The sequence below is a fragment of the Phalacrocorax carbo genome, chromosome 3 (genome assembly GCF_963921805.1).
Source record: "Phalacrocorax carbo chromosome 3, bPhaCar2.1, whole genome shotgun sequence".
NCBI lineage: Eukaryota > Metazoa > Chordata > Aves > Suliformes > Phalacrocoracidae > Phalacrocorax > Phalacrocorax carbo.
The window spans coordinates 57868251-58415830 of NC_087515.1; the positions used below are offsets into that span (position 1 = coordinate 57868251).

General features: G+C 42.0%; 4 protein-coding genes and 1 long non-coding RNA gene across 13 annotated transcripts; 4 read left to right on the top strand and 1 right to left on the bottom strand.

Annotated features, from left to right (window-relative positions):
* The first annotated feature begins 65038 nt into the window (after positions 1 to 65038).
* Positions 65039 to 83592, top strand: IYD (iodotyrosine deiodinase). The gene is made up of 5 exons (XM_009503237.2): positions 65039 to 65321; positions 74853 to 75047; positions 77047 to 77206; positions 79028 to 79184; positions 82994 to 83592. The coding sequence occupies exons 1-5, from the start codon at positions 65141 to 65143 to the stop codon at positions 83174 to 83176; spliced, it is 876 nt and encodes a 291-aa protein (XP_009501532.1). The 5' UTR covers positions 65039 to 65140; the 3' UTR covers positions 83177 to 83592.
* A 30571-nt stretch (positions 83593 to 114163) lies between these two features.
* On the bottom strand, positions 114164 to 152298 carry LOC135312571 (uncharacterized). Its single transcript, XR_010372176.1, has 10 exons — positions 151848 to 152298; positions 128722 to 128868; positions 127646 to 127769; positions 125242 to 125356; positions 123262 to 123356; positions 121774 to 121902; positions 118387 to 118516; positions 116671 to 116775; positions 116012 to 116101; positions 114164 to 115829 (listed from the first exon to the last, which is right to left on the bottom strand). It is a non-coding gene; the product is annotated as an uncharacterized LOC135312571 (long non-coding RNA).
* PLEKHG1 (pleckstrin homology and RhoGEF domain containing G1) lies at positions 152298 to 292521 on the top strand. 3 transcript variants are annotated; one of them, XM_064447031.1, is made up of 20 exons: positions 152560 to 152679; positions 165233 to 165317; positions 193652 to 193726; positions 241120 to 241658; positions 260340 to 260440; positions 265889 to 265958; positions 273820 to 273866; positions 274347 to 274497; positions 275509 to 275640; positions 277991 to 278173; positions 278260 to 278355; positions 278470 to 278556; positions 280808 to 280841; positions 281849 to 281944; positions 282532 to 282570; positions 283044 to 283066; positions 283928 to 284146; positions 285712 to 285828; positions 286685 to 288359; positions 289289 to 292521. In XM_064447031.1, exons 3-20 carry the CDS (start codon positions 193678 to 193680, stop codon positions 290392 to 290394), a joined length of 4764 nt encoding a protein of 1587 aa, XP_064303101.1. In that variant the 5' UTR covers positions 152560 to 152679; positions 165233 to 165317; positions 193652 to 193677; the 3' UTR covers positions 290395 to 292521. The 3 variants fall into 3 exon arrangements, with proteins under 3 accessions (XP_064303100.1, XP_064303101.1, XP_064303102.1); XM_064447032.1 differs by having other exon boundaries at positions 165233 to 165301; XM_064447030.1 differs by lacking the exon at positions 165233 to 165317 and having other exon boundaries at positions 152298 to 152679.
* Positions 292522 to 292699: 178 nt separating this feature from the next.
* MTHFD1L (methylenetetrahydrofolate dehydrogenase (NADP+ dependent) 1 like) lies at positions 292700 to 454253 on the top strand. Of its 4 annotated transcripts, XM_064447033.1 has the most exons (28): positions 292700 to 292932; positions 294099 to 294183; positions 297874 to 297924; positions 298003 to 298056; positions 300506 to 300630; positions 301773 to 301873; positions 302739 to 302863; positions 310403 to 310514; positions 315423 to 315502; positions 316216 to 316313; positions 320785 to 320958; positions 329758 to 329894; positions 331150 to 331196; positions 333457 to 333564; positions 334465 to 334539; positions 337420 to 337522; positions 341200 to 341276; positions 344861 to 345001; positions 353090 to 353158; positions 359438 to 359549; positions 384259 to 384398; positions 386091 to 386132; positions 387214 to 387314; positions 387716 to 387893; positions 400581 to 400688; positions 402370 to 402522; positions 445198 to 445306; positions 451244 to 454253. In XM_064447033.1, exons 1-27 carry the CDS (start codon positions 292817 to 292819, stop codon positions 445285 to 445287), a joined length of 2802 nt encoding a protein of 933 aa, XP_064303103.1. In that variant the 5' UTR covers positions 292700 to 292816; the 3' UTR covers positions 445288 to 445306; positions 451244 to 454253. The 4 variants fall into 4 exon arrangements, with proteins under 4 accessions (XP_064303103.1, XP_064303104.1, XP_064303105.1 ...); XM_064447034.1 differs by lacking the exon at positions 353090 to 353158; XM_064447035.1 differs by lacking the exons at positions 292700 to 292932; positions 294099 to 294183; positions 297874 to 297924; ... (1 more) ...; positions 300506 to 300630; positions 310403 to 310514 and having other exon boundaries at positions 301774 to 301873.
* Positions 454254 to 496413: 42160 nt separating this feature from the next.
* On the top strand, positions 496414 to 528173 carry AKAP12 (A-kinase anchoring protein 12). 4 transcript variants are annotated; one of them, XM_064447037.1, is made up of 5 exons: positions 496414 to 496779; positions 506254 to 506440; positions 518321 to 522153; positions 522939 to 524873; positions 525515 to 528173. In XM_064447037.1, exons 1-5 carry the CDS (start codon positions 496657 to 496659, stop codon positions 525521 to 525523), a joined length of 6087 nt encoding a protein of 2028 aa, XP_064303107.1. In that variant the 5' UTR covers positions 496414 to 496656; the 3' UTR covers positions 525524 to 528173. The 4 variants fall into 4 exon arrangements, with proteins under 4 accessions (XP_064303107.1, XP_064303110.1, XP_064303109.1 ...); XM_064447040.1 differs by lacking the exons at positions 496414 to 496779; positions 506254 to 506440 and adding an exon at positions 509417 to 509502; XM_064447039.1 differs by lacking the exons at positions 496414 to 496779; positions 506254 to 506440 and adding an exon at positions 509428 to 509526.
* The last annotated feature ends 19407 nt before the right edge of the window (positions 528174 to 547580 follow it).

Genomic DNA, 547580 nt, shown 5'->3' on the forward strand with positions numbered 1-547580 from the left:
ATTAAGCCTATAGATAAATATAAATTTGGTGAATCTATGGTCTTGTAGTGCTGGAGCTTATTCACTTTTTGCCTTATTTCTTGACTTCACATTCCCAAGTAAGTCTTCATCAGTGTGTGAATGCAACTCAGCCACATAGTGTAAGGAGAGAACAAAGCTTCTGGAGCTAATAGAACAAATTTTCTTACATTCAGGGCAGGAGGAGGAAAAATGTGGCCTTTAGGGTTTTTCCCCCCAAATATCTGGAACGCACTTCAGTAGCATTTGCAGAGCTGCAGAAATGTTCTTGTTTAGAAACCTGAGAGCACAGTGCTCTACAAGGAGTAATTCCAAACAAGGAATAACTGGTGGCAGACACACAAACGTGCCAAATGGAGACACTGTTTGTCCTTTGGAAAAAAAACTTCCATGTCTCCTGAGCTTGGCACTTGGCCACAGAGTTTAACATCCTTCCATCAGGCTCCACTGGGCTCTGCACTGGGTCCAGGCAGTGAGAGGTGAGTACCAGTTCTCCAGGTGTAATGCAGATATAAGTGCATTTGTGTAATCACATGCCAGCTAACTTGCTCAACCCTGAATCGAATGTTTGGGCTGCTAATAAGCCAGTGTGTCAGGCAGAGCATTGGTAGGATGCGTCATCATTCTGTAGCATTTTGCAGTGTCTGTGATGTGTGTAATCTCTACTGCTACTGCCAATAAGGAATACTACAGCTTTTCAGCCTTGAAATTAGGTAAAAGCATGTTTTTTGTTTGGGAGGGACAGAAGTTTGTTGCCAACCCAAACATAAAAATAACTCTGTACCTCTGTACATACCTAAAAAAGCAAGTCTTTTGAATAGGTATAGTTGTACATATGCTATTACTAACTGACAATGTCTGGTTTTGAGGGCAAATGAAGCTGTTTAATGTTCTTTTAACTGGACCCATTTAATTCATGTCTCCTAAACTCCAGCTGTCCTTTTGATGTAGCTTTCACAGTCATAAATGCTTTAACATATTCCTTAGAGGAATTTTTCTTGTGCTGATTTATTCTTAAACACAAAATGATCCTCTATTGGAAAAAGGCTATGTACACTGTAACTTGTTTGCAAGATTCCCCTCTTTACACTTGTCTTGAAGGTGTTTCTTTCTCCATATCAACAGTGTACCACAGTATTGTGTGTTTTATAATGGTAAATCCTTGGAATTTTAATAGTTGCTTCAGGTGCCTGCTCTTTCTTTTGTCCTCTGATATGCTGTGGTCAGGAGCTGCCACTTAGCATATTGTATTGATTATTTCTTTGTCTATAGAGCTGTACACTCAGCTCACCACTTAATCACTCTGAGGCTGGATTTTCTGTCCTTGGAACAAGGACAATGTGTTCAAAAATACATGTCAACTCTTCAAAAATTAGAAGTTTTAATGCCAGGCTTGAGTGAAGTGATAATTGTTTAACTTTCCCCTTCTGGTTACCTCTCACATATGAAAATCTGAGTGCTTCCTGAAATTAGTATGACTTTTTCACTTCTGATCTTGTTAGCTGTTTCCTAATTCATTTAGTACTTGTATTTCTTACAGTTTTTATTTATGGTTGTAGTCGGTATCTACTCTAACAACTGTTCCCCCTCCCTCAGAATTCCTCCCTTGAGCCTTCTCATCCCTTTTGCAACAGCAATTCAAGTATGTCAAAATTATGCAACCTCTGCAGCACCAGCAAAGATAACTAGGCAGGGATTCAAGAGAGATTAAATAAATCAAGATTAACCCACAGTATTGCTGTGTTTGCTTTGCTGAAGAAAGTTAGGCTATCGTGCCCAGCCCCAGTCCTGAGTTTCACATCATCTCTCTTAAAAGGAGAATCTTCCCTAGGAGAGTGGGTTTATTTTTCTAGGCAGGAAGCACCTGAAAGGAAGTGCTTAAAAATCTGGGACTTGCTTCAAATATCTCAGATCAGGCTCATGTATGAGGTTGGCTTTTTTTTTAAAAAAAAAAAAAAAATTAAGGTTGGGACTGTTCAGACCCTTTGTATCCAACCACAGACTCTTGTTAACTAGAAATTGAGGAGCAGCTGTCAAATATGTGTCAGGACTGGGAATCGGATCAAACAGCAAGTATGGTACAGGAATATGCTGACCTTCCACTTCTTTCAGTTTCTTCCCTGCCTGAACCTTGCTAGTCTAAAATGCTCAAAAGTCATGAGGTAAGTAATGCAGGCACTCTGAGGCTACAGACTCCTGAATCTTTTATAATGCATATTGGATTGCTTGATTGTTTCTTGAGATGCTTTCTCAGGGGCCACTTTAAGTTGTTCACTCTGTTGGTGGAGGACTGAAACTTCCTTTTCCCATCTCCAGCAATTTTGGGAACAGAAATCCTAGGAAGAATGCTGGGCTTGTGATAAAAAATTTGAGGTCAGGAACAATCAAGAAAACAACATTTGTAGATGCTGGAGCTGACCATGCTCTTGTTCTGCGACAGTGCCCTTCTTCGTGAGTCCCAAGTAGCCAGTGGAGCTCCCCCTGTGCTGGTAGGACCCCAGGTCTGCTTGTGAACAGAAATCCACAAGGCAGACAAGCTAGATAAAATTAAAATACGCTGGCAGCCGTTGGGTTTAGAGCTGATGTAGTCTACCCTCTGTCCAGTTAAATGCAGGCCACTCATGTCATTAAATAGAAAGAAACATTCCTTTAAATTGGGATAGTGATAGGGGGCTTTCATGTATCACCGCCGTGCTTTGCTGCGGTACATAGGGACCTTGGTGGAAAAAACAGTTCTTGGGTGGGTGCTAGAAACAAACAGCTCATTCTTTTTATATAAATAGTTGAGGACAGAGAAGTAAGCTGGTTTTAAAAATATGTTTAAATTGAAAGTGTGTTGCAGTGGAGCCTAGCTAACACCCAAACCAATTATACTTCCAAATTTTGCCCTTTGGGGACAGGAAAAGGCTGTCAAATGCTGGACTGAGTTCTTCTCATTGTTAGAAGGGTCGCTTGCTGAGAGCAAACGACTCTAATAAACGAATGGTAGTTGGTGCTCAAAATTTGGCAGGAGGTTTCAGAGCTGTGTAATGGCATTTGGGAGATGGATCCACAGCCTTTTATGCCATGTATTTGTAGTCTATGGGGACCAAACTAAAATGACAATTTCATGATATCCTTTTTCTGTAAATGACAGATTAGGTGTGTGGTTCAGTTACCCACACCCACACATCTTTCCCACACAATCTGCAACTGTTACACTGCTGAGGGACCAGACAGATAACCAGTGGCTGCTTTCTGTGCAGAGCTTTGGATGTGGATTGTCTTACAAAACAAGTGTGTGACTGCCACTGGGAGATATTAAAAATAAACAGTATCTTATTCTCCAGTGCATGGGACTCTCCCCTTAGGGTAACGCAGGGAAACAGAAGGGTTCCTGGAGAAGGAACAGGGCTGCATGGAAGAGTAAGTAATCCTACCTGTTTGTCATGTGTCAGGCAACTCAGAGCTGAGCAGAGGTAAGTGCTTGTAGCTCATTTTCACAGGAGTGCACAGAAGACTTGAAATCCCTTGCTCAGGGATAGCAAACGAGTGAACTCTTATATTCAAAATAAATAGCAGAAAATATTCTTCCCATGTTTGTCGGCATTAAATAGAATTATCTATTTTGTCTATTGTTCTGGTGCCCACTCAGCTTGTCGCAGCCTGAGGCTTCTGTCTCATCTGTCCTGTTCTGACCTAAATATCTCTCACTGTCTGCCATTTTGTTGCCTGTCTGTCTGCTGCTTTGCAGATCTTGGAGAAATGTTTTCCACAAAAGGTTCTAAGACAGCACTTTCTGTTAAGCCACTGCCATGACAGGAAGTGGCTGTTAATTCCTACTGTCCCTACTTGGATCATGACAGTGTCCTATCCATCACTGCTTAGGGAAAGAGAAGGGCTCCAGTGAGCACAACCTACCTACCTGTTCCTGTTGGGGCTCAGGTAAAATACAGGTCCTTGCACACTCACGCAGAGGCTGCCTAAAGTGGTGTCAGCAAGTCCCACGGCTCAAAGCCCAGATATGGGTAGTGCTCCCTCCTTGTACGTGTCTCAGATGGGCATGTCACAGGTGCTTAGTCAAAAGCAGTGTCAAAAAGCAAGGAGCAGCACTTCACAGAGCTCTTAACAGCCAATGGACTGAAAGCTTGACATACTAGACAGTCTGTTGCCTGTAGGAAAACAAACATGCGAACTCTCTGGCATCTAATATTAGGTCACATTGTCAAAACAGATTGTGATGATTCTCTCTGAAGAAGGAAAGAAAAAGTCTTCATCTCAAGTCCCGGTGCCCTTCATAGCTTTGACAGCAGAGCTTCTTGGGACAGCAGTTTCTTAAACAAGACGCTGCTAGTATCTAATGGTATATCAGGATTTTTCCTTCCTTATTCCCTTATTTCTAGTTTCTTAAAGGAGTGGAGTTGGTCCTTTGAGCAGCTGACATGTCAAAAGCATCCAGGAGGAGACTACAGGAAGCTGGCAGTGACTTGGAAAAATGAAGCGAATCTTGGCTGATTCGGTGGCTTTCTAACATCTTTCCCTTCCAGCTGGACCTGCCTCCTGGCAGCGAAGGCTCTGTCTAGGCTGAACACATCAGAAGCAGAAGCAGCACACTGACCTCTTTAATTTCTGAGGGTTAATACATTTTACTATTTAAGAACAACACCTAAATGAATTCTGAGGAGCCTTGCTCATGTTTCTCTTTCTCTCCTGCATCATCTTGCAGTTGCTCACTGGCAGGAGTCATAAATAATGTAGTATTTTAAAATAAATACCTTTGAAAAAAATTAAAATAATAACTGATGTGAACTGTGTAGTATAAGATCACTTGTGAGGGGCAGCTATGGCAGATGTAACAAGTGGGAATCCTACTGAGGGACTGTTTGGGCATATTTCAAATGTTTAAATAGGATTAAGGTATTTATTATTAATGGGAAAATAATCTTTATCCCTCCAGAACATTAGAGATACACCATTTTTTTAATGCCACAGAAGAATACTCTATGAGCAGCAAATATCAAGTTCCTGTAGTCTAAATAGTCTAGCTTGAAGCTTGCCCAGCCTGAGGATTTTCTCTCACTAACAACACACGCTGATTATTCTGTTGCAGTCTGGTTTAAGGCTGATGTCTGAGATGTTCATAATTAACTACTGAATTGAAGAGCCTTGATTTATCTGTGTTCCAACATGGGGCATTTAAAAGGACCTTTATTTAAAAACTAATGACTCTTCACAATATTTCTCACCTGGAGCACTATGAATTTGAGGCTACCAAACCTACTGGCTATTCTTGAAAGTCTTCTGAAACTGAGGAGGTGCATGCCAGAGTCCTGAGGGAATTGGCTGATGTAGTTGCTAAGCCACTCTCTGTGATATTTGAAAAGTCATGGCAGTCAGGCAAAGTCCCTGGGGACTGGAAGAAGGGAAGCATTGTGCCCTTCTTTAAAAAGGGTAGAAAGGAGGACCTGGGGAACTACTGTCCTGTCAGCCTCACCTCTGCGCTGGGGAAGATCATGGAACAGATCTTCCTAGAAGCTATGCTAAGGCACATGGAGGACAGGGAGGTGATCTGAGGCAGCCAGCATGGCTTCACCAAAGGCAAGTCCTGCCTGACCAACCTAGCGGCCTTCTATGGTGGAGTGACTACATCAGTGGACAAGGGAAGAGCTATGGATGTCATCTATCTGATCTTCCGTAAGGCCTTTGGCACGGTCCCTCCCACATCATCCTTCTCTCTAAACTGGAGAGATACGGTTTTGATGGGTGGGCTAGTCGGTGAATAAGGAACTACTGGATGATTGCATCCAGAGGGTAGTGGTTGTTGGGTCAATGTCTGGATGAGACCAGTGGTGACCTTCAGGGGTCTGTACTGGGGCCAATACTATTTAGTATGTTCATCAATGACATAGTGGGATTGAGTGCACCCTTAGCGGTCCATATTGGGACCAATGCTGTTTTATATCTTCACCAATGACAAAGACAGTAGGATCACCCTTGCAGATGGCACCAAGCTGAGTGGTGCAGTTGACACGCCAGAGGGATGGGATGCCATCCAGAGGGATCTGGGCAAGCTTGAGAAGTGGCCCCAAGTGAACCTCATGAGGTTAACAAGGCTAAGTACAAGGTCCTGCACCTGGGTCAGGGCAACCCCAAATATCAGTATAGGCTGGGGGATGAAGGGATTGAGAGCAGCCCTGCGGAGAAGGACTTGGGGGTACTGGTGGGCAAAAAGCTGGACATGAGCCAACAATGTGCGCTTGCATCCCCGAAAGCCAGCCGTATCCTGGGCTGCATCAAAAGCAGCGCGGCCAGCAGGTCAAGGGAGGATCACCTCTACTCTGCTCTGATGAGACCCCACCTGGAGTGCTGTGTCCTGCTCTGGAGCCCTCAACATAATGAGGACATGGACCTGTTGGAGCGGGTCCAGAGGAGGGCCACAAAAATGATCCGAGGGCTGGAGCACCTCTCCTATGAGGACAGGCTGAGAGAGTTGAGGTTGTTCACCCTGGAGATGAGAAGGCTCTAGGGAGACCTTATTGTGGCCTTTCAGTACCTGAAAGGGAGACTGTAGGAAAGATGGGGGAAACCTCTTCAGCAAGGCCTGTTGTGACAGGACAAGGGGTAATGGTTTTAAACTAACGGAGGGTAGATTTAGACTGGATATAAGGAAGAAAAAATTTTACTGTGAGGGTGGTGAAACACTGGCACAGGTTGCCCAGAGAGGTGGTAGAGGTCCCATCCCTGGAAACATTCAAGGTCAGGTTGGGCGGGGCTCTGAGCAACCTGATCTAGTTGAAGATGTCCCTGCTCGCTGCAGGGGGGTTGGGCTAGATGGCCTCTCATGGTACCTTCCAAACCAAACCATTCTATGATTCTGTGATATTGACAGGATGAATTAATAGTGTACATCTATTTAGGCATTGCCTGTGCTATGGAAGTAAATTAAAAATAATAAAAAGCCAGGCTTTATGATTACATAAACTGCTTTTCTCTGACAGGCTAATGTTAACATCTGATTTGTATAGCAAGTAGTAGGCTTTTTTGCCGTATAAAAATAATGGGTTAAATTTAAAAAAGACTCCCAAACCACCTTCTGTTACCCTGACAACTCTTTTAAAAATGCAGCAGGTAACATTATGTAAAATGTTTGTTTGACACTGACCACTGCTTCCTCCTTTGTCCCTAATGTATATGCAGCACTTTCTGCTTTTTGAAGGGGGGAGAGGCATTTTGGTGTGTTTGCATGCCTTAGTTCAGGGCATAAGAGATTCTTTGCTGCGGAGTGTGGCCTTCTCAGCATGTGGACCAGAGCAAGGTCATCTGCAGCAGGCTGAGGAGGGGAATAAATCAATGAACCAAGCAAAGGCAGTCACTGGCAACTAGCTAAGAATAAGGAGAAGGGCTCAGATATGCAGTGTTCACAGTCAGCAAACAGCTTGAAATCCTCAAACCAAATGCTGCATTTCTGAGCTCGGGGTGAGGCTCAGAGGAAGCCCAGGTTATCGGATCTCTGGATGCTGTGGCCTGAGTGAAGGTCAGTGTCAAACAATGTTTGCTGACAAGTGCAATAGCTGAGTTGCTGCGTGAGCTGGCTTTAATGGACTTGAATGAAATAAGAAACGTTGGACCTGAGTGTTGGTAAAAGGTTTCATGTATGAAGCCATTAACTCTTGGTTTTGTCACTCCACTCATTTTGCCTGGCTGGGAGATGGCAGAAAACCTCGGGGGGGCTCTTTCTGACCCAGCCAGGAGGGAAGAAGAAACCTGAGTGCCTGACTGCAATGTTTCCAGCCCAGTGGGCAGCCTGAAAAGAGCTGGATGATTCAAATGCACTATTAAAACACTACAGCTGCTCTGGGAAGGAAGTAGGACGTGTGGGGTTTCTTGTGTGCTTAATCCATTTTTAGTTTTATGTATTGCACTCTTTTTAAACTGGCTGCTCTGGCTATGTAATGCTGCCTTGGCACATCTCCTTTCAGATGTTGCCAGCTGACACTGGACCAGGGTTTGATCCAGCTCAATAGAAAGGCCAGATAAAATATTCTTGACCTGATATGGAGCAAGCCCCACATTGCTTCTACTGTGCTTGCCCTCTTGGGGTACTCCACTGTGCCTGTCCCCATGGCCCCCAGGCTCTGGAGCTGTTCTTGCCCTCCCTTGCCCACACACCAACCACTCCTCCTTTGGCAGCCCTGCAGAAAAGGGCAGCTTGACCGGCATCTGAACCCCCTCCTTCACCCTAGGGCTCTGTTCAGCTGTAGCATCTCAGTGCTATTCGACAGCTCAAGGAAGGTGCACAGGCCAAGCTGAGGGCTGGTGCTCACAGCCAAGAGGCTGCACAGCATCACCATGCAAAAAATCACAGGGATCTCCCAAGCTATTACTTCTGTGATGTACCTGGGTGGTGTTCTGGGGATTTCACCTGCAATATAAGTGAGCTTGGCTGCAATGATAAAAAAATGGAGTTGATAAGGGTTCTTCTGGGCTGTGCAAACTGGGATTTAGGCTTGCTGTTCATTAGCAGCCCCTTGTGTGGTCTTGAGAAGGTTGCTTCTGCACATCAGCCCCCCCTTGCAGTAATGGTCCAGGGCTGGTTTTGTTAGGATAAATGCAGCTGAGGCAGGAAAGCATCATGGTGACACAAGCCATCTGACTATCTTGGATTGAACGCAATAAACACGATGCCTGACTCACCCACGTAGTTTCACCTTGGTGAAGTACGTTTTCTTAGCTTGTCTCAAAACTATATTGATTTTTTAAAGCAGAAAATAAACCCAACTCCAAAGTCCAGTGTATAGAGACAAGAAAGGTTATTTTTAACAGTGTGGAAAGTGCTGTACTTACAAGGCTAATGCTACCCATGGTGCGTGCCTTACATTTTGCTCAACAGAAGCAGAGCCCTCTCGGGTTACAGAGCTAAAGGGGAATAGCAAACTGGTGTGCTAATAATTCCTGTGTTACTATTTTTAAAGTTCTGCCTGTGTTGTTTGTAGCATTGTTATGCAGCAGTATTCCCAATGCCAGGTTACTTGAGGCAAAGTTGGTGTTTCCATTTAAGTCTGTATTAGTTTTCTGACTTTTTGTTTGTTCCCCCCCTTTTTTTTCTCACTTCCATTATAGTCTTACACTTTTGTGCATAAAAAAACCCCAATAATAGTCTTGTAGCCAGAAACTTGAATTTGATAAAACTTTCATTGTCTGATCCAAATATTCAGGGTTGTACTTGCAGAGTCCCAGCACCCTTTGCCTGCCTTTGACCTTAGCTGTGGGTATGCAAAATGGCTTCTGTGACTTCCCTCCGCCTTTGGCCTGGTGGCTCAGTGCTTTCCTAGTCAGCTTGTATGTGCAAACACCGCTGAAAGTGTACAGGCAAGCTGACAAGCTAAATAATCATAGTCACAAAGCTCCTGTCTGTATGCCTGCCCCAGTCCTTGGCAGAAGCTCACAGGGGGACATGATCTGCTGCTGTGGGGCTTGGTGAAGCCTCTGCACTGCTGGCGGAGCTGCCTGGGAAGTCTGGCTCCTTTGCAAGGGCCCCGGCAAGACGTATTGACAACTGTGAAGATGCCTGTGGAAGGAGAGCTGCTGTGAAAGAGCAAACAAAACAGTTACTTGCAATAAAAGCTGAAACATTCATGAGAATTCCCCTGAAAGAAAGGGAATTTTCTGCAGAGGTGGGGAAAGTCATTCTACAGCTCAGCCCATGTGGTAACTCTGTCTTTTACCCTTCAACGCACAGGGAGATGCACTGATGTCCAGCGCCAGTCATCCTGTGGCACTGTCATAAAGCATCACTTACCTGGAGGCGGCACGACTGCCTGCCTGCTGCTGTGGTCTCGGGGTGACAGCAGCCTTCCCAGGTGTGTGGAGCAAATGGGGAAGGGGGAGAGCTGGAGGGGCCAGCTCAGTTTTGGAGTCACAGGCACTGACAGACCTACCTCTACAGGGGCAGAATGTGTGAGAGGGAGAGGAGGGCAGGAGGAGGAGGAGAAGGAAGCTGTGAATGGGGAGGTCCTTATGTGTCAAGCCATCTCACTGTGTTCACAGAAGTCCCTTGTTGTATTCTCCCGTGTGGCTCCACACAGAGGTGTAACATAAAGGTTATACTAATGGATTATTCCAGCCTTCATTTTTATTCCATGGGGGATTTAAATTATTAATGTGCAGCACAGGAACAGCTGAACCTGTTGTTAGCTCGTACCTCGTAAGACCTTTTTAAATATTTAATGCTTACTAACAGAACAAAGCAAACAAACAAGAATAGCTAAAAAGGGTTGAGGATGCACTTAATTTTTAAACAGTTAAAAACAAATTAGGCAACACTTCAGAAGACAAGCGCACAAAGGCCGTTTGCCTCAAACCAAGTGATCTGCTTGGCGATAGAAGGCCATCTGCCTACTCTAGATTTCAGTGTGGGGCTGACTGATCAGTTCAGTGGATAGTGCTGTTAGAGTGACAATCCTGTAGACTCAGATGCTTGGCAGCTCCTGGATTTATCTTTTTGGTCAGCCATCATGGGGACTAGGCACTTTTTCCTTTCTAGAGATGCATCTGTTGTGGTCAAATCTCGCTGTGGTACATCCTTGTAGACCTGAGCTGGAGCTCTCACTCTGCCAGCTTCCTTCTATCTTCCCTTCTGCATGGGTGGATGTTGCCAAAGCGAATGGGTAGCAATCACACTTCCCCCAGGCAAAGAAAATAGAAAACATTCCCCAGCAGCTTTCTTGATTCCTTATCCCAAAGTTCTGTTTATCTTACCAATATTCATGTTGCTCTATATATTTTCAGGGTATTTCTCAGGCCAGTGGGAGACTAAGTAGGTTCAGGAAAGAGCTGTTTTCATTAGGGGTTATAAAGCAGCTGAACAACTTGCCTGAGATCATGCAGAAAGTACAGAGCGGGGACTTTGCCTCTGAGTATGCTGGATTTATTGTTCTCCCTGGGCCATGGGAGCTCAGCAGTCTCTCTTGCTGTTGCTGGTGGCATCCAGAAACATCAAGGGGCAGATGTCCATGCTGCTTTACAGCAGCTAGGTAGAAGGAGTGGGTATGACTTACTGACCTCTAGGAAAGGCTGATCACTTTTGTAGCAGGTAAAACAGTAATCTTGGGTCCCTGCTGAGAAGCAGGAAAAAACCCAACAAACCCAACACCCGGCTCAGGCCTGGTTGCAGAAGCAGCTCTGCTTAGAGCATCTCTCGTCTATCCACCAAAGCCAAGGGACAGGAATAGCTTTTCCAGAGCCCCAAAAGGCTGGTGACTCTGTGGGTGGACTGAGGACATGCCTGCACATTGGGCTGGACTGCTGGCCATGGGGACGAGGGGTGAGGTTAGCGCAAAGTGCGAAGGACTGAGAGAAATGCTGCACTTGAGCCTGGTCTCTCCCTGTGGCAGGAGGGAAGATAATGTGTGACACTGAATTGCACTGGAATAAAATGTGTATGGATGAGAGCTTGGGTCAAGCCAGAAGGAGCTGTGTCTGAGAAGATGAAGATAGGAACTGATTGTGTGTGAGAGATGCGGGGGAATGGCATGTTTGTGAGGCAGAGGAGGGGAAATAAAGGGTGAGGGAGCTTGAGAGGCAGGGAACAGCTTGGGGTCAAATGAGAAGAAGTGGAACAGAGTACAGGCAAGCGTTATTAGATATAATACAAATCCAAATAGAAAACTCAGCAAGGACTAGAGAGCATAAAATGAGGTGTGGCTGGGTAAAAAGAAGATTAAAATTGTGGAAATAAAAATGACTAGGGCTGCAGAAATAGAGGAATATAATACAATAACATTAAACAGAGCAAGCGTGTGCTCATTTACTAGGATAGGTCAATGCTGTATTTATTTGGGTAACACAAATATACTTCAGGGTTGTTTAAAAGGATTATATGGCTCTAGCCCTAGTATAGTGAGCGCTGGTTGTAATAGGAGACAGTAAAAAATTATAGGTGGAAAGGCTAGAGTTACTAATTATTAAAATTTCCTTACCCTGCTCATTATACGATCCTTGTTTCAGTTACTTATAACTCTAAGAATCTGACTGGGCTGTAATTTTCCATACCAGCTGTCTGCCTCAGGCCGAATGTCTTTGAAAAACAGCATTTCAAGACAACTGGGACGGGACTGGGAGCGTGCAGGAGATGGAAGCGGCACCAGACAATAGGAGTATAAAAGCATCACTTGTGTGCCTAAGGACAAAACCAAGAAGAGAAAAGCCCAGCTAGAGCAAAGATTTGAGGCAGACTTTAAGGGTAACAAGGAGGAATCCTGCAGGTATGCTAGCTGCTAAAAGAAATTTGGGGTAAAAATGGATCTGCTCACAGATGGGGGAAGGCAGCCTAGCGATGGTTGACACAGAAAAAGGCTTCAGTGCTCAAGTACTTGAAAAATAGTTGTGAAGATGAAGGACCTGAACTCTTCCCAGTAGTGCCAGGGAAGTATATCAAGGGGCAATGTCCACAGACTGCACCATGGGCTGTTTGTGTTGGACCTGAGGAAAAAGGAGAATGGTGCTGTGTAGGAAAGGGGACCCAGAGGAGATTAGGAGGTTTTTGTGACTGAGCTGGACAAAGTTGCAGCTGACCTGATGTGGCTTTGCCGATAGCCCTGCTGTGAGTGGGGGATGGACTGCCTCCCAACTAGCATCTCCTTGGTGTAAAATGTTGCTGTGACTATGCTGGAAAAAGGGCCGGTGACTTTTTATTTAAGGAGCTTTGTTGTCTTTGTATTTTAGCTTTGAGAGGCAAAAGAGGTCAGGCTTTAGGTCATGGGTAAGGGACCCAAAGCACTGTCCACCAAAGCAGCCTTTACTTCTAAGCCCATAAAGACAACCAGTGTTTTTCTCTTTTAGTTTTCCTCTGCTGTCAGGAGACATGTGGGAAGGCTGTGGGCAAAATGTCCCATCTTCCCCGATGTTGCAGATGAGAAAAGAAGCAAACCAGGTTTGGCTCTCAGTTGTGCTTCTGTTTCGAGTGGCAGTCGTCAGCTGTGTGTCTAAACTCTGGCAGGGTTTGCACATATTCTTCCCCATTTGACATCTGAATGTTTCTGACATGCTCGGAGACCTGATAGGAATGACAGCCTAGAAAAGCACAAGAAGAAGCGACTAATTCTTTTTCCAGAGCAGGGACTAAGTTGTGCCTCATGCAGAAAAATAAAGTGAAACCCAAAATACTGAATAACTGCTAAGTGAAACCCAACTATTCTGTGCAGTAAATAAGGCAAGAGTTCTGTGGGGAAAAAAAGATGCGGTCACACTCTAAAGACTGTATAGTAAATGAAAATAACTGACAGAAGTGGTTTGTTTTTTATTTTGGGTGGGTTTTATTTTTCCCCTCAGGATTTGATCACCCATGTGGTGCCTGGTGTCAGGCAGTCAGGTTCAAGCAGGAAAGATCTCTGCAGCAGTCTTTCACACCAGGCTCTACCTGGCCCCAAAACCAAGCAAACAGCATCTCACTTTTCTTTTTTTTTTTTTGTAGACCCCTTTTTAATTTAGCAGGCAGTTGTGTACATGAGGAATGGGTGTAGGTGAACAGTGTAGCTGTGTATCTCTTGTCTGTGAGGCAGAAATGTTACTGATGGTAGTTACAGGAATTCAGAAATGTGGTTTCAAATGTAATGTGGGAGGGACGCAGAGCCCAGCTGAAACAAACTGAAGACCTGAAGCTTAGCACAGAGTAGGGGATGTTCACTTGCTGCCTCTCAGAATACCACCCTTGGCCATCCCACAGGAGCGAAAATCCTTATGTGGGTTTGAATTCAGGAACCAGGGCAGCAGAAAATGTGTGGTTCCTGCAGCAGAGGAAAATCACCAGAGAAGCTCCTGGGGGTCTGTGCAGTTCAGCAGATTTATATATGACCTGGAAAAGGGGGTCATCTGTGAGCTGCCAAAATTTGCTGATGGCATTAAATTTTCAAATAAGTAAGGAGTAAGACTGTCTATCAAGATGTGTAGAAGAACCTCATAAGACTGGGTGTCAGAGCAAAAAAATTACACATGAAATTCGGTACAGATGAATGTTAAGGGATGCACATAAGAACAGAACAGTTATAACTCCACATATAAAATAATAGCCCAGATAAGAGTTGAGGGAGCTGGACAACATAATTAAGTGGTCAGGACTGTGATGCTTAAAAACATCCAGCATATAAAATGTTAGGAGTTATTAACATGATGGGGAACAAAACAGAACATTGTGCCGCTATACATTTTTTTTGTTCCTATTCCTTGAATTTTCTGTGCGCTTCTGATCCTCTCATCTCAAACAGGTTATGGTAGACTTGGAAAAGGTTCAAAAAAGGGCAACAAGGATGATCTGAGGTGTGGTAAGCCTTTTGTACAGGAAGGAAGATGTTAGACTAGAGTAAGAGGTGTGTAAAGGTGGATAGGCTAGTAGTTTACAGAATCATGGGGAGGGTAGGTAGGGACAGAACTTGGCTAATATGAGAATTGAGAGGCATAAAATGAAGATAATTAACCCAGATTCAGAACAAACGAAAACATGGGGTTCTCTAAACAATGAGTGGCTGACCTGAAGAGCTAAGTCTTTGCCACTGGATGTTGTGGGTGCCAAAAGTTCAAGGAAGACTGAACGATTAGTAGGAAGAGAGTCATAACCCTCATAACCCTCATACATATCTGATTCAGGACAAGTCTGAGCTGGAACTAGGGAAAAGGTGGGACAGTCAGAAGAATCATACAAGCTTGTCATATTCTCTTTCTCCCTAGACATTTGCTTATGGTGGCTGCTTGGAGAGGGGTTCCTGGGCCAGGTGGCTGTTGGTCTGATCTTACCTCCTGGAAGGAGTGGTTCAAGGAGCAGACCCTGGGCCTGTTACCACTTGCCATATCTGTGAAGTGTACAAACTTCTTATGCAAACTGATGAACTGGTTAAAGAATTATACTATGTATTTTTATAATTATATTTTAAATTGCTATTTTGAAATGTCTTAACTAGCTCTAAATGTTCCTGACTCTTACAAAAGCACATCTGCGTCAAATACTCATTTCATGACAAATCAAGCTGCATGGCCCTCATTCCAGTGTTATGTAGGCAGCAAATATGGTCCTTTTACAGCAAACATTAGTTTTGGTAAAACAGCACTTTCTGCGCTGACCTTCACTAGACTGGTTTCTAAGGCTTTTTCTTGGGGGCTGGATGACGAGTGTGCACAGCCTCTTTGTCATTCCCTTCTTTGAGAGTGAGAACGGGGAGGGCTAATAAAGGAGGAGTTTCGTCCCCCAGTATGTCCTGTCAATTTTTCTTTGATATGGAGAAGAACTTGTTCCTCTGTCAAAAGAGGCCAGTTTGACACTGTGCAAAGGAGCACCATGATCCCTCCAGTAGCCACTGTGGGGGGGAGCTCATCAGTCCCTACTCTAGTTCATCTCACCCCAAAGACTGTTGGGGTTCCTGTTAATTGCAGTAAGGTCAATAGAAGTGAGAACTGACCTTAGGGTGAGGTCATACCTCAGGATGAGCTTAGAAAAGAGTGACAATCTTCAGTAAGTTTTTGTAATGGACATACAGCTCATGTGGGACAGCTAGGAATTGGGCAGATGCAATAAGGAGTTATTGGAAGAACAGAATTATATAGCTGTATTGGAAGGAGTACTTGGAGGTAATTTAATCTAACCACTTGCCAAAATCAGAGTTAACCTCAACATCAGATCAGGCTGATCAGGGCCTATTTGTGATTCAGTGACTGCTTTGTGCAGTTTCTCTTTTGGTGATCAGCCGTAGGCTAGTCCTAGTGCAACGATCACTATGTGGATCACTGTGTCTTGGTCAAGGTTGTGAAGAAGTAATGAATCTTGCAAGGTGAGATGTTTTTTTCTTGTATCTGCTGACATTACCTGCTTTTCACTGGGGCTGTGATGGCAGTTCATGTAAGACATTGAGATAAAAGGAAAATTAAGCTGCCTGCCTGAGCTGGGAGAGTCAATGGCAAATATGTGCTACAAGTAGAGTATTTTCTGACAGTTGGGCCTGTCTTACAAGAGAATCAATAGGGGAAGACTGACCCCCAAGTGCACTGTATGGGGCCAAGGAAAATTAGCAGCTTTTCCTGTCCAGCCATCGGGCAGAACGAGGACCCTGACTGGATCCAGACTGTCTTGAGTGTTTTCTCTGGTTGCCTTGAGAGTATCTTCCCCAATAGACATAACCTCTGGGCCTTGCTGTGTCCCAGAGAAGCTGATTGGTATGTGGGCTATAGGTGAAATTTCTTACGGGGCTGGAAAAGCCAGCTTTTGCCCACTATGGGTCATTTATTAATCAGCCTCCATTGCTGTTGTGGTGGCCACTGCTTCCAACGGGAGGTTTGTCTTGGGAGTGAGGGACAGTGTGTGTGTGGATCAAGTGGGTTCAAAGACGGTAGACACATGATTGTATCTTAAATACTGTTGGTTGCTTTCTGCATGGTTTGAACAGGATGAAGAAGCACAAATGAAATCCAAGTATTTGGTGTGTGATGAGTCCCTTCCTAGGCCCCCAGCTCAGCCTCCCAGATGTGTTCCTACAGCTTCTTGCTGGTGAGCCCTGGTCTTATGATCCTGAGTATTAGCAGGCCAGTGAGCTTGTATGGCAAGGTCATGGCTGAGGATGACCTGTGGCTGAGGGCAGTGGCAGGACTGTCCTGGGGAACTGGGAATGGGGGGCAGCCTGCTGGTCCCCAGCTTTGCTTTCTGCTGTGGCTCAAGCAAGAGCTCTCAGGCTGGCATTAATATCTGCAAGCTTTCTGCCACCTGCTCACAGAATGAAAAATTAATATGCTTATGTGCTGACTAAATTATGCTGTACTCTAATTCCTGAAGAAAATGTTGATAAGAGTGCTTTTGAGAAAGGCTTTTTAATATCCTTTCCAAGTGACTAAAGGAATTCCAATTAGACCTTACATGTCATTTTCATTTCCCTTGTCATTGCTGTCTAATTCTGAAAAATGCTTCCATCTCTACTACTTTCATGTATCATCTGCTCTTCTTATTTGTCCACTCGGCCATATTCCTGGTGGGTGACATGACAGCTATTTCCAGGGCAAGAGCATTACAAATTCTAATAATATCTTTCACTGAGGTAGCACTTTTATCCCTGGTGGAGCTGTGCAAAATGAAGTTTTATATACATACTTTCACCACTTCATATGGTTTTCTAATCTCACATTGTGCAGTTTCTGGTTACCACATTTCATGGAACTTGGAGAAAAAAACCCCACACCCCTCTTTTTCCTTTGTGCTATTGATTAAAAAAACCTCTTTGGCTTGAAAGTAGGATTTATTTAGTTTTTGGATTGGAAGCAAGGCTTTTCAGCATTTAAAAATAATAAGAAAGCGTCCCTATGTACTAAGATAGGCTTATTTTGGTTTGTGTAACAAAAAGTAAAACACAGTCCAACCCCTCTGAGTTTTAGCTGGTCAGCTTTACGTTTCATTACTGCCATGCCATGCATCTTTAATCTGAAAAGGTCAAAAACATATTTCTTGTGCTGAAGCTTTTATATTAAAGAACTGTTTCATCTGCCATCGAAATACAACTAGTTTTTGAAAGGGATGTAGCCAGTACTGAATGCTGTGCTGCAACATTGCGCAGTAGTTTATGGGATGCAGTGAAGGGAGTACAATGCCCAAGCGTAATGACAACGAGCATTTGTGTGGGCTGAATGTTAATGACTCAAACTGCAGTTTTGCCAAGGCACTAGGGTTAACTTCTCTCAGCATAGAGGAGAACGAGCAAGAGATCTTCCTGGTCAAGTGTCATGGCTTTACTTCAGCACAGATGCAGAGGGAGGGTTGCTACCGAACCACTAGCACCAGGTTTTTTTGCAGTACCTGCTATTTCTTTGTCCTTGCTAATGAAAAATATGTCTGTGAAATGAAGGACTGATGAAAAAAAATATTCAATTACTACTTTGGGTGTTGGCTTAGGGCAAAAATGATAGTTCTGCTCAGTGCCTGAATATGTGTTGTTTAAACTGGGTAACTACTGCTGCAGCCTCCTGTCGAGGCTAGAGCTCATTTGTTGAAACTCTTCTCTGCCACATTTGTTCAGTAAACCTGACCTTGGTACCAGGGAGGATCACGGAGTGGTTCATCTTGAGTACGCTCACCAAGCACGTGCAGGACAACCAGGGGATCAGGCTCAGCCAGCATGGGTTCATGAAAGGCAGATCCTGCCTGACCAGCCAGATCTCCTTCTATGACAGGGTGACCTACCTGTTGGATGAGGGAGAGGCTGTGGATGTTGTCTACCTGGACTTTAGTAAAGCCTTTGACACTGTCTCAGACAGCAGCCTCCTAGAGAAGTTGGCAGCTCATGGCTTGAACGGGTGTACTCTTCACTGGGTAAAAAACTGCCTAGATGGCTGAGCCTGGAGAGTTGTGGTCAGTGGAACTGAATCCAATTGGTGACTGGTCACGAGCAGTGTTCCCCAGAGGTCAGTGATGGGGCCAGTCTTGTTTAATATCTTTATCAATGATCTGGACGAGGGGACTGAGTGCACCCTCAGTAAGTTTGCAGATAACACCAAATTTGGTGGCAGGAGTGTTGGTCTGCTCGAGGGTAGGAAGGCTCTGCAGAGGGATCTGGACAGGCTGGATCGATGGGCCGAGGTAATTTATATGAGGTTTAACAAGGCCAAGTGCTGGGTCCTGCACTTGGGTCACAACAACCCCATGCAACACTACAGGCTTGGCGAAGAGTGGCTGGAGAGCTGCCTGGTGGAGAAGGACCTGGTGGTACTGGCTGATAGCCTGGCTGAACGTGAGCCAGCAGTGTGCCCAGGTGGCCAAGAAGGCCAACAGCATCCTGGCTTGTATCAGGAATAGTGTGGCCAGCAGGAGTAGGGAAGTGATCATGCCCCTGTACTCGGCACTGGTGAGGCCACACCTCGAATACTGTGTTTAGTTTTGGGCCCCTCAGTACAAGAAGGATATTTTGTTAATGGAGTGTGTCCAGTGAAGGGCAACAAAGCTGGTGAAGGGTCTGGAGAGCAGGTCTTATGAGAAGCAGCTGAGGAAGCTGGGGTTGTTTAGTCTGGAGAAGAGGAGGCTGAGGGGAGACCTTCTCGCTCTCCACAACTACCTGAAAGGAGGTTGTGTTGTAGTGAGGTGGGTGTTGGTCTCTCATCCCAAATAACTAGCAATGGGACAAGAGGAAATGGCCTCAAGCTGCATCAGGGGTGTTTCAGATTGGATATTGGGAAAAATTTCTTCACTGAGAGAGTGGTCAGGCACTGGAACAGGCTGCCCAGAGAGGTGGTGGAGTCACCATCCATGGAGGTATTAAAAAGACGTGTAGACGTGGCACTTCAGGGCATGGTTTAGGAGGCATAGTGCTGTTGGGTTGATGGTTGGGCTTGATGATCCTAGAGGTCTTTTCCAACCTTAATGATTTTATGATTCTATGATTCTCATACAATATAGGGCCCACCCTTGGCTGGATTCTTATTTAACTGATGTTGATCAGGAATAATTTCACAGAAGGCAAAGGACTGACACTCCAAACCAGTGCCAAAGAGGACTCAGTCTCCTTGTGGATTACTTCTTTAATTATAATTTCTTGAGAGCTAAGAATATAATTTGAGTCAGTAAAATGAGCAGTGAGTCATTGCTTCATAGCCCCATCAACTTTCCAGGGGTGGCTGTGAAATTTATATTTTGTCCCTGGAGAACCTGTGAGTTCAGTCATGTCCAAATCAGAAGTACTTAGGCATTTAGTCTGGATTTAAGTTAATTTTTATTAATCCATATTTAAATATGTATTGCCCTGTACTCTGTGGTATTACATCTTCTGAAGGAAAACTTTTAGTTGTCCTATATTTTGCAATGTGTAGCTCTGAATATCCCATAAAGGGGCTATTTCACAAGCACATGCTTTTTTGTAAAGACACCCACAAAAGACATCAGTGAATGATGTCTTTGATGTCTTAAGCCACTGAAATGTAAAGTAAATGCTCCATGAAATTCTGGGAGAAATCCTAGCAGGACCTGTCTACTGCTCTCACTGGCCTTGGAGCTAGTCTCCAAAGAAAAACATGTGCAATGGTTTAATGGAAAAAGAATTACACAATATATGAGTATGGCACAATGTACTGTGACAGTAGACAATGTCCTTGGTCATGCAGAAGAGCATTTTTGTAGGGGGAAAAAAATGATGCATTTTCAAATTTATAGTGCATTTGGAAGAGACATGCAGAAACTGTAGCTGCGTGAAAAAGCAAAGCAAATTAGATTACACGTTCTTCAGCAAGATTGCCTTCTTTTGATGCTTTTGTGTAGATGTTGAATGCCTCCAAAAGCACAGAAGTTATCCTACAAAGCCCTCAATCAGTATACTGAAAGTTAAGGCTTTGAAGGGCACTTAATTATGAAGTTAGAAATAGTTATTTCTGATACTCTGTTTGAGATCTCTTATTTCATGCTTAAAACAACATACAGTGCAGAAGTGACTACAAACCTCATGGCAAGGAATTTGTGGCTAATAACAAAATGCATAGCATATAACACCCTTGATCTCAGGGATATAACACCTGCTGCAAAGGGATAATCAAACCTCTGATGTCAAACCCCAGAGCATTCTTGGATTGACCTAGAGTTTGGTGACTTTTTCCCCTCTTTGCTACCCTGCTTAGAAAAGTTGCCAGGAGGTGTATACTGGGGACAGCCTGAAAGCCAGCCCAGAACTTCTGGCTGCTTTTTCACTGCTATTTCCTTTTTTTGACTGCTATTACAGGACAACTTTCTTTTAGCAGCAGTGTCTAGAATCAAGTTGAATATCTGTGCTCTGAAAGAAGGATCTTTAATTCTTTCTTATTCTTCCTTACTTTGCTCAGGGGAAGTACTATGTATCATATATCTAGCTGTGCCAAAACATCTGTGTGTTTTCAGTTTGGGATCCATTCTCTGCTGTTCCAGGAAAAATCTCACATTCCTAAGGAGCTCAGTTCAGTTGCCTAAACAAAGTTTTGGCCTAGTGAAAAAACTTAGTGGTGTTTGAGTGCCCTGGGGTTTCTGAAGGTCTCACAATATTGGCAGATGTGAGGTGGAGCCCACCAGTGGTCTGTGCCCTACCGAGTGACAGCTGGAGCAAGGTGAGGTAAACTTGGGTATTTCAGGGGGCCTGAGGCTCCTGTGCTTAGACAGCAGAACTGCACCCAGCCTGTCCTGGTGTATCCAATCGTGCAGGTGTGAAAGCAAGGACAGCACGGATGGATAAGAATTAGAGTGTTATCAGGATCCCTGCCTTACAATTTCCATAGGCAAGTGGTCTTGCTGTCCTTCCCTGCCTGGGTAATGATCAAAGGATAGCAAACAGGGCTGTTTTGCTAGGGAAGGGAAGAGGAAGGATAGAAGGTGTTTGGGCCTTGTTAAGCAGATAAGCTTGTTCAATTTCTGCCCTGGGTGATTGGTGGGTGTCCTTTTGTCAGTGTGGGGAGGACATGGCCCTGGTAGAACAGTTTCCTTCTCTTAATTTTGAGCTGGAGCAGCTGGGAGCGATGGGGAGTTTCCTAGCTGATGTCTAACCTGTAGAGAAGACCAGTCCTCTGGCTGGTATCACAACATGCTCCTGTACCAAGGGTGCTCCTGCAACCCAGGAGGCCTCCAAGGCTAGAAGGGGGCAGGTGATGAAAGGAAAACTCTAATATTAGGCAAAATGACAACTGGAACTGTGATATCTAAGTGAACTGCATCGTAACATGCCTGCTGTGCACAAAGGTAGGGGACCTCATGAAAGGATTGAATTGTTCATTTGGGGGCGCTGGGAGAAACTAGTGGTTGTGGTCCCTGTTGGTACCAATAAAGCGATGTTCTGGGGTCTGTCTTCAGGCTGGGAGGCAGCAGACTGGTATCCCAGACATCTGCAGTAGCACTGTATGAAATACTGCCAGGGCCATAAATAGGGCTTAGGAAGCAGGCAAAGAGCCAGTGTCCCAGTGCACAGAGGAGGTGATTGGGGCAGAAAGGTAGGATTAAAGCATTTTGGGAAATAAGGAAGCTTCTGGGACAAGAGGAATCTGTGCAGGCTGTAAGGCTATGCCATGATTAAAATGAGGCCAGGCTGTGTACCCCTGAAAAGGTTGGGAGGGAAATAAAAAGCCCAATTGTAATAAACCAGGAAAATTAGACTGCAGCCCCCTTTGGCCAGCAATGCTGAGCAACAGAGCTAGGGCAAAACATACCGTGCTTTTACAGCAGTGCTTGGTGTTTAAAAAACAGTAGGATGGGGGAATGAAAATTCCTGGGCTCAAATGGCAACCCTGATGGTGCAGTTGTCCAAGGGACATGGTGGGAGGAGGATAATCCGTGGGATACGGTGTTGCCAGGCTACCAACCTTGCAGGATGAGAAAACAGGACATATTGGCGTGGGAGTGACGCTGTATTTGAAGGATAATATGAAGTGTAATGGCACAAAAATGATCCAAGGAAAAGAGGTGTGCGGTGGAACCCCTAATAACAAGGTCTTGTGGTAGGATCATACTGATGATCCCCTGCTCGGGACAGGGACTGATCATTGTGACATGACCAGGAAATGTTAAGTGAGGTGAGAGGAGCTGCAGTTATAAAAGTAAAGTGAAAGGAAACCTGCAAGGAAAGATGCTGATCTGTGTTTGGTCCCAAGTGGTGCATGAGACCTACTTCAAGAGGTATCTGTGAGAGACCTGCTTTGTAACAGCTTTCTCAATATGATTAGATTTCAGCAAAAGCAAGCCGAATGAATTCAGAGCATGAATATTCAATCTCAAAAAAGGAAACTCTCTGAAAATGAGGCAATTTGTCAAAAAAGAAAATAAAACAACCTTGAAAACAGTAGCCTAGGAAGTGAGAAAACTGGAGGATTCTCAAAATTACTGTATTAGAAGTTTAGGTAAATTTTGCATTGCAATTAAAAAGAAAACATAAATCCAATAAAATCCCTTCAAGGCCTAATAGAGAAGTTGAGGCTATCACAAGGAGAGGATCAATATTAAAAAGTGGGAAAATAGCCCAAATGAAGAGAGCCCATAAATTACGACAGGTAAACAGGCAATTAGGACTTAAAAAAACCCCAACAAACTAAAACTTGAAGAGAGCCTTGCAAAGGATGCTTGAGCTGCTCTTCAACAGCTACTCTGTGAAGAGTTCTTCAAATGCATCAGAACTGGGAGGCCAGATGTGGAATTGGTGGGACCATTTGCTGGCCAAAGGTGAAAGATGCTCTCAGTGCAACTGTAAACTCAGCGCATCATACCTGAGAAGCTCAGTGTATTTGTGTTGGTCTTTGCTGTTGGGGAGGTTCCTACACCCAACGTCATCTTCACAGCAGGAAGGTCATAGAAGCCAGATGGGGTTTGACCAAGCAGGTAAGTTAATAAGTCCCTGAGCCTAGATGGCATCTAGCCTGGACTTTGGAAGGACCTCCAAGGTGAAGTTGCTGAACTTCTGCCTGTGCAATGCATTGTTATAAGTGGCCACTGTGGCAGCAGACTGGTGGATTGCCCATGTAATTCCTACCTACAAAATGGGTCTGGAGAGGATCCAGGCATGTACAGAGCAGTGAGTTGGATTTTCACCCTTGGCCAGTTAGTGTAAGAAAGAACAAGGTCACTGAAAGTGTGGATAAACACAGCTGGCTTGGAAAGTCTCCATTACTGCCGTGAGATGCTTGCCATGCTCTTCTGCTCAAGTTTTATACATGCATCAAAGAACATTAACATGGATGAGGAAGCTCTAGCTGGCACACTGTAGCTTGGATTTTCCAGGTTCAGCATGCCAACCTAGATGGACCATTGCTCTAACCCAACAGGGCATGTCTTATGCTCTCAGACACAAGATTTAAACTCTTGTGAATCTTTGCAAACAGAATGAATTCTATAATACAGGGCACTGTGCAAATGGAAGAGCTGCTGTGAGTTGGTGATGTGGCACTGCAGTCTTTCTCTTCTTGGAGTCTACCTGGTCATAATGCAGATAAATATTTATCCTTCCTTTCTCCAATTTTGTCTGGACACTGGACAGAGGAAAAACTGGATCTGATCCCTGAGAACTTACAGCTAATTTCCCCAGACTGACAAATCACCAAATGTAATTTGCTTGCTGCTAAGGAATGACAGAGATGTCCCAGCAAAATTAAACTCGCAGAATCTTTCAGAACAGGATGTGTTGTTAATGGGAGTTTAATTGCCCAGACATTTGTTGAAAACAAAAGATGAAAGGACACAGATGGTTCATCCAGTTTTTAGTGTGCTGGTGGAGAGCAGGATGATACAGGGTGGTGAAAGCAACTGGGAGGGAAAGTCCTTAACGATTTATTTCTTACTAGGAGAAAGAGTTTAGAAGTTTGTTAGACAGTAATTTAAATGATGGTGAGGAAATGATCATGAAGTGACACCGTCTGTGGTCCTCCGGAAGAGGAGAAGAGGTGACAGGATAGTCAGAGTCCTGGACAACTAGAAAATGGTAAGTGATAATTAAAAACACACTGATAATTAAAAACAGGAATCAGGAGAATTATTTTTAACCAATCACTTCAGTTCTCTGAAAAATTCTGAAACAAATAGTTATGCAGTATTTTGTAGGCAGCCTTGAGGTAACTAAATAAGTAGTATCCATTATGAATTTGTCAAGAACAAAGTGTGTTAAGCCAGCCTAAATTATTTTTACAAAATGGTAATGTCTTACAGATAGGAGAGAATCAGCAGGAGCTGGCATTTGAAATTATTTCAAATGTTGTGGTGGGTTGATCCTGGCTGGATGCCAGGTGCCCACCAAAGCCATCTATCACACACCCCTTCTCAGCTGGACAGGGGAGAGGAAATATAACAAAAGGCTCATGTGTCGAGATAAGGGCAGGGAGAGATCACTCACCAACTGTCACAGGCTAAACAGACTTGACTTGGGGAAATGAGCTTAATTTATTAGCAATCAGGTCGGAGTAAGGTAATGAGAAAATAAAACCTAAATATTAAAACACCTTGCCCCCACCCCTCCCTTCTTCCCAGGCTTACCTTTGCTCCTGAATTCTCTTCCTCCTCCCTTCCGGTGGTGCAGGGGGATAGGGAACTGGGGTTGCAGTCAGTTCATCACACGTTATTTCTGCTGCTCCTTCCTCCTCATGCTCTTCCCCTGCTCCAGCGTGTGGGACATAGTCCTCCATGAACTGTTCCAGCATGGGTCCCTTCCATGGGGTGCAGTCCTTCAGGAATAGACTTCTCTGGCGTGGGTCCCCCACAGGGTCACAAGTCCTGCCAGCAAACCTGCTCCAGTGTGGGCTCCTCTATCCACGGGCCCACAGGTCCTGCCATGAGCCTGCTCCAGCATGGGCTTCCCATGGGGTCACATCCTCCTTCAGGCATCCACCTGAGGCAGTGTGGGGTCCTCCACGGGCTGCAGGTGGATATCTGCTCCACTGTTAACCCCCATGGGCTTCAGGGGCACAGCCTGCCTCACCATGGTCTTCACCACAGGCTGCAGGGGAATCTCTGCTCCTCCCTCTCCTTCTTCACTGACCCTCATGTCTGCAGAGTTGCTTCTCTCACATGTTCTCATTCCTCTCTTCTGACTGCTGCTGCTGCTGTTGTGCAGGGTCTTTTTCCTTCTCTTATTAATTGTGTTACCCCAGAGGCTCTACCACTGTTGCTGATGGGCTCATCCTTGGCTAGTGGCAGGTCCATCTTGGAGCCAGCTGGTATTGGCTCCATTGGACATTGGCGAATCTTCGAGCAGCTTCTTACGGAAGCCACTCCTGTAACTAAAACCTTGCCATGCAAACCCAGTGCACCTATCCTTATCAGTAAGCTATGGAAATATGGTCAAAATGAAATTGTGTTAGCAAAGGATCAAAACTTTTTGCGTACCCATTTTCTCAGGTGGTGTCAAAGGTTTGTAGTCAAAATGAACAGACAGATCAAGTGGGGATTTGGGTAGTGTATATGGGATTTTCTTCCTTTTAGCATCCAAAAGTGTTTTGATAAATTGAAGAAATTGCTGGGAAATAAAAGGAGACAGTTCAATAGGAGAAAATGCAAGGTACTACCCAGAGGTAGTTAATAAGTGGAGGCAGTCAATATTTGCCCTGAGGCAGTCAGTCCACACTTGCAGTAGTCGATGCAGGGATTAGAAGGGAGGTGAGTGCTAAGGTAGCAACCTGCCAGTAGAGGGTCTGGGGCTTACAGAGAAGCACAGGCTGAACAGGATCAGCAGCTCTATATGAAGAAGGCAAACCTTGCAGCTGGTAGGGGGAGGAAGGTGAAACACCAGGAACCAAGCAGATACCTGCTGCTTTTTCTGAATAGGCCAGGCCAGGGCTGGCCAGGAGCTTTGCACCTCATTTTGGGCAGTGAGCTTAAATTAAAATGAGAACTGCCTAGGAGTATGAATGTGAAGAAACTGAGAATGATTGGAGGGCTAGAAAACATCACCTACTGGGGGAAAGAATTAGGTCGGTTAGTCTGAAGCACAGCAATGGAAGGGAACAAGGGAGCAGTCTTTGAATATGTGAAAGGTTCTTGCAAGGAGGAGGAGGATAGAGTATTTCCATAATGATGGTAGCTAAGGCAAGAGGTAGTGGTTTTGACTCTACTGGAAGTGTAGCAGAGATGATTCAAATTAGCCACTAAGAAAATCTTTCTAAATTAAGTATAACAAAGGACTGGAATAGATCCCAGAGTGGCAATGTTGGTGATGCTTCATCACTGGAAGCGTTTAGGACAGGTTAGACAAATCTGTCCTGCAAAAGATAGAGGTAAAAGATGATTCTGCTGTGGAACAATAGTCTGAGATTCCATTTTCTTCCTATGCTATGTTGTTTTGATTTAGTATTTTTAAGTTAAAGACCTTTTCTGAACTCTTTCCCTTCTTCTGTGCTGTTTTGTGTTCTCTTTGATGTGATACTTTCTTTGAATAGTGCTGCTGATACTTCTCTGCTCATCTGTTTTACCCAATTCAAAATCTTAGACATTGTTTGCATGACACCTTAATTCCTAGTCTGCAAAACCAATCTGATACTTGATGCAGTAATCACCGAGGAGCACAATTACTTTGATGAAAAGCTCGTCAAGTGGTTAAGGAGTTAGGAATACTTTTCAGTGTTTGTTTTCCGAGTACCCCTTGGCTTTTTTAGGATTCTGCCCTTCGTGTATTTCATTCTTCATCTCTTCTACCTACTCCTGTTGTATTCTGTTCCCCAAAGCTGGTGAGTTTATTAGCAAGGCATTTCTCATCTCCTGTACTTGCACAGTCCTGTTACCTCCCTGAAAGCATACTGCTTCCCTCAGTATTGCCTGGGCTAGGTAATGGAGAAAACCCATGTAAGTAATTAGTGAAGTTGGAGAGAGCTTTACGTCATTGGTAACTGTGGCTAACTTAGGTGTTTGCCGTATTTGTGCTTGAGCAGAAGGAATGTTCAATGGATAAAAGGCTGCTGTCTGGTCTCCTGTTTTACTCCCAAGGTAGTATTTTCCCTTTGCTAACCAGTAGGTGTCTGCCCATTCTTCCTGTCCCTCTTATTAGGAGCAGAGAGAGCAGTGAATCAACATGTTCGTCTTCTGTGGGTAGGTACTGAGCTTTCCGCAAGGCTTCCTGTCATGAGATAGTGTGGTGAAGCATATGTAGCTCTTCCCGTCACCATAACCTGGAAGTTTTGCCTGGAAAAATTGCTTCCAAATCTGTTCAGCCATTCGGTTCTGCTTACGAAAAAATTGTCAGCTGTGTTTTAGAGCCGCCTCTTTAAAGCAGACTATCAAAAAGCTATAGGAGGGTGTCTCACCACTTAGATGGGGTGTTTCCAATTAAAGGATGGAATATGAGTGGAACTGATGCTCATGAGCAGGAAGCACAGGCAGTTGGTGCCCTGCAACAGTCTGCAACAGGCAGTAAAAGCACATCCACACCTCAGCCACCACAGCTACATGCCTGGATGGCTTGTGCAAGTGTTGCAGAGCACAGGTGAGAAGATCTGAGATACCGGCATCTCTGGTCACCTCAGCGGCCTGGGGATGGCCGACTGCAGCTGCACCTCTGTGCTGATGAAGATTATAGAAGACAAAATAAGTTTGCTGAAGGGCAAGTGAAGAGATTACGGTCCTAAAATGTTTGCTTTGCCCTTCTGTTGGGGTTTCTTGCCTCTGGAAGTGAGCAGGCTATCCCTATGAGATTTGGCATAGCTTGTTTGTGAGACCAAGTGAGGGTTAAGTCACCTTATTCTCTCTGCAGTCTCCAGCACATGGGTGGCAGCTCCAGGGGAGACTAGCAGACAGCTGGGCATAGTATTAGCCAGAAGAAATTTCTGAACTGCTGAAGGCCATGAAAAATCTTGCCTCTGTCCTGAATGTTAAATTCACCAGAAAGTTGCCTGATCACTGGTAAGATCCTCTGGGGCAATTGCAGGCAGCCTTTTCCCTTGGGTTTGGAGTGGCTGGTCAGACTTGCCACTGTTGTCCTGGTAAGGCAGCTTTTTATAAAGGTGCACGTGGGCTGGAAAGGGGTTTTATTCTCTGCTCGGTCTGTTTGTTGCACAAATACACAGAAGGCAGGCCAACAAAAGATTCAGTAGAGTGGCTTTGAGTGGAGAGAGGGCTCTGATGTAGATGTATGGTTGCATCTGTTTAGGCTTCACGCTGCAGTGGTAATGTTCATCTGGGATGATGAACCAGCTCAGCAGATGCTGTTGTCTTGGAGAGAGTGTTTAACACTGATGCCTTCCTTATTGCTAGTTTTGAACAATGATTTAAGTAATAAAGGAGAAATCAGTGCTTACCTATTAAGATTCTGCTGTAGACAGAAGTATGAAAGACAAATGACAGACCTTGATGGGTAGCGACCTTTAGTTTCTTTCATAAATGCAAAACAATTGTATTCCTTATCCAAAGGCAAACTAACAGATAGCTACTCAAGGAAAGGACTGGCATCCTTGCACCCCAGGGTGTGCAGAAAACAGGCTGTAGAGAGACCATGAGTGCCCAGGTTGCTGCTGGTGGGAATGGGGAACCATGGTGTGGGGCCAGGATGGGGTGAGCATATTGATTGCACTGTCAAGATGGGAGCACAGAGGCCAAATTGGTACAATCTCTTGTGGAGAGAGACGATTTCTGAGCACCTCTTTTTGGTGAGTCGGGTCTTCTGACTGTTTCTGGCTCAGAGTGAGAGGCAGGGGGAGGAGGATGGCAGTCAGAGGAAGCAGAGATTAAATTACAGCAACTTGGGATAGCGGAGGAGCATTTGACATGAATTCTAAGGCTGAAATTCTTATAGAGATCACAGCTGGCATCAAAATGTCAGAGTGTCATGGGGAAATGAAAATTATTTCTGTGTTGCTTAGTTCTTTGCGACAGGGAGTTTACTTCCTTACATCCTAAAAATAGACAAGAACTCCCCACCACTTTGAAACAGCATCATTTTAACATAACATATTTCCCTCCACACAACCCTATTTCTCAATGAATGGGTCGTCTTTTATAGATGGTGTTTTAAGTTTACCATACAAAAGGCACGTCAAGGCATTTTCCCCTCTAACATTAATTATTAAATATGATTTAAACTGACTTGAGAAAACGTTCTGTGAGCTTTCTAGCATGGAAGTCTCCTGTTTCGCTCTGTTTTTTGTGGGTTTTTTTTGGGGGGGGAAATACCCCAGGTCATTCATGTGTTATAAATAGATGTTCATTCAATGATTTCAGGCAAGCAAGTGCCCCTATTCTGTGATTTTGCTTTGATTAGCACCCATTACAATACTTCTGTGCGTGAATGCATTATACCTTCCCTTAGCCCTCGGGAGTCTAATGCTCTTCAGGCAGTGCTGTAAGAAAGAAATGGACCTTTTCTTTCAGTGTGTGCATTGAACTGCATTGGCAGTGATTTACAGCATGCCTTAGAAAAAGCAAGAAGTCAGGGGACTCTGTGGATTGCATTCATAAAACCACCAGACTGGCACTTTGCAATGCTCCCTTCTGGGTGATGCATTGCAATTCCAGGCATAATCCCTCCTGCTACAGATGCCATTCTATGTGATTTAACCAGCTCTGCTCCTATGCAAGTCTTCCTTCTGTCTGTGTCAGAAAGGAACCAGAAGTCAGGGTTCAGATTTCAGTCTCAGGAGAGAAGGGGGCTGGTGCAGGGTATGGGGCTCAGCCTGTACTGTAAGGCAGAGCTCTGGGGCAAGCAGCAAGCCACTGCTGGGATCCAAGAGGGATGGGGAGGGAGCACATGTGTGTGCATGCGGGTGGATGTGTGGGAAAAGGAGACAGCAAGTGATTTTGTATGAGGACTGATGCATATTTAGAACTCATCGTATGTTGACCTTGAGATGCGCAAAAGAGTCTGGAGGCTTTTTCTTCAGAAGAGACAATACAGTTGAATAAAGGAACAGTATGCTTTCTGTATATATTTCATTGCATTCGGACAGGTGAATGGGTGCGTTTCACTCAAACCTCTGCAGGAACTTCTGCCAGCTTAATCTACAAGAAATGATACAGAGCTTGTATCACCTTGTTAGTGGCCTTTAGCTTCTCCTCTTTAAGTTCCTGTATCTTACTTGTTTCTGTATTAAATGTGGTGCTGCTTTTTGCAGCTGTGTTGTTGGCCTGTTCAGTGCATTTTTCTTGACCACAAGAACAGTGCTTTAGGCTTAAATATCTGCACTGAAGTAATGCGAGCTATATATTGAGTTGATGACTCCTAAATAATTGAGGCTGTAATTCCCTTCACAGTAAGTGTGAGTTATCCCAAATTCTGCAAGACCATGTGTATGCCAGGCTTCAAGCTGAACTTAGTGCAGAATATGTTTGATAGACAATAGTATTATTAGATAAATTAAATGCTAGCAATAGGCTGTCAGCTTAATTATGGTAGCTGGCTGCTCTTAAAAAAACAGTGAATAATTTTGTGTGGAAGTGTCTCTGTCATAACCTTTTCTAACTTCTTGCAGTTCTTGAAATCAGTGCTGCAAGGCAGGAGAATACCTGTGCAGAGCCCTGCTCAGATGCCTGATTTATAGGTTCCTATTAGCATTTTCTGTTTTGACATGGGGAACAACGATTGGCTGGAGGCACAGGATAAGCTCCACAGCCACTGTGCCACAGCTCTCTGACAGGACACTCGGAGACACTCAGCTGTTCGGTTTGCTTGGCTGTTAGGTTTTTGTTTTCTTTTTATCACCCATTTCATATCAGTTGCTCTGTGTGTGAACATGAGGCTTCAGTGGAAAAGTAGTAAGACTTGCATGAAGCTTCCTGGAGATGTCTTGTGCTCTCTGTGGGTACTAGAAAAAATACACCTGCTCAAAAGCAAGCACGTGGTTGTTTCATGGACCTGTGCCCTGGGATTCACTAGCTCCTACATTCAGTTGCATCCTGGTCAAATCCTCTGTCTACTTCCGCACGGTCTCTTTCCTTGCCTGCTTTAAGGACCTGAGATGCAGATTAGCTTTCTGGTAGGAATAACCAGGCTCTGCAGTGAAGACCATCAACAACACTGGGTTTCTCAATATGACTAGTAGTAGAAGCATATTACACAAGTGTAATTACACTATGTTTTTAAATGATCCTTGCATAAAATAATCTATTGCATTTCAAGACTTCAGTTAAAGCAGTAGCCAAGAGTCACAAAACCTGACTGGAATAGGGTGCTGCATCCCAGGAGGTGGGAAAGGCACTGGAGGCTCTTTCAGGCAAGGCTCTCCAAAGCCTGCTCAGGGAGTGACCTTGCGCTGGCTGCAGGACTGGCTACATGTCTCTGTGACCAGGTTTTTTTCCCGTGCTAAACTCTCCTGACAAAATTTTGTTCACTGGCAGTGAGCTGCATGGGCTCTCCCAAACAGCTTTGAATGAAACCTCTCTGTCTTTGCATCTTTATCCCTTTTGCACATTTACGTGAAAACATTGGGTGTCTGTGGCATCTGATTTCTCCCTCCTTCACTAACATTAGTTACTATGGGAACTGCTAATGGGAGAAAAATCAGTGCTTTCCCCAAATACAATATGAAGTAATTTCGAATGTAATGTTCATGTTATGCACTTAATATTTAGGTTCCCAAAGGATGGGTATATAAGTGACGATTGTTGTGGGAACCACTTGTAAATGATATGTATGTGGAGTGTTCTTCTTGCCTTCAGTTTATTTGCCTGGCATTATTTTGAAAAAAAAAAAAGTGTTCTAGTACTTTTGTTTCCGTGTGCGGGATGCCATATAGGAGAGGGGTTTGTATATAAAATCACATTTTACCTCAGATTCAAATACTTGTAAAATGCATATATCATTTAGTTAGCCGAGACTGGAATTTTTAGGGTACACTAACAAATGCTACTAAATTTCAAAGAGATTTGGGCAACAGAACAGTAGGATTTTAAGAAAGTTTCTCCCACTATAAACAAAAATCTTTGAACAGAAAACAGCCCACTACTATACATCCCTCCTCCCAAGCATATTCAGACCTTAACCAATGACTTGTTTTGACCTGAAGCGAGACAAGAGACAGATTCCTGACTGTTGGTATTGAAGTTCTAACGTATTTGACACTGCAGTGCTCAGCGGCAGCGTGACTTCGTTCAGGCCACGATAGCCTACTGTTAGTCTCCATTCTCCATTAGACTTTTGCACTGGCCATATGGGACCATTAAAGGGTGAGCAGGTCTTGCTGATGACTCCTTGGCTCTCCAGTCAGTGAATGAGCTCATGGATGGGAATCAGGGAGTCTCGGTTGGTGCGGTATTGCTGCCAGCGCACTGCTGTGGTGGCGATTGGCACCTGTTGTTCTCTGACCTTCAGCAACCCCCACAACAGAAGGTCCTCCAAGAGACCTGGCAATGTGGACAGCTGTTTAATTTCCTCCGTCTCCAAGGCAGCTACACCAAAAGCCCACTTGTACCCTTTTGGGTCCTTGAAATACCCTCTCCTGAGGTAGCCTATGCCAAGGATGCACGGAGTCTCGGGGCCAGTCACAATGGGGTGCTTTTGCCACTCATTCCCGGTTAAGCTCACTTTGGCCTCCAATACAGTTAGCTCTTGGGACCCCCCTGTCACTCCAGCAATGCTGATGGGTTCTGACCCCGTGCAGCTTGATTGTATTAGGGTGCACTGTGCACTGGTGTCCACCAGAGCCTTTGTACTCCTGTGGGTCTGATGTGCCAGGCCATCGAATCCACACAGCCCTGTAAACCTGGTTGTCCCTTTCCTCCACCTGGCTGGAGGCAGGGCCTCTCTAGTCCTGTTCATATTATTCGTTACTCACTTCTTGTAAATGCAAATCAAAAGTCCCTTTATTAAGATCAGAATTAAAATCAGCCCCTCTGCTCTCTCTGAGGAACTGCTGAGTGGAAACTGGAGCAACAGTTTTCCTGGAAGAATCCCCTATTGTGATTGCTTTTCCTTGCAGCTCACGTACCTGTGCCTCCAGGGTTGAGGTAGATTTTTCCATCCCGTTTCCTCCTGTCGTCTCCATGGTCATGCAGGTAAAACTACAGGGTGTCCCATGGTGTGTGTGCACTATTATCTTCTCTCTTGAGCAGAGGAACGCTTACTCCTAATGGCTGAGATACTGGTCCATATGGGTAGGGAGTAGGACGTGCCCTCTTTGAGTTGCTGGAACTCCCAGGACAGTTTTTTCACAGCTGAGATGCAGGCCTGTGGGGAGGAAGAGAGACTTTCTTTGTAATACTGGAGTTGGCCAGCCAATTCATCCACCATTTGTCCCTCTCTGTCTTTTCAGGTCATTATTGCCAATGAGTTGGTATGCAATGGTGGTGTGCTTCGCACAAACTTCTGCTGCATGGGTTTTGTGCACTTGACTTCATCTGGATCTTTGGGTAACTGCTTGTTGTCCAGGCCATCATAAATCACCTCCAGCACAGCGAATTCCCTCAGGTACTGGATACGTCTCTCCATGGTGGTCCACTTGCCTGGGTGACTCACATATATCCTTCCTTCCTTCAAGCAATACCTTTCCTTCACTCAGGACAGGAGTCGCCTCCAGAGGCTGAGGGCTTGTGCCCCTTTTCCAATTGCTTTGTCAATGCCCCCTGCCCTAGAAAGGGATGCCAGCTGCTTGGCTTCCCTACCCTCTAATTCCAGTCTACTGTCACCATTACCTCAGCATCAGAACAGCCAGGTGACAATGTGCTTGCCTTGGAGGATGGCTGAAATCTTTTTGCATATCTCACAGCTCACTCAGGGATAGGGATCGGGTGGTTACTGCCTCATTTATGAGTTCTGCCTCTTCCTCCTTCTCTTCTTGTGATGGCTGTGCTTTGGGGAAGCCTGCCTTGTCAATTCTTCCTCCTTCCCCTTCTTAATAGGAGTTTCTTCCCTTAGTAAATGAGCTGACTTTTGCTTGCAACATTTCTCCTTGTGTGGGTAACTGATGCTGGCATGGGTTGTTTCTCTGGTTCAGCTGCAGTGCCTGTTGTGGGGGTTGGAGTAGCCACAGTGCTTGCTGTTTTGTTGTCAGATCTAGAGACCTTCTCTTCCCCTTGGGGGTACTGAATAGTGTTGAACAAGGCTCAGCAGGCATGGGTAAGGCCCTAGCGCATTGCAGTGATTTGTGTCTCTCTGGAGTCGCCAGGGTGACAGCATGCTTTCTCAAAATACTCTACTAGTTTTTCAGGTTTCTGCACTTGTTCAGGGGTGAAGTTCCAAAACACCGGAGGTGCCCACTGTCCGAGATGCTTGCCCATACTATGTCATGTACGCTGCCACTCATCCAGCCTCGAGTCAGATCTCTGGGTTGTATTCTTAAATAGTTGTTTGACCTTAAAAAAAGACCTGACACACATCAGGAGACATAGCAATAAGAACATGCTGGTTTGATCATCCCAAAGATATTAAAAATTCTCAAGAGCTATTGTGGCTAGGCTGGAGAAGGGGAAGGTGAAGGAGTGGGGGAAAGTGTCCCCACCTTGTCTCCCCCATAGATTGGCTCTCTGAGCAGAAAAGGTAGAGTGTAATTATTAATACTTTCCAAGAGATGCTTCTCAAAGTATGGAGATGATGGCAATGCTGACTACAAATACCAGATTAGTCTCACAACCAAGAATTTTATCATACCATAAGACAGTGTTACACAGTACAGCAAAACTATAACCTTAATTCAGCCCCCAGTGGCGATAAACAGCACAACAGAGAACATACAGAGCAAGTAAGGTGTTACCTAGCACAACTCTGAGAACATGCACAACAACTATCAGAGCAAATGAATCAATATTTTGACCACAGTATGGCAGGGGTTGGAAGGGACCTCTGGAGATCGTCTTGTCCAACCCCCCTGCTTGAGCAGGCACACCCAGAGCAGGGGGCACAGCAACGCATCCAGGCAGGTTTTGAATGTCTCTGGGGAAGGAGACTCCACAGCCTCCCTGGGCAGCCTGTGCCGCTGCTCTGGCACCCTCACAGGAAAGAAGTTTTTTCTCATGTTTAGCTGGAACTTCCTGTGTTCCAGCTTGTGCCCATTGCCCCTTGTCCTGTCGCTGGGCACTGATGAAAAGAGCCTACTCCCATCATCCTGACACCCACCCTTTAGATATTTATAGGTATTGATGAGATCCCCCCTCAGTCTTCTCTTCTCCAGGCTGAGCAAACCCAGGTATCTCAGCCTTTCCTCAAAAGAGAGATGCACCAGTCTCCTGATCATCTTGGTAGCTCTCCACTGGACTTGCTTGAGAAGTTCCCTGTCCTTCCTAAACTGGGGGGCCCAAAACTGGCCACAGTACTCCAGATGTGGCCTCGCTAGGGCAGAGTAGAGGGGGAGGATAACCTCCCTCGACCTGCTGGCCACACTGCTTTTAATGCAGCCCAGGATACCATTGGTCTTCTTGGCCACAAGGGCACAGTGCTGGCTCAGGGTCACCTTCCTGTCCACCAGCACTCCCAGGCCCTTCTCAGCAGAGCTGCCTTCCAATAGGTCAACTCCCAGCCTGTACAGGTGCATGGGGTTGTTCCTCCCCAGGTGCAGGATCTTGCACTTGCTCTTGTTGAATTTCATCAGGTTCCCCTCGGCCCAGCTCTCCAGCCTGTCCAGGTCTCGCTGGAAGCACAGCCTTCCAGTGTATCAGCCACTCCTCCCAGCTTGGTATCATCAGCGAACTTGCTGAGGGTACACTCTGTCCCTTCGTCCAGGTCAGTGATGACTATATTGAACAGGACTGGACCCAGCACAGACCCTGCGGAAGACCACTAGTTACAGGCCTCCAGCCAGACTCTGCCCCATTGATCATGACCCTCTGAGCTCTGTTGTTAAGCCGTTTCTCAATCCACCTCACTGTCCACTTATCTAACCCACACTTCCTTAGCTTGTCCATGAGGATGCTATGGGAGACAGTGTTGAGTGTCTTACTGAAGTCAAGATGAACAACATCCACTGCCTTCCCTTCATTGGTGCAGCTAGTCACACCATCATAGAAGGCTATCGGGTTGGTCAAGCATGGTCTTCCCTTGGTGAATCCATGTTGACTACTTTGGATAACCTTCTTTTACTCTACGTGCCTGGAGATGACCTCCAGGAAGAACTGCTCTATCACTTTTTTGGGGATGGAGGTGAGGCCGACTGGCCTATAGTTTCCCAGGTCCTCCTTCTTGCCCTGTCTGAAGATTGGAGTGATGCTTGCTTTCCTCCAGTCCTCAGGCACCTCTCCTGTCCTCCACGACCTTTCAAAGATGATGGAGAGTGGCATAGCAACAGCATCACCAGCTCCCTCAGCACTCATGGGTGCAAGTGCGACCAGTGACTATTAACCTAATATAAAGAACGTTTGTAACAAATTTTTTTTAACACACACTGGTCAGATCTGCTGTTATCTCAATCCTTTGAGCCCCACATTGGGTGCCAAAAGAACTGTTGTGGTTTAACCTGGCAGGCAGCTAAACACCACACAGCTGTTAGCTCACTCCCCCCGCAGTGGGATGGGGGAGAGAATCGCAAAAAAGATAAAACTCGTGTGTAGAGTTAAAGAAAATTTAATAGGACATAAAAGGAAGGGAAAACAATAATGATGAATATATAAAACTAGTAGTGCACAATGCAATTGCTCACCACCTGCTGACTGATGCCCAGCCAGTTCCTGAGTAGCAGCCCCACCCCTCCCAGCCAAGTCTCCCCAGATTTTTATGTACAGCATGACATCACATGGTATGGAATATCCCTTTGGTCAGTTTGGGTCAGCTGCCCTGGCTGTGTCCCTTCCCAGCTTCTTGTGCACCCCCAGCCTCCTCACTGGCAGGGCAGTAGGAGAAGCTGAAAATTTCCTGACTTAATGTAAGCACTACTGCACGACAACTAAAACATCAGTGTGTTATTAACATTATTCTCATCCTAAATCCAAAACACAGAACTATACCAGCTACTAGGAAGAAAATTAACTTGATCCCAGCTGAAACCAGGGCACAAACACATCCCTCCAGTGTGGTGTCAAGTGCTTTTACATGGAGGACACTCACTAAATGGCACCAGGCAACTGTTCAGAAATCTGATTTTCTTTTATTAAAGTAGAAGTTGCAGGTGGTTGAAAGAGATTTCAAGTGTGGAATTTCCACTTTTGATCAGTGCATAAGATTTTCTTCCTAGGTGGCGGTTTTACTATAGAGGGCAAATTAAATATGGTGAAAAAACTACTAGGACCAGTTTTCAGAATAGCCCATCACCAAAGTTTTGGTATTTGGCTGGCACTTGCTGGTAACTCTCCTAAGAACTGTGGCTTGCAGGTAGCCACTGCCTGGGTCACCGTGTCTGATGTGCTGAAGGGGAGTGGAGAAGGCTCTGCAGCTTGCTGCCTGCCTCCTGCAGATCTGTGCCACACAGCCGTGAAGTAAGGTTAAGTACCACCCTCTGTCTTGGTGCCAAGTTTGTTCAGATTCAGGCATTGATGTTGAAATACAGTACAGGTTTAGTGTGTGCAAAGGTGAGTTGAGCAGGAGGTAAAGGGGCATGTTTGGAAGTGTTCTGGTTCAAACTTCAGCTTGCCCTTGGGATGCCTTAGATATGGGTTTCTGGTCTAAATTCAGCAAATGATACTTACATGGCTAAAAAATTACCCCCCCATCATCTCCTGGAAAATACACACACAGAGAAAGGAGGTTGGAGTGAAGGAATTTGTTCAGAAAGCTTCCCCCCCCCCGTACAATATCTGTATCAAAAAAAGTGATTTGGGTCTCTGTTCTTTTCTAGCCAAGCAGAAAATGTATGTAAGCTTTACTTGCTCTCCCCTGTTATGGCTCTATATAGGATTTCTTCCTGCTGCCCTTTCCCAAGTTAGGTTTTAAGAGTTTCATATCTCCTTGAAGCTCTCACGTTTATCCTGTCTCCTCTGTCACTTGCATCTCATGGAGGCAGTTAAGCCAATATGGAGTGCTTTCTCCTCCTCAGACTAACCAGGAAGGAAAAGTTGGAAGTGAGGCAAAATGCTGCTACCCAGTTCGACACTTCATGAAGACAAGGCTCCACAGGCCAGACTGTTCAGGGAACGATGACTACTCAAGTTGCAGCAGAGGGCAGGAGAGCCCCAAAGCCTGAGTTCACCACTACGGGGAGCAGGAAGCTAGAGGGTCCAAGGAGCTCCTGGGCAGGTGGAAGACAGCCCTGCTTTGCCTCTGGCACAGTGAGTATCCAACTGCTTTCTGAAAACTAGAGCAAAAGGTAAACTTAGAGTATCATCATCCCAGAGACTCCTGTGGTGATGGTGGCCTTCTGGGTTGTAAAAGGTGTGGGTTTGACTCTCTTTGTGTGCAGGAAGGCATCCAAGCTTTGCTGAAACCACCCATCTACAGGATCAAAGAAAAGAGGCTGAATTTTGAAAGGAAGGGAATGGTCAATGTTCTGTTAAGAAAACACGGAGCAAAAGTTTGGGAAATTGGTGTGACCTCGGCAGACAGATATTTGAAGGCCAGGAGAAGAGCAGGGTTTCCAGGCTGAAAACTGTGTTCTCAATCTGCCTGCTTTTTTGGGGGTCCCTGGCAGCTGAGGCTTAAGCATTACTGTTGTGGTCGTGTTCACTGATGCACGATGAGGCATCCTCCTCAGCTATACTGTGGGGTCTACCTATGGCCTCTCAGTGGTTTGGAGGCTGCAGTGAGATTCAGACCTTTGGGCATAAAAACCTGCTCCGTTTGTGTGGAATGAGTGCAGCCCAGACCCTGTATCTTATTTTCTACTAATAAAAAGAAAACTGACTTTTGTGATAGCTAACTTAAATAACCCTTGTATTATACGTAAGCAGTTCCCCTTTCCCAGTCCTTTGGTAAATGTTTCTGACTGCAGTTCAGCACAGGGAATTTTCACATCCCAAGAAAGTCATCCCAAAGCCCTAAAATCTTGAAGAAATATTTAATCTGCCCTTTTTGTAGGAGGAGAAAAGATGGGGTTTTCTAGTGTGGGTGGTAATGGAGCATATTCTGAGCCAAGAGTACTTTTATGACCCCAGCTTTGCCCAAATGTAGCTACTTTGAAGGGCCCTTCCAAAAGAACTATGAGATATGTTTTGGTTTTTGTTGTGGTTTTTTTTTTTTTTTTTTAATTGCACCTAATGCAGAGAAACTTCCTGTTGCCTGCCTCTGTTATTGATATAAAGCTCCGCTAAGGTTTTCTAAATGTACCATCTTTCATTTTTTATACAGTAAGAATTAGTTCTGATTGAATACTTTGCTTCACTGGGCACTTGATCTATTGATGGGTTTTGTAATGCAATTATCCTGCTGTTCTAGTTGCAGGATTTTACCTCATGCTGCAGTGTGCCTGCAGAAGAAAAAAAGGAAGGAAGAGGTAGTGGTGACCCAGTTTTTCTCACGTGTGTGCACACGGTATGTTCTGGATGCCCTCCAAGTTATTTCAGTGGACAGTGTTCTTCACGCTGAGGCCAGTCTCAGTTTGTTACTCTTACTGATGTCCATGAGCAGAAAGCAGGAGGACAGAGTGGATGCTATGCCCTGTGTTTAAGCATACCCTGAAAAGCTTTATTTGGAAATGTCTACAGCTGTGGTCTTTGTACTACCTTGTAGTGGCCGAATCTGGGTTTTCAGCACCACTTTAGGAACATCCCCAGATATGTCTCTTGAGGCTTAATGCTTCTTGGTGGGAGCCATGCAGAGTGAGGGAGAGGATCAACTTCAGCAGTCCTCTTTAAAAAATTGGTGGCTAACCCTCAAAATCCTAATGCTGGAACTGCATTTAGATTCTTCCAAATGCTTTCCCAAAGCATAAGCTTAATGTTCGCTTGGAGGGAAACCAGACATATTTTTAACTGGATGAGACCAGGCTGCGGGGAAGGGGTGTTTAGCATGGGACTACGAGCACTTAGTGCTACTTCTTGGCTCCAGCCTCACTGAAGGGAATAAAAGGCAAGTTACTTGCCTTGTGCTTCTACCATTGCAACAACACAGTACCAGTAACAAGCCCATTACCTCCTAGAATTCTTCCAGCCTAAATATTTCTTTAAAACAGAGACCTACAGGGCCAGATTCCAAGTAAAGTACCGCTTCTTATTAGATATACACCCATATGGATCATTTACATTTCATGCACTCTTATTAGACATTTTTATTATGTACTACTTTTCATGAAACAGCTGAGAAAATCCAGAACATTAACTGCTAGCACAGTATGCAAAATCTGTACAAATAATGTATGTTTTGGTCTTAACAGAAATCTGGCCTCATTTCACAGGCAGGGGCTATGCTGAGTCTGACCCCACTGTGCAACATGTGTAGAAAATTACCCATGACAGGCCCAAAGTAAGATCCTGTTCAGGTTCATCGCAATCTTGCTATTGATGCCAGTGGGGACAAAAACTGTGGGGCTGAGGTGTAGCTTTCAGTGGCTGTTAAAATTATTGTTATTTGTCTTGTCAGATATAAAATGCAGTTGATACCTACCCTAATGCCTTCAACAAGTTTTCACAGCTGGCATGTGAGTACACGTATCTCAATCCTTTCTGGTAACTCTGGCTGGATGCCAAAATCACTGAATACAGCTACAGCCCTGTTTGAATTTGAACACACGTCTTGACTCCTCTGAGATGCTGTTAAATAAGTCATAAGCAATTGCAACGGTTAAACTGGTATTTACCTACCCTCTTAAAAGCAATGCTTGGTGTTCTTCAAGACTTCCCAGTAGCCTGCTTGCACGTTTTCTGTAGGGCATTGTCGCGGTTGAGCCGGCAGCTCAGCCCCACACAGCCGCTCGCTCACTCCCCCACCGGTAGATGGGGGAGAGAATCAGAAGAGTAACGCTCGTGGGTTGGGATAAGAACAGTTTAATAATTAAAATTAAAAGAAACAACAGTAGAAATGCAATGTAAAGGAGAACAACGAGAGGCGCAAAGCCCCGGGGGAGGGGGGAAGGGAGGGGGGGAACGAACCGCCGAAACAAACCGCGCGCGCCACAGCCGATGCCGCCCGCCGACCCGCCATCGCACCACTCCCGCACTTCCACTGCCCCCCCCCAATATACTGGCCATGGTGTCACGTGGTATGGAATGAACCTGCCATTGGCCAGTCGGGGTCAGCCGCCCCCGCCACGGCCCTGCCCCTCCCAGCGCCCCCCGCCACGCGGCAGAGCGCGGGAAGCTGGAAAGGCAGCCGACCCCCACAGTGAGGAGAATTAACCCCTTCTCAGCCAAAACCAGCACAGGCATCTTGGTGAAATGTTTTTGCAGGGGGCAGAAAATCTCTACACAGTGTAATTCTGAGGTAGTGCTGTGAGAGACAAGTATCTTCACAAAACATTTTATACTAGGAGCAGTGCTTTGGTTGCAAAGCCGCACTTCATTGTTTTCCTTTTATTGCCACAGCCTCAATAAATTGGCATTATCTGGGTTTAAGGTAGATGGTGAACAAGAGAGACCTATCAAGAGTCACTGGCCTGCCTGACCTTCCCTCCAGCAGCAGTTGGCTGGGACATCCAGCTTTAGTGAGTGAGAATATTGCAGGAATGATATGAACTGCCTGACTGGTCTGTGTGCATTTTAGGCAGAAATACTTTCAACCAAAATCAGAAAGTGAGGATCACTAGGATAAGTCTCTGTCATTGGCATTACCTTTACATGTAGTAGCTTGCCTTATTCCAGAGAATATGGATGTATTGTAGCACTAAACCAGATGTTTGTATGTTTGTGACTATATTTCAAAGTTGACGAGTGCCAACATACGTGTTCCTTTCTGATCTAGACAGCAGCCTTTGAAATTAAAAAGAGCGCTGAACGAGGTTTTGTAAATGGGGCATTTTTTAGCTCCCTTCCGTAGGGCTTCCCTAGTAATCAAATGCATATTCAGCTACAGCAAGACAATGTCTCTTTTCTTTGTGGCTATCTATTTTCAAGCAACGTGAAATAGCTGAAAATTACTGAGCCTGCTGAAGGACATTTTGGTCTTTCGTCAAATTTGGTTGAATTTGGCCTGTGGGTTTATGAAACTCCTAGCACATACACACTCACATACAGAGTGTGATTGTACTAGCCACGTTTCCACGAAAACTTGGACTAAGAAGGTCAAGCTGTGTTTAGCCCCGAGGTCAAACATCACAGACTGGAAAATGAGCCTCTGTTCTTGGTTTAGTTCTAGGTGAAAAATATTTGTTTCTAACTTCTAACAATTCCTAGCACTGCAGTATTTCCCTACTTTATTTAAAATTTTCTGCAATTAGAAGAAAATGAATAATGCAAAATGGATTTGCAAATTAATGGGCTGACTTTATTATGGTTCTAAAAATGAGGCTGCATTATGAATTATTCATGTATACCTGGATGAACACTAACTTTTCTTAAAACGTTTGTGAGGTCCAGAAGATTCGGAGTTTCTTTCCTCACCAAAATAGGCTAGTTTGGTAGTCAAAAATAACAGCAGCAAAATCGCATGAGAATAACAAAAAAATGCCAGATGAAATAGGTTATATGAGTCACAGTCTTTAAATATGTAGAAACACAATGAACTGTTTTAAATACAAACTACATTTGAAAGAAAAATAGTCTAAATAGTATACAAATCAGCATGAATGTCTTTGTAGAAGAGAAAGGTTGTTAAATGGTGTTACGAGTTATTTATTCAGAAACTTAGATTAGAAGATGTTTAAAAAGATTCAGCATATATTATAAAAAGGGCAGAAACCATATTCCTGACTGAGGCCGCTAGGGACTTGCCACTGAGAAATTTAAAGCAGGTATTGTCTTGGTGAACAGTTCCTGTGCTGAAGAAGCATTTGCCTGAAGAGGGTGGTCAAACAAGCATAAGAATTTTCAGGAAATTAGGGATCGTTTGGGTGTAACTAAGGGATAGAAAGAAATACCGTACACCCAGTAATACTAACTACGCAATAACAAAGTGCACAACTAGTTGAATGAAACAGCCAGGTTTGGGATTCAAGTGCCCTGTGGACATCTGCTCAGCACTCAACTTCAGCAGCTCTACTTGTTGTCTTTGGTTGGAGGCTCCACAGCAATGGCAAGACCTGACAGAGGTGAAATACTGAGTCTTGACTTCTGTCCTTCAAATCTGAAAGGGAAAATATTTAGCACCACAGGAATGTGACACGTGAATGTAGATTTACTGACAAACCATTTTTATGTTTATATGTACCAGGATTATCCTGTTAGTTAATCATCAGCCAGTCCAGAAGTCCCTACCTGAGGTGTTGCCCTAGTTAGTGCTCTATTTCAGGGCTCTGGACATGAGTGACATGGTGATACTCTCTTTGTAAACTGCTGGAGGAGGCAAAAAGCCTAGAAGTTTCTCCTGTTTTGCTTTGCATGTGTGTGGAGGATTCTCGAGTTTATTTGTAGAGAGGAAAGTGAGCTCAAGTCCTGTTGCCTTCCAAATCACTCTTTAGGTTGCTCCTATTTAAAGCCAGATCACCCTTACAGTCTTTTGGTAGCCTCTGTGGATGATGGCCTTCTTCAAACCAGCTTCCTAAGAAGCTGAAAACCTGAAATTTACTATGAGTTTTCTTTCCAGTAAGTAAATGTCCCTTTCTCTGGGGCAAACTGACTCGCAGCTGCTACTGCTAGTGGTAACGAGCAGACCTTTTTGACCAAGAAGCACCTCATACTGATGTGATGTGGGGATAAAGAGCACAGACAACTCTCAGGGTGCAGGCTGAAAATGTGCTTCACTCAAGCCTCTTTCTTCATGCTTATAAAGGGAAAGCAAAAAGAAAGGGCATGGGGTTAAATGCTGTTCTACTTTCAGGTTCTATTTTTTTAAAAACATCTTTTTCATTAGTAAACATTGTACTGTTTCATCAGTTATAGTACTGTAGGCCTCTGTCAGAGCAAAGTCTTAGTTTACCAGGCGCTGGGCAGTGGATGCCAAATTGTTTGTAGCCTAATGAAGCCAAGATACTATGAATGGACAGAGCAAAGTACTGACAAGAAAGGAGAAATGGAATGGAAAAAGTAGCCATGGGAACAGATGTACGCTTGCAGGCCAGAAGCAAATGTAACTAAGTGGCATTGAATGACTTATAGCACTTGCATACAAATATTACCTCTTTAACTTGCTTTACTCACTTTCTCCCTGGGTGTCAGCTTGTGGCATGTTGGATGGACAACCAAGTGGACTTTTTGGATAAAAGGACTTAGAAGGAGTTAAATATTATAATTTAGTCACCCCTAGGAGACTCTACATCTGTTTTCACAAATACTTATTGACAGAAGGGTGTTTTCCAAGTGGAGAGAATTTGGTAGATGCAGAGTTCTTTCTCTCTCAACATTGTGGGAATTTGAACAGCAGCTGCTGGTTGTATTTGAGGGTGGAAGGAGGGGAGAGGAGCAGTGTTAGCTCTGGACTGGGAACTGCTGAGACAAGCAATCATTTCTAAATCACTCTTCTTCTAAAATGTGATGGCTTTGCATAAGAAACACTAACTCTTTCTGAAATGTCTTTGTGCCTTTTTCCCTTTTGTGATACTAACCCATTTCTGAGACACTGGGCATGGCTTCCTCCTCTCTCCACCCCCCGCCCCCATGATGTTTGTCCGTGCTTTTGCAACCTTTGCCAGCTTCCCAGCCAGAGCAGATGCCCTGCTAACAGACTCCCCTCATGGCTTGTTTTATAAAGGGCTGATTGCCTTGATGGATGATAAGGCTAAGGAGGATGCAGGAACAAAGGATTTTTTTTTTTTTTTAAGAAAAAAAGACCCTCTCCCTTGCTTCTGAAAGACTCATTGCAAATAGAGTCAGTCCGAACTCTGCAAGTGTTTAACATGGGAGACCCCATCACAGGTGAAAGCTGTTCCTGTGGTGCTCTGTGTGTGATACCACGGGGTGGGAGGTGGAAACACTAAGGCAGGAAAAGGTAGGAAATGAAAAGGAAAACAAATTAAAATCTTAGGCTATGACAGAAAAATATAGTGAGTGGAGAGAGGAGGAGACTAATCAGTGGAGGGACAGGACAATGAGAGAGAGAAACAACTGGCTGAAAGCAGAATAAGAGAAGCTGAAGAGAAGTGCTGGAGGAAAGCAAGGCTGGTAGATATGCAACCCTGTGTGCACGCTTGATAGAAGAAGAGGGAAGAGCTGAAACAAAGCTGAAAAAAATCATTAGAAGAGATAACAAATCTTAAAATCAGGTAATAAAAGAGTAAATTATGTCCAACTTTGGGCCCCCAGTTTAAGAAAGACAGGTAACTACTTGAGCAAGTCCAGTGGAGAGCTACCAAGATGATCAAGGGTCTGGAGTATCTCCCTTATGAGGAAGGCTGAGAGACCTGGGTTTGCTCAGCCTGGAGAAGAGAAGACTGAGGGGGGATCTCATCAATACCTATAAATATCTAAAGGGTGGGTGTCAGGATGATGGGAGTAGGCTCTTTTCATCAGTGCCCAGCGACAGGACAAGGGCAATGGGCACAAGCTGGAACACAGGAAGTTCCAGCTAAACATGACAAAAAACTTCTTTCCTGTGAGGGTGCCAGAGCAGCGGCACAGGCTGCCCAGGGAGGCTGTGGAGTCTCCTTCCCTGGAGACATTCAAAACCCACCTGGATGCGTTGCTGTGCCCCCTGCTCTGGGTGTGCCTGCTCAAGCAGGGGGGTTGGACAAGATGATCTCCAGAGGTCCCTTCCAACCCCTACCACTCTGTGATTCTGTGAATCCAATATGAAATGAAACATCAGCACTAGCAAAGGACTAACGCCCTCCTTCCTACATCTGTCACTCCTGAAAAATTTACTTACAGCAATAACTTGTGGACATCTCCATAGCACACATCTTTCTCTGTCAAGTTTTCTGTGGGTTCCTGTGAGATGGTTTGCTGCTTCTCATTACTACTAGGATTGGCTGGGCAGAAAATTAGTTTCAAGACATCTTTTGAAACCCGTTTTAATTCTGTATCGATTTGGAAACAAAATGTTTTGACTGTTCAAAAATTCATAATTTTCCTAATTGCATCTGGTTTTAGAACAAGATTCCAGCTTTTGGATGAAAGAGTGTATTTATCCAGTTAGGGATGCGGGCGACTCAGGTACCAGTCCTTGCTCTCTGATACCATTTGGAGGTTTTTAAATTCTTTATTCATCAGAGCAGGGATGTGCTAAACCTGGGAGTGGGAAACTCTTTCCCTTTTCCTTTGCTCCAGCTTGGATGAAACCAACAGGTTTCTGCACCTTGTTCAGTAAAACTTCATTATTTTTGTTTCCAGAAATGTTCTGGCCACAGCTGCTGATGATTTGAATGCACGTTGTGCCTCTCAAAAGATTTGTTATAGAGAACCTTTGTTGTTTGCTGACATCCCTTTTCATCAGTCCCCCTTCCACCTTAGTAATGGGGCAGTATCTTTCAACAATGAATTTAATGTTGATGTTTAGCACTATGCAGATATCTGATTGAGCCTTAAAGGCCAAGATAATACCTATGTTGTAGAGGTTTGCCTCAGTGCTCATACTTGTTGCAGACACAGAAGAAAATACATATTTTGGATCAGTCCAGTGTTTCCTTCGTTTTGTGTGTCCTGGCTGGACTCTGATATGGGCAACTAGTTAAGCTTTGCTTACCTTAGCATTATGTTATTTACCAGCTATTCACATCTTAATCAAGAACTCCAGAGCAACGTGAACACCTCCTGAGGTCTGTTTTTCACATTCTCTGGCTGTATAGGGTAGGAACATAAAATGACATGTTACTTCAGTGTACATATGATTTTTCAGCAGCATCAATATGTCACCTCATTTCTTTGTTCGTTCCAACAAAACCACCTGTATGAATGCAATTACTCAGGAGTATGCAAATGGAAACTTAAAGGAGAGACCTCTACAGATGTTTGGGCAGGAGCAAACCTGTCCTGTATGCTTGTGTAAAGCCCTCTTGGTTCCCAGTGTAGGCTAGCTCATTACATACACTGCGTTCATACTGCCTTTTCCAGAGGCAATGTACAGCATATTAATGCTTACTTCGTTAAGCTTTTATTTATTTATTTATCTATTTGCTAATTTATTTATTTATTTATTTATTTATTTTACTTCAGTGGATGAGGTCTGCAGGACTCTCATTGATTCAGGCTAACTCCAAAATGTCTAATAAAAGAGGTAATTCTGCCTTCTGGGCACCTTTTTCCTCTACACCTGTAGCTCTTGGTGGTATTTCCATCCCATTAACATTTACTGCAATAGCACAGACAAGAGCGCTCTAAAAATTATGCATAAAGTCTTCTCTATTTCATGGTAAATTTTCTCTTTCTTTGATACTGCTTGTTGTCTTCTCTATTTTCGCACAGAGCTGGTGAGGTTGCCTATCTGCCTGCCGCAGGCTGCGCTGCAAAGGTTGGGGCTGGCCCTGCCACTGGCGCTGGCCAGCAGGAACGGCTGTGGGCCCCTGCTCTGCTGGAGATGGCTGCAGCACCTGGAGGAGCCATTCTGGGAGAAAGTGATGTAGGTGTGGATGCACTCTAGGTGACCGAGGGCTAGCCTGGCAAAGGTTTCTACAAAAGAGAGAAATCCAGGGTGTTTTCTCTCCCTTTCCAAGACTGGGCTAAAGCAAGCTGTGCTTTTAACGTATAGTGACGTTCTCATTTCTTGTGCTGAATTTGGAAAAAGCTCCCATTTGGGGTTTTTTTGGCCACTGGTTGCACTGGCTGCTATAGTGCCTGGATAATGTATTTATACCCTAGCCTGGTTTGATTCTTTTTGCCCGATACCCTCAGGGTTTTGGCCCTGCTTTTGTCACTGATGCATTCAAATTTATGAATCAGTTTCTTTAGGATATAGAGGGGACTTCTGAGGTTCAAAAGGCAGTTACCTGCTTAGCCACCAATGAATTTTTGTGGGACATGGGCTCTGTGCTTTTTAAAACATGCCCCTGGTTTCTGGTGAAGGTGTGGCAGGTGCTCACACTTCCGTGCTGAAGGGTAGGCATTCCAGCCTGTTGTGTGAGTGGCATACGCATGCAAATCCTTCCCACCACTGCCAGGGTGCGGTAAGACTTGTGTCTTACAGCATTATGCCAACTTCCATTTCAAAAGAGCTTGACGTTGACCATCTAATCTGACCTCCTGTACTTCAGGCTTACTCCTACAGAGTAAGCCCGAAGGTCATGAAAATAATATAAATGAGTTTAAAAGAAGCCAAGAATAAAAATTAAAATAATTGCATTTTGCCTGTTCTTATTTTGTGGATCTTTGCTTCCTCTATCAATCAAAAAGAGATTAAACTTCCTCACTTGCTTAATTCTTGGTTAAACATTATATAGTCTACTGGCTCCAGCTAAATGTGTCCCCAGTTACATGGGACTTCTACTAATACTACTCAAGTTAAGCAACAGCCATTGGAATAAATCAGACACCTCAGTACAGTGGCCTTCAGCTGAAGTTAGGTGCAGTGTAATCATGTCCTTAAGGGCATGTGGCTTGGTTGCTTACAGCTTTGCATGTTCCTTTCTGTAAGTGTCATTTTTCTAAATGAAAAATACCTGTCTTTTTTTCTGTAGGTCCTTTCAATTCATAATAAAGGGCCTCAAGTATTTCCTGAAGCCTTCTTGAGGAAATTCTATTTTTTTACTGGAATTTAAAAAAGGGAAATAAAATGGGAAACCAGAGACAATTATTGTATCTCCTCTTGCTTACCAAAATCTAATCTTGTCTGAACTCAGCAGTCAGGAAAGCATCAGGGAAGCAGAAAGTATTCAAGTTTATGGAATAATAGCCTTAAAAATTAAGAGTGCTAAATATTGGATAATTAGCTGAATGAAATCTCCAGACCTGGAGGGTGGGATCATTGGCCAAACTTCCCTAGAAAATGAAGCTTGAGCAGCTACACTGTCTTTCTCCGCTGCCTATCCCTCCCCCAGGGTGTAATTTTGAGCCCACTGGTCACTTCAGCAGATCTGACGGAGGCACGGTGTTTCAGAAGACATGAAGCTATTCCAAGTTTTGTGACGGTGGTCCGTCAGAAGGGATGAATGAAGAGACTCTGCAGGAGCGCAGTGGCTTACCTGAGCAGTGTGTGGGGCTCAAACCTCTTGCAGCCGGTGCTGCCCTTGGTTCAGCTGCCAGAGTGAGGTGGGTGGACAAGGAGACTGCCAGGAGGGTGTGGGGAGGCTCCAGGGGGTCGCTGTGGTAGGGGGACCGCAGACTGGTAGAGAATGGGACAACTTGTCAATGCTGTGTGAAGGAAGGGTGGTGGGGAATGAATTTCTGTGCATTTATGTGGACGGTTCTAATGTGTGTTGCAACACCCAAGAATGCAAAATATTACTTTGGTCCCCCTCAGCCCTTTCCTCTGGTTCCACTAATAAAGCACATGGGGAAGAAAGAGAGCCGATAGAGCATAGCAGGCAGGGCTGGAAAGGCATGACCGGGACTGTGCAGGGGGAACCCCAGAGGGGCACAGGCACTGAGGCTCTCCTGCATGTTGGTGCGATGCTCCTCGGACACTGTGCCTCTGCCGTGCTGGCCCTGTGTCTACCACCAGGGTTGTTGTCCGGTTACAGAGGCCACCTGGTCTTACAATCATGACCTGTTACTGCCTTTTTTTTTTTTTTTTATTCTCCTCCCCAGGGGAAGAAGGTGGGATGCTGCTGCTCAGCAGGAACAAGATGTTTTCCAATTTCAGCTGCTCCTGCAGAAGCTCTGCCTGGTGCTGTTTTGTTTATTATCTTCCCTGAGAAGGTTGTGAGAAGTGAACCGAAAATACCAAGTGGGCTCTGCTTTAAGGATAACCTCTATGGTATCTCTCTTTTTGTATCAGAAATGCTTAAATAGAAAATGACAGCCTTTTTTTCCTTTTCTTCTTTTCTTGCTGCAGTACGGTTCCTCCCCTGTCTGGCATACTGATTTGCTGGAGAATCCAGGCAGCAGTTCAGTGGAAAAAATCATTAAGATGAAGTACAAGCAGGGCTCGCTCAGCACTATGTCATAACTGGACTCCTACCACCATTGCATTTCTTTTTTTTTTTCCAGATCTCAAAACACTTCTTGTGTAACATAGTGTCACATTTCAACAGTGTTTCTTCCTCTTTTCAACCTTTAGCCAAGGAGAATAACTGAAATAGAGTTCACAAATCATCTTGTGGATGTCTTAGAGAGCTCCCTTGTCCTTATGTGTGCCACACAGTGCTTTCTCAGAGCATTTTTGCATCCGTGAGACAGCATGTCACAGTGCCAGGATTTTCTGGTTGTAAGTAATTTTTTTCTTTAGACTGAACTGTGCATAGAGCTTTATTGCTGCTGCCAAACTTAAAATCATCAGGAGAGTAGCCTAGCAGCTGTGAATTAAGTTACAATTGTGGTTGTTCTCTTCTGTGTTTGTGCTCTTATTTCTGAACCTGGGAGGTGCGGTCAAGCTTGCCTCTGCTATGAAGAGAGCTATGAATTTTTTAAAAATGTGCAGTTCAGACAGAATTATAAAATGTTTGGGGAAGGAGCTAAGGAAAATGGCAGATTTAACACAGAAGCTCAGAGGTGAATTAATCCATAAAGACGTTGAAAGCTTGTTTTGGGAGAGATTTTAGTGCTTTTAGAAGATAACATTGGTGATGTGGAGCCTGACCCAAGGCCAGCCCAGAGTACCGCTCCTAACAGTGGCCATAGATGAAGACCTAGGGAAGAGCCTGAGCAAGACAAGTATGTGTGATACTCAACGCTCTCCCAGCCTTCACCTCTGAGCTCAGAGACTTCATCGCTGGATATGGTCCCTGGGGAGTTCCCCTCTGTGAGAATATGCCCAGCCTTCTCTCAAAGCCACAGAAACTTCTGTCATCTGCAGTGCCCTTTGTTGAGGCATTCTTGTTGCCCTTTTTTATTGTTTTGAACTTGGCTTCTCTGAGCTTCAGCTGGTGCCCTCCCTAGTGCTAGTACTGTTAGAGAAGCAGAAAACAAGTCTTTACCCACCTTCCCTACACTCAGTCACAGTTTTGCAGACTTTTTTTTGTATACCCAGAAGTCACCTCTTTCACAGAATGCTGTGTCCTACCTCACTGGTTTGTTCGTTGTACAGCAGCTTTCTCTGCCTTTGATCTTCTGTTCTGCCTTTCTCTGAACACTTGCCAGTTCTGCTGTAAACATTTTGAGGGATTTTCTTGCTCAGTCGCATAGGATTCCTCTGCAATTCTTCATGGTTGGTGCTTACTAACCTGAACAACTTTGTATTCTTGGTAAGCTTTCTCACTTCACTCTTTTCTAAATTGCCTATAAATACACTGAACAGCAGAGGTCCCAGAACAGACCCCTCTTGAACTGTTGCTTACTCTTCATTGAGAAAATGCTGTTACTGTATTTCTTAACTGTGCTAGGCCCTTCCATGGATGCTTGGTTTCTTCTAACCCTTCAGCAGATATTTCTGAAAAGCAAGGCCATCTGTGTCAACCAGATCACCCTTATCCACAGGTTTGTTCCCTTTGCAGATCTCCAGGGAGAGCAAGCCAGACCTTCTCATTATAAAACCCATACTAACTCTTCCTGTTGTGAGCATCCCAGGTATATTGTACTTCTCTAGAAGCCCACTAATGTTAGTCTGTACTGCCACTTTCCCTGGTTGTCTTGGTTTAAAGGTCAGGCTACCTTTCCCCTATCTATTCTGGTGCTTTTCTAAAAATCAGTACCATTTGCACTCATAGCTGTGACTAAATGTTGCAATGCATCCTGAAGCTGAAGAGATGGTCTCCAGGAGCTCAGCACCCTGCCAGTGTCCTGGGCTCTTCTCTGGCTGCTCTATGGGACGACATCACACTGTTCTCTAGTGAAAAAATGTGCTCAGAGGGGAGGGCTTTACAGGCACATTGTGCAGCATCTCTTAAAGCATAGACAGGAAACATAAGCTGGATGTTCACATGGGAGGAGAAGTGTTCAGTCCCACTGAACACAGCTTAGTCTCTCTCTGCTTCTGTCCCTTGCATCTGCTGTGGGTGTAGTGGTATTTTCCTAGCTCACAGGGTTAGGGTTGGATAAATAGACTGCAAGCAGCGAGGACTGTATTTACTACTGGAATTGATGCCCATAGTAGAGCCAAAAATAGGTGGGAGAGTGTACATACAGCGCCAGTGAAGTGTTGCTAACCTTGTGTGATGGAGCAAGGTCTAATGTGCAAGGAATGTGTTGTGGGGAGGGAGTCAGAAAGCCCTGGCTGAGCACAGCAGGGTCAGCCCCTCCTTATGCAAAAGGCACCGGTTTCCCTTGTCAAAACATTGCCTTAGGCAGTACTTCTCAAACAGAGGGATTTTTGCCTGAGTTGACCCCTTGTCTGTGAACTTTTGGGCACTGCACAGGACATTAAAGCCATACCTTCTGACATGTTCGTGATCAGCAGGAAGATCTTCGTGGTCTGGAGGTGAAACTAAGGTGGCAGAAAGGGCCAGGCCTTGTGAAACGCAGACCAGCGGGGCTGGGCTGTCACAGAGGTTCACATTGGATACAAGCCTGTAAACAGTACTTAAAACTGGCAGGAGTACAATTATTCCTCATGTTGAACTACACCTCTTATTTCGACCTCCACATGGAAATTACTTCCAGCAGGTAGTGATTTGCAGAAAATAATTGTTTTATTGTTATGAAAGATATCACAGACTGTCTGAGGAACATTGAATTGTGTGCTCTTGCCCACTGTGTGGCTTGTGCGTTGGTCCAGCCACACCTAATAGAGGCATTTGCATGAATAATTAACTGCCATTTCCTGCAAATCAAATTACTTTGAATTAGAATTTAAAATTACTTTACAATTACTGCACTATTCTTGTTAGTGAGGGAGAGAGAGCAATGTTTTTACTGTGCGACTTTCAGAGAAGAGCAAAGGCTCTTAACTCTTCAAGAGAGCAATTATTTCTGAAACGTGTGTTCTGAGAAGCACAGTGTGTGCAGGTATCCTAACCTTATTTGCTTTATGCTGCTGACTACCATTGGAGCTAGTGATGCTACTCTCACAAGTGAGATAAATTAATTTGCTTTTTAAACTTTGACTAGAAGAACATAAAATGTGGTATATTAATGTGATATTTCAACAACAGTTGTATGGACTTCTGTATCGAGTTGGTTTTGGTTTTAAAGTATCTGGTGAGGTTGTTCAGGTTTTTTTCATGATAAGCTGTATAATTATATATATGTGTAACTGCGAATATAACTGTAAATGAAGATGTCCCTATTGTCATTTACAGCATCCATTTAAATTGCCAATGGGAGTGTTCCACTTGTATTTTAGAACTGTATTTCCTAAAAATATTCCCTAAAAATTTACAGACCCTGAAATTCCTCAGTCTTGTGGCAGAGGGTGATCAGAGAGATCATCTGTCCTTCCATCTACCTGAAACACAACCAAATAATAAAAGGGATTATATGAAAGTGATGGAGCTAGGACATCACATTTTAAAGTTATGCTATGGGGACTTTGGCTGGTATTCCACATCAATGCATTGAAGAAAATAAATGTATTCATGTTTCTTGATTCCTGCAAAGCAGATCCTGCATGTAACTTCAATGAATTCCTGGCTATCTAGCATGATTTCACAGAGTCAAAGCCTTATGAAAATCTGCTTGAAGAGCACAGTGCGCTGTTAACTGTTAATAGGAGTCAATGAATCCTGATTGATTCGGGGACCAGGGAATATTTGGTGTTCAGGATCATAAAATATTATGAGAACAGACATTATTTTTACTACCTGCTGCCTAGAAAAGGAATGGATTTCGTTAAAAGGAATAATAAAAGAACAACTTGTTTTTCCATATCGTACAAAATCATAATGGCATTGGGTAGCTAACTTGAACCGATGAGCAATGAAATATAAGGTTAAGATTCTCACTACCTTTAATCTTGCTGTGGCTGGAGGTAGCATAATGCCCTAAGAAAAATAATATTGTGGAAATAATAAGACCAATATAATTGTAAACCAGGTGCTGGAAAAAGGAGAGTGTGACATGTTTCTTGGCAGGTTTATTGGCAGAATGCTAGAATAATGTTAGAATAATCCCTTCTGAAACCAATAGTGGTCCCCAAATTAACAGTGACAAGAGAATATGCCTTAAGTTTGCCTCATCTCACCCTGAATGCCAACATTAATTTACCTTATTGAGTTTTGGGGTGGGTTTAATGGGGGACTGATGACAGGAGAGGCATTTCCTTAGTGCTCTCTTCCTTCTTTTGCTTGGAGGATGTCCCCTGCCAGGTGGTGCAGCTCTGGGGAACCTTTGGTGCTTCTTAGAGGGCGTCCGTGGTATGGTGTTATGGGAGGTGACTGCTGGAGGTGAGCTCTTTTGCCAGCACCCAGGCAGCTCAGGTTAGGATTTCACTGATTCTTGTGTCCTAATTGGAAGGGAGGGCAATATTTGTGCTGTTAAAGAGTATTTGGATGTGTGATGGAGGCTGAAAAGGCAAATGTGTTATGGAGTTGGACAGCAGACATTAAAAGGAGAAGGGAGAGGAAGATGGAGAAGCAGGATAACATGGTGGCATGGAGCAGATGAGCAGGCGGACAGTAAATGAGCAGAGCTGCTCGCTGCCAAGCAGCTCCCAGAAGACAAGACTGGGGAAGAGAAACTTGTCTCTGGGATGCCTGAACTTACTGCCTTCCCCGGGCTATGACCGCTGTTGTCAGCTTGTGTCAGCATGTCATCACTGTATCCCCAGGGCAGGTTGATACAAGTGTAATGAACAGTGTGGAAAAGAAACTTTTTCTTACACCACCTACTAGAACAAGAAGCTCATCAACAAAAGGGTCTTGGTAGTTCAAGCCTTTACCTTCTGTAGGGAAGACTGACATATTTTCAGAGATGACGGTTATGTGCAGGAACCACTGCTATGAAAGGAGCTGGTTTTGAAGGAGATGAGGATTTAACACCATCTGAGGCATTTTGTGCCACTGTTGCCAGGATGCTGGAACAGCTGGACCGTTGCTTGGATCTGTCAGTCTCGTGTCTGTTCAGAGGCTCATCAGACAGTTTTGCTGGACAATTAGCTCCCTGAACCTTCTCTAATAGGAATAATGCCAGGCAAAAACCAGATGGGACAGTGCTGTACAATATGTTTAGACTGTTAAATGGTTAACAACAGAGCTCCTGTTGTGATTCAGTCATGCCAGTAGCATAATGCCAGCTTCTGTCCTCATCTGACACTTTCATGCTGCTCAGAAGGAACCGCTGGGGAAATATGCTTTCACAGATTGTTGGTTGTACATCCACATCCCTCAGAGCCTTGTATAATAAGGCTTTCACTGAGGAATGGGAAATAACCAAGTGCTGGTCACATACCAGCTCTATTTTTGCTGTCAGCACAACCTCAAAGGCAGCTGACACTGGGTGTGAGGTAAAGCGACTCAGGGGTCACCTCAATTAACAGCAGGACTAGGACAGGGCTCCTGCCTGGCTTCATAGATAAAGCTCTGCTGCTTTTTCATTTACTGAGAAGAACCTGACTAAAATGAGCAATTGGGTTCTTCAGCTACAAAAATCCAGCGACAAACCGCTAAAGCAGGATCCTCTGTGTGTGTGTGTGCCTGATGGCAAAGCATGTTACATGATGACAAACTACCTCATGGTTAGCAGGGACGGGGGAATCCGTAGCACAGAGAAAGCAGAATATAGGTCCTAATTATTTTTTAATTTCAGAGTGAAATCACGCTGAAAAGCAAACAGTTGCAGTCAATATTGAAAAATGAGCTTGCTTATCTTTTTGGACACAGAAGATGCTCCAGCATTGATTAACTGTAATGGACTGCAGCGCACTGATTGCAAGGTAAGATATGATTGATCGCTGGTGGGAAGACACTTGATCTTGGGGCAGCACCTCAGCAATCTTTAAAAAAGCATCAGCCATACTTGCAGAGCTGCCCCAAACTGAACTTAATGTGCAGTAAACAGGGACTCTGTTGTTGCAGGAAGATAATCTGGGAGCATCTGGGAGGGCAGCAGCCTGTTCTGTCACTATATCGGCAACACAGCAAGGTGAGGGTAAGGATGCTGGCAGAATGCCTGGATCTCTGAGTTTACACAGTCATGGTGCCCATTGTATTCTTTTAGAAATACCCATTCATAAATTTTTAAATAAAATAAACTCTGTGAAGGATGAGCCTTCTCTTCCTTGCACCAATGGCTACAGCCGTAATATATCTGCGGTGGGGCAACATGAGATCCTCTACATCTTTCAGATAACACTGAGCATTATTTCCTTTTGTGAACTTTTCCTCTGGTGTCAAGGACCATGTTCCTATTCTAGAAGGAATGAGAGAATTTGGTTTTTTTCAGTGAGAAAGACAATCTTTTCAAATGGTTCTCATCTGAGCTTTTACATTGTTTTAATGAGACAACAAAAGGAGGAGTTTTATAGTGGGATGCAGAGTGGATTTTGTTGATGTAGTTACTCTGAGCTTTTCAAAGAATTTAGATGCCAAGGAAAAATTTCAGCCAAGCCCATTTCCAAGCTCTGTATACTTAAATCAGATCTAAGCCCACTGGAGAAACCACATGTAAAGTCCACTGGCTGGTGCAGTAGCAAACCTCAGACAGATTAATTGTGCCATATAATTGTGTTTCTAAACAGACCACTAATATCCAGTTTCATTTCAGAGAATGACTGTCCATAATGAAGTGTTAGCTGAGTAAAATGAATTGTTTGAACAGTGCTGGGATTTTGAACTAAGTGTTATTGTGAGAAATGCTGCCTTTTTGTGGACCAGCCAGGGAAAGCTGCAGCTTCTTTTTCCATGAGGGAAGATGGTAAACGTTAACCATCCCTTGGCAACCTGTCAGGTGATGGACTACAACCTGAGAGGAGCAATTTGCTGATGTGACAGGTTATGAAATACATATTTACACATAGGGTAAAAGTAACAGTAGAGTTGGGTGAGAGATCTGCATCTCCTGAAGTTTTTCCCGATCAGTGATTTGGGGGAAAAAATGTTTTCCTTTCTGGCCGTAGGGAAAGGGGAGAAAATGCCTTTGTCAGGTTCTTTGTGGTGGTCCTTTAAATTATCTGTGTGCGTTGGATTGCTCTTTAAAAGGCTTACTCAAGACAGGAAGGAGATCTGTAATCCTGGGTCCCTTGGCGTATGGCTTTCCAGCCTCAGGGCCCCTGTGGAGCACATGGACCTGACCACCCAGCCATCCCACCCTCCCCAGATACCAAGATATTTCACATTATCATACTCTCTAAAAATGTCTCCCACAGTCTCTGATGCCTCTGTGGTTTACCTGAGAGACAGGTCAGCATATGTGCTGATCTAGATTCTGTGTCTGCATGGGCATGGTCATCTTCACTTCGCAGCTTCCCTTTGCAAGCAACAAATGGATGAAAGGAGAGGGAAATACTGAAATAGCATCCTCCTTGAAGCAGCCAAACCAGAGTCACAGTGACAGCCGATGCTTGGCCACAGGGACAACTGATCCTTGGCCACTAATGCTACTGATCAGAAGGGAGGAAGAGTTTTCTTTGGAGGCATTTCCAGGGGGCTGGGCTCTCTCTCCCGTTAGGGAGAACAAAGAAGGGAGATGCTACTGTTAGGCTGGGCGAGGAGCCTGTGTGGCCAATCCATTGTTCAAGCAACACTCTAGACTGCAAGGTAGCCCCTGTGAGGGAGAGAAATTGGAGGGGTATTTGAGCTACGGAGGGGCAGACCTACTCCATGGAAGACAGAAGGCTGTGAATGCCCTCCACAGTAAGGACAAGCTTCAGCCATGTGATGGCTTTCCTCAGGAGGCTGGAAGATGAAACTCATTCAAAGCATGTAAAGAACAAGAAGAAGAAGAAAAAAAAACCACAAAAAACCTAAACGCTTTGAACATTGCTGTTTATGATTACATAGGAATTCAAGGCTTCCTTCACATTCATAGCTAGAAACTGTTTTCCTAGATGAAGTTTTTAGAAGCTCAGATGTAATCAGCTAAGAAACTCTTCAAATAAGCTAGCTGCGTTTTGATTTCGTGCAAATAAGAAGTGAAGTAATAGGAATAGCTATTCTAGGAATAGCTGAGGCTTTGAAATGCTGATTTTTAAGTGCTGCGTGCTGCCATTCAGCTGTCCTGTCATAACAGTATGGAACAAAAGACAATTTCCTTCTCTGTAAGCACTTAAAAAAAAGTATATTAGGAATAAGAAATAAAAATCCACCTCTGAAAATTAGGGTTTTAAATTTTTTCTGGTTTTTTTTAACCTTTTATTTTACTTTTTATTCTTTTTTTTTCGCCCTGTATTTCTTCTTTACATCAAAAAGACAATAGCAATGTTCCTTACATCAGCTACAAAGGATATCCAGTTATCATTACTGCTAACAGTTACTTAACTTCATATCATGGTTTGAAAAGTCTGATCGTATGGAGCATTGCTATAAATTCACTGTAAACACTCATTCTGCTGTGCCACGAACTGGTGAGGCAGAGACATCTGGGCTGATGCCTATGCTGCAATCAGAAGCCCTGGCAAAGCATGTATAGGGCTGTGTACCTGGGGATGAAGGCTGGAGAGCTGCAGGGGTGCTGGCATAGGGAGCTGCTTGAGTACTTGCATGGTCATGGGTAAGCTGGTAGCTCCTTCCTTTGGCACGTGATAACTACTTGGCTCTGATAATGGAGCTACTTCAGGTCTATCTATACATGTGCTTTGGCCCCACACCTCGGGCAGAATGGACATAAGCTGCCTTTTGAATTTCTGCCTCTGCATTTTGCCTCTGCCATCCCCTCTTCAGCCTGATACACAGAGAGTTGATTTGCTGTCATGTTTTATCTGGAAGAGGTTACTGTCAACTTGCTGGCTATTTGAAGGGGGCCATTGCTACCCCACCTTTGTCTTCCCTAAACACCCCTACTCGAAAGAGGTTGTAACAGCCTCTGTTAGGCTGTGCTCTCCCACCTGCCATGCCAGTATTCAGAAATGGCCCTTTTTCTTACTTTTTCCTGTAGGCTGGTATCAAGGGTAACCTAGTGGTACTCACAGAATAGAACAGATTTTAACATAGCCTATTATGAGTCTGTGCCTAAAAGTGATTTTGGAAAAATAATACTTTGTCTTTATGTGTTTATATATCTTCATAGTTGGGCAAATAACTTTCAAGGTCTGTGAAATTTGCAGACCCTTGGTGGCTCTCCATGTAAGGTCAGTGATGTTTTCAGGATCTCTGTTTAGAGATCTGAAAGTTTTAGTGAGTTCCTGCAAACTCACCCACACAGCTTTACTTCAATAAGTAGCACCGTTAATGTCTACCACACTTCTGCAATGGGTAATCTCACTCCTCCCTGTTCGTGGTGGTAACATTGGTACAGCAGTAGCAAATTGCTCCTGGTATGAATTTGGGGATAAATTAGTCTCTGGGTTAAAATGTAAGTTATTTTCTGAAATCAGAAATATTTCTAGGACCACTTTTATCCTGTTGGGCATTAGTAATGGTTTATCTGGTACCACAGATCATACTAAATGGATTATTCTATTTAGAAAGATATTAATGAATCATGCTTATTGCTACTTATTTCTTTTGCCCTGTAATATATAAATATAGGGAGCTTGTAACTGAAGGGCGGTATACTGAGGACAAATGGAAATAATTACTCTATTGCATTGTGCATTGTTGTCTTGTGCTTTCATTGCTATGGGATGTAATTGTATTACCCACTGTACTGTTAGATTTCAAAAGGCTAGTTCATAAGCAGTAATAACATTTGTGGCAATCTGAGCTAAGTTAATGAAAAAGATAATCAAATCTAATGCTACAGAGCATGATATCTGATATCTCCAGGGGTCATAAAGAGATCATACAGCTGTCTCGGGGGAAGGGAAGGAGGCTGTTGTATGTGTGGAGTGCAGAAGAGGCAAGAGACCACAGGAAAGTGAGGGTGACCTTGCTCAGCAGCACTGCGTGCTGGTCACTGACAGAGGCGGGAGGGTGTGTGCTAGATGTATCACAGAGATGAAGACACTTAACAAGCCAATGATATTTTTAGTAATGCCAATACCTGATCACTTTCAGCTGATCCCAGACATTTGTCTCTATGCCTTAATTAGGAAATTAGATTAAGTAGTTCATGTGTGCTTCTGCCTTGCCAACAGCAGACATATACTGAGTTGGGGGCTGGTCATGTATGTCATTGGAATAGCCTTTCCTTGTTTGTTTTTTCCATGAACACCAACTTCAATCTGAAACTCACATCTGTCCCTGATGCCAGTTTAATATTTCATTGCATCTCTAGACAATACCCAGTGGTTGCTTTTTTTCTGTTTCTGACTATAAACACAGAAAGTGGTCCGTGTGGATGCTTTCACCACCACACATTAGTATATCACTTTAGGGTCCTGACAGTGGCTTATGCACTGACTAATAGCAGGAATAGTGCACATGTTCCTTGTAGGTGTGTAACTGATGATGTTCAGCAAAAGACATGTACAATGGTAACTGCAGTCAGCACCCAAAAATGTGTTTTCCCTCATAGACTTGTGCTATATTTACTGCAATTACCTCCTTCATCCTACTCTGCTCCTTCGTACATTCCCTCTTAGCAGTCATCTTTTTTGACTACTGCTGTCCTTTACACAGATCTCCCTTTGACTGAAGTAAGGTTTCTTATACCAAGTCCTAGCCATCTGAGGCCATCTCATGCTATAGCCTGTGTCTGTCCACGGCCAAAGGTAGACGATTAGAGGAAATGAGAAGGCTAAGGACTTCCATATATCTTCCCAAGTCTCAGTAGTCAAAGGTTTAGAGATTTCCTAAATTAGGTGTTTTAACTACCATACTGTGCATTTGATAGTTAATCCAATCTGAATAGATGTGTTGGATTCCTTTTTGAGTGTCCAGGCATTATTGGTTTCCTGTAGCATCCCATATGAAGTCTTAAGAGTTCTCAAAAAAAAACCAGCTATAGAAGAACATAGATAGGAAAGACTGGCGGGGGGGCTGGTGGTTTTGGTTCTGCCTGACCATTCACAGTCTCTTTCCCTTCCACCTCTTGCATTTATGTAGCCAACGTTCACCCTATACAGATAATATGGTCATTGAAAATTTGTGTGTTTGGAGGCTCTTCTATCATCTACATCTTTTTTGTAACACTTCTGTTAGACCCCATATGCATGTAAGAATTCATCAAAAAGACTTGCCCCAGCCTAGCCATGAGACTATCTCATAGCAATGCTGTAAGGCTCCTCCAAGCAGGATGAGAGGGTTATGCTGAGGTCATGGGGATGATGGCAAGAACCAATGGGGAGTATCTAAAGCAGAGATGGAGCTGCATAACTTAGAGCTCATGGCTGGGCGCTGGAAGGTGGCCTTGCTTTCGTGCAGTAGGGTGGTAAAACAGCAGAGGTAGTAAGTTGGTCCCAAAGCCCTCAGAAGCAGAGCCACATGAGCTCGGTGCAGAGCTAACACACTGCACTGTACAATGTAGATGTGTCCTTGTAGCCTATAAACGACACCTGCTCATCACATATTTGCTCTGAAAAAAATAAAGGGTCATATTTGATACTGGACTACATTTTTTTTTCTTCAGAACAACAACAAATACACACAGAATATAATGGGAAACATTAAAGAAAGAACTTCTGGTCCAAAAGCTTTTAGTGTGATGGCCCTATCTTTTAAGAGTGTTTACATGGATTTCATGCACTAATACCTGAGTACTTTTGTGTTCTTAATAGCTATATTTCTATCAAAATTTTCTAGCTTCTGTCCAAGTCTGACGGAAAAGGAATAGGGTTATTTGTAGCGTTTCTCTTGACTTTTTTGAAACTCAAAAGAAAAAAAAATCCAGCTGCTAGGCTTTAGTGTTTAGGGTAGAACAGAAGCAATAATGGAAATAAATTTGCTTGAACTTGTCATGATAATAATAATAATAATTATTACTTTTATATAAAGCTTGGATTGAAGAAAATCCAACAGTGCATTTAGAAAAACTGATTAAAATCTACCATACAAAAATTCACTGCTTCCACCCACTCCTTCCCACAGTTCCTCAGAGCATCACTGTGTTTATATTATGAATGTCTATGGTATGGAGTTATTGAAACTAAATCAGGTTTTAATAAAACAAGGTATTGTGGGATTTCTATGGGGCTGAAGTTCAAGTTAACAATCTTGACTATATAACGCCAAATACAGATTTAGCTTAAGTTAATACCAAAGGGAATTTTATTTAGCTTTCTTTCTTTCTCTGCTCTACAAGAGAAAAATTAATATCTCATCACCTCTAAGAAAGTCAAAGTTATTCCAGAAGAGTGAGAGATTACAAAGTTCCCAGCATTGCAAGTAGAGGTAGTTATTTTAAACAATAACATTCAACCTTCTGTATTGCTCCTCTTGCTCTTTCAGCACGGACCTGTCTCTGCAGGATGGATTCTCAGCTGCAAAGCATCTATATCCTAATTTATGAGTATGTGAATATTCAAGGTTAACAAGAACGTATTCCCTGTGGGAGAAGCAGTCAGTGCCATTCAGACTGCATTCCTTTTTCATTCCTTGCCATAGAGTAGGCTGTTGAAAATGTGTCTGGTGAAACTGCAGGTTCCTATTCTACTTACATGAACAAATTTAATGTTTCTAATTGGGATTAAGTGAAGTATCTCTCCCCATGACTGGATGGCCAGCAGGAAGAACAAATGAGTTTAGATATCTGCTCTAAATCAAAAAGAGAGAGGATAGATTTAACTTTTTTTCACCATATGATAATTGTTGTCCTTTCTATTCCTGTATACAGGTCTTGGGATTTTCTAGGGGCTGTTTGATTTGGTTTGGGGTTTTTGTTTTTTTTTAACATTCAACCTAAGATAAAGGAGCCAAGCAGGTGTCTCACATCACAACTGGACTGGAAAGTAGGGAAGAGAAGATTAATGGCTTGGGTTTTCAAGCAGGTCACCCTTTTAGCCAGAGGTAGGTGCCTGCATATGCCAGTTTTACTGGATTAGAATAGAAACCTAAGCACAATTTGGGATGTCCCTTTTATTTTGTCTCTAATAGATTTATGTGGGCATTTGCCTGGTTCTGGGGATACTCTACTTACACAGTACCCATATATTGCCTGGAAGGACCAGGACCTACTTGGACCTGGGGACTGTGTGTTGGGTATGATGCATTGCAACAGGTGTGAAGTATTTATTCTGTATCTGAGCTGGGCAGCTGGGAAAGCCCAGCATGAATACAAGTTGTGAGGCAGTTTCATTTTGTCTCTAAGCACATCTAGACAATATATGCACACCTGAACAATTTGCTTGGCCTTGCCCCTTTTAATACAAGGAGCTTGTATTAAAAAAGGATGGATGACCAGACTGTCAGCCAGACTATCATCGTGTGTGGCCAGCCAGTATGGCCACACATTCCTCTTCCTGTGCACCAAGCTGCTCATTAATCTGTGTTTCCCGACATGATGACCCTTCTTCAAGGCAACATTCACTGAAGCATGGGAAGGTAGGGAGTGTACAGCAGGGAGCGTTTGGAGCGGCGGTGTCAAATGGGACCAGTAAGGGTGTGCTCAGTGCTGCAAAACCAGTGGGGTGAGGGACATAAGTGACTAGGGTATAGACTGAAAACCTGTCAGGATGAAACCTGTGCATACCCCAACTTCTCTTTTCCCTATGTGCCCTGGTTTCCATATCAAGAAAACAGAGGGTGCCCTAGGCAGGACCAGCAATGCCCCCCAGCAGGTGTCAGTTGCAGTGCATGATGAGCAGGGCCCTGGGGCACACCATCTCCTGCAATGGTTACAGCCACAAACTGCTCCCACTTATCCTGGGGAGGGCTTATTCAAAATGCAGATTAACTTACCATAGATGCAGAGACTTCTGAGCTGGCTCTGTGCAGCATGAGATAAGGCTTGGCAGGGCTGGTGCTTAGCTGGCATTAAAAAGGGCTGATGGGTGCTGGTGACTGCATGCAGTCAGTACCCCTGTACCCTGCTCTCCAGCACGCCCCTCAGTACCCACTGCCATCTGGCATTTCCTTATCCAGTATGTGCCAACAGTCCCAGATAAAGACATCGATTCAGTGCTGCTGTGTTGTTTCAGTTCCCAAGCAGCTGGCTGAGGTAAAAAATGGGTTAAGCAGTTAGACATTGACCATTCTTGGATTAGACCGGGATCCTATCACTTTTTAATCTTTCCTTTGATAAGATAGCTGAATCACACTTTTAAAATTCACTGCAGCATAGAATTTCAGCCCTCAAACATTTCTTATTTTGATTCACTGAATTCTTCATTTTTCTTGTCCCAGAACATCCAGGATGAATACAGTTCTGTGAATCATCTCATTCATGCTTCATATGGAGGTAATGCTGCCACTTTACTGATCTGTTTTATTAACCCATTTACATAGCCAAGGGTGGCACTGCAACCTGCAATTCAATTAGTGATATTCTGATTTCCTGGGATACGTGCAATATGACTAACATTATGAGTTAAACATTGAAGAGATGGCATGAGTTTTTAAAAGTCACATTCTCACTTGGCTCTTTCTCATAATCATCATTACAAGCAGGATTACTGGGACCACCGTAATGATAAAAATTAGGCAGAGAATTGTTTTGCCTTAGTCTGGGGTTTTGGAAGATCTGGTTTTTTATTTTGCATTTATGCATTTGTGTATGGTCAGTGCCTCTGCTTGCTGCTTATAAGCAGTTTCTTTCCAGAAAATATATAAATCTGAGTCTGCTAAACAGCAGAAGCACATCACAAATGAGATTGTGGGGGCGGTGGCTGAAAAGTAGAAGCAGGATAGGGTTGAGGACTGAACCTTGGGTCCACCCCTTTCTGCTTACTGCCGTTCTGCTCTTCCCATTTCACCCTCTCCTTTTCAGGAGAAACTATTGAACTTGGAAGGAAGGCTTCACATTTCCATAGTCATGGCACTCTTTTCTTCCCTAACCCCAGTCTTGATAGCCATTATATGTGTGTTGATTGGGGTAATACTGAAGAAGACTAATGGAGAGAAGAAAAAACGTGAGACTAAAAGCAAGCCTCTGTCTCGCCCATGGGTGGATGAAGATTTAAAAGATGGCACTGACCATCACTTAGACGAAGAAGGTAAGAAAAATCTTATCCCTCTGAACAGTTTTGTTGTTTGAATTTGGTCTGCTGATATGAATAAAGATTAAATCTTCTCGACTTCTCCACAGTGATGGAAATGGATAGCACCACTGCTGCTGTGCCCTGATCTTGCCAGCTCTGTGGAAGGAGGCTGTCCTGATGTCATGTCACTCTTGGTGTAAATCACTATTTCCTCCAGATCCCACAGGTCAGATTGCAAAAAGAAAACTCATTCTCAAAGACTGCTGTCTGCCCCTCGCCGAGCAGATCTCAGACCCTCAGATGAGGGACTTTGTGGCAGGTGTAGGAAAAGAAAGGAGTTACTGCTGAAGTCTCCCTGGCCTTGCCCCAGGCCTCATTAGTGTGAGCAAAGGGAAGACCTGAGCAGACAGTTCCTATCTGCAAGCTGATTTTGTAGACATCTCATCCCACTCTACCGGCCAGTGCTACAAATTTGATCTCAGCAGACCCAGAATAATTGGGAATGGGTTTACTACAGTTATTACAAAAATCCTTCATTTGTGACTTCTGTGAATGTCCATGAGAGCTTTAGCTGGATTAGCACTGGGATCATTTGGGAGGTATGTTGATCAAATATTTAAGAACAAAATGTGGTGATAGTGCTAGTCTCTGTTCATTCAACCGCATATTTGAACCTGTACAGAATGCCCCTTTTCTTTGCAGTAGTGATTTCTGATGCGCAGCTTGGACAAAAGTCTGAGCACAAAATATACCCTTCCTTCTTTTTGCTTCCTCCATAAGCTCCCTTCATTTCCTTATGAAATAAAAATCTAGAGTTCTGTTCCTATGAAGTTTTTAAACATGCAGTTAATACAGCCGTTTTCACCCAAGCTGGTTTCAAAGGCTTTTTGTGTGTTTTTGTGTCCCATAATGACTCACTGCCTGGGTCCAGTTCTGGGAATCTTGAAACTTATTTTGTTTTTCTGCTCATATACCTTTTCCTAAGAACTATTATTTCTTTTTATTTCTCAGTGTTCAGTGTAGCTTGAGTTAGTGTTGTGTATCAGTTTCCAGAAATAGTTGATACTTTGAACCTTTTAAACCATGTTGACTATTTCCCAAATATAAAAAATTTCTTTAAAAGTTAGTTCATCTGTTTACCCTCCTTTCTACAATAAAAAATAGAATCTGTATAAAATTATCCCGTATTTCCTTTGTTACTGAAGGCTTACTATTTCAGTTAAATTGCTGCACATTAAAACTTCTGTGGATAGTTCAAATGACAATCTATGAATTATTAGTGACATCTTTGTCTACAGCTGCTTCTATAATTTTAAAATTTTAGATTCTCTAAACAAACAAACTTCTTAGCTCTTAACAAGGAGCCTCACTGCCACAGCTCCATATAGAAAATATTATTCTTCTCTGTCTTAGTTGTTTCCCTTTTATTCAGGTGCTAAATTCAAAACTGCAGTAGTTTTAAATTGGTTACAAACAATTGGCAGGTAGATAAAGACATTTGTGCTGGTGCTAAAAGGAGATTTATTTATGTTTAAATAAAACCCTCTCTCAATGTACCATGTAATCCAACATTAAATTAGACTTTCTTGCTATGTTGCTTTTAGCAACAAATAATCCTCTTTCTCTTAATGCTGTGTGGTTCAAAACCAACACCTTTGTGAAACGGGTCTGTCTTTTATCTCCAGAAAAATTAAAACAATTGCATCATGCTTGGGGAAGTTTTTCTTCTGCAGGGGAAAACCCAGCCTGAGTGAGAAGAGAAAATGGCCACCTTGGTAAGGATCTGCTACTCTGCTAGTGTTATAACTGGGGATCAAAACATATTCCCTTTTTTATCAGCAATAAAATTTTCACTGACTGCACTAGAGGCTGAAATGGGAACATGGATATAAACAGAGATTTTTTTAATAGTAGAGAATATTTTACCTACTGTGCAAAGTCTACTACTTTACCAACATCTTGCTTTACCAGAAAAGGCCATTTCTACTTAAATGCCTTAAGGTGGCTTGTGTTTAAAGATAAAGTTCTTCTAAAGAGAGTTTGAGTTAGGTGAGAATGAAGCATTTTTAAGGCCTTGTCTAAAGCTAGAATCTAGGGCTGCCCCATAAATGAATGAGCTGCATTTTGAACAGCCCCCTAAGAGGAAGAGGCAGCTGAAGACCAAGTCTTCTGATACCTGACCATGACCAAAGTGAGGGCGCTTTGCCAAGAGAGCGAAGCGCTCTGTAAGAAAAGCACTGAACTTACTTGGGCATCATCAGCCCCCTGAACCTTCCATCAAGTGGCACTGCCAGGGATGTTTCCCCTGAGAGGTGCATACCTTTGAGCAGCAAAGCATGAGGTGTAATTAGCTGAGCTGCTTGGACAGACTTAGTAAAGTCACTTACTGCCAGTGAAGGGCAGAAGAGGGAGGGCCAAGTGCTCCTGAGCTTGTCTGTGTTATGCTTTCGGCAGCTGGAGAGAAGGATGTTTCTCAGAGCAGCCAGAAACCCAGTTTTGTGGTTAAGTGGAAAGCATTCAGTCAGTCTCTTTGTTTAATGCCTTAGCTGGCAGTACTTCAGATTTGTTTGCACACCCATCTGTTCTGTAACTTTTTCCTTCATTTATGAGATCCAGAATGAGAGATTATTATGCTGTGGATTGGCAAGAATGGCCTGTATGTGTGTATAGCTGCCATCTGTGATTACCAATTAGATACAGATGAAAAAGATGTTTCTTAGCCTTGTCTTGAATGATGAGTCACAAGAGCTCTCTTCTAGTGGTGGACATCTGAGCCCAAAGTGGTGGAACCTCATCTCCCATTGCTTCAGGTTTACACAATTAGATCTGGACTGTTGCTAAGACAAGTTCAAGCTTTAGGTCAGTGAGCTTATTGTATATTGGTCACTTTCTTGGTCAAATACTGAGATCAATACAATTGACAGGTAAGGTGAATACAGACCCAGTTTACAGAGGTGTTGAGGATGAGGTTGAATTTTATTTGTATCCTTGTCACTCTGGGGATCAGTTGCAGAGATTAATAGCAAAGGCATTTTATTACTACTTATTTAATTTTGGGGACTTTGGTGATGTACGCTACCTAAGGACTATAAAGCAAAGTACAAAGGCCCAGATGTTCAACCTCTTCTGAAAACGCACTGATGCTATTCAAGAAGCATCTGGACAATGGCCTTAGAGGTAAATTTGGTGTAATTTGGGTTTGTCCTGTGCAGGGACAGGAGTTGGACTTTATCATCCTTGTAGGTCACTTCCAACTCAGGACATCCTATGATTGCTTGTGATACTTCTTATAATAGACCTCTCCCACTTAGGAGTATTTCTTGTCTCCCCAAGTTCAAAGGCTTCCCATATCTTTTAATTACACTACTGACATGAATGAAGCAGTAGCAGTTTGATTTTCCAATTCAATGAGAGTTCATGCTTTGTGTTATTTAGGAACATAGGACTTAGATGGACATGGCGCGTCATTGTGTTTGTCCCCCTGGTGCTGCAAACACCTCCAGCCTTTGTCATCAGCTGAGTGAACATGAAAACTCATCTTTTTTGACCCCATTTCTTTAACCTTGCTGGAAGGCTATTCCAGAACTTCATGCTATGGGTTAAAAATCCTCCTCTGCCTACCTGTCCAAACCAATTTACTACTACTTTATACCCATTTTTCCTGTTCCATGCTCTTGTTAGTTTAAAGGATACTTTTCCAGCCCTGGTGTAATACCCTCCTGTGGATTATAGACAGCAGTCAGATTAACTCTCATCTTTCCTTTTACTAGGTAAGCCAGCAAATCTTCTCTTTATAAAACAGCTACTCCATTCTTCTGAAGACCTTAAGAAACCTTCTGCAACTATATGCCAGTTGGAGGTAATTTCGACAATATTTTAATGCTGGCTTCTTTCTTCCAGGGTCTGCTTCTCCCACTTGATACTTCTCTCGCTTAAGATCCCTGACCAACTCTTGAGTTTTCCAGGATCAGCCTGCTAACCACCATTAATAACCCACTAGTAAGGCACTTTATCTCTTTTAGTTCCCTATTTGCCACACACTCAGTTCAGGATTGGATTCACTACTGGGATTCCTGTAGTGGCAGCTTATGTAGCAGTCTGTCATTAATCAGGCAAAAAAACCAGAGTCAGTTGTCCAGCATTTTAAGTCCAAAGATCTGAAATCTTTCTTTATATTTATTTAATTGTTTTCCTATGCATCGTGTCTTTACACTGGAAAAGAGGATTGGAGAGGAATTCCATGCTTAGGAAGCAAATCCTTAGAGAAGAAACTGAAAGAGCTGGTGTGGAAAGCAAACACATTGGTCTAGATTGAGGTTACAAGTGTGGTTTCTCAAGGATCAGTCTCAGGACCAATTAATATTATCGAGTGGTATTTGCGTAAAACCAAGGAGTGTACAAATGAAATTTCTTCATGACATACAACTGGGAGCCAGCAACACAGGGAAGTGTCAGTGTAGGTAAAATAAGTGGCCAACAGAAATGAAATGAAAGGCATTGTTCGCAGTGTGAATTTATGTTATTAGGAACTCATGGAAGAATTTTTGCTACAAAATTTATTGCATGATTTGTCGGCTGATTTAAACCTCCCATATGAACTGCTGGGAAGAACACAAACATCATCCAAAAATGTATCCAGAGAGGAATTTCTGATAGAGTTAGAGAAATACTACTTTTAAAATGAGATTTCACTTGGGAAATTTGAGTCAAAACCATTTCAGATTTGCTTAAAAAGGAGGAAGCCTGATGACTATTGCAAATGTACAACAAATGGCAATCTTGAGAACGTGGCTAACAAGATAATAGACTGACTAGCAGGATGTCTGTTGTTCATCAAATGATGGAATACACAGAGACATAAACAAGATATTTGTAATATTGTATAATGTGACTGTACAAACAGGAGTATGTCCAAACACAGCAATTAAAGATATAGAGAGCATGCACTAAACAGATGGTGCTGATAATGATTTTAGCTTAGCATATGGATAATGTTAACTGCTAAGAGTGAATGGTAGACACATGGTGGAAGAAAATAAATGATAGATGAATTTATTATTAAAAAAAATTGCAAAGAGAGTTCTGGTTTTGTGTGTCAGTTCTCTCACTTCTGGGTGGTTCTTCTGCCTCAGCCAGTATTTCTGTTTTGAGTGCATTAAGGTTTGTAAGTTTTGCTTACAAAACTTAAGTTCAGATATGGTGATTCTCATACTTTCATTGTCACCAGTCACCTCACCTTTGTCCCACGTTCAACGTCTTTGAAAGTACATTTTTTGTTTCATCACATTATTATTAAGTTGCACCATCCAGGCCACAGGGCAGCTTCACTTCTTTTCTTCTGTTCTACTTACAGGGGAAAAAAACCCAACCAAGCAAGCTAACCTCACAAAGTTTAACACAGCTTGGCCTTAGGTAATACTGCATGTTTTATACTTTCTGATATCAAGGCCTAGGTTTCTGTGCTAACTAATCCTTTTCTTCCATTCCTAGTTGCCTATCCATAATGTAATTGAGATGTTTATTCAGCCAATTACATCTAAGATTATTTTTATACCTCTGATTTAAAAAAATGCCAAATCTCTGCTTCCTGATCCCTGAATTCTTCAGTCTGAGATCTCCAACTTAATTTTTCTTAATCTTTTATTTTCCGCAGGTTTGTTTCCTTAAAAATTGAGAGCCACAGTTATAGACCTACTTTTCCTTGCCCTTTCGTTTAGTCAATTAAATTGAATGAACCAATAATCTCAGCTTAGGGGTACTTTTTTTTTTTTTAATAACATCCTCTCCTCTCACTGAAACCAAGAGAGTCACTGCACGAGAGGAAAACAGGTCATTTTATTAAGGTATTGGATCCTTCAGCTGGTAATACTGGTTTCTAGTATTATCATACCATTTCCTCCTTGGTCTATGCCTGGAAAGCTATGCTTCCCCTATGTACTTTATAACAATGATGTGGTTGAGGCAATGTGACTCTCTCTTAGAGATGTTTCCTGATCTAGATGTGACCCTGGGGACCTTTGTAGGTTTCACACTATCCCAGAAGACAGTGCATCTCAAAAAGCAACCCTTTTTTAGCCATGCTACTTTTTTATTTCTTCACAATCTACCACAACACCAATTATTACCTGTTTTTTATTTATATGCTTCCTGGACAAGTCAAAACAGATACTCTGTTGTCATTGCATCTTCATTCTTCCCTCCCTGTCGCATTTTGTTTCATGGTCTGTACAGGCACTGATAGCTCTACCAGTTCGCTGTCTAGGCTTCTGCACTCAACTGGCCACAAGCGACATCCTCTTGGACCGAGTACACCATCTGAGTCAGCTCTCTGACTACTGTCCTCATCCATATAAATAGTCTAATCTTGCTCTTCATCCTTCTGTCCTTCAACATTCATGTATGTAGTGATGGTTTATCAACTACCTGCCTTTTCTCTCCATGTGGTTCAAAACCAGGTATAGAGATTACACAAATTTCCTCGAGCCTTTGCTCCCATTTGACAAACCTCCTTTGTAAAGATTTTCAGTATTTTATAGACTAGTCTTGGTATCTCTAACTCAGAATGATTGTTGCTAGTTTTGCAATAATACTAGAAAAAGAGATGGCCAAGCAGGTCATGGATTTGCTTAGAAGCGAAGGTTAGACCATCAAGTCTCCTTCATCAGCGGTTGAATAAAAGGTATGGTGCATGGAATGTGTGCCATTTCCTACTTTCTGAACTTTGATAAAAACCTCATTAGAAGAAAGTAAATATTGAGAGCACATAAGGACTCTTGGGTCCTGGAGTTAGCTTTATTTGACTCTTTCTAGGCTAGAAATAATCTATTTCTATTTCCCAGGACACTCAACATTGTAAGCTTGGGAAATGGATAGGGACGATCACTACAGCACATTGATATAAGCACAAAAAGTATAGTCTGACTTGAAATTTTCACCAAGACACTAATCCAATACCTACTTTCAGCATAGTTTTCAGGTCAGATTCTGCCTTCTGATAGGCAATGCACAACCTCAGCTGATTTCAGGAAGTTTTTTGTTATCATAAGGAAAATATTTTTTCCATTTAGAAACTCCTCTTACGTGAGTGCTTATGGATAAAATTAGGTGTGTGTCATTCTGTGTAGCTGCTAAATCTCAGTTCAGCAATTAATATTTTTGTTGTAGTTTCAGTACTACTATACACAAGATGTATTTGGAGAGGGAGAATTAATTTTATTGGACCAACCAAGACAGTTGCAGGAGCCCATCCAGCTTCCAGGCCTGTAAGTCCTTCAAGAGGATATTGCAGAAGAGGTTATATGGCCAAAGCTTGCGTGATTTTCTGTCCTGTCTATATCAATGGACACCTTTTGAATTTCTCTGCTGGCCAGACAGTCATCAGTCAAGTCAGAAAGGGTTGCTAGGTTGCTATCTCCTAACTGTTTTTTCCCTTAGGGTTTTATACATTTTTGCATCATCATTTTTTCTTTCAAATTCATTGGCTGTCGGCCAGCACCATCTCAGCTTCTGTATGTGGAAGATTTTTTACTTTTACCTTTTGCTTTTTACTTTTTTTCTTTCTCATCCAGCGTGGCTTTAGTTCATGTTCTTTCTCACATCTTCACAGCAATTATCTCAGTAAAACTGAACTAAGGTCACTGTGCCTCTGATTACATGGGCCCTACCCTCTGGGCTGAGGGTTGTGCCTTCTTCCAAACCACCAGGCAAAGATGCAAGAGGCAGAGATATGCATTCTGCAAACTATTCCACAGCTGCATGCCCAGTGAATCTTCAAGGAGAGGTTGCATATTGGATTTTACCAGCTTAACAATGGTCCTTGAAAATGACATCCTATGGTACCATGCATAGTGTAGAAGAGGCGGGAAAGATGCAGAGTTTTAACGGTCTCCCTGTCTCCCCTTTCCCAGCTAGCCTACCACTCTAAAACCTGTAGGATGTTGAACACTGGGCCCCCAGCAGAAGCTCTTCCTTTCAACATCCTATTGCACCACGCTGCTTGCTAGTGTAAACATAGACTTTTAACCCCACGGAATTCCATTCACTGAGTGTGGAGGAGGAAGAGCAAAAAAAAGGGGTGTGAAAGTTTCTGAAAGAAAAGATCACCAGAATCCTAGCAAAGGGCAAGTCCTAGTCAGCCAGTTGCTATTGAACAGTAAATAATCTATTGTACTAAGTGTAAACTGCAAAGGGAACACTAGGAAGAGGCACCTTCTTCCTTTTTCAGTTTAAGTGTGCAAGATGACCACAAAAATAACTTTTACAATGGGTCACTGCTTCCCATTACCATGGAGCCAGGTCCCTGCAGAGTGTGACTGAGAGTGCTTAACACAGACATGAAATGCTAAACCAAACAAACTTTCTGGGTGACTTATTTTTATGCAAAATGAAGTGGATGTTGTTTGGCGACCAGAATCACTGTTTAGATTCAACATATGAAACTGGATATATTGTAGTCTCTTGCACATGCTGAGCCACACTTGTGAATATTTCACGGCTGTTTATAAAATGAACAAAAAATCAGGCTGGTCTCTAAGGCAACTACTAAAACACAGAAATAATTGCTGTTTGAATTTGCACTGGAGATTGCTATGATTCTGGAATAATAGCCTAATGGTGACTGAAAAAGAACTGGAGTATTTTTTCCTGACTCAGCCCTCTGTAGCAGATTGTTCAATACTATTGACTAGTCAAAATGCAAAATTTAAATGGCTTTAACTTCCATATCATAGTTGTAAAAAATACAATCCCTGCTGGTTCTAGGAATGCAGGGGAGAAAGAGGAGATCTCAGAGACAACAGAAGATGCATTTTGTGGTACAAAAAAACCCCAAAGAGACAGATTTCAGTGAAATGAGGAGCCATTTTAAGTTCTTAAATTAAAGACAAGAAACACAATATCCTACATTTGATATGTTGTTATCCTAAGTATAGATTCCTGTTATCCATTTCCTCTTATGCTGAAAGTATCATGAAACCAAAGAACTTAACCACAAAGTCATATTTGTGCAGAGCCTGGACTTGTAATGCTTCTGCTATGAAACATGAATATGGAAGAAGTCGACGTTCAGCTCCTTAGAGGAGATTTTACATGACGTGGTACTTAAGCCCTCTCCTTAACTTCAGTAATTTAATTTTTTTTTTCCTTATTAGACTGCTGAGGAAAGAACACACATGTTCACATTTACTTACTGAGAAAAGAGGGCTGAAAGGTTGGCCAAGTTTTCACTGCTGTTTCAGCTTGTAACCCACCTTTACAGGCTGGCTTGCAGGTTGAAGTGGAGAAGGCCATAACTTTTTGGATCACACTTGCTACAGCCAGCCAGGACCCTCCTGCCTTTTGGTATTTAAACAAGGTGTTTATTCAGTAGCTGGAGCTCAGGATCAATTAGTTGTGTCAGCTAGAACCTCAGACTTTGCCTTTCTAGTGGTGTAAAAGTGCAATGTATGCCAGCACAGGCCAAAGTGCATTACAGTGGTGAATGCCAAAGATATAAAGAGCATTCTCCAGCAAAAAAAAAAATCCCTAACCACTTTTATTTTCTTGCAGATGTCGATGAAGAGTGGCAAGGACTTGATGAAAATGTTGCCCATGTCCCCTTTTTTGTGGAGCGCTACTCTGAGGCTGAAATGATTAAAAGGTCACAGATATTTTACGAGCTTCTTAATAAGAGGCGGTCTGTCAGGTTTCTCAGTAATGAGCCGGTCCCCAGGGAGGTTATCGATAATGTCATCAGAACAGCAGGTATGGTACTGAGTAGCTCAGGGTCAAAAAAACCCCAAAAGGATCAGCATTGCTGTTCAGCTGTGTAAAAGTGATGTGGAAAAGCCGTTTGGCTTATAGTTTTTCTAGATTCACCTGTAGCCATAATGAAGGAGCACCCATTGATTGTTTGGAAATTACTCAGCTTGAACAACTACATGTCAGGGACTGGTTTGGAGCATTCCTAATTCCTTTGTATTTGCAGCGCACCCAAAAGGGAAAAAGAGCATTTCAACAGCATGAAACAAAACATTTCATTTTCGAGCTTTAAAAGATGTTCTTTAAATTAAAATTGATGTACATTTTAGTGAAGCATCTTTCAAATAGAAACGCATTTTCTCACAAAAATGTCAAACCATGTGTACTTCGCGTGCTTTAAAATTTCATTCATTATGATGATATTTATTATGTGTGGGTTTTGTTTGTTGGGTTTTTTTCCCCCAAACAAACTGATAAAATTGTCCCAGCCATATTAAATATTTCAGTCTACATAAATGGTTAGGGTTTATTATGGGGAAAAAAGTTTCGGTCTGGAATAAAAACCACTTTTCCAGTCCTTTCAACATCAGCACCAGGTTCTTATGGTATATGACTGGAGAGTTATGCTGAGGACCCTGACTGAGGTTATTTGACTGAGTGTCAGAAAAGAATTTTCTTTTTTTTTTTAGAGAACTAATATGATTCAAATAGTTATTGTAATGTCCTGGCCTAATCTCCTCTCTGCTTTAGTAACATTGACTTCAGCTAGGAGTGTGTTTGACCCTCATTATCTTTTTTCTGTGAACCAGTTGCTGTTAGTATAGAAAAGTTCAGTAGCCTCCAGCAGGATTAATAATATAGAGATTCTGCGGAACTGATGTACATTGTTTTCCCTTTAAAAACTGTAAGCAGCTTTGTTACTGCACTGTAACGAGTCTCCATCTTCCTCTAATTAGCTGGAAGTCATTAAAACACTGAGCATGTTTTGGCAAATGCAGCAAAGCGAACAAACCTGGAGTGCAGATGAAGTACTTAGTAACCCTGAAAGCTTTGGGCTGTGTAGAGGAAAAGAAAACAAAGCAAAGCATAAATGTCATCAGTTCTTACTCAAACCTGAGGAGAGGCAAGGTTCACAATATAAACACGTTTTAGTACAAAAGAGAGTTCAAGCTGCTTATTCAGTGTTTCTTAAACTGAAGTCAGTGCTTAGATAAGCAAGACCTTTAAATATTTTTAAATATTTTTAAAATGTGTATGAGGGACTAGAGAGATGTGAACAGTCTCCTTAACCTATTTCTCTGTAAGCTTGTACAGATAACTATATTCTTCAGCTTCTGGCTTTAATCTGCTAGCCAGTTAAATTATCCTCCAGTGGTGTTGGTGTGTAATAATCAAGGCTGAATAAGCAAGTGCAGACTTAATATGTGAACACCTACATACACCAGCTGTCTTTGGGACAACAAACTCAAACTTGTGTGCTATATGGCAGATGTCTGTATTGTGCAGCTACTCATCTTTGTCAGTCAGTGACAGATTCCTGCGGGTGGTCGCTTAGCCTTGTTTCCCTGAAAGCCATTAGCTTTGCCCTTCAGCTAAAACCATGTCCCAGAGTTGGTTGCATATTCAGGCAGTGTGTTGCCTGAGGTATAATGCTTTGCATTAACATTACTGTGTGCATATATCGCACCATAACAACTGCCTCATTGTAAGAACCACAAGGAATTTTTACAAATCCCTCATTTTTGTTTCCTGTAAGATGGCTGTATCAAAGGAGTAACCTCTGTCATGGTATGGGACTTCACATTCTTTGAGAAACAAATGAGCAGAGATTGTCTGGCAGAACTTATCTCAGTCCTTTGCTCCCCAACTCATCAACTTGCTTTCCCATTGCTCTGTTGGTCAGTCTGAAAGCCCACAAAGAAGAGCTGATACCTCTCGCTGCCCACCCTCCTTCAGCATTGTGCCAACTGGGTTTTTCATCTTTCCCTGGTTTTGTATGAAGGTACTTCACCCAGTGGAGCGCACACTGAGCCCTGGACCTTTGTGGTAGTTCAAGATCCATTTTTAAAACATAAGATTCGTGAGATCGTAGAAGAAGAAGAAGAAATCAACTACAAAAAAAGGATGGGAGACAGATGGGTCAATGACCTGAAAAGATTGAGGTATGAAAAAGTCAGTTGGTTAAGGAGCTTGAAAGGAACTGTGGTACGGTCTAGGAAGGACAATGTTGGGACATTTTAGTCATGCTTTTTTTTCCTTCCCCTTATTTTCAGGACAAAAAAACCCCAAACTGAAAACATTAATCTCAATTTTAAAAATCTCGCTTTAAAAATGTTCCCTCAAATCCATGTTCCTTAAACTCTCCCCAGTTTTCTGGCGCTGCTCAGGAGGGCAGCTCTAAGTATTTCCCACTTCCTGATAATAGAAGAAGAAGAAAGGTGGGGTCAGAGACTTCCTCAGACAGAAAGTTGCCAGGATCACGGTATTGTGGTCCTTTTGCTGGGAAGAAGAAACTCCTGTCTGAGGAAAGGAGAGTTCCTGTCCAGCAGGAGCTGAAAGGAAAGTTTACTATCTGTATATGTTAATTCTGGCTGCCTCGTTCTAAGGGCCAGGTGAGATGCAGCACCCAGCTGATAGACACAAAAGAAAAACTCGCTATGCCTGTGTGCTTCAATCTTACCAGAAGAAGGATGAAATAAGTGACTCAGATATTCAGCACATCCTTTCCTGTTGCATGGCTTTGTCTTGATTCTCAAGATGATGTGAATCTTACTGAAAGCACTACAGCCTAGAAAATGGAAGTGATAAAAGAAGCTTGTCTTGATTTCTTTTAGTATCCCTTTCCTTTTCTTCCTCACTCTTGTTTTTAATATATATCTAAGATTCATGTTTGGAAAGAAAAACTTAAAAATATGTGTAGAATAGTGCCTTTGTGGCTGGTTCATAAAATCGCCTCCAGTAAAAGGGATTATATACTCTCCATCTTGAAACTTTTCCAAGCATTTGTCTTCATTATTCTTCTTTCTATGTAACCTCTGTTGCCATAGCTCGTCCCAGTTTTTTCCTGTTGTTTGCTGAACAATGAAGCCCCCAAAGCCATTGGGAGCTTTTCTGCTGACTGAGGTAGCCCCAAGACTTGTGCTGAATTATGCAACATTTAATTGTTCCAAATGCCCTCCAAAGTCCGACCGACTTGCTTAACTTCACATAACGGGAAGACATCTACCAAGTCTTGGTTTGTCAAATGAAACGTATGCACAAAGCTTTATAGGGTTGATTTGCCCTACTTGTTTCATAATGTTATTATTTTTCAGGCACTTATGTGCTATGTAAATTTATGTGGTACGTTAACAACTAAAGTATAGTATTTTTTATATTTTGAGTGGGAATAGTAGAAAACACACATTTTCTTATCTAAATCCTATATCCTAATTGCATATACTGTCATTACAAAAACGTGGAACCAAATGAACTCTAACAGGGCTGAAATACCCAGAAACAGAATAACATTTTTTTGCTGTGAGAATATAGTTAGGTTTACACCTTAGACCAAGAAGCTTTGAACTTTTTTGTCAGCAGTTTTTCCTACAATCACAAAAAAATTGGCACTGCTGGTAACAGGTGGAGCTGCAAATCTGCAAAATTCCAGGAATTAAATAATCTCAAGGGCAAATGCTCATGAGGCCAGTTCATAGATAAGAGGTCAAGAACTACCTCCTATTTTTTTTCAATTCCACTATCAGAGTGAGCGCATCAACTCCACAGCCGAATCTGTTAAAATTGAGAACTCTTATTCAAACTTTTTTTCAGAAATGTTTCTATTTAAGCTGATAATACTTAATCCTTTGCCGTAAATGTTCTGAGCTTTAGTCTGCTGCTGTAATTGTTGTGTTTCTTTAGTGTCCCTTTGCAGACAGTAAATGTGACTTATGGGAAAGTGAAAAGGTCACAAAATAAATGTCTTAAACATTATTCTTTTGCAGAACAAACTGGATCAAAGAGTACTTGGACACTGCTCCCTATCTGATCCTCATTTTCAAGCAGGTATATGGGTGGCTTCCAAATGGCAAAAAGAAGACCCACTACTACAACGAAATCAGTGTTTCTATTGCCTGTGGTATTCTCCTTGCTGCACTGCAGGTACATTGACAGAATCGGCACACTGGGAGTCAATATATTGGTTTGGATCACATATCAAGGCTATTCTGCCCAAATGAGGGTGGAACCCAATTTAGATTTTAACATTATCAGTCCTCTGGATTACTCCAATTCCTGATGCTATACCTTAGTTTTGAGTTTTAAAGTTATTCTGCACAGGCCCACATCTGAGAAGGTGATTCTTACCATCAGCACTGGTTAACAAGAAGAAACATGGAATGCAGCATACTTCCAGAGTTGTCACTCTTCTCAAAAAATGGCTTGACCCCAAATCATTTTTAGTTTAAAATACTGGGAAAAAAATCAGGGACATATTTCACAGAACAGGCTGTGCTATTTCAATCAGTCTTTCCGAGGCATTTCTGAATGTAAGCTGATTTCTAAAGCTCAGCATGTTTGACACCAGCAAGTTCTATTTTCTTGGTTATTTCTCAGTGCTCAGTTCTGCTAGTTGTATCTGATGTATTCACACAATTTTTTAAATAGTGAAGTTATTCCAATTGCTAACTTGGCCTGTCAGCAGGATAACAGCAAGGTGCCACTTCTTATATTAGGCCAATTTCCTACCAGGAACTGCCATTTCTCCTCCATTCTGTTTTGAGTGACAGCTCCCTGCCCAAATTGCTGTTCCTCAAGAGGATCTTCAGGTTGGTAAGTCTGAGAATTGAGCAGTGCAGAAGCCCATTGCTGGGGTGTTGCTGCTCTGCAGCTGCACAGGGCTCTGTATTTCCCTTCCATGGAGCTGAGAGCAAGGGAGATGCCCAGGGAATGGGGCAGAACCAGCACTGTGTCACTAGCGCCTTAGTCAGAAGCAGTAGGAGTGACAAGGCTCCACTTTCCCCTGACCCAGCCCACCATCAGGTGAGACTTCTCCTTACCAACTGTTAGGCTTTGTAGCACTGCCTCTTTCCCAGCTCTTAGAAATTAATTGACAATGTTAAAGAGCACAGTGCCATGGACTCCTAACATTCAGCACCACCACTATTAGGTCTTCTCCTCTTCAGAAGGTCATGGAGGGAGGTTATTTAACATGAGAGGCCCACTGCCTGAACACCTCTCCCTGGCTGAATTTTATATCCCAAAGCCTCCCCAGATGCTTGCTTTACATAGAGAGAGAGACTGAAATCCACACGTGCAATTCTCAGGAAGCCCCTCAGGTGTGGGGTCATTTGGGATAGTGTCAGCTCTTTACTGTTTGTCAGATTGTTTAGCTTTTTAATGAGATTTCATATGAGAGGAGGAGTTATGCATAGACTTATTTTGGGGTTCTGATGTAAGCCTGAACGCTGGCCACTGTGAGAGGTGGCAACAGACTCTTGTGAAAAACTCTGAGGCAGAGCATGAGCCCCCTATTCCTGTCAGGTACAGCAGGAACAAATGGTCACAAAGCTGTAAGACGCCTTCCTGCCAGCTGTGTGGGAGCAAGAACCAAAATATTTTTTTTGTATGAGCCAGATGAACCCCATGGGATGATGTGCTGGTTTTGCTGGGATAGAGTTATTTTCTTCACAGTAGCTGGTATGGGGCTACGTTTTGGATTTGTGCTGAAAAGAGTGTTGAAAACACAGGGACATTTTCATTACTGCTGAGCAGGGCTTACACAGAGTCAAGGCCTTTTCTGCCTCTCACCCCACCCCACCAGCGAGTGGCTGGGGGTGCACAAGAGGTTGGGAGGGGACACAGCTGGGACAGCTGACCCCAACTGACCAAAGGGCTATTCCACACCGTATGACATCATGCTCAGAATATATAGCTGGGGGAAGAAGAAGGAAAAGGGGGACATTCAGAGTTATGGCATTTGTCTTCCTAAATAACTGTTAGGTGTGATGGAGCCCTGCTTTCCTGGAGATGGCTGAACACCTCCCTGTCAATGGGAAGTAGTGAATTAATTCCTCATTCAGCTTTGCTTGCGTGGGCAGCTTTTGCTTTACCTGTCTTTATCTTAACTGCCTTTACCTTAACCCACAAGTTTCCTTACTCTTCAGATTCTCTCCCCCATCCCACAGGGGAGGGGGGAGTGAGCGAGTGGCTGCACGGTGCTTAGTTCCTGGCTCAGGTTAAACCACAACAGTCCTTCTTAGCACCCAACTTGGGGCACAAGGAATTTGAGATAAGGATAGTAACTGGGAGAGGTAATGGGCAAAACATGGGCTGAATAATGCTAGAGAGTGGAATGATCATGGGGAATTTGGGTTGTTGCAATTGGGATGAAGGGACAAGGGGTGGATTGTGTATAAATTGTCCACTTCCTTTCAGTGTTGTGATTATGTTATTTTGATTTTGGTGTGGAGAATTCTTTTTTGTTGATATGAGTGAAGTTTGTGAAGATTGTGTGATGAATGTGGATTTTAATGATAATTCTTAAATATGTGGCTCACAGAGGTGAGGGGTGCAACATATTGGGTTTGCGTGGCAAGGTTTTGGGGGGGGACAGGGGACTACAGGGGTGGCTTCTGTAAGAAGCTGCTAGAAGATTTGCCGATGTCTGATGTAGCCAAATGCCAGCCGGCTCCAAGATGGACCTGCCATTGCCCAAGGCTAAGCCCATCAGCAGCGGTGGTAGTGACTCTGGGACAATGTATTTAAGAAGGGAGGGGAAAAAACCCTGCACAACACCAACAGCAGTCAGAAGAGAGGAGTGAGAATATGTGAGAGAAGCAACTCTGCAGACATGAGGGTCAGTGAAGAAGGAGGGGGAGAAGGTGCTCCAGGAGCCAGAGCAGAGATTCCCCTGCAGCTCATAGTGAAGACCACAGTGAAGCAGGCTGTGCCCCTGCAGCCCGTGGGGGTTAACAGTGGAGCAGATATCCACCTGCAGTCCGTGACAACCCCACACCACAGCAGGTGGATGCCCAAAGGAGGCTGTGACCCTGTGGGAAGCCCTTGCTGGAGCAGGTTTGCTGGCAAGACTTGTAACCCCATGGAAAGGACCCCCATTGGAGCAGTTCATGAAGAACAGTAGCCTCTGGAAAGGACCCACATTACAGAAGTTCATGTAGGGACTATGCCCTGTGCACTGGAGCAGGGGAAGAGTGTGAGGAGTCTTCCCCCTGAGGGGGAAGGAGCAGCAGAAACATCATGTGATGAACTGAGCGCAACCTCCATTCCCCCTCCCCCTGTGCTGCTGGAGGAGAGGAGGAAGAGAAATCAGGAGTGAAGTTGAGCCCGGGAAGAAGGGAGGGCTGGGGGCAAGGTATTTTAAGATTTAGTTTTTATTTTCTCATTACCTTACTCTGATTTGATTGCTAATAAATTAAGCTCATTTCCCCAAGTAGAGTCTGTTTTGCCTGTGACAGTAATTGGAGAGTAATCTCTCCCTGCCCTTATCTTGACCCACAAGCCTTTCGTTATATCTTTCTTTCCCCTGTCCAGCTGAGGAGGGGAGTGATAGAGTGGCTTTGGTGGGCACCTGGCATTCCAGTGATATCCCCAAAACTCCCTCTCACCTTCACTGTAGCCATGGGTCCCCCATTACACTGAGCACTGCAGGCAGGCTCCTCCTGTACAACACACAGACATGTCAGGCAGAATAAGGCTATGTCCTTTAGTCTGTGCTGTTGCTGTGGTGGAGAAATGCTTTTCTGTACTTTGCTGTAAGCAAAGTAGGTGTCTTTTATGGTACTGTTCAGGCTATCAGTAAATCAGGTGTTCTAAAATCTGCAGAAGAGTCTAATGAAGCAGCATTTCTGGGCTAGTCAATAGGATAATGTGTACAGGTCTGGTGAGATTAATGGATACAAATGCAGAGCACAGACCTCTGTCTTACTCTGTTGCTGTCTGTCTTGCTGCAGAACGCAGGTCTGTACACCGTGACCTCCACACCACTCAACTGCGGCCCCCAACTCCGAGTGCTGCTGCAGCGCCCAGCAAATGAGAAGCTACTTCTGCTGCTCCCCGTTGGCTATCCCAGGAAAGATGCTACTGTGCCTGCGCTGACCCGAAAGCCGCTGGAAGACATCATGGTGGTCATGTGAGCCCAGCACCACAAGGAAGGAGCACATCTCTGCTGCCAGCTAGTAAGCAGCAGCCCGCTGAAGTTGTCACTGTTGTTTCTGTATCGTCCTCCTACGTCACTGCTGCTCTGGCTGTTTACACCTGTATTTTTTCAGTGCTAGTCTAATCACGGTGGCTGCTTTTACTAATAGCAGTGAGCAGCCAAGCACTGTGCATTTGACAGGTGCTATTACCAATGAGCCCAGGCAGATGTTCCAGGGGACATGTACAATGGCATTTAAATGACCTTCATCACTCGATTTTTCTTATGTATTTAAGGGACAAATCTTTCCTTGAACTAGAACGTATATTCTCATACTTTTGTGACTACCATTACAAAGTTATTTTCACTTCAGAATTTTAATGGAGGTTGTATTAAAAGATATGATGAGTTCAAGCTCAGCTGCCTTGTCTTGATCAGCATGTGCTATTTAAATTCCCCTTCCCCTTCACTGTGTTCAGTTCTGCATTGGAGGAAGTTTTTTTTCTCATATACAGTAGCATTTTCCCTACTTGATTGACCTCCAAAACTTTGTCTATACTAGGCTTTCTTAAACTGTTGCTGGTATTATAGGTGTCTTTGACTGGGGGAGACCTAGTAGGAACAAGGCATCCAAGTAATTTCCTTGTTGCCATCTATTTATACATGTTCCAGGCACAGGTAGATCATATGGCAGCTATCAGTGTGTCCCCTATATTTGCTGCTTCCACTGGAAGCAGCCCAGAGGGAACTACTGTTCTGGTTACCCTGTTTATACCTACAACTATTCCAGTTTAACACCCTGAAGTTTAAACTGCTTTAGAGACCCTGACATGCAAGAGGTGCTTTCATGTCACGCTAAATCAAGCATATTTTGTTTATTTCAAGGTTACTTCCCACAAAAACGATGCTCCCTACTAAAAGCCTCGTCTACAGGCGAGATGTGAATGGGCACCGGGAGGGTTGTTCACTGGAAGGGTTGGTGCTACTGATACCTGCACTGGCAGAGCCCCCTTGTGGGGCTGTGGTTCCTGCCGGCTTCGGGAACAGCACAAGGTGAAACCACTGAAAGAGAGAAGTCCTTCCCTGAAGCTGCCTATATTCTGTGAAATGCTTTCCAACCCTTCCCTCTGCTGCATGTAACTTCAGGCAGATTCAGCCAAGTTGGCGTCGGCCTTCCTGGTGGGTTGCTCGAGTTAACTCGCTGCACCTTGACAATAACAAATATTGGTATATACCAAAAAAGATTAATGGTGGGGCTTTCCCCCCATATGTTGATTCTGGGAACTGATGTACACATATTAGCATAAAACCCCAAGCCCTCACACCTACCGGATGGGAAATATTCTATCCTGGAAAGCACTTCTGGAATCACAAAATATATATAAAAGATGCTTGCCTTTTTTTTTTTTTTCTCCTTTTTTTTTTTTTTCCCCATAAAAATACCTATTCAAAGCAAATATTCCAGTAGTATTACAACTGCTGATGATACTACGGTGTCTCTTATAAATCATGTTAGTATTCCTGTTGTGACTAGCCTACTTGGAATTGCCACTATTCTTTAATAAGTATGCTGACTTGACTTAGAAAGCAAATTAAATATGAATAAATTTTGCCTTTCCATGTAGAATACTATTAAGTAAAATTAAAGTTAACATCTAAATTGTTTTACACTTAACTAAAGATTTTTCCTTTGTTTTGGTGAACAAACAATGTTTTTTTCAGAGGGAGAACATTCTGGGAGGAATGTCTCCCACACAACCAGTAGGGATTTAATTTTTATATTCTTCCTTTTGTTACCTTTTAAACCAAGATTAAAAGACTCGACAGAATTTGCAAAAGAGGCTGGAACTTGGCACCTCTTCTCATGATACCTTATGGCTACATCTCCCAAAGGCTCTTGACTCAGTCTACCCATCTCTTTTAGAAAATGACTGTAGCACTTAGATGGGAACTAAGCCCTTTAGCTAATGTAACTAAATACAAGTTTTCTAGAATCACAAAATAATCGAGGTTGGAATGGACTTCCAGCATTCATTGTCTCCAAAACTCTGCTCAAAGCAGATCTAGTTAGATCAGATTGCTTAAGGTCTTGTCCAGTCAAATCTTGAACAACTCTAAGGACGTGGAGTCTACAACCTCTTCTGGCAACCTATGTGGTATTTGTTCACTTCCATAGTAAAAAAATATTTTCCTGCTATCTAATTGGAATTTCCCATGTTTCGACTTGTGTCCATTGCTTCTTGGACAATGCTGTGTATCTCCGAAAGAAGTCTGGCTTTGTCTGGGTATCTGCAGACAGCACTTAGGTCTCCCCTGAGCCTTCTGTTCTCCAGACTGAACAAACACAGCTCTTTGTGCTCCAGCACCCTGGCTAGCTTGGTGGCATCTGCTGAACATGCTCAGGCATGTCACTATCTTTCTGGTATTGAGCTGGCCGAAACTGGACACAGTACTCCAGACATGATCTCGCAAGTGCCAAATAGAGAGGAAGGATCACTTCCCTGGACCTGCTTGCTACACTTTTACTAATGCAGCCCAGGATGTGATTGGCCTTCTTTGCTGCAGGGGCACACTGCTGGTTCATGTTCAACTTGTTGTGCACCATGGGGTCCTTTTCTGAAGAGCTGTTTGCAGATGGCTGGTCCCAGGCTGTACAGTGGCACTGGGTTATTCCAGCTTAAGTGCAGGACATTGTATTTACTTTTGATGAAATCCATGAGGTTCCTATCAGCCGATTTCTGCAGCCTGTTCAGGTCTTCCTGAATACCATCCACACTCTCCAGAGTTACAACCACTTCCTGCAACTTAGTGTCATGCCCAGACTTGCTAAGAGTGCACCCTGTCCTGTCCTCTTTTGCCCTTTCTTCTTTTCAGGTTATGGTAACCCTGCTGAGGAATATCTAGTTTAAAGTCTTCCCCACCAGGTTAACAAGCTTGTTTCCAAACACATGCTCGCCCTGCTTTCTCAGATGCATCCCACCCCTGTTCAGTAGCCCTTGTTCCTAAGAAAGAGTCCTGTAGTCAAAAAACCCAAGCCCTGCCTGTGAAACCAGCTACACAGGTGAGCACTGACCCACTGAAGGGGTCACTCCTGCTCAGGCCTTTCCCCTTGACTAGAAAGGAGGCAGTACCTTTGGCCTGCTCCCAGAGCCACCCGACCACTCTTGCTGGATACGCTCCCAGTCTCTCCTGGCAGCATTAGTGGTGCCCACATGGGTAAGTAGCAAAAGGTAGTACCTTGAGGTCCCATGTGACATCCCTGGTTCTGGCCCCAGCAAGCAGCAAACCTCCTCAGACATCAGGCTGGGTCAGCAAGCAGGCTCCAGGGACTGGATCTTGCCTTTTCTGTTGGTGCAGGCCCCGCTGTACCCCAATGGTCAGGGCCCCCAGCACCATATTTCTGTTGTGGTTGTAGATCTGCAGCTGTAGCAGGCACCCTCCCTCCTGTGGCCAGAAGCCACCAGTTGCCAGCCCTCCCCATGGATAGGCAGGGAGTGTGGGTCTCCAGGAGGCAGGGAGGATGAGGAGTGGGGAAGCATCACCCTGAGGCAGCAGATGCCTGTGCGTGGCTTCCTACATGTCTGAGAGGAGGGCTGGTAGCATCAGTAGCATTCAAAGGCGAAACCCCGGGTGCCTGAGGGGTGCTCAGATAGGCTTGTTAACTCGCAAAAAGGAAACAACCAATGACCGGGGTGAGACAGAGAGGAGTGTTGCCCAAGACCAAACGGCTGGGGCTCTGTTTGCTGAGAGGACAGTGTTGGTAGCCTTCACTAGCTATGTGACTCCCCACCCTGCTGCAGGGAACATTTGGGCCCGCTTGTAGTCTCGTGAGAGTGGACCTGCAGATGTGGGAAGTGCCACCCAGGAGCACGGGATACCACGGCCTCTTTTTGCTGTGAGGGAGATCTAGTAGCAGAAGTGTGAGCACTCATGTAGTTCATGACCTAAATGTCACGTTCTTTGGGAGGCGTTTGGGTGGGCTCATAGTCCTATGAGAACAGTGATGCTGGGGAAGGGGGGGAGATACATCAGTCAGGAGCAACAGGCACCTGTACTGGGCTGTCATTTGCTGTTAGGGCAGCAGGAATGTGCAACAATATTCGTAAGCTATGTGAAGGGTGGTATTCAGGCGGGCACATAGTCTCATGAGGAGAGACCTGCTAGGGAAGGAAGGGGGAAAGTGTAGCTCAGCAGATGGCTTCCCCTTTTCTGCTGAGGATGGCGTGAGTGGCAGAAGTATGTGGCAGGGAAGGTGTTCGTGAGTGAAGTGAAGTGACAAGCTTTTGTGAGGGAAGAGGACTTTTGGCTGACCATATAGCCTGCTGTGTAGGCATGGTTTCCTAGATCAGAAAGCAGCTGCCCTCTGGCTATCTCAGCAAAGAGGTCTTGCAGGTGGCCTCAAGTCAATCCATTCCCTTTAGCTGTATGATGCAGTGTGTGCCATCTCACCTCATTTAAAAAAAAAAAAAAAAAAAAGAAAAAAATACCTCATCTCTAAGTGATCAGACCCTCACTGAGCGCTGTGTGGAAGCCTTGGTAAAGCATGCATTTCTTTGAGTCTTCAAGGGCACCCTTGTGCCCTTTTGTCAAAGCATGACTGTTCTTTACAGACAGTTATTGGCCTTGTTCACAATCAACAATTGAATGTCACCTCGTGATAACATGGGTGGTATTTTGTGGGGAAAAAAAAAGCTGCTAACATTGAATAACATTTCTGGGATCTTTCTTCTTTGAACTGTGTGGACAAATTTGTATGCATTCAGGAACGCTCATTGTCTGAGTTTTGCCAGACAAATGGGTTTGAAATCAGGTGCAACATGGTGGGTTGCATAACAAACCAGATGATTAAAGGAATGAGTATCACATGTTGTTGGAGCTTGAAGCCGTGGCAAAATGCCCATCTCCTCCCACTGTATGGATGGCTAAACTGGCATTGGTTTCAGTTTGTCCTTGAACACTGAGCTGTAAACTGTTGCCACTCACCTGGTATTTCATTAGCAATCCAGCTGGCCACAAAGTGAGGTAGTGAAGCACTACTGGAGCAGCAGCATCCTACTCGCTCCATCATCTTCCTTTCCAGCCAGGTGAGCCAGAACCCAACTGATTCTGTTAGAAAGTAATTTTTTTATTATTTATTTTAGTGATTCAGAGTGCAAGGTCTGAGGGCTCTGATATACTGGTATATATGCCCACCTCCTCTATAGCTTAGAACTCACCTATGTGATCAAGTGTAAGATTCGCATAAGCTGGTTGGGCTCTAGTAACCATCTAAGTGCACTGCTCTCAGCTCAAAGAAAATAGTAGGTTGTTGGAATTTAGCTTAGTTTACAAATAGTTTAAAGCTAAGTGTTGTTATCTTGCATTTGATGGAGATAACTGTGCCCAAGAACAGCTACTGGGTCTGAGCTGGTGCACAGGGATGTATTAAGCTGTAGTTTACCAGCTGTGTATTTGAGTACTTCTTACCATATGAATTCATGCTCGTACAATAAAAGCAAAGCAGCTTCTGTTCGTAAGGAAGTCTTAACATGGTGCTGTGTATCCTGGATGAACAGAAGCATGCAAGCCATAACCTCAGGCTTATGGTATTGCTCTGACCAAGCTGCAGCACTTCAAAGACCTTTAAGGAAGAGGATGTGCAGTCAGCATCTGATTGATTTATTTCTCTAATTGCTACATAGATCTCATGGACCCATGAAAAATGAATTTTGAGAAAGCACCCAGCTCCCACTCCAAGGTAGGATCAGCTATACCTGAATGCCAGGTACTGACAGAAAATGAAACCACAGCACTAATCCACTGCTCCCCTCAAAACACTTGAATGAAATAAAAACTGAAAAGCTAATTCTGCCAGCACATACAAGTGCTAGGAAGGTTTTTTTCAAGAAGGGCTCAGCCTTGGCTTCATGTTGCTGCCGCTGATCAGACCCCCATGGACATTATTAGGAGAAGGTTGTGCTCATGACTCTCAACTGTCAAGGCATTTCTTTGTTTGACAAACATTACCTATATCAGATGGCTAAGAGGTTATAGCTCACTTAGATAAGTCTTTGGCCATATAGATCAAACTCCCCAGTGCTTGTGGAGTGTAAATAATAAGGAGAACACCTAATGGCATGAAAGCTAGCAACACTCCATTCGAATTTAAGATGGATGAAAGGCCTTGAAGCTTGAATCAGCACAGCAGCAAGTTGCCTGTTAAACATCGCATCCTGTTGCAGGCTGTGAGTATGTGTCTGTGTGTAACCACTATGAACCTCAGCTACAAGACTGGAACTGTGTTGAATCAGTTCTGGTAGAAACACAGGCAACACGGGCAGTCCAAGACCCAGGTAACACAGTCTAAGACATAGGAAGACAGTACTGATCAGGGAGACAGGTAGTGACCATAACCTCAAGACATCAGTTACCAAGTTTTTGGAGAGACAGCATTGAGAGATGAGGTGTTTGAAGGACTTTTAAGAGAACTATGAGGTACTTGGAGTTGTCCTGAGCCTGAGGGTAAGTTCTTGTCTCTTACCTGAGGGTCAGATCTTGTAACTGAGATCACCAGTGACTCAGCTTGAAAGGGTGGGACCAGAGTTGAACAGCTTTGCCCTAGAATGTGACAGTGTTGGTGGAGTTGTCCTGAGGAACACCTCTTCCCGAAAACCAAGTTCAAAGTATGTACATTGAGAGCAAGGTAGACACAAGAAGAGCTGTGAAGACCCACAACAGTCACAGATGTGCTTCAAAGAGAGGATCTGCTTTATCAGACTGACTTATTTTCCATTGCATATGTGGTAGGGACACTGGTCTGTAGATTATGCACTAGATTTTAATGAAGTTTTTGTGTCATTGTTCTTGTAGTGCAAATGGTCCAAATGTCAGAAGGCTTTTAGATTTTCAAACTATTCCTTTAGCTCACTCATAGGATGACAACAATCCATGCAGCTTGCAAAAGGTTGTCAACCAATTTTCTGTGGGACCAAAGCCAAAGTGCCACGCTTTGGTAGAGAGAAATATGTTCCCTAGCAGCTTGCTGCAAAAGACGTCTCTATGAAAGTATTATTACCAGGTGGAAGGGCTAAGAAAAGCTTTCTGGTTTTTCCTTCCAGGGACAAATAAGTACGAGATGTGATGTAAGACTTGTGCAGCAACTCTTCCTGGTGATGTAAGGGAATCTATGAAGCTGTTCTGACTTCTGGTTTTGTATAAGCAACATACTCAGTGTCCACATGAGCTGCTTATCCTCTAACATGGCAAGCTAAAAGAACAGCTTTAGGAAGACAGAACCATAGATTGGTATCCATTAAAAAGAGGTGGGAAAAAATGCTGAATTCCATTTTGTTAAACCTGCAGGAGCCTCTGAGAATGCTGTCCCTGCAACAGACTTACATACCCTCCTGCAATCCCATGCTCTAGCCAGGGTTGAGGATATGCAATACCTGCCTGCATGAAATTAATGAGGGCCTAATGGCTTCAGTGTGGAAGGTTTTTTTTATGGTGGAGAGTTTGGGGTAGGGGTGTGAAAGGTTTAAGCAAGGGTGCTTTTGGAATTGTAGCATTAATTAGTAATACTCAGTACTGTTGTGATCACCCCTTTTTCAGCCTGAAGATCCTGGGTCACTTTCAATAACACTGTAACTTCTGTGCATAGGTAAACTTGTTCTTTGGGTTTTATAACTAAGGAAAAAAGAAATGAGTGAGACAATTGGCAACCACTAGGCAATATGTAGGTGTCCACATGGGGGGGTGAAAGAGCTGAGAAGAGGAGCTTTCCTGCATTGCCATAGTGGCGTGGATTCAGGATTCGCCATTCTGTTTTTTCCTGTTTATGAGCTGGGATGCATTAAGTCTAGAGCTGGCTTAATTTCAGGAGATTATGTGGCTATTGAAAAATCTGTGTGACTCCTGAGATTGTGTGTAAAGGCTACCAATGAATGATGATTTAGCTGCTGCCAAGCAGGACAGTATTTGCACCACTCCTATTAGGTATGGGACTTTCTATTTTTCAGATTGCTCCTTAGGCTTAGTACAATACATCAGCTCATTCTCTAATTTTGGTTTCCATTTTCCTTTTTGCTGGAAAATGGAAATGAGGCATATGGTGGGAAAAGAATAATTTTAAATTCAGTGAAATATAGATATTGTTCAAAGCAAAAAGGTGGTATAATCAATAAGCAAAGTGTTGGACTGCTATAAGTGGCTTTATAAATTTAAGGATTAAGTAATCATGTATTTTACACAGTTCTACAAAATGGTATAAAGTGAGAACATCCTCAGCTTCAAACTAGGGTGAACTATCAATTAACTTTGGAAGTAGCTGGTTCTGCAAAGGAAAGAAAAACAAACTTCTAAAGGAATAATTGAAATATTTATAAATACACTATTTAGAAATCAAAAGCCACTGGAGATACTGACTCATTTTGATTAACTGCATTTTTGAGAAAGCATGAAAAGAATTGTGATTATTTCCTTTTACTGCTTTGGAGACCAAAGCAGCATATGCAAGTGTAATCACTTGAAAGAGATTTAGGATCCGTATCATGCTGAACTGTGTTTCTGCCCTTGAAATAAGAAGTTGCATTTCCAAGCTGTCTGCTAGCTAAGATATCAAGCCAACAACTGATCATCTGTATGCAGTATTCCAGATTGTGTTTCAGCTTAAGAGTATGTTCTGAGTAGAACAGGGCTCGGCAGCTCATTTCTGTAGCTCAGTGAGGTCTGAGAGACAAGCATGATGCATAAATCTTAAATACATTGCGCTATGGAATATGTCACTTTGCTACAATAGCATCATAAATGAAAGGCGGTCAACGGATGGTACTGAACGGGGAGGTTTCTTATTGTGACCACTAACTCCAGCTGTGCAAGTATGTGTAAATGTGGATATATAAAAATATGTATGTACACATGTATATACACATAGGTGAAGTATGTGGCACAGCAGGATGGTTCTTGGCCCATGTGAAATGGTTTGGTGCTTTATAAATGGCTGTAGTTTTGCCACTTTCCCAGGCGGGAAATCTTAGACAAATACCACTACTTTTGGAAGGTACAGAATTGACTCGGAAAGAGCTCTAAGGGAAGAAAGAATCTTACAAAGTGTCTTGCTTCCTACCAGAAGGTAGGAATATTTTGTATAAAATAATCTTTTACTGTTTCTCCCCGCTACCTGGTGAACCTTGAGGGCATTGACGATGAATGAACAGTGGCAAAATAATAGCTGCCTCCTGCTTATTCATTTTCTAATGTTATCTACCTCAACCTCTTTTCTGTCCTTCATTTCTCATACTTTACGCTGTATTTTTGCAATAGGTACTTTCTGAGCTTTGAGCATGGTGTTCCCTTTAATAGAAACACAAAATGTTGCAGTAACATTAGATACTAACCAAATGGTACTGAACATCTCATGAGTTTGATTATTTCAGGGTTTTGGAACCTCTAAGGCTACTTGTATCCTATCTTCAGTAACAGGATTTTAACTTGGCATCCCAGAGCACGTAACTTGATCCTGTTGCAGCCATGTTGTTTGTGTGCTCACAGGCCTGACTTTTCCCTGCCTGAAGATCATGTTGTCTTGTTCCTGACTAGATTCGAAACAAGAGATGACATGTAAGCGTATAGGTGTTTTCATTCTAACCTTCAAGCCTGTGTTTCTCTCTCTGTATTGCTGCTGTTCTGTAATATTGAACAATACCTGATGGAGTATTTACTGTGAAGAGGACCAGAGCTATACCATGATTCTTAGGTTTTGTATGTGGGTTCTGGACACAGATATTAGCCCTTTTGCACTACACAGGGTAGCACTTCATGTCTTATCAGCCGTCACTCTGCCATGTGTGGTTTTAATAACAGAGTAGAAATATCAACTTTTCAAGGTTATGGTCAGCCCACAGAGGTAAATGACTTGGCCTTCCTGTACTTAATAGCATCAAGGTGTAAGCTATTTCTGGATATACCAACTCCATTAGCAAAGCTGGTAAGTTGAGAGTTTCCCACGTGAAACTGATTTCCTTTTAAAGGTACATAACTTTACACTTGATGTACATGTGCAGAAATATTTGACAGAAACAAGTATGAATACTATGCAAAGTATGTTGAGTTGGAAGAAGACCTGGGAAAACAGCAAACACAGGCCAGTAGCAAGATCTCAATTTTTGTGTGCTTATTTTTATTGAGATTTTTCTCTAAGTCAGTACAGCACCTGGACTCCATTCACTTATGTATCAAAAAGCAATCCTCACCCTGAAGTTTGTGTCTTCCTTTCAGCTGAATTTGTTATAGTATCTGTTTATAATTAGATGACAGAACACAAGTAGAAGTATGAATGAGGTAATAAACAAAGGTTAAGCAAGCTTCTGTCAACTGTTGTCTATTTTAACTGCCACCAGGAAATCTGGCAGGTACCTCCAAATCGAAGTGAGTAACCCTCTCTGTGAATATTACCTTCCCGTTTCATTTAGCAAATTGTTGATGAACAAATTGCAAAGTTCAAGAATATAATTATCTGGAATTAGTAGTTAATTTCTTTAGTACATAATTGATATTCTGTGGATCATTTGATTAGCAGCTGAAAACAGTTTGTAATTGATGCTGTAATTAGCTAGCATGGTGCTCACTCCAAATGAGACTGCAGTGTTATAAATTTGGGTAGACTTAATTATCCAACCAGAATACAGAGTCAATGCAGCTTGACTTCTGACTAACTTACACTGGTCAAATGTCTTGTAATAGATTATGTGTCCACCTGGAGGAATGAAACACGGAAGACTTGCAGCCGGGCCTGGATCAAAAATTGCCTCAGAACTCACTTCCTTCTCATTCTGTGCTGATATCAGATGTCTGTGTGTTCCCATTTCATGGTTTCACATCTCACTGGGGGGTCAGGGCAGAGTGGACTAAATGTGACTGATGTATGAAAATCAGCACAGAGAGTAGCCATGAAGGGTGGAAGACCCTCTGAACAAATGCCTATTATCAGTGGGATGTTCCTTCAGAGCCTGAAGGTCCCTCTTGACTGAAGGCTGTGTATTTTCACCTGCACAATCATGCAGCAGACCTGTCTTGTGGGAGGAACACGTGTTTCTTCCTGCCCCTTAGATGTAGGAAAGCAGTGTCCTCCTGTGAGCAACTGAATAGGGAAATAATAGTCTCCGCATGGGTTATTCAGAGTCAGCTGATGTAATAGGAGACTGTGTTGCCTGCAGGCCCGTTTCACTGCCCAGAGTTAAAATACCTTTTGTAAGAAAAAGTAAATAATGTTTTAAATAATCTTCTTTTTTTTTTTTTTTCCTTTGGTTGGTTTATGAACTACCCTGTCTGTTTTGTTCTCCAAGGGCTGGATGCATAAATGGGGGGGCGGGGGGGAAGATTTTTCTATTGTATTGTTTAGCTTCTCAGAGTAAGTCTAGTCATATGGAATGGGATTTCTCTTGACGTTTTGTAGATACAATAATTTTTTTCATCTCCAGCTGCTTCTAGTTGGCGAGAAAGCACATGAAGTGCTCCACTACATTTACTGCCATTTTCTGGGGACCACTAGATGGCACAAGAACACTATGTAGGAACAGAGGACTTTTGCCTGGAAATGAGTTGGCTCATTAAGTCCACTTACTCCTGTTATCTTTTACCATATTCTGTTACCCAAATCACAGATCTAGGAATATGTACCTGGGAATAAAACTCTAGGGTTTTGTATGTGAATCACAAAGGGACTGCACAGAAAGCACAAAGTTTGGCATGAACTTAAATAGCTTAAGAGTTAACTGTAAATGCAAAGGGTGAAATTCACCTCACTCAAGCTCTGATAGGCTTAGATAGGTGGGATTTTCCTTCACTGTAGGAAAGACACAGCTTTATCTAGTCATATATTGTCATATGCTTTGTAGCGATACAGACCCAGAAGGCTTCATCTTAGTCATCCAGCAGACTGTCATGTTCACTAGGTGTCTTTAAATAAGAAAATGGTCACTAATTTCCAGCCATTTCCTTGTTTTGAATTATTCTCCATGTATTTTTTTCCTCCCCTGTGTGTCTTCATACTCATGTCCAGAACTCTGCAATCCCAGCTAGCCAGCGGCTAAGGCATGGCACGCAGGCACTTTTCTCCCAAGGAGCAGATCCAACTCTTGTCCACTCAAAGGCTCTTACTCACTCATGTGAAGGACAAGGCATGGGTTGCCCTCTGGCAAGACATGTAGGTATTTAATTTCTGCTTTTTGCCTGAGAAAAGGTAACCACAAAGAGGGAGAACATTCCAAAGGAGTTTTTTTTTCTTTAGTTATTGGTAAGTCGTGAGTGAATTAGGCAACAGAAGACTGAGAAGAGTTGAGGCTAAAAAAGCTTTCCCCCTGCTTCCCCCATCTTAACTCTGAAGTAAATATTTATTTACTCTCTACTTAAGGGATCTTGAAATAAGCTGTGTATGAAAACTAGAACTCTCCCTATTTTCATAAAGGGCATGAGAGTTAAGCCTGGGGCTTTAAATAATTTGAGAAGTAAGTACAAGTCACCTTATAATATGGACTGTGGTAATCTTAGAAGCCTGATAGGAGTATAGAAGTGCAAAAAGACCTGGGAGTGAAATACAGATTTGAAGGTATGTCTGTAATGCTGTGTTCAGGCTAGCTCTTCTGTTGTGTTACAACAAAGAAATTGCATACTCGGGAAAGGTAGGCTTGAATTTGCCTGCAGGTGCAGAGGAGTTACTTGATTGCCCAAGCAGCAAGTTAGATGCCAACATCAAATGAAGGAGTACATTCCCCTTTGTGAAGATTCAGCCAGGTAGGTAAGGCACAAGACTGACACTCCTGCCCATATAATATTGGACAAATCACTTAAGATATCTTTTCTCTTTATCTGTCAGTGCATGAACAGTGGGATTTGTGATTATAATCTACAAAGGAAATGAAGTGGAAAAATTACTAGAGCAGCCCATGATACCCTTGATCTGATAATCTCAAATTTGCTGCCTACATCAGTTTTCCAGACTTCATATTCAGCTTATCTGTGACTAAACCGTATCTGTATTTGATCATTAATCATGAATGTATTCTTCCCAAAATAGTCATGGATGTTGAAAGGATACCAGGAAAGTAGGAGACTGAGAAAGAACAGATAAGCACTGCAGAAGTATTTTAACGCTGGACAGACTGGCAGCAGTGACCTTTGTGCACTTGGGGAAGCAATGAATGTAGGCTTGAACTTCAAATCAATCTTGGCTGCTGCTTTCAGCATTTCAGTTCCTCCCGAGGTGGATGCCAGGCACCTACTTGAAAATAGAAAGTGTTCCCAGGCAGGGTTTTCTGTCTGTATTCTGTATTCTGTGGTCCTGTATTTACAAAGAAAATAACTTCTTACAAAGGCTGGGCACTAGATGGAGTATGCAGTGTCGTGGGGTTTTGTTTTTTTTTTTTAAGATGGATTCATACTTGTTTAATGAAAGGCTCCTTGCTATGTATAATGCTTAGATAAATATGACTGAAGTTCTCCCATTAATGTGATTAATTTGTACTTCCTTGCTGTGTAACCTAATGTACACTGCTTTGCACTTCTGTCACTAAAGGCAATACAGAGCAGTTGATTGAGAAGTTGTAGACTTACGGAAAGAGTAAACCACCTCTCATTTTCACCTTGAAAGAGTGGCTGAAGGGAAAAACTGGAACAGAGGGAACACTGAGAATTAGACAAGGAAAGGGTCTTATGAATTCATGGCATATGTGGGAGAGAGTGGTTACTGTTCTGCAGATCTGCATTACACGAAAGGAACAGTTCCACAGCAATCTTACTGGCCATTCTCCGGCATTTTTGTAAATTGCAGCAATATGAAATTATTAGCTACACAGCCCCAGTACAGAAGCTCCCCATTAATAACTTTCAGTTTGGAATTTGGTAGTTTCCAAAAATCCTTGAACATCTTGGGAACACGGGGCCCTGGGTGTGTTCACAGCAGCTAGTGCCAGTGAAGTGCAGCTCCCCGGGCAGCGACCAGACTGTCATCTCAGAGCCAGAGCCCAGAACTGGCATTTGCAGTGCCCTTGGGGCAGCCCCCCCGCCTGCACCTGGAGCTGGGGAGCAAGTCTGCCTTGGCTAGTGTGGCTATGCCTGAAGTGGTTAAGATGAAGGAGGAGAAATCAGAGTGATGCTGAGGAATGCAGGGCTCACAGCTGCCTCACCCAGACTAGTGCATGGCTCTCAGTGAGCTTAAGTGTGCTGGGTATCAGGCACCCTATCAAAGCCAGTGGTGGTGCAAGGCAGAAGAAACGAGTTCTGCCACTTGAAGAAAGAAAAGCAGTTGGCTGAAGGAGGAAATAAAGCACTGATCCCACAGTCTTAAGGCTAAACTCCCATGAAAGGCTGAAACGTTGATTATTTTTAGCAGGGGAGAGCCTAGGGGGAGGGCTTGTCGAGTAGATTAAACCATTGTTAGGAGCAGCCCAGGTTTCTCCTGCAGCACTTTCCTTTCCATCACACCTGCATCCTGATGTGAAATAAAAAGGGGGGGGGGGGCAGAATGTGGAGGAGGGAAAAGCTGCACTTGGAAAGCTGAAGTGGTAGCAGTTAGTGATGAAGTTGCTCTTTCCTGCCACTGCTTTTGCCCTGTTAGCTGCTTCTATGCTGATTTGTTTCTGTTAATCCCCAGGAGAGCCTCTGAGAGTTGTTTATCATCCTGAGGCAAAGTGTTCCAGCCTCCTCTCACCACCCTTGCTTCCTGCATGCAGTAGTGCTGATATGTCTAAGTGTCCAGAAGAGCCTGAGGACAGAGTGGGAGGATGTTTTCTCCTTTTTGTAAGCTCTCTGGGCCCATTACTCTTGCTCAGCCCAGGAAAGCTGTTCTAGTTCCCCCTGCTTTCTCCCATGCATCCAGGCTGTAAGAAGCAGTGCTGTCATGCTGCCGCAAACAAGGTGCTGCACAGCTGGTGGGGGATTCTTCTATGCTGGGCCAGGTGCTGACTAACCTCCCATTTTGAAGCACATGTTTAGACATGGTTCAAAGCAGTCTGGTCACTGTGGGATGGCATGGATGGGTTGGGCAGTACAGGGTATTCAAGGCTTCCCTTTGTCGGCTAGGTTTTCGCTGATTTCCTGGCTCTGGTGCATGACTTATCTCCCAGGCAGAAGGAAAAGAAGGCTGGGAGAGCATGTTTGCCCCAGAAAGAGAAGGTATTTGGGAGGGCAGCTGGAGCTTCAGCCAGCCAGGTGTTGTGGCAACAGAAGCTGGCTCTTTTTATCTGGAGCAAGAACGCGAATATAAGAGGTGCCTTCAGAGACTGGGAATTATGTTCTGACCCAGTTTGAGTCTCTCTTCTGTTCTGCCCTTCCATTCAAGCACTCATGTCACAGCCATTTACAGAAGAAAATCTTTCAGGTGGTAATCTTTCACAGAAGACTCCCATGATTCTTTAGTCCTGGGATCAAGCCTGAGTTTTGTATTGCCCTACAGGACCTCTGGCTTAGGGCCTTTGAGTCTAGAAGTGGAGGCTTGTCCATAAAACAGCACTATGTATTTCCTAAGAACTAAACTTTGGGGGGAGGAACAGAAGAAATATAAAAATAGATTAACTATGTTCAGACCCGTACATGATTTATAGTGACATGAGAGGTACAGAAGCCTACCAGCTCTCAGATGCAGGCCACTGGGACCCTCATCTGTGAGGAGGGAAGATAGGACCGGAGCCTGTCTCTCCTAACGGTCTTTCTCTGTACTTTAGGAAGTGTGCCATAAAACCTACTCAGATGGTCTGTCCTCCACAAGTTTTTCCTGCTTCTTACATAGCACATTATCCTGACTTCAGGAAGCTCTTGTGATGATGCTTCTTGCCTTGTCCTAGAGTATTCCCCCACCTACCTTATGGTCTGAAAGGAGAGGTGAGACCCCTCAGGAGCCTCTGAAGTGCCTTCTGAAGGGCCCAGTAATCCCAAGCATGAAGACCCCCTCCAGAAGTGGTAAGTAGAAGGCTCAGCTGTATGAAACTCAACAGTGTTCTTCCCTGCCTGATGCAGGCAGCCAATTTTTCTGTTTAACCTCGTGTTTTTGTACAGTAAATTGCCTTCCAGTAATCAAACATTTAAAAGATTATATATACAATTACAGGCATCTCCAAATCCATCGCATATGTCCTTGGGGTTTTGTATGCCTCAGGGAAAGCCTGGGCTTTTAAAGATGGAAGAAGCAGAGGAGATGAAAGGAAAGAGGCTAGTTGCTTTCACAGAAATATGGGAATTATCAGACTGAGCCAGACTTAGACTGTGGAGGCTGGCTTGAACGCACTGAGCGTAGAAGGGGACTCTAATTATCACTGTTTGCCCCCACTGATGGAGCGCATGCCTTCAGCCATGTAGGCTGCTGGTGTCTGCACAGTTGAACAGTCTCCCTTTTGGAGCTGGGATCCCTACTAGCAGAACCAGAGGTTAATTACTCTGGCTGTTCCTCCTGGGAAGGGATCCACACGCTGATGTCTGATATCAGCCTGCACTAAGGGAGGAGCAGGGAAAGAGGAGCTGTCCCATTACTGTGGAACAGCTGCATTTTGGGATCAGTGCCAAAGGTGGGGGAGGAAAACTTCTGGAGGCCTGAAGAGACAGACAAAGGCAGATCCCTCCAGGTCTGAGACCAACACTGTGTGTGGGCAGGAGCCGGGGCGCTGTGAGAGAGAGATTTGCTGTTTCAGTAGAAGGGGAGTTCCCTCCTGGGTCTTCATGCAAACCGCTTCCCCTAAATCCCAGGCTTTATCACAGATCTAATATAGTACTATGGGATGGGCTGCAGAGCTACAGCCTCCACCCCCTTCCACCCTCTGGCACCAGATACTGGTAACCTCTGGATTTAAAGATGCACTGCTTTTGACACAGAGGGTCTCAGAGCCGAAACCGGCAGTGGGGCCATCCGAGCCCCTCTTCAGCAGCATGAGGCAGTGCAGTATGGGAAGCTTATATTCTGGGTGCAGAACTTGGCAAGGCTGTGTAATGTAGCTGCCACAGCTCTCAACCTTGCACGCCTTACTCTTCATTGGGTGCAGGACGAGGGTGCTCCCGTGGAGCAGGCAAATGTAGGGTTCAGTAATCCTGACAGCCAAAAATTTTTCTCGAAGAGTTGGCTGCTTAATAAGAAATGTTGAGCATAAAGACTATGGATTTTTTTTTTACCTCTTGGTATTTGATATCAGAAAAGCACTTCGCAACTCTGCAGACATGCCTGTTTCCAGTGACTTCATTTAGAAGTGTCCAGGCACACCTGGGGAGAGCTGTAAAGTGCAAGTTAGGATGACAGCATCTTTTGTAAATACAACAGGATTTCCTGGGATTATGTTCGAATGATTGGCGCTCTTGGGGAGGGGGAGAATGTATTTAGCCTCTCACAAAGCCATGAGGCAGCTTTCCATATTATGTAATTCATAAGGTCACAGGCGATATTTCAGCCAGCAACCTGCTTCGAATTGAATGATTTGAGGATGCCCATGTGGCTCTGTTCAGTAAATCCAAATTGCACGGGATACAGTTACATTAAAATATTTAGCCAGCCTAAACCATGTTTCTGCCATTCTCTTTTTGTAAGTGTTAAAAAATATATAGTGCAAACCAGGTAGCTGTGTGTTACTTGCAGGAATATGCCATAGGATTACTTTGTGACCAATCTAAGTGATTTTTCCAATGGCTCAAAGCTTTCTGGTATATTCTTCATAGAGTTTTCTTCCTATTTTGTATTTTAATTTGTTCTGACTGTCTGAACAGAGGAGAATAAATACATCCTAATGAACAGTATAATGAACATGAAGCTACTTTGGCAAACCAATTTCATCTTCATGAATCTCATTGTTAGTTGAATATATTAAATAGTTAGTGTGTGTCCTCTTTGAGGGCAAATGCTTATCCTGAAATTAAAGCCAGATTTTCTGAGCATAATGCTCGGCTCTTGTTAAGTGGCAGTGGACCAGGTAAACCATGCTATTATAGCCTTATTTGGTGGTATGTATAAGCTTTCTAACATACACCTAAAGCATAATATCTGCAAATAATGTGTGTAGCTTTAAAATCAGCTTTGGTAAGCAGTCAATCTGGCAGCAGTTGAGTGGACTGTCAGTGAAGTGCAAGCAGGAAAGGACATGCCATTTTGAATTTGCCCTGTCCATTGGTGGAAATAGTCTTTGTGGTGTTTGTCCAGCTGCGTTACTGAATCCAATCACTGCAACAACTCACAGATATTCCCATTAGTTGGGACCAATGCAAATAATTTCTGAAATTCTGAGAAGGGGTTTTAGGAAAAATATATTTTAAAGAATAAATCTCACTTGTATCAGTGACTGTGGTTCCAGTGCATTGTGGCACAGCTGTTAATACCATGCTGAAGTCATATTGGTAGGGATCAGGCGGAGGTAATCAGTATCTGTAGCATTGCCTATAACATTATTGGAAATCTGTATTCCCTGGCATATACGCTGTCCAAGTCTAAGCAAGGCAGTTGGGTTTGATCTCCTGAGGTTATTCTTCTTCTCAAGTGGAGGGACTGAAGTGTCCCAAGGATGGGGTTCAAGAGGTTCTTTGTTTTAAACAGTCATCGGATTTCAGCAAACATCAGAGAATTTAGGGGTAGCAGACATCTCCTTTCCTGTCTAAGCTGTATCTTTTCCAGCATGGGATGCTAGAGGTATAATCTTCTTTTCCAATGTAGTCAAAGGAAATATATCTTGGTCAAGACTAGTATTGGCAGGAGATAACATTTGCTTGAGAACGAAGGTGTATTGTTCTAGCACAATATGCTGGAATTTAAATCATTCACAATGCAATTTCTTCTGTGGGTCCAGTCTGTAAACTAAACTAGAAACTGGTGTTTTAGCTGGATGCATTCGGTTTCAAAGTACTGAATACTGCATGTAACGTCAGCAAGAATTACAATTTTCTTGCATCATGTCATGTTCATAAGCAGTGGCTCTATGTCTCCTTCCTTGTCAACCTGATTAATGTCTCTGACTTTTTTTTTCTTTGTTGCTCTGGAAAAATACTGTAATACTATCACATTCAATACACTCGTCTCAGCTTTTCTGGTTTCACTATGCTCTTGCTAGGTGGATGAATGCATTAAAGTTTTGTCGTCTTCTGAGGTAGAAGCTGTCTGAGGGTCCTTGAAGCTCGCTGCTGCAGACTGTGAAGAAAGAAAGGTGAATGAACTTCTGAGGACTGTGCTAGCAGCCTTCATTGAACACTGGAGTAAGGACCAAGAGGACATGAAAGGCAAAAAGCACGAAGAAAGGGGCCTCAGAGTAAAACTGTATGAGGTGGAGTTTGCCAGAGGCATGGTGATGTTCAGACCTTCTTCCTCTATTTCCTAAAGGACTCTGTAGGAAGTGTGACACGATGACAAAAGCACATGACAGAATGGTGATAAAAGGCCTTTGCTTCTGTACCTCAATGTTCGCTGAAGGGTAGTTTTCTTCCCTGTATGCATCTTGTTTAGCTGTACCAGATTAATCATTGTCAGCCTTGCCTTAAGGGGTTCTGCCCTTCCTCACTGTAGATTCTTGTCTTGGATGTGGGGACGTGATAGCAAAGTATGGTGAATTTGAAGCACATCTGTGATGTGCAGAAGTAGGCATCTGAACGTGGGCTTCAGAATCAACAGAAGACGTGCCGCACAGGGCATGGGGAAGCTGGCCAGGATCCCTGCTTTTACTCCTGCTTGGGAATGGCTGATCTCACTGCAGAGAAGACGACTGCTTCTCTCCCTTCAGGTAAGATGACTGCTGCTCAGTGCTGCCTTCTTGGCATGGGACCATGACAGCCAACTTCTCTTTCAGCCTGTGCAAATAATGATTCTTCTTGTTTGCTTCTCCAACCCATCCTGGCAAAAAGGGAGTGGAAAAGAAGTAAAATAGGCTAGAGAGCAGTGCAAAGTGAAGACAACTGAGAATATGCAGTCTTAATGTGGATTTTAATAAAATTCTGTGCCTTTCCCAGCATTTAAGAGTAACACGTGCTAATATTTTAGTTGTCATGAAAGGTCTGCAGGTTGCATGACTGCTATGTCTCCTTGTATACTTCTCAACTGAAAATGCATCTTTTGTGGAAAGTGTTGTATCAATCCAGGTTCCTTCAGTGTGAAATGATGAATGGTCCTGTTTGCAAAAGGAACTTTCTAGCTATGTTTTTTGTTCCCTTCTCCTCCAAGTTCTTTAAGTGTAGGTTTCTCTTTCACCCCCATCTGCTGCCCATTTACCTCTTCCACTGTCTTTTCTAATGAGTCATTTTTACTTAACGTAACACGATTTTGATCAGGTGATTCACATATATGCTTCCCCTGCTGAATAATCAACACAAGGCAGGAAAATCTACCCCCTGACTAGTGACTGCATGTTTCCTACTCTGCCTTTCTGAGGGCAGGTTTAAGTCCAGTTTTTAATGGAGAGGTGGGAGATGGGTTATGCAGTGCCACCAAATTGAATGCCACTTGCACTCAGTTTTTTGTGTGGGCTTCTAAAAGTGTTGGAATACAATATAAGGAGACAGAAACTAGAGTGTGTTTAGCCATATTTAGAGGTTTTCCTTTAGATCTGTGTATCACTACTATAGCCCACATTAACAGACTGCAAACCTGGATCTGCCTTTTTTCAAACCAAGGTTTAACAGTGTTTTGTTTGTTTCCTGTGGTGACATTTGAGGGATTTATTATGTATGGCTGCACCATCTGGAAAAGATGCCAAGGCTAAAATGGACTTCATGTGTTACGAAGTCCATGGGCATCTATGTAACGTGGATTGCCACACACCACGCTGCTGCTCAGTGCATGGTACAATGGATTTTCCAAGTAACAACTTTGTGACAATATAGGCTAAGGATAAACAAAAACTGGAGGTCTGGGGAGTGATTCCCAGGTCTTGTGTAAGGAGCTGTGCCCAGGCTGTGTCCTGACTCTGTTCATGAACTAGCTTCTACCTTTTTCTCCCCACTCCCAGGATCCTGAGCTTCCAGAAACAAGAAACCCAAGCACATAGGCCTGAATAGGGTTTCACTGTGTTGCAATCAGTTAGGAAGTCAAGACTACAGGACATACCAAGGGAAGCACCCACCCCACAGGCTAGACATGGAAGCTATATATTTTTTGCAAGAGGATTTGTCCCTCCAAGTGATTCTTTATTCCAGAAATCGGAGACCTCAAGTGCCTTCTGACTGGCATTCGGCAAGATTTGGGCAGAGGAGTCAAAAGATGAGAACTGTGGTGCCTCCAGGGAGATGTTGCAGGCATTCTCTGCTCCCTCTTATGAATTCAGTGGAGGTGCCTGTTGTGCACAAAGGCAACATACAGCTTTGTGCGTATGGGAGTCAGGAACTTTTTGCCTCTTTGAGAAGCAGTATGTGGTTTATCTCTAGTTCGGTAGGGGAAAAAATTCCTCGTGTGCCTTCCTGGAAAGGTTGCTGGGCCCTGACCTCCTTTGGCCTGATTTAATTGAAGATTTTACCAAGATCATTGATGTTCTTTGGCAGCACTGAGTGAGCAAAGCTGACTAATCACAAATTATCATTTACACGTGCACAGTATGAAACATAAAAATAGCTCTTAAAAAAAATATCCCTTATCAATGACATATAATAACCTTCCTTTTGTAGCCTGTCATAGACCTCAAGATCTGTATGACAAGTCATCTCAGCTTCTTCACTTTTATCTGGCTTCCCAGACGTATTACTAAGACAAGGTTGAATAATGCAAAAAAAAAATCATCTCGGTATTAATGTGTTGGTTTGTGGTTTTTTTTTAAACTACATCACTGGTTCTATAGATGTGCCCATTTTGTGTCTGCCTATTGGGAATGTCAGCCAATAGTTACCAATGCACCTGCTTATCAGAAACACCTTTTACATATTCCCACCTAAGTATTTCAGGCAACAAATATCAGTCAGTTACACACACAAAGTTTTCGCTTTGAAAGTGCTTACATATTCATCAAATCAGGGGTGAAAATGAAGAGCAGAAAATAAAACTTACCTGACCAACAACCTGAAACACTACCACTTGAATTTCAAGCATCTGTTCTGACTCCATAAAATAACACTTTTTTACAAAAGCGTATATTTGAATAGCAAATGCTAAATTTCCTGATTCACTAATAATCAAGCAGAAAGTAAAGTTCATCAGTTCTGGGCAGAAATCAGGCTGAAGAGCTTTAATTTTGTTTTTAAATCTTGTTCAGAAGTGAATGTGCAGCTGGTAGATGTAAAGGTTTTGATACTACAGCCAAGCGGAGCCAGTGAGTATGTAGTGGTGTTCCAGCAGCAGTGCTGCCATTGATGGAGAGAAACAGCTGGATGCAACATATACCAAATGCACCGTGAAATTGGCAGTATATAGTGTCTATAGGACTGATTCTGGAGTATGCTGGGGGAACATCTATCACATATAAACAAAGTTCTCTGCAAGTATTAAACCTTAGGCTGTTGGCCTTGCAGTACAGCACGTTTCATGGTGTGAATGAGTTGAAACAACAGGATAGGTGAGAAAGGAACGACGGAGAAATTACATTTCCTTACAGATTTTAGGCAAAATGTAATTTTTTTTCACAACATTATTCATTAAGTGAAAAGGCTGTTCCACACTCTGAGAAGAAATATTTCAAACTTCGCAATGAAAAAGGAAAACCGTGTTACACTGTAAGAGACCTTGGTTTTATTTGAAGAAGCAGCCTAGAAATTCTCCTGTTGTAGCTCGTCACCTCCTTGATGATGGGTGTATCTCTGGGCTTAGGACAGTCAACTGCAGCAAGCAAGTTCCTCAGGTGACATTGTTCATGAGCAATTTTTATTGTCCTTATAAAAATCAAGAGGTGATAAAGACTCTCAGTGACTCCCTACCATTAAGAGACTCCTTTTCTTCATCCTCGCAAGGTTACAGCAAACTGGTTGTCATCAAGTTGTATTCTTTTTGTCAGCTTTTACTTAGAAGCTGTGAAAATAGGACAATAGGAAGAATGTGAAGTTTTACAGCTAGAATAGGAGTAAGACTCACTATTTTACAAACTAAATTTGAAGAAACATTCTTATCCTGTATTCTAAGGTATGCATCTTTTGTGACTGAAGAGCTCTGAGTTAAGACAAAGGATTTTAACATTGTTTTTTTAAAAAAGTAAAACATAGTAGAAAAATCTGTTGAAGATCCTCTCTTTTAATTAGTTACAGGCCAGACAGGCCTGAGCAATGTCCTTCATGTCACTACACAGCTATTGACTTTCAAACCTGACAGGAGGTGGAAGGAAAGAAAGCATCAAAGAAGAGTTATTTTCCGTGTTTGAAAGCTGACGAGACTATGGTTTTTCACTTTTACAAAATGTTATTAGCTACCAGACTGAATAACTTGCCAAATCTGTGGAAGAAAAAACACTGATGACTTAACAGCTCTTGGATCTTAGGGCTCGTTCCAGGATTGGCTTTGTAACTGACCTACTGTAACTGCATACTGTATTTTGACATGTTGACATCAGTGGCATTCCTAAGTGTCAGGAAAAGGAGACTAAACAATAATTAATGGGCTGCCAAAATTACTAAAGGCTGATATGGGAGCTGACTGCTTTTCATCTACCTCACCTTCTTTTTTCTGCCCTCTCCTCTTTTCTATTTGGCTGTTTCATGTTCATGTTATAGAAAGAAACAGGTAAAGGATCACTTATCTAGGAACTATGTAAGATCCAAGAGAGATATGGAAACAAGCAATTTCCTGTGAGTACGAGGTTTATGCATTGTCCAGCAATCTCTGCAATTTCACAAAAAAAAATATTTAAATTTTAACCAAATTAATCAGAATGAAATGTTTCAAAGATGATAAAGTTTCTAAAAATGTAATGAAAATTCATTGTGAGCAGGAAGACAAAGGGAAAGTCTGGGTTCAGTCCTTATCTTACTGGTATGATCTGCAAGTTTTGCGGTCAGCGATCGTGTTCTCCATCAGACATGACCTGTGCTGCCTCTTGCCCTGTCAAAAAGGTAACGTGTATGGGAGGGAGAGGTAAGTATTGTGAAAGTCAGGGCAGAAGTGGGGAATATGGGATGCTGAGAAACTAGGGTGATTACAGTGGAAGAGATTTGGGGGACATAAAAGAAATCTGGTGGTGCAGTGGGAGCTTTGGTTAGTATGATGGATGGGGAGGTAAAAGTCTCTTAGTGGCTATGAGGATACGTGGAAGACATGAGAGCGTTGTAGTAGCAGAGTTCTTGGATAAACGGTTCCTCTCCAGCAGTACTGTATGGGGAGCAGCTTGGGTCTGCAATACAATTTACTCTTTTGCACATTTCCCCCCTTAGCCACCCCATCCCCTTTTCTTTTCTCTTCCTGGTCCGCTTGACAAGCTTCCTCACTTATATCACTGCCAAGGTAGTCATAAGTCAGCTGAGAAACAAGGAATGACTAACTTCCTTCCCTTCGGGCCATTAGCACGCTGCTGCTGTGAAACACTTAGGTCACCTGTCTTCCCAGCAAGACAGCAGCAAGTACACAGTGTAATCCAACAACTTCATTGCGTCTCTTCCCTCTGGAGGAGCCACTACAGTGACTACAGGGTTGGGGTTTTTTGTACTATTGGTGAGTTCCACTGACTTTTACCTGCAGCAATTTTTTTTTTCAAGTAAATTTTTCTCAAAAGTTTAATGTTTACCGATATCTCTATAGAACTCTGTTGTTTCTGAAACACTGCAACACTTCTGAGCTGACAATTGCAAAGGAATAGACAACAGTGGCTCTAATATTAAATTAAAGACACAAAATAAAATATGAAATCACAGAGGAATTCTAAAGCAAAGTGAAAACAGAGTCCAGAACAGAGCATGGGACAACAGCAAGGCTGGTAAATATAAGAAACACAGGTTGCAGAGCAAGACTGGCCATGAAATTGCATGGCCCATCTTGGAGATGTCAGTTTGTCATCCTGTGCCCAGTTTCACATATTTAGGAAAGAGGCTAGTACTCCTGTCTTCATAAATGCAGTGTTGCTGATTTAGCTCATCTTTTCAGAGCATTGTGTGATGCACAGCTAGAAGGCACTTCAGACATGTAAATGACTGGGAAGTAGTATAATCCCGTTACAATCAGTTCAGCTCCTAGGAAAGAGTGCACTGAGGTGTCTAAGAGAAAATGAAGTTCATGTCAGCAGTTGGATGAAACAAACAAAGAAGGTGATGGCGGAGATGGATGAGGAGAAGAGGGAAATATGCAAAATGTATAGAAATACAATGAAAAACGTGAGTGAGTGACATCCACCTGAGAAAAAGAAGTCGGAGGTGAAGGAGAGGGGGCATTATGCAAATGGAAGGGCTTGACTCTGGGTAGAAAGTGAGGTTAGAGAGTGAAAAGGCCTCAGGCAGTGTTAGACCATAAGGAGAAAGAAGGAAAAGGCAAAGGGAAAAATAACTAGAAAATACAAGAATATTTAAAGAGGAGGAGATTCTGCCAGATCAGGGAAGGCTTATGGGAAAAAGGCTTCATGAAAAAAAGAACTTGGAGTGGGAAAAAGTAATGTGATAAAAGGAAACAGAAAAGGTGATGGGAAGAGAAATGGTGGTTGATGAGTTTATGGCAATTTTGGTGGAAAATGAGAAAAATCAGAATATCCATTCCTGCAGTACAGTGGAAAACAAGGGAAGAAAGTGAAGCCATGTCTGAATGGTAATGGTCCTTGTAGGGTGAATTCTGAGTTTCCTTTCCAGCAGTGTTTTCGTGGCCCTCCCCCCACCCCCACCCCCATTCCCCCTGGCCGCACCCTAGCAGTACTGTCCACCTGTCCTTGGTGGAATGCAAACGAGAAGTTGCCTCTGAATGCAGAGGAGGTGCCAGCCCTTGCCAGAGAGAGAAGGCTCAAAGTTCATCAGCCATTGGCACTGCCTGTGCTCCTCGGCTGACATGCAGCTGAAACAGAAAAGGTGTTTTATGGCCTTAGGCTGCTTCTATAACACAGTGAACTTGATGCAACTTGGTTATGGCATTGCTAAGATGGAGCAAATAAGTAATAGCACTTGTTGTCCTGCCTCTGTAAACTCATCTTGCTTTCCTTCTCTGACTTCCCCAGTAGAAACTAGATAATTAACAAATGGGCCTAAACTGCAGCCATTGAGATTCATGTCAGACTTTAAGAAAATTTCCTGAGTGTAAGCCTAGAAGATTTAGAGAGATCACCTTTCCTTGACTGGAGGTGTTTTAAGAACATGTTAACAGCATATAAATTAAAAAAAGGATTGAAGGCTGGGGCTTTAAGACCAATGCCACAGGAGGACAAGCCAGTACAAGATCAAGCAGGTGTGGAAGCAAAATCAAAGGCATGTCAGACTGATGAAGAATAAACCACATCAGAAGTGCAACTGCTGAGAGACTTACTCATTCAGTGTCAAATAAGGTAGGTAATATGGTATTCCTTTACACCGTCTCTTGGGGAGATTTTTGTGACCAGGTTAAGAATGAAAGAAGGTCCAGTACAACAGGCTGTGGTCATCAGAGGAAAGATGAAGACTGGACTTATACGGGGATGGCTGGTGGCCAGGGATCTGTAGTTCACTCTTCTATAGCATATGGTTTTGGGTTTGTTTTTTTGTTTGTTTGTTTTTTTAAAATTTTAATAGAGGGTTGTATTGTCAAGGAGCTCTAGAACCTGCACTCCACATTTTTCTTTATGGAGAACACTTCTTTGCTGGGCTGGCAGCTGCTGTGTAAGGTTTTCAGTCCTTTTTAATCATTCTGCCTTCTGTAGCAAACTACTGTGAATTAGTTCTTTGGGGCTTATTATCCAGACTCCTTTACCATGCTCGAGAAGGAACAAGAGGTACTGAAGAAGGCCTCTGGGGATGTCCCCTGCCTAATGAAACTCTGCTGTGCCTGTAGAGCCACAGCACCAAAAGGAGAATGGAGGGGTCATGGCTGTAATGTGTTGTGTTCTGGCTGATAGCGCGTGACAAAAGACCAGGGCAGCCGTGCAACTGCTCTGCATGGTACTGTAAGCCAAGTCAGCTCTGAATGATACCAGGGAACAGAAGGATAAGGATGCTGAAAACTTCCTTTACCCATGTCCTGCTCACTGATACAGTCTGCTGTGCTGAAGTCGCTGACAACGGAAAGAGCAGTAACTGCAAAGAGGAAGGAAAAAGTCCCGTATCTCTGCTTTTGGTTGGGGTTTCCTCTGAGTCCAGGGCGTCTGACCTTAAGACACATGCCAGGGCAGAGAGGTAGGGCTCTTTGCAAGCAGCAGCCACCCTGATTGACAGGAGGAAATAAGGTTGTATGCCCTTCTATCCCAGTGGATGGAGGCAATTTACGGAGATACTGCAGGTTGAGAGTGAAGAGCTGTCTGACACGAATTTTGAATGAGGTTATCTTTACTCTCCTTGCTTGGCAGTTGTGGGAGCAACAAGGATCCTCACTTTTAAAGTGGAAAAATAATTCTTTCCTGTTCTGCTTTGTGGTTGTTGCATGCTGATTGGGAACCTGGTGAGAACAAGTGATACAATATAAGGCTCTTTTCTTCTCCCTCATTAACTGAATCATCTTAGTTAAGGAAATAGTAGGAAACAAGGAGTGATAATGAATGTTGAAGCACCAAAGCCAACCCAAAGCTCTCCTTAGACTGGAGACACATGCTACTGTTCCAGGTTTTTACTTCAGTAACTCATTAGACATGCTAATCCCAGGATTACTTTTTAATTGCAGTTTTTAACTCACCTGTTCTGCTACCTGTTGCTCTATCAAAGTTGTTCTCACAGGGAAAAGCATGAGAAAATGAACCAAGGCAGATTAGTTTCTGTGGTCTCAGGGTGTGGTGCAGATGCTGCCTGAAGCTTTCTCACTGGTTTAAGTATCTTGTGAAAGCGTGACTCTGGACTGAAACAGTTACATCTGACCAGACTAGGATGTGTGAACATCCTTATGAAGATACAGAGGTGCTTTTACAGGTACAGTGTGTTCTCGCAGCCAGCCGCATCAGTATGAAGCGTGCAGAGAGGCACACCAGCTGTGCATAGCTGCACCGTGTTCAGCAGCAGAGCATTTGAATATGAACAAGGCTTTAACTTTGGTCCCAGTCCTTTCCTTCTCTCCTTGGTGAATAAATAAATCTACAGTGTGGCTATTTATGTGACACAAGTGAGTGAGAATTAGTAGTCTGGGACTAGTGGTTTGCATTATTAATTTGCATTCATGAATAAGCAGAATGACTAGTGCCAGGGAATCGTGCCCTACTTACACTTGTGCTGGTGAAAGAATGGTAGAGAAAAAGAAAATATACAACAACTTTTGACTCTTGTTTTATTACTAATAGTATTGCTAAAAGAAGCCAAAGTGGGGAGAAACTGCTTTTCCTGTCTGTCTCTGGACTGTGCATGGGGCTGCAGTTCAGGGCACCTCATCTAGAGAGTGGATGACAGATGTGGTACAGTTACTATTTTTCGTCACGGTCATTGCTAGCTTCTCAAAAGGCACTTCTGGTCCTCCTGTGGAGGACACAGATCCCACTCTGATACCTCTTGCCCTTGAGAGCCACTCGGCTTCCACAAAACTGGTAACTGTGGAGGTTCATCTCAATACCAGCCCTGGTAACGAAGCAGTTAAGCAAGACCTGCAGAAAACCCAAGAGAAATGCACTGATTAAACGCTTTCGTTATCTTCTGCTATTCTTCTTGCCTGCTCTTTTTCACCTTCTTCCGGCCTTGGCAGTGTGTGCTCTGGTGTTTTTCTGAAAAAGCTGGATGGGAAATTAGTAAACACTTTATTTGGTTCAACATATGTTAAGGAAGTGGAAACAGCTGGGGGCCAAAGGGAGAATGTGGCTGGCAAGGCAGGTTGTTATTTTTATAAAGAACTGTTCAGTTAGGTCTCTGCGTAGAGATGACACTCCACTTGGCCCAATTTTATCCCGATGCCTCCTACCAGTCCTCTTGCCCTTGAGCATTTTGTTTTAGCAGTTCACACACCTGCATGTTTAAGCCCTGTGATCCATTACACAACAGCTTCTCCTTATCTTTCCCTTTACCTCAGTGCCTTTCTCTTCCTTTTCCTTTCCTACAGCTGTTGCCTCTGGTGCACACCCCTACAGATACCAGGGGAGATGGGAGAGGTCTAGCCTGGCTTTGTCTGTTGCCTTCCCAGCCCTTCCTCTTTCAGAGAACAAGAAAGCTTACGGTGAAAGCTGGTCTGAAGGAAAAGAGCCAGCCAGCTTCTGCCAAGTTGGATGAGACAAACTAAATGTGAATTCAGAGGAAGTTATTAGGTGGGGGAGAGGATGGGATGTCCGTGGTGCCCAGGAAAATGGTCTCACTTAAGTGATTTGCATGGAATCATAATGAGACAGGACCGAAAACTTCAATTTTATACATACATGTATTACACTCTACATTATTATATGTAATTATATTTATATATTATGTTCTTGTGTATTCTAGAGTGATAGCTGCTAGAGCAGAAAATCAGCATCACCTGTCTTGTGGCAGGAGAGTGCCCTAAGTTATTCCATTAGGAAAACAGAGATGTTACTCTATTAAATGAGAAAAGAAGTGATGTAGTAAGTGATGCTGTTTCAAGGCAAAGAATAAAACGATCTCCTCTCTTTCTCCTGCCCTTTCCTTGTATGTTTTAAAAATTTGCTTCAACTCTATTGCGACCTATTTCCAGTAATGAATTCAGCTGAGCAGACTGGCATGTTTTTGCCTGTCACATGGAGACCTCACATAATGTGGGTTAAGGAAATAGATATTCTTGGGCCTTGATTATACCAAGGCCACTTAATATGGCTAGAGGGATCACTCTTGGTGTTTTTATTCAAACATCAAAGACCAAGGCCACTCTGTTACTTCTTCCTGGTTTGCTAAGGAAAGTGATTTAACAGCAGAGCTGATTGCTGTTTTATTACTGTTGTGTACGAACTCTTATGAATTCCTGGGAGCTGAAAAACAATTCCAAGCAAAACACTGTTTTGATTCTTGGCTTCTGTGAGAGGGTTTTGTAGCCTAATTCCTATGTCAAAGATCACACAAATCTTATCCAGAGACTTACGAGAGTTAGCGTGGCAAGACTTAACTTTTTTTTTGCAGCATTGACTCTGAAACTAGAGCTTTGTGCAGAGAGGACAAACAAGGCCCAGAGACACCTCGCTGACTCTGTTGCCGCAGAAGTCTCTAAAACAACTTGAATTCTGATGACCCCACCCCCCCACCCCGGCATAGTTTCAAACTGTTTTAAGTGTATCACTAAAAATGCTTCTCAAAATCCATTTTAATGGCTTTTAATGGCATATTTGTTGTAAGATATTTACTATGTCCTCTGGCCCAGGAAAAAAAAAAAAATTTTTATGTATTTGATGTGCAGCACAGGGTGGCCTCCTGGCTATGCAGTACTATTAAATAAATGCAGGAACATTAAGCCTAATAGACATAGGACTTATTTTACCAGATTATTTCCATTTTTTTTAAACACTTTTGAAGTGTTTCCTTGTTATGTAGTTATCATATGCAACAAAATGTTCCAAGGGCAAAGAGCAAATACGTTAAACTAGTGTAATAAGTAAAGCTAGTATCAGTTAGTTTGCCGTTACTTTCTCCCATTAAGCTGACATGGATCTTAGCCCTGGTTGGTATGCAATTTATTTTTTTGCAATGTTCTATTTAAGGATCCTAGTCTGAAGACATGCTTTTGTCAGTAATAATATGCTGTTGTTACGGATGCCAACTAATTGCTTCATCTCTACAATCAGATGTTTTCCATTTTATAATCCTTTGATTTCCTATCAGTCAGATGGTAAAAAGAGGAGAGAGGTTCTGTAATAAAACTTTCAAAGAACAAACAGAAAAAAAACATCTATTTAAAGTCTAACAATGTAATTCTTGCCTTCTTTTTAGTTTAAAGGGAGAAATTACCAGTGGCGTCCGAAAAACCAGAACATGCACAAGACTTCATTACAGCCAAAGATTTCAGGAAATATTGACAGATCTACTTTTGAGGCAGAATTTCCTGCTTCCTGCCTTGATGGATAAAATACTGAGACACACAGATTCATCTGTTCACTTTGAATATGTGCTGACAGAAGCAGTCTGACTTTCAAGCAGTATACACTCCAGGTGTACACACTCGGGATGTCCCTGACTACACAGAGCAAGACTCTTGCATCCTGTTTGGTATCCCTGGGGACTTAGAAGAGGAAATCATAAGCTGCCATGGACTCAAGATGGCAGGGGTATGAGTGTGCTTGCAGGAGAAGGACAATTGCCTCCTGCCAGCCTTCAGACCATTTCTGTCTGGATGAAGAGAAGCTGGGTCAGTGGCTAAAGTTTAAAAGGGGTAGTTCAAAGTGGTTTCTGTCACTGTCTTGATGGTTTTGGTTGTTTGTTGCTAACTGTCTGCATTGTCTTGGTCTTTTTTCTTGAGGACTGGTTCTGACTACATGAAAAACCTTTTTAAGAAAAATCTGAACCTGGCTTGACTGTGGCAGTGTAATACACCTAAAAAAAAATACTCTTTTTATTATTCTTTTTTAATACAGATGGTTTCAACTACTCGTAAATATATCAGCCACTTCTTAGCACCAAAAGATTTTGTTTTTTCATAAATTTGGCGTAAATAGCATTGGTCGTGCTTACCAGACTGTCTCACCTCAGGCTGTCACAGCTCCCAGAAGTTACTCCATGCTGGACTGATGGACCTGTTGGTGGAAACCAACATTTCAAGCTAAAGTGAACAGGCAAGGAGACAGATCCCTCAGGAACATTTTCTGTCTGTAGGCTTTTAGAAAAGCTTAATTTATAGGAAACAATACATTGGCATTTAATCTGTCTAGACATGGGTGCCTACTTTGAATTAATTTTAATGAGAGTTAGGCTCTGGTGTGCTTTCTGAGTGCCCAAATACCATAAAAAAGTGCTATGATTATCTTTCGGGGGCTGTTAAAATAAATAGATGGTTCAGATATTGTGCTGACAAGGACAGTATAAAAAAACATAGACAGACTTTGATAAAGTAATATACAGTAAACGTAATTGCATACAGCAGGGGATTTAATACTAGAGGAGTACGGTTCTAGTCATGAGCATGGTGGGAGTGGAAACTTGTGTGAGGAGATAGCGTTAAAGAAGCACCAAAAGTTTGGGGTATGGCTATGGCTGTTGGCACTTAAAGCACATTTAATCTATGCTTCTGGAAGCCATTCAAAATGCATATCTTGGTAAAAGTGCCAGGAAACACTACTTTATTTGTAGGTATCCAGGGTAGCTGTTGGCAGACTCCAAAGAAGAAGCAGAGAAAGAAAAAAAAAAAAGGCAAAATCCTAGATGCAATGTATCTTTTGGACTGACAATTCTGTATTCCTCTGCTTCTGAAACATTACAAGCTTAAGGGGACTTCAAATAGCTAAAAAGCTGTAATTAGAGCCTTCTTCTGAAACATGCATTTGCTTCCCTGATGCTATGCAGGAAAGTTCCTGTTTTCCTGTTGTTTCCTGTGGCATAAACATTTATTTTAAATTTCTTTTGTCATCTGGATAGATGCTGTCTGGAGGAGACGTGCTTTCATGTGACTCTCTTCCTTCCCGCTGCTGTTTTTGTGGCCTCAGAGGCAAATGCAGGATATTCCTCTTCCAGTTCCTTCAATGCCTCTCCTTTTTCCAGTATCTCTGATCAATCAATCAATCTGCATTGATGTCAGCATTTCAAAGAACTGAGGTAATTACCTGAAAGAAATGTAGAATAAACTGGCCTTTAATTTCCTAGAAAGGGCTGAAATATTCTTCAAGGTTGCGTAGATTACAGAGGATTTGGACAATTATGTAAGTAAACTATTATAAGTACTGTAATGTAAGCATTATTCAGGAGATAGTAAAATGAGATGAGGATGAACATTGGATTGACTTACCTCGTCCCCTTGAGGTATCTTCCTTGTGTTTCTGTGACACAAAACTGTATGACTCTCTAGTGGCTTAGCAGGTGGTTTCCAGTACCAACACTAAGAAAGGCAAAGATGAGAAAACTTCCATTAGATGCTGGTGTCCACTGATATTTAAGGTTGCAAGTTGCCTTCACCACATCACTTGTCTATGCAAAAACCAGCACTGATCTGTACTGAGCAACCCAGTGGGTAAGCTGTGCTTGCAAAGCATGAATGGGAACAGTCTCATAGGTTCATAAATGGGGAACTGCAGAGAACCTATTTTAAAATTAGCATGCAGGTGTATTCCTACAAGAAGTGCTTGGCCTGATTTACCACATGACCTAATGACTCATGACCATGTGATTGAACACTGCTGGATAATCTAGCTTAACATTTTAATAATTGCAGGAGATAATTTAAGTAAACCTTCAAAAAACATACAAGACTGACATGATGAATCCTGTCTCTTGGGATGACTGGTGCAGTCCACTGTATTTAGGATCAACAAGGGAAGTGCTTCCTGAGGGCTGTTACTGTTGAATGCACTAATTTTTCTGTTCATTAGGACAGAAAAAGGAAGGGGAGGGGCTGCCTTACACTGAAGAAGTGGGCAGGAATCATACTGAAAGATCATATGGGTTTACCTTCTAGCAGGATCTCCGTGGTATTAGCTGACCTTGGCCTTCATTCAGTAATGCTCTTTTTCTGTAATGTTGTAGATGACTCTCAAACTGGTTTGCTTCAGCGTCCTGTAAAAGAGTGAAGATAGTGGCAGAAAGGGAATGTGAATGGTCAGGTCAATGTAACGAACAGAAAATAGGCAGGGAGGATTTTAGATGGATGTACTTGTGATCAATTGAAAGGCATATAATAGGAGGGCCAGTGATTTGTTGTAAATTTATTAAACCCTGTGGGTAATTAACAGAGAGAATACTGGTTCCTTCTTTGTTCAAAGTTGTATATTTCAATACAAAGAGACACAGTCTGCAAAATAGTGTTTTTTGTTTGCCATGCAGTTATCTTGCAACTGTTTAGCCCACTATTCCTTGAAGGCTGTGATTAGGAGGAAAGGTGTTATCTGATCTCAGTCATGGTTTTGGCATGTAGTGCCAAACTATCCGTATTTGCATAGCTTTGAAGGTTGGCAAACCAGTCTGGGTGATACTGGATAAATTTCTGTTTATTTTAGGAAACCTGGCTTCAACTTTCCTTGAGCAGGCTCCACCATATTCCCTTTCTCCCTCTGACCAGAGTGTTGTCAGCCTGTTAGCCTGACTTCCTAACTGGAGGTTTTCTTTGTGTCTGTCCCCATGTAAGGGACTGACATATCACTGAAAGAGTTACGCTGGTAGAAGTTACAAGACTACACAAAGTTATGAGTGTAATGAATTTCACTGTCATTCCTGTCACTTCATAACAGGAATAGACCACATTGGTGTGAGTGATACCGCCCCATTATTATCTCTGCGCCAGCAGAGTGTGACACTTCCATTTTACCAGCACAAGACTGTAATAGCTGAGGTGGTATCCTCCCTGGTATCCCTTGCCGGCCACTGTCAGACACAGGACACTGTGCTAAATGTTATTTTTGATGCGCTTGTGGCTTTCTTATGTTCTTAACCATGCTGTTATATGGCACATTTGTACCAGTACTACTGCATCTCTACTTGGAGAAGATGGGAATGTCTTGTCCCTATTGTTAAAGGGACCTAATTTTTCAGTGTGGATGAGGCTGCAAGGGGCATTTCAGTACCAGCACATGGGGTGGGAATAGAGCAACAGGCTGAATCAACGGTCCTTCCTAAGCTCTGAAAACAGAAATGTAGTGGGAAAGATCATTAAGTACAATCTTTAATAGCAAAATAAAAGTAATGTTTAAAGTCCATATGACAAAGAACACCTCTGCAGCAGAATTGCCATTTTGAGAGTTCAATGACTTGTTTTGAATAAAGAAAAACATTGTTTGGATTTTGAATACATGGAGAAAACCAGAGACATTCAGATTTGTTATAAGGAAATTTTTATTACACTGTAGATACCAGCTAAGTTAATTTAACTGGGACTTCATTTTCTGTTGTCACAGTTGTGAGAATAGGAAAATGACACTGCTGTTTCTAAAGGCTGACTGAAAATGTTATCGTTATGGCAGGAGCTCCTAATGGTTCGCACACTGCAGGTGTCAGGCTGGAAGAAACTTGGATGAAGCTGCTTTCAGACAGAGAAGAGGAGGACTCCCAGTCATTTTAATCACAAAATAACTAGGATGAAGAAAGATATCATCCTTACTCTGATAGTCAATGGGCTACAGGTCATTTGTTATGCACAAGGAGAGAGTGAAGAGGACAGTTGCTCAGACTCACCTTCTTGGGTCCTCTGTTGTGACGCAAACAAGGAAAGTGGCAGACAAGGCTTTAGTCATGTGGTGGTTGTCAGGTGGAGTCAGTTGCCTGCTACATCTGCCTTCAGGCTGGGCAGCAGGACACGTGGAAACTGCAGACAGGAAGTTTCTAAGACAGGTTATCAAATACCTATGTATATGCTATATATCAGATAGGGAGAAAGAAGCCACAGGGGTTCTCCTGGGGCTCTTGCCCAAGACCTGCACAACCACCTTGCTGCCCCTCTGCCTGGTGCTGCGGTGTCCTGCACCCTAACGAGGAACCCATGGATTCCTAAGGAGGAACTTTGGCACCATTGGCAAACCTGCACCCAGCACCTTCCATGGTAACTCTGTCCCGCTTCTCTAAACAGCTTCAAGGCCCCTGAGTCCCAAGATCCTAGGACGGGGTGTCCCAGGATCAACTTCTAACCACAAAGAAAAGCCTCCCTGTCTCAGGCCAGTGCTGTTGCTGGTCCCTTTTTGTAGCAGGATGGTGGGAATGAGGTCCACCTCTTTTACCTGTGTAGGCAGTAGAGACAAACAGAGCTTTCAGAAAGGAGGCTGCGAATGCAGCAGTGATAACTGAGGGAGTTCAAGTGTCTTGTCAGAATAGGAGGAGATTAAGAAGGAGAAGACTGTACGATGGCCTGTTCAGCTTTTAGTCTTCCCAGAGGTAGCAGCCTTGTTTGAAGCTGATGAGACCTGAACCTATTTGCTCCTGTGCAGCAGACACCTCAGCTACTGTCCTACCTGTGACTCTCCTCATGCTCCTGTTGTTCCAGAAGCTCTGGATACAAGTATAAGAAGCAGGAGGACTGGGGACAGGATAGAGTTGAGGGCTGACAGTTTAGGGAACTGTGACAGCAAGGGGAAGGAGGAGAGGGAAGGGTGACATGTTGTCAGATTCCCTGATGCTAATACAATGATGAGGTTCTCAAACTTTAATGTCTTTCTGTCTCTCCCCAGTTCAGTACATGGGTGGATTTAGCACAGAAGTATCTGTATTAACCTTGGGTGCACATAGAACTGTAGAGTGAATTGGTGGTGAGGGAAGGTGAAACAGAACAGCAGTTTCTGGGCACAAGGCAGTATGATAACCCAAAATTGGGAACATGCTTGTGTGCTGTTCATTACCATGGTTCAAAGGAACCATGATGAGAAATGTGCAGGTTTGCTAAAAAGCCAATTTCTCTAAGAAAATATCTGACTACATGTCACCAATTTTGACTCCCAGGGCAAACCCACTTCCAAAACATTGTCACTCAGCATAACTCTGAGAGTCTGAGCTGCTTTTGCTTGGTAAACAACCCCTTACTTAACAAAAGCTATTACCAGCGAGGAAAGAAAAGGCCAGGTATACTCTTGCTGTGAAGTGAAAGCCTGCGGGCAGAATAGCTGACGTTCACTTAAAACCCTATAATTCTGTAAGTGGAGAAAAGAAAATGCACTGAACTGGCAGATGAAATGTACTGTTTTGCTTGTCTTCATGTAAAAGGTCAAGCACAAAAAATTCAGGAGGTCAGAAATAAATCAGGAAATAAAAATAGTCCTTAAGACACTGCAGCGTTAACACAGTGCCTTTCCTCCTGTAGTCTGACCTCACTGCAGAGCAGGAGAAAAAAACACCTAGAACATGCCAAAGCATTAAAAACAATACAGTTTCATTTTGAAGGAAGCAGACTTTGTGGGTAAAGGGCTGTGCCTTTCACCTTTCATCTCTCTGGTGGTCACCTTTGCGATTATAAAGGGTGCCATTTTAAGACCATTATGTTGCTTGGGAGAGTTATTTGAACAGTATCCATGCATCGCTGAGGTAACTTTAATTGGGTTGCTGTTTATGTGATGCACTTAAACTATTGGCCTTCCGATAGCAAACTATCCAAATGAAATAGTCTTGTTTGGGTAAGGGCTGTTAAAATGTAAAGTGGCTTATTGACATACTTCAGGTTTATTGACCTAACCTTCTGAAGTTACCTTTTGTGATACCTTTTGTCCCTCTGTGCCTTGCATTCATTTCACAGAATCACAGGTTGGACTTTTTCCCTCATTTGTGAGGGGGAGGAGATCAGAGCATCCTTTCCTTTCTAGTGAGGGAAGGTTCTCTCTGTAACTGTACATATCCAGAGAGATTCAATTCTTCAAGAGAACCATGCTGTGGGGTTTGAGTTCTAGCTTGCAGAGCAAGCTTTCAGCCATCCCTTCTAGGAGGAAGCCCAGGTCAGACATATGGCATTTGACTCTCAGTTTTATGTAAAGAGTTAACAGCAGCTGTGGTTTTTTCCATATATTAGACATGCATTATTAGAATAGCTTCATAGCTTCTCATGCCACCTTGTTAGTTTATTAACGTGGAAGGATTTGTGCATTCATGTTGGATGCTCTAGTCAGACATAGACTATTTTGTAATGGTTTTATGTTTGGAGCTAACATCCAGGAATGAGCAATAGAAGGCTGAGACCTGGAAGGTGACGTTAGTGTGAAGAGGGTCTGTCCCTTCACAGCCATGACTGGCAGAGATTAAGACAAGCTGAATGAATGGAACTTTTCCTACTTGACGTCCATGGGCTATTCTCCATTCTCTGAAGTTTGACTAGCTTTTTTTTCATCACCACACTGCAGATGGTGTCTTTGTGTCTGAAACACACTGTGCAATCCAGTCTACTTTTGATATTATCTACCTGTCCCTGATTCTCCACATGGTTCATATCTTTCAGCACTCTGATGGAGAGACTTGTCCTTGAGGTGTCCTCTCTGCTAGATCTGTTTACCCTTTGTGGTTTAACCCTTTTCTCACATCCTTGTTGGTTTTCTATTGTTTGTTTTCGGGGGTTTTTATGGTTTGGGTTGGGTTTGTTTTGTTTTGTTTTTGTGGTGACAGATGGCAGTGGTTTTCTATCCTTCAGATGTTGGGCATTTCTCTGGACCTGGACAGACAGTTTGTTTCTCCCCCTTTCCTCCCTGCCCCACCTCAAAACAACTTTTCTTGATAATTCAGTGTGCCTTCTGGCTTCCTGTTCATGCCTATTCCTTTCCCTCTGGGGCAATGAAAGCTTGTCCTACCCAGCCGCTGTGAGTAGACAGGACGTAGTTTTAAGTCCTTCTCTGAAAGGCTCAATTACAGGAGCTATTTTTTTTCTTTCCTCCACCTCTAAGCTTTAGCTCAAGCCAGAAGGGAAATGAATCTGATGTCTCTCTAAAAAATTTTGTAATTTTTTTACCATATTCTTACCACAACAGAGTTTCAAATCCTGTTCTTATCAAAATGCATTGAAGTTTTCTAGTGGAACCAGGTCTGAGGTGAGCATTAGAATTAGAAACTAAAATGCAGTATGTGCTCAAAACACACAACTGTTTTCTTCCCATTTACCTTTCAGATGGTAAGTTCTGTTGTCCCAAAGGTGAAAGCTTGTAAGGCTGTTTTCCTGGAGAAAGTCTGGATGGACAGTAGCTTAGCACTTACTCTGCCCTTTAAATTCATGTTTTATCAAATAATTACCTGTGAATAAGGTAAAGAAAGTGTGCTTTTACAGCTCTAGTTTCCTGCCAAGCCACCTGGGCATAAAGCACGTCTTCTCAGTGACATGTCCAGAGGCCCAAAGCAGTCCCCATGCTGGAAGATTCAATTGGGAGACTATCCACTATATGATTAGAAAGATTTTTGACTTAAAAATATATCTAATTTTCTCTAAAAAAGCTAAACTAGGGGATAGCATCAGGCTTGTTAGAACTATTCAGCTCTTACGTGGTCATATTTTTGCTTAACCTATGAAAGTATTTACTCTCTGGAATACGTAGAGTTTATACAACATTGTATTGGGACTGCGGGAAGAGGTACTACTGGTCAAAAAAGAAAGGTGAAGTGGGACGTTTTGCCAAAATTGGATGAGGAAAACCAGTATGTAAGTTGGTAGAATTGCCACAAGTTTTACCTTGCAAAAATAGCTAGGGTGAGCTCATGGCATTCTTTTTATTATCTATTTTACATGTCGATTATCTTTGCTTTTGCATATATTTATAGTTAACTTCCTATGGGGAGAGAGGAGGCACAGACTGAGAAACATAGTTTTGAATTCCTTTCATATGTCCTTCATACAAACCGAACTAGCACTGCCTGTCCGTTTTGAGGTCAAGCAGTTGCCTGCAGCCGGAGCAACAGAGGGGCAGTATAGGAGCAGCCCCTCAGAAAGGAAGGAATGAAAATCATTTCTGTATAACAGTTCATTTGAGAGTTTGACCATCGCCAAAATGGGATTAATCAATTTTTAACAACCCTGAAGAATTACACGTGCCTGGGGCCTGACTGATTTAACCATGGAAACTTGTCAGTGCAGTGGGAAGGCCAGAGCTTTAACACTCAGCCTCAAACAAGCAGCTCTGGCTGCCAGCACCACCGTTCCCAGGTGCTCAAGCTGATCGAAGGCAGGCGTACGGATCGTCCCCTCTGGATAACGCCAGAGCTTGTCAGCGTTCCCCAGCAAAACACAACCTTAGGAGGGCTTGCTGTCGATGGCACAGTCAGAGAGGGGTCTTCCCTGCCTGGACAGACAGCCTGAGGATCGGGCTCCGCGCAGCAGGCCGGCAGGCATGTGGGCAAGCCCCGGGCTGTGGGCTGCCCGTGACCTCACTGGCTCCCCTCCCAGAGCAGGGGTTTGCGGTATGTGCTTTGGAAGTCCGGAGGCTGTTTGGCATTGGGAGCAAGCTAATGCAAAACACAGTCAAAGTGCTTTCATGTGAGCTCCTGAGGAGAGGCCACAGCAGCTGTGAAGAATACACGCAGCTTTGGGTTTGTTTATGAGGAGGGAGAAAGGGCTGCTGTGGGAAATGGCTGCGTCATGGTTCCTATGGTGTTCTGTACCTTGTTTATAGGATAGTGCCAAGTGGCGAGCACAAACACACTTGTGATGGTGTGTCTCAGGAACTGCAGAGCCTCCTTTTGATCTTGTTTAAAACCTAAAGAGGAGAGAGTTGTTTAAATTTGTACTACTGCCACTGCTATTCAACTGTTTGAACCTTTTTTCCCCTGCTTATGTTTGCTTCTTTCAGAACCAGTGACTTTCTCAAGCTCATTAGAAACATCACAGGCCATATCTATGTTTGAAACCCGTGCTTGTGTCTTTGGGTGGATGTTTTACCACAGAAGCCCTGGGTAGTGTGATCATAGGTATATCTGTAGCAACCTCTGTTGTCTGTGCTTTTGTCCTCCTCTAATGGCATGTTCATAAGTACTATTCCAGACTCAAATAAAAGTATTTCTGTTCTTGTTTCATAAGAGCTTAGTACATTGTGTGAGCCCAGGAGTGTAAGAACTGCTGGCTTCTTTATCCGTGCTTTGTGGAATTAATTTACATTTTCAAATTAGTTATATTCCCTGTAGGTATGTCCTGGACTCCTCTGTAGTAATTATTTTAGATGACTCCACTAACGCCTACTGCTGAAGGCAGAGATGGTCTATTTCAGACTCCTCCGCTGAATGAATTTAGCCAACAATCCACTCATGACTCTGGCAGACATTTCTGCTTTCTTTCTTTCCTTCAGGCCAGTAAAAACTTTATAAATCTTCCCTCTACCATTCCAGAAATGTGAGAACTTTCCCCCTTGACACCTAAAACATCTCACTGACCTTCTCTGCATAAGGCAGAACACATGTTTGTAGATACTGCAGACACTTGAGTTTAAATGAACAAGACCCAACATCTGCTCTTACAAAAGGTTGCTTCAGATTAGACTAGGCTCCACAAAACTGGGTTTTTCATTAAGAATACTTACTCCTAGTGCTCATATACCTATAATTCAAGAATGCCAACTTGATTACTGTGCTGTAACAAGTCCAAAAATATATGTTGGTTGCTCCTGGTTTTTGTATAATATCATGGTGCCTCCTGTCCTTAGTATGCATGTTAGTAGCCATGAATTCAATGGACTATTTCTGTTGATCTTAGGGGATGTTAGCCAAAGGTCTATATAAAATGCATGAGATTTTGCTCCAAAGGAAGCCTGAGGCAAGTTCATTGCAATCCTTCATTTGTCTCCATGTCAAGATGCTAACTCATTCCTTGTTCTGCTCTACTGTTGAAGACCAGAGAGTTCAAAGAAGCTGCTGCAAGACTCCCTTTTCAAATGTTCTTTAAGGCTTGTCCTTTTTGGTTGGACCTGGAAGGCATTCAGGTAAGTTGATTATTTCCAGGGAAAGAGTGAGGTGAACTGGTTATTGGAGTCCAGATCCCTCTAGACTAGTGGACACATTATTTTTGGAACACAGTTTTGCTAAGAAGCCAAAGATTAATTGGTTATGGAGACTAAATTATCCTTCCACTTTGTAATTTATTAGAAAATGTCATGATGTTGTAACCAGAGGCTGTTAGAAGCCTTCAGAAAGATGAATAATTATGACATGATGAGACATGGCTGAGGAGGAATTTTTGAAATTGCTCTAATGCGAATAAATAAAATAGAGATTAGTATTCTAGGAAAAATATGTAAGCTCACAAAACTGTAAACGAAGATTGGCATAACCTTTTGTATTTTTTTTTAATTTATTGTAAATTGTTGGAGTTTTTCCAAAGCAGTAGCATAAGGGGTTTTTGTACCCTATTAGCTCTGTGCTAATTGTACCTTTATGACAGACACTAAAAAAGAAGATTCCTTTCTGGGTAATCCTCTCTTTCTCTTGTCTTCATAAAGCTGTGAGTTGGTGATCTTTCTCCTGTCACTCCTATCTCAGTAGCATGCTTTTTCTTCTGCTTCTCAAAGAGCCTGCAAATTGTGTAGAATTTGCAATATTTGACTCTCTGAATTTGTGTTGTACTTCTTGGATGTCTTGGTATCTCACACTTACCTGTATTTTGTGCTTTCTGTGCGTGCTCTGCAACCGTAAATTCCAAATGCTTGCATCAATTAAAGGCTAGTATTAGTGGATCTATGGGATGGATTCACTCAGGTTCTGTGCTGTGCTAATTGAGGAACATCCATTAGTGGAAAGATCACAGAAATTACAAAGATGATGAACACTTTGTCAAAAAAAAACTACCCACAACAAAAAAAGAATAATAACTTGGTTAGGACAACTGTAGAATTTGCTCTTCCCTGCAGCCACAATAGTAAAGCATAACCAAAATGAAAAATTATCCCATTTCTCCTTTTTACCTTCTTTGAAATAAAAGGTTTAGGCCTGTGGCTTTGCTACAGGATTTACCGATAATTCACATACATCAAAGTAAGATCCAGCTGGAGGTGTTTGGGATCTGACTTTTGGATGGACTGAGTACCTGGAGCTCAAGTTTTAGTTTGCAACAAGTATGGGAAAGGTCTGCTCCTGAACAGGAGGCAGTCTAAGTCAGGAGCTTTGAAAACCAGCATTGTTGTCCCAGCAATCATGGAAGGGGTAGTAATTCAGGGGAGAGCTGGAATGAGAGTGCCATTTACTTCTGAAATGCCAAAAGATGGAAATAATCATTACTAACATGCAAAGAGGACTATAATGGGATGAGATAGCTCTATGTGCTTATTGCCCCATAGCACCTATTTTTTATTAATAAAAATTGCTGTCACCATTGTGTTTAAACTATCAATCCTCTCTTCAGCCTAAGAGCAGACAGCCAAAGCTGTGGTGGTCTCTCATGTCTTGTAAGGCACATTCTACAGGACAGTATGTCCCCTGAAGGACACCTGGGAAGCTAATAACAGCCAAATTTTCCACTCTAGGCCATCCATCCACATGTTATGATTTCCTTAACTCACATCCTCAGCAACAGCATGACCACCTGTCCAGGTGTCATCTGGTACCACCTGTAGCAGGTTTTCGTAGGAGTGACTTGTTGAATTTGAACAACTTGATCCGATGTTGGATTAATGGGAGTTTTATCTCTGACACCCATGAGGCAGAGATGAGGTTTTGACGATGTATGAGAAACAGCAACGCAGCTGCATTGACCATCCTTGGCTTTATCTATATTTGAATGCAGAAAGCATATATGTAACATGAAAAGGTTCTGCTTCTTTGCACCTACCTGGCTGAGAAGGACATTTCCTTAATGATTTCATAATTAGAAACAATGTGTTTACCAACACCAGAAATACAGCCAAAGCTTTAATAGCTGTTCATGTTATAGGCTGAGCATTTGTGAATCTCCTAAGCTTCTATAAGGGTGTTTTTTTGTCTGTCTGGCACAAGTAGCTAGTATTATTCTAGCATTAATATTGTTACTGTAATCCTGTATTATCTGTCCATGTTTTACACAGCCCTGTTCTGCTCCCTAAGGTTTAGACTTTGGCAAGTGTTGCGTTCTCATCAATGAGGGATGGTTTGTACGTCTGGGTTTTACATCAGGAACACACGCTCTCATTTGTGTGAAACTCATTCAGAAAATTGACTGAATTGTTTTTCAAAAGTGGGACAGTGTATTTTTATACTAGCGGAGTGCCAAAGGATTTAAGTTCATATGTCCTTGTTTCTGGTTGCAGGTAAAGACATTAATACAGAGCACATGTGAAATTCTGTCTGTGTAATGAAGAAAATACGTTGACTACACTATTTTCAGTGTAAACTACTGAACTTGCCAATACCAGCTTGCATGGGAGATAAGCCAAGGTGGTTAAGTCCAACCAAGATGAGGAAGCACAGAGATAGTAAACATGTTATCTTCTTTTAAAGGAAACATGTGGTGTAAAGATATAGGGTCCTGTCTTTTATTTTGATAAACATAAGATTAGTATTTTCTGAGACAGGTGGCAAATTCACCAGGGAAATATCTGCAAGAGAGCAGAGGTAGGCCAGAGCATTTAACAAAAGCCTCATTATCTGTTCTTCTGGACAGCAGAAGACTAAATACTGGTCCTCTTGCAGTCAGTAGCAAAACTAGTTTTTTCAATGGCCAAGGAGTTGTTTATTCCAGGTGTTTTGCTACCATAGTGATGGTCTCATCCACCTGGGTAGAGAGGAGCTTGGTTTAGATTAAGAACTGCTGTTATCAGGCTGTAGTTCTGTCACCAAAGGACAGTTATAGTGAAATGAATTAAATGTACTTATTATCAAAAAATATTTCTCAGTACGCTGCCTAGATGTAGACTAACACTTGACAGGATACTGCAGGCATCATTGCAATACTTAGAGATCACAGTACATACAGCAGAAGTACATATAATAAAATTAAGTTTTACCTTCAGAAACTTATGTCATCTAAGCACGTAAAGCTCAATGAGCACACCAATAGAAACCAAAGTAAATGTGTAAATTCACATACCTGTACCAACTGGGAGCAGACAGATGCTGAATAAACACACTATTAAACAGTCCATGTGTTATAAAACTATGCCAGGTATCAGCCCTGGTAGATTTTCCTGTAGTTTCCTTTGCAAAGAGTCTGCCTGAAAAAGGAAAGTGTTTGCTTCAGCTTCTTCTATGCTGTGGGAATAGCCTAAATTCTTATTTCTTTGTGATTTGACAAGCACTAGTGATCTGCATGCTTCTTTTTCTGTACTACTTTTCAGAACAAAGATGTTCTGAACTAATTAATTATCTTTGTTTGGAACATTTATATAAATGGCTGGCACTGAGAGTAAATCAAGGAAGCTGGTAAAATTTGGAGGCTACTGGTATCTTTCATAGAACCATACAATCATTAAGGTTGGAAAAGACCTCTAGGATCACGAAGTCCAACCATCAACCCAACACCACCATGCCCTGAAGCACCACATCTACATGTCTTTTTAATACCTCCTGGGATGGTGACTCCACCACCTCTCTGGGCAGCCTGTCCCAATGCCTGACCTCTCTTTCAGTGAAGAAATTTTTCCTAATACCCAATCTAAACCTCCCCTGATGCAGCTTGAGGCTATTTCCTCTTGTCCTATTGCTAGTAAAGAGTCCAACACCCACCTCACTAAAACCTCCTTTCAGGTAGCTGTGGAGAGCCATAAGGTCTCCCCCCAGCCTCCTGTTCTCCAGACTAAACAACCCCAGCTCCCTCAGCTGCTCCTCATAAGACTTGTTCTCCAGACCCTTCACCAGCTTTGTTGCCCTTTTCTGGAGACACTCCAGCAACTCAATGTCCCTCTTGTAGTGAGGGGCCCAAAACTGAACCTTTGATATGCTTCTAACAATGCCTTTCACATTTTTATGAGAGTTGAGACTTTTAGACCTTTATTTATGTCCTCCTTTCTTGCAGATACAAAGTCCTAAGAATATATCTAGGCTACTTGCAAGTTCATCCTCACAGAAAAGCAATTAGAGAAAACAGGACATGTCAGGGCTCTCATTCCTTCCTGACTCACAACCATGCTGAACAGTAAGACCGTTACCCTAAAATTATCAAGTTACCTCATGCTTCTGGCAGTGCTCTTTTTCTCCAGTTGTTTATAACATTGGTTTCAGTGTTAATTGTGATCCTGTCCCTGCTGCATTTTATCACTGTACATGCAAAACAGCCTGGGATACTTCAAATGTGTAAATAAACTCAGTGGGGGCCTGGGGAGAAGGAAAAGAGAAAGGAAATCATTCAGAAAGAAAATATTTGGGGTTTTCAGTCAGTTTCAAACCAAAAACCTAGTTTTAGTGTAGATATTATCTTCATGAATTTGAAAATAGGAATAAGTCAGATAAGTATAGTGAAAACCTAAAATAAGAATGAAAATGTTTAGTTTTGAGATGACCATTTAAAGTAATATATTTTAAGATCTTGTATTTCAGCAATTCATAAATATCAGATTTTATTTTCACATCTAGCTCGCATCAATGATATGTAATACTCAATCTTCCAGCAACAGCATCAACTTGCAAAGCCTATGGAAAATGGAATTTGCACTGATGTCCATGGCCATTCAGTTCAGTGCATGCAAGCTACAGACACATGTTTGCATCTCATTAATTTTTATTATGGTCAGAGGCATAAACTGGGAAATTATTTTTTAAAGGTACAGGTTTTGTGAGGCAAATGACTCTTATTGACAGATCTGATTCCATATGAGTTTGATTCGCAGTGACTTTGCACATGCCACTTATGGCTTTCCACTGCAGTTACCAGGAACAGATTTTTAATTCTTAGTTGCTTTTTGAGACAAAGATAGTTATATTTGTTTCAATTTTAAAATAAAACTGAGATGATTATATCTCTGAATGTGTATACTGCATCAGCTGTGAAGTCATTCAAATGGCAACAGTACTAGGGAGCATAGCGGAGTGCCAGGCAAAAATAAAAGAATAGTTTGAAAGATCAATAGAGTTTTTTAAGCTCAAAAGCATCTATTTAATTCAAACCACACAATGTGTGATTGTGATATCATTAAAACAAATATCCCAAATGAGCCATCCTTCACCCTCCATATCAAAGGGCTGACATCATTTCTGCATATTGTATTGATAGTTTTTGGTATTCAGCGCAGAGGTCAGACAAGTAAGCAGGGAAAGCAAGCTGTGCTCCAAAACGCCACACCAAGTCCCAGCAAGAGCTTTTTTATTTTCTTTGAATATAAGATCATGAGAAGTGAACTTTTAATCTGTTTTGTCCACCTGTGTTTACTGTAGCTAGGGGACCTATTGTTTTCCTATTGCTATTTCATTTATTTCCAGGCAAAATGAGAGAAGAGGAGAATATGGGAAAACTCCAAATAAGGCAGATCAAAAGCAGTCTTTACATTGCCATCCCACATTGAGGTACCTTCCAAGGAGACCACTGGTCATCTGCCTTGATAATTTTATACTGTGCTTCCCACTTTAAGGTACGGCTCCTACAGCGTCAGTCTCATACTGTAGATGTGGAAAACGGCATTTGCATTGAAGTCAGTGACAGCTGAGTGCAGACACTGCATAAAATAAACACTAGCATTGCTTTCATTCTCTCTTCCTTCCTCTATTATGTATGCTAAGCTTTTGCTATTGTTGTTTTTTGCTCACAGAGATACCAGGAATATCACTGGCAATTCTATCTTCCAACTCTTTGAAGGAAGGGCAAGGAATCAGTTTTTTATTTTTATGTTTTTAATAGTGGAAGAGTACCGAGTCACTACTCTGAAATTTGTTCCACTATGAAAATAGCCCTGCTGAGAACATAGCATGGCTTTGTTTTACCATTCCACAGAAAAAAATCAAGAAGCTGATGAGCAAATGGAAAAACATGTTAACAAAAAAGGGGGTTTTTCTTCTAATATCTTACACATGTTTATGCTTAAAAAAAATTGGATAACATAGGTGTCTTTTGTTGAGATGTCCTAAAACACCCATTCACTGAACAATAAATAACGGTTGAGCAAAATGCTGTCTGCTTTTTTTCACAGTAGCAGCAGAATGCATTTGACAGTGCTTGTAGTACTATTTGCAAATTCAGGTTTGTACTGCTTGCCAGATACAGAACATTTTCTTTATGGTGAGATAAATTAGTTTCCATTTTTATGCAAATATTCCTGCTTATTGGCTGCAGAGATGATCTGTTTTATTTGGAGGCACTGCTTCTTAAGTGCTGGAGAGGCTTTGCATTATTTCCAGAAATCCTGCTGAGATACGTGGGTGTATGTAAAGCAGTCAGAGACATAAATTAATGCCATTTCTTTTTGTCATCTCTGTATTTCTTCACTGATTGAAGTAACAATGGGGGGAAAGAGATTTTGGCATCTCTAGTTGCAGTTGTATATTCCTCTAGACCACTGTTGTTCATACAGCTTTGTATGTAAATGTGTTCATCATTGTGGCTAGCAGACACAAAACCTCCAGCAGAGCCATCTCTGATTGTACTGTGTGGTACTGATTGTGAGGGAAACATGAAGGAGGGTTGCTGTGTTCAATGCAGAATGAATTCTACACTGTTGGAATATTTTATTTTAGGAAGTGGCAGGAGAGAGCAGAGAGAAAGAGAAGACGATTAAGAAGTCTGGCTTTACAAAGTCTATCAGCAGGATTGTCTAACAGCTCATCTGCTGGAATACTGTCCTGGGATGTAAGTTCATGTTTCTCCTCCTACTGAAGGGGTTTGAGTCCAACCTCCTTAGAGATGCCATCCCCTCCTAATGTTTTAGAGATGTGAGTCCTTCCCAGGCTGTAGGAGATCCCTGGGTCCTGCCTGCTGGAACTGCCCCATCGGCACATGAGTGAGAGGGACCTCAGCCTTGGCCCACTCCCCTGGAAAACAGGGCCGTCAGACTCCAGCTGCACTTCTTACTCTGTCTTTGGATAGTGCCATATATGTGCCATATACACCTGTGGTCTGAGCCTTTTCTTGAAAGTTAGAGATACATCTTGAAGTTGCCTCAAGCAGAGGAGGGAACTAGACTGAGGATTTCAGTATCTGGAAGGAGAGTTTGCATCCTCAGGTCAGTGGGTGAAAGAAATTAATGCACAGTAGCATACTCCTGTGATGCTCCCTGGCTAGTTTGCGGCTAAGTGTTGAATGGGAGACCTGGAATGGGGATCTAGAACAGGTTATTCCTACATGTTTTTGCAACGTGAAAGCATTTATTTGGTATCATACTTCTACCTAACCTCTAATTTAATAAATCTTGTGGTTTTAAAATTATCTTTGAGACTTCTAGCCTTTGCTCATTTTGACTGAAATGTTTCTGTAGTCCCCAGAATGTCTGGGAGCGGGAAAAGTGATTATGGAAGCCTTGCTTTCTGAGAAAACCAAGAACCTTTGCTTCTTCCTCTGCTACTTTTGTTGCTGTAACTCTCCTGTCATTTTTAACAAGCCTTTAGCATTTTCTGGAAAAAAAGTATTCCTTTGGCTCTGCTGTGCATAGAATTTTAAACAATATTATTTCATATTTTTAGAAGCTATTCATAAATTGCTTACATTGTATTTGAACTCCTGAACGTCACACGGTGTCACAAGGTGATTATTTCAGTGCAACGCAGAATTCCTCAGCTTTATTTCCATCTTCTTTTTTTGACAGGCTTCTAACAAATGTATGACACTCAGGTATGTAATTCCTGAAATTTATATGCTCACTGTATTTTGGTAGAAATCTACTTTTTTTTCCCTTGTCTATTATTAGTGAATAAATAAATTTTGTTTCCTTAAACATGTTTTACTACAGCTACAATTCTAATATAGTTTGTGTTGCTGAAAACCCAATAAGTTATTAGCAGACTATATTAGAAACTACTCATACCATCCCTCTGTTGAATGTCTTTGGATTTCAGTAGAGGTGCTTCATGTAGACAGGTTCAGTGGAATCTGGTTTTGTGTTTTGTGTTGGCATTTTAATTTCTAAAACAATTTGAATGCTGGAGGATATATAATATGTATAGCATTAAATAACACCTAAGTGACACACTGTTTGTAGCATGCAATGTAATTAAAATGCTAACCGATAGCTTATTATTCTATGCACTGTATTTTTGTTATTACTTGGAGTTTTTATTAGGTTAAGATACTCCTTTGGTAGGTGCATTTTTAAACCTTTCACAACTTTTTTCAAAACATAATTTTGTTTTTAATATAAGAATAGATACAGAAACCATCTATCAGTTGGTTCCTTAACATAAAGATAGATTTATTTTTATTAAATTGTGATTTTTGCAAAAAGTGTGGTCCACTTCACACCTTATTGCCCTCCTTTTTATTGACATTATTAGTATAAATTTACAATTTCCTGCAATTTAAACTAATGATTTCCCCTAGGCCATTGTTGTTTGGGGGTTTGGTGGTTTTTTTGTTTTTGTTTTTGGTTTTTTTTTTTGATTGAACTTAGTGTGCTATAGTAGGGATGGCAGACTCTCCACCATCCCACAGAAACTGGGCCAGTATATGTGGGTGACCTCAGTGTATGTTTCCTCATTACATATTCTCTCTTCCAAATTCTTTTCTGTTTTCCATTGCAATCTATTTTTCACTGGTTATTCTCCAGTTAGTAAACATGAAGAATCTCATAAAATGGTCAAAGTGAACTTTTGATCCTGTCTTTTTTTTTGTGTGTGTGTGAGGTCAAAATTAGGCAAAATGAATTTGTCCATCCTTAACTGAAAAACTCTTTTTAATACCTACATTAATCACACTGGAACCAAAAATAGGTTGGAGAGAGTTTTAATCTGTAAAATGCATTATCAAGGAAAAAATGCACCGTGAAATGTGGACATAAACAGAGAAGCAAGAGGAGTTTCTTGTAATTTATTTTTTCGGTAAGTGTAGAATTGGCAGAGCCCAGAAAGACCATAAAGGCTTCGTTGTGTATTTCAATCAAGTTTTAGAGCCAGAAGGTTGCAAGGCAAATTCATTCTCAATATACAGCCTCTGGAACAATGACCATAACATTCAATTAGTCAAATGTGACCAAAATGTCAAAACCCTCATAAAGAAATAATTCACTCATCTGGGTTATAATAGCAAGAGACTTTTTTGAGTCCAATAAGTATTAGGGCATGGCAGGAATTGACTTATTTATAGTTGCCTTCCTACTCCATAGTGATAGTGCTCACCATCTCTCCCATACAGCTACAGAGCTCCTTAGGCAGAAAATACATAGAAATCGCATGACCCAGGTCGTCATCCTTGCTACTAAAAAGAAGAAACCCAAAAGGATTGGATCAAAAACAAGATCCAAAACCAGTTCTGGTGCTCTGCAGTCTCTGTGTAATATGTTACCATTATTTCTTTTGAATGTAACATTGGAATCCATTTAAGCACAAATGTAGTCACTGGAAACTCACAAAAACATCAGCCTAAGAAGTCCCACACTGCTTGAGCATCCCGTTGATCTGTCTCTGACAGTGGCCAATACCAACAGCTTAGGGAAAGAGCATACGAAACAGAGCAATGATCCATTCCTCTTTCCTTTCTTCTAGTGATCAGTGCTGCAGGCATTTCCTGCCCTTGATATTACATTAGGGCCATTGTTTAGTTATCCTCGATAGACCTTTCTGCCATTAACTCCCATTTTGAACCTGTTAATACTTTTTGCATCCAAACTTAATTTAGCAGTGAGTCATACAGCTCAATTTCTTGTTGTGTGGAAAAATATTCCCTTTGTTTTATCTGTTTTTAAACCTGCCATTGGATAAATTATTTTGTTTATATGATGAGAAAGAACGAACAATTGTTCCTTATTCATCTTCTCTGTCCTAGTTATGATTTTATAAACCTCCTCTCCCCACACGCACAAGTCATCTGGAGCTGACTTTGCCTTTTCATGGGCAGATGCTGAGCCATACTTGCAGTCATCCTTGTCCCCCTTTGGCATACTCTTAGCTCTGCTGTATGCTTTTGGAGGGAGTGTCATCAGAAATATACCAACACACTTGTCAGATGTGAAACATATGCAAGAACTGAAGGACTCTAGGACTTCTTGGGTTCACGAGGAGAAAGTCCTACCTAACAAATTTGATTTCCTTCTATGACAAGGTTACCCACCTTGCTGACCAAGGAAAGACAGTCAATGTGAGCTTTTTTGATTTCAGTAAAGCTTTCAATACTATTTCTCACAGTATCCTCCTGGACAAAATGCCCAGCACACAGGTGGATAAAAACGTAATGCAGTGGGTGAGCAATTGGCTGATGGGTCAGGCTCAAAGGGTTGTAGTAAATGGGGTTACATCACGCTGCCAGCCAGTCACTAGTGGGGTTCCGCAGGGATCCATCTTGGGGCCAGTACTCTTCAAACTCTTTGTAAACGACTTGGATGCAAGACTTGAAGGAATACTTATTAAGTTTATTGATGACACAAAATTGGGAGGAGCTGTTGACACTCTCGAGGGCAGAGAGGCCCTGCAGAGGGATCTGGACTGACTGGAGAGCCGGGAAATTGCCAACTGTATGAAGTTTAACAAGGGCAAGTGCCAGATTTTACACCTGGGGCACAGCGATCCTGGGCATACATGCAGACTGGGGAACGAGAGGCTGGAGAGCAGCTCTGCAGAGAGGGACCCCCGGGGGTTCTGGGCGATGGCAAGTTGAACATGAGCCAACAGTGTGCCCTGGCAGCCAGGAGGGCCAACCGCGCCCTGGGGTGCATCAGGCACTGCATTGCAGCTGTTTGAGGGAGGTGATTGCCCTGCTCTACTCTGTGCTGGTGCAGCCTCACCTCGAGTACTGTGTGCAATTTGGGGCGCCGCAGTACATTAAGGGTATAAAGCTACTAGAGAGTGTCCAGAGATGGGCCACAAAGTAGGTGAAGGGTTTAGAGGAGAAACTGTATGAGAATTGGCTAAGGTCATTTGGTTTGTTCAGCCTGGAGAAGAGGAGACTGAGGGGAGGCCTCATCATGGTCTGCAGCTTCCTCACAAGGAGAGGAGGAGGGGCAGGCGCTGATCTCTGCTCTCTGGCAACCAGTGACAGGACCCAAGGGAATGTCAAGAAGATGGGCCTGGGGACATTTAGGTTGGATATTAGGAAAAGGTTCTTCACCCAGAGGGTGGTGGAGCACTGGAACAGGCTCCCCAGGGAGGCCATCACGGCACCAAGCCTGATGCTATTCAAGAAGCACTTGGACAGTGCCCTCAAAGATATGGTGTGAATTTGGTGTTGTCCTGTGCGGGGATAGAAGTTGGACTTGATGATCCTATGGGTCCCTTCTAACTCAGGATATTCTATGATTCTATGACATAATAGGTATTGAGGCTTGTCTATAGATTTAATGAGTAACTCGTTTGGGAGTTTGGATGGTTTTATCTGGAATAGAAGTGGGGTTTTCTCTCTTTCTAAATGAGTTCAAGCTGCTTTGCATTAGGACTAATCAAGCTAGGAAGAGTCGCTTTAGAATAGGAATGTCCACTCATAGAGGCAATCTGAAGCAGCTATTTAGTTAAAATTATCTCCCTATCCTGTTACATGTCAATTTTCATCCATCAACAAACCCTTGATCTCAGATCTTTCTGCATTTCTTTCACAGGAGCACTGTGTGGATTAATTAGTGCACACTGTGGGTTGAAATTAATCTGTGCCAAAATTTAATTACCCTCAACACCAGTTGCTCCTTATCCACACATTGTGCATGCTATAATTTTCCTGGGATTTCTGGGATACACTTCTTCTCATATGGGCTGCACATGTTTCACAAATTAAACTGTGTTGGAGATTCTCCTTTTTCTGGGAAATTTGTGTGGTCTGCAAACCAAAAAACATGAGCAGGAGTTCAAAAGGCTTCAGTAGAATACAGTTTGCTCTAGCAGAGTAGATACACAGGTCAATAAACATGTAAGTAAGGTACCTAAGTTGATGCTAACTACTTTGTGTGCTGCTTAGACAGAGTTGAGAGATTAATTTCCTTCTAGAGTAGCCTCACTCCATCGAAGCACTAGTATTCTCCACAGTTTAACTCTGTAGCAGACAACCATTGTCCTGCACAAATCTGTAACAAAACATAAACTAGTAAAATGGCAAACACCACAGGTCTTTCTAGCAATTGATGCTTATGGGATAACACTATAACATTGGAATCAAAATTGTAATTGAACCAAATCTTTTTCTTAAGCCACTGTCTAGTGTGCATTTTCAGTTCATTTGAATGGTTTCTTCCACAGCCTTGATGGATTTGACTTTTGACTGGTAAGAGTAACAGACACTACAATATAAGCTAGTAGAGTTCTTTCTACGTCAAAAGTGTTGGGAAAATGAGAGAGATCTAGTGGACAATGACACAGGAGGACCTCAAGGGACCTGGATTTGAGTTCTGCTATTGCTGTAAGCCTATAGTATAGACATGGTCATTTTTTACTCCTCATTTTATCTGGTTTGCTCAGCTGTAATTTATTTGCAGAAGACAATTTTTGTTACATATTTGTAGTCCAGCACAATGCAGCCCTCCCTCTCTTGGATGTCTGCTAGTCAGATTCCCTGCTGCAAACCAGATAACACAGGGATTTCTTAAACTTGCATGCAGGACATCTTTGCCCACTTTGTAATTTCATGGAATTAGTAGGGTCAAACTGTTAGCTGCAGTCAGCAGCAAATATCCTTTTTAGCAGCTGAGGTGAGTGACTCCAGGAGCCTTTACTCTTTGACTCTTGTCATGATGTTACTGAGTGGTGGTTCCTTGGGCAGCTGCGCAACCTAATGGCTCACAGCTGCCAAGATGGAAGAGTCTTGCCCTTGCCCATGGACTTGTTACCCTGTCTCTTCCCCTATTTCTATGCTGAGGGGAGGCTTACCCACTAGCCCAGCAGGAAATTACTCTACAGAAGAGCCGGGCAGTCTTCTACTAGGCTAGGGCAGCATTCAGAAGAGTCCAGATGTCAAGTGTGTCCTGTGTGAGCGAGGCAAGGGAGAAGAGAGGCCAGGGCAGGATGAGGCTTCCTCTTTGTTGACCACTGTAGGACCCTAGGTTTGCTTGATCGCTCATGGAACCACAGCTTAATAAACTATTAGGTTGTCTCTGGTTATGTCTTGTGGAACCAGAGCCTAGAAGCTTCTAAAACTCTAGGCTGGCACGATTTCTGTCTGAATTCTAGCAGCCTACTCACTTACTGTTTTTACTAGAGGCTTTACTTCAGATATTATATCCCTATTAACAGTGACACAGAGTAGTAAACATATGTCACTGATGGAGAAATGAGTGTCTTCCATAGGGAGGGACCAGTCTATTTTGGTATTCTAGGATGCTGCTCTTCACTTTATCAACAGAGTTCGTTTTGCATAGCTGCATACCATGTGACGAAGTTGAACTAATGGTCAGTTTTAAGTTTACTACTGGGGAGTTCAACCTTGCAGCTACAAGAGGAAAGATCTTAGACATTTTTTTGTAACAATCTCTGTAGAAAATGTTCAAGAGCATGCCTACAAAAAATGACTGTTCCATAACCCAATGAGGTCTTCCAACAACTACAAAAAGGTGCCTGCAGTACTGACACCATGCAGATCTGTCAGATTGTTTGCTTTTCTTGGTAAACCAGGAGTTTTGTTAAAATAGGATGCATATTTTGGCTTTTGGAATACAGCAAAGAGCACAGGAAATCATATGTGCTGACAAAAGGATTCTGAAGTTCTGTTAGGAGGAAACAATTTTAGAGCCTCCACTAGGAAAACTCCACCCATCTTGATACATGGTGTTTTAATCACTATCTATTTAATAAGAATGACTTACATGTCATGAAGACTATGCATGTTTTCTTTTAGAATAATTTTGTGCTTATTATTTTCACCCTTGCTTATACACAAAATTGCATGGATTTAACTAAATTAAAACCACTTCTGTAAGTGTTCCTGAAAAAAACTACTGTACTTAACTTTGCTTGAGTTCTGTGTTTTTTTCAACATACACAACCCTTCTTCCACTGTGTAAAAGAAACACTGCTATTAACTGAAGCTTCAAAGGGATTATAATGATTTCCATAGTATATACCATGTGAGCCCCTCCCTGTAGCATCTTCTAATAAGGAGAGGGTCTTCCTCAGACAGGCTTAACATATGGTTCTTATTAATCTGTTTTTCTTGAAGTGATTTAAAGATGAAGGACAAAGCACTGCCAAGCACATGGAGCAGAAGACTCACTCTCATGGGTGAGGGATGGTCAGGAAGGCTGCTGTCTCAGGACTGGGATTTCCCATCCACACTGCATACACTTGGCTGGGCCACTGACCATTGTTTCAAGTGATACGCTGTGCTGGCTCCCATGCAAGGTGGTTTTTTTCGATGTCCCGTTTACAGTACGAGCTCTTCTCAGAGTATTCAGTACAAACTCATTGTGGCTTCCATAAATACTTGGGGAAATTCCTGGCATATGCCAGGAACAAGAAAGTTGAAGGCCCCTCAGTGACTGAAAATGGGACTGCGTTGCTGTTGAAGGCACGTGAACTGAACTGTGAATCTGAAAGTCAAATTTATCATCTCCTTTACCTCTCACTGTGGGAAGAAACTACCGGTGTCTTGGTCTTCCGTCTGTTTTTTTTCTCTAGGGCAGCGTACATCTCATGCAGTTTTGTCATTATACCCTAAAAGTATGAAGTGATCTCTTGATTAGCAAGGATAATATCTTGATATGGAGCTGTTGCTCCTTAAAGTTTTCCTTATTTTGGAGTGTCTGATTTATCAAGGAAGCTGTACCAACCAAGGCACCCCTTCTAATGTTAAACTGTTAAGAAAAAAAAGCAAAAAAAAAAAGAAGGGAGTATCAAGCAGTTTGGAGTTGAGGCTTCTAGGATTTGTAAGTGTGTTAACTTCATTTAGCCAATCTGTTGCTATGACAGAATTGGTTTTTAATCTTTACTTTTGGTATATTCTTTGCTGTACTCCGAGGAGAGAAACCTATGTGACAGAAATTAAGATGACAGTAGGATAACGGGCAAACAGTCTAAAAGCTTTGGCTGTTCATTCAAAGGGCATAATTGCTTTTTTAATCTCACCTCTGGCCGTGTGCTCTCTCTGTCCTCACATGTCAGATAAACTCTCAGGGGTCACATATGTGATGCTGTTTTGAGGTGTTGATCTCGTAGGACAAGGAGGCCAAATATAAAAAATATAATAAATTTATTATAATATAATAAATCGATCAATTATTTTTAATAAAAATTATTAAAACTAGAAACACTCTCCACATTTTAAGAATGACACTTCCATGGAACATAGAGGTCTCCTTACATAAAGATGGGGCTACCTCTTGCCAGATTTCCTTTTTAACCACGGCAGGAAGATGGTGGTTGTGACAAGAGGAAGAGGAAACAGAAGAGTACAGTTAGTACTTAGTAGCAGTAAGTCTTCTCGTGTTTAGAAATAGACTCTGTGTGCAAAATTGTCAGCAGCTTTCACTGATTTCAGTGATGGGATTTGTTTTCTCAGACCTGACCACCCTCTGTTAGCCAGCCTTTTCACGTGCATCAGTCATGAGTCTGAGTCTCTCAGCACCCACACACTGAGCTGTCATTAATCATTCTGCACTTTGAAAACTGCTTATGGCTCTCTGTGGTGGGCCGAGCTTAGGCAGCGGGGACCAGATCTGGTTGCGCTCAGTCCATCATAAGTATACTAAAGTTTTTTACTGATGTGTGTAAGTGGAAAGATAAGAAATTTAAGTTCTCCCAAACCATTTGTGATGAGCTGCTGTCAGCTGTTCCAGAGAGCTAAGAGTCAAGCCTGATGTCCACTCTCCAGAAGAGGTCTGTATAGTATTATCTGTTTTCTGAAGTCAGATGCAACCCTTGCCATGAAGTTCATGCCTTATAACAGCACTGTTAGGTAGTATGCAAGCTCATCAGTGGGGAACAGGGTCACTAGTTGTGGGGTTAAAACACATAGCTAGGAGTTAAGAGACCAGTGCTTGAATTCCAGCCTGGCTATTACAAACTCATTACACTATGAAATTCAAAGTTAAGACTTTTCTGTCATTACATCTCTTCTGTGGGTGGTGAAAGCTGAACAGCAGTGCAGACTCAAACTATTGTGTCACAGTGAACCATGCTACGTGGGGGTAAAGTCAGACAATGGAACAGTAAAGACATCCAAATCCCATCTATGTTACAGTGTCCATCAGTGGGACTGCAGCTACCCCATGGGATCCTCAACTGCAAGTCCTCTTAAATGAGACTCCTCAAGAATGGTAATGGTTTTTTCACTTATTTTATTACATCAGTCCAAAATACCATCATGAGTGTCCAGTTCAGCTATGCTTTTTCTTATCCGCTATGTTTTACAGATTAGTGCTAAAACATCTAGCATCTTGGCTTGTTACATTCATATCAGAACGACCATCATGCTTCTTCTTTTGGCTGCATAAATATAATTGTACATGTCTGTTCATTTTATTTTTTTTTTTTGGTAGAAGAATGATTCTGCTTTGCACAGTTCTGTCCTGCATGAGGAACCATCCGCAACTACGCGGTGGTCATTACATGTAAAATGGCAGGAAACAACCGTTTCTTTCACACTTACATGTAAAGTAGAGGTGAAAGGGAAGGTTTGGTTGCAGTAACCTTTGCTGCTTCAGCTGTCTGCACTAATGGGGGTAAGGTGCTTGAGTGCACCTGCTTTTGCTTTTTCAGTGAGTGCATCATGCTGTCTCCCTTGGGTGCTGGGGGCCGGGTGGAAGGTTTGCTTTGTCTGCTGGGATTCTGTTCGCTTTCATCTGTAATCAAAAGACTGACGTACCACACCCTAGGTCCTGATGAGAGCTGTCTTCCATCAGTGCAGCAGACCCCAGGGAGACATGGAGTCTTGAGTGTCAGGTGGGAGGGGTTGTATCCAACCTAACCTGGTCTGGTTTAAAGATTTGGACATGCTGTAACTTTGATTAATGAACTGTTCTGCCCCAAATATTTCTTGGATGTCTACATTACCATTTTCAATTGTACTAACTCAAACAAACCAGCAATCGATTAGCTAGAATTACAGTACGACCAAAACTGTAGGCTAAACAAAGCCATCGTGAAGAAACTGGCTTTTAGCCCAGTATCTACTGATGATGGGATGTGAAACAGCCTATTGATTCTGCAGCTCTTGAATTCTTGTACAAAAGAAGAAACAATGCTATTTGCCTTTTCAACAGGGAAAAAAGCCCATTTTATTCACTACCTCCACTTAGAAAAGGCGAAGTACATTACTGAGCCAATTTTCAGGAGGTCGTACAGAAAGAAGTGCTTTTAGCACATTAAGAAAACCTCAGGTTAGAGTTATACAAACTTTAAGCAGTCATAAAAGAAAGGCAAGAACACTAAATTTAAAACTATATATGTATGTCCACCTGTCAAAAATGTTGCACAAACTTTTTGTGATATTTTTAGCTTTTTAAGCTTTCAGCGCTTCATGTAGAAAGCCATTTGAGAAGATAGAATAGCTCTGCCAAGTTTCTATGCTGGTGACTGGCAGTTTATTACTAATATTGTGATATTTAGTCCTTTTCATTGGCCTCAGATGACAGAACCCTAAAATGTATGAAAATCTCATCTTCGACTTAAAAGATTCTAGTATTCATGGTTTGGGGAAAAATTTGGAAACTTGGAAAAAAATGCACACAAGTGGCTTAAATAAGACAAGTAATAGGAACTGAAAACATGATTTTCAAAAAGCCCTTCATTTTAATTAATACTCTGTTCTGGAGGAGCAATGTCGTGGTTTTTCAATACGTAAAGGTTGCTAATACAAAAAGTGTGCAGTAATTGTAAACGCAACAACCAGTCCAGCTGCATTCCCTGTGCAGAAACTGAGAGGGACAACAAGCCATAAATAGTGGTGTCACCGCCCCTCTTTGCCTCAGTTAAGGAGTATTATTATTCTAAACACAAAACAAACTATTGCTTAGGCTCCAACTGAAAGTTTCAAAGCCTCATAAATCTGCCAGGTCAGAGCCAATTTGCACTGGAATTTTGGAAGGAACTTATTTTCTTGAGAGAAATATCCAGGGCTAATTTTAATTTCCTTTTACTACTTATTTTAGCAGCATTGTCCAAAACCAAAGTGTTCTTCAAATGGAAGAATATGAATTTTCCTCTGATTAACCTCATTCTATATACGCCTGTAATTTAGCACTAGCCTACTATATCAAACACATGCATTGTAGATGTGCTGCTTATATATTCCCCTTTAGCCTGGAGCTGCTGAGAACTGTCTTCAGGCAGAGACTGACTTCATGAGTGACTGCATATTAATTGCTGATGGGCTTTAGGCAGAACAGCGCTGCCTAAGCTGTGGCCTGTAAGATCCCAGCCAAGGCGGGTACATAACCTGTACGGAGCTGAGTCCAGGAAGGGGTCAAATTGGGTGGCAAATGGGCAAGGATGCAGCACATGAACATCTCCAGTGCCGCATGGCACACAGTGGCCCAGATCATTCAGTGCCATGAAACAAAAACAGAGCTCAGTGCAAAGTCTGTATGGAGCAGGGAGGGGCTTGTGTGATAAAAGGTTTGGAAACTGCTGCCACTGAGGAGAGTTGCTGGCTCCAAAATATGAAGAGGAAGGTCTTTATTACTTGTTTCAATAAAAAGGAAAGTCATTCCATGAGGGCTCAGCAGACAGCTGAGGCAATATTTAGGAAAGTCTACTCAAAAGGAAGGATGTGTGTACGCCCTCTCTCTCTGGTTGCCCTTTCGAGAGTATTCTTCTGTGCAACTTTTCCTGCTTTGGAGTATCTTCCTAGGTGGAAAGGCCAGTCTTCCAGAAAGGGATATTGGGCAGATCAGAAATGGTGTGGTTTTCCTCCCTTTTCTTAGCCTAGTTGTTCTCCATCAGTACCTTCCTGCTATAATACTTGTGTCTTCCTTTGTGCATTAAGTGTGTTCTACATAGAAAACCTGCTTGCAGCAAAAACTGCTTGCAGCACAGTGGTTTTCAGACTCAGTATTTTATCTTTGTGATATGTGGTGCTATATGTTTGCTAATGTGCAAAAAAACCCAATATAGGTAATGTAAGATAAGATCTGAGGTCTCTTTCTTTCTGGGGACATCTATTCCATTTTCATGGTTACTTCTGAAATCCTGTTCTGCTTCTATGCAAACAAATTTGGCCCAGAGTGTCAATGAATGCAGTGACAGAATAGTCATGATCAGTCCAACACTCCCACAGAGATCTTAAAAAATGAGAAAGGCAGCAAAAGGGTAGGTTGTAGAGCGAGAAAGATTGCTCAAGGTATTTGGTGTTGTGGGACAGTCCTCTTCTTTTTTTTTTTCCCCAGTTGTTATATCTTTTTCCCCAGACAGGATCAACTGACTTTAACAAGCATTTGGCTTAATTTGTTTTGTGGAAGTATATAATAGGCCCATAGACTCAGTCTGTCAAAACACACAGTCTTGGGCCTAATGACAGGTGGAACGAAAGAGGGGGTTTTTTTATGAGAAAAGGTAGAAAAAAGACTACTTCATATAATCCAAGAGGTTAAGGTAGACAAAAGTTCTGCCTCTAACAAAATGTGATTTATGTTATTTTATTTAAATGTGGCTTTAAATAAAGATGTTCCTTTGCTTGTTAACTACTGTCAAAAGGGGCCTTATTCTGAGAAACATGCTGAAAAAGTGTTTCTTTGTCTGCCATGCACATCAGCTGTATGGTAGACAAAGAAAGATCTCTGTGACTCACTTGTTTTTATGCAAAGAAGAAAATAACAGTGTCTGCATCTACAGGTATTGCTTTCCAATGAATCAGTTTTATGTCATACCAGTCCATAAGATTCAGAAAAATAATTGTACTACCTATTGACCATACAATATGTTGTAGTTAAAACAGACCTTCACTCTGCAGGTAAAAAACAAATTTACAAGCTTGCCAGCCTTGTTTACCTTTTTTTCTTCATTACGTCAGCCCTGGGACTCTCTGTTTCGCCCTGGGCTGTCCCTGCACTTTTGGACTTGTTCCTCTACCAGGGTATCTCCTAACCTTATTAACGTACGCTCTTACCAAGGGGAGCTCTGTGCAGCAGTCTGCAACACTGACGTGGCTGTCTTTTGGGAAGCACAGCTGTAAGAACCTTCCTCCAGGAATGGCGAACCAGATAGTTGTTAGGTATCAAGGCAAATTTAGCCTCCAGGCACAAGCACTCTTGCTTTTTTTGCCTAGATAAATTAAGAAGTCTTGCACAACCTATAGCTTTGCAGAACTAAGGTGAGATCTTCTGGCTCCTAGGCCCTTCTCTTTTAGCCTTTTTCCAGTTGCTGATGCTAACTGTTCAGTCTGCATGGATGAGTCTGTGGTCCTTTGCTGGAAGGGGGCAGAAGCCAGTGGGGCTCAGGAATATTGTCCCCTTTCGATGTGTCCCTCAGTACACTTCCCAGGGTGAATGCCTCTCTTGTTTAGCCAGTTGTGTGGTTATAATCCCATCAAACAATTGAACAAGAATGCAATCCCACAGCATAGTTTACAAGTCTGTCTACATTAGTATTTTCAATCTGTTTCAAATTTGTGGACCCCTTTAAAGTAAATCTACGTCTACCAAAGTAAACCTTTTCTCAGTTATCTTTCAAGGTGCCCTAAAAGTAGACCATAGGTTGAAGAGCACTGATCTAGAAAAAAAGACCACCTTCCCAGCTGAAATCTAAGTGACATTTACTCAAAGATTCAGGACACACTCAACACCACTTAGATTGTAAATTCTCTGGTGTAGGGATCACCTTTTCATTTTGTACAAGTGCTTCATTCAGTGCATTGGTCACTGTGCCTCATGAACATTATTGCAGTATAAATAATAAATGGCACTGTTACCTGAGGGCCTTCAAAAATATCACTCTGTAAGTAAGTTTCTGATCACTAGACTTGGAATATTTGGAAATTATTACTATTAGTTGCCCAGAACCAGGACAGGCTTCATGATGGGTGGTAGACTAGAGGTATTAGGTAAACATCGCCATAGCTAACTGAATTTGTATGGTTGCACCCTAACTTGTACAGCTTTCATGAGAGGAGATGCCAAGACCGAAAGAAAACATGGGAGTTTCATGGAGCACAATTCCAATTGTTTACTCAATTATTAGCCAGTCCTGAAATGACTCACAATACAGCTGCTTAAATTTACAGGCAGTTAACAGATGTAAGTGTTTGTTGGCTTTTTTTGTTCAAAGTAATGTAGTGGGACACTGTCCTGGGCCAGATGTATCATAAAGTTGAAGGGTTGAGGAAATGCAACAGACTTTTGTCTCTTTCTTGCATGAGTTGCTTTGTGTGTGGCTAGGAAAAAAGATATCCTGAAGGTCATTTCACCTGCCTTTTCTTGAGATACACAATAACCTAGTAACAGTTTCCAGTGAAAGTTGGGCATTGGTGTCTCTGGAAAACTCTGAAAACTCTGGGAATTTCTGATCTGCTGTTTTCAAATACTCCAATTTTTGATGTGACTTTATTTGGTAAGTCTTGCATCTGCAATAATAATACAATGTGCTAGCTGCACACTGGAATTCTTTCAAAACATTGAAAAACTGATACTCAGTTATGCCTCAGAAGTATCGGAACTTTTTCTGTTACATTAACATTTAAATTTCATTTAAATTTCATACTTTTTATATAGATAATTGCTTTGTGACCAGAGATAGAATAACCAATATAGGCCTTGCCATACAAACAAGTATTTACAAGATCCTGCAATACATTGCCTTTTCTAAATTATTTTTTTTCTGGTTTTAATTTTGGGTTGTTCTCCTGCACCAGCCTTCTATGCTAACCTTTTCTATTAAATAAAAGGAATTAATGTCATATATCATAACAAACCACTGGCCACAACACTTTAGGGATTTTTGTTGTTGTTGTTTTGCCTTTTTTTTTTCACTTTCTTCCTCTATTTTTCTTCCTCATGTCATTATTTCACTGAGGTCTCTCTTCTGCACTCAACACCCCTTATCTGTGGTTGAGCTACTGCCTTTTTTCTCCCTTCTGTTGAAAGTGGTTTGCTATATGCAACTATTAAAGGGTCAAAAGCATCTATCCATACTGCAGGTAACAAGGTCTGTTAAACCTATAAGAGATTCCCTGTCTTTTTATCAAAGACAGATTTTCATTTCAGGGCTTACATCCTTCTTCCGGATAGGTACTGACTGAGGTCAACGCAAGTTCCCATTTGGGGGTTAACAGCCTTGATCATTACAACTTCTGATAAAGCTCTGGGACTTCCTTTCCCACTGCCTTGTTTGCACTCATGTAGATATCTACAGAATGAAACCAGAGCAGGTTTGTTAAATCTTTGTTCTGGCTTGATAGCATCTGATATAGCACCTTCCCCTGACCAGTCTGCAATCGCTAAGCATGGGTTTTTCAGTGTAATTTAAAGTTGCCTGAGGGCTGTGATAAATTATGCCTGTTGCCAATGACCTCGTTGGCTTTTGCCACTCCTAGAATTCACTAAGACACAGGAAAGTCTTTCCTCCAGATAGCATTTTGCTGTGCTAGTGTCTTAGGTCAGCGTGGGATGCAGATTTGATGAGGATTGGGATGGCTGAATGGTGGCACAGGAGTTATCCGATACACGATTGTGAATGCGTGCCACATTAGACAGCAATACGGCAAAGGAGATTATGGCCCTCTTAGCTCCCTCCTGAAATCTGCCCCTCGGGATCTCCTCCAATCCATGCCCAGAGAACTGCCCTTGCAAACCATCTGCTCCGGGGCTGTCGCTCTCTGATGGCAGCAAACCAGACTAAACACAACGGAGAATCTCAGGCCAGTCATGCTTGAAAGAAACATTCCAGGGACCGGTTGGTGATCTTGGAGCAGTTAGCCAGGGGCTGAATTTAGTTTATTGCTTAAAAAAAAAAAAAGCATGATTATTACTCATTACTGAGATGGTAGTTTAAAACAATTAGTCTAATTATCGTGAAGCATTGTGCTTTAAAAGGAACCACTGAAAGTAGAGAACCACAAGATTTTCATTTAAGTGGCAAAAGTTCTTTTAATAGCCAAGACGAGCCAGAAGAAACCAGTGGTTATATGTCTGAAGGAGTTTCCTTTACGTTGAAGTGGATTCCTGTAATCAGATGAGCTCATCTGCCGTCTGAGCAACCTTTATTAGCAGTGCTGAAAAGTAACTCCTAGTTGCTGCTTAAAGTGACTCTAACGTACTCTTTACTGTGCTCTTAAGACCTGAGATTTTATCCTGCTTTTTTGTGCATGTGAACTCACCACAAGGCATGCAGCAAGAAATAAACCTTTCATAGGGCATGATCTTGCAGCCCCTAATTAAACACATAAACCAAAGGCCTCCTTGTGACATCTCTTAATAGTCTTTTTCCCTAATAATCAAATTAAGCTAAAAAGAGGCAGATGAGTTTTGAGAAATAAGCACCTCCTGCATGCCCAGTAACCTGTCTGCTGTGTGAGCAGCTGAACAGAGAAGATGGACTGGTTGGGATCCTGCTCCAGCCTTACTTTGAGTGTCTTGTCAAGAGAAAAGAGGTCAGCATCCTGCAGGGGGTGTAATCCTTCCCTGGGGGTTTTGATATGAGAAGTATGGAACTAGTGGTGGCTTTCTTCCAGAGCATGGTGACTGAAGGCTGTCCTTGTCCACAAGGTTGAGATTAACTGGCCAGTTCTAGCCTTACAACTTAAAATACTCCCAGGAAAATTTACTTGGGAAAAAGATAAGCCCTTGTAAGATTGAAACATGTCTTGTTTGTACGAGTGTAGATGCAAATGTTTTCAGGAATAAGCCAGCAGAAAAACCTTCTGGAGGAGAACAGATGGGAAATGTAGAAGGCCATTATCTACCAAAATGCTTAAGAAAGCATAATGAAGTGGAGGTTGTGCTTTAGGACCAAGACTTGTAAGGAATTTGAGGCCTGAGCTGACAACAAAAATGTGTTAGCTTTTGAATTTACCAGAAGTCTATTTCGTGAAAACTGCAGCTGGTTTGTGTGCTTTTTTTTTTTTTTTTTTTTATGAAATACAGTTGCATTTGTGAAGGAGGCAAGCAATACTGCTATGTGGAAAAACAAGTGAACTCAAAGACGTTTACTTCTGCATGGAAACATTCCCAGACAGAGAAGGAATCAAACCCTCTCCCTAGAAAGATTAAGTTCAGTCAATTCCTACTGTACAATATCTTGTCCTTTTCTTATGTTGACAGTCTTCATAATTCTAACCACTAAACTTCATCATCTTACTCCTCGTCTTTATGTGCGCTATTTGTTTCCAAAGGCAAGTGGCATGCAAAGTCATCCTGTGTTTAAAGTACTTCCACTTAAACTTTGTGGTAAGGAGTAAGACATTCTGAACTTTGTAGTCTATGATTAAAAGTTTCAGCAGCTGTTGATGTAAAGACTTCAATATGCTTCCAAGCTTTTTTTCACACAGGTATCTCATCAACTTGGAGGTATTTGAATACCTACAGGACCCAGGCATAAAGTAGATATGATAGCATTTTATTTGATATTAATGATTTTACTGGAACATATAATTACTGGGATGATTGTATGCTCCTTGGCACTAGTCTACACGAAAGAATGCGTTCTATTAAACAGGGGCATAGTTCTAAAAACCCCCACACTTAATAATATTGCTTTGCAAAGCAAATGAGTGTACTTGTGCTTGCCAATTCAATTATATCGTGGGTGGAATAATTAATTTGGATGCTAGGCAAGGAGCACATTGCAGATTATTAAAAAATTTATTTATTTAGGCTGACTGGGGAGTGCCCAGGTTAAGATTACACCAAATTTCCCACAGCTGCTTGCTTCTACGCATTACACCCCCCACCCCCCCCAAACAATCAAATCTGTGATGTGTCTTTTTGTCTTTTAAGTGTGTGTGTGTGTGTGTGTGTGGCTTTACAAGTAGCACTTCACTGCTATTGTAGGGACCGATCCCCCCCAACAGATAAACTTGTGCTTGTGCTTCTCTTAAAGTAACGCTTAAATTAATGAATTCATGATCAGTCAGCAAAACTGAAGTGACACAGATTTCTGTACGTTTAAAAGCATTGCTTACAGTTTTGCTGAGTCACAGCCAAAATGAGAAAAACAGTGACACAATGACTGGTGCAATTCAGTCCTGGTGATGTAAGGAAATGCTATGATGTTGGAGATCATATGCATATGTATAAACCTATCGGTAGACTAGTTGATATAAGCAGGCTCCTTAGAAAAAAGGAAAATCCCAAAGGAGGAAATAATGTTAGACTACAGATCCCCAACCACAGTCAGCAAACCACTTTCAAGCAGTACGTGGAGGGAAGTCCTGCCCACTTGTGTGGAAGACACCAACTCATTAGTCCTGACTGAAGGGGCAATAGGAGGGACAGAGGTGAAGACCTGGCGGGTGGAGCTGGATCCCACCTTATTTGTGAGGGGGAGGCAGAGGTCCTACCACATGAGGGAATGAGAGACGCTGTGAGAGGGAGTAGGTGCTGTTGCCCATGCCACAGACCTTCTGGTGCTCAGGCAATACCCAGGAGAAAGGCTTGCCTGCCTGCAGTCTCCTTGTCACTCATGCTCTTTTACCAGTAGTCACCTGGATTACCTTCAGAGATGAGAGTTCCCACGGTTTGTCCGTGTATCTAATTCCTCCAAAAATGTTTGGTTCTTCAGATACACTGTTTTGTACTACAGCATTGTAAAGCTTGACCTTTAAACAATTATTCTTTCTGCAACAATGGTTGTACTCTATCGGTCAGTCGACATAAAACTTGGAGGTATTTGGTCAGTCCACTGGAATGCTATATTTAGCACAAGCAAACAGAAACCAGACTGGTTCATGATCGGTCCTTTGGGGAAAGGGAGGTAGAAGGATAAAAGGAAAGGAAGAGTCTTCTCTTCTTGAAGATTCTTCCTGTTAGTCAAAGCACTGAGGAAAAACAAACTCCATATGGAACAGATCATGTAAGGCCTTTAAAACATATTTGCAGAGGCTGTACAGTTTCTTAAAGGAACTTGGAATACTCCGTGGTTTGGGGTTTTTGTTCTTCTATTTCCCATTTGGGGATGTGTGTGCATTTTATTTGTTTTAACGTGGCCCGAGTTAGACGCAACAACCAGTAGTTTGTTTTCTTATCACCTATGAAGGATCTGTTCTTAAGGGAATAAGATTCCCTGATTCCCCAATGGAAGAGAGTTACAAATGCTTCTCTCGCAGTAGTTTCATTAGAGAGGTTTTTGCTGCCTCTTTTTTTTTTTTTTTTTAATTGGCATGCAAACGAAGGCCAAATTTTTGTCCCCAGCACAAGGCCAGAGTGTAGTGTGCTGAGGCAAGATGTGTGCTCAGTTGGATGCTGAATTCAGACATGGAGCAGCCATGCAGTGCAGGAGGTCATGACTAGTGGGCTGGGTTTAGTGGAACTATTAGTCACATCTGAAGTCACTTCCACTTTCCTCATTCGCCCTGTCGGGTGACTTTGTAGAGCACCATTTGGGAGTATTAGCCGTGGAGTCCAGCCTTCCATGATCTCCTTTTCCTGCCTGATAGGACAGTGATGGTTCACAAGGAAGGAGGGGTGGAGCAGGATTTATGCCTTGGTGATAACTATGCTCTAATTCTGCAATGTGAATAAATTATGCGTAAGAATGGCTGTCACTGAAACACTTGAGGGTTTTTTTCTTTAGCTGAGAAGCTACTAATGTCCCACTTATTAAATGCAAACCTTTGGTTTGAAACATGGCCAAAATTAATTCATAAATGTGTTAATCTTTTTAAATTCAGCACTGGTCTGAAGCATATTCAATGTGCATGTTGGGGGAGAGCTCTGCTCTTTTGAATTAATGATACAGAAACAGATCCTGCCAGAGCTTTTTTTTTTTCTTTCTTTCTTTTTTTTTTTTTTAAAAGGATTCCAGTGAGAATCCAGGTAAGATGAGGGTAAACACTGAAACTTCCTTCTTTTCTGAATTACTGCTGTAGTTACTTGTTTCGACATTTTAAAACCATGAGCTATTCTAACCTCCCGAATTTCCACACGCTGTATATTAGCATTAGCATGAGCAGAGGGTGAAGCTATGTTATAGAAGAAAAGCAACAGAGCTTTACTGAATGTGAATTATTGAACAAGGTTTTACAGGAAACCAGGGATTTTGTTAGGGCTCAGAAGAACAAGGACCACTGTACACGTACGAAGAACTCGGGCTTTATTAAACAGTTTCTCTCTTTGTGCGTGTCTTATATAACATTAAAAAAAACCAACTAACTTTAAACTCACCTTTTCAAAGATGGTCGGGCAGACTGCCAGGAGGCAGGTGTAGTCTCTAAAACATCTCTGAATTTGCTCTTTTTACGGACTGTATTTCAGGGTGGACCTGCCCCCTTCGCGTTTTGGCAGTTCGGGCTCACGTACAGAAGCTCTCGCCGTTTCATGCCCACGCTGCGCGTTACGGCGTTGCATTTAAAACCTGTGGTAGCGGAGAGGAGCCGGTGGGGCTCCCGGCGAGGCGGGGATGGGGCTCCCGGCCGGGGGGGAGGCGGTGCCCTGACAGCAGCGGCAGGGCAGGGAAGCCGACGGCTCCCTCCCTGCGTGAAAACAGTAGCTGATTTTCTTTTTTGTTTGTTTTTAGTTTTTTTTTCCTCCCTTTTTCTTCCCCGGGCTGTAATCCGACTGCTCGCTTTGGCTCGGCTCCAGAGACAAGTCCGAGTGGTTAATCTCTCTTCCCCCCTTTCCCAGCCTCCGGGGGAGGAGGAGGAGGAGAAGGGGAAGGGGAGCGGAGTCAGCTGCAGCCCGGGGCCGGGCCGGGCCTCCCTGGGGAGGGGCTGAGGCAGCGGCTCGGCTGCGGGAGCTGCATGGAGGAGGGGAGTTTCACAGAGTCCCCTGCCCGGACGGGAGGAGGAGGAGGAAGTTTGGAGATTAAGCCGCTGCCCGGAGCCCGAGCGAGCGGAGGGAGCCGAGGCGCGGGCGCTGCTGCGGGGACGGAGCCGGCGCCGGCGCCGGCGCTGAATGAGCGGCGGGGGGATAACCTCCGCGCCCCCGCGCCTGGATTCTAAGCGTGAGGAGGAGCGGGTGTGTGAGGGCGGAGAACGGCGAAAGGCTGCCGCCGCCGGTGAGCGCGGGGGCTTTGTTCGTGCGGGCCGCGCCGGGGAGGGGGCGGCGGCCGGCCCGGGTGGGGGGGGCACGGCCCGGGGGGGGCACGGCCCGGGGTGGGTGGGTGGGTGGGTGGGTGGTCGGCGAGGGGCCCGGCGCCCTGCAACCCCCAGAAACCACCCGGGCGAGGCGAGGCGCGGCGCGGCGACACCAGCTTTTGTGCCCGCAGCCTTTGTGCGAGCCCCGCCGCCCCCCGGCCCGCTCCGCTCCCCGCCCCCGGCGGCGGCGGGCACCGTTCCCCGGGCTGCGGCCGCGGCCCGCTCGCTCGGCCCGGCCCGGCGTGCTCGGCCCCGCCGCCGGAGCAGCCCGGGCTGCGCCGTGCCCGCTGCACGCCGGGCTTAGCCCAGGTGTGAGGAGGTCGTCGAGTCTTTATTTATTTATTTTTTTTTGGGTGGGGGGTGCGGTGGGGGAGACACGACAGACGGACGGACAGACGAACGGACGGAGGCGTTTCTTGTAACATACGATGAAATTGCATTGCTTTTCATGTTTCTTTGCTGATGGTTTAGTGAGCCTGTGTCTTCTCGAAAACTTTGTTCCCAAAAAACCCCCTCAGTGTTTAGTGTTTTAAAGTCACGTCGATTGGGTTGTGATGAGCCTGGCCTAAAGAGGGTTAAAAATATGATTGATCTTATCGTGAAGTAGCAGGAACGTTTATTCTGGGGAGGGACGAAGAGGGAGCGGCAACCGGGGCAGGCAGTGTCCCGCCGTCCTGTGGGACCCTGGGTGTGTTGCCTCATCTCCTGCCCTTGCCTTTTCCCCGCTTCTGCGGGTTGCTTGTCCCAGTCCTGGTCCCCCTTGTTCGACGAGGAGCTCTGCAGATCTCATCCTTCGGTTGGCGTTGGCAGACCTGAGGCACTCATTTCCTTCTCTCTTCCCCAGCCACAGTGCTCCAAGTATGAGAGAAAAGGACCCGAAACCAACTTAGCTGTGCATTCAGCTGGCTTCCAATAAGCTCTGTCTTTGGTTGGCTTTTTTCCTCCTTTAATTATTAATTGGCAGACTCTAAACCAGCTGTGGCCTTGCTTTTTTCTTTTAATATTTGCTGGTACTTCAGCAATTTAATAATGCTGCCTGGAGAACCTGATGACTTATAGGTGTTTTGAAAGCTGTGTAATAAGAGCCTACTAATAGTCGTCTTTTGCTACTGTTTCATTCTTGGAGGGAGCAATCTTTGCTGCTGGAGAGTTGCGGTTCAAATTTCCACAAGCGTTTGTTGCCTGTGCCTCTAGCTAAATTTATAAAGGAATCCTGTTAGCATGTACAAGCTAAATCTGGCTGTAGCAACTCCTGGCTGTGTAATTCACTGTGGTTGGCAAGGCACAGTATATAGCTTCCTTGAGATTTATTTTTAAATTTTTTTTTTCTTTTTTGGTGCGTGTGGCATGTAGTTGTCATAATTTTGGGAACTCTTTACCGATGTGTGTGTGGGTGCTTTGAGATGAAAACATAAGAGTTATGCTAAGGTTAGAAAATGTATTAATAGGGCTTTTGTCTTGAAAACAGGAGATGGTGGTTTGAGATGGGTCTCTCAATGAATATTGGTATTGTTTTCAGGTCTGTGCAGATGCTTAGATATTAAACTTTGACTCTTTACTTCTCCTCTGTGTTCTAAGCTGATGAACTAGAAATGATGCAAAACACTCCGATAAAATGTTCAGTTTTAAATGTGTTCATTTATGGGAATGCTAGCTTTTTCTCAGAGACCTGGGTAAGCAACGTTGACCTGTGGCTGTACGACTGAGTGCATCCCTGCAAAGGCACATTATGATTAAAGCTAGGTGTTAATGTGTCATTTTTCTTGTTGTTTTACTTATGATGCTTAAAAAAAAAAAACCAACAAAAAATAGGTGTGTAGTTAAATCAGTTTGTAATTTATAGTCTTACTAGATAACATCTTGCAAAGACAGTATTGACTTGGTTTTGGAGTGAGGGTAGATGTTAAGAATGTGCAGCTTTGGAAATCTTTGAGAAGCGAACTTAGTTTGTTGGCAGCGCTCATGATTTCAGGACATCTGCTAATGTGTTCCCCTCCTTCCTTGGGCAGGATGTGAGAATACAACTGTCCAAAAGCAAACTTTTCGCCTAAAAGGGTGGATTGCAAGGCCTTGGCATAAACTGTGGCCAGTAGAAAAGCTTTGGAGCTAACTGGCTGAGCTCTTGGTACCTTCCTGTGTGGCGTGGTTTTTCTGTGGGGTGTTTTTTTTTGTGTGTGGTGTTTTTTTTTAATGTGGTCTGTTTTGTTGGTTTTTTCTTCTTTTTTTTTTTTTTTATTTTAAACCATAATTGTGGCTTAAAAGTTTAAAGCTAGAAGGGAAGTGAAAATATCTGCTTGTTTAATAAGTAATTTAGGCAAGTCATGAGTTTGTGGTACTTTTTGCTACTGCTATCTGTATAGATTGGCATGGTTGAACTTTTCACTGATGCAATTTTTCATGTGGCACTGGTATTAGTATTTTTGCGAAGTCATTTGGAGCAGTGTGCATGTTTGAAAGTTCCTCGTGCATTTGTTTGGATTGCCATATACCTGTCATCCTCTGCCCTTCCTACGCTTGTGACTTCTTGACTCTAATTCAGGAAGGGCTTTTTAAGCCCTAACTAGATAGGGTTATAGGAACTGATGAAGGCACATACTTGAAGTAGTGCTATATTATCTTTGAATGCAAACTCTGCAGTACAAAGCTGATCTGTTTTCTGTAGCCATGTAAGACTAACAGAACTGTAATTGTAATAGTGGCTTCTGTCATTTTACCTTAATGAAAAGACTTTTGGTAACGGGGATAGCTGAAGCTCTGTGATAGCATCACCCATGCAACTTGTGGGCTCTGGTGAGTATCTTTGATCAACCCAAAGACAGGGCTAACAAGAACAGAGTTAGAAAATCTGCTGTTAGTAATTTTGAAGAATACTTCCACTGATTAACCTGAGATATCGCTATTAAAAAAAAAAAGTTTTGTACAGAGGTATCACCCCTAAAGTTTGCATGTGCCCTTTGTATTTAAAAAAGACCAACCCCAAACCAAAACAATTCTTAGGGAAGGATACTACAAAATATGTGAACTCAGAATGGACAGGTTTTTTGTTTTTATCTCTCTTTTATTTTCTTAAGTCCCAAATAACAATCTTTTAACAGGTAATTAGCACTTATTAAAGCATGCCAAAGACTCATTCAACCGTTGATTTTTATTTATTTGTTTGTTTCCCTCCCTCATGTTTGGGGGCCACTCCAGCACTTGCTGGGCAGTGCCAAGTCTCTCCCTAGCGAAGCCAGAGCTGCAGTTCTTGGCCTTCGGAGCATGGGTCGTGAAGAGGAGAGGCGCCATATCACTGGGTGGCGGTTGGGGATGACGCTCGGCACGGCCCTGCCATGTACCCCAAGTCCATAAGGTCAGATGCGCTGGGCCAGGAAATAATTGGAACATCCAATCTGATGATAAAGGGAGCCGTTTGCAGGACTCTGATTAGAAGCATTTCTCAAACCAGACATCTATAAAGCTGTGGCAGTTATAAGTTAGTACAAAGGAATTAATCTGATGTGAATTCCCTTTTGTATTCAGTCATGTGTTGAGGATGATTGCTGTGTTAAAGAAACACATTTTATTGACACGTTAAATTAGTTTTGGCTTTAAGTTACTTTGCCATAAATTTTTTAGAGACCAAATGTAGTGAACAGATATTTAGATAGAATATACAATAGAAGATAGAATAATGGCATATGAAAAAATGCAAGTTAATAATGTAATGTCTACTGAAGACATTTGGAGTAGTTGTGATTATATATGGTGGTCCTCTTACAATGAGCTGGAATTTTTCCGTGTGGCAACAATGAAGATGTCTCCCCACTATGTACTCTAAACAGCATTTTGCTTTTGTAGTCTTAAGAGGGAAGGAGGAAAAAAAGAAGAATTATCACAGCCCTCAGCAAAGTCTGGAGTGGCAAAAAGACTTGCTGAATGGTTAGTTTTGAGAACCTGCATTACTGTGGTTGCACAGAAAGTGTTTTAGTTTGTAGCACTGGCAATGAGCAAAAAAGTGGAAGAAAGCATTATTCATGTAAACTGAGAATGCAGAGGACACAGAACCTATGGTGCCCCCCCCCCTTTTTTTTTTTTTTTTTTTTTAAAAAAGATGCTAGCTTTTCTAACAGCTGCTCATTTAATAGTTGATTAAGCCTCTCATCCTGGGAGACTAACCAAAACCACCTAAAAAGTTGTGCTGCATCACCAATCCCAAACAGTGTCCTCCCCACCCCAGTCATGGCTCAGACTTCCCAAACTTGTGTGTTTGGTTTATTAACCATTAATCTTGTAATATTTTTCAGTTTATTTTTTTAAGCCTATTAAAGTAATATTTTTCCAGTTCTTTTGTTGTAACTGTAATGCACAGAAACTTCTTTTCTGAAAGAACAGCTGAGATTCCCATGAGATGTCATGGCTCCAAGACTTGGGGCTTCAGAAAAACATCACACATCAGAGTGAGCAGGTGGAACCACGAAACCGGGGGTGGGGGGGAAACAGGAGCAGAGAGAGTGAAGAGGTAAAGTCAGTCTTAGGCACATCACCAGTCCAGCGGCAACAGGTATGACTCAGGTATGGGAGCCTTTTATATATGTGGTTAAGAATACAAGAGATGAACATGAACTGATTAAAAAATAAAGTATCAGCAAAGCCTTTTTGTGTTAATTCGATTTCCAAAGGAGCATGTGTGTGACAAATTATCTCAGTGTTAAAAGTTTCTCAAGTCACTTTAAGGATATAAATAATTTCTTAAGTTGTGGTTGTTGCATCAGATAGGTCTGTCTGATTCACCAAGAGTTGAGTTTACATGAACTTGGCCTAAAATAGGTTTAACTGAAAATTTGATTACAAGTGCAGGAAAAGAAAGAGGCCTAGTCAGGGTGGACTGGGGGAGGAAATGGAGGGAAAAGCTACTGATACTTATCAAGGAGGCCTGAAAGAAGCAGCTGTCCAAGCAAAGTTACAAGCTGTTTAAAACCACTGTCAGCTGCCGACTGGGGCACCTTCTGAAGGACCTGAATATGGGGGTGGTCACTGCCTGTGTTCTTGCTTACCATGATGCAGAGCATTGCTGTGAAAAGACAAAGCAAGGTGTCGGTTTGAAAAATTATCTAGAAGAGAGACCTGATGCATTTGACTTGTTTTCTTTCTTCCTTCCTTCGTTGGCACAAGCTCCACTAGTCCTGCTTCCTAGTCCACTATTGGACCATGGGTGATTGTGCTAGTGGAAGTTGCATGTGTGTTTTATAAGTGTATGGGTATAGCTTGGGTTGGCAGCTGTTTCCCATGCAAACTTGTGACTGGAGCAGCGCTAATTATCTTTGAATCCTATAAGTCTTGCTTGCCCGCTCTGTCATTGAGTTTCAGACTGTAAGTGGTGCCAAGGCTTTTCCCATAAGCATGCGTTCTGTAGAAACTTGCATGTGAGCCCTGCCCAGATGTTTTAAAACCTAACTTAATGAATGTTAACGTTGAAATATTTGAACATTCATATCCATTCAGACATTTCAGGATCACGCCCCATGCATAAGTATCTTGCAGCTTAATGTTCTCTGCTGGTAGGACGCACGTGTCCTCTCACTTGGAAGTACTGAGCAGGGCTAAAAAGGGTGTCATGGGAACAGTGATTGAGTCACCTGCTCAGTTGCATACTCGGAGCTGTTGTAGATAAAACTTTGATATCTAGCAAAGGAATGAGAAGGCTGTTTGACTCGTCCTAAGGAGCGCTGTCAGGGAGAGTGGAACAGCCCTTTCACAGTCATGGTTGACATCTTTCAGAGTTGTCATCTGGGCGTGGGCTTCAAGGTCAGCTTCTGCCTTTAATCAGGCCACATGAGTAGTCTCTACCTCCTAGATTTAGTGCATAGGATCTAGGGCTTCTACTTTCTCCCATGCTTCCGCTTGTGTTAGGTATAGTTATCTGTAAACACAGGCAAGTTTTCCTCCTTAACCTCCTGTGAACTCTTTGTTATTTACTAACGTTTACCCCCCTGTGTGTCCCCTAAGATTAGATACAATGTCTGTTGCAGCTTTGTTGTGCTTTCTACATACCAGTATGGACTTGCTGTTGGTTTTTGGCTTGGTGTTTTTGGTTTTGGATTGGTTGGTGGTTTTTCTGTTTGTTTAGTTTTTGTTGTTGTATTTGTGTTGCCTATCCCAGCGAGCCCAGGTTCATAGTTGAGGTTCCAATGGATTTCAGAAATACAGTGGCAGAACTACTTGCTTTCTGCTGCTGCCACTGATGTGTGGTACCTGAATCAAAGTAACATCATGCTTTGTGCGCTTGGTAACTGATATGAAGGAAAAAATTATAGTTCCTTCTGTGTAAAGAATTTTGAAAATAGATGGGTGAAACGAAGATCTACTTATTATGCAAGTCTGTAATCTTTATCACTTCAGTATGCATAAAGCTTTCCACTTGTTGTTTAAACTGTAACCAAGTTAATATCAGCAGAATCATCATTTTACCTTGGGAGCAGGTTTGGTGCTGCCGAGATTAGCATGCTTCACACTCAAGTGTTTTTGAAGCTTTGTCACTGTTTACTTACTGAGTCCTTCTCATTATCCTGATAACATACCTTGTGTGGTTGCTCAGAGAGCTGTCATACCTTAGTGCCTGAATGATGTCATCATAGACTTCAGCCTGTTGCAGAAACACTAATTTCTCTGAGGAATCATCAGTCTTAGCCTATTTGAATGGTAGACAAAGATGTACTTAACAGTGAATCATTATTGAATTTGGAGAGACAGCTTGCCTTCCCTCATGCTCTAGCAGCACACAAAGTTTGTAATCTCTCCTTTCCATCAGTCTTTTCTGATAATTGTCAGTCTCTCTCATGTTAGATGAGTCTGAAGTCCTAAATCTCTGATTTGATCTGTCTTGGTCATTTTGTGTTCTTGCTACCTTGAGGAGCTTGCTGTCTCGGTCCTGCAGGTAGACAGGCCCATTTGCCACACTCCAATAAGGAGTGTTTTTACAATTCTTGCTTTATCAGGTTGGTGTGCTGTGAAGTCTCTGCTGGCTTGAGGTAAGAGGGTGTCATCTCCAGTATCTCCTTCTCCTGAGCTTGAACTCATTTAACATTGTGAGTTTTTCTCAGATTTCCAGGGGAAAGCTATTAACTTCTGTTCTGAACATCTACCTGCATCACCAAGTATCAGGCATAGTGTAGGCTTTTTAGTAAGCCACTGTGGAATTTTGTGACCTGTTATTAAGTGAAAGATAATAGGTATTTCCTGGGGGCATCAATAACCATTTAATCTCCAAGGTTTCTTTCTGATTTATAGGGCAGAATCTTGGCATGCTTCTGTTCCTCCATTGCTTTAGGTGACTTTATTCCTAAAGTGGTATCAGAGATGTCTGTGTGCTAGGAGAGGCAGTGCTAGGCAATTTTTTCAGTTAAAAAGGACCGGGCTTTCTGCAGACCTTCCCTTCAAGAATCGCTTTCCTCTTTCATGAAGTCTTCCAGCAGGGAAATGCAGAATAGAGTGCCAAGAAAGCCCCCTCTTTCTTGTCTGAAGGACAGAGTGGTTTGCCAAGGCATGAGCCGTCCTGAGCGGAGTTTAGAGCTGACCTCCTGCACGGTGACTCAGCCTAGTGATCTCCATTACTGCAGCTTGCACTTTGCCTCTTTACCTGCAGCGTCACTCTCTTCCGGCAGCATGGCCTCTTAACAACACAGGTGTGCTTCCTCTGTCATGGCTGTACATGCCGACAGTGTCTCTTGAGTTCTTCAGCCTTGAAGCTAAGCCATCCTGCTGCTCAGTGCACAGTGGAGATCCAAAAGAAACCACACTGAAGAGGTTCTTCTTGCAACTCTGCAGCAGAGGTCCTGCCAGCAAACCACCCCTGTTCTCAAACATACCCGACAGATTTGGCTCTTGCACCCCTCAGGTCCCTCCAAAGCAGTTTTTTCATCCCAAGCACAACATAGGCACTGACTTGGATTCCCACAAAGCAGAATAGGCATTTTTCTTCTGTCGTTTGGTGAAGCTTTGACATGATGGGACCTATGATATGCACAGGTAGGGTATGGAGGAGAAGGGATTTCTTTCGCACACCACTGCGTGCTGTTTGGATAGGATAGGAGCTGTGTCTGCTTTTCAAGGAAGAATTCTGGAAAAACAAAACCACAGCTCTCTGGTTTGCTGTCTTCAGAAGAAAAGCTCACCAGAATTTGTCACTGAAGATCTGTTGCTTTCTAGTCTCTTTCATCTTCAGGGGACCGTGCTTCCGTACATACCTGACAGATGTATCTGCCCACCCTGGCAGTGTGCATCATGCAGCTATTCAAGCTTCCAGAGGGGTATGGGTGCCAGGGCCATCTGAATGCCTCTTCGTTGCCACTGTCTTCTAGCAATGAGGAGTCTGCCCCCTGTATGGTTCTTTTTTTTTCCTTTTGCTCTTCTTTAAATCAATGCCTGTGCTGCATGAGAGTCTTTTTTTTTTGTTTTTAATAGAGGATTGGTGATACCTATCTTCTGACAATTTCAGAAAAATGTACTGGGTTGGTTTCTCTTATTTGTTCGTTATAAACATTGAGTCATACAGGAGGTCATTAGTTCTGGTACCTGGGTCAGAGTTACTTGTTTATGCCCATACTTGCCCAACACAGACTTCTTTCCCGGGGACAGTCTGGGGTCATACCAGGGATGGTCTGGAGGAGTTCTGGCAAAGATTCGCTCTTAGCTGTTGACCTCATGCAACTTAGCCTTTGTTCACTGTTGTGAATGGGTAGAGCGAAGGAAACTCTAGGAGCACTGCATGTACTTAGCCCACGAAATTAGCTTAATACGTCCGGGAAAGTGCTCAGCTGATTGCATGTGGAAGAAATCAGTTTCCTTGGGATGCAGCACATCTTCTGTCTGTTCATCGCAGTTACATCATGCAATGAGAAGGTGCTACAGTATGTGACCTTCCCTTGATTCTGTAATAGGCAAGCTGCTTTCCTTGGCCAGAAAAGATGGGCTTTAAGTACTGGCACATAAGTTGGTAAAAATCCTGTCAAATAAATTCTTTAGTCCTCATTGCTGGTTATTAAACCTGCACAGTGGTTTGCCACCTGACATATGTGAACTTCTACTATGATTTTTATTCTCAGCCTTTCTTAGAGGACTAGTATGTGGAATTGTTTGGCAAGAGTATTTGTTTTAAAATGCTATAGTATATGTTGGCACAGTTTTATTATGTTGAATACACAGTATGATCCAAGTTGTAAGGATGGAGTTGTCTGGATATAAGATGTGATTTAGTATGGTTGAGGACCAGTTAAAAGCAGGGTGTGACAATGAATGGAACAGATGTCTTGATGCCCTACTTGTAATTTAAGTGGATTCCCATTTGTAAGTTTGTGGAACGCAATTATACGTAGTTGGGTGGCTTTGGCTTATTTTGGTCTTTTTTCCCTAGGAGAAACAGGGTAGGGAAATTCTTGAAAAGCAAAGATTTCAAAATTCAAACCTATGGTTTGAGGGAACCAGTTTATTGGAGTAAAGTGATAATGTTAGCCTTTCACTGAGCATCTCAGTCTGGGACTGTTCTTGTGTAGCATGGAAGGGGTGCGTGCCACACTTCTTAGGAAGACTGAGGTGGAGATAATCCCAAAGACTCCTAAGAGAATAACGTAAAACACCCATCCTCTTACTTAAAATGACTTTGGTTGCCTCCCATGCAGAGTATACCCAGAAAAAAGAAATGTGATTTCACTGAGTTTTGAAAGATAGTTTTCAAGTTGCATTTAATGTTACACTGAAATCTCCAGGTGCCAGAATGTTTTTCATAGGACAACAGTCATTATGGTTCAAGTCAATTTCAGTATCTGAGTGTAGGTTTCCTTGGGGTTTTTGCTTCTTAAACTGCTATTTGCTTGATGCTTTAATCCTATTTATTTTCCAAAAGTGATTAGGGGTGCAAAGTTTTTTTTAATAATAATTGTGATGTATTTCTAGAATAACTAAAGCTATTATAAAACATGCAAGCTTTTTAAAGGTGAAATAGAAATTGTAGGACAAATGATAGTATATTGGTTAATTTCTTTAATTGGACATGCACATGTTTTCTTTGTGATAGTGTTTCTAGTGCAAAAGCATGCAACATTCTTAAGCTTGATAAATAAACCATTTATTTAGCCAAATTAGTAAAAAAAATTCACAGATGAAAAATTCATTTTCCTTACGGGTTGTGCTTTTATGTAGTATGACAATATCAAGATCTGTAGAAAACGTTCTTGAAAAAGTTAAAGAAGGTTGATAGAAGGACACTCTATCATCTAATAGCTTGTGCTTTAGTTGATTTGGATGTGACTGCAGGACCCTGTCTGAAGTCATCGATCCAAAGGCTTTGAAAGGCTGTTGTGTGCTCTGGGAGTTAGAGAATATCTCTCAGCTTTAGACCAATAATTTTACTCTGGAACTAAGAAGCTGCTATTCATGAAACATGAGTGCCCCTATAAAAAGTTAAGGCTTCTTCAGGATTGTCAGGTTTCATTTATGTATATACACGCATATTATTTACGTATGTGTAAACACACGTATATACACCTATGTATAAATACACACACATCTACGCATGTATGTGTGTATACTTAAACGGTTGTGGGTGTGTTGCCAGTCTATCTCTTCCTAGGGTTCTTAAAGGAACAACTTTCTCTAGCAGTTGAAATGGAGTCCTTTGCCTCCGGAGGATTTAAGAATGAGGGAAGTAGGATGGTAATTACAGCTCACTTTGTATTTTCGTTTTGCTTAATTTACAATCTGAGGTACAGTCAGGTGGTTGGGCATTTGAATGTTACAACTGTTACAGTCTAATCACAGGAACCTGGTAAAGACTAGTCATGTATTTCCTTCTTCAGATTCATAGAAATGTTGGTGGAGGCTATTCTGTGTATTCAGTTATGAACAGAAAAAAACCAAAATGCAGTAAATTAAACTATTATAATTGTCACTCGGTGATACCAAAGGGGGAAAATACACTCTTTTATTCTGTGAAATTGCCTTGTAGTGTTGATTTATTGCTGTAAATCTAGCGATTGGATGAGGGGAAAATGTATTGATATTTCATTTAAAAAACAAACAACCAAACCTCAAATGGAGTAGTTCCTGTATTTAAAAAACAATTGAGGATGAACATTGTGCCACATTAGCAAGATTGAACTGATTGTATTACTGTTGAAGTTGAAAGTAGACCAATGTTTTTTAAAATGGATTTTGGGAGTATAAAATCTTGCCTGTTTATGATTTGGTTCCCCTAGACCAAATTAACTTGGACGCTCAGCAGGGACTCTATTTATTCTGGCATAAGAACAAGCATGGGGCAGATCTTTCTGGTCTCAAAAAACTGGTGATGGTAAGAGGCCTCTGCAGTGTTCCCAGCCAGCTGAATGCCTGAGGTATTTTGCCATACAGGAAATCAATTGCAGCTGAATGTGAACTGTTTCCACTCCAAGTATATAAACAGGCCTTATGGTGATATTAAAAAAAAATCCAGTCTTACATTCAATAGCTTCTTGAAAGTTCAGAGCAAGAACATTTCATGTTCGGTTTCTGTGGATTCTTCACTGTCACCTTTGGCTGAGTCCATAGCACAGAAATAGCTAAGGAGGAGAGGGAAATTAATCTTGGGTTCCTCTAGAACAGGCAAAAGTAAAGCAATGGCTTAGAGAAATGAAAATAATAAAGGTATCCTTGTTCAGTTCCTGGTTGGTGCTCCAGTCAGTGTTCTGAAGCTGGGAAGGGTTACAAATTTAGCAAAGGAAATGAGTTCTTTCCCTTGTTAAATCAAGGGTCCTGCATTTTCTAGGCTTCAAGGTCGGTTAATAAATTTTGCTAGAAAAAGCTTCACCACAATTGTATCTAGCTGCTTTTTGTGAAGTGGTAGAAGAAACAATATTTTCATTTGGATATTTATTCTCCTTTTTTGACTGCGTGAAAATATCTAGAGCAGATGCAAATAGTAGACAGATCTCAGTGACCCATGGCTCTGATTTGCTTTAACAACTAAAGTTGTGTCCCCCTGTTGCTCACCGGAAAAGTGAGGGTCCATTTGGGTAGAGGTTTCCAGGCATTAAAGATCATTAAGTTTAAAATCAGTGCTAACAATTTCTAGAAGGAGCATGTCCTGATGCTTTCAGGTTTTAGAGCTTGGGAACCCAGCAGCACTTTCTTGCTCTGCCACAGACTTAGAATGCAACCATAGACAAACTATCTGATCCAGATTTTTGAAGATGTAGGTAGGCAGTTGCAGAGGTAATAAGACTCTTAATGGGATTTTTGGAATCACATTAGCATCTAATTGTTATTCAAAATCTGACCCTTTAGCCTGTCGTAGCATGGGCTGAATCCAGTTTTATTCACCTACTCTTTAAGGCAGAATGGGCAGGCAGCACAGTGAGCATGGCTTAGAGGGCATAAACTGGGGTGAGCATGGCCCCCCCTGCTGAGCTGCAGAGTTGTTCTTCCTTTCCTCTAATTATATAATTTTTACCCTCCTTTCTGCAGAATGCCTGAGATTCAACAGAGGCAAGGAAAAGTGACTTCGTTTTGCCTAATCTAACAGTGATTTCCTTGGTGAGTGCTCTACCAGGTAAGTTTTTAAATTTTTATTCTTTTAAAATAAGAGATTGTTTGTTGTGCCTCTGGCTGAGGTGATTACTGTTGGCGGCTGGTGAACATACCTCAAGTAACCGTGAGACTGCTTAGTATGCAAATCTCCAGTAGGTCTCTGTACTGTATAGGCCTGAAATGTTGGTTAGCCAAGACTGTGGGTTTTCTTGATGTGCACACTAGTGGGGTTTTATGCTAATAAAATTAAAATTTTGGGGCATCTAAGCAATTAGGGAAGGTTAATTCTTCAGTTTTAGCACCTGTTTCTGTAACTGAACTGCTCAGCTGAACTGCTAAAGATCTGTAGGTTAAGTTTGTTTGGTTGCTTGATTCCTTCCTTTTGGAGGTGGAAGCTCAAGGGCAGCCTTGGCTGCAGTGACCATGAAATGGTGGAGTTCAGGATCCTTAGGGCACTGCAGAGGGCACATAGCAAGCTCACTACCCTGGACTTCAGGAGATCAGGCTTTGGCCTTTTCAGGGGTCTGCTTGGTAGAGTACCATGGGACAAAACCCTGGAGGGAAGAGACATCTGAGAAACCTGGTTAATATTCAAGGATCACGTCCTCCAAACTAGGAGTGATGCATAGCAACAAAGAGGAAGTCAGGCAAAAGTGCCAGGAGGCCTGAATGGATGAATGAACTCTTGGATAATCTCAAACACAAAAAGGAAGCCTACAGAGGGTAGAAGCAAGGACAGGTAGCCTGGGAGGAGTGTAGTGAAATTGTCTGAGCAGCCAGGGATTTGGTTAGGAAAGCTAAAGCCATGATAGAATTAAATGTGGCCAGGGACATCAGGGGCAACAAGAAAAGCTTCTATAGGTCTGTCAGCGATAAAAGGAAGACTAGGGAAAACGTGGGCCCTCTCCAGAAAGAAATGGGAGACCTGGTTAACTGGGATATGGGGAAAGCTGAGATACTCAGTGACTCTTTTTACCTCAGTCTTCACCAGCAAGTGCTCAAGCCACACTACCCAAGTCACAGAAGGCAAAGGCAGGGACTGGGAGGATGAAGAGCTGCCCACTGTAGAAGGTCAGGTTCAAGACTGTCTAAGGAACCTGAAGGTGCATAAGTTCATGGGACCTGATGAGATACATCCATAGGTCCTGAGGCAGCTGGCAGATGAAGTTGCCAAGCCATTCTCCGTCATATTTGAGAGGTCGTTGCAGTGCAGTGAAGTTCCCACTGACTGGAAAAGGGGAAACGTCACCCCTATTGTCAAAAAGGAAGACCTGGGGAACTACAGGCCACTCAGTCTTACTTCTGTGCCCAACAAGATCATGGAGCAGATCCTCCTGAAAACTCTACTAAGGCACATGGAAAACAAAGAGGTGATTGGTGACAGCCAGCATGGCTTCACTAAGGGCAAATGGTGCCTGACAAATTTGGTGGCCTTCTACAATGGGGTTACAGCGTTAGTGGATAAGGGAAGAGCAGCTGACATTGTCTACCTGGACAGCACATTTGACACTGTCCTGCATGACATCCTTGTCTCAAATTTAGAGACTTATGGATTTGACGGATGGACCACTCAGTGGATAAAGAATTGGCTGGATGGTTGTACTCAAACAATCGCAGTCAACAGCTCGATGCCCAAGTGGAGACCAGTGACGAGTGGCATTTTGGGATTGGTGCTGTTTAACATCTTTGTCAGCAACATGGACAGTGGAATTGAGTGCACCCTCAGCAACTTTGCTGACGACACCAAGCTATGTGGTGCAGTTGACACTGGAGGGAAGGGATGCCATCCACAGAGACCTTGATAGTCGTGAGAGGTGGGCCTGTGTGAACATCATGAAGTTCAACAAGGCCAAGTGCCAGGTCCCATGCAAGACTCGGGGGAATCCCAAGCACAAATACAGGCTGGGCAGATAATGGATTGAGAGCAGCCCTGAGGAGGACTTGGGGGTGTTGGTTGACAAGAAACTCAACAGGACCCAACAATGTGTGCTTGCAGCCCAGAAGGCCAACTGCATCCTGGGCCGCATCAAAAGAAACGTGGCCAGCAGGCCAAGGGAGGTGATTCTCCCCCTCTGCTCCACTCTTGTGAGACCCCACCTGGAGTACTGCATCCAGGTGTAGGGCCCCCAACATAAGGAGGACATGGACCTGTGGGAGGAGGTGCAGAGGAGGGCCACAAAGATGATCCAAGGGCTGGAGCACCTTTCCTGTGAAGACAGGCTGAGGGGTGCTGGGGTTGTTCAGCCTGGAGAAGAGAAGGCTGTGGGGACACCTTATTGTGGCCTTCCAGTACCTGAAGGGGGTCTGCAAGAAAGCTGGAGAGGGGCTTTTTACAAGGGCATGTAGTGATGGGACATGGGGTAATGGCTTTAAACTGAAAGAGGGTAGATTTAGATTAGGTACAAGGAAGAAAATCTTCACTCTGAGGGTGGTGAGGCACTGGAACAGGTTGCTCAGAGTAGCTGTGGATGCCCCATTCCTGGCAGTGTTCAAGGCCAAGCTGGATGGGGCTTTGAGCCAACCTGGATCCAACCTCACTAGACCCTGGATGGGTCTAGTGGAAGATGTCCGTGCTCATGGCAGGGGGGTTGGAACTAGCTGATCTTTAAGGTTCCTTCCAACCCAAACTATTCTATGATTAGTACCACTTTAATAGAGAAAAAATGGTCTCTCCATGGGGCTGGGGAGATCTAGGACTTTGTTTTCCTGAGATTTCCTATGTTACTTTATGTTATTTTGAGAATAAATTGATCTTTCATAGTTTATTTTTTTAGGGGTTTAACTTTGTTTATGTATTCTTATGACCTGAAAGTCTTGGGGGACATGGGGAACTTGAGAGCATAGGAAAAGCAGATTTAGATGCCATGGAAATGTAACTTGATTTTAATAACAGCTTTCACTCCTTTGATTATCTGGAACAAATTGACATTCCAGAAATCTTCACGGTAGCGCTGGCAGGAGACTCTGCAGAAAATATTAAATAAAAAGATGGCTTTAGGCAAGGTCCCTTTCTCCCTCCTTTCCTCCTTGGTCCTGGTGCTAACCCAAAGGAGGCTTTTCTTCTTTCTTAAGAAAGCAGGCATTCAGTGATGGGCTTTGTGGGTAACAGCATGGACACTGGTACTTGGAAAAACTCACCTTATAAATAATTCACTTTGCTCCTTCCAGATGGAATATCCAGCACTGAAACCAATGTAGCTTGGCTTAGTTTAAAAACAAAACAAATCAACCACCCCCCTACCTCACACCCCCCAAAAAAAACCCCAAAAACAAACCAACCCCAAACATTGTTAATTGCCACTCTGGCTTCTGTGACCTGCAGAGGGAACACTAATATGCTATGTTAGATGACTAATTAGTAATGTTCCTTATTTTAGCCTACTGGTAGTAGGGATTGTAATATAATTCTATAGCATGTATTGACGATCCAATTGTGTTCAAATATTTATGAAATTTTAGGAGAATGACGACTTTAAGTCAGATCCAGTGCTTTGAGATTGCACAGCTTTAATAGATAGGCGCTAGCAGGGTTGCATAGCATTCAGCTGAAGCTTGCATCTGACAAACATTAGCAAGATGTTGCTTTCCTTTGCATCCAAGGGAGAACAGTCTCTAAGCAGGAAAACATTTTGCAGAGGCTGAGAGAGGAAAGACCAGAAATTCTGCTTCAGTATTTTCTAAAAACAGCAAGATTTGAATAAGGTTGCATGTTTTAACATACATTAGAGAAAAATAAGTGGCATGACCTAAATTCAGTACACTAGTTGCCTATGTTATTTGCTGATAGTTAATTACTAGCATATTTTTTTGTCTGCAAATGTGGAGGGGCTGTACATTCCCATGTTCCACATAGTAAATCTTTTTCTTTTTTTAATTTAGCTTGAAATTTGTGCATATGCAAATGCATGTGAAGTATTTGCCTAGTGACCTTAGAAAGTGAATTACTTGCACAAATTCCCCCCTTCTCCCCGATTGCCATTTCGTTTCAAATGTGCTGCTTGGCCTTGGTTTTGAGTTGCAGTGACTTAAATGTGTTTTCATGATGAACAGAAAAGCTAAACCACGCTGTCAGACTTAAATAATGTCTCCTCTGAAAGCTGAGATAACATGGCTTGTGCATGTGTCCTAAGAGGCAGAGGATTTCCTAAGATTCTCTGGGATTCATGGTGGACAAGCATTCACTGTGAAGTGCGTCAGAAAATCATTGTATCAACAGAACTGGAGTGTGTGGGAATGTATCGGCTAACGGCGTAAGGCATTCAAGGACTAGATGAAGTGTATTTATTAAGGAATTAATTTCACAGGAAAAAGGAAGAAACCTAAAATATGAAGGGTGGTGTTCTGTAAAAGGAATAACTTAGTGATTTGGGCAGGTACAGCTTTGAGGGTCGGATGTTAACTCTGTACCAAATAACCACCAGTAATTTTGCCAAATTTGCTTCATGTGCCAGACTTAAATCTGGAGGGTTTAAGAATATTTTCATTCTGAAAAAGTTTGAGGGGTGGGGGGGGAGACATTTTATGAAATTTTAAAATATTTTGCTATTATCCATTTGACTTGTATAACAATATTTTGTGTTTTTAATTGTTTCAATAAGTTGGTGTTTAGAATATGCTAATCTTTGGAAAGAATGAAAATGGGCTTGGGCAGCTCTTAAAATCATGACATCTGTTGTAGCAGAGAAGGAAACATCAGATCAATATACTTTGTTCTAAAAATTCAGAATGAGTTTTAATATACAGTGCGTTTATGCTGAAAGTCACTACACAAAATATTTCCTTGAGCATCTGTGCATCACTGAATGCTGTTTAGGCCATCTATTTAATGGTACGAGGGCTTGCAAATTTGTTGGGGGGGATGGAGAGGAATGGTGCGTGCCCACGTGTGAGCTTTTCTGTAAGTCGGTTCTATTTTTGGTATGCGATGGAGCAGAGGGACAGGGCAAAAGTAGGGGTTTGGTTGCGATGTGGAGGCCTGTAAAAGCTTTCCTTTTGCGGGAAGCTCTTACCAGGTTCTTGGAGCAGTTGCATTAGTATCCGTGGGAATATTCGGGATTTAATTTAGCATGCTAGATTAGGGCCTAATACCTTAATTAAGGCTAGAAAATTTTAATACATTTCCCCCAAACCCTTTGTGGCTGATTGTAGTCAGACTGAAACAGACATAATAAGGTGCATCTCTAGGGTTTTCTGTTGTTGGCAATTTTATGAAAGTTGTTGTTCTTCAGAGTGATGAAGCTGACCAGTGAATGTAATCTTTAACAGAAAGATTTACAGATCTGACCAGACTTCTTAAAAATACTAATCTGAATACCTTATGCCAGTGACATGTCGAAAGTCTAAACACTTAGTACATTTAGACTAATGGTTTTACAAAAATTGTGATAACTATTTAAAAAAAGGCTTTGTTAACTGATAAAGCATCTTTTCCAGATGCTGCTTAATTCTCTTGTCAGTTCACATGTTTGGGATTTTCTGCTGTGAAAAGACTAAATGAATTGTCTGGCCAAATTCAGGAATAGTGTAAGTAGGATTTTGTATAATCTATAGATTAAACATTTGTATATTAAGTTGTTGAGTAGGAATTCTTGTCTTATTTTTAAAAAATCCCAAAAGAGAAGCTTGCTCACCCCTGTCTTCCCACTGTGCTTGCTCAGAGTGGTCTGTCCTTTCCCGCTGCAATCTCCTATTGTTATGGTCAAATGACCAAGGCAAAGTGTATACTTCCTTTTGTGTCCAGTAGATAGGGGTTCTTAATTGATGACTGCTGCTTTCTTTCTGACAGAAAGGAAATGAATGGGCAGTAGTGATTATAGCACATCTGTTGTTTTCTGGTGAGCATCCTGTACAGTAGTGAAACTGTCTTGAAGGCCACTCTTATTTCTTTTCCCTGTTCAGGACTAGTAATAAGTCCTGTCTTTGTAGTATATAGTCACTGCACTATAGGTGTAACACTCCAAAATCATGCTGAAACTGGCTTCTGCTGGGGAAGGGGAGAAAGAAAATAACACTCATACCAAGGACCCCAAAACTGAAACATTCACTCAGCTTTTACTACAGTTTCTAGGATGCAGTTTCTACGCCTGTGATATTGTTGCCCATCTCCTTCTTGAACATGTATTGCAACATAACTCTTGGGAGTGCTGAGGAACTCACTGGGGAGCTCTGTGGTGTGCTTCTGCCCTCCTGGAGAGGGGCTGGGGATGGAGCCAGGAGAAGCTCCTTACCTGGCTTTACCTGGGGACAGATGAATGATGAAGCATAGGAAAGGGTCTGGCCTAACAGAAGAGAGGACTTGAAGATGGGAGAGACAGATATCTGGGAAAATGGCTGAGAGAGGCCAGTAAAGCAGCTGGGTGAAGTAGGCACAGGATGGTAGTGGAGTGTATCTGTATCACACCAGCCACAATTTTTCCTCATTTTTTCCTTTCTGACTCCTGTATTATAAAGAAGCAAGTGAAAGTGGGATGCTCTCTGTGCAAAACCTGAGTGTGCCTACAGGGAACCGTTTTGTTCTCTCTTGCCTCGCAAAGTGCTTGAAGAGCCATTAATTGAAAAAGCTCTCTAAACCTGAACTTATTTTGTCCTCTGTTCCTTCCTTTTGCTTTTATTGTGTTTAATTGGAGCATTTCTTGTAAGCAAGGTGCCAGTACCCTCCTCTTGCACAGACTAAATACTTTGCTACTTAAACTGATAGTGCTTATGTTGAGCTTGGGTGAAGCTGGTTAACTAAAGTTAGCACGCTAGATAGTGTTGCCCTCTTTCTTGAGGGTTTCTGATGTGTGACAGATAAAATTGGGGTTTTTTCAGCCCTTTCTTGTCACTTGCTATCCCAAGAACTGCTCTGTCCCTGCCCTCTTAAGAGAAGATCTCCATCATGTAACAAAGGAGGTGTCGAGGTGTACAACTTCACATCCACAAGATGCTGTTTAGCTGGAAGCTTACCGCCTTCCTTAAGCTAAACAGGTTTTTCAAGTAACAGATGTGCATGGCCACTAGAGTTGGGAGAAGTGAGCAAGAATATACTGTGCTGTAGGTGAGCATGAACATAGCTGAATACAAAATTCGTGATACAATAAATGATTCATGCCTGCAATTAATGCCCCAGTGATACATTTGCCCTTATGGTGCTGGCGAAATGGGTGTCAAAACTGAGACACTTTCTTTGATCTGATTTCTACCCACATTCTAGATTTGCAGTCAAGGTAGATGAATCCATTTATCCAGTGTAGATAAGGTTAACTTCTCCCATTGCTGCTTTTCCCTGATCAGATCAAACTTCAGAAAATGGAAAAACAGGTGCCATAAAAACATTTTTAAATTGGGTAGGTTTTTTCCCTTCTTTCTAGTGGTGAAGTTGGTCTTTGTAGCTTGTCTAAGGGTAATTTAAGCAACTAAATAATCCTTTTGCTTTCTGAGTGAGATACACAGAGACACTGTTCATGCCTCCAAAGCCTTTTAAACATCTAGCCTATCCCCATAGAATTTCAGACTTATCTTGCATCTGTTGGTGAGCATTATGTTGTAGCTAAATATTAGTCATGGCACCAGCCAAGTAATACTGAAAAACCCATAGAATCAGCTGAAATCCCTTTGGTCAGGTCTTTGTAAATTCCATTTTATGGATCTCTTATTGCATTATGGTAAGTTTTACGAAAAATAGTAAACTGTTAATATGAGATTTTTGCAATTCTAAGCACTACAGTGATGTATTGTTCTGTGCTTCTTGCATGACTCGAGAAATACTTGAATATTTCTGTGATTTAATGTATTCAAATTACTATACAGAAGTTTGCTAAAATGTTTTTATTGTGGAATCCTGGCTTTGGGAAGAGATGTGACTTCTTTCATCCTGAGCTGAAGATGCAGTACATGACTTAGAGCAGGACTGTGGATTGTTCTACAAATTTTTCAGAGACAGCTCTTTGAGTATTGATGCATTGAACACTACACACACAAACCAAAATCCTATTTAAAATGTAGAAGTAGTTGTTCTGTTCAGGCAGATATTCATTAAAGCATGATACATAGCCATTCAGTAACAGAAACTTCAGCAAGAACTTCAACCTCTAAAAGAAAGGTTAGCTACTGCTTTTATCAGCACGGCCATCACTTTGAAGATACTAAACATCTGGTTTCCTTCTGGAGAATTATGTTCTGTCCACTTGACCCTTTGTAAAAGTAAATATTTTTATTAGTTACGTTATGTAGGAATTTGAAAAAATATTTAATACATGAAAAAAACCTGCTTTGCATGCTTAGCTTCAGTTGCCTAAGTACAGTTCATAAAATGCTGTTTTGTTCTTGATTGAGTTTCTTTTGTAATTAAAAAGCATACCAGCATGGAATTTGGTAGGAGACACAACTATAATTTTCCTTTCTTTGTTTTCCTTCTAAAAGAAAATACCCCTCTTTTTCCTTTGCTCCCTTGTCACCTCCCAAGAGTGTGTTTGTTACCCCCACAGACATTTCAGCCCTAACTTCTTTCCTTCAGCTGTGGCTGTAAACTGTACTTCAAAGGTAAATCCAGCCTGGATTATGTTTGTTTACTATATAATTTAGACATGTGAAGTTACTTAGTTATTGTCGTTCTGTATTTTGTAATTGGGTATTAGACTCTTCTGTGATCAAATGGAGATTAAAGATTATTGGAGACGTAGCTTCTCATCCTATTTTCAAGGTAGACTAGAAAGACCTTAAAAATTATAATTGTTATATTTGTTTCTTCCATGTAGAAATAGATTACTTAGGAAAAACACCCTCCGTACATACAGGTTTAACACTAATGTTGGTTGTCTTGTGCTAGTATGAGAGTGAGTGGATATCTATTAAAATATACAATGTAGCCCTTTAAGTAAGGAAAGGCATTGACTTTATGAAGTGTTACACCTGAAAAATTATTTAAAAAGTGAAGCCCCGTTAAGAAATTTTCAGCCAAAAATTTTGATGGAAAATAGGAATTTATTGAAAACAAAACATTTCACACAGGTTTCAAAAACTGTCAGCAAGAGAAGTTTTCAAGATACAGGATTATAAGAAAATCTGGTTCAGCTCCATGGAAAAATAACAATATAATTTAAAACTGAAGTGAATATTGTCTCTCTGGAAAGTTCTGTCTCTGGTTGTTTTTTACTATTATTTTTATTTGGATTGCAATTCGTCAATGGTCTCTACCTCATCCTCACAAAGAGCACAGATATTTTCAAAATTCTACTTTTTATTTTTCCGTAACTCAGAAACATAGCTTGCTAGCTGTTTCTAGTGTGCTGATGTTCATTTTTGAAAATTGATCCTATGGAAAAGATTCTTTTGTTGTTTTAATGCAAACAGTCTGACAAGTGTCAGACATGACGTGACTCAAGTAATGACAAATGATTCCCTCTGTTCTTTTTTGCTCCCAGTTTGGCGTGTATTAAAACTGTAACTGATGACTTATCAATGAAGTTAAGACCTACTCCAAATTCTTACAAACTTGGTTTGTCTAATTATTATTATTGGTCTAAATTGTGTTGCTTATGTAATAGGCACCATAACTGCCTCTTTATTGGATGTGCCAGTGTTGAGACTTTATTACTGTTCAGGGAGAAGTGAAGCCTTTCAGAAGACTATGCGCTACTTTTAGAGTAGAGAGCTTTTGATCAAGTGGGTTGCAGGATAATTGAGGACGCTTATGCCAAATCTGTCTAGAATCTAAACCAAAAATACAGAGTTTTCTGTGTTTATTTTGGGAATAAGTTCATAGTTTTAAAGTTTGCCTCGTGCATCAATGTTTACGAGAAATGACATTGAAGTGGACTTTAAACAGCACATTATAATTTGAAATGTTGTTGTCTCTCTGAAGCACATCTGGCAATGCAAGATCTGAAGCTATTAATTTGGCCAGGACAATGAGCTCTTTATGAATTGGGGCTAGCCCATTGAAATGAGTTTGCTCCTGAATTAGTGATGATGGAGAGTGGGGAGTTTGGAGTAATGACCGTCTGCTGGGTTGTTAATGTCCAACAGCCTTCGAGAGACACAGTGACACCTGTGGTAACACGCTTGTGCTACCTTAATATCTGTATTGTTACAATGAATAGATCAAGGAAATAAAAGCTGGATGAAACTATCAAATTTAGGGGTTGGATGTTTGTGTGAATTTTTTGTTTGTTTGTTTTGTTTTTGTTTTGGGTTTTTTTGGTGTGTATCAGAGGACTGTCTTCCAGGGGTGGAAGTTTACTGCTTGCCCACTGGAGTGGGAATTCTCAGTGGGGGGGGAAGAAAAAAAAAAAACCGCAACAAAAACCTATCAACTAAATTTACCATTAACAGTGTCATTTGATTCCCTTGCCCCCCGGGAGAGATGAGGCAAAAAACCCTAATGTTTTTCACTCTGGGGACTGGAGGAGCCCCACGCAAGTGCCTTTGTGCTTCATCTGCCATGGTGCGACAGGGCATGTATGATAATCAGATGAGTCCCCAGCTTTTCATCCCTGTTGTTACTCTTTCCACGTGCCTAGGTTACAACCCAAGATGTAGTTTAAATGCCCAAAACAGTAATTCTCATAAAACCGTTTTTCAACACTGAGAGTAGTGTACATTTCTTGATATTGTCAAATTACATTTTGTCTTATCTGTATCCTTAGCAGATGTAAAGGATATAGGTACTTGAATAAATTCTGTAGCGTAAATAATTGTATAAATGAAGGATGCATGAAATTACCCTGCATGAGCAATTTCCTTCGCTGCTTGCCTGGATATTGGTCTTCAAGGTGAGTGACACAAGCCTGCTTCGTGCTTGCTGGAAATGAGATTAGCCACTGAGGGTTTTCCTTAAAATGAATTGGCAGTACTGATAGAAAAATGCCTACTTTGTTCTGTGTATGTGGAAAGCATAATGTAAACATGCATTTATTTATAAATAGGCATAACACAAATATGTTAATATCTCTATAGTGTTGTACTTCCTGCTGTTGATCTTTATTACTCAAAGTAAACAAATAATTTTGCCTTGATGATCCTTATATGTTAATCTAGGATTGCAAACCTGTACTTCCAAAGGTGCTATTCATGGTAGGTGTCTTGAAGATGCCAGTGTCCGCGGTGTTCTGATATGATAGGATGAATTAAAGTGTGGAAGATTTCCAAAGTGTATTTCATACTCTGTGTAAAGTGTTAGTGCTTAATTCATGCCGTTTGGATGTAGGGTTTTCACTGAAGTCTACAATAGCAGGGTCACGTTTAGGAATAAGCGGAGTGCAGCCCTCCCGGCGCAGACGTAAGCAGCCCAGAGGAAAAGCGGGATGTAAACTACTGCCTGATAAATCGGGCACTGGGGAACCCATGTGACATCTCCTTCCAGTTTGGAATCTGTAGGGCATTTTAGTGTTCTTCCTAATACATCTTTTTTTTTTTATTTATTTCAATTGAAAGGTTGAAAACCTTTATTTCACTTTGTATCTTCTTATAATCTTGCTGAATAAGTGCTCTGCTGCATCAGTTAAAGTAGATCGTTGATAGAGTCCTTGCAGGGTGGAAAAAAAGAAAACTGCAATGAAAGCCCACAAAACATGTATGTGGTTGAAATGGACTTTATTATCTATTTCAGTTTTAATACAAGCTTAAATTGGAAAAGGAAAATAATGGTTTTGTAATTACTTCTCTGAAAGGAGGAGCAGTTCTCTTACTTCCGTAGAGAAATATTCTGAATCTTCAGCTTCAGAGATTTGAAGCTGGTAGTTAAAACAGATTATCTGTAACGAATAATTTTTGTAACAAATAATCAAATAGTTGAGTTTTTGTGTAAATTTTACTGACAGCTACCTTTGGAAAAAGACAAAATAATTCTAGACACCCTATAAAAGTTATGTTAATTCAACTGTCTGGGTCTTACGTGATCCAAACCTGCTTCCTTGTATCTGTCTGTTTGGGTTTTTTCCCCCCATATCTATTTTGCAAATAAAGCCAAATAATAAGAATGATTTGGCAGAAGTACCACATGGATACGTGTTTTAAAATAGAGAAAACTTTTCTTACATTTAGGTGTAAGACTCAAAACTTTCAAAAATAACAGATAATTATGAAGTTTGGTAGTTACTTCAACCTACGCTGTAGGTTTTTTTGTTAAGTATGCTGGGTTCTTATTTTCCACAAATTAGGGTAGATGCTAAAATGACTAACAAGTTTTGGGAAAATTTGGTCTTTGTTTTGTAGTAATTATGATTCATTGCAGCTTCTTCCAAACTTTAGTGGCTTTTCCAACTGTACTGGAGTTGGAGTTAAAAAGAAAACCCCAAACCCCCCAAAAGTTCCCAAACCACAAAAACCTCCCTTCCATTAAGGGTCGTCTTTACATTTCATGCTGGCCTTAGCCTGCTAGTGTCATGGGGATGCCCAGACTTCAGACTAGTGTCTGGAACATCCATAAGAGGACTCTTCTTGCTATAGGAGAGCTGGGCAGCTGCCTCAGAACTCTCCTTGTGAGACACCTCTCGCTCTGTCACAGCTGAAGGAGACGTCCACCAGGTGTTGGGCTACACAGGAGTGGAGATCTTGCAGAGAAAGGTGTCCACATGTATGGAGACAGCAAATGATGCTTCTTTTTGAAAGGTTTGTGTCTGAGCCATTTTAAAGGCCAGGACTGAAAGGTAGAATTGAACCCTGCCACTGCCAGTGGTATATGCATAAGGGAAGAGTAGCTCAGTTGAATATAGCTATACTTTCTGCTGTCCAGAGCGTATGGTTGTCTTTTTTTTTTTTTTTTTTTTTTACCCTGCCTGTTCTGCTTTTTGTGCCAGTGTGTGTGTGTGTCTGCCTCTAGCTTTCCATTCAGAGTTCCTTTAAATCTTTGGAGTTTGTAACTAAAATCAATTAAGAGAAAAATGCTTGAAACTACATTTTAGCAAAGTTTGTGAGCATAGGTGGCCTGAGAGTGCAGTCCTATATGGTTACATCTGTATTATATTCAGATGGGCCTAAGAATGTTGCCAGGCCTGGAAGAAGATGGTTTATGAGATCATGTATGATTTTGGGGAATTATAGCTAGCCTTCTCCCCAGACAGTTTCCAGGCATGGCTCAGTCCTGGTCCAGTTCAGCCATCACTTCTGAGACATGGCTTTTATGCACCCTGCTTTGGAGACTAAGATCATTCATTAGCACAGATGTGGGCTATTTTGTCCCAGCTCGTGCTTTTTGGGCACATTTAGTGCTTTAAGTATAGTCTTTGTGTTTCCAGTGATGAAACTCTGTGATGTGAGCTCAGCTGTTATTCAGCATCGGAGAAATCTGTAGGTTGGTCCGGTGATCTTGTGAAAGTCTTCACTGTGGGGAGAATCAAGGTTCATGTTTTATTTGATGTGAGCACGTCTGCTCCTTGGACTGCATTTCTCTATTGTACAGACTTTTTAATCCCTGGCATGGACTAAGCCCACTCTACACTGTTGCTATTACTTTTAAAATAAGTTAATTTCTGGATTTTTTTTTTTCCCCCTAGGAAAAAATGGTGGAGCTAGGGACTGAGGATAAGAAAAATTTTATAAAGAAGTAGAAGAATGCAAACTGGCACGGCACTTGCTAAATTGACATGCCTTGGTGGCTCAGCACACAGTGCTGACCGTTGGGCAAAAAGTGATAGCTGCTTGGGGATACCCCTGGCAATACTGCACAGGCTGTGGGGACAGTGACGGGGGTGGGAGAGAGGTAGAATAACTGTCTTCAGGTAGTGAAGAATAAATGCTTCTTCCTCTGCATATTCCTATTGCCTCAATGCTGCAGTAAGGCTCAGAGAGGGCTGCAGAATATCATTTGGTGATGAGATAGAGTGGTTTCCTGCTTTTTGTGGTAATATACATGGCCCTTTGTGTGTGTTTGAAATACAGCAGAGACTTTTTTTTCCCCTGTTGCACTGCTCAATAGGCTGACATCATCTCAGAGCTAAGGCTGGGCCAGGTGGTGTCCTCGCCTAGCTGTGCGTCTCGCTGGATTCAGCGGAAACTTGGTGTCGTTAGTATGCACCCCGTGTGCCCGTGTTCCTCAGAGTACAAAACGTGGGCTAGGCAGCAAGAATGGAGGAACTGGAATTTTTATGTACCAAGGATGGAATTACATAACTTGAAACAGCATTATTGGAATACTTCTGTGTTTTTTGGTTTGGTACATCAGTACTTAATATTTGAATAAACCATTAAGGTTTATAAATGCTTAGCTGTGTGTCTTGGCAGTGCTTTAGGTTTTTTCCCAATTACTAAACTTGAGAGGCTGTTTTGCAGAAGGTTCACTTAAGCCTTTTCTCCCACTTTTAAGGGAAGAAATAAAACTTTCATCTGAATTCACTGGGCTTAGCTCTAAGAATACAAAAGGCTCTGGAAGCTGGCTGAAGGTCTTGCTACTGACTTGAGTAATATCCCCTGGAATATTTATGTTAGTCAAGCCCCCTCCCACCCTGCCCTTACCTGCATTGATTTGACCTAGTGTCAAATGACCAATGAAATCCAAAGCTTTGCCTCTGATATATAGGTTCTTCAGAAGTTGTCAGTTGTATTCCTGTGGCCTGATTTTATGTTCTGTGTTTATGTAAGTTGCTGTAACTGGAAAAACATACCCACCTCTACTGCATGTATAGTGATTTGTGAAGTTAACTTATTTGTATCCCTCCACACTTCCAGTGCAGTGCGTAACATTTACATGTCGTTTGAAACTTCTTGACATAATTTTGGGAATTATATCAGTTTTAACTTTCTTAATTGAGAACTGAATTCCTTTACGTGGCCGTTTGCTCTTTTTCATGGCTTTCTCAGGATTGAAATGAAATACTTGACTGTACTTTATGGCACCTTCTAGTGTTGTTGAAGGTATGTGTCTTCATCTTCAGTATGCATATGTGATGCATCTTTCACTCTCTTAAAATTTTACTTGGCAGGAATAGATAGGAAGAGAGACATCTGTTTATCAGTAATTCTGGCATTCCAGCTAGGGCAGGGAAAGCTGACTGCTGAATGCATGATTTGTTTCTGATTGTCTATGAACTATATAGAAGGAGATGAAGCTTCACTGTTCAGTGCAGTTAAAATGGAAAGGTAAGAAAGGTGACCTTCATCACTGGTGCAAGAAGGTGGAGAAGGTGATGGTGCAAAAGGGTGAAGAAGGTGAAGAGAGGAGAATTTGGACTCCTCTTCTAGGTGAAAAGTGTCTGTTAGTTTAGAAATTAAAAAAGCTTTGTAACTTTAACATCTCCTAAAACTATACGTTAATGGAAACCCTTTGCTGACTACCCCTTAATAACCTGTGTTCAAATATGGTTTATTCCTGGAATCGGATAATGGAAAACTGATCATTCCTAATGATTGCTATCCTTGAAATAACTTTAAAACTAAAGCACTGAAGGATTTGGCATGATTTTTTTTCCTCCTATCACTTTGAAAGCTACAAAACAATGCGCGGTTCACCAGAAAAGGTGTCTCTTAGCATGAGGTGTGAATTACTAGGGTAGTTTCAAAAATCTTACAAACCTGTGAAAGATTCTCAACAATTGTATACTCTTTTATAAGCTGTTCATGAGGTTATGTCAGATGACTCTTCTTTTAGTACAAAAATAGGTATTTCTTTGTGTCTGTGTTTGAAAGCTAAGTCTAAGTTATCTCTTTTATTTTCTGAGGAAGTGAATGGAAGTCCTGTCAAAATGCACAATGGGTGAGACTCTATGCAGTTGCTGAGAATTACTTATGAACAAGTGATTTGTTCAAATCATGTCTCTTAAATTGATGTAGAAAGGAGAAAAACATTCAGCTGAAGGAAGTTGCCTTTCCAACTATAACATTTGTAACTGATGTTATTTTTTCCCCCATGTGTTTTTTTCTGAATAGAACTAGTGTTCTTACATGGGGCCAGTAAAGGTCTGCATTTGGCGATGTGATGTTTAGTAATAAATCCGGCTTTTCTGAGAAAGCACGTTGGTGATAAGAAGCTTTGTATGTTTATGGCACTACAAAGGGAGGTTCCTTGTCTGGAGAATACTGCATTTTAACCTAAAACAAATGTTTTTTCAGCAGTTTGTCAGCTGCTTCTGTCAAAATGGTCATTCAAATTCCCTTGGAAATTGTGGCAGGTTAAATATTGTTACTGTGTGCAGTTTCCCTTTTATCAGTTTTAGTCTCCGAGGCTCTCTACTTGCGTTGATCATAGATGGGTGAAATAATTTCCTTTCTCTTTCTAGTCATATTTAATATTCCATATTCTTTACAGTGAAATCTATACGTGCATGCATTCATATTTATGTGTGTGTAGACAGAAATTGTGATTTGCTGGAGATGAAGCATGAATGTTATTTGAAATGATACAGTTTCTCTGTGCTCTGCCGTATGCACGTGCACGTCACCAAAGCGAATAGGACTAAGCTTGCAGTTACAGAACTCTGCTGAACTGGGGACGTGTTACTCAAAGCTAATATACAGCGAGAGGGCCCTGGCTTCTCCATCAGCACTAGTCAGAGAAAATATGCTGCTGGCAAGCCACGCTTCAACAGTTGAGCTCTGGAGTGGCTTGATAAATAACGGAGTGTTTTTACAGGAAATGTCCCAATCTGAGTTATGAGGCCATTGGTTCAGACAAACTGCAAGTGAATGCGCACAGTGCTGTTAGTTTGTCTGTTATTAATTTCCTCTCTTTTTGCCATGTGTGCAGTGTGTATCTATGTATATCTATGTACACACAGATGTATGTATCCTCAAAGTAGAGAGAAGGAAAAGTTGGAGGAGCGTGAAGTGGTCCTGCAGTCAGCTGCCTGAGCCACGCCTGGGGGGCAGCCAGGCTCGGCGTTCGGCGACTGGAACGTGTCAGGGCTCAGAAAGCTTTATCCGTTGACTCTTTTATGCTATTTGCTGTGTTCGTTGCCTGATGTTATATACTCTGTGATGAAAACAAAACCCCAGAAATTTTCATCAATCACACTTGACTGTAGTCAAAAAGTTAGATGGTTTTTTCTGATGGCTGGCGGGGAAAAAATGTGTTTCACGGGGTATATGTAAGTAACTTTCATATTCACAGCTGTACTTTGGCTAGCCATTCAAATGACAGTTTCTGGAAAAGCCAACTGAGTATTACTTGCCTAATAATTATAAAGCCCATGTCGAAACCTCTAATTTCAGCAGTAATACCGTGCTCAGGCAATTGCAGCAAACACACAAATCAGCTTTGTAGGAGCCCTTTTTCTGATGGTTAATCTGTCAAACTGTGCCCATTCCTTTCCTTGCAAAACGTGATGGAGTCCCAGAGAGAAAAGAAGGTAGTGAAGGACCCACATGTAAAGTGACAATTATCCATTATCCTAATTTTAAGTAGGCTTCCCTTTTGTGAGCAAGCATCATCAATGCCAAACCAAACATTCCTTTGTATCTCTTTTTTTTTTTTTCCTTTCCCTCTCCAGCTCTCCAAAGGAGTTTACAATTAAGGGGAAAAATATCTTTCTCTCTTGTTTACTTGGGATTAATGTTGTTTAGGAAAATTTTTAACAAAGTAAATGGACCTTCTGGACAGTGCTGACATTTTTGTCTTTCATCAGTATGATGATCTTTTGGAAGTTCTGTGGGTTTTTTCTATAATGAGTTTTCTTTGAAAAACTGTATTTTCTTTGAAAATATATAGCGAAGCCAAACATATTATAAGCATTTTATAGAAGAGGTAAAACAGCCTAATCGGAGTTGATTCATACCAATTGCTCTGTTATTAGAAAAATTCAAAGAAAAATAGCTGTGCCGTGACAAATGTGCACATGAGGGAATAAATTTGTGATTTTGATTTGGTTCAAAGCAGCATTTTGGGTTTTCTTTTTCTTTCTTTTTTTCTTTTCTTTTTAGGGGGCTGTCAGAAACATGTATTTAAGTGGAGAGAAGAGATACCCTAAAACAGCTGACTTTGAAATAGACTTATCTGTATTTATACTCTTAAAAAAGCACTGGGCTGTTCCCTAGTATTAGATAAGGTGCATCCAAAAGTAAATACTCAATTTGTCAAGTTGTCTGTGAATGTGTTTTCAAGGTTTGCGTTACATACTGGCTATGTGAGTTCAGGAAGATGTCATCCCCTATCTCAGTGCCTTGACTCTGGCCTTACACAAAGCTAAAATATATATGAATTTTCTTCATCCCATACATATTAGCTTTTCTACTGACCTTAAAATATCAAGAGTTTCTATGAAGGAGATGGTATAAAGCTTTCACTTAAAACAAAACAAACTCCAGAAAAAGCCTTTGTTTTTATCATATTCCTGTGATTTCATGAGAGACCACCCTGTGTAATATACGCAGCCTGGCGTCCTCACTAGGTGCATGGCAAGGTTGTTTCCATTTTTCTGTAAAGTGAGTGTGGCAGTGTTAGTGAACTTTAGCTGGCTGTCAAGAAATTTTCTGTAACAGAGATAGAAATGTGAAAAGGAAGCGTCAGAGGTGAAATGTATACAGACGTGGTAAGTATGTTTCTCCCATAGTAACAAAATTCTTCATATGTATTGGAATCCATGGGTATGTTATCAGTCACCGAAACATTTATTCGCACATAGGACTGGATTCAGGTCTGTTTAAGGCTTTGCATATTATAGTTTACTTTCACTGTTATTTGACTTGCTTGCTCTGATTGGATTCCTCGTGCTTCAACAACAGCTCTGCTTCCTGGCAGCCTGTTTTGATTTTATTTCCTCCAGTACTTGAGTCTGTGGTGAAATGATGAATTTGCACAACAGTGGTCTTTTTGAGACAGTGTGTAGTGGTATCCTAAGCACAGGCATCAAGCAAAAAGAGAAGTATCTCTTCAAGTGCTACCACACAATACCTGCAAAAGAAAAGCGATTTTAAGGAGTCTTAAAGCCTGTGAAAGCAGGTATCAGGGACTTTTTACTATGTATGCCAGACACACAAGTCTGGAATTTTCTTGTTTTGTTGTGTTTGTTCTTTCCTGTCTAACAGAGAAATGGGATTACAAAATGACCGTTAGGATGCAATCTGGGTTAGTGCCCTTGTTTGTTTAGTTGGTTTTTTAATTGTTGGGCTTTTGTCGGTTTTTTCAATGTTTGAAAGGGGCATGGAGCAGCAGCCGCCCTTGCCCTTAATCAGGAGTCTAAAGCTGCAGCTGGTGAGCACCAGAGACTTCAATTGGAGAAAAACTAAAGAGGGAAGCTCTGCGTGTGTGCATCTGCATGATTGTTTGTTAGACAAATCAGCATCTCTCCTAATTGTAGCAAAGTTCAGAGCTCTGAAAAGGAATTTGAGTAATTCTGAGATCAGTACTGCTGAAATTCTTTCCTCTTCAGTTTCCTTTCCTTAACCATGTGCACTATAAAGCAACTTTTGTTATTGCTGAGTGTAACAGGTTCATATCATGCTCTGGAAGATGTTTGTGGGGGTGTTGTTTTGTTTTCTTTTTTTTTTTAAATTTTATTTTATTAACCCAGAACTTTTGGCCCAGTAGCGAGGTTTATGTTGTACCCTTCATTAGAATTAAATCTGTTGGAAACTGAGACCTAATGCATCTGTAGTTGTTTTTCTTCTTGTAAGAAGGGGAGATGCTAGTGACCAGTAAAAATACCAAATGTAGATTTTAAAAAAAAAAAAAAAAAAAAGTGGGGATTTTTTGCTTGTTAGTTTGTCTGTTTTTTTTTTTTCTCCAAAATTAGTCAAGACACCTAGCTGGAGTGTGTGTACGTTAAAGGGTTGGATGGTAGGGTAGGCAAAGCAGGAGCACAGCTGTAGAGTTAATGGTTAGAGACTGTATTTGGCTGTAACTCCCTCAGGTGACACTATAAAGTGACTGTGTAAGTTCTTACAGTATTAAAGAATTTGTCAAGGAAAAATTTTCATGCTGCTAGATGTCAGGTGGTCTCTCTGGCAGCTGTCATGGTTCTAGATACGGGTTTATCTGTTCTTGCGGTGTGAAGACTTCTGCTCTAAAATCCTTTGGTCGTTTTAACACTATAGCTGGTGTACATTCATAATGCTTTTTTTGTGCTTTTTCAGCACTTTGTACTTGCATTACTGAAGAGTTACAATTTAATGGTACTGGAAATAAAGTCTTCTAGTATAGAAAATGTTGAACTGTGTGCTCTTGTGCATGCTGAGGCATTTGAATGGTTTTCAAACAGTTTTGTTTTAAAATTTGGTTTTCTTTTTGTGGTCCTAATTAGTGCTTAACAGTTGAACTATTATTATCTAAAAAGTGAAATTAGAAAACAATGTAATGATAGCTTAATTAAAATATTTAATTTCCATTGTTGTAAATTTAAATAACGAAAACTATGCTGTTGCCTGTGTGGGGTTTTTTGTGGGTTTGTTTTTTTTTTTTTTTTGCAAATAGCTAGACATAGTGCATAACGTGGTATTAGTGCTTAAATTGCACAGAAAATGGCTTGTCAAGGAGTATATTTCTTGGAGTAGATGGCAGAAGCATTTTGCGATACAATAGCTGTACTTGGCGGCTATGACTTGTTACTGCTGCCCTCATACAGCCTGTGCTGGGACTTGCTTGTAAGTCCCTAAATGTCTCGGGTCTGACCTACTGTCCTGCTCTTCCTTGTTTTTCATCAGAGTATATGTCAGGCTCATCCTGTGATGAGCCATCTTACCTAAATCTGCCTAGTTTCTCAAGCTGAGATGTGAAAGGTGTCCAAAGCATCAGACCTACTGTGTGTAAGCAAAACATGATCTTTTGATGGATTTTGTTTGGCTGTGTGGGTTTTTTTTAAACTCTTGTGAGGACCTGGGAGAGGCCTGCTGAGATTAACTGCTGTACAAGGGCATGAGAGAAGCAATATATGTGTATGTATCTTGAAAAATTCCCAGTGCTTTTGAAAAGAACTGTGGTTTATTCTAGCGATAGAAAGTTTTGAAATAAGCAAAAGGTGCTATAGTGGCTTCGCTATCAGGCTATCTAAACGCAAATCCAGAGTTGAGTGACTAGCAGGACTAGTCAGATGTGCAAAAGTGATTAGGATTTGTAGCGCTTGCTTGGCATGCTGGCCAGAAGGGCTTGGCAGTTTCTGCTACAAGGGTTTAGTTTTGTCTGCAAGTGAAGCACTGTGTGGCACTGTAAGGAGCAGCTAGTGCCACCTGCGGGAGCTTTGCTGGAACAGATGGCTTTATAGTTCAGAGATGCATCGTCATGTGAAAGTGCTGTCACGGATTTCCTAGTACCACAGGAGGGGCATTGGGTTGTTTTCTGTCAACTTTCTGTACAGCACGATTATATGCAATGTAGGGCTGATCTGGAGCAAAGTTGCACGTGTTAAAGGTGATATTTTCAACAACGCCCATTAACAGTTGATCTTTACAGAAAGAAAAATACTAGTGGTTAATTGTACTAAACTAATTCAATTCAACTGCACTGTAATGACATGAGTTTGAAAGCTGCTGCTTCTGCTGAGCTGATAAACTGCTGTGATCGACATCAGGGTAATGCACCAGGAGTAAACACATGTATTTCACCACTAAAAATGGAGAGCTTTCTCCTTAGGCTTTGAACTTCTCCTCCACGAGGGTATTTGGGGATGTACAGGTTATCTGATGGAGTGTCAGGCAAAGTTTTGATCCCTCTTCCTCCTCCCAGAAGACCCTGGGGGGGAGGTTTCCTCTGTTTCTCTTGGCGTAGTAGCAGGATATGTTGTTAAGTATGGAGGCTTGCAACGTGGTTGGATGCAGACCAAACGTTGAGTAAGTCTCATCTTTCCAAAAAGTTCATTCTATACAAAGTTTGAAGGAAGAAGATATTGTGTCACATTCCCCCCTAGACTTCATATTCTGTGTTACTTTGTAAGAAATATGCTGTCTTGACTTGCAGACTGAATCACAGTGAGTAGTTGCTGAACTTGATCTTTTAATGGGTTTGAAAAACCATGACCAAAGCCTTGGGGTAGCACTGGGAATGGATTCAGAGCTATTAGAGAGGTTGGAGGAGGAAGAAGATGTATGCATTGCAGTTAAACCACAGAGGAGCCAGACAGCTCATTCCTTATACTAGAACATTTGTGATGTTTTACACATTCAAACACTGTGAATTACAGTAAACCAGAATGAAAGTGACAGAGGGATTCTGTGATTTGGTCTTTGCTTGACAGGAAGAAGTTAGGTTTTTTGGATTGCAGCTGCAATATGGATGATTAGCTCCAGAAACTATGCAGAAGATGCTGTAGATTTATGCTGTTTTGAAGAAGGGGGCAGGAAATAGAGTGATGTTACTATGACTTCCGTTGATGTGGCAAACAATGTGTAGGGGAGGTTTTGCTCCTTCTTGCCAACATAGATCGGATGGTCTTGTTTGGACCAGCTCATCTCTTGGTGCAGTTGTCTTAAGTGCCACTGTGACTGGCCTTTCCGAGGAAAAGAAGGTGCAAGGGTGATCTGGTTTGGGAAAAACAGCAAAATGTGTAGCATCTTACCAAAACAAAACATAATCCATAACCCCAAAACCCCAAACTTGAAATGTTTCGTTATGCATTGATGACTGGGGAAAAAAGTCTAGGAGATTTTTGTGGGACTTTGAAGGAGAGGACTGTTGGAGAAGGGAAGCCCTAACTCACACCCAGAGCTCTCCTGGAAGAGAATGGAAAGAGCCATTAGGATTCTGTGCAATTTTGAAGGAATAAATATTAACTTGAAATAACACTTTAAACTTAAACAGGTATTGCTATGTAACTTAGAAGGGCTAAGGGGTGGTGGTAAATCTGAGCAGCAGTGAGGCTTGATGGCATGTAGTGGTTTGTGTCCTTGTAACTTCTGTCCTTTCTGTCCCTGTTATTTAGAGTTTCTCTCAGTGTCACTTCTTGGTTCATGTGAAAGAATTGTGTTAGCGTTAGTATATCAACTTGCTTTTATGGTTTATGTGACCTGGGATCAAAGCTATTCTCATGGGGTTCAGAGCAGCAATGCATCTGCTCCAGAAGGGATTTTGTAGGCAAACAAATGGCAAAAACTACATCTGGGATGGATGTCCTTGTTCTCTAACAAAGATATGTGCAGTATTTAACAGGCAGATGTCAAGTTCTGGTTGTATTAATGTGAGTGAGAATTTTGCCACAGCCTGCCTTGGAGTCTGGAGTTCATCCTGCAACCTAAGACTTTCTGAATGCTGGTTTTGGGCATTCGTGAGTAGTTTGGCTTTCAGAAACACAACATCCAATACCGTTCACCTGAGAAGTGCAGCAACCTGGCCAGGTTATGTGTGGGCATCTAAGCGTCCTTATTTATTTACAAAATATTTTGTGCCAAAAAAAGTACTAATAGCCATTTTCTCCCACCCGCTCTTTTTTTTTTTTTTTTTTTTTTTAAATTACAGCAAGAACAACTAATCCAAACACTGATTAAAAATAAACCAGCAGGTGGCTTTACTGTTAACAACCCAATGTGTAGTGTGGAACTTCAGGGCAGGAGCTGTTTTAATACATGTATTGGTCTGTATTCATAAAGCACTGACTGTTTAATCTGTAAAAGGCTGCATTTAAAAATGTAATACAGTGTTTTAAGGGAACGCTTTTGTTGATTGTGAATAATGTGGCCACAACACAATCTTAATATTAATGCTGGTTGTGCCTCTGGAAGGTGGGAAAGAAATGCAATGTCTGTCTAAGGTACTGTATTTGAAAAGTTTTTGAAGAAATCCAACCAACTTCCTTAAATATGATCACTTCAAGCTATTTGGAACAGATGTAGCCTAGGGTCCAGGGATTTGACCCAAAGGAGGAGGTTCAGGTTAGGTTTTGGTGAGTGATGACTGTTGTTCAACATAAATACATAGCTGGACTCCATAGTTACAACTGCAAACAGTCCTATGATGAACAATAGTTTCTTTCAAGCTGCTTGATGCTTTTTTTAGAATACAGCAATAAGTTGTTGTGAGAACAAAAATGGAACAGAAGTCTTCTCTCCAATGAAAACTTCTCCATGAATCTTTAAAATTGAAAATTGATACTTCAATTAATAGCTCTTTTGAATAACTGGAAGCCCTTAATATTTTTAGCAAAGTACAGTTAATTTAAGAGGCAAGGACTATACTTGCCTGTGAAATGCAGGTAATCTGCATTTTTCCTGAGCATGCTTTATTTAAAAGTATTTTTTAGTCACTGAGGTGCTGTAAGTTTAAATGTCTCTTCCATGAATTCAGATATAGCATCCTATTGAGTAGATCCTCTGTTCAAAGGAACTGATATCTTATTTTTTCATAACATTAAAGCTGATCTGCAATTTTTAGCAGCCCAGGATTTTAAAGGCAAACTGATCTACTAGAAGGAACAACAGATTTCTTGAGCTAGGACCTCCCAGTGTGCCCGTTTGGGTGGCCCTGGCTGATTATGGCCTGTGAAAATGCATGGTCATACAGCTGAATGTTTTTGGTTACTGTTAAAGAGTTTTGCTTAATTAAGAAATGTAAACAGTATGGCTGTGTTTATTCATAAATTATGAATGCATATGTATTTCAAGATCTCTTACTGGCATGTTCTGTGAAAAAGTGCTCAGAGGAGTAAGCAATAGGTAGCAGCTTTGAGCGTTGAATTCAGAAATACCAAATACCCCATGGACTACTAGAACAGCTGAACCTAAGATGCAGAAACAATTAAAGCTATATTGATAATTATATTGCAAGAGTATTTGGAAGGGTCTAACAGGAATGTTTTTGTTAGGTACATTCTGTGATTGATCCTGAAATTATTATTATTAGTATCTCAAAGTTTGCAATAAGATTGATTAGATAAGTGGAGGTTATTTGTATAGAATGTGAGCAAGAATTACTTTCTTTTACTAGCAAGCTGATACCCCAAATGCTGCTTCTCTGCTGGATTTCATGAGTCCTGCCTGGCCTTACTGCAGAGAGAGATTTACTTTCCTAGTCTGATGAATAGTTAGAGATTTCCTTACTAGTTTAAAACCAGGAACTTTATAAATAAATAAAGGAATCCTAAACTTTGATTTCTGTTTTTTGAGTAATTCAAAACTTTGTATGTTACAGAAAACAAGAATGGAGTTCAGTGGTTCTTTAAATTTTTCCTCCATCCACTAGTTTTGTTATACCTGTCGGAGAAGAAAAGCAAAATAAATCTTACAAGAGTTAAGTTTATTGGGGTTACATGAAGAGAAATCTTGATTACTTGGTGATATGACTAGGAGTGATGAAATAGGCCATTTTATCAAAAAATGTGGAATTTTTTTTAAAGTTGTTTAGTATGTTCTTCAATTTCTAGCAACAGTGCATTAGTGAGAGAAGGGCGGGAAGGCATACTTTTTAGATATTAATATACATGCATTTCTGTACTTTTAAAAGAAGTTACTTAAAATACTATTCTGTGCCACGTAACTGGACCTCAGTTTTCAGGTGTAATTTTTAAAATTGGCAAAGCTATGGGAAAATGTTGAAGTCTTTATACAGGTCCTGTCATGTTTGCACCTGGTCGAACTGTTCTGGTACGATTAATCTCCCGTGCGATTTAGAAAAACTAGGAAACGGCAACACGTTTTACGGACTCTTTCATTACTGAAAGCCATTACAGAGAGTGACAAGTGCTTCTAGTTAGTGTTCTGAAGATGCACTTTTCTAGGCACAGGAGCTGACTTTCTTCAACCTGTTATAACTGTGTTAAGCCTCCCTTGCTACACTTACTGTAATGCAGAGCTGCTGTGTTGGTAAATCTGTGCAAAAGCATTAGTGGGACAGTAGTTTTTAAATTGCCTTGGATTATCCAAATGAGTTCTTGAAACAGCTGTTGTAGCTGTGGAAAGTCTGAACCTGTTCAATAAATACCCTGGTTTCCAGCTTTCAATTTACCACTCTGTTATTAAAAAAGCCAAGGTCATTCAATGCCCATTTGAACCCCACTTGGTTTTGTGCTGGGAATGATAGGTCGTGCTCCACAGAGAGGGGTGAGCACAGGCCCTCTTTTAAGTTCCAGAGATGTGACTGCTGGTAGCGTAATGCTTTCTGGTACCGAGTTTTGATGCACAAAAGCAAGCTTATCATTTCTTTAGAAGGCCAAGTAGAAAGAAATGTTGGTTTACTTTAGACAAGGAAAATTGGACTTGTATAAATAAAAATTAGGGCAGAAGAGGCCAGAAAAAAAAGTAATTTTTTTTCTTGCTTGTATTTAGCAACTCTACAAAATGTCAACAAAGAAACCCAAAATTATTTCTAGGACTACCAATTTATGTCATTAATGTGTCAAGTCAGTTACTCCATGAGCATTTTCAGGGCTAAGTTTACTTACATGTTTACTCAAACCAACCAAAAGCAGAAAACAAATACATGGATAGCCGTGGCTCTTTATTTTAAGCATGTAGCTCACTGAATTTGTGGTATGAAGGGATTTATTTAAAATGTAGAATGAACAAAAAAACATTTTCTTGGATTTTGAAATCAATCACAGAAGTAAATATTGTATTTATTGATATGATTTCTTGGTTCATATGCACTGTGTGATTAACTATTTCCTATCAAATATACTAGTAAATCACTGGATAACTGGAATTTGATTTATAAACTGGTGCAATGTTCACGGACAATATGTAGTGCATTATTGGATGCAGAGGGTTGGACACGAGCTTGCCACGTTTTAGAATTAGTTGGTATATTTATTCTAGCCAATTGCTTTGATGATAAGCATAGGTAATTAAATTTAAGTGATCTATTTAAAGAACAAATTTATGTTTTTTAAATGTCTTCTGGAAAGTAAGTTTCTGTTTTAGAGCAAATTTAGAAAGGATTTTGGAGACCGTTAAGTGTTTATAGTTGTTTAAATCCTCTGTTGAGGACGCACCTGTTTATTCAGTTTGTGACACCATCCAGCTGTGGTTTGTGAACTCATGTGCACAGACCTTCAGGTGGACAAGCGTTATCACTGTTAATTCTAGGGAGTTGAGAGAAGATTTTTGGTTAGTTTCAAATCTTCAGTATGTGTAATGTTGTGTGGATGAAACATCTATGTTAAAGACAAATTCATTCCTGAGTAAGACATCGTGGATTTTATCTTGAGTAGAGATGAATTGGTTGATGTAGAAAATCATATGTAGTAGAGTTTCTGTCAGCTAAAAAAGAATTAGTTTGTGCCTTAGGATGTGCTAGTGGATTGTAGCCTCAGGTGTGTCTAACACTCCTAGTCATTTAATTCACTTAGATGTAAAAGGCTAAGTATACTTGTCATTTGATAGAACACCTGAAATACTTTTTGTAACTTAAATTGCTTAAGAAATCCTATGTATTTTGTATAGTTTGGTTTTAATGTAAACCCAAACCCTTTATTGAGTGCTAGGTCAGAAATGTTTTCATTCTAGGACTGGTGACAGAATTCAAAACAAGCCCTATGAATTTGAGAGCAGAATAATTTAAGGGGAAAATAAAAGGCCATTTATATGTGTTCAGTGTCAGTTCTGCTGCAGGGTGAGCCAGGGATGTCTTTCATAACCCTGGCTCTGATGATCGTCTGAAATTTGCACTCTGAATCTGCTCTGTTGCCTCAAGACTGTTAGAAACAAGGTGATTCAGTGATTTCATTAGGAATTAAGGCTGTACAGCTAAAACTCCCAATGCTGTGCGCTCTGTATAGTGCTGTACACAGCACTGTGCTACGTGAATTTTCAGCTGAGGTGAAGTCCCTGTCCCACCTGGCGCACAGCCTCTTTCAGGCAGAGAAAACTGCTCTTCTTGAATTGTCCTTTATTGATGCACCCTATCTGATCTTGAGGCTTTCATTGTGTAGAATGGAGTGTCAGTCCAGTGGGTGATGGGAAACTATTCAAAGGTGCTAAAAAGGAGGATACAAAATCCCAGTCAGTATGTGTTGGCCACATGTTGACTGTCGGCCAGTACCACAGCGGGTACATAACGCTGCTCTAAGAGGAGACAGGCTCACTGCCTTCCTGAGAAGCCTTTTCTTCTCTGCCTGCTGCTGGGATGGAAAAAAGGTCGGTGATCTACAATGTAGTAAAGCTTTAAGTTAATGGGATTTTATGTTTAATGCAGTCTGATGTGACCCCCTGCATGGCGACTCTTTCATTACCTTCAGCAGCTCTTCCATCCAGTTCGTAGGCCTCTCGCTAGAAATTCACTGAGGGGGAAAAAATATCCAAGCTGAAAGACAGAAGTTCACCAGATATAATTAGTGCTTCCAGTCTACCACTGTAATTTATTAGAGGGTCCTTTTGTGCATGCATACCTGGCAGTACATCCAGGTGATAGTCTAGCGAATGGTGTTGCAGCTAATCTCTAAGGAGTTTTGCTTGTTTATGTATCTTACATACAGACACGGAAATTACGAAAGCTGAAAACCCATCCTTTGCAGGGGTCACGGGGCAGGAGATTGTCCTACTGAAACATATTGATTTTGATGAAGAATGCTTTCTTTGCTTTGTGTCCATTAGGTTTTACTAAGCCTGTGTCTGCAGCAATGCCGGATAAAACACCAGGTGGTACAGAACCTGTCCCCAGGAGTGAAGGTTAGTAGTTTTCTTTCTTTTTTTTTTTTTGACTGATTATTGAAGGAAAGAAGTATTGTGATTTTGTGAAGGATTCTTCAAGTCAAAAAGTGAGTTTCCCTGACTGGCCTTAAACTTAAGGGAGAGCTGAATTAATTTTATGTGTGCATATTTATGTAAATAGCAGGATTTTTTCACTTGTTTTTGTGTAACCTTTTTCTCCTTCCCTATCCCATCATCTGTGATAGCACTAAAATATATAATGAGGGGGGAGGACCAGTGGGCTGCTAGGATTTCAGCTTTGGAGAATATGTTTTGTCCACTTTCAGTAAAGAGATATTGTTGACTGAGGCCAGTATTTGATATAGGATACTTTAGTCTCACAGAACCCAAGCTGACATTTAAAATGTGGAACGATGGGTGCAAGGAGGAATTGAATTTCCATTGATTTTAGTGGAAATCATACATTCTTTAAATGCTCCGTCTTTCTGAAAATCAGATCATTTTTTTCTTCTCAAGCCCCATTAACTTCAAATTCCCACACCTGAAAGTTTGGTACTTGGTTTCAGGGAAAATTTTTTCTTTAAAACCAGTTGTAATCCTGGTAATTTGAGTCCTTCCTCAGAATCACTGCTGAACATTTCATTAAATATTTTTATAAAAATCTGCTATTTCATGTGAAGGTTGTGAGGTGCTTCTGGCAGTTTTGTGGCAAAACTTGTAGTAGCTCTTGTATATGCTTGTTTTCTAAATGTGTTAAAATTACACTGATGATATATGTTATATACTGAATTTCTTTTCTCACTGTGCAACGGTGCCAGATACTGCTGCATTTAAGTTCTCTAGGCTCTGAGAGGAGTTCTGGTAAACTAAATGAGACATAGGGATGATATAAAACTTTCAGATGAAATTTGGGGAAAACTCATTGTCTGTGAAAGGTAGCTTTATTTTCTCTTACTGCATTTTAATTTACCACATAAGCAACTTCAAGTGAATGAGTTGTAAGGTTTGCTTTGGCTTTACATTGGGAGTTAGAGAGGGTAAGACTTGTGATAGCATAGAGCTGTGGGCAGGCTGGGAGCAGGGATCTGGGGGAAGGAAGGGGAGGAAATGGAAAGAATCATGCAGAGCACCATTAATGATGCTCATGTGGCATCATGTGGCCATCAAACCAAGATTGATTCACCTCCTTATGCTGGTGGTCAGAGATTGATGCCTGTGAAGAGGGATGGGTGAGGACTGAGAGATAGCATGTGCATCTGTTAGACACTGAAAAGACAACAGTCTTTGATGTTAGGACATCCCAGGTACCAGTTTCCAATCATTTTCCTGCTAGCTCCAGCCCCAGATTAGGAGGTAGAAACTGAACACAGGATTGTTCATGTCTAGGTACAGGAGAGGGAGGCAGGAAGCTCCTTGTTTCATTTAATTTTTGGAAGACTCATGAAGTTTCAGTGTGTCTCTGTTTCTGTAAACGTAGTTTCATTTCACCAGAACTGCCAACAGGTAAAAAACATTCCAGAAGCATTTTTCCAGTTAAGCAGGGATCGAGAAACTGCCCTGAGGATCTTGTTCATTCAGTACCTTTAAGGTCTGTGTGTTTTTCAGTAGCTTCTGATGTCTGTCTAATCAAGCAGACACATAACATAGTGTCCTGCACATTATTGAGGAAAGCTAAAATTAGAAAGCTTTCAGACACTAAGTTTGACTAGAGTGTGTAGGGATACCACAATTAAAAATCTTCTCCATGTATGCTTTGCTGTACATTTTGAGGGAATTAGTGCAAGTTTCCTATGACTTGAAATCTCCCATATACACAAAAGACACATGAAAAATGATTCTGTGCAATTAAGAAACTGCATGTATAAGGTTGTATAACTGTTTATGTATTCTCTCACACATACAATATACCCATGTATATACATATATAGGAATGTGTGTATGTAGGCCTTCAATCATGACAGCCTAAGGGAGCTGTTCCCATGGGTGGCATGGTGAGTGCCAGCCTCCTGGGATCTGCAATTTTAGGGTTCTCAAGGCAGTGGGCATGGATGTGGCAGGGCTTTCTCTGGCACGCTGCGCGTCAACTTTCATGCTTGGTCTTTGGAAATAGTCTAACTTCTCCACATTATTTTTGTTTCCAGATAATATTGACCTTCCTTCTCTCCCTAACTTAATATGGCAGGTTTTTCACTGAGGTATGAGGAACCTGAAAAACAGATAAACTACTTCTACGGAAATGAGCTTTGTAGGTTTTGAGGGGCAACAGGCAATTTCAGTGAAGTTTGCTGCAGTGTGTTGGTTTTCATGATGCTCTATTCTAGAAACCACTAGCAAGAGGAAAAAAGGCTGAATAACTACCAACAATTTGAAATGCTTTTTTCTAGATTGTAGTAACACATCCTCAGGTACTTTGGTGGATCGCTAGTGATGTTGGCAAAGAAAGAAATTCATACAATAAAATACAGCTAATGGTAATGCTGAGTCTTCATTTTCAAATTACAATTACAGTATTCTGTTGCGATAAGAGCTTATGAAGGTCAAGCAGTTTGTATCTGTTAAAGCACATTTTTATACAATGTTTAGTAAAATGAAACTTGGTTTAATCTGGATGCTTTGTTTTTAATCAGTCTTCTGAAATGAATTTTTACATGTTAGAAAAGAAAGGTGAAATAAAGAATAAAAATGAATTTTCACTTAGACACCTGTTCTTAACTCCTGATGAAAAATGTTCTACTAAAGACAAAACATAGTACTATAGCGTCTTCTAATGATACTAAATCATTAGTGCTGAAGTTAGAACTTTTAGAAGTTGGTTTAGTCTCATAAATACTTTTACTTTCAAAGAATGTTACGATAACTTTTACAGAAAAGAATTGCCAGGCATATGCCAGTGGTTGCTCTAGCACTGACTTAAAAATAAACTTCTGTAGTCTTTGATCATATGCATCTGTCTAGTTACTTAGCGTTTGTTCAGTTTACTAGTATATAGAAATGTTTTGCTGGTATGACTGAGTCAGAATTAAGAAGTGATTAATTTCTCCTGCTTAAAATATCACTGCTACTTACATGCATAAACATTTATGTGAACTTTCTTAATTATTTCCACACATCTTATTGCTGCTCGGTTTTTTTCCAAATAAATGTTCTTGCTATCTTTTTTTTTTTAATAAAAACAAAACAAAGCAAACAAACAACAAAAGAGAAGGTGTATTTGTTACAAATTTCTAACAATTAACCTTTCATGTTTATAAGGGTCAGGTTGGGTTGAGCAAAGTGTTGGCAGGGTAACTGATTATCTGGAAACTTTTATAAAGTCAGTGTTGCTTTAACCTAGCAGTGCCCCTACCTGCCCCTCACCCACTGACCCTGGTCCCTGTACTTGAGTTAACCCATGAAGCATACAGAAGCAGACAATTGAGAAATGAGTTTCCTGTGATTAAGTTACTGTAACTTAGTCCTTGACTTGAGGGTCCCCAGTGAGCAGGAAGGCTATTTGCTTTTCTGCCACCTCTTCTGTCAAATCCTTTAGAGCCAACAGTTATATTTTTAAACGTCACTGCTTGCTTTGGGCTATGGAGGGGGAAGAAACCTGGGACCTGGAGATTCAGTTGTTGCAAAGGTGGAAGTGCGTGTATGTCACATGTGCAAAATATTTTTCAAGAAGCTTGTGCAGCTCTCAAGGAGCGGCAGACAAATGAAAACAAAAAACGCCTTCCATGATCCACATATAACTGTTTTCCTACGGCAAAGCTATTATATTCTATTTACAATGGATGCATTTAGAACAATGTACTATGTCAATACCAGGAAGTAGATTGAGTGTATTTCTGTTCTAGCTTGCAAAGGACTTAGCGTTTGTTCTGCTTGTGTTTGCTGAAAAGTCACTCTTAAACTTCTAGTATATTTAACCACTGGAAATTAGACTGTGACAGGAGTACCCCACCCACTGCACAAATTCCTCCTCTCACTTGCAGAGAGGCTGCTGTGGTTCACAGCGACTGCTTGTGATGGTACCTGGAGCTGGCAATTGCTCATTTGCAAAAATTTAGGGGAATGACTGTAGATTTTCATTGCAAATTCCCTAGCTTATAGAATTTAAACATTTTTTTGATAGCTTAACAAAATTTTGATGATACTGAATGGCTTTCATAAAAAACTAGTGCTTCATCCTGTGGATTGTTGATTAATTTTTTTTTTTTTGTCGTGATACCTTGGAACAGCTGTTCATAACATAGGTTGGCTTGTTTCAAAGAAACCAGATGATGTCTAGCTTAGTTCCCATTTGGAAGACTCCCATGCTCAAGGTTTCTGGGCTCTCAGTCAAGTGCTACCTTAGCAATACCTTCATGCAAGATGCTTAAAAAGGTATATGGGTACGGGAGCCTTTATTAGGTTTCTCCAGTCAGCTCGATGGGTTGTATTTCTGTGCCTTAAAAGTAGAAGTCTTTGAAGAGAAAGATGTGAGGAAGTTAAACACCCCCAAACTGTTCTTCCTTTCCCCCCTTCCCCTCCATCTTCTTTCATTAAGCAAGAGGCATGACTTCCCCCAGCTGGATCCTCCCTTACTGACTTGGTCGTTCACACTCGCATCCTGAAGGAAACGAATGTTACACCTGGGCTTTATAAACAGCCACTGACAAATCCCAGTGGACAACAAGCTTATGTCATTGTAAAATATCCTATAGTACAGCAGTGTTTTTCCTTGCATTGTGTACTGATGGCACTAGTGGGAGCCTGCCAGCTGTTGCTGTTGTTGTTCGTGATAAGACTAATTTAATTTTATAACTCCTCTGACTTATGTTTGCATGCTATTTCTGCAGTAATATATAATGCTGCACAGGAAAAACATGCAAGCTCAGCTATGTAAATCTGCAGACTGCCCAATGGATCATACACTTCAAATGCAGTAAAGAAAATAGCATCAGTATTTCTACCCCCAAATTTTGCTAAGACTGATGTTTTCATGGCAGGAATCCAGGGTACGGTCGTTCAGGCTGGTAAATGCATGCTGCCTTCTGTGCAGCGCTGTGGGGGCTTCCAGCAGGCACATAGAAACGTGCTATCTTGCCTTATGTTTATGGAGAAAGTTGTTACACTTTATTATGACTAAACCCCTTTTAAAGAAGTACAACAGTAGATGGGAAAACAAAGCATCTTTTCTAAAGCTTTTTTAGATCTTAAGTGTAAATGAAATGGGAGATAACTGTGGTAATAGTGCAGTCAGAGGCTTAATGGTATATCACTGGGCTGAGATGGACACAAAAACATCTGTGTCCTGGGGGATGGTGATTCTATACTTCACGTACCTGTTCCTGTTCTTTGGAAGTAGTTTCTATGTTATTCCTTGCTGCATTCTCTTTCCTGTAGCTTCTTGCCACCTAACTGAAGGGAAGAGATGTCTGGAATAAATGGTGTGTACCAACTGTGCTATTTTGTGGACAAGAATGTGTGACTATCAGATGATGCTAGGTGGTTGAGATTCAACAAAAAAGGGTCTTGGCTATTTATGCAGAAGGTGGTAGACACTGTGGACTTCCCTGCTGAAGGATATTGTGAATGTAAAAAATTCACATGGGTTGAAGGGGAGACCAGAGAAGCCTCTGGAAACAGATTGAAATAAATAAGCCACTACAAACTAAGGAAGTCCCTTTAGCTGAAGATAGCTGGAAGAGTGCTGGGGAAAAATATAGTACATTCTTGCTGTGTTCTCACTGTCTCCAGTAATACAATCTTTCTGTGCCTGCCTTACTATTCATAGCCTGATTTGGTAGCAGCTCTTAATCCCCCGAAAATCATATCCTGAAGGAGGAGGAAGTGTCTGTATTAAGTAGATACTTGAAATTCTTAATCCCAGTGCTTATTAAAAAAAAAAAAAAGGTGGTGAAGCCAAAGCAGATGTGAAATCTGATTGGAAATGGGAGAAGAGCAAAGCAGAAGAATGATGAAATTGGATATTCTGACTCCTCACTAACTTGTTGGCCTCTCTCTGCACACTGTGAGAGGTTGGCACATCTTTCTTTGAACGCTGGTCGTAGGCTGTTGCCACAGTGCATAATGACTCTTGTCATGACTCTCTTGAGAAACTGAGGCTAGCTCCAGTCCACCAAAGTTGAGTATTAACAACAGCCTAAGCAACTGCTGTGCCGTGCGAGTAGAACAGCAGTTGCTTTGCTGCAACCAGACTGTTTGCAGACCCTGTGCTCTGCAGTGCAGCTCATTGTCTCTGGTAGTGTTATGATGCATTAAACCACAGCATTGAATCAATTTGCTTTTTTCCTGATAGCATTTTGATGAACGGCCTTAGTCACTGGGCCACACTGGTTAGGTCCCACTTTTTCTTGGCTGCCAGCAGGCTGTTACCCGGATGGGCTTTTAAGCTTCCTCAGCTCAGTGGAACAAAGAGGAGGAGGTAGTTGTGGTGCTGGTGGGTCCCTTGCTCTAGGGCAGTGAAGGGCAGTCAAAGGTAGACTGCTCTGGACGTTGTGAAATGTCAGAGTACGGTAAAGCCTGCCCCTTATCAGAAGTGAAGATGCAGCTGCTGTAACATAACATAATGGTGGTTAAGTCAGTGATTACAAAGGTTGGGCTACTAGCAGGTAGAATAATTTGTTCTTCAAATGCCAGGCACTCCCTGGTGTCCTGGCTGGCTGGTATCCCACCAGAGGTCAGTGTTTATAGAAAGCTTATGTGGACTTGAACTGATTAAACTTGAGGTTTGGAAAACTATGGGGTTTTTTTATATTGATGATCCCATTTTTAAAGAATTAATTTTGCTTTTCTATCTCAGTGGTAATTAATTCTTAGTTATCAAGTAATTAAGTGTAGGGCTTGAGTTTTATGCACTTTTTGCTTTTTGTATAAATAAATAGTACATGATACAAAATTATGTGTATCATGATTTATAAATAATGGGCACTTATTAGATAACCAGTTATGAGTAGTACAAAATAGGGAGACTAAATGTGGATTGCACGAAGCAATCAAATGTGATGTGTCTTGGTGAAAACCAGCTAGTTTCTTTAAAGCACTTCTGAATGCTAATAGTCTAATTTATTTCTAAATTGATGTTCCAAGCTGAGAGAAATCTAAAACAATTAAAACATTCCTGGAGGAGCAAAGGTTCCTGATTAAAGTGAAGAAAAAGTGCTGTTCTAATTTTCTGTGTATTCTAGTGTAAACAATCCTCTGAGTTGGATGCTATTTAAAACTGGTTGAAGATGGCCCTCTCTTTACTGTGAGCTTTTTTTAAAAAACTGTTTATATTTTAAGCTGCAAACTGTAATTTGACCATCAGCCTGATTTAAAGCTGAGCTTGCTTATCTGGAGTAAAATATTGCCAGTGGAAATTTTAACTATATGATTCTCAACTTTATCACCTTTACGTAAGAAATAACCTCACCTCCAAACTGCTCAACAAACAGAGCCTGAAAGTAAAACACAGTGATGCCATTAATGAGTTCCCAGCGTCTGCCTTTGTGGCCGCAACAAAAATTTTAGTACTCTGTTTGCATTGCTCAAAATTGCCGGTGGAGGCAGAGGGCAGCTGCGATGGGGCCCCAGTGATGTGACCTGCATGGGGAAGCAAGGCAGGGAGCACCCAGTGCTCCTTCTCCTCCCCAGCTCTTGCCCCAGCATTCTTCTAATGATGGCTCACCCTTAGTGCTCCTTGGTGGGATTGGAGCGGGGAGTGTTTCCCTTCATGGTGGATGACCATCAGGAATGATAAACAGTGTCCAACTACTACGTTTATTACAGAATCACAGAATGGCAGGGGCTGGAAGGGACCTCTGGAGATCATCTTGTCCAACCCCCCTGCTTGAGCAGGCACACCCAGAGCAGGGGGCACAGAAATGCATCCAGGTGGGTTTTGAATGTCTCCAGGGAAGGAGACTCCACAGCCTCCCTGGGCAGCCTGTGCCGCTGCTCTGGCACCCTCACAGGAAAGAGGTTTTTCTCATGTTTAGCTGGAACTTCCTGTGTTCCAACTTGAGCCCATCGCTTTGAGCGTAGCTATGTATATAAAATAATTTATGTATATAAAATACTTTAAAGAAAATACTTAAAGAAAATGATTGAATAATCCTTCGTAAATAGCATTTTTTATTTTTGTGTCATTCTTAGCATCTGTCTTGTGTACCATTTTGGAGACGTGCTGCTGATCCTAAAGAAGCTGTTGCAGGGTTCAAATTCTCTCTTCCTGTTTAAAAATAATTTGAGTACCAAAATAGTTCTTGGAGAAGACCCTGGACAGAGAAAACGCTCTGATATCTTTGTAATACTGCAGTCTTGGCTGTGTGTGACCTGGAGTGAAAATATAGAAGTACTATTCTGTGATTACAGGTGTTTACATCTGCTCTTTCTAGGTTGGGAATGATAGCCATTGCTTATCTTGTGGGTTTTGTTTGGGTTTTTTTGTTTTTAATTTTTTATTGGAAGATGCTGTCACCAAACAGAACAGCTATTTTTGTTAAAGCAACTATTGTGTGTTAAATTACTGTTCTTCAGTACTTAGAACATCCTAAATAGGTCCGGTAGTCATGAAAATTGTCATGTTAGAAATAATGATTTAAAGCCATTTCCTTTGCCAGTTTCATCATGGGTTGTGTTTTGGGTTTTTTTTTTATTTGTTTGTGTGTGGTGTTTTGGGTTTTTTTTGACTGTCATATATTTCAGGGTTTTTACTGCTCCCCATATTGTTGTGTGGAAACACACAGTAGTTAGAACTCCAGACTGCTGCCAGCTACACAGGGTTAATATACAGAAAATGAGCAATAGTAGCAGTTAATCTTTCTGGTAATGTTAATATTGGATTTTACTTACGTTAATAAGGTGTAAAAATACATTTAAGTACTGTAAAGTCAAGAGTTTCTTAAATCAGCTTTCATCCCAAACCTGTGATTTTTTTCCCCCCTTTTGAAATTTTCTCCATATTTTATCTTGCTGCTTTGTTCAACTGACATGCCAGAAATCCATTTTCAGATTAATTGATTTCCCCTCCCCCCAACTATATTTCTTCCAAAGCAACTTGAAGGACATCGAAGGATAAGAGGCAAAAATTGATTACTTACTCTCAGCTAAAGTAAGCTACAACTCTTCAGATAAATTAGATTGTCTTTCCTCTTGGGCTGACAGCAGCCTTAAGACCAAGTGATCCAAAGTGGTAAAAATAAAGATACAAAAACTTTTTGCCCTTTGAGTTGCTAAGGCATACAGCAGCACAGGTACCTTCCAATTATTTACCACCTGAGTTTGAAGAGCTTTGTCAGGTACTATATAGTTAGCAAATTCAAGCCTACTAGTATTAATTATGACTTAAGAGTTGTAGTGGGGTTTTTTGTCTTTTAGTCACCTAATTATATGTCTAGCAGTAATTTTGAACTATGCCCATTGACATTAGAAATGGACTGAGAGGCCTTCGTATATTCTAAATTTAGAGAGATTAATACAGAGGAAAGCTTAGTTGTTAGGTTTTGCTTTTTTAATTGGCTTCCCGTAGTTTAATTTAGCTTAAAAAAAGGGGGGAATTGCTGCTTGCTGATAAACCAGAAGGGGAGCTAGCTTTGATGTTTTATGAGCGATAAAATATTAATAGAAACTTTCTATGTGTTTTGGAGTGATACGTCAAACTATGGAAGTCAGTTTCTTGAAGAGTCAGCAAGCTGGAGAGAGCAGGAGGTGAAGGGCAGGGGGAAAGGTGGGAGGCTGCTTCTCTTGCACTGTGCCCAGGTCCATTAGTGGTGCAGGCAAAAGAGCCTTGCAGAGGTTGGATTTAGCGCATGGGAAGCTTTTATTCTTTAAATTAAAGCCACATTATGTTCTGATTGCCTCTTTGGTCAGAACATGCTGTAAAACCGATCGTGCAGTTCAAGACATTAAAAGTTACCAAATCCTTTGAAAATAGTAGCTGTTCTTAGTTGTGGGTTTTGTGGAACAGGGCTTAATATAAATTCCATTACACACATCTTGGCAGTGGTCCCCGCACCATATATTTTACAGAATAATTAAAAATGGACACAACTTCCAGGTGCAATACACAATTTTTTTCCCATATGCACACAATGTAGTCTGTGCTTCAGATGATGGAAGGACTAAGAAATTGTTTAAGGTGGTAAGAGTTTGAATATAACCTCTCTCCTAGCAAGTCTGGACTTTCCTGGTTCAGGGAAGCCAGGCAATCCTAGTTATTTGGGTTCTGTTATGTCTAGTTTCTGTCGAGATTGTTATGAACCACATACTTCCTCTCAACATCTGTTAGTGAAAAGGGTGGTTATCAGTTTATATATTTGTGCTTTTCACTGTATAAAAATTTCTTGTTGGTGGTTAAATCTTATCTTGTGAGGGGGTATATCTTTCACAATGGAAAGCAATATTTGAAGAATCAAGTTATGTATGAGGCGAATCATTACGGAATTTTGCCTGATGTCTGGCCAGGAGATGGTTCTGTCTGGTCGTGTCTGAAGCAAGGCAGCACTTCTAAAGATGGGATGTCCTGTCCTGAATGTTTTTTTAATTAAATATACAGTTTGTAGGCAACAGGAAATCCTTTAGGAAGATATGGCTGCTATGACTCTCCCAGAAAGAACATGGCTGCTTTTCAAGGTTTGTCCCCGATTAGGATCCTTATGCAGTGAGGCAGTTCTGGTGTTAGATCCCAGCCCTAGGAGCTCTGTCATCATTCAAAATGAAACACAGAGAGAGCCTTATTAGGGCTGTAAGTATAGATATGTGTAAATGGAATTTCTGCTCCTGTGTCTCATGTTATTAGTAATATTTTTTTCCCCACAATTGAGTAGTAGTAAAATTATTTTTATTTAAAGACTCTAAAGTTTTTGGAAATCGTAGGCTTTCCACTTTCAAAGGAGTGGCACTATTAACTAGAGGCACTGGTCTGCTCTTGTAGCATCTGGCACTCGCATATGAAATTGTAGGTGCCCCAAAGTTGCCCTTCTCAGCCTGACCACACAAATATTTTGTGACCTGCTAAAACAGGCAAAGTATTCAAGGGCTTGTTCCACTGACAGCTGCTAGCTAGAAAATCCTTCCACGTGATAGAAAAAAGGTTTTCTTAAGTGTGAAGTTTGCCGTGAACTTGTTGCTTATTTCTCTCCTCAGAAACATTTATGAAGAATGTCCTAATTTTATTATAAAACCATATTCATTATTAAAGTTAATTGTTTAGTTCTGCTCCTTGTCATCCTCTCTCATTTCCACCTCCTGAAAGAAAAAAAACCTCACCACCCACATCTATTTCATATACCTGGACCCACTTCTCCAGACTTCAGTGTTAACTGAGCACTGTGCTACCAGCCCGGAAGGAGCTGGGTTCTTGCAATTTATGGAGTAATGGGCGGGTGCAAGGAACTATATGGTTGAGTTGTGTTGCAGGACTGAGGTTCTATGTTGCATCTTGAAATTATAATTTTGGGATATACAAATTATAATTATTTGGCTAGTTGCGTATTTCTTGTTAACATGCATTTAATGAATTTAATTTAATATTAATTTAATTTAATGAAGTGCTCAGGCATATTTTAAGCAAAGCGTTTCATAAGAGAACTGCTAAGGAAAATAATGCCTAAATCTCACATGGCTAAGAAGTCTAATGCCATGGAGAACTTGAGTTCTTGTGTTTGCTACAGCTCTGCAACTCTTACTGCAAGACCTGGCTTATAGCTAGGATAGCAGGGACCAATGGCTTTTGAACAGGTCTTATATTTATGCCTAATGTTTTCTAACAATAGAGTTTGTCTACTACGCAAGGTTGCCCGTTTGGAAATGTACTGAGAGTACTGATTTTTTGGCCTATGCCCGAAGCTAAAGGGGCTCACAATGACATGACAAGCTTCATTTGATTTGGAGAGGCATCAATGGGAACTCACAGTGCATCCTTCACGGTGCCTTGTGCTTCTGGGGAAAATGCTCTGTACGCCACTTCCAGAAACTTGTATGTTGAGTCTAGCTTTCTCACTGAGAACAATTGTTTCTAAATACAGCTGTGCCTCTGCAATCTTTTATCATGACCTAAACTTTTATAATATATACAGACGCCTTGTGCATTTATCATAGACGGCGACTTGCTCATCACTTCAGGCCTGGCTGGAATCCACATTATTAATGCAACAGCTCCAGTCAATTTTGCCACACATCTTTCAGACAGATGGAGAAACGTGGATATGGTTCATCTCATGCCTTTGGAGTCATTTGTGCTCTAAATCCAACTGTACCAGTGTATTCCTATGTCTTGTGCTATGCTGAGCCCTCCTGGCCAGGGCGAGGAATGGTACAACCCGATCGGAGACGGCTTCGGCCCCAGCTGGGGTTCTGTAACCAGGGCACAGGAGAGTGAGCCAAAACCACCAGAATTGACACACTTTTAAGTACTGAGCCCTCCTTTTCTTGTACAGACTGAGGACAGTGGTTGAGACTTTGTTGGAAGGCAGGTAAATTCTGCCTGCCTGTGCTGTCCTCCAGCTTGACCTCTTTTGGGGTTTGTTGTTTTTTTTTTAATTTATTTTTAATGAGCCCTGCTGGGGAGGCTCTGACTCAGCTTTTTACATTCTCTTGGTGTTTGAGAATGTACTTTTTTTTAAATGGGAAAAAAATTTTTTTTTGTTTACTTTTGTTTTTTTCTTTGTATTTTTCACTTCTCTTCTTTGTGGATGCTGAGCCTGTATTTAGATTTTCATGGTTTTGGAAGATAGCTCTAAGGTGGCTTCTGTGGGTCCCTTCCTTGAGTGGTGGGGAAATAAAAGTTTTGCTGAGAATAAAAATGTGTACAAGCTTTTAAAGTTCATGAATTTTAAAGCCATGGAATTACTGCTGTGACTGAAGTGTACGATACCCAAAACCACGCTTTCACTCATCTGTGGTAGGAACATGTCACTTCTGAATTGTTGTCACTTCTGAATACAGACAGATAACTGCCTTCTATAAAATTGTCAAAGTTTATAGGCATATTTACTTTACAGCTACTTTTATAAGTTACCCACACCCTTCTCTGCATGTGAATAAAAGAGCTGGAAAGGTCACACTGATAATGTCATACCAGGAAATCTTTAATGTAAAATACAGAGAACATGGGGGCTAAGCGGGGAGGGAGGAGGAAAACCTGGGGGTGGGGGAACTTGTATCAAAGGTAATATATGGAGGGAAAAAATATTGCTTTTACTTCTACACCTTTTCTTTTTCTTTTGAATTTAAAGAAAAATGAGGTAACATGGGTTGCCTTTGACATAAGCCAACAAACTATGTTAAAGTACTGATATACAGGGAGACTCCTTGGTTCCATGGTTGAGGCTTTATAATTCTTAGAGATTGAATGCGAATTAAAAAAAAACACCTGGGGGTGGGGGGGAGTGGGGGGAACAAATCCCTGAATTTTGCAGAGCTGAAAATACTTCCTGTTGACCAGGCTAGATCCTGCTTAATGTTCTTCTGCCGAGTTAGACATTCTGGCAAGTTTTCTCAAGTCTGGATGTATTCAAGTACTGTATTTGGCAGACGTAGCTTGTTACTAAGTAAAGATATATGAAAATCCCGGTTCAAACATTTCAGCCTATAGTTGTTTTTACAGTCTGTCAAGAAGCACAGCTAATTGATATTTCACTTTATAAATCGGATATAATTTTTCTTACAGTTCGTTATGTAGCTAGAGTAGATTTTCCACTTAAATATCAAGTTCTACTACTGTATATTTCCTTTGAAACACTTCATAACACGTAAAGGTCTACGGAATATGTGCTCCTTCTACTCAGCGATACATAGTAACATTTGGTAAGTCACTAACAAAAGGCTGTTGCCTTTTTTCTACCTTTTTTCAAATTAACATCTTCCAAGTCCTGGATTCAAAGTGTTTAATCTCACTTTAATGGACAGTTTGTCCCCGCAGAGGTGACATCCTCGTTGCTTGGACTTTGATTTTATGAAGAACTGCAAAATTGTTACATATAAGGTGTTCTGTATTTGAATGGGATTATTTGAGTACTTTTGATACTTTTGTGCCTTGTATAAAGCTAAAATTTAAAACTATAAAAGTAAAACTAATCGAAACTATATGGTTTTGATTGTAAATGTTAATAGGTCTTTCTTCCAAATCCAGTGCTAGATTTCAGCGTCCACAGCAGTAACGCTGCTTGTCAGTACAAGTATTTATTGGGTTTGGTGCATGGCAAGAAAAGTGGGGATTTTTGGTTTTAAATGAGTTCTGGTTTAGCCGAGGAAAATATGTGGATTTAATGATGGAAAGAGTAAACACTAAATCTGCACCTGTTGCAGAGGTCATTAGAAGTTTCTAAAGCCTGGAAAGACTGCAGTAGATGTTCAAGCCCATCCTCTGCATAACAGGGTTTTTGGAAGCTGAAGACATGAATCGCAAAGGTTTTGTTTCTAAATCTCTTTCTGAAGAGTATGATATATTAGTTTTTAAAACAAGAATTTATGTTGGAGAATCAACCATGACAAAGAGATTTTTATCCCTAATTATGCTATCAGTTCAGTCGTGTTTCTAGACTGAACATGTCTGTTTGTTTAGCTTTCAACATTAAACTTCTGTTTGATTGAAGAAGTGGTTGTCGCCCTGAGACAGGTGCTTACAGACTGTGTAAGTTGAATAGATCAAGCTTCTTTTGTCTGTTGGTATAATGTAGGGTTTCTGACAGTAAATTATTCTCATGCTTTATTTTGCAGTCTTCACAATTTTTTGGTGTTCTGTTTGAAATGTAAGTGCTAGGAACTGACTGTATTTAAATCCTGCACCTCTTCTTATTTGTCTAGAAGTAGGCATGGTTTTCCTACTCCGACTTGATTTAAAAGCTTAGGACGTTTTGCAAATAAGGGAAAACTGGCCTCCCAACAATTTAGAATTAAACAGCACAGGCAGAAACTTAATGAGATTAAATATTGCTGTGTTCCTAAATTAAGTTGAAAGTCTTTATAAGGAAGGTACTGTCTCATTAGGAAATTACATATGTTAGACTTATGTACCCAACTAAGACAAAAGTTGATTTTCTTTATTTATTAGTCACAAGAAATCCCCTTGGAACAGCCTATTCTGTTCCTGTAATTGATGCGTATGTCAGGAATTCTTCTCTGCTGGCATGGAATAATCCTGGCTAATCCAGGTCAGTCAATACCTTGTAATTAATGCACATTCTTTTTTTTTTTCCTCTCCTCTCCTCTCCTCTCCTCTCCTCTCCTCTCCTCTCCTCTCCTCTCCTCTCCTCTCCTCTCCTCTCCTCTCCTCTCCTCTCCTCTCCTCTCCTCTCCTCTCCTCTCCTCTCCTCTCCTCTCCTCTCCTCTCCTCTCCTCTCCTCTCCTCTCCTCTCCTCTCCTCTCCTCTCCTCTCCTCTCCTCTCCTCTCCTCTCCTCTCCTCTCCTCTCCTCTCCTCTCCTCTCCTCTCCTCTCCTCTCCTCTCCTCTCCTCTCCTCTCCTCTCCTCTCCTCTCCTCTCCTCTCCTCTCCTCTCCTCTCCTCTCCTCTCCTCTCCTCTCCTCTCCTCTCCTCTCCTCTCCTCTCCTCTCCTCTCCTCTCCTCTCCTCTCCTCTCCTCTCCTCTCCTCTCCTCTCCTCTCCTCTCCTCTCCTCTCCTCTCCTCTCCTCTCCTCTCCTCTCCTCTCCTCTCCTCTCCTCTCCTCTCCTCTCCTCTCCTCTCCTCTCCTCTCCTCTCCTCTCCTCTCCTCTCCTCTCCTCTCCTCTCCTCTCCTCTCCTCTCCTCTCCTCTCCTCTCCTCTCCTCTCCTCTCCTCTCCTCTCCTCTCCTCTCCTCTCCTCTCCTCTCCTCTCCTCTCCTCTCCTCTCCTCTCCTCTCCTCTCCTCTCCTCTCCTCTCCTCTCCTCTCCTCTCCTCTCCTCTCCTCGGAGCAATCCCTGGTTTAAAGCTCTGAGCTGGTCTAAAGTGATCTAAAGCTTTTTGAGTGGAATGCAGATTACAGAGTAAAACTATGCTAGACTACATGCTCTTTTTACAGATAATGTTTAAATCCGGAGGGGTTTTTGTAGGGTTTCTTTTTTTTTTTTTTCCTTTTTGGCAGTTTGCAGACAATGTCTTTCATTACTATACAATAGCTGTCTCATGGTGTTTGAAGGGTTAAGGGGAAAGGAGGATAAAAGATACTTCGAGCTCACTTTGTTACCTTGAACTTCAGATGCTGTTGTATATAGCAGTCATCTGTGATCCCAGGCATTTTAGCAGCTGTATAATCGAAAACTATAAATGCCCAGATAGGAAATGATCCAGTAATTAGAGGAAACAGTACTGAACCTGATGACTTAAAGTCACTTTCCTTCTTAAATCACACAGTTCTAGCTGTTAGACTTTATCCTGTGATCTTTTCTCAGTACCTTGACAGAGTACTTGAAAACCCTGATAATCAGCTTGGCTGATAGTTAGAAAGGAGAGAAGGACTCAGTGTTTCTGCCTTGCTTTTTGTAGCTCCCCACCAAAGAAGTGACTCCTGGCATGACTCCTGCATAGGTACGCTGGGAGGAGGATAGCGGCTGGTCTCGCTCCTTTAACTAGATGTCTACCTTTCTTCATATATGTTGCATTGCAGATATTAATAACAATGCAGGGGAGGGCTCTTGAGTGGTTTTCCATTCGTGCCACTGAAACCTAAACACCAAACAAAGTTTGAAAAAGAGCTCAGATTTTTAAGTTGGAGGGGTTTCAGAAGAAAAAAAATCTGTGGCCTCCTTACTGAACAAGTGGGAAATAAGTGTTCAGTTCCTGGGTGTAATATAGCCCTGAATGTTGGGGTTTTTTTCTAGGTTTTTTTGGTTTGTTTTTTTTTTTTTGTTTTTCCCCCCCTACTGTGAGAGCCTCATAAAGCTCATTCAAAGGTGAAATGGGTTTGTCTAAAACTAAGCGGGGTTTTGAAAGTTAGGCTTAGAAGTCATCAGTGGAGGAATTCCTAAAAGTTGTACAAGAGAACTCTGTTTTCAGAAACATGAAAAACTCCACCACTTCTGTTAATGATGAATAGTTGCTCAGTTATCTATATATATACACACCTAGTATTATCTGCCTCTTTAAAGTACTCATGTGTTTTTGCATATTATGTCTATTAACTTTGTGCCTTTGACTTTGTGATCAAAATAATATGTTAGAATAATGGCTCATAAATTTGCTTGTTGACTGAGTCCTAATTATGACTTCTGTCGCTGAAAGTTGCCTTGGCATCTCTTCAGATTCTCCCAAGAGATATTCTCCTTGCGAAACTATCAAGATTCCTCTTTATCAATATTGGATACTGAAAACAGTGTAGTGTTAAACTGTCTGATGCAATAAGTGTTGAAATAGACAGTGATTCACTGGCTTTATTTACCACTTTGGTAAATAAATGGATACACAGGTTTTGGTTAAAAGTTCTATGGATACAGCATTTAACTCTAATTTTCTGCTTAAATTGTGTCCATTTCAAAGGACTAATATGTTGCATTGGAAGCTGAGTAATTTAGGTTGATCAGCAGACTACCAACTTTGAGAACAAAAAAAAAAACCCCAAACCCTGAAGAAACTCTGTCCTGAAGCAAATATGGGCACACACAAAAAATCTGTTGTCTGTTTTGGGTCACACTCGGTTGGCCTACAGTCAGTCCAAGTCCCTGCAGCCAGTGTTTCTGAACTCACTGATTCCTTACCCAAGGCCTAACCTCCAAATAAATTGTTGGAAACATAGCCTTTTGTCTTAATTAGCCACGGGATGGTTAAGCAATTGGTAAGCCAGGTGAGAATGGTCATCTACATATGCATGTATAGACCTGTTCTATTTCCAGTCTTATTTAGGTGATTTTCAAAGACTATGTAGAAAACTCTAGGTGCTTTTTGTGGAGCAAGGAACGTTTTGCTGTGTGCATGTGCTTCAGATAGGGCGCCTGCCTAAAATCATGTATAGTGCTTGCATAATTACATAATGTATTCCCCTCCTCCTGTATCCAGTAACAGGCTCCAATAGCACAGCTGGAGTTTGCAGAGTTACCGTCATTGGCAAGGAGACATCTGAGCTGGCGCTGAGTCACAGCCCTGGCACTCAGGAGGCTCATGTGCTGGTCTGGGCACGCGAATGCTACTGCCTTCTTGTGTGACCGTGGCACATCGCTTAATATCACTGTGCTGTGTCCTTGTATTTACAGTGACTGGTACCACAGAATAGTCTTCTGAAGTTTATTCAGTGTACTTTAAGGTACTTTGAGATCTTCTTGTCAAGATGTTAGAGCAATACTTTGTAGTTGTTGTTGTGAGGTGTTGGAATGGCATGGCCAGAAAACAAATATGTACTATTAACGCTGTCTGTCTGCTTAAAAAAAAAACAACAATCCCAAAAGTTTTGAAATGCCTCCTGTAAGTCGTGCTGTGCATAACAGCAATTCTAGTGTTAGCATAGAGAAAATGTATTTTTAAAGTGCTTATTGCAACAGAAATCAGCGTATTTGGACTAAGCACTACAGAGTTCTTGGAACAAGGCATTTAAGCAAGTGATTAAATGAATGAAGGATTTGTAGATTTAGAGAGGCTGACATGCTCAGGGCTAAGTGCTTGTGTTACGATTCCCACCTTGCAGAAGAACTATGATTTCATGATATGGCTAAGCAGATCTATTGCTAGTGCCATAAGAAGGAACAGTCCTGTTCTCTCTCTAGTTATGAATTCATCTACCTCTGCTTGCTCTCACCTCAGCACACACACCATGCTGTTTCAGGAGCAAGACTGTCAGGAAAGTAATTTTTTTTTCTTGTTTGTTTTTTGCATCTGAACTGTTTAGCCTTGAGCCAACTTACCTTGGAGCTTTGCTGCTAATAACCAACATCGATTATAAGTATTTTGCAGGGCAAATCAAACTTTGTGGAGTAGATTTGTCCAATTTGATGCCATGTGAGGGCTCAATTCAAGATTAATTCAGCACTTAGTAAGCTGTTCTGCCTCATGCATGCTGAAGAAGTGACTATAGCTCATTTTCCCGCCTCCGTGGTGTTGACCCTGTGCTAATGAAATAATGAAGCTTATGCACTCAAGCAATAAAAACATACTTTGCCTCTCAAGTAGATGAGGGGCTGTTTCTCCTCCAGCCAGGGCAATATGATACTTTTAATGCCAAGTTGGAAAAGGATGTAAATGATAGCTTTACACAGCAACAGGCACAGCTTGCAGAGGGAAAGTGGGGTTTTCGTTGGCTCTGGGACGAGGCTTTGAAATCTAGGTCTGTTTATTTCCTCGCCTGCAGTACTTCAACACGTCCCTGACTTGCCTAAGGAACCTGATAGGAACTTAACTGTATTCTGGGAAACCCATAGGGAAGAATTTTAACCTGTCATCTCAGGGGAATTTTCCTCTCTTCTTTTTCTCCTCCATAGTTAGTACTTAATGATGTTTCGCTCTGCCCCCTGCCCTTCTCTGTTCAGATCATCCCAGATGGGAAACAAAAAAGAAGCTGCTGTTGATCATATCTTTGCAAAGTAAGGCTCTTTAATGCCTACTGCTTATATTGTTACAAGAGGTGGCTGATTGCAGCTGGAACAAGGGACAGAAAACTGAGGCTTGGTAGCCACCTCTTTTTTTTTTCAGGTGAAGCTTCTCCCATGCTGTAACTCAATGAGTTTGTCAAAATGTTGACAGTTTTGGTTGGGAGATTGAATTACAATGGTAGTTGAGTTACTTTTTGATTCTGGATTTACAAAAGAGGGTCTTCAAATAACAATATAATCTTAAAAACATTTTTACAATAGTTGGGGTGTCATTTTATTGACAGATTAAACTGACCCAGTTTGGAAGAGTCAATGTGCAACCACACACCAAGGAGGGGAAAAATAAGTCTCTGGGGGGGGTTTCTCTGAAACTGCATCTGCAAAGGGTGGAATAAAGGAGACCCTGCCCTTACTTCAAGGTTTGGGAAATGGATTTGCCTTTAAAATACACCACGAATGTGTGGGCTTTCCAGGAGTAAGTGCTACTTTTCAAAGTCTTGGGATTGTATTTACCAATGACTTGGTATAATCCTTTGGTTGTATTTAGAATGCAGTGCCCAGACTATCTTATTCTTTGTACAATGATAATTAAATAAAACCTGTGATTATGATCTCTGCTCTCCAAATCTCTACTCTATTCTGTCTGAAGCAGAGCAAACAGGAGCTCTGATTTTAAGATGTATTCTTGGTGGATTTTTCTTTTGGTTTTTTTTTTTTAAACAATATTTGCTCAGTGTTTGTATAATCCTGTTTAAAAGTTTTTTTGCTTACTCGAGCATGTTCTGTCTGGCTACCATTGTTTCATCCCTCATTCATAACTGAGTAACTTAATGCTAAAATCAAACAAGTTTGAGTTTCAAACCCAGACAAGGGGTTTTTTTTGTCATTCCATTTCCATTTCACTTTGTGCAAACAGGTAGTACTTTTGTTGGCTGTTCTGTAGCTAGCAGTCTCATTGAAAGTATTTGAAGGCAATTTTTATACTGAGTAAACATTCTGTGGTTAGGAGGGCTTAATTAGCTCAGGTGCCTCTACTGCTGGTATATAACTCCTTATCTTGAAAGTAGTATCCACCAACTAATCCTTTATTTATGCTGAGCTTTGGAATTTCCCTTGAAATGCCTTTTTGTAACCTCTCCCAGTATAAATGGGAAGTGAACAGACTATCGGGTAAACAGTGAGGTTGCAGATAAGCAAATTAATAACATACATGAATATAAGTTTCTTCTCACTGGTGGCAGGTTGGATGCCTGTGATTAACCTCAGAAAGAGTGCCAGTAGTGTGCTTATTCCTGTGATATGGTTTGTTATCTTTTGTTGTACCATTTTACAAAGGGATCTTTTCTTGGGTTTATGCATGGGAGGACTGAATTTGTTAACCAAATGTCAAGTGCTCAAAAGACAGGATTGTTTAACCACAATAGCTAATTTGCGATAGCAATCTCAATGTGAAATCCTAGTGGGCAGGTAGATTTTTTCTTCTAAAGCAAGCTGGGATCACAGTGTATTCTCCAATTCGGCGTGAACAAAACAGTAACCTATTTCCATTTTATGATGATGGAACTAACTCAGCTTTACTCCCTTGGCATAAAAGGGTATCATTTTAGTTTGGTTTTGGTAAATTCTTAGCCCCATTGTGAAATGGTCTTTCTGATTACAGGATTAAAGGTAATCCTAGAGAATCCTGATAGAGGTGGCTGACAAAGAAAATGTGTAAAACCATTGTATTCCATTTCTCAGGTTTCTGGTTTTATAATGGTACATGATTGCACTGACAACTGGTTAATTGAGAGTGTCCTGTCATAGGAGGAGAACAAGGAGTGTGGCAGAAGTTTTTGCTTTCTTCTCTCCTATATTGAGAGAAAATGTCCAGTCTGACACTTCTAAAATGTTGTACTGACAGGAAGTTGAATCAGCCAGAAGTAAAGAAATAATTTTGGCATGGCTATACGCTGTATGGTAAAAGAGGCTAGGAGGCATCATATCTGAAAAAGCTGCCTTCATGTTCTTCCCCCCACTTCCCCAAGAACCAGGTAGTTGACCATTTCAGATTAGATCATGGTGTATGCCTTGCCTACAAGAAGAAAATAAATTCAGATTTGGTTTGAGTTTGTTTTGTTTTCGCAAGATACTGCAGCAGCAGCAGCAGCAATGCTGCTGTTAGTGTGTAATGGAGGAAACTGGGCTAGATGTGAGATGTGTCTCCCTTGTGCAATGGAGGATAATTGCCTCTGGTTTTTCTCTAATACTCCTTGTATTCAGGATCTGAAAGAAGGATTATGTATGCCTATGTTTGAAGGCTTTTTTTGAGCTTTAGGGGGGCCTGGTGGGAATGGACACCCAGGCAAGTGTCATGGCCATGGCCATGGCCACAGATCTTTTACTGAAAGTGATCACTGAGGCTCCAGCTGGCAGAGGAATGCAAGAAAAATGCTGCTTTAGCCCGAGTAAAAGCAAGTGCTCGTGAATGTTATTTCTGCTGTGAGTTTAACGTGTAATGGTAGTACGGAATATGCCTGCTGAGAGGCATGTAACTCAGAATTCAGGGTTGACTTCTTCAGATCAAAGAGGGAACTCAACCAAAAGACTCACATGGATTTTGAGGGATCAACTCTTTTTTTCTTTTTTAATGTAACAATCCACAGATCTGAATGTAATGCTGGTCCTGCTGTAAGACTTAAGAAGAGTGAACCAATTCCAGGGGAAAATCAGAAGTGTAATAGTTTTCGGTATCCAGTCTCTTGTGGAATGGAGTCGGATTTTTTGTCAGAGAAAGGGTCATAACCTCATCAAGTGTTCCCTCCCTTCCTCATCTCTCCCCAAAGGTGCAGAGCTCTTAATGGCTTTTGGCAGAGAAAAGCTATGAGGAAGTCAGGGAATATGTTTTATTTTATGTTTCTGTCATTAGTCTGAACTAGTTCTTAATCTAAAATTACAAAGACATCATTTATGAGGCTATATCTACTGCACTTTCTATTTGTTTCCACTCCTCTAGGTTGTATAAGGCAAACAGTGATAGATATATACTTAACTTGAAGAAAATTGAAAATGTTGTAAATGATTAAATTCAGGAATTGCCTGTTTCTTTACAAAATTGGCGAGCTTCTCTGCGCATTAGCCTAATGTGATAATGACTGTACTTACAGTCCATATACAACACAGAAAATTTTTAATATATTTACACTTGCTAGATCTTTATTAAGAATAACTCACGAGGTGACATGATGTGTTTTAAATCAATATAGCCAGTAAACCACAAATGCAAAGCCTTGTTTAGCATTCGATCCTCGTCTTTGTAAAAAGTTTTATTCTTTGCTGCCTTGATAGTATGAATCTAGATCATATGTTTATAGTCTGTTTCTAGAGTATATTGATAATATATGCTTAAATTAGCGTTGAATGTAGTCCAGCATCTATGGTGGGGACTTGGTGGCCCTGTGGCATCTGCTCCTGTAAGCCGAGCAACGGTAAGAGTGCTGGTAGCCCTCCTGCTGCTACATTTGCACCTGTATGTGTAACTGCCTGCTCAGAAATCAGTAGCTAAGGTGGTCGTGCGACCAGATCTGTCTTTTCCTCAGTATGTTTAAATGCTGCCCTTAATCTATTGGTCTCTGGCCTTTCTGTTTATTTCTGAGGAATCCCTTTTTTGTTTTTACTCTGTAACATTAATCTGTAAAATGCATACTTAAACGATCCCCCCCAACCCACTTCCCTCCCTGCCCCCCCCCAAAACAACAACAAACAAAAGAAAAAAAAAAAAAAAACAAATAAAATTTCTCTATAGGATACTACAGTCTGCAATAGAGCTGTGATATCATCACAGTCTAGCTGGGTGAGCTGTGTAATTGTGATAGAAGAGCTTTTAATTAAAGGAAAAAAAAAAAAAGTGTTGCTAGTGAATTAATGAACGTATAACTTCTAGGTAAGCTCATGAACTTCTAAGTAAACTCATGTGGGATATGTTTAATATTTAAGTGAGGAACTCTTGAGGAGAAAAGGAAGATTGCTCTGACCTTCATTCTTTGCTCACAAGAACAAAGTTAAGCATGTGTGATAAAGGTGTGCATTGCTGTTTGCTGAACTGGGGCAGCTATCAATATTTGAATGCGGTGGCCAAATCCAAGGCTGTTAAAAATAGGTGAAATTTGGAACTGGGTCTGGTATTACCTGATAGTGGTTGTTTCCTTTTTGATATATGCAGCTGAAATTCAAACCCTGCTTCCCTCAAATTCTTCAGGTGTATCAGAAAAATGCATGAAATATGTCAAATAACTCATTTTTGAACAAGTGTGATAGAAAATCTCCAAATTCTTGGATGCAGATTACAGTAATGGAAGGAACAAATCTGTTCCTGGTTGCACGGGAAAGAGCTGAAAACACTATTTACTTGAGAATTTTTGTTCAGGAAGATGTAGCTCATTTGCTTAGTGCTGCCTGAGGGAGGGAGCTGGAAGGTGATTAAATTAGTTTTCTGTTTGTTTGTACAGAGGCTTCAAGTGTTATCACTGGGTCAAGTTTATTTTCCTTTTTTTGATCAAAGTTAGGTGCAGAACTGAGAAGTTAAAAATTGCTATGCTGGTGGTGAGAAACAAGCTGCCTTCTTTGCTCCTTCCCCTTTGCTATCCCATCTCCTTTCCCTGCCATCCAACCTTAAAACTTTTGATAATTGCTTTGATGATTGAAGTTACAGATATGTTCCCAGCGGTATAGACCTGCCAGGACTAATTAAACCTCAGGATTTGACAGTTATTTTCATTTAAAATTGGGCTTTGCAAAGCTTATCTGAAGACACGATTTTCATTATCTCTCGTGGGGCCCTGACTCACTTCATACTTCAGTATGATTTCTAGGGAGTAACTTTATCTTAATTCACAGAGCTCTGAAGTTTAAAAAAGAGCTAATGCAAAACCTGCATTAATTAGTCTTTTGCAATTTGCAGCTTCCTTGTTGCAAACTTTGGTCAGAATGCATTAAAGGAGGGGGACATGTAGTTTCCCTGAAGCTTAAATGAAGAGGGTGCTGGCCTTCACCCGAGAAGTATTTTACGTAGGTTTGTGGGGTGTATTTTAATAAATGCAGGGAAGTGTATATCTGGTGATGTTCATAATGGTTGACATTAGCTCCTGGAAAATACAGTGAACTTTCTTTTGAATTTACTGTTTGGCATGCACCGAACGACATAGCTCCTGTTCAACAGACATTGATGGAGCAATAACTTGTAGTTGTAATTCAGCTTAGTGCTTTGGCGGTATATGTATTGCCCTCCGATACAGCTAGAACATATCTTTTAATGCTAGGATAATTTCAAGTAATATCTTGACTCTTTAGGAACACTTTACTCAGGTATGCATTGTACTACCAATGACAAAAGCCCTAGTGAACACGACCAGTGATAGTGAGCAATACTAGGTGTTTTAGATGATGTGGTAATTGCATTGTCTGGTGTGCCCTGCCCATTGCATAGCTAATTTATGCTTCTAGGACCTAAACTCTTGTACTCTTCAAAGTTTTAAATTCTATTTAATAGGAAGGTCAGTGTTTATTATTACCATGTGTTCAGCAGATGTCAGTGGCTGGTTCCTTATTATGCATGGCTCTCTACCCTTGGTTTATCAACTAATATTATGTATGTGTGAAACTCACAAAAGTGAGATCTAAATTAACCGAGGAAATAATGACGGTAGACAATACTCCTTGCTAGCAAAGACAAACTCATACTTATTGCAGTAGGTTAGAGTTAACTCTGTTCCAGATTGAGGCTCATATTTAAGCATTGCTTCTGTCCAAAAGGATGCTTTTGTTCAAAATAGTCTTAGAAAAAAGAGGAAGACTCTTTCTTACTTATGTAGCTGCGCAGCAGTAATGTGTTCTTTCTTTTCCTCTTGTTTCTGCTTTTTCTAAAGATTTGCAAGCTTTCAGTTTTAGATTAGGAAAAATAGTACTTTAAAAATAATAACAAAGCCCCCCAGAAAACAACTCTCTGCCCCTCCATAACTGTGTTTGAAAAGAAGAAAATATAGTATTCATACATACCTTGGGGAAAGAAGTTAGGCTGGTACGTTTTACTCCATTTTAATAAAGAGATGTCCATGTATGTGGCTTCTGTGGCTTTGGTGCTACTTGGTAACTTCAGTAACTCAACCATGTGTCTAGAAGAGAGAATAAAGAAAGAGATGCTGTATATGCAAATATGTGCATTTAAGAAGTTTGAGTGTGTTGTTTAATATCTTTATCAATGAGCTGGATGAGGGGATCGAGTGCACCCTCAGTAAGTAAGTTGGCAGACGACACCAAGTTGGGTGGGAATGTTGATCTGCTCGAGGGTAGGAAGGCTCTGCAGAGGGATCTGGACAGGCTGGATTGATGGGCCGAGGTCAATTATATGAGGTTTAACAAGGCCGAGTGCTGGGTCCTGCACTTGGGTCACAACAACCCCATGCAACGCTACAGGCTTGGGGAAGGGTGGCTGGAAAACTGCCCAGTGGCAAAGGACCTGGGGGTGCTGGTTGACAGCCGGCTGAACATGAGCCAGCAGTGTGCCCAGGTGGCCAAGGCGGACAACAGCATCCTGGCTTGTATCAGGAATAGTGTGGCCAGCAGGAGGAGGGAAGTGATCGTGCCCCTGTACTCGGCATTGGTGAGGCCGCACCTTGAATATTATGTTCATTTTTGGGCCCCTCACTACAAGAGAGACATGGAGTTGCTGGAACATGTCCAGAGAAGGGCAACGAAGCTGGTGAAGGGTCTGGAGAGCAGGTCTTATGAGGAGAGGTTGAGGGAGGTGGGGTTGTTTAGCCTGGAGAAGAGGAGGCTGAGGAGCTACTTTCTCGTTCTCTACAACTACCTGAAAGGAGGTTTTAGTGAGGTGGGTGTTGGACTCTTTACTAGCGACAGGACAAGAGGAAATGGCCTCAAGCTGCATCAGGGGAGGTTTAGATTGGATATTAGGAAAAACTTCCTCACTGAAAGAGTGGTCAGGCATTGGGACAGGCTGCCCAGAGAGGTGGTGGAGTCACCATCCTTGGAAGTATTTAAAAGCAGTGTAGACGTGGCACTTAAGGGCATGGTAGTGTTGGGTTGATGGTTGGACTTGATGATCTTAAGGGTCATTTCCAACCTATATGATTCTGTTTTCTTTTTTTCTTAAATTCTTATAGTTTATTTAATATCCAACTAATTCATTTCCTCTTTTGTTGGCAGAAAATAGAATTTCTCTTCCCATTTCACTTGCCAGGTTATGTTAGTGGAGGTTAGTGATGCAGTATGTATGTGTGTGGTGGGGAGGATGTTGCAATTTTAAGAAAGTCTTTTCCATCGGTCCTTTATGTAGGCTGTACAGGGAGTTTGGGTCCTAGTCATAGTACAAATAATTTGCCAAGCAGCATTTCCCGGACAGCTTATGGAAAGCAATTCTGGAGGATTCCCAAACTTAAGTAATTGAAAGATACTGCTTGGTGTGCCTGCAGCTTTCTGGAGCTGGAATGCAAAACTGGCGATGGAATAAACACGCTCACTGAGGAGGTTGAAGATGCTGCAGAGCAGCAGGTGGGGAAGAAGAATTTTCCTGAAAGATGGTTGTGGTTTTTTTGGGTTTTTTTTGTTTTTTTTTTTTTAAGCTGTATTCCACTTTGAGGCCTGCAGTGATGGCAGGTGTCCAGCTGTGGTATCAAAACTATGGTTTTAAAATTGGAATGAGAAGGATGGCTCTTAGCCACTCATTAATCCTGTGCTGAACATCTCCAAGAGAGTAACCAGTTACTGGGCTTCACAAATGCAGAAGTAATCGTGGTGGGGGTGGAGGGGACTTACTCTGCAGGCATGCTTCTGGACAACAACATTTCTAGAATGTTTGAAAACAGCAGTAGCTAATTATCTGTTATTTGTTGGGCCAAATGGCAAGTATAGTGTATGTAGAGTTATACCCATGGTGAAAATGAATCTGCTTTTGCTGTAGGGCGAGTTTTTGTGGTAAGCCTTTCCTTTTCTTATACCTTTTCCATCTTTTTCACTTTTGTCTGCTTCCTCTAGAAGTTTTTACCAATATTTGGAGTTCCTACAAGACCCTAAAAACACAGTATCTTTTATAAAAGAAGTGGTAATGGTGTTCTGTAAAAGTATATATGGCGGGTTTTTTAGTTTGTCCTTTTGTCATGGGCCAGCTATACAATGTAATAGAATAAGCACTTAGTGGCTGTTGAGTAATTTAAATTAGGAGATTTATTGTGATACTTCATTTAATTTCTAAGGTAACTTTAATTTCTAAGGTAACTTTAATTTCCAAGAATGAGGTGGCAAGAAAAATGACAAATACTGATACCCTGTATTTTCATGCCAAAAATTTTCTGAGGAGGGTTTTTCCTGAATTGATGGTTCAGTCTGGCATTGCAGAGATGACCAGTCCCTTTGGCCGTTGCATCTTGTTCATCTCGGTATGCACATGTTCTGTCATCTCAGTGATGTAACCAAATGTCTTTAATTCACTGAGTGGCAAGTATTAAATGCTGTGGAGCTGTTGTGATCATCACCATGACTGTGTTTTGTGTGGGTTGACATAGCTGTGTAAGAATGAAAAGCTATGTTACAACAGCAAGTATGCTATTCCTGGGTATTTCATTTGCCATTTCTCTTTGAGACGGGGTGGGGAGAGGTACAGAGAGAAACTGCAGTGTTTGAGTGTTTCAGACATGCTTTATGCTGAATTTTGCAGGAACCATAGAAGTGCAAAGTGTTTTTTATTTTTGTATCAGTATAATACTTTATTCCTGTCACCGTTAATGTTGTTTTATCTCTAGTGGTTGATTTGTGGAAGTGTATTGCACAGCGGCATGTGAAATCGTAAGTTAGTTGTCTTATTTAGTCAAAGATCGAGCAGATCATGGCCTCAAATACCACTGTAGTTTCATTTTGGGATTGGAAGATTTGTTCGCTCTAAAAATTGCTAGCTACAGCAGAAAAAAGTTGTTGATTAATTTTACTGAAACCTATGCAGAAGCGTTCTCCCTTTAACTTGCTGACTTTCAGGGAAAACCAAGTTCAATAATTTACCTTTCTATGGTTCAAAATAAGTCACCTCTATGTCCTGGCCTCTACGGAAGATGGATTGAAGTTACGGTTCTTGTTGTGGGAGAAAGTGGAAAGAAAGGAAAAGGATGCATTTAGCACTATCCAAAGGAACTAGCCCTAACAGGAGATACAAATCCCCAAACCATACCTCTGAAGCCACTGAGGTTTACTGCAACTCACTTCTGTTTGCATCAGCTGATAGGAAGTCATGTCTCTCCAGAAACTACTGTGGGTTGTGTGCGCGCGTGTGCTAAGCACAGACACGTGTGTGTTGTTAGATTTCATGATTCGAGTTAAATCAGTGAGACTGCACACCTGAAGCTAAGCCTATATTTAAATGAGGATAAAAAGAGGATGTGGTTCATCAGTCTGTCTGTCATCAAGTTCTTCTCTCATGCTTTTTAATAACCCACACCACCTCTCCAAAGGTCCTTTGATAGGTAAGGCAGTGGGCATGTATTCTAGTTGAACTTGCAAAAAAAACCAAGCGTCTGGTCTTTGGGACAGCAATGCCTGATGGTTTGTGCCACTCCAGAGTGCAGGTACCTTTGTTCTCCTGGAGGTTTCCAAACACTGTGGTGCAGCAACAGAGGGGACAACCCTCTCCTCCCTGTAGCCCCTGGACCATGTACTCTCGCCACTCCCTCCGGCTGGCGTGAACACAGTCATGCAGCTGCTCAATTTGAGCAGAAGCCTGATGCAGGTGAAAACTGAGCTGGGTGGCCACAGGACCATTACTGCTGTTGTGAGCACTAATGGGGCTGGAGAGTATGTGCTCCAGAGCGAGAGGAGAGAGGCAAGCCCAGAGGCGGGCTTAACAGGGATTTAAAGTGACTCTGAAACAGCACCCTGAGGCCGAACTCGTCCGAAAATTAAGAACCTAAATATATTTTGCTCACTGTCCGAGATATCCTCATACTAGCATTTAACCCTCTTGCAAGGATTTTGACTAGCATATAAACAGATAACTATTTTATTACAGTTTATCAAAAGGAGTAAGAAAATATTTTAAAATAATTTATATTATTAAAAGATATATTTTTCATGTGCCTTTAGAGAGAAAAACAGCAGATGGAAAATGCATTATATGATTGTTTCCTTCAGGGATTAATCTCTTGAATGACAAGAGCAAATATTTGGGGAGATGTGTTTTGCCTGTGTAGGATGTATTTTTTCACAATGCTTATAAATATACTTCAATCTTGTTTGCTAGCAATGTCAGGTCACCTAGTATATTTCCACAACCATGTCTGGGTTTTGAGAATGGTCTAGAGAGTACATGACCAGTTGTTATAATCTTGGACAGCTTTTCTAATTCGTTTATTTTTATAACATTGCACTTCCCACTGCACCAAATACTTGCTGACCTTTAATTTCATTTACTGGAGGGTGGGGAGGAAAGAGGAGGAAAGAAAGGCCTTAGGAAATCCCTTTCCCCACCCTACCAAAGAAGGTAGCTTTCCTTGTAAGTCTTGTTTGTGTTTAAAGGGTGCAAGCACAGGGAAAAAATACAGATAACTTCCCATCCTTCATAAAAGCCAAATGTTGAAAGCAAATATCAAATATTTAGGAGCCTTACAAATTTTATACAACCTCTGTAATAAATGAGTATGTCAGGCTTATAAAATTTTTGTACTCCCTGCTGAACAGCCTTTATTCTGGTACATGATTATTTCTAATGTACTGTATTTACTATTTCAATAATGCTTGCTTAAACTGGGTATTTATTATAACGGGTTTTGCTTTGTATTCATAATGCATATACTAAATCATATATCTCTTGATGCTTTTCTTCCTCCTTAGAGAGAGAGCATAGAGTTTTCTCAAACTGAAAGTATTCCTCATGCAGTTGCTTACTTTTTTGCATAGATTAATTTAATCCACTCCTTTATTTCGATTTTAAATCAATACCAGACATTTGGTTTAGTAATGCCTCGCTTCTGTGATCTGGAGGGTTGAGTTTGTCTGCTACTTTTCTACAGCTGAAGGAAAACTATTTGTTCATTTCTTAACCTTTTGACACATCTGTTTTTACAAGCCCAGCTGTTTTTCATGGAGGATTGAAGTATAGAGTAAAAACTACAGAAGGAAACATCTTTTGTTATGATCAGAGTGTAAACCGAGCCTAATGCAACAAGAAGCGAGTATGCTTACATAAAAGATTTTTACACACACAAAAAAAACCCCAAAAGAGACCCTCCTCTTCCTTCACGTGATTGCCTGTTGAATTTTGATGTGCTGTCATAAAAGGTGATTTTAAGAGTTTTAGTCACATATCCTAGACATATGACTGTCAAATTGACTTGCAATTCTTTAATCTGCTGATTCTTCACTATAAAAGCAGGCTCAGCAAAGCTGAGACTACTCTTTCCATCAGTTTGTGGCAGCAAGCAGGACAGGTCTGAAAAGTCATGACCACTGACCTCTGTGTGAAGATGCTAAGACACCCATACCTTTGTAATAAGCAGGTAAATGCAGGAGTTTAAAGCATTCAGAGAGGAATTGGTTTACAGGGTCTGCACACCAAGTGTTTTCTGATGGCGCGCTGCCTCTGACCCCAAGCTCAGGAGAGTCCCAAGTCACTGGTGCGTGTAGGTGCTGAAGAAAGAAGTAGCCCTATCTGTCTTCTGACTTGGGGTATTACATCTGTCAAACCTTTAGGCTTCAGCAACTTAACACCAATTCTACTTTTATCACGATTGGAAAGCATAACATTATAGCAAAGCTACTTAACCTTTTATGTATTTTCCCAGTAAAAGTAGAGGTTTGCAATAGTGTGGTGTAACAATAAGTCAAGTTTTTGTCCTTTTCGCTTCTCCCTCAAAGTAAGTTGTATCATCTGGCAGCAGAATGTGTTCTTATTATATGCATGAGTGTATGCATAAAGTTAAAAGATTTTTTTTTTTTCCTCTTTCGTGTTGTCATAAAAAATGTGTCTGAGTGTGTTGCAATGCCAAAGGACACCACAGTGATTACATGTCATATAAACACGTGTGAGATAGCTTCTACACTAAACTTAGGAACAGGTAAGGGTATATCTACTGCAGCAAAAGTATCCAAATGGGCACAATCCCATCCCTGACCCTATGGACTCACTAACTGTAGCCTCTGTTGCCAGTGGGACCGGGTGGCTGTGCTGGAGGAGAACTGGCCATGCCCTACCTTGGGAATTCTGGCAGAAGCTGCAGTGTCACCTCTGTGATGGGGTGACCACTTGAATCAGAAGGTTGAGAACAGCCGTCTATCTAAATGCATTTGGTCTGTCAAGTAGACAGACTTCTACCAGCAGTGTAAGGAATGAAGCTAATCTCCTATAGTGGAGCTTTCTTTTGCAACAGCAAAATGGATCATTGCCTCTTTAGGCTTCTGCCTAGCAAAGCTTACACCTAGTGTTGTTCCTAATGCGGCAAATTGAAGACTTATGGTAGATGGAAACTGCACTCTACACTGAGCGGCCATTTAAATTTTTTTGTTGGCTGTTAAAGTCAATGAGTTATGGTTGTTTTCACAAGATAAATACCTAGCTCCGGGGCCTGTTTTCTAAAGTTTCTGTACTCCTTCACCTTTCCCCTGCCGGAAGCCCCGAGTGCTTAGCATTGACAAGGGACATCAAATCTGGAAACCCTTAGCAAAGGGCAGGTCTGAATATTTGGGCCTAATTCCCTTGCTGTGACATAGAGCTCTACGTGAGAGGAATGTCAAAATTGTCAGACTAACTGCAGTGCAAAAATTTCCTAATGTATAGTCCCTGTCTTCACTGTGATATTTTATTCCTATTTCTGAAATTTGTACTAAATGCCTTCTATTTCAAGTGGGAATCTCTGATGAGCTATTGGCTGCCACCAATCAATATCAGTTTTCCAGTCAAGAGCACATACGAGTTATGGCATCAGATAATCCAGAGAAGCACAGCTGATAATTCTTTTCTTCACTGTGGGTTATTTTTCATCTAACCAAACCTACAAGGTGGGGCTCAGGGTATCAGGTGTAATGTAAGGCTTTACACTCCTCTTGCATCAACTCACTTGTTCTGAGGATGGGAAAGAATAAATTATTCACATTAAGGGCCGAGGACTTACATGCATAAAGATGTGCCAAAGCTATTTGATTTTTGTGGCAGGTTAGAATGTAACCCCTTTTTCAGAAACAGTTTATTTAATTTTAAAGCTTTAGATGTAAATAGGAATGGAATATCAGCTGAACCTTTTAGGTGGCCTACCGTGTGATTCATGCGGTACATCACAGTTTCAAAGAACAGCTTGTCTTTTAAGTGGGCTTAAAAACCCACTCTTGGGCTCTCTCTTGGGCTACTGATACCTACTTAGTAATGAGAAGTATGATTTTTTCAATATTAGCAGTATATCTGTTCTAGTTTCTAAATTAAATACAATAAATGTTTCTGTAAAACTCATATAGGAAAAGTCCATGGTAAGCGCTTTGGAAATCTGAAAACCCCAACATGCCGTATTCATACCCCTTTTGTTCTGCTTCGACAAGTCTGAAGACTTTTTTTTTTTTTTTGTCTTAAAATGAATCTATTTCAGATGAGACTGTGGAGTTGCCTAGTGAATTACCTTTATTTAAGCTAACAGTATAAGCTGTCACTTCCCACGCTCATTCATCTCTGTAACAAAGGGGATAAATGGAGGGGGCAAGTGGGAGTGCTAAGAAGGGATTCCTAGCTACATCACTATGTGCAGAGTAATATTACAGGCTCAAAACAGAACCACCGGTATCAGTGATACGTTCCTAAACCAACTATATTGGTTTGAAAAGAGCAAAGCAAACATAAGAGAAAGGAATGTCAATACAGGGGAAAAATGGTGGTCTCCAGCATAACACACTCATTGCATGCTCCGTAATTGTTTTCCTGTTTGCTAATGGTGATTATCAGGTCTTTTATCTTAAATATGCTGCTTGCCACCTCTGGATGCAAGTGACAGAGTGCTGACATAGTGGGACTTGGAGTTTGAACCATCATTCTCAGGGTATATAGAACCTGATAACAAAACCCCCCAATAGTCCCTCCAGTAAGAAATCTGGCAAATCCCTATGACACTTGTTTTGCTTCCATCCCTGTATGCCAATGTTAGCATGTGACCACTAAGAAAATCGATCAAATGGAAGACCACCACTCAGAAGCCTATAAACGGGCAGTGGTGACTGGTTAAGAGCATTGAGTGGGTAGGACTTCAATTCTAGCTTTCCTAGGCTTTCATCCTCCCACATTCCTCCCCATGTAGTATTCTTCCAAGACAGAGTTATCAGCAGATGCAAAAGTGTTAACAACATGTTATCCACAGCATCAGGACTTACTCATTAATATTCTTCTAACAGAGGAAATCCTTCTTCCCCTAGGTGTAAGTTATAAATAAAACACATATGTAACAAAATCAACATAGGTTAAACATGGTGATTAAACTGGATTAGAGTTTGTGCAATCTTCTGGTAAGGTAGATATTTTACTTCCACAAATACAGTTTGTGTCAATGCTGTTCATCAAGTCCTAAAAAATAGCTTTAAGGCAAAGGGGAATACTAATGTTGAAGCCCCGTGATAATTCCAGTGGATCTCGGTTGTGCTTGTTGAGAGATCTTTTATCTTTACAGCTGTGACTCCACTGTCTCTGGTAATTTTGCCACTGAAGATCGCTTACTTGTGGTGATCCATTGGCAGCTTCTCTTCTGTCCATCAATGTACATGTCAATGTCACAGCTTACCCATGGAACTCTTTCAGTTTTTGGTGTTGCATTTTTTCCAAGTCAAGGTCAGCTATAGCAGTTGCCATGCAAAAGGCAGCAGCAGTATGATCACAGTCAGTTTGGCTCTTCTTGCTATATAGTTTTCAAGCCTTCAGCGCCAGATGCCTTTGTCATTGTTTTCAAAGAACTCTGCTCTGATTTCATCAGGAGGGGAATGTTTCTCCCAGATTGTTTTTCTAACCTTCAAAATACTTTGCAATGAATTTATAATTGGCAGGGTCTGTGCATATTTTAAAGGTTTAAAATGTTTCAAGTCCTTTAGTTGTAGATTATAAAGAACATGTATTCACTGAAAAATCACTGGATAATATCTTTTGGTGCTCTACTAAGTGATGCTGATCAATTGCAAAAGGGACCTGTTTTACTTTCCTCATGCAACTTGTCTTGGGGAAGAATATAGCCATTCTTATTGCTTACTGTATTGAGAGATAAATGGCTTTTGATGCAGAAATAAGTATAACTGATTTCATCCTTGACTGTGTATAGAAATTGATGACATGGAAGAAAACTGACATCCTTCTGTTTGGCTGAATAAAGTTAATGAAATTTTTTGGAAGTGAGCCCTGATTCAGTTCAAGTGTCTTACTAAATAGCTATGGCTGATCATGTCTGCATTCTGTTATTGATTTTAAATTACACAAACGTCACAAATCTTTTGCCAGAATCTTTGTTACTAAAACATTTCAGTAGCAATAGGATTTGTAAATAACTGTAAAAGTGAGATGCTTCTTACTGAAATTCTGCATACGTGAGCAATACATTATAGGTGATGCCAGAGGGGGAGAGTAGGAAAGTGCCCAGCTAAACTTAATTTAACCTGTGTTCCTTTGTAACAAAATAATGGTAGTCAGGGTTTCCAAAGAGATGGGGATTTGAAAAGTGAGCACGCCAGCTAATAGCTGTGGTAACAGGCTAAACGTAGTGGAATAATACCAATGTAGCAGCTTCTCAGTGTGTCTCTGAGCCTCAGAGCTCAATAGTGAATGTGCAGCATTGTTCAGCCTCGAAAAGTCTCGGAGCTCTTGGGATGTCAGCGCAGACCGAGGGAAACTGATTTTCAGCTTGTAGCTTCCTTGTAACAGGGCTGGAAGAAGCCTAGGGGCAGTTAGCCATTCTTCCCTGCTCCTTTGCAGTACTCGCTTCATGCTTGTAGGTGGCGAGTCCCCTGCAGGGATCTTACAGCTCAGCAGTCTACCTATGGGAGAAGATGAGAGAGGGGAAGGACTTTTTTCCCCTGGCCTCTTTGTTTGATGAGTTGCATGTTTGAATATTAAGGGAAAGCTTTCCCTGGGGGAAGTTAGGCGGCAACATTAGGATTTAAGGAAAATCATGGGCATAACAGAAGATAGTTCACCGAGGATTTACAGCTTAATGTTCTTAATTTGATCACAGGTTTTGGAAGAAAATAGATGTTTTACTGTGTGAGTTTTTTTAAAAATAAACCAAGGCTGGGTAATTTGTGAGAATGGCTCTTAAATGCTAAACCATGCACTGAATTACCTTGTAAGTTCCCATGTGTGTAGAGTTCGGAGTTGAGAAACCTTTGATGTTCTCTTTAATAACAGGAACAACAAAAGGAATTGTTTTCTAGCACAGCTTGTTGGGAGAACCCTGCAGTTCCACCAGAGTTAATACATTCTCCTCTCCTCAGCCCGTACCCTCGCTCATTTTAGACCATAGTATTTGCCTTTGTGGCCAGGTTTCTCCAAGCCTGGGCTGTGTGTTTTGGATTTGAAACTTTGATTGGGATGCTAGCTCTAGTATTTAAGTAAGGAGGTATTTGCTACTCCTTTCTCACAGAAAACAAGCAAGTGGAAAACCCAAACAACAAGAAAAATGGTGGGATCGAATTGTCCCTCTCTGGAAGAAAGGTACAGCGCTAAGGAGAAATCTGAGAAAAATAACTCCTTTAGCTGTACTAACAGGATTTAAATAGGAGTCTAAGTTTCTGTTTTCCCTGTCTCTGATCTAAACACTGAGAGAGCTCATCTGAGTTGTTTACTGAATACTGGAAGTTGTTTGGGCCACATGGATGGATTTGGATATTGTTTATTGTAGTTAACAAGCAGCCTGAAAACTGGCCAATGTAAAAGTGTTTGAAGGCTGCAGAAGAGAAGTAGTATGGTACTGACCGTAAAAGTCAGGAAAGCAGAAGGATGGCGGCAGACAGTTGTTATCTTATGTCTTTTCATGAACATTTTAAATTTCTCCTACCGTGTTGTAAAACATGTAGTGGTACCTTTTCATAAATGAGGCTTCGTGCCCCTCTCTTGTTTGTATTTGTCAAGTTTTTTTTCCTCTGGATTGGCAAAAAGTTGCATAATAAATCTAATGATCAGAAGAAATCTGAATATCCCTGTTCACTGACTTTTTGTAGGGCATTATGTGTGTATAAAATTCAATTAAAATACTTCTGAATGGCAATGTTAGAGATTTTTACCAATAGCCACAGCAACCTAATCTTATGGACTTAAAAAAATTAAAGAAGGCATAGGGGCTTTGCAAAATATATATATATTATATATCTCTCTAATAAAATGACTGCCTTTCTGGTTTGAATTAACCATGTTATTGTTCTGATAAAGAAGAAAGTGCAGAGAAAGGCGTATGACTCAGTCAGACACTGTGAATTATGCACCAAATGTTCACTGTAAGCAAGTTCAAGCCTCTAATCTGTTTGCTTCTTGCCCTGTAGCTTCTGAAGTGTGACTCTTGGCACTGTTAATCTTGAATACTGATACGTCGATAAGCGTTGCAAGCATTAACACCATCTGTACGTGGGTGCAGAGGCTACACTTCTACGTACACCAGCGCTGCACTGATCTCAGATAATCTCAATTCTTCCCTTGCATCTTGCATACAAAAGCTCTGAGGAAAGTATTGCTTATTTGAGACAGGAATTTTGTTGTTCTCAATGGTTTGTCTTCATGAGTTAACAGCTAAAAAGTAGTATTGCGTGCACTGCAGAATGGTCTTAAAGCAACTCTGAAAGCACTGCGAAGTGACTTCATCACAAACATGGTTCTGTTGGAGTGGCTTTCACAGAGATACCTTAAAGCTTAATGACAAGAAAGGGAAGGGAGGTGTAGAGAAGGACCAAATGAAGGTAAACAGCAGTGGGAATGTGATAGGATCATCAGCAGAAAATAAAAAAATGAAAATTTGTGTGACTGCGCTTTTATAGATCTCTTGTATGTGGCAGCAATGAGACACCTTAATCTTGTGCTGTGTCCAGTTATTTTGTCATCATTTAGCAGTCTTAGTCATCTTGACCTTATTTATGTAAAGTACCATACCTAGCTGTAGAAGTAATTTAGTGAGAAGGGCTGTGGTATGTTGTACGCCTTTGAACCTGAACACCTGCTTGGTTTATTTTTATTTATTTTCATTTAAAGTGCTGTGAGATTTAAAAATACTAATTATTGTATGCTGCAAAAATCTGCTACAGTCATTTATTAAGTCCAGAGTCCTTTAATTGTAATTGAACACGTTCCTATGGAACTGGGATTTTGAAAGAGATGTTAACTTACTGTTAAAATGCCACCTTAAAAATAAGACCTAATATTCCCTTTTAGCAGGGTGGGCGTAAGAAAATGACTGATGACTTGAAATGCCAGAACCAGTCTGTGGTGGAGCCAGACCATCAGAAGGTCTTAGTTCCAGCCTGAGTAGAATTTAAGGATTCTTCTCCACAAGATGTAAACACAAATACTGCTTTCTGTAGCTTTTATTTTTGTTCAAGAGAGGAAACCCAGAAGAAAGTTTCTATTTTATTGTAAATGTGAACATCTGTTAGTATGAGTCTGGTGTTACTATTTCAGTTCTGTTTCAAAATTCTAGTTGTTAAACTCCCTGAGGTGCAGAGGAGGTTCTGGTAAGTGTCTCCAGTTCAAAGGCAAATGGGAGAAATCATTCAGCTGGATTTAAAGAAAAACATCAATTATTTAAAGCTTCTGAAACTCACTTCTTTTTTGCATCTAACAAAGTCAGCTATTCCAGAGAACTGGCTTTTACAAAATGCAGGTTTTTTTCAGGCAGGATTTTCACTGGAAAGATTTGGAAGTCAGTGGAAAACTCAGAGGCAGAAGTGAAAAACAGACTGTCAAAATTAGTTTAAGAGAACTCATCTGTCTGTGCTAGATATTGTAGTTATGAGTTCTTGTTAAATTGGAAGAGATTATTTGTAAGAAGATGCCTTCTTTGTGGTCACACAATTGAATTTTTCACTGTAACTAGTAAGAATGATTCCTAGATGCTATGTTTCCTTCTGATGAAACTCTGTACCGCTCTCTAAACTTTATTTTGCCTACTTTATATTGCTAGCTATGAGGTAGTTAACATTTTTTAATCTTAAAAACATCCCAATGTTCTTGGTAAAGCAGTAAGTGATTTGTACTATGTTGGGACGCCTAGACAAGACTGCCAGTGTGCTTGTGCTTCAGTGGGTTTTGAAAGGTTGTGGACTTCAGCAGCAGCTTTAGCTGAGTTAGATGGAGTTGAAAATTTCCCTTAGCAATAGTATGTTGGTGTGACAGGACATTTGCTTGGAGCAGTAGACTAGTCCAGGAAGACGTAGAAACCAGACCTGATGTCCAAGCACAGTTACAGTGATGTAGTGTAGGATGGAACGACACTAGTAATGTGCCAGCAGCAAGGCCTGATCTTGTATGGTGCTGGGTGGAAAGAAGAATCCATGCCTTCACTGAATTTTCATTTGCTCTGATATAGAAGAGAAGAGAACAGAACCGGGCCATCTTTTTTTAAAGCTGAGAGAAGCAAGCCTTCAAAATTCACAAGGAGATGGACAATAATCCTTTTAAAAGGCCTATAAATGGAGCACTGGACCCATATGGTCTATTTGTGTTGCAGTACATCAGCAGCATGTGATGGCTTGTTCCTTTTGTTAGGTGTCTCTGCAGTACTGTGTACAGATTAAATAGCTACTGCATTGCAGAGAGTTATTAATACATTACATTGCACTTTTAGTGAAGATGTCAGTGTGTCCTTAAGCCTGCATGTACTCTGTGGTTGAATTATGGTAGGGTTTTTTTGGTTGGTTTTTTTTAAATTTTGCTGAGGATAACTTATTTATTCCGTAAATCCTTACCCAGTTGGGAATCACAGAATAACATCATTCCTAGCCTCTATAAACTCCACTTATTGTTCAAGTGTAGAAAAAATAAGGTCACTCTTCTCAACTCTTAATCCTGATGTATTAATAATCTAGTTTTATGTCACTGTACATACAGCGGGAGGGAGCAGGAGACAGGGCAGAGAAAGGGACGCCGCTCCTAAAAGATAATGCAGATAAACAAAAACCAAACTCAGAGGATATGAAATGCTAGAAAATGAGGAATGGGTCAAAAACATTATTTTTCTGGCACAGCTGTATACTTTTTAATTGGTGATGCACATTAGAAACTCAAAGCCTTCTGGTTCACTGTCTAGTCTTTTGCACTGACAGCTCTCAGTGCTATGCATGTTTAAAGTGATGGGGGGTGAGGGGTTGTTCTTTGGGAAATCCACATGTATGGGGTAAACTTCAGCTGACTTAGATGTGGGGATGTAAGGGACATCTAAGGTCGAATATGGATGTTCAGAGATGAAAGCAAGGCAGAGCAGAGTAAGGACCTCAGCTCTGTTCCCTTCTTCCCCTCTCCCCCCCACGCTCATGAGAGCTCATTGTGCCAGTTCAGACCAGTAGCCGAAGCTCATGCTGAATCACTGCAGCTCCTGCTTATACCTAGCCTGCTGAAGCAGACGTGGGAAGTGCTCTGTCACTGGCTGCCCTCAGGTCAGTCACCAGGCTTGATTTGAGCCTTCCAGAGTTCAGGAGGTTTGTCATTGCTAAATGACAAAGCTGCTGTTATTGTTTATATGTCATAGGACTTCACAGAAGTGATGAAGCAATGCCTTGTGGTCGGTTTGTGCTCCATAGATCTTCCCAGGAGTTAGTTATAATCTCCCTCAGAGGCAGTAAAAGCTCCATAGGCAAGGTGGGCACAAGGTGTGAGGAAGCAGAGTTCCAGAGGATGAATCATATGCTCATGACAGAAATACGTGTGAATGTGCAGCACAGCAAATGTATGGTAAATTTGCCACATTCGGGTTATCTGATTGAGTACGTGGGTGCCGCACTGTGTGTGTGCTGAGGTCGTTGGGACCAGTGTTGGCTATCCTGTGCCTGTAAGAGTGTCCAGGACTTACGCATATGTGGTGGCAGTCTGAAGTATTGCACAGGTCTTGCAAAAAGTGTGCACGTGTGTATATCTTTTAATGTACATTTGTAAGTATTAAAAAAACCCCTCAGAAACTACAGGAGAATGTATGTGACAGGGACCATGTCTCAGTGATCTCAGACGTGGCAGTGTGTCAACAGGTTGTAAACAGCTGATCTTTTAGCCTGGGTAAAGGACTTTCACCCCAACAGCCCCGACGTTTAGATCAAAGTGTTTCATGGCTTCGCAAATGATCTCAAGGCTGCCTTCACTTCCTTTTTCTACCTCCAGTTCCTGGCTGAAAGGCGTTGTTTAAGGACTGTGTTCTTTAGGAAAACTCAGAATGAAGCCGAGGCTGTGTTATATACAAGGGGAGAGGGAATGAATTTCAAGTATCATTTTAAAGATAGAGTATCTCTTTGCGGGCTAGGTTTGAGCATGCAGCTGTGAGAGCGCACCTGGAAAGCGGTGGCAGCAGCTGGGAACTCTTTTGCCTTCTTTTGCCTCCCAGCTCCAAGATAGAAATGCCATCACCCCCTCCACAGGTCAAGAGAGCCATCAGCTTCCAGCTTTCCCACCAGTCAGCACCAGCCTATATCTATCTTTTCTCCTTTTCTCTGTTTCTTCATGTTTGCTCCTGTTTCTCCTCTCACTGTCCCCATCCCCACAAAACTTCCCCCCCCCCCATTTGCTTTGCTTCATTGTGATTTAGCACAGAGTAATTGATTGTTTATTTTTCACATTTTCTTCTGAAAGTTTTTCCCTCTTAAAAAAAAACCCAAACAACAAACAACCCAAAACCACTGAAGCTTTGCAAGCACCCTGCAAATGCTTGTTCCTGTTTATGTTAGGGCAGAATAGAATCCTGAATGATCCTATTGCAGAGGATCATCCTATTGCGTCGCAGGTTCGTGGGAGTTTCTAACATAAACACAGAAATTTCACAATACCAGCAGGTGATTTATTTGCTTTACATGCTTATCAATGTTGCCTGCAAATTAAGGAGCAAAGCATAAGAAATGCTGTGGAAGTAGGGGCTCTATTTGATGATTTCACAGCGTTGTGCTTGGCAAAATGGAAGTTAGTGGGTGTTGCTCAGTGAAGTGTGCATTTTAAAGTTACCCACAGTGATGCCCATTGTCCTGTCCTTGAATTGCATGATGTCATGTTTCATTTAAGGCTCTAAGCGATGCCGAAGACTGTCGGTGCGCTGGGAAAAAGGCGGTGAGAAAGTTGTGAATCAGGTTTCTGTAAAGCCTTTGTGTTTAGAGTTTTGATAGATAAAAGCTGACTCATGCAATATTTCTGGCGAAGGAGCTGTACAGACTAGTAAGAGCTTCTCATTTTACCTGAGTGCCCAATGAGGTAATTTGGGAACAGCTGAAGGCAGAGCCTGCGCCTCTCCTCTGCCGCACAGGTAGGTCGTGTTGTTCAGAGGGGATTAGAAAAATAGAGCGGACTTATTCGTCCTGGGTATGAGGAGCCAGAGGCATTCCTCAGTGGTGAGATACTGTCGCAGAAGATTTTTCCCTTGCAATATCGTTCGGACACTAGCGTGCTTCGTTGTGACAGAGGCTATTCAGAAGAAGCTTTAAATATTGGGGGAGGGGAAGGAGGGGGGCAGACGGGACGGGGGGTGGTAGTAATTTGACAGACAGAGGCACGTTAGTTGGTGACTTTTTTTTCCCCCTTCTTTTAAGATTTATAATAAATGGGTTTTCTGTTGCTCAAAGTTCAGTTAAAGTACTTGACAGTGTATAGTTCGTGACACTTCAGACTAGAGATCTAATCCTGCAAATATTGTAGTTCTCTAATGTGATTTTGTTCATGGACGGTGTTATTTTTAGAAATGATATGTGTTCCTATGCAAAATTTAGTAATTAAAAATCTCCTGACCTTCACTTGGATGGTATTCAGAGCAGAGGATATGGGGAGTGTATTTAAGATCATGTTGGGATTCTTGTAGTGAATGTGTTTTAATCTTTCTCAGTCAGGCAGCTGTATAACATTTATGTTTCTCTACTCCAGTGCTGCATTTGAATTTGATACTGGTTGTGGAAATTGTTCTCAACAGTCTTGCTTAACTGTATCCACAGTATGAATGCTTTCTTTGAAATACGAAAATATCTCAAGGAAAATACAGGAAAGATTTCTTGTAGTCTCATCACTTTTGTATAGCTAAACTTCCAGAGGATGTGAAGCCTGTAATTTCTGGTAATGTTGACTTTGCAGATAACATCTGAGGTGCTCTTTTTCATGCCAGGAGAAAGGCAACAACAATACTAATTTTGAATATAAACGGACCTGTGAGTTTTTAGTCATGCAGTATGTCTTAAAATGTCATGTGCAGTAAACAACTTGGAGGAATAAACACCTATATTTAGGTAGGGCTTGGGGATCTTTGTATTTAAATATAAAATTGACTTAAAGCACTTTATCTCTCATTGTATGCTAATGTTCTAGAGTAGCCAAATCGGCAGAGATAATGGAAAGCCATTTATCATTACCATGAATATAGTTACAGGAAGGAGGTATTTGTTAAAGAAAAGTAAGCGATAGAAGAAGAATATGCATTTTTGGTGAGAACTGTTTATGACTGCATGCTGAAAACATGAGATATGCCCAGGTAGTTGCTTTGCATGTGCCTTTGGTGTTGAACTAATATTACAGTTGCCTATTGGGGTGAAATGCGGGTGTTTCTTGCCCTTGCACCGCTGTAGAGTAGGGCCATGCTGTTCTTTCTGGGGAGGGCTCTGGACTTGTGCCATGCCAGCATGTGTGTGTGTCACGGGGAGGGGGGCAGGAGGGAGCAGGGAGGTTTGCAGGGGCTGGGGAGGGGGAGAGGCTAACTGAATTCATGCAAAGGCACAAGCAAGAAATGACCTTGTTCGGGGAGCGTGTTTCCTTGTGAGTAGGGACAAGTAGTAATTAATCTCTGAAAAGTGCTGAACTAACAAGTAATTACTGTTATTCCTTAATTAAAGTATGCAAATTGGAGATTTCTTTTTTTTTTTTCTTTCCAGACTGAGTTAAATACCGTTATTCACAACTCACAAAAGTTGTCAATATTATTTTGGTCCATCATTGAAAAGGTTCAGTAAACAAAAGCATGCCTAACAAAAAAAGCAGTGAAGCGGGCCAGACAGGGGTCAGGGCATAAAAGACTTGCTCTGAGCGTGTGCTTCTGCGAGGGTCCGAGGGTACCTACAGTTGCACAAACTGTTTGCAGCCTGAGTTTTGGTGAATGCACCTACCTGCTGGTGCTGCAGCTGAAACTGGTGGCTGGGGGGGGGGGCTTGTAAATCAGTCACGCAGGTTATGGGAGAAATGGGCTTGCATTTTATAGTAAGTTTGTATCAAAGACAGAAGTGGGTAAGAGGTTACAGGGTTTGCAAAGGCACTGGGTCAGTTATGACACATAAAGAGCAAACCTGGGGGAGGGCTTTTCCCTGCTCCCCTCACTCTCATTAACTCACTTGCCAGTTTTTCACGGGGCAGTTGGTACAGACCTTAGGCAGCTGGCACGAGAGTGAGGTTACTTTGTGGTAAAACTGCAGAATAAAACTGTACCAGAGCTCTGAAAAGCCAAATGTAGACCCTGACAAGGGGAAAGAGGATGGGCGAGGGGCTGTGGCAATGAACTGGGTTCAGCGGCTGCCTTTTCTGATTGACTTGTGACTGCAGACAGCATCTAAAATACCTCTTCCTCATTTCAGCAGTGGTGGTGGTGCTGCCTGGTCTCAGAGAGGTTTCTGAAGATAAACTTGTGAAGCCTTGGTAGATTTTCGGATCCTGTGTTATTGGGAAGAGCTATGGGTTTGTAACAGCTGCCTGTAGCTGAGGCAGAAATTGAGGGCTGGGCAGAGCCAGGGCTTGTCCCTGAGCCGTGACTTAGCTGGCAGGGTGCAGAGTGTTTGGTACAGGACTTGCCAGCTGAGGAAAGGGAGCTGCTTCCTGGTTTTGTGCCACACTGAAATCCCTAGTCCTGTGTCCCCTGCCTTTCTGCTGGGTTCGCCAGCTGCCTAGGAGAAGCTGAGATGGGTTTTGAGCAGGCTTGGAGAGGCTTGGGGTCCTTGCCCTGCTGGTCTGCAGGAGCACTGGGCTTTGGTGCCATCTGTGTGGACCCTGAGAAACACGCTTTGCTGGTCAGAGATGTAATGGGAAAAATTTTAGCAAAGACTCTCCACAGAGAAGCCAGCCTGGCTGGGAAAGGAGTAAGAATGAAGTAAAATGTAACTTTTGAGGCTAGCAGTCCCCATGAAGCTCTGAGGACAAAGCAGAGCCAAGATTTTCAAGCAGCAAATAGCTTGCTTGGTGTAATTTACACATACGGGAATAGTGATTTGTATTAAAAACGAAGGAACTTGAGTCAATTGTGTTGCATGCAATTAATTAGCCATGCATAGCAGGTGCCTGGGGTTTGCCAAGGTCAGTGGGAATACAGGTGTTAAAGAGCAAGCCCATTTGGACTACTGCAACTAATCCCGGTTGGGTTTTTTGTGGGTGGTTGTTGTTGTTTTCTTTTTTTTTTTTAATTAGCAATGACATTGTCATTAAACAAGGAAATTAGGGGGTGGGTTTGTTATGTTTTTCTAACATGTTAAGATCGCCCAATGCTTCTGGCTGCAAGTATGTCTTATGAAAAACTACTTTTAACATTTATTCTGATTTCAGTTTCATTGACTGAACTGTGTTTTGTTTGTTTTTTATATTAATTAGCCTGACAGTGTTTGTGAAGCAAATATTATATATTAATGCCTTCAGGTTATCTGAGAGGCAGAGCACTTATCAGTGAAACAGGAAGAAGAGAGTATGGAGTAATGAAATCTCACAGGAACCCTTTATTTTTCCCCTAAATGTGGCTAATCAGGTGTTTCTTTGTTATGTAATTTTAGTAAAATATCTTGGAGTAAGTTAGCAGAAGGGTATCCCTGTTATCTTGTTTATCCTGTTCATTTTTCAAGGGGGTTTACGTCTGCACAGCAACATTGTGTTTTCTAACTGAACGTGAAAAATGATCCAAAGCTGATAACAAAATACATTCTTCCTTATCAAAAATGCATACTTTCTTATCACAAGCAATAGGAAGGCAAACATCTTTGTCCATACCTGTTTTGAAACAAGAGAACCTCACTGCATTCCTCAGTTTTAAATATTTTCCTGGTTTATTGCTTTGCATTTTATTTTTGAGTTTGTACTTGATGTGGTTTATTCAAGAAGGGTAAGAAAATAAGCTTCTATGCTGCAGAACCAGAAGAACCTGGCACAAAGAAAGGCTGTAGATTTTCACACTTCAAGGTAAAACAAGGGGTACAGAGGTGCCAAATTAAGTTTTTAATCTAGTGGCCAATTTCTGACCCATGTAATGAGCAAATTACTCTCAGTATTAATTCCATGCGTTACCTTGAGGACAATACTTCTCCTTAACAGAAAGGTAATGCCATCATCACTGAAATGGCAGTATTAATTACTCATGTACAAATAAAAACTTATGCATTCAAGATAGGCCAAATAAAGCAAACAGTCTTGGGGTTTTTTTTGTTTTGTTTGCTTTGGATTGAGGTTTTTTATTCTTAGATAAATAGTATCTGATTTTGAAAAATGAGAGAGTGGCTTTCTGCTTTGAATGAAATTCTCCTCCCGCCCACCCTCCCACAGACCAACTGCAGCAGGAGAGGTGTCTGGGAGGTTTCTGCTTGTAATTGCATAGCCACTCTGCCTCAGTTTAAGAAGGGCCCCCTTAAAGGTTGGGTGGGTTTAATTTGCAGCTTACTGGCTTTATGGTTTCTTTACTGAAACTGCTGTCTAGGGCTGTAATTGCCGGTGATTTTTGAAAAATGAGGTTGTTGCTGGAGTAAAATAAGGACTAAGCCACCACTGTGTGGGTAGCTTCAGTACTGCTTTTTTCCTGAAACTGTCACAAGTTTCCCTTTTTCACAGGATAGGCATTCTGAAATTCTCTGAGTTTGAGGCAAGACCTTTTGGTGGACATTTCTTAGTGAAACAAAAACTTGAGGTATTGAATTTACCTGCCACTGCCTTTGCAGAATCTCGTGGTCATTCACACGCAACTTGGCCAGAGAGAAATCTGTATTGCATTGTGGACAGTGTCCTGCAGAGCATTTTGGCAATAAAAAGAAAGTAGAATTGAAATGCCAACAGGAAGACAAACATCTTATTTCATTGCTGGGCTGATTTGCAAATCAGCTTTGGGTCAGTTCAACAGCGGGTAATATTCTGGCTTGAGCTGGACAGTTTGAGAATGACTTATTTTCCCAGTAGAAAACTGAATTATTTGGCACCACTCTTTCCTGTGGGAACTCTTTTTTCAGAAGCTATGTTATTTTAATTGGGAAATCATTCTCGTTCTAGTGTTTTTGTACAAGCCACAGAGCTGGTAATTGATAACTGCTTTTAGTTTTTGTTTGACTGTTGGCCTTAGTGTATTCAAAATGAAAGATACTGTCTGGTATCACTGTGTGATTCCTGAGTTCTCCAAAGCCTCCAAACCGGGGTCAGTGCTCAGCCTGGAGATAGCAGGGACTGCTCCTGACAGAGTTCTTTTAACCTTAGGGAAAATCTTTGAGTCTTACTTCTCTCCTGCGCTGAGCCTGGGTGCAGTGCATGTGCTTAGCACCAAGCCCAGTAAACTGGCACAAGAAGGTCATGCTAGAGACTTGTATGTGAGCAGGAGGTATGTGGTAGCTGTATAGTAGCCTCCAGCGGGGGATCCCCACCACCTGAAAAGCATTAAAGCCACAGAGACCACCAAATTGTGTTGTTCTGGTTGCCTTTCACTTAAAATAGAGTTGTGGCAGTTTTGCGTGCAAAAAGCTTTAAAAGTATCTGTTGCCAATTTCTACGTTATGTGGAGCAGCAACAGTAAACCCACTTCTGCTTTTTTTTTTTTTAGATGACTTCCACTTACCTCTTGACGTTTTACCAGCTGTGACGGAGGCCCTTGACTCCAAGACAAAAGAGGAAGATCTGCACAAGGAGAGCAGACCTTTCCACTACTGTGAAAAAAAGACCATGGACCTGTCAGACAGTGACCGTCCCGTGAGCTTTAGCTCCACTTCCTCCTCTGCTTCCTCCAGGGACAGCCACTGCTCCTTTGGAAGCAGAATGACCTTGGCTTCGAACAGCCACCTGGGCCTGTTCAACCAGGATAAAGAGACAGGTGCCATCAAGCTAGAACTGGTCCCAGCCAGGCGATTTTCCAGCAACAAGCCACGTAAAAACTCCCCTGCAGAGCAAGAGGATCCTGAGGAAAGCCTTGAGAAAAGGCTAAGCATGCCAAGGAAAGCAGAACCAAAAGGAGCGAGCAAAAACTGTGCAATGTCCCTGGTCACAGAGCCCACCAGTCCCAAGCTTCTCTACGTAGACAGAGTCGTCCAAGAGATTCTGGAGACAGAGAGAATGTATGTGCAGGATCTAAAAAGCATTGTCAAGGTAGGAGTCTTGGTTAGGATGGTGTTAAGTGTTGAATAATGGTATTTTTTACATTGTTTGATTTCACAGCAGGACAGATGGACCTGGCTATAGAATTGGCATTTGCTGGCTTTTATAAGTTAGCATAACAACATTGCTCTTGTGTGTTTCTAGTTTTTGATTAGAGAAGACTGAGCTGTTAGTATGTGTTCATGAAGAAATAACAGAAAAAAGCTATCCTACAGCAGTACTGAACAAAGAGTGGTAGACTCTTTTGCAGTAACATTTATTTACAAAAACAAAACAAAGTACAGTGCTCTGTTTCCTAGGATGTATAGCAAGAAGCAGACAGCTTCTTTGCCCCTTTAAATGCTTTATCTGAAGGGTCTCACTTATTGATTCTTACCTACCCCCCCAAATCCTAGTCCTGCAAGTTCTTTCCTGCCTTTTTCCCCCTCCCTTTCATGTAGCTCACAGCTGCAGTCTGTTCACTTTATGTCCTTGGCTTGTAGTCTTGAATATGGCATGTGTATTTGCTGGAAAATACTATTGTTTGGCTGTTAAGTGAAGAAACTATGGTTTTTTAAATACCAATTCTGAACTGGTGGTGTTAATAAATGCTACAGCCATTTATTAGCAGCAGTGAAGTTTTTGTCCATGCCCCAGCCTAACAGTATCTTTCATTTCCCCTTTCTAGTACAGGGAAAAATATGGATGAGTCCTCCTGTGGATTGTTCTGCTCTCTCCATGTACTTGTAACTGTGCCATTAGGGACATGCTCTTTTGTGTTTTTGAAGATGACAATTAAGTCCTTTGGCTATTGTATGTAGTCTATGTACTTAACTCAGAAAGAAGGATTTATTGGGAGGTATGTGTTTAATCTGCTGTTTATAGAACATACAGCTTTAGGTAGGTGTATGAGGTTGTCTGCTAAAGGAAATATTACTCAGCTGGAGACATTCTCCCCACCTGCAGTTCCAACCCGCCTGGTCCCCCAAGCAATGAGTGGGAAAAAATGCTAAGGCTTTGACAACACAAACGCATGTTATGATTAAACACCAGCACCCCACTCCCCAAAGTTCTCACAAAGAAGGCTTTTTGTGCAAGACATCATAGATTTCTGTAGCTGGTGCTGTCACTACATTCAACTGTTGCCTAAGTTTCATTTTGGAGTGTTAAGGTTGTCATATGCTACAGAAACAAGCCAGTTTCTGTGCATGGTTGTTGCTCACTAGGCATGACCTCCGTGGTTTTGGAAGCCTTAGCCCTCACCCGTCATCCTATACAGTAAACTGTACAACTTGAGAAACTGGAAACTATCATTAAAATCATGAAACAGATTTCCCATTTACAAGTAGGAAGGCCAACAAATGCTTCCTGGAAATATTTTAAGCATGACTAGAGTAGATGTAGATTAAATGAGGCAAATGCACTTGAAGTTATGAAAGAACTGGAGGAATTTACCTGTGAAATGTCCAAGCATATTTCCTGCAGCAACTAATAAATAATGAATCTTGAAAGATTTGTGTGGCACTAGACAGCCTATTTGAGAGATGGAGTGGTTTGCAGTGGGGCTTTTCTGAGGTAGGTGTTGAGGATGGCGTGTCCCAGATGGCGAGGACAGTGGGGAACCAGCTGCCTTAGCCCGTGCAGCATGTTCTTTGCTTGGTTTAAGGGGAGGGAGGTGTGACTGGAAGCGTATTACAGAGGAGCCCATTTTATGTTTCTCAGGACTCCTTTCTACACAAGTTGCCTTAGCAATGCTGCAGTGATTTACCTAAGGCTGGGTGGGGGTTGTGAGAAGGATGGGAAGACTCCACAGGCATTTGTAGGGGTGTTGTAGCCTTATAGGATCTGATTATGTGGACCTCTGTGGCTTGAGGCCATTTAGTGCGGCAGCCAGATGACTGGTGCTGAGCCAAACTAAGACGAAGGGAAGCAGCTTGATCTGTCTTATTTTCCAGATAAACATGGGTCAGATTTTGGCAGCTGGTTAGGAAATGGGATGAGAATGGGAAAAGGGGAGCGGGGAAAGGTCAAAGGACAACTGCTGCTCAAGAACAGTGTGGGAACTGGAGATGCATGAAGGTGGGAGCTGGTGGAGGAAAGCATAAGCAAATGAACCAGTGCTAAGTGGAGAGAGAAAATAATTAGAGGGAAAACAATATAAGGAAATGAGAGAAAACACAGGAAGTGGAAAGTTAAAGGGAATATGAAATCGGTTGGTGCTGGAGCTCTCTAGCGAGTTTTGCAGCTGACTGCAATATAGCAGCTTATGTACGCAGGCTAAAAATAGTAAGGAGGTTTTGTCTGGCAGGGGGAGGGAGGAAGGAAGAGAAGCAGGGCAACCCAGGTACAGAGCTAAAAGCTGAAAAGATGTCAGACTGAGGATGGCATAAGAACAAAAAGGGAGAAATTAATAGGTACTATTTTAATCACCCTCTACCCCCAGCTGAGAACTGTCAGCACAGATCCATTCTGTTGCTTTTTGTCCCCCGGTAGTGGGGATTTGCTGATGCTCCCTTCTCTGTAGACAGTGGTAACATACTTAAAAAGAACATGTTCACTGTTGTTTCCAGCACTTTGAAACAGGTTCTAGAGCTAGAACTGAGTGACAAAACTTATGTCCATGAATCCACTCTCTAAATTTCTCGTGCAAAGCAAAGGATGTTTGCCTGTGAAGCACAGTCAAGTTGGGATTTTTGGGTTGTTTTTTTTGGGGGTGGGGGGATAGGGGATTTTTTTGTTTTTCTTCTTAGTTTTTTGGGAGGTTGGGAGGATTTTTTTATTATTATTTTTGGTGGGGAGGCGTTGTTGGTTTTTTGTTGGGTTTTTTTTGTTGGTTTGGTTTGTTTTTCAATATATCCATACTCTTTCCTGCCATCCAGATCATTAATAAATAATGTTAAACAGGAATGGACCCAGTATTAACCCCTGGGATATGCCACTACTTACTGGCCTCCAAGTAGATTTTGTGCCTTTGATCATACCCTCAGGGCCTGTCTGTTCAGCCAGTTTTCAGTCAACCTCACTGTCTACTTATCCAACCATACTTCATCAGCTTGTCTATGCGGATCTTATGGGAGACAGTATAAAAAGCCATTCTGAAATCAAGGTAGACAATATCCACTGCTTTCCACTTATCTACCATGCCAGTCATTTCATCGTAGAAGGTTATCAGGCTGGTCAGCTTCCCCTTGGTAAATCCATGCTGACTATTCTTGATTGCCTTCTAGTCCTTTGTGCACCTGGAACTGGTTTCCAGGATTAGCTGTACACAAATGTAAAGAATGTACACAGCTGCACACAAATGACCTGTTAACATGGATGGTGGGAAACTGCATGTAGGATCCCAGTACTATTCATCTTATCCAAAGTCAGCTCATTAAGAGTTAGCCTAGCATAGTATTTCGGGCAGTGCCCTTGCAGCCTATGTTGTCCTTAGAACACGTAGAGTTATTGTGCTTGACATAAAAGGCTATGGAGTGAATGGGAGAAAATAGAATTTCGCCCTTTTTGATGCCTTTATTGACATAATGCTGTTAGGTCATTAATAAGTAAATAAATAAAAATAAACTAAAAAAGCATAACTTCTGTTGCCTTTTGAGTGTCCAGGTGGTTCTTAACAGTGTGAAGTTTGTAGACAGAGGTAGAAATTGACTTCATGGGACATGGCAGATGTGGTCTTTAACTGATATTGGAAACCTGCTGAAGTTCTCCAGCTTTCTTTTAAACTGTTGATAAGAGGTATTTAATGGGCTTAGGATGAGTGAGAGGAGGCCATACAGGTGCTCTTTGGCTCCATTTGCCCCAGGATATGCTTTAAAAACAACTGCTTTTCTAGCCAGTACAGCCATTTTGTCTGTGACCTGGAAGAACAGTTGAATTATGATTGTTTTGAGGCATGCTGCTGTGATTCTTGCACAGGCAAGCATTGTAACAAAGATAGAGCGAACTTTTCCATTGTTTGGTATGCTTTATCAGATGATCTGTTAAGCATAATTAGAATTTTGAATTAGTACAGCTTGAAGCGTGTTTTGGGCAAGTTTGCGATGAGAAATCGGATACCTCTGCTTCCTGCTTGTGTCATGCTGACAGGTGTACTGGCCAGGGCAGAACCTCCAGACCTTCTCCTTTTCAGGAACTAGCCAGACTTTTTCAACGAGTAATTTAGTTAAATAGGCATAAACTTCAATTAGAGTCACTTACTGAAGTAACTTTTTTTTTTTCACTGAATAAAATGCTGTCCCTGAGTTTGTAATAAAAATGTGTTTTGCGGTTCATAGGAGTCAGAAGCCCATATTCATAATTTATACAAATGCTTCTGACTGTAGAAAAAGACATCCACGTTTGTGTGTTATCCTTGCAGAATGAAGGAATAATGCAAATGCACTGTTACAGTGCATGCTTCTGTCATGTTGAATTAAATACACTCTCATAGTGATATCAGCCCATTGAGAACATCTAGATCCACTGCATGAACCTCAGCCATTTGATATAAGAACTCCTATCAGTAAAATAATATCTGTAAAATGTCATTGGCATCTATACGATAACTAGAGGGGAGTGAAGCATGCGTTGTCAGTGCATTTCAGAAATATTTGATACAAAGTGCAGTTGAGTTCAAGAATCATGAACTCCATCTGAAATCTGGGAGACTCCTATGTGAATGAGTTCCTCTACCCTTTCACTCCAAATGTAACACTGTGTTGTTTTTTTTTTAAACCATCCCTACTGGACTAATTGAAGTCTCTGTCCTATCTCCTCGCTAGATCCTTTGTCCCCAGCCCCCTCTTTTTCTACTTCAGGCTCCTCATTCAAACCTTTTTACCCAGAAAGCCCCATTCTCCTCTGCAGTCTTCTGCCTATGGTCTTCTCTTCTACCTGTCCTAAGTCTTCACTCAGTATATCCCATCCTCATCCTCCATCTCATGTCATCTCATTTCCTAATGTGACTGATCACTTTTTAGCCTTTCTCTTTCTCATGTTCTTAGTCTCTGCTGACTCCAGATCTCTCTCCTTAGGTCTCTTGGTGGGTCTGGCAACATTTTCATCACCATTCCTAATTTTTCTGCCCTCTGAAGTTCTGCTAACATTCAGTCTCCATCTTCTGGCGTCCCTTAAGCTTTGTTCCCATTTTCTCCTTCCCATCTTTCTGTAGGACTCCTTTGTGTTTTTTCTGCCCTGGAACTGCACAGCATGCTTCTCCACCCTGCATAAGGTTCACAGCGGGGTCACTGAGACACAGGAACAATCTTTTCCCTACTCTTGTGGTAGAGGAGCAGATCTGAACTAGGTGTGACTGGCTGCATCCGAGAATGGCAATCACGGGTTAAGACCTTGTGAAGCCTCAGCTGAAACATGCAAAGAACCATTGCTAAAAGTTCCTATTGGGGGTATGCAAATTTGAGGGGCTTCTACTTCCCCCGGTATGGTCAAATACGGGGAGATTTGCACAAAGACAGCAGAAGGCATACCCCTGGAAACAAAGTCTCCATTATGCTCAAATCTGCTGCTGCCCCTCCTTGAGATGTGAGGGTATGGTTCATGTTCTTGCTAGTCAGCCTGGGGGTTCTTGTCTTCTCAGGGGGAAAGGTCACCAGAATTTTTCAACATGAGCAAAAAAAGTCATTCTTTCTCAAAACAGCCTGGGGGAATGCTTTTGCTGAAATCTCCTAAAATAACTCAGCAGGGAGGCAGGTTTCTGGCGTCGAAAGCTTCATCCAAGGTGAGCATGTCTGTCGAAGTTATATAGTCCTTGGGGGGCTGGGAGAAAGCCTTGTTGGGAAAATACCGGACATTTGCAGTCAATGCTGCTTGTGGCACCAGTGATTAAGGGAAGCCCTTCTGAGAGGAAGTCAGTATCGGAGATTTGTTGTTCCCAGCTTCCTGATGCTGCGGTTAGCAGATATCTCTTTCTACATCTAGGTAAAAAGACAGCTCTGAAGACTGCAGTGTGCGCGTTGTCACTTTTTGCGATGTATTAGTAAAAGCACAGCTGCTTGTGCACTGCATTGTTGGATAACTCTAAGAGAAAGCTAATTCCCCTTAGGTTCAAAAGGTAGGAATTTCAATATAGCTAAGGCATCCCATAATGTTTGTTCCCACATTATACTTAATTTCTATTTGCAGCCTCTTTTTCTATGGCTGCTAAGCTACGTGCCTGAGGGGGGTACCTTTAGATTGCTGGCATAAGTTGCATGTGAAGAGTACCTCTGTTTCACAGTACAGAATTCCAGCACCCACCAAAAAGAAATGGTTTAATTAGCAGAGCTGCTTTTTTTGAGCATTTGTAGGTGAGAAACTTCATGGGGTGCTTCAATGGAAAGTTTATTGAGTGTTACTGGAAAGATAACTGTGACGTGTGAGGGTGTACCATTCCCTCCTGAATTTTATGGCACTGCTGTACTCATCAGACTGTAATGATGGTGGTCTTCTGAGGTGTTTCATCACTTTTATTTCACTCAGTATAGGGAACAGTGATGCGTGGTCTCACAATTAGTATTTTTCTTCACTGCATTAAGGCCAGAAGTTAGTGTACCATATCAGTGGCTTTAAAGCTATGGAGGAGCACTACCACAGCTTCGGGTATAGGCACTGCAGTTCTGCAAGTCTAGTCTGTCTGACAAAGACAGCTGACATAATTTATATGTCTTAAATCTTCAGCACAAAAGAGAGAACGTAGGTGATGGATGCATGATTCTTAGGCATTTTAATTTCCTCATGAACAGAGTGATGATTTAGAAATAGGCTCTCCTCTCCGGGGCCAGCTGCAGAGCCTGTCCCATGTATAGAAAAAAGACATTCGGTTTAGATTTAAAGCAAAACAGTGATATTCTGCCGTCTTCAAAATTTGTCTTGCTATGACTTTAAAAAGCAGTTTAAAGCAGATTAGGACACATGCTGTCCTTTCTGACTAGGGATTGATCCTTATGCTCTTAGAAAATTTGGATGAGCAATGTAAATTACCTGCAAGACAAATATGGTCCTGACAGTGATAGGTTTAACTGCGATTAGCGTTTGTTATACTTTTGAGCTGATTGACTTTCTCATTGTTTGTTTTTTCATCCATGAAGGAAGAGCTGTGTCAAATTCTGATCGACCTCCTTGGGGAAAGCTTGGCTTAAAAGCAAGGGAATTTTCTCCAGTGGTATTGAGATATGATAGCTGAAAAGAAATTGTCCTTGAGGAGCTCAGTACATATCTTAGAGGCCTTCATGAAATTTAAGCAGAGTTACAGCAGTATAAATTGGAGCAGAAAAATGTTCCACTTAATCTGTGATATATTCAGAAGTGGCTCTATTGGAGAATATCAGTGATTTGTTTTGTTTCTGGAGTTGCTGTTTAAAAATCAGGACCATAATCCACAGTGGAGAATGTTGAGAGGTGAGGTATCTAGGAATACCACTAGGTATGTTACCAAACAGGTGTAAACAGCTGTTCTGGCTACCCTTAAATAAATACCTAAAGTAAATCAGACTTATTTTTTCTGATGCAGTAGGACTTTTCTGTTTTCCCTGCAGACTTCTTGTTTCCTGGATGTGAGCCATATTAAACATCCTAAAGCAACCTAAAGTGGTGGAAGTACACACAAACTGTTGTTCGTGTTTGTGTTTTAAATAGTTTTAGATGAGGTTGTTTGTGAAACTCCAAGATCTTGAATAAAAATATTTTGCCAGATTTAAGCTTTATGCTTTAAGCTTCTCATCATACGTACCCTTTAATGAAACCAAAACAAAAGCTGAAACAAAACCTAAACCTTGTTTTTCTGGGCACGAGAAGGATTCTGGGCTTTGGAAAAAGATGTTTTATGGCTGTACAGTAGGAATACATTGTGTTGTGAACAACTAGAAGTAACCTAACAAACTAGTTATGTGGTGAAAGGCAACTGCTTATGATGTGGCATAAACAGGGAGCTGTTTCCGAACTAACCTCATAGGAAATACACAAAGCCAGGACTAAGTATACTGATGCGTGGTTTTTTTCTAATCTGCATCATCACTACTTCAGTCTTATTTCTGCTGGTAATGTTAATAAATTTCTTTCATTCAGCATGTTCCCAAGTATTTAAAAGACACTAAATAAAATGTCATTGCTGCCTTGTGTTTCCTCCACCTGTACTTTGCATCCAGTTCTTATCTTAGAGCTAGGTTGTAGAAACTTGTTGGGACAGGGACCGTCATTGTCAGCTGATTGCAGAGCTTTACCATACGGCTGGGACTGCGTATGTTAAGACAGCACAAATATATAGCCATAACTTTGTGTTTGTTTTAGTCAGCTCTGTGTTTGGACAGCACAAAAGAACGAGTAATACAGCAGTAATAAATGAGCTGTCTATAATTGTATAGTGAGCCTTTCTCAAGGTCTGGTTGGGAGAGAAGCGGCAGGGAGGGCTGCTGCTCTTCCAGGGAGCTGCAGAATTGCCAAAAAGCTTGGCTGCTACTGCTCTTGTCCTCTCTTTTCTTGCAGTGGGGTATAAATCGCTTAACTGTGCTGTTTGAAACCTCCCACCTGCTTTCTAAAAGCAAATGAATATAGTTAAAAGGGTGAAAGTAAATCTTCTGTTCCAGAATATTCTTTTGGGGGTGGGGTGGGCAAGGGGAAGGTGTAGTGAAATGGAGTGTGCACCATTTAAGAGTGCTGTTGGTGGGCAGGGGGCTGTGGGAGAGAAACTTTGCTCCTGTGACTGTACTGAAGCTGGAGCCGGGAGGATGTGTCTGTGGTTAGTGCAATGTATAGAGCCATAATGGAATTCAGAAGGTGACAAAAACAGAGGTCTGTTCACCTCTGCCTTCCAGCTTTCTCTTGCTCACTGGCAGCAAGTGAGGGGCTCTACAGAGCAGCAGCTCTGGGAAAGCAGGTTTATAGGGGTTGGACAGCAAAACTGGGAGGAACAGGCCTGAGAGCTGAGAGGCAGGAAAGAGGAAGTGCAGTTTATGCTGTGAAATTTTTGGTAAATATTTAAATGTTTTACTAAGATGATACTTTTTTCTTTTTCAGAATGACTGGGATTTCTGTAAAGAAATTTCAAAATTTGGAAGTGATATCTTAAAGCCAGACAAATTTTTGCATTTCCAGCCAGACTGTAGTTTCTGGAATTTTATTTGCTTATTATGGCCATTCCCACTTCCATCCATGGAAATATTTGACCACTTCTAAATTGTTATATCATTCTTATTAAAAATTACTTGGCAGTGAAGAGTGACCTTTAAACCTGAAGGCTTAACAAGCCACACAGTAGTATCTCTCTTCCTTTTCTGCTCTCACTGCTCCCACGGATTAAGGTGTGGAGGTAGCTGCTACTTTTTGCGGTTTCATGAGATGACTATTTTGCAAATAAGACGCGTTTCAAAAGTTTGCACTTGCAAACCACCTGGTACTATAAGCTTCCATTTCATTGCTGTTCATATATGAATAATAAAAGCCATCCATAAGTCTCTGGGAATGATGTGGTTACTAAGGTTAAGATAAATTTGTTTAGGATGTGTGCAGTTTTTCTCCATTTTGCTGGGTTTGCATTTTCATTCTTTGGAAGACAGACTCTTTCAGTTTCCCTTTTTGTGTTTTAAAATAAACATTTCTCCTCTGGAATGTCTCCTTTAACTTGTAAGCATATCAAGATCTTCTTTTAAAAAAATGTTAACATTCATTTGCCTTACAGTCTGGCGGAAGTTTATTTAACAGGGCAAGGGTCTACAGCACAAGACTCAGGTTCCTTCACTGGGTGATTGACACATTCAAAAGCTAAATATGCCATAGTAATTCTCTGAGCTTTCCTTGATTATGGTTCAATAAGGTTATAATCAGACCAACTAAGCCATATTGTGAGAACTAATTTATACACATCCTGATGAACTTGGAGATGAATTTGTTTTAAATTAATTATTAAACATTTTCAGCTGGTACTTTTAAAAAAAGCTCTAGGTTATTGAATGATGATGATGATGTTGAGCCTCAGTTGCAGCCTTAGCTTTAGAAATCTTTAGAGCACTTACTTCATCTGCCTAGCGACCACAAACTATTTCTGACATCCTGATTACTCTTTAATGTTTTCATTTCGCTGTTGTCATTACTGTAGGTTGTTTCTTCAGTGTTTCCTGTCAACTTTAGGAAGTTGGTTGAATGGGGGCCTCACATAGCTCTGTAACAAAATGTCAGTAAACTACTGATAGCATTCGTTAGCATCCCATGATCTCTGTCCATTCTCTGACCTTGCCTCTCACTGTACCTCTGAGCAGTGATTCTGAGTGCCAGCTTCTAGGAAAAATTCCTGTAGCTGTGATTTACCAGTGGGTGCTGGCTAATATCCGAAGATAAATGCGGGACATGGTTTTAATCCAGTGGATTACAACTTCAATAATTTAGTGTGCTGAAGCGTCTAACTGGGTTTACATGTGAGTTTCTGTTCCCAGTGATTTACCTGTAACGTCCTTCCAGATGATGGACAATTTAGGTGACTTGTCTGTGTACAATCCATGAATCCCAGTTTCAGCTTATGAGTTCTTCTAGTGCATCTCTATCAAATTACAGTTTGATTTAATTGACAGCCCACCTTCTAAGGTGCCTTTTTAAGGTGGGAGATTTTTAGTGCGAAATTCTTACAGTTGAACAGAGGAACATTATTGAACTTTGATTGTGTTTCATTAGAGCAAAAATTCACTTCAGCAAAGAAGGCAAAATCCATGAAAGCAGTCCATCCAAGCAGGCTGGCAGTTCCATGCCGATCAGCTGGTGGCAGGCTTTGACCCTCCAGAGAGCTTTGTAGGTGCAGCATTCCTTCTAAAACGGCTCATGGGACAAAGATGACACAAGAAGGCGGCAGGCGTTGGGCAAAAAGAAAGGACATAAACTCCTACACTCTTGGAGTAAGCACCGTAGGACACGTGCCTCCTTCCACTCCAGTCGTAGGAGGGAGCTGTGGGGCAGTGTTTGAAGATGACATGGGCATCCTCTGACAATGAGGCAGGGGTGAGAGGGCCTGCAGAGCCTGCTTTAGAGGCTCAGGCTCTAAAGCAGCGAGGGGGAACCCACAGTTGCAGAAAGCTGCACTGCTACCTCCCAGCTGTGCATAGCTGTGCGGCCGTTGTCCTAGCCCAGGGAGTCTTGGGATGAACTCAGTGCAACAGCCTAGGGAATGTTGAGGGACCTTCTCACTGACTAAGTTTTCCAGGGCAAGTGCTTCAGTTCAGTTCCTGAGACTAGTTGTGCTCTGACAACTTGAAGTCCTGTGACAAGGTCTCCTGACTTACATTGTTGACATTGACGTGCCCTAGAAATTTCTGACTTTGTATACGACTCCACCTGTGCTCATGTTCTACACAGGCACAACTGTTCAAAGGCAGCCTAAACCAAAGAAAGTGTGCATTTTAGAGGTGCGAGGCATAGTGTTAGGACTCAGGAATTCCTTGCTGCTAATTTTGGCTGACACATACTCCTCTTGTGGCTTTCCGTGCATGTAGATTAAGCCAAGGGGGCGTACTAGGGGTCACTGATTCCAGTCCTTAGTATCTGTAAATGGGGCAGTGTTTTAACATCTATAATACAGGTGAGGAAGTCACTTGATTATAGAAAATCTGTCATTCAGGAATAGCTACATGGAAAAAAAAATTTTTTTCTTCCCCTTCTCTTCTGTAGGTACAATTTAAGTTAACACTGTTAACTTTAACTTCAATTAAATTTTTTTGCAGGCCCCTAACTGTGGAAAGTGTAGGGAGAAGTCTGTCAAGATCACCTCACTCTGCAGTGTTAAACAGTGGAAAGAAAACTTAAACGCGCTTCTCTATTTTTAGTCTTTCTTCATACTGTGTTCTCACGAGTGCTCTCACCACCAATAATTGCCCTTTCTACATGAGGTCAGACAAGTATCATCTTACTGTATCATGCCTGCTTTATTGCTGTTATCCACAGGTTGCATGTGAGCTGACTGCACGTGTAAACTGGGTAGTTCTAAGGAAGCAAGTCATAAACACAGGTGAGTGTGGTATGGCTTCTTCCACCCAAGGCGTGGGGAGAGGACTGATGCCATCAAGGTGGCCTCCTGCCAGTTCAGAGACTCTGCTCTTCTGCACAGGCATCGGAGAGGAAAGAAATCAATCACAGTCTGCATCTAGTAACAGGTTGTATAAAGCATATGGATTACTTTGACCATTCTTTGGGGGCTTGCTGGCTGTCAGTGGTGGCAGGTATTCTCCTGGCCCTTGATGGCAGTGGGGTCAGTACTCTGCCAGCACGTAGGTGGGCGCTTTGGAGCCCACAGCTGAGGCCCAATAGAGCCAAGCTTCCTACACGGGCAGAGCTTTGCTAGCACTGACAAGTGGCCGCCATCTTACATACAAGGTACCGAGGGATGGAAAGAGAATGGAAAGGGGGAGCATGGAGCCCAGGAGCTTTCTGCTTCCATTGCTGAAGTGAGCAGAAGAGGCTGTGTCTCCAGGTCTGCTTTGTTCTCAGAAAGACCCTGGCTTTGAATGTCGTTTGGTAGCAGGGCCATGATCTGCTGTGCATAGCCTCAGACAGGTGCTGATCTTTTGGACCTGTTCATGCTTTGGCCAAAGTGAGGAGTTTCCTGCTTCAGATGTCTTTTTAAAAAACCCCAGCAAATGCCACCTCTCACCCCCCCCATTTTCCATTAAAAATAACAGGCAGAAAGACATGCTTGCAGAAATTTCCTTCTTTAATTAATTTTCTGGTTTTACATGAGAGAACCTATGTGGTGGGCAGCACAAGCATTTTTTGAGTTTTGATTTACTGGCATCATTTATGTGCAACATCTGTAGCAGAAATAAAATACAGTTCTGTTTTTTATGGCACTCAAACTGCATCTACAGTTAAAAATATGCGTATTAGTTAAATGTAAGTATTAAGCTGTATTACCCTACTGTATGACAATGTGATTGTCTTGCAGCCTGGGTTAGTGGTTATGTTACTGATATGGGAAAAAGAGATGCTTGCTGCTAGGTAGCAAATTCACTCCATCAGAGGAAAGAACATTTGAAAAGTTCCTCCCCCCTCTGTTGAATCAATACAGGTAAGACATTGAAGTAGAGCTGCTGCCGCTTCTGCTTCACCTACAGAGGAGTTTCAGAAGCGAGAGATGAGGGCACTAATTATCTTGACAGGTACAGATTTCTGCCTGCCATGTGGGAACATGCCAGGCTGTCTCTGGAGGGCTGAAAATGGCAAGGGCTTTGATGTGGGGTGGGAGGTGGGAAATGGCTTTAAGAGCAGTCGGGCAAGCATTTTCGCTCTCAGAAGGGAAGGATGGTTTTAGTCAAAATGAGGTTGCTAATAGATATGTGACCAGTTTTGACTGGTTACAGAGACTGAAGAGGAAGAATAGGGAAGACAAAAGATAACGGGAGGAAAGCAGTCAGAAATGTCAGAAAGTTTAAGTTTGGCTGCATGGGATGTTTTGCTACAGGTGTCACCAAATAAACCACTGTACAAATTACAAGAGACCTGCACTAAAATAATGGGATTGTCTTTTTCCATCATAAAAGGTGATGACAACAAAGATAATTGTGTTCTAGTCCTGACTGAAGAGTTTGATATGGGAAGGAGATGGATTTGATTTAGGCCTCAGTCAGTCCTTGGACTCATATAGCCACAGGAACCAGAGCAAGAAAGCAAAGTATGTATGGTTTAGAAGTGCACCTTCACTCAGCAGGGCACAGCTGTACTTCGAGTAATTGAAAAGAGCTGCAGTGAGCTGCTCTGACCAGAATTCAGCACCTGTGGCCACCTGTTGTGAATAGTATGCTTTTTTTTTTACCCACATGGCATTCAGAGTATGTTGCTCTACGTGCCAGATAAATCTGTTAGTAAAATAAATAATAAGAAAAAAGAATAGAAAATAAATCAGGCAGCAGGGGAGTTGGTACAGATTATAATTACCAATGTAATAGGCAGAATTACCAATGGGGAGCATGTTATAGCAGTTATTCTGTTGTATAACTGTTGCCCAGCTTTCTCTTTGCTTACAAGTGTGCAGATGTTTGGTCAGCATGGCTCTAGCTAGCAGGGTACAAACAGGATCCAGTTCATGGTGTGTTTTCCTTCTGGCCTGAAGCCTTTTCCTCAAAGTAGTGTGGGAATAGTGCTTAGGTGGTCCAGGCTGCTGAACCATTTCAGTGGTTCCTCTTCTGCACAGCCATCTGATTTGGGCTATATGCATCTGTGCTGGGTACAGAGGAGTTGGGCAAAAATATGCCCATGAGTATGGTATAGCACCTGGGAGTAAAAGCTGCCTTATCAGTAGCACAGATCTAGGGGATATCAGAAAACTGGGTGTGAGTGATGTTATGGCACTGCCTGGATTTAGGTCCTGCTTGTTTTAATATTATATATTAATATTATATATTCCTCCCCAGGCTGCAGCACTAGAAGTCATTGGAATTTTGATAAGTACCTGGTTTTTTAGTCAGAGACTTAATTTTCCTGGTATAAGTCCTCAGCTCTTGAGCCAAACAGCATGTTGCTGAAGTCCAGAGACATACAGCAGCTTTGCTTTCTCCTGCAGCCTGTGTTCAGGCATTGGAAAGCAAAGTTTCTGGGTGGGTAGAATCCTTTTTTCTTCTTTTTTTGGTATTGGTATTTCATCAAATTTTCAGTGTCTTGTGTGCCTGCCTCTTTGGGAAGGTGTACATATGCAACAACACTGCTCTTTCAACAATTTTGCTTATCTTCAGTAATATCCATATATGCACAGTCCTGCCCTATAAAGGGATTACTAAGAACTTCTAAAGTATATACGTTTCTTGCAGGGCAGGATAAAAATTGATTCTTGTTTTACGAGGCAGTGTGGCTTTTACCCTTTTTTTTAATTTTTTAGCATTACCGTTAATATTACTCATTTTAATGTGCAATTTTAACATTCCCACAATAATGGCTGACTTATTTATTGTTGTTCAACTTGTAGCCTGTTTTTAAAGCTAAGTGTGTGTCTGTTTTCGAAAGTAAACCTAGGGGGCTAGATAAAAATGTCCCACTAATGTGCGTTTAGTTTCTAAAGCTCGGTCATGGGGAAAAAAATAGTTTAATTAATATGTGAAGATATTTTTGCTCATTTTGTCCTTTTCTTGACAGTTCTTTCTCATTTCCAGTTCATGTAATTTTTTGTATTTTTTATTTTAGCCTCTGAGGTTAGTGTTGTCATCATTTTGGTCCTCTAGAGATCTTTCTTGTGTGATTCTGGAGGAGGAGACACAGTAGTCAGGATAGGCAGCTTCTAACAGACATTCCTTCTGATGGATTTGGTGTGATGAAAGACAAATGGGGGGAATGTCAAAGCCAGCAAGGAATGCAGGGCAGTCTAGCAAGACTCGTCTAATTTTTGGAGATTTACAGGAAACAGGATGGAAAAACTGTGCAATACCATTAGAGCAAACCTTGCTCCATAGATCAATCTAAGGAGACTGGCATTTGTGGGGTTTTTTCCTCCTATAAAGCAAGCTAAATGTTTTTGCCGTAACTGCAGAGAAGCAATAAAAGGCTAGTGAAGGCAAAGGTTATAAACAAATCATTCAGTGCCGACAGAGGGTCCATAGAGGCTTACAAGAAACAAACAAAGTGAATAAGGCTGGCACTCTGTTCTGATAAATGTAATTGATTTCTGCACCGTGTCATTACGGTTGCAGCCTGCCCTGTTATCTTGGAGCTCCAAACCTTCCATTATGGCTTCAGATGATAACAGCTGTTGATATGCTGCAGGAGGTCGCAGTGACTACCATGGGGGTAAAGTACCATTTGCTAAGGAATAATTAGGAAAAAAAAACGATGGCTGGGTAGCTTTGATCTGCCTGTGGTGGTGTCCTTGCAGAGGACATTGTGTGCTGATAACTGCATCTGTTTCCTGGATGAGTTCATGAAGTCTTTCTGAGAACACACATGCTCTGCAAAGCAGTATAACCAGAAGGGTCCCACTTGCTGTGTCAGTGCAAGTGCTGTGCTGCCGTGCCGTGCCTGGACTTCGTCAGGCTACTGTGTCAAGACTGTCTAGTGTCCGCCTCTTTCACATAAACACGGATATCTGAAGCTTTTTGCTGCTGTGACTACCCTACTGTCTGTGCCGTGTTAGGCAGTTTGTGTCTAGCCCAGGTATCTGCTCAAAGGTTTAACAGCGACTCAAACATGTCAGTAGCTGTCAGACTTGCAGAAGCCTCACGTCGCCAACATGAATAAAAATAGAAAGTTTAAAACATGAAAGCAGTCCCCAAGTCCTGTGTGATTCCCTAACAGTATGCGGTGAGATACAAGGTGCCTCCAAATCCCAAGCATTTTAAGCAAATAACCATCTCTGTTTACTCTGTGTAACCACAAATCCAGCCATTAGTTTGTTTCTGATCTGATGCTGGGAGGAGACGGGGCCCTGAAGCACAGCCTGAAGGAACTTTTAGCAAGAGAGCACAGGCTGTGGGTGCGTGGTATAACCTGATACTGGCATACGCTATGGGAATGCTGGAAATCTGCCAAAGCACCTGCAGGCTGCTTCTTGGCAGCAGCATTAGAAAGTACTTGGTTCTCTCTTTCTTACTAAGAGTTGGTAAAAGACTGAGTGTGTGTGTGGAGGAAAACTGGGATGAGAGTACAAAAGGAGCACAGAGCAGGTCATGCTTTTTACACACTCTCTAATACTGGAAAAAGAAATCACTGTGGACTGTTTGCTATCTTGAAGAAACCCAAGTTCTAGCTGTGCTGGGATGAATGAATTTGAAAGGAACTCCTCTTTATTCAATAAGTATGCTATATGGAGTTACTTATAAGATTTTCATTCCTCTGCAACCCACCCTGTCATACCAGCTTGGGGTGTTGCAGTGCTCCTGTAGTGCTAAAAATGTTTTCAGAGGATCACAATTCCACTGGAGCTTTTCTATTCTTTGCTTTTATATGCAGATTTGTATTAGTGGGTTTTTTACTGCCATCACTGGTGTAGCCCTGAACCTGTCATCTACTTCTGCCTTTGACCTGGCGTATTGCATGCTGCAGTCCTGTCTGCCTGGCCATCCTGAACCTTTTACTCTTCTGCATCTTCTGAGTATAAATCAGAAGCCAACCACAAGTTCAGGGAGTCCCAGTTGCAACGACTTAATGCACAAATATATTTCAAGGACAGGCTTGAACTGCAAGGCTGCTGTCTGCTAGGAAAGAAGGTAGAGTACAGGTCAGATGTCCATAACAGAAGAGATGAGATGGCTCTCCAGGGACCTGCCTGCTTGCCTGCCAACTGCTACTTTTGGCTCTTAAGGACCCTGAGGTTGCCTTGGAACAGGCTTGCTTGCTTTTTGTTGGCAAAACCCCGCAGATTTGGGGGCGATGAGAGGTACCTATAACTGGAGATGACCAAAGAGCGTGGATTATTCAGCAGGGGGACGGGACAGGAAAGCCTACTGGTATCTAAACCTGAGTCTTGGTTACACCTGTGAATCTGCTGACACCATTTCAGTTGGAAAGAAGGATATGGGGATGGAGGCTTGAGCACTGCAATTCTTAACCTTCCTTATAAAGGCATCTAAAATCCAAAAGTCAAATTGGTGCTTGATCCCTTTGTCTTCATGGGATTTACACAGAGAATAAATCTTGTCCAATGTATGTGTTCTGTAATACTTCTTTTTTTTTATTACTCGGGAACAGAGTTATATCTTAGAAGTTTTCACGGCCTCATTGACATTTTGCAGGGCTCCTTCCTTGCAGCGCCATGGAATGCTGTGTTGCTTTTGGTAGGTTGCCACACCACGTTGTCTAGCTCTAGGCTAAGGGATTTTATTTATTTTTATTTTGCATTGTTTCAGCTGTTTTCACTTTTACTTTATTCTTTTCCAGCAGAATTTCCTCATAGATGTGGCAGCACATTATGTTTCCTGGTTTATGAGTTATAGTTAGTTAAATAGCCTGGTAGATTTGATTGCCCTTATCTGAGAAATATTAATACTGTAGCTGCAACAGAATGAAAGGTGACACTTTGGGAGCTGAGCTGTTATCAAAGTGAGGGAAGAGACGGGAAAGTTGTTCTCCCAGAACACTGCTGATCTGAGTTTTTTCTAGGTGTCTTGTTCCTGTTCAGTTAAAGTCCCTGGATGAGTCACTATCACCCTTTTAAGTGCAAAAGGAAATCTTTACTAGAGTGTATAGCAATGTAGTTTGAAATGTAACTGTATGTGTGGTTAAACTGCATACACGTATATCCACTGAGATCTGTTCTCTACAAACTCTGCATTGTTGTCTTATCTATGATTTAAAAATCAAAATTTTTTTTTTGCAGTGGTTGCTTTTCTGAGTCTGTGTTGCTTGTCGGCTTTCTGCTCTTCATTATATAGGGTTTTCTGTGAATAAGACACCATTAAATTACATTAATCTCTTATTTTTACTTTTTTTTTCTTTGAGCCAGTTAAATGATCAATTAAACTGTAATTGTGAATGAAATCTGAATATATTTATATATCAGTAGCAAGACAAATGTTGGGTGTCCCATTTGAGAACTGTAACTTAGCACAGTCTTTTGTTATTTTCTTGGTTTCAGTGAACAGGTAAGTACTGTTACCTTTCATAATAGAGCAACTGTTCACAGAACGACTACTGAAGGGTTTACTGTACTAATAAGGTGAAACTGATATAAAGGGATTCATCTTGTACAACAAAACATAGCGCCGTTTACTGATCTAGAAAAGGAGGAAACGTCTGAAGGCCTCCTTCTCATTTCTCTTGTAGGATTACCTCGACTGTATCACCGATCAGACCAAGCTCTCCCTGGGGACAGAAGAGCGGTCCGCCCTGTTTGGCAACATACGGGATATCTACCGTTTCAACAGGTAAATTCATATTTAACTAAATGAAAACAGTTCAATAGCCTGTGTTATTGGTGAGGGAGCAAACCCAGCAAATACTCTTTTTATCACTTTAATACAGCCAAGATACATAAACTGAGAAATGGTCTATCTCTGATTCTCACCAGGGCTGGTTTGCTGAGATCAAATTTTTTTAGCTGTTTATTTTATGAGTCAAGTGTAGTCTCCATTTACTTTCTTTGTTTTCATGCTGGGTATTGCCGTGAATTTAAGCCTAACCTGCTCTGTGCCCTAATTGAGCCTAATGCAAGACCACTGCAAATGAAATTCTTGCCATATTAGAGACGTCTTTTTATTCCTATTATACTGGGTCCTTTTGTGTATCGATAGACATCACCCAGATCTGTAGTGTTTTATACTACTAGGGACTCCCTGAATTAATTTCTGAAAACTGTTTAAGTACCATTCCGTTTACTGGAGGCTCCTGTTCAGTATCTTTGCAGCCTTCTCTAAAGCTCTGCAGATGGGATTCTAGTGTGTATTGGGAGACTGAAGTAAAATTTCTTGCTTGTATAGCTAGTGCCACTTTGTGTAGGACCTGCAGTATTTACGATCTCAGGAGCATGCTGCTGCTACTTTTGTCTGAGTCCTCTGCTACTATAGAAATAATTAACCTATTCAGCATTTAAGGAAAACCTGAATATTCAATCAATACAAGAAATATATTGGCATAAAGTTCCCATGTCTTTTATATCCTATTACTCCTGTAAAAGCTCTCTTAGCTTTGCTGTAGCTGATAGAGCATTGCCCAAACCACTGTGTTCTTTGAAGAACAACAGATAATTTAATTGAATCAAAAGAGGATTCTAAAGTGGAGGACTCCATGTCAAAGAGCATCTTCAATGTTTTTCCGTCATCATGGGAAGCTACTTTAAAGTGCTTCTGCTGCTGGGGTCACTGTTCAGTATCAAAGGGAAGAGTGGGGACTGATCTATTCAGAACTTATGGACAAAGATGAAACCTGAAATCATTTCCTGAAATCTAAAACAGCTACTGCAGAGTAGTGGAAATACACTTAACTAGAAAGCTGCTGTGTCCTGCTTCAGCTATGACAATTGACTTGACTGAATGTCTAACGTGATGCAAAATACATAGTGGTGGCCTGATCATGTGTGTTAGAGCCATGAGACAGTGATCGTGAGCTTACAGCTTCCCAGTGGTCACAGAGTGGAGAAAACCAGTCCTGGCCATTATATTTTCCTGATCTTTAAAAAGCTAGAGGAATGGCAGACTTGGTAGCTAGGACACTTTTTATACCAGCATCATTGCAAATATTACCTAATAAAAATACCTTCAAGTATGATCAGTCATTGTACAAGATAATTGAGTTGCAAAAAAAGATTTTTCAGAGGTTAAAAAAAAAATTAAAAAACGCTATGGGCAATTTTAGAGATAGATATGTTAACAATGGTTAGAAGTCACTGGAAAGCTGTCCAAAGCCTCTAGTAAATTACTAATGTATTTCAGGCCTTCTGATTTAATATTCTACATGGAAATTGTGAGCTTTTAAGACTGAACACTCATTGTAGATCCCAATATAGCTTCAAGGATTAAGTTCCCTCCTCTGTGAAACTTGGCATGTAGCTTCTGGGCCCTAAACACACCCTTGAACCTTTTCATTTATTTTTACCTTTGAAAAAGGACCATTTGGCAGTTCTGTGTTAATACTTTCAGACGCTTTTTGTGAGCATGATTTTATAGTTTCAAAATGACCTTGTTTTTTCTCAACTTTGAATTTGACCATTTATCAATGGTCAAAGGTTTTAGTGTTCTGCTTTTTTGGACTTTGTATACATCTGAGAAATTTCGTTTCAGTAATTGGGAATTTCTCTCAGCTAAACTACATACAATTTTTAGATGTTGCGTTGAATGGCAGAAATGATGGTCAGGGTGCTAACTGCTAGGACTCTGATCCCTTTTTGGAGAGCTATTTCTTAAAGCAGAATCACTGACTATATGCTGGTCCACTGGCTCTGCTCTGTCTCTTGGGGAGAGCTTATCCGCTATTAATTTACTTATTTGGAATGGGGAAGTGTTCTCTAAGTCAACATTTGCTGCCTTTCTTCCTTGGCCTCTCCTGTTGAGATTCTTTCCAGTGTTAGTTTAGGATAAATTCTCCACCTGATACCATGACCCGATTGTGAAACGGGAACTCTGCAGAGAAACGTGCTCCAGTTTAGTACTTCTACCAACACCCAGATGACCTTAGTAGAGGCCAAGCTGAAACCTCTGCTGCTGATGCAGATCATCCTGCATATTCCTTGTCCGTTGAGGGTTACTGAAGTACACTAATACAGTGCAGGGCCATTCAGCAGCTCCTGTGCCCTGAGCTTCACAGGGGTAAGGGCTGGCGCGTTGTCAGGAGGAGCCTTCATAAAACCTCTAAGAGATCACCTTTAACAGAAAAGTTGTTCTTCTGAGTACAAAGACATTAGTTTTGGTCAGAGGATTTTTTGTGACAGTGAAGTTATATCAAGGCTAAATTTCTTTTGATTGGTTTTTGGGTTTTGTTTGGTGTGTTTTGTTTGGTTGTTGGTTTTTTGTTGTGTGTTTTTGTTGTTTTTTTGTTTGTTTGTTTTTTACCTGAAAGTCAGAACTTTTCAGCCATGAAGACCAGACTGCCTGCTGTGTCCATTTTTGTTTTGAATGTTGTGCTCTGTCAGGCATTGAGAGAATGATGTTTTTTGGAGATGCTGTTACTTTAGTATTTATGGCTAGACTGCAATATTTAGTCGTCAACTGTGGGTTGTTTTTTTTTATGGGTTCAGCACAAACTATGCTGTTTCTTTCCTGCCTCTTTTCATTCCTTCCACTCTGCCAAAATCGCCTATTTGATGTTCCTGTCATTACCATCTCTCACTCGCTCCAATTCCTATCAAAAGGGAGAAGGTCTTGTGTCTTGTTTTAAAATGGTGTGTTGATGATATAGAATGAATAAAATAAGTGCCTTGCCTGAATTGTGTGTGCAAATATGGTGATTATTTGCAGACGTAGAAATGTGTTTATCTCATTTTTCTTGACCTCCTGTAGTCAACAGTTTGATACTAACCTGCACTTTGTCGTGTTGAAAGTCTTCACTGGCAGGGGGAAGATAAGTGTTTTGTCTTGAAAATAATTTGTACTTCAAAAAAATCAAAGCATCCTAAAAGACATTGTAATGAGGCTTTTATTCATTTGACTTGAAAAGATAACAAATGTATTGCATGAAAAATTGGCTCTTTATACTTACCTCTCTCATCCCAAAGATGTTAGCATTGGCTATCAATTATGATTGTACAGATTCAACCTTTTCCAGCACATAATAACCCAAGCTGGATAACTCAGTACGTGGTCTTTAATGGCACTGGCACTTGTGGCATGCTTCAGTCTGTCTTGTTAGTGATTCAGCTTCAAGAGCATAAAGTTCCTCTAATGATCCTTTCCTGCCTGGGTGCCCAGCACAAGCGAGTCACAGAGACCAAGAACAGCATAAAACCTCTGGATGTTCAGGTGAAGGGAACTAATGCTTTTCTGTATTGTTACTTCTGCCTCCTGTCAGGTACTTAAACGTAGCCTATAATAAAAGCCCTGCTCTTCTGCATGTCAACTTGGTATTATAGGGATTTATTTATGTTTTTCAGGATTCCTGGGTATGATGGATTTGTTATTTTTACAGTGCCAGGCTGCTTTTGCCAATCCCTTTCTTACCAGCCAAATGAGACAGAGTGCTGCACAGGTAACATAATCTTTCAAAGCACAGCCCTTACGTTATGGGCTTGTGCTGAAGACACAAGCCACTAGCATATTTACTGCATAAACGTGGACTCATTGCAAGAATATATAAAATCTCTAAGTGCAGCATTACTGTAACCTGTAGGAGAAATAATATGGTATTGAAGGAGACTATAGGAAATAAATGGCAATCAAGATGTTACGTACTCTAAACCATCAGGAGCATGTCTGCCTGCCAGACAGCAGGAATCCTCTGAGCCTGTTCAGCGTGTTTGATGTTATTTCCAAAACTCATGTGTGTATAATTAATGGTTATGGTCAACATTGCTATAGCTTGCTGCTTTTGCTGATGTAAAGGAGCTTCACAAGTGTGGGTATCAAGCAAGGGTCATATTTTTATTCCCATTTTGATGAAGAGAGAAATTGAGGTGTGGAGGTTAAATCATTGCTGTACAGAGTGGCTTAGCGACCACTGAACCTAAGGTCTTGTTTGTCTTTGTTCCTTGTGACTGATTGCTGATTTCTCCCCTTCCTTCCTCTAGTAATTAGAGAAGCAAAGAATAAGTCAGGAAACTTTTCTGGTTTACTCCTTACTTACACCGGGAAATTGTGTCTGCTTAGAGGGGAAGAGGGTAGTTCCCTAGACACAGGCTTAACAACTCTTATGCAAAACTCGTCAGGGAACCAGCTGTGAACTGGGAGAAAAGAAGCCCTAAACGGAAAATCATCTGATGAGAAGGAGGCGGGGGGGGTGAAGGGGGGAGGGAAGAAGAAAAGTTCTATCAGAGAACATTTTGGCAGAGAACTCGGTTTCTTCTCTTGTTTTTCTCAGTACATCTTTCAGTGAGACTAAAGACTATTTGGATCAAGGAGAGACCTTTGAGGTTTTCTTCTTCTGCTTGAACTCCTTCTTTCACTGAATTGGCTTTGAGAACAGAGTTTCATACAACAGTGAACATGCTCCCTTATTGCTTTGTTCCTGTTATAATGAATTCATTTCCTGATTGGCATGTCAAAAATATAAAATCCTCTCAGTAAGGTTTTATTTTTATGTGTATAGAATCTATATATTCCCTTCCAGAAAACTTTTTCCAGGCTAACCATTTTTCCTCAGTGAAGAGACCCACTAAAGAGAGACAAATTTTCCTGAATGAGCTTATTGTCATTCTTTTTGTATGTGTAATACATCCTGGTTCTCATCTGTGTTTTTCAGACCAGCTCCTCATATCCCTCAGTCAAGTAAAGCTCCTAGAACATACAAAGTCTTTACGGGACAGGGCATGTGCTTCACTATCTTTTAAATGTTGTTAAATTGTGCTCGTTGTTATACAAGCTACGCAACTGACCGACTACAGCACTATGAGTGTCGCAGAAGAGCTGTCAGTCTGAAGGAAAGGGCTCAGCTTTGCTTAGGAGATCAGCAATCCATGGTCGTTTTGATGACTTTAATTTTTAAGTATGTGGGAATACCACTATGTTAGAGTGCTCCTTTGCCTCCAAACAAAAAAACCCAGCAGCTATACATCTAGGGGAAGAGGGGCGTCAAAAGGGTTCTTGTTTCCTTTTTAGGACTCCCTGCAATGCGAGTGCTTTGGGCATCGCTGCCATGAACTATGGAACACTGTCTGGCTCCGAATATACAGGTTTGTCTATTCCAAGGTGTGCCATAATTGTCTTTCCTTTTCCTGTTCTTTGTTTTAGTGAACTTCTGCAAGATTTGGAAAACTGTGAAAATGATCCTGTGGCTATAGCAGACTGTTTTGTTTCCAAGGTAAGTTGCAGGAGTGTAAGTTGCAAGTAAGTAAGTAAGTTGCAAGTGCTGCAGGAGTCTGCAGCACAACATCAATTGCAGAGTGATATGGAGGAATAAGATTAGCTTTTGAGACCTAATTTTGACAGCTTGTGTGACTTCTGCCAAGAAAAGTTAGCAAATCTATGGAAAGGGAAGGAATTTATCTTAGTAGGTGATGGGGATATGGCTCTGATTTGCATTTTAAAGAAAAATCAGGAAAAAGGTGTTATTTTCTTCAGTAAGTGTATCTGAACTGGTGTAACTATTGATCTAGGGTCCGTTTTTAGGTATTTTTTAATTGATTATTACAGGGATTCTTTTTTTTTCTCTCCTTTTTTAATATAGCTGATCAAGTGGTACTCCAGTTATGCCTTGTCAGGTTAAAAACAGCTAGAGAATACAACTTGGCTGCATTTTAAGAAAAGGCAATAACCTTAACATACTTGTGGACATATTGTTTTCTGAGATGCAGTTTTCCCTTTCAGGATTCAGGTCTGGATCCTTCAGAATCCTGGTCTGAATCTTTTAATTTTCTGTTTAAAGAAAGTGGCCAAAAAGCCTACCCTTAAGATTCAAATCTCATTCTCTCTGGAATACTTAAATTTTCTCAACATTGATCTGACATCTTCATTCTATTAGGCAATTCTGAAGGCAAAAAGTATGGAGAAGGAAAAGCTGTCAGGTGTGGGGGAAATACAGGGAACTAAAGTAGGTGTCTTTCACTGTAGGAAATGCAGAGAGCCAGTCAGGGAGAAGGGGAGTGGCTGCAATGGGTAGGACAACAAGAGATGAAATATTTTGGGCTCATGATGACTTTAGTTGACTGCACACTTCACCAGAGAACCTAAGTTTGCCTTGAATCTGTAGAGTCCAAATGTGTTAAGAAATAATGCCATCTCCATGGTATTTCTGGAGGAAGAGGAACAGAAGAGGGGCATGTAGTTGTTTAAATTTGGATAATCTCTCTATGGTTGTGTTTACCTGTCTGCATTAAAAAACAAACAAACAAAAAAACGCAACAAACTACAAAACTGTCGTGTTGTGGGTTTTGTCATGAACTCGGTATTGCCAGCGCCAAGCATTCAATACAGTTGGTCTAACACAAGGATTTAGGATTAACTGGACCACTCTATTTTATTTGGCACTATTGTGATGCAAGGAATTTTACTGGAAAGGGAAGCGACGATACCAGATTAGCACTGCGATTTCACTGGATCACTTGCTTTAGCTGAGTTTGAGAAAGCTGTCATTTATCTAGCAATTGATCTTTTGCTGGCAGAGATCTTAGTGTTGGCACTGCTACTACAAAAGTAGGATGTATTTTTGCCCCATTGCAATGGGTTTTATAGCATGTTGTTATTGTTCCAAATAGCCTGTATTGAATTGAAAGAGAGAGAATGGGATAAGGGCAAGCACAAAGTCCTGCTTCTGGAACAGAATAACCTCATGGGCATGCTGGGTCCAGCTGAATAGGAAACAGCTTAGCAGAGAAGGATCTGGGGTCCTGGTAGACAAGAAGTTGAGTGTAAGTCAGCAGAGTGCCCATGCAGTGAAGGCCAGTTGTGAGGCCTTCAGCATATTTACAGGTAGCACAATCTGGAGCTGGTAGATATTTCTGCTATATTGCTTGCTTATAGCTGGGACCACTGAAACTACTCCTGGCTGGGACATGAAACAAAGGTGGTGCAAGTGATAATACTAAGTCCAGGAAAAAGTTGCGCTCTCATTCATATTGGCCAGCTGAAAGGAATTTTCTGGTAGACTTTCTGGCCATTAGTTCCAAAATCCATCTGCATATCATTGCTTGTGCTTTTAGTTCCCTTGTCAAATGCTTTTAGCATTTGTATTATTGGCAGGCAACTGCCTGATGGCTCAGAAATTGCTAGAGATTGCAGTCCTAATAAGCGTTTTTTAGCTTCATCCAGACAAGTGCAAACACTTAAAAGCAAAATCAAACAAGACCAAAATACCCCACAGTTCTGGTTTTGGCCGTGAAGATGCCATTACAGGAACTGTTGACTGTCTTAACAGACTCCAGTTGTCCATTCTTGGTTGCTTGTATCTTCCCAGCATTGAGTAGTGGAAATAAAACTGCCTTTTTTGGCAGTAAGTGGTCCTTCGAGTTTTACGGGACTTTGGCCATTTGTTGTTTGATTGCTTTGAGCGTGCTAGATCTTCACTGTGAGTTAAGCACGGGGATAATATCATGCCGAAGTCATAGCTCACAGCCTTAGCTAATGCGTCTAGATCCACTGGAGCGTCTTTAACACTTCCAGTGGAACTGTGCTTAGGTTACACAAGCTCTGACTCTAGTGCTGTTTTTTTCACCCTACTGGTTCAGCTGGGAATATTGTAGTTGTTGGGGGGTTTAAACGTATAATCAGGTTTTCATTGTAGGTACTGTGTTTACTTTTTGCATTTCACAAAGTACAGTAATTGAATAAAGTAACAGCCATTTCTTTTTTCAGGATTCGTGGGAAATGACACAAGTTGGTTTGCATGTATAACAGAGCAGTTATGGTTAAAGTAACTCTGGAGCTTGTTAGAACGGAAATGTTTGATATTTGTGAGAACATCTAGGGAGCTTCATTTTGTAAGGTCTAATTTTGGACTATATTTTATGGACTGTTTCTTTGAACTTGATTCATTTTGTTTAATAACATTTGCTGTATAGCATTGTATACTCCTCTCACGCAATCATACACCACTATGTTTCTGTTGTGGTTTAACCCCAGCTGGCAACTGGGCACCACACAGCCGCGTGCTCACACCCCCCCCAGTGGGACGTTGGAGAGAATCAGAAGAGTAAAAGTGAGAAAACTCATGTGTTGAGATAAAAACAGTTTAAAAATTGAAATAAAATAGTAGTAGGAGTAATAGTAATATTATATTATTAATAATAATAATATTAATAATAGTGGGAAAAGATTATACAAAGCAAGTGATGCACAATGCAGTTGTTCACCACCCGCCGACCGATGCCCAGCCAGTCCCCAGGCAGCAGCCCCCCAGCCAACTTTTCCCTAGTTTGTGTACTGTGCATGACATCATGGTATGGAATATCCCTTTGGCCAGTTTGGGTCAGCTGTGCCCGCTGTGCCCCCTCCCAGCTTATTATGCCTCTCCAGCCATCTCTGTTGGGAAAACATGAGAAGCTGAAAAGTCCCTGGCTTAGTGTAAGCACTCTCAGCCACATCAGTGTGTTGTCAACATTATTCTCATCCTGAATCACTATCACAGCACTATACCAGCTACTAGGGACTGTGTAGAACTTTCATGCTTACAAGTAAACAGCCTTGCAAGTTTTACTTCTAAGGGAAATAGGGTAAGGATTATTGAATCACATTAGTGCACTTTGAACAAAAACTCATAATTGTGGATTTGAATCTTTATCTTAGCATTTGTTGTGCTGAGTGCCCGAAGTAAATGGCTCCTAAAATGGCAGCTTTTGTTTGTGAACAGACTTCAGGAAGATGTCTTTAGTGTAAACTAGCCAGTTATATGAAGCACACAAGTAGATAAAATAACCATGCAAAACTATGTCTTTAAACAGAAATATTTCATAACAACGTACAACATTATATGAAATCCCTCTGCTTCCAGGTATTTTAATTCATTAATAGCCCACAGGCAAATACAGATACAAATGCAGAAAAGCGTGCTTTTTAAAAACCTGCTGTCCAGTCCTGAGTTGCTGCCTTTACCTTTCTGCCCCAAGATGCAGATGGTGTGGATGGGTATTTGTTTAAACAGTGTGGGATGGCTGCACGGAAATAACCTGCCACTGAGGGTAGTGGTATACTAGTTTAGTTTCTGCCAGCTCTGGTCCTGCCTCTTTGTCTAGGGGAACTGTATTAACTCTAGTACATTAAATGAGTTGGAGACATTTTGCTGGTAACTGTAATCGGAGGCTGATAAAAGGGTTCCAGTGCAAGCTTAGCTATAGCTTAATTATTAACATAAAAGTGTGTTTACATGTTTTCTTGCCAACTCAGTCTTTCATTTTCATAGTAATGATGCCAATGTTAATTAGAAGATTGGCTTCAGTATTCCACACGTTTACATTTAAGTGAGTTGCTGTAAAGGAGAGCTTAATTCTGGCACGTTGCACTTCTCACTCAGCACCCCAGAAATTCAGAACACATGTTTTCTGAAAGACACACCAACAGCTTAACCAAGGGGAATGGGAGAATTACTGTAATCTAGCATCTCATTAATGAAGAGGTGATCCAGACAATTGGCTTCAGCTTCTGCTCTGACTCAGCTCATTTTCTCAGTCTCCATTTTCTTTTAAAGTGCCTTTTTTGGCTATAAAAAAGCACAGTGCACCAAGAGTTGAGAGAAGGTTGGGGCTGTAGCCATGTGTTTGGCACTTCACTTCATGAGGAGGAGACACACAATGAATTGATTCAGCAGTGGGGGACAAGCTAAGTATAGCTGGGATCTTTGCTCTTCAGGGTGACTTGTAGGTCAGTGCGGATGAACTTTAAGCTTGGGTCTCAGTGTTTTGTACCCTTTACCACACTAGCTTTGGGGCCTCAGATTAAAAAGATTACTGGAGTGATTCTGGTCTCCCTGCAGAGATCATTCTTTTGCTCTGGTTTGGAGACAGTTGAGGTGAACAAAATTATTTTCAAGCTGGGAAAGGATAAGACTGTCCAAAGAAATCCTGATGACTATAGCTGGTGTTTTGCTTGCAGTGTGAAAGAAATATATGAAATCCATTTTAGTCCTGTTTTTTCTGTTGCTTCTAAATGTAGTTCACAGCATTGGCTTTAGCCTGTTGGGCTTGTGCCCTGATGTGCTCGCCCTGGGTAGTCTGCTCTGAGGTAGAGAAGACCAGCTGGGCATGTGAACTAAAGGTCCTTCCTTTGACCATACAGAGGTGGTGGGTAACCAGGCAGGTGGTGGAAGAATGGCTGTCCCTAGTAATGCAGCTTCCTTACTCAGGCTTAGGAAGTGGCTCTCTTGGCCGCTCTCCCAGTGATTCACATGAATCATGCTGATGTCTCGGCAAGGTGTATGATGTTGATTCATACCAGCTTCGTAAGTTTGAATGCGTATCAACAATCTCATTCTGGAGGCAAAATATATGTAATTGACTTTCTACTGGCAGTATGCTTGCATAGCTTGGTGAAAGTAAATGCTCTCCGATGGTTTCGTTTGATGAAATGAGCCGTGGCGCAATTAAGCGTATACACATATAAGTGCACTATGAAATTTGGAGTCTTGTCTGTTCGGAAAGCAGGAATGATTGTGAAATCATTATTCAAGTTTTTAGAGGTGTTGAGGGCATAAGGAACTACTTTTTTAATACAAGTTGTTCCAGTTAATAGCTAGGCTAACATTCTTTTAAAATGAAAAATCCTGTTGAAAATAGTTTTGACCTTGTGTTAAAAAAAAAAAACCAACCCAAAACAAAACAAACCAAGCCCAAACAATAAACCACAAAACACCTTACCCCCTATCCCACTGCCCAAGAAATCCAAAACAAAACCCAAAGTGGAAGTGTGTGAAAAGGCTCCTGGGGATTCAGACTTGCTTTTGATTTTTGTGGGGAATGTGTACTCAATCTACTCTAAAACCTTGAAATGTTTGGCCTTGTGTGTTTTACAGATAATGCTTTCATTTGTTAAAATTTTGCAACAGATATTCCTTTCTTTTTTTGTTTGAAAAGCAGAACAATCATGTGATTCTATTTATAACTAGAATATATATTTATTTTTTAAAAAATTGGCACAAAATATTCTGCACTTTGGTTCTGTAAATTGCATTGTTCTGTGATTGTAGCCATGGGAATATATTACAATTTATACCTAAATGAAAACCTTGTATTTATATATATATATATATATATATATATATATAAATTAAATCACTTTTTTTGCTATACTGTATTTCATCCTAATGCTCTCTCTTAAGCGCCCTGGCTTATTACGAGTGCTAGGCAGTTTGGTAGTGATTGCCGTAGAAAATTAGAGTGTAATGTCTGCAGCGCTCAGATATTTGTTAAATTTTTGTTTTAAGCGGAGAGGGTTTGGACCTGTGGCCAGAGGTCCCAAGTGTGGACGTGGACAGGCTATGACACAAGCTTGCTGTCTCTGGGTGTGGACACGGGGCGTAGGTACACAGCTGTAAAAACTAGCTACGACAACAAAATTAGTCCAAGTGTGAAAAAACAGCTAAATCATTTAACTCTACTTGTTTCAAGACTACATTTAGTTGGCTTGATGGTTTCTAAGAGAAGTTTAATAAGCTTACAGCCCACTAGTGAATAAATGAGGATCGCAGTCGTCTAGAGAAACATTTATTAGAAGTTTTGGGTTTTTTTCAGAAGTTAATATTGAAATCCAGCAATAAATACTGAAATATATTGCAATGACTTGTACTCATGTGGAGTAGCATATTACTTTATACGGGGTCCTTGTGAATCACTGCTCAGTGAAGAAGTGAATGGCACAAGCCACTTCACCCCTGCGAGAGGGGGAAGGGAGCAGTGCTGTTGGTAATGGGGAAGGGTACTGGCTGAGCTGGCTCTCTCTGATGAATGGCCAAAAAAAAACAACAACCAAAAAAAAAAACAAACCAAAAACCAAAAAACAACCAAAAGACCCTAACAAAGAGAAACAAAAGCCAGAGCCCAGCCTGCCTCAGGCCTCTCCCCAAGTGGTGCTGCTCCTCAGAGCACTGTTGCATTCTGTGAAGGCAGATACTTGGTCTCACCATTCACCAGCAACTACCCCTGGGAGACGACCCCTCATGGAGCACAGCTATTGTGCTGCAGAATGCCAGAGTCTGTTCTGAAGATGCTTGGAGTGGAAACTGCAGTCTTGTTTACAACTGGAGGGTTGCTTTTTATTAGTCTAGGGCTCAGGAAAGAAAAAGTAATTGATTCGGGGAGCACTTCACGATTCTGTGGTGCTTTCTTAGTCTTTAGGACTCCAGCAAGCTGCAGAAACGGCGTTATTATAGTATTATAGTATTATATAATATAGTATATATTATATAATATAGTATATATATAGTATTATTATAGTATTCTAGAAGTAGAATAGAAGGTAGGCAGATGTGAACTTAAAGCAAATGGGAATGTTTCTGGAAACTTGTTCTTCCATAGAATTAAATGATGATGATTAAGAAAAACATCTTAGGCCAAGGAGGAAAGGAAAATGAAACTCAGGCTTTTGTTCCAAGAAGCTTGTCAGCATTAGGTGTGGGCAATTTCACTGTGACAGCCAAGTGTGGAAACCCACCTAGATCTAGCTACAACTTGTTTGGGTAATAACTGCCTGTTTTCACAGAGTCATTATTTACTTTTTAAAAAAAAAAAAAAAATCACTTTTGTGGCTTCTAATTTTCACACTTAGACTGTGCTCAAATGTGAAAGTCTTACATTTGTTTGAAAGTCGCACACCAAACATAACCTGCAAAACTTACTTCTCGCAGTAAGCAGGTCTGTGCTTTAGCACACAAAAAACTAGGTATGTGCAAGTCAGCTGTTTGAAAGCTGGGGTGTGTGGTGGTGGGAGATTTTTTTTTAATATGGTGCATAAATTGCCATAAAGTACCTTGAAGAGGCTGTTGCAAAGCCACTTGCTTTATCTCTCTGTAGGTTTCCTTGGTACTTCCTTCAAGTAAAAGAAAAATCCACCCCCCACCCCCAATGAAATTAAATGAATAGGTCTCTGGTAGCGTTAGGACTATCGTGGTGAAAGTCGAGAATTCATTGATTAGGAACCAAAGGATGTGTTGTCTTGACATCATCATCTTTATCTTGCACATGTGTTAGCTACTAGTTTGACAAAATCTGAATATATGTAAACCTTCCCTCCCCATGCAGAGTGAAGATTTCCACATATATACGCAGTACTGCACCAACTACCCAAGGTAGGAATTCTAGGTTCCCTTTCTTCATTTGTCCCTTGGCCAGTTTGTGTAATGCAAGTTACAGTCTATGCAAAGACATCAGCCTCTCCCCCTCCCAAATTGGAGGAAGGGTCAAGCAGTTTACCTCTTTCAGAGAAGAAAAAAAAAAAAAAAAAAAAAAAAGCTCCAAAACTGAAATATGCTCATCTGAAGTTTTGTTCTGACTGTTATTGTCATTTATTGCTATTATCCCCCTTTAGAAAAATGATGGTCTTATTCTGCAGTGCTCGAAATATAGACTTCCGAGTAAGAGACAGTGGTCGTATGTCAAGGGAAATCATAACTGAATGCAGAAGATAACATTAAAAAACCCAACAGAAACAGCAGTGATTGGATTAGGAGCCTGCTACCCTTTTTACAGGGGAAGAAAGAAACAATTCTTGACTTTACCTGCAGACTTAAGAGATAGTGTGTCTTAAAGCTATGTACTGATGTTTCCAGGTCAGTGGCTGTGTTGACGGAGTGCATGAGGAACAAGGCGCTGGCCAAGTTCTTCAGAGAGCGGCAAGAAGCGCTGCAGCATTCTCTGCCCCTCGGCTCCTATCTCTTGAAACCTGTCCAGCGCATCCTCAAGTACCACCTGCTCTTGCACGTAAGCACCCATTAGAAATGTATTTAGTTTAGGGCTGCTGTACATCGAAGTTCCTGCCTCTGGTACAAGGCTTGGCTGTTAGAAGGGTTCTGGGTTTCCTTAAATGCTCTGTATTTTGGGGGTGTTTGATTTCTACATATGGAGACTTTTTCGGTCTTTGTCACTTCACAGCATATGCATATATATATATGTGGAGTGGTGAATTTATAGTAATTGGTTTAGATACATTTAATCAGTCTGTGCATCCAAATAATTCTCTTTTTAAAAATAAAAAAATAAAAAAAACTGGTCTGTAATTCTGAAGTTGTTTGGAAGATTCTTGTCATGGTTAAACACTTTTGTACACAAATTTGTTGTTCCAATGAAAACCAGCATTTTTCCACACCTTGCAATGCTGGGGGTGGTTGAAAGGAGGACTAAATACATATAAACACCCCGATTGGTAAGAATTTTGTGGAGAGAAATGACTGAGGAAGTGGGAACTCTTTCCATATTCAGTGAGTTGAGTTAAGCAAGTTTCGGAAATTCCTGCTTTATTGTTAATGTTTTCCACATATGTTTCCTATTAGAGAGTCACATTCTAGTGAAGTGTAAAGACACTGATACTTATTTAAAATGTGTGGTGCTTTTCTGCACTCCAGCTGTAAAGTAATGCCTGGTGTAATTCCATCAGTTATGAAAGTGTGTAGATATGTTCTGCCTTTTAAGAAAGCCATTAAACTCTACCTGAAAAAGTCTCCTGTCAGTATGCTGCGCTCTCTTTCTGTCCTCTGCTCGCAACGGCTGCTGCAAGTATAGTTGCTGCTAAACTGACCGTAAAGGCTTGGGTTTGTTAGTTGTCTTGTGTTAATCAAATTGATTACAACATGCAATAGTAACAAAGGCAGGAACGTTGCATTTGAGTGATCGCAATACAAAGACAAAATAGTACAGATGAAAACACAGTATTGTGCCCGGCTGGGAAAAATAATTTAGAAATAACAGGACTTCCTTTTTCCTCTCCTGTCCTAGGAAATAGAAAACCACCTTGACAAGGACACTGAGGGCTACGATGTGGTGTTGGATGCCATAGATACAATGCAGAGAGTGGCATGGCATATAAATGACATGAAGAGGAAACATGAACATGCCATCAGGCTCCAAGTGAGTTTCCAAAGAGATTTTATGGGTGTTTGTGAGCTGTTTTTGTCAATATATACACCATTAACATGTTTTAGTTTTAGTTTTCTTTTAGTCTTAGTCACAATTTAGACTCCGGTGGAGTATGCCTCTGGCTGTTTGGTCTTAGAAACCATGGTCATAGCTGCTGCAGGAAAATCTCAGACAGCTCTACCCTACAAGCAGCATCCTGTAAAGCATTTATTTTGCAGTAATATGGAACTTAAGATAACTTTTCTTTCTTCCTTTCCCTCAATTGTACAGCACTGCTGTACAACCTTAGGGCACGGCTTTGTTCAGAAATCCTGTGGTTTCCGATTTCTCCCCTTTGTGCTGATTAATTTTGTTTTGAGGCATTTCTTGTGCTTCTTCTCGTTTAAGTACTTTCCTCTTGGGCTTTTGAAGACTCATTATCACTTGCTTTGTGGAAAGTATAAACCTAGAAACATGATAGTTAGAAAAAGGTTACCTTCGCTTCAAATGAAGAATTTTGAGCAGAAAACAAAAGCTACACCCTGACTAACTTTTGGCATCCAGAGCAGGCTCTTTTGGAGACTTTTTACAAGTCTCTCATTCTGTTTCAAACTTCCCAGTGAGTCAGGATTTTGTGTTACATTTTTATCAGCAGTATTTATACTGCTTTAAGAAAATTGGGAGGATTTTTTTAGTTTATAAAAGGGAGTAATGGGCTTATGCCATTCCAGAAATCTACGTCATGTTATTCTTTGTCCCTTTTTTTCTTTTTAACATAAATGCAACTTATTTGCCCTAATTTTTTGTGGGTACTTTTTTCTTTTAAATGTAGGGAGAATAGGGTTATATTTGATAACATCTTACCTGCAGCAGTGCAACCTTTGCCACACATTGTTGGAAATGCACGCTAATGACTTCTAACAACAGTCTGCTATAAGTCTTCAGTAATGATAACCCATAATATTTGTCAATAAAGATGGTTAAATGCTTTTGGAAAAAAAAAACCAAGAATTTTTTTCATTTATTAAGCTCAGCTGGCAAATGTATGGGGTTGTGGAAAATATTTATGTTCATAGTTATCCTTTAAAAAAGTAAAATAGGTTTCCGCAACCATAAGGATAGGTCTTCTGTGGGCTATCACACAGCCATTCAGTCTGTAATGCTGCAAATACTGTGGCAGCAGTTCCTGCGCAGAGTCATCTTCACCAGTGGTGGACTTGATCCCTGTGCTGTCCCCTGACTTATTTACAAGTTCCAGAAGAGATCTGATAAAATACAGCTTTTTTCATTTTTGACGTTTAAGTTTTGGTTTTTTTTAATAACAGTCTTGTGTTTAGTCCAAAGTGTGCTGCTTTGGGGTTTTCTTCCTGACAACGCTCAAAGCTGCATTTGTGCTTCAAATGTACCAAGGTGTTTTCTAGCTCAGTGTTGTATTAAAGTGTAATGTCCTAGAGAGACCAGCCTAGGATGAGGAAATCTGTCCCTGCTTTGCTAATGCTGCCAGGTTTAAAGTCCAATGGATGTTAGGATGTTAGGGTTTAGTCTACTTTTAGCATTTGCTGTCCCGTGCTTAAGTCCTGTGTCATTGCCACTGACAGAAAAAACGAGCAACTCAGGGAAACAAATATAGCCATAGCTGAGTGACACAGGCTCATGAAGATGTGCTTAGATGTTTCTCCAGCCTTTTTTTCTTAAGTAATAGATAAGGTGAGAAATATCTATGGTATGTGTACAAGTCATTAAAAATACAAATAAATCTTCATCTTCAAATGATCACTTGACCACATCACTTCTGGCCCTTTAGTCTTGGAAGATGTTTCTCTTCAATCTGAACACCTCACAGAAGTGGGTTCCTTGATGGGCCTACAGGACACAGACACAGCATTATAATTTGTTCAGTGGGGGACCACACAACTTCAGAAGGATACCCAGGGTGAGAAGGAAATGTTAAGAGGGATTGGTTAGGGACATAGAGAACGGGGGAGCAGAGCAGGCACAAGAGAGACTGATAACTGAATTACAGACTGTTTTCCATCTCTGCAAGTCTGGGGAGATGAGGGCATTATCTTTCATTACAGGCTGCCCCAGGGAGCTCAGGGCTCTTCGCTGCATCCATGCAGAGGCAGTAACCAGTACTCAGGAGGGCATATTTTAGTCTGGGCTTAGCAATAGGCCTCCAAGCACCTGGCTGCAATGTTGCATATAACCTAGCAACCTCAGTACTGGCGTGTGGTGACTTTCCACTGTTGGATGCTGAATGTTATATTAGGAGAGTGGGAATGGCCTCAACAGATTGTTTGAGTTTTCATTTCAGTAAGTTCTCTGAAATGAGTGTTGGTTGATCTTCTTTGATGTGTTGCAGGAGATACAGAGTTTGCTCACTAACTGGAAAGGGCCAGACCTCACGAGTTACGGGGAGCTGGTGTTAGAAGGAACATTTCGCATTCAGCGAGCCAAAAATGAGCGCACATTGTTCCTCTTTGACAAGCTGCTGCTGATTACGAAAAAAAGAGAAGAAATGTTTGCATACAAAGCTCACATACTGGTACGTTGGAGAGCAGGTGGTAATGTGCTGTCTCCAGGTCTCCCCAAAACTCCTCTGTTATTCACGTCATGGCCTTTCTGTTACAGTGTGGGAACCTGATGCTTGTTGAAGTAATACCAAAGGAACCACTTAGCTTTAGTGTCTTCCACTACAAAAATCCCAAGATGCAACATACTGTCCAGGTATGACAGAAACCTCCCTGCCCACTGTGTATCCTGGCTGATGACTGTATGCTATTCCTGACCCTGCATAGCACAGTAACGCATTTTCTCATGGTGCTACATTTTTTTTATCAGGCAAAGTCGCAGCAAGACAAGCGCCTTTGGATTCTTCACTTGAAGAGGTTAATTCTAGAAAATCATCCTGCTAAAATTCCTGCCAAGGTAAAAATAAAAATAATAATAATTTAAAAAACCCCAAAAACCCCACCTCCTTGTATGTGTACTAACTTCAAGCAGTCTTGGTAGCTGCAAGATGGATGGCAATTTACAGAAAGTTAATTAACATGTAGTTTCCTTATGTTTTAAAAGTCCCTCAAAATGAATGGGAAAGTTCCACTATAAGGATCTACAGGGCTTACAGTACAGGAGTAGAAGAATTTAACTGGGTTAGCAGCATTGATGTCCATATTAGGATTTGCCCGCTAAGACATGAGTAACAGAGATACAGTGTCAGAAATCTTGACTATGAGAGCATACCTTAGCTTGATGCTACCTGTCTGCACAACACTGAGGTGCACTAAGTGCAGCATGTGTAGATGTTACCAAGCTAATTTTAACCTGTCTTGTTTAGATATCATAACAGTGAAGGCACTGGCAGCACACACTTCATTTTACGAATACACACACCCATCTTAGCTGGGACCTTTAGGCCCTTTTTGGTGAGCTAGCTAGTAAGCTTTATGCCAGAGGAAATGAGGCACTGGTATCATGTTCATAGCTGTAATGTCATGGAGTAGGGAAACCTGGTCCTTTTATTTACGAAATCCTGTCTTAGAGCTCCAGGTGATGTTTCCAGTGTAACATATTCCACCTCTCAAAGGGTGTTAACCCTAGTTAATGTGGAGGCAGGATTTTTTTTTCTGACACCCCACCCCCCACCCCTCTGAGTTTACTGCCTTTTTTCTTTTTCAGTATTAGTTTCACTGATCAGTTTCCCTGACTCTTTTTTCACTGACTTTTATGCTGTAATTGCTAGAAATATTACCGGTCACTGATGTACATGATGCTGTACTATCTCACGTTTTCAACAGTTCAACAAAAAGAGGATTATGGGAGAAAAAAATCCCTAGCAGGTGCTGTTACTGATTTGCCTCTTATCTTTTTGTTGACAGAGTTTATCGAAGGTATAATGTTTATGCTAGTATCCATGCTTACAATGTAAATACTCATTGCAGTTTATTAGGTTGTAAAAAAAAAAAAAAAAAAAAGGTAGAGCATGATCTCAGCTTTTGTATCAAGATTGTTTTCTTACTTTTTACTGGATATTTTTTTATCTGGAAAAAATGTGTAACCAAAAATATAATGCCATTTTCTGCTCAGAGAAATAATTTCACTTGAGAAAGAAAAAGTCTAACGAAATAAATCTGAGGTTTTCTTCAATTTTTTTTTTTTTTTTGACGAACTAGTTGCTAGTTATGACGCTTCCCTCTGCCCAGCTTTTGGAGGACTTACTGGTAGTCCACATGTGACGCCTGGTGGAAGATTACTGAACTGCACCTGTAGAAGGACAAGCAGGTTACATAGGGTAGTTTAGTTTCTTATTAGCTGATATGCTTGGTAAAACATTGAGATTATTTTTCCTATTTAAAAAATGTGACAAATTTTAAGCAGTCATGAGATACTTTTTATCCTGGTTCAATCTTACTTAAACCAAATCATGATTATTATTTTTTTTTAAATAACTGTTTCTCAAGGAAACTCTTAAAGGAAGCAAGGTTGATAGCGTTTTCTGCACCAACAGCTTCAGAGTTGAAAAACAATAAAGGAGTTAAGCTATTTTATTTTTAAGGAGGAAATGTTCTGTGAATCACACACACACACACACACACACACACACACACACACACAAGCGCGATTCCCTGACACTAGGGCCAATTTTGTGCCAATCCTGGTAGAATATGGAGACACGTATCGATGGCTCTAAATTCTGGGACTTGCAGAGAGATCTCTGGAGGTTTGCGTCTCCAGGGAGGAGACCCGGTGCGTGCAGCATGATGTCAGTACAGCACAACCCCTATATTTGAAGGCAGAGTAGTTTTTGCGGTCAGATGTGCGGTCACTACATCCTCCAGAAATTCCTCGCACCGGTGCTGTAGGTACGCGCTCCTCCCCTGTGCTGCCAGAGAGGAGGTGGACAGGCGAGGCGGAGCTGCCCGGTGCAGTGAAAAACAGGTTTTTGTGTGAAGCCCTGAAGATAAGCTCTGGTAAGCTCCTGCCAGCAAAATTCTTCTTCACATACGTAATGTGTCCAGTGCACAGGGAAAGATAGAAAATAATGCTGCTAACCATATTTATTAGTTGAAAAATTAAACTTGCTGTTTACATATAAACTCACTACTGCCTGTAATATGAAACATAATTTGTCCTTCTACTTACAGCTTATCTTTTTCATTTGTTACTTTTTCTCTTTCAGGCCAAGCAGGCAATTCTAGAAATGGATGCCATACGTAAGTTGGTTCTCTTCTACTTCTGTTTAAAAAAATGAATAAAACAATCTTCAAAAGTTTGGCTTTACTGTTGGTTTCATCTGAGACAGGAGGAGGCCAGGCGTATGTTCCTTGCATTACGACCTTGCTAGAAAACCAAAATTAGGTGCAGATCCTGTGGAGCTCTATATGCTTTGGGTGGACTGATCTGCAACCAACAGGTTATATCTCATGATGAGCAAGGAAGACACAGATAAAACCTTCTGTAAACACTGGCTACTCTTTTGCTTACTCCATGCTGACTAAATGCATGATCTTTCCTGTGTTGTAGCATAAACGCCTTCTGGCTAGTACCCACTGAAGGGTTAGCAATAAAAAAATGCAGCTTGAAGAAGTATGTAGCAATGTTATGACTTCTTCGTGCTGGCAAACCTGCAGCTGGAGGACAGTGAGGCTTGTGCTTATGTCTGAAGAGTTTACCTCTGTGTGTCCTAGGAGCCAGCATTGGAAAGCACATGTGATGCTGCTCTCTGCGCTCGGAGAGCAGTCCTATCTGCATGGTCCCTGCTGTTGCATCTTCTGCTTGCTGCCTTTGCTGGTGCAAGCTGTGTTAGCTCTTCATGTTGCCAGCGATCCCTAGCAGTGTAGGGAAATGAGAACAATAGTCCTATGATATAAATGCTGAGGAAGTCTTGGAGTAAAGCAGGCTTATTTATTTATGTAGTTGTAGAGGATTGGTCAGGAAGGCTCTGAAAACTGGCCAACGAACATGATGATGGTGGATAGATGTTGCTGGGTTAGCCATCTGGAGTGAGGCACAACTAAATGGGCAAAGCGTTTCCATGGCTGGGTGGTTATCAGCTGCCCTACGGCAGCATATCTTGCTTGTGTTGCTTTGGGCTCTGATGAAGTCCCACTATATCAGTCATAAAGGGAGAATATCACTGCCTCCAAACAGAGCTGCCAAGGTGCGTGTAGTGACACCCTTGGTCACTCTCTTATTCCTTGGACATATTCTTGTTCCACAGATCACCCAGGCTTCCACTACAGCCCCGAGGGAGAAATGAAATCATTGTACCAGCCTAAAGAAGGCACTGCTCCTTCCAGAGTGAGAAGGAAGTCAGGTGAATAAACTCCTTTACCACCAAGTTGACAAAAGTAAAAAAAAGCAGGGCTGTTTACGGTTGGATGCGGCTGTGCATGTGGGGTTGGTCTTTAACCTGCGCTCCATGCAGATTTAACATGGAACAGTTAGATATGGGTGGAGCACCTTATTAAGCATTTGTTGTTTGTGCGATTTATTTTTTTATCCACTCTTTGCACTTATTTTCATGGATATAGATTCCTAAAGGTGGATGCATAAAAAAGAGTTGGTACTTTCTAATGGATAAAAGAATGCACATGTAGGAAAGCCTGCAGGAAAGCAGAACATTATTTAAATCTGACACTGCTCCCACACACACCCCGAAATAATGATTGCCTTAGAAGTGGTTCTATCCTGATTATGATAGACATGATCTTGTATGTTCTTTGGTAACAGCTGTATGTTTGACACTTCAACAAATACTTTCTTGTGCGGAAATTGGGTAATTAAGAAATGAAAACCTGGCTCAGAAGCTTGAATTTTGGTATCCGTGTTATAAAATGTTGGCCAAGATGCCCATAGCTTTCATTGGGATGCTGGTGTGCTTAAATATGTTGTCTTTTTCAGAACCCTCGTCAAGAGTCCATAAAGCTTTGAAGTCAAATGGTAAGCTACTTTGTCTACTGTTTATTGACCTGATGCTTCTGTACTTCATAGAATGAGTAAATATGGATCATCTTCTATAACTTCCACTAAATACATTGGCAGGGGGTAGGGAGGAAGAAGGAGGAAGTGTGCAAAGAAAACAAAATGTTAGTGTTTAAGTCTAATGTATGCTTTTCCACACTTGAGTTCTGGTCCTGTAAACATCCTAGCAGCTGAACACAGAGTCTTGGCTGTTGTGAGGAGTTCCTCGTGTCATATCAGTGTTGCAAAATCAGGACCTCAGGTGGAACTGTGGTAAAACTCATGCTGTCTCTGTTTTATCAGAGACCCTACAGTGTGTTTGCTCAGTTGCTGCTGCATTTAACCCCCTTTGGGGAATTCATAATTGGGATATTAGTGTAGCGATGAAACAGGCATAGACTGACATCCGTTTGCTTATTCACCTATGATGAACTGTATATTTCTATTTTCAGATATAAATCCAGATATGCAGAAGGTAAGCCATTTCTTACAGTCCTTGTTTTAGCACATTCAAATACTTCGGAGCATGGTGTTTACTGTAAAATCCACATCTTCTTGGGTGTGTTAATTTTAAGAACAGAAACAAACCCATAAATGTTGTTTAGCATCTCCAGTAAGATTATGAGAATGAAAGCAATAGAAATACGGCTAACTCTTTGAGGAATATCTAATAAAGAAAAAAATGACTGATCCATATATTGTTGTACTTTATAATACAGTACTATCAATTACTAATGCTATAGGGTACTTAATAATACCACTATAATCACAGAAATGCTGCAGATAAAGATAGTTTTTATTCTTTGAAGCATAATGTCTTTGTATTTATTAAATAAGACTGGAAAATTTCAGCTTATTCTGAAATATATAAATCATATATATACATATGTATGACCAAACAGAGCAGGTACAGCTTAAGCCGATGGAAATGAGCATTTCTAATTTTTACATTTTCTGCAAGAATCTGTAATTAAGTTCCCAGTGCAGTTTGAAAGTCTCATGTTGAATTCCAGGCCCTAGGGTTTTATTTGGGATAGAATTTAAAGTGGGTGTTTGTGGAAGATTTACAAACAGGGTACATTAGATGTGACTTCACTGGGATGCCACAACACTGAAGCCCATGATTTGGGTGGGACTTTTTGCATGTATTTTTTCGGTTCTAAATATTTTATGGAAGAATACTGATTGTTTACTTTTTTCTTTATAAATCTCATTTCAGTGCAGCTAACTGAATGTAGCTTAAATGTTGCCTATAAGTCTGTTGTAAAACAGTGCCTTACTAAAATACATAATCTCTGTAAACTTGTAATCAAAGTTTTGTGGTGGATTTTTTAAGCGGATCAATATTGAAGGAGCCCTATTAGCTCAAGCCACCAAACTAGGATCGAATGAAGCCCTGCTGAATTCCAGGAAAAAGCTTCCATTGGAACACAGTGGGCTGGAGAGCCAATTTCAAGAGTCCATTGAGCCAGCCTACAGCAGTGATCACGACGAAAATCTTCAGACTTCTGCTACGGAACAGATTGATGCTGATGATGAAGAGGAGTCTGAACAGGTAAGAAAAAGAGGGGAAAAAAACAATCCTTTTTTTCCTGGGGAGGATAGAAGAGGGATTAAAATTATCTGTAAGACAGCAAGGAGGCGGACATGTGTCTACAAGTCGTTAACAACTTTCCTTAGCAATGTTCTTTATTTAGCCTCACACAGCACTTCCTTTGCATTGGCCAGACGAAAATGTAAAATTAGCCCCTATAGAGAAGGAAGAAATCCCCACTGCTTGAGAGAGATTATACATAGTCCTTTGCAGGCCTCAAGCCTAGTTCTGACAGGAAGCTATTGCTTTTACCTGTTGTGCACAAACCTTCCCTTGCTTCTCCAGCTTGATGCCATGAAAGAAACCTTTTTAGGCCACATGCAGAGACAGTGCCTTCAGGTCTCCAATGCAAGGACTTCAATATTAAGTTAAGGTTCAGGCACTGCCACATGTGATGTGGTGTTTCTTTACCTGTGAGCTTCTGGCAATAGCTAGGAACATCATGTAGACTTCAATATGAGAAGCTCTGAGTAGGATTTCTGAAAACGAGAATCTTTATCTGTTACTACTGCACAGGTGGTAGTTTTTCCCCTCTCTGCATGATGTTTCCACACATATGTAGTACTTCTGACAGACTAAACCCCCAGCTTTGAAATGTGGCTGTATTAAAGAATCCAGATTTTCAGTTTGTTTGGTTTAGTTGATGCTGAGGTCGTATCCTTGTGTGGTCCATTTATTTTGTGAATTATCCAAAGCCTAGTATTGAAATCCTTTTTGAAGCTTACTGCACGTTTCATCTTTGAAATTACACTATTGACATTGTAAATGTTTGATAAAATAGTATCTCGTATCAGTGCAGTGCAGGGCCTTGTAATTCTCCCTCTTCCTGGCATGAGTGAGTGCAAAAGAATACCACTATAAAAATGTATAATAGTATCTTAGTGTTTAATCCTAGGTGTGGCAGCAATACCGGCTCAGATTCCCCCCGTTCCCACCACATGTGCCCTTTGCTCTGAGTTAATTTGGATGCTGCCCAACACGTAATATTCTGGCCTTCTGTTTGTTGGTGTCTTTTTTCTGTGTTTGTGTGGGGTGTTGGGGTTGGTTTTTTTTTCCCCGGAAAGTTGGATGACAGCATATTTTTTTAGTTTAGACCTTTTTCTGATTTTCAAGATTGTAAGTGGTAGTAAGACTATCCCCATCCCTTTTTAAAACCAAAAACAACTTCAAAAACTGAATTTTTGTGTGACTGCCTCCTTCTATTATAACTTTGGCTGAGAGATAAAGCCATTTCCCTTGTCCAATTTCTGTGCATTCTTTTACATCTATATTTTTATGCGCAGATTCTGCTTTCAACCCCTTTTGACAGGCTTGTATGGATTGATATAATTTAATTAGTTGTTGTAAAGAAAGTTTTTTAGGCTCTGAATCATTCTTGTGGCAATGCTCTGACTACTCATGAGCGTTTTGTCCTCCTGGTGTGGAATCCTGGACTGTTCTGGCTGCTAGTAATTCTTCTGAACAAGACTGTACAAAGAACTGTAGATTTTATTACCCCTCCCTTGCTCTTTTATTTTAAATCACAGGGAGTGCAGCAAAACTCACTGCAGAAATCGAAAGGGGGAAGAAAAAGGCTTAATAGTCAAGCTGCTGAAAATGTTGAAAAACGGAGAAGTGTTAATCTTAACAAGTGTGAAATGCAGGTATATAATTTTTGGTTTTACTTCTATTTTACTATACATCATAGGTATGTCAAAGAAATCTGGTTTTCCTAGGTAGACAGATAAGTCATCTTCTGTTTATGTCATATATTAATATGAATATAATTGAAATATTCATTGTATGATGAAAGACCGTTCTTTTTTGGGGCAGGGAAAACACCCAACTAAGCAAACCAATCAACATTAACTTAAGCCAACAGGAATTATCTTTCCCCCTCTTTCCCAATCTCTGGCCAGGAGCATCTACAGCATCCCTCATGTTGCCAGTAGCAGACATGTAGCCTTGCTGTAAATTAGATCTGCTAGCTTGGTGGCTGACTGGGGCTAAACCATTACAGCTGGATGAAAACTTACTCCAAAAAGAAAATTAAATTTTCAGTGGCACGTGCTCGAGAGCATAACATACCTTTCTGCTAGGATGCTAGGCAAGGGAAAAGGGAGGAGAACAAACTTTTGGCACAAGCCCAGAGTCAGATTAGCGTAATCCAACTGTGAAACTGCTGATTTAGCATAAAAGGTTTAATCTAACCGCTGCCAAACAAATTTACCTTTAATTACTCATGCGTTAGCAGAAGCTAGCGTCTTGTATTTGAAGTAAGATGTTATTAAATGCCAGGAGTGAACTCTGAGCCATGGTAAGGATTAGGAGGCAAAGCAGACTGGCACTGCCACCTTGGTTCCCTGGCCCTGTAGTGAGGAGCCTGCTCGCCCTGCCCATCTCCACCTGACTCCATGCTGTGGGACACGCTGGTGCAATGGCCGTTCTGTGAATGGAGGGAATCACTGTATTATTGCAGGGGATAGGCTAACGTTACCTGCATATTTCAAATCTCTGCAGAGCTCCAAGGACCCTTCAGATGAAGAGTCAACCCAGTTGAATACCGATCTTCCATTTTCCTGCACAGCTAGACAGCCACAGCTTCCCAGACAATTCAGCACACCCCAGAGCAACTCGCTAATCATGAATATCCTGGGAGGAGGTACCTCTGTCAGAAACATCTGGACTGACCACCAGATCAGACAGGCATTGTTTCCCAGCCGGCGTCCACCTTATGAGAATGAGGATGATGAAGACGATTATCAGATGTTTGTACCATCGGCGTCTACATCCAATGCTAGTTCAGCTGTTGGTGGAGAAAGAAGGGGTTCTTCTGGACGGCCATGCAGCTGGCACTTGGGGGTAGTGCATCAAAATGAAACTTCCAGCCCCACTCGTCACAAAATTGTTAGGCGGGCCAGTAGTGCTGGGGAAAGTAACACGTGTCCAGCCAGCTCAAGGTATAAAATGGGGGAGCACAGTTCTCGAAGGGAGGTGAAGAGAGCAGAGGTGAGCAGTATGAATGCGTATCCTGAATCTTCAGAGGAGCTGACCATCGATGACATTGAACATGTTTATGATAATATAAGCTATGAAGACTTAAAGCTGATGGGTCTGACAAGAAGGGAGGAGACAGACCGTGGTCCCCAAAGATCTGCGCGAGACTCTCTCTACGAGGCTGAAAACAAAAGCAGTTTAGATTCACCCTCCAAAAAGAGGACAGTAAATCAAAACAGAGCCTCCATTTGTGCTAGTAGGGATGAGATACTACTCAGTAGAGAAGCACCTACTTCAAGTTTGGATGAGCTCAGGATCGTTGAAGACAACATCTATGACACCATAGTGCTTCCAGAAACACCACTATTGAATTTTAAATGTGACCCCTTAAAATGCTCTAAAAGACGGAGTTTTCTGGGCCTGGAAAAAGACTTTGCATGTTGTGACAATCTACGACAGTTTGTTTCTGAAGAGAGCCTCCAGTTCAGTGAAGACGAAAGTCCTTATCATCGTGTTCCTGTCGACAACGACTATTTGAGCTTAGTAGATAGCTCCTCCAACTCAGATTCACTCTCCCATAAGTCTGCAGCAGATAAACTCTCGGAGGAAGTAGATGAGATTTGGAATGACCTGGAGAACTACATCAGGAAGAATGAGGAAAAGACAAGAGACCGTCTTCTTGCGGCCTTTCCTGTTTGTAAAGATGATGTGCAGGAAAGGTTGCATGCTGGTAGTACACCTGAACTGAGTAAAGATGTAGAGTACTCACTGTCTACTCTCTCTCTGCCAGAAACTCCTGTTTTCCCTAAAACTGTGAAGCCCAGGGCTGCCACCTTCAGCGAGGCTAATCTCAGGCTTGAAGACACTACACCGTGCAAGGAGAACTCTTTTATGAGTCTGAAGAGATCTTCCTTCTCCAGTGAGATGCCTTTTGTAGATAGCCCATATGAATCTGCCAATAGTGTTCTGTCCAATGCGCATACAGAGGGCATGGAACATGAATTGGCTGTTGCAGATAAAACAAAGAACAGAGTTTTTATGATGGCAAGGCAGTACAGTCAAAAAATTAAGAAGGCGAACCAGCTTTTGAAAGTTAAAAGTCCAGAGCAGGAACAGCCAGCTAGCAGACAACAGAAACTGAAACACAAAGATCTTGCTGCCATTCTGGAGGAGAAGAAACAAGGTGGTCCTGCTATTGGTATGTCAAAAATATTTCTATACACATTTCTTCAGGAACTTTCAGTGAAATTTCTGTACTGAATTGGAAGATTATGAATTTTTACCCACCTTACTAGTTAAGTGTCAGTATGGTATTTTCTGTGTTACCACCGAGATGAGTTTTCTATGACTACTTCTAACATGAATAGTCCTCATATCACAATAAATTCTTGTTGTTACTTGATAAAATTGGAAATAAATAGTGGGGTAGTGTCAGGAAAGATCAATTCAGCTTAGGCTGGAAATTGAACTTATGCCTGAAGCGCTATTGGCCTCCTTACAGAAAAGCAGTTATTTCCTTTAATAGCATGATCTTCAGAGTTTGACAGAAAGGGTGTATTTTCAGGTATGTTCGCCTTCTAGCAAGTTGTGTAGATTTGCTCAGGTACCATCCACATCACACTTATAAGGTGTGGGGTGAGATAAGAAAGAGCTGGTCGTCTTGCTCTTTCTAATGAATGTGCGAAGTTGTGGATATGCAACATCTTTGGAACTATTTTTGTCCATAGTCAGTTGAAACAAATTGGAGACATGGAGCCAGCAGACTCCATGCACCAGGGTGTCATTCTGTGATTCTTGTGATATTTATAAAAGTCCCTAAATATCTTATTTACCAGGCCATTTTCAGAATGTTCTTTCCATTTACCATGAAACAAGCAGCGTATTATGGGAACGTGCGTTACATTGCATCCTGCATGACTGTTCACTGTTGCAAGACATTTTTTGTTTCTTTCTTCAATACAACGTACTGGAATGCAACGCAATGCACGGCTCTTCCACTGAAGATATTGACACAGCTGTAAACTTTTCTTTTGACCAATACAAAGCATTTTTGGATTTTTAAATTTTCACATGACTTGTTCGAATGGATTGCTTGCCTCTGCTAACTTAATTCTCTCTCTTTTCTAGGTGCCAGAATAGCTGAATATTCCCAGCTTTATGACCAAATTGTCTTTAGAGAAAGTTCACCTAAGGTCCAAAAGGAAGCCTGGGCCACCCCTCAGGAGCCATCACCCGGGAGGTTTTCCACGCCCGTGGCTGTGTCTCCTCCCCGTTCCCAGGCTGCCAGTGAATGCTCGAGAGGAGAAGATTGGCTTTTGCATTCTACATACAGTAACGGTGAGCTGGCTGACTTCTCTCCATGGCCTGAATCCCAAGACCCAAAGTCCAAGAGCTCATATACAGAAGCTGGTACAAAAAGCAGTTCCAGGCAGTTGCCATCAGCTGGCTCAGTGCCTTCCCTTCAGATTTCTAACTGTTTGCATGTCCCGGCGCAGAGATGGAGCGCCATTATAAGCCAACCGAACAAAGAAAATTTACATCAAGATCACATCTATAACTCCCTTGGGAGAAGAGTAAGCAATGTAAAGCCGCAGGCATACAGCAGGTCGCAGTCATCTTCCTCAATTGTGGTCAACAGATCTGGAGAATCAATTGTATATCCTAATGAAATGGACAAGAAAAAGCTCCATTCGAACAGGAACTTCCGATTCAACAGCCATCAAATGCCGGCTATTGCTTTGGGATGTACAGGGCCTGATATGAGAAAGCAGGTCCCTGAAAACTGTTCAGATATGATTCTGCAGGATTCTCAAAAAGTCCTGAGAGTGAACAGGGCCACCCCACCCCTGACGGCACAGATGGCCACTCAGAACTATTTTTCCAATTTCAAAGATACTGAAGAAGGAGAAGGGGATGATGATGACTATGTTGAAATAAAGTCTGAAGATGATGGATCTGACCTGGAGACTTCTCAGAACCAAACAAGGAAATCTGATCCTAAACTCCGTAACACAGACGCTGCTCCTTCTGAAACGCTCTGCGGCAAAACTCTCTCCTGTACTCCCGCAAAGTCCGCCAGCAGCAAACATACGCTTACCCCGTATCTGACTGCATATAGTGATTCAGATAAACTGAACGACTACCTGTGGAGAGTACCATCTCCCAGTCAGCAGAATATTGTCCAGTCTTTAAGGGAAAAGTTTCAGTGTCTCAGTTCAAGTAGCTTTGCTTGATGCTTTCAGTAATTTCTAGCTGTACTGCCTTATCGTGACAGAGTATATACTAGGACAGTCAGTAATGGCGTCATGTATTTCCATAATACTACACAATCAGGCATTGTATCACAGTAATATTGTAAATAGATGTGAAATGTATCTTTTTGAAACAGTTTAGAATCCTGGAAGTGAAAAAGGCCACGTGCGCACCGTCTGGGGTCTCGCTCCATAGTGCTGGTGGACTTCTCATCTCCTATTTAACCTTTGCATCTCCTCCCTTGTTGGGTGCGGTACCCTTTGATAGTTACCATCGAACCAGTTGTGATGCCGTTTGATTCTTAAACCGTTTTATCATGTGGAAACCTTAGTATTCGGACTTTTGAGTTGGTGACCAGTGTTCTGCGTCCAAAATACCCACGCAATTGCTCTGGTTACATATGGGAGCATTTAGCTGAGCATCTGTGACTGCAGATTTCTGAGCAGGGTTCTGGTAATTACACCAACATGCTACGTGTGCAATTGCACATACTTTTTGCACGTTACTTTTTGTCAGACAGATTCCAAGTGTGTGGGACCAATGCATACGCTACATTACTCTGGAACAGGCTTCTTATGTTTTAAACAAGATTGAGTCCTAGTGCTTGGGGGAAGGGTGCCAGACTGGTATCTCTGTGTCTGAAGCCTTTTCTGCTTTCTATAACTGCATGCTAGGCAGAGGATGGGGAGTGGCAGTTTTTTATGTGAATCTGTGGATGTGACGCAATCCTTGCCTGGAGGATGTTTTGGGCAGTAGAAGGGGAGCTCTGCTGCTTGCCAAGATGACTAGACCAGGTTTGGTACCCGCAGTGATCGGGGCATTTGTGACACACAGGCAAAATTTTGAGTGTCTTATAGCACAGAGCCCAGCAGCGGAAAGCCGCTGGGTGTGAATTTGCCAAGCAGCTGTGTTTTATGCGCAGTGGCCTGCAAAGTATTCATTCAAGTCCCAAAGTCACTAACCCGGAGAGAAGATGGGGCTTGGGCAGGTACTTGGGTGAAATATCAATCCTACGGCACGTTTGGCCCCACAGGGTATTTCAGTGATACTGCTGATTGAGTTACAAGCTGCCTTCTCCAGGGAACGTATCTCCCGTAGTAGGAATTGATCTTTCCTGGCAGAGAGGGGTAAAATTCATATTTTCTAAACCAGCTGGGGCTGAATCTAATCCAGTTTATGTCCAATGAAAGTAGCTTAAAAAATGAGAATACATTCCATTCTTTTGCAAATAATGTGTAGAATAAATGCTGCCATTTACAACCAGAACAGGCTTTCTGATATGATGCACGTTTACTCCCCTTTGTCATCTTTGTTGCGCAGCTTTGGATTCTGTTACTTGAAAACATTGTACCTAAAGGAAAGCCTAAACGCATCTACGCTGATCATCTTGTGTGACTGTTGTTCTTTTTTGGTGCTTAAATTCTTCAGATTATGTGGATAAAGCCAGTACCGACTTAACGACATATCGCTAAATAAAGGAGTTTAATTGAAGTACTATTTTTACTAACCACATATCACTCCCCTCAGCTACAGAGCACTGTACTTCCAGAAGGGCCGACTATTTACTACATTGGTTACCAGGAAGAAAACCTGAATTTATCAGTGTACAGCTAATTACTTGTAGACTAAGATTTAAGGACTTGAATTCGTTAGAATGGATTAAATTATTTACTGCACGTGTCTTGCATTGGCTAGGAATTTTTATTTGGAGGGCTGGTTGGTCAGGGTACTTACTAGCTCGTACCACAGGGATACTTGTTACAGTCAGCGTGTCCGCTTTGATAGGACCTGCATCTAGTAAAATCTGACTGAGAAATAATGTTGTACATAGTTAAGACGCCCGTAGCAGAGCCCGTATTTATTTAATATAGCTTGTAAAGTATTGTAAATACGAATAGAGTTAAATCCGTGCTTTACCTACGCACATCTAGATTTGTTTAAAGGGCTAGGGGATTGTTGTGTAACTCGCGTCTCATGCCATCAGTGGAGTTGGGGGGCGGAGGGGGGAACCCAACAACCAAACGGCCAGAAAAAGGGACTTCTACTAGAGTGTAACTTCTCCCAGGGACCATTTCATACTATTTTTAATAAACGTTGAGTATGCAAAAGCTTTGGGTTCCGTTCCTTGGCGTCGCGGGGCGGGGAGGATGCTCGCGTTTATTTGGGGGGGGACGGACACGACGACACGGGACGGACGCGAGAGGGTGGTTTCTGCCAGTCGTAGGCGATGTTTGGGGGCGATTTGGTTTTTTTTTCCCTTGCAGGCAAGCGGAAGCGAAAGGGGGGGGGGTGAAGGGCCGGGAGCCGGGCGAGGGCGGTGCTCGGAGCAGCGCCCTCCCCTCCCCTCGCCCCGCTGCCCGCCCCGGCGCCGCCGCCGCCGCCACCCGGGAGCCCGGCGGAGGGATGAGGACGGCGGCGCTGCGGCGCTGCCTGGCCCCGGCGCTCCCCGCCGCGCCGCCGCCGGGCCGGGGTCTGTGCGGGCGGCGGCCGGGGGAGGGCGGCGCGGCGGCGGCGGCGCGGTAAGCGGCGCACGTGGGGAGGCGGCGCCGGCTGATGCAACCGGGGGAGGGGGGGTAAAACCGGGGGATTTTTGGGGGGGGGGGGGGGGGATGCTTCCTCAGTGAGTGCGTCGGGGTGGTTTCTGGGGGGGTGGGGGGAGTGGTGCCCCACCGGGCAGGGGAGGCGGTAAAATCCCCCCCCCCCCCCCCCGCGCCCGGTTTGTTGCTGCGGTTTTTGTGTTTCGGCATTCTGAGGGCGAGGGGAGCGGCCGTTACGCGGCGGTGGTGCGGGTGAGGCCGCGCGTGGACGCGTGCCTGGGGAACGCGTCGTGTGTGCCGTCCCTCGTGGTCCCGCCCCCCCCCGTCCCCACCCCCTGCGTCCTCTCAACCTCAGCTGGGACAGTTTGCCAGGGCTTGACCTGAACTGGCCCTTGTCTTCTGCAAGGGGGAGGGTGTGAGGTAGCAACAAACTGCTCTAGGCTGTGTTTTCCCCAGCTGGTTTTGCCTCCCGTGGGGGACAGACAGACAGACTCCTTCAGGGGGGCACCTTCATCCCCTGCTGGGTAAGCATCATCCGCATGTGCAGAAGGTAACAGAGGAGAGCCAGCAGCCACTTCTCCAGAAAATTTTTCCAGCGCCTGGCTGCCGCTGGTTTTTCCAAGAAGCAGTGTGACAAACAGAGCCGCTCTGTCTCTCCGCCGCCCGTGGTTTTGAATAGCATCCATGGAACAGTTGCTGCTGTTAGGGTTGGCGACGCCTATGTCCAGCTGTAGCCGCCCCAGCTGTAAAGGCCTCTGCTTCTGTCGCCAGTTGGGCCTAGGGTAGGGTATGGGAATGAAGGACCCACCAGGGCTCGGGGTGGTGGATCCCTCCCGTGCGTCCCGTGGTAGGGCTGGACAAGCCTTCTCATGAAATAGCATAGGCTAGCTATAAAGTTTTGAGCATGTCCGAACAACGACACGCACGGCTGTAAAACAAAGGTATTTTGGTCTGTCCTAACAGACTCCTGCACCTGACTGCTGAGCACCAGCCTTCGCAGTCTACATCCATGCATAATTGTGATGATTAAAAAAGCATATGCGCCTAACCGTTTATTCCAGGGTATTGCTGACTAACAGAGGTTTCTGCTGACTGATGTTAGGAAGATTTATTTTGCGAAAGACTTGCCTATTGTTATTGTGTTGCAGCAAAATCACTGAGAATGCAAAAAAATCCTTGGCCTTTCTCAAGAGAGAAAACCCTCGGCTTGAGCCAACCCTTGCCATTATTCAGGTAAAGTATGTCTGTACACTGGCTGCCTACGAGAGATCCCCTTCGGTTATGTTGCTTGTCTGCAACTTCAGAATTGCACGATGCAGAAAGTAACTTGTATTCATGCAAAGCGATAGGAGGAGGTGATCTTGCCAGACTGCAGTTTAAGGAGCTTTCAGTCTCATAAGCCCTTCTCCAGGCCTGAAACAGCTACAGCAAACTTCAGGCTGTGGGAGAGGTTTGCAAAGGAAGGGAACAATTTTATCCCTTCCTCCCTTTGCTAAGGCAGTCTTCCCGTTGTGAGTGCAAATTGCCTTTCCTTACAGGTTGTCTAAGTTGATTGACGTACCTAAGTTCAAGTCAAGGCGGTTGTTCTCAGCCTTGATTTAGCTTGAAGCTTTTGTTGCATTCCTGAAAAAAGTATTTACGTGCCTGAAAACACGAGCCTCCCTTCACCTCCCACCCCTGAAATAACATTGCCAGGGTTATGGAAAGCTCCTGCAGCTTCCTGCCAGCCTTGTTGCCTTTGGGCAGCTGTAGCTTATGACTGTATTACTGCTCTCCTAAGGAGAGGAGAACCGCACTGAAAACTCCCAGTCAGCGCAAAAGGGCCTGTGTGAAATAAATGATCTGTGTAAAATACCAGTATCCTTTAGAAGTAGCAGCACTTTCTAAGGTGAAGCAGTCTTGTAGTAACTGAGAGCTGTTGTATTACTAATGCCGAGAAGAGCTTTCCTTTCCATTCCATGGGTGGTGCCATCTTTGAGAAACGCAGTCAAACTCAGAGATGAGGATTGCTATCCCTGTAAAGCTGAGAAGTGTTCCTCTTTAGATTTCTTAAGGTTTCAAGACCAGCAAAATGGAGATGTTTGTCATTCAGAGTGGGGCCCAGAGCCATGCAGGCAAAAATGGTTTTGTCCCATTTCCTAGGACAGTGGTGTTGGTTTTACGTGGGCACACGCTGAATCTCTGACCCAGCAGGTTTTAATTTTAAAACCTAAATGTAAGAAATGCAGCACCAACTCTTATTTCCGTAGGTCTTCTGGCGAGGCTGACTGACCAAGCTCTCCCATCTCTTATCCTCCCTAGGTAACGGCGGTTAATGTTTTCAAATAGCCCCCTAAGGCCACAGGTGTAAGGACTGCTAGAGTAGTAGTGACCTGTCTTCTCAGTGACCTGTTGTTTCTCATTTCTGTCTTGTTCCCATCCAGTTGCATTGTGGGCTGGATTGGGGCAGTGATCCACGCTGGGCTGGAGGGGCCTGGGGAGGCTTCCTTTCAGCCACGTTAGTCCCTGAGTCTGTTTTTCTGCATGGCTGCGTGAGTGTTTTATGGCATGAGGGAAGGGACGTTTTTAGGATGGGAGAGAGCATGGTGCGAGGAGGGAGAGGTTCCTGCTCATTTTAATATCAGCTGGGGTACATCTGCATCAGCGTTTTGGTTTTGATGATGGTTGTGCTTTAAATGAATGTCCCTCTTATCCCCATTTACCCCACTTGGTTTGTGTCATGAGGTGGCTGCAGGAACATGCGACCTAGATCCTTCTGGATGAAATTCACCCAAACAACGTCCCCTGGCTGTCAGTCACCCTAGCTCTAGTCTGGTTATAAGGACTGAAACGGAACTCATTTTAAACGTGTATCTGTTGGTACAAAGAAGACTGGTTTTAGTCTACAAATGCTCTTGTGGTGCGCTGCTCAACTGGGTAGCGTGGGCAGAGCCTTAAGATTTGTGCTGCGTTGCACCCAGAGGAGCAGTAGGAGGGCAGCAAAATGATCTCTTTTGCCAGTCGCTCGTGGGCAGCAGCAGTCGGTATAACATGGCACCACCTCTGCAGCAGTACTGGGAATGAAGAGTTCCAGGCTGACCCCACTATGGAATGGTTTTAGATGCATTTTTTTTCCTCTAGAGCCATCTCAACCTGAATTGATGCTGAGATTGATACCCGTGTTGCTTATTATCTGTGTTGAACCTCAGTTGGAGATGGACAACAGCAAAAAAATGATGGTGGCTGCTTTTTAATTTTGTTGAAGCTGAAAACTAATGTGTAGTGGCAGGATCCTGCTTGGCAGTGGAGCTGTTGCCCTGCAAAGCTCAGCGAAGCACTGCTGGCTCCCCTGCACCCCCCGTCCTGCCCCTGTGCTCTGCCAGCCCACGTCCTGAGCTCTGGTCTCGCCTGTGCTGATCCGTGGGTTGTGATGGGAACTGGTTCTGGGCAGGGACTTTCTGCACCTGCATGAGATGAGCATCCGCCAGTTGGTGCCATGGGGGCGTTACATGGCACAGCGCAGTACTGCTGGTGCCTGAATCCCAGTTAAACCTCGCGAGCAGTCCTGGTGGTTACACACCGGTGTGGGGATACGATTCCACATTTACTGGCATGGGGGAGCAGCTTCTGAGCTGCACTTAATCCCCTCTCTTCTTCCCTCACCACAGTGTGAGCACCACACGCATTCTCAATGCAGCAGCCTCTGTGCTGCCCCTCGCCCCCAGCTGCCAGATTTGGGGAGTGGGAGACTGGTCATGGGGTGCCAGGGATGCGGGCGGTGCTGGGCTGGGGGAGGGAGCCGGGGCGTGGAAGCCAAGCCCTCATCCCCTCTCAGGAGCTGCCTCTCTCTGCAGAGCCTGTCCTTTTAAATGCTCTTTTTTTCATTGTCAGCAGTCTTGAACCATGTGGGATTAGCAGGTTGGTAAATTGTTACGGGCTTGAACCAAAACCATTCTGGGTGATGCTAGCGACAGTCGAAGCCAGCGCTGGCAGCTAACCACGAAGTGAGCGGCTCAACTCTGACGGGAAGTCACTGGCACTGAGTGTTGTGGAAAAAGTTACACAGAATGTGTTCATGAACTTAGAATGAACCCTTTTAAAACGATTTATTTCGGTCCTATTGTCTGGGTCAGAAGACAGGTTTTTTTATATGATTGTATAGCTGTGAGAAGTGTTTTATTTGTTTTGTTATGAAGCTACTAGCTTTTTTTTTGAGGGTGGAAACCTCACTGATCTGTTGGTAGGAGATTTTTAGTTTTGGATGTTGAATTCTCAGGTTTACTGTTACAGTATACAAAAATATTTGAAGAGCCTCCAAGATTTGATAGTAACTTGAAGAGTAAAATTCAATTGTAATTATTATGATTAAATATCATAATATATACGGTGCACAAGTGCCTGCTGGTAATTGGGAGGAACTGATAATTTCTGTGAATTCTATGAACTTCTGCTTCTGTATTGACAGAACTCACTGTAATCTATGATGATTTGCCTCATTTTTGGTGGTTAAGGCAAACCAGTGTTGTTAGGTGATATGGGGACACTGCAGGAAATGCTAGTATTGCCGTTGTCTATTTCATCCTTGTTACGCGGCTGGATGGAGAACAGTATCTTCAGATACAGGACCGGTACCTTTCTTAAACGGTAAACCTATGTTTAGGAAATGGCCACTCTTGTCTGTAAAAGCCAGGATAATATCAACACATACTTAAACTAATCAAGCCAAAATAAATGTACTGGATGGCCTTCTGCTTCTTAGAATTTCTAGGCTTTTTATTTGTTTGAATACTAGTAGACACAGACATCCTCACTATGTTTCTTGCATAGACGCGTGCATTAGTGCACCCACATTTTAAAATGTAAATTTATTATTTTTAATTAGAATTTTTTATTATTTTTTAAAAATTATTATTTTAAAACTTAGTTTCTGTTTCATTCCCCAAGGCACATAATGATCATTCAATTCAAGAAACAAACAAGAAATTTGCCAAAGAGGTAAGCTTTAGCTGATACGCTTGTTATTAAATCATGAGCTATTTGCCTTTGGTAATCGTAAGTATTTTCTTTTGGCAGGTTGGTCTACGTGTTATTCACATCTGTCTCCCTGAAGGCAGCAGCAAGGATGAGGTAACTGCAGTACCTGAAGGACTCTTCCTTTTTTGCTTTCATCATAAACCTATGTTTATTGCTGACATTAATTATCTCTCTGAACTGATCACTGTTAACTCCAATTAGGATTGGGACTGCCTTAGTTCAAGTAGCACGCCTTGTCCTCCTATTGGCAAGTGTGGGAAAAAAGGGAATTAAATGGGCTCGTCTGCTGTACCCTGGCAAGCTGAGGCACAATCAGCAGAGTAATGCTTTGTTTTCCTGTCCGGTATTTAACTGCAGTGTCCCCTCATACCAGCACGGGTATCCTATCTCCCACAGTTGCTCTTGTGACTGTACTTGATTCTTGCCCAAGTTACTCAGGAAAGTTAAAGATTAATTGATTTAGAAGGCGAGGGAGTTGAATTTATTTGCTTGTTTATTGATCCTGTAATGCTTAAAGTGTGTTTTTAAAAAACCATTCACCCCGAATCACGAGAGAGCTGAATTCTTACCGTGTCGAAGGCGTTAAGTAGGAGGCACAGCACTAGCATCAGGTATGTTTAAAATACAGCAAACCGTATTAATATACATGGTTCTGAGGCATCTGGAAGTAAAATCAGCAAAAGAATGAGTAGTAAAAGATGCCACTGTCCCTAGCTGTCCTGCTTGTGCTTGGCAAGTTTGATAATCGTGCAGGCTTGTGGGTTTTGTGTACTGTTTTGTATTTGGTAGACTTTGTTCTTAAAATGTTACTGGCGTGCAGTGTAATCTGAAGAACATCTTCCAGATATATTGAGGGTCAGCTACCCATTTAAGAAGGGTGGGCTTTTGAAATGAAGATCAAATACGTTTTGCTGTTGGTAAATGTGTTTTATCTGCGGAGTAACAGCAGGAAATAGGTAAAATACAGTGAGCATGCATCAGTGCTTGCTGCTACTTTGAAGTAATATCTTAGGAAGTGGCAGAACTGTGTATCTAAAGAGAAAAGCCAGGCTATTTTTGTTATTTGAAGGAAGTTACGTTCAATAAAGTTCATAACTGTTTGCTTACTCTCCTGCTTACTCACTATGACAAAGTGGTTTTTTCATCTGTTAAAATTCACACGCTACCTTGCATTCCCTGGTTTGGGAAGGTGGGAGGGATTTCAGTACCATACACTTTTTGTTCTGCCATAACTGCCTGTATACAGTAAAGGCAAGTTAAATCAAGATTGCTTTACCCTGTATGAGTTGTAAATATTTTAAACTCTGTGGTGATGGAAAGCTGAATTGAAATAGAACGTAATGAAAGTGGAAAACTGAATTATTTTCCCAGGAAGCAGGAATATAGTTCAAAGTTCATTAGATTCAGGCTGTTTATGAACTGTATTTCCTCTAATTGCCACATAGGCCCCCAAGATTTTGTTGCATCTCAGGATTCCTTAAACAAAATATGGATGTTTTCACATCCATATTCTGGTGTATACACTCATCCTTACTTTCTATTAGGATGTATACCAGCCTTATTGCTGTCAAATGCCTGTTTCTGTCTCAGAAGTCAGCAATCTAAAGGGGCGTTTCTATGCCAGTGACCTGCTTTTATGACCTTTGTTAACAGGAGCGTAGCACGTTCTCTTGGTTCAGAGTTCAGACAGTCTAACCCCTACCAAATTCCCCTCACTTACTATTTGTTGTGTATCCAGTGTTTGGGCAGTAGTTTACATGAACAGTTTACATGAAAACCATTTTAGGAAGGCACGGTATTAGCTAAGAAAAAAAACTTGTGCTCATTTTCTGTAGGTATTAATCCAGTTAAATTATACAGTTTTGTGGTGATTGCACACTGATTATATTATGGAAGGCTGTGCTCACATGACATTTCTTACATGAGAAGACTTCAGTATGTTTTATTCCATTGTATTCTTCCGTTGTATTCTTCATGGTCTTTTGTGCAGTGTCTTTTCAAAATAACAGTTCTTCACAAGATGACTGGCACCTCTTAGGATCAGGGTGTTTTGAGAAGGAAAATTGGTAGCAAAATATACTGGTTCAATAAAATAAATTTTCTCTAATATAATTGGTTTTTTCTAGTGTACAATTTTTTTGTCCATGTTCTGCTTTGGGATGCGGTCCAGTTCTATTTTGAACTATGTTTTAACCAAGGCTGCTTATTTCTGAAAGCATCTTCTGAAGCTGTTACAGTGTCAAGCTTTTGCTGAGTTTTGGGACAGTGAAAGGAAAAATGCTTTTGGCAGCGTAATGTCATGTAATATGTGTTGGTTTTTCAAAACATTTAGAATAGAGTCAGGATGGCTTAATTTGGTGAGCCATGGAAATATAAAACAAGGAAAATGGGTTATTGCTTTTTCATTTAGAAGTTGCAGTAGTTTGTGAGGGAAGCAAACGTGGCCATAAGGTAGTTTTAAAATATAGGTTGTATCCCCTTCTAATTAGATTCTTCTTCTGTCTGTTGTTCTGATCTTTAATGCTTTTTATTAACTTCCCAGATTGTCAATGAAATCTTGAAACTTAATGAGGATCCTAATGTGCAGGGCCTTGCCCTTGACCTCCCAGAAAGCTTATATAGCAGTAAGGTATTAAACGCTGTGAAACCAGAGAAGGATGTGGATGGGTAAGTGAAGCACTGAGAAATAATATTAGCGGATGCGAGGCTGGTGGCTTTGTAGAATCAATTTTCCCCTGTGCTTTTTATTAATGGATTCCTCAGTCAATGTGTCTAGCTGTGCTATTGAGCAGTGATAAAAGATGCTGCTGAATCAATGAAAAGTCTTTTGCTGAAGTAATTTTGTTCGTTATCTTTTAAATCTTTTTAAACTGTATATTCAGGACATGATCTTTTCAGAAAAATCAAAAATGAAGTTCTGATTTACTGATGATACTTCAGTAATACGAATGGTAGTCACAAAGTACTGAACACAAACCCCAAAATTTTCACAAGAAGGATCAATGGAAAAGTTGCAGAGAAGGTTTTAACTTCTTTACAGCACTCTGGTGGTGGGAGAATAGGCTATTGTAGTTTGGACCCATTAGCACAGCTTTCCAGTCAGTTTGGAGTTGCACTGTTCTCTGGAGAGACCACTGGCATAATTTAGGTGTCTGGGTTACCATTTTGCTGCTCTTGCCGCCTTCTTGCTCTCAACTGCAGACTGTTACCCTCTTTTACTATTTTTTTTCCTCTTTTTTTTTTTATGTCAGGAAAAAGATCGGAACATCTTGCAAATTAGTTACCTTTCCATTATCTGGAGTACTGGAGATGGACAGAGAATGGAAAATTCAGAGCATCCTTGTGTATAAGAGAACGCAGTACAGCGCAGAAACAACCTGCGCTCCCCGCAGCAAGCCAACCTGAGCCCAGAAGGCTCTATTACCTCTGGCTCAGCTTGGCTCTGGCAGCACCGGTCTGGTTCCACTGCAGCCACTGAGGTGTTTGGCCCAATGTGCTGCGGGTAGCCCACTGCCACGGGTGAAGAGCTGCCTGTGTATCCTGGGCTCACGTTACTTGTCCTAACTCACAAACCCCTTCCTGGCCTCTCTTGATGCTCAGTGTATGTCTGACTGGGATGTGGGACGATACAAATTAGCAACAGACATGACTATCAAGGGATTTACTTTGATGAGACATGTTTGCTCTTGGTTGGGGTAGCTGTTAGCCATGTTACAAGCTTTACTGAGAATTTATGTTGCACAAACTTTATTCGTTTCGTTAATTTCTTTTTCTTTTTTTTTCTTAATTGCCATATTTTTCTACTGCAGATTATCCGATATAAACCTAGGACGCCTGGTACGTGGTGATGCCCTTTACTGTCTAGTTCCTCCTACAGTGTGTGCTGTGATGGAGCTCCTTGAAGATTTAGGTGAGACCTTCTATCATAATTATTGCATTAATGTTAGCCTAACTACTTTTCTCAGTTTTAGTTCTGACTGAGAGGCAAATATAAACTCACCTTGCTCTGTTTTCTGGTTTGTGTTGGTTTCCCACCTGACGTATATTTGTCTCCTGCTAGTGACGGACCTCAGTGAGATCTGAATATAATATTTGCAGAAATGGGTTTCAGCCATATGGATTTTGGAGATTAGGCAGTGATTACCTGCCATCAGCAGATTTAATCTCACTGAAGCCACCTGAGACATCTGAGTCTGAATGGTTGGAGAAATCCAGGTCTGCCTATAAATAAGTGCTGAGCAAATCTTTTGATTTGGGTTGTATTGTGTAAATACTAACATTGAAACGGCAGATTTAAACGCGTGGCTTTACAGTGTGTGAAGACACTGTTGGTTTAAGGCAGTATTTCAGAAGCAGTCTCTCCTATAGAGATTCATAATTGTTGAGACAAGGATTTCTGTAACAGAGCTGTAAATAGGAGGTCAAATGTACTTAGTAACAAATGCGAACAAAAGGATTTGTGCAAATAAAATACCAGAAAACTAGAAGAGTAGTATTTACTTAATAGAATTAGGGAGCTGCCAGGAAACAACTTAAAACCTGTGGTTTGTTTTACTGCATGGGCTCCAAAAGAGTTGCCTGTAATGCCACAGCTGCTGTGGTTGTGCAGGCACACAACGCTGTTCTGTTGGGAGCCGCTTTCCTGGCTCTTCTGAAGGGGCTTGATAGTGAGTGGCCTGGTAAAGGGGGAGAGTTCATGTAGACGCTCCAGCAGAGCCTGGTGCTAGCGCCTTTGCAGCCGAGGGCGGCTGAATGACTTACCTTGTGTCACGCAGGTGGAAAGACGGTGCTGGTGGTGGGAGCCGGTGGGGCGGTGGGCGCCGCCTTGCAATGCATGCTGCAGAGGAAGGGAGCGGCAACCCTGAGCTGCCAGTGGAAAGCCCCTCAGCTGCAGACCAAGGTGAGTGCTCCTCTGTCTGCCCGGTGCCCGGGAGTCATCCTGCATCCACACCCTCCGGGCATCGCCGTCGGCCACCCGCGTGGCACTGCTCCCCCTCGCTGCCGTTCCTGAGAGGGACGCTCATCATTTCCATCACAGGTGGCACTGGAGTTTGCTAGTAGCCATTACAGCATTATGGGTTAGGATCTTTTCTCCTTCCTGCTTGCTCAGAAATGGTGCTCAGGCAAACAGGGGCCTCTACCAGAATATTCCATCTGTAGCAGTGCTGTTATGACTTCATTATTTTGCACTGGGAGAGGAGCATTTCACAGGTCCAGTTTAAAACAAATAGGTTAGGTCTTCCTTTCCCTCGGTGTGAGAGAGATGCCCACTTTATTTTTGTCCTGTGATATATTTATATAAAATCACATTCATTGAATTTGTGTCTTAAATGTTTGCAAATGCGGCCCCTTTTGGGACAAGGAGGATCACAATCCTTATCTTTGAAGAGAACTGTGAAAGGACGCAGAGAAATTCAGGAGCCTTAATTTAAAGGATTTAATTTACTGGTTGCTTTTTGCAGAGCTTTTAGCAAAAACTTAGAACTTGGTACAACTTCCTGTCAAACTTCCCAGTTTGTTCCTTAATCCTGAATTTCACAGGATAATACAACTGGGAATGTGTTGTCCTTTGGGCGTATGCGGAAGGGTTCCTGTTTCAGTCCATGGCACAGGACCCCCACTATTATCTGTAGAATAGATGCATTTTACTCCAGCTCCTCTTTCCAAGTCGCTGTAGAGGTGAGGTGCAAGGGATGGCTCTTCTGGTGTATTTAGTAGCACATGCCACAAGGTGGCAGCCAATGCAAAATGATAGTGTCAGACCTCAGGGTTTTGAAGGCAAGGGCAGGAGGAGGAAATAAGTTTAAGCAGCTGTGATAGTTAGAAAGTTCTCTGGCAAACCTGTGTTTTCACAGCTGTGGATGTTTTTGTCAGGCTTGTCTCAGCTCTGTGCTTTAAGTGATTGACAGCGCTTAGGAAACATATGCCTCTCTTGGAGATAGGAGCACTGTGAACTTAATACTAGTTGTGTCTCATTCTTTAATTATTTCTCATTGCTCGGGGTTGTGCTAGAGGACTTCTTTGGCCTGGATGGGGTGGGTCATGGGGTGGCCAGAGGTGTTTTGACTGGTTCACAGCAAAAGACTTGGACCAGGCCAGAGCTGCTTGTGCAGTGCTGTTGATAAGGTGGAGAGAGATCAGTTTCCTTCCATCCAGATGCTTTCCCATAATCACGCTTTGCTTTTTGGCATTCCAGTACCTTACCTCTTGCAGCATGTCACTGGTGGGAAACAGAATAGGAGGCCTAAGCAGGAGGCAGTTTGAGGCTTTGCACATCAGTCTTCCCAAATTCATTTTAACTTTTGGCAGTAAAGGAGTTTCTGCTTTGCCTGGAGGACTAATCAGCAGAGCTCGGAGGAAACCTACCTTCCTCGTATGTAAGCCGGGAGCAGCATGTCACCAGTAACCCTCAGAGCACTGCTGAAGCTGGCTGGATGTAATTCTATTATAGTTAACTCTAGCTCTTAGATAAAATCTAATGCATGCAGGAAAAACTGTCCTGTTTCATTTTCCCAAAAGCTGGAGAGCCAGAAACTGAGCACAGATTTCCTAAGGGACAATGACGCACTGCTGTCTTGTGGCAACCTGTATCTGAAGTACAACTTTATTAGATAATGTGATTATAGCTGATGATAAGAATTTATTTTCTCTTGCTCGTTCGAAAAGCTGATTAACTAAAAACAGTTTAAACATTCACAAGGTTTCTTCTCTTGAGCTTTTTTAAATTTGAATTTCAAGTAAGAAAACGTGTTAGTCGATGTTGAGGTTTTTCCAAGTCTTGGAATAATTAATTCATGTTTTGTTTTTACCACACATACGGTGACTCAGACGTGACTATACATTTTTTCTCCTTCCTCTGAATGTGATACCTCTACAGGAAGAGTCTGTGTGCTGTTGTTTGGAAGTATAACCTACGGTAGCGTATCAACTTAACTTACGAAGTGAGGGATGAACTTATGAAGGGTATGAGCTTTTGATTGGGATGCATTTATTGCACTATATACCGAGAAAGTCAAAATTGAGCTTAAGGGTAGGTATACCTCATTTGTCTTAATCCATTGGCCAGGCCCATTTGCACTGAAGCACTACTCCCAGGCTTAATGATCTAGTGGCTTTCTTAAGTGAGTACTACATTACCTTTGACTAGCTCTGCTGGTTTGTTGTTCTTTTTAAAGGATAGAATAACAAGTGTTTTGTTTAGAAATTCCATCAATTTAAGTGAGACACACAACACTAAGGTTGTAGGGGTTTTTGGATCAGGTTTTGTATCGCTATGGACTTGTTATTGCTTCTTTTACTCATGCACTTCTGCAAAAAATATTTTGAAGATTATCAAGAGGAAGTTATGTTTTAGTCCACCGTAGGAAAAGTCTAACAATATAGAGGTAGCTCTGCTGACAAACAGCATAATGCCTTCTACCATCTGACTTAGTGTGCTGCTTTAAAGCAGATCTTTTCTGTCCTATGGCAGGAAAAGGAAATAAAAAAAAATAATGGCACGTTTTCGTTTCCTTGCTTTAGCCTGCATGAATAATAGGCAAACTTTGCTTGTTCTTTTCCTTCCCCACTTCATGTTTTGTTAAGGTGAACATATTATTAATGTTTCTTTTTGTTCCATTTTGGGTTTGCTTGACTTTAGTTATTAAAAATGATCATCATGGCACAGCTGAGCCATGTCCTTCAACACTCTTGAGCTTCCTGGGTTTTCAAATAAAATCACAAATGAAAAAATGCAATATATTTCAGAAGGCTCCGGCGCAGCTGTGCATAGTTGCCATGAAGAAACATTTCTTTTCACATTGATGTGTTGGATGTAAATAAATTCTGAAGAGATAAAGACTTGAGCATTTTGGTGGAAGTAAGGAAGATGTTATCATTCTGTTAAGCTTTGTGTAGATAATTCTTCAAAGCACTATCAGTGCAGAGTGCCTGAAGAATAACCTAGTGACATACTTTCAGGAACATCTCACTTGTTGCCTTTTAAAAATAGGACTACCCAAAAGGTTACAGGTGAAGAATGGGAACCGATGTACTTAATCCTTTATTATGTTAGAATTAGACTTTCTAGTTTCAAAGGAGGTTATCAAATGGATTCAAATTGAAAAATACAAATTATTTTCTTGCCAAAACATGGATAATACTTAGTACGTATGAAGAAATTGAATTTTGCTTGTCATCTAAATTCAGTCAGTCATGATTTCAGCACATCGTCTTACCTGTAGTCTGTGTGTGAGCCACATTATGCCTGTTTTAAGAGAGCTTCTACCCTACAATTTTGTTGTAAAGGAAATTGAAATCTTTTCTGAGGTATATAAAATAGATATAATTAGAAATGGAACACTTGTTTGTAAAAGCCTGGTTGAGAAGTAAGACAGTGGTTCAGCTGGAGTGCATGAATGGGAGGTTCCTTTTGAAGTTGGATAAGGACCTCTTTTGGCCACAGTCTGCTTTTCCTTAGAGCCAAGATTTCAGCTTCAGACTATTAGACATATCTTAGTCATTTGCTGTTGTGTTTTTGCTGTCTTGATAAGACCGAGTCTTAGTACTGGCAGAAAAATACATTTCATATCATAAGCATGTAACTAAGCATGAAAAACCGTGACACCAGGTATATAGATCCCATAAAAGGAGAGGAGAGGGAGGCTGCGTGGCGATGCTGTATACAAAGTACTTCTGCTTCAAGATTTTATGCGCATCATCTCTGTTCCTTGCAATTTGAAATTTATCTCCCAGCCTGAGATCTAGAGTAACAGTTCCTAAAGCACGCATCATAGTGGTAGACTTGAACCCATAATAGAGATGTGGACCTAATTTTCACATGCACTGTGTAGGGCACGTGCATTCAGGCTGATGTGGTAGAGAAGGGGCTGTTGGTGTCTGGGCAAGAAGATGGTAGCAGGGAGCTGGTGGCTGCCCACTGTAGCCCACCCCTGAGGACTCTGGCCAGGGGGGAGGGACCGGAGCAGGCCATGCATAGTTGTCCTGCTGGGTTGCCAATGATTTGCAAACCTTTAACTTCCCAAGGCAGAGATGGAGGTGGAAGAAACTGCATAAGGAGAATGGGCCTGGGTGCAAAAAGTACCTGAAACTAGTCATTGACATAAAAAATTTCCAAGATTTCAGAAAGAATTGCTGTGGTTGAAGTGGAACCTGATCTGTAAACTGATGGGTAAAACAATTTCTTTTTCATAAGAAGAGTTCAGAAAAAACTTTGAATCAGGTTCCTATTCCTCATGCTATCTCTTAAATTTTAACTGGCCCAACTTCAGACCCAGGAAACTGAGGGCTTTTACGTTTCAAATATTAATTTCAAATATTTTCTTTGGCCATGTATTTAAAAATGGTTTTTGTAGCAGTCAAGTAACTATGAGGAAGTGAAATATTTATGCAGGCTTCATGGCAAAATGGGTTTTTTTAGTTATCCGGAATATACAGCTACTTTGTAGCATTATCATTAAATACTTGGCTGGAAGGTCTGTATTGTTGTTTTAACATTTGCTCTTCTGTCTTGGGAATGGGTGGTGCTTCTTAATCTGCTTCTGCTTAAATCTTGGTGGAGAGAGTCGTATTTTGTTATGAGGTAAGGTTTCAGATTATTTATTGGCACAGCTCTTCCCAACTGAAAAAATATTTACCGGTGAGAAGGCAGGGTACTACTCGGGTGTTCACTTACTTTGTCTTCAGCCTATTGCCTAGTGCGTTAGGGGTGGTTTGGCGTGATGCTCGTCGTTCCTTCCTCTAGCCTGTCTGGTGGGACACAGCCTTGCTGTCCCTGGGCAGTCAGTCACCCTGCGGTCGCACGTTCCCCCTCGTGGGCATCTCCTTGACCCTCTGGCTATAGCTGCCTGTAGCATCTGTTTCCTGTCAGATGTGCCCTCTGTCTGGGGACTGTGCAGTGTGTTTGCTAGGGAGGTTGGACGTGATGATTTCATAGGTCTTTTCCATCTCTAACATCTGTGGTTTGTTTCTGATGTAGGAGATAAGCCTGCACATGCTTCCCAAGGCTGGCTGCTTGCTGTAGTGATTTAGAGGCAGTCAAAAGAGTAGGTTATGGCAAGAGAGGGAAAAAAGCAGGGGAGGCATGGGCACAACTTCTTGCAAGTGAAACCAAAATGCCCTGATGGAGATCACATAAACCTCGTCCAAGGACACGCAAAATTCTGTAAGCAACTATTTTGCTTTCAGTGGACTCAGTCTCCCAGCCAAACAAGTTTCTGGATATAATTTTTTTAAAATACTCACAGGGGAAAGAAAAATATGTAAAGTGTTTGTGATATATACTTTATTGACTCTCCAGGAACTCTTTCAATAGTTGCACATAAAACACTTGCCTATAACAAGACAGTTACACTTATATCTGTGCCTTTTTTTTCTTCTTGACATTTACTTTTTTTGGTTAAATAAGGAAAAGGAAATCATGGTGGGGAAGGGTCTGAGATAGTGTGTCTTCAACTCACAGGACAACTGTTTGCTGCCATGTGATACAACTTCTTTCATGGAGGAGGTGGGGCAGGGCAATGTGATGAAAGGTCCATCTGGTTTTCAGAGACATTTATGGGTATGTGCAACATTAGCCATCCAAACTAGTGCTAACACTGACTACAAAAATGGTTGTGTTCAGCTGTTAAGAATATATTTGAACATCAAGATCAGTAGTCATATAGATGAATATATGGTCGGGTCAGTTGTTTTCTGGCATTTTAGCTACATTGGACCAATTCTGTCATAAGTGTGAACATTTGTCAAAATTATTACTGGTTGCATACAGTTCTCAACTGCTTCATAGTTTCATGATGCGAAGTGGTGTGCAAAGCTCTTAGTCCTTGCCCCAGAGGCTTTGCATGCCATGACATACCTGGCTTTCAGTATATAGCTGCTAGAATGTGAATCGTTGTTACAAAAAAGACTGGATTCATGTAACTGAGAATAATCACTGTTTTTCTCTGTTGATGATGTTTGCTGTTATGGCAGAGGCTGTGTCTTTTTGCAGGGCAAAGTGCAGCTTCAGCGTAGTATCCTTGGTACACAAGTCATTGCACTGCCTTTTTATCCAAATTTGCTTGCAGATTCCTTAATATGATTTGATCTGACACTGGTTGAGCATTGTGACTTATGTGGCCTTCTAGGAGTGGCATGTAAGTTGATAGTCGCACCAGACGGAATGGTGTAAGCAATTTGGATCAGGCTGAATGACTGTTGAGACTGTACGTTTGCAGGCAATCATAGGAGTGTTACAGCACTTCTGACTGAAGCCTGAATCAGCTCATTGCATTAGTCATTTGCCAAGGAAGTAAATCTTCTCCCACACTTTTGGCTTTGTTTCCACATGTGGATCTCTAAGGAGGGTTAGGCCATCCTTGTGTCCTCTGAGGGGAAGATGGAGCTTTTTTAGCTTTCTGCCTTTTCCAACATAGTTATGTGCTTTTCCCCTCCCGGATGCTGAGCTGTGCCAAAAACCTGCTGTCCTGACAGGATTTGTAGCTGTTCTTTCTTGGCAGGAGTGTTGGGCAGGGTTGCGTCAGAGCACTTTTGGCCAAAAAAGAAGCTGGAACACTTGTCAGTCACAAATCAATTCATAGAGAGGCTCACTGAGTTTGTGACACTTGGTATTAATTCACATTTTTCAAATTATTCCCAAAATCACTCTATCTCTGAAATAATTTTTACATCCAGGCTTGAGGCAATGCTGTGTCTGTATTTTGCAATTTTAGTGGATCTTTATACATCTGTCTCTGGTGCGGTCCCTTATCTCACGGTGATTCCGATAGCTGGTACAGGGCCCTGTTTCAGAGGAGGGAGGAAAGGAAGACACTTATGTCTTTTGATTATCAGAATTTTTGTAGGAACCATTATTGCTCCAACATCTGTCAGGTTGAACTAAATCGGAGGCACTGATAAGCAGACATGAACTGAGAAGGAAAAAAATGCTTTAATTGGTATTCTTCAAAGGCATTGATATTTGCAGATCAGGTCATCCTGCATTCCCACCAGCTGGCCTGGTTTTCTACTGTCAGATAATCTGACCGTACTCTTTATAATTGCCCATTTACTGTCTTTCAACTTTTCTCTTTCTTAAGTCTCTCCAAGTTATCTTGTTGGACAGGACTTTGGACAATGATAGGGTTTTTGCTTTGAAAGTATGTAATCCCCATTAAATATTATTGGTGCTGACTCTCATGTCCGCTTGCTGGATTTCACAGTTTGTTTACCTGACTTCATTTTAAATGCTATTGTTCTTAAATTTCTTGTGGGGTCAGAATCAAGCCATCGGGGGTGGTTTTTTTTTGTTTTGGGTATTTTTTTTTGTGTTGTCTGCAAATACTTTGCTCAAAAGACTATTGCTGTGTAAGTGTGAATATTATAAGATGCATATTCAAAAACATACTTCTAACATTAAATGCTTGTTTTGTTTCTGGGGGCTGTTTTGGGTTATCCCTAGCTTCATCACGCGGATGTGGTGGTAGTTGGCAGTACAAAACCAGATGATGTTCCTGTGAGCTGGATAAAGCCTGGAACCACCGTTATCAGTTTTTCTCATGACTTGCTGTCAGGTAAGAGGTGTTAAAAGATAGTAGTTCTTGAAAGTGATGTACAGTGAGTCTTTGAGGTAAGTGTGTGGCATGTTGGTGATGACACAATGTGGTTAAAAGCTGCATCTTCTGGAGAGGGCCTTTAAAAGTGGGTGTTTGTGTACAGGAGGTGCATGTATGTATCTCTGATGTATAAATAGGAAAAAAATGTCAGGTGAGGGAATAAAGGCTGGAACAGGTTCTTCGTACCAGGATTGTCAAATAAATGATGATCCTGTGGGATTCAAAGAATTCAGAGGGAAGACTTCTGTGTCATCAGATTAGCTATTATTTAGTGCTGTTTTGTACAGTGTGTTATCTATGATTCTGTGATCCTGTGACTTCTGTGGACTCACCTGGAACATGGGGAAAAGAGAAGAGGGGCAAAAATACCAGCTGCAAAGTGCTGTGAAGCTGTGTGCAGAGAATGGTGCAGGAGGGAGTAGAGAAATCATGGGTAGCTAAGATCAGGCAGAATGTCTCCTGCAGTAATTACTACTACAAAAGAAGTTTGGATTCCCCTCTCTCCTCCTCTCCTGACCAATTAGGGAGGAGGTATACCTCAGTTGAAAAATGCTACAGAATTTTATTAGGAATAAAACTAAGAAAGTTCCCAGAAGTTACTCTATTCTACTGCTAGAATTGCATTTTCTGTAACAGTCCTTAAAGTCCTGTGAAGATCTCTAGATATTTTCTAGATTTTTCATATGCATATGAATTTGACTGTTCAGTGTCCAGATGGGATTATGCTGCGAATGAATAGGAAAATAAGGAAGTACATGGGTAGTGTGATTGGTTAATGTGTTTTTCTGAAGCTATGACAAGTGTGCTTACTGACATATATTGATACAAAACTGGGGAAATGGGCATAAGGCCAAGGAAAGCTAATTGTATGGTTCTTAAACTAGGGATATTCCCTAAGGACAAGTTAAGCAGACGCTCCGTGCAGAGCTAATGGAAGATCAGGCTCATAATAAAGCAGGTGCTGTTCCCATGCAAAGCATGGCCTTAGCAAGAGATCCCTTTCCTTGTTTTTCATTATGTCCTCTTGACTTGAACACACACTGTAGGTGTGGGAGATCCGGTTATTATTCACCCAATTGTCTGAAGGCATTTGGGCATTTGTCTTCCACCTGCCAGAGCAGTGCTCTGATTCTAGTGAGGATCTTGGGGGTGGGTATAAAGCCTTATCCCTTGCTTATGCGGCACAAGTTGTCCAAAAGTAATTTGTGTTTTCTTCTTCCTAGCCTAGTGATTAGGAGACTCCTTTCCTCTTTAATGCCCACGTATTTTGCATAGGGATTGTTAAGTATCTCTGAGGCAGGGCTCGGAGCATAGGTCTCTTCAGCAGGTACCCAACCTACTAGAATAACATATGAAGGAGGAATGGGGGAGAAAGGGAAAGGGACAGAGAAGAGAGGGAATGGTGGTACAGCAGTCGTACCTATAAATAAATGAAAAGGAATGGCCCCTCCTCATTTTATTTAATCATTCTAAGCAGAAACCCCTTAGGTGTCGGACTCAGGGTAGGGGTGCAGGTCTATGAAGGCAGGATGGGGGTAAGCCAATCCTTGCCGTCTGAGCAGGCATTGCTAATGACTGAACCCTCCCAGCTCTGTGTGCGGCCTCGTGCAAGCTCCACTTCCAGATACCTAGTTCTCTCCTTCTGTTGCAGAGGGAGTCTGGGTCTTCAGAGACCTAAAAGTTATGCAGTGTAACTGCCTGCCATGTCTTCAGACTTAAGTATCTTCATGCCTTAGTTGCTCTATAGAACTATAGGTAATATTAGTGTTTCCCTTCCCTAACAGAGTGTTGCTAGGAAAACTGCATTAAAACATTTGAGTGGCATTCACGTACCACGGCAACGTTCATTCTTAAAGGCAGGAAACGTAAGATTTGGCATAAGCATCTAGATTTCTTTGCATTTTTCAAGTTGTAGCAGCAGGCTGTGCTAAGTACAGCATTTCTTTGGAAAGGCAGCATGAGATTTTTGGCAAGATAATTTAAATAGAACTTATTGACCAAATGTCCACCTGTTCTTATGGTTATGCTTTTGAGATTGTCAGAATCTTGGAGAAATTGGGAAAGAATGGCAGAAATGTGTTTTAGCAGCTTTAAAAAATGCTGGCCTCAAGACTTTTTTAGAGAGGTACATGAAACACGGGTGTCTGGCAGGAAGAATGCACTTAGTTTAATTGCAAGATATTTATTAAAAGCCTATTGTCGAGCAGTCGTGACCTTGGAGAAACAACTGAGTCTTAAAACTGACTCTTCACTTTCAATATGTGGTGGAATATGGCTGAGGTGCTTGGAAACTATTCTGAGTTTTTTCTTGTTTTAGAAATGTTCAACTTAACATCTGTGGGGTCACAGGAGCTAAATGAATCCTGAAAGCAACAATAGCCATGCGAAAACTTATATTCTGGATAGATGATGGCTAGATTTCTATCTTACATAGGAATACACATAGTGTAACACACATGTTTTAAAAGCTTTCAAAACCTGTAAGGACATAGTTGAATTGGGCAGCTCTAATGATGTAAGCCAGGAGAGTTGAGCTAAAAGTGCTTGCTCCAAACTGACAGAATTCTTCTTCAAGTATTTTTTTTAATTTGAGCAAAGATTTTTAAACTATTACAGCTTTTAAATATTCTACAATTTCTAGCAGTGCAACATCTTATTTTGCTGCACTAATGATTTTGGAATCAAGTGAGTGCTGGTAGTGTCTTGCAGGAAAATACTTAATATGTAAGTGTATAGAAAAGAAAATCAAGTTTCTGGGCAAAACTTAAGGGTGCCAAAATTATTTGGGATTTGATGTCCAGTTCCTTTGGGGTCACTTGAAAGCCGAAGCCTGTATAGTTTAAGTATATTAGTGGGAAATTCAATCATATCCCTGCCTCTTCTCTATTCTAAGCTGCCTTAGCAGACAGGTAGTGGATGACAGCAGCTCTCACCCATCTGCACAACAGGGTATGAATGGATGGGCGGATGGGCCTTTGTTAGGGTGAGTCAGAGGAGGGAGCACAATGTCTGCAGTTCAGCTGATCTTCTGGCCATAATCCAAAGCAGAGAGTGCTCTTCCGGCTCCCATCTGGAAATTTTATCCTGAGAGAGCTGTTGCAATCCTACAATTGTCTTGCTAGCTCATGTGTGCATTACTTTCACCTCTAGCTTCATGTTCACCCCTGTAAAAGCCTGGTTACTCCTTTGTGGGGTGAGTGTGTAGCATAGGCAGCCCGAGAGAAGTAGTTTGTTGAAGGGAAATGTCTAATTCTGATACGTATTTACACACATGCTAGCTCTGCCCTGATAAAGAAGTCATATGAAGCCAAATAACATAAAAAGTCGAAATGTTTCTGCAAACCACAGCTGTCTGAAAGGGGATTTTAAACTTCATTCCTCCTACTTCGCTTGTTTCTTTGGCAGCTCTCCCAGCCTGGTCTCAAAGCGATAATGGTCAACTTATGATGTGATAGACTGTTCCAGTAAAACTCCTCTGTCTGAGTCCAAAACTGAGCATCTCCAGAAGATTTTGTTTTGTTTTGTTTTTTTAATGGCAAGTGTTAATGCAAGTAGAAGGACTTTTCAGACACTTTCTTAACTGGAGTTTAATGTCAGAACTGTCACCTTCTGCTTGGTTAGTTTTGTCACTGATGTATAGATGCCTGCTAGCAGGAAAGTCTGAGAAAGGATTAGAAAACATACTGAATGAGGCTGAGGGTGTCTGCCGAAAGGGTCATTGCTCTCTCGGTGGTGGGTGTGAGAGAGTGGGCGGGAGCTGGGCGTGGTGCCGTGGGGTGCTGTGCTGGCTCCTCTGCATGCCTCTGCCTGCCCCTCTGGCTCCAGGCGGGGGTTTGTGCCCTGCCACCACCGGGACCCCTGTCGGGAGGTGCAATTGTGCAAGGCAACGTGAGCGTTTTATGATCGGTACAGACAGAACGAGTAGAGCGAGAGCTTGACCAGGTCAGGGTTTGCACGTCAGTTCTATGGGGGAAAGGTTAAAGCTGTCAGTGTACAGTTGTTATTTTTTTATTAGAGTTATGTCTACCCCTTCGGAATGCGACTGGGGCTTTGGTATGCCCACAGAGACTAGGATGTGAATTTTGGAGAAACTGTGTCTAGATAAAAGTCAATAGGCAACAACAGAAGAATAAGCCAAAAGAAGGATTAGAGGGAAATGACAAAATAATATGTTTAGTTAGGGTAGCTAATGTATGATTATTATATGATATATTGCCACTAGAAACAATTGTAACTGTCTCTAAAGTTGGAGTCACTCTTAATTGTGTAGACTCTTCAGAATATCTACTTTTAATGTCACACTGATGAAGATAAATTTTGCTGCTCAAAAAATATTGCATATTCTGATTCCAAGTTATAAATCCCATTGTAATAATCCTATGTGGTATTTTGTGGTCATTTCATTGTTCTCTCTTGCTGTAACGGGTGTGTGGAAAAGAGGAGAGTTTTTACCATGCTCATTTAGGTGTTCTGTTTAAAAATACATATATATCTTTTCAAATACTCACAGCTGTCTGGCTTGCCCTTCCCCCTCTCACCCCACCCCCCCAAGGGAGTTATTTGGGTCCTAGAATTAACCTCTGTATTTCCTTATTTTCTTTTTCAAGTATGTGTATGCTTCATCATATGCATGTGTGTGTTTGCACAATATGCATCAGAACATCCAGTTGATCTCTGATTTTCACACTATATCCATCCTCAGTGATTTCGTTTGAAGTATTAAAGAAGGCACCTATAACTGTCAGTGACATTGTTAAATTTCAAGTCAACATTCAGGAATTATCTGTTTGGACACAGCCTTCAAATACACATGATCCCACTCACAAAAGCTTTGTGAGTTATTAGTGCAATATTTCTGTTTTACAGAGAAACACAACTATGGTCAGCAAAACAATGTTGCTACTGAAAATGCTGTTGGTTCTCTTGCAATAGCAATGCGAATGCAGGTTAGTGTAACTTTGAACATTGTAAACTTATTGCTCTTTCTGTAAGTTGTAGAAGTTGCTCCTACAGTTTAGATTTTAATTTTTGTTTTGCTCTTTTGAGCAGCTTACCTGCCTTCCATTTTAATAGCAGCTCTTTATCAGTTAGGGTGAGTCATGCCTGTTACATTTAGTTAGAGAAAGCTAAATTAAAAATCAAACGCCATAATTCTGATGATTACAGTAAAGCTTGGCAGAAGCACTTGTATCAATAGACTAATGCTACTTATTCTGGTAAGACAGTGAAGCTTAATTATGTCTGTGAAATTTTCTTGTGGCGTGATGGAGGGTCCAGAAACTTGTTGTTTTATGTGGAAGCAGCATGAGTCAGTCAGTAAACAATTAATATCTTCCATTACTTTTAAGGTGCGAGAGAATAAAAGTAATTCTCCATTTTACCAGAATAAAATCTCCAAGTGCCTAATTAGTGACTTTTCTGTCACTTACATCTTAGTGGTCTTGTCTTTTTCTGAAATGTGGACAAACAGTAGGGCAGTAATAGTGCAGTGTTTGTTTTTTCTTTCATGTTAAACCCATGAAATAGAAAGACTTTTAAAGTTTGTTTTTTGTTAGCCTTTGCTGTAAAAGCTATTTCAACATACTCATGAGATAATTTTAAATTAGTGTTCAGCAGTTATGATGCAGCTGGTTTGTGCTGTTTTCTTGTTTAAAAACAGAACATGGTAAAAAACACGGAGCGATGGATCCAGTCCCAGCAGTACAGGAAGTGGGACCTCCGCTGCTTGAAACTGCAGCCCCTCTCCCCAGTGCCCAGGTAATAAGTGGGGGTTTTTTAATTAAAAAAATAAAAGAGAAGTCAAGTGTTAAATGTGACAATGAACTTAAAAATGGTCCATGTCTAATTATTTTTTAATCTGCTTATGTGGACTACATGTTCTGCCTTTTTGTTGTATGCCTCGTTGTGGCCATGTCCTTCTGTTTCCTATCAATTTTTACTTTTATGATGTGCAGTGGAGCCAAGCTTTATTTAATGAAGACCTAAAGCTGGAAGGTTTCATTGAGGGAGGGAGGTAAAGCCTTGTGGCATGTCAACAGAAATACAAAATACAAGAAGTTCCTGATTGCTAAACCGTAATGTAGGAAGGTGTTTATGGATCTAGTTAAGGCCCAGTGATTTCAGTGGCATTTGTTCTTGTATTTATTTTCCTCCCTCAGTAGAAGTACTTTCTTCTGCCTTAGAATTTTAAATTCCTGTGCAGATGTGAAAATCAGGTAGCATATTTATTCTCATAGCCAGAATCTTTTAAATCAGTTTCTGTCATTCACCTCCCAAGGCTCCTGTCCAGCCCGCAGGGATTTCAGGTCTGCCTCGCTACGGTTGCTGACTTCTCTGACATTTAGAGTAGTCTGAGCCCTTTGGTGTGCTAAAGTGCTTTGCTGTGTGTTGGTTGTGCTGGGCGATAGAGAGGAACCGATGACTTGAAGTGAGATTCTGCCACGTAGGAAAGCTTTGAAACTTCTGTGTGCTTATTTGTATGCATGCTTCTGGGCCACACAGATGATAACAGGACTGGAGCACCTTGCGTAGGAGGAAAGGCTGAGAGAGCTGGGACTGCTCAGCCTAGAGAAGAGAAGGCTCAGGGGGATTTTATCAAAGTGTATAAATACCTGAACGGATGGGATAAAGATGACGGAGCCAGGCTCTTCTCAGTGGTGCCCAGTGGCAGGACTAGAGGCAATGGGCACAACCTGATGTTCCCTCACTGTTTTACTGTGAAGGGTGACCAAGCACTGTCACAGATTGTCCAGGAAGGTTGTAGAGTCTCTCTCCTTGGAAATATTCGAAAGCCATCTGGACATGGTCCTGGGCAAATAACTGGCTCTAGGTGGCTCTGCATGAGCACGGGTGGTTGGACCAGATGACCTCCAGAGGTCCCTTCCAATCTCAGCCACTCTGTGATTCTGTAATTCTGAACCCCACCGCTGTGTTTTTGGAAAGCTGTAACAAAATGTTTTATTTTCTCTAAGCATTTTGATTCAGTTTTCACTGTCTCTTACAACAGTTTAACAGGAATGGACACAACTGTAATTTAAAACAGAGATGCCAAAAGAATGATTTTTCTGTTGTACCCAGGGGTGCAAGGGGGAAGAAATGCTTGAGCTTTTCCTGGGCCGGCATGTAACATTTCTAGCATTAAAGCCCCCAAAATCAATCCTTAAATAATACAATTAAAAGGTAGATTAAAGCATGTGATGTCATGTGTCATGGTGAAAAAACTCTCAGAAAAAGTATTCCCAACCCCCTCCATGATACTGTGTGTTTAGTACATAAATATTTACGTAATTAATATATAATGACATATAATATAACCAGTAATAGGACTTCCGTTATTTGATAGCTCTATAGTTTTATGTCTTTTTTCTTTTAAATGTACAATAACTCCTCAGATGGAAAGTATCCTGCAATAAAATGCAATCTTACAGTAATATACCACGTTGTCTGGAAACAGATGGAGTTTTCATTCAAAATGAGACAAAGCTCCTTAAGCACTAAAACTAGGAACATCTGCTTTTTGATTTCTGTGAGATCTGGGTGTTAAGTGAAGTATTTTCAAAGATATTGGAAATGGAATGGAAGGTTTTCTTACAAATATGCAATAAAAGAAATTCCAGCACACAGGCTGAGTAGTTGTAGAGCCTTCCCCCATCTTTTAAATTTTCCTGTATTTTGTAAGTTATGTCTTACCGTTGTCAGTGGTGGACTTCGTGCTTAACAATTTTCATTTATGCAGAAGAACCATTGTTCCACATTTCCAGCAATATTGAATAACGTGACTTTTTGAATAATTCTGGTATTTCCGATATAGAGGTTATATTGCCAAACTAGAAGAGCTAGCTACAAATGTAGACTTCTAAATGCTAGTTATAATCAAATCTTTTTTTTCCTGTGTTTTAGAAAATACTTTTACCAGAAATACTAGACTAGATGTAAACATTTCATATGTGTTGTTTAGCCCCAGTAGTAGTTAAGGTATAGATGTTAAGTCATTGTGATATTATGCCTTTTATCACTTTATTGCGTGTATCAGTGTGCAATCTGTCATTAAAGGGTTTCCAAGTTATTAGAAGTCCAGTTGCCTTGAAGGTTGCTGAGGGAATTTCAGATGGGAAAAGGATGACAGCAATGGTTTTACCAATGGAGAACTGTTAGCATCCACTGTCAATTTTACTTGACTTCTAAAAATATTTGTAGTTTTATTTATCTAGAAATTCTTTACTGTTTAATTTCTTTCTGAGTGTGAAGCTTAGTTAGTTTGGCTTTGTCCACTTTCCACCAGTAGTGGTACCTGCAGGATGGGAAAAGCCTCATGATTTCTTCCAGAACTCTGAGGGGAAGGTGTTTGTGGCCCAAGAGATGAGGGAAACAGGAAGGACTGAGATTGCTGCAGGGTAGTCTTGATAATCTGGCCTGAGATTTGAAATAATAGCTTCTGTCCTTTAGTAAAGAGGCCAGTATATTTAGTAGGAGAAAAAAAAAAAAGGCAGATTAATTTTGTGTCATGTTAGTATACATCCTTCTCCCCTTGCCAAATACCTCAATTGTATTAACAGGAGAATAGTCACTCTACAAATTTTCCTTGCTTAAATCTTTAAGGGACCGCACTGTCATCAACTTACCAGTATTTTTCTGGGACTCAAGTCGTTTTTATTTAGAGAGTTCTGAACGAAAACTTCAAATATTCTTTGTCATGTGATGTTTGTAAGCCACTCCATCTTGTGTGCTCAATACATTTTTATGGCTAGTTGTGTTTGAAGTAAAGCCAAAGGTCTACCCTCCTATGCAAAAGGGTGTGCTTAGTATGTCTTTGAAAGAAAGCAGATTCCAGTTACTGTAGGCAATGGGTCTGCAACCCCAGTGCAGTGATTGAGTAGCTTCTTGTCCTGTGGTACTGGATTATGTTACTGTTTGGATGGACAATTCTGGGTTTCAGGTAGCTGCTGCAGGGTACAAAAGTGGGATACTTGAGAATCAGAATTGAATAGTGATCCCAGTTTAGGATATCCTCAAAGAATTGCAAGCAATTAAGTTGGCACAAACTGATCGTTTGCTGGTGGATGCGGAACAGCCGAAGTCCACACGTAGAGTTGAGATTTGGCAGTAGTTCTGCGTTCATCTGTGGATATTTGAGGTCTTGCAGACTGCTTGAAAGTTCAGGACATTAGCTTTGATGCCATTGCCAGATTCTGTCATAAAAATATTGTAATCAACTGAAACTTCAGGAAGGAATTTAGCCTGGTTAGGCTGAAAGTAATTAATCTCTTGGTAATTTTTTAACTTGCTTTTGTGGTGATGTGAGCCGTTTAAAGCCAAAGGAGACAACTCCTCACATCTTGTCTGCCAGGCCCTGGACTTTACTGCTGCGGGAGCTTGCAGCTGCTAAACACTTATGTGGACATAAGGGGCAACCAGGTCAAGCTCACACAAGAAAAATCCACGAAGGAGTATTAAAGACCCCAGGTGGTCTAGGTCAGGAATTGCAGATACAATAGCATCCCCCAGCCTACGGCCACCTCCCCTCAGGCAATCTACCATGTGTGCTTGCTCCATGCTTGTTCTCTTGCCCCAGCTGCCACTCACAGTCCTTGCTGGAAATAGTTTGTTAGCGCAGTGGACTTCTGGCCAGAGCCTTGTGCATTAAACTCCTGCTATGTGGCCATTTTCAATTTAGCTGTTTTAGAAGTGCATGAGTTGATCTTCAAATGCCTTGTTTCCTTTGGTGCCTTTATGGGGGAGTAGCGAGGCTTAGCTTCCTTGGCGGTACCCTCTGATGAAAGGCGCTATATGCACAAGCATCAGGTTTATCTAATGTGTTTATGTGACTGTTTTCCAAGGAATATATGTGCTTTTGAGTAAAGTATATGTGCTGAAATATACTGGGAGGGAGGAGAAGAAAACCAAAAACAGAAACATCCATTCCGGTGGGACATGCTTGAGCATCCAGCAGACATATCTCTAGGTTGATAGGAAAGCATTATGTAATATTTGGAATCTGATTAAACGAGAGAACTCTGAAATTGTGACAATTAACAAACACCACACGTGACTTCCAGTGTTATATTAGATGTTACCTAATATTTAGGTTTTGTTAATAAAATGTGAGAGAGGACTGAAAAACTGATTACAGTAGTCCTATTGTTGGAGTTTTTGCTGTTGTTTTGTGCTCTGTCGTCGACCACCTAAGCTGAGAGAAAATCTCCTGGCTCCTATTTGTTTTCTTTTCCAGTGATATTGAGATTTCCCGAGCACAGAGTCCAAAAGCTGTTGATGTCCTTGCCAAGGAGATAGGATTGCTTACAGATGAAATCGAGATCTATGGCCAAACCAAAGCCAAAGTACGTTTGTCCCTGCTGGAAAGGTTAAAGGATCAACCAGATGGAAAATATGTTCTAGTTGCTGGGTAAGAATGCACAGTAATGTCATTAATGTCCACTCTTTCCACTCATATTAATATAAACATGCAGCTTACATTTTTTTAATACTCTGCACATATAAGAATCCTCAATGTTTTCAGCTGTATGTTGCTCTCTTCTGAAAGCAAGCAGTTCTTGAAATTTTTGTGAAGTAACACTTTTCTTCCAAACTGTTATTACTGAAGTAAAGTATATTTTATAAAAGGTAGTTTGTTCTAAGCTTCTTAAATGGTATATGTTGGGCTGTGTAGAGGGTTTTTTACTGTTTTATCAGAACTTTAAATGTTTACCTTAAATATTTAAGTCTCTGTGTGTTGTTGCTGTTTATAAACAAACTTTAACAGAAGCTACATGCTAATCGGTTGATATTAACAATAAATACTCTTTTTATTGAAGAACAGATTACAAAGTTAAAAAGGCCATATTTTTTTCTCTGAAATGTAGACATGTCTCCAGGCAGGCTTATCCTGCTCACTGTTCCCACGATTACAGCAAATGCTGTGCTCAGCAGGAATTATGCGCTTCTCTTCTGAAGAGCTATGGATTTTTTCTGTATTCAGTGACACATTTTTTTCCTTCACGTGGTTTGCTAAGTGGACAAACGTGAAGGTTTTCATAATATTTAAATTGCAATGTGTTCTTTATATTTGGAATTATGCTATATGCTTGCTTCCTTGTAAGTAAAACCAATCAGGTTTAAAATACAGCTTTAGGCTGATCCAGAAGGTGAAGGCTGTTCTTAACTGCCTTGATCTACTGATTCCTCAGCTGGGGTAGTGTTTCACAAACTGTTTGCTTTATTAACTTCTTGTGGGGACAACCTGGATCTCTGGCACTATCTGAGATGGACCCGTTGTAGACTGAGAGGCTTGAGGTTACAAAGCTGAGGCAGGCAAGTTCTGAAGCCGTCTTCAAAGTTATGTGCTAGAACTGCAATGTGTAAAGATGTTCCTGGAGGATGTTGGAGCAGTTGTTTAAGAGGAGGAAGTAATAGCTGGTTGAGCTTGGTTTCCTTTGGTAGAGTTTTGTTTTGTATTTTGCTGCTTTGGAGAAAGAAAAGCGGATTCAGCATTTGGCAGAGTTTGAAGAACGTTGCTACCGTGTACTTTCGGGTTCATGTGGGCAGCTGCATCAGTTGGGCGCCATGCCGCAGGCTGTGCCAGGCTTCTCTAGCAGCAGAGTCTCACAGGAGCAGAGGTTATCTGAAAATGTCTGGAGGTGGAAGATAGCATGATGCAAAGCCCCATTCAGGTGGATTTTAGTTGTGTCAGATAGCACGCATCAGTGCTTATATTTCTTCACGCTGCTTTGCCTCCCAGTCGTCTTCAAGGAAGGTGTCTCAAGCAATTTTCTGAATGCTGTTTTTTTGGCACAGACAGAAATGTATATGCATGTGGAAGAAACAGGGAAGTTTTGACTAGCAAGATGAAAAGATGGCAACAAATAAAAAATTATATCTTCTTAAGTTTGTATGACATGTATGAAGACTGAACTGTGTTACCAAACCCACGCATTTGTTTGTAAACCTACACAACTTGATTACGCAATATGTTGCTATTTGTAACATCTTTGAAGTCATTGCATCTGGTGGAGTGAGTACAAAGCCACACCTGCTGCGTGAGGAGCGCCTGGGCAAGGCTGTTACAATAGTGGGAACGTTGTCTTCCGAGAGAGTTCAAAGTTTGACTTTGAAATATTTAACATATAAAATTATAGATCTATATAACTTGTGTTTAGGTGCTCTCAGCTGTTCTCATTTGCTGAAATGACTGTAGCAGCCAATGATTTTAAGGAAAGTGGGAAACTGCATCTGGTGGGGAAATGTTCAGCACAAGGAAAACTTAATACCACTCAAGTGTGGAAATTGGGGGCTGAAATAATACCCTCATTTGGCATCTTCGTCCTCTCCCTGCCAAGGCGAGGCCAACCAAAATCTGCCATTTGGATTGTTATGTTTGTTCACAAGAACCAAAGATATTTAGAAATCCTTTTAGAATGATGCAGTACAGGTGTTCAGAATAAGTTTTCAGTCCTTCAGAGGAAACACTTAAGATATATGCTTATACTTCAGGGTATTTTGTCCGACAGAAATATTTATTATGTGTGATGTGAACTTTTCATACGTGAAGGGAGTGAAAAGTGTGTGTGTTTGTATTCAACAAGCTGCAAAATCTCCAACCTCTGCCCATGATGCAGCCAGTGACATTTCTGCCTATAATTCCACAATGGTGTTTAAATGTTTCATTATGTCTAGGAAGTATAAATATTTGCCGCAAATGCTCTTCTAGTTTATTCCTGATGGGCTAGAGCACAAACTTCTTGTTCTGAATTGCAAAATGCAACCAAATGTTCCTTTTTATCTCTAAGGGTAGCTGTATTTATGACTTTTTAAAAAGTTGCTACTGACTGGAAAGTCATCTTTGCACTTTCTGAATGCACACAAATACACCTAAATGCCTCATGCAATACATGCTTCGTAAGCTGAAAAATTGCAGTTTGATTAACAGATCATGTCACCCAAAAATATGATGAAGACTTAATTTCTTCCTGCCTTTTCCATTTTCTTCTGTGTGGAGAGCATTCTTTTCGCTTTTTTTCATTCTCTCATTGTGTTCATTTGTGTGTGCGTGTGTGTGTGAGAGAAAGACTTGCTATAGGGCTTGTGTTAAGACGGCTCAGGGTCAGAGCCACAAGTCAGCATGGAGTAATTAGCTCTTGGGCATCGACTGCCTGCATACAGGCTTTTAGTGTGCTAAAAAACAATTACCTTTGCAGGATATGTTAACTCAAACGGCCTCCCATTCACTGCAAGCCAAGAGTATGCAAATGAACACAGCTTGCGCATGACCCACTAGCTAAGTTTAGTGCCCAGGGTAACTTAATCATGCATTCTAGATGTAGATAGCATATTCATAAACACAATATGAAACTACATCTAAAATTTGTTAGATTCTCTGTGTGTTCCAGCATTTTGTTTTTAAATGCTCCAATGCTGTGGCTTTTATCACTTAATTCTGGAAATTTGTTCATTTCAAAAATGCAAGCTGAGGAATAATAGAATGTGGAAAACTTATGAAATATAACGCTGCTTTTAGTAAGAGGTGTGTTGGATTTTGAATGCTGGAAAATTTAAAATCAGTACTTTTCACCTGGCATTAATAGATTGTTTCGCGATGAACTACCTTTTTGGCAAGATAAAAACAGAGGGAAATAAACACTAACTTAATGCTTGTACAGGTTGTATGATGGTAAATATCTTAGGGACAGAATTTTCAGATTTGGAATTGCATTTTTCTTCTAATGGGTGTGTAAGAAATACAAAAGATTGTATTTCTGTTCACTGTATTTCTTGGGCCACAAGGTGCTCAAAAGATTTTTAAAAAAAGGTAGACATAAAAAAAAAAAACAGGAAAAACATGGGAGAATAAGAGAGGAGAATACCACTGTGTTGATACACTGAAACATCTGATAGTCCAAAGCAAGGTCATTGCTGAGACAGTTTGTCATGTATTCATTATGTTGTTGCACAGCTCCTTACTGGGATTGTCTTGGATAGGACTTGATCAACTTTTGAGAGCTGTAGTTGTGGATTCCTCAGTCAGTTCCTGGCTTTGTTCAGTCATTTTAGCTTCACAGTTTTCACTGTGCTTTCGCATCTGGAAGCTCCATTCCCATTTTGAGGATCCTGCTGCAACATTGGCATAATCTCACCTCGATGAAGTGACAGGAGTTGCAACACTTCTGTGCTCAGAAATAAATTTCTGACAGTTTTAATCTTGGATGGGAGATGTATGTCATTTATGGGAACTAGATTGCCCGTGCCCTCCATAGCTAGACTTTGCAGGTTTCCGCGTGGGTCACGGCAATGGTGAACTCGTCAAAATCTTTGAAATTGCTGATACTGGTGTGTTAAAGATAGGAAATTTGAAAGAGGGCAATTGTCACATACCCAGTAAAGTTCTTGTTGGAGTCACAGTGGCTGGGGTAGCTGTGAGGAGGTTACAGCTGGTGCAGAGTATCATCTCACTGTTTGTTTATTTTCTCTTTGGGAGACCTCATGTAGCTTTCCCACAGAAACAGCTCCACTGTAAGCTAATGTGATGTATAACAAACAAACAAAAAGTCTGCATGTTCTTATCTTTGTTTTAATATACAAAAAGAGAGAAGGCTTTCCAGTGTTATAGAAGACTTTGCCAAGGAGCTCGTGGCTGCTTGGTAGGTGGCAAAGTAAGAAGATTTAAGGAAGAAAATGATAGTGGGGTTTCTCTGTTTAGATTGAAAACATATTAAAGAAATTTGAAGAATAGTGCAAATGGGTGTAAAAGTCTCTTGCAGTTCATAAAATTCACTGTATTTTAAAGGAGGGTTTTTTTCTAGATTTGCATAAGGTCAAAACACAGCATCGCACAATTGAGCTAAAGTTAGTCATTGGCAGTTGTAATTTTATACTGATGCGAGCTAGTGACCTAAGTTGCAAGAGTGTAGGCTCAGTAGTGTCGCCAGCAAAAACATCTCAGTGTCCACAAAACAGCTTAAGTGGATTATTTTATTTATTAAACCCGATCAAAGTAGGCCAGGTACAAAAGGGAAGATAGTTTAAATAAAGTGTCCAAGGAAATTATTAGAATAGAAATCTCTCTTAATTTGGGGGAGTGTTGGGGGGAGGGAGTTGTTTGGCTTGTTTTTTTTTTTATCTGATCATTAAAACTGATGTTCTGGTTTAAGTATTGGAACTATTTAATAACTGTTTAGCTCTTAAGGTTCAACCTGTAGTCTCCTGGTTGCTACTGAACCTCTGAGAATCAAAGGTGTCCTGCCAGGGCATCTCATGTAAGATGAGAAGTTGGGGATAGGTAAGCGAACTGCCTAGAGCGGCCTGGCTTCACTGAATAGTGTGATTTGCAGAGTCCTCGTGTTTTTGTTAATTCTGTTAGGTGAAAAGAGGGTGAAAAGAGACTGAAAAGTCAGGTTCCTAGTTTTGACTTCTCAAGGGTTTGTGCTTGTTCCTACCTGCTGCAGTCGACAAGGTTTCTTGGGGAAAGTGTTACCCAAGTGCTGTGGACTGTTTATGGAAGTCTGGTTGCTGGTTTTGTTGCTCAGTCACAGCTGCATTTAGACATTTTGAGCCTTTAGATACTCATCTGAGTAACTCTAGTTCCAGGAAAAGTAAAGATCACAGGGCTTCTCAGAAGGGAGAGAACAAATTAAAACGAACAAACCTGTCTGAGGAACACATTGAAAGAGCAGGCTGTTAAAGCCAAGCAGATTTGAAGAAGTCAAGGTCCTGCCTGCAAAGATGTACGTGTTCTCTTTACTGCTGCAAACCATTGTGTGCTTGCATGAGTACACTGGTGAAAATAAGCTTGCTGTAGTTCATTATTACCCCCACTGTGGAGGCTGGTTCTCCCACAGTGCCACATTCTCAGTAGGGATGTTGGTGGTGCAGAGTATCAATGTACTGGAAATTCATTAGAGGCAAGATCTGTACCTCCCAGTTTGATCAGTGAGCAATGGTGTGTTTCTCTTTCTGTTCTCTGGAAAAAGGTCTTTCTCACAGAAAATTCCCAGTGCTTTCTGGCTTATTTTACATAGTCATTTAGAATAGGCCAGCAGGGTTACCAGAGCATTTTAGTAATTTAGCGCTTGATTGTGTATATCTTCGGGGACATGTAGATACTATTCTTCATGCCACTACCAAAATGTCTTCTGGTTACGTATGTCAATTCCAATTTCCTTTCCTTTACTGAATACTAGGCTGTATCTTTTATTTTTTTTGCTTGTTTCATAAGGGTTGTAAGGAGTCCCTGTGTGGCTGTGCGTGCCAGGTCAGCCTTCTGCCATGTTTTGAGCTGCACTTGAGTAAGTAACGTAGCGATGGTGTCTCTGAATTCTCACGAATGTGAACTTTGTGTGTCTGATGTTCAAAAATAGATGTAACCACCAACAGGAAGCACTGCAAATACAAGTTGTCCTGTTAGCAGCATAGCCATTGTGTGCACTGAGTTTTGAGGGTTTGTGGGAAGTCCCGTACTAGTAACTTCCAGTAAACAGTTACAGGTGTCTTTTTCATAGTAGGATAGTTACTAGTAACTTCCAGTAAACAGTTACAGGTGTCCTTTTCATAGTAGGATAGTTTTACTTTTTGGTGTTTTGTTTTGTTTGGGGTGTTTTGTTTTTGTTGTTTTTTAAAAAAACTAATAGCTTAAAGAGTTGTTATCTTGTTAAGTCTTTGAATTAGTGTAGTAATGCCTCAAGATTACTCATATATTCTTTAAATCTGGTTTTAATGCACTGGAATAAGAGGATCAAGTAAATGAGATTAGGGCAATAGACAAAAGTGAATAAGACAGTAGGAGAACAAGGAGCAAAGAGAAACTATGCTAATAATGATTTGAACGGCTTTGTGCAACCGGTGTTAGAACAGTAGTCATGAGGGTGAAAGTTGTAGTAAAAGTAGAGTTAACCTGGCTGTGGTGCTCTGAAAGAAGCTTCTTTGTGGAAGAGTAAGGATCCTGGGACAAAATAGAATGGCAGAAATATTGGTGGGAAAACTGGAAGCTAGCATTGTAGCAAGAGTAAAACCAGGAGGGCTCACTGTCATGACAATGTAGAGATTAAAAAGTACCCATTCTTCTAGGAGCTGCAACATGAAAGTGAAAGAAATGCAGGAGTGTTCTGTGCTCATGTGGTAGATCAGAAGGGAATAAGAAGGCATAGTGTGGATAAAAAGGTGCCGGGGCCCAAGCAACTTTTGAGTGTAGATACAATAGGTTCTTCTCAGGATATACTCTAAATCTCCCACCTTTTGTTGGCTTTACATAGATATTTTGCTAAAAATCTGTAAATTCCCTTGTAAGTCAAGGGAGTGCAGTTCTAGAAAGGTGAGATGATAAAATAGTATGAATTCATAGTAAGTTATTGGCGATGCTTTAGAACCTGGTGGTTGGCAAACATGATGTTATAAACATGGGGAAAAATTTCTAAAAAAACCCGCCCAAATTAAGTAACCCATGTGCTACATGGTCTTATAAGAATAGTTCAAAGCGATCATTAGACAAAATACTATTTCTGAAGAGTACAGGGAATCTCTTATAAATATATTAAATCCCATTGATTTCACTGGAACTTGAGTTAAAACATTATTTTTCTGAATAGGAAAATTCTTTCCTAAAACAGTATAGAAAATGTTTTTTTGGCTTGCCTCCTGTTGCCCAAATTTCTCAAGACATATCTAACAAAGGCTTCTTTTTTTAACAAAAAGCCCAGGATCTGATGATGCTATAAAAGACAGATTTGTGACAAGTTAATATTTTTCATGTGTTTACATTTTGTGGGACAGAGAAGGGCTTTTGTGAATCTGTGAACTAACTGAACTGAGCTGAATCTTAAAGGCAAGGAGACAACACAGATGTCTCCTTGCATTTGACAATTTTACTACTCTTTTTGTGCCATTTGAATTGTGATCCTAGGATAGCAATATCTTGGAAAAATTACTAGTTTGGAAAGGAAGTGTTTCTAATTAGAGCTAGATGTTTTAGCTCAATTTTTGAGAAGGTCATAGAATGAGGGTTCCTCTGAGTGGATGCATGCGCATGCTTGTATTTCCTTGGGAATGAACATTAGTTCTTAATGTCAACTTCACTAAGGTACTTCTCTGCAGGTAGTGAAGGCAGCAAAGATATGAATGTTTACACTTTGCCAAAAAGAAGGACTTGTGTGAGAGTGGTGTGAGTGGAAAAAGGACTGGGGCTTTCTTCTTTTGCCAGTCAGAAGGAGAAATGCTGTGCCTCAAATGAATAATTTGAATAAATTTTGGAGGTGTGAGATGTGTTCATACTTTAAAGAAGAGAAAAAAAGAAAAAGGAAAAAAACTCCAACACCCCCCCACTTTTAACATGGATCATAAACAAATGTGCTGATTTTGAAAGTAGGGAGGACATTACTTAAGCTGAGGTCTTTCTCATTCACAGAAGGCTGATGAAGTTTTCTGTTTGCAAAATCAGCTGTCGTTGTCCCTTCATTAAAGGAACAAGAATAGAGACTTGGAGTGGAGATTAGAGGCTCTGATTTGAGATTGGATGTCTTTCTGAAATTCTGTCCTGGTTCAGTCATGGTCTAGAGGTTTTTGAGCTTTTGTATGGGAGGTTGGAGTGTGATTGTAATTGTCCCTTATCACCCTTAAATCTGAAAAAAAATCACAAAACATAGGTGTAAAATACATCATGTTCAATTGAATATGTGACTTTTGTGTCCTGTTTCATTTAAAAAGCATTTGATCTGTCATTGTTGAGGCTTATGATGACATGGAAGCTGGAGAAGGAAAGCTGAGCTCTGCAAACAAAAGTGTTGGCTGTTTAATTTAAAATACTCTTATTTCATTCAGAGTTTGAATAGTAGGAATAAAACATCTCATGCATTACTATAGAGGAGTATTAATACATGCTCAGAATATCTTGATGGATGGTTTGTTAATGAAACTGGTGAGACTTTTGTGCTGTAATAAAAATGTCTAAATTCAATATATTTTTTAGAACTTTTGCCAAAATAATCCTCTCTTTTTCTGCTATCATAGTAAATTGCTTAAATAGAAGACACATGTATGTTAGCATTCCAGCTTGAGCTGGGGGCTAACATTGTGGCAGTATTTTTGTGGGGATAGAGTAATCTTATTGAAATTTGCTGTACAAATATTCTTCATTGAAATCAAAAGCTGTAAGTTCTGATATCCTTAGCCAGGCTGACATCAGCAAAGAATTTGATTATAATCTTTTTTCTTGTTTTGCTAGAATAACCCCTACACCCCTAGGAGAAGGGAAGAGCACAGTCACAATTGGTCTCGTTCAGGCACTTACTGCACACCTTAACATTAATTCCTTTGCTTGTCTGAGACAACCTTCCCAAGGACCTACTTTTGGAGTTAAAGGTACATAATATTTACAGACTCTGTGACCTCTTTCAGATTAAAAGGAAATACTGTCTTTTTTCCCTTTTCTTTTTTCTTTTTTAATTCCTTAGTTACTTCACTAACTCAGTGGATTGTCTGAATGGTAGCATATTGGACTTTTTGATAAGTATGTAACTAATAGATAAACGTTTCTTGCATACGTCTTCTCATGCAAGGCTCGTATCTCTGTTCAGCTACTTACCATGTATTGATAATGCAGATAAAGCCCAAACATAATGAAAGGCATGGGGATGATTTAGCCAGGAGGAGTTTCATGCCCTTCCAGCCACTCCTCTGTTTGGATGTTCTCTAAAGATGTCTCTAAATGTCACTGTTTAATTCTTCCTTGAGAAGGAGTCCTAAAGCCACTTGTATTGATTTGAAATATCCAAGCTAAGGAAGTTGGCAGTTGTGTGTATGGTTCAGCTGTGTCTGCATCATACATTTGGCTAGGTCTGAACCTCTTTCTGTTCTCCTGAGTTGTCTCCCCTAATTGTGGGTTGCTGCCTTTTTGCCTAGAAACCCTTTTAAGAGCCTGAGGGGCAGGTAAGAGCCAGCCAGAGTTCAAGCCTGTCTTCAATGCTGATAGGAAGTAATGCAATCTTTTTTTTTGCCATTTCTCAGCTGAGATTGGTGCCTAACTGGGCAAGCACTCCCCATCTGCTCTACTTTGCTTTGCTGAAGTTTAAGTTAACAAGTTTGATTTCAGCTGGAAGGCTTCTGGTGCTTGGTGCTTCTCAGCCAAGACTGGTGCATGTGAGTGCTTTAATCCCTCCACTCAACTTGTGCATAGGCTACGGCGAACTCCTTTGCCTGTACCCTGAGAGGCAGTAGGGAAGGAACGCTCAGGCAAGCAAGGGTGTGAAGGTTTCATTCAGAAGCAGTGCTTGCTTGTGACTGCTATGTCTTTCCACCCAACAGCTGCATGTGCATGACTGTGTCCTAAATCTGGGCAGGAGCAGAGGGTAACCCTTATCTAGCTGAAGTCAGGGCCAGCCATCATGTGTAGGCTCTCATTTCAGATCAAGCATTCCCTTTTTACTGCCTGCTGAAAAAAGCCAGCAAGGTTTAAGGAAATACTGTATATTTGGGCGCATCTTTGATCCCCTAATAGAAATCAAAATGCTGAGAAATGTGTCATCAGCACTGTATGTTTCACTTTGTGTGTTTAAGGGTGGTTGTTTTTTTCCAAAACTGGTGCAAGTCTGATGTGGTCATATGCTTTCATGTGCAGGTGGAGCAGCCGGTGGTGGATATGCTCAAGTGATTCCCATGGAGGAGGTGAGACAGCAGCGAGGGTTGCAAGTCCCTCTCCCTCTGAGAGCGGTGGGCAGGCTGAGGTGGCCAAAGCAGCACTTGGTCGGTGGCTATGGTCTGCCCAGAGAATTGGGGGGGTCCTTGCCATCTCCACATGCCTGCTGTGTGATGTGGAGGGGCTGCAGAGCAGGGGTGCAAAAATGTTGCACAGGTACTGTACATGTTTGTAACATCTCAGCTATCCTTTCCATGCTTCCTGAGAAGAAAGCCCACTCTCCATTCATAACATAAAAGACAAAGAGCTGGCGGCTGCTGATTTTTTCCTTTTATAGCCACCTCTATTGCAAAAGAGAATGAGAAAGCATTACTTTTCTGGTGGAGCAGAAAAATGCAGGGAGGCCCAGGGCTGGTGGGTTGAGAAAATTTCTTTTTCAAATGTAGATTTAGTATTTCTTTTTAGCAGAAGTCACTGGGTGTGGCAAAATGGACTTGTTTGTAGCCAGACTGACCCTCCTGTGGTAGTGTGAGAATGCCCAGAATACTGCAGAGGGGCAAATACCACAACTTCAGCTAAATAAGTAAGAGGAACATAATTTGGCTCAACAACAGTGATGAAACAGAGAAGTTTCCTGTAAAAAATTGTTTTTCATAGGTATAGGCTGTTGGAAAGCTGCAGGGGCTGGGGGTCCCCATGGGGATGCACGTCCCACCCCCAGCCAGGAGCACCAGGACAGCCCCAGCCCCAGGCATCGGGCACCTCCCTGGGGATGGGCCAGGGCCAGGCCAGGACGTGGGCCTGGCTCAGCAGGGCTCATGGCTGGGCAGGGCTGTGGGGAGCTGGAAGCTGGCTTGGCCGTGGCATTGCTGACATGGGGTCACGGGCTGTGGGGGAGCCCCGGGGGGCAGTCAGGGCTGATGGGTGCTCCCCAGGCCCTGGCAGTGTCAAAGTGAGAGAATTGTTTTCTTGCCTCTATATTAGTCAGCAGCTGTTCTCTACCCACAAGTAAATGGATTTCTGTTGAAGATGGCATCATTCTTAGCCCTCTTTGAGGGCTTCTGAAAGTCACGTGCTGGCTTTGCAGTCAAAATACTCTCACTGAAAATAATGATGCTCTGACTGAAGTGTCCACCATTGCCTAACACAACATTCACGATGTAAAGCTACATGATCCATGAGTTTAGGAACAGGCTAGGTCAAGGACAAAGATGAAAAGTAGACCATGTAGTGTTTCATGTTGTTTGGCTGCTGTCATTTGCGCTGAGTGCCTTCCTTAGCCTCCCTCCCTTGTCCTCAGCAGGCTCAGCCATGTGCCCAGGGGCTTCAGCAGGCTGTAGTTGACAGCAGAGTTTTGTGTTGGTTTCCAGAGTGTAAAATGCAGTCAGATTCTCTGGGCAATGGGGCACGTAACAACAGTATGGCTAAGCTTATGCATTTATTCACAGTGCTTGTTTGGAAACGCACAATAGTTTCACTGCAGGAGAGTCTAATTTAGAGCTCAACAAAACCACTCCATGGCCCGAACGGGTGAAGTACCACCTTGAAAGTGCACAGCTGGTCCAGATGCGCCCTAGTGTAGGGCTTAGTTACAGTTTTGATCCCCTGTTGCACATGAGTGTGAGCACAGTCAGGAGCTGGTGTCTGTTGCTCAGTGCCCCTCCACAGTCAGTGCTGCACTGCAATTAAAACTGACCTTCTGCCTTCTTCTGTCAGAGATCCATAAAAAATACAGTACCTACGTAACACAAGTCCTAATCTAATCTAAACTACTGATTTCAGATTTTTCCACAGAACTTTGTTGGGCAAATTTTGTATCAGCAAAGTCCACGCCTGGTCAGCTATGGGCTGTTCTTCTGTGGCTAGCAGAAAGCTGGCATACATCCCCAAAGCCAGCACACATGGTGTGCTCCAGGGGATTCAGCAGAAATCTGCACCTCTGATCTGTGTCAAACAGTAAATGCTGACGGTAAATTGATTTAGTATTAATGATGTGGAACCATAGCCCTGGGCTTTTCATTCTTGGATCATTTAGCAAAGAATAAAGATGTCTGTGGCTTTATACAGCTAAACTAAGGGCAGTTTACTACGTACTCAGGTAAAAACAAGTCCTTTGTATAGCTCAGTGTATTTTCAGCCTGATAATATTTCATCTATGCTGATAGGTGACTAATCTGTGTTGCAACCTCAGGGAGATGGCAGGGACCGTTTCTGCTAATCTGTCTGAGATTAACGAATGAGTTAAATGGCTTCTTATAAAAAGATTTTGTTGGGGTTTTTACCTTCTAGTTCAATCTTCATTTGACTGGAGATATTCATGCTATAACTGCTGCGAATAATTTGCTGGCTGCTGCTATTGATGCTAGGATCTTGCATGAGAACACTCAGTCTGATAAGGTGAGAATTATTTTCTAATATCCACGTGGCATTTTTTTCATGTCAGTTTCTCAATAAACTACATTTCAAAGCAAAATAAGTTGGCTATCTTTTTATATTTTCACTGTGTGAACAGAAGCTATTGTGGAAGCCATTTTGTGTTCTGCTGGGAAAGTATGGTTATAGCATAAATTTTTTTATGGCATATAGATATCATAAGATAGTCTTTAAAGTAAGGATCTTATGCCCAGAACATTGTCAACTATTTGACACTGTTCTAAATAGTCTAAATAAAAAATGTGTTCTCTCTCCATAAATCTTATTCTTTTTAATAATTTGTATACTCCTTTTAAAGTTAAAAATTAGTCTTCTGATGTATAGTTGGGTATGATACACCTTAAGAAGAAGGGCTTATGGTGAAAATAAACTTCATCCTCTTCTTTCCGCTAAATCTGTTGTGACATTAACAGAAATGCTAACTCAAGTCTTTAAAGGCAGAAAGTAAAGGAAGGAGCCTCATTTTTTGACTGCAGTGTTAAAACTGAGCAGGGTTGTCATATTCCCTTTACTTGGTACGACACAAACGTGCATTTAGGCCAGTTGGCAAATGATAGTTATAGTTTGGATATTGGACTCTGGTTAAAGTTTTAAAGGGTTCCCAATTTCAAAAATTATACTTTTTTTCCTGTGAAACATAGAAACAATTTTAGTAATTGGATTTAGACTGTTAAATCATAGGTATTACTTAAGAACTACCACCTTCTTAGAATTTTTTTTTAAATGGCTAACAAGTCCAACATATGTGGTTGGGAAATTCTTACTGAAATTAGTCTAAATAAAATAAAAGCATTAACTTTTTATTTAAATAGTTCCTTGTTGTAACTTTTTTTGTTTTATTAACTTCTTGTGTGTTTTTTCTAGGCTTTGTATAATAGACTGGTTCCAGTAATTAATGGAGTGAGAGGATTTTCTGCTATTCAGCTTGCCCGTCTGAGAGTAAGTTGTTAATGTACTCTCTCCTCAATTAGAGTATCTCTTCATAAAATGCACTCTTGTTATGCAACTTTTTTTAATTGTTTGATGTATGGGGCCAAGTTTCTATAAACCTCCCTCACGAATTTATCAAGTCCAGGCTTTTTTCGAAAATCATCCTCCTTCAAGTAATAGGATTTGGGTCTGATATTATTTTCATAACCAACATTTTTCCTGTTCTTTTCTCCTGAAATAAACCAATAATGTTTTTAAATGCTGTGTCTTTCCTGATGAAATATTAGAGTTTTTAAAATACTTTTCCTATTATGGTAAAGTCAAGTTAGAAAGCTCACATTCTTTGGTTTTGCAATATTTTCTGGTTTTGAAAGTTTATTACAGCATATACTTCTGGGTTTTATTGATGTCAGTTTGACAGTGTTCGTCCTTTGAGGGGTAGAAGTACATTTGTGTACACAGTATAGCTTTACATCCCATCTTGCTTCCTGGATGCTTCCAGAAGAGCTTCCTGTGTAATTCATGTATGAATAACGTATCTGGATTTGAGCCTGCTATTCTGATAAATAATGAGAGTGCAACACGGTCAACTAGCATAGGGGAAGGAGAATATGAACCCCTTGAATATGACCCTTAAGGACAGCTTCGGTCTTCGGCTTCCAGTTCCATGTTTGTGGTAGGCTTTTGAGTCCTGACCAGTGTTGTGCAGAGTCACTGGATGGCAATGGATAGCTGCCAAGTGTGTACTTGGCATTGGGGGGTGGAAAGGAAGATAGAGGTAATGTCAGCTCCTGGTTTTGTTGTTGTTTTTTTTTTAAAAAAAGTTTCTCATCACATTTTAAGCTTATGTGCTGCTTGGTTGAAAGATGATAAACTAAAATGTGAATGATACCTGCTTGCCTCTATGGCATAGTAGATCTCACAGAATTTTCCATCAGAATGTTGGAGTATTTTTGTTTTGTCCTTGTTTACACTGTGTAGGGCAACAGGGGGAGGACAGGGAGCAGTTTGGTTATTCATGACGTACCAACTATCTCTGCAGGTGAAATGGATTTCTCTCTCCTCACATGAGCTGCAACTGAGTAAAAAAAAGTTCAGCTTTATAACATTCAAATATGTGCATCATAATTTCCAATATAACTGAATTATTTAGCTGTGAATTATTTTTATTGTAATGATGCCTTATACTGAAAAAAAAAAGAAAAAATCAAATGTTAAAAGGTATCTTATGCGGTGGGGTTACATTTTTTTTCCAAAGAGGATTATTAAGATTGAAACTCCTCCCTTACATGTGTGGTTTGGACTTGTAACTGCAGAAAGTCCCATGCAAATTTTTTATTTTAAACACCTTGTCTAACCTCAGGAGCTACCTTTCTCATTCCCTTGCTCCTCTGCTTCCCCCCCTCCCGCCCAGTAATTAGTAGCTCAATACCTCCTTACCTTACCTTCCTTACCTTACCTCATCTCTTTAACTACTTCTATCCCAGCCTTTTCTTTGTCTCCTTTTCCATGTCAGCTCTGTGTCTCACTCCTTCCCATCTGCATCCAGATCAGTCAGCTTTTTTTCTTGCTGCTTAGATCCAGTATAGATGTTGAGACCCTGGGGATAGGCTGCTTCCTTTGCAGTCCCAGTGCCCAGACCTTCTTGCAACAGCTGAAAGTTATAAAAATGACTGAAAATTTTGCTGTCAACCCTCTGTGGAAAAATGCTTTGGGCAAAATGCTCTGGAAAAATGTATCTGGGCAAATGCCTGATACACCAACCAGGAGGCATGAGCACTGAACTCTGACTGCCATCCCTCAGTAGTGATGCTAGTGGGATATTGCTCCCTTCTCAATCTGCCTATTTTCATAGAATTTGTAAGAAACTATCCCTTAACTGTGTCAAATTGGATTAAAATTTGCCAACAGATTAGAAAAATATGAATACAGGACTGGCAGTTGAGGACATAAGCCTTTCTTCATTGAAACCGGGGTGAAAAATCTTAGGGTACCAAGCATCAAAACTTCCAAGCCGTTCTCAACAGCTTTTTCCCTTCTCACTACAATGGGAAATGCCCCAGTGCCTGCATCCAGATTTGAAAGCATCCTTCACAGTCTGAGACCAATCTTCGAATAGGAGTGTAGTGAAAACAGTTTTAATACTCTCAAACGGATGTCCCCAGCTTTCTATAAATAACTGTTGGTTTAAATAGGGAACTAACTGTAGTAGCTCGTCAAAATTCAGTATTTTAAACTTTTAGATTTGCTTGATTTTTAGTCTTGAAGTGTAAGAATGTTGGTTAATTCACTGAGGAATGCTTTCTAATGCCAGAGAAAATTAAGACTTCTTTTCCCTGCTTAAGACAACAGTTTTCTGATCCATCTTTATGTTGATTCACCTAAAAAAAGGTTTGGTGTTGCTGAAATAGTGAATCTGTAAAAGCCAGGAGGTATTGGCTCATTCATGATAAGTGACTGAGTTTATGAATGATGGGCTCTTAAAACAGAAGTTTTTATTTTAATTCAAAGATGATTCACACAAGACAACTCATGGGTCTTTCAAAGACTTCCACAAACTAGAGCAAGCAATTAATTATCTTTTTAATAGCAACTGATGATGTTGAATTTTCTTTTTGGTTTACATTAAGAGTTTCTGCTGTGTAAGAAAGATTGTTACTTTAATGGCCTATGTATATTTCTCCTTTTTCTTTTCATTTCTCTATCTGTATTTGTCCATATTTTATTTACAGGTGGTTTCCTGTGTGTTTTTTTTTTTTAATAGTTTTGGTCCTGACATGCTTCTTTCCAAAATGCTTGCTAAAAGAGGGGGTGATAAGCCAGAGCAGCTATACCTTTTGAAGCAAAAAAAGCCACTTCATTACATTTCTTTAACTTGTTTTTGCGTAGAGGCTGGGAATAAACAAGACTGATCCTGGGACATTAACAGAAGAGGAGATTGGCAAATTTGTGCGCCTTGATATAGACCCATCTACCATAACATGGCAAAGAGGTAGGTAGTCAAAAAGCCTCATTTCAGCTTAGATTTAATTATAACTCATTTCCTAATTTGCTTAATTTTACATTAATCAGAGCTGTTTCTGCTCTCTAAGAACAACCCATCTGCAAGTGGGAAATGTGGCTGTATAACAAATTTGGATGCAGTACATTGCTCTAAACTTGGTCAACTATCTGTAGTAACTCAAGACACGCTAATATTCTGAAAGATACATCCCTTGTTTCTCTCACATTAGATAATACATCTCAAAACATACCAAAGTGGCTTTTTTGTGCATTTTGCAAATCCTACCCTTTTTTTTTTTAACCATGACTATTATGGTTTTAGATTATTTGTACTTACTCTGCTTGATTTTGATCCCTGATTTTGGTCCCTCATCCTCCCCAGCTCAGCAGTCTGGGTAGCTCAGAGACTAAACAGGCCTCACAGATTATGTGTTTTTCCTGTTTTTAAAGTGTCTTGAGTTGCTTGCTTTGTTAGGAAGAAGAGATGAAAGATGTGGTGCAGTTTCAACTATGTATGCCAAGCAAACCCACGTCCACTCTCACACCCTTAGACAACTCCCCTCTGCATTTTCCAGTTCTAGTGCTGGGTTAAATTTCAGTGTTTACCTCAACTTCTCTATCTCTTTCTTTTTTAAGCAAGTAAACTCTGCATAAAGTTTTGAGCTAAATTCCATTGGATTTTATTTTCTTCTCAGTTCTCAAACACCAAAGTTTTATTAGGTAAAAATCACTGTTAAGTGGAACGTATTGTGATGCTCAGAGAAATAAGGTGAATCTATTGAGAAGTGAGGAGTCTTGGCCATGCTTTATTATGCCCTTTGTGTGTGTCATCTCAGACTTGGGATACTTTTCTCAAGACAATACTGAGGGATGTGGCATAAGATGTTTTTTATTAATCACACAGTATGTCTGGAAAAGACCTGTATTAGGATGAAGGAGTAATATAAATATTTAGTGTAGTAAGACTCATCATTTTTATCAGCACAGGTTTGGGAGGAGGCAATATTACTCAATAGCTTAACCTCCAGCAAGTTATTTAATTCATCTCAAACAATGTTAGTGAAACTTCTATTCCGCACAACTCTATATGATGTATATATTGTAAACATTTAAGGAAGAGAATTGGTTTTAGGAATGTTTTAGATAACTTGGAAAATGTTTTACTTGGGACTGTTTCTACAATTCATATGTCTGTGAAGCTTGTTATGTACAAGGGAATTTGTAGAGCAGAAAAGAAAGCTATCAGATTGTCTGCAAATCATTTTAGTCAGGACCTGTTTCCTTAGAAGTGTCACAAGCTTAAAGTTCGTTGTCATCTCATACTAACTTGAACAAGTGCAACATTCGGAAAAGAAGGGAAGTCTCCTCCTACTTACCCTTCCCCTGGTATTCAGATCCTGTTTGTATCTCTAGAGGAAAAGGAAGTAGATACATTAAACCTAACACTTGGTTGAACCTAAACTTTCCTGAAATGTTTCCTTTGGGCAAGGAAGGAAGAAAATTTGGAGAAGGCATGCTGATCTCCCAAGCAAAAACTTAGCCCTTCTCCTCCTGGGAAGCTCAATCTCATGAGCAGCCTTAAGCAGACCTAAATGTCTTTCCTGCCTAGCCAGACCTCTTCAAAACTTGAGCTGAAATATCTAGCTCTAATTAGAAACACTTCCTTTCCAAACTAGTAATTTTTCCAAGATACTGCTTTTGTGGCAAAATCAGTTATTTCTTATTTTACTACTGTTAAGTGCAGCTGTTGGAATCTTCCTGGAGAAGGAATTCTGACCATGGTGAGAAAGCTGGTGTATCCCAGTGACCAGAAAGAGTTGCAGGGGTAGTTATAAATTCATGGTTAGGGTGTTAATGTCATGATTTCACTAGGAAAGGCCAGATAAAAAGCAACTCAGTGGACAGGCTATCCTCAGATCAGAATTCAAATGGCACAAAAACATTAGTAAAATTGTCAAATGCAAGGAGGCATCTGTGTTGTCTCCTTGCCTTTAAGATTCAGCTCAGTTCAGTTAGTTCACAGATTGACAAAAGCCCTTCTTTGTCCCACAAAATGTAAACACATGAAAAATATTAACTTGTCACAAATCTGTCTTTTATAGCATCATCAGATGCCTTTGTTAGATACGTCTTATGAAATTTGGGCAATAGGAGGCAAGCCATATGGTACCACAGCTTGGTGTGAGGCTACTCTTTCCATATACCGGCCTCTGTTCTGCAATTTCTGCCAGCCAGTACTAGTATCTTAGAGTATGACTGTGTATAAATAGAAACCAAAATGAGTTAACCAAATTTGTGTTGCACCATCCCTTAAATGGAATTCCTGAAGAAATTAGGGGCCTAAATACCATGTAGTGGGAAGAAGGTATTTACCACAGCCCCATGAGAAATGCCCAAGGAGGGGAAGCGGCTTAAACCTTGCTTTTCTCCCAACTCACTCACAACCCTGAAGTGAGGTTGTGTAGGATTGAGATTCAAATTACCTCTTGTTCTTGCGTATTTGTGTCATCCTTTTCTGTACAGACAAATTTGTTTATCTCCAAAAGCAGTGGAAAAAGTTGGAGGAGGTGATTTCACTAACCTTTAGTACAGACGACTTCTCTGGAGGTTCCTTGATTCTCTGCTTCTAAATGAACAGAGCTTAAATCTACAACTAACAGAAGATTGACCTGATTGCCAAGCTACAGGCTGAACCAATCAAGGGTACCTTCCACCCTTTCTCTTAGGGTTGGTGCAAACTGAAACATTTGTAGGGCTGAAGAGCCCATAAGAAAGAGAGAGCCTATTTTTGCATTCTGTAGGGATTGCCATTCCTGGGTCTTGGGGTTCGGTCTCATTTTCTAGCAAAGAGAAACGTCCTTCTAGTGTTTCATCCTAAGAAACATCCTGATCAGTTCTCAGCAGATGAGAGCGCTCTTTGATTATTCTTAGCCCTTCCTTTTGGTTTCTACAAAGGCACGTTTGAAGTTGAGTGTTGTCAGTGCAGAATTGGAGAACGTGCCTTGCGATGATTATTAGTGAAGTGAGCAATTCCACAAGATGGTTTGGACATGCCCTTGCAATACCAAAAGTGTTTCCAGGTTAGAAATACAATTGTCTGAAATTGAAGTTGTGTTAAATAGCAGATGGTTGGTCTTGGCAGTTTTAAAAAAACTTCCTTTGAATGCTGTGCAGCTGAATGTGGAGCTGGTTACTGTGACGTGCAAGAAAGTGACTTGTCTGGAAGAACCGATCTGACAATATAATCATCCTTTGAAAGAGAAACAGACCAAGTTTAACCTATACCATGCAGTCTTAAAATCAATTCTTAACAAGTCGATGATGAAGGAAATGATTTGAAGTAGGTCTGAGGTGCATTGTATCTACTAAGAAAGATTTTTCTTATGTAGGTAAAATATTAATTTGTAGATTAGAATACTAAGAATCTTTTAACATCAAATACTGTTCAGAGAAATTGTATGTGCATTATTTCAATCTGTCATCTAAAGGTATCAACAAGAAGAGACAAATGAAGTCAGTGCTAATGCTAACATGCAGGAGCATGGCTGTCGATACACTGTTCATGCAGCTGAATCTTAAATGTATAACAACAGGTATGCCTGGAAAAACCCAGATCTTTTAAGTGCTTGTTTAACACATTTTGCTTTTGCTGTTCTCTTATTTCAGTGGTGGATACAAATGACAGGTTCCTGCGCAAAATAACAGTGGGGCAGGCAAATACAGAGAAAGGATTTGTCCGTCAGGTATGTAAAGGCAGTTACTATACTTCATTCTGGACAGACTTTGCTTTAGAGGCTGAGAGATGTTTCTGCAGTTCTTTCAGCATACTTCTTTGAATTGCAATGCTAACATCTGTTGCTGTTGTATAATATTCTTGCAGTGAAACTGATTATGTTAATGAGTAACTGGGTCTGAAGTTTCAGAAACAAAAACCAACACATATTGCACGGTGTTGAAAGCACTTGAAAAAATTGCATATGTTAGGGGTTCAACATTGCCATACTATGAGTATAAAAGGTGCCCTTATGACCTTGTACGATTAATTGGTATGATTTTTCTTACTTTTTTAATAAGTTCCTCAAACTATTTATGTAATATTTATATAATTTAAATTACATTTAAGCCTAATGTTAAAAAACTGGGGGAGGGGTGGGTTATGTGGTGTTGGTCCTGTTGGTGAGGACTGAACAGGATCATTAGCTTTTTATTCAGAGTTTTCATTTCCCTGTCATGCATCTCAGCTTTGGGATCTAAACTGTAAGAGCTTTGACCATGTGCTTCATTTTAATATGTGGGTTTGAAGGGGTAGTTCATAAAATGAGCATGTGTGTATTTTCACGTAGTGTAAAAAGCTTACCTACATTACTGTGTGAGTATGGAAGTTTATTAATGAACTTACTGACAAATTGAAACCCAGACTTTTCCAACACTATCTGACAAGTGGTCCTGGTGTCACGTCGGTAAATCCGTTTCTGAAACAATGCAGAGTGGAACAGCAATGCCAGGTGGAACAAACTCATTGTGATGATGCGGAGTTGCTCCTAATTCGGTGAAGATATTGTAATCTAACATTCTGGATCATGAAATTAATGAGGTTCTGACTATTTTGAGGTGAAGTAAATAGCTATTGTGGTAGAGATAAGGCTTTAATTCATTTTGGAAATCCTGTCTTTAATTTTTCTTTATTATTTCAGACCTCTTCTAGACTTTATGCCTAAATAAAGAGACTGAAAAATAGTGCTAATGTCTTTGCTCAGTTCAGCAGGTAAAGCAGTCAAATTGGAGAGAACAACTTAAAAGAGAAATCATAGAATCATAGAAGGGTTTGGGTTGGAAGGGAACTTAAAGATCATCTGGTTTCAACCCCTCTGCCATGGGCAGGGATACCTTCCACTAGAAATGCTCGCTTGTTTTGATTTTAAACACACTGGATAGAGACTTTTCTGTCTTTAACTTACAGAAAACTCAATTTTAGCTAACAATCATCTCTAATAATGGGCAGGGACTACAAAATATTGTACTTGGTACAAGTTCCTTCAACACTTGAGACATTTTCCTATGTTTAGATTTGTTTCAGTGACTCAGTGTGATTATTAGCTTTGAGCCAGGTTCTGCTAGCCTTATTGTGCAGCATTTTACTGCTGTAATTATGGTGCTGAGTTGAACATGGGTTGTTCTGTTATAGAACACTAGTTGACATATGGCCATCAAATGTTGCTTCTGTGCTCTTTCGGCTAAAATGACCTTGATGCTTTCAGTTTTGATGTGCTGGACTGATGCATATCCATTCACATTTTAACATGGACTTAGTGACTCAAGAAATAGAGAACAGTTAGGAAAACTCATTTCAGAGCCTAGCCGGAGATCCAGAGAAAACAGGACTTCATAGTTAACAGATGCATTTTATAAATATTTGGAGTGATGTTCTAGCACTCTTAAAATCAATAGCACCTGTGTGTAATGGCAGAGCACAGCAGGCACAAAAGTCTGCATTTTAATGAACAGGGATGCTGTGGTTTCTAAAGAGTATTACATGACTGATGCCCTTGATCCTGCAATTGAATCCATGTGGGTGGATCCTTTCATCAATAGAGAACTGGCTTTACAGCTAAGGCTTCTGTCAGCACTTCATAGGTGTATAAAGGTTATTAGAGTTAAAATAGCACCTGCTACCACAGTCTTTTGTGCCTGTTTTTTCAATTAAATATTATGTCACGCTTTGAGCATCTACCTGTGCCTGTTTGGGTCTATATAGAAACAATGATAATAAAAACTTTTTTTTTGATCTCCTGATAAATATCCTGATATTAGATAATATTCCAGTATATGAGAAATTTTTCATATTCATAGAGTCCTCAGGCTTATTTCCTGTCTATATATGCTGCAATGACTTACCAGGGACATCCTTAACTTCAGAAGATAGTAGCATCCACGTCATCATAACGCTAACAGTGTTCATTGTGTACCCCGCTATTCTGTTCTGTATAGAACTGCTTCCAGGGAATACAGAAAATCTGTTTTGTAACTTCAGCATTTCATTTGAATTCCTATGCTGAAAACCTCAATTACAGGATTATTTTTTGTTTTCCATGGTATATATCTCTCCCTGTCTGTGCCCAATGCAGAATAGTGCTCAGGTGTCTTCAGAAGTTTTGACTAACGTGCAAGTACATAGAGGTCAGCCTGAGTAGGGCTGCTCTGGGCTGTAGTTGTCAATATAGAACCTAAAAGCAGGAACATAGGCTAGATAAAGGGCAGAGGCTGCTAAAGCACTAGGCAAATGGGTAGGAGTGGTAATAGTGAACAAATCTCTATGTAGATGCTTCTTAAGAATAGGCAAAGCCCTTGATTTGAACAGACTCCTCTGGTATTAGTCAGTATGGGATACATCTGGTAGAGGTCTGACATAGAAATAGTCTTGGGAGCTTTTATTTTCATAGCTAGCAGTAGGATGTTTGTTACTACATTTTTTTTCTATTAGACTTTAATTGCTGGAGAGATTACTAAACAAGCTGTAGTTCTTGTTTACCCCCAACATTGCATTCTTATCACATAATACATGAGTAACTTTGCCTTTTTTCTCTGTTTATGTTCTGACACCATGTGGCCTAATTTACTAATAGTAAATTAGTACAAGTACTGCTAACGTATACCGCAAGCTCTTAGAGGTAAGGACCACAGCTTATGTTGTGCTAAAATACTGCACAATATGGACATATTCCTACAGGAGCAATAAAACTGATGTCACAGATAGTTCTTGGGTGTTTTTAACTTATATATTGGTTCATTTTAAAAAAATATGGGTGACATTTTACATTATCATAGGTCAAGCACAAGACCTAGCAGCATAGACTCTAAATTTTTAGTTTATGTAGAAAAAGAATGATCAAATGTAACAAGAATGCTTTTGAAACCAGAATAAAAAAACTTTTGGAGAGCATTACAGAAAAAAACCGACCAACACAATGTTGTGTTCATGCCAGTAAAGCTCAAAACACATCTGGTGATTTTCTTTTTTGCCACAGAAAAAAAAATTCTTGCTCCTACAGGGAGCTTCTGCTAAGGATAATGTGAGCCAAGGGACTAAGCACTCTGCAAGGCTGGTCCCCAAGTAAATGAAGTGTAACAGAGGACATTAATGAGGGACTATAAACAAGGCGTTTCAAGTTACTCTAGTCTGAGTAATCACAAAACCTGTGGGTTACAGTTTAGAACTTGTTTGAATTCCAGTGTGAAATCTGTCTTTCCCGGGTCTATTCCTGATGATTCCCTGTGAGTATTTGACCTGACTTTGATTTGGTCCGTGATTCTCACTTCTATTTTACAGGCTCAGTTTGATATTGCTGTTGCAAGTGAAATTATGGCCATCCTGGCACTTACCACCAGCCTGCAAGACATGAAGGAGAGGCTGGGGAAAATGGTGGTGGCTAATGACAAGAAAGGAGAACCAGTAACAGCAGAGGATTTGGTAAGTTCAGTGCTGTAGGCCTGTGAATAACCTCTGATGAGTGTTTGGCCTCTTGAAGCATTAGAAAGGCAGGTGCATGCCAAGGATTTTGCTTTGAGCAGCACAGTCAGATATCAAAGCAAGTTCACCTTCTGGGCCAAAACTTGCTTACAATGAGAACAAGATGTAGAACTCATTTCTCCAACTCTCTGGTAACATCTGGTTCAGGAAGTCTCTGGTCTCCATAACCTACTTGGATAGTTCTCTGCAGTTCTTAAGGCAAACAAATCTGGTGTTGGAGGGAGTCAAGAGTGCGGGCTCCTATTTGAGAGAGCTGGTAATGTTTGCTACTGTACTTGTAAAGTGGGCTCAGATGTTACGATGATAGTTGGATAGTTGCCACATGAATGCTTATACCACTAAATCAGAATGGAAACAAAATATTCTTAATTCATAGGTTCCTGATAGTGCTTGGGACAGGGCTATCTCTTCACGTCATTCAGACGTTTTCTTCCTTACCTTACCTTCCTTACCTTCATTAGTTAGTTGCTGTTTCCTCATTCCCTACCTCAACTTCTGAAAGAAGTCAATATGTTTTGCCTTTACATCAAATTTTAGCCCTTATAGCCAGGCTGTGATTCAGTAAACAATGGTTGGAAGATCACGCATTTGTGTACGGCAGATTCTGGTGCAGCAGAAGCTACCGGTTAACCCTTACAATCCAGCTGTACGCCAGGAGTAGGCTCACTGTGGTTGGCACTAGTTTCCTGTAACATCACATTCCTCGAATTCTGAAGCATAATTGCTCAATTAAGTTCATATACTGAAGATTGGCAGCACACCTTAAACGCAATAAATATGATAATGCTTTGCTTTTGTGCTTTCTTTGTCCTCTAAATACATCCTTATAGCAACTGTGATATCTCTAGGAGCTGTGCTTTCATGCCACTCTACTGGCACTGACTGCCTGTATCACAGAGACCATGCATGTTTTTTCCTGTTTGTCACTTTTATGTGGACATCTGCACAAACTTACTGCATTTTTAGAATGAGCAGAGAAACCAGTATCCTGCCTTGTCAGCAAAGATAGTAAATCCACAAGCTAGGAGTACCTTCACAGCCTTAATAGATTTCAGTTTAATAAGTAAATGAAAACATAATATCTAGCTTGCCTGGATTTAAGATTGAAATTAATATAAGGGTACCAAAATTTCTAAGTACAGTCATCATTAAAATTCAAAGCAAATCAACTACTCCCAATTACGCAGGAGGCATGAAGAACTACAGTTAATATTCTAACTATTTGAAGTTTTGATTTTCCTTTTCAATTGCATAACTTTGTCTTGGCCAAATCTAGGGGGGTGGGGAATGAGTTACCTTATAATACATATGCAAAAACTTTAAAATAATTCAGTGTCAGAATTAAAACTACATTTGAAACATGCAACTTTAATCTTGATGCTACTTTCGTATGAAGGTACTTTTAATATATTAATATTGCAAAATATTTAACCTGTCTTCAACCACTTAATGCTACTAGGCTTGATGAATGAAAGCAGTTGCTTTTCTGTACTCTGTTTTGTGTGTTGTTGCTCTGTGGAAATATAATGTTAGGGCTGAAAATACGAATAGTGCATAAAGAACTTGAAAATTTTTTCCACTATGTCCCTAAAGTGAAAGTAGTGCTCAGCAAAATGTCTGTTACTAATTCAGTTTTCTTGGCTTTTTTAAATAAAATTTCTGATGCTTAGCATCTCAATCATTCGATAATGTCACTTGTGCTGAACATATGTTTCTAGTTCGTCTTTAAAGCGGTATTCTATATTATACACTGGAAGAACTGCCCAGAAAAAAAAATAACAAAAATTCATCACAGTGTCAAGGGTATGTGTTTTGACCATCTGCAGCCATGCTGCTGCCTTTCTTTTTCCTCTGCAGGTTCTCTTCTTCATACCATGCATAGGGAGGACTTGGGTACGTATCATGATTGTGAGGTGCAGAAACTCCTACCTCCTTTGTTGTGGAATGTGTTACAAATGAAGATGAGAACTATGGGAAGAACAGTTGGTTATGGTTAAGGCAGAAAAGTGCCTTTCTGGAGAGTTGAATTCTATTCCTGTGTTTTTCATAAAGCTTATGTGTGATGCTGTGTCCATACAAACTGATTCGTACAGTACATGAAGAGCTGTGCGTTCCTCAATCTGGCTTGATACCCAGGAGCTAAACAGCTGAAATCTGTGGGAAGAGTGAAACACCACAAAGAACCTTGAACCAGGAGAAATTATTTTATGTTGCCTCAGGTTGAGCATCCAAATTTGGTGAATACTTTTGAGTTTGATCCGTGTGTATGCCTGTTTCTCTTCTGAAAACAGGACCAATTATTAATTTCGGCAGACTTATTGATGAAGAAGCCAGATGCTGTGGTGTTGGGATTTAAGAAATGTCAAAAAGGGAAATTAGTAGTGGGTTTTCTTACTAAGATTTCTTTATCGAATTAAATACCGGTTACTTTGTACAAGGGGAGAGAGCTTACAAATAACTGTACTGCACTTGTGAGAGTGTACTGTATAAAGGAGGAGATGTATAATCAAAGACCATACCGTGTCATAAATTCATATGTACAAAGATAAATTTCAGTTCTATCAGGTGGAATTTAATCTCTGTTCCTGATTTCTTCCCACAGGTGGTCAGTCTGTTTCAACAGCTTGCAGCTAAACCTACTGTTTCTAGACTTTAAATGCACTATCTACTCTTCCCCCTGCTGCTTGTGCTGCCTATGTTGTTACTATGCTTCTGCAAGCCCAATTTTTGACCCCTCTTCATTTGGATTGTGTAGGTTGTATCTTCTTGTATGTGTTAGGAAAGGATTCCTGTAGGATCCAGGAGAAGAGATCCTTGTTTGTGGCCCAGATGTTCACACCCAGAGCTGGTCCAGCCTGGTGCAGACTGTAGATATGGTTGTTACACCCTAGGCTGTAAGCACACTGCAGGAAAAACTATCTGGGCAGGATTGGAGTAAGGCTAAGCATTCATTAATGAGTATCTGAACTGTAATTTTTGTTTTTCCGAGGTTTATGTCTTGAACAAATTTTCAGGTGTGGTAAGAGGTTTGATCTGAAGCCATTCTTCACCTGAATTTTCATCCTTCTTTCAAGTCAGGGTCAGAGAGGAGGTAAAGCTTTATAGCTTGGAAAGAAAAGATCTCAAGACAACTGTTCTTGGAAAAACAATATACATGCTTTTCCAAGAACAGTTCGATCATTTTGATATAAATGTTCATAAAACAAGATCAAGTTTAAAAGCTTGAATCTGTCATAGCCACTTGACATGGAACATTTTAGCCCAAAGAACTGCAACTGCCTATAGTTTTAACAAATTTTAAAGGGAGCTTTATCATGGGAAGTATCACACAACCTGAATGATGGGTGGTGGTCAGTCCTACCTGTCACTTAAAAAAAAACCCTGGGTTTCATGTTTTATATATACTGCCCAGATTGAATATATGCAAGTTTAAATGTTTGACAGTAGTCTTTAGTTCACTGGAATCTATGTGAACCAAAACCACAAAACCCTTCTCCGTGATTTGTTTCCAGATGTACACACAATATACTCCATGAAAACACAATTGCTCTTAATATTGAATTTATATGCAATATATTTATAAAAATACAACAGTAAAACCTAAAATACACATTGGCAGATATAAACCAGATGCAGAGGCAGGCTAGGAATAATAGAAAAAAGATAAATTGAATATTGCATGAATTGAGAAGACTCCTTCCACAAGAGTAATGGATTAAATATCTGTCCTCTGTAATGGAACATACAGAAGTCTTTGCCAAAATGTGGTGATCATTGTGCAGTATTTTGAAGACTAAATTGCTTTTTGGCTTTCACAGTGTAGTAGAATTTTGATGGACACATGCCATATCTTTATGTGAAATTAAATGAGTATATATGCCCTAGATCAGTATTTCAGCAGCTATGAAAAATATTAAATAAATATGTCACTATTTTTTTAAATAAGACCTCTTCCTAGCTTACTTTCTGTGCCATGCTGTTAGATTTCAGTAATTCCAGGACCAAAAAAAATACCTTTGTATTTACTTTCATAAATGATCTGTCAGCTGAATATCTTTTGTTCTCTGATTCATGAGAAACATTGTGTACATACTTCACTTTAAACACAAGTGGTTGCAGTTCTTCTCAGCTTGCAATTAAGGGTTTAGTTTTTTACAGAACTGTTACTGCAGAAAAATTCTATCATTGTGTTAGGGACTGTAGTTTCAAATGAAGGGAAGTTACAAGTACTTCATTATTTTTCTTATCACAAAAAGGGTTTTTCTCTGCCTTCTGGTCTGTGTAACCCTTATTCATTTCACAGTAGTTATTCTCAATCACCTTCCTTGCCATCTAATGCTGGCTTTCATTTCCACTCTTGCTAGACTTCAGAGACCGCTCCACTGGAAGTTATTTTGGTATTTTGGTTTTTCATCTAAGTTTGCCTTCCTTGTGTCACGTGTGCAATTTATTTTCTGCTCTATGATCTTTGCTGTCATGGGGAGCATACCTGCCCCAATGGCTGGTGGATAGATGGAAGATGGAAGGGGTATTATTTTCAGAAGTACTTGGGATCAGTTCCAGGAGGGAACCAAATAGTTTGTGTCTGTGTATGTTTGGTTCAGAGTCCTACTTCTGTCTTCTGACAGTGAGTTAGTGGAAAGCTAATGAACCTTGGGCTCTCACATGCTTAATTGGTATGTAAGTGTCCAAGCCTCTAATTCTTTTTTGAAAAATTTAACTACCTTCTCTGAACTGGAAATTGGAACCTGATTCCTTAAATAGCTTTGAGAAGGAGATCTGGGAATTTGGGTGAGCTGTGGGAATTGTTTGCTAGCTGCTTGGAGAACTGGGGATACGAAGGAATGAAAACTTTATTCTGATCGTCATGTCAGATAGATATGAAAAATGTATTGGCTGTTTAGCTTTTAAAGACTGTTTTTGACACCAAACCTGTGTAAGAACCATGGAGGGCAGATAGACATGATGTGTGCTAATTGGAGCTTTTGCATCTTTTTTCTTTGCTTTCGGTTTCAGATACAATGTGTTGTTGTGTCCAGAATGCATATCTAATATGGATGAAGCTTCCAAAAAAGTTAAAATGCATAGGAAGTATTTTTTGTTTCACTATTTTTATCAAATTGGTGAAGAACTATCAGAAAGTAAAGGAGACAGGATTTGAACCATTATTGTCTAGGAGGGGAGAAGAATGTGTCCTGATTTTATTTTTATATTTTTTAGAAATAAACAGCCGCCTTTCCAGCCAACATGGCTTGGGTCAGCAAATAGCTCTTTGCATGCTTGCTTTGAATGAGCCGGTGGTCTCATCCAGTGTGAAGTAGACAATGGAGGCGCCTGGCATGAGTCCGCACTTGTTAGTCGTTAGGCAGATTTCCCAAAAAGAGTGTTAGGGCTGATCTATGGCTGCTCAGGTAGTTAACCTTGCAACTGACCAGTTGGAAGATCTGATGTAAAGTTTTCTGTTTGGCTTTAGCTATTAAAATTGCCTTTTTTTGTGGTAGGATTGTAAACTATCTCAGCGTTCATGCGCTGAAAATTATCAGCAGCTGTTTCTCTTTTAGCGTAATGATGAATAGCTGATGCTACATGATGGTGGAAAAACTGGGATACAGGAAGAAAATGTAAAATTAACCAACCTTTTCCTTCAGATATTTCTGTTACCTATTGCCTCCTAACTAGTGTGTGCACACGGTTCTGCTTTCTGTGGGAGAGAAGACCAACAACTTAACTAGCTGTTAGAGTTTTGTGTTGCTAGCAGCTAGTGACGAGCATAATTTCCTTCAGCTGGGGGTGGAAGGGGAAGAACTGTGCTCTGGTCTGAGAAATTCTGGCCCAGCTGGCTGCTGAATTAATCAAACAGCAGAAAAACAACAGGCTTATAGATCTATTCAATAAGTATACAGCACACTCTGATTTTTTTATTTTTTTTAATGAATTCAAATTCTGCACTGTGATCATCAGGAAGAAGAATATATTTGTTTTGATTAAATTAGTAGGATTAAAAACTGGGGTTTAATGGAGGGGTTTAAATTTGTTCCATTTCATTTGTTCCATACCCAGCTGGGACTGGGTATTCATTATTTTACTTTGTAAGTGCTTCAGATTTGGAAGGGAATCAAGTCAGTTTTATAAAGCAAATTGTGATATTGAATAGGTTTAAAATTTAATATCCTAAGAAATACACGCACTTTAGAAAGACTTACAAATTACTTAAATACAAGAAACCAAACGCAGTAGCAGTGGCAGTTATTTTTAGATGGTCCTAAAAAGAAAACTCATTTATGGATAAAATATTGAAGTTACATTTTATTCTAAAAGCAGAAAATTTCATGGGGTACAGATTAAATGAACCTTTATGAAAATTGTTTGAGATTTTTTTCTGCATAATTAGTTATAATCTTACGAATTAAAACAATCTGTAGCTATAAAGGAGCCTACGGAAGTGAAAACCAACCATAATTTCATTGTTCTTTTTAATATCTTTTCCTTTTCTTTGCATTTAGGCAGTCAGCTTTGGATTCAAGTGAGAGTAGTTGGGTATATGTACAACATAGCACCAGGCTGCTTCTATGGAAATGATGAAGCCTCAGCCGTTCTGGCACAGAGCTGACGTGCTGGTGTTGCCTTGTGTTTTGATCCTAACTTCGAAAATTAACATATTAAGAAACAGAAATTTATTCTTTACTAATTCAGAAAAGGGACAAATACATTGTTTTGCTACCTGTTTCTCTTATTACCTCTTTGTGGGTCTGTTGGGGCTTGTAGATAGTGGACGTTTGCAAAATGCAAAGAGTGAAGAAACTTCTTTCCCTCCTTTCTTTCCTTTCCTTCAGTCTCCCCCAAGGAGACACTTGCTATGCTCTACTAAAACCAGTTTTACTATTTTGGTTTCAATCTATTTTTATCCGAGGCCAAATATTCCGCTTCATTTTCCTCTGAAGTCTATGTTCAGATGTGATGCTTAGAAAGGGGAAATTTGAATTTGTCTAAAATACTGTACTTATATAATGACCACGTGCTTTGATGTCTCTCATCTGTCTGTCTCTCCAATTTTCACACAGCATTAATTGTTCAAACAGTCAAATGAGCCACTGCTTATAACAGTACATTTTTTTCTATTCATGATCTGGTTCTTTCAAAATAAAATGGATTCTCTTCCCAAAATAATTTAGGAATAAATTGAAATAAATGCTTGTGGTTTCTAGATAGCACTCTGCATATAGTTTGATAGTGCTGTAGCCAGTTTTTTCTAAAATGGGCATTGGATTTTAGTGTAGAGGGATGTCATGACTTTCTTGTCTTTTGAATTCAGTTGATGTGAAATTTATACTTAATATCCAGCAAAACTTTTAGGGAGGAATAAGATTTTTTTAGAACTAAAATGCAGCAGTTCACACAGCTCCTTTTGTCCTCTCATCATCACAGTAATGCACCTCTAACTTTTGATTTCATTATGAATTCATTATCTACTCCTAGTCAACTCTGTGTCTGCTTTCATCCTGTGTCTATTACATATATATTGGTACAAGTCTTGAAAAATACCCTTTCTTCTTGTTGCTCTCTATTGATTCATGCCATTGATTCTGTCATGAAAGAAATACATCTGTCATTTCTTTAGGTAGTTTTAGCAAGTTCGTTCTTTCTCAGGTCTCAGTGGCCTTGCCTTCCACTTCAGCTTTTGTTCCCATGAACATCCTAGTGCTGATCACTTAATAACTCTGTTTCTGGTCTCTGCATGAAATAGGAAGAATATTTACCTACTGTCTTTTAAGTTTATTCAGAGCAAAATCGTTACTATTTCTGGCACACTCTGTAAATACAATATGTTAGAACTCTTGAGGTAACATCTAAATAAATTCTTTATGCAACACTGTAACACTATTTATCCATTATGGTTTATGAGGGCACTTTCTTTTTCTCCTTGGAAGTGTAAGGTTTTCTCCCTGTTTTAACTCTAAGCTTAAGTTTAACTCAGAAATGTTGCACCTTAGAATTGAATTCCTTAAAATGTGGACTCTTGTTTTTTAGGGAGTAACAGGTGCTTTGGCAGTTTTGATGAAAGATGCAATTAAGCCCACACTAATGCAGACATTAGAGGTGAGTATGGCTTATGATGCCTGCCCTTCTCTGGCTTTCAAATTCCATATTGTGCTTGTGCTTCTCTCCAGTGACTGCACTTAACTTCCAAGGTTCAAGCCAGGGTCAAATCCATAAAGGCATTTCAGCAAATGTTCATTTGTGTATGTTAACTAATCAACTCTATCTGCATTTATACCTTTTTGGTGTGTTTTTCCTTTATTTGAGAAAAGCCTTCTCTGGCTTTAGTCCTAATTTTGCCTGGTGTTGCAAACAAGCTGCAGTGCACTGTTGAACTGCTTCTGAGCACACCAGAAGGCAGGTTGGGCTTCCAAGTAATAGGCTTCCTTCTGTTTCCCATCTTGCTTTTCTAGGGAAGTTTCTTTTTTATGTATTTCCTTTATATGTATGTTCCCATGATGATTCCCACAGCCCAGCATTTTGAGTGGAAAATAAATGCTTTGCTGAGTCCATTCTATTCTGTATTGTAGTTTGTGTCGTTCAGAAACACAGGAGGGTCCTTTTGCCTATTTAGACTTCTTCAGAAGACAGCTCCCAGCTACCTTATCTCGCCATAGTGCTGTCATGGACTAAATGAAGCTTTGCTGGCCTATGAGACGATTGTTTTTACACTTACCCTAGTGAACTTTCTTCCAACAGCTCAACGCAGAATTAGTACAACCTAACTTTGTGACTTTGTGGCAGTCTAGTATTGCCTTTTCAGTAGTAAGCTGAATGATGAGCAATATTCATGGAGAGAGGGAGGAAGAAAAATGGGGAAATAATGAAGCCATTTTGAAAACAAATGCATTTGGAAAAAAAATTAATATATGTTATTGAAAGTTTGACCATCGAAGTTATGTAGCTGGAATATTTCATAGCAGTTCCTGGTGTGGTGAAAAGTTTAAGAATGTAGAAAGATACCAATGCAATCCCCAGCTGGTAAAAATGTCTCATTTTCTATAGCATATCAAAATTATAATTACCTTTTTGCTTTTGTGTTTGGTTGGGGACAGCTTCCTACTCTCAGGGAATATTAGAAAAATAGAATTTAAGTCTTATGTTATTTTACTATAGCCATCTTAATTATTTTCTCCTGCAAGGAACATTCATTCTTTCATGTGGCTGTACGAAGAATATATGTGTGTGTCAGAATTTAACTGCAGGTTGCGGAGGATTGAGAATGTCATGGCCAGAACTGTGTATTAAATCGCCACTTGGATAACATTGTATGCATTAAGCATCAGTGACAAGGTAGCTTTGATTCTGAGTGTTTAGTCTAATTCACTCTGTTTGCACTTTGCATATCTGTTAGAAAATAATGTGGTTTTGTTGTAGTGTTCTAAAAGACAATTTAAAATGTCAGAAGAGTTTCTTTTGGTCTATGGGCATTTGGTTCTGGGACTTGCATGCTTTTTTTTTTCACTGCATTTCTTTATATTCACATTTTTATGCAATAAAAATCCTGCCTTTTATGTGGTATTCTTTTCTAGTCTAATCTGTGCTATGGCTGAAACATCTGCCAACTTTCATCAAAGACTATTGCTTGTTAGGAGGACCCTGACCGCAGTACCCGAGGATATTCTTCCAAAAAATTCTTCTTGCAAATTTATTTTTAAAAGAGCAAACTAAAGCAGCTCAGAAGGCTGCTTCATGCTCCACTGCTGCCATTTGAGTCTCAAAGATGAACTTTTGTCACCTTTCAAATACCTGTTGGCTTGCAGGCTAATCTGAGTCACCTATGCAAAACTGGAAATCTCCAGTTTATCTAAATCTTTTCCAAGATAGTGCTGTGCTTTGGCTAATGTGTGTCTTTTGGACTGTGTCACTGCGCTTGTGTAGAGACGCAGTGGCCTAGTCAGTTACTGCCTGTGCTGTTGTTGCTGTTCTTAAGCCTCAAGCTTGTGTCATGTCCCATTTTGTGAATAAATACCTTCCATTATTTTTAAATATTCATGTCAATTGTGCTAATTTTAATAGCTTCAGTTTTTCCAAAAAAAGGGAGGGGAGGGGAACAAGGAGGATATTTTGCCCTGCACACTTGAATGTAGCACAGTGATCCACCTGTGAGCTTAGAGCCCTTCAGCGTGACAGATTTTAAGACAAGCTAATCCCAGCGTACCCTGAGGTGGTGGATGTAATAACGTCTCTTCTGCTACAGGGAACAACATATTTCTGATGAGTGTGTAAATTGAAAGTCTTTCTTCTTGCAAACCAGAAATGAGGAGACCTGAAGCCTAAATTACACTTGAAATAATAAGTAGCATCCAAAAGAAGAAGGACCTCTTAGGTTTCCAAAGAGGCTACCAATAGTAATTGGGCAACATAATCCTAATCCCTTCAGGGAGAATAAATTCTCTATAGGAGTGTAAAGACCTTTAGCAACAGCACCACAACTTGACAACAGTAGCATCAGAAATGATCCTGTGACAAGGACATCCAGTGTCTACAGCACACTGGTGGTATAAAAACCAGAATAAGATGATTAAACAGAACACAAACGCAGCTCAGGCTGTTCTGTGGGCCTGTCCTGCCAGTAGAGATGAAACTGTTCACCAAAGCAGGTCTTCCAGATTGCTTCAGTATTGGGGAATGACAGAAAGACTGTCTGAGGAGGTGGAGCAGGAGACCTTCTGGGTGACTCCCAGATGATACTGACAGTTAATTTGGCATGATTTGTAAGTGATAGTGTCTGTGGTTAGCAGCAGCTGAAAGTAGCCATTGCAGAGATAGCTGCATTCCTCTGTGATCTGTCAAAAAGCTGATAGATGGGTATTGTCTTAAGCTGTGGAGGCCTGGGGAGTTGCTTTTAATGACCTATGAAGGGGGAGAAGAACGACCTACTCAGTAGACTTGCACCAGCTATATATGAGTGTCTGCATGCACTGAAGATGATGTTGAGTTCATAAATCAAAAATGATCGAATGTCAGTCCTGTGTGGAACTGAACTGTCAACCTGTGTCAGTGCTTTGTTTCATATGTGAATTGATGTGTGTATTCTAACTTGCTGGTTTTTAAAGTGGTTTCTTGGTGGTTTGATTTCCATCACAACCCTCATCAGAAATGGCGCCTCAAAGCATTAGTGATTGACAGTGTTTCATATGAAGAAATGACAGTAAAATCTCAAAATGGGAAACACGGGGTGCTCCAACTACAATAACTGTAGGCTTCAGTGGAACTTATATCCAAAGCTGTAGAATTGAGATGACTTTGTTTGAAATGTACGTATTGATTTCATAGTGTTCATCCATGTTTGTCATGACAGATTTGTTCCCTTGTGAACTGATTGGACTAGATGTGAACTGATTGGACTAGATGATCCCTGAGTTCCCTTCCAACCTGCGATACTGTGATCCCTTAAAATTTAGCATTTATTTATACCATGCATAACATAGCAGCTGCTCTATGGGACTACTCTTTGTAGTTGCAGGCTGGCTGCTCTGGGATGGTCTGCTCGTGTTACATTTGAAGTGCCACTCACAGTAAAGGTGAGGGGTGGATGGTAACAAGTATTACAAACACCCACCTAGGAGCCAGATAACTTCAGATATTTATTGACATTATCGGTTTATTTCTTTTACTAAAACTTGGATAATAAAATTTCCTGTACTGAAAACAGTCAGCAGAATCGCATCCCTGTGCCACTGTTTGTTCCTGCATATAGTTTATTAAGAGTGTAACAATAAGTGGCACTCTGCAGAGTGGGATGGATAGGCTGACATAGTTACCGAAGCTGGCCCAAGAAGACATTGTTGTCCCTGTTCCAGGGTGTGCCTGAGGCTCCTGAGGTTCTGCTGGAGTTCACTCCCTTCAGTACCAGACTGTACTTGTATTCCAGGATTGCTCTTGTAAAAAGACCATTTGAATAACTCTTCTGGTGGATTTCAGAGCTCTAGGGGAGTATCTGTCCATGCTAGTGGTTTAGTAGTATGTTTGGATATCGAGTTAGTGGCAGGGGGACTCTTGGCTACCCGTATTCTGGATGTTGGACCCCACAACCCAAATTTCCTTTCCATCCATGTTGTATGGATGAACTCTTGGAAGCACAGTTGCACAGGGAATGTTGTGGGAGACCCTTCTGGCCCCCACTCTGCATAGCTGCCACAGTATGGGCTGGGCTGCCCTCATCATCTGTGTTTGTGCTTCCACACACCACACCTGCCTGTGTGTGTGTTGGGCTCTGAGAGCAGCCCCGTAGTTGCTTGCCACAAGAAATTAAGTGCTTGGAAGAGTAAAATTAAATTTAGTGCGTAATAAAACACAAATCAGAATAAATTCTGTGGATTTAAATCTGGTAGCTGAAAACTGCAGTCTATTTATTTGAACACCAGAAGGGTAAATACTGAGTTAAAGTAAAACTTAAGCTTAGGTTAGTGGAAGTGGTTTGCATTTTATTTTGTATAAGTTAAAAGATTACCCCTATCCCAAAGAGCTTATATTTTGCACAGCACCTCCCATTAAATTGATGCCTAAATACTATAAGAAGCTTATATTTAATTTTTTTGCATAAATATGTAAATCCCCAATTGGTATTGCAGCATGTGGTCATTAGCAAATAGAAAACAAGAAGAAAAAATCCTAAGTAAACACTATGAAGTCAGTGTGTTATGATTATAATAATCTGCATTATTCCTTTTGTTAAAGGGCATAATTTTTGGTTTATTTACTTTTTCTGCTCCAGTTCCACTGTTTCCTCTCTAGTTTTTGGAGAATATCCCCTGCCCATATATATGCATATTCTCCTATTCCACTCTTGATTAAAGGAAAAAAAATCCCCTCTTTTATTAGAACAAACCTGAAATTTGATGTGCCAGTGGCTAAAAAGTTACTTGTCTTTGCTCTGAACAAAACAATTAATTATGTATAATTACTTCTAGAGGAAGCAATAAGAAAACAGATGCTTGTTGTTTATATGTTTTATGATTTGTATTCGCTGTTACTGAAACAGGAAAATCTGTTTTCTATAGTAGCAAGTATTTTGCTACTGTAATCCAGTTGTTCTGGTGTTTTATGGAAAACATGAAAATTTTTTTCTATGTAGGTTGTTTTCTTAAGACACTGGTGGTGGGGGAGAACAACTGGCTTTTATTATATGGTTAATAGTTTCCAAGTTGTGGTTCATGGGGCTGTTGGATGTGGCCTGCAGCTGATCCGTGGAACACCATCCTCCTTAATTGGCATTTCTGGTCAAAAATTGAGGAAGATTGCCCAGTAGCTGGCCTGAAATTGTGAGGGTTGGCAGTAGCTCCTAATACTATGTGTGTGTGAATGTGTGAAGAACATTGATGGAGATAATCTGAAGTTGTCTGCTTACCTTTTCTAAAGAAACCAGCTGGGGTTTTCTAAAAGCATTAACACAACAGTGGGGAATTGTTTGCTTGAGTATTTTATAGTAAGTCAGCTGGAGGGAAATCCTTCCATTTGATTGTGTATTCTGACTTGGAGAAAAGATAGCGGTTAATATCTCTCACCTAATCCTAATCCCTTTCTGTAGATACTAATTTTCTAATTTCTGTTTTCCTTGTGATGCCTGCCAAAAAAATAACAGGGAAGCTGAGATATGCTTGCTCTCTGACAAATTTCCCTGTGCCATTCCTCTGTTAACTCCTTGCCCATGCTTTTGCTGTTTTAGATTGCTCCTTGCTACAGAGTCTACTTTCCTTGTATATTTGTATGGTGTCTAGCGTAGGGGAATTCAGCTTTGCTCCCGGGACTCCCAGGCACTCAGCCAGCAGCTGTGAATGCTTTTTCCATTGTATGTGAGCATCCCCACTGCACCCCAGCCATGTCCCTTCCCTTATCCCTCTCCAGCCCCTTAACCATTGACTCTGGTCCCTCATTGCTTCCACTGGCTACTTTGCCTGCACAGGAATGGCAATTACAGGCAATGAGGAAAATAGGAGCAGTAAGGGATGGAGCAGGGCAGGAGTTGGGCTGTACTTGTGTACTCTCTGCAGTGATGTGCTTAGTGCTCTAGTACATGTGCCAGAATAGCATGCCACCGCATGGCAGAGGAAATAGGAAACATTAGTACAAGATTGGGTGAGAAGTTGTGTAAGTTACCTACAGGTTGCACTGCTGTCCGTTACCTTTCTGTGAATGAAGCAGGTTCTGACATCTAGGCCTGTCAGTAAATGGCATCTCAAGCACCTGAGATGTACCTAACGCCCCTGGATTATCTAACAGTGCTTACTCGTTTTGTGTGCTTTTGATTTATATAAAATCTTGATAGTCTGCAAGAGTATTGAGCTTGTGTTCCTATCTAGCCATTAAATTAATATGTTTTTTTTAATCATTCAGGGAACACCAGTATTTGTTCACGCTGGACCTTTTGCTAACATTGCACATGGAAATTCTTCTGTTTTGGCAGATAAAATTGCCCTTAAATTAGTTGGAGAGAAAGGATTTGTAGGTAAGTAATTATTTTGTTTATTATATTACGGTTTGTTGGTAAGTTGGCAAAGTGATGTAAGTGAACAGATAAACCAGCAATGAAAGGTAAGAATGCTACTTCATTTTATGCTAATATTAATAATAATCTTAAATCATCTTAAAGTTAACATGTAGAAAACCCAAAGGATTACTACTCTCACCCTGCCCTTTGTTTCAAGTGTTCCTGTCACCATGTTTGAGAATCTGCAAGGCAGCTGAACCAGTTAAATGGCTGGATCACATTGAAAGAAGTGTCCTGAAGTTCCTTGTATTAGATTTCATCTGACCCCTCTTGATAAATGGACAGAAGCCATTCCCTTTTCCTGTTGAATTATTTCTCTGCCAGTTCAGCAAACTCAGCCCACTCAGGGGTCAGATGTCCCTGAGCCAGTGCAGAGGAACACCAGAGGGAAGGTGGTAGAAGAAAGAGTAAGACTGCCTTATTTTGGTGGCAGTGAGCCATTAGGTTGGTCCAGCTGCGCTGTAAACCTCACCAGGAGGCCCTCATGTTCCCATGAAAGCATGTGGGTGGGCAGACTCTTTTTATGTTAAGAATTCAGCATTCACAAGCAACAATATACATGTAGAACTTACTGTTATGGTTGCAGGCAAAATAAACTTGTGGCTGAACAGTGAACTAGTTTTTAGAAAAATTGCTGTGGAAGGGGTGTTGCTACTTTGCAGTAGTAATGCCTTTGCACTGGTGCAGCCATTCTCTTCTGAGTCCTGAACACCCAGATTGGCTTACATTAATCCTAAAGTTGAACTGTGAGGACCTGTGGAGCAGTGCTCTATAAGAGGTGAAGTCATAAGAAACATGAGGTTTCTTACACTAGCACCCTTCAACTAGCAAAGAAATATGTCTGTATATGCTTATGTCATACCTACATATTGCTGTACATTACATAAAGAGAATCAAATTACTTGAGAGTACTTTTTCTATCTAAATTCACTGGTAGTTGTAGAGAGGATGGGGGAGTTGTTTGCATTGTTATAGAATGTATATATTTTTTGTTATGAAACAAATCAACCTATATTTTTACAGATAGAGAATAGAAGGGTTTCTTATACAAAGTTGTTAACTAGTGAACAAGAAGACAGAGGGATATCTTACAAAAATCTTAAAAAGTAACAGAAATAAATACCAATAAAAAATAGGATTGAAACCTGTTGTAGATCATATGGACTTTGAAAAAAAACCCTAAAGAAATATGTCACTTCAGTTATTCTCTGAATAACAAAAATGTTGAACAGGTACAGGGAAGGGAGAGATCGCTCACCAGTTACCATCACAGGCAAAACAGACTCTACCTGGGGAAATTAGTTTAATTTTTACTACCAATCAAATCAGTGTAGGATAATGAGAAATAAAACCAAATCTTAAAAACACCTTTCATCCACCTCTCCCTTCTTCCTGGGCTCAACTTCACTCACGATTTTCTCTACCTCCTCCCCTCCAGCAGCGCAGGGGGAGGGGGAACGGGGGTTGCAGTCAGCTCATAACACATTGTCTATGCCACTCCTTCCTCCCAGGGGGAAGACTCCTCGCACTCTTCCTCTGCTCCAATGTGGGTTTCCTCCCATGGGAGACAGTTCTTCATCAATTTCTCCAGTGAGAGTCCTTCCCACGGGCTGCAGTTCTTTACAAACTGCTCCAGCGTGGGCCCTTCCCTTGGGGTCACAAGTCCTGCCAGCAAACCTGCTCCAGTGTGGGCTCCTCTCTTCACAGGGCCACAGGTCCTGCCATGACCCTGCTCCAGCATGGGCTTCCCATGGGGTCACAGCCTCCTTCAGGCATCCACCTGCTGTAGCGTGGGGTCCTCCATGGGCTGCAGGTGGATATCTGCTCCACTGTTAACCGCCGTGGGCTGCAGGGGCACAGCCTGCCTCACCATGGTCTTCAAAGCTGCAGGGGAATCTCTGCACCGGTGCCTGAAGTATCTCCTCCCCCTCCTTCTCTGACCCTGGTGTCTGCAGAGTTGTTTCTCTCACATATTCTCACTCCTCTGTTCTGACGGGTGCTGGTGGTGTGCAGGAGTTTTTCCCCCTCCTTAAATATGTCGTACCAGAGTTGCTACCACAGTTGCTGGTGGATGAGCTCAGCCTTGGCCAGCAGTGGGTCAATCTTGGAGCTGGCCGGCATTGGCTCTATCCATACATAGGGGAAGCTTCTAGCAGCGTCTCACAGAAGCCACCCCTGTAGCCTCCCCTCCCCAAAACTTTGCCACGCAGACCCAATTCATGTGTATTTCATTATCTTGAGGGCTTTCTTCTTTTTAAAGAATATTTATTGATTTTCTATTTTCTCATTTTTTGTTCATCTTTATAGAAGTAAGTTTCTGATCTCCCTAAGGATTCTGTGCCTAGACAAAATGTTCTCCATCCTTTTTCTTTTAAACGGAGAAGCAAAGTGCACGCAATGATTTTTAGATCCTTGGTAGTAGGGTATTACTAACAACATTAGTTCCTAGGGTCAGTTTTGCTAACCTCTGCTTTTCTGATTCAATATAATTTGCAAAGATTGTTGGACATTTGCATGTAATATTTTGTTAGCAAGAGCATTCCTGGGAAAAGTTTGATTCAGTTTTCTGCTCTCCCTTCTTATATTTAGGTAGAAGTAACTAGGGAAAATGCTGACCTGCGTAAGAAAATAAAGCATTGCAGTTGAGGTGGTGAAACATGAAGTTTTCAAGGTAGTCTGGGCATGTGTTGTGTGCTTGTGTTTCCTTTTTAAAACGCATGATTGTATCAAGAAAAACACTTGGTTTTTTCCAGTGTTACCCTTGTACGGCTAAAGGGTCTGTTCATTGCCCTCTAATAATCAAACATCCATTCAAAGTAAGGCCATTTTGCATTCTGAATACACTTATTTAATGATAATAGAATCAGTATTTCATTAAGCCATGTTTCTTTGTTATGTGGCTTTCTAAAATGAAGAGCTAAAGCGTTTAGGGTAGCTAATATTTTTTGTAGGCTGGGTGAAGTGACTCTTTCTGCAGTGAGCTGGCTTTTCAAGTGGGAAGACTGTTTTATATCATCTGAATGGAAGTAGGTTGGCGGCAGTCTTGAGTCTTGATCCAGGTTTTGGAGCCTGAAAAGTGTCACCTTGGATTTTGATTCCTCTTCCCTCAGACACTGAGAGCGTATCCTTGCATTTCATGCTTATTTTAAAAATTTTTATTTTGTTATCCACCTGTTTGTCTTTAACACTCTTTTTTGCTTTGTTCATCTTTGGCCCCAGTTTCTCTGTTGGGAGACAAAGCTGTATAGCTGCAATAGAGGAAAACCTTTGTGTATTGCCAGCTAAAGGCTCTCGTTCAGGTTTTATTCTACAGAACACAAATCCCTGTGAAACTGGCTTCAAAATGAGACTGCCTTTGCTCTGCTGAGCAAAGAACTTCAGCATGATTTTTAGATTCTTGTTAGATATTAAAAGCAGTAGTTCCTAGAGTGGCCTACCTAAATCAACTTTGCAGCTAGTCACAAGTGTAAATGGTTGTTCTAATGGTTGTAATGACTGTAAGCTTTATGTTTAAATAAAATAAGTTGTTTCTGGTAACTAGTCAGGGCACACGGGCAGAGACTACACGTAGCACTTGCTGGTTTATTAAATACTGTCCTATCCTACCCTTGCAACTGAAGTCTGAAATGACAGCTACAAAGTGTGCACCAGTCCCCATTGAGGTCATGTCCCTAAGGCAGAGAGCCCAATGCCTTGTGAAGTTACACAGCAAAGCAGTTGGCAAGAAACCCAATTCTGCTCGCTGTGGGGTGCACCTGAACCCCATACTGCTGTTGAAACTCAGTGGGGAAAGCTGATCCTGTAGTGGATTCGGGCAGTAGGAACGCAGGATGGCTATGCTGCAGTTCTCTAACTAGCTGCCCAAGTTTAGTTACTCACTCTTGCTAAAAGTAAAAATGTTCACTGCTCCACGTTTCTCTTTTACCACTGTTCTCGTGCAGTTCAGTCTCATTAGGTTCTTGTATAAGCGATTGCGGTTCATGTTTTGCCATGTACGTTAGTTGCATAAGCTCATGAAAGAGTCCAAGAGGCATTGAAAAATAGTGTAAGGTAAGTGGCAGAACTGCATGGCTGGCAGAGGCATTTTAGGCACCATGAGCTATGAGATTGGCTCTTAGCCTTCTGCAGCTGCATCCAAAGCGGGAACATAAGAAATCTGTGACAGGGTCTGCAATTAAATTAATTCCCTGTAGAGTAGAAGAAATATTTTAATTTACATATGCTAGATCACTCACTGTGAGGTGGGATGATGATACATATAAAATATATATAACGTATATTTATTATATCTTTATTTTATGTATTTATTATTTTATTTGTATATTTATTATTTTATTTTTTACTTAAGCCATAGTTATTTTAGAGCAGAGCCTCCTGGTAAGTGTGAAGATAGTACTAAGGAGAATAGCTTGTCCTGAACTTGCACCACAGTTTCACAAAAATAGATATTTTTTATTTTCTGTCCTGGCTTAAGCAGCCTCTTCCTTCCAGCTGCTTCTTTCCAGTCCTGTGCAACCCCTCATTTGCCAGCACACCTGTTCATAGAGCCACGTGATAAACTGAACTGGAGAGTTGGTCTTGACTGAAAACAACTACAACAAAAAAATCCCCTTCCTTCCCCTCACAGACAGTGCCTGGAAAAATGGCTAAATGCACTACAGGGGGAAGTCAAGATAATGCCACGTAAGATGGTGCATTTATAATATTATAGCCTATTCAGAGCTTTAAAGTGCCAGTAAAGCTGCTGTGGATGCACTAGCTAATCAGACTGAGCCCGCATCACCAGAGCAGCTATGCCTGTCTCCTTTCTCAGACTGTGCTCAACTGTTTTTGCATGACATCCCGGCAAAACCTATTGCCCTTTTTGTTGGCTTAGTTTTCTGCTGACTTAACACAGAAGCAGTTCAGCCCAGAGTCACAAAAACACCGGAGCTGGGGCAGGGGAGGGTGAGTTGGGACAGCCAGCAGCGAAAAACCAATCTGCTGTGTAGATCCCACTGTTTGTGTGACCATGTGCCATGGCCAAGGCAAAAAAAAAAGCCTCCCAAAATGTTCTTTTTAAATGCATTTTTAAACCTTACTTTCTCTGGCCTGCATTGGCTGTCTCTCTGCTTGCTCTGCAGTTGGAATTGCAACGTGCTGTGCCTTTTGAGTGGTGTCAGTTAACAATGATGTAGACATTCTGGTTTAAAAAAAAATCTAAACAAAGTTTAACCATTGAGTGCTGTTTTGAACTCTCACTAATTGAAGGCATTCCCTACTTCAGTTTCAGGTATCCAAGTGAATCACCAGCGCTCATTAGTTTAAAGATAACCTAAGACTTTTATCTCAGCTTGTCCATTCCCTCTTCCCTGAGCCTGGTTGCTACGTACTGACAACTCAGTCTTTTTGCTCTAATTTTGAGTTCTCTCAGTACGAGGTCTGCCACTGAACTTGTAGTGCAGTTTCTCAGCTAGTACTGGGTGCCTTGCACTTGTTTATCTTCTCAGCCTTTTACTGCTTCAGGCCCATTTCCCCTGCAAATTCCCCCCATCCTTGCTGTGAGCAAGCGTGGCCCGTTGAGGACAGCTGCGTGGTGCAGGCAGCCCCTGTGCCAGAGGGCAGCTTGTGCACTGCACAGCATCTGGGCCACATGGGGCAGACGTGCCAACAGCTCGGAAGCGTTGCACTGCAGCACGTTGAACATGCCAATCTTCACAGTTGCTATCGGAGCTTTGCAGTCCCTCACACATCCCTTTAGACCCTCTGGCAGCAGCCTGAAGTCTGTTCAGACATTTCATTTCCCTTTTTTATGAAAGGTTGCCTTATCTGGCCTGTTTAATCAATTCTACATCACTTGCTTTTGGTTCACCTTAATTGCTAAACAGCAAAGGCAGCTGACGTCTCAGCAGTGGCAAGGAAAGGAGCTTGGCATTGAGGCCAAGTCCTGTTCTATGACTGAGTGGGGAAATAATCTTTATCTGTATTTAGGCAAGTACTTCTTTGGGGTATTTTATTTTGTTTTGTTTTGTTTTGTGGTGTTAATATCTTTCATTCCCCTTCTGTTCTTCATCGCTGTCCTCTGATGTAGGAATGTCAAACTCATGGCTGATGCACACAAGCGGGTTAATACTGAAGGCCACACCTGGTGTAAATTGCAACTGAAATTTTTACCAGCAGCCCTGAGTATAAATTTGCCACTTTTGTAAAGCTTTAATTTTGTGCAAATTTCTCCTTGTGCTTGTGCTCTTATTTCATGATTCAGGGGAATGTATTTTGATTTGCTGGAAGTCCTCTTCTGAAATTACTTCTGTGCCTCATCTTTCTTTCCTCCATAGTTTCTTGCCGTTACTTTGGGGAAGATTTTCATTGTTTCAAAAGTGTCGTGGCAGTTTTTGCAAACAAGACCATTAACCAGGTTTCTTTTGGATGTCTAGGTTAGAGTGATTGCCTTAAGTGAACAAAGAACTGTTGTATTTGTTTCTCTGACAGCAGAAGTCCCAGGTCTGGACCAACACAATGTCTGATGTATATGTAAAATGCTTGATTTTAACTCTCAAGATGACACTATTTAAGGAGGAAAGTGTTCTTCATAATGTTTTGCCCATAAAATGCTGCAGTATAGGAAAGAAACATTTCACAAAACAGTTTTGGATGTTCTTAAACACACAACACTTCTCAAGAATTTGGGATATAATGTATGCATTCAGCCACACTGTAACTGCTGCCAGTTAAGAGTCCCAGTCATAAGAACTGCATGTGTGCCGAACAAAAAATAAAGTCCTTGTCCTAGAAAGACTTGCTATTTACTCAAAGGGCAAGAGGTGACAAGTGCCTACTGACAAGCAGCTGGCAATGGACAGGAAAACGTGCCTTTATCACAGTAGTATTGCCATCCTGCTCACCCAGCAGTTTTCTTTTTCTGACAAGTTTCCATGGGGGAAAGAAATTTTTGGTGTAGTTTGCAAGTAGACAAATGGTGAGAGGTCCTGTAGGGTTCAGGAGGCGTGCCTGTGTCAGAGAGAGCAGAGGAAAGAGTGCAAAGAAGCATCAATGAGATGGAATTTATTCTGGTTGCTGATGTCTCAAATGTCTCTCTGGGACAAAGTTTTGTTTAGAGAGAGGTGCCTTGAATTGCACCCAGGAGTAGAGAGGACTAGACTACAGCATCCATCCTAACTTGTCACCTTTCAGACATGCCATGAGGGCAAAGTGTTTTGCAATCCTTGTTTACTCCTATGGGCATGTATGCAGGCAGTCTTGCTAAGAAGGGAAAGGAGATATCAATAAAGCAAAAAAAGGACAGGGAAATTTTGGTAACTTTATCAACACAGAATGGAGCTAGTCACTCCTTGTGATGGGACTGGTGCTCGGCTCAGGGAGAGTTAATAATTTCTGATGCTTAAGACATTTAACAGTGTCAGGGCTTCTTACGTCACATCTCTCTGCTGCTCTATCCTCCTCCTGCGTTGGCTTAAAGCAACAAAATACCTTCTAAAACTCCCAGTTCCTTTTCTGCATCAGTCAGATTGTTTCTTAATACTCTGTTAAGGTGAATAGAAAGGTTGAACTATTAGCATTTTTTAGTCAGTGAATGCAGGCTGCACAAGAGGTGTTTTGAAGGATTAAAGGATGGAAGAGGAAGAGGAATGAGCTTTCCTGAGTCATATTTGTCAGTGAGTCAGAAATTATTGCAATAAACAACTCAGCAGATTGCCCCATCTATGTCTCTGATCCCTTGAAGGTATTGTTATAAATCCAGAAGAAAAGGAAACCGAAGTCCTTCTGAAGTTTGTTTTTCAGGCTTGGACTATCTGTTTGGCAGTTGCTTGCTTTCCTACTCCTAATAAGCACGTCCCATTCAACACTGAGAGTGTGCTGTGCTAGGCAAGGTCGAGTGTGACTTTGTCTTTCCTGGTGTCATGTAAGGTGACAAGAGGAGGGATACTGTAAGCTGTCTGTGCCTTTCTTACAAAAGGTTCACTTTCTGTTTCTTTCTTTAGTTGGTCCACTTGGTGTAGTTGGAAAGACTTTGTCACACATTTTTAATGGTATAAACTCAAGTAGAAGCAGTAAATTTTTATGAGCTAAGTAACTGACTTTATTGTGTTGGTACTCTTGTTAGAATAAACTAATGATGCTAGCTGCTCTATCTGTTTAGTACATACAAAGTTGTATTTCAAAGGGTATCCGTTTTACATACTCTCAGAGCAGACATTGTATAACAAGTTTATAAACCACCTTATGAAAATTGTATGTGTTTAGTACGTTAAGGGAATAATCTTCGGCAGATTTTTTTTATGTCATAAGACACTTCAAACTATGTTCTTAGAGGTAGCCTTTTTCCAAAAGAGGAAATAAAGCCCAAATAGTTTGGCTAAACTTCTTTTGGCACCGGTACTACATATGATATTATTACATTTAAATGTTGAGTTCAAGGATTTATTTTTTGTTTGTTTGTTGCTCGATACCACTAGAAAGAGGTTCCATGTGGTGAACCTCCAGAGAGCTTTAATTTTTAAGATTTTGTCTAGCGTCTTTCTCCTTGTGTTATTTAATCTCTGACCTCTTCGCTCCTTATGTTCACAAGAAATAAAATGTAATGTGATTATGTTCCACTATTTTGCTCTTTGAACTGGTTTGTTTTTTTCTTGCTTTAAGTGTTAAAGCAAGGTTGAGGTTTCATGGTACAAGGTGGTTGACAGCATTGTCAGCATAAGTGTTACTGGCCTACTCTGAAATGCGTGTGCTACAAACTAGATATTGAATGTTCAAAACTTCACAGTGTTTTTGCTGATCCCATTCATAGTGCAGCTGCTCAAGCAGCTGTGCTTAGCACAACTGTGGCAGTGGGGTTTTGGAGAGAAAGGTGACACTGTGTTAGTATTGCTGCAAGGCTCTTAAGATCATGGTCTAACGGTACAAGGCACAGTGGTAACACAAACTGCAAAATAAGATACTGTTACTGCTAGATGATCTGTGAATCTTTGCCCTCCTGTTGTGAATGGTGATGTCATTCACATCCCAGGTGCCGTTTATATTTCCTTCTTCACGTTTGCCAAAGTAAAAGTAAATTCCATTTCTGTCACGTGTTGTAAAGTAGAAACAAAAAATCTTCCCCTATTCCCCTTTGCTTTTAAAATCTTATCAAATTTTCTTACCAGTAAGCTGGAAAGTATTCGGAGACAAGATGTTGTGCAATGTATTTTCCTTCACCGATAGAAAGTCAAAGTTCCTGAAAGCTGAGCTAGTTCACCGCCTTGTCACAAATAATCTGGGAGCAAGTCATGCATCCCTTCCTTATGGATAGCTGCCACCGTAAGTCAGGTGACAATGATTTAAATGGTTGTCTAAATATCCATTTAAATTACAGTATCATTTAAATACCCATTTCTATTGCAGAAAATGCTTAAAACAGGCTTGAAATTATTTATTCATTATTACGCCAAATGAGAATCAAAACTTATCTTTGTGTAGTCAGAGTCCTTGAGAAAGTTCTGAGTGACTCTGTGCAGGTCTCTTGAAGCTTTTTCTTCTGACAATTTTGATCTTTAGGATGCATCGCAAAATAAAGCTTTTCAGAAGGAAGATTGGATAGAAGAGAGCTGTCATAAATGTTTTTGTGTGTCAGGAAGTGTTCTGGCATTGACCTTGGTATCATATGTCACAGTATTTCAGAGCTGAATTAATTTGGGAGCTTGTAAATTATGCAAAGCTAAACTGAAAACTGAAAGTTGGTATTGATTGTGAGCTATTAAATTATGTCTAACTAATGTTACGCTAGTTATAAAAAAGTGGTCTTTTTCCCAATAAGGAGAGGTAATGCTTTTTGAAGATAAAAGCTCCCAAATTATGGACTGTCATGTGGTGAGATTTTACCTTCTTCCCTTTAAAGAGAAAAGATAAACCTACAAAGTCTTAGAAATTCACTTGGTATTCCCTCACTACGAAACATATTTGTAAATGTGCGTTCCCAAACCTGTTGTTTTTATCCAGAATGATATGGGGCAATTTGCAGGAGTAAAAGAACTTGTGATTATAAATCATCAGCCATTCAGCTGAGTTCTCTGTTTTATATGACAAGCATATCAGATGACTCCTTCATAAACTGACTGAGCTCCAGTTTAAAACTAGCTGGGATTTTTAACTCTTGCTGCTTCTGGTAAGGTAGCTGGGTTTCCATGGCCAATTTGGACTCATCTGCTCTTGTTCTGTAATACCGTGTTTCAGCTTAGTCTTCTGTTTCTCAGGTGATAATTTTTATACTGTCTGTCTAACTAAACAAGCACAGCATGTCTAATCATCTATAATTACTGGTAGGCTTGCCATTGCTATAACACAGCCTATCTGCATTTTTAGTTTCTCCATCTGTTACAGTATTCACTTTCTTCAACACAGGTGCACGCACAGAGCTCTGCAAAGTCACTCTTACCTTGTTGGTGTTTATCCTCAGATCAATCATGTCTGTCTTTTTCTTTCTCATTTTCTGTACTTCACTCTTTCTGTGATTGACTTAACACTGCTAGACTCCCAGACTCTTCTCTGATTTTGCAAGTCTGAAGCTCCCAAATTGTAGGTCAGATTTTTGTCATTTATCTCCAATGGCAGTGACTCTTTACTACTAATGTTCATTCTGTTTCTCCTCACTTCTTCAGCAGCTTTTTCCCGTGTGATATCTGAATTCCTCTCCGTGTTGGCGGCGCTTTCAAACTTCGGCGTTGTCAATAAAGTCCATCAGTGTTCCTCAGCCTTTCTGCTGAGGTTGTTTAGCAAGTAGTAAGTGAGAGCCCTCAGGTTGGTCCTCTCTCCTGTCCCGCAGTTCTCCTATCATGGCTGCCTATTCTCCTCTCTTTTAATCATGTAATCATAATTTTTTTCTAGTCTTGCTAACACATTCCTATGTATTGTTGTAGCAGGTTTTTTTCTGAAGGCCACATTGATGAAATATTGTCACGTTTTCATTACTGGAGAAAGGCTTTTATCTGGCATAGCCTGCCTCTGGTAGACAAAGGTTATAGTTCTTACTTAGCTCAAAATTTTTTACATTATTCTTTTCTTAAAACTCTGTTTGAATGCCGTTAAGCCTGTAGTCACTCAGATTTCCTGGCACTCCTCTTATGTTACTTAAATACAGGTTTTGATACTTTTCAGATACAAGGCACAAAGAGAAAAGGAACTTATTTAAAATGCTAATACAAGCCTTATGGTTTTATTTTTTTTCTTCCAGGATTTTGAAATTCCTTATTCGCTCTTTAAGAGTAGTGCATTCAGCTCTTGTGTATTTTGTTTTTTCTATTTTATCTTTAATATATTATGGTGACCTCACTTTATTAGCTTCTACTTTTTAATTTGTGTAGCTGAAGACCCTTGCAGTTTGTTTTAATTTCCTTTGCAGGCTCTGACATTCATTCTCTAGTGCAACAACTCTGTCTGTTTTTTCCTTTCATTTAGAGGTTGTGTAATTAATGGCTATGTATCTTTTGCTCAGAAAGACCACCCTGCAGGATAATAAAACTATGTATTTGACTGCCTTTCCTCCTAGTGACCAGGAGTTACCACTGTTCTCAGGCCAGATGTCATGTGAGAGACTAGGCATTTTAATTAGTACATTTAGAGGGGTTTGGATTCATGGCGAAGTGTTTTCAGTGGGAGAAAAGCATAACAATGACATGATAGAAAATAGTGAAGAGATAGCATAGCCTTGCACGGTTGTTCTCAAGATTTTTGAAACTTTGCTGGTGGATGGATGCTGCTGTGTACCTCACAGGCAAAGAAATTAAATGGTTTTCTCATAGACTGAGAGCTGTAGACTCATAGACTAAGTAGCACATGTGTGTCAGTCGTGTGCTGAATGAAGTGTCGCACCATAACTCAAGTGGCTGGGTCAGAAGCAAGTGGAGAACTGGACATGCGTACCTTATTTGAGAAAGCCATGCTTTGTTTTCTTTACATGGGTTTTCAGAGTAGAAGGGGGATGCAGTGAGATAATGTTTGGGTTGGGATTGTGTGCCTGGGGGATTTGCCATGATGGCAATGAGAGGCAGGAAGGGTGGCGTGAATGTTCCTGCGTGCTGCCTGGTTACTAGAGCTGGCTGGCTTCTGAGGAGCTGGTTTCTTGAGGAGACCTGTCCTTGCTCCTCTTTCTTGCCCAGTAAACAACAAGGAGAAAGTGCTGCTGAGTCCATCGTTTGTCACCAGCAGCACATGTTCTGTGATTGAGAATTCCTGGTCTTGTGGCTGGGGCACTGTAGTGCGTATCAGGAGGCATACCCTCCACCCTTGAGTGGCTTCATGGCCTGAAGCAAGTAATTTCAGCCTCCATGCCTGCATATGTAATCCTATTCTTTCTGATTTGTTTGTTCAGTTTATAGACTTTCTTTGGGGCAAGAACTGTCTCACCATAGCAAATGGGTAGATGCCAAACAGTACAGTAATAAGACCTTTAAGGGAACGGGGCTTTCATAGAGGCATGGCAGCTGCCAGTACTTAAACATGCATCAGGAATTCACTGACAAGCTGACATGGTATTTTAATGTTCCGTATGCTGACCTCTTGTGCGACATGTTAGAGCTTAACACAACTCTTTCCCCTGTCAATTACATTCATAAATTAAAAGTATGGAGTGTACAACTGTTTAGGGCTATCCATTATTCTCAGTCTCAGGACAGTTATCCAGAGGTAAAAATAGATAGGAAGGATCTGTCATTCATTCGGAAAGTAGAGGCACTGCCCAGTTCCTGATAAATAAAATACCATTCTAATGAGTAGAAACTGATGGCATTGCAACTTCTGTCCTATTTATTTTCCCTTTCCTCCTCAAGTTAGCAATCTTACCTAGTTTTAAAACTCCCAACTCATAAGAAGCAAATAAGCAGTTCCTTTTGTTCTTTTGTTACCTACTGGTTGTATCGCTTTTATTTATAAGAAGAGAAGAACCAGAGGTTAAAAAAAAGCAAACAGGAAAACATCACATGTGCTAGGATGTTCTCTTAATTTATCACTTGGCAAAGGAAATAAAAGCAGGCTCCCTAGCTAACAGCGTTACTTTTGCTTAGGGTTATTTGGCAGAAAATCCATCATCCGCTCTCCATTTGTGAGTATTTCATATTGGCTTACACCCTTTAGCAAGGGTCAGCAGGGCAGAGTATGCATAGAGAGTTCAAGTCCCATTTCAAAGGCTGAATTTTAATTTTAGTGAATGGTTTATTTTTAATATAATTTGAAAATGAAAGCTCTTTATTAGATTGTTTGTTTGTTTTCCTGGCTTTTGATACTAAAACCTCATGTTCTTCTTATGGACTACTTGCATAAGAATTAGGTATGTTCAGCCATTTCCATCATGTTGGAGAAACCTTTTTTTGCTTTTTGTCTTCTCAGCCATTGTTCTGAATCTGCAGGCAGGAGTGCTTTGTTTTCTGAAAGCTTTTCTATTTAAAATTGTTAATAATGTACAAATATGGAGGGGAAAATGTTTGTTTATATGTCTATTTACTTTGTGAACTGTTGACTTAAATCTTCAAGGCTCCAGAGAAGTCAATACAAATGTGAAATGTGGTAAGGACATAAGTGTATTTCCATTTTTGATTATGGCAATTATACTTGGCAGAGGTTTAATATAATCTAGTACAAGTTTATAATTTAGCAGAGTTGATTTTCTGTTTTCCACTGGTATTCCATTAACACATGCACACTGAGAACTCAGTTAACAGGTGTTTCAGGGAGACTTGTTCAAAGCTACACGGTCATCTTTGGTATCAGAACTCCGAAATGTTTTCTTCTCATCCTGTGCTACCCTCTCTACCAGCCCAATTGAAATAATGTCATGGTTTGGATAAAAAGTGAAGGTATGTCTTCAGAAGTTCTCGGAAGAAAAATGCACATGCAGTAGGTTCCTAAAATTTTAATTTGCAGGTGTTTTGATTTGCCTCATAAATTTTATGAAGAACTCTTATCATAGACAATATAAAAGAAAAATACTGTGATATCTCAGGAAGTATGCTGATTTCAAATTGTTGTGTTTTTTAAATTTTCAAACAACAGACCATGTGTGTTATTCTGTGCTGGGAATTTCGAAATAATTTTAACAGAAAATAGTTATTTCTCTTTGAAAACAGAAATTAGGTTTGCTTACATATCTGATCTTACGACCTGGTGGGATTAGCCTTAAAGAAAAATATCAAGACTTCATGACTAGGGGTATAAATATGTTTCTAAACCATTTCTAAGCATGTTAATTAGATTGCAAATAATACTACATTATGTAGGGCCAGTATGATTTGTTAATGGGAAGAGTGTTGCTCTGGCAAATAGCCAAAGTGCCTTTGAAGGTCAGATGTTGAGAGTATTTGAAAGTGTTCAGAGACTGTTTTCTGATTATATAAAATAATACATTCAAAGAAAAGATTAATATTCTAAATGGTATATCAGGGCCAGTTTGCTGCTCTGACCTTGTCATTGTCTTTTTGCAGTTTTATATAACTGCTGTGTAATTAATTTGATTTGATTGAGAAAACAGATTAGATTCAAATACAGTAAGGCAAAATACGAGTTACAATTATTTTTAAATTTTGGGTGGCCTATCTGTCTTTTATATGATGGGTCTTTTTGTCAGTCCCTATATCCTTGATTTGCTATGCCGACAGCTTTATTGAAGCTGACAGTCTCAAACTCTTCAACTTTGCTTCCTGCAGTAATAAGGCACATGCTTGTAATGTATCTTCAGCTTAGCCTCAACTGCAAGCTCTGAGTGGGAGTAAAGCTTCAGGGACAGAGCAGATGCTTCACATGCATGAGGATGCTGCAACTATCTGCTGTCTTCATCTACTGCATCTCAAACAGAGCTCCCAAGAGGCAGAGTAACAGCTTCATAAATCAAGAGTTGCGGGTTCAGCTTTTCCTGCAGCCAATTAGGAATTCAGTGTACAGTTTGGGGTCCTTCGCTACGTGAGGAGTGAAAAAGCACAGAAATGCGGGGGAGGGTCAAGGACAAAGGAGTAGCTGAGATGACAAGATGATGGGCAATTATGAAGAGGAACTGAAAAAATTAATAATTTATAATCTTTAATAAAGGAGGATCCACTAATAATGTACAAATATTACAAAAATGGTCACGGTAGTTTGTAGTGGCAATTCTGTTGCCTTGATTACATGACTTGTGGTTAAGTGGAGAAATTCACAACAGGATTGGCTTAGCCATGAGCAACTGAAAGGATTTGGCATGTGAACTAGCAGAATTATGGTTTGGTTTGATTTTGGTTTTGGTTGTGTTCTTAATTGGGAAATCCATGTAGGAAAATCCTTCTCCATGTGGGATTTGTTGGTGTGTGACCTTAGTACCTTCACTCTCCTCAGTCTGTAATTCTTTCTATAAGATAGATTAGACATATGCACACACATATGGTTCAACAGACACAGTTATTTTCCACAGCATTCTTAACCAGCTGAGTTCTTTTTCCTCATCTAAAAACTATAGGGAAAGCAGTAAATACATATTAATAAGTTTGACACAAGCCATCAATCTTACACTTTGAGTAGAGGTTCAAATGCTGCCTTTGCAGAGTTTATTTTAAAATTACAAGCAATTACAACCAAGCTCATGCTTATCTGCAAAAGGTATTGGAGGGCTTACATGTGAAAAGCTTCCACAATTTCCAAAGTGGTTCCTGCTGTATTTCTCCATGCTTGTGGCTATTATATAAAGTCTGTGTAGCACAGTGGGCTTTACATGCCTGCTTCTTTTACCCTCATCTGCTCTTCTGTGGCTTATGCTGCATGTTCTCACAGCTAGGAATTTTTTCCCATCTCCTAAAATACTGCTAACAGGGTCTGGCGCTTTCCCTCTCTATGGAAAGTTATTCTGTGTATTGATATCTTAAATTCTATATGCGTTTGAAATATGTATCACAGTCTTTGTAGAATCTCCACCAGCACAGAGCTCTCCAGCTAAGCTCTTGGGACAGTCTTGTAATTTACAGCCTGTGCATCAGATGTTTCACTGGGCCATTTTTTCATCAAGACAAACTGCTAGTGCAGTGGAATACTCTTCTTCCTGGGGATACATAAAAGGAGATGCCCTTTTCTGTGAACTTCTAAAACGTGGCTTGGTAGTTTTGTCAAGAATAGCAGCATTGGTGTCCTCTGCCAGGCCAGTCATGAAGGGAAAGCATTCTGTCTCCTAGCAAAGACTAAGTGGAATGAAACAAAACCAGAACCTGTTCCTCCTCGTAAGAGAGGAGGATTCACTGCATGCATACGCTGAAAAGACAGTGCCTAAATCATGCATGAACTTGTTATCATAATAACCAGGCACTCCCCAGGATTTAAAAGGGCAGAGTGGGGAATACTTCCCAAAATGTGTGCCTCAGTAAAGAGTCCGGGGGAGTTCTAACAAGGCAGGAGCCAAAGGCAAATAGTTGCATGCATTATGGGGTAGGCTTACACTGCAGTGATTGATGACTTTGTGCCTGGCATGCCTCGGGTGATTGCGTTGGGTGACAGGAGCATTGATCATCCTGATTCAGCGGTGGCTCTTTGTTGTGTGGCATCCACCATAGCCTCAGTCGACACTGCTCTCCCATCATCTGTGCACAGGCGCTTTTGTTTTGTGATGAGAACAAGGAGGAGCACGTGTGGCTGGCAAGGCTTTGCCACCTCTCACAGCCGTGCCCATCTGAAGGCATGCAGGAGTGCATGAACACCCACAGACCAGTGCGTGGTGGTGGTTGGTTAAATGGACTTTGTCTCAGAATTATGACAGTTTCTGAGGGTACCTTGTATGGCTGCAAAAAATTATGTATTTGTCATTCGCTACCTGTATCATCACTCATTGCCCGACTGTATTTCTGCTGCTCTTTAGAAAGTATGTTGTCTTCTAGGGCGTATGCTGAAGTGGTGTTCTGTCTAAAGATTAGGATCCTTTACATTCTCTCTTTCCTTTTTCATGAATCAGTGCAATATTGGTGCTAAGGCAGGTGTTACTTCATGGCCATTTGATGAAATGGGTAGAACTTTTCCAGGGAAGAGATCTTCAGGCTCTCAGCCTACTTCTTGAAATCAGTGTTTTCCAGATGCTTGTAACATGACTTCTCAAACCATGTTCAAGCTCCATTTTCCATAACTCTCCCAAGGGGAGTAGGAGGAGCCAAAACCTGAGCACTCAACAGAGAGCAGTTCAGTTTGATGGAAAGTGTATTTGTGGCAGGAGCTTCAGCCAACTGGGTCTTTTAAAAGTGAACGTAAATGAAAGTCTGGCAGTGAGATAGCCAGAGAGAAACATGGTTTAGATATGATGAAATTTATTTTAATCACTTAGGGTAATGCTGTGGGTACCATAAATTAATATACTCCTTGCAGTTGGGGAACTGTAGAAGAACGACCTTAAATGAAGATCCATCAGTGCTGCTGTTAATTATTCCTTCCATGCAACTCCAACTAAAAAACTGGTGAGGTTTTAATCTTGTAGTTACCAGAAGGCTAATAATTCTTTGCCAAAGGCCATGATGATCACTTAAGTATGAGATAACGTAATTGCCTTACTCCTGTGCTATTAATTGTGCTCCATTTTAAAAACATGGTCATCTGTCTTATGAGCAAATGGTACTCTGTTACCTCAAAGGAAACGTGCTGTGAATGGTAAAAGGATGCAACCTAAAAGTCACAGTTCTTTTGTCTGAATTTTTCTAGTTAATATTGTAACAGAAGGAGGATTGAAAAGGGGGAACTGTGTATATTTGGTTAGTGTATTCAGCTATGCATTACAATTCGTGTCAGGGGCCAACACTTAGCCTATGAGTTATGGGCCTTTACATGAGTATAGAACACAGGAGTTAAGAGAAAGTGGCTGGAAAACCCAACAGGCTTAGCAGAGGGACTCAGAGAAACACGTAGTCCATGAAGCCATATACAGCTCACTTGATTTCTATTAGAATTAATTGTTTGTGGTTTGTAAGATGTCTTCAGCTTTTTAATCTCTAGTAATAAATCTAAATAAGAAGCTCATTACTAGTGAGGTGCGAGAAGATGTCAGATTTTACATTTGAAATATCAGAGTATGGTTTGACAAGGTGGCTAGGGATGAATGAAGAGTTTGCCATTGTTAAAATGCCTCCATTCTTTCCTCTGCTTCTGCTCGTCTGCTTTTGCTGCTTGTTTGAACACGTTCAGACACTTGTCTGGTCTCACTTTAGCTGATTAAAATCTAACCCAGTAGAAAAAAAAAAAAGAATTTATTTTTTGTTGTGTGTTTTTCTGTTTGTTTGTTTTCCAGTTAGCAAATTCCAACAGTTTACCTTTCAAGTAGATCAGTGCCAAAACCTCCGTGAAATCTGGGCAGCAGGGAGGGAGGGAGCAGGGGAGAAAGGTGGGAGAATTAAGAGGGAACAGGAACTGCCCTTTCAGTAAGACAGGGTGCTCATTTGGTTCAGCCACAGTGTAAAACCATGCCCTAAATTGGTGCTTTGTAGGCAGGAATCACTGCAGTTGCACTTCTGTGTATTTTCAAGAGGAGGAGGCAAGCAGAGCTGTGGAGATGTGCAGAACATGTTTTCTGTCACATAGTGCCACTACTGTCAGCTCCTGCAGTTTTCAGTTTGATTCCTGCCCTGAAATTTCAAATCCAACATGTGCAGCATACATATATAAGCAGGCCTGTAAAACACACAAAGTGGAATTGTATCCTTAATTGTAAGAGAGTCAAGATTTAAGAGTTATCTTCAGCTGTCAGCCATGTAGTAAATAAAGTGAACTTTTTGCTAGTTTTTTGTCTATAGTCTGGGAATAATCTGTATCAGTCATTGTGCCTATTCGTTTGTTTAATGTATAGGATGCTTTTGGAAAGTTAACAGCAATTGGTATTTAAAGTGAGTAACTGTGAGAGATTATGCTGTAACCTTTAGTTTCTCATTTAAACCTGCTCTACATTTCAATGGTAAAATTAATCTTTTATGGAAAAAGAAACGTTTCTGAGCAAAAGGTTGAAATAGCTTGTTATAGGGTCCCAAGCTCTTAGATGAAGTGTTTTCCTGGGAGCTGAGCTCCCCATGCAGCCCTTGCTGCCAGGAAGCAGTGACTGTCAGCTGAGGCCTGAGACTCTCAGCTGGTGGAGACAAGTCTCCTTTGGAGGAAGGCAGCATGAATTGAACTGCTACTGTCATGGGGTATGATGGCAGGGTACTTGAACGTAAATCTTTGTTTTCAGCTGATGTATTTTGTTTGTGTGGCAAAGTCGAAAATTTCCCAGTTTTCTTTCCTCCAAAGAAATTTTATATTAGGAGAGGTCTCAAGTGCTAGTGTTAAGTATTGTGGCTTGGAGGGTATGCCAGTGGAACCAGAAACCAGGCATTTATAGTGTGTCTCTCCGGGGGTGATTGTGCAGGTTGGCTGCTCTCTGTCTACGTTTGGAGAGACTTCCATGCAGACAGACTTGAGTGAATAGAAATCTACTGTTGAACATAACTTCATACCATCTGCTTTCTGAGAATAAAGTTTGTTTTGGTCAGGGCTTCTTGCAGAAGAAAACCCATTAATAGTTGTTAGAAGCATGATCCTTTTGGCTTAAGAAGCCAGGACTGTCATATCTGCTGCATGTCAGTCAGAAGCATGGATTCGTGGTCAACAGTCAGAAACCTCCAGTGCCCGCAACTCTGCAGAGCACATAGTGCCCTGTCATCTTTCTTTAGCAAAGGGTGAAAAGTACCTGTTACCTCCAATGAGGAGGTGAAAACTTTGATAGCGGGTGCAAACTATTTTCTTCATGGTGTGAAAAATGTTCAGCCTTAATATATGCATGTGTGGTTTTCTGGTGGACTTTGTATCCAGTGGTGGTAGCAGAGTGTCTGTGTCTGTCACATGCCATCTGAGAATGCGTCAGGAGAAAAATGAACAGGAAAACTCCCTCTGTTAGGAGAGATGAAGAAAAAAAAGTATCGGTTACGTTCCAAAATCAGTCATAATAATGGAGGTTCACATCAGATAAATTGCCAGAGTCAGAATGGACAAACATCTGGTTTATTCATCCCTAGCTATACTAACAAAAATATGATATCCTGTTAGATAAATCACTGATCATCCTAGTTTATCTTGGCGGTTGTGCACCTTGGTATTTTTCACTTGAACAGGAACATATCAGTACCTTACAGCTCGCATGCCTCCAGCTCCAGGTTCACAGTTCATGTGCTTCTGTGACTTTGAACTCTTCTTTTCCTGAGCTTACCAGCAGACAGCTGCACCAGAGCAGATATGTTTACAAATGGGGAGTAAATGGCAACTTGCAGCTCAGAGTTTCCATTTCCTTTTACACTGTTCAGGAATCCAGGCTCACAATTCATGTCCTAAAGCTTTGCCTCGTGTGCATGCGCATCTGACTTAGCCCTTTATGGTACAAATGTTTTATTTTGACATTCATTTGTTGATAGAAAGGGCTGACTAGGGAGAAGCTACTTTCACTAGAAATTACCCACAGTTTACCTGAAGTTCAATTGTAGGAGAAATATCTTTAAAAAAACATTCTAAGTATAACTTTCTGTAGAGCTTTTAAGCAGTATGTAAATGTGAGACTAATGTGGAACCACTTTATGCAGCTACAGCAAGATAGATGTATTTTTAGGCAGAGAAAAATTACATTTTGTATTAAGCATGACGATGAAACCTGATTAGCTGCTTAAACCATGTCACTGACTATTTAAGCTATTGTCATGTGTAGGTGATAAAATATTCCCAGACGTGCTTGGCAAGGCAGTAATTCCATGAAGAGGTCATGGTAATTAAAAACAAGAAACAAAACCATTCAGAGTGATTTGTTCATTTGCCTGAACCTTGAAGTGGAATTAGAGACTTCAGTGACGGGTATCAATTGTTATGACTTTACACAGCATAACAGACTTCTCATCATTGCTGTTGCCTAATTCCACATTTATGAGCCTTTCCTTCCCCTTTTGTGCCTAATTTGGATATTTTTGGGTTTTCGCTCTAAGCAAAAACTGTGGTTATTGGTTATTTTGGTAGCTGAACTGAGTGAAGTAGATGTTATGTAAATGACCTGTAGAAAGACCTATAGTAATTACGTGTTGTGTTTTGCCTACTGTTGTTCTGAAACAAGATTACCCAGTTTCCCTGATGGGTTAGAATGAGCTTAGTTTTTGGTCACCCTCACCCAGATCTTTTATGAGAAGAAATTATTTGAACTTACTGGAGCATTTTGATGCAGATTACTTCTGATATATGTGTGTATATTAATTGCTAGATTTGACCTGTGGCCCACTATTAGCAGTAATGTAGTGGTTCATTACACTGCTGGTACATGACACTTCAATCTTCATCCAAATGTTCCTTATGATACTTGGGCTATAAAATTGAAGCATAAAATCAAACAGCAGAGTATTTGTAGAATTAGGTTTTGCACCTCATATGACCACACAGTGAGATGGTCCAGACAGCTGTACTCACTGAATATTGCACCCAGAAAATAATCCTTTAGTTCTTCTCCAGAGTCTTGTCCAGTCTTGTCAGTGCAAGCAAGAAGGGGGATCTGGAATGCAAAGCAAGGCCTAGGACTGTGAAATCCCTGGTCTGAGTTGGCATATGTTGCCATGGGGTTGCATTCTCAGGCTGGAAGTGCAAATACCTGTATGTTTTCTACGAGTCCGCTGAAGGTGAATCATTTACCTCGTTACTTTCATTAGAACTGCTGTGTTTGTGGCCAGGAAATCAAAGCCAGGAGTTAACATCATGCTGGCATCATCAAGTCTATTACAAGCCCCCCACCTGCTTGCAGGGCAGCAGCCCAGATAGCAGGTTTTCACGGGGCTGGGAAATGGCTGCTTGGCAGGGGACAGGATGAAGAGGCTTTCAGGGAGGGGAGCTGAAGCTGGGTAAAGACTCTGTGTAGGCAGGTAGTAGTGGTTGTGTCATAAACTCCTTCAGTGGAAGTACAGCGGACCACATCTGCTTAGGTAGATGTTTGTTCCCAAAATCTTTGTCAGTTTGCCTGTAATCTGTAGTTGCCTTCTGTTGACAAACCATCTAAGAAAATGATTACCAAAATAAATTAACCCACATATTACTTTAAATTTCTCATTACATTTAAAGCGATTAGCTGTTTTATCTCATAATCTCTAAATGTAGACTAGCTTGAAATTTCCTATGTAAAGTCTGTATTGGTTTTTCATTGATGCTTTCATTTGAAAGAAGGAAACAATCTGAAAGTAATTTTATTAAGTGTTTCAGCACAAAGATTTTAAAATATAATAGCTTGGCGTATTACTCTATCTTCTCACTGTTCCTTGGAGGAAATAAAATGGAGTTAGCAACTTTCATCCAGGCAGCATTTCTACTACATCCTGTTTCCTTCCGCACACTAGAGAAAGCACTGACATTCCTTTCCCTTTCCTCTGCTTCAAATGAAGATATCCAATTCTCCGTCTTGTAGCATTCGCTCAGTGAACACCGGTCTTCTGTTAGCTTTTCAGATGTCCATACAGGATATGGTTGTTCAGGCAAATGTGCACTTTGCCTTCCATTCCAAAGGAAAGCGTTACAAGGAATAGAGGAATATGCTCAGCTACCCAGATTAAGTGCCTGCCCCCCCACCCCCCCGCACAGCTTTCCTGGGCATTTGTCCTGACTGCTTAGACTGCCTGAAGGGTGTTGGGCCACCTCCCCGAGAGCCCTGAAGTGTTGTGTGTGCTGTTGCTGTGCTTGCTGCAAGGCTGAAATCTCTGCTTTTCTCTCACTGAAAGGTGGACTTGCAGTCCCTCTTTCTCTAAGGAAAACTGACCCTTGAAAAGGCTTGGCATGAAAAGGATTAACTCCCTGGAAACTTTGTTTGGAAACGTTAGGAGACTGCTATGTGTATATGCTGGCAATCTCCATAAGAGACAAATTATTTTCCCACCCTCTCAAGTACTTGGTAGTTTATCTGTTGTTTATATTAAAGATTGATTGTGGTTATATATTCCTGACTCAGAGTTCTCATTAATCACACTGTGCCACATAAGAGACTGGAGAAGAAGAATGGGGGTTACTGGAAAGCAGACATGTGATCCCTGGCTCTGCTTTTAACTTTTAGTATGATTTATCCTGACATTAGCTTTGTTCCTGTGAATTATTGTGTTTACGTAAACCTCTTCTTTTTTGGGGTTTGTTTTTTTGGGGTTTTGTTTTGTTTTGTTTCCATGTTTGGTATGTCTGTTTTTCTCAGGGCTGTTCAGAAAAAGATAATATACTTATTACAATGATTTTGGAGAACTTGCCATATTACTGTTTCAAGAGGTCCCTGCTCCCCCCCTGACATGCCCACCTCTTGTTTGCTAGCTCTTGTTTCCTCCCCCAGCCCCAGCAGCCATTTCCTCCCTCTGAGCAGAGCCACGCAGGCGATTGTTTCAGCCTGTGCAAAACGAAGGGATGGAAAAGGACCCGTGGTGTGAGGACGAATGCACAAAGGCTGGAACTTCCTAAAGCACATCGGGTGCCAGCAGAAAGATACTTTCTCCCACAGCAGCAAAGCTGATCTGCACCTCCTCCTCCTTGACCCTGCTGAAGGTTTCCAGCCTTGAAATGTTCGATCAGCTGTTTGTGGTCCCCTTCTAAGCATGGGAGTCAAAACTGTTGGCAAAAGGGAGAGGAGGAAAAGGGAATTTACTTGTTTTTGCAAGCTGAATGGGGTTACGGGGACACATTACCAGCCCTGCCTGGAGCCAGGTTCAGGAGCCTCTGATGCAAACAATTTTCCCACCCTGACTTCTCTGGCTGAAAGTTCTTTCACATCTTCCAGAGGCACGCATTGATCCCAGCTCTTCAGTGTGTTCTGGTGGGAAATAGTTACATCAGCAAATTTTCAACCAACAGGAGATTTAATCCCTTGAATTTTTGAATTGCTGTGTGCTAGTGTTTGTCTAATAAAAAGAAATTATTTGGATTTTAAAAGGGGCAATCAAAATATTTTATATTTGACAAATCAGAGAAAATTAGCTCTGAAGAGACTGACATTATTAAATACAGATTATCTTCTCTTTTATTTCTAGCTCTGCTAAAAATACTTTGTCAGGCATATCCTAATTCCACACAATTTTTTTCACGAGTCGGATTAAATTAATGTCTGACTTCTTTGGTGCAAATTCCCATTACAGAATTCACTGTCTAAGAGTATCTTCAACGTTGAGACATGACTGTAACTGCTGGTTTGTGTTTATAATTGAACACCTGCTCCACAAAGGCAAGAGATGATGAGAAGTTCTGCAAACCTAGGAGAATTTAGGTCCATTACTTATGATGAAAGCACATCTTCAGTGAAATCAAGGCAAGAGGAATAATGTAGGGAAGTCTTAGATCTGTAAGAATTTAAAACATTTTAAATAAATATAGTTACACAGAAATAGCTATTTTAGAGGACTTCATGTTTTTAAAAGACTCTGATTCCAACTAATTTGGATTACTTGGGGTTTTTTCCCCCCCCATGTGACTACTTTTGATGACATATTGTACACATCAAGAATAAGAGAATTTATTTCTGAGTTGGGAATAGTTTTTTAATCAGACTCAGTAATGTAAATAGACCCCTGTTTGAAAGTTCATTCAAAACTGAGTACTGGTGTATGTTTAAGTGCAGTGTGTGCTAAAGCAGAAATATCCCCCAGTGTTCAACCGAAAGTATGTTTTATGTGTGGTTTGGTTTTGTTTTTTTAATGTTTAACAGTAACCGAAGCTGGCTTTGGTGCTGACATTGGGATGGAGAAATTCTTCAACATCAAATGCAGAGCCTCTGGCTTGGTTCCCAGTGTGGTTGTACTTGTTGCTACAGTGAGGGCTTTGAAGATGCATGGAGGTGGGCCAAATGTAAGTTTTTGCACCTTTCTTGGAAAATAAAATTGTTGCTAATATTTTAAATAAGTAAAATATCTTGGTTTAAGAAATATTGGGGGGAGCTTATGGAGCACTATTTAGATATCGCTCCTGGGTTATCTCATTATATAGATGATACCTCCAAAGGTAGTGCAGGCACAAATGAAAGAAGATGGATGAAAGAGCTCTGAAGTACTACTACATCTTGCTAAGGCAGGGGAGTTTGTTTGCATGAAAAAAAAAAAAAAAGCTATAATCTGTATATCTATTCTTTTCCCTGCCTTTTGTAATGGCGTTTGTAAGTGCACTGGAGTAGTCACAGGCTGGGAAAGTTGGTGGCTGAGGAGGAATGAGAAGAGTTCAGGTTGCAGTATGTGAGTGGAAGTAAGGAGCATTGTTAGAGAACGTTTTGAAATTTCTTTCACTGCAATAATGGGAACCCCTTCTGTCCTTTTAATCTGCTCAGGTTAATTCCCTCAGGGATGCTAAGGTAACAGATAAAATTGTGCAAGTGTTTTCCCAGTGTACTGAAAGTCACCAGTGTATCATTTTTTGCTATTTAAGCCATGAAGAGACTTGTACAGATTACTGATTATAGAAGTCTTCCTCAGTCATACAATCAGATGGGACTCTGCTAGCCAAACAGACAAATACTTAACGCCTAGAAACACTTTCATCTGCCCAGCAGCAAAAAAGTGAGTGATGCTGCCAGGGAAACAGTCTCACTGGGTAAAAATACCAGAGCTGTTTCCACAGCCACAAAATTTTGAAATGCATGGTCTCCCTCACAGCTAACTGCCTCTTAGAGCTAAAGCTGACCTGTCCTTTTTTAGTCTTTCAGGTTGACATAATTATATAACTTTTTCCTCATTTTAGACCACTTCTAATGCAAGTTTTCTTTATTTTTAATTATATTCCTCCATGCGTATCAAGGCAGGTATATTGTCGTGTGTGTTGACATTCAGTCTAGCAAAAATAGAACTTAAATATGTCTTAATCACTGTCTCTATTTCTGTCTGATCTATGTCTTTAGAAGTATAAAGCTTTCATTTGTTTATTTAATGCATCATTGAGGCATGTGGAGTACCAGATACTTTTACTGGGAGGTTAACTATAAAATGGACCAAGACCAATTCTTGAGACAACAGTGACTAAGTCCAGTATCTGGCATCGATGTACGTGGTCCTTGAAGACTCAGTGTAGTATCCTGGTGATATTCTTTGTTTGTATACCTTTGTGCTTTCCAGCAAAGTAAATTACTTGCATGCAGTTCCTTGCCATGGGCAGTAATTACAGGACACCAAAAGATGATATTCCTCGTCTAGTCATCTATGTTACTCTTACTCCTTCAACCAGTTGTTGGAGGTTGCTGTTGATTGTCTTTGCACTGCTGGTGCGTTGTTAAGCATGTAGAATGGGATCCGATTACCTCTTCTCTAATAAATCTTTTACAACTAGTTGCTGAGTCACTACCTGTATCTTGCTACCCACGTACAATAGGAAGTGTTGCTGTTCTCCATGTACCAGTGTAACTTGGAATAAAACAGAAGCTGCAGTCCAGCTATGATGTTGTGTGCAATGTATGTGCTGACTGGCAGTAGAGAAAGTAAGCAAAAGTGCACTTCTGACCATTTAGGATTATGACAAGTGTCAATCTGTGATGACTTTGGTTGTTTATTATTCCAGGTAACTGCTGGTGCTCCCTTGAAGAAAGAATACACAGAAGAGGTAGGAAAGCTATTACAAAACTTTAGGAGAAGTTTTGTTTAAAGGGAGAAAAGAATGTGGTAGATGGAGAATCAGAACTTCTCATTCCTCTGGCTGGATACTGTGCAGCCACAGGTTTGGCAATAGCATGTTCTTACGCTGACTTTCAGTGAACATCTTTAACAGGCATTGCCAACAAGTAAAGCCATCTCATCCTCCCCCAGCAGCCTGGTGTTATCCCTCTTGTCTGTGCCCTGTGTGTGACTGCATGGTAGATTGTACTGAGGAACTGAGCTAGCTGAAAAATAACTTTTATTTCAGTGGTTTTTCCAGGACCACTAAGTTTTCAGACTGATCAGCTCCTCGTTCCAGTCCATCATACAGGCATTTATGGCGGCACAAGAGCAGAGTGGTGCAGGGGTTAAAGACACTCCCTGAAATGAATGATAGCTTAACCTGTTCATTAAACAACAGGTTTAATCTGTTTGTCTTTATGTCTGGTGTTGGATGTCACTCTTCAAACAAGAGTGGGTTCTACAGGTTTGTTTTCTTTGTCTCTTTGCTGTAGACAAATTCTAGTATTTTGCCTTTATCAGGCTAAGGATATGTGTGTTGCGATTAATGCAAGGCCTACAAAGTGTGAGGTAAAAGAGTAAATAAGGAAATCCAGTAATGTGCTTTTATCTGGGATATATGTGTATATAGAGATTAGAATATGCATCTAACACATCTGTATGTCAAACCCCACCCCACTATTGTAGTTTGTTTATAAACTTTGCAAACAAGAGACTAACAGCTCTTTCACAATTGTGACAGGCAACCAGTCATCAGCTGCACTGTCTCCTTGTGTCCCAGAAAAGAGCAATACATTAATGCATGAATTTTGGGCACTGCTTACTTACTTAAAAATGTCTGTTGCTTATTAATTGAAATAAGAATTAATAAGATAAGTGCCAAAATATTTTTGTCTGGAAGCATTTCACTTGCCTGCAGCTGTCATGATCAGCACTGTTTATGTTCAGTTTCATGTATGGAAGATTCTTTGGCTGGAGAAGACTTGATGTATCTTACCATTTCCATTAATTTTTATTTGATTGCACAGAACCTCCAGCTGGTAGCTGATGGCTGCTGTAATCTACAGAAACAGATTCAAATTACTCAGCTCTTTGGAGTCCCTGTTGTGGTTGCTCTAAATGTCTTCAAGTAAGTCTACTCTTTCATTACTCTTGTGAGTAAATCCACAGTTCAAATTTTACACTTTTCTTGGTTTTTAAATCAATCAGTTTTGGCATGAAGAGAAGAAGCTATTAAAGAATTTCCTTTTTCCATCATGAATATAAAGACCTTTACATCCTTAGCTTGCCACTGAAAAATTATATACTGTTATGGAAATATTAATCTTCCATGTTAATTAGCTATAACAATTTTAAAAAGTGTTCCTGAAACTTATAAATACATGTGCTGTATATAAGAGCATTATGTATATGGCACAATTTCTATTGACTTGCTTTACAACTGCTGATGGTAGAATAAGGCTAAGTATATAAGGTTATAAAGGAGAACAAATTAAATGGAATAATGAGACGGAACTCTTTGGTTGGCAGAACTGACTCTCCTGCTGAGGTTGATCTGGTGTGTAAGATTGCAAAACAGTCTGGAGCATTTGATGCTGTACCCTGCAATCACTGGTCGGCTGGTGGTAGAGGAGCAGTAAAATTAGCTCAAGCTGTGGAAAAGGCAGCCAATCAGAAAAGCAGTTTCAAATATCTCTACAGCTTGGAGGTAAGATTTTTTTTTTAATGAATGCATTCTGCATCAGTGTTGGATTTAAAACAAGAACAACATTGCAACAAAGCTATCTAACTTACTTGGAAAGGGGCATGGCTTGGCTTAAAATCACAAAATCTGGAGAGGACAAATCTGGCTTGTCTAATCAGAGAAGCAGGATACTTTCTAGTAATGCTTGTTATTTAGTACATTGAATGATGTATCTGGTACTTTCTTGTTTAACATAGAAATATATCTGTAGGTAGAACATTCATAAATTATTGTGGAAGACTTCTCCAGAAAGATCTCACAGTCATGGTGGTTGTCCTGACAGTCAGCCAAAACGTAATATAGTTACTGTCTCACAGTCATGGTATTGCTTCAAGTTGTGGCTCCTTGAAGCATTAACTCTCTGTTTGAGAAGGATGTTAGATGTAGCACATGCATGCTCATGCTACATATCTGCCAGCCAGGTCGGTCAGTGCAGAGAGAAAGCGCTACCTTTACCAGCACCCACTTACACACCCGCAGCCCTCAGATGAACATGAAGAGCACAGGTTGCCCAGTCTGTTCCTTCTCTCCTGCTGATCGGGACTTGAGTCTGCTAATACAATATGTCACACATGATATATGGGTCACTGCTGCTGTTGGCCTTAGATCCCCACTCTATCCAGGGGCAGCCCCCAGTACCCCTGCCCTGCTCCATTGTTGGCACCAGGGTCCATGAGCCCCTCAGGTTCATGGCTCACTCTAGCTGCTGGCACTCAGACATCTCTTCCTGCTCTCTAGTATTCATGCATATATATACATCTAGAGCAGAGAGCACACCCACACAGAAGGTAGTCAGAGATCGGATTTACTGAGGATAGAGGACAGACTGTGGTGCTCAAGCACAGAGCTCAGTCAGACCAGCTACTGACCAGACACCCTTACACTCAACCAGCCCCTTATTCCCCTTTTCCCTTCATTTTTCTGCACTTGTTCCTTTTCAACCCACCTTGATTTCCCCATCTTTGATTCTTCCACTAAACATGCCCTAACAATCTTTACACATCGCCACAATCCCCTTCAAAAATCCCATTGGCCCAAAATGCTCTTCTTCCTACATCCCATAATGAGTCCTGTGCTGCTGTACACAATTACTCCCTTTTGTTTACAAAGTTTTCTGATTAAAGAGTTTCCCCATTGACTTACCTTGGTGCATTTCACACCAAGGACAATGGTCTTCCCCTTGGATGGCCTTAGGAAACAGCCAATTCAGTGTGCTCTAATTTTCACTGATGAGGTTTTTCCACTGATTACATTACTAGGGTTCCTCCACCTATCATTGTTCCTCTGATCCTTGCTTGGGCTTTGTTTTTAATTTGCTTAGCCATTAGTCAGATAACCTAACAAAGGATAGTGTGGTCCAAGTTTCAATCCTTTGTCTGCCAGAGATGGTGACTCTTTCTATGTCTTGGAGACTTTTTTATTGTAGTCATCTGCAAGGTAGCATCACAGCTCGGTGAGCTGTCAAGAGGAGCAGCTTGGAAGCAAGGACTGCTTGGGCCCCTGAAAGCACTATGCTGGAGTACCACCGTGCAGGCCGAACATTTTGGGGGATGTATTGCCAAGAAGGCTGTGCAAATAATTTCTCAGGACCTTCCTGACTATCCAAATGTAGGCAGGTTAAAATTTGGGCAGCAAAATAGACTTCTCTGGAACCAAGTAAGCCCTTGTCAAATTTCAAATCCTGTGCCCCAGTGCTACTTAAGTTTCTTTATAAAATGTTTGAATGCTGTTTTTTAACATCAGAACCTCAGCTTCATTCTTTTAAATGGGTGAAAGTTCCTGTTTTGATTCTTCACGCCAGAAAAAAGTTCAGCCTGGGGTAGATGTGCCCTACTGTTGTCTTTAACTTTCTCTCCTCCCTGATATGCACCTCGTACCTGTTGTACCCATTTTATTTCTTCTTTCCACCTCCCCCACTGTTTTCCCAAATGTCAGTAATCCAGCCAACTCCTATTAGTATTGACTCCTGCCTTCACGGAACAGACCTTGGGAGGGTAAGTACTGCGGCATCTCTTCAGAGCATTTTGCCCACAGAAAATTTTTTACAGCCAAACGATGGACAATGTATCTGCGTTTCTGAGTTTGTCTCTAATGAGATGCTCTGAAAAGTGAGGATATTGTTTTATGGGGTTTGCATAATAAAATGGAAAAAAATTCTTTCAGAAATACATGTGTTTTTCCCATAGGACACTTACGTTACAGAGATAGCACATTAGCGTTTGACAGGTCTCATATTTAATCTCTGATGTTACTATAGTCTCTGTAGCTTACAATCTTGTGGTATGAATGACTAGAAAGGATTGGTAGGGGTGGATCCTGCTTCTGCGAAGGAAGAAAATGAGATTGATTTCTGTTTTAATGTCCTTCCCAGACACATCTTTTTGTGCTATGTTGCATAAGCAGCATGATCTTAAGCACAAAGGGAATGAATCACATCTTTACATCAACATAATATCCCGTAACTTAACACAAGTATTATAAGCCTCAAAAATATGTTGAAGGGATTTTATAAAAACATATAAAGATTTTTAAATCCTGTAAAAAAGTAAATTCAGGCCAACAGAAACAGTAAAGTGTAAAGTTCAGGCTTCCGTTTCATTCTTACTGTGCAAAGGATGGGGACTGAGAGTGGTTGAAGGTAGGAAAGTGAAACAGCAGTGCTGTCACGTGTACAGTATGGCAGGTCGTTTGGTCACTCGGCCTATAAGGACATGAAGAAAAGCCACCTCTTCTAAATGAGCCTGCCTAGATAGTAATTAAGCTTGTAATAGGATATTTTGATGTAGCAGTTCTGAGGACTAAGTTCTACTGTTCAAAGGGGTAACTATGACAGAAGAAAAAGAATGAGAAGAGGTAGTAAGATGGTTTAGACAGACGATATCCCTCCATCATTGTGCCTAAAGGGGATGTGGGTAGAAGGGCATAGTTCAATCCTTCATCTTTCCAGTGACTGCCAGACATGTCCAGTTGCTTGATTATGTTGAAATCCTGGTTGCCTCAAGTTTGGAGAGGTTTGCTGTGGTGTTTTTTTTTTTTTTCTTTTCTTCCCCCTTTGGAACATTGAAGGGGGAACTATTCTGCATAAAACCACTACCACTTCTTTCATATCTCTGTCTTTATGGTATTACTCTACTCTTCACTTTATTCCATGTCTCCATTTAGTCCTTTGATGTCTATACATTTTATCTTCTTCAGTCTGTAAAACTTCATCAGAATTTACTTCCAAAACTGGTTATAATTAGAACAACTTCCAACAGCACGGACCACTGTAGCCATGATAGATTCATTCAACATTTTGATGTTCTGTTAGAAAGCATTTCCCTTGGGATTTAAGAACAAAACCCAAACCCCTATGTGTAAAACTGTTTTAGATCCTTTTTTATTAGTTAAACCAAAGTTTGCAGCAAACTATATTATTAGTATACAGTCAGGCATTTAATTACAGGATAGTCTAGGTCAACTGGGCTCTCTTTGGGTTTTTCCAAATGGCATGCGACTTTGCAGTGCTTTATGTAATTTCCACATGTATACCTGGAAAGAAAGAATTCCTTGAAGGGTATTTACAAATGTGTATAATGTGAGAAGAACAACAAAGGTTTCTTTAGATCTGACAAATACTGGTAAAAACTTGAGGATCAGTGATTTTTTTTTTTTTTAAATTTCAGAATCCTGAGCTATGTTCATACATTTATACCATCTTGTCCAGTTATACCCAAGCATGTGCTAAATGAGCTATTTTAGACAGTGGACACAACATAGTTGTGTCAGTTCAGGACTCAGGCTCAGCTAACTGGTCCTAGTGGTCCTGTTGAGTATCATAGCAAGCTAGTCTAATTAGAAGACTGTGCTAATGTGGTTATATTCCTTGTAGCATCTCATCCGATCTGTTTAAACGTCCTCGGGTGTCTCTGCATGACAGTGTTCTGTAGTCCCACTTTCAGATTGCTTTTCAGGTTTTCTTTATTTCTCTAAGCAGGCAAGCTTCTGTTTTTATTCTAGTAGATTATGCTTGTATTTTTTTTTTAATACTTCTTGATTCTAGCAAGGGTTTTTTTGACATTTGGTATTAGATGAACAAATATTTTTCAAAAGTTGAAGTGAGAACAGAATAAGCTTCAAGGGTATTTTGAGGGCAGTGTGAAGAATAGCTGCATGTATGATTTTGGGAGTGCCTATATGGGCCAGTATCATTTAATATATCAAGTACAAGAAGTAACCTCTGACAAGTAACTCCAGCACTGTTGTCTCTTTAAAAGTGTAAGAAAAGGACATAAATACATACACTGTACCATGAAAAGCTTACAGCATTAGGAGTTGCACAGGGCGGGGATGGTTTAGGAGCAAGGATGATTTTTTAATACGATAGGCTCCAGAGTTTATAACATAGTTTAGAAGATTATTGGCAGTAGTCATAATAAATGCTATAGTAGTGTGTGGTTTTAAAATGTATTTTTGCCCCCACTGCACTCTCTGATTTTACTGTTGAATTGGTGCCTTGCCGAGAATTTGTCTATAGTGTTTGGATGATGGGTTTGTTTTAAAGGCCTCCTGAACTCTCTATGAAATGACCTGTGCTTTTTTTTTAATATATATTCTTGCTACATGTGGAAAATATCAAAATATCAACTCTCTTATCACTGTTGACTTCCTTTCTGCATTCACTTTTCTTGAAGTATGGGTCTTTAAGTGCAGCAGAAAGCTATTACTCAAAATAAAGTTGACTGACCCATTAAAAGTAAGTTTAGATAACTAGGGGGAGTATAGGAGAGGATAGAAACATACGCATCCTACTCCCAAACTTCTCTGGCTTCAGTGCCTGTTCTTGGCGGGGAGGGGAAGCTATGTTCCCCACTAATGCATGCCTGGTGAATAACCTGCCTTCTTGTACTACCCTGGTCTCCTTTCTTCTCTCATGTTGATCTCTCCCTTGACTTACAACAGCCCTCCTCAACCTGGGGGAGGAAACATAGGTCTGAATGAAGGCATGCATTAGGTTTTTAAGAGGTGCATTGCCCCTTCCTGCAAGGCAGCTGGCACGCAGTGGGCTAACACTCCAGGAGACAGAAGAGGGAAGGACAGTCATGTGGCATGAGGCAGGATCAGCATATCTGGCCAGTCAGCGGGTTAGCATTGTCCCCTTAAAAGACTGACATGGTAACCTGACAGATGTGATTGAAGAGCCTCAAATCACCTGATTCATGCTGCATTGGAAAATTAAATTGAGGAGTGTAAAGGTTGCAAAAGGGAGGGAGGAGAAGGGGTTGTTCCAGTCTTCAAAGTTTGTCGGATGACACCTATTTTTGCTGGTCCTCTGTCTTTAGGTAATATCATGACAAACGGAAATATTTCCAGGTTGTACTGTGGAAGTTGATTGCACAAATATTTTGGCTGAGTGTGGTGAATTGCCTGGCCAGCCTGCAGAACAAAGGAGAGCTTTCTCAGCTTGGGGCTGACCACTGGGAACGGGGCTGAGTAGCAGCACTTCTCAGGGAGACAAGCAGTTAGCAGCCTCAGCCCTGGTATTTTTCATCCCCTACAGGGAGCATAATAATAACTTGGGCAAATCTGGAGCATCTGAGCCCACCGTTTTGGCTGTCCCTGCTGCTGCTGTGCTATGGCAGTATGGTGTGGGCTCATCTCTTCTGGTTTTTGCTTCAGCTCTCAGAAATGATAGGATGGATCACTCAGAGTGGTCTAAGCGTAGCGTCAAAACAGAGAAAACTCTGCCAGCAGTGGTTCTCTGTGTGTTGTCTTCTCTTCTCTTCCATCCACTGGCCATGGTCTCCAATAACAAGAAAGAGCCGTGAGTAATGAAGGAGGGAAGAAACTGGTCAGTGGAGGAGAAGGCTTCTTGTTGCATGTACAAGGAGAATGGGAGTGGCTCGAAGAGGAAGGCAGAGTCAAGAAGGGCTCATGGGGCCTGGGTTTGTAGGATGCTGACCTCCAGGGGAATGACCTAAGGCAGAGTGTTTCTCTTCATTTGTAAACCGGTCATCTTTTCAGTCCCAGTGTGACTGAATGGCACGGGGGTGGGGTGTTAGCAGTATTTTCTGTTTCCTCCACTAATACCACGAAGCTGCTAACCCATGAAAGCCATCCATCGTGTGTCTGCTGTCATATCAGCCTGACATACCTCTGTTCTTTTGCCTAGGAGGCAAATAACTTCTGTGTTGTTCTTTATCCACCATGGAGTTCAGTCGTGTATGGACCCAATGGAAGGTCCTTGAGCACTACTGGAGTAGGAATAAAAAAATTATATGTGCTTCTTACTGAAACTTTTCCTAATAAATGATGGAGATCATTTCTCATCTTGAAATGCAGGCTGTGCTGCCCTCCAGGGTATGCCAGTCTTTAAACTATTTCCCCCCACGCTACTGCCAGTAAGCAATTGGACAGTGAAGCCACATTAAAGAGGAATTCCACAGGGCTGTACCAGCCTCTCCTCCCACTCCCATCAAAGATGTTTCGTGGAGCCTGGACAATTCTTTCACTGAATTGGGTGTTCCAGGGTTGGAAGCTATCTTTCTTCCACTTCATCTCTTTTGTTGTGGATGTAGGCTCTTGACAGCATTGTACTTTTATGTTTGTTTTCATTATTTTCCTATTCTTTGCATAAGTGATTTTCTTAGGCACAGCTGGGGTTTCAAAGTTGGGGAAACTGAAAATAAAACTCTAAGGCCACAGGCATAGGTGTTGATTCACAAACTGTTTAACTTGACAAAGATGATTTTCTGCAAATTAAAAAACAAACTCTTGTCCTGTGCCAGCAAAAGACGAGGAGTGCTAAAGACTTGGGAATCCTTTTGTCAGCCACAGATCTTCTGGAACCAGAATATACAGATACATTAATAAATGTGTTTCTATTTTACCCAGGGAAAAAGCTAGAGGTAGGAATTCGAATGTGCCGAGTCAGCTATTGTTTTAGCACTGCACCCTGTCACCCCACACAGCACCTTCAGCCATACTCCCATCATATGTTTGCGTTTGGCAACCTGCCCAAGAAGAGGAATGAGTGATGTCTGCATACTGTTTCACTTAGCCAGCCAGCAATTCTTTATTATTGCTTTCAGTGAATGCATAAGTTAATTAAAAAAAAAAAAAAAGTGCCACTGCCTTGAATTTTAAGCTATTTTAAGAATTTCTGTTAAAAGACAAGCAGCTTAGTAACAATAAACCCAGAGGTTAGTGACCTCATAATTAAAAATAGGCAGTGAGACTAAAATGAATGTTTAAAGAACTTGAAGCATTAAATGTGTAAGTTACAAGTGAATAGTGCTTTTGTGTATTCTCTGGTTAAACACATGTTTTTCAGCAGAATCTTAAGTTTTCTCAGAGAACAAAGTAGTTTTAAATATTTATGTTGTATAACTGTGAAGAGATCCTTTCAGATAGCGCTGCACTGACAGGCATCCACTTAAGGTATTCAGTTTAAGCTAGGTAACACCCGTGCTTCTCATAGTAGTGTGGCTCAGCTGCAACCTAGTGGAATGAAGTATGACTATGGACTTACTGCTGTTGACTCTGGGTTTTCAGAGATGTTTTCTGTTAGACTCTGTTTTGGTGACAAAGTCAGGGAATGTTTAAAAGCAGCAGAAAGGAAGAGGAAAGGAATGGGGGTTGTTTTCAGCATTCTCAGGGATTGGCTATGGGAGGGTTAAAAAGATAACTCCTTTCTCTGGTAGCCAGAGAGATTAAAGTCAGGTGTCCAGATTAGGATGCAAAAGGTGGGACTCTCAAGCACAGTCCCAGGCCAAGTCCCTGGTAATCTGCATGTTTATTTTCACGTGATACTGACTTTTGGCAACAAGACTGATTTCAGGAATCGAAGCCCAAAGCCGCCTGTCCCTATCGCAACTCACTGTTTCTGCTGGTACATTTCAGTGATCAGATTTGAACAGTCTGAGCAATTCTTTCTGTAAAGATGGTGTTTAAGCCACCTGTGTCTCTCTGCTTTATAGTGGCTTTGCCTGTATGGTAAACTGGATGTGAGAACTGCTCTGGGTTAAAACAGCTTCCGCCCCGCCCCGGGGTTATGTTTTATCCTGGATCACTGTCTCTGGTATGTGCAGCTGCACAAACAGCAGTGCTGCCCTCTCAGTTGCACTGGCACATGGGTGAGTGTGAGCAGCAGAGGAAGGGAGGATGAAGGAGGGTCTGTAGAAGCTGGTGTGCTCTCCATGGAAATCCTCATCAAGCCCCATGTGGAAAAATGATAATCCACAGTCTGCTGTTATAGCTGAAGGAAGAGAAGATGAAGATTGAAGGAGATGTGAGGAAAGACTAGCAGAAGTGAAACGCTGTTAAATTACATTTTGGTAAAAACCTTGCTGTTGATAATATTGGAAGAAAGAAGATTGTGTAATAAACAGCACCAATTTGCACTGATATCACGTCTTGCAAGGAGGATGGCCTAGAAGTAGCAGTATGGCTGGGTGACAACATTGGTGTGATTTCATCTTGGATAATCAGTTAAGTCTTGGGAATGCCAGGCTCTCCTCTTTATCAGTGCTAATTTCTTGCTTTAATTGTTCTCTATCAAGTAATGAAACGTACAGCTACACAGATACTGGTTTTTTGAAGGCAGTTTGTGCACTTTTGCTGTAGTACTTGTTATGCTTTAGCCGAGGAGATAATCCTGTTTATGGTGTGCCTGCTTGGCAGCCTCAACAAGCACATGTGTTTGTGCTTGCCTCAGAGGAAGCATATGGCTTTGGTAGCTCTGAATGTGTGAGATTTCAGAAATGCACATTGTCTCTGCAGGGCTGGGGAGGTCAGTTGTTTCTGAGAGAAACACCAAAGCTACTTACCTGTCAGCAGATATTCATACCTTGTAGCTCTGTAGCACCTTCTCATGTTCAGCATAAGTTTACATTGAGTAATTCATACTGTCATTTTCTCAAGAAGCTGAAACTGAATTTGGAATGAATTCTCTGAAGCTGCCATAATTCCTTCAGCATTAGTACTAATACATACTTGCGTAGCTCTAAAAGTCAGTTTTTGTCTAAATCCATGCTGTCTGTTATGTGTCTGTCACCTGTTCTCCACCTAGATGTGCTTAGCTGTGTAACATTCACAACTTTAAGTAAGGGAAATAAGAAGAGGAACAGCTTTTATTGCTGATCCTTACTCTTTTGTGCTTTTGACACTCTGCACATATTATAAATATCTTTACCACCATAGCTGCCCAGATAGCAGAGGTACTGTGGAACCAAGTTGCTGTTCATACGGGTGCATTGACACTCGCCATCCGGGTGAGACGTTTCATCCTCCTTTCATTAAGATTGTTTTACTGATGGCCTACAAATAGTTGTGTCAGTGTGGCTGAGGGTGCCACACTATAGTCTGCAAGTGGGAATGAACAACTGGTTCAGGAATATCCTAGGCCACTGTAGAAAACTCTGAGACAAAAAAAGTGAGAGATGTGAAAGTGCCGACTTTTTCTGTCAGATATGTGGTTTCTGCTGGCAAATATTTGACTAAGTTGTTTAAGGTAAAATAGGTGGGGGTTTTTTTGAGCTGGAGCAAAAATCCAGCTTTAAAATCCCTTAATGATTCAGTTACTTGTGCAGTATGCCTTTATTTTTCAGCCCATTTGAATTCAGGTAAGCACTTTTCCATATGAATTAGCACTGTAAAAAGTTATTACATATGGTGGATGCCTGTGCCCGCCAGTGGGAGTATTTCCATAGTGAAGCACTGAATAATCAACAGTTTTGTTGAAAGCCTAAAGCTAAATTTGCCCTTAAAAACAAGATAAGAAAAAGTAAGAATTATTCCTACAAGTGCATTGTAAACATTCAAGTTTCTGCTATGGCATACACATAAAAAGTCTCTTCAATTACTAGAGCTTCTTTTCTGATAAATGCCATTATATTAGTTTCAAGTAAAATTAATTTTTATTTCTTACATAAAGTATTAGGTGGCTTTTCTTTGGAAAATAGTTAAATTAAAATGAAGTTTCCTAGCAGTAGTGCTTGATAATTGAAACAGAGGGAACTTTTTAGCTTCAAATGCTGTTACACTATGATTCTAAACAGATAATCCCATGAAAATCACAGTAAATACTAGGAAACAGGTGGATCCTTAGGATGGTGTAGTATACTCCTGTCACTACTCCTGAAACTTCAGGGAGGAAGCATGTCTGAGAGCATGCGCATGCATAGGCTCTGTTAATGCGTGTAGAGCATCTGGGCCGCCCTGCTGGTTTCTATCTGAACTGGGCTCAGCCAGGACTCACCTGCCTGTGTTGTGAGGTTAAATAGGCTGAAACTGTCCTCTGACACCATGCACATTGCCTAACCCGTTTGTATGCGCATGCCTTGCAAAAACAAGTGACAGTCTCAGAGAACCGCTTTTGTTTGCCATTCACACTCCTGAAACTGCTTCCCCACTGGTGATTCTTCTGGGGTTAAACTTGCAAAATTTGATTTGTGGGTACTGGCCTGAAAAGTATCTGAAATCCTGGTTAAAAAAAACCCAAGTGTAAATCTGTAGTGATACAGTTTGACTGTCCAGCTCGGACTCAGTCATGCAAGATATTGAGCACATCCTGGGAGCAGAATGCCACCACTGTCATTACAGCAGTCTGCTCTGATGTTAGCCAGAGCCCTGCTGGGTTTTGCTTGGAAACTATACAGCTACGGTTGCTGGAAGGGGGCTGAGGGCATAGTAATTATGCTGCCGTCAAATTAGTTTGGAATATTTTGACACAAATGCAAGTTGAATCTAAATGAACATCTCCATCTCAACTAATTTACTGAGGTTTAAGCAGAAAGCTGTTATTTTTGATGTTGGCCTACTGACAACAGGGAGTTAGTCTTTGACTGCAAGCGAACAGCACCCAAAAGGCAAGTTAGCTGACACATTTTTAATTTCTTCCATTGTGTTCAAAACTGCCGTGCGTAGGAATGTACTTAATAATCAACCTTGAAGATGTTTCATCTCGTGATGGCTATCCATGTCACTGAAGTATTCCATTTGGCTTAATGCTGCCAGTAATTGCATCCAGGATATTAGCAATGTGCTATCTCCAATCCTCATTAGATTTTATTTTAAATGCTTGTATTCCTGTAAAAAGCCTGAAGTCAGGAGCATGACATCATTCCACCCAATTAAGGGGCAATAACGGTATAGTCAGCATGTTCAGAAGGTGTCTTGTGGAACATCTTTAAACCTCACTCTGAAATTTTGTATCTGAGGGAGAGATTTTATTTGAGCCTTAGTAGGTTTTAAGTGCCTTACATTTAAGCTGTCTGAAAGTCTGGCAAGCTTCTTTTCTAGTGATGTCTTTGTTACCGGAGTTTTTTATTAAAGTAAAGGCAGACTACTTTAAACTTTAATTTTTCTAAAATTCAATCATAAATACAAAAAAGGTCAGTCTGACACAAACCTTTCAACCGATGTATGTTTGCAGCAGAACCATTACTTCTAGACAAGCATTGCAAAAATGTGATTAACTGTGGAACTTCCTATAAATGCACCGGATAGAGTTTGTTATTCACAAACCAATTTCTTGCCTTTGTTGGAATAAAATTAAGTACTTCTGTTTTGTGTTCTGGTGCTTTTTGTACTGCTTGAGATTACCAAGTCTTCTCCAAGTGGTATCTCTTTAGATTTTGTTCAACACTTCTTCCACATATGTTGTTAATTAACTATGCTAGAGTACAAATTACTGGTGGGGTGTTTTCTTGAGTATTACACACATCTCTGGCCATCTGTGGTCAGCACTGAAGTATCTGAACTGGTGGTATGATCCTGTGTCCATTGTCCTGTTCCTATTGAAAGAAGTTGAAGAGGTTAGCTTGTTTAAAATAGGCTATAGGGGTCATAATTACTTTCTCCAATGTCACTCAAAACAAAAGGAGAGAGAAAGAAGAAAGAGTTGTTTACTCTAAATAAACAGAAATGATGGCACAAAAAGGAAATGCATGGTCTGACTACAAAAAACTGTCTGCTGAAAATCTGTGAAAGGATTTCTAACAACCTGAATATGAGAGTCTGCATCTGCCTTCAAATAGAAGCTGTAAAGTCAGAACACACGTTCAGTTTGAGCTGAATAATGTGACGTGGATACTCATGGAGGCTGAGGTTGAACTTAGTGATTTGTGATTTCAAAGTGTATCCTAGGATGCTTTCATCTTCTTTTTTTTTTAAGTGTCCAAAGTGTTTTACAATATCAATGCTACAATTCAAAGTACATATGTTGGGAAGGACAGGAGGTGAGAATGAAAAAAAAATTACAATCAAAGGAGCAGTGATGGGTCAGGAATTTTCTGCTACAATTCCTTGCTTCTCAGAGGAATCTTCCCTGGCTGCCGGCTACCTTGTGTTGTCCACTCATTGTATAAGTTATCTTTATTATGAAATGAAATTTATTTGCCTAGTGATCCATGTTAACCCAGGGGAGCTTGCTTCCTTGTATCTGCAGTGTGCATTAGCTCTTGATTCTTAAAAATACATGGCAGTAATTTTCTTCCCCCACTTTAGGCAAGAGTGTAAGCTTATGTTGTCAACTTACTTGGTTTAATGCTTTAGCAAGCCTTTTTAACAAGGATGAATCTAAAAGGGAGACTCAGATTTCTCACTCAGCAAACAAGATGCTAGTTTCTCTTGCCCAGTGTTCATCCTTGTATTGTTTCCTTGTCTCTGCAGCTTCCTATTGTTGAAAAAATAAGGATCGTTGCTCAGAAGGTGTATGGAGCTCAGGATATAGAGTTGTCTCCCACTGCGCAGTCACAAGTTGATTGTTACACCCGGCAGGTAAGGACACCAGTGAATTACACAGTCAGGAACCTGCTGGCTGAAGCCTCAGCCTGTAAAAGGTTCTCGGATTGGAGTGTTTAGTCAAGCTTTGCTAAAAGGCGTGAGCTTACCCGTGGTGCTAAAGAGTGGAGATCAGTATGGATTGGTTTAGATTAGATTAGATAGAACGGAATGGTTTTAACCTTGAAAGCGATCTCCTGTAAGGTACGTATGGTGTTTGGAATCATTCTGAGACAGTTGATGAAACTCTGCACTTTCTATGCAGAGTGGCAATTTTGGCTTACTGCCTTAAATGTGACAACTGCACATCTGCAAAAGTAGCAGCTAGTGAGTGTGCCCGATTTTAGCATATGAGTGTTTATTTGTACCTGCAAAAAATGAGTTTTTAAAGACAAAAAATACCTGTGTGCACCTATCCACTAATAACAAAGCTCCCAATACTTGTAAAATCTTTCATTTTCCTTCTGTTCATATTATTTTCAAGGGGTTATAAATGCTGGGAGGTAAAATAGATAACTGTTCCTAAAGCATGTGGGAGTGGGCTTTTTACATTTTGGAAACAGTTTTGAAACTGTGTGGAGAGGTAAGTGTGTTTTATGTAACGGAATGGCTTCTGCATGTAAACATGGCTGGAGCCTTTCTGTCAGAAAATAGAAACTATGGGCGATGTGTCATCGAAAAATTCCTGAGTGTGCTTCAGCAGCCTGGTCAGACAGGCAGAAGTATAGCTATCTTCTCTATGATACAAATCTCCTGAGAACTAATTTGATTTTCTAGATGAAAGCTTACTTAGAGTACTTGAAGACAAACAATCCATGTCTTCATCTTTTCCTGCTGTGATTCTCTAATCCATTTTTTAGTCTAACCATCAGTAGTGTTAGGAAATATTTTCACAATGTCATTAAAGGATTGTTGTCAGCACTCGGCCTCAGAGGCAATTCCCTGCAGTGCCGCCTCTCCTTCTAGCCTTGTGAATTGCATCCCTGTTTGTCAAGGAATTGAACTGAAGAGTGGAAGGTGCCTGACTCAAGGTTAATCGATAACCTGGGAGATAGTGTGGAGAGAGCTGCTGAGGGCCTTTCCCTGATCTTCTCCCACTTTTCGAGTAACTACTGCACTGTAATTGGTGTAATGGTTGCCATGGCCTCATGCAGTTTTTGCTTTGTTTAAAAACAAAGCAAAGCATCGTGAGCCATTTGTTTACCCCCAAGATGACATTAGTACCCTTAGAGTTTGGACTATGAATCCTGGTCTCAAGTAGATATCTAACTAGGTCGTTAGAGCCCAGAGGGAAGTGCCGTATTGGAGTTTTATTGAGTTGGTTTAGGTTTCTTGTTCAGTGTAGTACCCGTTGTGCACCCTGTCTGAAAATAGCACCCTCTAGCCATTGTATAGGTAACTTTGGCACCTAACACTAGATTGAGAACCTACTCTAGAAGCTGGATATCACTACAGCCAAGTCTCTGGAGATACAGGCCTGAGCTGAGAGAGGATAGCATGTAAAATGCAGTATTCTGTCCATTTCTGAAATATTAGCTGTTAAGAAACTGAAGTTAACTATTGCTACATGGATTTTTTACGATTTCTAGAAGATACTGATAACAAAGTGAAAATATATCCTGTCTTTACTGTAATCTTAAAAACAATTTTCTTGTATTTTCTTTCCCTTTTCTATTAGGGATTTGGAAATCTTCCCATTTGTATGGCAAAAACTCACCTATCCCTCTCCCATCAGCCTGAGAGGAAGGGCGTTCCCACTGGTTTCATTTTGCCAATTAGTGATGTGCGAGCCAGTATTGGAGCTGGTTTCATCTACCCTTTGGTAGGAACGGTGAGTGCAGAGTATTCAAATTGATCGCTCCCCTTCCTTTGACCCAGCTTGATGGGGAAGTGCATTTCCTGTTTGCCTCTAAAAATAATGTGTAAAACCAGGTGAGTTATTGGAGTTTTATAACAATTTTATCCTCACACTTTTTGTAGCTCTACGTTGATAGGAAAAGAGAATTAGGAAAACATAATATCGTGTAAGAGCTTTGACTACAGGGTCTGAGAAAATTACTCTTGCCAATCGTTCTGTTTCTGATGTTTTTCAGTTAGCCAGGGTACTTGGGCACCCTAATGCTGCAGAAAAATGAATTTACATGTCCGTTGCCTTCCCTTATTCAAATTGCAGCCTGTAAATAACTGTAGTTAAATTATTATATTCTAAATGTTAAATCTTTCATCTGTCATTACAAAGCATACTGTAATGTATTTTGATGAAAGGAATTGTGTTAGGAAAAAGCATGTGATTAAAATGATTGCTTTTCAGCTGATGAGCCTGATCTTATTCCTAGTCCTTGTGAACATCTCCGCTGGTTCTGTAAAACTAAGTTATGGTGGGAAGGGATAGATTTCTAACTGCAGGAGTAGTAGCGCATTATTTCTCCTTTTTAGAGATTTAAACGATGAGATGCTAAAAAAGAGGCAATTGTGATCCTTTCTTCCTACCTGTCCTTAAAAGTACAGACTCAGAGTAGGAAGCTCCTGATATTTTCTTCCCTGACATGCCTTATCAAAGTAGCTGAGAAGCTAGTTAGCTGATGCCTTTTGCCAACCGTGCACATCTTGTTCCAAACAGTAGTTGTACTGCATCTGACATCTCATAGCACGAATTATTACTTATATGTAGCTGATTCATGGGATGGTGCTAGAGAAGGGATGCAAAAGCCATTGCATTTCCAAAAAGAGTACTCTCCCACTGTTATCTCATCTTCCCAGAGCACGGCCTGATTTCCTTGTGTAACAGTACACTTAGGAAAAGTTGAAAGTTTGTAATCTATTGTTTTGAATTCCCTCTGAAACAATCAAGTGTTTGAAACAAGGAAGGAAGTACTTTCTGACCAGGAGAGTTCCTGGAGTTCAGGAAACTGTGTCGCTTTGACTTACTGGACTTGGGGCTATGCTTTCCTTCTGCGTGGCCGCATTACGTGCATCCACCAGAAGTGGAGCACAGCTGTGTATTTAAATTGTGTAAGGCCAAATTCCAATTACTGGTGACAGAATAAAGTTTGTCAGAAGTTCTAATATCTCCTTCATGGCCTGGATTCAAGTTTGCACTGGAAGTTACGTGTCATAAAGTTGCAAGAAGGAGTGAATGAGAAGAATGGGCAGCAACTACTTCAAATCCATGAGGGAGCTATTCTGTAGGATGTCAGAGTGAAATGTTCTCGGGTTGAGCTTTCTGAATGAGTCATACTCTGCACGTTTCAACACAAAGTAGCTGCAGTTCAGCCTCATAAATCCGTAAGAACGGTCCATAGGAGACCAAACATGTTCAAGGATTACCTGTCATTTTCGTTTTCCACCTAGAACCAAAAAATACAGTTCTTATGAAGGAGATTTTATGTATAGGTTTTCTTACCAGGGGATATTGTAAAAAATACATCCAAGTTAGTTACCCTGACTTTGGTGAGAGGTAGTGTAGCCATAGAACTTTTCCTATCTCAGGAACTGGGTACACAGTATATTCTTAGTGTTATGTATTCTAAGAGAGTTTGTAGGGCAAAGTACTGTATAAACATAAGATCCTCAAGAGCTAAAAACTAAACAGACAGACATTGATCACTGGTTGTTTGGAAAATATTGCTAATGCTCAGGAATGTGGGACAGAACACTCCTTGGAACTATCACAATTGCTACAAATCAAAATGAATAAATGAATATGAATGTATTCCTAACCACCCTTACCATACAATTCTTTCTCTAGAATTAAATTTATGGCAAGAGGTCCACTTGCTGCCTTTCAGAACTGTGAGTTGTGATCATCAGGAAACAAACTCTCATAATAGAGTTGTGCCACTACCTTTGAGATCACTTTTCTACTTTGCCACCTTCAGATTTTTTGTGTGTGTTGCTGTCAGCAATTAAGTCTTAGGGCTAGTGGTACTTTTTAAGTTGTGCAAGAAGGAATATTTTTTATGTCAGGTTCCAAACTAAGAGCCTTCCTTTGACAGCTCTCTTACTAATAAAGCGATCCGAAAATGTCTACAAGAACAAAGCAGGTATAAAAGGGCATGTCCTGAAGGCTTGAAGTGGCTGGCGGTCAGATGCTGAGTAGAAGGATTACCAAAATCTTGGTGACAGCATATGGTGAAAGCATCCAGTCATAACAGTAGGTTAGATTTCTTTATATAGGAAAAAAAGGAGCAGTATATTTTTTTCCCTTTTGTTACTTGCTGGTTAATTGTATTAATGGAATAGGATCCTTCATACCTAAGCTGCTTAGAGCCTTCTTACAGCTAAGACCTTTCTGATGGAAGAATAAATGCTATTGGACAACACATTCATTAAAGTTGTAATTATAATTCTGATGCTAGTTAAATGTCAAACTCCATTCTCAAAGCATATTTTTTACTGGACAAGCTCATCTCACTCTAACCTGGCAGAACATACCAGTGGTAAAGCAGGTTGTTCAAATTCTGCTCCAATTTAATCAGGAAGAGCATTACAAATGAAAGGAATAAGTACTGCTGAAAGATCATAAGCTATCTGCAGTAACTAGCATTTCTAGTTTAACCTTGTCATTAGCACATGTATATTAATGAGATTTGTATTTACCCCAGCACTTACAGGCAATCTTTTGGTTTTTTTTTTATTTAAACTAAGTATTTAACATGTCGTCTTCATATTCTCTAAGCAGTATTTGTTTTGTATTATGGTTGGCTCTGGTTCCCTTACAGCATGGAAGTCTTTCCAGGAAAAATGAGCTGAGCCTTATCAGAGGAAATCAGCAGTGAAACAAGAGGTGCATTTAATTAGCACTGGCACAGCTTTTATCCAAGTTCTCTGTGACCATGACCCAGAGGGCTACATCACTCTCCCAGGTGGAGTGTTGACATCATTGCTTGGCTCAACAGAGTGATGGCAGGAAGGCTGCTGCAGTATATGTAGGAAACTGGTGAGGTCATTCACTAGCAATGCTTGGGTGGAGAATTATTAGATTTTTGTAGTATGTGTGTTTCTCTCCACCCCCACCCAAAAAGCCACTGCAGTTTGGTGCTTTCTCACATTCAGCCACATTTCTGTTCTTTCTTTTTCATGTGATGTGCAAGAATGCAGGCTGGTCGTAGAGGTTAAACCTGTTGTCTTTTGCCTTTGTAAAGTGATGCTACCAATTCACCGATGCAAGTAATAGAGCTGTGTTTGAATCACAGTGAGATTTTTAAATATGTACTACCCTTTTCCAGCCATGCACTTTGGTTTTAATGGGTTAAAATTACAGGCAAGGTCCCTTTGAAAATAGGTGGAGCCTTTGGAGCCATGCCAGCTCCCAAATTCTCACAATGAACTGGCATCCTTCAGGTAGCAACATATCTGAAGAAACGTCAGTCTGCTCAGCAATATTGTTTTTCTCCCTATAGAGAAAGCAGTTCAAGTCTCTGAAACTCTTGGGGTGACCCAATGTGGTTTGAAACCCATTTATGGGAGTGATAAAGGCCTAATTCCCTTGTAGGTGAGAGCCTGGACTGTCCTGCTGAAATATTACCTCAATATTGTAAGGGAGAAAAGACCCTGAAAGTAAATATTTTTATGAATACTTTTAGAATGAAAATATTTTTCCCTGTTGAATGAATTTATTCTTTCATAGTGGTTAAGAGCTTAACAAGTTTTGAGGGTGTCCTTGGAACATAAGCTGGAGTTCAGGCCCACCTGGAGTGAAATTGCAGTTTCCCAGTGGTGCAGGAGGCCCAGGTTGTCTCCAAACTGTCATTTTGTCACTTCTCTCAGGCTGTCATATCGGACAGCTGAATAATTATTGTGGGATTGCCCAACTTGTCCTGACAATCTCTGTAACATAGGGTGGTTTTACAAAAACATGAATGATGGTGAGATTAATATCTGCCTTATAAAGCATTTAGCTTACTATGCAATTTTATATTGTTTAACAAAAGAGTGGTGCTATGCTAAGTATTCAGACCTCTCTCAGTCCAAAAAATGTCCCTTGTGATGTGGCATTTGGCACCTGCCTTTGGTGTTGTGTAGTTGCTGTGTTGTAGCCGTGCTCAGAAGTCCCCCAAACAGCTAGCTGTAAAAATACTAAGCCCTCATAGATTCCACATAGGCTGGTTTTGAGGTAACTGCAGTAAGTGTGGAAATAGTAACAGAAAAAGAAAGCTATGAAGTTAAATTCACATGGGAAACGTAGGTTAGCGATTGTGTAGTTCTGAATTGAAGAACACTAACAGGAAAAGAAAAGCTTCCTCTGTTAGATGATGTGCCTTTGCTTTTATTGCAGTAGGTGTAATCCCTCTCGGGAAGGATGGAGAGGGTTTTTCTGAGTTACACAGGGCACTGTTCGTTCCTGAACAGTGACCAGGTCTGCACATGCAGAAATGCTGAATGTTACTTGGTGGAAGGCTGAGGAATTATTCAGGGTAGGGTTGATGGGTCAGGGGGTGAACACATAGGTTAAGATCAGTGGCTAGAAGTGAAGGTGAGGACAGTAACTTTAGTTCATGGTGTTTAAAAGCTAGAGGCTGAGAGATGGTTAGTGTAATAACAGCAAATCTACCTGTGTTCCTTGGTGGATTGCATGATGTGGTTGTGGCGGTATTGGGTTGACCAGAGAGGGTCTCTGTAGATGAGGCAAAAATAGGCCCAAGTGAATGATTTATCTGAAAGGATGAGGAAAACATTGTAGATTATAATGATAAGGGGTATGTGGCAGCCTTTGGAAATGTTCCGGGTGTGTGAACTATGAGGCAGTTAAGATTCAAGGATGATTATGGCCATTTGTGGTGAGAACATGGGAATAGAAGATTGAGGGGAGAATTGGAAATATGGGGTTGGCTGTGGAAAGGAAAAGAAGTTAAATTAAGAGTTATACTAGTGGGAGGAGATACCTGTGAAATGATTTGAAGACACATGCAAGATGTACATGGAAATCTGCAAGAGGGCACTGAAGTAAAAGCCACAGGGGTAAAAGAGATTTGAAAGTGCTCCAAAAGCATTTAGCTGGAACAATGGCATGATCTAAGATCTGGCCGGGAAGAAGTCATGGGAGTAATTGATGGATGTAGTTACAGGAGAGCAGAACATGCCTTGCTGATGACTAAGGATTTTTTTAAATGAGAGAGAAAAAGAGTAGAGTTTAGTTGGCTTGAAAAATTTGTTATCATCTCTGTAACTTCTGAAAGTACATAGAAAAGGATGTATTTAAATGATAGTTCAGAAAGTTCCATATACTCTGAGCATTTGCTGTTTACTTCAACTCCTTTAAACTGATGTGGATAAGCCAATGCTTGCTGGAAAAATAGAGTAAGTATACTTTGCTTCAGATCATCACACCTCCCTGTTATAGCTGTGACACAGACATACGGTATAATTCCCTCTTACTCCTCAAAAAATCCAAACAGCCTCTCTTTCTCCTCTGGCATTTTGAAATAACCTTGACAAAGAATGGAGGCAAGTCGCTTAGATCCTGTGTAGTTCATGCTGTCTCTCTTGGTGGCTGTTTGTTCGCTAGTAAGCATTATTTAACCCACATTATAATATAGTAGAATATATTGACTTTTCTGAATAAAAGACCAGGTCCCGTTGCTGGCCATATCAGCAAAATTAACTTGCAGCTTATTATAGCTTCCTTCAACGTAGCCTTACATTCCTCGAGAGCCAGCACTTGTAGTTACCAGGACTGAAGAAATGATTTTGCTTTGTTTTCTATGCAGAAGAAAAAAGGCATTGTGTAGGCATGTGTGTTATTTCAGCAAACTGAATAGTTGGAGGAGGACTTGTTTTGGGACAGGATTAAACCATTATACAATATATCACAGAAGAAAATAGATGCTGTGGTTTGGTAATCTTTTTAAAGTTTAGATTAGATGAGATTTTTGTCAATACAACTTCCATTACAAACAATTTCAGTATGACTGTTGTAAAATTAGTTCTTTGTAGTCAGTGTCCACGTTATATATTTTCCCATCTTGCCATATTGTCAGAGAATTTTTTTATGCAAATGTTTAAATTTGGCTCGAACTTTTTAATGACAAAAATTAACTTAGTGTGTTTTTTTTATCAATCAGATTTCCTTGGTTGTCTTTTCCAAAGACATTTTTATTAAATACATCCATAGAAATGTAACATTATGTTCAAGCTCTTAGACTTAAATAATAAATCTGTGCCACTGTTAAAATAGTTTATCTGAATAGGTTTCTTAAAACAGGTGCTTATTTACTAGTACAAGAAGTAACTTTCATGTTCCGCTTTAGTCAGTAAGTGATACCCTGAAAACGCATTTTGATAGCCTCCCATCCCTTGTAGTGGGAATTTTGCCTAGTCCCCTTTGCTTTGCACGTAAAGGGGCAGAGGACATGGTCAGCCATACTATCTCCATGGAAGGTATGGTAGGTCAGGGCTGCTGCAGAGGAATTTTTTTAACTGGTACGCCTAGCTCACAAGTGCTTTAGCACATGTTTTCAGTTAAGATTAGCTGACTTGACACATCAGCTCAGGCAGTATGGATTTATTCATTGATCAAGGGTAGTGCCTGGTTAGTGTGGACAAGTTTAAGCGATCCTGTAACAAAGATAACTCATTACACTCTGAAACAGTTTTCTTCAGTGAGGTTGTTAATGTCTTGCCCTCATCAGACCTGTAAAGTTATATGTAATGAACTCAGTGCAGCTGTCTAAGGGTTGCAAATGCCGTTAGTGTAGGCAAATAAAATGAGAATCACCTGTAGCATGCATGTAGCCAAAGGGGGCACCGCTGTGGAAGCGTAGTTTGCTTAAGGCCTTCAGAGAGTCTGGGGATCATTAAAATTCTTACTGTCCGTTCCAGTAAGACCTAACCATGAGCATGGTTATGCTTTGTATCGGTTTCATTCCCTTGTCTCTGATTTACAGTTGGTGATCCCAGGTGAGAATCAATATAACTGCATCAGTTAAGAAAGGAAAAAACCGAGATTGATATTCTGTATGGAGATAAGGGCTCTTGAATGATCTACATTAGCCTATTTGCATGGGGCTTGCTGTTAAGAAAGACATACCAGTTAAAAGTGGGAAGTGCAATTTGGACAGAAGCCAGCAGCAATTTTGGACCATTGCCCTTAGATTTTACGCATGACTTCAGACATGAAATAGGACTTTGCAGTGGAAACATAGGCACGTGAGTTTGAGCAGTTAGTGAATGCCTTGCTGGGCGTTCTCCAGGGCAAAGAGGGAAGCGGGCGGCTGAATTGTGCAGCTCATGGCAGCTTCTCTGTGGTGCAGCAGTGCTGCCTGCCCACCCTGGTCCTCTCTTACAGCTCAGACTGTGCTGGTTAGCATGCCTGTTGTGTACTTTTGCCAGTTCAGAGCAAGTAAATGGGTTTAATTAACAGCTCAGTCAATTAATCAGCCTCATATATGTGCGCTATGATCAAATCTGAAGAGCTCAAAAATCAGTTTATGGAATGTCTTTAAACAGCAGCGTTAAGAGTTTGTATTTTGGTCATGCTATCTATACAGAAGATGTACAGACCTGAGCATTAGAGAGGGCAGCCAGGTATCTACTTCTCCCATTCATGATATTTTGGATAACTTGCTGCATAAAGCGGCTGATGCTGCCAGACCAAGGAGTCACTGAGTCTGATGGCTTTGGGGTGGGGTGGTTATCACTGCTGCGTGTCTCGGTTCAGCTTGGTAGGAGCAGCAGTGCTCTGCTCTGTCACTTCCAGATTTCTGCTGTTCCTCCATATAGGGGAGAAATGATATGATGTTTCATGCTCCCTATTTTGGTTTGTTCAGCCTGATAAACTTCTTCACTTGAAGAAATCACAGGTTCTGGAAAGGTGCCTCATGGTTCAGACTGAGAATTTAGAGATTCAGCCATTTACAACCAATAGGTACCTTTCAAAACTCCTGTCTGTGTGCAATTTTTTTGAGAGGCTATCTTATGCTCACTTAAAGAAAAAAAATATTTGCCCTTCATTCTTCCAGATATGTTTTTGAATGCTAATTTGTAGATTTGAAAAGTATTTTCCTTGGTAAGCAGCAAAAATCTTTACAGTTTGGGTCAAATAACTAAAATTCTGCTGGACTGTCCAATAAGACATACTATCTAGAGATGCAGTTAGCTTCGTATTTGAGTTTGGCAACTTACTCTTCTTGTGACTCTAAAAGTGATTTAAGGCTAATAGCAGGAACCTGGCTGGAGGCTGCAAGTCTGTGACTGAACAGTTTTATTGAGTTCCGGATAAATAAGGTGAAAGATGTTTTGAACTTAATAATGTCCCCAGCAACTTGCTTGCTTTCATTAAATTGTGAAATATAGGATTAATAGTGCGCTAATTAGCATTAAAGAGGAATGAATATTTGTGCCTACTGGTCAAGGGATTATCCTTGTTAAAACAGGAAATGGACTCTGATTTCCTGTTTTAAAGTATTTTCTTCATAAACTTTGCTTGAAAACATGAGGTTAAAAAGAGGTTTTACTTTTACATAGTAAAATACACATCTATTATTAGTTAAAATATAGCTTATATGTGGAAGGAAGGGCATTTTCCAAATTGTTTTATATTGAAATAAATACATCCTGCACATACTTCATAAAACAGCATTTTTCAAGAAGTTAGAAACTGAGCTCCTCTAATTTATTGCATTGTGACACAGGCTTTATAGAAATTATAGTACTCAGGATTTGCATAATATCACTTTGTATTTCTAGTTTGGAAGATAAGCAGAATTTTGGCACGGTTTTTAAAGTAGGGAATCCAGAGATGCAAACAGTAAGGTGCCCTGACAAATCAGGGGCAGGGCCACAAATAAAATTCACAATTTCCTGGCCTGCAAATCATTAAATGTTTATGTCTAAGAATGTGAAGAATCGGATTGGGCTATTTCCACTGGAGTAGGCTGACCTACATTCTGTGGACAACACTAAAAGAAAGTTATGCTGCTGCTCCTCCTCTATGCCACCCACCCACTCAGAAATCCTGAAGTATTTCCTGAGATATTCCTCATGTGTCCTTATTTAATAAAAAAGAAGGTACAAATGCTAGCATACTGTATTTCACTGTTGGTAAGTGGTAATGTGTTTATTTTGAAAAGACCAAGCTTTTTTCACCTCTGAAACTGTGAAATGTCAGGACTGGAACATTACCTTTTGACCATAACTGAGGAGAGGGTTGCATAAAACCACCTTGATGGCCTGTAGGTCGAGAGACATCTTCCAGGTGGAGAAGTCCATTCGAACATGGTACAACAGTGACCCGCAGGCTTCTACAGATGCAGCATTTTTGGTACTTGGAGAGGCTACTTGATGCTGACCTGTGACTGTCATCTGTCTTCCCATCTGCTCTTTCTGCACACTGGTGAACATCACTTGTCAAAAGATTATTTTGTTCTGGGTTTTTTTCTTAATAGTAGGAAAGACAGAATAAAGCCCATATCCTTGTGCGCTTGAGGAAATTCTGTTTCCCAGCAGAAATAATGTCGCAGTAGTTGACAGTGTTTCCTGTGTCTGGGACTAAAACCCTGCTATGGACACCCTGTCAGCTGGTCCAGAATGGTGACTTCCGTTGCTCACACCTGTTTCTCCGTGGTGGATATGTCTGCCAGCTTGACCCATCTTTTCTCCCTTCCATTTTCTTCTCATATTTTTTGGGACAAGAGTATATTTAGTTTTACACCAAGATTAAGCCTCTCCAGTTCAGTGCCTATTCCACAGAAAATTCTGTTTAATGCTTCCTTCTCTATTACATTGTAAAAGGCAAGAATGTTATTTCTTGGCCTGGAGTGGGACTCCTAAAAACAGAGCTTTCCATAGACCTGTGAAGAAGAAATATGATCAGGTCTGAGCTAACAGTTGGACAGGTAAGGCAAGAAATAACTTTTTCTCTCCTCACCATTTTGATACTGCAATTACATACAAAAAGGTACCAGTATGAGATATCTTACCAACACCATAAAACTTCTTGAGCACTGTGATGCATTAGCTGCATTATGGCATATTTTTATCATAGAGGAAAATTATGTCAACATTATTTATCTCCCAGAACCCAACAGCAGCTACAACCACCTCAGCATGGAAGGGCTCAGGCTGATGTGGAGCCTAAGCCAGTCTGCGTGTGTTTGGAAGGTGTATGTTAGTCAACTATTGCCAAACTGAAGTTTGAGGGGCTGTGTGAAGACGGGCTTGGCTCTGGCGACTCTGTAAAACTTAGTATCTGATGCAGCGCTGAAATCGTGGGTTTGCCATGTGCAGGGCTGTGTTTAAGACCCGTCTGTTCATTTAGGTGTTCCCAGGGCTGAAATCCAGTGCACTGGGTAGTGGTGCAGTCTGGGACAGCCACAAGAAATCTGAGTGCAGGCATTCGCTTTTATAGCAAAGTTTGGCTCATTTGAAACATTTTAAACTCTAATCTCTCTAAATATCCAGTGGATGATAATGCCATGCTAGCTATATACCAATGCTTGATACTTTACAGGTTTGTGCCTGGCAGCTGGACAATCAGCTTTTGCTTGAAGTTGTATAAAAATGCCTAATATAAATGGAACATCCTCTTTAACCAGTTTCACATTTTTAATAAGGTATTTTTAGTTACCTATCAAAGTTTGGAGCTAGTTGTAGGCTAAACAGTTTCTCTCCAGGGACTCAGGAGTTTCTGAAGACAAAATCCTATAATTGTGTGATATTTTAGGCTGGAGTGTCTGACCACAGCATCTTTCTTTAATAACCATGTTTCTTTAGGCAACATAAGGAGCTGGGCTTTGGGCTTAATAAGAAAAGCTAGTGGCATGAAGAACTTCAGAATGAGACATTCAATCATATATAGGAATGTTGCAATTGGAAAGAAAATATTTTAAAAATGTTAAAGATCTACATGTGCTGTCCTACTTAAAGCTTAGCAATACTCTGAAGACTTTGAGTCTAAACATAACCTCAGAGTACATGCTTTCAGGAAAATTAGTGAGAATTAGGTAATCAGGTCACGGTTTCCTTTTCTGCACAGCCGCCCTAAATTCATCAGGGGATATTTTTAATGTCATTTTTACAGGATTTTACTTAACTTTTTTTATTTGAAGACCACATGTCTGTATCAACAATTTAGAAAAGATGGTTAGGTCAGAATCAACTAGTTCATGTTTATACAAATATACAAAATAACAAGATACTCAGTTTTAATCACCCTTTAGCAAACAACACATCAACTATTAAATGCATGCAGGCTTGTGATAGTCACAGAAGTATCATTTATATCCTTTGCAACCTTCAGAAAATGTTTTTCTGATCCTCCTTAAATTCTGGTTTTATAATCAAAAGCAGTCTATGAAGGAGCATTGTGTATGGGTCGATGAGAAAGCTGCACTGATGCATGTGAAGGCAATACCTCTCACAAAGGCAGCAAGCCTTTTTCACGTAGCAAGCCACCTAGCAGGCTAACACCCCGCAATACTGAATATTAGGTGTGTTTTGAGGTAGCCTTCTGGTTTCAGTGTTGCAATCAAATAAGCACACCGTGAATGAGAGCAGCAGAGGAATGTGAATAATATGTTTGTCTTTTAGTAAATCATCAGTAACCTCTAGTGCTCAGGCAATCTGGTTTTATTACTTGCTCACTTAATAAAACCAATCAGTAGACAGAGGCCAGATGAACTGTGACAGTTTGTTACCTATAGAAACCTGTTGTACTTTTTCTAGTCTTTTTTAAGCCTCTCTTAGATAAGTTAAAATGAGTCTCCTGACCTCATTTTACTCTTCATTTATCTTTTCCGCAAAACCACGTGAAATTTAACACCACTAAACTTCATGCCTGGCTCCTTATTTTCAGTCTGCTGTCAGGAGCAAGGGTGCTGCTTGAGAAGTATCCTCACGGGCATCACTGAGGCTGTTGTACTCAAGCTGTAACCTGAAAGGTGCTTCACAGAAGTACAGTGCTGAATCTCAGTGGTGTTAATTTATCAGAATTTTTGAGAAATGCTGATAACACGGTGTAAGAAAATCCTATATTATGTTTTTTTCTTTCAGGCAATACTATGCATATCACAGTGTGGCAAATGCACCCCTATACGTGCCAAAAAAAGAATAGCATCACATAGGTGGTATCACTGAATTGTTTTTTCCCCAATTCCATTTGCAACACTTGCCTTTTGCCGCTCAGAAGTTACTGCATTTGCACTACTGTCAAAAACTGCCAGTGCTCAGAAATTAAATTTAAGCTGGGAGTTTGTCAAGAAAGCTGTACAGCAAAAGTTGTGACTTCTACGCCTCTGATCCATGTATTAGGCCAAAATACAGGGGTCTGTGGTTATTATGCTGGAAAAAAATGCTGATGCACTTGGGTATCTTACATGCAGTACTGTTCATATTACAAGACTATGAATGCCCTGTTTCCCTGGTCAAAAGAGGAGTTCCCCTGCAAGCAGCTCCAGGCTTCATGCAGCAAGTGCTTGCTCAGAAGGCTGTCCTGCAGATTTTTCTCACCATGCTTTTGGCCCAGATCCAATTTCTGGTTTCCAAGAGTAGTTACTGCTATGCGTGCCTGTTTGAAAGCAGTGCAACTGCCTACACAAATCCAGCCCTGCTTGCGGAGTATTCAGGCTCTTGTATGCACTATATCAGCATCCAGGGGAAATGTATGTGCTGTACAGGTCCTACTCAGCTTTGCCATTGACCAGCATTTCGAGTGGTATCTCTTTCTTGTTGAAACTGGTTTAAGAATTTCTGTGTATTTATGTTGAAAGGGCAGTTTTCCGCCTATCAGTTTGTGCACGTTTGACTCAGTTCACCGTGTTATTACTAGAGGTGCAGTGCAATGTAAGAAGAATTTCCTTGTAAGTACAGAGAAATGTAAATTGTGAGAATGATTTTGTTGATAGTAGGACACATTTAGTTTGGTCATCAGGTGTTCGTGGAGAATTTCACTATAACTGAACAAGAGAGATTTCTGCTGACTGTGGAGTACTAAGAATCATCGTTCTGTTGTTTATCCCCGTTTTGTTTGGATTATGGACCGCATTGAAAACGCAGGCATTTATCTACCCATTGCATTAAACCATGCATTGTCTGTCTTAGTTGTGTTCAACTTTATTACACTTTATTGCAACAAATTGGTAAAATTCTATAGGGACTATCATCTCTTCATGATAGCAGTCAAAAGTCTAACCTTTCCCTCCCCCCTCCCTTGTTTTTTTTTTTCCTCCTTGGAGCTGTTTTGGCAGCTGGAGACAGTTTTTATTTTGATACATTTGACATAAAGGGTGGAATGTGTCTAGTTTGGGAAGCAGAAAAGCTGGTGGAGAAAAAAAAATTCCATCATTGTATTATAGAAATCAAGAGTATGCTTTCTGGTCCATCAAGTAGAAACCGTTTTTTGTTTCAGCTCAGGATATACATGAGAATAAATTGCAATTTAAGGGCTTTTTTTGTTTTAAGGGAAAGAATTTAGCTATGTTGTTGGCACCATAAAACTTAATATTTTATAGAAACAACTGGAAAACCGGATTATGGCATATATTAAAAATAGAATGTGTTAACTTACAACTTCAGGGATCCAGCCAAGAGGAAGTTGTATATTAAAAAAAACAATAGCCACATATATGCTCTTATGGGGATCACTCTGGGACTGAAAGGCATATGCATCCAAATGTGGTTTTTTTTTCTGTGCAGTCAAAATTTCAAAATGAGCATGCCAATGAATTGTCCTGAGTTCATTCAAAGTATGTAGGTGTCTCCATGTGCCTGTAACGCCTGTGCAGAAGTGCAGGGGTATGCATACCCCCAAAGCGTGTGTGTAGTTACCTCCTTCCTTGTGCCTCTGCAGTTGTAAAGGGGAGACTTGCTGACCCCATCACTGTGTCACTCAAACCCACCTTTTACTTCCTGACTATGAAGTGTTACATCCTTTTGCATTACAGTCACTGTGTTTTGTTCTTCTAGGCTTGCCAGAAAGGACAGAGGGTGGGGAGGGATGTCAGTTAGAGGGCTTCTGGCTTCTTCCAAGCAGGGAGTGAGCCAGGGAATGTACTGAATGAAAGGTGTGTTCTTAATGCTACTTGCTTGAGCCAGTGAGCAGCTCTGACATCCTAAATCTGATCTCAAAAAGTACTGAACTCTTCCTGATCTTCAGCGCTCTGCCCTAGCTCTCCTTCCCATCTTGTGTTACCGTTTATGGGCTGGTGTGGCTGACTCTGTGTTAACTTCAGGCATAATCTCTAGAAACCATGGCAGACTCCTGCCAAATGGGATCCCTGGAAAACCTAATTTATCTGTTGCTACAGAATAAGCTTCCACTTGTTAATTTTTTTTTTCATAAAGCATACTTTTCCTTCCAGTAAACTTCTGTAGTTTGTGGAAAACACAAACTGTAGTTTGTGAAAAACAAGAAGAAAGTGAAAAGGTAATTTGCGTGGACCCTCAAGGAATGTATTACATGTAAATTCAGAGAAAAAGTTGACAAACTAAGGGTAGACTTGAAGAAGAAGTTGACAAGTGCATAAGATACATTTGCTGTAATTGTAGAATGAAAGTCTTCATTCAAACCTTCACCTAAAACCATTTCAACTGAAGTGCGAAGGTGCCTCTTGTATGGGCCAGTGCTGTGAGTGACCTGTTGGTTGTGTTGCGTTAGCATTTCATTTTGTATGAGGTAAAACTAGAACAAGATCATATTAAACTGAAATGGGAATGCTTGTTAGTAAAGTGAGGAGAAACCAGCAGGCATTCAGAGAAAGACAGTCTAAGTCTGTTCTCATTTGGTGTCATGATTAGGTATGCCTTTCTAAATAGATGAGTTGATGTGTTGCATCAATTAATGCAAGTCATGGGGAAGCCTTGCCAGGTACTTTGTATTAGCTTTGTTCCTTGTATTAAGTAAGTCTGCAACTTACTACAGTGAGAATTTCAGAAGATAAACCTATTGAGGAAGGATTAAAGGCAGATTATAGGAGGGTAGTTTTCTTACAAATGATGAACACAGTTGCAGGAACTGTTATAATCCAACAGAAAAACAACAAAATTCAAAGGGTTGTTTTATTTTTATGGAAAACAAGTCAAGATCTAATTTACTTTCTTGGTGTTTAAAGGTAAGATGGGAAGGAATGTGCTCGTTTAACATAATTGTGTCTTGGACCCATCCTTTTCTGTTGCATAGATCTCATGATGTACCTGAGCCCAACTGCTGAAGAAACAATAGGAGCACTAGATTGTTTTTTAAATCTGCAGAAATAATGGGAAAAAATTATTTTCTAAAAAGGCAAAAAAGGAAATTATTTCTGCCTTTTCACTGCCTTGCAAGAGTGTTATTTTCATCGCACAATTTTAATAGCTCTATATAATTACCATGGAATAGAAGATTAATTACATTTTAAATTATCTGGCTTTGGATGCAATGGCATATTGATTCCTAATTCTATGGAGAATGTTTTTTAAGATGCATATGATAAATTTGTAATAAGTGATTCCATACTGCTGTTTTAAACATGTATTTCTCAGAGAACCTCAACATCTCAATATTTGTTTTGTTGTTAAATGCCGGATTCTGCACCTAGGATGGAGTAATGCAGGGCACAAGTATAAATTGGGAGAGGAGTGGCTGGGGAGCAGCCCTGCAGAAAGGGATCTGGGGGCTCTGGTCAACAGCAGGCTCAGTATGAGCCAGCCATGTGCCCTGGCAGCCAAGAGGGCAAACGGCATCCTGGGGGGCATCAAACACAGCACAGCCAGCCAGTCAAAAGAGGTGATTATCCCGCTGTATTCAGCATTGGTGCGGCCTCACCTCGCGTGCTGTCTGCAGTTTTTGGCCCCACAATTTAAGAAGGAGGTGAAGGTCCTCAAATGCATCCAGAGGAGGGCAACAAAGCTGGTGACAGGGCCGGAAGGAATGTCCTATGAGGAGTGGCTTAGGCCTTTGGGTTTGTCTGGTATGGAGAAAAGGAGGCTGAGGGGGGACCTCATGGCTCTCCACAGCTTCCTGAGGAGGGGACGTGGAGAGGGAGGTGATGTCCTCTCCTCACTATCCACCAATAGGATGTGTGGGAATGGTTCAGAGCTGCACCAGGGGAGATGTAGGCTGGAGATTAGGAAGCATTTCTTTACCGAGAGGGTGGTCAAGCACTGGAACAGGCTTCCTAGAGAGGTGGTCAGTGCCCCAAGCCTGTCAGTTTTTAAGAGGCATTTGGACAATGCCTTAATGATATGCTTTAACTTTTGATCAGCCCTGAAGTGCTCAGGCAGTTGGAGTAGATGATCATTGTAGGTCTGTTCCAACTGAAACAGTCTAGTCTAGTCTATTGTTTCTTTGTTTGCTTTGCTATTTAGACTTTGAAGTCTTCAAAATGGAAATGCTACCTTTTTCACAGGCACCATGGCAGAATTGTTCCTGAAGTTAAGGTTACTGGGATGGATGTTGCATGTACCACATTAGTGATGGTACGTGTTCTCAGGCCTCAGAGAGGTGTGATTATAAGGAATGTGTAATATCATTACTGCTGCTTCATTATTTCCATCTTTTAGCGGTTGTCTTTTGAAGTCATGTCTCTCTGTTCTTTGTGGTTTGCTGATAAAATCTTTTGCCTTTTTTCTGTGACTGAACTTAGCGGAACCAAGTTAGTCCTTCCTCTGCTCATGCTGGCCACTTTTTTAAAAGTGGCTTTGATACAGTCCCTGTTTCTTCTGTCTGTAGTGTTTTCTGGTCTGCCCTTCAGAGAATAAATAGGTTTTATATATGTAGGGATTTATATTGCAACAGTGTAGCAAATCTTAATGCAAAATCAGGGAGGGAAGCAAATATAATTTTCATTCACTCTGGCTGTCACCGCCACGTAGTCCCAAGCACCAAGACACACCTGTGCAGGTTGCATCCAGTGTTCAGGCATGAAGACAGGTGTGCTCAGGTGATCTGGTGGGGCCTCCTTGCAGTGACAAACCTCATTACCTCTTTCGTTAGTTGGCACGATGTGCTGTTTTATACCGTTTGGCAGCTGACAGCAAATAGGCTTTTGCCTCTCCATCCAGCTGGCATCTGAGAGTCACTGGGATTCATGGCTTCTAGTTATTTCTCTGGCTGTGAAGGGGCTCTTACTTACTTAGCTGTTTTGTGTATCATTTCTCTTTTTTTTTCTGTCCTGTTCTTCTCAATGCCTTTTTTTTCTTCCAGCTGCTAGACTTTAAACATTTTGGTTCTTCCATTTAATAGTTTTGCTTTACCTCCCTCAAAATCAATAATGGTTTTCCAAGCAATAACTTACTTCTCTCCTGAAATAAATTTTTGTGTTCATCCAAATGGCACGTACATACTTAGCCATTTTTCAGTCTTTGTCATGCATTACCTTTAGATTAAGATTCTCCTCTGAATAATGCCTTTAGCTCACAGCCAGAAACTGTGCATGTTTACTGCAATTTGCATACTGAATTACCCAATTGTAAAAGTGCTTGTTGATTTCTTAGTGTGCCTATTTGTGCCTTGAGCCATTCATGAAATATAAATACATTATGCCATAAATAACTTACAGTAAGGAGGCTGGATTGGAGGGGTTTGCGTATTTTGAATAGTTTCTTTAACTTATATCACAAGTTACTTTATACGCACCTAGATAAAGTGTGTGAAAAGTGTATTGTGGAAGCTGTTCATTAATTGGTATGAAATCTGCAGACAAACAAGGTGGCAGGCAGTAGATGTCTGCTGCACTATGGACATCTTTAACAACTTCCAAATGTACTATAAATCAATTTGCAGTGCCATTCTTCCTGTTTGATAGGATATAATACAATATACTTGCAGCTACACGCCATGTCTTACACAGCACTTTTCATTGGGAACTTTCTGAAGTGTCACAGAGGAGGCGCAAGTGAGGTACAATCCTTATACTCAGATGAGAAGGAAATTGCTCGTCACAAGCAACAGAATTGGAAAAATACCTGACTTTCCTGGAAATCAGGCTGGTACTACACACGGTTCTGTGTGCTCGTGGGGCTTGGCTTGCACAGCAGTACAATCTGAGTCTTGAAATTCTTTGAGATGTTGAAGCTTGTATTTATTCAAAAACATTTCCTTAACCATAGTGCCAGATTAGCACATCCCTTCCATTTAGTGTCCCGCATGTTAACTGGCAGATGCCATAAATGTGAAGATATTACAAAGCTACTGCCCTAAATGTGTATACAAATTCAGGCTTATTGCCTCAGAGAAACATTCGCCTGCTCTCAAGTCAGCTTACACAGAGCTAACACAAAGCCCCTACCAGCCTACAGGACCAGCTGCTTGGCCATGGATGAAAAATGCTCCCTCCAGGGTGGTGGGTGCTGCAGACTGCATGTGAATACCTGTACCTTTGCCTAGGGGCAGCCCATCCCCTTCAGGCTGCAGTCCTCTCTCTCCAGAGAGGAGATGGGGAGCCCCTGGGCTGAGTGGAGAGTTAAGTCCAGCGTTGGAAAGAGAGCAAAGTGAGGAATGCACAGTTGTGTTAATTTTTGCACTGAATAGCTATTCTTTAATACTGGTTTCCAATCTGTTTATGTTAACGCACATGGGTCAACCCTCCCTGCTCCCTGCTGTTCACGTGGTCTTAAACATCGAAGTGCTAGGAATGCTGTAAGGTTTTTTTGTTCATTTGTTCTACTTATTTTTAATAAAATAATAAAAAATTCTGATAACTAGACTCAAGCAACCCCATAACAGTAAAAAAACACCCCACCTTAAATTGTTTGTAATTTGAAGTTTAGCTACATTTTTGCAACTCCTTGGAGGGATCTGCCAATCTTTTAACAAGATTGAAAGCAAAATCTTTTATTTCCCAGCAGAAATTTTTAATAGCGTCTGAGGTATTTGTTCTGCTTTTGTTTGGAGTACTGATCCCATGATACATCCTCCAGGCCAAGCAGCTGCAAAGCCTGTTCTTGAAATAGTTTATGAAACACCACTGCAGTGTGGATGGTGCATTAGGGCATAACGATGCTTACTGTTTTCATTGGAATATCACCACTGACTCCTTGCCACTTATTTAGTAAAACCTAGGTCTTTTTCAGGTCTGCGCTTCACCTTTTGGAGGTTGTTCTTTACGGATGAGCAGAAGGTAGAGGTAGCTGCAGATTCAGCAATGGATGTAATGTCTCAGAACGTTGTTGTTATCTCTTGAGCAAAAAGAAAGGGTTTTGTTATTTTTTGATCTGTTTTGGAAGTGTTTGGAGTGACACCTTTTCCACCCTGCCTACAGAGGATATGGGGGAGGTAAAGTAGATTCACGTATCTTGGTAAATCTTCCTAGCATTTACTTTTGAATCAAAAAGCTGCTAGTAACATGCTTAGGGGGCTTGGCCCTCTACTGACAACTCAATGAAGAACAGAGCCTGTGTGAAAAGTTATGGATATAGGTGGATTGCTGTTTGAGTATCAAAATGAGAGACATCTGCTAACTGACTCCAGCTGCCTTAACAGCAAAGATAGATAAGTATGTAGTCTGTAGAAACACAGGTAAAGTGAAACGTGTGTGTTTGCAATTAAAGAAACTATTGCACCCATTCATTTTCAGGACTAATTAAATGAGCCTTAAAGCTTCTGACAATAGGTGGGACATTCCTTTTTAATTCTAAATAGGAATTCTGTTTGGAAATTTGATTAGATTTGCAGCAAACTGCAGGTGCCAGCAAAGCTTGCTGTTTTAATAACCTACCTATATTTCATTTTATATTGTCAGTTTTCTCTCTGCCAAAGCAGCTAACACCTCATGCTGCCAATCCGTTTTGGTGCTAGAAATATCTGGAAAGCTTTGCTTTATAGTAAAGACTTGCCCTTCCTTTTAAATCCCTGTCTCATGTTTGCTGTCTTCATGACTATCCATTTAGCATTCTTTCTTGTTCAGTTTCACTTCAGTAGTGGGAGGATTTTGAGAGACGCAAAGTGATGAGCCTTTTTCTTTTGGGGAGAAAACTTTCTGAAGAAAGTTGACGTAGGAAGAGAAAGCAAATGTTTTGTCAGGTATGTCTGATTGGAAAAGACCAGTCAGTGTTTCCTGATTTCAGCATCGCTTGGATAATTTGATTGGATAGCACAGTTGTTTTTCCTGTATATTGCCCACATTTTGAGTTTGGTGCTGTATTGCTATGGAGCGTGCTCTTTCTTAATGGAAATAGGAGGAGAAGAGCAGGGAAAAATCCAGAATTTTGCAATGGCAAGCATGATGAGTTTACAAGCCGAATTGTCACGTTGGCTTGTCATATGGACCAAGTCACATATATTTAATAGACTGTAAAACAGAAAATCTGTCTCTTAAACTGGTCTTTGAAAACTTGGTTTAGGTAGCAAGAGTCATAGTGCCACCAGTGTCTCATCAAGTTTCTTTTATGAGTTTCTGGGGATGAACAGTCATACAGCAAATGCTGCTTCCATTCACCTACAACACAAGGCACCCTATGTCTGTTGCCAATAGACATGCAGAAATTTATGGTGTTTGTACTGTGAGTAAGCAAACGCATAGCCAGTACCACCACTACCATAGTGGTGGTAGTGATGCAGATGCAGCTAGCAGTTGCAGTGCAAGCTCTTGAGGGATTCTGAATGTGCATGTGGCTTATTAGTCCATTCTGGAATCTTCATGGCTGTTGCACTTGTGTTAAAGCTCACCCAGGTATGCCTGCCATGCTTGTTGCATTGGGCGTAAGTTACATCCTCGTTTTTGCCACGTAGGTCTATCTGGTTCTTTTCTAAGTACGGCTTTGGAATTAGCAATTTTTCCTAAGCAAAGCCTTTGTCAAATATGACATTGATTTAATTTTTTTACTTCCCCCCCCCCCCCATACCTAATATTTTGTGCTGAAAGCAATGTTTTCTTCTGTGCTCTGTGTCAGCTGCCTTTTAAATGTCTACTTGGCTTTTATACAAGCCTAGCTTCTTTTGTAGAGTTTTGTGTTTAGTCTGTCTTTGGTGCTATATTTAAGATCAGTGTTTGTAATGTTGCTGGCATTAACTTGTAAGTTCAAGCTGGTGAATGAAAGTATTTGCTCCCATTCCATTTCAAACCATGTAGGGGTAGGATTTATTGAAAGTGTGCCTCGCAGCCCCACCCACTTCATCCTCGGAAATAAACCAGGGTCTGAGCTAGATTATCAGTACCAAAATGAAGGACCATGCTTGCCTTCCATAAACGTTTTCTTTCGTAATAAATGAATATAACATTTACTCTTCCACCTTACTCTAGAGATTACAACACTGAAGATAAATATAACTTAGAGCAGTGAGCACAACAGTACTGTCTTTCTACATGATAACTGTTTGTTATCCTTCCAAAAAATCTGTGGTGACTAGCCAGACAGCAAGAAAATGCAGTTTCATACACCTGTATGCCAGATGTTTTACATCTGTGCACATACTGCTGCTGCTGAACCCACAGTGAGTGCCATGGGACAACTGAGTCAGGAGAAGTATGAATTTTTCTTTGGGATGGGCTGAAATGACAGTGAAGGAGGCAGAGCTGCCAACTGAAGGAATTCCATAGCACAATCAAGAAGCAAATCTTGTCATCTTGTCTGGGGATACCAACGACATTGAGAGTTAGGAAGATTTCCTCTGGCTTCTTCATAGCAAAAATATTTTCCGTGGAACATCAATGTCTAATGAAGTTAAAGTAGGAATTGCTTAAGTTTGATTTGATGACTTATAGGTGAACTGATTCTAGTAACAAGCTGCGTAGAGTGAGGTTTTATAAAGCTAGGCAGGAATTAGGGACTGAAAAAGTCCTACTATATTTAAGGGCAGTTGGGTATCTGAATGTCACAAAGCATTGAAAATCTTATCATTATTGAACTTTATTTTTTTTCCCAAAACAGACCTTTTTATTTCTTAGTTCTTAAAACTGTGGACAGTTTGACAAAAGAAATGGTCCCATCATCACAATCCCAGTCCATTTGCTTTCCTTATGACTCCTATGATCATTCCCCTTTACAAAATACTTTGCAGCATTGATGTGAAGTTTGCAGTATTTTGTAAGGAAGTGGGTTGGTTTTGCTGTCATGTAATCTTTTATTTATTTAGCAATAATAACACACTGCTTTGTATGTCAAAATGGAAGTTCCAGGATGATAGGCTGCACGTGGTATTTGTAGTGAAATCTCAGCATAGTTGCAGCTGGATTCTGTGTCACGTCTTTAAAGAGAGGAAGGGGGATATCACACTGCTCTGGGAAGGGGGCCAAGACCTGAAAGACTTGAAAGTGGGCAGGCGTATGTGCCTTTATGGGGAAAACAGGAGAAGGAGTGTGGTCCTGGAGGTCTGCATAGGGATGGCCACATTTTGGTTGCTTCAGAAGCCAACTCAAATTTTGGATTAGCATCTATAGTCTAGTCACTGACCCAAAGCTTTTAAGGCTTTTGAAAAATCTGTTTTTAAGGTCGTGGTTTCAGGAATTTGTTTACAAGTGACCTCCCAATTTGGAAATGAAACAGTGTTTTCTGTTCTGTTTCTTACTTGGCTTTCCAGCCCATGGAGTGGGGCTGCAAGCATATGATGTGGAAAAGAGAATTATAACCACCACTAACTTGATTTTGAAATGCAGAACTGAGGAAAAATTATGTCAAGTTAGTACCATGATAGCTCAGTGTGAGAGACATTAATGTTTGAAAGGAGATGGCCAAAATCTTCCCACTAAAACACAAACTTATCCTAAGCTCTGTGTTTATGGTTACTTAACTCTTTTTATCAATGAACTTTTTGGTACTTTTGAGAAGAATTGAAGGGAGAGCTTTTTTTAGGCTATGGAGCGAGAGTGGGAGGAGACCATCGCATGCTGTGCAGTGTAGCATGGAGATCTGTGATGGTGCATCACATGGCACAGTGGGTATTTGAAGCACTACCTATGGTTTCAAAGGTGATAAGATGGCCAATAGCAGGGCAGTGTTCCCAAATTAATACCCTTTGGTTCAATGGCATGTTCATCTGAATATATATCTAGCTTTTGCTTCCAAAGATATTGTGGGTTGCTTATGTTGAGCTGTGCTGTGTCAACAGGGAGCATAATTAACAAGCAGGGAGGACAGCAGTCCTGGATCCACACACAGCCAGGGACAGGTCTTCCCTCTGATTTGGGGAATATTTGCTGTGGCCCTGAGAAGGCAGCTTACACACTCTGCTTACTGAATGGCTATTTCTGCTTTCACATCACGCTATGAAGTTCATTTATTTCCTATCTCAAGCGTAATATGCTTTGAGTGCAGGGTTTTCCCCCATGATTGTTTCCTGAGTTAGTAGGTCTTCCTTCACTTTGGCAAGGATCTTCCTTAATAAACAGTCTCATCATCAGTTATTAGTTTCATATGACTGGTCTGTGAAACACACGGGATTATTGAAAGCCATAAAATTTGTGTTAGCTGTTTTCCTACACTGTGATCCAAACGATCTCAGTAGTGCCTCAGTGGGTCTGATCATATAAATTTATTGCTGGTTACCCACAGCGAAACAAGAAGCCACAACTGTGCGACTGGAGCTTAGATGAACTTATCTGCTTATACCCAAAGCGGTTCAGGAGAAAAACAGCTGTAAACTTAAGTGATAGTTTTAGTAACAATTGCTTTGGTTATAACTGTTTTATTATTTTTTGTACTTCTTACTTTCAGTAACTTTTAGTCATTTTTAGTAACATTAAGTTACAACTTCATTTAATCCTGCTTTTAACCCAAATGGTGAAAATGTTGATACTCAATATTGCTTTATAGTGAAGTAGGAAAAGAAGAGTTACTGTGCTAGAGAACACAGTGGACTACTAATAGCGCGTGATGAACCAGCATGAAGTATCATATTATTGATTTAATGAGTTCTTAGATCCTATGGTATTTGAAAGAAGGTTAATTAGTTGCTTAAAACATAACTGTAATGGACTGTGTTTAAATGCATCATTTGATACTCATTTTCTTGAAATAGCCACTTATGAGGTTTTCACTACCCACGCCCAATATTCATAGCTCCCCTTGCTCTGAAGCATTTTAAGAGCCTTGGCTCAAAGCACAGTGTTGCTTCCAGACCTTTATGTCCCTTGGGGTTAGGTGTGAACAGGTGCTGTGCTGGGCCCAGGCCTCTTCTCTAGCTAAGCAGAAACATGCCTCTCTTGGCTGACAGTTCAGACAGTAGGTGATACTAAACAGTGCTTGCCTGAAAAGTGTGATCAGCTGTAATTGGTTTGGCACATTTATATTCTATATTAATTTCCTCTTGTTTGTGTAGACCGTATGAATAGCAGTGTGGAAGCATTGTGATTTTATTTTTTTCCATTTGATTCTGTAAAAGAAAGTCATTTTCATCTCTTGAGAGGACGAGTGCCAGAGAGGCAGCCTGAAAGGATGTGTTTGACACGGCCTTGCTTTACAGGGAGGTCAAGTAACTGCAGTTGGATGCTCTGGAAGGCCCTGCCATAAGGAAAGTGTGGCTGCTGAAATAGCCATGCTGTAAATCTCAGGAAGGCAAGCTGGGGCAAACTCAGCCCACATGCTCCATTCTCCATGCTAACTCTCTGCAGAGTGCCTGAGCAAGCTTGCTGTTCTAGCAAGACAAAGTGCCGCATTGTGTATTAGAGGGAAAGTTTTAAGATGTTTGGCTGCATTGCCAAGTTCAATTCATAGTGCTGGAGCCTAGAGGTAGGGCACGCATGGACTCTGTGGCACATACTGTGACTAATGTTCTGTGAACCACAGGTACAGCAAGCCAGAAATGGTGGGAGCATTTCAAACAGTTGACCTTGTCAACTCAGCCTGACACTCATCATTTTGCTCTGGAGTAGCTGATATCATAAAGAAAGAGAAAAAAGTAGAAGTCTCATATAAATTCAAATCATAAACTGAGAGCTTATATGAACGAGGGGGGGAAATTTTGAATAAAAACTGCAAGAGTTATTTTTAAATAGTTTACTTTACTTTTGACAAGAAAACATTTCCTTCATAGGCGGTCTGAATAGTTGGGAATACCTACTCACACGTGTGGGTGTACCTACCTACCTGCACACCTACCCACCCTTAGCGGCAGGATACAATTAAGGATGCTTCCAGTTCTGGATTTGTATTTTCAGGATACATTAGGTCATTTAAATCAGATTTCAGAAGCATTAACAACTAGGTTGCATTGCCAAGAATATGTATGCTTTGACTACAGTAAGAAGCTACAAGTAAGCGTTCATGGGGATTAAATTCCTGTGCATATTCACACATTCATTTTGATTGGCAAATAAATTAGTCATACTTCATAGTGGCTGCCTTCCTGATCATTCAGATATCTTTCATCCTTCCTCCTCCTTTCTTTTCTTTTCCCTTCCCCCACACCGATATATTGGATGTGCTGGAATAGAGTCAAATGCAAAAGTTGCATCAATATACAGAGTAATGTGTTGGAGGATTTTTGCATCTTTGCTGGGAAACAAAACAGTTTGGACAGTAGGAGAATTACTTCTCTGATGAAATGTTGTGAATTTATTTATTTATTTATTTATTTTGCACTCACTCTTGCCTGTTTTCATCCAAAGAACATAGTCTTTTTTAACGCTCTTTTGTAGGATTATGACATATTTTATATCCTTGTTCCTCAGAAAACGTCATGGTATTATTTCCGTTAGGAATAAAGGGAAGACATCCTGGATCCAACAGTTGCATCCATTTTACCTTTCTACTTTTTCTTTTTCCTTTTAGCTTCCCTCTTGCCTCATTTAGAAATCAGCATCTGGTTCACATTGTATATCGCATCCCATCCTTTCTAACAAGCAACTTTAGAGTATCTTTCCTCAGTATTTTGAGAGATGCAGAAGTCTTACCAGTACTTTGCTGCTTCTTTCTCATTGCTCCATCATGAACTTGTAATATGTCATCTATGTGGTACTGCCCTATGCTGTCAGAGGACTAATTTAATTAATTTTCATTAACTGTCCCTTAATTGAATTTTTGAAAGACAGATACCATTACAAACACAGCACAGGAAGAGCATAGGAGGAATGTCTGGCACAGCTATACAAATAGACGTATTACTTCAGATATTCCCCTGCTGGTGAACAGGACATGCAATCTGTAAAGGATTATATGTAAGGGGGAGGAAGATACTTGGAGCGAGACTGAAGTTTACTGAAGTGGTCAAAGCCAGTATAAAAGAAAAGAAAAAAAAAGTCTCAGAGACATCGAATTGCATGAGTGCCTCCAAAGTGCTGTGACTAGTCTTCCCTCTCCCAGGCACTCAATCAAAAAGGAAATAGAATTATCATAACGCCTGTGCTCTGGCCATCATTTCAGGAGAAGGAGCCAAGGTGGCATTGCAGCCCACAAGCTGGCAGCCTTAAGAGGTGGTGAAGGTTTGCCTTCTACCACTGAGGCTGAATGGAAGCGCAGGCACTGTGCAAGCAGGTCTGCATTATACTAGCTGAACTGAAGTCACTCTATAGAGTAGAAGGAGAAGCTGTGATTAAAAGCCCTAGGTAGCTCATTCTGAAGCACTCATTTGTCTTTCATAAAAAAGTGCGGACCACAAGTTCACACAAGCAAATAAGGCTTCATAATAGCTTGGGTTGGTCAGCAATGCAAAATGCCCATGTTGCATAAGGATCATCAAGTCCCATAACTGTTTCCTCCGAGCTGGAGCTTTGTTTCCATTCCTGAATTGCCAGTTTGAGTGAATGAGCTGATAAGCCAAGGGATGTGAGCTGTTGAAGACATGCCACATTCACTAAAAGGTGTGCTTTCATGGTATGTTATCAGTGTCAAGGTATCTTAATTTGAATGTAGAAAGGCCATCCACACAAGAAACCCTGGTAGCTGAGCAAGCTGTGACAGTCAGTGATCGTGCTTCCTTACACTGCTGATAAATGTGCTGCTGCAGAAGTCTGTAGTAAGAGTGGATTCTTTCACCTTTTTCTAACAAATGTCAGCAATCATTTCATATCATTGAAATGCCTTTTCCTAATGCTTTACATGTGCTTTACAAAATGGGCACAACTGGGAGACTTGCTTTACTCCCTAGGCAAAAAGGGAGAAAGCAGGATGGGAGAATTGGTGCATGTAGACACAAAATGCCCACCACACATGTGCACACGTGTTATGCTGGAACGAGGTACCATTAAAGTTTAAGCAAAATGGCTGTTCTAGTACATCTGGCTGTGAGCACTCCTATTCCAGGATAAAAGTGCTTTTCTCTGGGTAAACTGAATCCACTCTGAAATGTTAGCCAAGCCTATGTATACCTTGCAAATGGAAAACATTTGATATGCTTTAAAATTACATTTTCTAAAGGGATAGCAAATTTTTTCTTTCCTTGGGTTGTTTAGGCCAAATGGACCATTTCATTTAAAGATGTGGTCTGAATTCTGTTTCCCAGATACAAAAGCCATGACAATCCAAAAATAGGCTTTCTTGTAGGCCTTTCAACATGATTTCCAGTACGGATTAAAACAAAAAAAAACCACAAACACATAGTGCTATACAAGATGAATCCCAGATAACGGCAGTGTAATGCCTAGTGGTTTCATGGGGTGCCATTTTCCAGGGATATATTCATAAAAGTTCAGCTTTAAGGGGATAAAGTCATCTTCATTTTATGGGGCAATTAAAAGCTTCTGTTTTGATGTTTTCTGGTATCTTCTCTGGAATTGATTCAGAACCAAATAGATACTGTAGAGGAAAATTCAGCATGATGGTTTGCTGCTGGCATTCTTCATGAGGAATTGAAGTATTCTCCCAGATGGGAAAGAAATTTACAGGGGATCTGGGTTTTTTTATAGGGCTATATTGTAGCTAACTATTCTTCTACTTATCACTGCAGGTACATGGAACACTGCCTGGTTTTGGAGTCTTTCCACTTTATAAAATACAAAGTTACATTAATATTTTTTGACACTTGAGTAAGAAAAATTCTTACATTTTCCCAGATTCAGGACAACTGACTGCCCTTTGATTCTTTCCAGACATATGTTTAATATCAGTCACAAAGGTAATGCAGTATGAGATTTAGGGTTCTGACAGACATGTGTCTGCAAATGAAAATCATACTGCTGAAGCCGTATCAGCCCCTGCCTCTCTGAGGGATGGTGGTGCCCTGCATGCAGGGACATCTGATCTGCTTGTGAATCAGCTTCACAGGGGTTATAGTTTATTATTTAGTATTTGCATGTAAGCCTTTGTTATTTTCAGTTTGCCTTTATCGCTTCAAAACAAAAGTAGTTGTCCAGAAACTGGTTGAGCAGGGACTGAGGTATTTGGGTAGCAAGAGCTGAGGGAGAGGGACGGCAGGAGCGTCTGTCTCATCTCTTGCTCCAAGCCACACTATTCTTGCTGGTTAATCAGAGTCCTGAATCTCATGCAGCCCTTCAGTGAACTGGAGCATGGCCGGACAGGCAGGGTTGCAGCCATGCCCCTCTTTGCAGCAATTTGGGCACAGGTGCCTGTGCTCTGGAAGCTGTAAATCTGTGCTGCCTTGGGGAGGAGCCTGGGCTCCTATGCCCTGTCTGCCATAGCCCTCTTTGAGGGGAGAGTGATGTGAAAGGCTGGCTTTTGCCTGCTGTGGCTTTTTAAGGGGTCTTCACTAGCAAAGAGACCATAAGCCTTAAATGTCAGAATGAGCTAGGCAAGGGTCAAAAGCTAACGAGAGGAAATGAATAACAAGGATGTTGTAGAGTATCTCCTAGGTTATTTGGAGCTGTGCCCTGGATATGTCATCGTTTTCCCTTCTCTCTCACTGCGTCTTTTTTTTTTTTTAATAGTAGCCTTAATGACATGAAATGGATCTGAGTACAGTACCAGTTAAATGCCAGCTTCCCCTTGCATGGCATCCATCTGTAAATGCAATTAGAACAAACATCTGCTCCCAGGAATGACTTCCTGACCTGTGCTGGTTTTTTCAGTGTCTACCAAGCTTCTTATCACCCTCCCCGGTAATCCCAGCAGATCCACAAAAAAGTAAAGATCCTTATTCATGTGACATTGCAGCCACTTCAGCTGCTTTGCTGAAACTCAAAAGTTATAACCGGAGGAGCAATGCCATACTATTCACAAGAAGAAGAAATTTTTTCAGTTTTGAAGGTAATCGCATTTGTTAGGCATGTGTAATCCAGGTTACTTCTGCATTATAACATGGGTCCCAAAAAATGAAAATTCATTTAAGGTATCTTTTTCAGCTGAAATTTTAGTTAGTGGATAAGTAACTAGACAGTAAGCTTGAAAAGCAGAAGAATATTACAGAGACTATAATATAGCCACGCATTAATACGTAGGCATTTATTTCTGAAAACAGGATACTGAATTTGATTTTAAACATCAGCTTGCACACAGTTGATTCCAATATTTGAAATATTGAGAAAGCCAAGAATTTTTAAGTTGACATATTCATATAAAATTTGTGTCTGTAACATCTGAAGTCTTGTGAATTTTGTAGGCTTGTATTTATACCTGTATGATGTCCTTGTGCTGTTACGCAGAATTTAGAGGTTATCTGAAATTGCCTCCATACTGCCTGGAAACCAGTGTTTCTTTGAAATATTTCTTTGGTCTGTGAAGAGACGTTGCCAGGCATCTATATTAATACCTCTATAAAAGAAGGAAGTACTTTCTCACGTGTGATTAAAATGTGGAAGTCATTAACACAGGAAAGCCACTGAGGCCAAGAATTTAACAAGACTTCTAAAAGGTTATAGCCATCAACAATATGCAGGGTTGTAATTAATGTAAGCAAGTAATTTGGAAAAAGTGCTAAGCATAGTGTTGAAAGATTCGGTCAGTCTTCAGCTATCAGCTCCCAGCGTTGGACAGAGGTTGCTTTGTCAACCTCCGTAGCTTTAGCTTTTCTTCACAAAGCATCTGGCACCGGCCACTGTCAGAGACAAAACCCCGGGACACATGTATTTGCTCTGACATGATGCATCATGTTCCCTGCCTGGCTTCTAGCTGACTGAAAGTGCCTAACTTCTGTATTAATTGATCACGCTGCACCAGTTTTCTGCGCATACATAAGGCCCTGCTGCTCAGTACATGGAGAAAGCAAGGCACGAGGAGCTTTTGTTACTAGACTGAATCAAATGAAGATAAAAGGCAATGTTTCACAAACAAATGCAGCAAAGTAGATACAGATACTTCCCACCCTCCTCTGCCTTTGATGACTACTTCCCATTCATGTATTTCTTGGTTGTGGCCAGGCACATGCTTTGCACTGTCCTGCAGGCTTGTGCACAGCTGCAGCAAAGCAGCAGGAGCACAGGGAGAAAGAACATGCAGTGGCACACAGGGAGTAAAGCCTTTTTCATGTGCACCAGAAAGAAACAACATCGTGCTGCTGGCACTGCATGTGTCAGATTTGCTTTTGTGCCCAGGACCCTGAATGAGCCATGCTGACTGTAGAGCTCTGATCCAGATCGTAATAAAGAACATCAATGCCATTGTGTTTGGCATCTGTAGTAAAGATGCGATGCAGTGAGTAGATGTGGAAACCAAGTGCTCTGCAGGTAATCTTTCCAGAATGGGATCATTGTGCTGTTTGTGACAGCACAAATAAACTCCCTCTGGGTTTGTAAAGCTCTTTGTCTCTTTAATTTTCTCTGGGAGAAAGACAAAACTACATTTCTTAGTAACTTTCACAAAAAATCCATTTAAAAATAGCTTCACAGTCAGTATTGAAGCAGTCTGACAAAGGAGAAATGTAATCTGAAAGTAAAGATAAAGCACAATTTCCCCACAAATAAACAAGTAATTTTCAAACAAGAATAAGTACAGGAATTCCAGTTGCTGGAGGGGATGCTGATGGTGAGACAGCAGCATGATCCGTGGCTGCATCCAAGGGAGAGCACTCTTGCTCACCAGCAGCCTCTCTTCAAGGAGGATGCCCAGGCAGGTGGGTAGTGACACACTACTGGGGCACTGCAGCTCTTCAGGCAAGGTCAGTGTGTCGTCTCAGGGGGGCCTTCGTTTGTGGGGTCACTGGGAGGGAAGGAGGCAGGCTGAACATCAGCGGATGTGTTGTGGGTTGTGTTTGTTATGCCTTTGGCTGAGCAGTGGAGCTGTAAATGGTTCCTTTGCCAAAAATGCAAGTTCGTTAGAGACTGGCCTTGTTTTGATTAGGAGGAGCCAGGGGGCTATACCGTAAGAGTAAATAAAGCTTATGGCTTTGTCTGCTAGTGTGTTCACTTTGGCATTAGAGAGATTGTGTTCTAACTGGTTTTTAGTTTCTGTGTTATCATGTTATTTTAGTCTTTTTATGATTTACTCTGAATGTGCACAAATAAACTTTCTATGACGGTGGCACTTTTACACATTTTTTAATGCTTGAGAAGACATTCCCACAGATCGCTCCTGTACTAGATGTTCGTCAAAATGCAAAAAAGTTGTGTTAACTTGTTTTGTGTTGGGATGCAGAAATTCATTATAACCTTCCACTTTTTTTTGTCCTTTCATATGCTTCATTTGGGAAAAACAGTGCCACCCAGAAAACACCTTTTGGGGGTTGGTTTATTTTTCAGGCTGAAAAAAAGTGTGTTTCGAAATATGGTTGATTTTAATTGGACAGTTTTGCAACATTTTTGTTGCTTATACAAATACATTGTTATCCTTTGTTATATTGCAGAAACCACGGTCAGAAAAGTGACTTACTGCAAGTTCATACTGAGCAAAGTGTGAGAAACTTTAATGAAAAGTTGTATTTCACTAAAAAGTACTGATACAAATGCTTCATTATGTAATAGAAAAAGGTGTTTCATGCAGTGTAACTATTTAGCATAGTGATTTTTGAGTTTCAGTTATATGAGACTAAGATGAGCATCAGAGTTACCAATTTCAAATTCCTTTCTCCTGGCAGCACCTCAGCTCCTTTTGGCAAATCATTTAACCTTTTCTGCCTCCTATCTCACTCACCTTTTAAAATGGAGATCTTATTTAATTTATTTCCCAGATGTACTTAGTGTATTTAATTCACATTTTTAAGTACTTTGAAAATAATTTTATTTATAAATATGGAAATATAAATCTTTATTATATTATGTAAGGATACATGTTTGTGGGATAAAGATTGTACTCTCCGTCAGTTAACAAAATTTCGTCTGGTTTCCTTCGACAAATCTATCTGACAGCTTATTGTGGTTCTCTCCTAGTGAAGTAAGTAATTAAGTATCTCCTTAGTACCTCCTTAGAGAAACTTTGAAAATCAATATTGCCATAAGAGAGTGAAGTCACGCATTCACAGCTAGAAGTTTTTCCTTTCTTCTTACAGCTATTAGTGCAGTTCAGGCAACTTGTAAAGGAGGTGGCTCTTCTGAAGGCACTAGTGCATCACAAGTGACTGAGAATATCTGATTTACACAGTTTAACAATTTGACGTCCTCATATCCAGCCAATGTTCATCCATTCTGGATCTTCTGGGTTAGGAACAAATAGAAAGGAAAAGTTTTTTAATTCTACAGTGCAGCTAAGATATCATCAACCTAGCATATCAAAACAGTAATTTGCCTGGAGAGAGATGGGCTGAAATTGTCTATGGTTAGAAAGCAGCCGCATCCAGAATTACAATGCTTGTTCGTAATTGTGTATTTCCTGTTTGCTTCACTCTGACACAAAATAATGTGTGTTAAGGGCTACAAATTGCAAACCATTTAAATTGTTTATCCAAGCAACAAGTGACTTGCGAAAGTAGGTGTAAAAACTTGAACTAATGAGATCAGAGATGCTCACAGGTCAAGGTTGATACATGATGATGCTGCAATGACAGTACGTGATGCTGTTGATGCCCAACCACAGTTGATCATTCTTTGGAGACAAGCTCCCAGGCTCTTCTTTCTGACATCTCCCATGTTAACTACAGACTGGAAAGTTGAACTGCACCTGTGAAATGTATATCCTAGGTTTTATTGTTTCCCAGTACTGAAAATTAGATTGTGTCTGCTCAGATGGGATTAGCAAAGTATAGTCGCCTCCTCTTCCACTTTTTTCAGTTCCTGTTGTTTCAGGTGTTTTCCAAATTTCTTGCACTGTTTGGAATTATAAAATTCACCACTGGCACTTATTTTAAATCATGTAATGAGACCAAGCTAGTTTGGTGATTTAACAATTAAAAAGAACTATTTTTAAGTGGTCCTCTGCTATAATCCCTTTACTTTCTCTAGAAGTGGTTCTTCCCATATATATGCAGCATCTTTGCCTGATATGGTCTTTCTTAGGGAACTTTACTTACTCAGATGTCAGTGGATCGAGTTAACTGTAACCAAGAGGGCTAGTATGGCAGCATTTAAATGTGTTTCTATTCATCATAGTTTTACAATCTTTTGGGCTTTCTCCATGTTGTGATTTGCCATTGAAGTGACTGGATGATACTCCTGATGTTCTTTCTAGCATGGCTTATTGGGAAGGATAAACTTCGTTGCATGTTGAGCACACCTCTCTGCTTTTCATAGTCTCCTGCTGCCACCATCTCCAGTTTCTGAGCTGTAATTGAGGCTCTGTGCTTTCATGTGTTAACATGTCAGGCTGTCTGACCAGTAAGGTGAGTCTTATAAGAAAGTTATGAAGTTCTTAAACAAAATGGCAGAGTGAAGAACAAGAGCACGAAATGGGACTTGCTCCCAGTCTTTGAGGAATGACCCCTCTAGAGAAACAATTGGTAAAAAATAAACGGGTTTCAGAGGAAATGAAGGGTGCCTGCTCCCTGAGCAAATGCAAGGCAGTTGGGATGGGTCCGCCCGAGACCTCCCCAGGTACCACAAAACCTGCTCTGCTGTCAGTAGAATCTGAGCTGCTGGCCAGGCTTGGACACCTCCTGCTCACCAGGAGACCCAAGCGCCGGACAAAGCAGCAGGATTATGTACCCACAAACATCAGATACTTCAGCTCTTCCTGTTGCTGAAACAGCATGAGAGGAACGCCTTTATCCTCTGGATTTATTCCCTCAGAGGCGCATTTCCAGCTCTCTCTGATATATTGGACACTTATCAAGAATGGGAACAGCCCTGAGAGCCTCTGACATCAGGAGTGAGCTGGAGGGAAGGATTTCTTCTGGCTGAAGAGGTGATTTTGTACAAGAGGCAGCAAGCAAGGATACTCTGCCAGGGATTCTGTTGAAAGCCCAAGGGGGGAAGGAAAATCAGGATGTAGACCTTGGCCAAGGGAGCAATTACTCCTGGAAATGGATTTGAGTGGGCTGGGATGGAGGGAGGTGTTTTGGAACAAGTCACCTGGAATTTGTAGCCCTGTTTTTCCTCTCCCCCTTTATCTCCTCTGTGGTTGGTTGTTTTGGGTTTGGGTTGGATAGGTGGGTTGTTTGGGGGTTTTTTTGGGGGGTGGGTGGGTGTGTGTGTGTATAGCTTTCATTTTTGTAGCATTTTGTTTATCAATTAACCTATCTAAGGCAGAAAACAGCTCTGAATACTCTGTGAAACGTCATGCTGTGTTGTGGATGGCATGAAAAAATACTACACTGAACTAATACCATTTAACGTGCTACCTCAGAGAGAGCTAGAGAGATGTATTTTTCAAGTAAAATTTAAAATATTGATCCCATTGTGCTGTTATTAGGGGAATAATTTTCTTCTGCTTCAAGTACAGTTTAATAAATTCTAGGATGAAAATTAGTTGAGACAACTCTGTTGAAAGGAACTGCAGTCATACATGTGAGTCACAAATGTTTTACTTAATCAAGGAAATTGCTCATTCTTCTACAGATTACACCTATGCTTAAGTATTTTATTTAATAACTAGTAAAATGCCAGTTCTGGACCTCCAGTGCTTCATCACGTCACTAACAGTAACATTTGAGTTCCAGTGGTATTACACTGACCTGTTCACCAAGAGCTTGGCCAGCCAAGCACTGCCCAATTCCTCTTGTCCCCTGCTGCCTTTGGGATATGCACCCTCAGGTCTCTCCCAAAGCTGTACGGGACAGATGTGGAGTGTTGTGTGGGTTTTGTTTTTTTCCTTAGGGTGCCCAGGATATGACTTTTGGATTCAGACTGTTTCCACTCAAGATGAGTAAATTATAGGGTCCTATTAATCCCTCAGAGAATGTAACAGGGAACAAGCTGCTTCTGCCTCACTGGCAGCAAGGTCACTTAGGAATGCATAATCAATATTCAGTACTTTTATAACTTCATCCAGATGCAGATAGCAGAACAGCAGTGTCTATGCATTTTGTTGTAAATCCTTTCACAAAATCAAACAATTGCCAAGAATGTGGAAACATTAAAGTAAGAGACAATGATAATAGAATAATTGATGCCAGATGGACTTCTGCACCTGATATCAGTCAGCATGCCATTGAAACAAAGCCATTTATTGCAAGGAATACTACAGCATATGTCAGAGTAGCATCAGCGTCTTTTCAAAAGTTATTTTGATCATTTTGAAAGCTGTTAATGTGTTGAGCGTCTTACTGTGATTGTTCTTATTCATTGCAACAAGTTACTTTTTTGTTGAAGATTTCCTGAGAAGGAAATATGATCTTCACTCTCCCTACCTCCTCTGGCTATCATCAGGTTTGGCAAATTTTCATTAAAACTTGTAAGTAAACCTTTATTTAAACACTGACTAAAGATCATTGCTTAGCTGATTTTAGCAATCCTTTTTCAAGGAAGCCCCAACTTGCTTCCATTGTGCATCTTCTTTTTCCTAATGTAAGAGATTGAGGTTTGTTTGTTTTTAAGAGGTGGTGAAAGGTCACTTGAGCACCAGTTCAGTCTTTGGTATGGTGGTGTTCCCCTCTCTAATAGGTATGGGGTGGGGGGGTGGGGAGGGTGCCTCTGTGTGTGGTGTAGGACAGTCCAGTTTGAAGATGAAGTAAGTGACCACTCACTGGAAGCGTTTGCACAGTCGCATGCTTCAGAGTGCTCTAGTCCTACCTGCTACCCTTATTGCATCAATAGTCTTATGAAAAAATTCCAAGTATAGGTTTAAAATGGAGAGCGCAGGGACCTTAAGTCATCCAGTAATAAAAATCTGCACTCACTTCCCCAGTGCAGTGAGGTGACTGTTAATCTCTCTCTCCCACCCCATGGATTGCAATTCCCCTGGTGCCAGCTACCAGTGCGTGGCCAGCACCACAGGTGTCAGTGGGAGTAATCTGTCACTGGAGATAAAGAGTGCCTTAAAGGCAGGCAACGTTGGAGACCTGGAGGAATTTTTTCCAGAAGAAGGGAGGAAACCTCTTCCTTTCAGCTTCGCATGTGTTGAGACTGACAGATACACTGCAGGGAAGCAAATTTCTGGTAGTGGATCTGTCTTTCAGAGCTCAAACTCTCACTGGGAAACATTACTGAAACCCGGAAGCGCAACTCCTCCGTGCCGCGCCTCAGGATTCCAGCACATTCTGGCATGTTGAACATAATGCATGCAGGTTTGTAGCGCTATTCTTGAGTTTCCTCTTGTATTGTTTCTTGCTGAGGGAGTATGGGATGTGCAATTCACCCCGTCAGATTTTATTGAGGAGTTATCTACAGTCATGTGTATGCTAGATTCTCTTGAGAAACAACATCTGTTTTCTGCAGTATTTCAAGTTTGAAATGGTTGCGGCTTGTCTTAACTTGTTTAATTGACAAAAGGATACAATTAGATAATGTGTATTACTTGCACTTCTTGTCAGATGCAACATTAACTCCATAAGCCACAGAATGGGAGGTTTCCTCAACAAGCTGTTTGCCAATTTTTTTGTGTGTGTGTCTTTTAATCGTCTGTTTTCTCTTCATTGTGTAAGTATGAATTCCTCTGGTTTTCTTTCTCTATTTAGAAACCATGCTATGCCTGTAAAGCAGACACATCTTGTCTTCTAGGTAAAAACATAAACATGGCTTGGATGTAGTCCTCAGGACCATCTGTTTTGCAGAACGTGCCATTGTGCTAATACAGATAAGGTGATCTCAGGTCCTATTAGGATTTTCCATATAGATGAATGAAAAAAAAAAAAAGAGAGAGAGAGATATATGCATGTAAATATACACACTTGAAGTAAAAGGCAGGATATATCAACCACTGATAGGCATTTGTATGATAAAAAAGGAACCTAACAAGCATAGTTGTTCTTGGGACCATAACAAACCTGGCTAGCAGAGTCTTGGTGCTTGACTGTACAACTGTTATGTAGACCTTACGGTCAACTAAACTTGCAGTTCAACACCTGACTGTAATTTAAATGAAACTCCAGTGAAGCTCAACTTAGCCACTCTTCCAGTGAGTGGACGTGTTCTTGGAAAGGGTGTAGAACAGCACTTTCATATAGTTTCCTTAAAAATGACTGGCATCCTCCTCTTCTTGTAAGGAAGCTCCTTATGGGTTGTTTTGGTTTTTTTGTTTTGTTTTGTTTAGTCATGTAAGTAAACTTCTGGGAGGTCATAAATGCCTAGTATAAATAAAGCAGCCTTCAGGCTTTCTTAACTAAAATTATATTTTATGTTCCACCAGTTGTGCATTTCCAGGAGCATAAATGCTCCTCAGGATAGCTGGCTCCAAGACTTGCTACTTTTGCCTCCTAAATGTAAGAGTGCCATAGTAATAAATAAGCGCTGTATTTTTCACATTGTCTTTCTGCAGTTGTTTTGCAGGATGTGTAGAGAGTTGCACAGTTTGTGAAGAAAATTACTGATTCCAATGAGTTCCCACAAAACCAGTTTTTATTAATTCCTAAATGTTATATTTTGGGCAGCAGCTGGATGAATTCTTCGTAAGCGCGCCCCTCCCCCCAAGCATTCATATGAATTGCATTAAGCCTTAAGGTGCAAAGTTTATGCCTCATGGAATCATACAATCATAGAATGTCCTGAGTTGGGAGGGACCCACAAGGATCATCAGGTCCAACTTCTATCCCTGCACAGGACAACCCCAAAATTCACACCATGTCTCTGAGGGCGTTGTCCAAATGCTTCTTGAAAAGTGTCAGGCTTGGTGCCATGACGGCCTCCCTGGGGAGCCTGTTCCAGTGCTCCACCACCCTCTGGGTGAAGAACCTTTTCCTAACATCCAGCCTAAACGTCCCCAGGCCCATCTTCCTGACATTCCCTTGGGTCCTGTCACTGGTTGCCAGAGAGCAGAGATCAGCGCCTGCCCCTCCTCCTCCCCTTGTGAGGAAGCTGCAGACCACGATGAGGCCTCCCCTCAGTCTCCTCTTTTCCAGGCTGAACAAGCCAAGTGACCTTAGCCACTCCTTGTATGGTTTCTCCTCTAAACCCTTCACCAACTTATGGCCCTTCTCTGGACACTCTCTAGTAGCTTTATATCCTTAACGTACTGTGGCACCCAAAACCACACATGATACTCAAGGCGAGGCTGCACCAGCACAGAGTAGAGCAGGGCAATCACCTCCCTCAAACTGCTGCAATGCAGTGCCTGATGCACCCCAGGGCGCGGTTGGCCCTCCTGGCTGCCAGGGCACACTGTTGGCTCATGTTCAACTTGCCATCGACCAGAACCCCCGGGGGTCCCTCTCTGCAGAGCTGCTCTCCAGCCTCTCGTTCCCCAGTCTGCATGTACATCCATATATTCCTTCTCTCAGGGGAACTGTGATAGTAACAGTTTTGGTCAAATTAAGTACTATTTATTTCAGCTACCTAAATTCATTTTGTGGTATTAAGTGGATAATGAGTTGTCATTCACTGCTTCTTACCCTGCTCTTTTCTCACAGCTATGCTGTGTGGTGTTCCGTAGCTACCAATCTATATCCCTAATGTTCTTATATTAGAGAGTTGTGCCTGGTCACTGTGCAATTTATAGGGGGTGTATAGTGTATGAGATGCCTGGCAAGCTGCTGTAAGACTTTAAATTTCTGTAGGTTTTTTCATGCTGTACATACCTGCTAATTACCAGTGATTCATGTTTTAGGCATACTTTCTCTTTCATTGTTCATTCTCCTTTTTTCAAGTTTTAGGAATCAACTAATTTTAGTATGTAGTTATCTCGGAGAGCCTTGGAGAGGTGGAGGTAGTCCACCAGCCAGTGTGCAGGTCCTGTATGTGCTACAACCAGGTTAGCATTAGCACACACATCCCCCACCTTCCATGTGCAAAAATCTGGGCTCTGGTTACTTAGGGCAGAAAAAGGGGTGCTTCTGGGTCATGCCTTGCTGTGGTTAAGGCCAGCCTGTGAACTTGCTTGTTAATGCCTTCGTTCATTCAGCAGTGTGGAGAACAGCGAGAGGGAAGAGGATCATTCTGAGCCCGCAGCCATGTGGAAAGCCAGTCAGCTGAAGCCTCGATTTGGCCTTGCAGCGACTGGGCCCTCTTTTCTCTCCTGCGGTTTTGGCTGCAGGAAAGAAGTGGAGGGCTGGCGAGGGAATAATCGGTAGTAATCTCCTCAGCCAGCCAGCTGTCTCCTCCTATTGACCTTGAAGTAATGAAAAAGGGATAGATTCTGCTGCATACTACCTCTGTGTGTCCAAATAATGAGAGTGGAGAGAAATGATTGTAGATCCACAGGGCTTCGCCTGCTTGTAAATCTGGGCATCTGGGAAAATGACAGGACGTATTTTATTTTTGCTCTGTAATTCACAAAGGTATTCATCCCAAAGTGTTTCCTCTGTGGGTTTTTTTGCCTTGTACTTCATTTTACACAGCAGTAATTTTAATTCAGATGAACTCATTCCCTTTTGTTGACTTAAATTTTCAATATGAGAATAGTTGTATTCCCTGAACTGGCAATAAACTGGTTTGATATTCACACTTCATAGGTGTAATAGATTTCCATTAGTACAGTGGAGTTACACCGGTGTGGAACTGGGCCTATGGAAAAAACCAAACCCAAAATATGCATGTAGGACTTTTTTTTTTTAACTTTTCTTTAAAAAAAAAAAAGAAGAAAAAACTCCCCTAAACCGATTCTTGGTTTTATTATACAGGGAGAATGAAGATTGGCCAAGCTTGGAGAGATATTAAAAAAAAAAGGGGGGGGGGGACACGACACCTGGAATTTGGGAGTTTACTTTCAGATATAGAACTGCCATACACAGAGTAACCAGAAAGTTGTCTTCGGCAATTTGGTCATTCCCCTCCCAGAGAAACGTGATTCATTAAGGCAGTTTCTTGTCAAGCGTTAACTCATAAACTGGGATGAATCTGAGACAGAAAATAATTCAGTAACCCTAATAATGTGGTAGTCCAACTAGTGTGGCCAACGGATAAAGAATAGCAACAAGGTGTTTTAGTACTTAGCTAAGATGCCAAGGCAATGTCAGCCAATAAATGATGTCATGCAATCGGTGGCAGGGTTGGTCAACTCAAACTGACAGTTTTGTCTTTTAATCTTACTGCATACAATAACAAAAGGTCTGGAAGGACTATATTTAAAAACAGAGGAAATGTACTGAGTCCGCTAGAAGAGCTTGTTGCATTGTTTTTCCTCAGAGCTAGATCTGAAGTGAGATGATGGCTGCACTGGTACTGAGCTGCCCAAGCTCCTTTCCGCCTTTCCAATGTGGGTTTAACCTCTGCAATGGCAGCAGAGCTCTCTGCAGTAAATGGGACTGTGGTGGAAAGATCTTAGTTTGCTTGTATTCCCACAGTTCCCATTACACAAGCGTTCAAAGCGAAGCTGAGGCATAAGGTAGATGCAAACTCAATCACTGAATGCAGCAGAACAGGTTGACTTATAAAGAAATACAGCCTTCTCCAGCCCAAGAGGGGTCTGTAAATCTGGCTCTCTGGAGGAGCTAGGATAGTGGTTATGTACTTTTCCTCTTTTGCGGCCAATTAACCTGTTAGAGCTTGGCTTTGGCCAGAGAAAACACTAGCTGAGCTGTGCTCCTTGGGGAATTAGGGAGCATGGAAGGAGGAAGCTGCCTGTCCCTGTGCTCTCTGCTGGGAGGTGATGGCTCTGGCTGCTCCCCTGCAGCTAGTGGCCTGGTGGTGGTCTGGCCATGCAGTAAGCAGATTTAATTCATCAGCCGACCAACCCTGGCCACAAAACCCTCTATTTTCATCAGTTCAATGTGTTGAATGAGGTTGGTTGCAGTAAGATGAGTGCTGGAACCAACTCCAAGGGGGAATCATCCCAGGGATTTACAGGGTTAAACTGTCCCCTTTCAGCAACAGGTTTCAGTTCACATCATGAAAGCATACCCTAATCTGACCCTTTCCTTAGGTTATTGTGTTTGAAGTGTTTCTGGTACTCAAGTCAGTGTGATTTTTTATTTTTCTTTTTTTCTCCCACACAGCCATGTTTGAAGGTTACCTCCTGGGGTCAGATTAACCACCACTTTAACAAGCTCTGGTCACTTGCCCCAACTAAAATTTTGTTTGTCAAAATCTAGCATCTGTTAACTAAGTTTTAATGCTTAAAAGCTCTTAGCCAACAACCAGTAGAGCTAAGTTGAACTCCAGGTTTGTTTCCAGAGATGTAATGTCATTCATCTCTTTGGGTATTAATATAGGGCCTAATATAGCAGGGCCATTCTCCACCTTTGAGGTTAAGACACCAAAAGGGTTTATGGATTCCTTAAGCCCAAATGCTATTTTTAGAGTGCCTTGAATTAGTGCAAATATGGTGAGATAGTCAGAGCTTCTAACTGTCATCTTAGGAAGACTTAGGGTGTGAATCCAAAGTGGTTCAAGTTGATCCAAACTGGTCCTGCCTTAAAACTGCCCCACAGTTGCAGCCTTTATCCTGTGCCAGTACTGGTACTGGGGCCAGGGAAGCCCCTCCTGGCACAAGTGCTGAAACAGGGGAAGATGAAGCAGGTAAAAAATAACATTCTGCTGAACGTGCTCTTCAGACATCTCCTTCGCAAGGGAGAAGTGGGGAATCCTGAGACAGAAGAGGTGAGAAGCTGGAGTACCTCTGATTTAAAGTGGCTTAAGCCATTGTGGACCAGCACCTCAAGATTTCCACATCATCATGTGTCTTTAATTGCTGCTAATATGCCAACTGTAAATAATAGTATAAGTAGGGTGAGCTACTATAGTTAACTGTGTAATTTAAGTCCATGAAACTATTTACATGTTTTAAAGTATGCAGATGCTGGTGTCTTATGCTAGATAAGGATCTTAATTATGCATAGTTTGAGATAATTGGGTTGCTTTAGCTTCGTATCTCAACCTGCTAATTCTAACTACTAAATTAGGATTCAGCTGTAATCCATGTATGTTTAGTTGAACTATTTCAATTTGTTCCTTACATTAAGTAATCAGTCATGAAAGTGTGGCAATTAATTCTGCTCCTATATTCTGGTTTTCTGTGGGAGAGGTCTGAGTTCAACACATACCACCAGGTGAATTCAGGCAATTACATCCTTGCCCTTTGCTATGTGATTTTTCCCAGCAGATATAAATGGATAAATGTTCTGGATAAATATTCTGAGGAACAGCTAAGTCCCAAAGTATCTGCATTTCATGAAGGAATTTTTTCTTTGGTTACTGTGCTAGTCTGTATTTTGTGGCTTTTCTTTTCTCTTTCCTGTCTTTTAGAAGTGTATGTTTAAAAATGAGTTAAAAAGTACCAAGCTTGACATTTTTAACAGACACAAAAGATATGGTGAAGGTCACATCTCTGTTTGAGTCTGTGATGAACAATTTTCTCTTAATCTAAGGTTTACATGGGCAGAGTGATTATCTGCTTACAGGTGCAGGAGCATAACTTTGTTCTATTGTTCCCACAGATGAGCACCATGCCAGGACTGCCCACAAGGCCATGCTTCTATGACATTGACCTCGACCCCATCACAGAGCAAGTAAAAGGATTGTTTTGAGAGTGACATCCAAATGCAGGTTGGTCAACAGCCTCTGTTTTCCTGTTCCAGCTTGGAGGAGGATGTTTGTCTCTAGTATGGACATAAGGTTGCCAGGAGTTTATCTAGGCCCTAGTTTGATTGAGGACTTCACAAAATTTGGAGAGATTTCGGGGAATACTTAATAATGTGCACTTTATCACATGGGTTTCTTGTTTGCTGAATGGTGACCTGCGGTTTGCTGGTGTACACTGATGGTACGCATTGAAAGTGCCATTTGGATTTCCTGGCTCTGTCAGTTTGGCATGAGGAGGAGCTGGCTCTGCAGTTGTACCACTCTTGGCTATGGAAAAAGTCAATCTGAAGAAATCATGTCATGTTAGTCGCCTCAAAAGAAATAATCTAGTTCATCTTTGATGCCACTCTCATGTGGCAGTGTGTTTCAGTCAAGTTTAAAATGTATGGTGACAGAAGGAAAGCTGCCAGCAAGACCTCAGCTCTGGGTATGAGGAGAGCAGGCTTTAGGTTGCTCAGGGAAGTGCTTAGTAAGCTCCCCTGGGAAAAAGTTGTTGAAGGTGCTGGTTGCTTTTTACCACCTCCTAAAAGCACAGGAGCAGGCAATCCCAAAGTGTAGGAAGTCATGCAGGCAAGGCAAAAGGCCAGCTTGGCTGATCAGGAATATTCTTCTAGAAATAAGGAGAAAAAAGTAAGTATATGGCCAGTGGAAGCAAGGTCAAGCAACATGGGAGGAATATAGGGATGCTGTTCACCACTTCAGGGAGGAAATACATGCAGCCAAAGCTCAATTAGAGTTGAAGCTGGCCAGTACTTTTTAAAATACATTAATGGCAAAAGGCAGGCCAGAAATAACATTGGCCTGTTGCTTGATGAGAATGGTCATCTCACAAGCAGGGACATAGATAGACAAGGCAGAGACGTTTAATGCTTTATTCACCTCAGTCTTCAACACTGGTGGTGGGCTCAGGGACCCCCAGAGCCCTGGGCTAGAGAATCGTTACTGTGGGAATGATAAACTCCTAATAAACCCTGAGCTTGTGCAGGACTTGCTGCTCCAGCTAGATCCCTGTAAGTCGATGGGGCCTGATGGGATTCATCCAAGGGTACTTAAAGAGCTGGCTGATGTCATAGTGAGACCTCTCTCAATGATTTTTCAATGCTCTTGGGAGTCTGGAGAGGTCCCCGTTGACTGGAAGCTGGTAAACATTGTCCCAATCTTCAGGAAGGGCAACAGGGATGACCCTGGTAACTACAGGCCTGTCAGTCTCACTTCTGCGCCTGGCAAAATTATGGAGAAGATTATTCTGGGAGTTATTGAAAAACACCTGAAAGACAATGCAGTCATTGGTCCTAGCCAGCACGGGTTCATGAGGGGAAAGTCCTGCCTAACAAACTTAATTTCCTTCTATGACTAGGTTACCCACCTCGCTGACCAAGGAAAGCCAGTCAATGTGAGCTTTTTTGATTTCTGTAAAGCTTTCAGTACCGTCTCTCACAGTATCCTCCTGGACAAAATGCCCAGCACACAGGTGGATAAACACGTAATGCAGTGGGTGAGCAATTGGCTGATGGGTCAGGCTCAAAGGGTTGTAGTAAATGGGGTTACATCACGCTGCCAGCCAGTCACTAGTGGGGCTCCGCAGGGATCCATCTTGGGGCCAGTATTCTTTAATCTCTTTGTAAATGTCATGAATGCAAGACTTGAAGGAATACTTAAGTTTGCCAGTGACACCAAATTCAGAGGAGCTGTTGACACTCTCGAGGGCAGAGAGGCCCTGCAGAGGGATCTGGACTGACTGGAGAGCTGGGCAAACACCACCTGTATGAAGTTCAACAAGGGCAAGTGCTGGATTCACCTGGGACACAGCAACCCTGGATGTACATACAGAGCGGGGAACGAGAGGCTGGAGAGCAGCTCTGCAGAGAGGGACCCCCGGGGGTTCTGGGCGATGGCAAGTTGAACATGAGCCAACAGTGTGCCCTGGCAGCCAGGAGGGCCAACCGCGCCCTGGGGTGCATCAGGCACTGCATTGCAGCAGTTTGAGGGAGGTGATTGTCCTGCTCTACTCTGTGCTGGTGCAGCCTCGCCTTGAGTATCATGTGTGGTTTTGGGTGCCACAGTACGTTAAGGATATAAAGCTACTAGAGAGTGTCCAGAGAAGGGCCATAAGTTGGTGAAGGGTTTAGAGGAGAAACCATACAAGGAGTGGCTAAGGTCACTTGGCTTGTTCAGCCTGGAAAAGAGGAGACTGAGGGGAGGCCTCATCGTGGTCTGCAGCTTCCTCACAAGGGGAGGAGGAGGGGCAGGCGCTGATCTCTGCTCTCTGGCAACCAGTGACAGGACCCAAGGGAATGTCAGGAAGATGGGCCTGGGGACGTTTAGGCTGGATGTTAGGAAAAGGTTCTTCACCCAGAGGGTGGTGGAGCACTGGAACAGGCTCCCCAGGGAGGCCGTCATGGCACCAAGCCTGACACTTTTCAAGAAGCATTTGGACAACGCCCTCAGAGACATGGTGTGAATTTTGGGGTTGTCCTGTGCAGGGATAGAAGTTGGACCTGATGATCCTTGTGGGTCCCTCCCAACTCAGGACATTCTATGATTCTTGTTCATTAGCTTTGCTTTGTTTTTTCATGGGTTTGGGTTTTTTCCCCCCAGTTGCTGTCATGTCTCTCAAATAGTAATAAGCATTTCAGGAGCATGAATCTTTCCTTCTAGCCTGTTTGTTTTTCATGGTGGGTTCTCTCCATTTTCCTTGAAGTTTGCGGTTCCCCCTGCCACCTCCTCCCCTTCTCTAAGCACTTAATCTTCTTGGTGTCCTGCTTTAATTTTGTTTAGCACATGTCCCTCACTTAAAAATCCAAGTTGTTATGAAAATATTCCATGCTACTCCATTTTAACCTTGCAACATAGTAAGTGGATTAAGGGGATGTAACCCTGACTGAAACAAACCACAAGCGTCTGGAATGGGACTCTCTCCTGTCATCACTTAACTCTCCCCCTTCCCCCAGTAAATGTGTCTGGAGAGTAAAATGGTTACTTTTACACAGACCAATACTACTGTGAACTAATAGGCCTGGGATGGGACTCCAGGTCAGCCACAGCTTTGAGGTGGGTATGCCTAGGTGCTTGAGACCTGCTCTAGCAATCCTTGCCTGCTCTGGTTTGAGAGAACAGGCCTTCATTTTCTGTTTATGTATTTTGATGGATTGTTTGGAGGAGGGGAGAGGTTTGCACAACCCAATGAGATTACTGTTCAGACCAAATTAACTGTTCACTTGCCCATACTTGAATGTCACAGCATTCACATAACAGCTGGTGAGAGCAGATTCTGACATTTCGTGTGTATCAGCCAAGACAAGTAAAAAGCGGTTAGCTTGAAGGTTAACCAGCATGCACAGGTAATTACTAGCTTATATGCAAACCATCACTGACTGATCTGTTGCTGGGTAATGTTAGGCATACCACTTCTTGGCATATATCCCATTTTTGTTACTGATATGCATTATATGTCTGACGGCCTCATGCATACATATTGATTCATCATGTGTCGGTCATGTAATTTCTTCTGAATCATTTTAAATGACTGTAGAATCCTAATGTAAAATTGTTATGCAGATTCACATAGCCTGCTTAATCGGGTGTTTACTGCCTAGTCTTACACAAATCCATCCAAACCATGGATTTTAATTATCATTGTTCTTCAAAACTCACTAAGCAGATGAAATACTCCATTCCAACTGTGAAGGTCTTTCATTTGAAGTTGTGCATGAAATTAAAATGTTAAATTTGGCTTTTGGTCCATGATGGTGTTTTCTCAGGTATAGAAAGAAATGCTTACAGAGTCACAAAAACATAATTGTCAGGTAGAAAATAGTGTATACATCCAACTGTTAATAAATTATTTTAATTTTGTTATGGAGGTATTGATGGCATCAGGCAGATGAATGATTCAGTAAGTTTAAGCCTTTTAAAGAAGAAACCACCTTGATCATATATATTTTTCATCAAGATAGGCACATACTCACCTGTGTTCCTACCTCTGACAATCTGAATAATTGCCTTGAGAGAATTATAATACCCAGTGAGTACCACACAAGGTAATCAGTGTTCATCAGCTCTAGAATTCATCCAGTTCATGTGCTAGATCTGTACATTTCTTGTTTTGGATAAAAAGAGAAACAATATTCCTGTATAATCTTTACTCCCAACATTCTGTAGAGAAGTTTAGTATTGTTGTTTGCTTTCACACATTCAGTGAAGGGAACCCATGCTGTAGCTGTTACTACGCTTTGAGGTATTTGTGGGTTTGTTTCTATGATGGCAGATCAAGGGTTTGGTTTTTGTTTTGTTTGGGTTTTTTTTTTTTTTGCTGCTTGGTTTTAATTATTTTCTTAGGGTTTGTCTACAATGTAAAATTTCTAGTAATATGATATTGTGCCAACTCATTAAGACTGATTCAAATCTTTAAGATGTGGTAATTGAAAAATATTTAGAGATTTGTGGAAGAACTGCAGATGTTCCATTATAAACACGCATGCAGAACTGAGAACTGTTGTTTAGCATGCAGTTTATATCCTCCTCTGCCATGCATAGTTTCACAAGACTTGTGAAAGAGGCAAAAGTTCCCGCTGCTAGGGTAACTGTGTGGGGCTCTTACTGAGCAGAAACATTGGATGTCATTAGCCTCTCTGTTATTTTTTACACCACTTCACTGCTTTAGTGAAGCAGATGATAGTTCTCACAAAAATTTGCAGAATACGGGTCATTAGAATATACTCTAAAGTCATACAACAAAAACTTTGTCAAAAAAGTCAGCTCTGATTTTTTCTGCTGACAGATAGCTAATACATGGAACACAATATTACAGTCTCACTGTAGGAGCAACGTGCTCTATTAAAAAACTGAAACATTAATATCTGGAAAATGAAGCCAAAGGAATCTGGCTCGCTCTTCATCACTGGCCACTACCCGATTTAAATTATACTGCCCAGCTCATACACTAAGGAAGCTGGAATTGTTTCCTTAGAAGCTGTCTGTAGATAGTGCCAGTCAGAATAAGACTTACCCAGAGACAAGTCTGCCAGTAGGGAGATTTTTTTTTTTTTTAAAAAAAAAGGCATTATTTGCACAGCAAGAGGAATTTATGAACCTGACCCACTCTGCAAAAGTAAAGTCTATTAAGGACCGTTGAGAGCTCTAAGAATCCCTCTAATTTAATCAGTGGCAGCAGGTGCCTGCTCTTACTGTGCCAGATTGGCTTTGGGTATCTGGGTTGATGGTGGGGCAAGGGAGCATGTAGATATTTTCCTCGGGTGGTTATGACTTAGTAAGGCTATGGCTGTCCACAATTGCAGATATATGCACTCATTTCCTCTTCAAAATTGGCAGAGCACCAGAATGACTGTAACACACAGCATGCATATTTTGCCACCCTTAGAGCTTTTCTGTTTGAGGGGAATCCCAGAGCTCTGACTGTGAGCATCTTCATGGCCGTAAAGGAGCCCAGAAGGAGCACACCAAAACTGGTGTCCTAAAATTGCAAACTATTTGTTAGATGTTTTCATCTTAATTCAGATATGGATAGAAGGCATTTGAAGACCTTTCCTTTGCATCTACAAAATTGATTGTACAAAACAAAAAACTGACTTATTTTAGTCTCACTCCACAGTATTGGGTTTCAGTCAGCAGTAATTACTACAATAATGTACAGTCTAAAGTCCATCATACTGGAATATGAGTACAGATTTTTGTTTCTCACTTAGTAGGGTTACACAGATGATAAATGGGAGATGCATGTGGCATAACTAAACATTTTTGTTTATTATGGTTAAGGCAAAAATATCCAATTTCACTAAAACACTGCTGTTAGGTTGTGATGCTTCTATTTATTTTTTTTTCTTTAAAGAAAGAAGAGATGTCTTGTTTCAATGTATAAATTCTTCATCTTTCTCATTGCAGAAGCCTGGAAATTAAGAACTGAAACTTCCCAGTTTCCTGCAACTAGGAGACAAAATCGAATCTGAAATATTCCTGTTATGTGTCTCTGGAGGAATGTCAAGATAGACCAAAGAGCAAAAGTTTACTCTTTCTTCAAACTAGTTTTTATGATGAAATATAGCTGTAGGATTTTTTTTTTTTAAGAGATAGAGAAAAAAAGCAAGCTGAAGTTTTTCTCGCTATAGTTCAGAACGGTTTCTAGTGGGGCTTATACTTGTTCGTGGATAAAATGACATTGGAAAAAAGAGCAATTTTTTACCTTCAGAGGGTTCGTCTTTTCTCAGAGGAGCTTACAGAAGCATTTGCCTTATCTTGGCCATCTAAAACTTGTGTAAACATGGTTATGTTGTGTGATCAAGCTTATTTCTCTCTGAAAAATACACTTTTACTCCTGGCATTCAGGAGCTGAAACTAGACACAGATTAACTGCACATTTTTGACTTATCATCAAGTGTTGCTCTGGATGCATTTGGGCAACAGCCAAGCTTCAAGCAAGGAAGATATTAAGCAGAGAAAGAACAGAGCATGTTTTGTAAAAGGTTTTTAATATATAATTTGGTTCCTTGTTGGGCAAAGATCTTTTGAAACACTTATGCCATAGCTGTCTCGTATCCATAGGTCTCCCTTTATCCAAAGCGCGTGTTACAGGCTGTCCAGCTCATTATGTGTTTGTTGTGGTGAAGCTGGTGGTTCAGTGAGGGCACTGCTCCTTCTGAAGCCCTGTTTTGCTCCTGTTCATGGCTAATGAAGCCTCCTGCTCTGCTGGAGTTTTTCTTGTCCCGTCCCTGGCAGTACACAACACCCAGTAACAAGAGAGGAATGTCCATCAAGCAAGGATGCAACAGGGCAGAGCTTTCCTCTGCTTTGTTTTGCAGGTTATAACCACCATACCTGTAAAACTGGACTGTGTTTTCTATTTGAAGGGGGTATTCAAACAAGTTAAATCCTAAACTGTGTGCTTTAATTTGCCTCAGTAATTTACCTTTTCTGGATTTTCCTAAATCTGCAGCAAAACAAGCCTTAGGCACAGGATACTGCGTTTAGCTTTTCAAGCTGCACTCCTCAGGAAACTCTCTGACTGACTGTTGGTTCCTTCAATAACAAAAAATGCAGCAGAACAATAGGTTGAATTGAGACAATAGCCCATTGGGTTGTTGGTTTTTTTTTTTTAAGATAAAAAGCAGTGAAATAATGATGAGAGAGTTTATTTTCCTGGTGACGTTCTCCATCCTGTCGCTTTGCTTCGCTTACGCACATCTGTATGTTATGGGCTTCTGCAACGTAGTTTTTGTCCCCTCCTATGCAGCCACATTTGGAGACTTAATTATCTCAGGAACTCTGTTGTAATTGAGGGGTTTGTTTTGATATTTAAAATCATGCTTTGTTATTTATAAACTCAAAGCTATAATTATGGACAGAAGAGCAAACTGGGGACAATTAAAATAATTATCTGTGCCTTCCCTGGAGTAGCACGGAAATGTCTGTTGACTGCATTTCAGAACTGTTCTATTCATAGCATGGTCCCCCAGCACCGTGGGGATGGCTGTGAAGATAAATGTAAAAATAGAGCTAGTTGATACTTTAGCCTGATTAGACTGTAGAGCTCATAATGGCCTAGACTGGGGATCCTTTAATTCTACTGGGGCAGGACAAACATGATCAGTAGAAAGCAAGATTCAGGTGTGGCTCTCAGCTACTGGGGAGAGATATTTCTGACATTTTCTATTAAATTGTCCCCCAAAATACAACCATGTTGTTCATATACATAACTATGTTGCAGTTTAGTCCTGCACACACTGAGCTACCTAGCCTAGAAAAATCCCAAGAATACTAGAAGAAAATAAGTGCAGTTTCCATCCATAGTTTTCCTAGTAGCATTCTTTCCAGAAAAATGTGAGGCTTTCCCTCCATCTTGCCTGGAGAAATTTGGAAAACAATAACCATGCCTTACTTGCAGTCACTGCAATTGTGTTGGACCTATCTCTGTACAGTATGGGATACTAAACGTGGCACTAGCTGCTTGCCTGTAAAGCTTTCATATGGGATATGGATGCCTGAACAACAGGTTTTATAAGTAATTTCAAACTACTGCTTGATACCCACACACTTTTTATATTGTACTATCTGTATTGTCCCTTTGAGCCATGCATGCTGGGACTGTTTGTCTATCTGACCTATCAGTCTTTCCCCAAAACACTGCTCCAGCTCAGTTAGTTGAGAGTTGACAAACATCCTGTAATTTTTTCTACTGTCATGTGCACAGGATTTGTTATATTGTTTTGATAGCTTCAATAACTCAAGGAAAGCTGGCATGACCCTCTCTTGTCTTTCATAGCTTTTTTACCCCCCATCTGGTTAACTATCTGCAAAATCCCTTGAGCTATTACATTTTTGGTTCTCTCAGTTAATTTTTTGTAGAGGATTTGTTAAAAATAATCCACATTGGCATGCAGATTCTGTCTCATAATCCAAAGGGACTGTTACTGGCCATCAGCTGAGCTGCAAAGTGCCACAGCATGTTCCCTTAGGCCACCCTAGTTCCAAGGCTAAATGCCTTCATCAGGAATGGTTTAAAATGAAATCTTATTAAGGTAGGTGTTATTGCTAGGCGTGTCAGTTGTTGCTACACAGATGCAATTGCAGGTGAGGAACTCCTGCCTTCGCATCTGCTCTGAGCAGTTGTGTGACATGGCAGAATGGCAGCTTTATAAGGCAGCTTGCTGCGCTTATCCCTGTGTTTGCTAAAGCATGTTAAGAACCATGCTGGGTTTTATTATCAGATGATCTGCTTTTTGTAGTGACTGAATACTTTCTACTGCTACCGCTGAACTATAGAAAACTAGTGACACTGAAATACATCAGACTACATACAAGAGGTTTTTTTGTGTTTTAATATTCAATATACCAGAATTTCCGTTGCCATGAACATGAAAATAAAGCATGTGTACTGACATTCAGTTTGCAAAAGTGGTGCCTGTCTCAAGCCTGAATTCATTAATAAGGTACATCCATCATTTAGTATTGTTCTCTCTTTAGCTACTATCTTGTCTGTTTAGTGTCTGCTTTTTCCTCTTAAGCCACTGAACGCATTTGGTCCCTGCCTGTTGCCATAAGGGGCCATGCACAGGAGGGTTGTCCACAGGACCTTCTCCATCAGTACAGTCCTTTTGAAGATGGTTTGTGTGTGAAGGGAAGGACACACCAGACTAACATCCTGTCCTTGTCCCAAAATATCTTGCTGTTGACTTTGGTCCTTGGCACGAAAGGCTGGATCAGATGCAAGGGTCAGTTGGACACTTTCCACTTCTTGGTTGGCCACTGGATTTATGTAGAACAGTACCAGGTACAAGAACATATACCTGTGTACTTCTCAGGGTGGGATATACAAACAATGCAAAAGCTTCAGGAACTACAGCGTTAAGTCAACCAGACCATAACACAGCAGAAAGCATCCTGGGAGCAGGAATAAACAAAATGGGGAAGCAGGAGGTGGAGTGGGGGAAGAAATCATGCATTCCAGGCACATACTGGATGTTTCGCCTGTTTTCTCAATCGCTAGATGAAGTCTTAACCATATGATTTGGATTAGTGCTGGGTTTTTAACACGCTTCTCATGGCTAGTTTTCCAAACAGCTTTTCAGTTTCTCTACGTTTCAGCAAGGAACCTACCCATATGTAACAGGTCTCAAGCACTAGGGTTAGGCTCCAGCAGTATTTGGGTCTGCGCTGTTGATGGACACCCAACCAGCCAGAGTGAGCATGGGAGGCAGGGGAACTCTGTCCTATCCACTGAATTATTGGGGTGACAACAGAGGGTAACCAGTTTCACCCCTTTTTAGCATGCAGTTTTTCATGGAAAATTATTTTGAGAAAATATTTCACAGAAAAATTTTAAGGCCAAGCTAGGACCCCCTGCTTGGGAGGGTTGAAATGGAAACACCAAAAGCCCCTTCATGCATTTGTCCCGAGAGCAGGACTGCTGCATGATACACATTACCATACACTGTAGGTTTAAGGCCAGAGTGTTTATGTAAAGTAAGCTAAATTCAAATATTTTCACAAGTGTGGTCATAGCAATATTTCCCTGCTCCATGCTCTTGAGTGTAATATATTACATATGCACAAGCATGAGGGAGTATGTATTTGTGCATGCAGTTTTTATGTAAAGTCTTCAATATTTGCCTCTGAAGTAAACTTTTTATCTTAAACCTTTCAGTAATGATTGGGAAGAGCTAGACTCCTACATGGTAGCATAGGCTCAACTGGACAAGACCCCAAAGAACCTTTTTAAGTCAACCCTACATTGGGTGATCTGCAGATCCCGTCCAAGATAAACTGTTCTGCACACTTATGAACTGTGATGCTAGTAGAAGAGGCTCTGGGGAGGCACAGAGCTGAAATACATACACACTACAGGGACTGTAAGAACTTTTCTTTGCAGCGTAGTAATAAAAAAGAGAATGTATCAAATACAAGTCATGCTCACTTTTATGCAATACACTAAATCAAGGTTTAAGTTATGACATTCTAAAAGCTAAGTTGTTTCCCACTGGGCAGTTCCCATCATGGTATTGCAACTCAATTGCCATCAACATCTGGTCCAACTTAGATTCCTAATGCCAGAAAAGACTTTTAGCTTTTCAGGACACAGCCTGTTAGCTGCCGATATAACACAGTGCCGCCATGTTCCCATCATATATACAGTTTATTCTCCAGAAAGATTTAATTTTAGCTGTATTTGTACCAAACGTATTATCTATATGTGATGTGTAACTATGCCACTATATCATAGACTCATTAAGGTTGGAAAAGACCTCTAAGATCAACAAGTCCAACTGTCAACCCAACACCACCGTGCCTCCTAAACCATGTCCCAAAGTGCCACGTCTACAAGTTTGGAGTTTTTTTTTAAACACCTCCAGGGGTGGTGACTCCACCACCTCTCTGGGCAGCCTGTTCCAGTGCCTGACCACTCTTTCAGTGAAGAAGTTTTTCCTAATATCCAATCTAAACCTCCCCTGATGCAGCTTGAGGCCATTTCCTATTGCTAGTTACTTGGGAGAAGAGACCAACACCCACCTCACTACAACCGCCTTTCAGGCAGTTGTAGCGAGCAAGGTGGTCTCCCCTCAGCCTTCTCTTCTCCAGACTAAACAACCCCAGCTCCTTCAGCCGCTCCTCGTAAGACTTGTTCTCCAGACCCTTCACCAGCTTCGTTGCCCTTCGCTAGACACGCTCCAGCGCCTCGATGTCCTTCTTGTACTGGGGAGCCCAAAACAGAACACAGTATTAGAGGTGCGGCCTCACCAGTGCCGAGTACAGGGGCACAATCACTCCCCTACTCCTGCTGGCCACACTATTCCTGATACAAGCCAGGATGCTGTTGGCCTTCTTGGCCACCTGGGCACACTGCTGGCTCATGTTCAGCCGGCTGTCAACCAGCACCCCCAGGTCCTTCTCCACCAGGCAGTTTTCCAGCCACTCTTCCCCAAGCCTGTAGTGGTGCATGGGGTTGTTGTGACCAAAGTTCAGGACCCAGCACTCGGCCTTGTTAAACCTCATACAAATTACCTCAGCCTATTGAGCCAGCCTGTCCTGATCCATCTGCAGATCCTTCTTACCCTCAAGCAGATCAACACTCCCACCCAACTTAATGTTGTCTACAAACTTACTGAGGGTGCACTCAGTCCCCTCATCCAGCTCATTGATAAAGATATTAAACAAGACTGGCCCCAAAACTGAGCCCTGGGGAACACCACTTGTGACCAGTCACCAACTGGATTCAGCTCATTCACCACAACGCTCCAGGCTTGGCCACCCAGCCAGTTTTTTACCCAGTGAAGAGTCCACCCATCCAAGCCATGAGCCACCAGAGTCTCTAGGAAGATGCTGTGGGAGACTGTGTCAAAGGCTTTGCTAAAGTCCTGGTAGACAGCATCCACAGCCTTGCTCTCACCCACTAGGCAAGTCACTTGGTCATAGAAGGAGATCAGATTGGTCAGGCAGGACCTGCCTTTCATGAAGCCATGCTGGCTGGGCCTGATCCCCTGGTTGTCCTGCACATGCCTGGTGAGCGCACTGAAGATGAACAGGTCCATAACCTTCCCCAGTACCAAGGTCAGGCTGACAGGCCTGTGGTTCCCAGGATCCTCCTTCTGCCAATTCTTGTAGATGGGTGTCACATCGGCAAGCCACCAGTCATCTGGGCCCTCTCCTGTTAACCAGGACTGCTAATAAATGATGGAGAGTGTCTTGGTGAGAACCTCTGCCAGCTCCCTCAGTACTTCAGGGTGGATTCCATCCAGCCCATAGACTTGTGAGTGTCCAGGTGGTGCAGCAGGTCATAAACTGCTTCCTTCTGGATTATGGGGGCATTTATTCTGCAATCCATCCCTGCCTTCCTGCTCAGGGGGCTGAATACGCCAGGGATAACTGGTCTATTAAAGACTGAGGCAAAGAAGGCATTAAATACCTCAGCCTTTTCCTCATCCTCAGCGGCAGTGTTCCCCTCCCCATCTGGCAGAGGATGGAGATTCTCCTTTGCTCTCTTTTTGTTGTTAATATATGTGTAAAAACATTTTTTGTTACCTCTTACAACAGTGGCCAGACTGAGTTCTAGCTGGGCTTTTGCCTTTCTAACTTTTCTCTCTGCATGACCTAATGACATTCTTGTACTCTTCTTGAGTTTCCTGCCTCTTCTTCCAAAAGTGGTAAACTCTCCTTTTTTTCCCCCCCGAGTCCCAGCAAAAGCTCCCTGTTCAGCCAGGCCATTCATCTTCCCCGCTGGTTCATCTTGCAGCACATGGGGACAGCCTGCTCCTGCGCCTTTAACACTTCCTTCTTGAATTATATCCAGCTTTCCTGGACCCCTTTGCCCTTCAGGACTGTCTCCCAGGGGACTTTCCCAACCAGTGTCCTGAACAGGCCAAAGTCTGCCCTCCTGGAGTCCATGGTAGTGGTTTTGCTGACCCCACTCTGTACTTCACCAAAAATCAAGAACTCTATCATTTCATGGTTGCTAAGCCCAAGATGGCCTCCAACTGCCACATCTCCCACCAATCCTTCTCTGTGAACAGCAGGTCAAGTGAGGCACCCCCCTGGCAGGCTCACTCACCAGCTGTGTCAGGAAGTTATAATCTTACACACACTCCAGGAACCTCCTAGACTGTTTCGTCTCTGCTGCATTGTATTTCCAGCAGACATCTGGTAAGTTGAAGCCCCCCACTAGAACAAGGGCTGGTGATCGCAAGCAAGCTGCTTGCAGAATGCTTCATCTACCCCTTCATCCTGGTTGGGTGGTCTGTAACAGGCCCCCAGCAGGGTATCTGCCTTGTTGGCCTTCCCCCTGATCCTTGCCCATAAGCACTTGACCTTATCACAGTCACTGAGCTATACACAATTGAAACACTCCCTAACATACATATGACTTCTAGGATGTTTCCTTCCAGTCTCATTTTTGCCAAAAGGCTCAAGAGGAAGTCAGAGAGGATAAAAAAGCCTCATGCCTGACTTGTGGCAGCAGACCAGCTCCTACACAGCTTTTGGTCAGCCAAAGTCTCTGCAAGGAGACTTGCAGGCTTGGGTGTTAGACATATTTACACCCAGCTCCAGCTCATCTGGAACATGGATCACCTCGGTGCCTCCACTGCAGTCAGAAATAGCTATATTTGCCAACCTGTTTTTTCAGGTGTTTGAGGTAAGTGAACTCCCCCTGAGGAAGGTTTTTGGGGAGAGCAACAAAACCAACATCTCTAACTCCAACCTGCTCTTTACAACATCAGCCTAAGGTGGCAGTTTAATGAATCCAGCCCTTTGCATTAGTTCCGTACAGGTGTTGGGTTTTTTTCCTATGTTTAGTAAGTTCAACCATTGTCATTCAGCATCCGTTGTTAGCTTGTTTTTCATTCAGGTTTCATCTGGATTTAATTCCGCTTCTGGAACTACTGAAAGTCAGACAGAGTTTAGATCCCACTTTGTTAGTAATAACCAAGTATACAAGTTATTTAATTCTTATTAGTAAGAGGAAAATGGAAAAGAATAAACAAAAGAATAATAATGAAGATGCCAAGTGAAGGAACAAAGCACAGGAGTCAAATTTGTTCTTTTGGGAGGGAATTTTATGAAAGCATCAGATGTAAATTAAGATGAGACTGAGAAGATATTTCACTAAATCTTACTTGAAACATTCCTTCAAATTGAGCAGTATATAAAACTTACCACCAGCAGTTTTTAAGAAGGCTATATTAAAAAATAATAAAAATTTTTGAAAGCATTTTTATCTGCAAAAGCCTACTGAAAAATGGAAAAGATTACTTTAAAACCAAATTTATATTAAAAGAGAGACACTAAATCAATACCATGTAATCAAATGGTGTTAGAAAAAGGTGAGTAGCAAGTGAACGATGTCATCAATTTTAAAAAAGAAAAGTAATCTAAAATATCTTCTGGGAGAGGGATATACTTGGAAAGTTAACACTACTGGAGAAGACCCAGAGCCAATGCTTTAATTCATAGCCAGCATGCTGTTGCCTATCAATTCTTCCTCACAGTGTTGGCTACCAGACCCCCAGAGACAGAGGAATATCGTATATTGAGCTTGTGCCTGGCATCACCTATAGCAACTGCAGGGAATTAACAGGGTGGCAACAATTACTATGGAGCCAGGGAGGAGGCACCCGGCACAGACTCCTGCATGTATTGAGTCACTCCTCATATGTGCCGCCTCTGTGGTGGGTCACTGCAAAGATAACCTCACCTTCTGCTAAATTCAGACATCTCTATCCTATGACTGCATTTACTCAGCAACAAACCAACCACACACCAGCTTGGAAGCAGAAACAGAAGAGTTACACCCAGTATGACCATATGATTTAAACATGTCTGGGGGCTGTATAGACAACCTGCAATTATCAACCTGAGAACGTCACAAGCTGTTTAAAAGACAGATGGTCTGTTTTGCAAACCCTTCACTAAGGGCCAACAGCATCATCATCCCCACACCATGCTAGGGGAAGGAGTACGGTACCTTTGTGGAAAAAAGTTCCCTACTTTTCTGCTGGTACTCGAGTTTTGTCCCTTTAAGCTTTCACACACACACACACACACACACACACACACACACACACACACAGAGAGAAACCCAAACCCAAAACAAACAAACAAAAAACCCAAAACCAAACAAGAAACCCCAAAACCTCATTCTCTCCAACTAAGAGAGGATCCCATCAAATATATTAGTATCTCTGTGAATAGATTCTTACCCCAAGCATCTCTAAGGCTCAAGTTTTTCCACTGTTTGAAGACAAGTGATAGGAAAAAAAAAAACCTGACAGGAGAATACACTGTTTAATCCTGTATAAAGGATGATGAACCTAGAGAGCCACATCCAAACATTTATACACACAAGCCTGGATGCACAAGAGCGCTTCAGTGTGCATACTTGGGAAAACATGTCTGGGGAGGACCTTTTCAGTTCATAACTCCTGTGAAATGACTACAACACCCAGCTGTGGGGGGAGATGGGTGCTGGATGAACCATACCTTACTTAGCACAGCTGAAATGGAAACAATCCATGTAGCCATTTACTCATGTGCATAAACCTGAATCTTAAATTTAGCAGCATTTCACCTTTTGACCTTGAATTTCACATTGCCTTAACCAGCTTGACTTGAGTCTGAACAGCTACAGGAATGTTTACAGCCATTCCCTGCAGCAAGATTAAAGAAGGCCTCGCCTGAGTCTTGAAACCAGTGTCTGGGGATGGTTCAGATGCAATCAGCACTGGAACCAGTTCAGCTGGACCTCCCTCACCACAGATGTTTGCCTAATTCCCCTGCCATGCTACAGCACTGCCAAGCCCCAGGGCTGGCCCGGGCACCCTCCCTGCAGCATCCCACCCTACAACAGGGCAAATCCTGCTCCCCATAGCCCACCACCGGGTGAAGACATAGGATGCTTAGTATGTGGAGAAGCATACATGGCAGACTGAAGCAAAAACAAAAAAAAAACCCACACCACACAAAAACCCCCAAAACACACCACAAACAAAAACCAGACAAACTCTCCCAAGATTTATGAACTTAAATGCTGGACTCAAAAAAAAAAAAAATAAAATCAAGCACATATTTTAAATTCTACATATTTTTATTATGCTTTGTTTAAATATCAGTGCCCAGCAGGCAAATAGGTGATGACAAGATTTTATAACATACAGGTACCAATAGGAACTGGCTTAGCGGTTTTGTTTTGTTAAGCCCTATATAAGTTATTATCAGATTTACACTTGGGTTTTTCTTCATGTCTAAGTAGAAACCATAGATTTGTGCCAAAAACTAGTACTCATTAAGCTGGCAGGTGGGGAGGGGAAATCCCTGAGCCTTGGTACTCTGCTCACTAACAGTCAGCAAGGACCACCTGGCTTTGCATCCTGATACACCTGTTGTGAGTAAAGCCAAGGTTTGCATAACCACTGCACGTAACCCTATGATGTACTTAGTGCATTAAGGGAACACCAATGAAAAGACATTAACAAGCTAAGTATAACCTCTTTCACTACCACAACATTAGTCACTTTGCCTCTTCAGCTGGACATACATGAAGAACAACAGGTAAAACACAATCTTGTTGAATTGCGTAGTTATGTAACTAAATGCTATACAATTGCTAACAAGCAAAACACTCTTATACATTCCCCGAAAAAGACAAAAATGTTTCAAAATTTATATTAAGGAAGCATTTTTCCAAGATCTGTTTGTGTCAGTTATGGTTCCTACTGAAGTAAACAGAACCTGTAACACAAAAACTCCAGTTATTAGCTGTACCCTCCATCTCCCCCTTTGGAAGCCTATGCAACGTTGCGAATCCGTCCTCTAGTATGTTAAGATTCAGGTAGCTCCAGATACATTTAAAACAATTTTTAAAAGTTATTTTCAATATAGGTGAGAATTCCAGTATAGAGTCAACATGTTATAGGGCTGTATTTGTTCTAATAAAACTATTTTAGAATTATTTTAAATATTCACATACACCATTCATTCAGATCTGGTACATGTGCACCACTAAACACACCATTTACGCAGAACCGCTCAGGCTGGAAAGGAGATCCCCAAGTCCCAGCATATGCTCAAAGTTTTACTTATTAGAAAGCAAAAGTTCCTTAAGTAAATTTGTACTTTCACATACAGATTTAGGAACAAACACAGCAAAGCTAGATCACACATTTTAAGGCTACTTACCAGCTGTAAACAGGAGGGCTTGCTCACTCATGTGAAGCTTGCTGCAAATATTTGATGCCCAAAATCAACATGAACAAATAATCTAACCGCTCCTCTGGACCACAGAAACATTACAGCTATTTCCCTACCACCTCTCAAAGGGACAACATTGAGACCACTGACCTGCTCATTCATCTGAATGGATCGCCACAGTCTAAGCAACATCCTGCAGACTTAAAGAGCACTAACCTAACCTCTTATTTCAAACCACCAGAGGGGAAAAACAAAAATTAAAAAGTCTAAACACCTGAACAAACCAGCTCTCACTCCATGCCCTGAGCCCTCAGGTGTTTTAGGTTTCTCTAGAACCACTGAGGTCTGGCAGGTGCAGGTATTTCCCACCCCCACAGAGGTCCTCACCCCTACCCACAGCTCCTGAGGGTTTGCACAGAGCTGATGAAAGGTTGATTTGCTCTTTGTAAGAGTATCAGTAAATCTCATGCAATTGATTTATCCAAATGCTGACAGTTCAGCCCCAATTGGCAATCGCAGCCAGAGGGACATCTCTGGCACATCGCAGCAGCAGCAGCAGCTGCAACAGCATCACACCCCCTCTGTAACGTGCCTGGCCGCAGTTCAGCCCCCTGTGACAGTTCAAATAATGGTTCAGCTTGGAGCCTGCGGCCAGCCTGGGATGGAGGCATCAGTCCCTGCTCTTTCTGCAGCTCCTTCCCCCAGGGTATTAGCTGAGGACAAGGCTGGAGGCAAAGCCCTCCCCACACAAGGGGGTGGGCAATCGCTGGGCGCCCTGAGATCATCTACTCCCCACAGGGGTGAGGAAGGAGGCGATGCCAGCTTTTTGCACTACCCCAGCTTTGCTTCTGTCTGAAAGTGTACCTACTCTCAGATTTTTGCATTATCCTTTTTTTCTAAAATACCCCAAACTCTCCCATTACCTAGAGCTTTTTTTTTTTTAGTTTTTTTTTGCCATGGGCCTTGGATTCACCTCTTTACCTTGCATGTTCCCCTCTTCCACAAATTTCCAGCCAGTCCATGGTTCAAGTCATACTTGCAACAAGCCTCATCTGAAATACTACTTTCTCCTGTGTCTGTTGGTCCCACAGTTTTCCTTCTTTCCACCACACAGCATCTCCTCAGACTGCTGCTGCTTCCCTCACCAGGGGAGCAGCCATTACCAGCCCAAAGCCATGGAAGGACCTTGCACTGGTGCTGGAGCAGCCTGTGGTCGCCAAAGCATCCTGCAGCCCTGCCCGGGTGATCCGGCAGCTGCCAGCCAGGAGGAGGAGGGCTGGCGGTGGGACCCCTGGGGGACCCAGATGTGGTTTACAGGCTGCCAGCTGCAGGGCCATATGGTGAGAAAAGCTTTTCTCCCCAGAGCTGTGGTGGGCCAGAGGCTTTGGTCTCCCAGCTGTTGGTCAGGGTTAGGTTGTTGGTTCAGTGGCTGGCAGTTACCCTTGTCGCGGTGGAGGCAGCAAAGCTGTGGCCCCTCCACAGCTTCCTCCTGCGAAAGCAGATGCGTGAGTTTAAACCACTGTCTCTGGGTGCTTTGGCCCATGCAGAGAGCCTCACCTGGAGCAGGGGGGACAGCGTCTGTAGGAAGCACTCCATCAGCTGTGCCATGGAGGGGGATGCAAGGAGGCTGGTGGGAATAGCCAGTGTGGCTGAATCCTGCCTTCCAGCTAGCTGTGCCAGCCCGACCAGCACCGACTGGCACTGTGATGCTGTGAGCCGCAGCACCACATGTGCCTGGTCTTACCTTGAGGCTAACTATCCCCCAGCCCAGCCCGGATAGGGCTGCCATCTGTGCCACCAGGGAAATGTCTCACAGGCGCCTGAGGAGATGGCTGGTACCTCATGAGTCTCAATGGCGGTTCAGGAACAGATATCAGGCCTTAGAAATCCAGCTCCAACCTCAAAATTCCACGACCTGGCATGCAGGTGTTTATGAAGGTGTTCCCATAGCAGGCCCTACGCGCAACCCGCCCAGTTTGCAAACATAGTGCTGCTACTTCAACATCACTTAGAGCCTCTTTAAGAAGCCAGCAGTGCCCAGTCACCAGGCTGTGCTAAGCATTGCTCAGGGCTCACAAGCTCAGGAAGGGCCGCAAGGAGGGGGGAAAAAACCTGCAATTTTCTTGCAGTTGTGCACTTTTCCTCTGAAGTCATTATCCCACTTCCAACTCCCTTGGTGTTGGGAAAGTATCCGTGTTTCATCCTTGGTCTTATTCAATGTGCAAAATACCTCGCCTAGAGAGTCTCATAATTTAATCTCCTTTGGATAATTACTACCAACTAGACTAATAGCTGGCAAAGGTCAAGTCATTGGTTATTCAAAGCAAGATTTCCCCAGGTTTACAAAAAAACTTCTACTTGACCTTTGACTTGTCAGCTGCAGCATGTGGGTTTTTTGGTGACTGACAATCACTGCCAGGCGGGTGCATACGTACGTGTGCATCTGTATATGTGCATGCACACACCTTTCACATACGTGAATGTGAACTGGAAATGTCCATCTTAAACCAAGGACTTATGGTAGCACAGATCACCTCAAAAATAATGTTAAGTAAAATTTATACCCCTTCATGGCCTTTTGCATACATTAAATTATTCTAAGACTTACTAAATAGTAAAGGGAAGGAAGCTTGTTAGCTTTATTTTTGTTCTTTCTCAAGAAAATTGATTTTATGTGACCATGATATTTTTGCGTGTTTGTCTATCCCCTGATATTGAACCTGTCCCTCAACAGTTATTCGGTAAATTGACAGACAAGCAGATTACTATAGATTTGATGGAAGCAGGGAGCCAGTGGGAGGGGAAGGAATGAAATGGAGACAGAGGAGAGAGACAAGAACCTTTCCATGGTGAGACAGATATTTATAAGGAGCAAGCCTTTCCCAATTTCACTTCTCACCTGGCTATGCTTTCGTTAAATTGAATATTTTAATTATCACAGATGTCTGTTTGTAATTCAGTTGTTATATTTTAGGACCAGGAATCCTACCAACTTAAGTTGGTAAATCGGTTAGGAGACAAGATAATGTTCATAAAATCCTAAACTGCTACAATCCCACATGCAAGGGCCTTTACTCAGCCCTGAAAAGGGGTTACAACCAATGAAAAAGAGATAATACAGCTGGCCCTTATTGTATCTCACTGACAGAAAATGCTCAAAGCAGGGCAAACTGACTTCACTGATCATTTTTCAACCTGTAAAGACTGACAGACTGCAAAAATTTGGTTCAGAGGAGAGACTTAAGCTCACGGCCTCAGTGCTGCTCTGACGCTTAAATCCCATCAACTTTGTTTTTGAGAAAGTGGGTGCAATAACAGTTAATAAAAATAAAAGTACAGCTCTCGATCAAAGTTTAAACAATCTATAGAAAAAGCCTCAGTTTCCAGCCATTCATTGCCCATACTGGCAGAAGAAATCGAGGACTTCTATCGCAAGACCTAGAAGAGACACTAAGAAACTACAGTTTCATGGACCAATAAGAAAAAATTAGTCTTGACATCATTTTTCAAGTGACTGTATTTTCCCCACACCTGGCAGGAGCCTTCCAAAGCCCAGCTGCAGAGATACGACCCCCTCACCTTCCCAGACCTGCAGCCCTCCCGTGCTTTCCCCCAGCACTTCTTCCCCCTGTGTGCCCCGGCAAGGGACCTCCCCGCACCCGCACAACTTCTTCCCCCACCTTGGGAGCATACGGCTGCTGGGATGTGCATTGCTCGTGGGAGCTGATCAGCAGGCCCAGCCTCTCACTCCTGGTCGCTCACTTCTGCGTCGTGGCCAGGAAGAGACGTTTGCAGCATTTCAGTGGTGCAACGCAGCTACAGCAGCGAAGGCGCGAAATTGAAGGGGCAACTTGCGCACTGAATGTGTTCCAGGAGTAAAGTACCAAATAAATCACCCCTTGTCCTCTCCGAGGAAATGAGATTAATAATTACATTACTTCTTTTTGCACGTGGGACAGTATGCATCCACTTTTATCTGCTCTGTGGTATCTGGGAAAGCAACACTGGTGTTCTTGCTCACTGGTCTCCGCTGCCTCGTGATGCCCCAGCCATGCCCTGTGCGTTCCCCACGCACCTGAAGCAACCCGGCGGCTCCGGGGGTGCACCCCTGAATCACCCACAGAGTCCTCTTTCTGGGGAGGGAGCTCCTTGGCCAGATGTGACACTAAAGTGCTTCTGATGTGTAAAAGAATAATTTATAAACAATATTTCAGTCTGAACACTTTAATCGTGGAAATGTGTGCAATTAGAAATCTTCTGCCCATGATCAATATGTTGATACTACTAGGGCATAATACAACAGCTTCTCAGCGCTCTGGGTAAACACTGCACAGCGTTTCCAGAGCTGAAGCAGAGAGAAATGCCTTGGCTGCCTCTGGTAAAAGGCTCAGAAGCTGTTTCTTTTAAAGAGAGGCCAGGTTGCCTCTGCACCCATGAGTATGCAAATGTTTGCAGCTCGTCAAGCCATACCTATGTCTTTCATTTAAACCATTCAAGATCTGTGTTACTACTACAACAACAACAACAAAATGCTGTGATGTACAAGTCACACACAAAGAGGAGTAGGAAAAGGCAGCTCCATCCCACAACTTCAAGCTCGGAAGACACTGTGCTCTTTCAGGTGTACTCTGTAGTTGTATGTTGAGCTGGAGCATTGCCATTAGTTTACCAGCTGTTAAAATGAGGACACGCGAGAAGGAACATATTTTCATCTTAATTATGATCCTGATCTTTATTGCAGAACCATTTAGCAACTGTGAAATCCGGCTTGCCATACACCTACTGTTCACAAGCCTGAGGAGGGACTGAGGAGACAGAAGAGCAAAGAATTAAGCCCAGGGAATTTGCTGGAGGAGACAAAATGCATCCATTCTACATAGTGAAAAGGCCCAATATTTTTCCTTACATATTGGCTCACATGACTTCTTTCTTGGCCCTGAGGGCTGCTCCCTCACACTACTCAGGACCTTTGGCACCACGTAAGGCTCAGTCTGGATGCTCACCCTTAGACTAGAAAGCGGATTAATAACAACAAAGCTGGGCCTCGATGAACACCTCGTTTGCCAGCAACGCAGCCTCCAGCGGGTCTTGCTCCTTGGCAACTTAACCCTTGCCTGCCGTAGAGCAGCAATGCCAGCAGGGCAGGGGTTTTTTTCTTTAATTTAAATATAGTTGCAATGTCTCCCCAGCGGAGGCGGGGAGGGGGGCACGGGGGTTCCCTGCGCTGCCACGAGCGGGGCTGCCCCTGCAGCCGTCCCTGGGGGACAGCGGGAGGCCATGTCAGTCCTTGGGGACTGCAGAGCCACGCGGGAGGAGCTGGGGACGAGGCTGGAGCTTTCATTTCTCGTCCCATGAGCAGCGAGAGGTGCAGCACAGGTAGGTTTGTGTCTCCGTGTATAAGTGAATACAAAGCAATGCCAGGAGGAGATACGGCTTATTTAATTTGTATATTTAAAGTGCTAGGAGTAAAAGAAATTTGTGAATCGCTTTTCTGTGGTTTGCCGTGTGTTTGTTGGACAACAGTTTAAGAGACGAAAAAAAAATTAAAATAATGACTCAAAATTTGCAAAGATCTTCAGCAGAGGTGGTGGTTTTATTTTGCACCCAATACTGTGCAGCCAGAGGACAGTGGGAAAGAGCTGACGTGCATGCATTTGGAGTGATGTACACTGTCATCAGTGGAAATAGAGGCATCCAGCATTACAGAATTTTCCACATCTGATTTTTCCGTTCAAAAAGATAATCAATTAAGCAGTACTTCTGGTTGCTTCAAAGCCCTTTAAAATATTTTAAATTATTTGAAATATTCTGGCAAATTAAAAAAAATGTGTATGTAAATCTTGAAAATTTGAAATGAAGCATTTGGTTTTAAATATTTTAAATTTTAAAAAAATCACATTTCAAAACCATACTCACTCGGATAAGAACACAGTTATATTTCAACATCAAAAAATACTGAAAGGTGAATGTAAATTGGAGTTTTGGCTGATGAAGAAAAAAACATGAAAGGCGTGCATTACATGGCTCTTTTCCGTATTTGCCTAGTCTCTGTAAGAAAAGCTGACTTGAATACACCCTAAATTTTATCTAAAATCTTTTACTACTGCCTCCAAATCACCTATAGCCTGATTCAAAGTCTGTTGATCAGTTATGAGACCTTCCCCTGACACCCGCCCAGCCCTACTGGGACTGGGGGGAAAAGGACGGTGGGACTACAGAGAAGGTGCTTAAAGATAAGGTAAAGTCAGCAGGAACAAGGTCTTTTGTTTGAATGTAGCGATTGTTGGCAGGGATCGACATGGGGACAACTTGTCAGCTTTCATCCCTCGGCTTAGATTTTGACCCAAACTCCTTTTGAGTTCTTGATCAGCACTTTGATAAAATGTATAGACTTGATAAAAAGCTTATGCCAGTTTTATCCTATTAAACCAATGCTCTAGGATAAGATAAAAAGACATTGTTGCTGAAAGATGGGAAGGGTTCCTTCCCAACAGATACCTCGTTCACCACTAGTAGGTACAAGGTCGTCACTATCGGAAGCATGTAAGAAACATTCCCGCTTACACAGGCAACATCGAATGTTCAAAGAGTTTGGTTTAGAGAAGATGTGTGACTCAAGCAAAAGCATGTTGCAGAGGAGACAAAACCTTTCAGAAATTTGTTTTTCAAGGTGAAAAGTAGAAATAAATAGATCTTCAGTTGTTTATTTCAGAACAGGGGAAGGATTTATTTTCTCAGCTTTTTATGATTTCCATAGGAAAATGATAGGAAATGGTTTGACTTCTATCACTTTTTAAATACTTTAAAAAAACTTTTTACTGCCTCACATTAATGGACAAATAATTCAACAAGGTAGAGAAGAAACTAAAATTCGCAGTGAAGCCAAGATTTCTGCTGGGACTCAAGCACTTTGATTTTAATTTTTCCATCAAAACCAGGGAGGACTAAAAGCACTAGGGTATAGCAAAAACAAATCCTTTTCCTCAGAAAGGGCAAGACCAGGGGTCCCATCGGTGGCTGTGGGCAGCACAGCATGGGGTGAGGGCAGCTTTTTGGAGGGATGCAGCTTGGGACAGTGCCGGTGATCTGGCACCATTTTTTCCAGTTGACTCTAAATACTGCTGCGTTGCCACCTCCGGACACCCACCAAGCCCTCGACATAGGCAAGGCAAAGTGTTTTTTGTTGAGCTTTGTGGGCTGGAGGAGAGTCCCGGTGCAGACCCGTTCTGCCTTCTCTACACACTCAAAGTTTATAAAAAGAAAAACCAAGCACGTCCTCCCTCCCCCTGCCATGCTTGGTGAGATCTTACTCCCAGCCAAATCAATAGTGAAACTCCTGCTGCTCTCAGGGGAGGCAGGATTTCACCCAGAAATCTTATCTGACCCGTAATTCAAGAGCATATCCCGGTGACTCCTGAAGCATTGCAGTTCACTGATCAGAAATAGAGAAATTTTGGAAAAACCCATCCCTTGGGATGTTTAATTAACCCAGTCCACCTATTCCACTCTTCAGCTCTGAAGGCCACAGAAGAGGGTTTTTCCTTTGTTGTGTCAATAGCTGCTAGCTGCAATGCTTCTGCTCTCCATCAGTAAAAATTCCACTCTTTGAATCTAGAAGTTTCCTCTATAGTCCCTACAAGTCCTTCACCAACTGTACATTTCGTAACTAATGCCGTCATATGAAGCCTAATTTGCCGAGTACGATGTTTCCTTTCCTTTGTCATATTGAGTTACAAGGAATTATGGCTTTAGTCTTAACGTAATATGAAACGATGGTCACATAATTATTTACCCAATGAGCTGCACTAACACTGTATGAGCTGTGTCTGCCGTATGAAAGCCGAGGTTTAGATCAGTCTGTGGCTTCCTAAAATATGAGTAAGAGAAAGGTACCAGAGTGTCATGAATAAGTGAATTTAATGGTCACCTTTTTAATATGTAACTAAAAAAAAACCTAATGGGAATATGAAAAATGTAAGCCAATGGGTGTATAAAGTAAGCCAAACCTTTAGCTCATGTCAGGCAGTATCTCTTCATTCCTGCCTAATATTTAAAAAAAAATTTCCTTAAGAGATTCCCCAAAATACTAAATAAAATCCTAAATAAAACTCTTGAAATCTTTCTGAACAAGTGGCTCCAAAAATCTGGTAATACAACTGAAATATTGCCTGGTTTTCCAATCACTGAGTAGGAAAAAAAGATAATTGGATGAGTGTTCTCACAGTAAATATCCTAAGTGAACAATCACTCAGCATTACTCTCTCTCCCCACCCCCCCCCACCCCCCCCCCTTTTCTTTGCTACCACTAAAAACTGTTCAGAACAACGTAAGGAAGGAGGCAGCTATACAGGACCCGCGGCTGCAGCATCCTTCAGAGCTGACCTAGGACCCAGGGTGTCATGTAGCCTCCACAAGACCCAAAGAGTTTGGCAGGCTGCTAATGGAGCCACTGCTTAAGTTTTTATATCCTGGGGGAGGGGGACTTATTATTTCTATTTTGAAAATAGCTTATGTTTTAGCTTAATTTCCTCTGATGGAGTGATACCCCATATTCTAGGGCTGGCAAGCTTCTAAAGGCTTAGAAAGTTGGCTAAGTACATGAAACTTTAGATAACCATACAAACCTCTTCTGAAAGCAGAGGGCTCTAAGCACTTTCTAGTCTTTCTTTATGTCAAAAGTATTATATGAGCAACCTCTCACATTGTGTCCCCTTAAATCTGGGCCAAATTTCAAAAGTGCAAAGACTCACAAATAAATGAAAACAGTCAAATATCAATGTTTTGAGCCTTTTTGAAAGGTTTGGTAATGGTTTAGGATTTCTTACCCATTCATTCTGCCCTACTCAGGTAACAGCACATTGCTGCAGGGGAAGGAAAAAGACAAATAAAAGGGAAGAGGTCTCAGTTGACTCTCTAGACAGAAGTGAATTAGTATCACAAATGCTTGTTCACCTTTTGCACTGATACTAATTTGATACTTGAGCGAACATTGTGGACTTGAGTTTTGCAGGGCTGAAATAACTCACTTCCTCGGCAAGATGTACCGAGCAGCCCAACTGCGAAAGGACAAACGATTCATTTAACGTGAGTTTTCATCATGTTGCCACACTGCCTGACCTCCAAACGTGCCGAGATGCTACAGTATCATTTAAACGGGGAAAGAATGCCTCTGTGTTATTGTCCATGAGATTCACCAGGGTCCCATTATAGCTATGCAGTGTGTGCGTAATATTAAAAAAAAAAACCCAACAAGTATATAAAATAACACAGTTTAACTTGAGGACCCATTATGATCAATCAAATAAACCCAGCGTTTAAAGATAAAACAAACTACATGTCCATATGAAAAACTATTACAGTCATAAGGAGCAACTTGGCTTAAAAAATCAAATTGCTTAAGATAAAACCTGGCTGGTGCCGGTAGCTGTGCGGATGCCAGAGCAATGGCATGTGAGAGGAAGTTATCACCCATTCCAGATCTACTTCCCCACAGCCCCCCGAAGAGAAGCAATGTTTTTGCCGTGTTAAATTTAACCTAAATCATGTAGCCCCCCGGCCGCAGGAACACGTGTGCCCACCCGGGACGGCGGGTGGAGGAAGGGGCAGAGCAGGCAGGGGCCAGGCAGCGCTGCTGCCGCGCGGCTGGGGCTGCCCACTGGCTCCACATCTGGAAGCACAGCCCGCCTCGTCCCTCCCGCACAAGCCAAATTAACAGGGGTAGGGGAAGGGGTGAATAGGTTTGTTTTCAGGGGAGGGCAGTTCAGGGGTGGGGTGGCTGAACCTAGCCGACAGCTCGCTCCTGCTGGAAAAGGTGGTCCTGCCTCCTCCTTCTCCCTCTTCCTCATCACACATTATCTCCCCTTTTCTCTTGCTTCATCTCTTGCTGCAGTCTGTCTGGTGCGCTTTTCTTCCATAAGCCACTGCTACTTAGTAAGCCAGAAGAAAGAAAATGTTTTTTTTTTGTTGTTTGGTTTTTTTCCCCCCAAGGTTAGCTTTTTGTGGGACAGTGAGGCTAATCTGCTCACCGAGGCTCAGATGAATTCACCCCTGTGGGGAACTCCTGCCCTAAGAAAGTCTGGAATACCTCCATCCTTTACCTTTTAACAGCTGCCAACTGGGTGACTAACTCCATTTTCACAGCTACTATGGCACTGAATGCTAACTAATCCTAGGAATGCTACTGGTTTTAAACACAAAGCCTAAAGACATAAGAAAAGCCAGGCTTGCAGGCCAGGTGTCTTTTTACCTGATCAGCTGCAACATCTGGAAATAAAAGGATTCTCTGCTCATTAATTTGGCCTCTTCCTCATCTGTATCAGCTGGAAAAACAAACCTTGTTCCTGACTGCGGCACCTCAGCTATACCCTGTCTGATGCAAAAGCTATCGCTTGGTTTTACAGGCTGCAAAGTAGCTAACATTTCCCACAGGGCGGGCTGGCAGGATCTCTCTTATCTCACAAGAAACAAAGGAAGGAAGGACCTTCTTCTGAAGACAGTTAATCAGTATTGATCGCTGGCACTTTATGGAAGATGCATGGTCAGGGAAGGAGGAGAACAGCACTCTCACACCCTGCCTCAAAACAGACAGGAATGGGTAGAGTTTCCCCCTCTATTTCTCTCCAGGCCAACTTCTAAACCAAGCCATAGCATTTTGCTGTCCAACCGAGTGTTTCTCTTTCACTTTGCTCTGACAACAGGAGGAATGGCAGGATGGGATTTCTCAATAGGCAGCAGCTCCGTCTCCTGCTATCTTTGCGCTGTAGGTGCCAACCCCAGTGTACTGTAATGCCCTACAGGGCTGCACGACCACACTCACCCTTCAAGCAGAGGGGTGAACCCCAAATGCTGGGACAGCATTTAATTTCCACTGAAGCCTTCACAATAAAGTTTTAAATCCTCCCAGCTGGGAGAACATTGACCTTAGGCAATCCTTTAACAATGCTGGCATTTCTGAAGCAGTTTAAATCTTATCCTCTCAGAGCATCTTACAGTGTTTTGTTTAACAATACATCTAAGACCAAAAACCCCCATATTCTCTTTTTGCTGTGGCAGCAAGCAAGAGCCAAAGGGTAAGTGCTTTCGTTATGGCTGTGCAGCCAGTCCATTACCAGCAGAGAATCAAACACCACCTCTTACGTAGCTTTAGAACTGAATCTCCTGCCTTGACACAGCAAAGAGAGGTGACCATCTCGCTTGCTTCAGTGAGAGCAAAACTGCAACCATGTTAGCTCTTTTCTTCCTTTCAAAGCCAGCAGTGTTTGCTTGCTTGCTTGCTGGATCGTGTGAAGTGATGAGCCTGTTCTACACCATCTCAGGACATGAAAAAGATGGTTACATTAGTGCTCTTTTACCTAAGGTAGCTATGCTGTCCATACAGATTGACAGCATCCCCATCTACTGCTGTTAGTTGTATAGATTTTTGCAACATAGCCTCTGTAAAATACACACAATAGCCTAATAAAACACAGGCAAAGGTGCAAGTAGACACAATGGACTTTATTTTCAAAATGCAGGCATCGTGATTTGTACCAATAAAAGCCACAGGAGACTGCATTTACAGGAAACTGTACATGCATAATTCATACCAGTGAACATAAACGGATGCTTGCATATGTATATACCTGTTTGCATATGCCTTTACCAATACACTGGAGTAATCGCTTGTCTATATATGCACATGCACCTTCAGGTATGAGATTAGAGCATGTTCTCTGGAGTCTCTACATATATTTCTGTTTCTTCTCCCTGCTCTTGGTAAGGCCTCATAAGAAGGCCTCATAAATCTCCCCCTTTCTGCTGCCTTTTTTGCTCCCACTGCTCTTTTCATAACCAGTCTCACAGATCTTTATTATGCTTTGTGGCATTTCTAACACCATTTTCTGCAGAGTGACCTCAGACTTTGCTATTTTTAAGTAAGTGTTGATGTGACTATCACTTAACCTGCTGGTACTGAGCCATGTTCTGACTACCTTGCGCTCTTCCACTGGGACTCACCACCCCCACACTTTGTGCCTACAGCTCCTAGAGAGCCTCCCTTGACTCAGACTCCTTGAGTCTGACACCCTTATTTATGTGTGTGAAGGGATACAGCCAGAGGCATGGAGATGAGCAGGGACATTGTAGGTCTATGTAGGTCACAGTAACAGCGGCCTTAGGACTGCAGGAGCAGTAAAGTAACTTTCGTGATGCCTTTCCTCTGATCATTTCTGGCCAGAGACACAGCTATGTTCTTTCATATTCTTCTAGTATACCCTTTAACAGCATTTTGTGCTTGCTTTTAAATGCAAAAAGTCAAAATAAACGTGCTTTTTTTGTCTCGGTATTGAAAAGGTTTTGGTTTTGGTAATGATCCATATTTCCATAGAAATACAGGCAAATACAAGATAGGAATCTATTCAATATTTTCTCAGTTTGTCTTTCTACTTCATTTAAAAGGGCAATTTCAAACTCCAAATTGTTGTAAACAACACAAGCCATGGATCTGGCTGATAAGAGTGCCTCCAACCGATAGTACCCCAGGCTGTAAGGGTAAATGTTGCCAGAGGGGCTGTGGATGCAATCGTCCTCTGCCAGCAGCTGAGCAAAGAAAGAAACGACTGCCTCTCCCCTGCCCCCGCATTTTGATGTGGTCCCTAACTGGAGGCACCCGTGCCCTGGGTTCGTGGAGCTGGGCAAGAACAGGCTGGATCCACGCCATTCAGTCATTACCTCCCTGCACCATCGGGTCACCTGGAAGCGCAGACTTTATTTGGATCATATTTCTGTCACATTAGTCAGAGCAGACTGTGTTTATGCTGGGTTTGGCTCTCCGTCAGCTCCTGGAGGTGGTGCGCCATCCGGCACAACGCCCGCTCGCCACCCCTTGGAGAAAGCTGTCGGAGAAAGCTGAGCTGGCGGCACCAATGGGCACCGCTTCACTGCCCCCCACCACGAGACTGCTCGGGTTTTGGCCCAGCACCAGGTGTCCTAAAACTAGATTAGCCACCTGATGAAGCCGTGGCATTAGGCCTCTGCTACCCCAGCACGGTTTCACAGAAGCGGGCAGAGGGGTGCCCGGAGGCGGCAAGCCTCGGCAAGCCTCCCACCGCCTGGAGGGGGCCAGGGAGGACATGGGCTGGGTGATGCGCCTCCACTGTTTTAGCTTTTTATTCCCCCTATACGTGCTCGCGTGTGCATGCGTGTGTGCGTGTGAATAAAGGCAGAAAGGGCACTGTAACAGCAGGGAGGAAGGCAGAACCATGTTCAGCCCTTAGGTGACTCCTCATCCACCAGCTTTTAGAAGTGGCTGAGTGCTCATAGCTCTGCCTGACACAGAGTTTAAAGAAAGTTTTTACACAGCGTGCTGCGTCCGCAGTGGTGGGTGGCTGTGATACAGGCTGAGTGAATGAAGGCCGAGGAAAACAAGGCAATCCTCTGGTCCCCAGTACCGATGCTGAGGAATGTGTCCCATAAAACAAAGCCAGATGGCCTGAATGATGAGCAAAGGCTATCTTTAACCTCTTATCTTTCCAGCTTTGTGCTTCACCATCATGCTAAGTGCCCCCTATCTTTGCAGCTCGTCTAATGATTACTTTCTCCAAAGGGTTTAGGCCTGATTCAGAAACAGAAAGGTGACTCCTTGCAGCAGATTGACTTACCAGTCTGTGTCACATACACACACTCCCCTCTGCCTTAGAAATGCAGCTGCCAGCATTGCTAGCACAGGCTGACCCCCTGGATCTGCCTAGGGGTGGGTGCACCCCGGAGCCACTGCAGCCACCAGCATGCAGGTGTGTGCCCACTGCACCTGCAGCTCAAAAACCGCCTCTGACAGCAGCGATTACAGCTTGAATTTAAGTTGTTTTCCTTCAGAATGATAGCTTTGCAGATTTTTTTAAAATAAAAAATATGTGACACTTCAAAAGCTATAAAAGTGTAATGCTTTCATGTAGAAATGTTAGACATCTTCACTGCGTGCATTTAAAAGCAGTAGCGTCTCAAACCGAGCAGGTTGTGTGGAGAACCATTAAGTGCCACCATTTCATGTACATGTGGATGGTTTAGTGAAGAGAGAGAGACTGGAAATGTCAGGAGGAATGAGTGAGCCAGGCTGCTGGCACCCAGCAGAGCCCCAGCCGCAGTGTGGGGGGTGGGGGACAGGAGTGTTTGCCACTGATTTATCTGTACTAATTTAGTCCCCATAATGAAGGCAAAATGAGAAAAAAGAAGAGATATATTTGAATTAAGACATCACCTTGGCTCCCATAGCATAGCAGGTAGAAGTATTTCAGTGTAGCTTGTATCTGTAAAACCTTTCGAAGACGTGAACAAGATGCTAACTAGGTTTATTATCACCGCTCCCTCAGGATGCAATAACTTATCTGCTTACAGGCTTTGTCACTCACGCATGGCACCACTGAGCAGCCAATCCCTGCTGTGACAGCACTGCTGTCCTGCCAAGCACCCCGACATGACACACACACCCCCAAAGGGAGGCCCTCCCTCACACTTACCTGGGTAGCATGGACCCACACCAGAGGACCCTGTGTCCACCCAGGCAAGCCCAGCCAGCCCCAGAGGGTGCTCCCACCTCTGTCTGGCTTCAGGGCTACATTGCTGGGAGTCCCAGAAGGCCACAAGACCCACGGATGTGGCCTGTCTGTCCCATGAGTGGAGGAATCCGCCATCCTCCCATCAGCAGCAGCTCCACAGCGGCTAGGGCATCCATGCGTGGATGCCACGGAGCTGCCAGAAATTCATACCTCTTGGTCTATGAGGGTGGTCATGTAGCCGTAACTGTGCTTGGGGATATTGCCCTCTATGGTGGCACTAGCAAAATACATACGGAGTTAATCGTGTTTTGGAGAATGATATTTTCCAGCTACTTTATTTGAAAAATGTAACTTATCTATATCCTCTCTCTCACACACACTCACGCACACACACAAAGGTGTTTTTTCCAGAACAGGGGAGAAAATAGGCCAGGCTACATGAATAATGAAAATTATGGCATTCCCCAGGGCCATATTCTTATACAGCTGTGACCATGGTGACTCCATTTATGAAAGTATCTCCTTCTGAATTCAGAAAATTTTACTCTTTCTTTGTAACTGAACTGCAGGTTCATGTTTAAATTAAATGTTACTGCTATTTCTATTGTAAAAATAGAGTCATGTCATTAGGTTGGACTTTTCGTCCCTGAATCAGGGGGATCCCCACGTCCTCTGCTAGGAAGATCACTGACTCTGCAGCGTTCTCCTCTTACTGTCTCCTCCCGCTATCCCGTTATCTAGGAACCTGCTCTGGTGACAAGATGAGACTGAAGATGCCAAGAGGAAGACACACCACACAGCCCCTTCTCTGGATGAACAAAAATTCAGCTGAAGAAACATTTTATAAAGCTGCTTCTTCCTTTTCTTATTTCCAGTGGGGACTATTGGCTGGTGTGGCAGCAGGGTTGCCCTGAGGTCAAGACGGAGACATCAAAGGCAGATGCTCTGGGCTGTAGTGCCTGGGTGTCCTGTGGGTCCCTGGGATGCTGCCAGGAGCGGGGCAGGCCCCCAGGAAACCTCCCATAGGAGAACAGGGGTGCGCCTGCCTTCCCCCATCCTCTCAGGCACTGTACCAAATGGACTGTCCTTTTTCACCACTTGGTTGCAGTGAGAAGGGAGGAGGGAAAGGGATGTCACACAGGAATTTCATGTTTTGCCTGTGGTAGAGAATTAACCTTGCTTATTTGCTCGATAAACAGTGAGACTTCATTTCTTTAATGTAGTAGGCAGCGCCTAGGAAAGCAGTTGCCACTGCTGGGAGGTATAGTCCTTCTCTGAGCCGGGCCACCTTTTGTCCTGGGCATCACTGTGGGTAATACCGTGATGGTTTCAAAAGCAGCATGCAAATAGAAGGAGCAGCAATGCATAACATGGTAGGCTAACACACATGAATATGTCTCACTTCGGCAACGAACTGTAGCCAACCTTGAGAGATCAGACTCTTCCTCGCTAAGAGTTCATGCTGTCAGCAATGCTCTTAAGGGGAGAGTGATTACGGGTCCTGTGTCTCAGCCATGACGCAGCTATGAGTGAGCTAAAATCATGTGCTAAATCAATTTAAGTAGATCAATACTAACTTGTGTGAGCACATGCAAAGGATTTCTCTGTATACTGACATATTTCCAATAGGAGCTCTTTGCCAGCACAAGAATATTTTAAATCCTTGGCAGTTTTACCACCAAAGCTGCTTTGATTTTGAAATTTTTGTTAGAATCATACAGTACATTGTGGGTAAAACAACCACCCCTTCCCCAAGATGAAGAAAAAACCCCAGTAAATACGATGATCTGGCAGCGTGGCTTGTCTAGCTGAGACGCCTCTGCTGACACAGAGATGTTGACGTGGGTTCACAGCTCTTCACACCCCTGGCTGCCGCAGCCATCACCCTGGAAGTCTGGAGAGCAGATGTAGCTTTCACAGGGCCAGATACAGAACGTGAATGCTGGGGATGAGGCTGCTCCTTTATCAGTTTATAGGGACATGACTTGTGGTAAGAGGGCTGGGGGCAGTGGCAGGGCACTGCACATCCCACACCTCCCTTAGCTTTCCCTTCTTGCTTCACTAAATCCAGATATGGCCACTGTTCCGGCACTATCAGAGCAGGTCAATGCCTCTGCCAGGGGCAGAGTTTGGAGGTGTAGAGCAGTGTTTGATTAGTACAGCCACCATCACAAGCATACCATGATGGGTATGCTTATGTCTGCAAGAGAGCTTGTATTAAAATCAGTATTTTAGCAAAAGTGAAATCAAACTCCAAGCCCAACTAACCAAAGCAGTTACATCGTTCTGAAGCCCACGTGAAATCAGGTGAGAATGACTTATTTCAGTTCAGCTTAAATGAATGCCTGCCTAAGTCTGGCCAAATCAAATAAATCTGGTTCAAATGAATGGTCACAACAATTTTGCACTAGCTTAATTAAGTGGTTTCAGGTCAAATTGACAGTTAAATCAGTGCAATGACAGATAGGCATGAGAGAATATCATAATCATATACGTCAGTAACAGAAGTAAATATTTTAGCTAGTTAACATGGGCTGTGTGATAGGCTATATTACAAAGTATAATAATTATTAGAGCTGAAGAGGAACATTTCATTGCAAGTGGTATTTTAATTTAAAATTCTTGTAGCTCTGAAGAGGATTTGTATGATGAAAAACTTGCTTATTTTTTCTCCAGTAACATTTGTTAGTCTAGTGAAAATGTACTTTCTCCCTACAACCCATAGTTTGCTTAAACTCTTAAGGCTATCATGGCTATAACATAACAACTACTACACAGCACACAAGAGTATAACAATGTATGTGGAATAATAGTGTAACAGTTAATATTTATCTGGACAAGCTAATAAAATTAAACTGACCCGCAGACAGATATTTATGATCTGGAAAGACAGGGCTGAAAGATATCTACAAAAATGTATGATAATTCTCCATTTAGATCTTAAAGTGTTGCCTGGAGCTAGCTATAGAAAGAGTTATGTCCCCTTCTCCCCCGTGTAGCTGCCCCTCCATGGGATGTCTTCTCACAGGGTTTGCCTCTTTCCCACCATCCTCCAGAACCAGGCAAGCTTTTCAAGAAGGTCCCAACATCATGAGGAAGGTGGGAAGCCCACAGGATCTTCTCACAGGAAAACGTTCTCTTAGCGTTTCGTTTGGAGAGGTCATCCTGAACCTTCTGCTGTCAGAACGTATTTTAAAAGTGGTGAAGCCCTGCTGTTAAAAACTGTCATTGAGCGCTGGTGAGCTGAATTATACATACCCTAATACAGACGAGACAATTCATCCTTTCTCTCGGTGTACCAGATGTCTATTTCCTGGCAAGATGCAGGCATTAAAAAAGAGTCTTTTTTTTTCTTTTGTCTCCCAGGTCTCCAATGCTGTTTCAGGCAAACTCCGTTCAGCTCTTCTGAGGAGAACCATTTTTGTTTTTTAAGTTTGTACAAAAGGTAACTCTCTCAGACCAAGATGTAAAAACTAACATTTCCAGCTTCACAAGATGGTCACGCTCTGCCTGGAGTGCCAGATTTACCTCATGTAATTCACATTTCAGATGTCTTCAAACAGCTCCCCTGCTTTGGTTAAGCTATTGACACACATAATGCTTTTCTGCATTTCTGGATGGCAGCAGAACATTCCTGAGTAGAGAAGGTGCCAGATTAAAAAGTCCATTTTTGAAAACACTTTGTATTATTGGACTAGTAAAAGTGAATGGATCCGGCAGTTTAATTGCTATTTCATAATACTCCTTGTTTACTTTTCATATTTTGCCTAGATTATGTAAACAGACATCAGGTTAATTTTTATTTGTACTTTTTTCAATCCCTGCCAATTCTGACTCCCTTTCCCCAACACAGTATTTCAGTGTAAGCATTTGCAAGCACAACAAAGCTTGTTAAAACCTAAACAAACAGAATTAAATAAAACTTAAAAAAATGTAAACAAACAAAGAAAATGAAAGAAATACATTTCCACATTTTTTTTCTAAAGCTCAAACTGACACTAGCTTTTATGTGGTGCTTCCTTACCATGTTTGATTACACAAAACAGTAAGATTAGTAAGAAAGCCTCCAGAAAATAATGGTCACTCAAGAAAAATTATGAAGAGCAATATTTTTTCTGTGCATTCAGAATTTAATTTTTCACTTTAGCTTCTCTAACAATTGGATCAGAGCTTATGAAACATTTTTTCTCTGAAAAACAGGTTGCATTATAAAATCTTCCAGACATTAAAAAAATCCTTGCAGTAAAGACTAACTGCATCTGTAGTAACCCCACGTTATCTCATGCCTCTACTGTCTCCAGAGATTTCATCCCACATTATTGGAAATACTTAAAAAAAAATTATTGATGTTGTTTATAATGACCAGGGAGAATAAATATCAAGAGCCTGACAATTTAAGAGGATTAAGATTGTTTTTGCAGAGACCTTACTGAACAATGCCTTCTACTCACATTACATATTTGTAGCAGAGCATTATCATTTGCTGGAATTCTTCTTGGCTGCATATTTTTATCTAATGGAATGCTCCGAAGTATTTCCTCCCTCGATAGACACCATGGGATGTTACACTGGGACATTACACTGTAACTAAGGATGCCCCATGAAAAACAGGGTACTTAGCTGATTAGTTTTTCTCCATTTTACTTGCATTTTACTTGCTTCTTGCACTGGGTTTCAATAACCAATAACTAAATTATTCATCTGCTTCATGTGCTCAAGTGCAGAGCCATGGATTCTCCTATTGAGTCTAGACATGCTGGAAAACTGGCACAAACTGAGTAAACATTTGCTGAATCCACCCTGCTTTCCATCTCGTGTAACCCAGTGGCTAAAGAATGAAGGGATATAAAAATAAACATTTACATTAACCCATCCATTAGCTTCTCTCACCTGAGCAACTTCTCTAGCTATACCGCAGTTGTTAGTCGGAAGAGCAGGTACATGTCTAATAGTTAGGTTCTTGGAATATTTTCTTTCAAATAGAAAATTTTGTAGTATTAAAAAAAAAATCAAAGCAGCTTTATTCTTTCGAAAATCTCCTAAACCCATTTATTTCTGGCCAAGGACAGAGAAATGTCTCCAATACAGGATACCTGGAAAACTGGCAAGGGCGACATTGTAGAACAATGTTTGGACCTGGAACATGATGGCATTGAAAGTAAAACCAGCAAAGAGAAAATAATTTTTTCTTCACAATTTGATGTGACCTTGTGTACCGTGTTGGCAACACAATGTTCCCTCAGTTTGGATAAGAAAATCATGTGTGATTCACAAAGAAACATTTTGAGCATAGCTGTGCTCATTAGTCTCCGTATTTATGGATCTGTCAACTCTTCCACTGTAAACACCGATGCTGAGGATCAGATCTCTGCTGCGAAATGCTGCTGCAGAACAAAATGCCTCCAACAAGCACCACAGGCAGGGCTTGAGCGTAATACTGTTTCTCTCCTTCCTAAAACTGTTTAAGTCAGTTCAGCTTTTTTAAAGGTTATGCAAAGTTCAACAGAAAGGGAAAATATAGCAAATTCAGGTACCCCAAAATCTCTCAATGATTTTGAGTTGCTATGTTCAAAGTTAATTTAAGGTATATTTAATAATGTGTTGCTTCATGACATGGACGAGCATGTTTTGTAAAAAGCATCTGAAATGGTTTTACTGAGCCTGAGGCTCAGACTGCTCTTCATACACGTGCTTGAGAAAGGAGTCCATGACTTGTAAGTGTAGGGTGCTTTTTGGAAGACTGGGATTAAGTGTAACAATATCTCTGCAATATCCCAATTAAGACCAGTTGCTGTTAGTTAACTGATGAGAAATGTGAGTTAGAGTCCCCTTCTATGACCATTTTTGCTGGCAGCAAACCCAGTGAAACCACTCTGACCTTCCCTGTCCTTGACACCATTCTCCTCCCATGCTCCAGGCCACCACCCCATCAGTACTATTTGCCCCTGGCCAGGGGAACTGCATATTTTTTCCTAATGCTGATGATCTCGGGGATCCACTTTACATCACAGCACCACCAGCTGAGGGGAAACAGCAAACCGTGATGTGGAGGGCAGGCAGAGGAGGTCGGGGAAGGGGGAGAGTGCATAACATGCACAAGAGTGGTGCTGCAGAGAAGCGTAGCTCCAAAGCACAGCCCAAGAGCAGCAAAGACCTTTCTTCTCCCTTTCTCTAAAGTTCTCCTCAGGCTCCAGGGCAGACCCCTGGACTCCTGCAGGAGTGGAGGGGTTGCTGTGCAGGCACTAGGCTCCACTGCGGGGCGGGAAGGGATTATTTTAGGAAGCTGAAATGTTTCTGTCGCTGGAGGTCTTTGAGAACAGGACGGATGAGCAGCAGTCAAGAATAGCTTGGTTACAGTTGACATTCCCTTGGGTCTGAGGGACAAAATTGATGATTTTATATTATTTTTTTCCACTCTGATGTTTCTGTGGTTTAAGCAGGGCCGTGATTCAGCTGGGGCTGTAGATCACATCCTCATTAACTAGCACTGTACGTATAGTTAACCTTCATATGTATCTCTCAGTCAGTGGTTTACACTTACTGTTTCATCAAGTATTACCCTATATTTACAAAGTTATCATCTAACTAAATTTGTCTTATATCCTAAAAATATCAGTTCTTGTAAAACCTAGGGACACTGCTTCCCCCCACAAAGATTCCCAGAGCTAAAAACCAAACAAAAATGCATAGCTGAGTGCAATGCAGTGGGCAGATGCTCCCAAATCTCATGAGGACAATGTAAAGTGCCACCGATGCTGTACTTAGTCCTGTGCTGGAGAATGGCAGCACAAGAGAGGGGAATCCTTTCCCCAGCACCACCCTATTTGCAGGGAATTTTTGCCTCTGCACCATCACCCCCTCATGGAAAAAATATTCTTAGAGCTGATGGATGGGAAGCCCACAGCAGCTATGTAAAGGCAATCAATGCCTGCAGCATTTCCAACTATAGAGGGGAAAAGACCTCCTGCCTGTGCCTTTAGGGGAACCAGCAGAAATACGGCTCTGGGCAGCATTACATTGACTTTTGGACTGATGCACACACCTCATTTGTTTGAAAGGGATCAGATAATCATGTGATAAACCCCTTGGGACAGAGGAGCAATCTGTCTGATACTGCAGTGTGGATGTCTAGACAGAAAAAAGTTACTAATCAGCTAGCTTACGCCCCTGCCTTACATTACTTTTAGGGTATGGCTGGCACTCAGGTTATTACATGCTTTGGGGTAAATGGCCGATGGATTTGAAATTAAAGTGTTGGGCAAAGTAGTTTAATCAGATTTAGTGCTCACTGAAACAGAGATTAAAATGACAAAATCATAACATTAGATGGAGGCTGGTTAAAACCCTAGAAGACATTATCACTTTTTCCATTGCCAGGTTTATTTCCTGACACCACAAAAAACACAATCTGGGGTAGTTTCCAAACATATTTATTGTTTCTGGAAGTCAGATAAAAAATAAAAGCAACACTTTATTCCTCAAGAAATCTGTCAGCCACTACATAACAGCTTAGCAAAAACATAACCTATGAAGCAGAAAGCAATTTCATAAGCATTCATCAAGAGTTCTCTTCCACTGTGATAGTCCAGTATTGAACAGTATCAGTGTCACACCACTGAGCTAAATGGACTTTAGTCTGATCCAGCAGGACAGTCCCTCTGCCCTCATCACTTCTGACCTCTGAGTCACAAGCTGACAGAGAGGTTGGCCTTAACCTCTAATTTTCATCACACTGGTTGATCCCTCTCTATAGCAGTTGCACAGAGGCTCACAGACATCATTTACAGGGCTCAGCCCTTACAGCCTGGTGTGGGGTCCCAGCTTGTCATTTGAAAGAGGTACGAAAAGAAAAGGCCCACACAACACTAGCTTACCACCCCCGACTTTCTGGTGTGCCTTGCACTTCAGACTTGGAAAGAGTAACATGCTTTTAAAAAGCGCCCCTTCTCAAAAGCTAAATAACTTATTTCAATATAGGTTGGATAACTTTAGCACTGAGAAGACACCGCTGGTGAATAAAGGAGGTGCTAAGTTCCTGGCCTCTGGCTAGAAGAACAACCCAGACCTGCACCAGTGCCAACGGAGAGGGCACCTTCCCAGGCCCCTGGAGTGGTGAGTGCCTCAGCAGCCAGGTGGCACGAGCAACTCTGCCCACCCAGGGAACGGTCACAGGAACGGACCCACTGCCCCACCGATGGGCTTCCACGCTGCATGTGCACCTATTTGTAAAGAGCTGGTGCTGAGAAATGGCCACCAGGCACAAACCACGTCTCTAATGCAAGCTGAGAGTCCTCTGGGAACGTTCCTGTCCTTCAACCGGCTTTTTTTGGGAGCAGATTTAGGTCTGTACTGACCACTCGTGAGAGTAAACTTCAGTAAACTCCACTTGAGTTTTGTTATCACATAGTGGCCCTGTTGACTGCCTGTCTCTTAACGCAGCAGTTTGCAGGCTGCCAGATACAGTGGCCAAAGGGATGTGAGGACAGGTCTGAAAATGAGGAGAGTTATACAAAACAACTGGTTTTAAACTTTGCCAGAGGGTTCATATTTTTATGTCACCATCACAGGATGATTCTCGTCTGTACAGACAAATGCAGCAGTGATTTACAACTTCTAATTCAACAAGAAATAAGCTATGGAGTAGCAGCCACACTGGTATGAAGTCTTGCTTTCCTCCGATGGCTGCTGACATTCCTGGAGCATGCAGCGCTTCTCTGCAGAAGAGGTATTGCTCTGAGACATCTCTGGTCCCCAAGTCACACCCCTCTGCAGCGTCAGATGGAAGTTATTTACGAACCATTTGAACGCCAAAGCCCCCCTCCACCTCCCACTCTGGGCTCTTGCCAGCACCCGCTGCCCCGGGGGACCAGAGAAATGTAGCAGATGCTCTTCTCCCCGGCCTGACAGACACCCGCATGCTTTTGGGTCTGAGTCTACGTGTTTTGAAAGACCTTGACTCCTTCTAGGATAAACCCTGTGCGCTCCAATTTGTCTTGCTGGTCCCTGGAAGGATAACTTGGAATTGTTAATTGCATTTTTGGAAGACCTATCACCTTTAACAAGATTAGTATCTTCGGCTTGCCTAGTCTTGTAGCCAGAGTCAGGCCAGATAGAGAGGGACTAATTTCTGTCAGCATTATCTCCATCCCCTCCCCACCACCACACATGGGCATGCACTGAGCGAGGAGTCAGCCTACTGACCTGAGGAAGGGCTCCGGGCACACAGGCAAGGCAGCAACTCCTGATTTCAGCCTGAAAGGGCTTGTTGATATGACATCAGCATCACCATAGGTTAAACCTCTTGTGATGATTTTGCATTCATTTTTCAAACCAAACACTGATTTTGAAAAATTCTGCTTCCTTTCCCCTTATTCCTTTATCCTCACTGCTACCTCTGGGTTTTTCTTTGCCTCCCTCCTACCTGCCCTTTGCTTCCTCTCTCTTTGGAGTCCTTAACCATCACCCCTACTTCTCTGCTGGTTTCTGCCATTCCCCACTTCTTTGCCTCTCTTTCCTCCCTCCTGTCTCTTTAGCTTCCCCTTCTTAACTTCCGCTCCCTTCCCTGCTTGTGAGATGCACAAAAGTTGATTTCCAGCTGAGCAAGGCATCCCACATGGAGGAGGTAAACCAGGGAAACATTTCTTCCAATTCACCCTGAGTAGCTGCTCTCACTGCTGTAGACTATCACTATGGCAGAGAAAAAAGGGGGTGCAAGTGCAATCTGTGACATGTAAGATGGCATATGGGAAGTCCAGTGGCCAAATGGAAAACTCTGGTTAACATTGGCCTGCGGTGCTTTGTGGTCACCTGCTGACTAGTACCGTCTCCTTCCTTTTCTGGTACTACATATCCTCCCCAAACGCCTATCTTCCTCAGCAAATCCTCTTCCTTTGCCAGTCTGCTCTAAAATAAAGACTTTTAATAAAATTGCCTCCCTTTTGCTTTCACATTGTGTTTCCTCAGTACTGTGTTATTTAGATCCGTACTGGAAAAAAAACCCTCTAGCTGCTCTGCATTCTGGCATCCAATTACTAATGCTAGTGGAGCTAGACATTTTTGTAAACACGGCTGGACTACGGATGATGTGCTTTGCTCAGGCTTCTTTATGACCTCTGGCAGGCCACTCATCCTTTGGGCCTCGGTCTCATCACATCAGGATTTTCAGACTTTCTTGCCTTTTATTTGAGGGAACCAAAGTTTTAAAAGACAAGGGGGGAATACAGTATTATTATTTTCATCCTTTGCCTGCCCCTCTGTTTTTCCTGCTGCCCAGCTTCCATGCAGCTGTTGAACATTTAAGAAAAACATGTCTCCCACTGAGCGAGTTCCCTACAAATGTGAACTGAGCTTCAGGCAAGAGGAAATGTGAGTCCTGAGGTCACTCCTGAAATCAAGCCCTTGCCTGGCTGCACATAATTCTGCTGTTGTGTTTTAAGGGTGATTTAGGAAAAAAAAAAACATTTCCCACAAACAGCATAAAAAGAAATGAATGCTGGTGATCATGAGATGATCACATGATCTTTCAAATCTCGCTGTGGTTTTCACTCATGCATTTTGAGTCTGCTGCTTAGACCCAGATCGAGAGAGGGAGGTTGCGGGATTACAGAGGGAAGGTGGCCCGCTGGTGCTGATCAGAGCTAATACTGGGAGGCCCCCATGCACTCCTTACTGCTGGTTGGAGAAGACTGAACTTTTCTTTCCCCTTCTCTGTTCACCGGGGAGTAGTATTTCTGTCAGATATGAAGGCGGCTTCTAATCTGCTCTGACCTTGGTGAGAAATTCAAGTCCAAATGTAGTAACATAGAAGCTGACAGGTCAGCCTGAAGAATTTGAAGAGGGGGAAGCTTCCTTGCCTTCTTTCTTTCTGTCTTTCTCTCCTTCTTTCACTTGAAATCTTATCAAGGATCACCTCAAGTGCAGTGGGAGCCTGGCTGGCTGTAGAAATAACACCAGCTGTGTCATTGGCCCCGCTGTTACAATGGAGGCACAGAGAGCATTTACCGGCTGGACCGACTACGTGCTACTCCTGTTATAAGTTCCTAAAGGTGGAGACCCATTGAAAAAAGCATTTTACCTTTTCATGTGTTAAAACTGCAAAAGTTCATCTAAATTTTACATCTGTACATGACGCATTACAGAAAGCCTTCTGTCTCCACCCCAAAGGCTTTCTATTTTTTGGTTTCCAAGACTAATACACAGACCCACACAAAGGTTGTAGGTAGTTCCCACCACTGCTGAGGGTTTCTGCCTGTCAGGTGTGTTAGTGCCCTCTTCTACAATGACTAAGACAAAGCCTGGCCTATAGAAATGATCTGCGCTCCCTCTACTTCTCACTTCCTCCCTGCATCAGTAATCTTTTTTGTGTGCCTTGACAACAAAGGGGCTAAAAATGCTTTGAGCTCAAGTCCCAGTTCAGGAATTATTTAGAAGTCTGAAAGATGATGGTTATCCTTCTGGCTATCTTTCTTCTGGTTATTTTTCTGGAAGTGAGCTTATTTTTGATTACACTGACAGAAGGTTAAAAGCTTCTTGTTAAAAGTTGGGGTGCTGCTTTGTACTTTGTCAGTCAAGTGACCAGCCTAAAATTTCTATTGATTGCTCATGACAAAAATTATAAATTATGAATGGCTAGGGCCTATTTATTGTTTGTATTACTGCAGAAACAGGCACGTCGAATCATAGACAGACACGCCCCCCTATATTCGGCATTATATCAGGCAGAACAAAAGCGCTTTCCTTGCATCAGAGAATTTACAGTCTCATTACAAAGCAGCAGAAACAGCCGACCTTGCAGCTTCCCCCAATTCAGCGGCCACGTGTGCCACGCCATGAAAGGACTCCAGGAGGAGGCATCGCCCACCCGGGGACCACCCGATGGCTCTGCGTCCCCGAGCACGGGGCCTCACCAGCGAAACCTGGCCGCCGACGGGGACACCGAACCCCTCTATACCTGCCCGCCCCCGCCAGCCTGGGACTGATGGAAGCCTGGGGCGAGTGAAGCGTGCCTGCTGCATGCAAGTAGGGGGCTGGGGCAAAGGGGAGACTCTCAGAGGCAAAGCCTGATACGTCTGCAATAGATACAGATGGGCCGGTGGAGGGATACAGGGAAATGAGGAAATAATGTTGCTGAGTAATCAGTAATCATAGGTCAGCAACATCACTACCAAACTGCTGTCCCATTTTCTGTAGACGACATGTCAAAGGCATGATTTAATGAAGGTTTTGAAGGACGTTGCCTCCAGGCATCGGGAGCAGCACAGGGGAAAGCATAAAGGCTCCTGTTTGAAAATCTCAAAAGCAAATGAAGGAGGTGGGCAGCCATGACCATCAATAATACTGAAAGACAGATTATAAATATAGTGGGGTTAGATGAGGAAGGCAAAGACAAGTAAATCGTTCTTGATGGAGAGCCAGAAGAATGCTGCAAAGAGACAGGTCAAGGTAACAGGCTAGGGAAATTATCCTTGCAGCACCATTCTGGGCAGGCACTAGCAGAGCAGGATGGTGCTTGCTCAGGCTAGAGGAAGAATGTGACAGTACTAAGACAAGAACCTGGTGCTCTCTGTGTTTCCTTTTAAATTTGTATTACTGGTCTCTTTGCCAGTGTTGTGATCCAGAAAACATTTTGCCATTTCTTACCTGCAGCTGTAGAGGTTTACCAGATTGATTGACCCCACTCGTGGGAGTAAGGGTAACATGGCCTATGCAGCTTCCACACTGCAAACGTCTCCAGGCTCGGCCAGGAGTCGTAAACATGATGGGAAACTGCCAGGGGATCAGGTAGTCTGGGAGGTAGGAGGGGTGCATAGAGGAACTTCACATCCTGCTTCCTATTTATGGGATGGGGCTCCTGAGAGGGGACGTGCCTGCCTGGGTGGTGGGCAGAGCCAGGTGCCTGTCGGGGCAGCGTCAGTGGTCTCCCCTCTGGGAGGTAAAGCCTGCTTGTAGCACCAAGGCTTTGGGAGGGGAGATGGGGATACACAGGCCTGGCAGAGACTGCTGGGGTGACTGGCAAAGCACAGGCATCTCTGGGTAACACCTGAGCTTGCAGAGGATGGGGGTCCCTCAGCAGCAGAGGCTGGAAGCATATCACTGTCAGCAACAGTGGGAAGGTGTTTTCTTCACCTAGTGATGTGGACGTACAGGGCAGGTGCTGGCAATAGGCAAGGAGGAGCAAGAACTCACTTGAACAAAGCCCTGAGCAACCTCATCTAAGGTTGAAGCTTTCCCTGTTCTGAGCAAGAGTTTGGACTACATGACCTCTGGAGGTCCCCTTCAACCTAAATTATTCTCTGACTCCACTCTAAATTTAAATTTAATTTTCAGAGTGGTGTTTTAGCACCTGCTGCCTCTGAACCCTGCCATTCTTGATAACATCAGCAGTGCCAAGGCATTTCTAAAAGGTCAGTGCTCTCTCTCCCAAGCCACAGGGATTTCCTCCGGGAGACAAAACAGCCTCACTCACCTGCTGCTGGGACAATGGCGTAATGGCATTACAGGGACCTTTTGTGCCTCTTTATCTCTCTCCTCTGGGCGTTCCTTCCTTGATGAGGAATTTCCTCAGAGCACTGCCTGAAAGGATTTTGGGGTGAGATGCATTTATCTGTGCAGCAGATAAAACACTGCAGCAGAGGTCACATTCTTCCATCCTTGCCACTGCCACTAAGCTTGCTTGTAAGCTGGTTCCATGCGGGTGATCTACCATCCTTGCACCTGCACACCACATTTATTCTCCTATTACACTGTATGACTACCAAACTAATAACATGAAACTAAACTACAGTCTGGGTGTAGCTTTCCCCTCCTTCACAGGAAAGCAGACCACTCGGCATTATAGGGGAATGTCACAGAATCACAGAATGGCAGGGGTTGGAAGGGACCTCTGGAGATCATCTTGTCCAACCCCCCGCTTGAGCAGGCACACCCAGAGCAGGGGGCACAGGGGCCCGTCCAGGTGGGTTTTGAATGTCTCCAGGGAAGGAGACTCCACAGCCTCCCTGGGCAGCCTGTGCCGCTGCTCTGGCACCCTCACAGGAAAGAAGTTTTTTCTCATGTTTAGCTGGAACTTCCTGTGTTCCAGCTTGTGTCCATTGCCCTTGTCCTGTCATTGGGCACCACTGAAAAGAGTCCAGCCCATCATCCTGACACCCACCCTTCAGATATTTACAAGCATCGATAAGATCCCTCCTCAGTCTTCTCTTCTCCAGGCTGAACAAACCCAGGTCTCTCAGCCTTTCCTCATAAGGGAGATGCTCCAGTCCCCTGATCATCTTGGTAGCTCTCTGCTGGATTCTCTACATTAGTCCACTGTCTTTCCTGAACTGGGGAGCCCAGAATTGGCCACAGTACTCCAGATGTGGCCTCGCTAGGGCAGAGTAGAGGGGGAGGATAACCTCCCTCGACCTGCTGGCCACACTCCTTTTTATGCAGCCCAGGATACCATTGGCTGCCTTGGCCACATGGGCACAGTGCTGGCTCAGGGTCAGCTTGTTGTACACCAGCACTCCCAGGCCCTTCTCAGCAGAGCCACTTTCCAGTAGGTCAACCTCCAACCTGTACGGGAGTCCTCTGAGCTTCTTCCTTGTTTGAAAACACAAGTCATACAGCATTTTTTTCTTTATAAAACCAATTTTTCCCCCCACTGACGAAAGAATTTTCAGCCACTGTCTCTTATAAACTTGAACATCAACACATTGTCTCCTGGAAACGCCAGTATTTTGATATGGACAGATTAGAGCCTGTACACCAACCAGAGCTCTTACAGAGCTGACACTGCATCATTTGGGCAGTGACCAGGCCATTCAGCCAAACTCCCAACGGGATGGACCGTTGCAGTCTCCTGCCCTTTCTTCTGTGAAGAACTGCTTGTGAGCAGGTGATGACAGTTGGACTACTGAAGCTTAACATATTTGTCCAACACCCCCTGGGAAGAGCAAGGTAAGTGAGGAACTGGTGAGGACAGAAACTATACTACAGGCGGGGTCTGCCTCTCCTGAAACAGCTCCAGGATGTCCAACAGTCGTCTCTGGGTCCTGCAGTAATGTGCAGCTATGCGCTGGACAACACATGACACGCTTGTAATTCAAATGAAATAATCATCAAATTCAGGACTGAACGTCAATTTCTGCTACTAGCATCATTTTTTAAATTGCACAGATGTGTGTCTTTACCATGAGTTATGGGATCCATGAAATCCTTTTCTGATCCAGATCACTTCTGTGATGTGAATGTATTAGCTTTAGAGGTTCTGCTTGTTTTGTTTATCAGTGTGATTTTGCTGGAGTATATTAGCTCCTGGGAGGTAAAGAAAGGGTTTTCTCCCAGCTAAATTTGCAAAATTTATTCCTTTCTCATTGTTTCTTCCCATGGCCTTGTCAACGCTGCTTGCAAGCAAACTATTTTTACATGGCTATTTTTGTAATTTTCTTCCTTTTACACTCATCAGTATTTTGTTAGGCTGATACATATTGGCACCTTAGGCATATGCATTCATTTCTAACAGTGTCCTGGGATTTCTTGTCACAACTGGACAAAAGAAGGGGGAAAAAAGTTGAAGATAGCTGGTAAATACAGCTGAAGTGAAGTCAGAGCACTATACTCTCTATTCAGATCTAAGGTATGTTCTTAAGAGCTTCCCATTTCGAGAACACTTATATGATATGTTTCCACTTAGCTTTTATGCCAAAAATATCCCAGTGCGCCTCCACCGCTGATAAAAGCAGCAGGAGTGTTCATGTAAACAGGGCTCCAGGCAGCTGCGAGTGCTCCCAGTCGCTGCCTTGCACAAACCTGTGAACAGCCGGCCTAGATCAGGTACAGGGAGCCTGGGGCATGCAGGCTGGGCAGGTAGCCCCGTTCTCCATCGCAGGTGCTGGGGACCAGCCCTGCCATCCCCACCTCGCTGCTGACTCCCCGGCCACCCCGCTGCTCCTCAGGTGCAGCTGGAGCAGGCAGCAGCAGCAACGCTTGTGGTCACTTGCAGGGACGAACAGTGTCAAGGCCCCAAGGAGCAGATGGGGAAAACCATGAATGAGGCAGAAGATGGAAGAATAATAGTTCACCAGCACTGGCTGAGATGTGGTTCATCTCTTCTTTACAAGCGCATCAGCACCAGTTACATCAATTATAAGTGCTTTTGGAAAAGTAGCAATTTTTAAAAGTAAGTAAATCAAGCCTTGTCCGCAGACTCTGCATTTTAAACCTCATTATGAAACTTATCCAGATTTCAGAGAAATGTAAAGCTAGCTGCAATGCTAAAAGATAGTCCTGCCTTTCGGAAGGTCTGTGCTTGAACCTCTTAGTAGGAGTTTCCTCAAAGATGTTTCACTGTAAATAGGTCCAGATAACATGCCAGTAGCGCTTTAATTATTATCTTTTTGGCTTCTTTGGTTTCATCCAAAGAAGTGTGTATGCATACTTCTGTCAATAGTTTCAATATTGTTGCCCCAGTGCCAACACTTGGTGATTTAGGAAGAGCATCATCTGAGGCATATGCGACTCCACTTCTCTGGAAAGGCTGTCAAGAGAAACAGACTTCATGCCTGAAAATCTCTTTGATATAGCAAGAGGCAGTTGCAGTGTTCAGGGCAAAGGTCTGGACAATAACTGCTCTAGCACACAGGCAGAAGATAGAGAAACACAGGCCGACACATGCCAGATTCAGGTCTGTCATTCATCGCGATTCCTTCTGTACCGACAGGGTACAGAGCATCGTGAAAGGCTGAAAGGGAACCAGCTGGCCTCTGGGCCAGGGTGGAGATGTTGGACCTCTCTCTTGACATCCCTATGTTATATTTACACCAGGAAAGAAAACAAAAGAAAATAAAGAAATAAATGCAAAAGGAAAGGAGGTGGAAGCTGTGCCCATACTAGGGATTAAACAGGGCTGGGACACTGGCCCATGGCTGCCTGCGCCACAGGCTTGCAGTGACATACCGGTTAGGAGAGGGGAGAAGTCAGGCATGTACACACAAGCCATGCTGCACTGCTCGACCTTAAACCCAGAAAGCAGTCCCCTGCAGATTTTGTTTCACCATATAGATGTACCTGGAGAGTTCCAGCAGAAGGGGAGAAATCTGCATTCAGAAAATGACCAGTGGATGGGTGTTGAGTGGGGTCTCACTCTGCTGCAGTGTTTGCAGCAGCTGTGCTCTGAGACCACTGGGCATGGAGCAGTCGGTGCCGGGCTCGAGCAAAAGGACTAAAGAGCAATTTTAGAAGGGAGGAAGCAGGCTGCATTCTAGCTGCTTGCAAAGAAAGCATTTTGTGGTCAATGAGCAGTGAAAAGAGAAATGATATGGCACAGACCTTGAATTATGTCACATTTCCCTTCTTGAGAAACTCCCTGGCGACTCCCCGATCTTCCCTCCCGCCACATGCAATGTTCCTGGCTGCTCCATTTGCCGCTGAGCCCCACAGCTGGCCCTCCCCTCGCCAAAACCCAGGAGACCTCTGTGTCTGCACCCAGGGTCCATGGCTGACAGGGAACCCAAGGTGCTCCTGTAGCAGCTGGGCTGGCCTCAGCGCTCAGTGGTGCCTGGAAAGGATGAGATGAAGGCAGGGAGAAGGGCAGATTCTGTGGGGAATGGAGGTGGTGTTGGGTCTTCCTCTACCAGAGCTGTGGGCATCGAAGGTTATCAGTCAGGACAGGCTGGGAAAGGGCTCCTTGCTCCCCATCACAGGTGCTGGCTGATGGGTGGTGCAGGAGCATTAGGTGGCTGTGGGGAAGCTCTACAGATACTCCATTAGACACTACTGAAAGCATAGACCTGTGGCTCTTCTCCCTGGAGCCGCCGAGCACCTCAAGTGCTCTGTGCCTCTGGCCTCAAAGGCTGCCCGGAGGCCAGAGCATATCAGATATTGGTCCTGCAGCGAGGACCGGGGTGCTCTGCCCTTCAGCATGCAGCTCCCCGGCAGCTCTGGCCTGGCAAAGCCTAGGGTTAACCACCACTTCCGGTGGGGTTCGTTTCTACCTCCCTGAAGCAGGTGACCACACGACTGATTTTCACTCCCTTCTTACTTTTGCTGCTCCCCTGTAAAACAAACTCTCTTCCCAGAGATGAGGAACAAATAATGAAACATTAAGAAAACTGTTGGGCAGGTAAGTGGCTTTAGGACAATGTGCTCCTGCTGTGACACACACACACACATCACATGTATAATAAAAAAGGCTGATCTGAAAATGAGCAAGCCTAAGCAGAAAGGTGGAGATGTTGATTCCACCTGTGTGATCCAGGACAGCGGTTTTGTTCTGCTGAACGACGACGACAACTCTGGTAGGTTCTCCTATTAGCTAAAGGGAGTTGCTGCAGGGGCTTTTCCGGTCATTAACTTGGTATGTCTTGATTTTTTTTTAGGGAAAAGATTGACCAGTGTGCAGAGATCAGGCAGTTTGTAGAATGGATTTTTAAGAGAATGGGGTTTTTTTTCTGAATTAACTGGTGTTTTGGTGGGTGAGGACTGGCTTAAACGTTCTAAAGTGAACTGTATATGGTTCTATAGTACGTACTGTGAACTCATCAGATCATACTTGATTTTGATCATGAACTCCATAGAGGATGGATAGATTTGTCTTTAGAAAAAAAGATTCTGTACCTATGGTGAGGAACAGTGAATGGACCCATTTGCCTCCCATGTGGCACATTGCGGTTGGTTTCTTTTAATGCACATGCTATTTCTCTGCTGATACGTTTGGAACATACTGGGTAAGAGCGTGCCTATGGACACGCTGGCCCCGCTGTTGTGGCATGGGAAAGGAAGCTTTGTGTATTCCTGGCTAGGAGAGAAAACACTGTGTTCCTCCCTTTGCTTGCTTAGGCCATGTAATCTGGCATGAATTAATAGAAGGGAACCTGTCCTGCGCAACAAAAAAAGCTAGCTAGTTGGTTTTTGTCCTCCAAAGTTGCCTAAGACATAGGACCCTACTTTTCCGCATCAGCTGGGATCTGGATGTCCTTCTGGCCGACAGGCCCAGCGTGGCTGAGGTCTGCAAGCCCACGGCGCTGAAGGCTGGGGATCCCGGCGCCGAGCCCCCGCCTCCGGAGCCGGCAGAAGCCCCTCGGGGGGCGCAGGGCAGCGCGGCCGGGCGGGGTGGGGCGCAGCCCCGGGCCGGAGCCCGCCGGGGGTGCGGGCGGGTCCCGGCCCCGGTCCCGGCGAGGGGGCTGAAGCGCTGAGTCAGCGGCGGTGCCGCGGCGGAGGGCCGGGGGCCGGGCGGTGCCCCCGCCCCGGCGCTGCCCGGGAGGGGAGCGGCCCCGGGGAGGCGGCGGCGGCGGCGGCGGCGGGGCTGGCGGGGCGGCGGGCAGGGCGCTGCCCCCCTTGGCCGCTCCTTATCAGCCCGATTCGATGCTGCAAGGCGTGTCCGGGGCTCTGCTCATGTGATGGAGCAAGAGGCAGACGGGCGGGGGGACCAGGGGAGGAGGTGATTTTCCTCGCTGGCTCTCGCTCGCTCTTTTTTTTTTCCCCTCTCATTTTTTTTTTTCCTCCCCTCCTCTCGCTCCCTAAAGGAGTTTGCGGAGAGCCGGGCTCCTTCATTCCCGGCTGCGCCGCCGCCCTCCGCCAGCCCCCGCCCGCGGCTCCGCACGGCCGCGGGGCAGCGCCATGGGCGCCGGCAGCTCCGCCGAGCCACCCGCCCCGCAGGACGGGGACGGGGCCGCCGCCGCGCCCTCCCGCACCCCCCCGGAGCCGCTACCGGCAGAAGAAGCGGCGGCGGAGCCCGCCAAGGTAAGGCAGGGGCGGCGGGGAGCCGGGGGGGTGGGGCACGGACGGACACACACGCGATGGGGGGACGCGGGGCAGCGGCGGCGCTTCCCGCCGCACCCCCAGCCCGGGGAAACTTTCCCGCCGAGGCGGCGGGCACCTGCCGCGGCCGGCGGGCACCCTCCGGGCGGGCGGGGAGCCGGGGCGCGGCGGCGGCTGCGGGGCCGGGACTGCGCCACGGCCAGCGCCGCAGTCATAAAACTCCCGGCGGCAGCGGGGGGCGAGGGCGGGGGCGCCGCCGCTGCTTTTGTGTGTGCGGCCGTAGGGGGGGGACGGAGGGCCGCACCCACCCGCGGCGGGGTCTGCGCCAAGAAGCCTCCTGACTGCGGTCCTGCAGCGGTAGCCGGGGCTCCCGCGGCGCTCCGCAGCCCCCCCGCCCCATCCCCTGCCCTCCCCGCCGCGGGCGCAGGTGGGAGGGGGCGCGGCCGGCCCGCCGGGTGTGCCGCGCCCTCAGACGGGCGCCAGCCTCGGGGTGTGTGGGGGTGTGTGTCCCCCCGCCCCGTCCCGCCCCCCGAGCCGCAGCCCCCCGCCCCGCCGGTGGGCTTCCCCCCGGGGAAGGCTGCGGCGGGGGCTTCCGTGCTCCCCGGTGTCGTACCGCATCGGGGGGGCGGGGGAAGTGGTGGGGAGAGGGGGGCGGCTCGCTAACTCCCAGCCAGTAGGGAGTAGGGGAGCTCTAGGTATGTGTTATTCTTAATAAAGAGGTTGAAGAATTGAAAGAAATTCTTTTAAAACATGTCTGGTGTTTAAAAATAGATTATGAATGAACCCATTTATCCCTCTGGAATAGGCGCGTTTAGGGGATTCTGGGCCTGAAAGGGAGGTTATGTGCATCTGCGTGTTTACATAGCGTTGCTTTGGGGTTAGACCTTAGTTTGTCAGCAGAGAAATAATACCGCGTTATACTGAGATCCCCTTCCTTAGGCTCCTCAGAGCAGGGTTACTCAGAAGTTGCTGTAGCTGGTGTGTGGGTGTGTTAGAGCTTGAGAACTGGTTATGACTTTGTTTCTTTGACCTTGTGGTTCAGATTTAACTTTCAAGTTGAATTTCCCATAGTTCCTGGCTGCCACTAGACCTCCTTGTGCGTGTTTTGACAGATTTGAAAACCACGTTGAGAAGGAACTTGAAATTAAATGAGATTTATTTTATTTTCTTTTTAAGCAAATAAGCATTAGGGATTGGTGTTGGCTAATAAAATATTTAGCGGTTGTATCGGGCAATTTTAGACTTCAGATGCTAAGATTTAGACCCGTTTGAATCCACAGAGGGCAGGCATTTGGCCACTCTGATTAAAAATGAAGCTAGTGTCACTTTCAAGAAGAGGTATGACATTCATAGCCATATTAATCCAGTTATGGGAACTAAGACCCCAAAAAAAGATAACACCATTGATGCTGTTCTCAAATACAGAGGAAAAAGTTTTCTGATGGATTTTTACCTTGTTATTTAAGTAAAACTGTTTAAAGGTAGGGAAGTTCTTTTATCATGTCACTGCTGTAAGAAGTTGTATTACTGCTGTTCTTCTAAAGCAAGTCTTTTTGCCTTACAATACATTCAATAAAAATAGGTTTTAATGAAGTTTGGTCTTACTTTTTTTTTTTTTTTTTGTATCTCATTTAGTCTGTTCTGACTACAGTAAGGTAGTTTCATGCAGACTTGTGACACAATTTTTCATCGTTATTCCTTTCAGCCCTTTGAATTTGAGAATTACCAGATCCTGCAATGCCCCTGGAGAATTCTGTCAAAGAACTAATTTGTTTGCAGAAGATACGCTGGGGGCGTTTTGAAGGATGGACTTCTTTCTTGTGCTTTCTGAATACAAATGCTTATCACAACCCCTTCTTTTCGAAGAAAAACTTTGAAAAATTATTTTAGTGGAATCCAACTTGAGTGAGCCTTGGCGAGTCAATCGCAAATAAACTGTCTAGGCAACTAGGCTAATGTAGGTTATAAAATTTCACAGTGGTTGTGCTTTTTTGTCACTTGAAATTCCTTGAAATATTTAATCGAGTTTCTTTCATGACATAGTTGTGTTTTGTACAAGATGAAAAACCTCTTTGCCCTTTCTTCTAGAAAGGGCCAAATTTATAGTCATTGAGCTGTTTTGTTAGTCACATGTGACTCTTTGGCCAGATACCAGCTTTTGAGGTGTCCTAGTTACTGGAAGGGGGAGTACATGTTTCAATGTTTCTCGCTTCTACAGCCCAGGAGACGTGAGAGACTCTGTAAAGCACTTGGTCTACAGTGCGAGAGGTATTAGGAGCCTTTGGGTGTTGGCTCACAAGCACCGCAGGTTCCATGTGGGCTCAGCGGGTTAGGGGCTCAGCTGTTCACCCCATCCTTTCACAAGCTGTTGGTGAATTACATATAAAGCAGCTCCAGAGCTTCCAGACCAGCATGTTACTGGGACCTGAAACCGGTGGGGTTTTTTACTGCAGCAGACAAGGCTTGAACTCTGGCAGTGGAGGAGCTGCTCCTTATCTTGCACAGCCACCCTGCTGCAGGAAGCCCCCTCTGCAGGGGAGCGTGGCAGATCCTGGAGGAGCTAATCCATTTGAATGCCTGAGCTGAATTCATCGGATTTGTGAATCAACACCCAAAGCCCTGCTGAAATCAAGGGACAGGGTGTGGTCCCACAGAAGGCTCATCTGTCTGATGGCTTTATCTCCTTGCTGTTTGAGCAGCAGTACTCTTTTTTTCCCCCTTCTTTTCTTCCACCCCTATCCCTCTTCCCTGTCTTGCCCCAGATGATGCAGTCCCACCTTACACCGTGTCCAGTCCTCACATTACCTTCAGGGAAGAGTGGATTTTAAAAATTTTTTTTTTTTTTTTTTTTTGCTGGGCTAGTTCCCTGATGTATCAGTGAGTTCATTGGACTCCTACAATGCTCAGGTGAGAGCCAGAGCCTGGACAAGGCAAGCATCTGCAGCAGGGCAGGAGGGGAAAGGAAAAAGTTTTCCCTGTTGGTGGCAGTGAGCTGGGAGACCTTGTCAGGTTGTGACACCTCCCTGTCAGGCTGCACTGAGCAGCATGGAGGCCTGAAGCTTGGCCTGAGAAGGATTTAACAGATTTCAGTTATGACAGTGCTAGAAGTAGGAACAAGATCTTTTTAGTCACAGAGGAGACTAGACAAACCTCGGGTATCCCAGGACTGAGAACATCTTTGAGGTGCCGGATGGGATGGGAGGCTCCTGCCTCTTCCCTAGGGCACCTGCAGCTTCCCCGCTGCTGCTTCTGGCACTGGGCAGGCTTGTTCAAGGAGCTAATCCCCTAGAAAGCTGTTCACCTTCTTTGGCAAGATCATTCTCTGCTGATTTAGCAAGATGTGTTGGCTTCTGGGACTCAGAGCAGCAATACTCTCCTGCAGAAGCAGGAGGTGCAGGGGAGCAGGCAGGACCTTGTGACCGGGACTGGGCAGGGAGCTGAGTGACACTTCTGTTGGTGGCAGCACGTGGCTGGATTGGTTCGGGCATCTCCACCTGGTGAGCTCCTGCTCTGTTCATAGTAGTGACACGCCTCTCTCCCAACTTCCCATTTGGATGCTGAGCATCAGGGAGAACTGGAAAAAGATGCCAGCGCACTGCCCCTCCGCAGCGGTGCCCTCTGAGGTCCTGCAGGGCGGAAAGCAACTACGAGCCACGTGGGTGATGCAAGAAGAGCTGCGTCATCCTACCAGCATCTTGGCTAAAGCAATTGCGATCGGCCTCTGCTTTTATTTTATTTAGAAGCTCAAGATACTGGTTTTAATACAGGTTTCTTTCTGTGGCGCTGCTGAGGGAGCAGAGCTATGTTGGAACAGCTACCTGAAACAGTGTACGGAAACTTCTAAAGAGAGAATCCGGAAAAATACTGGCATGCTAATAAGCTATTCTTGCAGAAAAATCTGGGTTTGGCAGAGGTAATCTTTTACGGGAATTGATGGCTTTGAAATGTCGTGTGGTGAACTCCTGGCTTGCTCGCATGCAAGGGCCCCCACTCAAGAGCAGTGACTTGTTCAAACGGTGTTTTCGGGATGGTTCCCATTGCTCAGTAGTAACTTGATTACGCTACCTGCCTTGTAATGAGAGCAAGTGTCTGCTAGACAGTAAATATTTGGAACTGTCTCCTCTAAAGAGGTTACCAGCTGAGATGTCAGAGTGTCTTATTGTCTGAGTGCCTGACAAATAACAGCTGGGACAGACTTACATCTGCTGTTTAAACAACTGCGTTCTGGTGAGGGAGCTGAGTCAGTCTGAAAATACTACACTAGTGATAGTAAAGCTAAGCTTAATGAAGTAGTGGAGGAAAGTCCCTAGACCGTGTCTCTAAGAGCCCCAGTTTGAGGCTTTTGGTCTGAATGGGGAGGCTGCAGGGTTCTCCTGGTTCAAGAGGGTCTGATTCCCTTTAAGTACTTCTCTTCCAACTGGGAAGGAAGAGACTGATTCAGGTTGGTGGTAAGGTTTGGAGGTCTGCCCATGCCTGTGGGGTGGCTGGGGAGAAAGCATAAAAATGCTTAATTGAAAAAAAAAATGCACAAAGGAAATTGGTGTCGTGCTTCCACCAAAAGCGTGAAGTAACCCCCTTAATCATACAGGAGATAAGAGGGAGGTGGTAGAGGGAGTGTCCGGGCACTTTGAAAGCCAAGGCAATTAGCTTGTGTTTGATGTGATAGAGGCTAAAGAGATGCAAAGAGGGGTGTTGGATCTTTGAAAGTCCTTCTGGTTGGAAATGCCAGCTGTGGTTGTAGTTACTGAAAGGAAACTTGCTTTGTGCTCAGTCCTTGTTCCAGCTGATCCTTAGCATCTGGGTGAGTTGTACCTATGGGAGTGCTTAGGTGGGGGGTGTTCGAGGACCGCTATGCAGAAAGAGCTGAAAGAAGTGAGACCTGGGAAGGAGCTCAGGTTGGATCTGGCTTAAGGTGTGGACCAAAACGACAGGTTGGGAGTAACGCTTCCTTTACAGGTTGCAAAAAGAGATCACGGATGATTGCGGAGTAAAAACTGTCGGCTTTTTATTAGCCCTGTGGATTTCGAGGGTAGTCGTCCATAAGGAGGTGTCACAACAAAGTTGGGCTGAGAGCTAGGACAGAAGAGGATAGATCCGAGGGAATGAAAGGTAAGGAGAAGGCTCTTAGCTTTGTCTGCAGCAGATGTTACCCAGAAATAAGGCACTGAAATTAAGTATGTTGTTCTGTGTGTTATGTAAGTGCACAAGAGTAAGGGCCTTATGACTTTGCCACCTGGAATTTGCAATGTCCCACGAACCCTTAATGCCTTAGTTAATGCAAAACAAGACAAACTGCTGTGAACAAAGAGTTGGAATGAACTAAATTCAGGGTTTCGTTCCCCAAATGTTGGTGTCTGAAGATCTTTTTAATGAAGCAGCGTGTGTTAAGAGCAGACCCCCTGAGCAGACCAACAGTGCTGCAAGCTTTGCCAAAGTTTCAAAATCAAATTTCAGGAAAAATATTAGAGACCATTATGTCAGTTTGCTCAGTTGTTCAGACAGCTGGATCTGGCTATTTTAGTAATCTAATGTAGAATCAGTGTAGCAGGATTAACAGAGTGAGGCAAAATTAACTCTGGTGCATTTGGGCCTGGTGTGAGGAATCCCTGGAATGATTTGGGTCTGGTACAAGGAATGTTGGGAATGGTGGTGATTGCTGGTAGGGGAAGAAGCTGGGTGCTGCTAGCCCCTCCAGAATAGTGCATGGATGAAGCGTGCACTAACATACAGTGGGAGGTCAGGGACCTGCTGTTCATCCATATCTCATGCAATTCTTTGTGTTAGTTTTCTTTATATATTTTAAATTTTGTATGCATTTAGTCGGGTCCAACAGTTGGGCCTAATGCTGTATGCAGAATGGAGCAGAAGCTGCTGTTGGTTAGAACCCTGTGTGTTTTAGTCTCGTTAGCTGTGTGTCGGCCCTTTGCTTCCACCTTTGTGGTGGATGTGAGGGAAATCTCTAAAAAATACGTGCATGATATATGGTAGTGGCATCGCAGAAGCTGAAGTGTTGCTTCAGTGATGGTCCCTTGTTTTGGGAATGAAGAAACTGAAGGATCAGTGAACTGGATTACCAGTCCTCTTTGGTTTTTCCTGCATTTATGAGACAACACATTCATGAATTACTTAAAAATCAAAGGAGAGCAATGAATGTGTGCTGCAGAAACCTGATAAATGTTGATAAACCTGACAACTGTGATGTCTCGTTACCCGTAGATAAATACACAGAGCTGAATAATGAGATTCCTAATATTGTTAATTTTGTCTTTAAAGTTTTCACCCATCCCTCTAAACTTTGACTTTATATTTGTCTAAGCTTTACAACTATTCTCAATGGAATTAAGAACACGGGTCACTAAATTAGACATAATTGGACTAAACTGTGGTTTAGATCCTTTCAGAGAAATGAAGCAGTTAATGTGAGTGAAAACTGAAATTAGTTTCTTTTGAGGACTAACGTGGTAGGACAGACTGCACTGACCCTCCTAAAGAGCCTGAACAACTTTTCTCAGAACAGATTTTTTTTTTTTTTAAACTAATGATGCTGTTGTGTCTCCCGTCACATTACAATCCCCTCCCCAAGATCTATAGTTTCTCCTCCTTTGCATGCATTTTAATTTGCAAAAATTACTATTGTTTTATTAGTTGTGAGTCTTCAGTTATTTAAAGCAGAACACTTGGTCTGAAAATCTAAATTTGCCTTCCTGTGGCCAAGGACCACATCAAACTCTTTCCAAAGAAACTGGGGTAAAAAAGGTCCCTATTCCGTGGCAGGGTAGGGTTATACTGCAGGTCTCGCCAAATTTGAAAATACTGAGGTTTTTCACGTTTTTACATTTTTACTCAGTTTTGACTGATGAGTTGTGCTTTCAAAACTGAATTTATGTACAGAGTGAACAGGGATTATAATAGCTGGTAGTAAAACCTGCTTATAGCCTTACATTTAGTAATGTTTTTATATTTAATTCTGTTCTTCATACTGGAAGGTGTCACAGCATTTTACAGATCCAAAGGGTTATGTGCTAGATCCAGTGACTTGTGAATCTTGGTCACAAATCTTTGGGATGATATATAGTCACTGTTTTCCTGAATGCATCACAACTGTAGAATAAATTCAGAGCTGGGGGAATATTAAGTGTTACCATATTTAATATTTTTTTCATAATACTCAGAGGTCAATTTAAAAAGGAGACAAGTTGTACTGCATTGGGGTATCCAATCCCTTTGTACCCTGGTTCCTTGCAGAGTCCCCAGGTCCGTTTTTGGCACTTAAGCAAATGGTAGACTTTATGCGTCTCTAAATGGATGTCTATACCTATGACTCTAGCTTTAAAATGGTTTGCTGCCTGGGGTGGGGTTGGAAAGAGAGGCAAGGAAATCTTTTAATAAGGTGAGGAATGCTAAGATATTCAGTGCCATTGCCTTTCTTGTGACTTCAAAGAATCGTTGCTGCTAATTCTGAGGGTGTCATCTTGAAATATCCATCCATGGATTTATCTTCAGATAGCCAAGTGCCCCTAGAGCCACTAAAGTTAAGGTTGTTCTTGTGTTTGCAGGACTAGCAGTTTTCTTATGAGAATGAGTGAGTAAAATTTATTATGTAAAAAAAAAAATTGTCCTTTTGTAAATTTGTATTGAAGAATCTCAAAGCCCTTTAAGAATTAGGTTCTTATTTTCTGTGTGTATTTGTTGCGAGTCTTTAATCCGTTACTACCATTCAGTTAATGCTGTGTTCAACTGCAGAAGAGCTTCCCGGAGTTTACATGCCTTTGTTCGGTGGTGTGGCATTTTTATTCCTCCTGAGTTCCTGTGTTTTAGATTTATGAGAAGGATGATGTGAGAAGCGGGAATGTAATCTGAGTGTTGAGCCATTCCATATTCTATTTAATATCTGGTCTCAGCATGTGAAAACTCTGAAGCCAAATTATTCCATCTGTGGTATTGGCAGTAGAGCAGAATGAGGTCCTTTTTCGTGAGGTGGATTATGTGGCTGTGAAAGGCAGCTTTGAGGAGCACAGCAATGCCAGGTGGAAACAATTTGGCTTAATTAAGGGCTTCTGAACTGAAAATTGGGAATCCGAACGCACACTTTGTTGCCTGTGGAAGCAGGGCTATGGCACTTCTCTCGGATCCTGTCCCACGCGTGAAAAGGGGATTGAATGATAAGAGGAAAGCTGTTTTCCCGGCGCTTTGTATGTTGATTTGGAATTCCGTTGCAGCGGGCTAATTGCTAATAAAAATAAATGGATCTCCCCATTCAGAAGCTTGTTTTAGGAGGTTTTAGAAGAGAATTGGAAGGAATGTGGCATCTTCCTGATCCCAGTTTGGTGCCTCGAGCGATTGGATGTTAGATTGCACTGAAAGATGGGATGTATCTGTGGTTCCTTCACTTCATTAACAGGGCTTCAATGGCAGTATTTTGGGAGTACAGCTGAGTAATAAGACAATGATATTAATTAAGGTTTGCTGTTCTACCAGAGGAACTTTGAACCTATGCTTCAGGAATAGAGATTTAAAATGTAGTTAATTAGTTGAGATGGCTTCTGTTGGAAGGTAATACAATCAGTTGGAAAGCTAGTTAATTAAACAAATAATTAAAGGGCAAGGAAGTATTTTCTAATGACCACAACACATTTCATACTTTCAGAAGCATATTTTTACTTAAAAATCACCTTCATTGTTATATGGCAAGCCAATAAAAATTCTGAAAGTAATTAAAATGTATCAAATGTGGAAACTGAAAAAGAGGTATTTTTTTACACATATTATCAAATCTAGAAAAAATACTTCAAATATTATAGTGCAGAGTCCCAAAGAACTGCGGAGCTTCCCCACCCCCAAGAATAATACCTGCCTAATAACTGAGGCCCCAAAATTCTAGTTTTAATCCCAGTTTCACTGACTTTCCTCATGGGATTTATATATTCCGTTTTCTGTCTTTGAATAGTTAAGTTTCTTCGTAGTTGTGTTGTTTATGATGATAAGCAGCAGCAGAGGAGCAGTACCAAAGGCTGTAATGTAGACAGGATTCATGGATATGTCAGAGTAATTGTGCCAGGCATTTTGAAGAAAGAAAAATACCTTTCCATCAGCTAGATTCATGTTAACTTGGAGTTCTTCGTGTCAGAAACCAATTCCTACACAAGATTGTAGGGCATTGTCTGTAAGACTTGCTTCTTCGACGTATCTCATGTGGGAGAACAGTACAAGAAATAGTCCCAGATTGTCTTTTTTTTTTCTCATGGAAGTACTTTGATTTATTAAAGTGAATAATTTTGAAAGGGAGGAATACTGCACAGAAGTGTTTATTTCCCAAAATGCTTGCATGTATATATGCAAAATGAGAATTAACAAATAATATTCTGTGGGGAAAAAAGCTGGCCTAATACTGATGTTCCTCCTTTCCCCCCCTTCTCTCTTCTCCTTCCCTACCATCCTTCCTACTCGACCATGCAGGTTTTAGGTGCAAGTTTACCAGTACCTGATGTTAATGAAGACAGTTTGGAGCACAATGCCCCACCACAGGAGCCGCAGCAGCCAGGAGCTGTTACAGCGCCTCAGGAGCTGGATGGGCAGCAGCCAGAGGTGGCTTCACCCCTCGAAGAACCACACAGAGAGCAAGCAGAGGCCACCGGAGCAAATGGTAAGTAAAAACTTGAGTTCAGTGGACAGATGGTAGAGGCAGGGATGCTAAATGGAGTGAGAAGTTGAAATGGGGCTCAACTAGCCATCTCCTAGTGAACAGGTAATTACTCACGTGATCTCTTGGTTGCTCAAATGCTTATTCTAGGGCATTGTTTTGCTGGGACACGTTTTCTCTGTGGCAGAATTCAGATAACAAATAGGTTGCGGGTTGCGGATTGAAGCTGTTGGTGGCAGGGGATGCTGCCCATTCCCCCTTAGGGGTGGTTCTTTGCTCTGAGTGCACCCTGCGGTGCCTCAGCTTGCCTGCTGCCAGTCTCTCGACCATTCACCTGAAGGAGCAGCTCAGTCTCCACTTACGTTAGGATTTTCTGCTGCATAGGCCTGTCTCTTCCTTCATAGGGCAGAAATCCTTTTATGTTTGTTCATTAGTGATATTAATAATGATAAACGACTTTGAACTCACAGGAAGGGACAGGATGCTGAGCTGTTGGCTCTACCTTGATTAAAGTTCACTTTCCTACTGCTTTTAATGAGATTTGCATTCTGACCACAGAACCTCTCTCATCATAGGCACCCCTGTCTGCTCTGTCCTGGGAACCTCTTTCTTGCATTGCTGCACAGTCAGAAATGTGCCGCTCTTTCTCCTGTGCAAACCAGGAGGCCACCTCTGCTGCCCTCATCAGCCTCCTGTTGCTACCCCCATCCCTCTGCTCCCATTCGCAGCTGTGCAGTGAGGTACCCACTTCAGCGATCCCGCCACATGCTGACCTTTTTGGTAGGGGTGGCAAGAGGGAGGGATAATTTTCAGTCAGAGCAGGCAACTAATGCTGGTGTGAGAGAGCAAGGGAGGGATGGGGAAAGGGTAGGATGGTGCACATTCTTCACTGTCAGCCTGGTGAGCAGCTTAAGGCATTTGTGTAGCCCTTAGTGTGCTTTGGGGTTTGAATTCTAGTAAAGGCAATTCTTTGCTGTGCCTTCAGATTAATTGCCATAACACTATTATCCCAATAGAAGGTTGCCATATTTTATGCTGAGCTTTCGTGCTTTATTTTTTTTAATCATATTGGTACAGGCTTTTGGCACTGTAAAAACAGGATGCAATGTGTTTTATCTTTCACTCATGATAAAAACTGCTTCTCTTCATAATTTTACTCTTAAGTGGATAGGGATGGAGAGAGGATACTCATTAAACAGATTCATGAAGGAAGAGAAAATACCTGATGATTTGAAGTAGGGTCAGAAGATTCCATGTTGGTATTCAGCTTCTGGATCAGGTAACAGAGAAGGCCCTTAAAAGGACGTGAATTTCAAGTTAATAGTCAAAGATTATGATTCTTGATGAATAATTCTGAGTTGTAGCTTCAGTCGTACAGAAATTGTGTCATGAAGAAACGGTGAGAAGCTCCCTTTGAACGCAGATAGTTACATGTGACCAAATGCATGATGTGCTGTGGACTTAGATAGCCATTAGGAATTTGTATGTGAGTAGATTGCCTGTAAAGTCTTTGCTTTCTTTGATCATATCTCATGTGGTTGCGTGATGTTGCTGTTTTAATCAGGATTTATTTTACTGTTGTCAGTGGATCCAAGCCTATGTGGTAGCATAGTGTATGTGAAAGGGAAAACAATTCTACGGGTTCGCTCTCAAAGTAAAAAAGCCCTTTGTGGAGGCGATGCAGCATATATTTTCTGGCAACAATAGCTGAAAATTAGATAATCCATAAAGAGAAATAAAACCTGTCTGGTCAAGCACTGAAAGGATAGTTCTTCAAGTAAAGACTACATTCAGATGTTTGTAACTGTTTATATCCACCCCTGTGGACCTTGCAGAGTCTGGTCCTCACGCCTTCAGGCAGATGAATAAGGTGGGGAAGAGATATCTCTTAAATGCTCCATGCAGAGAAATCTCTCCACATAGACAAATATATCATTTTAGCTCTACACTTCTTCACATTTCCCACTCATTCTTTATTTCATCTTGTTTGCAAAGTCTATAAAGTCAGAAATAAAGCGTCATGATGCTGAGCACGGTGGCAACGCAGGTAATTGCCTGCAGTAAAGGAATGTTTATGACTGAAGGTCTTTTGGGATGGTTGGTCTGTTCGTGTTGTCATTATTTGAATCTCACATTCAGAAGACCGTCTGAGAGATGATCCAGACTCATTGAAGTTGCTACTGTCAGATTAAATTAACTGGGAATTCTGGTAAATTAACTGGGAAGTTGGCGCTGGCAGTCAGAGCCACAGGCAAAGTCTGTGGACAGCCGGCCCAAGTATCTGTGTATCATCAGAACTTTGGACATATCCAACATGATCCGTAGAAATAGTGTTGCTGTAATAGGAGGTCACCTGTATCGAATACTGATCCTTTGCATTTTACTGTACTGTGTCCATTTTTACTAACAGTAAGAGCTGCTGGAGCATGATGTTGTTATGCTACAAGTATCCAGAGTAATACCTTTCTGAAACCCTTGACAGCAGAAGTTGAGACACTTTTTAATGTAATTAGGTTGTAGAGAATTCCAATTCAAAAACCCCAGATAAGGGAGAAAAACAACAAAAGAAAAAACCCAGCCCCCTGAGTGCTGGTTAATAAGCGAAGGAGTGAATGCTTCAGTATGGAGAAACAGAAGTGCTTTGTTTATGTTTTTTTTGTTTATGAGGGGTAAACTCCTTAGGGCTTTTAACGAGCACCTCTTGAGGTGCGGGCTGGACAGAAGCAGGAGCTGGGGTGCCTGCTGTTTGGGAGGGGGCCGTTCCTTACTCCTCTCCTCGCAGGGAAAGAAAATAAATACTTGCAGCGAGAGTTTCTGGGCGGATACTTTGAGGCGTGACGATTTTAACTGCCAGCAGTGCCGCGGTGGGAAGAGAGGGGCGGGGCCGGGCGGGGCCGGCCCCCACCCCGCCCCACCCCGGGGCGTCGGGCCCGCCCCGGCACCCCCCGCCGCGCACGGAGGAGGAGGAGGAACAACAACCACCACCTCAGGCCGTGGGAAGGAGGTTTCTGGTGGCGGGTGTAACCGAGGCGGCGGCGGCGGCGGCGGGACCGGGGCGGCGCCGGGTGAGGCGGCGCGGCCGCGCTGAGGTGCGGGCGCGCGCCGGGCTTTATTTTCTGGCCGCGGCTTTGGCTCTGGGCTTTGTGCGTGCGGCGCGTGCGGGCTGGGCGCCGCAGCGGCTGCGTGACTTGCTGCGGGGCGGCGAGCTGCGGCGGGCGTCCTGGAGCGGCCCGGCGGCTCTCGGAAGTATTGCTCCCCTCACTGTAGGTGTCCCGGCGGTGCCTCAGGAGTTAGAAGGTCTGGCTTAAGTATTTCTGTCGCAATGAGAACCGTTTCCACGTGAAGGTTGATGAAGTTCTAAAATTTCTTGTCACCTCAGCCGGGCGTTTGATGTGGCATTTGCGATACAAGGCTTTTATATATTCGAAGATGCTAACTAGGTTTTTCCTCTGCGGTACCAGAATGTGACGTGGTATGTGAAATCGAGGAGCAGAAATAAAAGATAGTGACCGTATTGACGATGCTGCTTTGATAATCAAGGTATATCAAGAGAGAACGCAGTGAAATATCTCAAGGGCTCAACTTGGTGAAACTGAAGGAAACGTAGAAGTTGGCATCTCTTATATGTTGTGAAAATATTTACATGAAAGAAATGAAGCCAAATGCAGGGGAGATTAACACCGTGGCAGGGGCTGTGTGTGCACACAGGCGTGTGTGGCGGCAGGACCCCAGCCTGTGGTATCTAAGGCTCAGATGCTGTGTGCACCCAAGTCTGTACGTCTTATTTAAGAAAGTAGTGGGTCAGCCACTGAAGTGTGAGAGCTAGCACCATAAACTAATGGGGCTTTCCGAAAAGATAATAGCATTCGGAGGAGCAAAGAATTAAAAGGAAGAAATGTTATCTTGCGCTGCTGGTTTTGCACAAGCTCGAGTCTTTCTCTGGGAAACAAAGTAGCGTTATGAAATTTAAAGAACAAAGCCAAACCCCACGTTTTTCCTAAAGATAACTAATTTGCATCAGAATTTCTCGCAGATTGATGATGTATGCCTAGCAATCTAGGAGACCTTTTTTATTTCATCGTATTAATAGTTCTTTACTTGTGATTTTATTAACCAGACCTAGTGAATGAATTCAACAAATAGTGGGGGTTTATTCATGCAGAATACTTCAGCGTTACAATACATATTGACGACAAAGCCTGTATAAGTCCGTCTCCGTTTGGAGCTGACCCTGGGGAGGACTGTACGTGATTTGAATCAGTTAGTAGGGGAGGAGGTATCCTACCGCCGTTTACAATAGGGTTTTCATTAAACTTGATGTTTAATGAGCTTATCACATGCTGAGTCTTTTTCCTCAAGGGTTCTCTATTTTTTTAATTTCCTTTTATTGTTAGTAATTAAAGGTTAAACTGTTTTTCAAAAGCCATCTCTTTATAGGGTTGCACAGTTTGCTCGTTTGAGGTTTTCCTTATTTAATAATTCTTGTGGAAACTTTGATTTTTCACAGCAGCACAACTTCTGTAGTGTGCTTTGCAAGAGCTGCATCTACCTCGTAGTAAAAGTTACTGTTTCTCTGAAGGGACAGAGTACCTCTCCTTATTGGTATGCGGGAGCGTCTTAAGCTGTCGTGTGTCTAATTTCTGCAGACGCAGCTATGTCTCCTTTGTGGTGAGTTTGTCTGTGACGCTTATGTCACTATGCAGTCTTCTTGACAAAGAAAATTTTTTCTTTTTCATTGTGCATTTTTATTAATTGTTAGTGGTTCTCAAAAAATGTCTCGTTTACTGACCTACAATGCTTATCCAGTCCTTGTTCCTGGTGGAGCAGTTTTGTTTTGTTTGTTTTGTTTTGTTTTTTTAAATGCAAATAATTGAGTGCTAGTTGCATCTATCTTACGCTTAGTGAGTACATTTTATTTTAAAAAGCGGAACCAAGTCACTGAATGTGAGACATGGACAGCAAGGGTAACCATGAAATTTCATAAATATTTGTAGCATGCTGGTTTGGTTCCCAAGCAGAACAGCTGGACTGGTTTGAGAGCAGTTTATTACTGTGAGTTAATTTAATGAAGAATCTTTAACTATAGTAACTGTATATCCAAGCCATGGCTAATGACCGTTCTGGTTTAAGAACAAACAAAACAATTGTAGAGGAACTTTACTGGTGGGTTGTTTGTTTTTTTTTTTTTTTTTTAAGTGCTGTTTCTTGAAACATTGAAATGAAAGGAGAAATATCTTAAAATCTTGAATGAATGAAATGTATAACTTTCCTTGCTGGAATTTGAGAAGTTAGTCTTGAGGTTGGAGCAGACAAGTTCAGCTAAAGCAAAAACTTCTAAAAATAAAAGGTTTGTGAGGAATGTTATAGCATCAGAGCGGAAATGATTGTGCTTTCTTTTAAAGTTACTTTCACATGGGGTTATGTACGATGTCCTTTTCTGGGGACCTTGCCTTTGCTTTCTTAAGGAGTTCTAAGCTATGAAAAATTGCAGCTATTTTGCAACATTTTCCTTCTTTTCCTGTTTTTAAAAATGGATGTAAAAGTATGTGAAATTCTTAAACTTAACTCTTCAGTTGCCACCCAAGTACCAGAGAATTTAATGGTATTTCGTTTTAACACTTTGGAAGAAGAACATGATTTGAAAGCCCATGAAGTGTGTGTATGCATTGTGAAATCTAGTATGCAAAAATGTCTGTAAATCTTCCCACATTATTTAATTATTCTGAAAGAGACCCCGCCCTACAACTAACACAGCAAGTCAGTCCTTCAAAATAATTGAGTGAATAGAATGGGGAAGGAAGTAATATGTGCTTTCCATGAAAGAAGTATTTGTACATCGAAGAGGAAACAAATATGGTGAACAGGAGGGAGAGGAAGGAAGAATTTTTGAAATATATTGTCAAGAAGCAGCAGTACCTTGAAGCATTGTAGTTTTAAAAAAAGGAAAAAGTTAGAAGGGTAACACCTGGACATATTTCTGCTTAATTTTGTTACTGCAAAGTGAGTGGGGTGTTTGTTTGATTTATTAAAACCAACCTCCCGAAACTTGAGGTCAAAAGAATAATGGTTTGTGGTATAATATCCAATTCTTACACTTTGCAATGAAAACCTAAAAGCACAGCTTGCTTTTTTAAATTGAAGTATTCCATTTCAATAATAATTCCAAATAGCTACTTCATTCTAAATAAATCTGTTCAGCATAGGTTTTTCAAAAGCGTGGTCATTTCAGACTGTGTTTTGTTTTTTAATTACTGCTTTTCCATTTTTATCAGTTTTTACCCTTTCTTGACTTTGCCATTACATGTTTCCAACTAATAGAAGAATTGTGCAGTTAAGGGAAAACTGCATTTAAAAAATAAAAGCTAGGTATATCATGGACACTCAGTTCAAATTCATGTTTTAAGTTGCTTTCTCCTGTTCCAGTGTCATGTGAGTTTTAGAGTGGTAGGTGTTTTTCTACAAGTTGTATTCGTGGCAAATCTAGACACATTGGCAGCAAATGACTGCAAAATACCCCTTCAGCCTTATGGCTTCAGCATTCATTTATGCCCTTGCGAATCCACTGAGAGTATTCTGTATGTGACAGAAAGCTCAATTTGGCCCTAAATGCTTAAACAGTGAATAAATGAAAACAGCACAAAGTCCTCTGGAGCCTTTTGGTGGCTAGAGGAGTTTGCAAGGCGGGTGCAGGGTGTGTGTGACATCCATCTGAGGGATTGAGAATGCAGGGAATTCATGGAAAAAATCCAGCGCCGTGCTGCAAATCCTTAGGGGGAAAAGTCAACCAGCTCCAGATGTTGACATGGTCGACTGCCAGCACATGAAGTGTAGTGGATTTAACTCTTGCAGAGTGCTTTTTTTTTTTTTAACCCTCTGGCAACTACCAGGGGAGAAACACATTTTCTCTTCTAGAGACAGATGAGATGGTGGGAGCAGTTAGGTTGCGCTGCCAAAAGTGTCTATCAGCCTACTAAGAGAGAAGTGTTATTAATTTCATTTTTAATGGGATGAGACAGGAATTCAGTTGTTCTGAAAATACTAATTTTCCAACACCTGATCAGTATAATTCTGATAAAACAGAAATAAATTCTTACCATAGACTAAGCTACCTATGAAACTGTGAAATCAAGCACTTCTGATTCCCTAAGACTGTCAATCTCATGTTTCTTTCAGAATAAAACAAAACACTTGCTGTTATAAAAACACAAGCACCACCTTGGTTCAATTAAAACTGTTTGAAAGCTTAACTGGATGTAAGCAGTTAAAATAGGCTTTCAGCTTTAGTTTTTAGCCACAGTGGATTTAAATAACAAAGTGGATCAATTTTATGATATGACCTATGATTTTATCACTACCTCTGGATGTATTTTTATTGTATTGTTTTCCTTGATTAGCCCACAGCTGGTGAAGTACAGCCCTGCTCAGGACAGACCTGAAGAAATTGTATTCCTAGCAATGTTTTACTAGATTTAAAATTTTTTTTTTCTGGGAGGTATTTTGATGAGGCTCTCCTGTGTTTCTTAAAGATGCTTTCAAATTGTATAAATTCATTCAGAAAGTGCTAGTCATCTTGTCAAAATACCTGTGGCAGTGGCACGCTACGGTACTCTGAACAGCAATACCTTGTGTAAATAACTTCCAAAGCTTTCGAAGTGGAGTTACTCATGGTTTGCTTTGCATTCAGAAGTGCACTAACAATGTTTGGGCACCAAGAACGTCATTAATAAAAATGTCATTAAAGAATCTGACTGCTAAATATAAAGTGCAGCATGTACAGTTGATTTCTTGGGTCTCCTATTTCTTTTGTGCCCCACTGGATATAAAAATGCTCTTTGGGGTATGTCTTGTGGAGGTACAGCTTGGAGATATATTGCACTGCAGGCTTGTTGCCCAAGAGTGGCAGCCTCCTGGCAGCATGCACGCAAATTTTCTGAATGGCACCTCTCTCCTCAAATGCTGAGAAAGGGCATCAGAAATTCAGTTTAAAAGACTTCCAGCAATTTAAATGGGAAAGAAGCAGACAAAGTAGAGACTGGGAGCAACAGCAGCAGGTCCCTTAACACAGAGCTTGGATGTCAGCTGTTACCTTGGGGGTGAAATACCTTCTGGACAAGTTAAATGCTTTTTGTGGAATTGAAGGAGTAGTACCTGGGCTAAGTCTCAAGCATACACTCTGTGCACTATAAGGGAGTGACGGAAATGTGACGTGTAGATAGTTGCAGCTTTTCAGGCTGCTATTAAAAGTACATGTTCAGTTGGTCAATATTTTTGTTAGCTTTTCCTTTTGCAAGTTTTTTATTCAACAAAATATTGCAAGGTAGCACGTTTGCTGGGCTCACAAGGAAGACCTAACTGCTGTCAGCCTGATTTAACTGTTTTGAAAGCTTATCACTGTGCCTCGAAACTGTGTTCTCTATTTCTATGATGGCATTCACTGTCTTAATACATACTCATACCTGCAGATTTTGTGAAAAGAGCTGAATAACTATTACCTGCAAAGCATTTTACAGATACTGAGTCTTTGTCTTAGGGTGTTAAGAACACAACAATTTTTTGGTAGAATAAGCAACAATCCTTTGAATGCTTATCATGTATACGAAGATGTTTATGTATATGTACATATGTATGTATATGTACATGTATACACTAGTCTTACATCTTATCTCTGACTTAGAAATAGAACACTTCACTGATTCATATTCTCTATCGTTCCACTCTTACAGTCATCCTGTTTACTTGTAAACCCCTGAAACTCTTCTTAAGCACGAAATTTGTTTTCTAGGAATAGGAAAAAAAATGCAACCTCAACTGCAACTTTTTGTATTTTTTTGAAATCTCAGGATTTTCAAACGGTAGGCATGCATTCCCAGGGTCTGTTTGCAAGAGGAAAGGGGAACCTGTAGAAAGGTGTCTCTAGCTGCCCGCCAGTTGCCTGCAATGAGTCAAGAGTGTCTTTTGAACTTTCCTCCACTCCTGCTGCCTTCCTGCTTCTGGTCTTTCCTGCTTAGACCCAGCATTCCTCACTGGCTCTCAGCCCCATTTTTTTTGTGTTCTACCTTTGTCTGAGTCATGTCAGATGGAGATCGAGATTTCCATATGCCTAAGGGTAAGCACGTTGGCCTTAATGCAAGACTGAGGAAGAACAGAAGGGAGACTCTATAGACCTTGTTTCCACCAGCAGTACGAAGAGGCCTGGCTCATGTAAAAAAAAAAAAATTATTTAATGTTGAATGATCAGTGTCTAGTTTCATAGCTGGTTCAGCCAGAAAAATACTTGTAGCATAGACAAAGGGAAGAAGTATCAACTTCTTCACCCAGGAAGAGAAGAGTTAATACACCTTTACCTATCTATCCATGGGTGTGTATATCTAAAGTATATTAAAGATTATAGAGTATATTAAAGTACCTGTTGCTAAATAATTATAAAATATGTCACATGTACCCTAGTGTTTGAAGAAATGCCTCTGGCTTCGTGAATTCCCGTTAAGCTGTAACACGGTTTGACAGAAAAGACAATGACTTTCTGGACCCAAGAATAAATGAGCACAGATACAAAAGGGGTTCCTTGGCTTTATCCTTGCGTAGTCTCAGCGTACAACTACACAAAGTTTGATTCATAAGTGTCCACAAATATTAATAAACTAAGAACATCAGTTTTTCTTTGGTAACCATCTTAAAAGGAAAAGAGTTCAAAAGTTTATTGCTGTTTCTAGCTGTGCTTACAAGTTTATTTCCCTTCACTGACTGAAGCGTTCTTGCAGTGACTTATTTTCGCTCGTGGAGCGTTCTGGTGTTTGCAAGAGGCATGTTACCAATGCAGTAATAATCCTGGCTTCTTCAGAAAAATGTCCATTTCTTCTTACCCCACCCCCTCACAAGTTACTTGGTTTGAACATCTCTGTTTTAAAATGTTCAGGGAATTAGGGTGTTAACAGAGGTCAGTTTAAGTGAATTAAGAGTTAACAATTAAAGTAATTTTAAACTGTTAAGCAAATCTTTTTTATTTTTTCCTTTATTTATGTCAACTGAGAAACAACAACCAGTAGGCTGCTGATAGTGAATATAAACATAATTTGCCCTCTGCGTAGCTATTAGAAGCTAGTATTACTTGTAGATTTAGTTTTGTTTTTTAGTTGTGTTTCAGCCTTACCTAGAGTGCATCGTCTGTGTGCTTATGAAGATGCTATTCTTCTCAAAGGGGACATAGGCAAGCAGAATTGAGGAAGCATCTAGGCTGGAAGATACGTCTGGAGATCAGTGGGCCAGCCCCTGTGCAAAGCAGGGCCAACTGCAGAGTTAGATCTGACGTAAAAGATGAATCAAAATAAAAACTAAATCACTTCAGGGAGTTCAGTGATGCATATACTTCTGAAAGCTGTGTACTGTGTGACTTCGGGCATCAAAGCAGCACATGTACAACTTAAAAGAAAGGAGCCATGCCTTCTCCCAAGGTGTTGCTGTTTAACATTGATTATTATTTTTTAAATTTTGTCGTCTTAGCATTCCAACAGCTTGATCACAGAGAAGAGCACGCTCAGTCATGCCCTTGCACTTTTACCTGATGCACAAAATGAGTGGTCATGAACAGTGTTAAACTGAGATCCTGGCAGTATCAAAGCCCAAGAATCTCTTGGTGTCTTGAATGTGCCATGGATTTTATCTTTACATGTTCTCCTGTTCATCATCAGGCGTGTTCATCATGCAGTTATTACTATTATTAAAATCCTCATTATAGGCAACAGCAGTTTTATCTGCTCACTTTTGTGTCTAAATGGCAGAACTTAAAGGCTTCGTGTCCTTGTTCCTTTCTACCTTTTCCCTCCAAAGTTACTTATTTGCGGTATGGGGAGTTTGCAATTTTGTGCTCTAAACTGGATGTGCACTGGCTTCTTAACTGCTGCATTTCAGGGGGGCTAATGTATACGCCAGTCTGAACTTAGCTCATGGCCAGGGGGAGTGATAATACTTAAATTGTCCCAGCAAGACTGGGAGGGTGGTTGCCAGTGTCCTGAAGGTAAAACTCAAATGATGCTCAAGAAGGAGATAATGCAAACACAGATTTGTGATCAGTGGAGGGTGGGGGGGGGTAGGATTTTACCTGCTTGCATAGTAACAGCCTCATTCATTTTAAGCAATTGTGGAATTGCTGTAGATGAGGTTTCTGTCTGGACATAGTGGTGATGTGACGTATGGGAGAATTCCAAGATTCATGAACTTTTAAACAAATATGTTGTAATATAACTATTTTGGGGTTTACAGGTTTTCAGAAAAATAGGAAATTTCCCATGGGTGTTTTCAGATCTTATTATTCTTTTAGGACAGAGCTGTAAAATGAGCTTTTCTTTTCTTGTCATCATTTTAGGTCAACATACTTTTTAAATTTTTTTTTTCCCCTCACAGGTCTCTCTGCGTGGAAACGATACTGAAATTTACTTCATGAATACTTACATACATTGTTCTGTATATTCTCTGAGCAATGATAGAACTAAATTTTTTTTCTCACAGAAGTTTGCCTAAAGTAGTAAAAAACCCCCAAAACTCATGACCACGCAGCCCCCCCCCCCCCCCCCCTTAAAAATCCCCAACGAAAAACCTGCAAAAGAAGGAAAGGGAATGAGAGAATATAAGCAAAACAGGTGCATTTTTAAATAAACTTTGGAAAGACCCATATGGTTATATGAGGAAGGAAAGGAATTATAGTAATCTTAGAACAAAAAGCTAGTCCTTAAAAAAAAATTAATAGTAGCACATAGGAGGCACACAGATGATACAACATCTCTGTTTAGGAAAGTTTGATTAAAATGAAAAAATAAATATATTTAAAGGTATAATACAACATTAAATTGAGAAATGAACTAACTCTTTTTTTTTTTTTTTTAACAGTTGGACAGACAGAACATTCCAGTGTAACTTCAAAGGAAGACACTGAAACTATGGAGACAAGTCCATCTGACTCAAACACCAAGGATGTTGTAGATGCTGAGAAAGAGGACGCTCATACAGCTAAACAGTTGCCATCTTCAGAAGAAGACGCAGAAGACCTTGACCATGCATCTGAGCCACAGTCTTATGATCTGGGTTTTAAAAAGGTTTTTAAATTTGTTGGATTCAGATTCACAGTAAAGAAGGAAAAGACGGGAAAATCAGAACCAGTTCAACTGCTTACTGTAAAAAAAGAAACACAAGTCCCTGATGGAGCTGATGATCAAAAAGAGGTCAGCTCAGAAGAAATAGCAATGCCTGAGGACGTACTTCCTGCAGAAGACAACACCAAAGACACACTGAAAAATGAAAATACAGAAGACGAATCTCCTAAAACACCAGAAGCAAATGAGATTTGTTCTCAGTCAGCTGCCTTAGCCACTGATACTGCATCACCATTAAGAAAATTTTTTACTCAGGGATGGACTGGATTTAGAAAAAAGAAGAGTTTTAGGAAGCCTAAAGAAGATGAACAACAGTCTCCTACGAAAGAAGAGGAGCAAGAAAAAGAGGGGGCGACATTAACAACTGAAACAATTGAAAAGGAGGAGAAGTCCGAGTCTGAGAAGCAAGATGAAGAGAGGAATGTGACAGCAGTAACTATTGAAGCGCATGAGAAGGAGCAAACTGAAAGTGAACAGCAGGAGTCAGAAAAGACTGTGGCAGCCATAGGAGTTGAAGCAAGTGAGAAGGAAGAGCTAATCACGCATGATGAGCAGGGACAAAAAGAGGAAGTAGCAACAGCAGTTGGTAAAGAAAGCATGAAGGAGGAAGAAGCTGAAGATGATGATCAAGAAAGGAAACTGGTGGAAGTCTCAAAAGATCTTGGTAAAATAGAAGGAAAAACTGAAGAAGGAGAGAAAGAAAGTGAGGTGACAGAGAAACCACTAAAAACAAGGTCAGTGGTACCTGTTATCACTGATAGCGTGAATGGAGAACTGAAAACATCTTCAGAAGCCCTACCTGTGGGAGAAAAACTGGAGTCACCAGACAAATGTGAAATAGACGACAGAACTGAAATATCCTCTGAAGAGAAACTTGAAACAGGATCTTCGGCAATTGAAATTTCTAGTGAACAGCTTAAAGAATCTGAAGGAAGAGAAGGAGATAAACCTGCTCCACTGGGGAAAGAAACATTTGATGAAAAACCAGAAGAAGCAGAATTGAAAATGTCACCCACAGCAGCAGATATCACAGAAGGAGAAGCTCTGAGTAGAACCACAGAGGAGAAAGAAAGCGGAGAACTTGAGGCAAAACTGACTCTGGGTGCTCCTGGACTGAAGTCCTTTTCTACTTCTGAATGTTCAGTGGACACAGAGGATGATCGACAGTCAATCAAACCCACTGATGAAGGACTACAGGGAAATACTGGCATAGTTATGACTGATACTATCAAACCAGATGAAATAACCACAGAAATAACTCCTGAGGAAGCAGCTGGAAAGAGGCCTCCAGAAGGTATCACAAGTGAAGCTGAACTGCTGTCTTCTCAAGAAAAAACTAAACTACAAGGCAGCCCTTTAAAGAAACTCTTTACAGGCACTGGATTAAAAAAACTGTCTGGAAAGAAACATAAAGGCAAAAGAGAAGAATCCAAGTTAGGGGAGCAGGGTGAACCAATTCAGCACTTATCGGATTCCCCAGATAGCCCAGAGGAACAAAAGGGAGAGAGTTCTGCTTCTTCTCCTGAGGAGATGGTTGAAATTCCTTCTTTGGAAAAATCTGTAGATGGAATGCAGGTCACTGAAAATGAAGATGCTGCAATTTCAGATGTGGAGCGAAAAAGAGAAAGTGTTACACCCTGGGCATCATTTAAAAAGATGGTGACTCCCAAGAAACGTGTCAGAAGACCTTCTGAAAGCGATAAAGAGGAAGAAGTTGATAAGACAAAGAGCGTTACAGTGTCTGCAACTGAAAACACTGCTGATGAAAATCAGGGAGAATTAAAAGAAAATGGGATGGACCAGAAACCAGAGAAAACCACAGAAGAGCCCAAAAGAAAAGTTGACACCTCTGTGTCCTGGGAAGCTTTTATATGTGTAGGTTCTTCAAAGAAAAGAGCCAGGAAATCATCATCATCTGATGAAGAAACTGACCATCATAAGCTTGGTCAAGAAAGCCAAAAAATAGAAGAGTCTGGACAGAGCAAAGAAACGGCAACAGATACAATTCTTACTAGCTCACAGGAGAGCGATCAAGGACAAGGGAATTCTTCCCCAGAACAAGCTGGAAGCCCATCCGAAGGTGAAGGTATTTCAACATGGGAATCATTTAAAAGGCTAGTCACTCCAAGAAGGAGATCCAAAACTAGAATGGAAGAGAGAACTGAAGACTCTGTTGTGGGATCTAGCCTGGAGCATTCAACATCGGATGGTGAGCCTGGAAAAGATGAATCGTGGGTTCCATTCAGAAAACTGATGCCTGGGCGTAGGAAGAAAAAGTCAGATGGAAAGCCAGAACCAACTCATCTTAAACAAGCAAGAGAAGATATGGCAGAAATGACTGAAGAAGATTCAGATATTCCAGCTGTTGTTCCTTTATCTGAATACGAAGCAGCAGAGCAGGAGAAAATTGAAACTCAACAAGCGAGAGATGCTGAAACAATGAGAGAACGAACTTCAGAGCAAGAGAGAGCAGAAAAACTAGAGGACACCCTAAGAATTGAGCAAGCACATGAAGGGCTCGTGCATGCAGTTACTGTTACCGTTGTGGAAGGGGAAAGGGCAGTTACCAGTATTGAAGAAAGGTCACCATCCTGGATATCTGCTGCTCTGACAGAGTGCATTGAGCAGGCAAAAGAGGAGGAAGAGAAAGAAGCTGAGAAAACATTTGAATCTGATGTTATTGTGGAAGAAGCAGTGGTAGCTGCTAAGACAGTGCCAGAGATGAGAAAGGATGTAAGTGATGACACCACAGCAAGTGAGCTAGAGCTAACCTCAGAAGCAGTGACAGCTCTGGAGGAGACAGCAGAAGCTTCCTGCGCTGAAGAAACAATGGAAGTATCCCTTGCTGAGGAGACAACCGAGATGGTTTCTGCTGTTTCACAGTTGTTAGAAACCCCAGATACTACAGAGGAAGTTACACCTGTACAAGAAGTAGAGGCCACTGAACAAAATTTGAAAGAATTAGACAAACAGACGCAAAAAGTTCTTCACGAAGTTGCTGAAAGAGTAAAGTCAGCAGATGTAGCACAGCTGGTTAGTGAAAGAACCATGACAACAACTGTAATTACAACAGTGCAGGGAATTGAGTCAGAAGTGAAGGATGATGCTAAAGATGGGAATGTTGTAGGCCAAGAAACTGTTGTGCCTGAACAGTTCTTGAAAAAGGAACACATGGAGGATGGCCTCCAGCCCCAGGGAAGTGCAGGGAGCATTCAGGGCCAAAAGGGAGTTGAAGAGAGTGTTCTTCATGAAGGTTCGGAGACAACTGAAATATCTGTTGTAATGAAAGAAAGCACAGAAGGATGTGGAAATGTAGATGTATTGAGAGATGAAAGCCAGCAGCAGGCATGTGAAGAAGCCATTGGAGAAGACCATGAAGAAATATCTGAAGTGCAGAGGACAGTAGAGGAACTTTCATCACATGACAGAGAGTTTCACAGCATCAAAGCAGTCACTGCCAAGGAAGATCCATTGGCAAAGCAGGAGCCTTCAGAACAAGAGAAACTGCCTGTGACAGAGTTGACAGCAGATGAGACAAGAGATGAATATATTCCAGAAGTACAGACTGCAGTAAGTATTACATATAACACAAAGGTTGATTTGTAAAAGAAAAAAATCAGCAAGTGTTCACTAGTATACCTAATTTAGAACCAGGTTGTGGCAGTATTACTGTCAAGGACCTTCCTTATGCAGCCTGAGGAACCCGAAGCTCATTTCCAGCGAGACACACGCACACAGATGTTCAGAAGCAGCAGCCACTGAGGCTTGTGTCCAGAGTGAGGTTGGATGCAATTCCTACACTTCTGCAGGAGTGGGAGATGTTGTGCATGGATCCAAAGGTGCTGAAATAATTGCCATTAGGGCTCCTGCACAGCACAGTGTGACTGAAGATATTATATGAACACGTGATATACATGTGATCCATATGGTACCATACATAGTGGATGATATCTTCAGTTGTAGGCAGAGATACAGTTGCAGCTGAGATACCTCTGCAAGGGGAGGAAATGAAATGGTGCCACTACCTCCAGCTTTAAAAGTGCAGGGGTTATTGTGGCTGATGTGTTCCTACCTTGTTCCCTACCTCCCCACCCTCTTCCTGGCTTAGTCTTTGTTTCAGGTGCTTTTGGCTGTCCCATGCTTTAGGGTGCCCTTTGTTTAATGAGCTGTCTGTCCTGAGAAACTGAACACAAGCTGGGATCTTGACGATACTGAGATTCGAGGCCCACCACCTCATGCTCTTCGCATAACTCTCCTTCTTTTGGTCATTTCTTCTGGTGCTTTTTCACCAAAAAAAAATCCTGGTCGCTCTCTGCCTGTACCCTTATTCACAGGTCTGTTGCAATTCTCTGCAGGTGCAGGACAAGACAGAGGATGAAACCTCTTCCTTGGGGCTTGCAGCTGAAGAGCCTGTGCAGCTTGAAGGAGAGGGCAAAACCCTTACCACGGGACCAGAGTGCACAGAAGCAGTTGTCACTATGGTCCCTGTTAAACCCGAAAGACAGGATGAAATTCCCGACTTAGACTCACAAGAGCAAGCTTCTACTAAAGGAGTTTCTAGCAGGGCACCTGTCCAGAGAGAGGAGGAGGAAGATGATGCTGTACTCCTCAGAGTAAAAAGCACAGAAGTCACTGTTACTGAGGCTCCACTGCAGAATGAGGTAGAAACCTCTGCCCTTCCTTCAGAATCAATTGGCTCAGAAGCACCTGCAGATGCTGAGCAGAGCATGAGGGATGGGGCTGACAGGCCCATTACAGCAGAAGTCCTAGAGCCACAATGCAGAGAAACAACTGAAATCCCATCCCAGAGTGATGAAACCAGGGGTGGCAAAATGGAAGATGCTATGCTTGAAACCGAAACACGCTTAGGGAGTGATACTACTGCTGCTGAGGCTCCCACGCAGACTGAAGCAGACAGCATATTTAATTTAGCATCAACATGCCCAGATATCACTGAAAATGGAAACACTGTCCTCACTGACATAAGTCCTAAGAAATGTGAAACACTAAGCAGCTTAGCTGAAGAAGAGACTGTGGGAAAAAAACAAGAACTTGTAGAAACCTCAAACTGTCAAGACTTTCAGAAAGAAGATAACAAAAATGAGCAATTGATTGAAGGAGCCAAAGAAGTATTTGAATCTGGAAAACAGGAAGCTGTGAGAGGTGATGAATGTTCAACTGCTCTCCAGCAGGAGGTTTTAACTGTGCAAGAGGAAGTCTCTGACTCAGCCTTCCTACAGGCTGAAAGCTTGGAGGCTCTGAAAGTGCCTGTGCCTGTAACAGCTGCAGCAGTTGAAGACCATGTTATGGCAGAAACCGTAACGCCTGCAGGCACAACAGCTGAAACTATACAGCCCTTGGCAACCACACCAGAGCAAGTGGCTTCTGAAGAGCTCCCAGTTACCACTGTTGACTATTCAGGCTGTGGAACTGTGGAGCTTGGTAGTGCAGAAGCACCTGAGCCTCAAGTAACTTCTGCTTCCATGAATGGAATATCAGAGGAGCAAGAGAGACCCCAGAGTACAGGGCAACCTGAACAAAATGGTGTTCCTCTAAGTGACAGTCTGTCTCTCACCCACGCGGAAATTGAGAAGGATGTTGTTCAGTCTGTGGCTATAGAGTCCCAGAGTACGAAAATTGTATTGAATGCTATCCAGACGGCTGTTCACAAACTTGCAGAAACAGAAGAGTCAGCTGCCTTTGAGTCAGAGCAGTGCATTAAGTCCATAGGGAAAAGCCCATCAGATACAAATATACCTGAACATCTGCACAGTACTCAAGTGGTTCATCAACTTCCAGTAAAAGAGGAAGACATACGGAGTAAAGAACGAGAGCTCCAGCAATTGGGAACAGTGGAAACTACTATGTTAACAGAGTCTGCAGAAATTCATGAAACTGTGGAAAAAACAAAAGACATGCTCTTAACTTCTGAGATGCTAAAAGATGGACAAAGTCAGAATTCTTTAACAAATGTGACTAGCCCCGAAGACTTTTCAAGGGAAAGTGTGGGACTTCAGAAATCAGCACTAGAACAAATTACTTCAGAAGATTCAACCAAAGACCCCCTAGACATACACACACCAAAACTAAGGGAAAAAGAAGTTGGGCAGATTATGGAAATCCCAGACCAACATATAGGTCAACAAACAAGCAGAGGAAGTGAGGAAGAGCATCATGACCTGCCAGTGGAAGATGGGAAAACACAGATATGGGAGGATGACAGTTGCCAAGAAGAAACATCTTGTGATAGTCTGCAAAGTCAGAACTTGGTGGCTCCTGAGGCCTTGAATGTAAGTAGCATTTTTAGCCAGCAATTCCTTTCTTTTTTCCAAAATAGTTTTGGGGGTCTCTAAAACTGTTGTTTCTTTTTTCTTTTTTTCTTTTTGTACTCTGGTGAAAGGCAACTGTTTCCCAGTCCAAACAACAGGCCACAGACTTCCCCCCACCCCCTTCCTTCTCACTTTACTGCCTCTCTCTCTGGCTACTCCACACCTTGTTTCTTTTCTGTACAGCTACCCTCACTTTAATGGCCTTGACTTGGCCTGCAGTTCAGGATGATATTTCTGAGAGGTAGAAAATGTGGTTTCCAGTTTTCCTAGACACACACTCATATGGCACATGTTCAATGTATGGAATTTAACCCGCAAAAACGCTTCCTCTGTAACAAAGCTTTTTTTAAAATCCTAAAGAGCATGAGTGTTGCCTTCCATGGTAAACCTGGAGTGCCTCATGTACCAAAGCTCTTTGGACTTCAGTGAAATCTGAATCAGAAATTATGGGTATAGTCTCTACTGAGGACATTTACTGCACTTGCTTAACTAAGTCATGAGACCTTTGTCTTTATCTTTGAGAACTGCTTGGGAAAATAAGATATTCTTGAGTGAGTGAGTTGTCATTAATAAAGCTTTTTTACTGTTGTCCTTTCTTTCAGATGTGCTAAGCACCCATGTGGCATTTAGAGAGATGCCAGTCCTAGAACAACTGACAATCCTGTGACAGAACCAGGAGCTTTATTCACTACCCTTTTATTCTTGGATGTTAACATCTGCTTTTTAGAAGACCTCACCGTTTTGTCATTTCTATTAAAAAACAACGCCTTTAATATTGGCTACATCCACACGTGTGTTCCGTTCGAAGGTCATGTGCCTCTGCCAAAAATACACCATTTAGGCTGGAGATGCACAACTGAGTGAACGGACAGACCACTAAAATTTGTGTCACAGTTATCACTGTCCCCTCACTTAACGTGTGTCCTGTCTGTCCCATCTCCTTGAATCCCTCCACTCATCCCTGAATACCCCTACATTCTTTCTACAGTCTCCCGTACCCTCCACATCATCTGTAGCTGCCTTGATTTGACCTACGAGTGGCTGTAGGTGCTGCTTGACTTGTGTGTGAGAGGGAAGAGGAGGGCTGACTGATGAGAACACAAGACTTCTGGCCGAGTAGCAGATGTGTCTTTAACAAAGAGCAGGAACTGGATCACGCACAAATTCTTGAGCAAGATGCTCAAGATGGCTGCCTTTCAGTCCCATTCAGGTATCTCTATCCATCCTTCAGTTGGATTTGTGCAGGCCTGATTTAGTCAGAAATTACTTCTCCAGTCTAGCTTGAAGTGAGATTGAGAATACCCTTTTTCTTTTATTCCAGACTTCAGGTCTCCGGACTGGACTGTAATGTGTTGAATATTTATATGTATGTCTTAAACCCAGTTCTGATTTTAATGTAGAGGTATGATACTTCTGTACCATTTAGGCATACCCTTAAATGAATTTTTTAGAGTAGCCTGGAGAGGAAATTGATACCATTGGAGCGGAAATTGATAATGTGTAGTTTCCTATTTATTGTTCCAGGTTTTCCCCCTTGTAAAATCACTTCAACTTGGCTGTCTCGCTTTGAATATTTATATGTATTTCCTAAACCCAGTTCTGATTTTAATGTAGAACTATGATAATTCTAAACACAAGGAGAGCCCTGACCAGGGTCAGATCCCACCAATCACTTCTACTTACAGTCCCTGGTTTCTGAGAACCCTCCAGACCTAGCATTTCCCTGACCTCTTGCTCATGTAGCAACCCCAGTAGTACCACAACCTTCAAATTGCAACCCCCACCCACCTGCCCATTCCAGAGTCTGCTCATTTCTCGTCACTGCCCTGTCCAACCCCAAGCCTTCACCCACACCATCTACCATCCTTCCTGCATACAAGATTCCTCCTTTCCCAACCCCTGCCTGAACCTCTTTCCCACCACAGCATTTCCTGAAATTTTCCCCGCTCCTATCAATTCCCTGGTTTGTTGAGTGGGGAGTAGGAAGGAGGGTACAGGCTTGGTGATGAATTCTGCCTTGGGTTGCAAAAAGCTGATGAGACCTTTAGGGTGCTGAGATCTTAAAACCTTTGCATAAGGTGAATTTAACTGACAACAGCTGTAGACCAGAATGAGCAGGGTGGAAACAATGGAAAGAAGTCCTAAAACTGAGAGTCCTGGGCTGTCTGTCAACATCGGGAGTTGGTCCTCTCTTTTGTTGTTTACATTAAAATCAAACATGGGGTACAAGTCCGTACTTTCTGCTCTGATTTCTAAAGTGAAGGTTACAGATCGCACTTTGTGAAACCGACACCCATCAAGTTGAACAATAGCTCACTATCCTACCTGTATAGTAATTTATTTTAAAACTCAACTTTTAGTGTACAAATGCTCTTGTTATGGCAGGTGCTTGCCTCTCCTTGAGGCTGCACGTACAGCAAGCAATGCGACTGATTGCACTGGTGTGATTGCACCATCTGGTGCTGCCCTGCATGGAAGCATCAAAAGATTTTTTCCTTACCTCAGAGCAAATTATATAAATATTTAAAGCTGAACAATGTGGTTTCAAACAATCCAGTCTATCTCTGTCCATTGTTCGCGGCAGCTTTCCCCCTTAGCTTTGGGTAATTCCAGCAACCTCGGTTGGTTTCCACAGGTTTAAGTTGGCTTGCAAGTTAATCGTGCTCTTAATAACACCTCACAAGTGCAAACTTGGCTGAATTTGTACAAATTGTATACCTACGTACGTTAAGCCATATTGCAATAACTGCAGCAGGTAAAACGAAATAACAATAGCATGACCTGTGTAATCCTGATTCTTATGTTTGTAGCTCCAAAGCTGTTAATAATATGTAAAGTTAATTCTTGTCTGAACCTCATTTAAATAAAGCTAGCTTTACCACAATGTAAATTGTCTGTTGGTAGTAATTGGACAGGCGAGTGCTTAAACTTGCCCGTTTTCTCCATTAAGCTGGGGCCTAGGTAATCAATGCAACAAACTTAACTGTAAAACAAATACAAAAGCTTCTTATAACTGACAGCTAAAAAAATACTGTACCTGAAACCACGCTAATGGTGCAAGGAGCATGCCTCCAAATAAAGACACTACTTTGTTCCAGCGTATTGCTTTGGCCTCTGAAACTCTCATTTGAGACTGTGGCTTCTGGCTTGTGCTTAAAAAGCTTGAAGCTTTCTTTAATCCAATGTATTGGGTTACCAAATTTGTGTTTTTAAGGTAGATTTTCATTGGTTAAATAAAATACAACTACAAATTTGTTTTAACATGTGTGTGTGGTGTTTATTTCAGCTTGCTTAGTGTAAATTATTTTTCTGATGGTTGTGTCATCTTCAGAGAGTTAAATTTGCTCCTGAGAATTCAGTTTTTGTTGACTGACGTTCAGCTTTTGATGTGAATTAAAGGAACTAATTACAGAATTAAACTGCGATTTGGTCCTAAGTTTCTATAAAATATGCATACTTCAGAAGAAGTAATAAGAATAAGGTATTTCAGAAGACTGAGGGAAAAAACCTCCGTTAAATTAAAGCTAAATAACAGTATTCAGTAAGTGAGAATGAAAAATTAGTAAATCATATGCCTTGCCAGTGTAACTGAGGTATAAAAAACAATCAACAAAGCAATAATGTGAAAGTCCACAAAAAATTTGGCATAGAGTAGCAGATTAAGGACCTTAAGACCATAAATTATATCTTCTAGGCTCCGTGACTTCTGCTTAGCTGGGGTACACTCATGGCACCAAACATCTGGAGGTGCGTGTGATATATGTTTGCAGGCTTTGGGCTTCAAACATAACACTTTTACAGCTGTCTTTGTGCTATGGCTAAGGGTGTTTAGCAGCATTTGTATCGCAAAAGACTTGCATAGCTTCACACCTGAGCTTGTTTTGTAAAGCTACACATTTATCTTCCTGCCACAGCTAAGATCCAGTATCTGCAAATACTTACCGGCACTGGCCACAGCAAGCGCAGGGATGCTGAAACAGTGCAGGATGCCTGGCCCTCCTCTTGCTTTCGTATTGCAGCAGGGGGCTCATACTGCAGATGACTGATCTCACTGCCCAACTCCGGCAGTGTAGGTACAGATCAAACCAGCATGTCCCACCAGGCTTTGCTCAAGGCACACAACCTCTGCCAGTCCTTCTGCAAGGTTTATGCATTTATGCTATCCTGTTACTGGTTAACATGAAGTCCCTAAGCAGTCATCAAAGTAGAGATTGGAGACCAAGTCTCTTGCATCCCAGGGAGGTTTGTGTGCTGTTTTCTCTTTTGTAAGGCTGTTTTATTGCTCGAGTATCCTGCCTATTAGCTGAAGCTCTGGAAGCAGATCTGGCTTTCCCATTCAGATCCAGAGCATATGGGAGGCAGCTGTGCTCACTGAGGAACCTGCACAGCTTGGATACAGCAAGTGCCTGGGGATGGACAGGCGGTTTGCCAAAAGCACAGAGGATTCCTGAGATGGTCATGTCTGGATGCCAAATGCTGGATGTTTGTCATTCACACTGCCACATGGGAGGGGAGCAGGCCTGAGGAGGCTGATGGCCCTGCAGGAGAGGATATGGTTTGGAATGAGGAGCAACGTGGAACGGAAGGCCAGGGGGATTGCAAGCACAGGTTTTGGACTCCTGATTTCTGGGAGATAGATGAGGTGTGGTAAAAGAGGGTAACTCTTAGCTCTTGAATATTTTAAGATGCTGCAAACAAGATGGAAGCTTGGCCACCACAATATTAATATCTAATTTAGGGCTGATATAATTTCTAGTTGGACACTACATTTGGTCTTTACAAGAGAATGAAAGATTAGGATGTAGTAAAATCCGTTCCCAGAGCTTGAAAAAATCACATGTCGCAGTCTTTGGTGCTGGAACTGATGATATGATGAAATGAGGGAAACAGAAGTCCAGCACACCATGGGAGCTGCTTTCTGGGGATGGTCTCTGTGTAAAGTCCTGTGGCAGCTTGAACCTGTACTCATAATCTAGCCTACAGATATGTCCCTGTCCCTCCTACGAAGGCACTGGACTAGAAAGAATAACCAGCAAGATGCCTTTTCCTCTAAGCAGCTAGACAAGAGGGAATTGTAAAAAATAGCAAGAAATTTACAGGCCAGCTGCTGTCCTGAAAGGCAAATATCCCAAGAAGCCTTCAGGAAGCAGCCCAACAGCAATCCCTGCCTCCCCCCTGGGTGACTGGTCCCTTGTCTTGGTCTCCTGTGGTCCCTCAGCCTTGCAGAGACACTGGCTCCTCTCCCCTGCTTGAGCTATCTGCCTCTCTGCTTGGTAAGCAGGTTCCAGGTGAATTTTTAAACACATTTCCAGGAGATTTTCAGCAGACAGTCCCAGGGTCAGTGTGACATAGTCAGTAGTGTCTATCGTGTCGCATAGAAACAGCTATATGAAGCAGAAAACCTGACACACAACTGCCTGTACTAACACTTCTCCCTTTCACCTTTCCAGTGGTAGCCATGAGGCTCACAGACTAAAAGCCAGAGGTGATGCTCAGCCAGTATTTGAGAGTAGCTACCTGGGTAGCTCGTGCCCAGGGCTTCAGGGTGCCCAGCCCCAAGGCAATCCAAGGTTCCAGGCTGCCCCCGCTCTGTACAGCATCGGGAGAGAGTGTGTTTCGCGTGCTTGTGCATCTGGCCCTCACCACGAGTGCTAGGATTGCCTCTTGTGTGTGCCGAGACCCTCTGGCAAGACATCAAGGGAGGAAGGCAAACATGGAAGGAGGCTGACCTTGGGATTTGAATCTTACTTGCTTTTGTTGTTGAAGGGATGGCTGGAAAAAGCAAAGTTTTCAAGGCTGGCTCACTAAAGGAGGCTGGAGGGTTACAGCTCTGAGGGAAGGCTTGGGGAAGGTATGGCAAGGGGGAAACGTCAGCCAAACTGTTTGAGATGCTGACTGGAAAAGTAGCCTTCCCACAGCCCCTGGGTGGTAATGTGGGTGTTTCTTCAGAGGAAACTTCCCTTAGCCCAAATACATTTGATTTTTTCATCTCCCAGGTGGTGTTTTCACTATCATTTCATGAGAGCAATTAAGAATTACAAAGACAAATATCACCTGCCATTTATTCTGGAGCTGACAAGAACTCTTCTAAAGTACAGTATTTGCTGGACAATCTTGAAAATAGCATTATTCTCTTTGGCATAAATCTCCCTGCTGGGTAAATGCTTTTAATGGATTTTTGCATAATCTGTCTTGATCCTACAATTGGATTCAGGCTCGTACATCCTCTCTCCTCCCCACAGTAGAGCCAGTTAATGCCTCACAGATGCAGGGGAAGAACCTGCATCAGTATGAATGGGGTGGCAAAGGCTGGGTGTATTGCTTATAGTTCTTTATACAAAAGTATATGTATTAAAAAAACAACAAAAACACAACAAAAAGACAGTGTCATGGCTTAACCCTGGCCAGCAACTAAGCACCACGCAGCTGCTTGTTCCCCCCCTGCCCCAGTGGGATGGGGGAGAGAATCAGAAGAGTAAAAGTGAGAAAACTCATGGATTGAGATAAGAACAGTTTAATAATGGAAATAAAATGAAGTATAATAATAATAATAACAACAACAATAATAATAATAGAATATACAAAGCAACTGATGCATGACCAATTGCTCACCACCTGCCAACCAATGCCCAAACCGCCCCTGAGCAGCGGTCACTGCCCCCCTGCCAACTCCCCCCAGCTTATATACTGAACATGATGTCTGTTGTAGTTCAGCCCCAGTGGGCAATTAAACACCATGCAGCTGCTTGCTCACTCCCCTCACCCCTGTGGGATGGGGGAGAGAATCGGAAGGGCAAAAGGAAAAAAACTTGTGGGTTGAGATAAGAACAGTTTAATAATTAAAATAAAATAGTAATGATAATTAATATTATGATAATAATGATAATATAAAGGAAAAGGGAAAAAAAAACCACAAGTGATACGACCGCTCACCACCTGCCGACCAACGCTGCCTGTCCCTGAGCTGCGATTGCTGCCCGCCCCCCCAGGCCAGCTCCTCCCAGTTAACATGCTGGTCATGATGTTACATGATACGGAATATCCCTTTGGCCAGTTTGAATCCGCTCTCTTAGCTGTGCCCCCTCCCCTCCCGGCTTCTTGTGCACCCGGCAGAGCACGGGAAGCTGGAAATGTCCTTGGCTAGTACAAGCACTGCCCAGCAACAACGAAACTTCTGTGTGTTATCAACATTATTTTCATACTAAGTCCAAAGCACAGCACTGTGCCAGCTGCAGTGAAGAAAATTAACTCTATCCCAGCTAAAACCATGACAGTATCCACCCCTTATTCCATACCATTTACGTCATGCTCACGTCCCATACTATCCAATACAACTTCAATAACCCCTACCCACCTTCTCATCCTTTAACAGAATATACAGATTTTGTTTATCATTGTCTTAGTCTATGGACCACCCCTGAAAAATGTCTGAAATGTCTTTCAGGGCCAGAGAGATGGTGTGTGTGGTATTGGATTATTGCATGCTGAAGTCAGTCCTTGTTCCATCACCACTGCACTTCGCTTGGTTCAAGGAAAGTTCTTTTTTTTAATTAATTTGGGAGATTCCCACCATGATACCATTGACATGGCATATAGCAACCATAGTAGCGATGACATACAACATTATATAGCGATTAACAGCATACCATTCAGTTAATTGGCTGTTTTCACCCAAGATCAAATCCCCTTGAGGCACACATCGGACTCCTCCATCCTCCCACATCACCCACTAAGTGCACCCAGGTCCTTGAGCAAAAGCAATCCCACAAATGGGTTTGCCTTTGCCTGAGGCAGGAATAACCCAGACTGTTTTCCCCAGAATACTTTTTATGTGCACTACAGGGACTTTATCCCCTTCCACAGTATGTAAGTGTTCTGACTGGGCAAGGCCAGCTCGATTGGCAGATGCCCTTGTATTGGCTAACCAGTTGGCTTTTGCTAAATGTGTATCCCAGTGTTTAAATGTTCTACCCCGCATTGCTCTCAGTGTAGTTTTTAACTGTCCATTGTATCTTTCAATTTTCCCAGAGGCTGGTGCGTGATAGGAGGTGTGATACACCCACTCAATACCGTGCTCTTTGGCCCAGGTGTGCATGAGATTGTTTTGGAAATGAGCCCCACTGTCTGACGTAGTTCTCTCTGGGGTGCCATGTCGCCACAGCACTTGTTTTTCCAGACCCAGGATAGTGTCCCAGGCAGTGGTGTGCGGGACAGGATATGTTTCCAGCCATCCAGTGGTTGCTTCTACCATTGTAAGCACATGGTGCTTGCCTTGGCGGGTTTGTTGGAGTGTGATATAGTCAATCTGCCAAGCCTACCCATATTTGTATTTCAGCCATTGTCCCCCATACCACAGAGGCTTTACCCGCTTTGCTGGTTAGACTGCAGCACAGTTTCATATTCATGGATAGCCTGTGCAATAGCATCCATGGTCAAGTCCTCCCCTCGATCACAAGCCCACCTGTATGTTGCATCTCTCCCTTGATGGCCTGAGGTGTCATGGGCCCACTGAGCTAGAAATAATTCACCCTTATGTTGCCAGTCCAGATCCACCTCAGCCACTTCAATCTTGGCAGCCTGATCCACCTGCTGGTGGCCTGACCCTTGGGGACCTGAGCATCCTCATGGCGTACATTTACAACCAGGTTCTCCACCCAGGCAGCAATATCTTGCCACAGTGTGACAGCCCAGATGGGTTTGCCTCTGCGCTGCCAGTTGTTTTGCTTCCACTGCTGTAACCAGCCCCACAAGGCATTTGCCACCATCCATTAGTCAGTATAGAGATAGAGCACTGGCCACTTTTCCCGTTCAGCAATGTCTAAGGCCAGCTGGATGGCCTTTACTTCTGCAAACTGGCTCGATTTACCTTCTCCTTCAGCAGTTTCTGCTACTTCCCGTACAGGACTCCATACAGCAGCCTTCCATCTCCAGTGCTTTCCCACAAGGCGACAGGACCCATCAGCGAACAGTGCATATCACTTCTCCTTTTCTGGCAGTGTGTTATACAGTGGGGCTTCTTCAGCACGTGTCACCTCCTCCTCTGGTGATAATCCAAAAAGCTTTGCCTTCTGGCCAGTCCATGATCACTTCCAAGATTCCTGGGTGACTGGGGTTTCCTATTTGAGCCCGTTGGGTGATCAGTGCAACCCATTTACTCCATGTTGCATCATGTATAAGGGGACCCTCCCTTTGAACATCCAGCCCAGCACCGGCAGTTGGGGTGCCAGGAGCAGCTGTGCTTCTGTACCAGCCACTTCGGAAGCGCCTCAAACCCCTTCATATGCTGCCAATATCTCTTTTTCAGTTGGAGTATAGTGGGCCCCAGTCCCTCTGTATCCCCGACTCTGAAACCCTAGGGGTCAACCTCAAGCCTCCCCTGGTGCAGGCAGGGCCATTCTCCCCAGCTGTGGTGTAGAGTATAGAGAACATTTTTTACATCTTGTCCTGCCCGGACTGGCCCAAGAGCTACTGCATGGACTATCTCCTGTTTAACCTGTTCAAAGACTTGTCATTGATCAGGGCCCCATTTGAAATCATTCTTCTTCTGGGTCACTTGGTAGAGAGAGCTTATGATCAGACTATAATTTGGAATATGCATTCTCCAAAAACCCACAATGCCCAAGAAAGCTTGTGTTTTCTTTTTTGCTAGCTGATGGAGACATGGCTGTTATTTTGTTGATCACATCCATTGGGATCTGGTGACATCCATCTTGTCATTTTATTCCCCCAAACTGGATGTCCTATGCAGGTCCCTTGACCTTACTTTGGTTTATGGCAAAACTGGCCTTCAGAAGGATTTGGACTATTTTCTTCCCCTTCTCAAAAACTTCTGCTGCTGTATTGCCCCACATGACGATGTCATCAATGTATTGATGGTGTCCTGGAGCTCCTCCCTGTTCCAGTGTAGTATGGATCAGTCCACAGCAAATGGTAGGACTGTGTTTCCACCCCTGGGGCAGTCAATTCCAGGTGTACTGGATGCCCCTCCAAGTGAAAGCAAACCGTGACCTGCACTCTGCTGCCAGAGGGATCGACAAGAATGCATTAGCGATATCAATTGTGGCACATCACTTGGCTGCCTTTGACTCCAGTTTGTCTTGAAGTTCTAGCATGTCTGGCACAGCAGCACTCAGTGGCAGAGTGACTTCGTTTAGGCCACGATAGCCTACTGTTAGTCTCCATTCTCCATTAGACTTTTGCACTGGCCATATGGGACTGTTAAAGGGTGAGCAGGTCTTGCTGATGACTCCTTGGCTCTCCAGTCGATGAATGAGCTCATGGATGGGAATCAGGGGGTCTCAGTTGGTGCGATATTGCTGCCAGCGCACTGCTGTGGTGGCGATTGGCACCTGTTGTTCTCTGACCTTCAGCAACCCCCACAACAGAAGGGTCCTTCGAGGGACCAGGCAACGTGGACAGCTGTTTAATTTCCGCTGTCTCCAGGGCTGCTATACCAAAAGCCCACCTGTACCCTTTCGGGTCCTTGAAATACCCTCTCCTGAGGTAGTCTATGCCAAGGATGCACGGAGCCTCGGGGCCAGTCACAATTTGGTGCTTTTGCCACTCATTCCCGGTTAGGATCACTTCGGCGTCCAATACAGTTAGCTCTTGGGACCCCCCTGTCACTCCAGCAATGCTGATGGGTTCTGACCCCGTGCAGCTTGATTGTATTAGGGTGCACTGTGCACTGGTGTCCACCAAAGCCTTTGTACTCCTGTAGGTCTGATGTGCCAGGCCATCGAATCCACACAGACCTGTAAACCTGGTTGTCCCTTTCCTCCACCTGGCTGGAGGCAGGGCCCCTCTAGTCCTGTTCATAGTACTCGTTACTCGCTTCTTGTAAATGTGACTCAAAAGTCCCTTTATTAAGATCAGAATTAAAATCAGCCCTTCTGCTCTCTCTGAGGAACTGCTGAGTGGAAACGGGAGCAGCAGTTTTCCTGGAAGAACCCCTTCTTGTGATTGCTTTTCGTCACAACTCCTGTAACTGTGCCTCTAGGGTCGAGGGACATTTTCCATCCCACTTCCTCATATTGTCTCCATGGTCATGCAGGTAAAACCACAGGGTGTCCCATGGTGTGTATTCACTACATCCTTTCTCTTGAGCAGAGGAACGCTTACTCCTAATGGCTGAGATACTACTCTGTGAGGGTGGGGAGTAGGATGTATGCCCTTTCAGTTGCTGGTCCTTCCAGGATAGTTTCTCCACAACCAAGACAAGAGAGGAAGAGAGATTTCCTTTGTATTGCCAGAGTCAGCCAGCCAATTCATCCACCATTTGTCTTTCCAGGTCATTACTGCCAATGATGCACTCCACACAAACTTCCGCCACATGGGTTTTGTGCACTTGACTTCATCTGGATCTTTGGGTAACTGCTCATTGTCCAGGTCATCATAAATCACCTCCAGCACAGCGAATTCCCTCAGGTACTGGATACGTCTCTCCATGGTGGTCCACTTGCCTGGGTGACTCACATATATCCTCCTTCCTTCAAGGGATGCCTTTCCTTCACTCAGGACAGGAGTCACCTCCAGAGGCTGAGGGCTTGTGCCCCTTTTCCAATTGCTTTGTCAATGCCCCCTGCCCTAGAAAGGGATGCCAGCTGCTTGGCTTCCCTACCCTCTAATTCCAGTCTACTGTCACCATTATCTCAGCATCAGAACAGCCAGGTGACAATGTGCTTGCCTTGGAGGATGGCTGAAATCTTTCTGCATATCTCACAGCTCACTCAGGGATAGGGATCAGGTGGTTCCTGCCTTGTTTATAGGTTCTGCCTCTTCCTCCTTCCCCTTCTCAAGATGGCCCTGGATCACCTTCATTCCTTACTAAACAAGCTAATTTTCTTGTGTATTTTTTTCTTGTTTATAGGGGCGACTGATACTGGCACGGGTTGGTTCTCTGGTTCAGCCGCAGTGCCCATCGCTGGGGTTGGAGTAGCCACAGTGCCTGTTGTTCTGCCATCAGACCCAGAGACCTTCTCTTCTCCTTGGGGGTACTGAATAGTGTTGAACAGGGCTCATCAGGCATGGGTCAGGCCCCAGCACATTGCAGTGATTTGTGTCTCTCTGGAGTCGCCAGGGTGACAGCATGCTTTCTCAAAATACTTTACTACTTTTTCAGGATTCTGCACTTGTTCAGGGATGAAGTTCCAAAACACCGGAGGTGCCCACTGTCCGAGGTGCTTGCCCATACTATCTCATGTACCCTGCCACTCATAACTATCCAGCCTCGAGCCAGATCTCTGGGTGATATTCTTAAACTGCTTATTAACCTTAGACAAAACCAAACCAATATTCTCAAGAAATACAAATAACAAATAGATATATCGTAACTACCCGAGGATGTTCGAGATACTGAAAATTTGTTGCAATGAAGGAGGAAACATCATAGAAGAAGTTAGCAAAGGTGCCATTCTGTATTTCCTCCATAAAAAGCCTCTCAGAGAAAGAAGTACAATTGCTAATTATCTCCATGAGGTGCTACCCAAAGTACAGTAATGGCTTCAGTACAAAACCCAAATACCAGATTAAGCTCAAGGTCAGTGTTTTAATAACAAATCTCCCAGGCAAAATATCACTTAACACTGCAGAGCATGGCAAACTGCAAAAACCAACACCGATCTTTAGCAGGTACAGCAAAAAAAGGACCATGGTGCAGATCAGATAAACTCATATAGAGAACAGATGAATCAATATTGTGACTGGCAACTGTTAACAGATATAAATTCCTTAATATGCTCTCATTAATCTGTTATTGTCTAAAACCCTTCATGCCCCATGTTGGGTGCCAAAAAGAACCGTTGTGGTTTAACCCTGGCCAGCAACTAAGCACCACACAGCTGCTCACTCACTCCCCTGACAGTGGGATGGGGGAGAGATTTGGAAGAGTAGAAGTGAGAAAACTCATGGGTTGAGATAAGAACAGTTTAATAATGGAAATAAAATTATTATTATTAAAATTATAATAACAACAACAACAACAACAATAATAGCAAAATATACAAAGCAAGTGATGCATGATGCAATTGCTCACCACCCACCAACCTATGCCCAGCCTGTCCACCAGCAGCAGTCACTGCCCCCTGGCCAACTCCCCCCAACTTATGTACTGAGCATGAGGTCACACGGTATGAAACACCTCTTTGTCCAGTTTGGGTCAGCTGTCCCGGCTGTGCCCCCTCCCAGCTTCTTGTGCACCTGGCAAAGCATGGGGGGCTGAAAAGTCCTTGACTAGTGTAAACACTACGTAGCAACAACTAAAACAGGAATGTGTTATCTACATTACTCTCATCCTAAATCCAAAACACAGCACTGTACGAGCTACTAGGAAGAAAATTAACTCTATCCCAGCTGAAACCAGGACACCCAGACAAACCCTTTAAGCCACTATTGATATCTATTGGTAGAAGTAGGCTCATACTCACTATGGCAGCATATTGACTATGTTGAAATTACTATTTTGTTTTCTTTCACTCACAACCAATAGCTGCTCATGGAAAGAACAGATATAATACTTCTTTCTGTAATCATTTCTTGATGTGTCTCAAGGCTCTGGACATTCCTGTTATTTATTAGTTAGTTATTTTTCCAATAAAAGAGACATCATGTTTTGTTTTTGCTTTCCTGTTAAAAGCTTGGATGGCTGGTGAGCATCAAACCTTCTAATTTAAGGAGTAGTAATGATTTTGCTTAAAGCTTCAAAACCTCCTATTTTTGGTTGTGACTAATGTACAGGAGCACAGTGATGATGTGCTATGACAAAACAACCTGTTATACATCTATAACATACTGTAGAAACCAGGAACCTTGGCACATCACTAAAAAATAATGTAACACCTCTTGAATTTTGAATTTTAAATTATGTAAGGTATTGATTAATTGTGAGTGGCAAGGTACAACTAGCAGGAAAGTGGCAGTGAGATGTCAGTCTACTGACAACATGCAGGGAAGCCGAAAAGCACGACTGGAGGACTGCAGGAGCAGAGACAAACATGCATTGAGTCATGTAAGATTGCTGTTACTGAAACAAAACTGTTTGTTATGACAAACTTGGCACTAGAAGAAGATCAGAAAGGCTCCACAATCTGTTGCAAAAACAGAAGAAGACTGAAATGAGTTGAAAAAGTGAATGCTTTTATTGAACATTAATTTGTGACCTGTTGGTGGCAACACAAGAAAGTAAAACAGCAGCCAGGGGAAGCAGGAGGGCATGCAAACAGTGAGAGCTTCTGGGGGGCTGTGGATCCCGCTTTGCACAGATGAGTGGGAAATCGAAGGGGAAAGGTGGGATTTTGTTTCTTTATTCTCTACCTTTTGTCCTGCAGCCAGGAAATACACTGTACAGGCCACGGAGCTTACGTTTTATGTATTGAATTTTTATACACTCTATCCTCAAGCCAACTGTGTTTTAACCCACTATGCTTTTCCAGAACTAAAGCCTGCTGTGACTATGGGCTGGTCCTCCAGGCTGAAATGTCCTGAGCCACTCATTGCTACGTACAAACCCCCATCATTAAAAAACCCCCATACACACCTCCCCAAAACCCCACACAAAACAAAATAAAAAAACCCCAAACCAACAAAAACAAACAACAAAGAGCCCAAATGGAATTAGTTCCCTCTGTATATAGTGGAGAGAAACTAGCTTTATAACAAATAAAGTCCATCAATAAATACTTAACTGCAGCAGATAAAGGCTTTATGGACACACTGGCATCTTTGTGATGAAGTCCTTTTTAAAAAATATGTTCATACACACATGTGAACATTTGATGTAAGAATATCTTCACTTTAAAGATAAGTTCATATCTTTGAAGTAACGCTTAGCAACAAACCAAAAATGCTGTGAAGGTAGTGCTTTTTCCTCTCTGCAGCAGAGGTGGGGGATGGGGTGGGTAAAAGTTTTTAAAATTTGCTAAAAACAAGAAATATGAAAGTATCTGGACAACTAATTATGATCTGTGAAGTGTAAAGTTCAGTGTAGCTCCATTTTTTCCGTCATTACCTATTTTCTTAAGTAATAGAAAGGAAGACACCAAAACCATCTAACTGGCTCCTACTCTAGATATAGGACACGGACCAAACTTTAGAAGGTTATGTATGAATTTTAAATGAGCTAGTCTGAAATATTAATGACTGTGCAGCTCAGAAGAGCTTAAAATAGACTGTCGAATGAGCAATGCTGAGGTTAGCCTGTTTTAATGTTCCAGTGAAAAATCTACCCTTCTTTTTGATTCTGTTGTGAACTCAAAATGTACCCAAACCACAGAAACAGAGTGTCCCTAAAGGGAAAAGATAGGGGTTTTTTTAAGCAGAGAAAATTAAATAGAGGGAATGGTAGTGCTGACGCTTGGACAACTGAAATTTGCCAAGCCCCTGGGAAGGCAGCCCCCTGGGATGGAGCTGCAGCCGGACGTTCGTGTGGCCTCTGTGTGCGCGCATGTGCGTGCATACACGTACACTCCCACTGGTGGGACATGCTCAGGCTCTGTTTCCTCTCTGGACCTGGGGACAGGGAACTGCAGCAGCCACGCTCCCATTGCTGGGGTGGGTGGTGCTGAAGACCAAACAGTTACTTCCCCTTGGCCTTGCGCTTCCCTGGGGCAGCTGGAGCACAGCGTGCAGGGAAGCGCCGGTGTTTCCGCCCTGCTGAAGTTTCTCTGCCACCTGCTTGTCAGCTCATGGCTCTATCCTGGCAGCTCTGTCAACAGAGTGTGGGGGACACAAAACACCTCCTCGAGCCTCATTTCCCTTTCCCTGTTGTCCTCACTCAGATCCAGGGGGACATGTCATGCCTGAACATCTATGGGGCTGCTCACTGAGGACGCTGTTCTTTGCTGCTCTCCAACACCTTCTTCTGAATGGTGCAGCTGACACACCAGAAGGACGGGATGTCATCCAGAGAGACCTAAACAAGCTGGAGAGGTGGGCCTCGTGAGGTTCAACAAGGCCAAGTGCAAGGTCCTGCAGCTGGGTTGGGGCAAACCCTGGTATCAAAACAGGCTGGGGGATGAAGGGATTGAGAGAAGCCCTGCAGAAAAGGACTTCTGGGGTACTGGTGGATGAAAAGCTGGACATGAGCCAGCAATGTGCGCTTGCAGCCCAGAAGGCCGACCGTACCCTGGGCTGCACCAAAAGCAGCGCGGCCAGCAGGTCAAGGGAAGTGATTCTGCCCCCCTACTCCGCTCTGGTGAGACCCCACCTGGAGTGCTGCGTCCTGCTCTGGAGCCCTCAGCACAAGCAGGACATGGAGCTGTTGGAGCATGTCTAGAAGAGGGCCACAAGAGGGCTGGAGCACCTCTCCTACGAGGACAGGCTGAGAGAGTTGGGGTTGTTCAGCCTGGAGAAGGCTGTGGGGAGACTTTACTGCAGCCTTTCAGTGCCTGAAAGGGGGACTATAGGAAGGATGGGGGCGATCTCTTTAGCAAGGCCTGTTGTGACAGGACAACGGGTAATGGTTTTAAATTAAACGAGGGTAGATTTAGACTGGGTATAAGGAAAAAAGTTTTACTATGGGGGTGGTGAAACACTGGCACAGGTTGCCCAGCGACGTGGTAGATGCCCCATCCCTAGAAACATTCAAGGTCAGGTTGGGCGGGGCTCTGAGCAACTTGATCTAGTTGAAGATGTCCCTGCTCACTGCAGGGGGGTTGGACTAGATGGCCTCTCATGGTACCTTCCAACCTAAACCACTCTGTGATTCTACCTCCAGCATGTCTTCCTGCAGGAACTGGATGCTCAGAAGCAGAGAAAGGCTTCCCTTTATCCACAGAGGCAAAAAATTCAGGAACAGTGTTGTATCCTGGAGTTCAGGAAACTGTGTGGCCCTGATTCTCACCCTTCAGAACATCTATTTCCATATATATTCCTATCTTACTATCTATTTATCTATCTAACATTACCTCAAAGTGCTTACAGTGGGAAAGAGAGCTGCTCATTCGAAGTGCTCCAACAGGTCTTCTGATAGCACAGAGTGTCCTTGCCAGGCTTGCTGAGGACAAGGGCAGGTCACTGGCAGTGAAAGTTTCATCCCCTGCCTTCCAAATGGCTGGTAAAACAGTATAAGGAAGTTTTTTTCTCACCAGTGCAGATGCCAAAAGATCCCTCATCAGGTACCTGCCCACAAGGCAACCAGACACACAGCACTGGTGGGGGACACATCCCTGCACTCACACACGCTGTGACCCTGGCTAAGAATGTGTTCCTTATGAAAGCAGACCTCATACCAGCCTCATAAACCTTATACAGGAGAGTGGTACACAGATTCCTTAGACCCTTCAAGTTATATCTATGGTAGGGATTTTTTATTTTAAATGCAGATTGTACTACAGTTTTATTGAAAAATAGTAAGTAGGGCAGGAAAACGTTGATCTTTAATAAACTCAGCAAACAAGGGTGAAGTTTCTCCAAAGGTTCTTTTTCAGTTCATGTATGCAAACCGGGACTTGTCCTGGGCCTCTTTATCCATACTGCCAGAGATGTCTCATGTATGCCTCAAAATGAGATTATTTTTTTAAAAAAAAAAAAAGTTCTGCATAGGAATGCAGTCACATCGAATAAGATTACTATTGAGCAATTATGACTCCGTATTCTGTGTACACGTCTGGGTGTGGAGGCCTGTGTGCCAGGGACTGGTGGTTTGGTGAGGGGGCATCACCTTCCGGCCCTCATCAGCGCATGCAAATCCCATGCTTTGCGTGAGGATTTCCCTTCACGCCCTCCAAGTACTGCTGTTGGGGTGGAAGGACCTGACCCGCTGTGTATGGCCCTCCCCATTTGCCAGGCTCTCTCTTGCAGGGCACTCAGGAAAGACCCGCTGTGCCGGGCGATGGGAAGCGCGCGCTGGCAGTTTAACACCAGCCCAGAGGCTGGTGACCGGTGTCAGTGTCCAGGGCTGCCCAAAGCCACGCACGTGTCCTCATCCAGGGCTGCACTTGAAGGGGCTGACTAACTATGCCACCACGAAATCGACCCGGTTTGGAGTCAACTCCTTTTGAGGGGAAATGGTCTTGGTCAGTCCTGAGCGGCAGATGCGATACTTTTTTTATGTGTATACGCATTGTGTAAAACCATATGTATTAATATTTAAAATGACACGTTCTCTTGTCATTGAAGGCGCGAAAAGGTCCCCCCCCCCCGTGTACCTGCTACCGCAAGCCCCGGGACTTGGTGCTTCTGAGCGTGCTGCGGCCCGCCGTGCAACCGGCTTCGCCCTCCGGGGCAAGGCTCCTGCGAGGCGGGGCTGCGAGAGACCTTCCCGCCCCTGCGGCCTTCCAGGGCGCCCCTCGGACAGGCGTGCTGGGACAGAAGTGCCCTCCGGGGTGCGCAGCTCCCGCCCCCGCGGAGGGCTGCCGGGCCCTGAGCCGGGACGCCGGCGCCGGTGGCTGCGCCGGTGTGACGGCACCACCTAGTGCTCTCCGCTGCCGCTCGCCGCTTGCCTCCGGCCAAAAGGAGGCTCAGCTGGTTCCTCACAAGCCGACCTGGGCTGCACCTCAACAGCGCGTAGGGCTGCTCTGCTTCCTATTTCACAACACCCCAGAGAGCTGGAGACATTAACGCGGCAAAGGCAGCAGCTTCTTCTGGCCGCTGCCTCCCCTGCCAGGTGAGCTTCCGTCCTGCTTGGGCAGTTGTTAAAGAGGAAGAAGCATGACGCGGCGCTAGCTCGCATCAGCAATGAATGTCCATAAAATGCGCGGCATACCGAGCTGCTTCTGTGGGCTGTGAAGGGAGGCTGCAGACTCAGTGCCAGACTGCTAGCTGCATCCAGCGCCAGCCCGAATCAGGTCAGGAAACGGTAAGGCAACAGCAGAAAGAAGGCCCAGACCCACAGCGGCTGCTCACTCAGCCCCTGCTCAGGTGCTGCCCTCAGGCACAGCTCCTTCTAAGGCCTGATGTGTGCAGGGAGCAGCACCATTCGGCTGCAGAAAGACCCCCGTGTATGCTGGATACTGAGGCCAGAAAGAGATAAGCCTTATAAAAGTAACTGTTTGGTAGCTTCTGATAAGCCTGAAAGTCTTCAGCAGTAACTGAAACAAGCCACAGCCAGGTGTAGAGCAGGCTTGCAAGCTGGAAGGCGGGAATATGCCAGCTTACCCCAGAAAGCCTTCCGCAGTGGATTCACCAGCAGCTGTGCTGCTGAGGCTCTTCTGCTTCCTGGGGTGATAGAGGAAACACCTGCAGCATGATGGAAATGGAGCAGAGGGAGCATTGGAATCTTTAGCCTTAGCCAGGGTTAAGTGGTGACACTTTCCAAGAGGTACTCCAGCATATGTTAACAGATACACCAGTATTTACCACAGATGATAAAAAACCAGAGAAGAACCCCAGATAAAGTAAATGTAATGAAAAAGAGCTAGGCTGTCTCCATGCAGAAAGGAGAAAGTACAATGGGGAAACAGAGGAGCACCTGCAGTCACCACTGAGCCTAAGTGGTTATGGAAAAATGCATTTGGATAAAGAGCGATCTCTGAGTCAGTTAAGTGCATTGACAACACCTGTTTTACAGGAATTGGCTGAGTTTGCCACATCAACGACTCTTCGAGATAGTCCTCTGGGATCTGTACCCAGAGATGGTGGTGACACAGTACGACTTAAGGAAGTAATGACTAAGGCAGAGGCTTTTAGGGATGTGAGCTCTGGGGTAGCCACATCTATCAGCACTGGCCCTAGACCATGGATATGCAGGAAACCAGGGTCCAGGTTTGATCCTGTGGCAGTCAGAGATGAGTGCCTGCTACTTGCCCTGCTGAGTATTCAAAACACTAAGGTGACAGTTAATGACCACTGCTTTATGACATTCCCCATCAACACAGGAGCCCAAATGTAGGTGGTAGATAAGGGCATTTACCAGGCATAGCCTTCACTTAGCAAACCATTAGTTTCAGTTATAAGCGTCCATGGGTAAGTCAATACCCACCTACTAACCAGGGCTAAATTAATTTTGTCTGATGGACCAGCAGTCCACCTGACCTTTCTCTTAGGTCCTCCTCATAGGTGCCTTTCAGGTATGGGTTAACTGAAGGGTCAGTTGTGGATGGACCCATGGGGAAAATAGTAAACAAGGACAACCATGCCTTTACTGCACAGTTTGCCTCCTGTCGGCGCACTCCTGGAAGCCTGTTACAAACACATGCTGCCTTAGCCCATAGCAGGCTAGCGAGCACGCCACATTGCAAAGTCCCTCCTGATGCCATCCGGCCTCTTACTGAATTGACAAAACAGGCAAAAGAACAGGGAATCATTGGCAAATCTCATCCCCCTACAAGTCCCCTGTGTGGCCTCAGAAGATGCCTAAGGCAGATTACGGGAGGCTTGACCATTGCTGCCAAACTGCTTGCTCACTGTGGCTGTTCCCAGTATAGCTGATATAGTCAATCCTCTTAGTGATGGATGGCAACCATTGGTGTGAAAGATATGGTTCTTATGGTCCCAGCACCAGAGGCAGACAGGATGACGTTTGCTTTCATCTGGCAGGGACTCCAGTATACATTTACTCACCCATTGCAAGGCTTAAACCATAGTCCCACCACACCTGTAGTTTATGCTACATTGGCTAAAGAGCTGGAAATATTAAAACTTCCACAAGAGGTCACTGTGGGGCAGCGCATTGGTGATGTCTTAAGAGGAGGCTACTTGGCAGAATCTGTAAACAAGCTATGGACGCTGGCCACAACGCACCCAGTCAACTGGGGTAGAGATACCAGGAGAACAGAAACAAGGCTCCAGTCACAAATTAATATCTTGGGGGATCAGGTGAATAGGTGGGACAAAAACAGCCCCTGATGAGGTACTACAAGAAATCCAGTGGTTACCCCTGCCCCAGAATAAGAAAGGAGTTACGCGCCATGCTAGCGACTTTAGGATCTCAAAGGGCACATATTCCAGGATTTAGTATAATCGTCTGACCACTCCATAACTCACTAAAGAAAAATGCAATCTGGGAATGGACCCCACAGCATAACAAGGCCCCAAAACTGTTAAAGAAAAACATAAATGTGTGTCAGTCACTGGTACTCATCCGTCCTACGTGACCCTTTTGACTACACATCCAGGTGGGTGAGACAGGATATTGTGGGGCCTAGAGCAATAGGGGCTGCCTGGATCCACAAAATAACCCATCACTTTGGGCTCCAAATCACAGTGGAATTTTGTGTAAGAATGCAGTCGTATACAACAATAAGACTACTATTAAACAATTATGAAAAGAAAACCTAAATTTAATAGGAAACCAGAGATTATGTCTTTGCAGGAAGAGTGCGAAACTGGGCGGTGGGGTCATCATGAGGGCAAATACACTTCCCCTCTAGTAAAGCTTTTAGAAAATCCTGAAGAGCATGAATGTTTCTTTCCGTGGTAAGTATGGAATGCCTCACTCCCAAAGCTTTTTGCAGTTCAGTGAAATCTGAGTCAGAAAAGATGATAGGTATAGTCTCTCCCTAGGCTATTTACTGCACTTGCTTAACCGAGACCTTCGTTGTCTCTGAGAACTGCTTGGGAAAATATGATGGTCTTGAGAGAGTAAGTTGTTGTTAAAGCTTTTTAAATTGTCTTCTTTCTGTTGGATGTGCTAAGCATTCACGTGCCATTAGAGAAAAACTGGCAAGGCTGTGGCAGAGCCAGGAGCTTTTGTCCATGAGGACAAATTCAGGGATGCTAACACTTGCTCTTCTGAAGACTCCACCTTTTTGTCATGGTCATTAAAAAGCCTTTACTGCTCAGTACAGCTACGCGTGGCCTCCATGGAAAGGTCTGCACAACTGACCAAAGATGCCGGCAGATATCTCAACTCACTCGCCTCAGAGCAGGGGGCAGCAAGGACTCCCCCGCCTCCTGCTCCCCTTTCCTACGAGGAGACAAGGACAGAAACAGGGGCATCTCCTGCACGTGCTCTCAGGTGAAAGGGAAAACTGAAGCTGAAATTAGAAAAGACAGAGAAAGGGGCGGGGGGGAGAAAAACGCGTTCTGTTTAGTGCTGCAATGCTTGAAATACTCGTTTGGTGTCATTCCAGCTGAACAGGCAGCATCCTGTGGCCGCACTCCCCAGCAGTTGTTACACAGACTTTTTTGCACCCTCCCCCTTCCTTCGGCAGCTCCTTTAAGCCCCACTCCAGTTGAGAGGCTCCCGCTCTGTTTCTCTCCCAACCCTAACTCTAATCCTAAACCTACACCCTGGTTGAGAGCTGAGCCTTGTCCAAAACCCCCAGCCCTGGCGCAAGGTGAAAAACCCTTTGGGAGGGCAGACTGTGGCCCCCCAGTCATGCTTAGATTACTTGTTCCAGGTTGTGCCTTTTCTGCATCAAACCTGCAGTCTAAGAGAGCACGGGTCCAGGGTGGCTGGCTGCAGCGTAAGCCTTTGCCACAAACATCCCAGTCAGCTGGAGAGGCATTTTCCTTCCTGGACCCAACTGTCTCTTCAGCAGGTGTTTGATTTGCTCAGGTTATTCCCGGAGCCTCTCTTGGGTTTCTGAGTAGCCGGAGCAACTCGCCTGTGTAATCTGAATGCATTTCTTACAGCAGGATGATACCAAGAAATGCATGCTCTCGGTCCTATCAGACATCGAAGAAGGATTTTGCCACTTGCCTGGTAGGTTTTAAAGACAAACCGAGTACGTGCCCGCTTCTATAGTGCTTGCAAGCTGGCACTTCTGCAAAACCGCCTGCTGCAGTCAG

Coding starts and splice junctions, on each gene's coding strand:
- MTHFD1L (XM_064447033.1), top strand. CDS start 292,817: ATGAGGACGGCGGCGCTGCGGCGCTGCCTGGCCCCGGCGCTCCCCGCC. Junction 292,933..294,098: donor GGCGCGGCGGCGGCGGCGCG/GTAAGCGGCGCA, acceptor ATTGTGTTGCAG/CAAAATCACTGAGAATGCAA. Junction 387,894..400,580: donor AATATCTCTACAGCTTGGAG/GTAAGATTTTTT, acceptor TTGTCTCTGCAG/CTTCCTATTGTTGAAAAAAT.
- PLEKHG1 (XM_064447030.1), top strand. CDS start 152,577: ATGAGCGGCGGGGGGATAACCTCCGCGCCCCCGCGCCTGGATTCTAAG. Junction 193,727..241,119: donor ACCTGTCCCCAGGAGTGAAG/GTTAGTAGTTTT, acceptor TTTTTTTTTTAG/ATGACTTCCACTTACCTCTT. Junction 284,147..285,711: donor ATGAAGAGGAGTCTGAACAG/GTAAGAAAAAGA, acceptor TTTAAATCACAG/GGAGTGCAGCAAAACTCACT.
- AKAP12 (XM_064447037.1), top strand. CDS start 496,657: ATGGGCGCCGGCAGCTCCGCCGAGCCACCCGCCCCGCAGGACGGGGAC. Junction 506,441..518,320: donor AGAGGCCACCGGAGCAAATG/GTAAGTAAAAAC, acceptor TTTTTTTAACAG/TTGGACAGACAGAACATTCC. Junction 522,154..522,938: donor TTCCAGAAGTACAGACTGCA/GTAAGTATTACA, acceptor AATTCTCTGCAG/GTGCAGGACAAGACAGAGGA.
- IYD (XM_009503237.2), top strand. CDS start 65,141: ATGGCACTCTTTTCTTCCCTAACCCCAGTCTTGATAGCCATTATATGT. Junction 75,048..77,046: donor TAATGTCATCAGAACAGCAG/GTATGGTACTGA, acceptor TTTTGTATGAAG/GTACTTCACCCAGTGGAGCG. Junction 77,207..79,027: donor AATGACCTGAAAAGATTGAG/GTATGAAAAAGT, acceptor ATTCTTTTGCAG/AACAAACTGGATCAAAGAGT.